We start from the raw sequence: 576,716 nt of genomic DNA on the forward strand, positions 1-576,716 counted from the left end.
ATAAGGCAAAGGCAAAGATTTCCCTCTTCAACACTGTATTAGTGATTCTGCAGCTGTAAGGCATCCCATCCCCGGTAGCCCATTTCTAGGATAGTAAGCATGTGATTCCCGTTCGCATCTCAGAGAGCCCTACCCGACCTGGGCATTTCCCGGAGCTGCCTGACCTGCTTTATCACTCCACCTGGCCTCCGAGAAGCTGCAGTGGCGCACCGTGCCCAGGAGATGAGCAAGTGGGTAAAGGGCCCTGCAGCAAGCCGCTGCCGCTGCACTGCTCCCCATCATCAATTAAAAATGGAAGCACAGAAATCAGATCCGTTAAGGCTTTACTTAACTTTGGCCTGAACAATGAGCCTTATTTGCTCAGGCAGTATGTGGGAGAGAAGCAAGGCCCTAGCTCCTGGTGTTATCTCTGCTTGATGTTTCATTTTAAAAAACAAAATTAAAAAAAAAGAATGTTCATGTTTCATACACTCTTTAAAAAAATGGGCCTGACAGTCTCTGTAGCCAGTCTCTTATATAACCTTGTGCTCTCTTTCATCTTTCCTCCTCCGTGCCGCTAGATAGTTCAAGCCCAGCTCCTCCCTCTCCTGCCCGCCCCCGCCCTGTAGTGCTCCAGAGAACAGCGGACCACAGGCTCCCCACCTGGCTGGGCTTGGGAATCACCGGGGAAGCTTTTAAATGGGAATCTGCAGACCTGGGTGGAAAGTCACTGAGTCAGAACTTCAGGGCAGGAGGGGACGGGGACGGTGTCTCACAAACCTGTCTTTCTGTTGTTGCTGCTGTTGTTTGGTTGGCTGGTTGGTTTGGTTTGACTTGATTTTGTTTCTTTTTTAATAATTTTAACGCAACCAGTCGGAAAGGGCCAGGGTCGGGGAACCACTGCTGTAGAAAATTTCTGTCTTGAGATGAGCAATCGAAGTAGGCTAGTTTAAAAGTTCTTTTCTACACCAAGATTCTGATACTTGGTAGTGCGTACAAGCAAAACAACGTCCATAAGGTGCAAAGGGTGAGGTGTGTGCAAGTTGTATTTGGATTTTGTTTCCATCACTTACTATGTGACCGTCACCAAACTTGTTAACCTCTTGAATCCTCCATTTCTCTATCTGTAAAATGGGAGTAGTAACTGCCCTCACCTCATAAGACCATTATGAAAGTTAACTGAGATAGGATGTAGAGGGCCTAGTACACAATAAGTATTCAGTAAATGCTAGCTCTTAGCAGTAACTTCAACATGCTGATTCAGCACTCACGTCCCTGGTGTAAAATGGCATAGTAAGGCCAGGTGAGGAAGCTCATGCCTGTAATCTTAGCGCTCTGGGAGGTGGAGGCAGAGGGATCACTCGATGCCAGGAGTTTGAGACTAGCCTGGGCAACATAACAAGACTCCAGTCTCAACCAAATAATTAAAAATTAGGCAGGTGTGGTGGCACACAGCTGTGGTCCCAGGTACTCCTCAGAAGGCTGAGGTGGGAGGATTGTTTGAGCCCAGGAGCTTGAGGCTGCAGTAAGCTGTGATCATATCATTGTACTCTAGCAACAGAGACCCTGTTTTTAAATAAACTAGCTAACTAACAAATAAAACAGTGCAATCTGCACACAACCACCCAAATACTTTAAATCATGTCTAGGTACTTATAATACTGAATGTGATATAAATAGCTGTTCACTCTATTTTTATTTATTTATTTGATACGGAGTTTTGCTCTTGGCAGGATCTCGGCTCACTGCAACCTCCCACTCCTGAGTTCAAGTGATTCTCCTGCCTCAGCCTCCCTAGTAGCTGGGATTACAGGCTTGAGCCACCATGCCCAGCTAATTTTGTATTTTTAGTAGAGACAAGATTTCGTCATGTTGGCCAGGCTAATTGTGAACTTCTGAACTCAGGTGATCTGCTCGCCTCAGCCTGCTGAAGTGCTGGGATTACAGGCGTGAGCCACCACACCCGGCCTGTATTTTAAAATTTGTATTATTTTAAATTGTTGTATTATCATTTTTATTTGGTTAAAAAAATATTTTTGAACCAAGCCTGGTTGAATCTGCGTATGCAGAACTTGCAGATATGAGGGGCTGACTGTTCTTAAAGTATTAATTTAAAAAGATTTTTAAAATTTCAAGTAAGTGCTAGCTCTGCAGTTGTCTTTCAATGGTGAACTGCTGTTACTGAAACACTTCTGACACTAAATGTGTGGGGCTTTTTTTTTCTGACACCATCCAATTTTCTAACCATCTGGACATCAACTGGGTGCTCTTCAATCTGACTCAAGTCAGACACTAACTACCCAGAGTTTGATAATTCGCTAGAATGGCTCACAAAATCAGGGAAACATTTACTTACATTGACTGGCTTATCATAAAGGGATAAAGAATACAAATGAAAAGCCAAATAAAGAGATACATAGGGTGAGGTCCGGAGGGTCCCAAGCATAGGAGTTTCTGTGTCCCCAAGGAGTTGGGGCACATGACCCTACCAGTATGTGGATGTATTCAGCAACTCAGAAGCTCACCAAATAGTATTATTTAGGGTTTTTACAGATGTTCCATTAAGTCGGTGGGATTGGTTACATTATTGGCCATTGGTGATTGAACTCAATCTCCATCCTCTCTCTGCTCCTGGAGGTTGAGGGACGGGACTGAAAGTTCCAAGTCTCTCATCACATGGTTGTTTCCTCTGGAAACCCACCCCCACCCTGAAGCTATCTAGGGGCCAAAAAATGGTCACTTCGTTAGCATAAACTCAGGAATGGTTGAAAGGGGCTTGTTATGAATTACAGAAGATGTGCCTATTACCTTTATCACTGAAGAGTTTTAGAAGCTCTCTGCCAGGAACAGGAGACAAAAATGAAATATTCATTCTTATTATGTCACAAATGGTTGCCCAGCTCTTCCTGGGAAGCTTGGATATGCTACAGGTGCTGAATCTACCATACAGGAGAGAAGGCAGTGCCAGGCCGGCAGTACAGGGCATCTTGAAGTGAAATATTCATCCAGATGGACTGAGACCACTGAAGGTGGGTCCCCTGTCTTCAAAAGCTATAGATGCTCCTTAAAGGTATGATTATCTTTCAGCACAATCTCCTGGAGTGAAGGGTTAAGGGAGGGGAGGATTTTATATTCTGTTTTCAACCTCCTAAGCATCCTCCTTCTCCCTCTTCAGTCCTTTGTCTGTTTACTCATCAGAGCCCAAAAGGAACAGGGAAGCAATCTGATATGATGATTATAACTGTTTGTGTTTCTTAATATTATAATCATCATTGGATCATTTCTGTTGTTATTCTTACTTAATGTCTAAATGTCCCACAGGGCTCTCAAGATGTACATAGTAGAGATGCCGCTTAAAACTGTGGTGTAGCCTGAGGTCAAGCCCCTGGGTTGGCAGAGGCAGCAATGATAGTCACACTCACTTGCTATCATGGGCGTCCACCCACAGCTCCTCATTCCTAATGCCAGCCCTTCTCAAAAATGATCTGGAGGTCCTTTCTCAGGGACTTAGGGAATTGCAAATTTATTCTCCTGCCACTAGGTGGCAGACAACACGATGTGCATTTTCCGAACACGATATTAACGACAGTCATAAACGGTCCCCCGCTGTCTCCAAGCATTTATTCCCTATAATAAAGTCAGTAAATCTCAAGCTCATTTCTGATTGCAAGCCCAACTTGCTCCATCTGAGAGCACCCCAGGTCTGCCTGCTGTAATGTCTGCCCTTCAGGGATTCGTAATCACAACTCTGATAATAGCAAACCCGTGTGTCTATGACGTTTTCTAGTTTACAAAGCACTGTAGGGTTGGTAAAGCTCTTTTGCATGCAGGATCTTATTTGACAAGTGAATGTATATACACACCAAGCCCAGCCATAATGCAACTTCATTATACTGATGAACAATGCATACACAATGTCCTGCTGATCCATTTGCATCCACTTTATATGGAAACAGTTGCTACAGAAGGTCTTGGAACCAACGGCAGTATTTTAAGGTACTCAACAAGTGATAGGCATCACTTCAGCTCAGTGTCTCTGGGACCACCATGGGGAGGTTGGCAGCTGAAAGGCCAAAGCTTTTGGGCTAGGCATCACGGGTACAGCATCTCCTCATTTAGCTTAGTAATGCCACACCATGGAGGTCTGGTCTGTTCTTTCCTCACAAACAAGAACCAGCTACATCTTGTCATTTGCATACAGCCAGCATGAATTAAATCACCCTTGCACTTTGGAATAAATTAGTTCATTCAAGAAGGGAATGTATATGTGTGTGTGGTGTGGTGGTGGGGGGCGGGGGCTGTGATTTGGGGGGATTGAGAGTAAAAGAATTGAAAATCCACTTGTCTGAGATTATTTTCATCTGTCTCACAGTTTTATAACTCTGTCTGAAAAGGTCTGATTGCTTTTATTAACAATTGTGAATGCTTTTCTCCCAGGCTGAAGTTCAGAGGCTGACTGCATAGGCAGATAGTGATACGCTGCAAAGCTCATTGTTTTCTGTTGTGAACTACAAATGACACACATTTGTATTTCATAAAATCAGCATAAAAGCTAAAAATGTATTGGCTTGGAGAGTGAGTTTGTCCATCAATGTAATATTCCTATTAGTGCAGCTATTCAGCTGTGGAAAAAAACCACATTGCATTCCCATAATTAAATAGAGCAGGTGAGTGTTACGACTTCCACATTAGAAACTCTGTATTTACACATTGCATATATTTTATTATAGGGCTGGAGGGAAATGAATTTTGCATAATTTTTCAAAAATCCTCCTTGCATGTGGAGGCTGCAGAAAGTCATGGCTGTTTCTTTAGACTGATCTTTAATCAAGTCCCTTCCTCTCCAACCAGCCATGGTGATGACCCTGTTCAATCTCCCTGGGTCACCCACTGTCCTGGGCCTCTCAGTGCTGGCCTCAGGTACCTCTGGTCACATGACTTGCTGCTTCAGAATGCAAGTTGCAGAGCAGGTACAAATTCTGTGATGTAACTGACAGAATGGACACAGCCAAATCTCACCAGTTTCATTTCATCTGTGCCCAAAGCAGACTTTATAAGGCAATAAAGACTGAATGTCTAAGGACTTAAAAGAAATGTGCTGTGTTAGCATCATCAATTTATGAAACTCCCACAAGGAAGCAAGCATGGTACAAAATATACAAATTCTACTGTTGCTGCCTCTGGAAGTTTAAATGGCAAAGTACAAAATGTTGAAATTGGATATTACTTTCTCTTTCACTTCCTCTCTCCTCTCCCTACTTTTTTTCTTTTCTCTTTTGCCTTTGAGTTTGAGGGGTTCCCTCCGGCGATTAGAGCTTGGAGAAGCCTCTGAGCGTAATATCTTGGAAGATACTGAGGTGTGAGCCACTTCTAAATGCTGAGTGGGGGCTAGGGCCACAAGAGGGAAGTGGTGAGAAGTGTGTGTGTGTGTTTGAACAAAGGGGTACAAGTTAAATGGAGCCAAGAAAAAAGGAAAACAGATATTCACTAGGCTGTGTTCACTTTGTTCTGCGACAGATCCTCCCTCCCTACTTCCACATCCCCATCCCACCCTTCGGGAATTACTGGCCACAAGGACCTTTCCATATCTACTTGCCTGCTTTTGGATATAAGCCGCATACTCATTGCACAAACTCTCCTTTGTGTTTAGAATGTGTCAGGCATTACAAAAGCAAGGATGACAAGGGCCTGGCTCCCACTCTTGAGAAGATCCTAATCATGTGCAGAGAACAATTCTGCCATCCCAGTACAGAAGACCTTGTTCTATGAGGGCTGAGAAAAGTGCCATGGGAACAAATGCATCTGTTCCGAGTGTCTGGGACCGCTTCAGAGGACAGAGGACATCTTATAAAAGGCTGAAGGAGATAAAGAAATTTTGCAGAATTCTGGGCATAAAAGACATGCATGTAGTACAAAAGAAGAAAATTGCTCAGCCTGTTTTGCACAATTCTCTTGCTCAAAACAGAACTGTCACTGATAAATTCTGTTGAAGAATATTGGAGATGGGAGTTGTAAAAGTTGGTTGGGGTCTTACTGTCAATTGCTTTACATGCTACAGTTAGGCAACTCCTTTTAATTGCAAGTAACCATACCCAGACTGGAGCTCAGGTCTGGGGCAGGGGAGAGACGTTTTTGTTGTTAAGGAAAATTATTATAGAAGTGCTAAGGTGTCTCGGAGGACTCAAGAAGAAGGATATAGCTAGGCTTCAGAAACAACTGGAAGCAGAGACTTGCATATTGTCCATCATCTAGGCATCACAAATTTCTGCTCCTGCCTCTCTCTGTCTTTTTCGCTGCATGGTATGTATGCATGTTGTTTAAAGGCTTTCCAATTTACTTTTCTTGTCCACAAAATGAGAAGCATGGCTGCCAACAACACCCTGGCTTTGTCTTATATTCAAGGAACGCAAAGAGAAACTGACTTCTTTTTAGCCATTTCAGTGCCAAAATCCCCAGGGAAGAATTTGGATCAACCTAGGTTATGTCAGGTATCCACTATGGAACAATCTGCTATGGCCATGGGACATTTCAATGTTCAACCCAGCATGGGTCCTACGCGAAGTCCTCAACCAATATAAATCTGGACATGGAGGGACGGGTGTGTTCATGCAGCTACTATTCTGCAGACTATGGATAGACAGAGGGTCACATCTTCAAATTAAAAAAAAAAAAAAAAAAAAAGAAAAAAAAAAGATGGTGCTGAGCAGACAGTTCCATAGGAGCCCACTCCACCATGGACTCCATTCAAAGCCACAGGGAAATATTACCAGCTTCAAGGAGACAATGACATGGTCTGAGCCCATCTGTCCTTGAGAGATAGACAACAATCTTATTTTGGAATTTATTATAGCATCTAATAATTTTATTGTCAGGAAGTGTTTCTTTATATCTGACCTGTCATATCAACACTTCCTTTAGAGAATATGAAATATTCACCTCATGACCACAGACTCAAAGACAACTAGTGAGCATTTCTAAAATGTGTCCCCTAAATCAAGCACTGACAAAAAGACTGCCATGTAGTGAGTATTTGGCTAGGTTCTAGGTTTTTAACAGCAACTAAGCTCGAGTCTATGCTGACAAGGAGTTTGAAGTCTGGGACCTAGCAAGATGGCAAAGAAAAAAATCAAACCTCCACCAACTAGCAGCACAGCATTTGGTTATGTTTCTCTGTCCCTTTCTAAAGACCCAGGTCTGTGAGAAGAACTCAGGAAGGATGCAAAGACCGTATCTCCCCTGCCACCACCTCATCCCTGACCTCCACCTGTTTAGGTGCCAGCGGGTTTGAACCCAAGGCAGACAACTCTGCACGGAGAGCCCTTCGCCCACTCACTAGTGTGCAGTTCGATCAATAAAGAAGCTGTCTAGTTCACAGGCTGCTGAGCTCTGAGGAACCAGGAGGCAGAGGGCTGCAGGCTGAGCACAGCCAGCCCACGAGGCCCTGTGGATCCGCTCCGCCACGGATGCGTCCTTGCCCAGAGGAAGATGGTACCCTGAGTCTATCATGCCCTTCCTGGTGACCGATCCTCAGCACTTCCTGAAAGTGAGCAGTCTGAGAATCAGGACACCTTGGGTCTCAGCCACAGGGAGGAAAAAAGGCAGATAAATACTCCTGGGAATCAGAGAATCGGGCTTAGAAGCTCCACTAGCGGCTGGATCCGCTGAGCTACGCAGAAACTACCATTGCTGCAAACCAGGGCCAAGAGAGGCGCATGTGGGTGGCACAGGCACGAGCCTCTGGTGCTCCCGCTGTGACCGGCGACTCTGCCACCCCTGGTTGGGGGTTGGTGGGGGGACACAGGGCCAGGAGACAGACAGGTCCCACCACCTCAACCCCAGCTGTAACCCTAAACCCCCAGCCGAGTTAAAGCCCAAATATTTACCCTTTGGAGGCGTGGGGAATGGAGGCAGGGGTTGGCATGATTTTCCCACGCAAGTGGGAGCCTGAAAGCTTTGTTTCAGCGGAGGCGGCGGCCTGGACTCCGGGGCTTGGGGCGGGCTGGAGAGGCCGCGGGCTGCGGGCTGTGGGCCTGGCTCACAGTGAGCTCGGCGCTCCCTCTTGTGGCTTCTGTGGCTTCCGCGGTCCCCGCCAGCCTCGGAAGCTGCCGGCCGCCACATCCAAATGGACTCCTTGTAGTTAAGCTGTCAGGTCTAATGTATTTATTTGACTCTCTCCTGTTAAAATGATTTCTCTACAGCACTGCGGTTATTTACGACTATTGTCAGTACAAGGCGATGAGAAGGCAGCGGCAGAGGAAAACAACAACAGCTGGAGGAGAGGTTCCGTCTGGGAGGGCCGGGTGGCCTGGTCCCGGGCTTTCCCGCGGCGGTAGCGGCTGTGTGCTGACTTTATCTGCGGCGGGGGCTTCGGAGCGCATCCATCCGTAACGCAGAGCCCACTGCCCTCAGCCCGCAGCCCACCACCAGCCCCAGGGAGCGCCCAAGCGGAGGAGCTCTGCCCCGGGGAGGACGCCCCCAGCTCTTTCGAGCGCTCAACGTTTTCACAGAGACCAGGCCAGTGGGCTTTGGGCTTTTCTAGGGTCCAGATCAAGTTCTTTCTTACTCAGATCGGGGCAGTTCAGAGACGCCTGAACCTGGGACCCGGATGTCGTCCCATGGTTGATCGTTTTGGGTGTTGTTTGCCAAAACGCTGTCCCTGGGTAGCAGCATCCACGGTCACCTAAAAATTTGTTAGAAACGCAGATTCTCAGGTCCCACCCAGGTTGAAAGAATGGAAGTTCCGGGGATGGGGCCCAGCCGTCTGCCTTGTAACAAGCATTCCAAGGGATTCTGATGGGCGCCAAGTGTGAGAATAACTGCCCTAGAGAGTTAAGACCCAGGACAGGCCTTGCAGTGAGTTTCCAGAGAGAAATGTTCCAATACTCCTGCACCCCAGTCTCCTTCTTTTAAAGGTTCCTAGAGGTCAGGTGAGTCCCAGCCTCCCCTGGAGTTGATTTGGAAAAAGGTCTGCCCTGACCTGGGTAGCCGAACAGTGATCTGAGAGAAGCAGGATACGGCGGCGGTGTTTAATGACACGGGTCCTGAAGTCAGTCTGTGTGCAGATTTAGGTAATTCCACTTACTGATCCTGTGATCTTGGGGAAATGACTTAATCTCTGTAAAATGAACACGACGGGGATATTGATAGCTTTATAGGGTTATTGTAAGGACTAGATGAGTTCATTCAGAAACATTCTTAGAAGCGTGGCTGATACGTAGTGTTAATAAACGCTAACTGTGATTCTATTTTGTAATATTGGCTTCCACGTCCATCTGTCCAAGTCTCAATCATCACTCTAAGCTGCAGGTTCATGGATAGATCACTTGTTGTCAGAAGACCTGTGTTTATATGTGGCCTCTGTTGCTTATAAGTTATAGCACTTGGAGTGAGCCACTTAGCTTCTCTGTGCCTCAAATTTCTCATCTAAAAATCAATACCTATCTCAAGTTTTCATATAAATTATCCTATTTACTTCTCTCACAAGCATTTGTGCTAAGAAAAACAGGTCTCTCATGATACTCATTATACAAATGAAACAACTAGGACTCAGAGAGGCCAAGTCAGGTATTCAAGGTCACACAGCAAGTAGAAGGTGAAATCAAGACAGGAATCCATTTCTTCTGAGTCCGGGCCTAATAAATTTTTATGAGATAAGGACTGTGAGCACTATACAAATTATGGTTATTATTCTTGTTATTTTGGAAGGGCTGTCAGAAGAAAACATCCCATTTTCTGAATGTGAATTCAGGAAATTAACAAACGATAAAGTCCTTCTGAAAAAAAAAATCAATCACACACACACACACACACACACACACACACACACACACACAAATCAACAACAAAAAAAACCCACAACATCTTCCTGCCATGATTGAGAGAAAAATCACAAAAATAAATGGAGAAGTGACACCAACATTTTCCCCTTCTTGGGAGACGTGTCTGTGTTCATGAAAGGTACAGAATTGACAGCGGGAGCGGATGGTCTATTTATTCCTGGGACAAGCACGGCCTCATCTGTTTAGCATTTATATAGTGCTTGCCTCTTCAGCTGCACCAAGGCGCCAGGGAGAATGGGTTATCACTGTGAAAGCTGAGGAGCAGGCGAGGTCCCTGAGCAGGACGGCGGGTCTCTCCATGGCTCCACTCTACCCCACCTGGAGTGAGGAAGGGACTGGGTGGCTTCAGATCCACGCTGCAAGTCTGCCTGTGCTGCTCATCAGCAGGGGATTCACAGAGAAGGAGCCCAGGAGGAGAGATCTCTGCAAACACTCCTCCCGAGGTGTTCTCCAACAAGCAGCTTGTTTCCTCTGGGTAGGAAGGAAAAGAAACCTCCTGGAGTCAGTCTCTGGGAAATTATCCTTAAACATTGTTTCTATCCTGACCCCAACACTTTCCCTATAAACCGTCCATAGCCTTTCATTCCTGCCTCAACCATTCCTAATGTCTTTGCCTGGTTTCCAGCCCTGCTCTTCCTATCTAGTCCTATTTCCCTGAGCTCCCACTTGTGGTCTTCACTTTAGGTATCCTGTGATGTCACGGAGGGTGCAAGAGACCTAGAATTAAAGAGCTGGGCCTATAAACTGTGTGGCCTTGAGTACGTCTCTTTACTGTTCTGTGCCTTGGTTTCATCTTCTGCAGAATAATACAGGGCTCTTTTGAAGACAGAAGCTTGTGAAACACCTGCCATGTGTTTCAATGTGCTATTCTCTTTTTTCTTTTTAAACATCTTTCCAGGAGACCATTTGCCCTGGGGCACAATTAGATTTCTTTTTCTTATATTTACAGAAGCAAGAGTGAAAAGTCAGCTATTGTTGATAGAAAGAATAACTAAATTTGCATCTAGACAAGTGATGTTGTCTTGAGATGTGATTTTCTGAATTTCATGATGTGCCTTTTAAGTCTAGCAAGAATGAATCCTAAATGTCTCTCTTCATGGAATTTTCTCATAGTCTGGAGAAAGCAACCCATTGGCCCATAACAGCTAAGCCGTGAGAGTCACTGCTCTGTTAAGAAAGAAGTTATTTTGCAGGGGACTTAGGAGGTGATGGGAAAAAAGAAGGCACAGAGAGAGGAACAGAGTTCGAGAAGGAAGTTGGGTTTGGCTTAAAGGGGTATATGTGCATTAGCCCTCGGTTTTTCTCTCTTACCACAGAGGAGCTCTGGTCCAAGGAGCTGTTTCACAGGCTGCCCCTGGGTTACAGCCACAGCAACACTGACTTGGTATTGCAGCATGGTGAAGGGCAAACACACTTTGAGGCTTAGTTTTGGTGGGTCTCCTTGAGCTTCAGTGACACAGGTGGGACCTAGATGTCCCCATAGCATCCTGTAGTCCCAACAGTGAGACAGGAAAGGCTGCTGAGCTGTCAAAAGGCCTGCCATGGGGCTCATTATGACAAGGGAAGGGGACTCAGAGCAGAGGTTAGATGGGAAGATGGAAGCTGTGGCAGAGACAGAGACCGAGGGGTCTACCAGGCAGGCCAGGGAAGTCAGCTAGAAAGGACTACTGCCCTTGATCAAACCCACGGGGTGACACCAACCAGTGGCGTCATCACTGGAGGCCAACAGAGAATCCAAAGACAACATCAACATTTCTTCATTTCTTCACTGTCTCATCCTAGAGCCAAGGGCGTCCCCACTCCCACCCTGCCACAGACTCAGGCATTATCTCAGAAAAGAAGAGGAAAGAAGATGACAGACTGAGTACAATCCCCATAGTTGGGACATTACCTTCAGGGAATGTTGACATTAACAGAATGAACCACGTTTTAAACCGTGGTAGATTAAACTTCAGTCTCTTTTTCACCACTCAGGATATGGGGGCTTGTAAGGAAGACCAGAAAAGACTTAGACCATGTTTGCTGAATATGAGTATAGATAAAAAATTACGATTCATCAGGTAACTTTGCCTATCCCCTACAGAGGCTAAATTTATCCTGACCTCTCTGTTTCTGTGGCTCTAATGTACCTGAAGAAGTTTCATCCTGTCCAACTCTTGCTTACCCTTTGTGCTCTTATCGCAGCTCATCTCACCCAGGAGTTGTCCCTGAGTCCTCCAGCCTTCGTAGGTACCATCCTTCATTTGTTTCTTCCTTCACCTGTGTGCCCGGATAGAATGTTCCTATGGATCAAGCACTAGGGATACAAATATGGCTACCGCACAAGGCATTTGCAAATGTCTCCAGAATCTCGCAGCACTTAGAGACTTTGATCATTAGGTTTTAGGTACACACAGTGACTGATGCTTTGCACAAAGGTGACCCTTAATAAACCTTGGTTGAATGAATGAAGAACTTAATCTTGGATTCTTGTCCATCCTCTTCCTGTTTGTTCTCCTAGCAAACGAAGCAGGGCTTCGGCAGCACAGGCTCTCACGAGGGCAGGGGATGATAAGCTTCTAAATGGTTTCTCAGGTTCCAGCGGCACCTCTAAGTGAACACCTGCAAGTTCTTTTCTCTGCTTCCCAGAGTCATGCAGGGTGGTGATGCTGCTATACAGGGAGCTATCGTAGCATAAAACAACAGGTTCGGTGGCTTGGAACCTCTAGCTTTTAGCTGGGTTTTGTTGTTGTTATTGTTGTTTTTTTGGTTGCTACCCGGCTCAGGGAAATGAGAAAGAGAAGGATACATTTCACATGATTTCTCCTTCCTGTTCTTTAACAAGTTTAGCAGTTTACCACTAAGACCTGCTTTGGGAGAAAAAAAAAAAATCTCTTATTTTTTCTTCTTCCTCTTTATTCCTATAGCCACCAGGTAGGTCCAGATCTTCACCCTCAGAAACATCCCTCCAGGTTCCCCAGGCTGCCGTTTAGATAAAACGCCCCTCACTCTGATGTACACCCTCCTCCCTTCTGACTCACTGACATTCCTAATCATTTTCTTCCCAATGGACAGAACTGTCCTGGCACCAAGGAAGCCTATAATAAATAATTATTGAATAATCAGGCTCATTTCACTCTTTGTCTGACGTGTCAAGTCTAAATTACCCCACCTGGAATTCAAGCAACTTTACACTCGGCCTCCTCGAGTTTCCTCTCTGTTTTGTAGCTGACCCCTCTACTCTAGGGCTCCAGATCCCTCGTCACTGTCTATCAGGGCCCAGGATGCTCCTGACCTTAAGCAGAAGACTCTCTATCCAGGCATCCTAACATTGGCTCTCATCCCCTCTTTCTTCAACCATCTTAATTCTATCCATGCTTTCATTGATCTGAAGAGGCACTCAATGAATGCCCATGCTGCTCAGTCCAGTCCCACTTCTTATAAGAAGCCCTCTTTGAACCCAGGAGGCGGAGGTTGCGGTGAGCCGAGATCGCGCCATTGCACTCCAGCCTGGGTAACAAGAGCGAAACTCCGTCTCAAAAAAAAAAAAAAAAAAAAAGAAGCCCTCTGACTGTGCCTGTGTGGGACTCATTCCTGCTTGCCTGCAACTCTCTCTTCCATTGGTTTGCTTGTACTGATCTCTCACATGGCTACTCAAATGTCACCCCTACTACTGTAAAAGTTCTCTGAAGCCAGGGGCTATTGTACTTTCTTTTTTCATCCTCTTTTTTAAAATCTTTTAATATAGTTTTTCCTTTTATTGACACATAATATTTTACATACGTATGGGGTACATGTGAGTGTTTGTTAAATGCATAAATGTGTAATGACTGGGTTCTAGCTACTTTGAAATATGTAATAGGTTGTTGCTAACTATAGTCACCTTAATTGGCTGTTGAATTTGAACCACTCAGGGGCTCAAGGACAGACATGTTTGACCCACCACTGCCACCACTGGAGCCCAAAGACTAGCTCACCTGGCATCCCAGTCCCCAGCAAAACTTCTCCACCTCCTCCATTAAGCCACCAAGAAAATTACAGATACCACTGATACTGTTTACAGCCAAAGAAATCATACAGAGACTACACTAGTGCACACACCCAGATTCAAAGTCAAATGCCTTCTTCAACTAACACCATAGATTCATCCTCATGAAGAAGTCTTCTCCTACAAAAGCAAATTCAAAAAATCAGAGGAAGTGACTGTTAAACCAGATGCACAGATACCAGTGTAAAAGCAGGAAAAATGAAAAAATAAGGAAATATGACACTTTCAAAGGAACACAATTAACTCTCCAGCAACAGGTACCAATTAAAACTAAATACATGAAATCCTGAAAAGAAAAAATTCAAGTTATTGATGCTAAAGAAGCTCAGTGAAATACAAGAGAATTCTACAAAACAATACAAAGAACTCAGAAAAAAACAATTCACACTATGAATGAGAAATCTGCCAAAAATACAGATATCATAAAAAAGAACCAAACAGAAATTCTGGAACTGAAGAATTCATTAAGTAAAATATAAAATATAATACATCCAAAAGCTTCAATAGACTGGATCAAGCAGATGAAAGAATCTCAGAACTTGAAGACAGGCCTTTTGAAATAACACAGTCAGACAAAATTTTTAAAAAGAATTACAAAGAATGAGCAAAGCCTTTATGACATACAGAACACCATAAAGCGAAAAAATATTCAAATAATCCTCTTTTTAAATCTTCCATCTCACCATTCTCACACACTATGGAACAGCCATATTTGCACCACACGTAAAAACCAGCTCTGGCTCTGGGCCCATGGCAAGTGCTCAATATATACTGGTGAATTCATGACTTCTCTCTTTTGGTAACGCCTTTAGCCAGTTCCTAGTGAATTTTTCAAGTACATGTGCCTTGTTCCTCTATGTGTTAGACTTGGGGCATTTAGGGAATGTGGACGGGCAGAGGGGTAACTTCAAAAGACCATTTAGAAAACTTCTCCATTTAGTCTGTCCTAATCAGGTTACTCTTCAATTTCCCACAGAAAATTTCCTCCAATTTCTCCCTTCCTTGGGGAAGAGGAAAGAAAAGGAGAGTGTGCTGGAGAACTCTAATCTGATACTGAAGCAGACAGGCAGGTGCCCTTTACTTATTGCAGTGTTCATTTTCTGGCATTTTTAATGCCAGCATGCATGAGAGGGAGGGTGCGTTTAGCAGAAGAGGCTGTCATTCTGACAAACAACTTGGAGTCAGGGCCAACACACCAGGACAGCCAGGTGTGGACGAGGGGTCTGGATATGAGAGAAACAGACTTTGCCCTGGAATTACATTACTAAGCTGAGGAATCAAAACTTGCCTATGTTAAAATTACCTAAGAATATTGCTAACAGAAGGCTTAAATTTTGTTCTACTATATACAATATAAACTTCATTTATACTGTTGACATTTGAATTTTTTCACAATTCCAGAGAGTTAAAGTTGTTCTAAAAACTCATTCTAAAACTGGAGGAGAGAACGTGGCTATAGATGGCCTGGAGGCACATTTCTAAAATTCAGTGAGTCTGGTCTTCAAGATTCCCAGATTTCTGCTTCATGTGTCTCTTTCTACACTGCACAGCACCTTGGCAGCAACTTTTAAAGTCTCTGAGCTTCAGATTATTCCTTGTCACAAAAACAAAAACAAAAGCAAAACCCATAGTATGATCTCAAAGCAAGTTCCTCCCAGGTCTGTGACTCCATGACTTCTTGACTTTCAAACAGCCACAAATTTTTTATTTTCTGTCAATATCCTTCCCAGTCACACACCGGGACAAATGTCTGATAGTGTGTAAGCCCTCTGGGGAATTATTTCTTGAACAGAGATCACAAAAAAGAATCCAATGTGGTGGGAGTTCTGGCATCAGCTAGTCAGACTAAGGAAGAATCTTTGGAGGCATGAAGTCCTTCTAAGGGCCCTAAGCCTCAAGTCATTTTCTTCTGTGCCCAGTAGCAGGATTGTGTCTGGCTTGTGGGGCAGGGAAACTTCTAGGGCTCAGATTTTTACCTCACTGGATGTTTTTATTCTTTATGTGTCTAAATACATAGATTCCCTCACATAAAAAGTTGGATGAATCATCCCTAACTAGGAGGGAGATCCATATATGGAAAGACAGAGTAATAACTTAGACATGGTAATAACACCTACTGCATCTACAAATTGACTGTGTGCTCACTGTATTAGGCTTTAAGCATATGTTGCTACCTTAATTCTCATACATCCAGTAGAGAATTATTATTAGTCTCAATTTATAGATGAGAAAACTGACCAGAGGTAAAAAATGTTAAGATGCATCCAAGGTCACACCAACCAGAGTAGAGGCACTAGAATTCTTTTTTTTTTAAAGACAGGGTTTCACCATGTTGGTCAGGCTGGTCTTGAACTCCCGACCTCAGGTGATCTGCCCTCCTTGGCCTCCAAAGTGCTGGGTTTACAGGTGTGAGCCACCATGCCCGGCTGAAGCACTAGAATTCTTACCTGCTTGTTGCTAGAGATTTTGGGCTCCTCCTTGCCATCTATGGCCATAGGAGTCCTGAGGCAGGAGAAGCTCAGCCAGACGGAGCCATTCTATCCAGGGGGAATCATTCTACTCAGGGGAAGACATTCTATCCACAGGGAGCCATTCTACCCAGGGGAAGCCATTCCACCTGGTAGGAGCCATTCCACCTGGTGGGATGTGAGGGGTCTAAGGCTGTTGCCCACCCAGCTGGGGGTTTCACGTGCCTCAAATCTTCGCTTCCTGGAAGCAAGAGGACTTAGAGCACAAACAGAGCCTCCTTCCGCCAAGGAAACACTGGCTCAGATGACTTTTTGTTAAAGTGGATGTGTAATTTTGGAAATGTTCTGGAGTGTAAGTGCATAAAAGGCTGGGTCAGACGGTGCCTGGGGCTGTGCGGGGAGGGAGGAGACTGGGCACTCCAAAGAACGCTGGAGCAGCAGCTTCAAAAAGTGGTTTGATATTTTTTCCTCCTGATTTTGATCTTAAAAATGTCTGGAGCCCCAGACAGCCACCGGCAGCTTTGGGCAACAGGGGCTCTAACCACCACGACCTCACAGCCGCACTGCAAAGGCTTCTAGTTAACAGAACTCTTTTGTGTGATGGAAAGCGAGGGAAAGCGTGAGAGATGGGAAAACGCTGGGCTTGACAGAGACAGCTGGTTGCTGTGGCAAGGCTTCAGAATTGTCAACGGAAAAGCACAGTGAAGACAGCGAGAGATGCTGAGGCGCTCTGTGTGATCCTGGAGGCTTTTCGGCTGGCCCTGATGGAACCAGTTTTCTTCCTTCTGGACTGAGAAAGCAGATAACTCAGCTCCTGATCTCTCAATTGCTCTGTCTTTGACCAGTGACAAGATGGCATTGATGAGTTCCCAAAGGAGTCTGACTCCTGGATGATTTTTTTCTTTAAATTCTGTTTCTTGCTGCTTCTTTTCTGAACAGTTTTTCATGAGCAGAGATGGCAGAAGTAGACATCGTGGTTATCCAGCCACCATTTGATCATGTTGTGGTCCCCATTTAGGTGACACCCAGAGGACATGAGTTATGCTAAGTGTTTGGGGCTGTTGGGCACTCCTTTGCCAAGGAAAGCACTCAGCCCCAGGTCCAGGTCTGAGAGAGTTGTGGCAGCCACTCATGCCATGGATTTCAAAGATGTTAGGTTGGGTTTACTACCATCCCCACAAACCCAACTTTCTAGTCTTTTCTACCCCCCACACACACAAAATACATACATACATGTGTGTGTGTATGTGTGTGTGTGTGTGTGTGTGTGTGTGTGTGTGTGCATTCACAGAGCCAAACATTGGTCCCACATGCCAGAATTTTAGTTTTGAACTCTCTCCTATTCAAATTGCTTCCTAATGCAATAAGGATACATGAGAAAAGCAAAAACAAAACAAAACAAAAAAAAGACTGGAAGGAAACTCTTAAAATATTAAGAATGGTTTTGTCTGGCTGGAAGAACAGAAAATGATATTCTTATATTAATTATATGTTTGTTTTAAAATTTTTATGAGACTATATATTTTTTTAATGGGGGACACTTAGATTTATTAAATACAGAAAATCCAATAAGGGTAATATGTTCAGACCTTACCAAGTCTTGAATCTGAAAACTCTCTGGGAGAAAGGCTCTATAAAAAATGCTAAGGGTCATGTGCTCTTGGGGAGTGGAAATGTCCAGAGAGGTGAAGATATGCTGAAAGGCATTGTAGCAAAACCACAAGGGGAATTTGACATTTCAAAATAAATTTTCTGGAGCCAGTCCCTGGGCTTTAGTGTCTTTATCTGTAAAGTGGAAGCATTGCATTAAATGATCATGAAGATACTTATAAGGTACAATCACTAGACTTTTGTCAGCCTTTAGTGTCCTGGGAATTCTCAATTTCCTTTTATCCTCTTTTTTCTGTCTCTGTTTGGAATCTAGAGGGCAGTTCTAAGTCTTCTAGATGAAAATCACAGATTTTCTAGCACAACAACATCACAAGGGAACTTAAGGCTTACCCATAAGGCTACTGTAGATCTAAATGAGGCACCCAGAGTTCATCGAGGCTATCTGCCTGCCCCTCAATAACAAACAGTCCCTATCATGACAACACCTATATTGCCATCCCTCACATGTCTGTGTAGGAGGGTATCACACAAAAGCTTTACAGCCACTTTTCAGCTTTCAGAATCTAGGAAGATGAGACAGGGTGGTGATGAAATCATGGGCTTTGTAATTAATCAAACCTGAGTTTGAAGCCCAACCCTGCCTCTTCTGAGCTGTGTGATATTGAGGATGTTATTCAACCACTCTTGTCCTCCATTTTCTCTCACTCAAAATGTAGATACTGATACCTCATTTACAAATGGTTGGAGGTATATTTAAGAAGACAAAGTGCTTGGTATATGGCAAGTGTTAGATATCTTCCCTCTTCCTCATAACTTAATTTCCTCTTAGTTCCACAAAATCCCATTTTCTCTTGCCCTGACTCCAGGAGAAACTCAGAAACAATACATTGTTTTCCAGGGACAAAATATTTTTATTATTCTCAAATTCAAGCCCCATACATCAGTACCAACAATCAGAATTGGCATTCAACTCCCAAAACTCCAAGAAACACCTGCCCCAGATACCCTGATTTTTCCACTTCGTTTCTTCTGTCTCTAAATTATCTTCACCCACACACACCCCGACACACATCCCTCAATCATATCCACTCTTCTCTAGCACAGGATTGACTAAATATCCTAAGCTCTGCCCTGACCTTTCACTACCAGCTAAATGTCTTTAGATGTTACTACTTTGATTATAATCCCTGCCTTCTTTTCCTATTATCTCGGATGCCAACCCCATGAGACATATTAAATACATAATGCATTTTGACTTGCATCTGGGCTATGCTGTCTGGTGTGGGGAGGTTACAGCAGAAGCATATGCCTGCTTCTTAAAATTCAATTATTCAAATTTAATTTCTTCTCTTGCTCTCAGTCCTCACCAGCATGTAGCCTGGGACTTTTCATTAGATCACTCAAACACCAGCACTGGAGCCAGAAGTTTCTGGCTTCCGTTTAATTTGCTTCAGCGGATGTTTGCCATTGTTGTGGCTGCTGTGCCATTGTTGCTGTTGCTTTGCACTGTTCTGGGCACTGAGGGTCCAAAGATGTAGAGGACAGAACAGCAACCCTTAATAAGTTCATGTCCTGGTAGATAAAGAAATGCATCTATATTTAACCCCAACAGTGTGTGACAAGAGCAATTTTAGCATAAAAGATAAAGCAATGTGAGAGTGCAAAGGATCAAGCAATTAATTATTTCTGCTATGAGAGTAAGGAATCAGTCAGATAAGATCTCATGTCTACAATATGGGGGGCAAAGCACTGCACGCTCACAGGAAATGAAAATTAGAGTTAACCAAAGTAGAATTAGGGTGCCAAATAGTTCTAAGCTCAGACGGAGGTTCCTGGGCTCAGTAAGAATAGAAAACCCACAAAATTCTTCTATCTCAGAAGACCTGCTCCCCAGTAACTGCTTTCCCTTCTCAGCTCCACTCCCCAGATCTTGCCATTCCCCTTTGCCCCTGTGTACACTGACCTCACCCCTCTTTACCATCTGAAACCCCATTTATCCTTTCCCCAGTGCCACCTCCTTTGTGGATTTCTCACCCCTGACAGAATTAAATGCACTTCCCATATCATTTTGGTTTTATTTTTGCTATTTGGTATTTGCTCCCATAGCATTTTGGGGCTCCACTCTAATACCATTCATTAGTGACTGCTCTATATTGTAGACTGTGTAATCTTGAGAACAGAAAGATCATTTTGTTTGTATTTGTATTCTCTTGTAGTAACTCGCAAGTGCTTAGCACATCACAGACACTAAATGAATGTTCTTTGTATTGAAAAGTCAGTGGCAAATATAAACCCAGTAGAAAATATATAACGAGATACTAAGTATGTTTTGGGCCAAATTACAATGGGGAGTATTCACTACTTTTCTGAGCTATAGAAACCTTTATCCAATTGCCTGTTCAAAATCCCGTTGGCTATCTCAAAGGTACCGCACACTGAACTCATTAATATCTCCCTGGGCACTCTCCGTTGGTCCTTTTCCAGTCTTCCCTATTTCTGTGAGCACTGTGGTTCATGCAATCGTACTAAACAGAAACCTAGGGGTAATTTTTGATAACTCTCTCCCTCTCCCATCATGTTATATCCTCTTGATTTTGCTTCTCAAATGTCTTTCAATTTCCATCCCTAAAGCCACTACCCTCTTGCAAGGGTCGGTTGGCTCCCACCTGGAATACAGTGACAGTCTTCGCTGGTTTCCCTGAATTTCCCTCTGCACCTTCCAATCACATGCTACCTATACCTTTCAATCATTTAAAAGCTTCCCACTGTTCCCTGGTAAAGAATGATACCTCTCTACAGACTTCAAGACCTTGCATGGTCTTGTCTAGCAGTAGGCAAACTTTTTTCCGTAAAGGACATAACAGTAAATATTGCAGGCTTTTGGGGTCAGGCAGTCTCTGTTGGAACTACTCACCTCTGCCCTCATAACTCAAATACAGCCACAGACAATACAGAAACAAATGAGCATGCCTGCATTCCAATGAAATATGATTTGTAAAAATACACAGCAGGCTGGATCTGACCTAGGGGCCATAGTTTGCGGACCTCTGGCCTAATCCATGCCTTCAGCTTTGTCTCTCTCAACTTTCTCCTCTGCCTTCTGTGCTCCAACCACACCGGTCTTGCACTTCCATGATCTCACCCCTCCTGCCACAGGCCTTCGCTCAGGCTGGTCATCTGTCTGCCATGCTCCTATTCTCCTTCTCCTTTCCTTTACCAACTTAATTTCTACTTTCCTCCAAGTCTCACCTAGCTGTGACCTCTTCAGAGAAACCTGACACTAAAAACCAAGTCAAGACGCTAGCCCATTGCTCTAAAACTATTCCAGCCTTTCCCTTCCCAGAACTCATTACAGCTTGTAAATACATCGGCATTTGTGGGATTGTTTCAGTCTGACCTTCCCTACTTGACTGTCAGTTCCATAAAGTCAAGTCCCCTTTTGCTCATCATTTAGCCCAGTACCTTCCTGATACAGTACCTCACACAGAGTAGAGATTGTTGATGAAAGAATAAACGGATGAAAAACACCAAAGACTAAATGCATGGATACAAACAGGTATTGAAGGGCTAGATGAAGTACTGAATGGGTTGCTGTATTAAGATAGAAAGTGGACATTGTTACCAACTTTCCCAGAAGAGATGTGTCACTGTATCTCAAAATGCATATAAATGTATCATTTGACTTAGCAATTTTACTTATTGGAATTTCCTTAAGGAAACAGCCATAGATGTATATTAAAATTTATATGCAGAGATTTTCATCATAACATAATAACCAATTAATTGAAACACATTGTAAACCTTCTAAATGTCCACAAAGTTATAGGAAAGAAGTAAATTCATCAATTGAAGCCATTTACTATGCAGATGTTATTAATAATCTTTTAAAATCATGTTTATGGAGCACAGAAGAGTTTTGGGGCAGTGAAACTATTCTGTAAGATACCATAATGGTGGATATGTGTCATTATAAATTTATTCAAACCCATAGAATGTATGACATCAACAATGAATTCTAATGTAAACTGTGGATGTTGAGGGACAATGATATGTCAATGTAGGTTTATCAATTATAACAAATTTACCACTCTAGTTGGGGGATGTCGATAATGGAAGAGGCTATGTGTGTGTGAGGACAGGTCATACATTGGAACTGTCTGTACTTTGTATTCAATTTTGCTGTAAACCTAAAATTTCCCTAAAGTCCATTAAAACATATATTTTTTAAAATCGTATTTAATGCTTTGAAAAAAATGATTACAATGCATCATTCAGTCAAGGCTGGCTATATATTTCACAGGGCCCAGTAGAAAATGAAAATAAGGGGCCCCTAAACAGAAAAAAACAATCTGTTAGATATAGTGAACCCCAAGTTTCTCTTCAAAGAATCAGTATGTCAGTATGTTCAGCTCTCTTATTCTTTAATTCTCTATTTTAAAGTTTAACTTCCTTGTAGTTTCTGTAAACAACCTTTTCTACCAGGTCTAATCAGTAGTTCACATCTGTTCCCCCGGTCCCCTATCCCATCCTGACTCATTCCGGTCACTTGCTCCGGTCATCTGCTACCTGCTGTAACCTGCCTGAAACCATCCTTCCCGCCAAACTACCCACCCCAACAAACTACCCACCCTGTAATTACAGCTCATACCCCTGCTCCCTTTAAAAACAGTCTATTGGGATTAGTCTAGACTGTGTGGTCTAACCGTAGCCAGTAGGGGAATGACACAGCAGTAGGGGCCACCCCCATCAGGCATAAGTGCCCCTTTCCCTCCCTTGTCCAGGTGTGCACTCGCCATTGTTCTGTCTGTGAGCCTCACCCTTCTATAGAAGTAAATTCCCTTGCTGAGGAAATTTATATTCGGGTGCTACTTCTTTTGTGGCATAGAAAATTCTACTTCTAACAGTATCTTTCTTCTGTGGTCTCTTGTTTGAATTGACATGAAATTTTTAATTTGCCATTTAATGTTCTTAACTAAATAAAATTTAAAAATTTATTAGCATGAATTATACATTCATCTTTCTATTGTGCGATGCAAGTTTAAAACGCAAATAAAACCATTTCTTTTTTAGAATCACCAAAATTATACAATTTCTGCTTTGAAGTTCTCATACACATATGTATTTCTCTCTTGCCAGAACATGGAAATGAGTTCACAAAGTGAACTCAACTGTTTTTATTGCACTTCTTGATGCACCCAGTCTACCAGCACTCTCTCCACCTTTGGTTTACTGATGAATAAGGAAGAACGGAGAGGAAAAGGAATGACAGGTTGCCTGACTTTTTCCTTCCATGTCACCATTTCAAGTGCTTGGCTAATACAGCAAGGTAACATGTAAAACAAAGGATGTGATACGTTTTCTTGGTCCTTCGTGTTTCTTAAAACACCATTGTCTTCCTTCTGCTTTAGAAGCAAGCTCTGGTTCAAGTGGAAAGCACAGTCCCTCAGGACTGTGAGCATTCAGTTATAGATATAACATGCTTACTTCATGCTTGCTTTCAGTCTCACAAAAGTCCCTTGTGTTGTGGACCCATCAGAATTCTTGTGCTCATGAAGCACTGTGAACACTATATGCACATGAGGCGTCAAGAACAGAAGCCACCCATATTGCATGCATCTCCTCCACTCCCATCAGACTTTAACTACAAAACACAGGTTCAAAGATACAATTAAGTATTTCATGACGGCAACAGCAGAGCATTTTAACCAAACACAGGCTACATGCTCATGAAGTCAGTCTGTGTTAAGTGGAAAATAACTAGAGTTTAATTTCATTTTTGCTCTGAAAACGTACACATACGTACACACACATACACACACAAATGCACACAGGAATTTTTTAAAGACTGGAAGGATATACACTGAAATATCAATATTAGCTATTTCCAGGTTTTATAAGTGACTTCTATTTTTTTGCTTTGTGTTCTGCTGTGTTTTCTACAATAAACTTCTAGTAAACCTGTCTACTTGTAATAATAAAAAATAGTTTGTTTATAAGACTGTTGCTTAGGAAGTCATCCCTTTATGGAGTTACAGTAAGAAGAATGTCAGATGGCCGAACAGGCCCTCCTCAACGTGCATCCCCAAGGCAAGAGCCAATTTCATTTCATTTCACCACTTGGAAGGGTTCTTTTTCCCCATCCTCACTAGGATGGCAAGAGAGGGTGCCAGATGGTGGAGTGGCTTTGTAGTCCTTTTAAGATAGCTTCATCTATTGTTGGGACAGTTTAAGCACTCAAAATTGTGTCACCTTCTAGTCTTTGCCAATAATGTCATCATTTGATATGGAAACGATGCATACCATTTAAATGGTAATTTGATTTTTAAATATGCTTCAGCAGCCAGCATGCCCTGACTGAAGTATTTATCTTGTTTTTCCAAACCATTTCTTCTTGAGCCACAGTAAGCGAGCTGCATGGATTAAGTTCAAGTATGTGATATAGCTTCTTCATCCTTCTTTTTTTTTGATGAATGGGACAGGTCTGGCAAATATTCCTTCCCTAGAGGAAGCCAGGAAGTGAACTCTGGTTGTTCGGATTTTACTACCTGCCACACTGTCTTACTCTTCAGGTATATCCAAGGCACCTCTCACAATGTGCAATAAAGTAGATGCTCAGTAAATATCTATTAAATGAACAAATGATGTGGCTTGCATAAATGAATAAAGCCAGTAATTCACTTAGAAGGCACACCTATCTAAAATTTCTCCATTACAGCCCCAGAAACAGAACTGATTTTAATTAGAGACAAAATAGAAAATGGCATACATGGTGGCATCTGAGCAATAGGGCCACTCAGCTCAAAAATTTTCTACCAAGGTGCCTGGAATTCCGCCAAAAGATATACCTTCCTTTGGGCTAAATCATTTCTGAAGTCTCCTTTTGAAATTCAAAATCCACAGGAGAAAACACCATATTAACCTTTTATTCTCCAGTACAGTTAACCTTATCAGTTAACTAGTGTTTACTTAAGACACTAGAGAGCCTTGAAAACACACACACACACACACACACATATATACATACACACATACATATATGCCTTGAATAGCACCATGTATATGTATATGTATATGTATATGTATATGTATATGTATATGTATATGTATATGTATATATACATAGCCTAGGATAGCCAGAAAATAGCATGAGCACTTTGGGGGGCTAGAAAAGAGAATGGGAAAAGTTAATTAAGGAGCTATATGAAGAAGGAAAGGTGTTGAGGAAAAGAGAGAGTACGTGAATTTAAATAAATTTCACCTGTTTAAAATTTTCCCTTGGTCTGGTTCTCCTTTCTATTAATTCCTTCTGGTGATGCCCCAACACTGGCCATTCACAAAGCTCCTAAGTCTTTTAAGTAAGTGCATCCCATTTACTCTACATTTAGCGTCTGAAAGGGATGGGGGAAGAGGTTGATAATGGGACGGTTAAGGGAATTAAATGCTTGTACAGTTTTAATGCAGACTATCAAATGGAGTCTTGATCCAAAGCGGGTATTAAGCTCAAGATCTGACTCTGATGATTTCCAGAATGAAACAAGAGGGAAAATGGGACACCAGGGAACAGAACCAAATGAAATGGATTGGAATTGAAAGTTGTTGAATTGCTACAAGGAGAATATAAAATTTCAGCCATGTCACTAGCTCATAATCTCATCAGTTAGTTGAAATAATTAAGTATCTTTGACAATAAGTCTTAGCGAAGAATTCATTTTTAAAAAAATAAGATGAATTGGCTGTATAAAAGATTTAGGTTCAGGAAAATCTCGGTTATTAATAGATGTTGGTCCCGGGGAGAATAAATAATATTCCTCTCCTTCAATTTGTGTTTGTTTAATGCAAAAATTGGCTGGGCAGCTTTACTAAGGCTTTGTGATAAAGAGAAGTTTGAATTCCAAGAAACATGTCACCCATCTTCTCCAGTCCACGTTCCTGCCAGCCCTAGTCCAGCATCCAAAGTTGTGAGATGTGAAAAGACACGAAAAGTGTAAAAACGTGATGTAATTTTCTTCCTTGTTTAATTATGAAAAGGTTGCTTTACTATCCTTCCTTTCTACATTGTGAGCCTTTAGGGAGGAGTAAGACATTTTCAACCTGCTTACCCAAGTCATTATCAGAGTAGATTAGAGCTAGCAACCTTGCATGCAAATGGACCAACCTGACAAAAAAATAAATTGGAATTTAGACAGCAACAAATAAACTGGATTGAAGGCTAATTTCGATGCTCTACCTTTGAACCAATGGAGCTGAAACTAGGACAGAGTTATTGAGTTGCCCAGCTGCATTCTCTTTCCTCCAGGACTTATTATACACGACTCCTCTCTCTATCCTCATCTGCCCTCCACACACAAACACACCTGCCCCAGCACAGATTCTCTGTCTACTTAAAGCTAATAGTTACCATCACCCCACAGATGTCATATGATCAAATAACTCTGCTTACGACTTCAGGGCACAGCCAGATGCCATAGGGTACTTGCTGGAACAAGCCATCTCTTAGTCACATACTTCTCACCTGCATGCCTTTCAGAAAATACCCCCCGGAATTTATTTTCCAGATGAATTATATCTGTCATTCTCATCAATTTCTCTCTACATCACCTCGACTCTCGCCAACTCCTTGTCTGCATCTCTGAAGACAGCTTGTAGCAAAAATGCACAATCAGTAAAACTTGCCTTTGGGCTATTTTGTTTGTTCCTCCACCATGTCCCCATTCTTAGTGGCCTCACAATCCTTCCAATCTACAAACACAAAATATCTTTCCCTTTTTTGTGTGTTCTCTTCAATTTCTTTCATTGGCATTTTATAGCTTTCATTCCAGAGATCTTTCACTTCTTCAGTTGTTTTCCTGCTTATTTTTTGTAGCTATTGCACATTAGACCACTTTCTTGCTTGCTTTTTCAGGTTGTTCACTCTTGGCATACAAGAAGGCTATTTATTTTTATGTGTTGATTTCGTATCCTGCAACTTTACTGAACTGTTTATCTGTTATAAGAGTTTCCTGGTGAAGTCTTAAGGTTTTCCATATAGACAACCACATCATCTTCAAAGATGATGTGATTTTCGTATTTTCCATCTGGATGTTCTTTATTTCTTCCTCGTATCCAATTTCTCTGGTGAGGACTTACAGTACTATGTTAAATAAAAATGAAAGTAGGTATCTTTGTCTTGTTCGAAGTTTTAGAGGAAAATAAACACATCAGTTTTTCCTTGTTCAATGTAATACTTAACTAAGCACAGCTGATAAAGACAGATCTGAAGTGGTTATGGCCAGTTGACACAGTTGTAAACAAGTCAGAATTGGCCGTGACTGGTCAGAAGTGGCATGAAGCTACTGTGGCCAGCCATAGCCAGTTTGAACTGGTAGAGGCAGCCACAGCCAATCTGAACTGGTTGTGGTCAGTTGAAACTGGTCAAAATGGTTATGACCAGCCACAATAATCCTAAAGTGTCTGTACCTGGTCAAAACTAATTTAAACTTGTTGTACCTCTTGAAAGCAGTTTAAACTTGCTGTTAACAACCAGAGCCAAGTACAACTTGCGAAAGCAACTGTGGCAAGTCAAAACCAGCCTAAACCAGTTATGTCCTATGAACATTGGTCTCAACCTGTCATGGCTGGTTATAACCAGTAGAAACCAATTGCAGACAATCTACACTGACTATGGCCAGTAAAATACAATGTAAACTGGATTTTTAGTTCAGACAGGTCTAAACTGGTTGTGGCCTATTGAAGCTGGCCTGGACCAGTTATAACTGACCAGAACCAATAAGAACTGGCCAAAACTGATTGTGGCCAGTCAAAATGAGTATAAGCTAGTCGGGCGATGTTCAAACTGGAGTAAGTTATTGTATATTAGATTACCTTACTGGTTTCTTTTTAGACCAATGTCAACTGGCCAAAGCTGCTTTGGACTGGTTACATTCAGTTATGACTGGTTTAAACCAGTCTAGACCAGCTCCAACCAGTTAGAGTAGGTTTCAGTCAGTCATGGCTGGTTCCAACTAATTTCAACTAGGCACAATCACTTTAGACAGCATATGACTAATTGCAATAAGTTTAAGCCAGTTTTCAACTGGTCAAAACTGGTTTTGCATAGCTATGACACACCACAACCAGATATTAGACTGGTTCTGACCATCTGCAGTTGGTTTTGGCTGGTTTGGGCCAGACTCAAACGGTTCATATCATTTCTGCCAGGTTATGGCTGGTTCTGATAGATCAATTAAACCTGGTCACAACTGGTTCAAATCAGTTATGACTGCCACTGTCACTTTAGACTGGCTATGGTTGTCCTTAACCAGTTTTAACCAGCTTTGGCCACAATTGGTTTATACCAGTTCAGACTGTTTATGGCCAGTTCCAACCAAATTAGTCCTGTTTCAACTGACCACAACCACTTTAGACCTTATCAGGCACAATTAGTTTAGTATCATACTGAACTGGGAAAACCTGAGATCCAGAGCAAGCCAAGAATGTCCACTTTCCCTAATGTTATTCAACATAGTACTGTAAGTCCCAGCCAGAGCAACTGGGTGAGAGAAAAACATAAAGGGCATATCAACTGGAAATAATAAAGTCAAATTATTCTTGATTGAAGATTATATTAGCTTGTATATGGACAAACCTAAAGATTGCATCAAAAAACTCTCATAACAGATGAACAAATTCAGTAAAATTGTAAGATTAAAAAGTCAACATACAAAAATCAATAGCCTTCCTATATGCCAACAGTGAACAACCTGAAAAAGAAAACCAAGAAAGTGCTCCAATGTGCAATAGCTATGAAAAACTAGAAACCAACTAAACCAAAGAGGTGAAAAAATCTCTAGAATGAAAACTATAAAACAGCAATGAAAGAAATTGAAGGGAATACACAAAAAAAAGGAAAAGATATTCCATGTTTACATACTGGAAGAATCAATATTGTTAAATGTTCATATTACTCAAAGCATTCTACAGATTCAATGCAATCCCTATAAAAATATCAGTAATATTCCTCAAGAAATAGAAACAATCCTAAAACTAATATGGAGTCACAAAAGACCCACAATTGCCAAAGTATTCTTAAGTAAAAAGAATAAAGTTGGAGGCATCGCACTACCAGACTTCAAAAGGTACTATAAAGCTATAATAGCCAAAACAGCATGGTACTGGCATAAAACAATAAACATAGAGGTCCCAGCGCCGCTTGGCACAGGAAGACAAAGCGAGACCGCCCGCCTGGCCCGGCCAGCGCCTGAGCCTCCCGGTGCGGCCCAGTGCCGCGCCGCACCGCGCCCTCCCCGTGCTCCCGCCGGCGCGGTCGGACCTGGCAGCCAGGTTCTGCTGGTAGAGGATGCCGCGGGTGGGGTCCAGGGGCGCGGGCGGGGGGGCAGTACGCGGGACTGGACGGACCCCTGCCACCCCAGCGCGCACCCCCGCCGCGTGTAGGCGCCCTGTCGTCCCGACCCGCGCGCTCCCGCACCCCGCGCGCTCCAGCACCCCGCGGACCCCGCGCGCACGGCGCTGATGGGTTTCCCCAAGTGACCGCCGGGTTGAGGGCCGGGCCCTCCCGACCCACAGCAACGCCCATGTCCCACGCCGGAGGGAGGGCCGAGGCCCGGGCGGGGGTCCTCCGGGGAGCGCAGGGCGGGGGAAGGGAGGCCGCCCCGCTGCGCCCGGCGGGGACCTGGTTCCGGCGCGCTCAGTAGGCGCCTCCTACGGAGGCGGCCGGAGGCTTAGGGACCGGCAGGCGGCGCCACCTCGGAAGCACGCTTGTCAGAGTCACCGGTCAGCCGGCAGGGCGCCGCCGGGGTCTGGGGCGGACGCCGCGAGCCTGCACGTTGCTCCGGAACCGGGGGGCTGGGCCCAGAAAAATCATGTTTCTTCTCTGGGAGGTGAACATGTACAGCATCCATTTCCCGGGCTGGTCACATGGCAAAAGATGCCGGTCTCACTGAAGCCAACAGAGAGCTCAAAGTCTTCGTAGACCAGAACCTTAGTCCCTCAAAGGTGTGGGCGTCCCTTGTGGTCGTTCATCCCTCCACCATCAACCCCCTCAGGAGGCAGCTCGTGCCGAAAACCTTTGGACAGTCCAGTGTCAACACTGGTGCGCCTCCGGGACCCGCAGCGTCACACCCTCCCGGGGGGAGGCCCTCGCACTCACCTTGCCTCCGAGATCCAGCCTTCTGACTCCTCGCCTTGGTCTGCGGGGAAGCGCAACAGGAAAGGAGGGAAGAATGGCAAGGGCCTGCGCTATTTCTCCAGGAAGGTCTGCGAGAAGGTGCCGAGGAAAGGGACAGCTTCCTACAACCAGGTGATGGACGAGCTGGTCGCGGCCTTCAGGGCTGCGGACAACCACATCTTGCCAAACGCGTCAGCTCACGACCGGAAGAACGTAAGAACGTAAGGCGCGTCCACGGTGCCTCACGCGTGCGTGCAGAGGGCCGTGAACCTCATCTCCAAGGAGGAGATCAGGTGGCTTGGTCTGCCTACCGACTCGGCTCAGGAGTGTCAGAACTTAGAGGTGGAAAGACAGAGGAGACTTGAAAGAATGAAACAAAGTCTCAACTTCAAGAACTTACTTTGTAGCAAATTGCCTTCAAGAACCTGGTGAAGAGAAACCCGCACCGAGAGCAGCAGGCCAGCCGGCCGCCGACGCCCAGCTCGGTCATCCACCTGCACTTCATCATCATTAGGGAAAAGAAACTTTTTTTTTTTTTTTTTTTTTAAGACGGAGTTTCGCTCTTGTGACCCAGGCTGGAGTGCAATGGCGTGATCTCGGCTCACTGCAACCTCCGCCTCCTGGGTTCAGGCAATTCTCCTGCCTCAGCCTCCTGAGTAGCTGGGATTACAGGCACGCGCCACCATGCCCAGCTAATTTTTGTATTTTTAGTAGAGACGGGGTTTCACCATGTTGACCAGGATGGTCTCGATCTCTTGACCTCGTGATCCACCCGCCTTGGCCTTCCAAAGTGCTGGGATTACAGGCGTGAGCCACCGCGCCCGGCGAAACTTTGTTTTTTAAATGTGGGTTTTTTGTTTCCTTTTGGCCTACTCCTAAGAACATATTGGTAAGCTGTTAAATTTATATATCCAGCTCTGATAAGCAAGGACTGTTTCCCATAGGATTAGAAAGCGCCGTGGATGCGTGTTTTGATACCAGTGTGCTGAGGCAGAGCGTTTATTTACTTTTTAGGATTTTGTGTTTTCATATTCTGTTTTTCGTTAAGTGCAGAGTTCATTTTTGCCCCTTAACAGTTTTTGCTGAGTTTGCTGAAGAAATTGTATTTCATCCACATCCATGAAAATAAAACGCCCTCCTAGTGTGGATGGTGAGCACCGAATGGTTTATTTGTTGTAAGTTTGGATGGCACCCACGCTGGCGGGTAGCGAGACTCAGCGGAGTTTTCCATTTGTTCAGTGGTACGGTGTTCAGAGCCCCAAGCAAACAGCAGAATGTGACTTTCTAAACAATAAACACCATCAACCTTACTGACTTTATCTTCCCTTATCTTGACTGTTGTGATTCCATGAAGTTTATACACTTTTGTCTCTCCCTATTTTGTGGTAACAAATTGCAAAGTGCTTTTGTGTGTGTTTGTTTTTGTTAAAGCTTATTGCCACGGTTCTGTGACTATGGAGACTGTCTGGAAGGCTTGGAATGGTTTATTGCTTATGGTAAAATTTGCCTGATTTCTTACAGGCAGCCTTTGGAAACCTTTTATTATATAGTTGTTTACATACTTATGAATCTATCATTTATAGACATGTACTGAAACAAATGTTGTATTTGTTTGATAAGCATCTTCCTGTGATCTATTATAAAATTGAAATTATAGAGAATGTTTTAACAATTTTTTAACTCAAAATTTGTCAAGGTTTTTTATAAAAAGAAAAAGGAATTTAAGGACAGGCAGTCTCTTTTAAAATTTATTCACAAAACGCATTAACTGCATGGTTGCTGTTAGCTGCCTGTTCCAAAATGAGTCTTTTTATTGAAACAAAATTAAACTTTTCTGTAATGTTTTATGGAATATAAAGAGACTTTAATTGTTTAACTTGTTTAACTTGACACTGTTAGTTCTTATTAATAAAATGCAAATGGGCATTAAAATAAATAAACATAGAGAATCCAGAAATTCACAAATACACAGTTAACTCATTTTCAACAAAGGCATCAAAAACATACATAGGGAAAAGGATAGTCTCTTAAATGAATAGTACTGGGAAAACTAGATATCCTTAGGCAGAAGAATGAAACTAGACTCCTATTTCTTGCCATATAAAAAAATCAAATCAAAGTGATTAAGGATGTAAATTTAAGACCTAAAACTATGGAACTACTAGAAGAAAACATTGGAGAAACACTCCAGAATATTGTTCTGGACACAGACTTCTAAAGTAAGACCTCAAAAACACAGGCAACAAAAGCAAAATTTGACAAATGGAATCACATCAAGAGAAAAAGCTTCTGCACAGTAAACAATCAACAAAGCCAATTTCAACTACTTTAAACATTGACAAGGATTTGAGAAGCCATCTCTACAAAAATGATGTATAAATGTCCAAGAAGCACCTGAAAATATCTTCAGCATTATTGCTCACAAGGTAGATGCAAATCAAAACCAGAATTCACAGAAATTTATTTTTAATTTGAGGAACTCCAATCATCCATTTACGGTTTGCTGCTCATCATGTGCTGGCACTGTTCTATGAACAGTCATGAGCAGTCAGCATTGGACACTACTGTTTGCCCCTGGACACTACCCATCATGACCAGTTGAAGCCAGACATAATGGGTCAAAACCAGGAGAAACTATCTTAAAAGCTAGTCTAAACTGGCTGAGATCAGCTTCTATCAGTTGTGACTGGCCCCAGCCTATTCATACCAGTTCTTTCTGGTCTGGGCTCTTTCCAACTGATTTGATGGGTTTTAACTGGCCACAAATGATTTAGACCAGGCGTCCCCAAACTTTTTACACAGGGGGCCAGTTCACTGTCCCTCAGACCGTTGGAGGGCCGCCACATACTGTGCTCCTCTCACTGACCACCAATGAAAGAGGTGCCCCTTCCTGAAGTGCAGCTGGGGGCTGGATAAATGGCCTCAGGGGGCCGCATGCGGCCCGCGGGCCATAGTTTGGGGACGCCTGATTTAGACTGACTATAGCTACAATCTGTCTGGGCTGGTTTTTTCTGGCCACAATTAGTTTGGATTGATTATGACTGACCATGACAGGTTTAGACAGGTCGAACATGGAACAACTGGTTTAGGCTGGTTTTTATGAGCCACAGTTAATTTTTGTCATTTCTGACTGGTCATGGTCTGTTAGAAATGGTTTAGATCAGTTTTGACTGTCCCAAACCGGTTTTGAGCTGTTATGACCAGCCACAACTAGTTTAGACTGATTTTAATAGAGTATAACTGGTTTAGGACAATTTTCAGTGGCCACAGTTTCTGTGGCCAGTAAGTTCAAACCAGTTCTGACTGGCTGCAGAAAATGTAAGCTGGTTGTGACTGGTCACAACTTATTTTAATCGTGACACAATAGGTGTTTTAGACCACCTATTCCTAGCCTCAATCAGTTTTGACTCATTACTCATTTTGGCCAGCTACAATTGGTTTATGCCTATTCTGACTGGCCATGGCTGATGCTGACCTGTTTAGACTGGCTTCAAACAGTTTAGGCTGCCTCTGATCAGCTGCAATTTGTTTTGACTGATTTTGGCCTGCCGAAACTAGCCTAAACTAGTTATGATTGGCTGTGACTGGTTTAAACCCTGCCTAGACCAGCCACAACCAGTTTTGGTGGGTTTCAATCAGTCATTGATGATTCTAACCAATTTCAACTGGCCACCACTGCTTTAGACCACTTTTGACCAGCTGCAAAATATTGATGCTGGTTTCAGCTAGGCTCAACTGTGACTTGTCACAACCAGTTTATACTGGTTCTGACGGTCATGGCAGGCTTTTACCATTTTGACTGGTTATAACTAGCCACAAATGGTTTTGACCGGTTCTGACTGGCTACAACTGTTTTAAGCCAGTATCAACTGGCCCACAACACCAGTTTCTAATGGTTATTAAAAGGCATGACCAGTTTAGAGTGGTTTGATCTGGGCACAAGTGATTTATGCTGGTTCTGATCCATTACTTCCTGTTCCGATTTGTTTTGACCCATTTTAGTGGGCTACAGCTGGTTTACACTGGCTATGGCTGAACCTAATTGGTTTCAACTGGCTATAGTCAGTCTATGCTGGTTCTTACTAGTCATGGATGGTCCTGATCAATTTGGAGTAGTTTCAACTGATTGCAGTTTAAATAGGCTCTGATGGGCCCAACTAGTTTAGGCCAGTTTTGACTGGCCATGACTGGTTTGGACTGGCTCCTGCAAAACCTGATCTGGAAAGGACCCATGCTTGTTAATTATTCATTAGTGTAATTGCTTTTATCTCAGACATTTGGGCTTTAAGCCCAATGAGAAGTCTTCCCTTTTTACCCTCAAGGACCCTTCTAGTGCTAGTGATGGGATGGAGAGGAGAAGTGCTCTGGGACTCTGAATTATACCTCCCTGGATGGGTTTCTCAAGGTGTGGTGTGAGGACCCTAAGCATCAAAATCACCAAACACGCTGATTAAACAAGCAGCTGGACTGCTTCTCCCCCTAAACACTACTGAATAGGACTTGTTGGGGTGAGCACAGAAATCTATCGTTTACTAAAGCCTCCTGATGATACTGAAACCCGACGAGGTCTGTAAACTTCTTATCCTGGGACTATCAATGTAAATACTGTGCTTGCCCAGCTCTTTCACTTCCTCCTTAGTTTCGCAGCCCTATTTCCACATTTTCCAAATATGAAATTGTCCTAAAGATCATACAATTGGTTAGCACAAGAGAGAGCATTGGAAAAAAAAGCAAGCTTTCAGATTCCAAAACCAGGATTTTGCACCTCAAACTGAGGTTAGGGAGAGTGGCATAAATGAAGAGGGTATTTGTAATAAAATGACTGCTGAAACTTCCTAACCACAGAACCACATCTTTCAAACATGCTTCAAAATATGATTTAGCACATTTCCAAATGATCAGAATTCTAAGACCTCACATGGAGACTTCAGGCAGGTATTCTAACTTTCTATGAAGTTTTAAGAAACTACAAAATCCTTTCATTTTCTACTGCTGTTCCTATGATTGAGCACATCACATCAGGGCTAAATCTCTGAGACTCTCGATGTTAGATATTCCTTTACTTTTATCTGTGTGATAGTATTTAGTTGGGAGAGTGGAATTTGAATGTAATCCAGACTGGAAAACGAAGCAACATGAGCTGCCGAGGTAAAGAAGTCAAGATTATGGACTTCAAATTTCCTGAAAGAGATTGTTTCAAGCCAGAAGAGGGCAGGATGAATGGCAGGAGAAGGAGAGGATTTTGGAAACAAAGATTATGTCAGTGCTGACTACAAAGGTCATGCCTCTGAAGATTTCTGATGGAGATGACCTATTTGTAGATAACAGGATACTAACTTCTGGTAAGAAGTTCAATCCCCTTTCGAGTTTGACTTGCTTGACCTAACCCAGCTAAGATGCTGCACCGGAACTTTCAGCAACTATGATTCAAGGCTATATATTTTAACTTTGGATCTTCCAACCTCTAGAAAGTCTATCTTTTTGTGCTACTGAAACCAGAAGTGATCCGCTGGAGAAAAACAGAAAACAAGGGCAGGAGAGCAGAACACTAAATTGATATAAAACTCACAGGGTTTGAGTTGAGAAAAGGAAAAGGCCATTTTATTTACTTAATGAGAAACTATTGAGGAGTAGGTTTGGGGATTTTGTTTTTGTTCTCTGTACCATGCAGAGAATGTTTTCCACCCCCAAAAGATTTTACTCCTTGCAAGTTCTAACCATTCCCCAAAGGACAATTTTCTTTGACTAAATAAGGTTTCTCAGTTGTAATGAACTGTAAAAGAGACTTATAAGCTCTTCCTCACTTATAAAACCATCACAGATGAAAAACAATTAGAAGAATCTTGTTTCTTTAGCCTGCAGAAAGTGAAGCAAGAATCTCCAACCTGGGGCAGGTGTTAAAGTCCAACTCAGGAATATTGGACTTCCAGGCTGCAGAAAGGATTGAGGTCAGACAGGAGGGATGCCTCATCAATGTTCTTCCTGCATGTGAGAGATTCCAACCTTGCCCATGAACCCGTGAAAAAGAACTCACTAAAGCACCTCTCATTTGAAGAATATGTGTTCTGTGAGATAATATTAACTTGCCAATCTGCCTTTCCAGAGGAAGAAACGTGACCCATTTATAAATGTTGAGTTAGAAACTCCATGCAGAATTAAGTGACCTCTGGAAGTTGTCTACCAGAGTGTGGGTTCTACAGATATTTCTTCAAAGACTAAAAAGGCTTATTTCTCTTCAAAAATCTCAGCTGATTTCCCACAGCTGGCCTCAGAAGCATGCAGGAGGCTCTGGCCCTTTCATCTGGGCAAGGCTGGCAGAGGAAGGAGGAACGTTCTTCTTTTGTAGGCAGATTATGAGAATAAATTATCTCTCATACTCCTAAGATATCTATATGGAAATAGGTGCACAGACACCTGATTTAGAAAGGATTAGAGTATTTATAACAAGTCTTTCTGAGCCTGGGAAACAGAATACAATCTCTAAACAAATGGGAATTATAAAGAAATATTATTAAGCTAAACATGTATTCATTTTGAGGGACAGACTTACCTCTCTCTGTTTAGATCATTTCCAAAATGAAGAACAATTCCCAGCCCACCCCCATCACCTCACATGAATGTTAGCAGACAAATAGCTGTGTCCCCACAATTCCAAGCGTACTGGAGACAGGCGGACAATTCAACCATCTGCATGTCCAGTTGTGAAGGGTGATTATGTGAATTGGGTCACCCTTGTCATACCCAACTAAATCAGAGTCAAGAAGCCAGCGGGGAAAGTACCTGGGGCACATAACACTGTGCGAAGAATTTAATTCTTTGCAAGCCTAGCTTCGGCAACTGCCTACTGTAACTCTAAAACCGGCTAGATCCAACAGCTGCTTAAACAGCCTGCCACAACTCTAAGACTAGTTTTTACCTACCACCATCACTCACCGATCAGAGCGTACCATCTCCTAAAATTTTTACCAGTGCCAAGAAACTTTTTTTCAAAACAAATAACATTTCTCTTTCTCATGGAAACCCCCCACCTTCTCTTTGCTCTTCAAACACACCAAAGACCACCCACTCTCTAGGTATATCTCGAATCACTATTCTGTGATTCTAAAAACAAAATGTTAGCTTTAGAGATCCATCTTATAGTCTATTTTGACTTCAACGTAGTATATTATATGTTGCCCAAAATCTGTATATTTAGAATGATCTGGATAACACACTCTATTTTTCCTTTTTCTTTTCTTTTTTCCAAACTCCCTAAAATGACACTTAGTGAAAGGACATAAAAAACTAACTGTAAAGCACCCTTCAAATATAAAATGTCATGAATGCTGAGATCTCATTGCTCTTAAAAATGGATAGAAATCCTTTTAGAAACATTTTGAGTAAGAAATACCTTATTGACCATAAATCATTAATGCTGTATATTCCCCCACACACCCTCCCCTCTGAATGCTACAAAAGAAGCTTAAAAACAAGAGAAAATAACAATAAATGATATTACAATGTTGCTTTGAAATGAGTATTGGTAGTATAGGGCAGGGAAGAAACAGATGGGAAAGAAATGCACCCAGAGAGGATTATTTTTGTTTAAATAAGTTCATAATATGTGAAATGCACGATGGAAACTGACAGGGGAAGTGGAAGATCATTGTTTGAATAGCATCAATATAAACACAGATGCAAAAGAAATTGGCTTGGGAGATGGAAGAGCCTAGCTTGAATAATGTTGCTATACCAATAAAAACCATAAAAAGGGGAAAATATATGGAGTGGGTGATTATTTCTGTGATGCCTGAAGATGCACATTTCCACTGATATCAAGGGGAAAGGAAAATATGCCTTAGCTATGCCGTCATTGGCTATTTTTGCTACAGTTCATAATTCTTCTAGGTTTCACCAAATCACGACTTGTCTAGCTACCTGGCTGTTTGCTAAGCAGACTTCTATCTCAGAATGAAAGAGGCTGCATATGGGTCAGTCCTGGGAAATATAAAATATGGAGATGTGAAGCATGAATAAGTTCAACCCAAATCCCAGCCCTTGTTGACATTCACACTGTTTAATAGGAACCACAAAAATGTTTAGGGCAGACAGAGGACAAGGACAGCCATCCTCACTCCTACTCACTGCCCACCCACTCCTAATGTGCTCTGGGGAGCCTCTCTTGCTTCACTACCTGCCTATGTTATCCTGAAAAGAAAGAAAGATATTTGTTAGCCATATAGTAATATTTATCAAGTGTATCAGCAGAAAGAGCAACTGCTCCCCACTCACACTTTTTAGTATTCCACTGGCTTGGCTGAAAATCTTTCATCTGTATGCATAAAAAGTAATTATGGATAACAACAACAATAATGATAGCCAGTTTGTATTCAGGACAACATCCTTGGCTGGCATGTGGAAAGCGCATTACCTACATCAACTCTGTAATCCTCACAACAGCCTGGGAAGTAGGGCCCTTATTCCCATTTTGCAGATAGGAAAAATTGGGCTCTGAGAGGTTTAATAAGTTAATGAAAGTGGCACAACTATTAAGGGGAGCTGGATGCAGGTCTCCCAAAATTTAGGCTGGCTGCCTTGACTCGATATTCATGGTTAGTCTTACGTGCATGACATTATTTGAGGGCTGTGGGCAAAGTTCACCCTAACCCCAATCTCCTTTTTAGAGTTTCCTGAAATGTCATCATTAATAATTCAGCATTTTGTATTAAGCATTGGTCTCTTCTTGCAGGGCTTATCTTGCAAGGGACTGATATCTTAGAAAAAAAAAGTACCCATCTACTCTCCTTTATGACAATGAAGACAGAGAAAGCCTTGGAAAACAGAAAGAACAGAGGATGCATAAAAGGGTGGGGGTGGGGACAGAGTGAAGAGAAGGCACTAAAATCAACCTTTATCTACTTCATAATTTTTTTTATGGGGACAAGCTTTGTAAGGAAGAAGGAAAGTAAAAGATGGTAGAAAAGTTTTCAATTAGATATAAAGCATTCCAAATAGAAGACATCATCAAGCCCAGTATCAGGAAGCTGAGGAGTGTCCTTCCCTGGAGACTTTCCAGGTGAAGAAGGGATCTCTAGAAGAGCATCTTGCAAAAGACAGAAGATGGACAAGATGGTCTTCAGGGGAGCTTCCCGTGCTGCTATCCAATGTGCTGGTGCTGAGCTGATTGGCAATGCTTTCTGAGCGTTGTGAAGTAGACTCATCCTGTTTCTTCTTATTTCTGTTATCCTGGGCAGAGGCAGCAGCTCTTCTCTGTGAGAAGGGTCGTTGTGGAAAAGCAGTTCTCCCATGATAAGATCCAGGAAGAATAAGCAGGAAAGAAAGGGCAACGTTCCTCATTGTTGACAACCAAAAGGGGCAGATGCTTCATAAAAGATGACAAGCAATCACCTTTACAGGGGGTGATAATATGCCTGGTTGATCTGATGTGTGCCTGTTCTGCCACTGTTGTCTGAACAGAGGCAACTCCATTAAGAGGCTCAGGATGTGCTTGGCAGTTTTCTTCCTCCAAATCAAAATATTATTTCTTTTCACCAGTTGCAATTTGTTGTTCAATGAACAATGATGGGATTTTATTTTAAATCCTTTTCCTTTTTTCTTGCTTCTTCGAAAACACTTAAGAATGTGCAGCTCTCAGTCCCAAGCATATAGACAGGTTTTAAGCAAAACCAGAGGGTTGGAATTAAAAAAAAAATCAGAAAAGCACGTTTTCTCCACATTAAGAGAAATTTGCTGGAACAGGAAAGTCCCTTTGAGGGGTCAACTCATCCATCCTCTTGAATTTAGGCAAGAAAAACTGACTCCACAGCTGGATGAATCCCAGTTCATGCAACTCTCAGGTTACATGCTTGCCTCTCTGCCTCTGTGTCATTGATTTGGGTTGGTCTCTTGAAAGTGGCTTCAAATATTTCAGCATCACCAGCCTTGGTTCTGACATGATAGTGGTGTGATAGAGTAACACTTTGAGATTTTACCTGGCATGCAATTACTTTTTGAGACAGGATCTCACTCTGTTGCCCAGGCTGGAGTGCAATGGGGTGATCATGGCTCACTGCAACCTTTACCTCCTGGGATCAAGAGATCCTTCCACCTCAGCCTCCCAAGTAGCTAGGACCACAGGTATGCACCACCAGGCCCATACACACACACACACACACACACACACACACACACACACACACACACACTATGCTACCATGCCAGGCATGGTGGGAGATGGAAGAGCACTATGCCTATATATATTTACATATTTACACAATATGTTGCCCAGGCTTATTTCGAACTCCTGGGCTCAAACAATCCTCTCGCCTCAGCTTTTTGATGTGTTGGGATTACAAGCGTGAGCCACTGTGCCCAGCCACCATTTTTTTGTTTTGTTTTGTTTTGTTTTTTAACCTCCTTGTGACCATCCTTGCTCCAGTTGTTGACAAGGGGCCACTTTCAACCCCAGAGCTACAGAACAAAGATGTCATATTGTCAGCTTCTGAAATAAAGTGTTGAGGTTTCTGGTGTAAGACAGAAAATACAAGAAAAGGAATGCATCTAAGTAGAAACATCTCTGCCCCAACTGTTTCCTGTAGATGAAAAAGAGAGAGAAAAGAGTCAGAGGGGAATCCAGGAAGCAGAGATGTGGGTTCCTCTTTGTGTCATGCCCCCACCACACCCAGATAATTTGAAAGAAAAAAGTAGAACAAGAATCACTGCTTCTCTGGGGTGAGAGAGAGACAGAGAGAGAGAGAGAGAGAGAGAGAGAGACAGACACCTACGTCTTCAGCACAGAGAGAGAGATGCAGAGAGATGCAGTCTTCAACCTTCCTTCTAGGGACCCTGGTGCCTTTAGGCATGTGAATGACAAATCAGAAAGATGGCAAGGCTATGCTGGGACACTGAGGACCCCTGAGTGTCCCCTTAGTCTTTTCAGGGTTGCAGAAAGACTCAGAACCATGTGATCTTCAAGCTCACAAGAAGGATGAGGAGGGGCTGATGGATGCCCAGGAACCTGGGAGTCCAAACAAGGAAAATGAAGAGTCCCTATGAGCTTGGATGGTGGAAGCTACAGCAAAACCACAAACACTTCAGAGAATACGGCTGCTGAAGGGTGGGGATGACTGAACACCTTGTGGTGGGTGGGGCAGTGTGAAAGGGGCTCCCTCAAAGATCAGACATTCACGTCACATCACAAAGGACAACAGCACAGGACGGAGACAGGTGGGCCCTGGGAAACGGGCAGCTCCTGTCCAGAGGACACCGTGGTGGGGAACCACTGCAAAACCACCTCCTCTCCAGCTGAAAATCTGTGCCGAGGAGGTGGGGGAGGGAACAAACTGAAAGGGAGAATTTTTTTAAATCTAGAATGTAACTGAATCCTAACCCCATTTTCCTGAGAAGATACTACACAGGAGTAAATTTACTCAAAAGTGACTAGATTAAGTTTCTGCATCAGGTGGAATGAGGGCTTAGGTTCAGAAAATTGAATTGCCTTTTAAGATGGAGAAACTTATTTTTGTTCACTTGAGCCTGTATTAGTGAAAATTCATATCCAACAAATAGGTTACATTCCGTGGAGATACTGACATTACACATTGTTAAGAAACGATGTACATAAGGATTTCCCAGCAGAATCATCTGAGTTCCCGTCACTAACACTAAGCCCAGCACTTCTCTGTGCCTGAAACAAACCAGTTGCTCAAATAAACTCTTCCACGCTGAGCTAGGCTTGCTACAGGAGAGAAAAGTTCCGGGCTCAGTGTGGCCAGCTGCAAGGCATCATCCCATTAGGACTCTTTCTGTAATTAATTATGCAAATAGGTTATTGATTATTAATTAGAACATTTAGTGATGTTATTAAGAACTCAGAAGATAAATCTTTTTGACTTGTATTTAACTGGTAGATTGTATAAGCAATAAAGAGTACATGAGCAATAGCTGCATAATTACATTTTATGAATAGCAGAAACCTGTAAGGGATGTGGAGAGATTTAATTGACATTTAACAAGATAACTACAGCAAATTAATTAGGAATTATCTGCTAAAATATGAATTAACTTCTAATAATATTTTAACCAGCTACTCAGTGACGCTAGCGTCTTCTTATTGTTGCTAAAATACCTAAAGTACCCTGCTAGTTAATACAATAGTGCTAATTTGTCTCCCAAATAATCAATCAAGTTTTATTGAGATTTATTGTGTAGCCAGGACATATTAGAGGATAAAGAGAAGTATGGCAAGTGGTTTCCACTGTCACGAGATTCACAGGGTCGGGGGTGGGTTTTGGGGAAGAACCCAGCACAAGTGACTGTGAGGAGCAACCGCTTCCATGTGTTTTCGGACCCTGACACACACTGCCTCTCGAAGCCTCAGTTTTCGCATCTACAGAATGGGAAATGAGAATCTCTAACTCAAGGTTGGCTGTAAAAATGCCTCAATGCCTGCTGCCTATGTTCAATAAATATTGGCTGGGTTCTAACCTTGCTGTATGATCCTGAGAAGAAAAGAGAATCGACAAATGCAGTCCACACACAGACAAAAGGAAGTATTCTCGGGTTGTTTCTCGAAGCAGAGTTTGCACACGGAGACACTGAAATAGCCTAACGCCCATGAAAGAGGTAATCATTAAATTAGTGGTTATTCATTCTGCAGAGTCGTCCACATCAGATAACCAGCGTGAGGCTCCGCCAAGTAGGCTAACATGGGTAGATGTCCAGCAAGTTTACCAAATGTAAATACATGTTGACATTGATATTTTTTAATGGGCACATACAATATAAATTCTACATATCCTTTATGAGCACATATAAATATATATGAAAATGTGAAAAAGAACCACCATACCCAGAAGTGTACTTCTAAGCACTTAGCCATGCTGCCTGGGCAAGAGGAAAGGAGGAGGATTGGAGGAAGTGATAAAGGGGAACTTAGTCTTGTCTATAAAATTTATTTTTAAAGAACATTATATCACTCGTGTAATTAAAATTTAAATTACACAGAAGAAATGAGATCAGAATGCAGATAGAGCTGGAGTGGTTTGGAGAGCTATGCAGTGCAGTAGGTGCCAGTGAAGAGAGGGGGAAGTAGACAACACCCACCGAGTCCTCTGGCTTTCATTATGCACCTGCTGAATGCACATGCAAAGGGGGCTGGAGGAAGGCCGAGGAGCTGGAGGGCAGGCAGGGGCCTGCTGGCTGAAGCTGGAACATAGCGTGATGGTTGAATAGACCAAAAGGAACACAATACGGAAACCAGGCATAGAAGCTTTTACCCGTGGAGCAGGCAGTGGGAAGTATCTGGGGTTTAGAGCAAGGGAAGGTTAAGGTGCAAGGAATATTTTAAAAGACGGATTTGACGAAAGAGAGGTGAGAAACAGGGAGCCTCCCGGAGGCTGTTGAAGGCATCTGGACGTGCAGCATTAAACACCCCAAATGTGGGGATGTGGACGGAAAGGTAAACCCGAAAGACAGCTGGGAGCAAACCATGGCAGGAACTGATGGAGGGGAGGGGTGCAGTAAATATCAGCTCAAACTGTCCAGCTCAGGAGCCCCGAGGTACCTCAGAAAGGAGAGTTCTAGGAAATAGTTGGACATCTAGGTGGAAATGTCCATTTGCTCAGTTGCATGCAAAGGAAGGTCTTCTAGTTTTCCTCTGAGAGGGGTCAGCTGAAGCTAGGAGAGCGTACAAACTCGCCAGCAATGTGAGTGAGTTGAGTGTAGAGAGGGAAAGACAGTCAGGAACTGAAGGAGGAGCGTCCGCTGGCTCAGAAGTTTAGCACTGGCATTTGAGTCTCCCTCGTCAGATGCTATTTACTAGTTGCAGGTGCCACTAAAAGAATTTTATTTATTTTGAGACAAAGTTTTGCTCTGTCGTCCAGGCTGGAGTACGGTGGCGATATCTTGGCTCACTGCAACCTCCAGGTCCCGGGTTCAAGTGATTCTCCTGCCTCAGCCTCCCAAGTAGCTGGGATTACAGGCGCACACCACTACACCTGGATAATTTTTGTGTTTTTAAATAGAGACAGGGTTTTGTCATGTTGGCCAGGCTGGTCTCGAACTCCTGACCTCATATGATCTGCACCCCTTGGCCTCCCAAAATGCCGGGATTACAGGAGTTAGCCACCGCACACGGCCGAAAATAATTTTATATCTACACCAAGGAGGCCTTTTTCTTTCTTAAGAAATATTTTTTAAAGCTAAGGGAGGCGCACAAAGCTATGTGTCTTACATTCTAAGAATGCTTTTCCCTGGCAGTCTGCATTCCACTGCACTTTCCTATGTGAACAGACCAAGAGCTGTGCTGGAGAAATTACTGCTGTTTGCACTGGCTGGGCTCTCCAGGAAGGCCTCTCTCCTTGCCTCTGGAATTGGTTACTGACTAAATGATGAGGCTTTGCAGTGGTCATGAGCCCTGCAGTGATCCTCCTGCCCCAGCCTCCCAGAGTGCTGGGGTTACAGGCATGAGCCACCATGCCTGGTTCTTTTTTATCCATTTTGACCTCATGCACCCCTTTCACGAAGAAAAAAGAGGAGAGTTATATGCCTATTTTCCCGTCTAGGATTTTTCATTTTTGGAAAAGGTAGAGTAAGTTATTTTGCCGAGATGGCTTGGTAACTGATTGACAGGAAACAACAAATACCTAACAAAAGTAAATGACACTAATCACCGAGCACTGTGCCAAGTATTGTGTCTGTATCGTCTCATGTACAATTATCCCCATTATAAAAAGGAGGACACTGGGGCCTCCTAGGACAAGCAGGAGGGAGCAGAGCCAGCACGAAGGCCCAGGTGGTCTGACACCAGAGTCCCTTGTGTTTCACCACTGCACTACTCATCATAAGGAGGCAAGTTTCATTGTTTTATAATTTAGATTGTTTTTGGTTGACCTTTTGTATTAGGCTGTGTTCTTCAGAGAAATAGACCAATAGGATATGTATGTGCATGTGTGTATAACACATATATTATAATATGTAATATACATTATAATATAATTCTACATTTGTTATATATAACATACAGAGTGGCATGAGCTAATTTTTTTATTTTATATATATTACATATATGTTATGTATACATATGTATATTATGCATAAATAAAATATATTTTATTATAAATAAAATTTTAGTTTTATATAGTACATATATACATATGTATATATATAATATATGTACATATGTATATTATATATAAATAAAATAAGAAATTAGCTCATGCAACTATGGAGGCTAAGTCCTGAGATCTACAGTGGCAGGCTGCCCCAGAAGAGCCAATGGTGTAGGTTCCAATCCGAATGCCAGCAGGCTCAAGACCCAGGAATAACCAATGTGTTAGTTTGAGTCCAAAGTAAAAGGAAGCAAATGAAGTCCCAGCACAAAGGCAGTCAGGCAGGCAGGAGGAATTCTCTCTTAGCCTAGGCAGGGTCAGCCTTTTTGTTCTATTCAAGCCTTCAACAGATCAGATGGCTCTCACTCACATTAGCAAGGACAATCTGCTTCACTCAGTCTACCGATTCAAATGTTAATCTCTTTCAGAAACACCTTCACAGACACACTCAGAATAATATGCGACCAGATGTCTAGGCATCCCACAGTCCGGTCAAGTGGACACATGAAATTAACCAGCATATCTATACTCTTCCCTAGAACTACTTTGATGGATAGGGGCTGTGAATTTTTTTTGTTTGTTTTTCTTTTTTGTCTCCTCTGTCTGAATTCCTCGTCTTAGAAAGAAAAGTCACCATGAGCAGACAAAGAAGAAACTCATGCCGCTTTCATTTGGCAACCTGGTCCCAGAAATCTTCTGGCAGAGACCACGTGATCCTCTTTCAGGGGTGTTCCAGGGAGCCAGTAGGCTCCCTCTACTGGATGGGAGCCTAGACTAGAGGGTCCAGAATTGTCCAACTCTGAGAGTCTATGAACCTTGGTTAGTTTGCTCTTTCTGGGTCCTTTTTTTTCTCATTTTCTGTGATGAAGGAAGTGTCAGAGCTCAGTGATGGTGAGGCATTTGTTTCCGCTATTCAACTTCTTCCTCAAAGAGACAGGTTTTTTTTTTTTTTTTTTTTTTTGAGACGGAGTTTCGCTCTTGTAACCCAGGCTGGAGTGCAATGGCGCGATCTCGACTCACCACAACCTCCGCCTCCTGGGTTCAGGCAATTCTCCTGCCTCAGCCTCCTGAGTAGCTGGGATTACAGGCACGCGCCACCATGCCCAGCTAATTTTTGTATTTTTAGTAGAGACGGGGTTTCACCATGTTGACCAGGATGGTCTCGATCTCTTGACCTCGTGATCCACCCGCCTCTGCCTCCCAAAGTGCTGGGATTACAGGCTTGAGCCACCGTGCCCGGCCAGGAGACAGGTATTTTTTAAGGATGTAGTAAAGTGCAGTCTAAGAACACAGCCTTTGTCATTATTCAGAGCCGAGGCTAAATTTCAGCTCTGCCGACTGCCAGGTATGTGAGTGAGTTCCTTAACCTCTGTAATACTCACAGGATTGTTGCAGATCGATATGTTAATGTATACGAAGCAGGCACTTATGATGGTGCCTGCCAGGTGGTTAGCATCAAATAAGTCTTCGCCGATGCTATTGTCACAGAAGGCAGGCTCATTTCACCTGTGTCAGTCACTGCCTGCAGCCGATAATCAGGCCAAGAGGGCCTTTGTTGCCACCTAGTGGTCATTAATTGCACTACACTGCATAGTAAACCTACCTAAATGGAATTGAATACAAGTGTTGGCAACTTAGGTTCCTAAACGAAAGAAAAGGCAGGAGGTAAGATTATGTACCAGTGAAACGACCACCTTCACCCTGGGAAGCTTGATTTTTAGCCTTCTGCTGCTTGGTGACAGGAGCTGCCTCATCAGGAAATCATTGATGCATGCACAACGAGATGAAGAGCATTTTTTGGTCATAAATTGGAAAGTTTATGTTATTATTTCTGTAGAATCTATTTACAAGATTAGTGTAATGTATGGAAAGGTGGGTAGAGAGATAAGCATGTGTTCTGATTAAACAGAGCACAGGCCAATGCAGCACGGAAGAAAAAACCTCAGTGATTTGAGCCCACGCAGGGTTTTTCAATAAAATCCAGGCCAAAGTGCCTTAGGCACAATGTGTTGAAGGTTTTAGCAAACTTAAGCAGAGACCAAGCTTCAAACTCACCTCACTTCCTTCCTCCCTTGCTCCCAAGCTCCATAGAGACATCGTTTAGGGAAAATACAGTTAGGCAGTCTCCTTCCATTTCTCCAAATGTCAAAGTGAAGTCCAACAGAAAGCAATTAACAGATGTCTACCCAGCAGAGAGTGAGTACCAGGCAGCCATGAGCGCAGGGCATATCTTAGCATATCACAGGGTGGCCCCATTTACTCCCATTACCCAGCTAAAAATAGCCACACTACTTCCTCAGCTTTCTGTCTTTATTAGAATCAGTCCCAACAGTTTAGCTCTTTCCCCTTGAAAGCTTCCTTAAACAAGTGGCCACTGAAAGAACTAAGTGTGGACTCTGCTTAGGTGCAAATTTCCCCGGGGAATTTCTAGCCTCTCCCTGCAGGTAATCCACCACCAACTATTCCTAAAAATTTACCCCAGGCCCCACTCAGCTGGCCCCCATCCCAGAGGTAGGATAATAACCAAACTGTCGGTGGAGAGGGAGCAGAGTTGGTTGTTGGGGAGAGATTATATGTGGTTAGATAGCAAGATCTTATTTGTGACATTAAATGAGCAAACCGTAAAGCATCTAAAATAATTTCTCACTGGCGCTGTCAGTGAGCTGTCATCAACTGACAGTTCTGTCATAAGTGTCATTTATAATGTCACAAGTCTATTCTCCATCAACGTCATTAAGCAATTATGCTTGGTTTATAAAAAGAAAGGGGGAGGGAGGGGGGATGCGTGGAAAGCCATATGTAATGCTCAAGCAATTATATACTTTGCTGTTCCTGGATGGCAGTCCCCGCCAACAATTAAATCTTACTTGATTTGTTCATTTAGGCAAATTATCAATTATTTGGAGGCGTCAGCCTGGGTAATTTTTTCCTCTCCACTGGCAGCAGCCACAGTGCCCTGCCAGGATTGATATCAACAGGATGGAGACGGAGCTTTGATAACGAGCCCTCTCAGCGCCGGAGCCCGCAGCCCTGCTCTTTTTTTGTGCTAGGACTGCTGTGTTTTCTTTGTCAGCGTTTGGCGTATGGGTGAGACCGATAATTTTGTGAGCTGTTTAAATGAAGGTAGCTCTTCTAATAAATATGCTTCCTCCTCCTTCCTTTTAAACATTTCGGCAAATATAACCTGTTAGGTAGCTACCTCCTCGCTTCTCTTCTACCTTTGTTTTTCTTCAGTTAGTTATGCCAGGGCCACATTGTTTAACTCCCACTCCTGCCCCAGGTATCTGCTACGCATCTGTAAGAGGAAAGGCCTGTTTCAATGGATATGTCCACCAGAGCAGCAATACCAATGACCCTTTCTGAATACTCTGTAGCATCAATAGAGAAACAGATGTATGTGGTGGGGAGGAGTCTAGCCTGGGTGAAGATTTAAGACCAGACCTTGTGAGAATGTTACAGTAAAAGACAGGAGGACACTCTTGCATTCTACAAAAGCACTAGGGTTTCTGGGGTCAGGCCTACAAAGGGTACATTTGTTTATTTATTTATTTATTTATTTAGAGACCATGTTTTACTCTTGTTGCCCAGGCTGGAGTGCCATGGTGCAATCTTGGCTCACTGCAACCTCCGCCTCCTGGGTTCAAGCAATTCTCCTGCCTCAGCCTTGAAAGTAGCTGGGATTACAGGCATGTACCACCATGCCTGGCTAATTTTTGTATTTTTAGTAGAGGCAGGGTTTCACCATGCTGGTCAGGCTGGTCTTGAACTATTGACCTCAGGTGTTCCACCCTCCTTGGCCTCCCAAAGTGCTGGGATTACAGTTGTGAGCCAGCACCCAGACTAGGGTAGGTTTCTTTCGAAAGCATTAAGGAGCAGACCAGGGAGGGCCTGAGACATTTATCAAAAAAGAGACCCTTATATAGAATGTGGTCTGGGCAATTGTCATTTACACTTTGAGTCCTCATGTAGATCTGACCCTTTCGTGGTGGATTCTAGAAACTGTACATAAGTGTACTTGGTTCAGTTTTATGACTTTGGCTGCTTGTTGCCATCTGGGGTGGACATCTGTTGTTTATGTCTGCCAGCATCTTTGCTCTTCTGTAAAGAAGACTCCTGTTTTTTTTCCTGGCAGAATCATTTCTTGCTCACTCTCAGACCATGTGCTTTGGGTGTGGTTGGCCCCACTCCCGGCTCCAGGGGTGAGCAACTGGCTAAGGCATGATCCATAAAGACATCCCATCTCTCTGGCCACAACAATTAGTCCAGAGAAGGAATGTGGCTCAAATTGATCCAATGGGAGTCCACCCTGAACTTTTCCTGGTAATAGTAAGATGGAGTTTGAGTCTGGAAATCCTGGTGGCTCTCTTGCCACCATGGACCAAAGTGTGTCTGAAACTGAAGCTAGTACAGAGAAAGGCAGATGCAGTGTCATTCCTGGTGGCATTGGAGCCTCCCGTGTGTGCCTGCAGCTGTGCAATCCTGGGCTTTTTAATGACGTCAACCAATAAGCTTCCTTTTCTCCTGAGCTTAGTCAAGATAGGTTTCTACCCCTTGTAATCAGTAGAATCCTGAAGAATCCAGATTTCCCCCCATTCTCAGTTCTCCAGCTCTTCCCTCCTGCATTTATGGCCAGTTTGTCTACAAGCGTCTGTCTCTGTCATAACTCAAATAGCTCCCATTTTGCTTTATGTTGTAGCTTCGTTTTGGTTGAATAAATTGTCCAAACTCTCTCCTCACCTCCACCTATTGACCTAATGGTAGTGGAGAGTTCTGGATGGGGGATTAACATCCAGCTAGCTTTTTGAAATTGTATCCTGGGATTTAGAAGCTTTTTTTCACTGGCTGGCTGGATTGAAGCCAACTCTTTGAATTTAATGCTGAATGTGGCTAAGACACATGTAAATATTACTCAAGAGCCCCTTACAGTCTTAGCAATAATTAAATGAAGAAAGATGGGAGGGAGGAAAGAAGAAAGAAGAGGAATGGCAGAGCAGGGCACAGACCCCTGTCTCTTGCCCCCATAACCTGTGTAAACACAGTGTTGTGATGTCACATTGTGGCTTCCTGAGGCCACAAATGCTGAAGACCTTTGAAGCCACTGGGCTACACACAGTGTGGGAACCTGGCCAGTGCTCCATCTTAAGCGTTGTCCAGCTTGCAATGGCCATGCCTCAACTTCTCACTCTTATTTTATCAAGTATTCTTTCCCTGCTTAGCCCCATCCATTGAATAACAGTTTCCCTCCATCCCCAACTTCTCCAATTCTCTGGCTAAGTCACATCATTTCCTGTCTACCCTTGTCCCATACACCTTGTCTCAAGCTCCAGGGAGTCTCCAGTCCTTATGAGACATCATTTATAAAACCAACCATGCTACTAAACATAGAGAGGCTTATTGGTAACCACTCTAAGGGGAAGTGGAAAAACAGCCACTCAGAGATGAAGAGGGTTATTTATTGCACCTGGCATAGTATTTGGATGGGGTCTACTCACTGCCAAAGAAAAGCCTGGCAAAAAGTGGAAAATTGAATCCTGTTTTGTCCACACACCACTCATGCCAATGATGTTCCACTGAATTGACAGGCTCTCCGTCTCCATCAACTGGTTCTTTTTGTCATCTGGTAGACTCAGAAACAGTTCTCCCTTGAGCTCTTTAGTTTGCAAAAGATAAATACACATTGACTTGAAAGAACGATGGAGTAGAATAAACATATGTGTCCTCTAGCTGCATTTTGCAAGCAGAATCGGAGAAAGAAGAGGAGAGAGGAAAAAAATGGGTAGCGTGACAGAAAGAGCTGGGGGCTGGAGGCGGGGAGGAGGAGAGAAAGACAGAGAGAGAATGACATCTGCTGGCAAATCTGCCTAGACCGCCCCAGCTGTGCTATACCGGAAGGGCAGGTTTGCCCAACCCCAGCAGCTGTAGCCAGGGCCCAGGTGTTTCTAGAACATTGACGTGATTCGGTGGTTGCTATCAGAACTAATACCAGGGGGAAAAAAAAATCTAAATTACATTTAAAAGGAATCTACCTTTTTATCTTTTAACCTTAGGCCTTCCCCAGCCATGCAGAAAAATCAATCTTGGCTAATCCACTGACCAAGAAAAAGGGAAAAGAACAGAGGAAAACATTGCTTTAAACCCCTACTTGATGCTTAAAGAGTTATCAGAGGGAAGGTGATCCGAGAGCTCACAAGCAGAAATACAGGCTCAAAGGGCCGAATTGAGCGGCTTCTTATCCATATCCCCTGGCTGGTCATTAACCGGGGAGTCAAGGATAGAGTTACCTCACATCTTAGCTTATAGATCTTAAACCAACAGCAGCCATGCTTTCTTGACATCTCTTTGCCGAGAGCTGGAAAAACTGGTTTCTTCACTATTCTTGATAGAATATAGCCAATTCTATGACCATTAGGTAGGCATTAACTGCAGAAATCAAGATAGAGTTACTTGTACCTGTGATACAAGAAAGGACATATCTAATATATCTAATCTTTGTCCCTCAGTTCTTGGCACAGAACTTCAAAAACCTGTGGAATTTCCTAGGTTATAGGAGTGTCTTGTTATTCACAAGGAGTCCTTTTGACCATATCTGAGTTCCTGATAACAAGGTAACTCATGGTGGGGGTCTTAGCTTCAAGGGAGGGGCTGGCCACTCCAGAAAGACCAAGCACATGATTTAGAGAGTGGAACTTATGGGCCTGTCCCCAAACACCAGGGAGAGAAGAGAGACTGAATATTGAGTTCAATCACATAAATAGTGATGGAATCAATTATGCCTACTTAATGAAATCCCATATAAAAACTGATGAACAGGTCATCAAGTGAGAGGGTGATGTACCCTGACTCCATGCAGACAGAGGCTCCTGTCCTTCGGGCCCTTCTAGATCTTGCTTTTTGTATCTCTTTATCTGGCTCTTCATTTATATCCTTTATAATAAGACAATAATTGTGAGCATCATGCTTTTTGAGGTCTGTGAGGCATTCTAGCAAATTATTCAACCTCAGAATGTTATTAGAAACCCCAAATTTGTAGCTGACTGGGCAGAAATGTAGGTAGCCTGGGACTCCACTTCCAACTAGCAGCTGAGGAAAGGGCAGTCTTGTTGGGGTCTAGTGGGGACCTTGCCCTTTAACTTGTGGGATATGATGTTAACTTGGGAAGTGGTAAAGTCAGAATTGAACCGAATTGTAGGACACTCAGTTGGTGTTAGAGAATTGGTGTCAGAATGCACTCCCTCTTCAGCACGCTCAAGTAGGGGGACCACAAAAGGGGCCATGCAGCATAAGACACATGGTCCCTGAGCTTTACAGTGACTTCTGTCACCTTATATTTTGACAGCAATAGAAAAATTGGTGGAATATTCACTTGGGCTAAGAGGCAAAGTTCATAGAATTTGGGACTGAATGTACCAGGGAATGAAGCTCATATGACCATTCTGCATCAGGAGGACTCTTCAAATATCCAAAAAACATAATTTCTTTGCAATCTACTTATAATATTTCTAATTACCTCCCCTCTACAAACACCCTCATCCAGCAATCACCTCACCCCAACTTTAATCTCAACCAGAGCACTTCCTGGCACTTGGCACGAAAGGCATTTGCTGAAGTCCCAGGAAGAGAAGAGTGACAGACCCACGGAGGTTGCCTGTCAGACTCGCTAGGAATGGGGAACGTGGGTGTAGCAATCAATAAGGATGATCACACAGTTTCTTACTTTTTTCTTCTTTTTCTACTGTGGTAACATGAAAACATTTATTATTTTAGCTATTTTCAAGTGTCCAATGCTGTGGCATTAAATACATTCACATTGTTCTGCAACTATTACTACCGTCTAAATCCAGAATCTTTTTCATCTTCCCAAACCTAAACTCTGTACCCACTCAACACCAACTTCCCATTACCCCCATCCCCAGCCCCTGGTGATCAGCATTCTACTTTTTATCTCTATATATCGGATTAATCTAGGTTTTGCAAACAAGTGGAATCACAGTATTTCTACTTTTGTGACTGGCTTTATTCACTTAGTATAATGTCTTCCAGTTTGATTCCATGTCAGAATTTCCATCCTTTTTGAGGCTGCATAATATTCCATTGTATGTATACTTCACATTTAGTTTTCCTATTCATCTGTTGGTGGATATTTGGGTTGCTTTCACTTTTTGGCTATTGTAAATAAAACTGCCATAAACACGGATATATACAAATATCTATTTGAGTCTCTATCTGCAAATCTTTTGCGTCTATACCCAGGAGCAAAATTGCTAGATTACATGGTAAGTTTTTTTATACAGTAATTCTCTGTTTAATTTTTAAAGGGAACTATTATATTTTTCCATAACACCTGCACCATTTTTGTTACATTTTTAAAAATATTTTCTCTAGGTTTAAAAAAATGCTCTTATTTATTTATACATTCATTAATTCTTAGATATGGGTCTCATTATATTGCCCAAGGCTATTCACAGACAGGATCATTGGACACTGCTGCAGCCTCAAACTCCTGAGCTCAAGTGACCGTCCCACCTCAACCTCCCAAGTAGCCGGGATGGCAGGCATATGTCACCACGCTCAGCTTAAAAATTATATACTTCTTGTGTGTGTTTTGAATTGATAATATATTCACGTGACACAAAACACAAGATTGATCACAAAATATGTACCTTTTACTCCTGTCTCCAAACCTTTTAGTTTCCCCTCTGGAGGTGGCCAGTGCTACTATTTACCACTGCTCTACTGTAGCACCACAAGTCACCCCAATATCCAAGCAAGTTTCAAAATTCCGATCTGAGGCTGGCTTTGTGAACAGAAATGTTTTCAAATTATCTGCTGTCTGCTCAAAGAAGGGGTTAATGGAGAGCCGAACTCTGAAATGCACTGTATATAATGAATAACAAATACCCTTTTAAGATGAGTATTTTAAAACACCAACATGTTATTATCCAAAATGTATAAAAGTGTCTCTCTTTTTTTTTTTTTTTTCCTGGCCCTGAGTACCACATTGAAAACATTATCTAATGCCCACTCCAAAAGATTAGATCCCTCTGAAAGAAAAGAGTCAAGATGCGTAACACATCACAGCACCAGCCTGCATCTTTCCCATTTGGGTTCACAGTTAGACATTCCCTGGTTTAAGGGAAAGCGCATTTGCAAAATGGCTCTTGGGGCTTAATTGGCATTTCTTTCTTTTGCCGGGAGGTATAATCCAGGAGAAGAAACTGCAAAGCAATTTAAGAACATTAGCATTGTTCCTAAATACCCACGTCCAAGGTGAGTGAATACAACTGGAAAAGCCCAAAGAGCACCTAGGGAGATTAAGGGAGGTTTTGAAGCAGAACACATGATTTTAATGAACTTGGGCTCTGCCTCATGGAAGAAGAATCTATCTAAATACATTAGGGCCAACAGAGCAGACAGCAGACGGGAGTCAGCTACCTAAATGCGAGAGATGCTGTTCTCAGTAAGTTGTGAAATGCTGCAAATAGATTTGGGTGGGTTTGAAGCCCTAAGTCGCTACAGGGTGCTAATTATGATTTCCATACTGTTGGCGAGAGAGATACTCCCCAGCAGGGTGTCGAGAGCCACAACATATGCACTCCAGCTGTCCTCGTGAACCTCCCCCTTGTACCCCTCATGGCGGAGGTCTCTGCTTGATTTCTTCCTCTCACTGAGCAGATGAATTAATTTGTTTGGGGATTGGAGAAGGATTTTTGGAAAGAAGAGTATATAATAGGTTAGTGCCAAAGAGAAATAATTTTGCACAGTATCATCATTGAGTCCTTTTTAACATCAGTATGAATGTAACCTAAACAATAAGATGTATAAAGTCAATGTGATCACATTTCAACACCTGCATCCAAACCACAAGAAATAAAGTATTACAGATTTTAAACAAATCTCATTTTTGACTCTGAGAGTTCAAAATGTACCTGATCTTTCTGTTCAGGTTCTTTGGTGAAGGGGACTTCTGGCACCAACTAACCAGAGCCAGACAAAACTTCACAAAAGAACTCTACTTATGATTATAGTTACAGCAAAAGAATGGAAATCAATCAGAGTCAGCCAAAAGGAGAGACATACACAGCAAAGTCAAAGAAGGTCTCAAATGTAAAACTGCCTTAGTCCTCTTTCATGCATTCAGGGTGCATCACCCTCCTGAAACATTGATAAGTTCAGAGTATTACACACAGCTGAGCTCGGTGTCCATGGTTTTTACTGGAGTTTCAGTATGCAGGCATGAATGATTAAACCACTGGCTATGTGACTCGATCTCTAGTCCTTTCCTCCCCGAAGACTGGTCTGATATCAAGGTATCTGAAAGCCTCTGTAATCTCATGGTTGGTCTTTCTGTCATGGCCAGGCTCCATCCTGAGTCTTTTCCTTAACATAAACTACCTCATAAGCACAACCTATCAGACCTACCATTAACAGCAAAGACACTCCTATTACTTAGGAAATTCCAAGGGTTTGGAGGCTACCTCCCAAAAACTAGGGACAAAACCCAGCCAAATCCTTCATTTATAGGGTAGATAGAAAACAGTAAGTGAGGCCAGGTGAGGTGGCTCATGCCTGTAATCCCAGCACTTTGGGAGGCCAAGATGGGCAGATCATGAGGTCAGGAGATTGAGACCATCCTGGTTAACACTGTGAAAGCCACACTCTGCTAAAAATACAAAAAATTAGCCAGGCATCATGGCATGTGCCTGTAGTCCCAGCTACTTGGGAGGCTGAGTCAGGAGAATCCCTGAACCCAGGAGGCAGAGGTTGCAGTGAGCTGAGATTGCACCACTGCACTCTAGCCTGGGTGACAGAATAAAACTCTGTCTCAGAATAAATAAATTAATTAATTAAATTAAATAAAACAGTAAGGGACAGAGGAATGGGATGAGGTGGGAGAATATGAGGTCATCCAGAAAGCAAAAACTCGAGTTCTAGTTAGAGTTTATGACATCTTCTCAAGCAAGTTACTTAATTATTTTGGATTTTATATCTCATTCTTTTCATTTACAGCAATGATTACTGATACCATTTAATGAGTGTTTACTATGTACCAGATGCTGTGCCGAGTACTTTGCCTACTTAATCTCATTTATTCTTCGCCAGAAACTTGCAAATTTTGTCATTTTATGATCTCTATTTTCTAAAAAGTGGAGAGGTGATAGAGATTTCAGGAGGTTAAATAACTTGTTCAAGTAAATGGAGGAGCTGTCATTCAACCACAACTGTGAGTCCAAATTTCTGATTCTTAAGTTTCCATTCTTAACAGTATACTTACAACCCATTGCTTGGCTTACAGGCATATTGGGAAAATAAATTAGAAAAATATGAATTATTTATCATCTGAAAGGGAATAACCTTGTAAGTCAAGGTTATAAGATTACCATTATTATTATGTCACTGATTATTACTATTAGCAATATTATTTAATTTTTATACTTCACATTAATCTGTCTACTTATTGCAAAAGTGATTTCTACTTAGTATTTGAGTTCCTATTATAAAGAACTCTCTTTTAGAGAGAAAACAAGTCTTTATATTATAATAAGCAAAATTCCATGTAGTTCCTCAAACATTTGTTAATTATAATAAGTAATATGTGCCAACTTGTAATGTACAACTTGGAAGGTATAGAAAGATGAGTAAAACATAGGCTCTCACCAGCAAGACAAGTAGTCATAGAATAACGCAACTTAATACAGAATGTGATAAGTGTCCAAACACTCATAGAAAGCCCTCTGCTGGTTCAGAGGACAGAAAAGATAACACATAAGCCTCAAGGGATCAGGAAGAATTTCATATCCATATCCTGAAGGACAAACAAAATTTGGAGAGGCTTGGATGGGTAAGAAGATGGGATTTTCTGAAGAAAGGGATCTAGGAGCAAAATTAGACCAGGATCTGTCACACTTATAATGCATCAATGAGTGACAGTACTTCTGTATCCACAGTTATTACTAGGCCTTCATTATGCAGATGTAATTGATTAAACCACTGGCCATGTGCCATTAAACCAGGCATGATTCAGAATGTTCTAAAGGATGGGAATGAGTATACAGTTTAGTGGTAACGTATTTTTGTGGGATGAACAGAGCATTTAAAAATTTTTAAGAATTGGCATCATAAAAATTCTATTAGCTTTATTAATTTTGAGTGAAGCTCTAACTCCTCCAGCACCTGTTTGCCCATTTCTAAAAATGAGGGCAGATACTACCTAACTCTTAAGGCTTTTGTTAGAGTTAAATGAAAAATATATTGAAAAACTTACATTCTGTGAACTAAATAACATTAAGCAAACATTAGGTTTTACAAATTTTGTTGTTGTTTGTTTGAATTATAGGAAACCAGCAGAGCTATGACAAACAATATCAATGAAAAAAAAATTGGAACCATACCCTGGAGGGTGGGGATAGTGGGGTTAGGATGCCAGGGTGAGGAAGCTGAGCTTTGTCCAGTAGGAACAATAGGAACTATCAAGTCAGTTCATGTCATGTTTTGTGTTGTTTCGGTTTGGTTTGTTGAAGGTGATTATAAAAGCATTAATACTTATTATTTCAAGAATAGCAAGCATTAACTAAGAAAAGGTAAAATGGTTTATCTGAAATTTTCAGTGAGAATAAGCATGGAACGTGATGCAAATTTGTCTTTGAAGATTATGTGAGCAGGTTTATTTTTTCAGTGGTAACACCTTGGAGAATCGAAAAAAGGATAAAGACATTTACCTGGCTTCCCCATTTCCCCATCGAGAAGTCAGAGTATGGTACGATGGTCTGTGAAGATGACTTTCAGGCCGAGAACTCGAAGCACTTCCAGCAATAACTACAGCAGTCTGCATAATGACCTTTCTGCCTCTCAGTTTGCCTTAACTAGTCCTTAGAAGCTGAGGTAATGAGAAATGTGACTCCTCATTTGGCTTCATAGCCAGAGTTGAAGAGAGTAGAGAAAAACATCTATTAATTTAAAGTGTCAAAAATATTCATGTGCAATTAATTTTCTAATAAGTAGAGATTTCAAAGAGATTTACCTTGACTAGGTCTGACTGTAAAAATTTAATCAAATCATTTTAATTAACTTATTTAAATATTTGGGTGGGCTTTCATATCACAGAGCTAGAACCTAAATACTTTTTAACACTGAGATTAACTATTTTAAATGAGTTTATTATAAAATATTCAAAATTCTAAAACACAAAGAGGATAATGTGATAAATTTTGCTATACTCTTCACCCATATTCACCAAGTGTCAAGAGTTTGCTGTACTTACTACATCTATCCTTCCTTCTCATCTTTTGTGACGGCATAGCTTTTAGTTTTATATCTACTTTATATCTTTAACAAATGTATAAAAGCTTCCTATAAGTTTCACACATTTGATTACATTTATGTATATTTTTGTTGTTATTATAGATTTATCTCCTCCATTAAAACCTCTAACTAGTTATTGTTCATATTTAATGAGGTTATTAATTTCTATCAGTTGATTTTGTATTATCTTTTACTAAATTCTATATTGTTTATAGTAGTCTTTTTCACTAGTTCTCTTGATTTTTCAAATATAGAATATCTTCATTATTACATACATTTCTAGAAATTCTACAGTTTTCTTTGTATTTTCCATTTAACTCAAAATGTCTTTAAGAAAGATAATTTGTTGATTATTTCTGATTTAACTGTAATTTTGGAGGAAAAAGGCTGGATTGTTGTGTTTATTTTCTAAAATTAACTGAAGTTTTCCTTTGTGTTTTAATGTGTGGTAAATGTCTACAAATGACCAAAAGCACTAGAAAAAAATATATATTCTTTATGATTAAGATTCAGAGTTCAGTATATAGCTATATGAACTACCTGTTCTTAGCCCTTCTATATTCTTAATTTTTTAAAAAAATTCACTGTCTTGAAAAAAGTTATAAAAATCTTTTGTTATTTGTATTTATCTATTCTGTCTTTCATATTCTATATTTTTTGCTTGTAAAATTTGCAATTTTACTTTCTGCATAGATATTAGTAACTATTCCAACTTTACTGTGTATTGTATTCATTAGATTCCTTAAATGACCTTCATCTCTTTCCATGTTTGTTGGCATGAAATCTATCTTAGTCTGATATTCAGATCATGTCCTCTGCTTTCTTTTTGCTTTTGCTTGACTGATATATTTTGATCTGTATTTTTTTTTTTTTTTTTTTGAGACAGAGTTTCGCTCTTATTACCCAGGCTGGATTACAGTGGCGTGATCTCAGCTCACCACAACCTCCGCCTCCTGGGTTCAGGCAATTCTGCCTCAGCCTCCTGAGTAGCTGGGATTATAGGCACGCGCCACCATGCCCAGCTAATTTTTTGTATTTTTAGTAGAGATGGGGTTTCACCATGTTGACCAGGATGGTCTCGATCTCTTGACCTCGTGATCCACCCGCCTCGGCCTCCAAAGTGCTGGGATTACAGGCTTGAGCCACCGCGCCCGGCCCTGATCTGTATTTTTACCCTTAGCCGTTCTAATCTACTTTTCTTTCTTGGTATGTTTTATGTAACAGCATGGGGTTAGGTTTTGCTTTGTTAAGATCAACATTTTTTTTTCTTGGATAGGTAAGTACATTTACATTTATTAATAACAATCAACATTGTTTTCTCAGTTCTGACATATTGTTATATGTTATTTCTTTGTTGAATCATGTGAAATTGCTAATAGCCTATTGTTTGTGACCTACCAAAATGCCAGTTGTATCCATAAATATTTACCTATTTACATATGCCTATGACTTTTAATATTCACAAATATGCACAATATGCATGCAAAGTGCTTTAATTTGTGATTGGTTTTTTTAATCATTTGAAATTTAGAAAGTTTTTAAAAATATTCTAGTGGTTATCATTATTTAATACTCTTATTCCTTCTATAAAATCTCAGCCAGCAATCATTTTTTCTCCCCTCCTCTCTCTTCCCACTATTCGCATTATCTCTAGTATTAACTTAATGAGAAATGTTAGGGCAGCTCAAGCTTCAACTACTTCCATTGTCAGCCTCAAGCAATATCCTCTTGCTCCCACCTAGTGCATATCAGGAAATCTGTAAGATTATTCTTCTTTCCATTTACTCACCCCTTTCTTTTCTCATGTTTGTTAGTTTTTATTATATGACACTGTCATAGCACACATCATCAGTACACTTTTTAAATTTGTATCTCCAATTTCAAGTTGTTGTTCTATATTGAAATACATTCCCACTTATCTCTGAGAACTTGTACTAAATCTTCTGGAATCACTTCTTGCTCATTCTCCAGTAAATGTCTCAGGAACAGCTCATGAGAGTAACATTCCATGAGATCTTGCAGCTCACAATGCTGGAGTTTTTCCTCTTAACTCATACAAACTTTGACTTTCATCTTCTTTTCATGATTTTGTTTAAAATATTTCTCTTGTTTTTAAACAGAAGACGTTGCTGCTAATAATTCTGATTTCTGTGTGTGTTTGTTTTTGAGACAGGGTCTCACTGTGTCAGCCAGGATAGACCAGTTGCACAAGCATAGCTCACTACGGCCTTGAACTCCTAGGCTCAAGTGGTCCTCCCACTGCAGCTGCCCAAAGTGCTGGGATCACAGTTGTGACCTGAGAGATCTAATTCAAATCTGATTTTCTATCTCTTAAAATCACTTCGTCTTTTTGTCTGAATTTTCAAAGAGGTTTTTTTGTCTGTTTGTTTGTTTTTAACTTTTAAAGTCCAGTTATTTTATTAGGATTTCCTTGGGGGTAACTGTCATGGGTTGATTTTTCCAGTTAAAATAAATATGTAAATCTTAAAATTTCTTCTATTTCAGTAAACTGTTCCTGATTTATAATTTTAATTTTCATTTTTCTTCATTAGCAACTGTTTTGTTAGATCCTCCTTTTTTTCCATTATTTCTTTATCTTTTCTTGTCTTCTCATCTTTCATTTTGTCTCAAATCATTTTTATCTTTATTTCTGTTTGATTTCCTTCATTTTTCCTTTTCTATCTTGTGATTTTTTTTACTGTATTTTTCTAAGTATCTTTTTTCCCATGTGTTACTACTTATTAGTCTTTATTTATTAGTGTATTTTTAAAAATAACTCTTTCCTGAGTTCTGTAAGTTCTCCATTCATAGTCATTGGCTATTTAACTATTTCCTCTATTTCTGGTTTATACTATTCTTTCAACGTGTCTATTGTTTCTTTAATTTCTTTTCTCTCACTTTGCTATGGCATGTGTGATATTGTGATTTATATAGTTTATATATAAACACACATATACAGGTTTTCATCCCTAGTTCCTGGATCATGACTCCATAACTCTGGTTACAGTTTTCCTTTATAATGTGAGATGCTTCATGCCTCGAAGCAGACCTCTGGAAACAGAATCTCTCTCTTTGACCTCCTGTCCTCCTCTCCCCTGCCCAAGGCAGGACTCTAGCCTGATTATGGGCTAAAAGACTCTCATTCAGAGCGGGTCCTGCCCCAACACCCTAGAGGAGGGGATGCTGCACAGAGAGGCCAAAAGCAAAAGCATCTGAGCAGGCAGGCCTTGCTGGGTTTAGATCATGCACTTTTTGCCCAATCACATTTCTGAATGATTGTCAATCATGCTTATGTAGTGAAGCTACCGTAAAAACCCAAAAGGACAGGGCTGAGAGAGCTTCCAGACAGCTGACACGTGGAGGTTCCTGGAGGGTGCTGTGTCAGGGGAGGATGTGGAATCTCCACAACCCTTTCCCTATGCCTGGCCCTATGTGTCTCTTCATCTGTATGCTTTGTAATATACTTTATAATAAACTGGTAATCTCAAGTGTTTCCCTGAACTGCTTCAGCAAATTAATCAAACTAGAGGGGATCATGGGAACCCTGACTTGAAGCCAGTAGGTCAGAAGTTCCAGAGGCTCAGATTTGCAGCAAAGAATATCTGCCACAAGGGTGTGTTGGTGCGGGCAGTCTTGGGGACTGAGCCCTCAGCCTGTATCTCCAGGTAACTAGTGTGGGAATTGAACTAAAAGTGAATTCAAAGTGAATTAGAATTGAATTAGTTGGTGTCCACAGTTTGTTGGTGGGGAACCCCTCCCAAAAGTATGTGGTCACAGAAGGCTTCTGTGTTCATTGCTGTGGTATTAGAGCAAAGGAAAAAATGTGATTTGAGTGTTTTTTCAAATCAGCGTGTAAACAGTTTTCATCTGCTTTGTGTTCACTTTTTCTGGTGTTATTTGTTATCACCTTTTTAATAATAACTTTGTATTTTTTTTCTGTGTGTCCCCTGTTTAAATGAAATGGCTTTTTCTAGACTAGTAGGGGACAGCTCCTGATCAGTGGAGACCAGGGAATGAACTAGGGTCATTCTCTTAGCTTCATCTTTCCTTGTTACTAAGAAGGACTCAAAATACATCATCTCATCCATCTCTTAGTCCTAAGCCTAGCCAAGAAGATTTCCTGCCTTTAGTCCTGTGTTTCCTAGAGCTTTCCCTTTAGATGAGTCATTTCATTGTTACATGACTTCCCAGGATCGGATTCCTTTGGGCCCACAATCTCCTCCCCACACCACTTACCTTCTCAGCTGTCCAGAGTCATTTCCCAGCTCAATGTGTCTGCTTCTGGCAGTTTTTCCCTCAGGACGAGACTACATTTCCGGAAAGGGATATTAGTTGGGTATTTTGGCGATCATCAAGGGTTTGCTCTACTGTCTCATTGTCGGGTCTCTCATGATGCCATGTGCAGGCTCCTGTTTTCACTTGCAACTCTGAGCATATTAGAACATGTAGTTTCACAGTTATTCTCAGGCTTGTCCACACAGATTTTTATTCCAGGCGAGGCCTTCTTTTGAGGGTGAGTCTTTATGGGTGATCTTGGGTTCTATAGCTTATAGGGCTTGTCAAAGGTTTGCACTGAGCCCACTACTCTCTTCCTGTTTCTGCCACCTTGCACCATCTGAATTCCAGTGATTCTACCCTGCTCAATTACTGCCACCTCTCCACAGCGGATTGTCTTTAGATGCCATTGTCATATGTGGTTGTGACTACACTCACCAGTACTCTATCACCTAGCATTTACAATATACAAGCTGTGCATATTTTTACACTATTCTTAATTTTCTGTTTGGTTTTCTGGAGCAGTTTTGAAAAGACTGAGAAGCTACACTGCCACCATAATCTCGCTAGGACCAGAACTCAGGATCAGTACTTTTTATAGAATGTGGAAGAATGAAGCTTCCAGATATTCTTTATAAAATCTTATTATTTTAGAATGTGAGTTCTCTAAAAATCTTAAAGATCACAGAGTCGAATACCCTCCTGTAATAGGAAAGATAATTGAGGTCTAGAGAGTGAAAAAGACTTTCTCAAAGCCAGTGTAAAAAGTAGTAGAGCCAAGTATGAAATTTAGCTTTCACAGAATCTTGGTGTTAGCAGGAACCTCTGGGCATGTGGTCCATCTTCTTACCCAGCGTGCAGAATTCCCTAGGAAGAGAGGCAGATTTGAATGTATATATATATATATTTTTTTTTTTTTTGAGAAGGAGTCTCACTCTGTCACCCAGGCTGGAGTGCAGTGACTCAATCTCAGCTCACTGCAACCTCCATCTCCTGGGTTCAAGCGATTCTCCTGCCTCAGCCTCCTGAGTAGCTGGGATTATAGGCATGTGCCACCACGCCCAGCTAATTTTTGTATTTTTAGTAGAGACAGGGTTTCACCATGTTGGTCAGGCTGGTCTCAAACTCTTGACCTGATGATCCACCCATCTCAGTCTCCCAAAGTGCTGGGATTACAGGCGTGAGCCACCGTGCCCGGCCCCGTTGAATATCTTAAAGGAGGAGTATGTCTAATTCAACCATTTCCCCATGTGGTAAAGACAAACTTATCTTTTCACTTTTTTCCTCTTTGAAAAGTATAAACGGACACAAACAAGGGTGAATTGATGCAGGTGTCACTGCGTTTGTTCCCTGTTTCCTCTCGGTTTAGAAGCTGACTTGGAAGCACCTCGAGGTTGATTCACAGCCTGAGTTGGAAACAATCTTCAAGTTCATCTAGTCTAGTGTGATTCATTAGTCTATGCTTAAACATGCCTGGCAGCTCACTCATGTTATCGATTGTTGGGGAGTTCTTCCTAAAGTGAGATGATGCACGAGTGTATTTGTGGATTACGCAACATTATGTAAATCTAAGATTGTCAGATTTCTTATATTGAATGGAATTTTCTTCCCTTTAACTTCTAAGCATTGTTCTTGGTTCTGCCCTCTGAATCTATGCAGAATAACTCTCATTACTCTTGTACTTTGCAATGCTTGAAACGCTGGAAGACAGCTATTGGGCTCCTTCCTTGTGGCTAAGGCTTATCTTTTTCCATGCTTATAAACACAGCCAGCACTTTTATTCCTCTTGTGGCATTGTCTCCAGTTCTCCCAGCAATCTGTTTAATCTCCTTTTAGTACACTAGCCCTCATTAATGTTTCTCTTAATATGCAAAAAATAAACAGAGTGGTACTAAACTTTCTTTGACTCAGCATCACACTTATATCAGCACAGTATAAGACAAGGAGTCATTCCAGTGCTTCTTATTAAGCCTGATTTGTTTCCAGCTTGCATTCAACCAAAAACACCTGATATTTTCCAGTGAACTTCTAGTAAAGCAGTTCTCTCACTTCTTGGGCGTGTGGGTAGTTGATATTTTTGTTCCTAGATGTAGGAAAATAGCTTTGTAAGCACCAGCACAAATCCTGGCAGAACTCCAGTGACTTCCTGAACCTGGGGACCACGACTCTGACATGCTCCTTACCTTTGTTGAGATTTAATTCTTCCTTGGCTGTATCTGCTCTTTTCCTTTGCCTTTGAATATCATGCTCCTAGATAGAGAAGTCCAAAGAAAAGTAGTGGGTCAACAATCCCCTTGGTCAACAATCTCACTCTTGGTAATAATTTCTACCACTTTCTGCCACTCCCCTGGCACCACTGCTGTTTCCTGTTTACCACTATCTGTACCCATACATCATTGAGTACCCAAGCAGTGGGGCATGCTGTCCTCGTTCCCCTGTTTACCCTTTTTCCTTATTAATACAGTATTTATTTGTCTTTTCTCTGTCAAACCCTGAGCCAACCATGTTCTCCAGGCCACCCAGGGAGGTATAGGAAAAGGAACACACAGGGCCACCAGACATGGTAGAAAGAACTATGGGAGGTGGAGGTGGCTCCTTCACAAGGCAAAGAGGATGAGAAAGGCCACCATCAGGCAAAAGAGCTCCAAGGCCTCCCAGAAGGGTGTAGGAGAAGAGCTGCCGCTTCAGAGAAATGTCCCTGGCATAACCAATGATAAGTCTCCCAAACACAGTCCCAATCCCAGCCCCAGAGCCAGCCACGCCAATGACGGCAGCCCCAGCCCCAATGAACTTGGCTGTTGTGATTTCCCTTGAAATGGTGCAGGTTTGGAAGCTGTGGCTAGGGACAAGTGAGGTAAGGAGACGTGAGACTGCCAAGCTGCTGAGACTCTCATCTGTCAGTGTCTCTGGCTGTTTCAGCACCACTGAGGATAGTGGATGGCTCAGCAGCTGTGAGGTGCTCTTGACCAAGGAGGGAGTGGAGACGAACTTGGAGCAAGCATACATTTTCAGCAGGTGAGGAGCTGTGGCAGAAGAGCTGCTCCCAGTGCAGAGAAGACCCAGAAGACTCTCACGTTTAAGCATACATTGTGGGGTCAGGAGGAGGGAATGATTAGGAAGACATAAAATTGGATGGTGTATATTGACCCTCTTTAAGAGGCAGATATCTGCTGTCAGCACATCTTGATAGGCATTCCCTGTCCACTCATTATCCAGGACAGCACCTTTATATCCTCTAACACCCTGTATTTCCTTATCTATGAAACGGGGATATTTAGTGATAACCTGCATTTCCTTTGTAGGATAACCTACATTTCCTTAGAGCATTCCTAGTAATATAACTGATTTTTTTCTAACTCCCCTATTTACCATGTAGACCTTATCTATTGAAGCCGTATGCTAAAGAAGACCCTTATGGTGCTAAGGGTCTTAGAAGTCAAAAGCCTCCACCGTAGTGTGTATTTTCAAGTGCTGGCTGGCCAGTTTCTATCAAGGATCCACTAAGCTACTAATGAGAGCCTCAAAAATAAACATAATGCAAAACAAACACTTGGAGAGGAAGGTTAAGTTAATTTTTAAGTACTTTCCTATCATTTTTCCTGATAATGCCCAAGTACTGGTCATAGGATGTGTTTTTATGTTGATAAGGGAGAGTGGAGGCTACGAAAACAAAATAGGACTAAAAGATGAGAAAAAGGGTGAAGCCTGAACTGGTCTATGAGCTGGGATTCAGACAGCACATTTACCACTTCCAGAATTGTGAACACCATGAGGTCAATACACGTTACTGAGAGAGAGAGATGTATTTTCATATTTAGTCACTGTTGGATGAATAAAAATGAATATATACATAGACTTCTGTATACTTTTGTACATTTGCCTACTCTATCTCTGTTTGAAAGATAAAATATTCTTGTTACCCAACACAGAATTTCTCTACCTGCCCATCACCACTCTCATCTACTTCCCTATTCTCTTAGAACCTGAGTTTTCCATTTATCAAATCTTCTGTTTTTCTTTATTATTTTATGACCTATATTCTTGTTTCTAAATATATTAGTCTTGCATGTTTTTTAACTTTACGTAAGTGGAATTATACTGTATATTTCTTTGCCTCGCTTTTTTGTCTTTTCAATTTCATATTCCTGAGATTCATTTATGTTGCTGTATATTGCTATAGTTCATTTATTTCTACTGGTATATAGTATTACATTTATTCAGCAACATATTATCCATTCTATTGTTGATGAACATTTGGATTGTTTCTAATTTTTTTTTTAATGACAAAGAGTGCTAGGATTAATATTTCTATGCGTGTCTCCTGGTGGTATGGACCAGAGTTTCTGGTCAAAAGTTATATGTATTCTTAAGTAAACTGAGTAATTCTAAGTTAAAAAAAAAGGCACCAATTTTCATTTTTATATACTGTGTATAAGAGTTCTGACTGAAGTCACATACTTGCCAAACTTGAAATAGTCAAACTGTTTAATTTTTGCCAATCTATTGAATATGAAATATTTCCTCATGGCTTCAATTAGCATTTACCCATGAATGAGGTTAAGTGTTTTGTTTTATGGTTTTCTTCATTTCTAGTTCTTTATATTCTTGTAGTTTATTCATTTTAATGGATGTTTGGGTGGTTCTTGAGCCATTTTTTAATGGGTTCTGTATACTAATTATTTGACAATTATATGTGTGAAACCATTTTTATTTCCCTTTGAAAAATCAAACTTCTTAATTTTAATCTAGTTTCACTGGGTGATTTGTCTATGCATGAGATAATATGTCTCCCCAGTTTCTGCCTTGCCTGTTTATTTATGTAACAGTTACTTCGATGAGCTAATTTTGATATCTGGTTTATTAGTTACTTCCTTTTGTAATTATTGTTTTCAATATCTAAGAAATTTTTCAACCTCAGAAAAAATATCTTCCTATTTTCTTCAAAAATCTTTTCAATTTTTGCTTTTAATTTTACATCTGTTATTTGTTTTGTATGGTGAGGTAAGGGTTTAGAGTTCATTTTTTTCCCACATAGATATTCAGTTGACTGAGCACAGTAGTTGAAAATACGTTTGCTGTTGTTGTTGTTGTTTTTTTTTTTTTTGAGACAGAGTTTCGCTCTTGTTACCCAGGCTGGAGTGCAATGGCGTGATCTTGGCTCACCGCAACCTCCGCCTCCTGGGCTCAGGCAATTCTCCTGCCTCAGCCTCCTGAGTAGCTGGGATTACAGGCACGTGCCACCACGCCCAGCTAATTTTTTGCACTTTTAGTAGAGACGGGGTTTCACCATGTTGACCAGGATGGTCTCGATCTCTCGACCTCATGATCCACCCGCCTCGGCCTCCCAAAGTGCTGGGATTACAGGCTTGAGCCACCGCGCCCGGCGTTGTTGTTGTTTTTAAAGATGGAGTCTCACTCTGTCACCCAGGCTTGAGTGCAGTGGCCTGATCTAGGCTCACTGCAACCTTCGCCTCCTAGGTTCAAGCAATTCTCCTACCTCAGCCTCCTGAGTAGCTATGACTACAGGTACATGGAGCCCCCACACCACCATGTCCAGATAATTTTTGTATTTGTAGTAGAGATGGGGTTTCACTACGTTGGCCAGGCTGGTCTCAAACTTGTGACCTCAAGTGATCCATCTGCCTTGGCCTCCTAAAGTGCTAGGATTACAGGCATGAGCTACTGCACCAGCAAGCTGAAAACTTTTTTTTTTATTGAATCATTTCAGTGTCTTTATCAAAAATCAGTTTATTGTATCATTGCGGGTTTATTTTGAATTATCTATTCTGTTTTGGTAGTTTTCATCCAATATGTCTTCATTTTGTTTTTCTGCCCCATTCTCTGTCTCTTCTTCAGGATCACCAATTACACATATATTAGACTGCTTAATATCTTTACACAGGTCTCTAAAGCTTTGTTTCTTTTTATTCAATATTTTACTCTCCATTTCTCAGCTTGTGTAATTTCTACTGTTCTAGTTTTATGTTTATTGACTTTCCTCTACAATCTTCAATCTGCTATTAAACCCATTTAGTGCATTTTTCATTTTAGTTATTGTATTTTTCTGCTCTAAAATTTTCATTTTTTTCTCTTTTAGAGGTTTGATTTCTCTAATTATATTTCCCATCTGTTTATTATGAATATATCTTCCTCTAAGTTCTTAAACATATTCATAATAGCTGCTTTAAAGTCTCTGTCTTCTAATTGCAACATCTGCATCATCTTGGAGTTGGGGTCCTTTGACTTATTTTAATTTTGGTTATTGGTCATGTTTTTCTATTTCTTTCACATGTGTATTGATAATTTATACTGGACATTGTGAAAATTGTATAGAGTCTGAATTTTGTTATTTTCTCCTGAAGAATTATTTTTGTTAACTATATTAGACTTGAAACTCCAAATTTTGTCTCTCCTGCAGGTGGCAGAAGCTTAAATCTCTTCTTAATCCTTTCAGCTTCCCCTGTTTTCCTCAATGTGTGTGTGTTGTTTTCTACCTTTCTATTTGTCACACTTCTTTCTGGGATTTTCCCTATGCAAAGAGAGTCAATGGCCAGGTGGATTTTATGTGCAGGTTTTAGGGTTCATTCCTCTGTGGAATTTTGTAGGTATACAATTATATCATTAGCAAACAGAAATAATTTGACTTCCTCTTTTCCTATTTAAATATTTATTGCTTTCTCTTGCCTGATTGCTCTGATTAAGACTTCCATTACGATGTTGAATAGGAGTGGTGAAAGTGGGCATACTTGTCTTGCTCCAGTTCTTAGGGAGAATGCTTCCAACTTTTACCCATTCAGTATGATACTAGAAGTGGGTTTGTCATAGATGACTCTATTTTGAGGTATATTCCTTTGATACCTAGTTTTTTTTAAGGCTTTTATCATGAAGCAATGTTTAATTTTATCAGTGCTTTTTCTGTGTCTTTGGAGATGATCATACAGTTTTCATTTTTAATTGTTTATGTAGTGAATCACATTTATTGATTTGTGTATATTGAACCATCCTTGCATCCCAGAAACGAATTATTTTTTTGTTGTGTTGTTGGATTCAGTTTGCTAGTATTTTGTTGAGGAATTCTGTGTCTAGGTTCTTCAGGAATATTGGACAATAGTTTTCTTTTTTTGTTGTGTTCTTGCCAGATTTTGGTATCAGGATGATGCTGCTTTCAAAGAATGAGTTAGGAAGAAATGCCTCCTCCTCAACTTTTTGGAATAGTTTCAGTAGGATCTGTACTATCTTCTTTGTTTGTCTGGCAGAATCCATCCGCGAATCTATCTGGTCCAAGGCCTTTTTGTTAGTAAGTTTTTATTATTGATTCAATTTTGTCATTTATTATTGGTTTGTTCAGGGATTCAATTTCTTCCTGCCTCGATCTTTGAAAGTTGTGTATTTCCAGGAATTTATTCATTTCTTGTAGATTTTCTAGATTATGTGCATAGAGAATTTCACAGTAGTCTCTGCAGGTCTTTTGTATTTCTGTGTGAGATTAGTTGTGATGTTGCCTTTGTCTTTCTTGATTGTGATTATTTGGATCTTCTTTTCCTAGCGTGTGGTCGATCAATCTTGCTTATCTATTAAAAAAAAAACAAAAAACAAAAAACAAAAAAAATCCTTTTCTTTTTGTTGATCCTTTGTATGGGTTTTTTAGTCTCACTTTAATTTTGTTCTGCTCTGATTTTAGTGACTTCTTTCCTTCAAGTTTTGGGTTTAATTTGTTCTTGTTTTTTTAGTTCCTTTAGGTGCAATGTTAGGTTGTTAATTGAGATCTGTCTAATTTCTTGATGTAGGTATTTGGTGCTATAAACCTTCCTCTTAACACCATTTGGTCATATCCTAGAGGTTTTTGTATGTTATGTCTCTATTTTCATTTGTTTCAATGAATTTTTTTATTTATGCTTTAATTTCATTGTTTACCCAAAAGTCATTCAGAAGCAAGGTGTTGAATTTTCATATATAGAGGAAACATTTTAAAAAGCTATCTAGCAAAATGCTTCCTCATTACTAGGGGACTCACTTCCTGGTTCCTCAACTGCTTCTGATGTTTCTTCTTACCTCCACCCCAAAAATACTGCATACAATAACCTTTTAATTAAAGCATGGCATCGTAGGTGCTGAGTGAAGGCCTGCTATTATTTGTTGCTGCTGTTGTTTAGCAGCTGATGCAGGTATTCTGGTGATTCTACTGTGCTGCTTGGTTACTCTGAATGGATTATTTTCTCTGTGTTAATGGTACATTATATTTTTTAATGTTAAGTACTTATGTGAGAATAAGTATAAGAAAATGATGACTTATCAACAGCAAATAAATTCAGAGTCAGGAATAATAATGATGCCAAACAGCCACAGATTGTCCACACAGGTGCTGAGATAGTGATGTCTTTGCTTTCTGAGGCTTCACTGTATATCAACTTTGTTTCATGCACAAAATTATTCAAAGTGTTATACAAAACTACCTTCGGCCTATGTGTATAACGTATATATAAAACATAAATGAATTTTGTATTTAGACTTATCATTTCCAAGATATCTCATTATGTACGGTCATGCATCACTTAACAATGGAAATACATTCTAAGAAATGCATTGTTAGACAATTTCTTTGTTGTGCAAACATTATGGAGCTTATACACACCTAGAAGACACAGTCTACTGGACATACAGGCTACATGTTATAATCTATTGCTTTTAGGCTACAAACCTGTATAACATGTAACTGTACTGAATATTATAGGCAATTACAGCAGATCATTAGAATATGAGTATTAAAATATGTTATTATAATCTTACGGGACCACCACTGTATATGTGGTCTATCATTGACCAAATCATTGTTATGCGATGCCTGACTACATATGCAAATATTCCAATATCTGAAAAAAATCTGAAATCTGAAACACTGCTGGTCCCAAATATTTTAGATAGGGGATATTCAACCTCTGCATTCAAATACTCCACTTATATTGCTAATAAAAATTCCCCAAATTAGCATACCCACAATAGTCCTGATCATCATTCAGAAAATACACACTCCACTCTTTTCTATTGTGAGAAGACATACTTACAATATGGAAACCCCATTTTTGTTGGCCAGGCTTAGCCATGTGATTTGATTTGTCCAATGGAATGCTACCAAATGGGGCATGGGCAAAGGCTTAAAACGTGTCTGCACAATGAGTTGTGTTTGCTTAGGCTTTTGCCATTGTTATGGGAAGAACTACTTATGCCTTGCTGGTGACAAAATAAAAGTAGCAGGTGGGGCAGAGTCACCCTTGCTGACCCACAGACGCAAGAAAGAAGAGCCATCACAGTCACCCTGCACAATCTGAAGCAGGGCAGCCCGGTAGACCTGCAGATTTGTGAGCAAGGTAATAAACATTTATTATTACAAGCCACTGAATTTGAAAGGCTTACTATGCAGTCGTAGCTGATTGATACAGGAATTTGTATCTAGAAATAGGTGCTTCTGTTAACAAAAACTTAAAATATATGGCTCAAGAAAACTTAAACGAAGCTGAAAAATGGTGACCTGCGCTAGATGGTGAACTCATTGGTAAAATGTTTCTCATGATAATCTGTAAGGCAGAAAGGGTAACAAATGAAACGGTAGAGTTGAATTCTGAGGCAAAATATGGAAATACGAGCTGGCTTCTGTTGACTGTGTGTAGGAAGATACAAAAGAGTAGTAAGTTCAGAAAAGAATTGGCTTGGGTACGAACAGAATTAAGAGAAAATATAGAGGCTAAAAATTTCAGAACTAGAAGGGTTGGAAAACAAAACTCTTTCTTACCAAATCAAAATGTGACCCTGATGACACAATTTCAAGTAAAAACCCAACCCAGGCTACTGTCAGTAAGATTTTAAATCTGTAACACTTTTTATTAAAAACCCCTTAAAGGGGCCAGGTATGGTGTCTCATGCCTGTAATCTCAGCACTTTGGGAGGTCAAGGCAGGAGGATTGCTTGAGGCCAGGAGCTTTGAGACCAGCCTGGACACAGTGAGACCCCATCTCTACAAAAAATAAAAATAAAAATATTAGCTGGGCCTGGTGACACACGCCTGTAATCCCAGCTACTTGGGAGGCTGAGCGGAAAAGATTGTTTAAGCCTAGGAGTTTGAGTTTATAGTGACCTATGATGCTGTGATTGGCAACTGCCTTTCAGTCTGGCCAAAAGAGCAAGACCCTATTTATATATTAAAACAAAGACAAAAACAAAAAAAAAAACCTCTCGGCTGGGTGTGGTGGCTCACACCTGTAATCCCAGCAAAATACAAAAATTAGCTGGGCTTGGTGGCAGAAACCTGTAATCCAAGCTACTCAGGAGGCTGAGAGACATGAGATTGCCTGAGCCTGGGAGGGGTAGGTTGTAGTGAGCCGAGATCATGCCACTGTACTCCAGTCTGGGCAACAGAGTGGGCATAGTGGTTCATGCATGTAGCCCCAGCATTTTGGGAGGCTGAGTTGGGCAGATCATTTGAGGTCAGGAGTTCCAGACCAGCCTGGCCAACATGGCGAAACCTCGTCTCTACCAAAAATACAAAAATTAGCTGGGCATGGTTGCACACACCTGTAATCCCAGCTACTTGGGAGACTAAGGCAGGAGAATCACTTGAACTCAGGAGGCGGAGGTTGTAGTGAGCCTAGATTGTGCCACTGCACTCCAGCCTGGGTGACAGAATGAGACTTTATCTCAAAAAATAAATAACAAAATAAACAAGTAAATATATAGGTAATAAAATAATTAAAAACACGTCTCAGAGGATGAAGTTGTTCTCTATTAGAACTTTTATCTGGACAGCAGTGTTTCTAGAAAGTCTAATGGTGCAGTTCTACAGAAGCCTGAAGATCAGACTACTAAAAGCTAAGTAGGGGTGAAGGGCTGGAAGAAAGGTTTTCTCAAGAAGAATCATTGTTGTGATTTTGGGTATACACATTTGACTAAAATCAAATATACAGAAAGACCATAAGTTTTGGACAGAGTTACATTAGTAAAAGTGTGATGAGCCTGGACTGAAAGAATCTAAGGCTGTGAAAGATATAATAAGATCTCTGGACCTCCAAATTTCTACAAGCAGGAAGCCGACTTAAATAGCCATTCAGCTTCCAAAAAGGGTATATTCTCCAGTACTATCCTCAGAAGTGGCCAAAGAGCTGGATGGATCGAGAAGGACCTTCAAAATGGAGAAACTGAGAACTAGGAACAACAGTGGACTAGTCTACGGTGTTAACAATCTTATGGGACCTGCCACTCTCCTGGGGGCCTAATTCACTGGGGCCTAATTAAAGAACATTTCTTACCCTCAAGGCAGGGACTTAGCAGCAACTCAGAATGTTAAGGACCGCTGGCTTCTCCATTCCTTGTTCTTCCCCTTTTTAAACAGAGGTGTCTATTGCAGTTGTGCTGTCCTTGTTCACTCGTTCAATGTTGGGTGAGTGATGGGCAATTAACTTGTCATTTTTTGTACCTAGATTTTTAAATTAAAAGAAACATACCCAGTCTGATATAAATTGTAAGATCAGATAGGAGATCTGAAATAAATTGTAAGGACATTGAGCCTGTTTTAAAATTTGCTGAGATATTGCGGGATCTTGGTAAGGTATGAGAATATTTTTTATGTGGGAGGGACCTGAATATTTATGAACAAGAGATCAGACTGAAACAGCTTGGAGTGTTGCTTAACATAGAATCACTGCCCTCTCCCTCTTTGTCAAGGCTTAAAATGTGCAAGGCATTAGGACTTGACATCTGCCCTTCATCCACCACTGTAAGAACAAGCCCAGATAGCCCAATCACCCCAGATAAGTGAGAAATATGTGGAACAAAGCTGGAAAAGGCAAGTTGGTGCAACTGTAGTGGGTTGGCTACCTGCTCCTGCAGTTTATTTCTCCTTTAGCTCTTCTTGGGCTCAATCTCAGCTGTACCACTTCCTTCTTATAATAACCACTGCTAGACCCACCCAACTTCATGACTTGGAAGGTCTGGTTGGACTCAGCTCATGAGGGGCAGTTCTGAATGTGTGGTCAGTTAGTGTCCCATGGTCCAGTGTTCCACAGCTACCAGGGCCCAATAGCATACTGGGAACTATTTTTCAAAAGGTGCATGACGCTCTGCTGTAGATGGCATGGCCTAGCTCCAGAATCTCAGGAAGCTGTACTGTGATTCTTCCCTTGGGGCTTGCCACAAACTCCACACTGCATCTTTTCCTACCACTGATACCTCCAACACCAAAAGATGGAATAGATGACAGAGTTCAAAAGGAGGCACTGTTCATACCCCAGCTTGGACCTATTGCGGAGACCCTTCCTGCTCCAGCCTCCACTTAGAGTTGGCACCCTGTCCTGTGACCTGGGATGTGTCAGGAAGAGGAATGCATCGGGATGGAATATGTTACTTCCAGAAACTAAAAAGACCTACAGGGCCAGGCACAGTGGCTCAGGCCTGTAATCCTAGCAGTTTGGGAGGCCAAGGTGGGTGGATTGCTTGAGCCCAGGAGTTCGAGAACAGCCTGCACAACATGGCAAAACCCCGTATCTACAAATAACACAAAAATTAGCTGTGCTTAGTGGCACATGCCTTTAGTTACAGCTACTCAGGAGGCTGAAGTTATAGATTATTTGAGCCTGGGAGGTTGAAGTTGCAGTGATCCGTGATCATGCCACGACACTCCAACCCGGTTGACAGCTAAAAAAAAAAAAAAAAAAAGACCTGCTTACTTATTTGTGCTTTCTTATTTGTAGTTAGATGAAGATACAGAATTATTTTATTTTATCTTGCTTTGCTTTGGAGGGGATTCCTGGCACACTGCTGATCACCAAATCCCTGAAAACTTCTATGAAGTAGCAGCCTACTTTATCCTTTAGAGTTGATCTTCTATCCTCTGAAGCACATCATCATATTGAGGCCCCCAGCAGAGCAGTCGCTTTAGCTTACCTTGTCCAATTAGCATGATATCATAGCTGTATACTGGATCAATATAATATCCCGCGGTATGTCCAGAGGGTCCACATCTCTTCGAATTTTATTATCAACAAGCATGGCAGAGTTAACATAGCACTGAGGTAAACCTGTTAAGAAGTGTTTTTGTTCATTCTGTGTGAATGTGAGCAATTCCTGGTCCTCTTTTCTGATTCAGAAAAAAAATATATTTGCCCAATTAGTGGCTACAATACAATACCCAGCATGGCAGATGCATTCAGGAATGTTACTTGATTGAGTTTGTGGTAGTCTACAATCCTTTCAGGGATTTATCTGATTTTTTTAGGGTTCATGGACAAATTTAATGGAGCGAGGATAAGAACCACCAGTCCTATATCCTTTAGATCTTGATGCTAATCGCTGCCATTGCCGTCTAGAATATGATATTGTTCTTGCCCATGGGTGGCATGGAGGGGGGCAGTTTCAGAAATTTCCACTTCGCATTCTGCACAACAGTAGTTCTTAACCCACAAGCCAAGATTCGAGGGTGCAGGTTACCCCACTACCACATATTTTAATCCCAGTTATACTCTTGGAGACTGAAGAAATGGAGCCACTGTGAGCCTGATTTAATTATGTCCATTCATTTTCTGGTTCCTATATGCTCCATTCTAATATGGGAGCCAGGATAATACTTTGGATCATTGAGTAGCAATGTCAGCTCAGACTCTGTGTCCAATAATCATCAAAATGAGTATCCCCTTTTTTTCCCAATGTAGTCATCCAAGGAAGTGGTTAATGTCCCTCTGAAAAAGATTCCTAGAGGAATCTTCGCAATATATACCTGCTGTGACATTGATTCTTACTCCAGTAGACTTAACCAACTCTTAACTCAATGGGCTCTGATGTGAAAGTTGAGTTAGTCCTAGAAATTGAGCAATGGGTCATATTTTATTAGCGCAACTAGCATCTGCCTTCTGCTTTTCCATTCTTGCCCCATTTTAATCATACATATTCAGAGACATCTTTTTTGGCTCCCCATCTATCTTGCCCTTCAGATCTCAGGTATAACCAACCATCTTCTTAATTCCCCATAAGTTAATCTCCATGGGCTGCCCCTCTATCCTTATCTGTCATTATAGCATTGAAGCCCTTAAGCTTCTGTAGGTTAAGAAATTCCACCCAGCCTCTTTTACTCTGGGGCCCCATCATTTTCATTGCATTAATAAACCAAGCTTTGTGACAGCCACTCCTACTGTCAGCCCTGACCTGGACTGGAGAACTGCCACTGAAATTGTTATTGAGGCTATGCCCCACTCTCAGTAACTTCTTGATGGCTTTCATGAATACAGAGTCCTCCTGGTCTTCACCTGGAATGTAATCTTTTGGCCTCTGATAATACATCCGCTCTAGCACACTCATTTCCCTGAGCCTGAGCCTTTTAAATCATTTCTATACCATCTTTTACAATAACTCAGGCTTTTCTGTGTGGCTGAGCGTGAGCTATTGTTTTCTACAGGTTTCTAAGAATCACTGTAGCAGTGACTTTATCCCAAACATTAGAAGCTTTTCTAGTATATAAAACAATATCCTGAGACAACATCCCAAGTCACTGAATATGTCCTTATCTCTGTGCACCTTGAAGTTTCATTTTAATGGATACTCCTCTGGCTTCTTCCAGTAAAAGCTGGCTGATTCTTACATACCTAATGGGATATAGTCCCCTTTCTTCCTTATGAGGTTCAATACTTTTCCAGGTTGGTTATGCAGGGGTATAACCCTAGTAATTTGCCTAGTAACTGGGAAGAGAGATACAAGCAGCTCCTGATCTGGGCATCTGCTGCCTTGTGGAGTAAAGTCCTCTATAGTGTCTTCCCATACTAGTGCCACTTCTCATTAGGGAGGGACAAGCAAACTCCAGACTCTGAGACTTAAGGGCAATCTGCAGAGACACAATCTCATGACATCCACCCAGTTGTCCCTGTGACTATATTTCAGGGTCTGAAGTTTTTTCGACCTGGGATCTGACCTTAACATAATGCCTTTGGCCGAGCATTTAGTGCTTAAAGCTCAGTGACCCTCACCTTTGGATCCCACATTTGCTCCTTGGCTGTATCTAATCATCCACTACAGGTGATAATGACCTCTTTTTAAGCTACCAAAAGAGCTGTCTGGCCAACATGCTTAATTTTTAACTGTTTGTTAACTACCCTGGTTCTGTTTGTCACATTGCAGAGGGTCAAGGCAACTTAGTAATAATGAGCCAATCCCTCTGTCCTGTGTGCATTGTCCTCATGCACCTTTCCAATGCCTGAGACTTCACATTATGAAGGGCATTTCTTTCACTGGGGCATTTTCCAGGTCCACAACTGGTGAAAGTTTGACCAATGGTGTTGCCACCTTAGGCTAAGAACTGTCCATGAACCACATGCCATAGCCAGATGGTGGTTAGAGATTCAGTACCCAAACCCCATCCGGCCACCTGCCTTCTTGGTCCAGTTCTGGTAACAAATGTGTCAGTTCGGATTCTCAAAGATGCAGATATCAAGACAGCTAAGAGAGACAAGTAAATCACTGGGGATAATAATGATGAAAAAGATAGAAGCAAAGGAGCAGGAGTCAGCAGGGGAGACCTTCAGACTGTAATGCAAATCCATCATCCCTGCAAGGGTAGAGGGGAGGAAGAAGGATGTGATGGGAAGAGCCTCGGAAGACTGCCGTGCAGCTCTGAGAAAGTTTTGGCTGCATGCATGTTGGGCAGAAATGGCAAATGATTTCCTTTACCTAATATATACCCTTATGCTCAGTTATTGGCTGGAGCCAATGGAGGAGGGTATCTCCTCACCTCAAATACCATGCTGGGGATAATTTCCCATTTCTAAGCCACCAAAGAAGCTCTTTGGCCAAAATGCTGCAGCTGGAGACTGTTGGCTCACAGCATTCGTTGTGAAAGCTTCTCTCTTACAAGATGATCCGAGCAGTGCCTGGAGAACATAGCAGCAGCCATTCTCCCGCAGAACAGTTCCAGAGGGTTTTCCGGTCCATTCATATCAACAGAATCAAATATGTATCAATCTTGCTATGTTTCTTGCAGGCCTACTATGTGTTAAATAGACTTAGTTCACAGTGATATAAAAACGACTAATGCATTATCTGTTTTGTCACTCAAAGCCTGCAGAGAACTAAGACACATAAAATATTAAACATGGCACAATGCTTGGGCACAGTGGCTCATGCCTGTAGTCCCAGCTACTTGGGAGGCTGAGGCGGGAGGATCACTTGAGCCCAGAAGTTAAAGGCTGTAGTGAGCTATGATTATGCCACTGAGCTCCAGCCTGGAGAGCAGAGTGAGTCCTTATCTCAAAAATAAATAAATAAGGCACAATATTGAAATTAGCACAGTACAAGTATGCATAAGGGTCTTAGGAACACAAATAAGAGCTTGATTCTTTCTGCCTTGGCCAGTCAGGGAAGGCTTCATAGAGAAGGCATCATTAAAAGAAGAACAGGAGTTTATCTGGCAGGTCACAGGGCTAGAGCATTATAGGCAGAGGAAACTGTGTCCTCAGAGTGCGTAACATTCACTTGGCTATGGTAGGAGCCCAGTGACTATATGCTGAAATAAACATGGTGCTAAAGTGAGAATCTTTAAGTTGCCAGCTACAAATCTAACTCCCATACAATGAAGACTTTTTTTTTTTTTTTTTTTTTGAGTTGGAGTCTCACTCTGTCACCCAGGCTGGAGTGCAGTGCTGTGATCTCAGATCACTGCAACCTGTGCCTCCCGGGTTCAAGCAATTATCCTGCTTCAGCCTCCCAAGAACTACAGATGCATGCCACCATGCCTGGCTATTTTTTTTTTTTTTTTGTATTTTAGCAGCAACAGGATTTTACCGTGTTGCCGAGGCTGGTCGCGAACTCCTGAGCTCAGGCAATCCGCCTGCCTTGTCCTCCCAATACAATGAGGCATTTTAAGGGTCATCAGACATCTCATTATATCTAAAAACCGAAAATTAAAAAATACATACAGCTAGGTCTCATGGGAATTATTGGAGTGCTAGAAAAGCATCTGAACTGAAGCCCTTTCTGCATCTCTGTGTCCCACAGCAGCCATGTGCCTCTGCTCTCCTCAGCACATCTGCTCCATGTCCCTTACAAACTGGGTCTATCATGTCTCAGCTGTCTATGACTCAACCCAGTCATCTTTCTCCCTCCCAGTCTATGTGATCTCCTAGCTCCAGCACTCCATAAGTTAACAACAGATGCTACATCCTACGTCTCTCACTGTAGTGAGGTGTGCAACTTACTTTCACATGCATTAAAAAATAAGATATACTGATGGATCACTAGAAGAATGGCTAGAGGGATAGATACGTAATAAAATAAATAAAGTGAAATGTTAATCATAGAATCCAATGGTGACTTTATAGGTATTTAATGTGTAATTCTTTCACCTTATCTAAATGTTTCATAATAAAATGATGGAGGAAAAAACATATTCTCAAGAGGGAGAATCTGATTGGCCCAGACTATCTCTGTGCTGGGCCATGTGAGTCCTAGGTTAGATAATGAGTTGGCTGGCTACCTTTCAATCTGGTTCAAATCAAGTTTGATTTCTGGTTCAATCAGCCATGGCTCTGGGGACAAGAAGTTCCAGGACACAGCAGGTGGCTTCCGCAACAAGCTGTGTGCAAGGCTAACACTGTGAAACACACCTCCATATCAGGTTTAAGGAAAATAAGGGAACAACAAACAGAGGAACTAGATTTTTACCACAATCAGGATGAGAACACTGTATCTGTGTATGCAAACCTTTGGGGGCCACGGGGAAAAGAAAATCTAAACAGTTACTCTAAAAAGAAAGTCTGATGCTTAGAAAGGGAGTCTCTACCCCTTCGTTCACTTGCCTTCTCTGGTCTTCATGCCACCAAAAATTCTGTCACCCAGAGGGAATGCATTTCCAGTCTCAGCGACAGGCAGATTGGTATTCTCTGCCAGGAAGTGGTGAGTTTTGATTTAAGGATCTCGTAGATAAGGAATAGAATGAGACATAAGCAAGGCCAGGGTGAGGACAGAGGGTGGCGGGATGCAGGAGAAACATGTGGATAAAACAATTTTTATCCACTGACAAAATATAGACGGTGAACTCGGAAGTTTTCCACCGTAATAAACAAGAAGAAGAAGTGCAAGAAGTGGACATATAACTTCATGATCTGTGAAATTGAATTGCCTCTTACGGATTTTTACTTTTTGGTGGACAACGAGAAACTTCGTCATCTCAGGCAAGGGTGGGTCATAAAAGCCACTGGAAGGAGGGGGATCAGCCCCGTCTGATTAGAATCCAGGAGACCTTGGTTTGCAGACTACACTTCATATATCTGAGCTGCACCCAGCGGAAGCTTTGAGCTCTGTGAATTACAGTGCTCTTCACAGCCACAAAAGCCCTGTCTCACCCATCATAAACACTGGGGAAAGGCAAGGCCACCCTCTAAAACCAGTATCCTGAGAGAGAAAAGCAAGCCCAGACACAGCAACGGGACATGGAAGACAGCTGGGGAATCCCTACTGGCGATGGCAGCTGAACCCAGGTCTGTAGCTAATTAAGATTTGAGATCCTGCTAAGGGGAATTTCCTTTCTTCACCCTGACCTGCCATGGACTATATTGGGTAATACAACTTACAGCTCACCTTACAAAAGATGAAACACATTATCTTCTACCTATCCTAGCTAGAAAACGAATGAAGTAAACAGAGACAGTCAGAAAAGATTTGGTCCTCATACAATCCTGCCAGTTAATGGGATTTGAATTCAAGCTACGAATTATTCAGTTCTACTTACTTTATTTTCTAAGTATTTTTTCAAGCTTTCCCCTCTTCTCTGTCTCCTTTGCCCCTTCTCTGTCCCTGCCATCCTTGTCCTGGTCTCTCGATTGGATTGTAGTGGCTGACCAACTATCTTCCCTGGCTTGAGTAGGGTTTCCCCCAAGCCATATTCTGTAAACCAGGCATCCCCAAACTTTTTACACAGGGGGCCAGTTCACTGTCCCTCAGACCGTTGGAGGGCCGCCACATACTGTGCTCCTCTCACTGACCACCAATGAAAGAGGTGCCCCTTCCTGAAGTGCGGCAGGGGGCGGAGGGAGGGGGGATAAATGGCCTCAGGGAGCCGCATGCGGCCCACAGGCCATAGTTTGGGGACTCCTGCTGTAAACTGTTAGCAGGAGATATTTGGAAGGAAAACCTGGTGAAGGCTCAATCTTCAGTGGAGCTTCATATCCTTCAGTGGATTCCATTTTCCTGAAGATAAGGATTAATTTGGTTGACTTGATATTCATGATCTTCTGTAACCTCCTCATAGAAGCCATCATGTATCCTTAGAGTGGGCTGAGTTCCCTGCATCTGTACGTCTAGACCCCCCTGGGTATAATGCCGATAGTGCAATAGTACAACAGGAGATGCTTTTCCTTTGCATGATGTAAGATTGCAAAGTTTGGTAAAAGATACACATAATATTGTTCTATCTTTGGATGGAAGGAGCTGATATATGACTGAAGAGACAAATGGAGCCCAGCCAAGGGATTAACCTGGACTCACTATGGGTGGAAATAAATCTATGCCACTGTCCAAAGCCTATTCTCCAATTTCTAACCAGACAACCAGGTCCAACCTGTCTCACAGACTTTACTATTCTAAAAATTATTTTTGTCATTTTCTAAACACTGCCCCCAGGCAATGGAATTTGGGTGAAATTTGGGTTCCTTGAGGCTGAGAATACAACGGGGAATCTCTCCATGAATCTACAGGAAATGTAGGGAAATTTAATCCAGTCTAGAAGGGAAGAATTGGAAACGATAGGACTTCAGGATAAATAGAAGAGAAGGTCAAGACCTGAGGGGCAGAAGCTGGAACCAAAATCAGGCATCAGGAACAGATGTGATAGGAAGGCAGGGTGGCAACTAGAGGGGCCTCCAACAACAGGCTCAGAAGCAGTTGTATATTAGTTTTAAGTGTAAATGAATACATGGCAGGAATGATTGAGGGCATCTTTAAAAACTATGACAAAAGAAGCAATACTTTAGGAAAGGCAGAACCTTTCAGGGTCTTGCAATGAGGACCGCACTCTAGAAGAATTAAATTCATCGTGAAATTAGTGAGCCTAAAACTTCAAGGCCTTTCACTTGCATGGTTCCCTTTAAGGCTCTAAATATAATTTGTATTTGTAATTTTATATTACTTGTCTTGTATTACCTTCAGGCCCCACAAAATCTGGAACGCCTCTACCTTTTAGCATTGCCAAGCTACGTGATTTAATAAGGGTAGCCAGAGTTTTCTATATCAAGCATATAAGTATTACTCTCCATCAGAGTATATCTCAAGGTAGGAGTCAATAAACCCTTAACCAAAACTGCCAAGCACAAAGGAGCTTGTTTGTCTAAGCAAAGGAGAGGAAACCAAAAGAATATCAGGATCCAGGAATGTCCTCCTAGCCTTCGCTGAGTAATGGTCATCAAATAGCTCACCTAGGCGACATCACTTGAGAATCACAACTTATAAAGCAGGGGAAAAGGAATTATGTGTATGAAAACCAGAACGATACAATTAAGGAAGTATCTGTATATGTGCACACGTCTGTGTGTGTGTGAGACAGAGAGAAAAAGGGAAGAGAAAGGGAAGAAAGGAGAGGGGAAGTGAAAGAGATAAAGTAAGATATGGAAATAGTGAAACGTAAATAAATAGAGGATTCGAAGGAAGAAAGACAAAAGGATAAAGTAAATTTAATTTTAAAACTGTGAACTGCACCTGCCAAATACATTTCTCCTTCCCTTTGGTGAAGAGCAGAGTAGAATAAAAACCAATATCTCAAAAATTCAAAGGGATGAAAAAATAAAACTTAATAACAATTCTGTAATAGAACAACAAGCTCCTGTCAGTCTGGGTCACTGTCAATCCAGTATCCATCCAGACCCATCAAGCAGCAGCAGGCAGGGAAGGAAGCCCCACCCAAGGCACATGTGTGTGTGTGTGAAATCAGCCTGAAATATAATTAGAGTTACACGGATACCTTACATGTGTGATTTGAGATTTGAGAAATACCAGGGAGACACTCCAGAGCAAACACATTTTCCTCAATCAGCCAAGAGGCTGCCTGAAATTCCATTATTAGAGCAGCATATTGGAGGTTAAACACACTTTTCATGTGCTCTTCATTCAAATGGCAAATGCCCTTGATAAGATCAACACAATAAATTATCAGCACTGTTCCATAAATTAGGACATTTACATTCTGACAGTGATTGGAGGGCTAAATTATCCTGAGAGCGCAGGGAAGCCTGAGATGAGTTAGAAATTCAAATCAAGTTTCTGAAGTTCTTGCCTTCCACATGTACCCTCCCCCCATGCCCCCAGCCACCAACACGTGCTATTAAGAATAGTTTTGTTCCCAGGCTGCCACACAGACTTTACTATTATAAAAGCCATTCAAACTAGTCCTGGGGCATTAGCAAAACTGGCACTGAGAGAACACCCAGGGCAGCCCCAGGTGCCCGGTGATGGAGCTGCCATCCTCACATTCTCACCCACGAGGAGTTGCTGAAGTCTGTCCATGCTGCTCTTGGGTTGGCAGCCACTGGAAAATTGACAAAGGAGTGAAAATCAAAAGCCAAAGTCTCGTTTTCATTTGAGCATTAGGAGAGCAAATGGAGAAGATGAAAATCAAAAGGGTTTTCATTTGAGATGCTTGGTTTTGAGGAGGAGAAATATATGGGATATCTTCGTCCCCTTTCCAGCTCAGTGATGGTGAAAATAAAGCTCCAGGATGATCTATAATGTAAAAGTTGGGAGATGACTTTGTTTCGGGAGGAAAAACAGCTCCGGAACTTATAAATGTCAGGCAGTCTCGCAGATTGCTCACAGGAGAGGAAGGCTTGGCAACAACATTGCTCAGTGCTTGACAGAACTAATGGCCAGGGAGGAGGAGGATGTACACTTGTCGACCTGACAGGATCCTTTGTCAAACACAGGACCACCATGTGAAGAAGTGAGCAGCAAGGGAGGAGCCCCATGCTGTGGGAAAGAGGAAATTCAGTGCAGCAGGCAACATACCAATTGGCCTTGTGTTTGCAGGAAATTGTGGGGACCCCATGAGGAAGGAGATCGAGGAAGGAGAGGAAGTAGATATCACTACAATAAAAAATAGTGTTTGACTCACTGACTCCTTTAGTGGAAAGGAATCTTTTATCTTTACCCAATCTCCTGATTCTACAAATAAAATCTAAGCAAATGACAACATCTAACAGGTAGTGAGCCACCTACTATTGTACCAAGTGATCAAATACACAAGATACATAAATTCTCCCATTCAATCTTCACCATGCTTCTATAAAGTAAGTGCTATTATCGGAGTTTTACAGAAGGCTAAACTGCAAACAGAGTTTTAAAGGTTTTAAGTAGCTCATGTAAGGTCGTTCTGTTAATAAGTTATAGACCCATGCTGGCCCAGCATCTGCACGCCTAACCTCTATGTCTTCAGGTCCAAAGAGGCACAGAAAGTTATCCCACAGTTAGTTGGGGGCTGAGCCAGCCCAAAACTCAAGTCCCTCAATCCCTAATGTAGAGTCTTTAAATCACCAATACCTATTGCGCCCTCCTGAGCCAGAATGAGCAGAGACTCAGTTACCTGTCCCAGGTGCTCACGATACAGTACAAACTAGGCAGATAATTAGGAATGAGTTCCCGACTCACTCAGATTTGCCTAGGAATCAGCCAGATGTCAGAGGGAAATAGATATTTGCTTATATTGGTAAAAGAAGATTTTGACATCTGAGAGAAGGTGTTGTGGTTCTTAATGCAGAATAGCAATATATCACTGAAACTTGGACACCTATCAGAAACAGGGTATTTGAATTTTCATTTGGAAAAGTGCAGTTAGCTGATTTTTACTCAATGAGCACATTTTTCTGAATGACTGGCTGTAAAAGTCCTTGGGTTAAGGAAGACCTTGAGAAGTTATTTAGCCCATTGCCCTTCCTCCAGGAAGGATGGCATTTAAACTATCTTTGGGAAGTGATTTGTTTTCTTTTAAAAATAAAAATAACAACAAGGACTGCTGCAGTCTTCTTGTGTTAAAAAGTTTCACTCATCCCCACGGCCAAAAAAAAAGTTCTCCTAAATATCTAACCCAAGACTTTCTAAAGACATAGAAACCTACAGCATCTTCTCTATTTTACTGAGTTCTCTTCAGGGATGAACATTATGTATACAGCACAGTTCCTAGGACTGGGCATCTACCTGGCCTTGGCCCTCATTAGAGTAATAAAAGCATTCAAGCATCTCTGATATATGTGGTTTGTATGATGGAATGAACAGCCTACCTAGTGGGCTGCAGGAGTATGAAGTGTGATCCACAAAAGTGAACATGGTCTTCAACTAGAAACTTCTCATTAACCTGAAATCAATAAGGAATAAATCTAGGCCTCCCACCAGAGGGTCATAGAAGAATTCCCAAATTCCTGAAATATAATTGAGGTGGGCTTAGGAAACAGTGTTGAGAAAGACCAAGCATGGGTTTGGGGATGAACTTTGTAAGAAAGAACAGATAAGCAAGTTTCCGGCTAGATTAAAAATAAAACGAGAATCCAAAATCTTTGGGAGACTTCCAGGTCTGATGTTCTAGTTGTAAACTAGACATGAATGCATTTCATTCATGTATACATGTTGGGAGTTTCCACACATTGCTTCCCATAATAGGTGAACTCCATGATAAATTCCAATTTTTGTCTAGGTTAAGTCAGGGAGGAAAAGAAGGCTTTCTTAGGTTAGGAAAAGTTTCCTTGGGCAATGGAGATGGGTGATAGACATTGCATACAACAGACTCCCAGTGACAGGGTGGGTAGCTATGGGGTTGGTAAGTCAGACTTGAGACCTAGGCATGGCCATGGTATCTAGAGGATGAGTACTCAAGAAGCATCTTCTTCCTTTACTTTAGTGAGTGGAAGCAGAGTTTCCACTTTTAACATCTGTTCCTCAGAGCAGAAGGATACCAAGAGACAATGCTCTGGATAGGTTTTTCTGTAAAAACATGAAGAACAGCTGACAGAGACAAGCAAACATGTGGAGACTAAAGTAGTACAGAATGTTACAACCAGAGTCTGGGCTGTGATTCTAGTTGGATCACCTCTTCTGATCTTGTCTCTCCACTCTCAATTGCCAATCCCATTTATGTGCACGGCTTCCAAAACCATCTGTGCGTCAATAATTCTTAAATTTCTATCTTTGTTCCAGAACTTTCAAATGAACTTCAGGCTCATAGAGCCAATCCCTACTCAGTCTCTCCACTGAGGTAGCACACACACACACACACACACACACACCCCACAACACAACAAACCAAATCAGAACTCAGGACAAAGAATACGCTCTGCAATCAGACAAAATCAGATTTTGAGTTAGGGCACTGTCATTTATTGTCTTCAGTTTCCTTAGGTAAGCCACCTACTTTTTCCAAATGTAAAATCAGTGTTTTGTTAAGGGTCCAATTAGATAATACCATAAAATGCAATGCTATTTCATGCCTGGCATATGTAAATCACATATTCCTACATATGAATGCTTGTTGAGTGGATGGGTGAGTTAATGGCTGGCTGGCTGGCTGGCTGGATGGATGGATAGAAATGGAGATTCTGTGAACCATAATTGCTCTACTAAGGTCACACATAATTATAGTGGACATTTAAATATATGCAATAAAATCAGCATGGAAAAAACAAAGAGCACTTCCATTTACTAGATGAAGACCTGGAATGCTGAATGGAATGGAAGAGATTCTATAAAGAACAGAAAATAATGGAATGCCTTTTGGACAACACAGTTTTCTAAAGCTGCTAAGATCTGATTGTGACACTTCATTCAGTTCATTAGCTGGGAAAAGGCTGGCCATTGATGGATGAGTTGTGAGGCTGACCAAGAATTGTTAAAATGGCAGCTGGCAAGTATGGAAAGGGTATGAGGCCAGTGTGTTAATTTTTGCCCAAGATACCTGCCATCTGTGAACATATTCTACATCAATAGCAGATGTAGATGGCAAATGTGGCCTTTAGCAGAGAGAAAAACTCAGATATAACTGGAACATCAAACCTGGAAATCTCCCACAGTCAAAACTTTGAACATATCACCCAGATTAAAGCTTTTAAATACAATTTCCTTTAAAGTGTTTCACTATAAAGAATCTTTAAGTCTGAGGTAAATGGTGCTTCAAGGATTTAGGCATCTCTACAAAGCAGTGAAGAAAGAAAGGAAATGTTTTAGAGTGAAAAACTTGCCTTGTCTTGAATGTAGTGATGCTTTATATAATTGTATATGATTGCAAAATTTACCAAAATGTGTTCTTAAAAATAAATAAATCTTAATGCATGTAAGTAATATCTCAAAAGCAGGAGAGAAGTGGAAGAATCCAGAAGTAGATCAAATATTGTACCTACCCTGATGACTAGCCAGACAGTAACTCAGTAAGAATAAAGATTTTGGGGTCCTTGTAACAAAAGACTGGGAGAGGTGAGAGGTGGGGAATGATAATGGAAAAAGTTGACTTACTTTGAGATAAACATATTAAAAAAAGGAAATTCTAGTAGTCACAGTTAGTTGTAATAAGTCTAAAAGAATGAACTGGCTGGGGACAGGGGATAATAGCACACACCCCAGGGAAGCTGTGGGATTTCTTGTTTCCTACAGTCATTCTCAGACCCTCTGATAAAATCATGTTTGTTCACATTAGAAAATAAAATGGAAATTTGGAGGAAGTTTTGCTAGAGCTAAGAAACAGGCTCTGAGTCTCAGAGAGAGAACCTTCAAAGGGCCAGAGGCAAGAGCTGTATCTTCTTCCCTGAATGAGGAAAACCACCTCAATTCCAGAAGAAATTAACCTTTTGAGGCAGGAAGATATGGAAGTGTCAGCCAAATATGTGTGTACTCAGGTAAAATCAGGCAGCAGACATATTTGGGATCAGTGTGTCCCTGAACCATTCATTCCCCCATAGCCAATGAAGCCCTGAAAACAGCTGCTTCCCCTGAATTGATGGTAGGCGTGGGACAGAGCAGGGTCTCAGGCACCAGGGAGGATCTGAGTAGCCACAAAGTGGAGCAAGGTCAATGGTGGTGGGAGAATCTACAGAGAAAAGCCAGTGTCATCTGGACACAGGAGATCACCTCTGGAAAGGGGAAGGTGAGGCATAAAATGGAGACAGTGTGCAAAAGCTTGACTCCACACGGCAGGTGTCACTTATTGAGTACATCCTAGGCAGGATCAAGATTAGACACGGACTCATGTAAATGAAACAAACAAGAATCTAAAATGTAGATCAAACTGTAATTCTGCATTTGGAATGGGAATACCCTTTGCTACATGAACAGAATACTGGAATATAATATTTAGAGCTCTCCCAGGCAGCAGGAAACTTGGAAGCTAAATTCCTCACCCCAGTGTTGTTTTGATGAGTATAGTGGGAAGTGGGTGGCCTTGAAGGGTGGCTCCTAGAGGCCGCAGGAAATCTTGATGGACTGTACCTGTCCCAGATGAGTTCAATTCCCCAGGGACCTGAATGCTCATTTCCTTCACACTCAGATTCTGTGACCTCCAGATGTGTTAGATGAACAACGATAAGTTTTGGTCCTTTGGTGTCCTTTTTTCAGCTTCATGCAGACCCACTTGTTAAATGTGCCACATACTATACTAACCACTACAGACATTACCTCATTAATCAGCACACAACTCCAGTGACATGCCAGTTATTTCCATTTCAGTGATGAAGAAACTGATTTCCATGGAGAATATGTGGTTCACAAAGTCACCCGAGACAGGAATTTAAATCCAGATCTGTATTCCTGAGATCACACTCTGCAGCACCGTGCTATGGTCTCTTCAGGAAGGAACTGATTGATTTCATCAGGTTTTACTGTTAAGTTAATCGCATTCAAAGCCAGCCCTTCCAAAGCCTCCCTTCCATTACTAGCCCCATATCACTCAGCTGCCCATTTACAAAATGTCTTTCTGGTTTCTTCCAAAAAATGAAGAATCATGTGCATCATATACAGGTTTTGCTCCTTTAACTCTCAAAGGAGAATCATACTTTTAAGATTTGATAGGGAAATTATGAGGAATAGTAGAGAAAACATTGTCCTGGGTGACCAGCAAAAATGTCTTTTGATTCAAGGACACGGAAGTTAAGGCAAGAGCAGTTTCCTGCAGAAAATCGGTAAAGCCCATGGAGCAGGCTTCAGGACCCCTAGTTTGAAGTGCTCCTGAACATGAAGCTTTTACTGGATCTAATGCATTCTTCTTGGGTAGGGATGACCATATCTAACTGGGCAGAGCAGATGCACAAGGACATAACATGCCTGTTTCTGGATCTAAGGAGCATATAGAATTGGATAAGAGTGAACTGCAACAGGATGAATGACAGCAACAGGATTACACACTTCAGCCCTAGAGGCAACAAGACAGAAAGAAAAAGTTTAATCTTTCCTAGTATCAATAATTCCTCCTCTTCAAGTGCACAGATGGTAACCAACTCCTATCTGCCATGTTCTATTAGCACTTCTTCAACAGATCTTCATCTTGCAAAAAAAAGTCCATCCAATTCTCTTAATGCAGTTTTTAATCATTCAGAAATTTTTCACCTACTATCTGTCAGATTCTAAGGAAACATAGGTGAACAAACACGTAACTTACATGTGTCCATTGTTGTTCTATTCCCCCAATGACTTTGTTCTTTTGTTCCTTTATGATTGTTTCATGTATTCAGAAGTTCTATGGCCAGGATAAAGGTTTATTTATCTCTCTTGGATATCGGAATATCTGAGAGTACTATGAGGTTACATGAATTAAAATGTCAGCCTAAAATTCCCAAACTAATGGACTAGAAGCATAACTTAATGGGACTTTAAAAGATATGATTATGGTTTATATACACCCTTCCCAGTAGAAGGAGGGTACAATCTTCTCACTCTACTCTTTATTGATGAGAAATGTTTCAACCTTACTCAGGGTTTCCCATTGATTTGATATTTGAGGAGTTGCCCGAAAATTCTCTCCCCTTTGCAGAAGACCATCTTCATTGCCTACAAAGTAAAGTACAAATTCCTCAGCATGGTATCCTAACCCCTTCATGATTTCTCTGCCAACAACATTTTAGCCCATCTCCTGGAACATCCCCCCAAACATTGACAGTCACATTTCACTGCTTCTCTCACACCAAACATTTTATTATAGTTATGCCTGCTCATGCTGCTTCCTCAACCTGAAATACACTCCATTCCCTTATCCTATACAGTCCCATGAATACGCTCATTGTTACTTCCTCTCCGCAGCCTTCCTTGATGCTTGGTCAAAAGCATTTCTTCATTCTGATGCATGCCTATAACACCTCTTCATAATTCTGTTTAGGATGTTATCTGGGATTGCCTTGTAGTTGACTACTAACATCTGTTTCTCATTCCATTATTTGAAAGCTTCTTGAAGGTAGTTAGGAATACAATATGCAAGGTAGGCATTAAATAAAGGTTTATTTGTTTAAATCAGTTTCTTAAAAAGACAAACATATTTGTCATGGAAAATGGATTAATTATAAAGTGAAAGTTGGAAAATACAAAGTTGATAGCGGAGAAATGTATTCCACCCAGAAACCACTGACATCAAATTATGCAGCAAAATTGTTGGATTTCAATAATCTGAAAAATGCCCTCCCTCAGTTTTGTGTGCCTGGTGAGAATTCTCTCCTCTGAAGCATCACTTCCTTTGGTGATAATACAGGGCAGACATAGCTGTCCTTATCTTACATTCCCAAAACATTTTGTACAAAATTATATTTGATAAACACTCATGCTGTGTTATAATGCCCTCTTTGCCTCTCTCACTGGACTATGAGTTTTATTTTTTCTAATAGGATCTCATATGCACAGAATTGGATTAATCAGAATCTTGGCTTTCATTGGACCACTCTGTGGTCCCTCCTTTCAATGTTTTGTTTTTATTAAATAAAGTCCTATGTGGCTAGTACTGTGTTAAAATCCAGGAATCTGAAGAGAATAAAACACACCCACTGTCCTCAATGAGTTTAGTTAATGCCTTCTCTTCTCTGTGTCTTTAGCCCATAGCTTAACGCCTGGCACATGGTACATGCCCCCTCTAATAAATCTGTTTCCTTTGCCTAATTCTCGAACGTTAGAGTGCCACAGAGTTTAGATTTGTAATGCTCATCTTCCCTATCATCATACTCCTGAAATTCTCATCCAGCCCTAAAGCTGTAAGTACTCTCCCAAACAGATATTCTCAATCGTAGTCTACACCATAAACTCAGCTTATACATCCAGCTTCCTCCATGAAATCTCTACCAGGAAATCTCCTCGGCATCTCACACTTCATGTACCCAAAACAAAGTTCTTGACCCAGTCCCAGTCTGCTCGCCACCAAACCTGCTTCTCCATGGTCTCCTGTTTGGTAGATTTAGCTCAAGCCAAGTTCCCTGCATTCATCCTTGGCTCTTCCTTTTGTCTAACATCCCCATAGTTAATTCATCAAAAATATTGTTGGTTTCACCTGATAAAATATTTGTTTGCTCATTGTTGAGTCTTCCACTCAGGATAAGCTTAGTGAGGCTAGAAATGTTGTCCATTTTGTTAATTTAAGTACCTGTAGCACTTAGCATATGACAGGAACTCAATAAACACTTTTTGAATAGAATTTAAACAGACGTTTTTGAAAGGAAGAACAAAAGTGTGCATGGGATCTCGGAGCTGCCCTCTAGATAAATAAACAGGGAACAGCAGATTACCATGTTTTTCACTTGGAATGAAACAACAAGGTTGTTTTCAGTTAATACATTAAAACGTAGAAATCAAACATGCAATCCTTCTACAATAAAAGAGAAAAAAATAGAATTGTTTTTAAATTTGTTCATCTCATAAAAATGTAAGCTACGTCAAAAGCATTTTGTCCAGAAGATGGAAGACGGCATAAATGGATAAAACTTCTCTGACTAAATATTCTGATCAAATACTGTCTTCTGCTACAAAATAAAATACTACCCATTCTAACAAAACCTAGCTTTATTTGTTTTTCCAGGAAAAGGGAGAAGAGAAAAACACAGAAATTGGAACCTCCAGCCAAATCTATACATCTCTTGTTTCACTCAAGTGGTAATAAATAGCAGAATATTAAAAGATGTAGACTGAGGAGCTGCAAGTAATTATTGAGTGTCCCCAGTAGGGTACAAACCAAACTGTGCTATGTGTGGTTTGCAAAAGATTAAATGATAGCATTAAAGCTTGTGTATACTCAACTGCCCCAGATAGAACACCTACTACAGCTACTGCAATCTGTCCAGGTTATTTCAACTCTTGATCTAGGGAAGAGTTCCTGAAAAATAAAGTTAGTCCCACAAGCTGATCCAAGATAATGTTTTCATGACCCTACAGTGCTTGTATAAATCCACTGTTCACCCCACTTCACCAGAGAAAAAGGCTGCAGCCTCTTTTCAGCACTTGTAATCTTTTGAGAGAAGTAGACGAATCATAATTGCACATATAGATAACATTGCCACTTTAAGTCTCTATATGGAATCACATCAGAGACATTTATGGTCTCCCTCAGAGTGATTCAAGAGGTAGGTTTAACAATAAATGTCAGCTCCTGTTACCTAGAGTGCCGTACACAGATCACATGGTGAGGAGTAGAAAGGTAACACATTTCTAGAATAAAATGAATTCTGCACACAGATGGAAGCCTCCAAAACCAAGAGAAAAATCTAAGAGTTCAACAGGTTTTTTGGGCCTTATTTTATACTGCAGGCCTTAGCTTTTAATGCAAAACAAATAATGCTATCTGAACTCCTGAAGCCCAGTGGAATACAACCAATTGAATTCTCGTTTTCTGTATCTCAAGAGATACAGTCTCTCTGGGGCCTGTGAATATGTGTGTTAGTCCAGGTCCTCTGATAAACAGACACCAAGCTGAGATTAAACATGGTGAAATACTTTTATAGAGAATATACCTGTAAGAGAACATAAGAAGGGAGCTGGGGAGACTTGAAGAGCCATCAGACTACCATGCAAGTCTGAGATTTCCAAAGAAAGGGACAGGAAGAAAGGTTGGGTCGAACTGTCCTAGATCATCATGAAGTCTCAAGACAGTACAGCAAGGTCATGGGGCAATTATTAAGATGGAATCTAAGGAATCTGGTATTTCCCAGAGTTTGGTTTGCCTTAGTATCCCTGTCAACTTCAGTCACTGGCTGGAAGCCACCTCTGGGAGGTGGAGCCTTAGCATAAACACAGTGATGCTGCTCAGAGCCCAGCAGCCAGTACCCTTGGTTAACTATGCCCCCTGGAGTTAGAGGTGTGCATGGGGCATTCTCACTGATACTATACTAAGGTGCTGGGATAGCATCAACACAAGATAGTAAAGAGAATATTCCCTAAGTATGGGACTAATGCTAATTTCCTCTTTCTGAGCAAGTAATTAAAGCTCCCAAAGAGCTAATTAATGATAGTCCAGAAAAAAAGACTGACTGCTAACTTCTGGCCCTAAAAGATCTGTGTTTCTCTCCAGTGGTAATTCATCCCAGAGCACTTAACAGAGTTAAGTGGCATGAAACCCTTGAACTGTTAGCACCATCAATGAGCCTTAGAGCTGGATTCTTAAGTTACCATCAAATTCTCAATTATGATGGCAAATGCATTTCTCAGAGAGTTTTTGGATTAATTTATAAACCTTAAGGCTAAATGGAATGAAATATCGCCTTATTTCAAAGGCTGGAAGAACTTATGAGGTTCTGGTTGTTTGAATGCCCTACCAATGAGAGACATAACCAGGGTTCCCAATGTACCCTGCTCATGGAATGGGAAAAGCCACTTGAAGCATGGGAAGAATAATCCGTAAGAGCGTGGGAAGGGTTCTTTCAATGTAAAGTTCACTAGATTAAAGTAGAGGAGAGGGAAGGAAGTTACCTGCATGTTTCATAAACAGTGCTAGTCTGTAAGACCTTTGGCAAGGTGGCAAACCAGGAAGCAGAAATCTGCACATGATCATTTTATTCCAAGTAGATATTTGAAGGGGGGAGAGAGAGAGCGAAAGAAAGAGAAGGTGTGTGTATTTCAGCAGGGCAGAGAGTACTTTTCCTTTTACTTCCTAAGACAAGTTCTAAGAGGAAAGGGAATTGCCAAGAACATCTAGGCTTCTGCCTAGATGACCTCCGGAGGCCAGCTTCAGGCTGCAAGGCCAGGGGAGGGCCAGTGAAACTGAGCAATCAAGGGATTGAATGAGGGCCAAGTGCCAGATTTTGTTTTTGTTTCCCTGGACCTTTCTTCACCTGTCTGGTAAGAAAAGCTGGGCAGGGAGGAAGAGCCAGAGACAAGGGGAAGACATTGCAGTCTTTCCACACCAATCCAGGAATGAGATTTCTTTGCTCCTCCTCCTCTAGGATCTAAATCCCACCCAGAGGTCTGGCTGCCATTTCCCAGATTGGCTCTGCCCAGAGTGCAAAAGGATTCCAGAAGGCTGGAAACAGGGGAAAACCTAAAAATAGTAAACAAAACAGAGAATCTACAGCCACCACAGATGACAGCAAAGGATAAAAGAAGGCAAAGTGATCCCTGTTCACAGAGGAGAGGAAGGAGGGAGGCAGCCAATATATCACTTGCTATTGCTGAAAGGTTTACAAAAATCCAGTTATATTTTTTAATCATCTTGCATTTTAGACCTTTAAAGTACAAATATGGATTTCAAACATATCAAGGGAACAAATTAACTTAGAAAAATGGTAATGCTTTCCAAGGTTGCACCTGCCATGAAATTGCTCCAAGTTTGCATTTTCCCCAGGTCTCCGGTGTGTCATTAGGCCAGATTGATTGCGCTCCTTCCCCAAACAGCTCCCCCATTAGAGGGTTATTGTATGGAAATTAATGGAAGGTTGGGAACATTTTTTTGCAGCTGCTGTGGTTGGAGTCAGTTTTGATTAAGCGATAGAAACCCGGAAGACTGGGAGATCTCTTTGCTTTAGCTGCCTCCTTTATTATCACTCAAGTGCAGCTTCTCCCCGTGTGGATCTTCTGCTGCTTTTTAGACTGTGCTGTTTACACTGAGTCATCTTTGTGTTCTTTTAATGTTTCCCAACTCGATGTCCCCATTAGTACTCTAATTTGGTGTGAAACTTAAAACCAGTCTATTCGTTCCTCATTTTCTATTTCCCAGTTTATAACCCTCGCCCGCATCCCTACTCCATCGTGGCTTTTTGGAGAAGCAAGAATAAAGTGGTGATATTCCTCACCCTCCATCCTTCTATCCTACTTATCCCCTAAGATAAACTACTGAAGGGGCCTAAACCAGCAATCAGAGCCATGATGGCCTCAGGGGATTTCAAGGTGCAAATTAAGCCTTGGACTGGCTGCTCCGAGAACTGACAAGTGAGGGCTGACAGTTTTCCTCTCCGGGTTCTGTCAGGAGCTTGCAAATGTCCCAGAAAAACTGGGGTTCTGGCAGATTAGGAGTTGATCTGCTTGTCATGCAGGGTCAACATCAGACTACAGCAATTGAGGGCAACAAGACATGATGGAACAGAGAAGTAAAGGACAGTTTAGGTGCAAATGGCCTGCAGAAAGTTGGAAGTGGGAGACCGGATGGGGGTGGGGGAGCGCATAACCTTCTATAGGCCTTTCCTATCTACACACTGGAGACCTCTGTTTCTGTGCTCTATTTTTTTCTACATTCATTCAGGCCTTCATTCATACATACTTCCATTAAGTATGTACTGAGCAACTCTCTTAGGTATTGTACTAGATGCCATTTTAGAAATTACTCCTTGACAACGCAGTGGAGGGTGGGAGACCGATGTGGGGAGACTTCAGAGGATGAGACCACCGTTACAGACATTACAGTTGTAATTGCAATGCCTCCAGCCCACGAAACCTCTAACTCACACATCTAGCCAAAGGTCTGTGTTAGGGCTTTTCACCTGTCAAAAAACGATCCCAATATCCTCTCAGAGCTCATATGCCAAGGACACTTTTTTTTTTTAAAGTTAACTTTAAAATATTGCCATCTAGTAGTTTAATAAGTTCCCTGACACATTGAATAACATCTCCTCCCTCCAGCAAGTGAGGATGGGGTCAACCTAAAATAGATATTTGCCAGTGGTCAAGATTGGACGCCTGAACTTGATTGATGCTTCCAGAACAGCCACTGAGTGAGTTGCACAGACCACACCATTGACCTCATGAATCTTTTCTTTAATCCGGAGAGAAAATTAGCTCCTGCCTTTGAAGAATGACATCTGCCCCTGAAGCAATAGTCCCTCTGCTGAACAAGAGCAGCCCTGATCTTTCTTCCCCAAACTGAGACTGAGCGGCAGCTCCCTTTGGAGACCGAGATGATACCTGCCGTTTCCAAATCTGTTCCACGTCCCTCCAGTTGCTCATCCACATCTCTCCTTTATCCTCATGCCCTGTCCAAGGCTCCCACCTTTCACATACCCTATACCTAGGATAAGCTGCTGCTGCTGAGAGCACCTGCTGTTATCAGAAAAAAAAGCAAGAGGCAATTGTCCATTACTATCTCAAATGCCTCCTGCTTAAATCAGTGTGGGGATTAACGTTGGACAGCTCAAAAATGATATACTGGGAGCCAATTTCTCTTTCCCCCCATGGGCAGTCACCTTCCACCTGGCAGAGTAATCCTCAAAGCTCATTTGGGAATCCAGCTCATCTTGGTCCCTTTAATAGCCTTAAAGGGACAAGCTGATTCCCCAGGGTTGGTAATTTACTATCCTGATATCATCCTCTTGGAAGAAAAAGAGGGAGGCTCCAGCTAAGGGCTCCCTCCTGCTGATATCTTTGGCTACATTCCTGCCTCTCTTTTCTTTTTTTCTTTTCATTTACCCCTCCCACAAACAGTGAAATACAAAGACAGTGAAAAGTCTTGTGAATGTCTAACCAGTAGGCATTGTTGAAGAGGAAAGTTGTGATTATTTCAGCTCCTGAAGTGCTTGGGGCACTTAACACTGTTTTTAGTGGCTCTAAACTGTTGCCTGCTTTTTTGAAAGGGTAGAGTAATGCCAGGTCATGATATTTCACTTGTTGGAGAAGATAGTTCTCATGTGAAAAACACTATAATCACATCAGTTTGATAAAATGCTTCACAATGGAAGACCCCAACCCCATTTCCACTTGGAATATTTAAGTTCTACAATATTCCAGTTTAAGAAAAGCATCATGGATTCAGGGTAGACTCAAGGCAGCAAAACAGTAATCTCAAATGTGGCAAGGACTCGGGCACATATTTAGGGAGCCTTTCATTAGTTGCCAAAAGTAGATGGCCTACACGTCTATACAAATCTATATAAACAGCAAGCACGAACAGCCCATTTGAAAAGCACATGGGGACACTGATCACAAGGACACAGGCAGACCCAGACACAGACAGGAGCCAGCGGACTGCCACATGGACAAATGATAGCAGTCACCAGGAAGATTCTACACCAAAAAGCTCAGGCCAAGACAGAGGGGCGTAGATCCAATCAGCGTGTAGACAAAGCATTGTAAGTTCTTTCTTCTATGATTGAGCAACCCTGGAGAATGCTTAAAGAATAAACATCCATGAGAAAATTCCTACCTAGTCACCCACTTTCATGTTCTTTCAGTCCAGACTCAACTAGACACAGAGACTAAGTATCACAAAGCCTCCTCTGAGCAAGAAGACCCCTTCAAGATCCTTAAGATATACCTTTAAGAAATCCTTGAAGGTAAAGAGGCATAGGCTCATTCGAAAATCTAGGGGCAAAGTTGGGGTCGGGGGGGAAGCTGTAGACTGTCCCTTTCAAAAACTCTCATACAGAATCCTTATTTATAAAGATTTTGCCGGGCGCGGTGGCTCAAGCCTGTAATCCCAGCACTTTGGGAGGCCGAGGCGGGCGGATCACGAGGTCAAGAGATCGAGACCATCCTGGTCAACACGGTGAAACCCCGTCTCTACTAAAAATACAAAAAATTAGCTGGGCATGGTGGCGCGTGCCTGTAATCCCAGCTACTCAGGAGGCTGAGGCGGGAGAATTGCCTGAACCCAGGAGGCGGAGGTTGCGGTGAGCCGAGATCGCGCCATTGCACTCCAACCTGGGTAACAAGAGTGAAACTCCGTCTCAAAAAAAAAAAAAAAAAAAAGATTTTATTTTATAAATCTTTATAAAGAAGCTCGGTCAGGCACAGTGGTTCATGCCTGTAATACCAACAGTTTGGAAGGCTCGAACGGGTGGATTTCTTGAGGTCAGGAGTTCAAGACCAGCCTGGTCAACATGGCAAAACCCTATCTCTATGAATAATACAAAAATTAGTTGAGCGTGGTGGTGTGCACCTGTAATCCCAGCTACTCGGGAGGCTAAGGCACAAGAATCGCATGAGCTGAAAGGCAGAAGTTGCAGTGAGCTGAGATTGCGCCACTGCACTCCAGCCTGGGTGACAAAATGAAAGTGTCTCAAAGAAGAATAAGAAGCTCATGAGATCCCTGAAGGCTCATGACACACAGCCAAGTAAGAAATCTCTAATGTAAGCTCCACAACAACGCCTAACAGAGAAATGAATCAATGTAGGCATTCACTCCACAAAGTTATATTAAACGTGTACAAGGTGCCTAGACCTACGCTAGAGGACGTGGGAGAATATAAAGGAAAAAAAAATACACTTTTCATCCCTCAAGTGTGACATGGTAAAAGCCCCATAAACTGCATACCTCGACCATACCTCGGCTTTCTGTTAAAACTGCTCTCTATAACCCTAATGTGACAGGCAAGCAGTCCAAACCCACGCCATCTTGGCCCCTGAAACTTGTAATAAGTAACTAAGGCCTGTAATTTCCACCCTACCCAGACAATGTATAAACTAACGCTTATCTTGACTTCTGTAACCACTTAAGTAACAATCAGAGTGTCCAAAGTCCCCTGGCCGTCAGAATGTCCGAAGCCCCTCATCCTCACCCCCACACAGGAGGTAGTTTACGAGCATAAAAGGTCTTGACACCCTCCTTTCGGGGCCACAGGTTGGAGAGACGTGAGTCCTCCATGGCCGCTGGCAATAAAGATCCTGCAATTTGGCATACATACTTTTATCTTGGTGTTGACTTTCTATGCTCACTCTGGTACAACAAAGAAAGTTCAGTGAGGTATAAAAGCACTAAGAGAGTGTGCTGGCTGAATGACTTAGTGGGGGCTGGTGACTTCCTTCTCCCCAGAGTTCATTTCCACTGATTAATTCATATGGGAATGGGGACCTCCCTATAGAAAAATACCTCAATTCTCAGTATGGGAAATTCAGAGAGAAATAGGCTTTTCTGAAAAACGGGGATAAGTTTGAGAAAGAACCTGATGAAGGCCAAGCTACAGTGGAGGGGTGTGGGATCCACCTCTGGAAAGTAATCTACTCTGAGAGAAGAAAGTCTGCCCGGCGTGAGGTGGGCTTAGCAGCGTAGCTCAGGGACTGGGGAAGACAGCTGGTTCTACTACAGCAGGTAGCTACTGACCTGCTCAGCGCAGCCTCCTGCAAGCTCACATTTGTCCCAAGGAAACAAAGTTTGTTTATGAGCATTAACAAATCTCTAATTTTCCAGGCTCAAGCAACACTGTTCTGGAGACCCTCAAAAGAGTAGAACACAAAGGAAAACATAGTTATTTACCTTCCAGAAAGTGAGAGGTAACGACTGGAGACCTGGAAGAAGAAGGACTCTCAGCAACTCAGGAGAAGCAGCAGTGGGTAGAGCTGTAGTGTGAGTGAATGGTGCCAACCAAGGAGAACAACAAAGCGTGTAGCTCGCAGAGGAAACATCGGTGGTCAAACAGCGGAATGCATCAGCTTTATAGGCTGCATCCCAAGAAGAATGACAAGATCGTGGCTTGATACAGCCACACAGGTAGTTAGCACCGAGCTGACTGGAGAAAGGAGGAAGATGGCAAGTGGAAAATGCTCCAATCATGGCAGCTGTGGCAGAGACTTATGGAGCTATGGCTAAGCAGAAAGTGAGGGCAGTGGCATGGGAAGTGGCCCAGATTTCTACTGGCGCAAGAGACCTTTAAGCAGAGATTCAAGGCATCCAGTAACTTTACAGGTACAGGCCCACAAGCTGGGTATCCATATTAGTGCCATCTCATTTGCCAAACAGACTGATGAGCCCTGCAAGCATTTAGATGACAGAGACACAACATCGTGACTGATGTTCAAAACTTCTAACAAACCCATGTGACATAGGCATCAGCTGGTAAGAAGAAACGCCAGCCATAGGACTAGAGCTGGGGAATGAGATGCCTTACAGCACCAGGGGCTAATGCTTAATAGTTAGCTCACAAGGAGGTCCAGGTGTTAACCCTTAATAGTTAGATCACAAGGAGGTCCAGGTGTTAACCCTTAATAGTTAGATCACAAGGAGGTCCAGGTGTTAACCCTTAATAGTTAGATCACAAGGAGGTCCAGGTGTTAACCCTTAATAGTTAGATCACAAGGAAATCTGAAGAAAGGGCCAGAACACCCTGGATGATGGTTGGGCAGTTTACTTAGGGATTTAGAGTAACAGTTATACTCACCACCATAGAATTCTTTTGATATTTTAACAACCTATACAACCATATAGGACAATATCAGCTGAATATCAAGCCCAGACAAAGTTAAGCAAGATTATGGAGCACTACTTGAGTAAATGTAACTTGAGAGGCATTAATCAGTGCTATGGGATCTCATCAGGAAGAAATAGCCCCACTGGCTGGAGAGGTGGACTAAAGGCAGGCTGTATGGTAAACAGGAAGTGTCATTCCAGAAATCAGAGATCTAGGTTCTGATCCTGACCCAGCCTCTTCCCTAGTCCTGCAACGTCACGCGTCACTGTTCAAATGTGAAAGATTCATAGGGAAGAAGCACCATGGCAAAACAGGCATGGATCAGACCATGAAAGGCTGTGATGCCAGGCCAAGAGGTATAAACTATAAAGCCATGCTGTGAAAAAAGACAATATTGCCCAGGGGTGTGGGATAAGAATGAAGCCTTCAAGTTCCTCAGTAACATATTTCCCGAGCAGGTGTTTGGCTAGAGATCTGAATATTGTTATTGTCATGTGGCCAAAAAGAAAATGTCAACGGCAACATTTAATAGCTTTGGTAGGAATAATATAAGAAATCTATGCACCACGAGACCTGGCAGTGGTTTCAGCCCTGTCCAAGTGACTGCCACATGCCATTATGCCGAAAAAGAAAACAAGGAAGGAAAAATAACAAGGCCATAGGAATACAAGTCGAAGGATGGCAATCAATGGGCTTGTGTGCAGCCTGGGAAATGAACAGAGAGCATGACAGGAAAAAAAAAAAAAATAGAATGGCCAGATTCCCACAAAGCCACTGCTGCCACAGATCAAAAGACTGCTGGGCAGATGATAACCGCTCATTTTACTATTGGATCTGAGCAAGAAGTGGCAAGGCATGCGTAATGCCCTGGAACTTGCCTCCTCGTCTCTGTAGGCTAGAAGGAAAAGAGGTGATGTAGATAGTGCCATGCTGAGTGAATAATGTAAATGACAAGGGAGTGAAGGTCGGATCTGCCTGTTGCCATGCCTCTGCAGCCTTGCCACTGGGGCCCCCAATGTGAACGGTACCTTCAAAGGTGCCTTCTTTTCTGTCACCTGCCCCCCAATACTGTGATATCCAGTGACTTCCCCCTTTTCTGAGCAATTAGAGCACACGGAGTCTGGAAACTGCATTCTAACACGTATCTGAATACCTGAATACTGTCTTGTATCACTTTGGAGTTTTGTTCATTTAATTACTCTTCTAAATTCTAAATTCCACAATGGTGTTGGCTGTCACTTGCACTATTTTGTTGCTGATATTGTTGTTTTTGTTTTTAACAACACACAGTACTTTGTATTCTGCTGGACATATATAGGGAGGTATTTAAGAAGTAATTATTGAAATGTATTTAAGTGAAATTAATGAGCATTTACTGAATGCATGCTATGACCCAGTTGCTAGATCAAAGCAAGGGAGAAAGTAGAGACTCAAGCATAGTGCAGTGACTCAGTAAATATGTCCTCTGACACTGTGAAGCACAAAGTGCGAAGAAGTCTATGGAACTTCTTTTGCTTTCTTTCTAAGTTTTTTGTTTTTTTTTTTTTTAGACAGGGTATTGCTCTTGCTCTGTTACTCAAGCTGGAGTGGAGTGGCTTAACTATAGCTCACTGTTGCCTCAAACTCCTGGGATCAACAGATCCTCTCACCTTGGCTTCCCAAGTAGCTAGGACTATAGGCATGTATCACTACACCTGGCTACTTTTTAAATTTTTTTGTAGAGATGGAGTCTTGCTGTGGTTTCCAGGCCAATTTCAAACTCCTGACCTCAAGTGATCCTCATGCCTTGGCATCCAAAAATTCTGGGATTACAGGCATGAGCCACCACATCCAGCCTGTGGGACTTCTTAATCCAGATTTCTCCCGAGAGGAAAAGAATCAGAAAACAGTAACTTTTTAAGTGGCCATCACAAGATGTGTTACTCCAGCAGACAGTGATACTAGAAACCATCGAAATGCTAGGGGAAGCATTCAAGATCACTTCAATAGAATTGGTTGTCCCCCGTATCAGCACCAAACCCATTATGCTTCACATTCTGACTTTCTCTGGCCTGTCCAGAAGTCTCTAGAGAGATTCAGGAAAATATTGCATCTAAAACACAAGAGCAAGATATTATTTAAAAAAAGGATTGAGAAATTAGAAATTGAAGGGTTGGATGATCTTGAAAAATGTATAAATAAAAAATTAAAAAGAGCTGGAAAAAATGAGACATTACCATTCAATCCAGGAGATCCAACATTAACTAAGAGCAGTTCCAGAAATTTAGAGCAGAGAAACCGAGAAGAGGGGACTATCTAATAAATAACAGGAGACAATTTCCTGGAATTGATGTAGACATTAGACTCAAAATGTGCCAACAAAATTCTAATTGTATAAATGAAAGACACATGCACAGGTATGTTCACAGCAATAGCAAAGACATGGAATCAACCTAAATGCCTGTCAATAATAGACTGGATAAAGAAAATGTGGTACATATCCACCATGGAATACTATGCAGCCATAAAAAGAAAGGGATCATGCACTTTGCAGGGACATGGATGGAGTAGGAAGTCATTATCCTTAACAAACTAACACAGGAACAGAAAACCAAATACCACATGTTTCCACTTATAAGTGATAGCTAAATGATGAGAACACATGGACACATACAGGTGAACAACACGCACTGGGACGTCTCTGAGAGTGGAGATTGGGAAGAGTGAGAGAATCAGGAAAAACAACGAATGGGTACTAGGCTTAATATCTGGACGATGGAATAGCTGCACAACAAATCCCCATGACATAGTTTGCCTATGTAACCAACCTGCACATGTACTCCTGAACATAAAATGAAAGACCCACCCCTAGGCAGATCGTTTTGAAATTTCAGAATACTAAGACTAAAGCAATAACAAAGTCTTCCTACAAGGGTGGGGAAGCAAAATAAAATAGGCCATTGATCAAACAAGAATCAGACAGACATCAAATGTCAAACTTCTCATCAGCAACACTGAAAGCTAAAAGACAACTGAGTGACATTTTACATTACCCACTTAATTCTGCTGTCATGCCAAACCTGTGAGATAGCTACTGGCAGATAGGTCGTCCCTATTTTGCTGTGTCCTTTCACGTAGAGGGAAATCCACATGGGTAACGTTCCTGAACTCTCTCCATCTCCTCTCAGGGAGGAGTGAGTTAATCCAATTTGTGAGTTAGATTATACGTGAACTGGACATGTATAAATCCAATTCCTTCTTCCTTTCCCCTTTTCTTAGGAACGAGCTTCCCACAGGAAGCATAATTGTGCTCTGCCTCTACAGCTGCAAAGCAACGAGCTCTCACTCCTCATGGAGATGTCTGCTCAGTCCTATGGCTCCACATATGAAGCCTGCTTACCTACAGATACATGATATTTCATCTCATGGAAGGCACCATAAGTGAAGTGGCATCAGGATTTTATGTATCACAAAGAAAGAAAAACACTGACCATTAAGCAATACATTCCATTCTACCATTTCGAATTTTTTAATGCTTATTGAATAAAATTGTTTCTTTCAGACATGCATGTTTATGACATGTCACTCTTTAGTATACATAAAAAGGAAAATAAATTGGCTAATATATATCTTTAAAATTTACATTTAGATTCTGTTTTTAATCACACTTTGACTCAGAGTTATGTAGCTATATGATTAAAAAAAAATTTCCTCCTTGCCATCAAGATATAGCTTCGGTTTCATATTATTCTGGAATTTTCTTCCAAGCTGAAGACATCCAGTCTGTTATCATTCTGTCTTTCAGAAGATACAAAAGGAAGATTTTAGACAACAACCCAGACTTTTTAATTTATTCTTCCCTAAATGGTCCTTAATACCTTATTGATAGAAACATCAAGAGAGCGTACCAGCTAACATTGAGAAGGACCAAAGATGTGCATGATCTTTTCAGGAACCTCTAAGTTTTTCTCACTGCTGGAGGGCAGAAAGTAACAGAAAGGGCTTGCATGAAAAGAGAGCAAAAGGGAGCATTGCCCTTTGCAAGGATGCTAGGCAACTTTGAAAATAATTTATTTATTTTTTTTCTAGCTTAAACATGGTTGCCTGGGAAGCCTTCCTTACTTTTGCACTCCAGGTGAAGACGCTCTGTGATCTGATCCCATGATAACTTGTACTTCTTCCATCTTAGAACTTATCACACTTTACTGTAATTACTGGTTTAACCATCTCTACCACTAACGGCAAATAAGCTCTGTGAGCAGAAGATTGATTCCGTCTAGGTCATCATAGCATTCCCAGAACTGAGTATGGGACCTGGCACAGAGTAGGTAGCCCAAAACTGGCTGGCATCAGAACACACAACCCAGTCAGTGGTAAGCATGGTCTAGACAGCAAACAGGAATATTACATAAAAACAAGGGCAACTATTGGACACATTTAAATACTGGACCAACATAACCAGGGTTATGTTTTTGAGAGATGTCTCTGGTTGCAAGGCCGAAAGAGAATTAGAGGGAACAGCGTAAATACAGACAGGCAGTTAGGAGGCTGTCACAGTGGCCTGGACATGAAGTCCTGCAACAAGAAGGTGACAGTGATGGGATGTTACTAGCATTTAAGTCATACATAGTGGATTCACGAGAGACCTGCATAAGAAAAGGGCTGATGCAGAAACCTGGGGAACACAAACATGGCAGAGATCAGTGGGAAAGAAGAGTCCATAAAGGAGGTCAGGAGGAAGCATCCAGAGAAATACAAAGAACAGGGGAGCACTGTGTCAGAGACACTAAAGGAGAACAGAATTTATAGAAGGAGAAGGAAGATGTGATCAACAGGTTCAAATCCAGCCAAGTGTAGAAGTAAGATTTCCATGGGATTACAAATAAGAAGTCATTTACGGCCTTGAAAAAGCAGTTTACCTGCAGTGAACACAGAGGCCTTTTGCCATGGGCTGAGCTGAGGCTGGGAAATGAGAGCATTCGAGACAGCGTTTGACAAAGTTTAATTTTCTGGGAACGTCAATGCGAAGAGAGGAGAGCAATTAGATAACAAGGAAGGGAATGTACAATGGAAGGAGAGTTGTCTTGTGATTGAATCCTACTGAGGATGCAAATAAACTGGGGGTAAGAAGTCATCAGAGAGGGAGAGAGTGAAGATGTGGAGAAGGGATATGTCTGAATTAGTGAGGTCTCCCAAGACCTGGGAAGGTCTTCACAGAGCAACTGGATACTGTGAGCTTTCATGACAAGGGACACCCAAGGCTGTATCTGTTGACTTCCTGGGAATCAAGTCAGAGGAAAGACATTCCACTCAAGGGAAGTCAGGATAAACAGAAAGAGAGAAGCGGAAGGAATGGAGAGAAGGACATCACTCTCATCCATCAGATAAATCACTCCTTCACTAAGAAGGCACGTATGGGAGGAAGAAGGACAAGAAATATTCCCTTCATATTGTTTCCTTCTGGAATGTGTAAAGAAATCCCCTCCATACCCATGGAGAGGAAGTAGAGTAAATATGAACTATACCATCTGACCCCCACCCCTCCCAACCCAGGGCAGTTCCCCAGCCCTCAACCTAGTTAAGGCCACTGCAGGAGACTAACAGAGAAGTTTGGTGCTGGATTACTTTCTAAGATATGTCAGCGCTTGACAGCAGAGGGCAATAGCTATTGCAGGGAGGGTCCTGCTTCATTTATTTGAACAGGTTCAGAGAGAATATCTCAGTTTTGACGTGTGGGCCTGAAAACAAACCCGGTGGGCCCTATGAAGATCCAAAGATCAATACCCATAAGCTATCCAAAGGCTATGCATAAGGCCTGATCATTGAATAATTTCACATCCCAAGCACACAAAACATTTGTGATTCCCAACGCATTTTTGCAAACCATTTGATTTCACTTGGAACAGATTGCTGTCAGGAGGAACATTTTCCAGGTGGGAAGTTCCCCTTTGTTTCACCCTTGGCAGCTCTTCCTGACATTCTCAGGCACATACCTGCAACCCTTCTGCTGTGAACCTTTTCCCTCTAACCCTTCCTGGGGCTAATGAACCCCTCTCAGCAGCAAATCATTCCTTGAGCCTGTATTACATCTCTTCTTCCCAGGATTTGCTCCATGGGTATAATTGGCTGCATTCCGCTCCCCTCTGTCCATAACACCATAGATCATGCAGGCAGAGATGGATGCCTAGTGAACTAGAACAAGCTTATGGCTTCAGGAAGGCATTAAGATATGCATATTTTATTTTATCATCCTTTGGGTATAGGGTAGCCAAGGTTTGTGTGTTCCTAAACAACCTCCCTGGCTGAATAGTATATGGATAAACAATGCATTATATAGGTTACATCCAATAAAATCCAAAGGCCACTTGTAGGGGAAAACAAGTCCAAAACCTTCCCTTCTCATGACTCCTTTCTTTGCGTGATTGATGAAGTCAGTGGTTCTGTTGCAGAACATGAACTCAATTAAAACAGTTCCCATACATTGCTGCTGGAATCACTTTTGAATGTCCCCATCCTATAAACATATCATATTATAATATTAATGTGAAACCTGCTCACTTTATTGCCTCAGTCCCTTCACAGTTCATTGATTTACCAGATGCCAAGCATACATCCCCTTTACTGTGTGTGTATGTGTTTTATCGTGGAGGATGCATTATCAGTCCCATCCAAAGTTTCTCACTGAGGTTTTTCCTATCAATTGTTTCCTTATGGTTCCTAGCATATGGACAGTTTATTCTCTCATCAATCCTCAATGGGCCATTCGTGTCCTTTATAATAATAATAGCATTAATGGATGTGTTCCCATTTCAGGATATACCATTATCTCCAGCTAATTTAATTAAACAGCACCACAGCCCAGTGTCCCGGTTTTCTATTGTTCATCACACTGTTCTCCCACACCCCAAAAGAATGTGCTCCTGAGCTGACAAAGCTCATTCTTCCACTTTGAGAAGCATGAAGGGTCATTGGACGAGGGTTGATGGAGACTAGAATTCGTTAGTGGGAGCAGAGTCACAAGGTGAAAACAATAAAGGATTAGGGGAAGAAATTAAAGGTTTATTCTGCCCAAGAGTTTTGTGGTCTAATAAAATGAGCATGGACAGAAGTTGATTCAAATCACAGCTCTGCCACCTACCAGGTTTTTGACCTTGGAAAATTTTAGTGCTTTGAGTTTTGATGTCCTCATCTATAAAATGGACACAAGAATAGATTTTTTTTTTTTTTTTGTTTTGTTTTTTTTTTTGAGACGGAGTTTCGCTCTTGTTACCCAGGCTGGAGTGCAATGGCGCGATCTTGGCTCACCGCAACCTCTGCCTCCTGGGTTCAGGCAATTCTCCTGCCTCAGCCTCCTGAGTAGCTGGGATTACAGGCACGTGCCACCATGCCCAGCTATTTTTTTTTTGTATTTTTAGTAGAGACGGGGTTTCACCATATTGACCAGGATGGTCTCGATCTCTTGACCTCGTGATCCACCCGCCTCGGCCTCCCACAGTGCTGGGATTACAAGGAATAGATTTTTATATGGCTGTATAAAAGAATTAACAACATAATGTAAGGAGAGTCCTTAGCACACAGTTGGAACTCCATCAATGTTAGCTTCCTTCGGCTTCTTCCTGCCTCTCAGCTTGAGTTTCTACAGTGGATGCTGTTAGTTTATATTGCAGGTGTGTGGTGCCCTACACAGAAGGTGTGTTTCTAAATAAGGGGTGTAAATTAGGTTAGAGAAATGAGTCATATTTTAAATGTAGTGGAGAGTATGCTTTTAAAAGTTCTGCTGTATTGCGCTCTTTTCTGAAACAAAATCACCTTGTTACCCGCAACAAGTGTGCATATAGCAATAGGTTGTTGTACAAAAGACTTTCTAGAGCTGAGTTATAGAACTCCCTCTTCTCTGTGGTCACTGAAATAATGATACTATCGCTGAATAACATTTACTGAGAGCTTATTATGTATACTCTGCTACTATTTTATGTATATTCTTTATATTATGTGTGAAATAGACACCATATTATCCTCATCTTATGGATGAGAAAACTGAGACACAGAAAGATCACACAACATGTTCAAGGTCACATAGTGAGTGGCAGTGTGGCTCTCCTACGAGACTTTAGGGTGGAGCTTATGTTAAATGGAAACCCAAAAGAAACACATAAAATCACAATCTCCCTTAACCCAAGGCTTCTTAAGAACCTAAATTGTATTTTGTGTTCCCCTTAAGAACCTCTAATTGTACTCTCTACTTAAGGTTCTTAAGGACATAATTGTACTCTTAAAGTTTTCTTTAAAACTGCATTTGCCCCTTAGACCACAACTAAAATCTGCCACCTGACTATTCATCCTGCCAGAGAAACAAGACGGATGGCATTTTAGAGCTCATTTTAAACTTTGCAATTCTGTGGGCTCTTCCTAGAGACCAAAAGTCTCACTCTGTCCATCCTTATGTAAACTCGTGCTATCTAGGACACTGTTTGTACATTAGACTTTGAGATCTAGAGAAACAGAATGGGAACATCGAAGAGTCTGGGAAGGTATGGAAAGGACAAGGTGTAAATAAACCTCATAAATTTAATCAATTGAGATGCAAGACAGAAGGTAGAAATCTAATTACTCATTATCAATTCTGCACCAAACCTCATTCTGGGTATTTTCAACAAGGCTGGGCAAGAGGGGTGTCCAGGGCATGAAATGTAAGGAGGTTCTCACTCCCAGGGCTGTGCAAGTGCCTCAGCCCTGATTTTCATATACTCATTTTACTCAACCATCAGGGAAAACTTGATCGTTGAATGTCTTAGTCCATTCAGGCTGCTATAATAAAATACCTTAGATTGAGTAATTCGTAAACAACAGAAATTTATTGCTAACATTTCTGGGGCCTGAGAAGTCCAAGACCAAGGCTCCAGAAGATTCAGTGTCTGGTGAGGGCGCACTCCTCATTGGTGAACTTTCTAGCTGTGTCCTTGCATGTCAGAAGGGCTGAACAAACTTCCTTAGGCCTCTTTTATAAGGGCACTAATTCCATTCATGAGGAGTCCATCCTCATGATACTGCTCGAAAACTTCTTAAAGATCCCACCTCTTAATACCATCACTTTGGGAGTTAGGTTTCAATGTGTAAATTTTGGGAAGACACATGCCATGCATTCAGATTCCAGCAATCTATATTGACAGCTTGACACATTTGTATCCCATTTGAAAACAGCTGAGAATTCAACTCCAAAGCCAACCTATGTTATCAGACTTGTTCTTAGAAATTCATCTTTTCAATATACCCTTATGTTATCCCATATTTAACTCAGAAAGAATTTAGGAGATGATGCTTAGCTTTATAATACCATTTATGCTAGGATCCATGTAAACAACAGATGTCTCTCTACTATTCCCATCACTCAAAGTGACTCATCCAAATTTCTCCACTTTGGAACACATGATTCCCTCATTCTCAAAAAGAGAACAATAAGAATATAGCCCAGGGTATCATGGGGCTTGGTACAACATTGCACAGCATTAGAAATGCTCAGGAAACCCAACCTTAGTGATTCAGAGTCCCTGTGCTCAGGAGAGGGTAGAGATTCCAGTCCTCAATCGACCTTCTACTTCCTAATCTAGAAGGAAATTAAGGCACCCGCCCAGGCAAATAAATGACCTATGGGAAACCTGAGACTCCTAGAGGGTAGGGGTAGCTCAAGACCATCCTCCTAAAATTTTGGCCTCAGGGAACACCTCCTCTCAGGTCTCATAGCCTCCTTCTCCCCTACCTCCACCTCTCTATTTACATCTCTTCCTGGGGAAAGATCCCTGGCAAAGGCAGGATATGAACAAGTAGGTGGAAAATTGTAACTCAAGTGTAAGCCATTCTCCAAACCCTGAAAATCCTTCCTATCACTTCTACTCTTTTTTTTTTTTTTTTAATGATTCCTCAGGAAAAAAAATTGGTTTCATTTCATGGAAATAATCAGGCATATTTTATTTTATCAAAGTGGTTTTGAGATCTGGGGCAAGAAGGAGCCACTCCTACATTCCTGAGGACTCCGACAGTTTGGATCATGCCTCCCACATGGCTGGTCCCTCCCTTCTCTCTGAAGAAGCTCAATGCCCACCTCGGTGTCAGCTTCACGCAGTCAGGGTTATTTTCAATGCCAAGTAGTTTGGGCAGGGCTGTCAGTCTTGTTAGGACTGTTCTCCCTGGCACTGGCAATAGCCTAGTTAGTGCTTCTCCAGCAAGCAGCCTCAAGACTGGACAATCACACCTTGCTGAATGTCTTGAACTGACCAGGGTCGAACGCTCACCTCTACAGGCAGCTTGTAACTCACATTACATGGTCTTCAGGGCACGTTGGAGAACACACAGGAGGGCCTGAGCTGAAGTGAAAGGAGCCAAGGCAGCTCCAGGCAGCTCCTGCTCTGCAGAGACTGCTGTTCTAGGAGTGTCATCAATATATGTTTCACTCAGGCCTTTTCAAACAGCGGCCGGGGTCCAGTTGGTCCGGTTCTTTAGGTCTGCTACCAGGTCAGACAGTCACCAGAAGGAGGCAGTTGTATGAGCCAGCCTGGGAAGATGTCAGCAAAATCACAGTAGCTGCAAGGCCCTGACTAATCACCTGTACATTCTCATGACAAGCCTAATGCCTGGCACATGAGTAGTTAAGGCTACTTTCAGAATGCAGTCTTAAAATACATTATAGAAGACATGTGCAGTGGCTCACACCTGTAATCCCAGCTTCACAGGAGGCTGACATGGGAGGATCACTTGAGCCCAGGGGTTCAAGACCAGACTTGGCAACATACCAAGACCCCATCCCTAATTTTTTTTAAATTAGCCTGGCATGGTGTAGTCCCAGCTACTCAGAATGCTGAGGCAGGAAAATCTCTTGAGCCCAGGAACTGAGGCTGCAGTGAGCTCTGATCATGCCACTGCACTATAGCCTGAGTGACAGAGAGAGACTTTATCTCAAAATTAATTAAAATAATTTCAAAATGTAAAAATAGATAGATATATTATTGGTTTTTCTTTGCTTCACTTTCTAACTCTCTTGATTGACTCTACTGATACGGCTATTAAGAAAAGAGACAATCCCAAGATATAGACACATACTCTTTGGCTGGGTCTCCTGATGCAAAAGCTTTTGGTACCCCTGTGAGGTCTCTAGCACTAAGAAGTCAGATCTTAGAAAGCCTGTCAGGAGCTTATTAATCTTCCTTAAGAATTTTTTTAGGAATTAAAACCAAGACAATTTGAGGGTTGAAATTCAGGTACCGCTTGGTTGACTGGAACCCAGCATGCCTGTTACAAATGGCACTAGTCTGAAACTGGGAATACTGAGCCAGCTCAGCTCATCTGCCCTGAGGATTTTGTCTTAACTTGATCATCTACAAAGAGCCTATTTCCAAATATAGTCACGTTCATAGGTACTGGGGGTAAGGACTTCAACATCTCTTTGGGGGACACAATTCAACCCAAAACAGAAAGCTTGATGATGCCTGTGACACTTGAGTTGGATCTTGAAGAATGTAAAGGATTTCTATAGGTGGTAAGGAAAAGGTCTGCTGCATTCTAAGGAGGGAAAATGGCGCACAAAAAGGACATAGAGGCCGGGCAAGGTGGCTCACGTCTGGAATCCCAGCACTCTGGGAGGCTGAAGCAGGAAGATCATTTGAGGTCAAGAATTTGAGACCATCCTGGCCAACATAGCAAAACCCCGTCTCTACTAAAAATACAAAAATTATCTGGGCATGGCGGCAGGCGCCTGTGGTCCCAGCTACTCAGAAGGCTGAGGCAGGAGAATCGCTTGAACCTGGGAGGCAGAGGTTGCAGTGAGCTGAGATCACACCACTCCTGCAGCCTAGGCAACAGAGCAAGAATTCTCAAAAAAATAAAAAATAAATTTAAAAACGATGTGGAGTTTGGAGTAAGCAAAAGCTTACTCCACGGGACAACAAAGAAGCCAGCTAATTAAAGAGGAAATTCTTGGAAATCAAGTTGAATAGGGAGTGTGGGTCTGATGATGGGGAGTTTGGGCTGATGGATAGAGGCTTTTTAACTTGATATAGTTTGAAAAGAGAGCAAAGAACTGGCGTGGTGCATGGTGAAAGCCTAATGTCTAGGGAACGCAGGTTAAGACAAAGGATAAAATTATGTAGCTTGTTAATCAACAACCATATTCTGATTTTTCCTAGGTGCTGGGAAGAGACTGGAGTTTCATGAAACAAACATTATGCTTGTTTCATATTCATAGAGTTTCACCCTCTAACTATATGATTATAAATTGAGATAAGTGCTCAGACGGAAAAGAACTTGTCTCTCCAGAGCACATAACGAAGGAGCTTGACCTAGACAAGGTCAAGAAAGGCATCTCTGGAAGGCGATGTTTGCCCTGAGAGCTGTGGGATGTGTAGGAGTTAAGCAGGTGCAGTTCGACAGGGAAGAAGGAGGGTGAGGTATATGGAATAGAAGAGTAGTGTGGTCAAAGTGTCTACATGGGCCCAAGGCTGAGCACTCAGTGGATGTCACTCAGGAAGCTGTTTTAAAAGTGTGAATGCCTGGGTTCTACCCATGCACTGGAGATCCCTTGTAAAATGGAAATGCAGTCCCTGGGGATAGAGTAGTAAGTTTACAGCCTAACCTTGATCTACTAAATCAGTCTTGAGTGGCACATGGGAAGATTCCTTTTTATTTATTTATTTATTTATTTATTTATTTATTTTTTAATTTATTTGTTGCATTTTAGGTTTTGGGGTACATGTGAAGAACATGCAAGATTGTTGCATAGGTACACACGTGGCAGTGTGATTTGCTGCCTTCCTCCCCATCACCTATATCTGGAATTTCTCCCCATGCTATCTCTCCCCAACTCCTCACCCCCTGCCGTCCCTCTCCTATTTCCCCTCAACAGACCCCAGTGTGTGATGCTCCCCTCCCTGTGTCCATGCATTCTCATTGTTCAACATCCGCCTATGAGTGAGAACATTCTTAAGTCTTCCTTCTGAACCTTGGCCTGTCGGATTTAGGGCCTGCCCTAAATAAAGAAGGAAAGTTTGTTTTCAGTGTTGCCTTTTTCTGCTGTCATAGGCCACCACCTTTCCTCTTATCCTCTATCCCATTCCCATCCACAATCCATGCCTACCCTGTGCAGGAGCTTGCACACATACACACACACACACACACACACACACACACACACACCTAGTGTCCATTTCTCTGCTTGCCAAGATGTCTTCCAAAGTCCTTCTCTCTGGCCTACTCTTTCAGGATGTGCCCCAGACTGAGGGCCTTTCATGATCTCTTTCTGCAGGAACGCTGACTTGACCTATTTTGTAATCACTCAGGACCCTGCTATCTGCTAATTAATAAAGCTATCTATAGTCACATGTTGACTGGTAAAAATCATTCCAGATAATCATAATGATAACTCACATGTGAGGATATGTGGTACCAAAACTGAAAATGGCATTTTAAACACTGTATCTCATTTAACATTTCTAGCAGAACTAAACTGTTGTGCAATTCTAGCTACACTCAACAGGTGATGTGATATGTCATCATTGACCGAGGTTAGGCAGCAAACTTGCTACTCTCCCCAGGGAATACATTTCCATTTTACCAGGGGTCACCAACCTCCTTTTTAAAGCAGAGGAATAGTTGGTATTGAGTTCCTCTTAAAGCAAGCCTTGAAGGAATTAGGGTGGGATCCAGCGTAATTGGGCAGGAGGAAACTTTTAACACTGCAATATATGCAAGACAATATAGTAGAGGGATTAAGAGTAGTATGTCTGGGCTTTTGAATGAAAAGTCTTGAGTTCAGTGCCCAGTACTGCAATGTGTTAACTGTGGCATCTTGGCCCAGTTGCTTAATCTAACTCCAGTTTCCTCAGCTAAAAGTGGGGTTAATAGTAGTACTGACCTCGTAAAATGAGTGTAAAGTTTAAATGAGATAATTCAATGAAAGCATTTAACAAAGTGTCCAGCACAAATTAAATCTACTTTTAAATTGTCATTATTAAACCACATAGGCAACTGCCTTCCCTTTTGTGAGACTGGCCTTAGAGACAACCAAAAGAAATTGGAAGTGAATGTGTTTGCATTGGTGGGAGGTGGGAAGATAAAGACGAAGAATTGGGAGAGCAAAGGAAAGAGAAGACTACAAAGCCCTCCACTCACGTGGCCTTCTTCTGATTCCACCAGCCCAGGTAGGCCATTTTCTTGCCCTGCCAGAAGGAGTAGAAATTGAACTGTGATCTGGAGAGCTATCTGTTCTGATCATTAGTCAAACACCAGGAGCCAGTTAGACCTAATTGTCTTTGAAACATCTGAAGACCAAACACTTTTTTTGGAGGTCAGGCTGCATAACTGAGAAGGAGGCAGAGGTACCTGGGATGAAAATAAAGGCATAATAGGTTCTTATAGTTGGTCTGAAAATTAGCTTTAGGGATCTCCTTACGTTTGTTTCTTAATGGTGTGAAACACAATAATGGCTTTGGCCATAATAAAGATGAATTACGGTTTTTTTTCCCCTGAAAAATAATGAAACTTTAGTAAACATCTCAGGTTTATCACTTAATTTATCCCTAGCTCAGGGGAAAGAGACCTCCCCCCAACCCAGTCCCCATTTTTAATATTCCAAGCTACTAGATTTCAATAACCCCCTCTCCAGCAATGTGTGTCTCATTTCCCTGGACAGACCAAATAGGCAATAACAGCCTCTCAGTTAGAACACTAATGTTGTAATTTAGAACTTCTGTCAAGATGAAAGATCTTTGCTGGGATCCTCAGAGGGCTCACAGCAACACTTCAACCCAGGCCCGGATAATGAAGTTTTCATTATTAAATAAAGATATTTTAGGAATGTCATAAACCATAAATCCACTCTCTTCTATTGCCCTGCCACCTTATTGTGTTTATTTCTATCAAAAGTCTATCCTCCCTCCATTGCCCCAACTCCTCCAAGCTTGGTGTTTCTTGCCTTTCAACCCCCTAATGCCACTGCGATGCACTTACGTTGCCATGGTGACAGAAGACTGTGTCTTCTCCCACATTGAGACCCAAAGGCTATAAAAAAGGAAGGTGTCTGTGGAGAAGAGGAGTGCCTGCTCTCTCTCCCTGGTGGCCTCCTCCTTCCCACCTTGTTCTGCCAATCAGCAGAGAGACTGACTCCACACAGCTTTATGTCACCTCAAGGAAATGCTAACATGCACCATCAGGTCTGGCTGTTCTTAAAAATTATGGCACAATCAATTTTTAATGTAAATTTAGTGCTGGTTGGAAGCTTCAGACTCTGAGTCCCAGGAAAATGATTCATCAGTTTATTCATTTGCCAAATATTGGGATATGGTTTTCTCAAACTCCACCTGCCTTAACCTGGTTCTGCTCTTGCCCCTAAGATCACACACAGCCCTACTGAGGCTGCCCATGCCAAGCACAGGAACCTGCCCCATGTAGATCCAGCCCCATGCTGGAGAGCAGAGGGGAAGAAAAATGGACACTTTTATTTTCCCAAGGCCTGGTGACACAACAAGGCCTGAGAGCTCAGACGCATCTCAGCAGACTCCATAAATAAGAGAAGCAGGACATCTGAAATTAGGAACCCATTTAGCCACCCCCAACCCACTACGGAACCACACCTGACAAGCCAGCTGTCTTAAAGATTCAAAGGAAACTTTCCAGTCTATCACTGTGAAGTGAAGGAACTCACTCATATTTGCATGTAACCAAATGTCTCTTTGCTGTGAATTAGGCTCATATTCAAAGGAGATGAAGATCTACTTATAACAGAACACAATATTATGTTCTTGGAAGGGAGTGTTAATACTTAGGGAACTAGCTTGTACTTGTATTTTTGTTTATACTCATGATCCAGTTGAAACAAAAAGAACTGTAAGATTAATCAAGGAAGAATTTGTAGATATATCCAAAGACAAAAATGATGACTCTATATGGCTTCCAGCCATCTCTGTGTAGTTTCTTCCATCACAGTGATATATGACATTGAACAGATTAAGCAATAAGATATAATTTTTAAAAATCACTTTTTCATCTCCATTGCTCAGTGAGCTACAGGAACAGTTGGTCTCAGCAAAAAGCACTCGTTTATGAAAGCATCTGAGAATCTAAATTATGAAATATATACACACACACATATATACGTATATATATACACGTATATATGTATTATTTATATATGTATATGTATTATATATGTATTATATGTAATATATATTACATATACATATATAATATGTACATATATAATATGTATGTGTCTATATACATATAAAATGTGTGTGTGTGTGTGTGTATATATATATATATATATATATATATATATATATGTATGTATCTCCAAAAGTCCATCTAGGAGCACATATCAGTTTCGGATATTTATTGGAAAGGAGAACACAACAAGCCATCGAATGTTATCAGTACTTGAATTAATTGAAAATAAATTTCCCCTCCCAGCACTACACAAATGAGAAATTTTTGTGTGATAACACACACCAGCCTGTAATAGGTTGCTAAGATTCCACTAATTAAAAAAAAATCTCATTTGAAGATAGTTAATGGTTACTGCATTTCCACAAAGCGCTAGTCAGGCTGCATTCCCCTGAACTTCAGGGTCTGTGCTGATTACTACTCAATTAGTTTTGATTCAATTCACTGAAGAAAAATGTCCATTTCATTAGTGTGGAGAAATAACCATTGGACACGAAATATACTTCCAAGCATTGCTATGGCAACCGAGATGACACAGCTCAGCTCAGAATGTTAATGCCTTCCCTGGGACTATGTTTTTAAGTCAGCATGCGGCCATTAAGCCTTGCTGGGTTGGGGTGGCTCCTGCCACATCGCCACTGTGATTGGCAGGCAGAAGAACACATGACAAGCCCAAGAAGGCTCATTTCCTGCCACTCGCCTCCCCTGCCACTCCCCTGTGGGCTGGGCATATCAGCAACAGCATAGATTGTTGTTTTGCGAGTCCCCAAGGCCCCCTTTATGTGACATGCAAAAGTCCAGCTGGGCAGTGAAAAAATGCAGTCTGTCATCCAGATGTGTTTTCCTATGTGTTTTCTGTTTTGTGAATGCGTGTGACTGTCTGGGTGATGAACTGACTTTTGAGCTTGTCATTGCTAGATTCCTGCCAGCATGGCATTGACAGAGAGGTGAGGAGCAAGTGGTCCAGCAGTTCAGTAAATATGACGGCCAACCTGATGCACTCTGCCCACTTGAGGAAGACTTGATTCTCATCTGCACCCGCCCCTCCAACAAGACGTGTAGACAAAGGATGGGAAAGCAGATTCTAGATTACCAAAGCAAAGAAATGGATCTGTTTGTATGGAGTAGGGAGCAAACATGCCAATACCACTCTTCAGGAATAATAGATGTGGCCATTATTTAGATGTTAATCAGGGGATAACCAAATTAAACCATTACAAAATTTCATTTGAGAGACCAAATTTTCTAGGTTAAATGGATAATTGCCCATATTTTCCCTTAAGCCATGGTGGCATAATCATAGGTTACCAACTAATGATTAATTGCTGTATACTGTGTTCAAGGATTCATGCCTTTGGATACAAGGATTAAGTACCTACAGCCTATGCCCTCAAGGGACAGTTTAGTAGGGAGATAGAATATGAACTGTTAATGAAAGCTACTATGTATTGAGTACTACTATGTGCCTGGAAGTATACTAAGTACTATATATGCAGTATTTTACTGTGATCCTCATATTAGTACTATGAAGAAGATGTTAGCTCCATTTTATAACCAAGCACACTGAGGCTTAAAAAAGGAACTTGGCTAGTCAATTACTAGTTCAATTACAGCAAGAAATTGGCAGAGCTGAATTCAAACACAAGTCTCTCTGACTCCACAATCACTTCAAACCACCATGCACACTACCTTTCGTGTACACATGAATAGAAAAGGCAGGCTGTAGATATTCAGGGCCCAGTGACTTAACAAAAATAAATACTTGATCTGTAAGGAAAGCAGCAAAGTCTGATGGCATTTAATTAATTTAACGTCCCTTTTAAAAATTCATCTTCAAAGTAATGGGCAAAATCAGAGTGTCCCCTTTCTTCCATTAAGCAGATGTTCTACACGTTGCCCTCCTGCTCCTTCTGCGACCACAGGGAAAGGAAGCACAGCTGCTGCAAGAGCTGCCAAAAGGCAGGGAGCAAGAGCTCATTCCACAGCAAGAGCAAGCTCACAGTCGGTGATCTCACTGTCAGGGTCCCACTCTAGCCTCTTGGGATCCTATGCATCTGAGCTTCTGTAAGTTTAATCATCATCATGTCACCATCAAAAATATTTATTAAGCTGCTGCATACATATGGTTCTGGTCACCCCATTTGTTCTTGCTCCCTTGGCACATTATGTAATTTCATTCTATTTGTTTCTAGTTGTTTGACATCATTTTACATCATCTTTATATCTCTTCAGACACAGTGCTCAAAACACCCTGAACTCTCTGGGTTCACAGAATAGATTCTTACCCTTCTCTTTGCTTGACCATGGTAGGAGCAGTGGCTCTTGGTTCAGGGCTGGCCCAATGGCTGTCTTTTCTATGTGGAGCAGAATTAACCAACATAGGTGGGGGCTTGCAATCTAAAATTATGCCACAGATAAAACACGCAATGGGTATACACGCCACTCAGTAGATGGGTTTTGTTGCTAGTATAGCATTTATCAAATGTGTTCTATGAAAACCTAATTTCTTGGAATGTTAAAGGATGTTATAGTGACACAGCTGAGAACATGCTACTCCAAAACATGGCACCTTGGCATTTAAGAAAAGAGCAGAAGCAGGAAGGTCTCTGTGACCTTTGCCATTCTCCCCTGAAGTGGGCCATAAAATAATCTTCTGACTTTTCTCTAAAGTAGGATGTAAGACCCTCATTCGAAAGGAGTCCTCGCTGTGCCCAGAGAAAAGTAATAAAGACACAGGGACACAGAGAAAAACATAAACAAGGCCAGGTACAGTGGCTCACACCCATAGTCTCAGTACGTTGGGAAGCCAAGGTTGGAAAATGACATAAGCTCAGGAGTTTAAGATCAGCCTAGGCAACGTGGCAAGACTCTATCTTTACAAAAAAATTAAACAGCTAGCCGGGCATGGTGGTACAGGCCTGTGATTACAGCTATTTGGGAGGCTGAGACAGAAGGATCTCTTGAACCCAGGACTGCATTGAGCCATGTTTGAGCCACTGCACACAAGCCTGAGTGACAAAGCAGTACCCTGTCTCATTTGAATTTTTATTAACGAAAAGAATCTGAACAAACAGGCCTGGCTAAGTTTCCCCCAATTTATTACCTGTCCTCCTATCATGCTTCTGCACCACTGTGCATAAAAATACCATCTTTTCTGTTTCTTTGGGTCTTCATTTCTGAAGGCTCTCACGTTAGGTAAAAGTTAAATATATTTGTATGCTTTTCTCTTGCTAATCTGTCTTTTATTATAGGGGTCTCAGCCACGAATCTAAATGGGTAAGGTAAATATATTACTTCTCCCCTACAATAGAAAAATAAAAAGGGGAAGAGGAGGTTCTCTGGTCAATTATGTTTAGGAGATGCTGGGTTAAACAATGTTAATCATGTTTGTTTATTTCTGCCCAGGTCCTCAGAGCTCTTAATATACTAATATATTATATGACTCTTCAAGTGAAGAGAATGGAGGGAAGCATTACCCATAGAACCAATTTTATGCTGGAGCAGTGAGGCACCAGTGTTTTGCAAGTTCTGGAAAACACAAAGCAGGGGTCAGTTTAGGAGTCTGACCTGTGTACCTACATCAGGAAGCTCAGAAAATGGCTTAGACCACTGGGACTTTCTGCACGAAGATACCTAAGCTTCATGGGAGAAATGTTAAGGACTTTGGGACTGATATTTGAGCCCAGGAAACAGGGCCACCAAATTAAGGCTTACAAATAAGACAAAATAACAACAACAACAAAAATCTGGCCCCCAATCCCAAAAAGAGTGACCCAAGTGGGCTGGAAACCAGCCACCCTGAGGTAGGAAAGAAGAGTACAGGAGGCAGGTGTGAAGGACGTAGGAAGCGGCTCAGAGCTAACCTAGTACAATAATTCATAATTTCTAGAGAAATTCTCTGTCTAGAATTGAATACTTTGAGAAATGTGAGACAGAAAATCCTGACTGAATGAATTTCAGCATTAGGGACCTTGATACACTCATCCAATAAGAAGTCAAGGGTTCAGATCTTTAGAATCTGTGATTTTCTTCGTTCACACCACACATTGCTTCTTGGATCCCACAACAACCCTTTCCTTGAGTTTGCTCCTTCATTTTGCTGAAGTAGGTAACTTAAGAAAGATACATCGAGCAAATTTTCTGAGTTCTCAAATGTCTACAAGTATTCCTGTTTTCCTCTCACAGTTGATTAATAGTTGGCTAGGTCTAGATTGAAAATCTAGGTTACAGATGTTCTTCCTTGAAATATTGACGTCATTTCTCCATTGCCTGTTGGCATCCAGTGATACTGCTGAGAAATTCAAAGCCAGCTTAATTCTTTTTGCTTATGTATAACTTTTTTTTCTTGCATTGACTTTTGGGATCCTCTTTTTAACCTTAATGTTCTGCAGTTTTGAATGTCTAAATTGGGGTTTATGATTGTTTTACCCTATTCAGACCTCATTGATCCCTTTCAATCTGCAAATTTTCAATATGGTCTCTTTCTGAAATCTTTTTTAGCATTGAGAGCTTCTGGATCAATTCCTTATGTCATCTATACATTCTCTAGTTTTCTATTTATCTCTGTAATTGCTCTAGAGTCTAGAAAATTTCTTCAACTCATCTTCCTATCATTCTACTAATTTTTTAAACAATTAAATATTAACAGTTGCATTAGTTAGGGCAATACTATCTGCTGCTGTAATAAATAAACCCCCAAATTTCAGTGGCTTCTCATAATAATGACTAACTTCATGCTAGCCTAACCGTTTGAACACAGGTTCCCCTGTTCAGCAGGCAGCTCCCCCACTTAAGAAGAATCAGAGATTTGGACTCTTTCCGCCTTCTGACTCTGACATTTTCCAAGGCCTCGCACCCCCTTGCATTCAGCCAGAAGAGCGGAGAAGATGACAAAAATCTTCTTAAGAGCCTTAATGTGCAAATGTCACATGTCTCTTCTGCTCACATTCCATTGATGAAAATAGTCATTTGGACCCACTAGATGCAATGGGGAGTAGTAGGGGGCACCATAAAATGTACTTCCTGGTTAACAACTGCTTCCTATAATAACTATATACTTGGGAAGGAGGAACACAAATTTTGTGTTCGATTGATGACTATTAGCAGTCGTTGCTCTAGTAATTATACATATATATATATATTTGTCATTGTTTTGTCTTTTGTTTTTTGGGTGACAGAGTTTCATTCTTGTTGCCCAGGCTGCAGTACAATGGCACGATCTCAGCTCACAGCAACCTCCACCTCCCGGGTTCAAGCGATTTTCCTGCCTCAGCCTCCCAAGTAGCTGGGACCACATACCACCATGCCTGACTAATTTTTGTATTTTTGTTAGAGAAAGGGTTTTGCCATGTTGCCCATGCAGGTCTCAAACTCCTGACCTTAAGCAGTCTATCCACCTCAGCCTCCCAAAGTGCTGGGATTACAGGTGTGCCACTTCTGTCTAAGATCAGTTATTCTTTGTTATCTTGGCCATTCTTTTTTTAAAATTATTTTTATTTTGCGGTTTTGAAGTCAGTTTTATTTTGAATACTTGTTCCCAGTGATCTTGGCTACTCTCATTCATGCTATTATTTCCTTTGTGTTCTGGAGATCCTTGTTTATGTATATTAAAGAATTGAGATATAGGTTGATTTTCTGAGTAGATGGATGGAGTTCATCTACTGTGGGTTTGTAGGCCTAACACTCCCAGCAGGCCTCTTTCTTGGTGGGAGAGCTGATGCCTTTGTACAAGGGTGGGTTTATCCACTAGCAGTTTCACACTAGGTTACGAGGAATCAGAATGCGAGAGTCAGCAGCCACAGACTGCAAGCTCCACAGGGGCCAGGAAAAGAAAGACTACTCTGGGCCACCATTCCCAATCAAGAAGCCTTGGTTGCTCTGGGAAATTCATCTTTGGAGAACATCTAGATGTTTTCCTAGGGAGTTTGCCTGTCATTCGGTGAACAGGACAGGATAGCAGAGGGTGCATGCAACCAGCAAAGCCTTCCACAGATGAATCATAGATTAACCCACCTCTTTGCAATTACTCTTTCCCTTTCTGCCCTCCTTGCCAACACCAAGCTGCAAGTGTGTCCAGGTATTAATCGGCATGCCCATCCTACCTGCACTGCAGCCTCACCCAGCAAATGCTCCAGTCTGGACTACTTCTACCACTGTTTCCTGTGTTAACATGCTTCCATTCATCCTGTCCGATGCACTGTAATCTCTCAGCTGGTGAACCTGCCCACCCCCCACCACTCATACATTTGCCAGCAGGTATTCATTATTTTGTACACTTTCCAACTGTCATTTTGATGATGCCTGACAAGGGGGAAAGTCTCCATTTTCCAGCTTCTGCAAAATTAGAAAAATACTTGTAAATGTCCTTTGGAGAATATCACCACGTTTTATAAGAAAGGAGAGCTATAAAAAATAAAAAGCAGTGGCTGATAGCATTCTGAAAGGACCTTGGTCAGCTTTGGGGGGAATTTATCTTTCAATTTACATGGACTAACTCCATACATTCATGTATTCATTCATTTTTTGTAATAAATACTGAAAGTTTATTATTTACCCAGGCTATGCCAGGGAGCAGGGCAAGAACCATGAACAAAAATGGTCTTCTAGTCCCATCCTCAAGGAATTTAGAATTTATGGGTAAAATTAGCATTCGAAATTTGAATTTATTTGCACACTGTTATAAGTTCAGGACACTAAGAAAGCACATAAAAACAAAGCATAGAAAACAGACTTTGTTTGTCATGGAAGGACTACTGGAGGAAGTAACCTGAGAAATAAAATAGAATCAGCCATGTTAAGCCATGGGGTGGGGTGGCACTGGGTGTTCCAAATAGAGGAAATAGTAGGCTAGAGCCTCAGAAGGGGCTCCCACCTGCCCGTTGAAAAACTTCACACATGAATATTGACTGTGCTTGGAATGTCTTCCCATCCACCACTCCCAACCCACCAACTGGGGCAAATTCTCAACTCAGGCACTCATTCACTCTTTGAGGAGCTAATGGAATCTTCCCCCACAGGTCTAGGCATTTTCTTCCATTCGTACCTTATATGTTCTATGGTTTTAGCAATGGGCACACTCTGTGAAAGCATTGGGCTCATCCTTGTATCTATCACCAATCTAAATTCCCTGAAATCAAGTGTTGTGTATCTCCTGGGCTGGCACAGTGAATGAATGCCAAGGGCTAGGTAGACAATTGATGTATCTTGAACATTGAATGATGAATAAATAGAATGAATGAAGTGACAGAATTATGACAATGTATTGCTTGCCCTCAGTTGTATACAAATTTAGTATGACTCAGAAAAAAAAAGTTGAGAGTTATAATGAATGATTTACATATTCATTTCTACGGGACCTTGGTATAAGCACTAATGAAAGATAAGGCTGTGGAGAACTCCCCTAAAACTGCTGCTGCTATAATAATACCACATACCAACTTCGTGTTCCCATTCTGAGATGAATTAGCAGGAATAAGGAAAGTCTTTATCAGGATACCTATCATAATGCCAGCTTTACCTCTACTATTTTCCTTACCCCTGCAGGCTAAGCAGACATCTGAGAAAGGATAAATTCGCTCTGGATGTATGTAATCTCCCTGCCCATGACATAAATTTTCTTCAGATGGAACTACAGAGGCAGGGGAATGAGAGCTGAGGTTGATCCAATCAATTCAGCCTAAATTACAGGTTCTTCTCACTATATATCAGCAAGTTTTATCAATGGATAAAAATAGGTATTGCTACAATGGGTATACATGCTGTTATGATGATGCACGTCAGATGAAGCTTTGGCATAAGAGAAGCAAGACAGAAGTTCGACTGCAGGAGGGTAATGAGTAAGAACCGTAGCACATAATCAAGCAGGCACCAAAGAAAGATCACATATTTACCGCAAATGTGAGAATATTGCTGCATGGGTATTTAAGAAAACACAGGTACAGCCAGGACAAGAAGCAACTCACCTCAAAAGTAACCCAGTGCTGAAAGGCAATCAGGTGAATAGGGCTGAAGCTATAATGACTGAATAGACACCGGAAGACTCTACTCTAGCAATATTTGCTTTGCTCACTTAAGTGTTCAACTTTGTATCTGGAGCACAATAAAAAAGTGAGAACCACTGGATTTGACTATAGCTAGTCTAATATTTGCACTTTTCTGCTAATATATTTGCATAGATAAAATATATCTTTAGATTTCTAATTCCATATTTAATCACCAACACTAAGTAATTATTAAACTTCCATAACGGAAAATAATCTCTATTATTAGGGTGACCATGCCTCCTACTTTGCTTGGAGTACTCCTAGTTTACTATCCCAGATCCAGCACAGTTTCACATTCATCTTAGAATATTCGTTTTTTAGCAAAGCCTGAAAACATACTAAGATGAGTTTCGTTATTCCCCCTTTGTACCTCTAGCTTCTGCTAGGGTCTTGTCTAATACCGTGTAGTGGACTGATTAACACATGGTTTAATCTGACAGATGGTAAGTGGTAGCTCAACCTGTTTTTCCTTTTCCTTTCAAGACACATGGTGCCAACACCTTCTTTTCAAGGACAGCATGCACTCCCTGCTTTAAAAAAAAAAGGCTTGTAATAGGTGGTGAAGGACCACTAACTCCCCTGATCTCAGGCATCGATGGGTGCAGTATTCAGGGTTGCTGCCCCTGCTAGACTCTTGGTGTTATCAGTAGCCAGCTTTGCTATGACCAGGACAATGCCCAAAGCCATAGCCTGTGAGTTGCAGGAAGTCATCAAGCCATCATTCAGTAGGATAGTAGGAATTGTCAGAAATCATACTTCTGAAATATGTAAACTATGTACAGGCAATATAGACTTTACTGTCATAACATAGACCACAGAGAGAGTAGTTTGAACACTCTTTCAGGGGTGTGGTCTTTATGGTATGTATGATACAAATCTACAGTTATGTATGCACTTTACTGTTTAGTAATGATTTTATTTTGTCCTTTTCAAATAAATAATCTCAAAAGTGTAACATTTAATAAAATATTAAATATTAAATTTCCATGTCTTAAAAACGTTGATGCTGAAGATGCAAACTGCACAAATTATTGGTGTGCCTTTACCATCTACCTGAAACCTACCAGAGGGCACACATATTCTGAAGAAGCATTAGCATTTAATTCAAAAGTTAGTAATTATTTTAAGAAGACTATTTCCAAAGATGTCAATTTAACAAGTATATACAGCTGCAGAAGTTTCATAATCAACTCTGAGAAGCATGACTTTTCATTTGGATCAATATTCTAATAAAATTAAGAAACCTGTGAAGCAGAACTCTAGTTAAAATTGGTTATAGTAACCTATTATTCATAAAGTGTGTCCCAACATGCTTTGATAGTCTACCTATCAAAATAGAAGCGGTATTTAAAGCAGCTAAATTATAAATCACTGTGACAATATTCATGTTTATTTTTTTTTAAGTTTCAGTATGGTAGGGCACTTTTTTCTTTTTACTGCAAAGGACTGAATGTTTATGTCCCACTAAAATTTATATGTTGAAATTCTAACCTCAAAATGATGGTATTAGAAGGCAAGACCTTTCGGGGGTGATTAGGCTATGATAGTAGAACCCCTATAAATTGGATTAGATTCCAGAGAGAAGTCCTTCACCTCTTCTGCCATGTGAGGACATAGCAAAAAAGTGGCCATTCATCTGGAAACCAGGATACAGCCCTCTACTAGACATCAAATCTGGTGGCAACCTGATGTAAGAAATCTCAGCCTCCAGAGTTGTGAGAAATAAATTTGTATTGTTTATAAGCCACCCAGTCGATGGCATTTTGTTATGGCAGCCCCAACAGACTAAGACACCCATCATCAGATTTGTAAAATGTTTTCATTTTTAAACAACTAATTGGTAGACCAATCTAAGTCTCTTATAGTGATATTGAACCTCATTGTAAAACAGTTCTCCACATTGATGTTGAATTTTGTTTGAAAGAAGTTGCAATTTTTTTATTCCAAATATTTGACACATGTCACAAGTATGTTCATTGCAGCACTATTCACAATAGCAAAGACAAATCAATCTAAATGCCCATCAACAGCAGATTGCATAAAGAAAATGTGGTACATATACACCATGGAATACTATGCAGCCATATAAAAAGATCATGTATTTTATGGGAACATGGATGGAGCCAGAGGTCATTATCATAAGCAAACTCATGCAGGAATGGAAAACCAAATTCTGCATGTTCTCACTTTTAAGTCAGAGCTAAATGAAGAGAACTCATGAACACAAACAAGGGAGAAACAGACTCTGGGGTCTACTTGCAGGTGGAGGGATGGAAGGGGGAGAGGAGCAGACAAAAATAACTATTGAGTACTAGGCTTAGTACCTAGGTGTTGAAATAATCTGTACAACAAACTCCCATGACACGAGATAACCTACATAACAAATCAGCACATGTACACCTATACCTAAAATAAAAGTAAAAAATAAAATAAAATAAAACCTCTTCCATGAAAAAAATATTTAAGGAAACAACAGACAATTTCATCTTAGAAATATATAGAAAATTGTAAATATTGAAAGAAAAGGTTGACACCAGAAAAAGATGAAGTTTAATCTCATAAAAGCAAAGAAAGAACTGAACAAACTAGATCATAGAAGATGAAAGGCATAAAATATTTAATTTTGAAATTCTATGTTGGATATGTTGACCTCTGGGAAGAATCTTGGGATGGGGCTCCATTTTTTACTATTGATGACCTTATATTCTGTACTATAATAGAACTATGTTGAGATAACCTTCAAATTTGCAGATAATTTATTGACAAATTTTGTTTTATAAAATTATTTCTTGAAGAAATGGATGCAAAAATATAGTATGTGTGAAAACCTTTGATATAAAATATTTATATATTTAAATACTTTTAAATGGTTTCAAGAATATTTTCCAATCAGCAGATATATTCTGAGCTTACCACCTACCCCAATACTTAAGGAATTTTCTCAATTAAAAATAGTAATGTCTACAAAGAAAAGTCAATCAAAGTCATCAACAATTCTAAATTTATTAACCATGAAATATAGCTTTAAGGAAGATTGCAATCAACTTTATTTTAAAAGTTTGAATAAGCAATATTCAAAAAATTTTTATTTAGAAAAATACTTATCATAGTATTACAGATTGATATAATCAATAAATGAAATTTGCACTCATTCATGTATGTAAAGATATACTAAAAATAATGATTGACCTATGTTATTTTCAATGTTCACAGAACCAATGTAAAGAAATTTTATCTTACTTTAATGTATATGATATGTTACTTGTATTTTTTTAAATTCACCTTTTTTGGAAGTAATTGTTGAATAGAACTAACTCATTTATTCTCCCATATAATAAACCCATTTGTAAGTTAATAAATCCATATATATATATATATATATATATATATATATATATATATATAATTTTTTTGAGACAGAGTCTTGCTCTGTTGCCCAGGCTGGAGTGCAGTGGTGCAATCTTGCCTCGCTACAACCTGCGCCTCCCAGATTCAAGCAATTCTCATGCCTCAGCCTCCTGAGTAGCTGGGATTATAGGCATGCACTACCACACCTGGCTAATTTTTGATTTAGTAGAGGCAGGGTTTTACCATGTTGGCCAGGCTGGTCTTGAACTTCTGACCTCAGGTGATCCATTTGCCTCAGCCCCTCAAAGTGCTGGAGTTACAGGTGTGAGCCACGGCACCTGGCCATAAATGCATATTTCAAAAGTTATATAGTCTATATTATTTTAGTACTCCCTTCCACTCTACCGGTTTTACCCTTACCTCATGGGTAAGTCTTGTTTCTCATGGACCAAGCGGCAGACAATTTCTCTCTCAATTTAAAAAGGAAAGCCTATATCGCAGAGATCCTATCCCCATTGGCTGTATTGTCCTGAAAGGGTCATGATTTAGAGACTTCCCAGTAAATGCAAGAGACGGTAGCTGGCCCTTCAACCTAGGTTTTGGAATATGAACTCACAGAAACATATAAACTCCAAACTAGAAAGAAACTAAAGAGAGAATGCAATTTAAACCTGTCCTGCAATTGCAACTTTCACTCTTAGATTTGTATAGTGCACCAGAAAAATCAGCCTCAACTCTTTTTCCAGATAGTAGATCTTGGAAACTAGAGCGGGGAGCAGTTTCTTAATCAAGACCTCACAATAGCAAATGTAATTTTATGGACACACTAGGCCTTCACTGCACGAGTAAGTGCCCACTTCATAAAATGTGTATTCTGTCATCATACAGATTTTTGAAAAAAAAACAAATATATTTTAAAATAAAGTCATTCATAGAATGTAGATATGTTAAGTATCTCTCAAGGTGTTCTTTCAGTCAAACATATTGGTGATAAAAATTGGAATTTATCAGTATATTACACATTTATGAAAATCTACCTTTTTTATAGAGGGCAAAGACACAAGACAGATGCAGATGTGAGACTGGCTCAAGCCGGGAGAAAGTCTTGATCGGGAACTTTAAACCAATACCAAAAACAGTATGCTCAAAATTTCTATTACATTCAGAAATAATGGCTTTTTAAACATGTTTATAAAACTTAACAGTGAGTGTAAAAATTATGGAATTAGCATTTTCAAGTCCTTTAATTTGGTATCTTAAACAGCAGGATTATTTCATTAAGCAGAGAACTGTTTTTAGACATACTGTTTTTAGATTTTTCTCTTTATTGGAGCATATCCTATCTGTCAATTTTTAAGCGGACCGCCCTATCTGAAAATATGTACGCTTCTGAATCTGGGCTTGATTGCATATTAAGAAACCACCAGAAAAGATAAACGTTTCCAAGAGGTATTAGAGGATATGAAAGTAGATTTTCTGTTTTTTTGAATAAGTTGACTGTCTTCTCTAACACTTTGTGGAGACAGAAGCAACCTGCAGATAGCAAAGCTTTAAGTTCTTTCAAATCAATTGTCTTTCCTTAGCTATGGGTCTTGTCCACAAGGAAATCTACTGGTAAGAAAAAAAAAAAAAATATTAAGAGCCTATTATGCATCGAATGGTTTGCATACCTAATTTTGCTAATTTCTTTTCTTTTTCTTTCTTTCTTTCTTTCTTTTTTCTTTTTTCTTTTTTCTTTTTTTTTTTTTTTTTGAGATGGAGTCTCGCTGTGTCATGTAGGCTGGAGTGCAATGGCGTGGTCTCAGCTCACTGCAACCTCCACCTCCTAGGTTCAAGTGATTCTTCTGCCTCAGCCTCCTGAGTAGCTGGGATTACAGGCATCTGTCATCACACCTGGCTAAATTTTGTGTTTTTAGTAGAGACGGGATTTCACCATGTTGGCCAGGCTAGTCTCAAACTCATGACCTCATGATCTGCCCACCTCAGCCTCCCGAAGGGCTGGGATTACAGGCGTGAGCCACTGCACCCAGCTTTAATTTTAATAATTTCTACTGAAAATATTCATTTTAAAGATGAGGAAATTTCAGCTTAGAGAGGCTGAGTAGCTGGTTCAAACTCTCCCAATAGCAAGCGATGGAGTGAGATGGCAAACCCAAATGTATGCGACCCGAGGACGCATCTCCTTCATTCCATCACACAGCCTTCTACCTAGTATCTTTGTACATCTATTCTTTATTCAGCTCTCACCTAGAATGATAGTGATGTGCAGTGAAAAAGGGGAAAGACACTCACACATTTGAAAGCCTTCATGAGACTCAATTGCCCATGATCACTGTAAGCTCAGGGCAAGGCTATGTCTATATTATTCATTCTCCACTGTATATTAAGTACCACATTCTATACACATGGCATACAGAGGCCAGCAATACTTAGAGGGATTCAATAATTTTTGTTATGTGTTGAAGTCATGAGTAAAAATCATAGTTGGTGAGGGGAATGGAGAGAAAGACTGAAACTGGATCTTTTGACACTATTGGCTCATAGTTGAATTAATCTTTCCACCGTTTTTGTACTTATTCATTCAATAAATACTTACTTTCCTGAGTTCTGGGCATGAGGGATATCATAGTAGCATGTTGTCATCCTCATGGAGATGACATTCTCAGTAATCAAGAAATCTTACAGTCGTTTTGAGTCCTGGCAGCTGCCCTGTGAGATAGGTGAAGTGGGTGTTATTTGTAACTTGCCAGCTCTCTCCTACATTGCAAAAATGTCTAACTCATGCACTTTTATTCACCAAAGTACAACAATGACTGAAATAACTGAACAAGTATTTTGTTATTCCACATTCCCTTCTGTTCTCAACATAACATAATTTGGTATTATTTTATTTGCCAATTTTCCTAACTGTGAAACACACATTCATACAGAAACATACACACCCTGCTACCACCGTTCCCCAGTTCCATCCCTTCCTACCCATCCACCGAAGTGCTTAATTGAGATTTACCATTATTGTGTGTGATGTGCTTACCATATGTTGGATAACTGGGCCTTGTTTTATATTATTTTTAATCTTTCCAGTAACCCCAGGAAGTAGGTATTACTATCCTGGATTTACAGATGGAAAAACTGCAGTTCAGGAGGTGATTTTGCTCAAGATGGCAAAGGCTAGTTAGCAGCTGAGTTCAGGTACCAATTCATATCTGTCTTGGTCCTGTCTGTGTTTTTCTCACTACATCATAGCTCTGGCAGGCTTTCTCAGACACGATTCTCTTCTGCCTTTAATCCATTCTCTACAGCTTCACCAAAGTTCTATTTTCAAAGCACAGGTATGATCCCGTAGCTCTCCTCACAAAGTATTAATGGATCAGCTCAGCTTTTAGGATAAAATGTGGAAAACTCCACATAAAATGCAGGGTCCTTCCTGCGTCCCCAGACTCCTTTGCCAGGGTCTCCCAGGCTGCTCTTCCCTGCCAAGTGTTTCTTCCCACAACACAGCTGTCCTTTTCGTGGCTGTTTGTACACATACTTCCTCTCTGCCCTCTTTGTCTCTCTCTCTAGCAAAACCCCACTCTTCCTTTCATACCTACTTCAAAGGATTCCTCTTTAGCAAAGCCCTCCGTGGCTTCTCCAGAGAGTTACTCCCTCCTCTAGGCACCCATGGAACCATGTGTTAACAGAGTCATTTGTCATGTGGGTTTGTTTACTTGTTAGCCCCTTTGCTGACTTGTCTTCCCCTTTCTCCCTTACTTTCCCCGGCATCACTACAGCGGACTCCTCAAGGGCTGAACCAAGTTTCTATTTGCCTGTATTCCTGGAGCATAGCCCTGGCCGTGTCACACAGTAGGTCTGAAACATTTTAAGTGAATAATAAGTGAAGCTTGTTCTTGCATGCTCCTTCCTCAACCCAGCTGAAGGATGGCCAGAAGGGCCCCCTGCAACTGAGAGAAGAGCCAGCCTCCAGGGTGGTGGTGGCCCTGGTCAACCCAAGATATTGCCCAGTAGAAATGTAATTTTCAGATTGTCTCGATGTGACTTGATCATGCGATAATTGACTGATTGTGTAATGTAAAACAGTCTGGCTATGAATAGCCCACTCTCAGAGATGAAACGTAAATAAGAGACTATCTGCATAATCAGTGTGTAAATGCAAGCAGGGTACCCACATCCCTTTTTATTTTTGAAGAGCAGAAATGAGAGGAGCTTCCCCCTCCCAAGGCAATCTCTCTCTCTCTCTTTTCTCCTTGCTAATAAGCTTTGAACAATTTGGTAGAAAGGTGTGATATTGCTCTCACAGATAAATAATAACCAAAAAGTCATAATGTTGATGTGATTATATCTCACTGACTAAAAGGAACTAAAGGTAGATTCCTTTTATTAGTTTATGATCCTGGGCATCCAATGCCTCATAACTGCTCAATATATCATGCTAGTTAATCATTCTTGTCGTTATCTTTAATGTCTTATTAGTGGGCTTCATTCATCTGGTTTTTATCTGTTTCATTGGAAGCAGTTTTAATCTCATTTCAGCAGCGCCGATGATAAGCCTGTTAGTTTGCACAAATTGGTTTTGGTGACAATGTGTAGATAGCAATAATGTGTGATTTCCAAATGGAAAAGAGAAATCTATACAGGTCCAAAAAGGCAGGTGGAGAGAGCAAAGGAGCTGAGACGAGGTGGAGTCGGTGCCCTCAGTTTCCTAACGGAAAAGTAGAGAAAGTAGAAAAGAAGGTGAGAGAAAAATAGAAGAGGAAACTCAGATAAATTGCTCTGCGCCTCCCCCCCACCTTTGCCCAGCCGTGGGACTCAGGAATGCTACAGTGATAGCTGCATCGTCAGACCACGAGGCAACCTAGCTGAGTTAACAGTGTCCCATTGCAGAGGTGGAAGAAGGCAGCATGTGCCCAACTCTCAGATTCCACCGTGAGTCTGTTCCCTGTACAACCAGACATCTTCCCTCACAGACCTTCTCGAGTCTTCCCTCCTGCTCTAGGGGACTTAATATGAGGCTGTCTTTGTGCAATTTCTCCAGCTAATGGAGCAGCTTGATCACTTCCACCCAACATCAGATTGGCCTGACATTGGCCTTCTTAGAATAAAGGAGACAATAAGCCCATCAGGCTCTGACTCAAAATTGCATTAAGTGCAGATGTTAAAGTAAATACAGCTTCCTCTGGTTCCCAGATTACAAGTCATCTTCTGGCAAGGAGAAAAAATCAATAACCCACCCATCTGAGCAGCAAAGCTTGGAATGGATATCTGATTTAAGAAGGCAGGCTTTCTTGAATTTCCTGATTCTTTCACTTCTGGGGCTCTGGTACCAAGGCCAGGAAATTAGGCTTTGTGTGCATTACAGCAGGGGCCCCTTTCTTGGGAGCTCTGATCTGGAGGTGGGTATCTGAAAAGGTGTAAAACCAGAATCGCTCTCCAAATGGACTAAACTCTTTATCTGATATACCCTCCACACATTAAAAAAAAAAGAAAAGAAAAAAGGAAAGGAAGCATTTCAAGGGAAATGTGTCTCATAATAGGCTTCAAAATCACTTGTCTCTGAGACAAGCAAATATTAGCCGAATAGAGTCGATGATGTGGTGGTGGTTGGGACAGGAGAGTGCTAATATTATTCCAAAATCCCAAACTGCCAAAACACTTTGCAGTTTCATTTCCAGTCCCTCTGTTTTTCTAGGAATGTTTGGTCCGTGTTTGTCTGATTCATTCTCACAATTCCAAATGTTGATATAATGTCTGCTTGTAAGATGCTGAGACTTTTTTTTTCCAGAAACCCAGAAGGCTACAATTTCCACTGAACCTAAGCGAAGTGTCAACTCCTCTCTATTTTAGAAACTAAAATTCTTCACCAGACATTCAGGTAGTCCAAGTTAAGAAATTCTCACAATCTTCCTTTATCCTGTGTTCTGATATTCCCAGTTTAAAAGCATATGTATCTTGTAACTATTGTGTGTGAGCAAAGAGTTGGGATGAAAATACCTCCCTTCTGATGGGAGCCTTGGAGGAAAAATGGAGTCTCAAGACCACAGCACTAAGAAGCTGATTTCCAGCAAGTGCCAACAGCATACGTTAGAGAGAGCGGAGCCCTGCCTCCTGAACGATGTTGCCACTGGGCAATTGCTGCCAACAGTAACGTCAAAAACCCACTAAACCTGCCAGATCTGCATTTTTATTCGGAGGTTATCTCCCCGGGTGCCCAGTTTCACGATAAAACAGTATAGGTTCAAGGTGGGACTGACCCCAGCCCTTGAATATACCCACCCTTTGTGTTGTTCCTTATATGGAAATGATGGCTTAGGACAGCTGGGTACTTGCCTAGGGACATATGAGTATAGTGTCCATAATTGCCCAACCCGAATGGGGACATATTGCTTGCACACATGGTCTGACAAGAGCATGGCCTCACAAAGCCAGGTTTGGCCTCAACAATCTGGGACCTGATATCAGCACGAGACGAACACAGAGAGCCCTGGAGCCTGCTGTCAGGGCTGTCTGTTCTTGGAAGTTCTCATGGAGATTTAACTTGTACATGTGTGTCATTGTTCCTCTTCTAAACTACGTGGCTCTTTGGAACAAAGTGCACTTTTGCCCAGTATGGTCCCCTAACGGCCAGTGTGTACCATCTGTATTTAAATTTGCTGCCATGTGGTTTTGGAGATGAACTCAAAGGCTTTCAGTGACCACCCTGGATTTTCCCCACTGGAATCCCCCACTGGATTTCCCACCTTGAAATCCAGCTTCTAAAGGTGAGGGCTCGGATCTCTGATTATTTCCTGCCACCTCCCACTGCCACAGAATGCACTGCCAAGCGTCCACATAGCATTGAGAGCCTTGTGAAGATGTGTGCCAGCAGCGCCAATGCAAACCCAAGCGTGCTCTAGGCGTGCAAAGGGTACCATACTTGACTGGAAAGGAAGGACTTCATTCCTCTCCTCCTCCATGTCCTTACAATAACCAGAAACCGCATGTGTAAGGACGTCTATCTGTGTAAAGTGCCGAGTGCCTAGGAGTCAGATCCATTAATAGCCTGATCCAAGTTAGCAAGTGCTGTTGGAAAACAAGAGCCAGGAAAAACAGACACGTGGCAAATGGTCCATCTGCCTAGGCCTAGAATCCAAATATCACCAACCTGATGTCAGGAACTCAGATGGAACTGCTGACTGGGGTTCCTGCCAAACTTCTTCGAAACTTTTTGCTGTACAGCTGACACCTATTTGAAAATCTCTCCTTCGTTCATCCCGGCAAGATAATGTAAGGTTTATCTGACCTCTGTGCAGAGGAAAAACAAAAATAAAAATAAGTTGTGAGGCCGGGCACAGCGGCTCATGCCTGTAATCCCAGCACTTTTGGAGGCTGAGGTGGGTGGATCACTTGCAGTCAGGAGTTCGAGACCAACCTGGCCAACATGGTGAAACCCCGTCTCTGCAAAAATACAAAAAGTAGCTGAGTGTGGTGCTGGGTGCCTGTAATTCGAACTACTTGGGAGGCTGAGGCATGAGAATTACTTCAACCTGGAAGGCAGAGTTTGCAGTAAGTTGAGATCACATCACTGAACTCCAGCCTGGGTGACAGAGTGAGACTCTGTTCTGAAAAAAAGAAAAAAAAAAAAACAGTAAGCTGTGTTGCTCACACTCCATTAGCCTGTACTATGGAAGTCACAGAACAGAGTTTTTATGCCCCTATCCTCATGTGATCACAAACATCTCTCTAACTGCAGGTGGTATCTGCTGATTCTCTGTGACAGCTGCTGAGGCCATGGATACCTAAGACCGAGGTGCAGATCCCTGGGAAGAGGCCTCAGATCTCGCACCATCTCTCTGCTAAAGCTGGCTGCAGTGCTCCAGGACTCTCCAGCGTTGCCTGGTACTGGTGACAATCAGTGAAGCCGAGCTTTCTGTTAACACCTCTTCTTGTATTGACTTTATTGTAGAATCTGGACCCTGAAGAACAGGTATCTGAAGCTTCCCTTTCCTCATCATTGAGGCATTGTCCTGGAACAAGCTTGTACTCCTTTACATTCTTTCTCTAGGACATAATCTCTCCCACCATATCCTCAGTATCTCATACAAATGGACACCAGGGAGACATTGGTCTCCCCAGGTGCCTAGTTTTAGGATAAAACAGCATAAGTTCAAGGTGGGACTGACCCCGGTCCCTGAATATATTCATACCTACCCATCCCAGGAGTCAGGATATTTAGGGGCATTTCTTCCATCTCCCATCTGATCACATCTATCAAGTCAGATTTGACATTTGAGGAGACATATGTAACCCAGTAAACGCCCCACTCTTCATCTAGATTCACGTTCAAAGAAATCCAATCTCTTTAGGTTTTTCAAGAATTGTAATGTTTATCAGAATCTCTTTCAATAAAAATGTCAAATGAACTCAATTCATAGGGCCCAGTAAAAGTTTAAAATTCTCTTTACCCATTCCTCTGATTCTAACTCTCTCCCACATGCCCTAGCTGATCTAAATTCTTTCCTCAAAGAGGCATTCTGGATGCCTGGGTGAGCTCTTGACTTTTCTCCTTCTTCTTCTATTCTTCTGTCTCTATTATTTTATTCTTCCCATGAGTAAATCTGTCTTTTTATATGCAACTCCTTCACCCTTGCTTCTCTTTTCTGTCTCTCACCACTCACTGCTAGAATTTGACTTCACAGAAGTCCGAGAATTGGGCCTCAGAGAGATTCAGTAATATATCTCACAAGGTAGAATCCTTCCTAGAGAATGAGAGGTGGGAGAAGCTGAGCATGCCGAGACTGTATTCTCTTAAGTGTTTGGGGTCTGCAGGGAAAGGAGAACTGTGACCCTCCAATTAATATTAGGTTGGTGCAAAAGTAATTGCGGTTTTGCCATTAAAAGTAATGCCAAACACCGCAACTACTTTTGCACCAACCTAATACTTTTTGTCCCTCATGTGTAAAGATCAAGGCCGAGATTAAAAAGAACCTTTTATCACAGGCCTCTCTCTACGGATTCTAAACCCGTTGAAAATGGGTCCTGAAAGTGTAAAGAAATTCAAATATAAATTTTCTTGTTGATGAAATAAGATTGGAGAATCTTAGACTTGTGGTCAAAATAAAGTTCCTTATAACTTTCTTTCATACTCAGTCCACAGGGCTCAAATGAGGGAAATGGGGGTTGAGGAGCTGACCGTCTCATGTCTTCCTGAGCCAAAGATCCCAAGACCCGGGAGATAGATGGACAGCTAGACCTTCTTGCAGACGAGCAGGGGCAGAGGGCTGAGAAGGCCTGTAAGGGTCAAGCCATCCTTATGCCCCTGCCTGTCATCCAGTCTCCCAGTCAAATAAATCATCCTACTGCCATGGTCCAAGACAAAGAAGAGGGTGCAAAATCCCTTTCCAATACTTAAATAGCTGTTTAAAAACCTCAATATTTGCTAAGCAAGCTTATAAACATGGAAATAGGGAGAAAATACTCAAATTAATAAGCCACAGTTTCTGCCCACAGAGGCTCATTCTAGACATTGATCTTTCAAATTATTACATTACCTTTCTTCATTAGAAAGGGACAGGCTAGGAAAGAATCAGAAAATAAGGGTTCTAATTCTGACTCTGCTACCATAGTTGGAGTTTCATGTTGAGATTTGTTCCCCAAATTATCTCCCAGGCTCAGCAGCCCTGTCATCTCTGCACCCAAACCCCAAGGGCCAACCTGGATCCAGTGCCCCAAGTTCTTACTTGTAAGGGAAAGAGAACACATCCTTCATAAACGTTTTATTTACTTAAAAAATTATTCATAATCTGAGGGTCTACCAGTAGTATAGTGGCTGAACAGTGTAGAGAGGCTATGAACCATCCGTAGAGCACTAACCACCTCAGTTCAAATTTTGGCCTCAATCACTCAACAGTCAAGTGACCTCTGGCAATTACTTAACCTCTCAATTTCTTCCTCTGTAACTTGGGGAATATTGACAGTATAAGCCTTACAATTTGGTTTTGGGAATCAAGTGAATCCATGTATGTAGATAATTTAGAGCAGTATCTGGCACACAGGAAGTGACGTGAAAGGTTTACCAGCATTATTATGGTTGAGTAAGTTCAAGCACAGAAATAAATAGAATATTATAATGCCATCACCATCATTCTGTGAGCATTTCTAACAACATGAAAATGCTTATGCTTCATAGTTAACAGTTAGAATTAAAATGTTAATGTGCCATTTTGAACCATGTTTAAAACTTATAGAAAACATATAACATAACAAAATGCTAATTGGTTATCTTGATCACATGATGAAAGGCTATAATTTTTCTTTATGTTTCTGTGCATGAATTTTCTACAATAGCATGTATTCATTTTAAAAAAGACAATGTTTATTTTAATATTTTAAGTAATTTTGGTGTCCTGGGTGGATTTACCAGGCAAAAGCATTTTCAACAAAATACCACTCTTCTAATCTGCATATGTCAGACATTATACAGACAATAAATCCCACTTTTGATGGAAGAAAAACATTCCTTTGTCACCAATAAATTATTTCTATCCCCACCCTCTTACCCCACCCCACAAAAGTTATAAGTCCTACTCTCTGTGGTAGGTGTTTCTCCTGGGGCTGCATTCCATAGCTCTATGGTAGGTATCAAGTTCTGCTCTTCCTTTGAGTGTTTATCCATCCTGAAGACAGTTGCTGCTCAAAGCAAGAAGGTTTGTGAACCCCACCTGCCCCCACCACCCAACCCCACCGAGTCATATTTACCAAAGTATTAAGCATTTGATGACAGAGTATGCTAAAGGCCAAAAATGACAGCTAAGCTCACACTTCTATTGCAGCTCCATTTTCCCCTGAAGGCAAAAGACTATTTGGAATAATAACAAAACCTGAATAATTCTCGTCATGAGTTTAAGCCTCAACCTCCAGATTTTTAACTCTCTGGAATATTCCTGAGACAGGAGCTCCCACCTTGACTCTTATCTTTGAAGTTTGTTGCCAGTTTGGGGGAGGTGGTGGAATTTTTTCCGGTGTTTATGTGGTGAGATTTCTGTAAGCCAAAAGAGCTATCTGCTAAGAGTATCGCGGGACTCACGCTACTTGATTCAGCATCCAACGCAAAGGGAAAGCAACTACCTGGACAAATGTTGTTATCAAAGATGTAAATCAAGCTCGTCCAGCTCATCTTATTTTGTTGTTGTTGTTGTTGTTCTGTTTGGTTTTGTTTTAGGCCTTTAGAAGCCTGAAGCCATGAATTTCAGTTTCTGTCTCTAGTGATAAGTGGGAAAGAGGGACGAGGAAGGGGCTTTATGGGCCCAGCCGGAAACAGGAACTAAGAACACATGACTGTATTCTCTCCCTTGGACACCCTAAATCCATCATGAACTCACTCTGACCCTGGTTTAGATCCCAGCACCAGAGAAGGCTGACTGAGGTTCAGGCCTTCGCACACAAGTTCTGCCTTGCCTTGCCTTTCTTATTCCTTTTTATTCCATTGAACTCATCAAAGCCCACAGAACAGTATAGATGGAAGAGTTTAGCCCTGCTCACCTTACTCTACCCATCAAACAACTAGTTAGAAATAATAGCAGTAGTGACATAAACAAACACAAACAGCAATCACTACAGCTAATCAGTATCCTAAGGTTTTAAAGACAGCAACTCATTTAATCTGCACCACAATCCTGCAAAGTAGATACCATGATTACCATCCCCATTTTATGGGTGAGGAAATTGAGGTTCAGAGATCTTAAGTAGCTTTCCCAAGCTCATGCAAAGCCAGAACTCATGCCCACTCACATGAGGCCAGGACTTTGGTCTCTTTAGTTAACATTCAGTGGTTTTTGATTTTTTTCCCCCTCAGAATACAAAGCTATTGCCTAGAATTCAAAAGCTAATTGTAGCAGGCAACACCCTTAGAACCTTGCTCCTAAGTCTGCTGGGCCAGACAGAAATTGAACAAAAACTGTAATCACCGAGGTGGAAAAAAAGAGTCCATTTGACTTTATCTCAAAAACATTTTCTGACCACCTGCCCCTGTGTGGCAGGTGTTGCGGGAAAGTCAGAGATGAATAAAAACAGGGCACTGTTTTCATGCAACTTAGAACACAATGGGGAAAGATGCAAGAATGAAATATGTGTTGAGTATTAATACACATGGCAGGAAAGGCTTTTTATCTTTTTAAGGACTAGGCACAAGACAAATATCAAACTACAATGAAATGAAGACTCCTGGTCCTCCCACCAACATGAGCTTCACTTACCCCGGCCCTCAACAGTAGACGCTCAGCTTTCAAGGGAAGGGGGAGGGAATGCCTACTGGTTAATGATCTCATCAGTGCTTACAAGGATGTTAGCAGGAAGCCAGTATTAACCCTAGTTTATAGGTACAGTATCTGAGGCTCAGAGAGGTTCACGACTTTGCCTTTAAAACAGAAAACTAGTATGTTGCAAATAGAGAACTTGAAACCTGGTCTGTCCTCAGAATGGATGCACCTCCCACTGCACCACACTCCCTCCTTCCACTAAATTGATTCCTGAGACTCATCTCCCAGTAAAACCTTTATCCATGGGTCCCATTTGGTGAGTGATTGATGAGCATTTCTGAGCAATGCCAGCCCCTCCTCTAGGCCTGGCCTGGCTTCTTTGCCATTCCAGAACAAACACACGTTTGATCTACGAGGCTACTTTCTTGCCATGAAAGGATGTGTCTCCCAAGTGACCTCTTCCTTGGTAGTTGGAGAGAAAGTGTGATAAAAAGCAAAAGCCGTATCCTTTGAAGATAATTCATACATTGGCCAATAGATGCGATAAAGTAGCTAGAAATCCAGCACAAGCTACAAACAACTCCACATTAAAGGCATCTGTGTTTAATAAAACTAATAAATCAAATGTTGTTAGGTGGCGCCTCCTGGCTATGTTTTAGGCCCATAATTGGTGCATGTGGATGATACAAGAATAAAAGGCACTGAGTCAGCAGAGAGACTGCTAACCTCTGAGGAGCCCCTCAAGTATTTCTAGGATTCTCCCCATGATTTGTTTGGAGAAGAGTGTCCAAATAGAGTCCCTTTCCTAGAAAAGTGCCAAGCTATCAATTTATACACATAAATGGGGAGTGTGTCTTCTCTCTGGGTATCTTCATGGACAACAATAAAGCCAGAGAGGAAGGTAAAGGAAAGGCAGGAAAGGGGAAAAAATGTAAGTATAATATATTGATTTATTGTTCATTTCGTACGTGCACTTTCCATGCATTTTCTAATTTCCTCATCATAATCCTGTAAGAGAGGTGGCATCATTCCCTGTTGGAGGTGACAAAATATATGTCAGTTAAATGACTTGTCCAATAGCAGAATTGATTGACTCCAAAGCCAGGAGGAAAAAAAAAAAAAAAAAAAAAAAAAGCTAGAGTAAGCTTGAAGTAGGCAGCGTTGAGAAGATAAGACTAGGGGAACAGCTCCTCTACCCTTTAGGCTGGTCTAAGATTATTATTTAAAGATTGGAAACCCATTTGCATTAGGTAAAAGAACAAAAGCTATGGGTTTAGGTACAGAAGAAGAAATTGATATTAGGCATCTCTGAGGGACCGGGGACCTAATAGGAAGTGGTGAACATTTTTTGCCTGGAAAGAGCTTAAATCCAGCAGATAGTCTGTTGCAGTCATGTTGTAGAAAGGACATTAGATAAGGTCCATGCCCAGGCACTGACTCGTACAAGCAGCCTGACTTTCAGCACACTGCAACCTCTCCGACCTTCAATTTGCTTTGTAAAATGGAGACAGTAATAACTAATTTGAAGTATTTGTGGAAAGCAATAAATGAAATGATGGATGTAAAATGCTTGGTAAACACTGAAGTGCTGTCAAGCATGGGGATTGTTATTACTCTGGAACTTTTTATACAACATACAGCACAGAGACAGAGGAATGGACTAAATGACTTACCGGGGCTCCTTTTTTTGACATCAGAAGTAGGTTATTCAAAGCTTGAGAGTGAAGTCAAGCTGTCTTTAGGGATCATTAGGTTTATAGTTTTCAGAAAAACCTCAGCCCAAAATAAAGACTCCCCCTCCCCAGCAAAATGTTTCAATGACATAGTCAGCTCCATCTCTAGCAGAGTTGGAGAGCTGTGGATCAGGTCAAGGTCAGCCATCTCCCACCAGGAAGCAAGACAATTAGGATGAGGAGTGATTGTTATACCGAAAGGGGTTCATGATTTGGGGCTAAAAGAAATTAACCTTTTTCTTCAGAGGCCATTTAACTCCAAGATATTCTAGCCTTTCTTCCCTTTCAGGGGCCAACTTAAAAAAAAAAAAAAAAAAAAAAAAAAAAAAAAAAAGGACTGTGGCCTTAATTATCATAACAGATTGATTAGTCAGGGACAGATGGCTTATGGTCTATTTCCCATTCTTCCTATAACTTACATGATACACACTAAATTCATCTCTTAATCAATGTTGTAAATAACTATCTCCTATCATTAGATGAGAGATAGTGTCAATCTCTAATGATCAGTAGTATATAATGTCAGTTTCATTCCTGTCTGATGTCCATGGGAAGAACGGTTCAAGTTGGTAGAAAGGGATAGGCTAAAAAAGTTTTAAGAAGCATATAGACATACAAGGATATCAGTAGAAATTCATATAGATACACTTAGCATACTGAGTTAAATGACAAAGCAGTCTGTGATCGTATCTACAGTTTAATAGTGAGAAGTTCCAGCTACTTCATAACTACAGCCTTATTCTCTCAAAGCTTGTATTGAAAGGCCTTCTGATTTTTAATAGGATAATAGCACTTTGGCCTTTTTGAAAGATGAGGGGTATGATTTTGATAAACTTTCCCACACCAGTCACCAAAAATCCTTCACAGGACTAACAAAATGATCAGAAATAACTGCATTTATCAAGGAAGACCTTGCTGATTAAAGGCTAAGCATCAGCCTGGTACAGGAAAGATGTTCTGGAATGGGAGACTTTAGCTCAGGCCACCGAGACACTACTAGAGGGTTTTCTTCTTACACCGCTGCTGAGCTTTTTGGAGAACCTTTGAAGTTGGCAATAGTAGACTGACTCAGCCATCCCCTTTCACACTGCAGTCACTGTTGAGGGCCTATTGATACAGAAACTATGTTCAATATGTGGTGTCAAATACCTACTTTACTCCTGATGTCCCCTCAAGGAGCTTACTGTCAAGATGAGAAGACAGGGTAATGCTTCAGGTCACAGGTGGTGACCCAAGTTTGCCTGACTTTCGTGATAGATGTTGAAAGTTACATAACTTTGGAGGTAGGAAAAATCACTCTGACACAGTCACTCAGACTGAAGGATGTCCTGGAAGGGCCCAGGGAGAATTCATCAAGCCTCTGATGTGTACTCATTTTTCGTTAGTGTTGGGCAAATGGGCTGTTTGCAGAGCATTATCTTAAAGCCAATTAACATCTTAGTGGTCAAGGGAATTTTCCGCTTGCCTCTTGGAGCTCCAATCCCAGCCCTTGCAAGAGGAAACTCCAATGCCTACAAAAGTATAATGTTCGATATAGCACTGGAGTTTAAACCTGAACTTCACTGTCAAAATGTTATACTGTCATCCTTTGCATTGTGGAATTATTTCTGCTTTATAAAGAGTGTTCTATTTGGGGGCTATCTTCATAGCATTTAGTCAGCAAAACAATTTCCAAACATAATTCATTAACCTCAATTTACACAGGAAGTAACTGAGGTCCAGAAAAGTTGTTCAAGACCACCTGAAAATGGTGAACAGAGGCAGGTCTCAGATCCAGGGCCCTCCAACTCCCTATCCAGGCAGGGAGATGAATGTGTCAGCGGCAGTCAGCTGACATCAAAATAGGGGGACGTGATTAATGGCTGTGTGCCAAGTATCCACAGATCCTAGGAGAAAAACACATTATACAAATGCAACATATTAAGCTAATTAGTACAAGGGAAATTCCTTGAAGATGGCATTTCAATCAGAAGCTCTCTTTAGAGGTTCCCCAAACAGTAGGTGGCTCTGTAAAGCCAGTTTTTCCCGTGGTGCAGAAATCATAACCACAGTTCGGTCATGCATCTTGCTCCACATAGAGACCTGAATAGAATAAGAAACTGCTTTCAACTCATAGCTAGATGGGTTAGAGACTGAGCATTTGCTCTAAACCTGCTTCACTGTAAATAAAATCAAGCTTTAACTTCAACTAAGGCTGGGTACTCTGGACAGGGGAGATTTCCAGGAGAGATGGGGGCAAAAGGAATGTTTATTGAATACCTACTGTGCGTCAGGCATTTTGCGTGGATCCTAGCATTTCATACTCACCATATCTTATGAGGAAAGGACAACTGTATTCTTCTAAAGGATGAGGTAGTCTTGCAGAGGTTAACAAATGTGCTCTAGGTCACACAGGCAGTAAGTAGTGGGCTCCCAACCAGCATCCAAGTACATCTGACCAAAAACCCATGGATTTTGCATTCTCAAGTCTAAGATGAGCCAGTCACTGAGATGATGCTGAGAAAGAACAAAGTCACATCTGGGAGAGAAATTTACCTCTGGCTGTAATTTTCCACAGTAGGACCAGTTATCTAATATATATGGAACCCAGTATAAGTAAAAATGCAGGACTCCTTCTTCATAAAATATTAAGAATTTCAAGACAGTGACAGCAGAATATGAAACCAAAGATAAGGACCTGATGAACACCAGGCCATGTACAACTGCACAGATTACATGGCTAGGACGCTGGCGCTGCACCACTGAATCAGAAGGAATGAACAGGTGAGAAGGCAAGAGTCTTGGAGTTGGGGAAGAATCTGGAAATACGGTTTCCCTCACACAACTTCGGTGTGGTCCACAAGAGCCTCATATCTCTCCATGACCTGTCTCTCTCTCTCTCTCTCTCTCTCTCTCTCTCTCTCTCTCACACACACACACACACACACACACACTCACACACAGGCTACGCACTGCCTAGGGGAACTCACAGATCAAGACTGATAAAAATTACATGGCAAGGCCCTGGGGGCAATTGTAATCCTTTTTCTAATCTCGGGAAGATTCGAAATAGCATCCCGGTGACACAGCGAATGAGAGAACATCACCCCTATTGCAGCTGTCACTTGTATCTGCAATCGGTTGAATTATAGAGATTAGCCACGTCCAAGAATTACTGCACTTTTTGCATGGTTCCGTGCATGGCCCTTCTTAAGGTGGAATTGTTCAGGTTTGTACTCAGCCTCTGGAGAAGGCTTAGGAAGGTCCGTGCTGCCACCCAGTGTTCAGATGTAGGCGCAGAGAAACTGCTAAAGGCCTGCCCACTTCTGTAGGGGCTGGAGCCTTCCCGGAAGCCACATAGAAGGCTGCAAAGCTTTCCTGGACCTCTGGCAAGCTTGTTTTACAGGTCGCATCCTACATTACTTCAAAGATATTAAAATGCACCCACATCCCACACTAAATAAATTTACATGTAACTAAGAGTTGAGTTGCTTTTGAGTTAGTTGGCATGTTTTGTAGACGGTAATTAAACATTTATTAATTTTGACTTTTTGGTTTTCTTTTCGAATTATGGATCCAATGTGAGGATTTTGTCGGGGGGAGGGTGCGGGGGCTCTTTAACGTTTTCCTAAGACAAATATTTGAAAAGCTCCTGGGTCCTGAGCTCATTGCCTTTACTGGCTGCTGCAGTAGGTGGACAGGAAAGCAGAGGAAGGCCACAGAAGAGAAAACACTGGCGCTGTTTGCATCTGGTTGCCTCTGGGGATCAGTCCACTACAAGGATTAGTCCTTTAGCTATGTCGGTGTAAAGTAGCAGCCTTGGGCTGCTGAATTTATGTAGAAGAGTCACAGGCATACTGTGGCCAGGATCTATCACACTTTAGTACCAAGATTTTATTTTGTTTTATTTTTTTGAGAGGGAGTCTTGCTCAGTCACCCAGGCTGAAGTGTAGTGGTGCAATCTCGGCTCACTGAAACACCTCCTGGGTTCAAGGGATTCTCCTGCCTTAGCCTCCTGAGTAGCTGGGATTACAGGAACACACCACCACACCCAGCTAATTTCTGTATTTTCAGCAGAGATGGGGTTCATTATGTTGGCCGGGTTGTTCTCGAACTGCTGACCTCAAGTGATCTGCCTTCTTCACCCTCCCAAAGTGCTGGGATTACAGGAGTGAGCCACCACGCCCAGCCCTAAGATTTTATTTTAAAATAACAAAACCCAGAAACTCCTGGTCAGGTGGGTGGCCTAGTGCAATTCCCAGAAAAGGCCCCTGTCTTCTCACAGCTCTGGGAGCTGCTGACAGGCAAGAAGTCAATGACAAGTTTCCTGCCCTTCCTTCCCTGAATCCCTCCTGGGGTTGAAGAGAAGAGGGTGTGGAGAATGACATCAGATCATAAATGCTGAAACCCCTTGCACAGCTCTTGGAACAGAGACACACCATGCAAATGTTAATCCCCTGCTTCTCCCACCTGGATTATGCCTCTGCTTAGCAGGGATGGGCCACTCCTTGGTGTAGGAGCACAGAGGCAGAACCAGGGGTTGCAAAGATAACCAACTTCATTTAAATGAGGACAAGTTGCGGCAGGAAAAGAAGCGGCAAATTCATGTTGGAAGAAGCCACCGAGGGAGGGCATAGCCACCCGCCTGCTCTCCTGCACAGCTGAAGGAAATCCATGTTGATCGCCGTGTTACTTACAGATGGGTTTTGTCATCCTGCACCTTCGTGGATTTAAGATTTCTGTAGATTTAGGGCAAGGTTTTATTCTACCAACTAGCCTTTCTTTTCCTCCCTTTCATTATGTGTTCTTCAAGCTCTTTAATTTTATCTTCAGCTGCACTGGCCGAGACCCTGTTTCCCCCGTTAACTATTTGAGATCACAGTTCACTGAGAGCCTGCATGACCCAGCTTATATCTAAGGATTATGGGGTCACAGGATTCAGAGTTGAGAGAGAATACAATCCAGCTCCCTCCAGAGCCAGAGTCTTCTTCCCAGGGCTCTTTCATACTCTGCCTCAATGCTACTTCCGGAACAAGAAGGTTGTCACTTTCTGAGGAAGGCTGCTTCCTTTCAGTGGTAAAGAAGCGCATCTGCAAGAAAGTTCTTTCTTCTCCTGTCCCTTTAAGATTTAAACCAAGATGAATGAGCGATGTGTGTTTGAGAGTAGGCATTTGACTCCTCTGCTGCAGGACACCGCTGGGAGCCCCACACGGCCTTGGCAGATTCCACAGGGAACTGGTAACATTCTTTGGAGAGACACCAAAACCAGCCCCACTCTGTCCCCTCCAAATGCCTCCAAGGATCCCAGACTTCTGTGGAAGGAGGTAATCAAAAGACTCTACGGACACTTGAGCCTAGAAGACAAGGGACAACCTCTTTCTCACACTTGGGCCAGGGCTCAGTTCTGTTCTGAGATACTGCAACTCTTCTTTGTAGACACCAGCCAAGGGCATGCTTAAAACTTTTGAAAACAGGATCCTACAGAGACTTGTGTGTATATCGCCACAGACCAAGTATTATACTACCACTTCAGTGCCATGGTTCTTTGTGGTTTTAAATGTGGGTGACTGGGTGTCCAAGTGCAGAAACCTCAAATCCTAGGCTTCTGAAATCTAGAAGGAAAAATCATCTGAACGTGAAGGCAAGAAGCTAAGTGCTTAAAACTCTACACCATCTGCACAAGAAGAAGAGAAGAAAATGAGCCCTGAGTTTCTACCTTGGGTAGAAGGTCAGCTTCTGAAACTAAACTGTAGCTCTTAGAATTTCATCCATCTATTCAAAAGCAAGTGACTGTGGGCTGACTAGCTCCTGGGCTCGGTGCTAAGTGCTAGGGATATAGGGATGAACAAAGCCAGCACGATCTGTGCCTAGCATTCCAGAGTTTAAAGAGAAGGAAACAAACAACTGAAAATATTCTCGAAGCCAACTGTAAGGAGTAGTGATTCTTTTTAAGGAGGATCTCTCAGTCTGCTGCTGATTATGCATGTTCCCTAACTTTAACTAACTATGGCCTAAGAAATATTGTCCCTAAAACAAAAGCTTTTCCATGCTCAGTCCTACTCCTCCTCCACCCAACATGGCCCAATCGTGGGCAGTGATCTGAAGTCCTGAGAAATGTGCTGTGTTCATTTTCTGCTGCTGCTGTGGCAAATTGCCACCAACTTAGTCATACACATTTATTCCCTTGCAGGTCTTAGGTCAGAAGTCCCACTGGGCTAAAATCAAGGTGTCAGCAGGACTGTGTTACATTCTGGAGGCTCTAGGGGAGAATTTGCTTCCTAGCTATTTCCAGCTGCTTGACGCTCCCTGCATTCCTAGGCTGGTGGCCTCTCCCTCCATCTTCAAAATTAGCAGCATACCATCCAGCAGTGTAACTCTCTATGACTCTGACCCTCCTAATTCCTTCTTATAAGGACCACAATGATTACACTGGGCCCACCCAGATAATCCAGGGTCATCTCTCCATCTCAGGATCATTAACTTAACCACATCAGCAAAGTTTTTTTTTTTTTTTTGCCATGTCACCTCACATATTCACAGACTTTAGAAATTAGGATGAGGACATTTTGGAGAAGGGGGCATTATTCTGCCTACTAGGTATGTCATTGATTTTTTAAAACAAATGATTCATGTTCACTATAGAAAATTTCGAAGACACAGAAAAAGTTAAAATTACAGACTACAGAAAGTAACCACCTTCAAAATAGCTCCACTTTGTTCTTTAAAAAAGAAAACCCGACTAAATATTCTCCAATGCACGTTTCTCACTTTCTAATACAATATGATCATCCTTCCACATCAGTAGATAGAACCCTGTGTATCAGCACTTTAATGACAACACAATGTTCTACTATGATATTGTACCACAATTTTTGAACATGTAGGTTGTTTACAGTTTCCTGTACACTCAAATAATGCTGTTATCAACATCCCTGGTCATGCATATTTGCATATTCGTCTGATATTTTCTGAAAGTGAGCTTCCAGAAACTTGCTGTGTCAGTGGCTGTGGCTGCTTTCAAGGCCTTCAATATCAATGGCCAAAGTGCCCTGCAGAAGGTTTGAGCCAATTCACAGACTCTTCTTCAAAGCTGAGAAAAGGAGCTGAGCATCCTAGACAGAATCAAACGTTCAGTCCCTTACCGAACTGATAATTGGAATTCCATCTTTGTTTTAATTTGTATTTCTTTGATAGGCAGTAAGGTTGGGCATTTCTTATGTATTTATTTTCCACTTACAGTTCTTTTGTTACTTATCACTTTATGTCCTTTCTATATTAAAGTGCTTATATTTTTCTTCACTTTTAACAAATCTGTAAATTAGCCCTCTGGCATACTTTCTGCTAACAATGTTCTCAATTTGGTGTTTTAAAAATTTTTTATTGAGTTTTTATTGTGCAGGGGTCTCTATTTTTCTTGGAAGTTAAGTATGTCTATCTTTTCAGGCTTAGTATCATGGCATCATGGTGTCATAAGCCTCACTCACTCTAATATTATAGAAATAATCTCTGCTAGAGTTAGTCATCCATCTTGATTGCTTTGCCCAAAATATAATATGTTTGTGCCATTTGCTACCAGGATTCTGTTAAGGCAGCCACTTGAAACATGAAGATGCCACTCCCTGCAGGTTTGACAACAGGTTCTAAATAATAAGCATTTTGTGTGGCTATGTGCAAAGCTTTGGCAGCAGTGTCTTTAATTGGGGTTATGAGTGAGGTCCTAATTCATTGTGCTTTTGAAATGGAGTAAACAACCTTCAGAGAGAAAGGACCTACCACCTCTTTCTATTCGGTTGTAATAAATATGACCCAGCTTGTGCTTTTCATGGTAGAACAGTTTATTTTAATTTTCTGTGTCGTTTATTTCCCCAGCTCTTTGGGTTACTGAAGTGTGGGCAGAGATTCTATGCGATGAGGTCCAGGTCCATGGAGTTCTTGGCTCTGGCTGTGCCGCTCTAGGCTAAGACCAATAGGAATCGGGGTAGTGAAGGGTTTAGGAAAGTAGAACTTAGAGTAACTGCAAATGGCCCGTGGACTACTGCCCACACCTCCAGGGGAGACATTTCTCTGTTCTTGTCTCACCTGGAGGGGTAGCTGTGGACTCACTCAGCAAGTGTTTTCTGCTGAGTCTGGGCTGGTGAAGGAAAGCCAGGCTGGCATGGAGGGGACTCTGCTTACGAAACAGGTTTTGCTGCACTGCAAAACCATAGATTTAGAAATGAAAGCACTTCTAGTTTCCTGAAAATCTGGCTGAGTCCCCGAACTTTCCATTGAATAGAAGAATTGCATATTGCATAAACCTCTTCCCTGCATAGGTCTGCAAATGTGGGAGTAAAGAATCCACTGAGGACAGAGCCCCATAGGGAAGGACATCCCTCATTAAGTAGGAAAGTGGGCCTGCTTTTTAGTTCGTTTTCCCAACAGGCGGTTATTGAAGGCCTGCTTCCACACCTTTGTTTATGCCATTCTCTCTGCCCAGTATACCTTCCTATGCACCTACTCCATGAGATCATAATTTTCAAGCTCCAGCTCAGCATCTGCCTCTAATTTAAAGCCTTATTCAACATTTCTCCAACCCTTCCATCTCTTCTCCCTCTTCCTCTTCTCAGGTCCACTTATACCCCTATAGTATAGTAGCTTTGGAACCAAATGAACTTGGGTTTAAACTGGTAATTCCACCTAATCCTTGGTACAACTAGAATCTGGGGGATATTGACTTATCAGCTTTGAGCTTCAGCTTCTACATCTAGAAGATGAAAAGACACTACCTTACAGAAGGGTGTTGCTTTGTGGATAAACTGAGATAATGCATGAGATGAGAAGAGAAGGTCTCTGGCTTCCACATGCTTCTATTAACTGGTTAAAACCATAGCACAAGACAATATCACTATCAGAAAAGGGACACAAAATGCTTCAGCAGTACAGAGAAAAAAGAGGTCTTGTCAACCTGGAGTGATCAGGAAAAGTTAATGGAAGGGGGATCATGAAGCCGCTTAACGGTTAAAGTCTACCAGATAAAGCTTGTGAGAAGGACAGGGTTGTTCGAGAAAACTCTGTAAGCCAAAAGCAAAGAAGAAAAAATCAGACTGTGTCCACAGAAAAGGAAATAGGTTTCAGCTGAACTGTTAACAAAATGGTATATTGTTTTTAAATTTTGAAGCTTCAGAAATGAAAGATCTCTAAGCATAAACTGATATCATTAGAATTATTTTGAGGAAGGTCAACTTAGTGATTGGATAAAGTTTAGAGGATATTCACTAACAGGTTAAGAAGGAAATGCAATCCTCCATATTGAAAAGAAAAAGAAAAAAATAGACTTAATTCTGGAGCCAATAAAAGTGACCCAAATTACAACTTGACTTGGATGTGAGGAAATGGATGGAGACGGTAAAGAGAACTTGGAGTACGGGGGGCCATTAAAGAAAACAGAAACCCTTAGAGGACCACCGTTTGACATTCAGGGATAGAGATCCCAGGACAAGGAACCACCCAGTGAGATTTAGAAGCAGTGGAGGTTAGGAAAATGATTGGCTCACAGGATAAAACTTTGCAGTTGATTCACATAAATTAGTTAAATGGGAATTACATGGATGGATGAGATGTCCAAAATATAACAGAAGACCAATGACAGAACCTTAAGTAATTTCTACAGTTTAGGGAGCAAGAAAAGGAAGCAAGACCAGGATAATGCAATATCACATCCATGTCTGCTTGTGATATTTTTCCTTTATTCTCTGAGGTTCACTTCATTTATTTACATTACCATTATCCTTCAAGGTGTAATACAGTACTAACATAAAGTAAGTATTAATAGCTTGAATTTATTGAGCATGTACTGGGTGCCAGGCATCATCCTAAGTATTTTATGGATATTACCTCTTTCCCATAACCACATGATGCCAGTGCATTAATTATACCCATTCTACAGATGAGCAATTCAGATTCAAGGAGATTTAATGATTAGCCAAGGTTTAACAGGTAATAAACAAATCCAGGTTGTCTGGCTTCAAAACTCAAATTCTAATTTATTTGTCACACTGCCTTTAATGAGTCCCCAGTATCTTTGGGAGAAGATGCAAACTCTTTATTATTATTATTATTATTATTATTATTATTATTCTGAGACAGAGTCTTTCTCTGTTGCCCAGGCTGGAGTGCAATGATGTGATCTGGGCTCGCTGCAACCTCTGCCTCCCAGTTCAAGTGATTTTCCTGCCTCAGCCTCCGGGATTACAGAGTGCTGGGATTACAGGTGCCTGACACCATACCAGGCTAATTCTTTTATTTTTTTATTTTTTGTATTTTTAGGAAAGACAGTTTCACCATGTTGGTCAGGCTGGTCTTGAACTCTTCAGGTAATCCACCCACCTCAGCCTCCCAAGTGCTGGGATTTCAGGCGTGAGCCACCATGCCCGACCAAAATCTTTATTTCTTTAAGTCCTATGTGTGATCCTAGAAATACCCTATTTGAGAAGCCTGCTATATATTGCAGTGGTTAATAGAGAATCTGGTCTCCACCTTGACAGCACGCACGCCTTGGACTAAGTGCTCAACCTCCTGGGTCTTCATTACCTCTTCTTCAGAACAGAGATGACACTTACCTTACAGGATCAGTATAAAGGTTAAATGAGGAAGGCATGAGTAGAGTGCATAGGTGCTTTTACTATTACTATTATTGCTGCTATTGATAGGCCCTCTCCCACCTCCCCTGGCAGCTCCCTCCTCACCATGGACCTAGTCTAAATTTCTCCCTGTGAATCTGAGTTCTCAGGGAGCATTCATCTGTGGTGTTTTTAATCTAATGGACTGTCTATCCCCATGGAAGCAGCTTTTTACAGCGGGGCTTAATGGTCCTAGAATGTCAAAGGGGTTTGGATAATTGGGGAGAAACAACTTGACCCATTCAGACTCGGTTAGATAAGCCATGCAGCTGATGAATGAGACTGGCCCAAGCTCTGGTTCTTTTCCTCTTTCTGATCTGCCTCCCTAACAACGCCAATGCCCTCACTTCTGGTCCCAGTGAGGGTAAGCAAGAAGCAGCGCTGGTACATCTCAGCTCCAAAAGAATACGCCACCTGAGCAGACATTGTCCCCACACCAGCCAGCTCCTCCCCTTCCCCACCCAAAGCTGATGAATCGGGTTTGTTCACGTTTGGGGCCTAGTCCCACGAACAAAGCTAAATTCCCTGAAGCGCACTGTTTCCCAAGACCTTTCCCTTGAATGCTACAGCATCTGCTCCTGCCAAACCTCACTCCCATGTTCCACTTCCAAAAGGGGAAAGCATATGGGCTGCTATTTTTTGCCAAAAACTGATCAGAGAACAGAACCCAGTTTTCATAAAAATTGCACAGTACCTACTTCTCTTTCCTTGCTGACAATAAAAATGAAACTTGAGCTCAGGGAGCTATCTTTCGGGAAGGAAATATTTTTCATTCAGATCCAACTCCTAGCTCTGTCATTTCTCACCTGCTCAAACACCCCGATTGCCAAGGGAAAAGACCGTAAATAACTGAAATTATAATTTTGTTAATAATTATATTTTATACACAATAATTTCTAGATATTTCCACTGAAATCCATTGATAATTTTAGAAGCTTCCTTTCAGAGGTGGAAAGAAATCCACAGTATTTTTTTTCTATTCTAATTACTCACCGAATACAATCTCAAAGTGTTTAATTATTAGATTTATGCCTCAAGATAAGTTCAATGGTAATTACAGGATGTCTTTTTTTTATTCTAATTCTAAATAATTAAATCCCAAACACATTAGATCATTATGATTATAATTAGAATAAAGGTGTCTTATATTTGAAACCAAAGTTTGGCTTTTTGTTTAACCTCTTTTTGTACCTCATCAAAGGGTAACGCTTTGAAAAGAAATCTATTTTAATTTCTCTAATGCTGCTTTAAAAGAAAATTTAAAAAACTGTCTGCAGGCAGGCTTTTCCCTTGCAATATTGGCAGGGAGAAGTGAGCACTGAGCCTTCGGGTTGCTTGAGGTTCCAAAGCATGCTGACGTTCTACTGCCATTTGTCATTCTTGGACACAGAGAGCTCAGAAACCAGGCAGAAAGGTGACGAAGATGCAGTGGGAACATCAAGGCAATCAAGGAAGAGTATCCCTAAAATAATCCATCACCTCCTCCCACCCCAGTATGTCAGTCAGTTTAGGGGTAACTTTTTCTGAGCTCCCCTACATTAAAGATAAATGGACGAAGATGGGCTGGGATTGCTTAGAGACCTTAGAGGAAGCCACACAGAGACTAGAAAATCTAAAGCACAAATTCACAAAATAAGACCTCTGACTAAGGCTCAAAAGGTCTTTAGTGCTTGGGGCCTGGCAACAATAACTAATTGAGAGAAAGTCTGCCCGTATTTTTGGTTGTGTTGATAAGGCCATTGAAGCCCTTGCTAGGATGGCTCAAACGGTGTATGAAGTTAGCTTCTCCTCCTTCAGACGTCTTCGCACCGGGCTTTGGGATTTGGGAAGGAGTAAGGGTGCTGCTTTGCAGTTTCAAGGAGGAGTTGCAGGATGAGGGTTCAGGAAGGAGAGGAGACATGCATTTTAAAAAGAATAAATAAACCGTATTTATTCCCTGCCTGGTAGACAGGAGGAGAGCACTTGCTTACTGGAAAGCATTCGAAGGATAGGAAGGTTAGAGTCTGGGAGGAGGGAAGCAAAAAAGCTCTAAAGAGAAGGCCAGAGAGCAATCCTAATACTTAGAAAAATGTCACATTAAAACCTCAGCTGCCGGTGGCTGCAGGGAAAGGAGTTCCAGACAATAGCTGAGGGGACAAGTTGAATCTTGTATTCATTCCAGTGGTTAAAACAAGTCTGCACAACCGCAAGGAAAATTCCATTCTCCTCAGACCTTAACTCCCTGCTTACCTGAGCTGCAGGCACGTGTTGTTGAAAGGCCCGTTAAAGTGAGAAGCGGCAAGGCACAAAGGCCTGGTGTCCCTCCTTCCTTAGCCTTCCTTCTGTGCCTGCACCTTCACATCTTAAGAATTGCCTTCTTTCCTTGGAGGGGCTGGATAACTGCTTTGCCTACAGCGTAAAGAATAAAGCAGGGTTCGGGAGAAGAACAAGCCGCCTCCACACCCTCCCTGCTTTCCAACCACAACCTGCACTCATTTTCCAAACCCTGAGACCTGTAGATGTCAAATAAAACTATTCACTAATTCAGCAAGTGTTTATTAAAGCCTTCAAGCTCCAGACTACGTATTTACAGAAGACAACCAAAATCAGTCCAAGTCAGGAGGCCCAAGAATATGAGATTCCATATGCTGCTGATGGTATGGCAGACAGTAAATGTTGTACGTTGTGACCATTGAACACAGTTGTTTCCTTTCCTTCTTTGGGGTTTTCATGAGTCCAGCTGACAAGTGGGCTGCCTAATCGAGTCAGTCCAGCCAAGCATCGCTCTTCCTCACCCCAAGTCCCAACATTTGCTACTTTCAACCCTCCCATAGCAGGCTTAAGTTGCCTGGTTCTGATAACTCTCCTGTTGGAAGAAGGAGATTATCAATAATTGTCCTGTGTCCAGGGGAAGATGGAAAATGAGTTTCCTTTCTTAAACAACTCCTTTGATTCCTAATTCAGTGAGTTCTGATGAACACACCTAGGAGAGGGAGAATCTACTCGCTGAGGCATGGATGATGGTAAAATCAACCATGTTTTTTGTTTGTTTGTTTTTTTTCCCAAGCACTGTGAGAAAAAAAAAAAAAAAAGTCAAGAGTATCATACTATAGGTCAGGCGCGGTGGCTCATGCCTGTAATCCCAGTACTTTGGGAGGCTGAGGCGGGCGGATCACAAGGTCAGGAGATTGAGACCATCCTGGCCAACTTGGTGAAACCCCATCTCTACTAAAAATTCAAAAATTACCTGGGTGTGGTGGTGTGTGCCTGTAATCCCAGCTACTCGAGAGGCTGAGGCAGGACTGGGAAAGATCTGACTTGACATGTCCTCTCTGTTCATGAACAAAAGCTTTCCAGCACCGCAATATGTGTTTCGTAATCCAGAAAGAGAGCTATAGGAGCTGATCAGTGCCCTCAGGAACTTACGGCAGTGACGTGCTGGTAAATTTTAACAACCAGTTCTTCAAGGGAAAAAATAGTTCTGCTTTCTAGCTTTGGCCAGTTTCCATGGTGTGAATATTCCCACAATGGCTGATTTTTAGATACCAAGAAGATATCACTGAGAGAGGAGATGGGAAGATATGTGCATAGTCAGCTCTTGCTAGGTGGTATGAGCTGGCTCCTGAACACCAGTGGCTTAAATTCTAGTATACCAATACAGATAAGACAGGATACACAGGCAGCATCTCCTGATCAATTGACAGATGACATGGATGAAAAATATTTAACAAAGACTCAAGGAGGAGCATCTTTTAATGATAGCAGGGAAAATGATGCCAGGTAGAGCACAGGTATCTGACTGTATTGCCTCTTCTGGTTCCTCAGAAGCACAGAGAACCATGGGAAAGCCTACAAAAACTTTGGAGAGAATCGGAATCAATCCTCCACCCTGTCTCTTAGAAAGGGGAAACTGAGGCATGCAAGTGTGAAGTGCTTTAGATCGTCTTTGCTTCAAACATACCATTGCCATGGATGGTTTTGGTTTCCCTGCCATTGGGCTGGGGTATCATGCCAATTAACTGTATGATTAAAAAAGAAAATCAGTCAGAATTCACTGGGGCTCTTCAAACATCTGGAGAGGACAAGTGACTGTCTGTACAGCTGATGGAGAGTGGGTGAAGGCATCACCAGCATGAAGGCACAGACTCTGTCTGAACTTCTTATTCAGGAACTTGCCCCATATGCAAGCCTTCCTGCAGAATAGAAACAAACTAAAAAGTCTGCCAGGCTCTGGCTGGCTTAGCCTTTGAATCATCGGTGAGAAAGAAGCTCTGTCCAGGAAGGAAAAAAAAAAAAATACATTCCCCCGTGAAGAAGCCCGGCAGTAATTTTCTGGGCGGGAGAACTACCACTGCATCCCTTGGGCGAATGTAATGGGATAGCAAAGTCTTTGGTACTGAGGAAGCTCCAGCTCCTTTCTGCCTATAATTCATGATCCCTGAGACAATTATGAGCAATGAAAAGGCATAAGTCAAAGGAACATCGAGCATAGCTAGATTTAGGAAAATAACACATTACATTTAAATATCCATATATATTTAATCTGTGTTTAATAATGCAAGGAATGCATTAGTCAAAGCTTAGGCAGATTACACATTTATGTTAGTTACCGAACAGCCTGGCCCTCTGATGTTCCTAGCTTTGGCGCCACAGGAATGAAAACTTCTGGAGGAATAGAGCGTGTCATTGCAAACCTGCGGCACTGCAGAAATGCAAATGGAGAAACTGCAGAGGTCATCACAAAGTCAGGCTTGCTGCAGAAGATAGCACTGTGGGTGAACAGGAGATACTCAAAGTTCCAGCCTCCGGACTGACTGACTCCATTTGCTACCCTCTGCAAGGCACAGCTGCGGGGAGGAAGTAACGTCATGGAAAAACAGGGACAAAAATCTCTATTCCAGCTGTTGTTTTATCTCAGATTTTCTCTCCTGTGCTCGGACTTTAAGCCCAGATCACCAGATGGAGAATGGCTGCACAGGCCTCTAGGGAACATCAGGACATGTCTCTGGGGGGCAATGCCTCGGCTCCAAAGGTCTTGCTGCCGTCTGGAGGGGTGAAGCAGGTGAGCGTACTCAGGGATGAAGGAGGAATGGCAAGCATGCCCAGTCTTTAGTGCAGTCACGCTCCTCCAAAAGCTGGAAAGGAAACCAGTGGGGACACGAAGCAGTATCTCCCAAATGCTGTCTAGGACCTGGAGAGAGGAAGTAAGAGGCTGTACTGCCCAAGAAGCATAAGAAATCCTCCTGTTTGATTTGACCGTCGCCCAGTACAACAATCGTAGATCCCCAAGCATTTTGTCCTTGTCTTGACTCGCTCACTCCACTCCAGCAACTCATTCCCCCGACTCTAGAGACCCACTCTACACTCTATGTTACTCCCAACCTCAGCTAAAGCAGTCTCAGGAAGAAAGTTACAGCAAGGTCTCTCAGAGGCCATCTAACTCAGTCTTCCGATTTTACTGATAAGACTGAAGCTCAGAGAAGCAAAGCGGCCCCTCCAAGTTTCCCCAATGAGTAAGTGGATAGCCAGGATGAAAGCCCAAGTCTCATTCCAGGGATCTGGGCATATACAACACTGCCCTTCCTATGAAGCACTGTATCAGCTTTGGTCGTCTGTAGGAAAAGGAAGGCAGGCATGCATTAAATGCCAGACACTCTGCTAAGAGTTTGAATATATGTTATCTTTAAAAGATTGGATACTAACCTACTCAATAAAAGTTTATAGTCAAAAAGGAAGTCTGGCTCTAATTCTGGCTTTGCCACTTTTCTTTTTTCTTTTTCTTTTATTTTTGAGATAGAGTCTCGCTCTGTGGCCAGGCTGGAGTGCAGAGGCGTGATCTTGGCTCACTGCAACCTCTGCCTCCCAGGTTAAGGGATTTGCCTGCCTCAGCCTCCTGAGCAGCTGAGACTACAGGTGTGCACCACCACGCCCAGCTAATTTTTGTATTTTTAGTAGAGATGGGTTTTCACCATGTTGGCCAGGAGAGTCTCAATCTCTTGACCTTGTGATCTGGCTGCCTCAGCCTCCCAAAGTGCTGGGATTACAGGCATGAGCCACCATGCCAGCCACACCACTTTTCAACTGTATAATATTCCGTAGGTCTCTGCACTTCTCCAGGCGTCCCTCTGCTCCAACATCTGCAAGAGCCTCCCTACTTCATCCACTGAGTCACTGAATACGTGCTACTCTAGTCCAAAGCACAAGTGAAGAGATAAGGAAAAGGAACCCTCGATGGGGCAGCAAATGAACGTGCCTCTCACTGATGCCTGGGAGAAACAGAACTGTGATAAAGCTGAAGATGTGGCGCAGACAATATTCTTTAGTAAGTCACACAACACCTCTGTTTTCCCATCTGTACTCTAGAACTACTCATCCTAACTCCATCCCTGTATGAGTGATTCCATGAGTTCAAAACATGCCAAGCTGTTCCAAGAAAAGGAGCAAGGAGTATCTCCCTATTTTGTTTCAGGCTTCCTTTTGATGACTGATTCCCTCAAGATTCAAACCACGAAATATCTGAAATCTCCTAATCTCACATGAGGCTCCTGCCTGGAAGGGAACACCAAATTACCTCTTGGTGTCTCTTCAGGTTAAGCACAACTTTGAGGAGCAGGCTCATCCTAGCAGTTGGAACTTGGTAAAAAACATGAGCTGTGACTCACCAGTCATTTTGAGCCAAGTATTTTGAATTTGCTTAGAGCAGGAAAATGGCCAGGGGGGTGGGATGGGAAGGGGAGGGGAGGACTCATATAGATGATGGCTAAGAACTATCTGACTCTGTTCCAAAAAGGCAAGTACAGGGGAGACTCTCAGAGCGTATGCTCCTGTTCCTGTTGTTTCACTGCCAGGAGTCTACTAAATCATTGTGAAATGGCTGCTTTCTGCCTACCTCGATCATGTATTATGGAGCATTAATAAATAATGGGAGGCTGTAGGACCAAAAGGCGGGAAAACCCAAAGGGAAGGTGACGGAGCGGCATAATTTAACAAGTAAATGAAAGAAGCTATTAAATCATAGTTAAATTATGCTGGCACTGGCAAAAAAAAAAAAAGAGAGAGAGAGAGAGAAAGGATTTCCTACCGCAAAATGCTTTCAATAAAATATTGAAATTTCTCTCCTGGCTAACCGGGACATCTTCCAATCATAAAGATAAGCATTCTGCGGCCTTGGCTCCCATTAGATACTGAGCTTGAGTAGGGGCCCTGAAGATGGAGAGTTTCAAGGTGCTTCTCAATACACAGCTTTCCTAGGATGGGTCACATTCACTACTAAATGCCCCATCTCTGATGCAGCAGTTGCTAGGGACTGGGGTAGCCAGTTCATGCATTCTATGCCTATTTCTCTATAGACTCTCTAGTGCACAACTAGAGGGTCCCACCTAAGGAGAAATTGAGGTTTCCAATGTTATGACTTAAAATTAACCCACTGACTATATATAGAAACTTATGCTTTCTCAAGTACCATCACATCTATTAACGCTTTGGTATTTGCTACCACCTGTCAGGTAGAAGGGGAACTCTTTCAGTGGGGAAGCCATATCTTGTTCATCTTTGTATGCCCCAAACCTAAAATAATGCACTTTTAATAAATATTGAATTGGATAGCTAGATGGATGAATGGATGGGGGTGGGGCAGAGTGAATGAGTGAATACTCATAGCTGAGAGGCTTAGAGAGGTTAAGTGACTTGCCCAGGATTGAACTACTTAGTGTCAGTGTAGTAGCCACTAGCCAGGCTTTCAGACTCTCAACCGTGTGCTCTTTCAACACACCATGGTATCTCTCTTCAAGATCACACAGTAAACTAGATCAAAGCCAGTATATGGGACCCCTGTAATTCCACACAAGCGAAAAGCAGGCACATTTTTCTCTGCTGGGATTGTAAGTGTGACTGTGGCACAGACTGTCATGCAGCATGTGAAGGACCTTGAGGGTCTCTGCATCTGAAGGAAGTTTCTGGAATTCCCTGGCAGAAGATCCACACAGAGGCCAGGACACTTTGTGATGAAGCTCTTGGTTTTTTTTTGTTTCCAGGCATGTTTGCTTTGGTCTTGGCAGAAAAACTTGCTGCCATTCAATTTCTCAGACATGCTGGTGCCCCAAGCCCCAGTGGGAGAAGCATATGTACCAACATGCTACAGGAATATAGTCACAGCAGAGTAGATTTGTTTGGACAGGCAGGCTTAGTGGTCTGACAAGGCATGCAAGACACCCACCCTACTTTGCAGTTTAAGAAGGAGCTATTTAGCAAACATATTGGGTGGCTAGGGAATAAGTGTATCCAGGTCTCTGAATGGTCACAGGTACAGAGATTGGTTGGGACATCTTTCCAGACAGTGAAAGTGCCTCAAAACCTCTCTCCAGGAAGTAGTAACTCAGCCAAACTATACTTGCTTAGAAGAATCGTCAAACCAGGAAAGAAGACAAGAAGTTCACTTTAGAGGCTGGCTCTCACGAGCAGGAAGTATGGTGTAGCAGGAAGAGACCGTACCCTTGGCTCTGGAATCACAGAGAACCAGGCTCCACCAATTACAACTTTCTACCTATGTAATGTGAAGCAAGTAAGTTAACCTCTTTGAGCCTCCTTTCTTCCTCTTTTAAATGGGAATGGTCCATTAGTAGTAGATTCAGTTATGAGTAATAGAAACTCTAGAAGCCCAAGTGACTTAAAACATTAAAGAGGATAAAAATAATCTGCATGTAAGTGGAGTCTCCTAAATCATAGTGAAATGGCTAGGATATGGACTAATATGGGGACCGAACAAATCCTCAGGGATCCAGGCTCCTTTTATCTGGTTATTCTATCTTTCTCCAACATATGCTCAAGATGGCAGCAAGTTCCAGACACTTTGTCCAAACTCCCGCCAGCAGGAAGGCGGAGGATGCATCATCCCCCTCTAAGGATACGTCTCAGAAGTTCTGCTTAATTCTTCCTCTTCTATTCTACTGGCCAGAACTTAGTCACATGGCCACACCTATGCAAGGGAGTAGGGGGCTGGGAGATTTAGCTTTTATTCCCAGTGGCCATGGGCCCAGCTAAAACTCAGAGGTTCCATGATTCCATTTCTTCTTAAGCTGGATGGTGAATTTTGGGGGATAGTCTGTTTTGTCTAATTTACAAGATAAAATGAGATAATGGGTGTAAATCATCTATTTCAGGGTCTAGCATGTAGGTTGTACTCAGTAAATGGTAATGACTGCTATAGTTACGGTTGGTGTACCCCGGCCTCCCACCCATGAATACATTTCCGTGAGAAGTCTTGGCTATACCCAACACTTGACTTCATCCCAGGGACACAGTGTAATCCCATTAGATTTATCACTGAGACCAAAGTGAAGATCCCAATAAGGTCCTTAGTGAACTTGGAGAATGCTTAATGGAGATAAATGAAGATGTGCAAAGCCTCACTAAACAGGACCCATGAGGGAGAGATCTGAAGAAGCCATAAGGGTTTCGACAGGAAGGCAGGGGTCTTCAAAGCTGTGGAAGTCTGATCTATCAGAGGTGGCTGCCAAGCTGTGCTTTCTTCTGCAGATGGCAAAAGAAAGAAAAATATGTGAAAAAAGGTGACAGATGATTCTGAGGTCCTCGTGTATTTAGGTTTTCATGCAGGAAATGGAGGAAAAGGAGAAAGTGGAAAGGATACTCCCAATTTAAAGTAGAACTGTTTTAATGGCACAGTGGATATCTAATAAGCATTTTCTTTATAAATCAAATAAGAAATTGCAGTCTTTCTGGAGGTACAGAATATAGACATGAAGACTGTATTACTCAATTAGTTATGGTTCTCCAGAGAAACAGAATCAATAGATTGTGTGTGTATATGTTTATAAATACACTTGTGTGTGTGTGTGTGTGTGTGTGTGTGTGTGTGTGTACAGACAGAGAGATATATTTGTTTTAAGGAATTGTCTCATGTAATTAGGAGGTTGGCATATCCCAAGTCTGCCAGGTAGAAGAGCAGGCTGGAGATTCAGGGGAGAGTTCGTGTTGCAGTTTGAGTTGAAGGCAACCTGCCACTGCCTAGAGCAGGCGTCCCCAAACTTTTTACACAGGTGGCCACTTCACTGTCCCTCAGACTGTTGGAGGGCCGCCACGTACTGTGCTCCTCTCACTGACCACCAATGAAAGAGGTGCCCCTTCCTGAAGTGCAGCGGGGGGCCGGATAAATGGCCTCAGGGGGCCGCATGTGGCCCGTGGGCCGTAGTTTGGGGACGCCTGGAGAGAATTCTCTTTTCCTTGGAGGAAGGTTGTCTTTTTCTGAAGGTTTTCAGCTGATTGAATGAGGCCCACCCATATTACAGAGGGCAATCTGCTTTACTCAAAGTCTACTGATTTTAATGTTAATCTCATCCTAAAAAACGAGCTTCACAGCAATGTGCAGACATGTTTGACCAAATATCTGGATCCCATGGCCTAGCTAAGTTGACACATGTGATAAGCTATCACAAAGACCTTCAGAGTCTTATCCAGAAAATGAACCATACCCACTTGGGGACTTTCTGTTGTTATTAGATTTTCTTTGCTCAAAAAAAGCTTTCAGTAGACAAAACAAACAGATTACTCAAAGAAACACTTTGAAATGTAAAAGGGCGTCAACAAAGAGGTTACGCTCTAGGCATAGGTAAGGAATTTTCCTTTCAGAGTTAAAACAATAATCATAAAAAGCAAAGCAGGGCTAGGAGCAGTTGGGCATTCGGATTGGGCAGCAAACTGAAATGTCAGGAAATTATTAAAGCCACAGGAGGTGGCTGACAGAGAGCCCTAACATATGAAATGTCTGTTATTGTCTAAAGCAGTAGATGGATATATCATAGAAATTAATTGAGTTTTTGCCCTGATTGTTCCCAACAGAAGTAAGGTAACAGAGGAGGGGGCAGAGTAAGTGGCCATGCTGAATCTGTAAGTGTATATGTGTTTCTATTTCAGACATATTTAAATGGAAGAGAGAGGATGGGGAGAGGAAGGCAAGAATACAAATATTTAAGAAAGCTTTATTTTTCTGAAGCAAAGAATGACACATGAAACTGAGGGAATCTCAATGTCCACCTTGAATTTCTGCGACCACCAAGAAAGGAGAACCTCTACAGGTCATTTGAGGGGTGCTGTGAAGGCGCCTATCATCTCCCTTCTCTTCCCATCATATTTCTTGAAAAACTCAGCACGAGTCACTCCTTTGGGTTGTAGCACTGGATGAGCTGGTACATAGAGTAGAATCAGCCCTTGGTATTTGGGAGCTGCAAGCCATCAGGCTCAGGAAGGAAGGAGGACAATGTCAGTGCATATCCAAGTTCTGAGCAGCGTCCTGGAGAATGTCTCTCAAGCCCAACCATGACGGTGCCTTGCTCAGCTCAGAAGACTCAGAGGCTCCCACAGCCAAACGAATTCATTTTTACCCTCATCAAGGCCTGACCTTCCTCTTGGCCTTTCCTGCTGCTGCCCCTGCCCACATCCAGCACTCCAGCCCAGCCTTTCTCGTTCCAGCTCCCTGAACCTTTTCAAGGATTGCCTGTCTCTATGCTTTCCTTCATGCTGGGTCCACAGTCTGAAATAATCCTCCCCACCCCTTAGCCTATCCACAGAGTTTTCCAAACCCAGGTGTATGCCATCTTCACCATGAAGTCCTTTCTTTTTTATTTTAATTGCAAGAGGAATGAATTTATTGTTTAAAAAAAGATGTAGTCAAACTTGGAAAGTATAAAGTAAAAAGTTTCTCTATGCTGTACCTCCCACTATGACTACTGAAAACAACGAACTGGTACCAAGGTACCAAGTTATAATAGCTGCGATCTTGTTATCAGTATGGTGGCTTTCTAACGCCCTCTGATACCCGCTTCTAGATCACTAAATAACATCTCTCCAACCTCGGAACTTCCCTGGCATTTGTTGCCCCTCTTATGGTGTTTTACCCTGTTCTGCATTGTGTTATAGCTATACCTATACTTAACTGATCCCCCACACTTCCATCTTTCCTGACGAAATTGATTTGAAGTTGATTTGAGGGTCTATATTTCCCTGTCACAGAGTTGAGGACAGTTGGCTCCTCATTTGCTTTAGTCCATCAAACCTTTATGAACACATGCCCTGGACACTATTGACCTAGGCGCCAAGTCTACAGAAACAAATAAAACACAGCCCAGCCTTAAAGGAACCTAAAGTTTAGGTGACCTTTCTTTCCTACCAAAAAACAGAGGCAAACAAAAAGTTTGCAGAATTGTTAGGCAGTAACTACACAGAAGCAGTAGATCCTGAAATCTGTACAGGTAGCACTCATTTGAACTAATAATAGCTTTAAAAATATTTGGTAGGGCACGACAGCTCATGCCTGTAATCCCAGCACTTTGGGAGGCTGAAACAAGTGGATCACTTGAGGTCAGGGATTTGAGACCAGCCTGGCCAACAGGGTGAAACCCTGTCTTTCCTAAAAATATAAAATTTAGCTGGGCATGGTGGCAGGCACCTGTAATCCCAGCTACTCAGGTGGTTGAGGTAGAAGAATCACTTGAACCTGGGAGGCAGAGGTTGCAAGTGAGCCAAGATCATGGCAGTGCACTCCAGCCTGAGCTACAGAGCGAGACTCCATCTCAAAAAAAAAGAAAAAAGACAAAAAATGAACTATTTAAGAGCACTTACAAAGAAGCTATAAAATATGAACAAATGATACTGAACTCATAGTGGGGAGCAGGGAATGAGAAGAAACATTGGTTGAGAGGGGGTTAAGTTTGAAGACTTTTGCAAAGCTTTCAGAGGAGTGTGACTGAGGCTGATAGTTGAGCACCTGGGACATTATTTATGATGCACTGAAGGATGTCAACAGCATTCTTCCTGAGAATTTTGCCTCCAAGGAGAAGTCATTAAAAGAGGAGGTGCTGCTACACCGGAATGAGTAAAGCCTTCCAGCTTCTACTTAAATCCTTCTGACCCTGGAGATAAATTTCTTTTTCTGTTGATCTTTTCTGGTCCTCAGTCATCGACTATTATTTATTATTATTTTCAACCAGTGTAGCATATAGTGAAGAGGTGTTGATGTCAGACAGACCAGGATTCAAATGTTGGCTTTGACACACACCCACTGTGGGCCAGGGCAACTGAGAGCCCAAATCTTCTCATCCGAAAAAATGGGAATAACATCATCTAACTCACAGGACTATTGTGAAGATGAAAATTAATTGCATCTGGGAAGGTGGCACAAAACAAATGTTCATTGCATGGGAGCTACTGTCATTGTTAGGCCCATGGCCTCTAACTAGAGGCAATCATTTTAAAGAGAGGGAGAACCCATCTCATGCTTCTCTGTGCTCCCGAGCTCAGCAGAATTTCTGCATGTTAAGAGCATTCATTCACTGACACTGAGTTTCCTGCTCTGCTTAAACAATGCTGCTCCCAAAGGAGATGCAAATACACAAGCTCCTCTACCAGCTCACCGAGGATGGAGCCAACAAGTGAAAGGGGTGGATGAAAAGTATATCATAAAGGGATGCCAGGTGGTTAAGGGCCAGGCAGGGGATGAAAAGGGGGAATCAGTAAGCGCAGGAGTGTAGACGACCAAAGGACATTTTCCACTGGACTGAGCTTGAAATTCATTTTCCAAATGAATTTTTTCTTTTGTTTTCTCAAGCAGGGTTAAGTAGAAGGAGACAGTGTATATTTTGTCCCATGGAAAGAAGGTATTTATGTGAAATATGACAATTCAGTGTGCAAGAATGCAAAGTACAGCTTGTGAGAAAATGTGGCTATGAGGCAATGATCTGAAATCCGGAAGAAAATTGATCTTTAATCTTTACATTGATCCCAGATATTAGAAAGTGGTAGGAAGAAATATGCTTGCTAAAGAGGGGATGAAGATGGATGGCTTATTCCAGTTTCTTTAGGCCTTACAAAAGCAAATTTTACACCAAACCTCACTCTGTATACTTACTTTACATAAGATCAAACTTAAGGGAGATGAGATCAATATTGAAGCTCTGTCTGAGATTCCATCTCTTTAATACCTTTCTCATTTCCTTTAGTAGTAGAAAGAGAGCTAATCTCTGTCTTTCAAATAGTTGTTTTGCATTTTTTGATCATGGGGAATTAAATTGAATTAGATGGGTCTGGAGTGGTTATTAGAACCATTACATTTGGCATAATAGATACATCTAGAGGAAACATTTACATAAGGAAATCAAAGCTGGTCTCATTTTTTATCCAGTGCTCTGACCTCTTTGGAGTTCTGACAAGCAGGATTTATCTGAATATTTCTTAAGATGGTATGTATAACAGTAAAATGTACCCCCTAACATACCTACCTCAACCAGTATTTCCTTTTGCAAAAAAAAAAAAAAGCTTAAAAAAGGAGATATTTTCATATACGTAAAGGCATATTTTCCATTTGGGTCCTTATTTGAATTTTACTCTCATTTAGAATATAATTTTGAAATCTCCATCATTAATGCTAAGCCTGGCAATATTCCATTAAAAAAACACCAATAAAACACAAAAGCTAGATATGAAGAGGATTATGATGTCAGATTAAAAGAAGGGAGAGAGAATTAAAATAAGAGATCTATCTGAAATGATCAGAAATGAAATTCTCTTTGGGATAAAATAGTCTCTTACAGAAATGCAGCCATTTAAAATAAGATTATAGTGATATTTTATAAGAACTAAAGCAGAATACAAACTATCTTTCCCTGAATGAACTCATAGTTATAGACAATGAACAGTAAATAAAAATAAGGCACTTTGAGGCTTCTTCATTTTGCTTGGCAATTTCTCAACACAAGCTCCTGCGTGAATAAAATCAGGGGTCTGAATAAACGAAGCAAATTTTAGGGCCTTATCACAGATTGTCCCGGGTATGGGGTGGGCAGATTCTGCATTTTAAAAAGGACCCCAGAAATTCTAAAACCCACTGGTGTTTGAGATTCCAGTTTAGAGGATCTTGGAGAAGCATAGGTGGACCAGCATAGAATTCAAAGCTTACATCATATTCACCAACTCTATTTAATAGTCCAGAGTTTTAACCCTGCCTGTCTGTTACTACCAGAGAGACTTTAAACAAGTCACTTAATCTCTCTAAGCCTCAGTTTTCTCATTTGTAAAATGGGATAGTTTGCTTCACAGGTTGGCTGGAGTATTAAGGAAGTGATAGTCCTCTATGAAAGCCCTATGAGGTGGGGCACCATGGCTCATGGCTGTAATCCCAACACTTTGGGAAGCCGAGACAGGAGGATTGCTTAAAGCCAGGAGTTTGAGGTCAGCCTGGGCAACAGAAACCCTTCTCTACCAAAAAAAAAAAAAAAAAAAAAAAATTAATAGTTGGGTTTGGTGGCACAGGCCTGCCTGTCATCCTAGCTACTCAGGAGGTTGAGGTGGGGGTATTATTGAGCCTAGTAGTATGAGGCAACAGTGAGCAATGATCATGCTACTGTACTCCATATGAGACCCTGTCTCAAAATAAATAAATAAATAAATAAATAAAACACTTACCTGTTGCAATCTATTTCTGATTATCATTATTTTTACTGTTTGGCCACAGTGTGATAACGAAAGAGAACTTTGTTTACCTGACAACACTGCCACTGTCAAGAGATGGAATAGAGAGATGACAGGTGAAGTAGGCCAGAACATAACTAGGCAGTGAAATTCTGTGTGATCCTCAAATACATATTGAGAGTAAATATGAACAATTGGTTGGCACAGAGCTAAGATGAAAAAATATATATTGATGGGAATGACAAGGTAGAATTCAGTTGAGACAAAGCCTTCCTGATGTGCAAATGATGAGATCAGGATGGCTGTCGCGAAGGAGTGCTTTTGTTTCTCCGAGACATCCGGGTGATAAAGAGTGGTGAGACCTCTGACAGTCTTTGTAGAAGCCCCAGGGACAAAAATTAGAGAGGACAAAGGAAGTTTCCAAATACTGTGTCTGTGATGAAGAAGCATGGCTAGATGGGGGAAAGAAAGGTTGAAATGGCATTTAGAAATTAGAGCAAAGAGCTAGGCCCCATGGAACAAGCCTATAATCCCAGCACTTTAGGAGGCTGAGGTGGGAGAATTGCTTGAGGCCAGGAGTTCAAGACCAGTCTAAGCAGCAGAGTGAGAGCCGGTCTCTACCAAAAAAAAATTTTAAACTAGCTGGACACGGTGTCACGTGCCTGTAATCCCAGCTACCTGGGAGGATGGGGACAGAGGATCACTTGAACCCAGGAGTTCGAGATGACAGCTATGATAGCACCACTGCACTTCAGATTGTGTGACAAAGTGAGACCCTGTCTCTAAAAAAGAAAAAAGAAAAGAAATTGCAGCAGAGGAACAATAAAGAATCCTGAGACTAAAGTTGATTTCTAACTCTGAAGCAAACCATCAGAACTCGAAAATTGATAAAATTTTAAAATATTTCCCTGGCCAGATGCGGTGGTTCACTCCTGTAATCCCAACAGTTTGGGAGTCTGAGGTGGGCAGAGCACTGGAGGACAGGAGTTCGAGATCAGCCTGGCCAACAAGGCAAAACCCCATCTCTACTAAAAATACAAAAATTAGCTGGGTGTGATGGCATGTGCCTGTAATCCCAGCTACTCAGGGAGCTGAGGTGGGAGAATCGCTTGAACCTGGGAGGCAGAGGTTGCAGTGAGCTGAGATTGCGCCACTGCACTCCAGCCTGGGCGATAGAGTGAGACTCTGTCTCAAATATATACATATATGATCACAAATGATGCAAATGATCACAAATGATGCCAGTTTGGTGACTGAAAACCATAGCCCTGCCCTCCTTGTAGGTTCCTTATATGTGTGGTTGGGGATCCGGAGGGGAGGAGGGTGCTATGCTTCTCCTGGAATAAGATCTGGAAATATCAGGGCCAAAAAATAGCTGCATTTCAAAGGGTTCTGGCTTCCTTTGTGTTTAGATTTAAACCCCTGAGGATCCCTCCTCTTGAAGTCTGCATAAATTGATGTTCTTCCTGGAAGCTTTATGCTGTGTCCTGCTTTTATTCATTCTGTTCCCTTAGCGGGTCTGTTCATCCTTGCCCCTGCTTGTGACCTGTGAATTCCCAATCATCCCTGAGGACTGATTCTAAATGTCAATTCATTCACCACCATCACCCTTGTCATTGCATCCACTCCTCCTCTCTCTCAACTTGTGTTAATAGTAGGTATCTGTATATGAATCTAGGCTAGGGGGGTGGCGCTGTCTTTGTGTCTTTGAGATCAAGGTCTGATTCACTGTGTGTCTCTCTAGATCCTTCTTCCACCTAACAAAGATGCTCAAAATATGTATACAAATGATAGCCCTTTCTCCTATACCTTTTCTGAGCCTTGGAATATCCCTCACCCTGAACTGATAGAGCAACATGCAGCAGACCCAACAGAGGAGGAAATAGCTGTGAGATTATCTGCCCATTATAGCAGGATTCAAAGAAAGCTGCTTTCAGGCCAGGAAGCCAGGGGATCACAGTCAAAGGCTGTCTTTAACCAAAGAATTTTGTTGGGAGGGATCTTCCGCTATTGAAATTTGAGACCCTGGGAGCCCTGTCTGATCTATCTCTGCCATCAGACCTCCACTTCTCTCATAGTTGCATATGGACAAGATGCCTCATTTTGGAGTGCACTGGGAGATCTGGCCTATCCATGAAACTCTCTCCATTGGTTGCCTGTTGAAAGGGCTCCCTACTGACTAAAGTTGTAGCACGGACCAAACTGAGAAGGTTAAAAGAGATCTAGTGTTCGAATATGGCTCCTTTGGATTCTAGGAGGGGTTGATCAAGTGTCAGTCCAGTGCATATGCTGTTTTTATGCACAGTATGGCACGTCCTTTTAAGTAAGTCCATGTTAATATTGTTCTCAAGCAGGAATATGCAGCTCTATACTCTGTTTTTAGAAAGCTCAGAGATTTTCTTGCACTGGAAGATAATCTGATATCCAACATCCTCATTTCAAGAGGAAACTGAAGTCAGAGAGGGGTAAGGACTTCCCAATGGTACATAACCTGCTACTGGCAAAGATGCCCATAGACCAGAGCCCTTAAGTTTTTCAACTTATCCAGCAAATTCCTCATATCTAAGAGCGACATTTCAGTTTTCCTTAATAAAGTGCCCCAGATCCTCACATCCATCCCTTTCAGAGTGCAACTTCCACTTGGTATACAAATGAGTCAAGAAAAGAAAATCTCCTCCATAGAAATATAGTGTGGGGCCAGCTCACTTGAGTATGCAAAACTCGTCCTTGAGAGCTGCTAGCCCTTTACTATTTTTTTTCTGGGTGCAACAGTGTGCATGTCACCCCACCCCTACTGCCTGGCTGTCTTCATGCATCACCTTCTCTAAGAGTGCTTCTCTGTTATCCCCACCCAAAGAGCGCCACACATATGCACATCCATTGATCATGTCTCTTTGCTTTTTCAATTTCCATGATAATTATTGAGACCCAATATGTAAGACCTATTCCTGATTATTTTGTTTAATGGCGTCTTCTCACACCGGAATGTAAGCCCCATGAGGTTAGCAGCCTCTCTGTCTTACTCTCTGTACTATCTTTGGCTCCTAGAGGACTGCCTAGTACAGGGTTGGTACTTCATTATTTCTTACTCCATATGAGAATGAGTGAGTAAACTGAAAAGCAATTGAACTCTGGTTGTGCCTTACAGCTATAGCAGAAGTTGTCTGCATAGAGAGGAAGGAAGGAGATGATCTTTGATAACGAACTCTGAGGGCCAGTGAGGTCTAGAATGTTAAGAATTAATGGCCACATTCTCCTAGTTAACTACAAAGTAAGAGGAAAAGAAGATAATGTTGGACTCACCATTTGACTACATTTTCTGATTTATCCAAAAGGTGCTATGGAATTTTGGTCCAGTAGTGGTACATCATCTCTGGTAATAAACACGTACACATAAGGGAGTGTACACACCCATATACACTCATTCACACTGTCCTGTTGCCTGCTACCTATTAGGTACTCTGGACAAAAGCTCTTTAACTAAAAATGACATGGTGTTGTCAAGTTTCTCAGGGAAATCCACCTATCTGTGAAACTCAAGAGAGCAGAGGGGCTGGTCTCCGAAGAAAAATCAAACAGGGTCAAAACCAATTCAATTTTTCACTGGAAATACATGGTTAATCCAAGAACTAGCAAAGAGGTTGGAAAAACATTCTCTGATGTCATTTGTTTTTTCTTTTCTTTTCTTTTTTTGCGATGGAGTTTCCCTCTTGTTGCCTGGAGTGCAATGGCATGATCTCAGCTCACTGTAAACTCTGCCTTCCAAGTTCAAGCGATTCTCCTGCCTCAGCCTCCTGAGTAGCTGGGATTCCAGGTGCATGCCACCATGCCCAGCTAATTTTTGAGACGGAGTTTCGCTCTTGTTACCCAGGCTGGAGTGCAATGGCATGATCTCGGCTCACCGCAGTCTCTGCCTCCTGGGTTCAGGCAATTCTCCTGCCTCAGCCTCCTGAGTAGCTGGGATTACAGGCACGTGCCACTATGCCCAGCTAATTTTTTGTATTTTTAGTAGAGACGGGGTTTCACCGTGTTGACCAGGATGATCTCGATCTTTTGACCTCGTGATCCACCCACCTCGGCCTCCCAAAGTGCTGGGATTACAGGCGTGAGCCACTGCGCCCGGCTAATTTTGTATTTTTGCTAGAGATGGGGTTTCACCATGTTGGTCAGACTGGTCTCAAAATCCTGATCTCAGGTAGTCCACCTGCCTTGGCCTCCCAAAGTGTTGGGATTACAGGCATGAGCCACCGCGCCCAGCCTCATTTGTTTTTTCACACAGATAATCTCATTTGCACCAGAGGTGGATCCAACAGTAAGATGTGAACATGTTCCAGCTTTAGTTTTAGTTGTTTTATTTTTTTGGAAAAATTAAAATTAAAAAAAGCCTGCAATGCAATTTGTTTCTCATTGAGCACTATGCACATTCAGCTATGGCTGAGAAGTTAGAAAATACAAATTCAAACTCCAGTTTAATTTCCTTTTTCTGTTTGACTCCAAGCTCGGTAGGTGATCTTATAAGTTGACAGGGGTAACATTGCACCTATTAGCACTCGTCAACCAAAAGTAGATTGTTCAGGTTTCAATAAATGTTTTTTGAATTGGATTTAGGTTGGTGAGAAAATATATTAAGTCAGAATTCTTCGAGGCAAATTACATATTGAAATGAACAGTTTGGTGTTCATCCTGTCTACCATCCCCCTCGAAAACAAAAAGACAGACAGAAAGAAAAAAAAGCCGAATTCTTGCTTTTCTAAGCTGTGAGAATTTCTTCTGCTGCTACATCTGTGAACGTTTTACAAGGCAATGTCTACGGTTTGAGTTTTACAGCCCATTTTGATTGCAGTTTACATGACATCTGGGGCTCTATTTTTGGAGGAATTTCAAAGCTAGCGACTTCCAGTTTTTAATCAGCAGGGTATTTATTTTCTACCCTGGCATAATTGTTCATGGCTCCACATTGATTTTTTTATGGGAGACAATGCAAAATGAAAATCAGGGTGAATTAGTAATTTGATCTTGTATCTGTCAAGGCTTGATGGCTCTTACCTGCTCTAGAGGCTAGAAGGCAATGTGCTGACCTCACCACGATGAAAAATACTGAACACATCGTGGTTGTCAAGGGCAAGACATTCTCAGTCATAAGAATAGAGAGAGCAAGAAAGGCTAATGAGGGAAGAGCCCATACACCCCTTACAAGTACATAGCCTCCTGCCCCTCTGCTCAGAATCTGGGGTCATGCTTGCGGCCACATGTATCACTTACAGAAATGTCAAGGTGTATGAACCAGAGCAACTCCATTTTGAATAGGAGCTGAGTAAAATAAGGCTGAAACCTGCTGGGCTGCATTCCCACACAGGTTAAGGCATTCTAAGTCACAGGATAAAATAAAATAAAACAGGTTGCAGGTTGCAGTAAAGGAGCCGGCCAAAAACCACCAAAACCAAGGTTGCCAGAGAGTGACCTCTGGTCATTCTTGCTGGTACACCTCCAGCAGCACCATGACAGTTTACAAATGCCATGGTAACTTCAAGAAGTTACCCTATATGGTCTAAAAGGGGGAGGCATGAAAAATTCACCCCTTGTTTAGCATATAATCAAGCAATAACCAGAAAAAGGGGCAATCAGCAGCCCTCAGGGCTGCTCTGTCTAGGGAGTAGCCTTTCTTTATTCCTTTACTTTCTTAATAAATATGCTTTCACTTTGCGCTGTGGACTCACCCTGAATTCTTTCTTGTGCCAAATCCAAGACCCTCTCTTGGGGGCTGGATTGGGGCTTTTTTCCCATAACATGCTTAACAGAAGGATTGGCTGTGCAGAAATTATTTTCACTCCTTTCTACTGAGAAGAGAAAACATCACAATCGAGCAGCCTGCTCCTCTGTAAGTGAATGAATAAGCACTTGCTTTTCATTGTGGGTGAGTCAAACAGCCTGGTGGATATGCAAGTAAGAGCTAGAGCAGAGGCCGCTCACCTGCAAACTCACATCAGGGCTCCTGCCCAGAATTACGGTATTTTTTTTTTTTTGTTTGTGTGTGGTTGTTTGTGTTCTTTTCATATAGGTTTGGATGAAGCTATTTAAACACACAAGGTAGCAGCTACTAAGCCTGTATCTAAGAAGGTAAGTGATTTGTCCAGGGTCACATGGCTAGTGGAAGATCTAGTGTTTACAAGAATCTCTTACATCAACCAAACGAGGTGAGGTAGGATCAATCAGAGGGTGAAGTGAGGGACTGACATTTTTAAGAGCTCCATGAAATGGAGGAGCTTGGAGAGAAAATTGGTGGATGGTACTTTCAGTAGCCCAGCCTCTTGCTGTAATTTCTGGCTTTCTGCAAGCTCTCCTTTGTGCGGAGTTCTGTCTGGGCAAGTCCTGAGCTCCTGGAATGCATCTTTGCCTTCCTTATCTGGAAGCTAATCACTAAATAGCAGGTGGTGAAGATTCTGTTTTTCATCTCTCTTGCTCTCTCCTCTTCTTTTACTCACTTCCTCAGGGCTACAAATTTCTGAATCTTAAAAGGGAAACCTTCCTGATTTGTTCACGCCTGGAACGCCATTCTGTCTTTGTTTGAAGAGTGCAGAAATGAGAGCACGGGAGAATCAAGAGAAGAAGCTGTTGTGTGAAGAGGGAAGAGAGAGGTCAGCATTTCAATGTTAACACACACACTGAGAGGCACGTATTCATGGACATGTTTTAAGCTAAGCATTCTTTTCTTCAACTCCTGCATTTCCCTCCTCATCTCCACTGCCAGCAAATGTCTTACAAGACAAAGAGTATTTACCGTGTGTCACTTCAGCTATCAACACTCCGCACAAATAGGTTGACAGAGGAAACAGGCAAAGTACCTTTGCAGGCCCATTTGGGGTCGAAATAGCAGCTAGACTGCCTAGAGGCTGCCGGGGATTAGCTTACTTATTGCTCCTGCAAATGTTAGAAGCTGGCTCTTGAGAGAAGCTATCATCAACATCACTGTCCCCATGAGTGTCAGGAAGTTTCAGCCTTTGTTAAGAGAGGCATTCTGTCCTCTTCATGGACTGTCCGTTTTGGAAAGAATCTTGGGAGAGCAACTGGTCCAAGCTCCTGCCTTTAGTCATTGTTTGTCTCTAAATCCAGAGACCATGTTTGTGGTCTACTGACCAGTAAGCTCTCTAGGAGGAAAATGGAACAAAATGTCGGACACAAGGATATAAATCTAAATGCACGGTTTCTAATCTGTGGACCTGAAGATCCCATGGGAGCACCATGTTTGCATGAATCAGTGCTTATATGTTGACCAAATAGCTTGACTCACACACACACATATTCTAATATTTCTAATGGTTTTATTCATTAATTCTACAAGTACACATAAAGTACTGCTTTGTGACAGAAACTGTGGCAGGTGCTAGGCATATAATAGGGAACAAGTCAAACTGACTCTGCCCTCATGGAGCTTCCAGTCCAGTGGTCAAAACGGGCAGAGAGAGCTACAGAAACACAGAGTGAAAGCAGTAACTCAGATTTGCAATATTACATAAAGTTATGAGTAAGAAAACTCAAATTCCTTTAACGATGGAAGTCTCTGTCTGCTATTAAGTATTTTCTCTACCAATGCCTTCCTAAATGTATTTTTATCTATAGGTCTATATATTTTTTTAGATTAAAATGTGCTCTCCTGACTAAAAAGTCAGGATACCACTGACCTAAATCATCTGCTAGGATTGACTTTTCTATCCCAGGTGAATAAATTAAATAGCATTGTAGTTTTCCCTTTATCCTTGGAAGTTTCACTGAAAAATCAATCCACGAAAGGCAGATTAATAAGAGAAAAGGCATAAATACGTGTTCACATCCCTGGGAGAATCACAGGGTGATTTCCTAATATCCCAAAGGGGACACAGACGCTTGTATACCTACCTCTTGAGAGAAAGGGAGAGGGGGCATTGTGGATGGTTTTAGGGGGATTAGTAAATGATTTTTAGGGCAATTCAATGGCTGTGAAGAATACACAATGGCCTGGGAGAAAGTCTGTTGGGCCCACAGAGCTGCTGGTCATTTGGGATAAAAGTCTGCCCATGTTTGTTGACAGACTTCAGTCTTTCTTCCTACAATTTGAGTTCAGTTAACGAAAGTGCAGAGAAGGAAACAGAAGTAATTGTTTTCTTCTTTGGTAGGTATAGATCTCAGGCAGTTAAGAGAATTTCAGAGAAGGACTTCATCCTTCTCCATGGCAGAAGTAAAGGATTAAGAGACAGAAGCGGGTAGAGAGGGAAAAACAATTGCTTTCCTTGGTGGGTCTGTCTAGTCTTTATGTAGATAGGGGAAAAGTCTCTTCCAGCACCTGTTGATCTCAAAGGACCTTTAATTTCAAATATCCATTATACCAGGGAGCCATATTTTGGGTGAAGTTCCCTGTGCTCCTTCAGCAAGAAGTAGTCGTTCACCAATATTCCAGTAACCCTCAGGTGAGCAATTTTTTCATAGTTCCATACTGGCTTTGCATCATTGAAAATTAATCTCAGAGTTCTCTGTACCCCGTAACCCAAGAATGCTACCTCTCTGGGGAACCCTGCAGAAACCCAGAAAGAGCATGATCATTTGGTTATAAATTCCACCTCCCTAGAGGGCAGCCTCATCTCTGCCCTTGTCACGGGTGAGGCTGGAGGGAAAGACTTGTGGTTGATTTTGGTATGCTATGGAATACCAGGCCTGGAGCCACAGGACGTGACTTGTTGCTCTATAGACATGCTAGATAATCTTCTGAAACAAAGAAATCAAGCAAAGATTAGATGGGAGGATTTTCCTGTCAAGAAGTGTGAATGCCAAAGTAACCCTGAAAACATAGCTATATTTGAATAGGGTCTGGGCAAGATAATGGACAGAAAGATTTGTTAAACATAAGGTCCCACCTAACTCAAAATGAACCAAGTCTCAGCTCCCAAAGGGGTCTGCATGTGCAGATTCAAGGGTATAAATATTGTAGGTACATTTTTAGTATCAATTCTACATTAGATAATGTGATAGGCATCAAGCCTACAAATACCAATAAGATAAAGTCCTTTTTAACTTTTTTTTTTTTTTTTTAAAAAAAAGGTAATTGGCAATATTCATTAAAAAGATAATTAAATCGTATTTCAAGCTTTGTGACAATGGGCAGAACAGCAACATGGAAAGCAGGCCGAGGCGCTGGGTTTGGAATCAAGAGATGAGTTTTACCCTAGTTCTATGTTGAATTTACTTCCCACCTTGGGCAAATGACTTCCCTGTCTTCAATCAGTTTCCTGACCTGTAAAATGACAAAAGTCACTTCTACCTCCTAGTTTTATGATTCCAGGTCCAATACCAGAAGGAATTTCTTTTAAGGGTCCCCTTAATCTGGTCACAGTCATCCTTCTGAGCCGGGCAGGAACTTCACCTGTTTGCATTAGGTCTGAGCTGTGGGATGAGCTATTTCCTAATGGACCCTGAGAGTCTCCATCTTCCAGTCCTCTCCAAGTGACCCCATGAGAAGACTTATTAAAGGAAGGAATTAAAAACAGTAAGGCCAATGTAAAGAGTATCCTTTAGGAACCAGATCTGTTTACTTAGTGTCTGGAAACTTAAATGCATGTATTCTGTATCTTCCTAGCCCCCTCTCCCCACCCCCACTGCCACCATAGCCACGAAAAAAGAAGGAGCATAGCAGATTTCTGGCACAGTTAGACCTCACCCATTTTCAGCTCCGGTCTTTCACTGAGGTAATATCTTTACCTGTTGCCAACTAGACCTGTTGGTGTGTGTAACTGTTACTGCATTCTGACTCATCACACCTTGCTTGTGGCGGCGGACCCAGGCACCATTGTTTCCTGGTGATCTCTGGCCTACTTCTTCCAAAAGGCTGTGAGGCAGCCTGGAGCCTTACACAACGGATTGACTTTCTCTCAGGTGGTCAAGGCCCTTTGGGGCAGCTACCTCCTGATCCCCTTTAACCCCAAGGGGAACTCCAGAGGCTGGGCCCCTCATAAGTTACCAGAGAAGTAAGTTCCAATAAAAGTTTCCAGGCTCTGCTAATTCCATAAGGGACTTTTAAAGACTGAGAACTGAGAGCCCAAGGTCTGTGTAAAACGCTACATGTAAGCCCTCTGAAATCAGTGTGTTGAGGAGAAGGAGCACAGTGGAAAGAGCTTTTGTATTTTCAAGTCAACTAAACCCCAGTAAGACTAGCCACAGTGCAACAGAGAGCTGCTTACGGTTCCACATACCTTGCCGTATTTTCATTTCATGCCCTACCATTGAAAACGCTATTTAATTGTCTTTTCTTTTCTTTTATTTGAACTTTTAAAATAAGTAGATGTTTTTAATTTTTTTTTAATTTGTATTATTTATTTTTATTATACTTTAAGTTCTGGGGTATACGTGCAGAATGTGCAGGTTTGTTACATAGGTATACATGTGCCATGGTGGTTTGCTGCACCCAACCCCTCATCATCTACATTAGGTATTTCTCCTAATGTTAGCTCTCCCCAGTCCTCCCGACCCCTGCTATCCCTCCCGTAGCCCCCCATACCCCAGCAGTCCTCAGTGTGTGATGTTCCCCTCCCTGTGTCCATGTGTTCTCATTGTTCAACACTCACTTAGGAGTGAGAACATGCAGTGTTTGATTGTCTGTTCTTGTGTCAGTTTGCTGAGAATGATGGTTTCCAGCTAATGAGTATTGCCAATTACCATTTTTTAACTAAAAGAAGACAGTTAAAGGACTAGACAACTTCTCGGTATTTGCAGGCTGGGTGCCTATCACATTCCATTCCAGAAATACTTGCATAATGTTTCTGGAATGTCCTCTCCCACTCTGTAGCCTCTCTTCACTGAGCTAATTGCTACTTATCCTTAAGGCTCAAACATTGCCTCCTCCAGGAAGTCTCCAATGACCTCTCCCTTTGCATTAGATGCCTCTCTTGATGCGTCCTCCAAGGCCTTCTGTGTAGCTCTACCTGTGCACTTTACCACATTGTTATATAACTACTCATCTTTCTCACCTAGATTGTAAACTTTCTGTAGAACCAACTCATGTTATTCATCTTTTTCCCTCTCCATAGCTTACTACATAGCCTTGTATGTTTATTGTATGAATAAACGACCTGGTTCATCCACTTATTAGCTGTGTGTTCTGGGCAATTTAATTCACCTCTCTGAGCCTCAGCTTTCTCATCTATTAACTGGAAATAACAATCCATGTTTCTTAGAGATATCATTCATATGAGGAGATGACATATGTAAAGGCCTTCCACAATGCTGACACATAGGCACAGGGAGCGAATTCACCTAGGGCTGTGGATTTGCAGGGGAAATGAAGAAAAAAAAAACACAAAAGGAGCAAGCTCAGTTCAGAGCAATGAAGACTCCTGCAGTCAGTGTGCAGACCCTTTTCTCCCTGGATTCACTGTCCCAACCAGCGCTCCCTTGCTGCAAGGAAACCTGGAAGTCTGTTTTTCTTTCTTTCTTTTTTTTTCCTTTTTCCTTCTTTTCCTTTCTTCCTTCCTTTCTTCCTTTCTCTTTTTCTCTCTTTCTTTTCATAAATGAGAAACACATGAGCGGATCATCGCCATAAATTTTCCTGGGAATCCAACATCTCTAGCCAGAATGTCAATAACATAGTTACTCTGATGATTTCTCCCACTGACCCCACAAACCTAGACCTTCTCTTTTGTAAGAAGGCCCCTTCAAGTGAGGTCAGCTTATCCAGGGAATTTCTGGTGATTTATGCAGATACCTTGGGGAGGAAAAAAGGAAGCAGCAGTGATCTGAGCCTCCTGGAAACTCAGCAACTGGCCTGACACTTGGAGGGTTTGTTCAATGTGTAAAGTTTCCAAATCCTGGAGATATGGAAGCAAAGGCACATTATCAGAAGGCCAGGTAATAAGCATGTTAACAAGTTCTGTTGCTGGCCTTGACCCACCATATCACAACACAGGACCACCCACACCCACCCCTATCCGAGAACCACACAGGCACACTCCCCACCACCACCTTAACACACATACACTGCTCATTTCCCTCTGGAGATATCCAGGGCTCTCCACGGTCAAATGACCCTAAATCCTCTGGCGAATTAGGCTGAAACAGAGCCCCTGAGTCATCCAGAGCACATCTAATGCAGGGTTAATTCATTCAGCAATCACTAAGAAAACTAGTTCCTACTGCTGGGTGCCATGCTAGGCACGGCAGGCTGATGCTTTTAGAACATGTTTGACAGCCTTTCTCCCAAGTCACACCATGAAGGAGAAATCATTTCAGTTAAGCATGGTGAGTGAAGAGCTTGGCATGGAGGTATTACCAAGGTGGGATCTGTGTTGAGCCTGTGTACAGATCCTTAGCATTTAATTTATTCTGCAAGGGCACACTAGGGGGTATGAAACCACTCCCAGGAACCCACCAAACAGTCAAGCAAAGCAGAGCATGGGTGCAACAGCAAGTGGTTGTGGATGTGCAACAGCGTGGGGTGGAGAGGCAGGGATGCGGAAGGGCAAAGAAAAGGAGAACATCCCTCGGAAGACCAGCTACGTTCAACTCAACCTTGGCCAAAGAACCAAGAAGCACTTTAGCAACTTCCCCACGCTCGTCTCCAAAGTTTCCCAGAATCTGAGAGGTGGAGGAAACAAAGATCCTTCTAGGGAAATGAAAGAGATTGACGTTGGGGCCTAGTTTGGATTTGGCAACATGGGCTACTGTGAGGGTTTTAAACTATAAATATGCAGGCCAGGCACGGTGGCTCATACCTGTAATCCCAGCACTTTGGGAGGCCAAGGCGGGTGGATCATGAGGTCAGGAGTTCGAAATCAGCCTGGCCAATATGGTGAAACCCTTTCTACTAAAAATACAAAAAAAAAAATTTAGCCAGGCATGGTGGCACATGCCTGCAGTCCCAGCTACTTGGGAGGCTGAAGCAGAAGAATCACTTGAACCAGGGAGGCGGAGGTTGCAGTGAGCTGAGATGGTGCCACTGCACTCCAGCCTGGGTGACAGAGCAAAATTGTCTCAAAAAAAACCCAAACATATATGTATGTGTGTGTGTGTGTCCAATATATATATGTATGTATATATACATATATACATATATATGTGCTGAACGCAGAGAACTTTTAGAGCAGTGATCTACTTCTACAATACTATAATGGTAGATATTTTTGTCCAAACCCATAGAATGTACAATACCAAGAATTAAGCCGAATGTAAACTCTGAACTTTGAGTGATAAGGACGTGCGTGTTAGTTAGGTTCATTAGGTGTAACAAATGGGCCCCTCTGTCGGGGATGGTGATAATGGGGAGGCCATGCATGTGTGAAGGCAGAGAGTAGAGGGGAAATCTCTAAACTTTCCATTCAAATTAGCTGTGAATCTAAAACTTTTCTAAAATATAAAATATATTAAAATAAAAAATTTTTAAATAAAAAAAAAACATATGTCTGCAAATTATTTGACAATCCTCTTAGAGAAAGGGAAGGCCAGCCAGGCATGGTGGCTCACGCCTGTAATCCCAGCACTTTGGGAGGCTGAGGTGGGGGGATCATTAGGTCAGGGGTTTGAGACCAGCCTGCCCAACATGGTGAAACTCTATCTCTATAAAAATACAAAAAATTAGCAATGTGTGGTGGTGTGCACCTGTAATTTCATCTACTCAGGAGGCTGAGGCAGGGCAATCACTTGAACCTGGGAGGTGGAGGCTGAAGTGAGCCAAGATCATGCCATTGCACTCCAGCCTGGGCAACAGAGCAAGACTTGGTCTCAAAAACAAAAAAACAAACAACAATAACAACAACAACAACAACAACAAAAACAAACAAACAAACAAAAAAAACCACAAGAGACAGAGGAAAGGCCTATATCATTTCCCCTTGTGTCTGAGCAAGCTTCTGAGTTACTTGTAATCAAAATAATGTGGCAGGAGTGATGTTCCGTGACTTCCAAAACCAGATGGTAAAATACCTTGCAGCCTCCATCTTGTTCTCTGGAACATTTGCATTTGGAGCTTTGAACCCCAAGCCAAGGTATAAGAAATTCAACTGCCCTGAAGCCACCATGAAAGGAAGCTCAGGTGTCTGGAGCAGCCATGTGTAAGAGTGCTGGCTGAAGGTCACAGCTGAGTCCTACCCCAGAGCCAGTATCACCTGACTGACTTGTAAATTAATCAACCTTTCATGATCCCACTCCCCCACAGCCTTGAATTCCTCACAGCCTTTGATACTTCCTAGTTTGAGGCTCCGATGTTTTGGAGCAGAAGCAGCCCCTGCCATGCCCTGTTCAAATCCCTGGCCCATGAAAACTGTGAGCCAAAAAAAAAAAAAAAAAAAAAAATAGTTGTTTTATGTTCCTAAGTAGGTGCAATCTGTAGTGACTTACAGGGCTTCATTGAGCCAATGATGGGGGTGGGAGATGCTGGAGAGTGACCTGTGTTAGAAAAAGAACAGAAGAATGCACAGACCAGACCATGACACTACGGAAGGCAAACAATGGCCTCAACAGTGCTATTTATACAGACGGTCCACAACTTACAATGGTTTGACTTACAATTTTTTGACTTTATAATGGCATATAAGCAACATGTATTCAGTAGAAACCATACTTCAAATACCCATGTACCATTCTGTTTTCCACTTTGAGTTCAGGATTCAATAAATTTCATGAGATATTCAACACTTTGTTATAAAATGAGCTTTGTGTTAGACGATTTTGCCCAACTGTCGGCTATGTCATTGTTCATTGCATGAATGTTGTTCCAGTATGGTTAAGATACCCTAGGCTAAGAGGTGATGTCTGGCAGGTGACGTGTTTTAAATGCATTTCCAATCTATACTATTTTCAACTTATCCCTTCATAAGTTGAGGAGTATCTGTACTGTTTTCTTGAGGTGAAAAGGGAATGTAATGCAATCACGTTTCACGAAGGATTCCCTGGGCCTTGCCTCTGGAAGCACAGCCTTGCAGCTGTCATTGGGAACTCACACAGCCTCTCTTCACTGCTACCCCAATCAACAGGGGACGGGAGCCTGCCCCCACCTCCCCAGGTTGGAAGCCAAACAACTTCACAGTGGGACATCTGCCTATGTCACGTGGGCTCCTTGGAGAAATGGTACATGGAATTTGAAGACTTGCAGTCAGGAATTCATTCCTCCCAGTAAGGGAGGGGGTTCACCTCCTGGTGATTCAGACCCCGGCAGGGGCTTCTGGCACTTCTTACTTCTTCCTTTACCACCTCCTAGGGGTTGTTTAGGTGATGACAAGGATTGTGTCTCCCCAAAAGGAATCCCAAAACCTGCCCTGAAATCACGCATGATTGTCATCTTAAAAGAGACCCTAGGCAGCCTGGGAGTGCTGGTTTACATCAAGTTTCAGGGAGTTCCTTGTTGCAGAGAGCTCTCTTTATTTACTCTTTGTGTTTCTGATATTTCCACTGCTTGGAGAAAAAAAAAAAAACACCTTCTCACCCCTACTCTTCCCACCAAACCTCTAGGAATATTTGACTTTGTTTAAACAGCCACTCATTAGAACTCAAGTTCATTTTAAGAAAAGCCTTTAACACCCATGCTCTAGGAGAGGGAGGGTGCACTCGATAGGCCCACTGCGCAAGTCACAGGTAGGGAGCATCCAGGACCTCTGCAGTCCTTGGGATAGGCATAGTCAGACTCCATACCTTCAGTGGAGAAGTGGAGAGTGGGCCCATATCTGCAGGGCTTACCCATTAACCTGTGTCTTGGTTTTCTGAACATCTCTGTTTTTTATAGGTCCCTGCACGTTTTCAGAGGCCTTTTTATCTACTTTGGTTCACTCTGATTTTAATCTCCTCCTTTAACTTGGGGGATGAATTGGACCTGAACTTACAGACTATTTGAATCAGAAAAGACCTTAGAAATCACCTAGGTCAGCCTTCAGAAAGGAAAAGTGACCTGTCCATGGTCACACAGCATTTGTTCTTCAGTGTTAGAGCTAGGACCAGAAGTAGGGCCCCTGGCTTCCAAGCCACGGCTCTGTATTGTGCTCTCAGACTCCCCAGACGGGCTGCTTCCTGGAGAGGATGGAGGAATTCAGAGAACCTGCTTGAGATCAACCAACCACGAGACTTCTGCTGCCGGAGGTCCTGTTTGCCAAAACCCCTGCTCTTTCCTCCTCTTCTCCCAACCCAATCCCAACCACCTAAACCTCTAGTATATTTTGGAGCTGAACAAAACAATCTGCTAAGCCAATGTTCTATTCTTTAGGCATTCTTGAAATTAAAGTTTCTGCTTATTTTAGAAATTAAGACTTTCCCACCCACTGCTCTTTCTCCTTTTTTTACTCTCCTCCCAACCCTGGCTCTAAATTCATGTCTGTTTTTCTCTTTCCTTGGCTCATAAAACATTTCACACGGCCAAGCTGCCATGAAGACTATTTCCTACAAATGCAAACACTGTACTTGGACATACCAATAAAACTTCATTTTGGTCAATGTGCTGTTTGGAGAGTTTTTCAATAAACCATATTCCTTGAACACATTTTGGAACAAACAGAAATACCAATAAAAAAAGAACATGGTTATTTGCAGACAATGGAGGGACCAGGTCAACATAAATATTGTAATTGATGGACAGATTGTTCATATTATAGCTCTCTGTGTAAGTATCTATTTTTTCCCACAGGAACTGACTCCTTAAGGGTCATTTGAATCATTTCTGAATCATTTCTGTTTCAATTCCACATCCCTCACAACTCCAAAGTGCTTTTCACATATGAAGACCTCTACATATGTTTATTCAATTGAATGTTTTCTAAATGTAGTGAGGGCATACTAAGTGATATAGGCAGATATTGGATGTTTTCATGGCTTTAAAAAAAGTTGATTCCTATGGCCATCCTGTCTCAGTTATATATTGCCACAATAATGCCATTTCATAAACCACCCAAAAGCTTAGTAGAGTAAAACAATAACCTTCTATTTTTTCTTATGGGTCTACCTGTTGGCTGGCCAATTCTGCTGATCTGCACTGGGCTCAGCCAGTCTTCATGAGGGGTATTCATGCATCTGTGATTAGCTGGAGGGCAGGTGGGGGAAGTTGATCTAAGATGCCTTAATGTAGAGCAGGTACTCAGATTCTAGCATTAATAACATTAGCATTATTAATGCTAACCCAGAGTACTAGTTGGTACTAACCCAGAGTCCAAATCTAAATGTCCTCTTTAGGGCTGAAAGTGGTCATATTCAAATTAAAGGTCACCTAAATAACTTCTTCCTGGGTTAAAATCTCACATGAAGACTCTAGGAAGAAGAAGAGTTTTTAAAAAGGTGGACGTGTACAATCTGGCCCTTCTCTTGCAAGCATTAAGGAGTCTGTGAAGACGATGAACAAATGGGAAGTGTTCCAGTTTTATCCTATAATTTGGACTTGTTTCTGGAGGGGAAAAAGAAAGAGTAAAATCCTGAGGAGATGTATCCAAGCTCTCCATAAACAGAGCTTTGAAGAGCAAATTGAGCAGCTTTCATCAATCACACACAGACCACAGCAAATGCTGCCCAAGGAGAATCACTGGCCGGATTTCAGGCAGGGTCAGGCAAACGTTATCAAACGCTCTTTCAAGACATTATGAACCCGAATCAGAGGGAGAGAAGGGAGGTAAGGAGAAATGCCAAAAATAAGATCCCGAGGGGAAGAGAGGCAAATAAGGCAGAGAATGAGATGCAGTAGCAAAGAGGATGTGGACGGAAGAGAAAGAGAGGAGGAAAAGGAGGAGGAAGAAAAGACGGAGGAAGAGACACAGGAAAATATATAAATAGGTAGCAAGAGACAGAGAGCAAAACAGAGCACAGAAAATGGTGCAGCAAACAGAACAAAAGTAAATCAACAGCAGTGAAAGGAAAGCTGAAAAACAACATGGAGAGAAACAATCTTTCCGCATGGGTGAGGTGGAGGCCACACTGGCGGCCATCTGTCCTGAGGATATGTCATCTAGGTGACCTTTCATTGAAAAATAGCCCAAATCATTCAGGTTTCCACATATAGAGAAATACCATCAGTTCTCAGTGAAAGGGTGAAGTGGAAAGGGAAGAAAAAGCAAACACTTCAATTGTCTTCCTCGCCAGCTCCCCAAACGTACTCACTGGGAAGGACTATTTGATCATTCTGGATGGTTTCACTCAGGCCTTGAAAATGGGAGGAAACACAGCCATTAGAAACCAGCTCAATGCCCACCCAATCCCCCACGGGAGTGATTTTATCTTTTATTACAACAAAGCTCAGGCAGTCATGTACCCGCTCAAGCTGTAAATCTGCCTTCTTCACAGATCAAGTTCGATTTTCCAACTAATTAGAGAAAAACAAACCCACTCCTGGGTCAAAACCAAGCAAATATCCCCATCTCTATACAGGACCTGGCTTAATCACAAGGTAAGGGCCTGGGTGCCTGGGTGTTCCTTGGGGAGCTTTGAGGAGCCAGGGGTCAGCAGGAAGGCAACCAGTGCAAGAATACAGCCAGTGCGCCAAGGAAAATATACGAGGAATGGGAGATAGAGGGGCCTTCCCCAAAGCAAACTGTGCTAATGTAGATGCTTACCCATAAGGAGATATTGCAAATGACAATGCCTGAAAAGACAGAGTCCTAAAGACGGCCTATTTGGTACACCCTGAACATCAGTTGAAATTAGGAAAGGTACTAGAAGCCAGTTGATGGTGGTTCCCAATTCTTAACTGAAGAGTTCAGATAGGAGCTGAGAGAATAACAGTAACTAGAATTCATTGAGCCAATCATTTTTACATGCACCGTTTTATTTAACCCTCACCATAACCCTATCTAATAGACATCCTTCTAATTATTATTCCCATTTTACTGATGAAGAAACTGAGGCTCAAAGAGGTTGCATAACTGGTCCAAAGTCACACAGCGAGCAAGTACAGAAGCAGAAATCTGAGTTTGCAAATGACTCCAGAGCTGGTCCCAGCCATTCTGAGGTCTACATTGCTCCAGCAGCAGATGGGTCTGATAGAAGAGCATGTTGGCGGTGTGCACTTGTGAACAGCATGCAAGATGGAGAGAAGGGGGACAGTCCTGAAAGCAGGGACTCATGAGCAGGCTCAATCCAGTTGGGAAGGAATCAGGGTTTTGAATAGGATGGTCACAGTCCATGTCACAAAGATGAGGCCAATTTACCATATGAAAAAATGTTGAGCTTTGGGATAAATGGTACAGTCACTAGCCGAGACAGAAGGTAGCATTATTATAGGCAGCAACAAGTTTAGGGAGCTCTCTAAACTTTTCTATTTCTCTTTATGAAAGCAAAAGACCAGAAAATGATCTCTAATTACTGAGCCATCAGCACTTAATTACAGCATCTCTTGCATGGGCCAACATGGCAAATGACTCCACAGCACTAATGAGTGTCCTGAGCTTCTCTTCCCACTCCCAGCTTGACCCAGAATGCACTGGCACGAGCAGCCCTTCCAGTCCACTCTGTACAGCAGAAGGACCAGGGCACAGGCTGTGTGGCCAGACAGACCTGTGTTCAGATCCTGTCCTTACCACTCACTACCTAACTTTAGACACTACTCAACTTCTCTGAGCCACAGTTTCCTCATCTATAAAATGGGGGCTATAAAATACCTCAGTCCTGGCGAATGTCAGGATAAAATAAAAAGACAAATGCATAACATCTAGGACAATGCCTAACATATAATAAGCACTCTTCTAAAAAGCTATTATTATTGGATATTTCCACCCCTTCATCTGAGTCATTTGAAGCTAAAAGAGGAAGAGGCAAACCGAGTAAAATTGCTTACATAAAAGCCAGATAGAGCCTGGCTATTCCACCGAAGGCAATAATTATAAAGCTGCTTCAGAGCACAGAGAGTTCCAAGAACGAAATACACATTTGGAACAAGTTCATTAAAAAATTGCTTACTCATAAAAGCTACTATCGTTATAGCCTGACAAATGGAAGACACGACACCAATAAATAAGGAGCCGGTGGTAAACAAGCTGACTACACCAAGAGTCCCTTGATTTCTCTCTTCCCCATCCTTCAACTGTTTCTTAACCTTTTATGGGATTATAATGACAGGTCCAGGTAGGTTTTATGTGCCTGTTTACTCTGACTTTTCACCAGACTCCAAATGGAGGGAAGGCTTCTCTGCTTAGTCTCCCAGAATGGAATGACGCAGGCTCAGCACCCCGCAGGTGCGGCTGCCACCTCTTTGCAACACAGAATCACCTTAGGCCTTTCTTCGTCCCCACAGCCTATCTAGAGACCTCTAAACCCTCACACCTTTTCACCAATGCATCCCCTCTTGCCTCATGGGTCCATTCCAAGGAGAGTCTTCTCCCTCCCAGTCAGTGTCCCGCTGTTCTGCCCCACCCCAAATAGGTCACCTATTTGGTGGTGGAAGGAGTCCCTTACAGAAAGTCAGGAGACTGGGATGATTATGCAGCCCAGATGCTTACTAGCTGGACATGGTCACTCAACTTCCCTGAGTCTCAGTTTTGCTGTCTGTCACATGGGGATAACAATACTTCCCTCACAGTGTTTCAGTGGAGGTTACGTAAGTTTATAGTAATAAACTTGCCCTGTGGAGCGTCTGGCACATGTGGCAGATATTGCTGTAAGTCAGTGGCAATAGTTCAGCACCCCATGTCTGAGCTCTGTCCTGTGAACTTGGGGATGGAGGTGGCAATGAAAAGAGGGGAGAATGCCCACGAGGGTCTCCCCTCAGAGTTTTGACTCACCATGCAATCTAGAGCAATGAGATTTCAACATGCTTTCAGAGTTTCTAAGTGCAGATATGACCTGAGGAAATGGGGTGAAGAGTGGGGTGCTGGTGCCCTCCCCTGCACTCACCCTGCCTCCACCCTGCCCCAGCCCTGCAGAATTTGACTATGTCTTGCTCCCTTGCCAAAAAAAAAAAAAAAAAAAAGGACAGCAACATCAGACAGGAAGCAGCTTAGTGCTTTTACAGAGCTTGGGGCCAAACAAACATGTGCCAGCATTTACCAGAAACCATGGTAAATCTTATAAATTCTTGCATAACAAAAGCACGTAATCTCTGAGTCCACGTATTCCTTTCTCAAGCAAGCCCCACCCACTTGACTACTGTTTTTCAGGAGGTAAAAAAAAAAAAAAAAAAAAACAAAAACGATGTGTCACTTAGTTACACAAATGATCAAACGATTTGGATTTTGAAAAACTTTTATTTATTTTGTAAAAAAGGAACTAAACACTAAGTAATCCATTTTGGGAGCCAAATCCTTCCAAAACAAAATTTCCTCAAGAATTCCCTCTGCACATGCACCTATTGTTCCCAAAGACGGGAAATGGTTGACTTGGATTCAAATATGCAAAAGCCGGGGTTTTATGCATCCACTCTCTTATTCTACAAATATTTATTGAATACCCACTATGTGGAAAGCATTGCACTAGGTACTGAGATACAAAGATCAGAAGGTTCAAGAAGCAGAGGCAAGCTGTCTCTAATTCAAGGTGCTGCTGGGGAGCCTCTCTGCTGATCTTTTTAGCCTGACTTAGCAACAGGCCACGTATTTAATTAGAGTTTTCATGCTACTGACTCTTACTCCAAACTTGCACCTTGACCAGAAGATAAAGGTCAGTCCCTCTGATTTCACTGTAAGCTTTTTGGAGGTATAAGAACGTGGTCTTTTTCAAAGACCCTGTTATTTTTCTCCAGCACCAGATGTAATACCTGCCCCACCCCGAAGAGGCACTCTGTCGGGCATTGAATGTGCCTGGGCTCTGATCACCGTGGCATTCTAAGTAGGTGCCACTGACAATGTGACTCCGTTTGTCTAAGCTGCAGTCTCCTCATCTGTAAAATGGAGATACTTTTGATTTGAGAAGGTTAGAGGGAGGAACAGAGCACGGGTCTATAAGGGGCTGGCTGGGAAACCTGGCACATAGGAGGTCAGCCCTTCTCAGAAACTACTAGTGTTAAATGTGGAACCACCTAATGTCCCCTGTGAGGGAGCTCAGTGACATTGGGGACAGACAAGAATAGCAGCATGTGGACAGTCAGATTCTACAGCTGAAAAAAAAGAAAAAAGGACTCAAGTGAATTTCTCCCCATTTCACTAAAATAATGTGCTCTAAGCCTGAGACCTTTTCCCTCTTGTCTGCTGCCTGAAACTCATTTCTCCAACAGAGATCTAAGGCACCATAAATCTCATCAGGGGTCAAAATGGCTGACACAATTTTAACTACAAGAGACCACAGCAGAAATGGCGTCATCATTATCCCCAAGGGCTGCTCTCTGCCTTTTCTAAGGGACAAAAGAAAAAGTCACATTTTTTAGCCTGGAAATATATAGTATTCTAGAATTTTCAAGGGACAAATTTAAGAACCCAGCAGCACAAACTCTGTGAAAGGAAAGTACGACCAGACATAAAGTAAACATTCTTTCTGCAAACAACAACAACAACAACAACAACAACAACAAAAAACACCTCCTTGCTGCCATGCTACCCAAAAAGCTAGTTTCTAAATAATAAAATCAGCTGTCTCCAATCTCCCGTGGCTCTCGGTTTTCTACATTCTATACACCAGATCTCGTCTACAGTACTTGCTCCCTGACTGTGTCCACATGCTTTCCCCTGAGAAGGCACAGCACTTCAGTATGATTCTGACACTAATCACCCAGAGTCAGTGCAGACTTCACAGGTGAAGCACACAGCCTCCAACAAGACTGCCTCACTTCAAACACCAGCCACAAGTTCAGGGGTCTCCAGGCCACCTACACTTCTGACAAACTGGCTGCAAATTTGGGGGTTCCCACAGCCCCCTCAAATTCAATAATTCACTAGAACGACTCATAGAACTTAGTCAAGTGCTCAGCTTAGGATTAAAGTTTTACCATAAAGGGTAAAAATCAGAGCCAGCCGAGTGAAAAAAAAAATACCTAGGGCAAGGTCTGGGACGGTCCAGAATATGGAGCTTCCATGCCTTCTCTCCATAGACTCAGGTTGGTTCACCCTCTCACCACATTGATGTGTTCACCAATCAGAAAGATCATCTTCACTTTGTTGGTGTCCAAGGGTTTGCTATGAATAACAAAAAATCTTATCACTGGGGAAAGCGAAAGGGTTTGTTTAGAAGTTCCATCCCAGGAACTCAGGACAAAGGCCAGACAAATGCTTCATTATACAAAAGAAGGGAAGGCTTTAGCATCCTAGATACTAACAACCTAGACCCAAGGCCTGTCCCCCTGTTGCAAATGTCAGCAAATCAAACTCTCCCTTGCTGACTCCTCATTCTCTTTATCGTCTGGTACCATTATGCCTAACCAATTTCATTTCCACTGTTCCCCATCACAAAATCTGCATTCCACCCCTACTGGTCTATCTCAATCCCTCCACACAAGTTAGAGAATACTGAGATAACCTCAGGGGTACAGATGAATAAGGCCTGAGCATGGACAAATAAGGTCTGAGTAGGACAGAACCAACACTAGTATTTAAAAGTGAGCAGAGAAAGAGAAACCCAAAGGAGTCTGAAGAGAAATCCAGCAGCTGCATTATTTGAAATGCTGCTCTTATAAATGATAAAGATTCGGGAACACAGGGCTTATCTCCCTCCACTGTGAACTGTAGAGCAACTATACCCTTTCTGAGCATCATGGGGTCTCCAGCTCACCACTAACACCATAAAGCATATGTCACTCATTTAACAGGCAGGCCTGCCCTTGTCACAGTTCATTGGAGACCCCTTGGAAAGCACTGGCAAAGCCAGAAAGCTTGAGCCTTAAAGGGACTGAGACTTTCATGTGAATCATTTGGGGAGTAAAGGTGTGGAGCAGGGACAGTGCCAGCACCAGCTGCTGATGCTGAGATGCAGCAGAATTAGCAGTCTCCCCTTGAGAAGGCTACAGAGGACACTGAACACCCAAGGGGGAGGCAGGTTCAGATGAAAAGGTGGAGAGAGCGAAGTGGTCGAAGAAGTGTCTCAGGCTACGAATGAGTTTATTCACCGCGGACATTCCAGAGGACAGACATAAAAGTCTTGGTAGGAGCTGGGCTAAGCGAGGGGAAGCACAGAGTGACAGCACAAGATAGGAAGTCACCTGAGAAAACAGGTATTTCAGATGGTAGTGTCTAATGAGAAGTCTCAAAAATGTCAAGCTAATTACTCTTGGGAGCAACTTGGTGGTTGGGTTGGAGTCACTGACCTAGACCCTGGGCACCCAAATTGCCTTGGCACAGAGACCTTGCCATGACAGCTCAGGAATACCTAAGAATCACCCTGGTGCCAGGTCACTGGGAAGTGAGTCAGGCTAAATTTCTTATCTTCTTCCTCTGCTCTGTCCATGAGTCACAGAAGATCAGTAGGAGGAATCTCAGTCCGATTCTACACTGGTTATCCCAAGCAAGAACCCTTTTTATAGCATTCTTACAACAAATTTAGTCACCTGGGGGTGCTACACAGTCCCCTGACAACCAGGGAAATGAGAAGCAGGAAGGAAGACCAAGCACGTGCTACATCTATTTCAAAATTTCCCCTGAATTTGGCTCAAGATCCAGGAGAAAGGCGTAGAAACTCTACCTTCTCCTCCCTCAGCACATAGATTCCATCCCCATCACTCTAAAACTCTTAGCAATACATTTCCAACAAACTAGTCGGTATTAAATGGACTGTCATGTACCCGCTGAAAAAGCTGATCACCCTATTAAAGGGCTATTTTGAAGTAAATTGTGTTCCAGGTTCTAAAACCCAACTTGTAAAATGCGGCATACAGTTTATCAGTAAGGTGAAGACTACCTATATACTGAAACCAAGTTTCAGCTATCATATAAAAGTTTCAGCTTTTTTTATTCAGGAGCACTCAGCCAAGGCACCCTGGCTTCCACCTTCTGATAGTAATGAGTCATCTCTCAGGGACTCGCTTTGTTCATCTTACAAACAGCTTCTTGCCCACCCTTCCCTGAAATCAGCCTGGGCTCCTCCTGCAGTCCTTTGGGAGATGTCAAGACCCTGTGGACATGGTACACCTGTGGATTTCACTGCAGGCTTGAGTCCCTAAGTAGGGGATTATTGGGCCAAATGGCATGAGCTCAAGAATCAACATGGTGAAAATGCTGATCAGTGGGTCCCCTCATTCTACAACATAGTGAAACATCCCATAGTTTCTCTATACCTTTCCCCTCTCAGTAGCTTGCTATACAATCTTAAACTCAAAGAGGTCTGTGATCTGGATACAGCTTTCCATTGAGATCTCCAATTGTCGATTTTCTTCCTCTTTGCCTTTTTGCTGTTCTCTTCTTGTCAAAAAGGAGCAATAAAAGGAATTGGAAAACTCACACTTTCTTACCCTGTCTCATTTCAGTCTAAACAAGAAAATGTCTTATCAAAAAAAAAAAAAAAAAAAAAAAAAAGAGGGTGGAGTGGTGGTGGGTGGGGTGGGGGGGAGAAAGGTGATATTTAATTTTACTGGGGAGAACGAATCATTGCTGGAGAATGCCTGTGGCTAAATGAGACCATCAAACCAAGAGCAGAGCGGCGAACCGCATGCACAAATATGAAGTAATATCTTTCTACTCTGAGGGAAGCTGACACTCAATTTCAGAAGCTTCAGGCAAGCAGCCACAGCTACCTTCTTGGAACCATTTACAACTGCTTCTACTCTCCGCAGTGAAAGCTTAAAAATGCAAATGAAATGGGGCCATTTAAAGAAAAATATCCCTTCTAACTGTGCTCTGGGAAAGAAGAAAAAAAAAAAAAAAAACCTATAGCTCTGAGGGCAATCTTAAAGTCAATGAAACTCAGAGGTGCTGGCTGATGCCTCATTCTGATGGATAATGCGTGTTCTGCTCCCCGCTCCTGAGTATAGAAGTATTTAAAGAAAACGGTAGAATCACCCTGTTTAGGAGATTAATTTCTTTTCTGAAAAAAGGTCTGTTTTTGCTGTCGCTTCTGATTTGATGAAGGGTAAAACCAGAGCTTATTCTAAATGTTTGCTGCTGAAAATTACCAAAGGCTTGTGTGTGGAAGAAAATGATGGCCGGGAACAAAATTCTGAAGAGATCAAGTCCTGCCCCATCTCCTCAGGCAAATCCATGCTTACCTTATCCTGGAAGCCATTGTAAAAGTATTTCTTCAGGGACAAAGACTTTAATAATATGTCAAACATTTACTGAACACTAAACGCCAAGGACTGAGCTTAGCACTTTACATGAATTATCTCACCTTCAAAATTCCCTCTCTCCAGCAAACACACTCATAGTAGGTCCCATTGCTCTCCCCGTTTTACAAGTGAGACAAGTACACTTAGGTGGATCAAACAACTTGCTTACGGTTAAATAGCTGGAAAGTGGCCTGGCTGGAATTCCAGTTCAGAGTCAGCTCCAGAGCCTAGAGCTCTGTGTGAACCATAGCATCCTCTCAAGGGATGTTCATTTTAATTCCACTCACTAAGCCTCACCAAATTAACATCATTCAGGAAAAGATGTCTTGCTGTCAATCTTTTTTTGTTTGAAATGCTCACAAAACAACTGCATCGATGCACAAAGTAGTCAGTGTTTGGTGAGCAGGCACTATAAACCTAAGGCTGAGAAAAAAAGTGAGGTCGGGGGCAGTTCACCAAAGGACATGTGGCACTTGATGCCTTTCATGTGCTTAGGATACAACTGGAAGCCTGACTCTGACAAACCAGCTCAATAGAAGCACCTACATTGATTTGGAACCTAAACTTTTCTTGGTATAGCTCAAGTCTGTCTTCCCACTTTATGATGAGGTATTTGAGCCAGGCTACCAACCTCACCACCTTCTCTAATTCTTAGATGAAGAGTGAGTCTGAATCTGACAACAGGCAGAGCAGTAAGAACTCTCCTACACTGCTGGAGGCAATGGAAATTGATAGAATCATTAGAAAAATAGTTTGGCATTTTCTCAAAAATTCAGAGATGTGTATATCATACAATCCAGAATTCCCAACCTTACGCACGAGAACCAGAAGTCTTACATATGAATGTTCCCAGCAGCAGCATCTATTGCAAACTTCTGACAAATGATCTATTGAAAATAAATTAATGACAGCTGCATGCCTGTATCAACATGGATGAATCTTATCAGCATAATGAGTTACAGAAGAAAGTCACAAATAAAAACATACCATATGATATACATGATATTGAAAACAGGCAAAACTATACTATATTATTTAGGAATGCATAATAGATAGGGAAGCTATTTTGTAAGAGAAAAAAAAAAGCAAAGAATAGGTGATCACAAAAGTCTGAAGAGTGGTCATCTCAGAGAGGAGGAATGGGATGTGAGAGGGTAAGAGCACCTGACAGGGTTGGGGGCTTCTAAGATACTGCCAAATTCTGCATAGGGACTAGAAGGATATCCGTTTATTAAATTGTACCTAGTAAAATGCATATTTGTTATACGACATAGTCTTTTGTAGGTACTATATATTGTATTTGAATACACTCATGCATTTGTTAATACATATCAAGAAAGTATGCAGCAGCCTCACTCAATCTGAGGCACAGAGTGAGCCTCTGTTTTCATGGGGAGTTACAGATGTTCAAAAATCACTGGGATTGCTTCTTACCCTGAAATGTTTCCTAGAGCATGTCACCCTGAGACTGTCCAGTCCCAGTTTTGATACTTACAGCTACAGGAAACTCCATATCTTTCACATAAGCCCATTCCTTCTTCTTTGTTTAGGTTTATTCCATAGGAATGGAGCCCCTGATTTGCTTTTCAACTGTGGTAAAATATACATAAAATTTATTATTTTAGCCATTTTTAAGTGTACAGCTCAGTGGCAGTAAGTCCATTCCCATTACTATGCTGCCATCCATCTCTAGAACTTTTCATCTTCCCAACCTGAAATGCTATACCCATTAAATAACAGCTCCCCAAAGTCCTCTCCCCAGGTCCCTGGCAACTACCATTCTCCTTTCTGTCTATAAATTTGACTACTCTAGCATTTCATGTAAGTGGAATCATCTGATATTTGTCCTTTTGTGACCGGCTTATTTTACTTAGCATAATATTTTCAAGGTTCATCTGCATTATAGTATGTGTCAAAATTTCTTTCCTTTTGAAGACTAAATCATATTCCATTGTATGTATACAACACATTTTGTTCATCCATTCATTTGTGAATGGATGACTGGGTTGCTATGAACTTTTGGCTATTGTGAATAATACTTCCATAAACATGCATGTAAACTCATTTCTTCTTGACAGCTAGTTTTTCCTTATACTCAATTAAAACTTGCCTCCTTATAACTTCTGCCAGTTGGTCTTCATTCTGCTACCTTAGGTTCTTGCAAAACAAACCCTCTCCATTTTCCTTACAGGAAACCTCAAATATTGGAAGACAACCTTGACAGTTTAGTTGTCTCTTCTTTAGCCCAGATAAGACTTCTTTTATTCTTTCAATTATTCCTCATGTAACATATTTTCCAACCCCTTCATCAACCTCACATGCTTCTCTGGACCCAGATTATATTTGCTTTTAGAAAAACCACATGTCACTATTGTTTCATCATCTGGTTATGGTCCAATAAAGAGCCCTTTACCTACAAAGCCCTTTCCTTTTCAATATTAACATCCGTAAAACCAGCTTTCCCTATTCTATCGTTGTACAGTTGATTTTTTTGAGCACCTTCGCAGTAGATTAACATTTATAGGTGTTAAGTCTCATCTTCTTGAATCTGATTCAGCCATCTAGTCTATAGAGATTACTTTGAATGTTTTCCCCATCACTCTGTGGCATACAAAAAAATTAGAAATCATATTCATTACTGTGTTCCTTCAAATTATTGATATATATATTAAAGATCACATAGTTAAAGCAAAGGTAAACCTTACCAGCCTCTCCTTCCATATTATCAACACACTTTAAATACCTAAATTTAACTAACTGGAAATCTACTTAACTTCAATATAGACTAATTTAGCTATCATAGTCTTATCCACTAGGATATCATAGAACACCATGTCAAACATGTTATGGAAATAGAGATAGTCTAGGTTTATGGACCATCACAGATTTGCCAGTGTAGTCAGTTCGTAATGGGTCAGTTTACGGTAGCAGTATCCATGCTGGTTGCTAGAGGTCACCTCATTCTTTTCTAAGCACACATAAAACATGAGTTTAATGTACTGTTGAAGAATTCTATCAGATCCAAGGCCGAGTTTTGCTAGAGGTGGTTTCCAAAACTCCTTTTTGCCTCTTTTTGAAAATTAGAAAAATATTTTTTTTTATTTCTAGTATTCTGGGAACTTTTCCATTCTTCATGATGTGGAAAACAAGAGTTCTGAAATATGATCTACGAATGTCATTATTATATGAGATGCAGTCACCTGGACATGAAGACTGTGATCTGATTCAAAATGATTACATATTAATGTCTCCCTACCCACCCTTAACTTACAGATTCTAACGTCTCTAATTTGACTTTCCTATTCTTTTTTATTTTTTTATTTTTTGAGATGGACTCTCACTCTGTCACCCAGGTTGGGGTGCAGTGGCGCAATCTTGGCTCACTGCAACCTCTGCCTCCAGGGTTCAAGCAATTCTCCTGCTTTAGTCTCCCAAGTAGCTGAAATTACAGGCATGTGCCACAATGCCCAGCTAACATTTGTATTTTTAGTAGAGACGGGGTTTTACCATGTTGGCCAGGCATGTCTCAAACTCCTGACCTCAGGTGATCCACCCACCTCAGCCTCTCAAAGTGCTGGGATTACAGGAGTGATCCATGGCACCCGGATTCCCTATTCTTTTTTTTTTTTTTTTTTTTTTTTTTTTTGTTGTTGTTGTTGTTGTTGTTGTTGTTGAGACGGAGTTTCGCTCTTGTTACCCAGGCTGGAGTGCAATGGCACGATCTCGGCTCACTGCAACCTCTGCCTCCTGGGTTCAGGCAATTCTCCTGCCTCAGCCTCCTGAGTAGCTGGGATTACAGGCACGTGCCACCATGCCCAGCTAATTTTTTGTATTTTTAGTAGAGACGGGGTTTCACCATGTTGACCAGGATGGTCTCGATCTCTTGACCTTGGGATCCACCCACCTCGGCCTCCCAAAGTGCTGGGATTACAGGCTTGAGCCACCGCGCCCGGCCTCCCTATTCTTGAAAGAAATTAAACGTCAACTCCCACTGAGCTTTCACCTTCTCTCATTCATTTGTTAACTTGACAATTTCCTCAAAAAGTTGGTCATTTTCATTGTTTTTCTTGTACATTTTGTTGGTTGCAAGAAGAAGTGTGACCCCCAGTAGAAAAGAAGGAGAAGATGGATCCCCAGGCACCAAAACTGACACCAGGTTTTGGTTGCTTGTTCCACTATTTAATGGAGAAGGTCTCTTCACTCTAGCCGTGCAACTACTGTTAACATTGGCATAAGGGAACCAAAGGAACTGAATCACATCAAAGATATGTCAGAGGTATGTGAACCAGAGGAACTCCATCTTGAATACGAGCTTGATAAAATAAGGCTGAGACCTACTGGACTGCATTCCCAAATGGTTAGGGCGTTCTGAGTCATAGGATGAGATAGGAAGTCGGCGCAAGATACAGGTCATAAAGACCTTGCCGATAGAACAAGTTATAGTAAAGAAGCCAGCTAAAACTCGCCGAAACTAAGATGGCCACGAGGGTGACATCCCTTTGTCCTCACTGCTACACTCCCACCAAGCACCATGACAGTTTAGAAATGCCATGGCAACATCAGGAAGTTACCCTATATAGTCTAAAAGAAGGAGAATAGGAGCTGGGGTGAATGAATAATTTACCCCTTGTTTAGCGTATAATCAAGAAATAATCATTAAAATAGGCAAACAGCAGCCCCTGGGGTTGCTCTGTCTATGGGAGTAGCCTTTCTTTTATTCCTTTACTGTCCTAATAAACATGCTTTCACTTTACTTTGTGGACTCACCCTGAATTATTTCTGGCACAAGGACTAAGAACCCTCTTTTGGGGTCTGCATCAGGACCTCTTTCCTGTAACAGACAGACATGGAGATCAGCCCCACTCATTGCTACTTTATTGACCCAGGAAATATCAGGCCTCAGTATCTTTACATCTCAAATGAATAAGTGAATTCAATCTTCTAAACTGTGGCAATACCGACACTTTGGACAGGGAAATTCTCTGCTGTGCTGTGTGGAACTATATCACATTCTGTGGATTGCTTAGCATCCACGATTTTGGGACATTAAATGCAATTGTGCCCCTTGGTCACTGTCACTGTGAAGATCCCAAACAACCATATACACATCCGAATGTCTCTGGTTGAGACCCACTGGTATGAGCTCTAATGCCCCTTTCAGCTCTGAATTTTTGGATCTATCATTGTTTACAGACAGATGCTTTGAAGTTTTCAATCATTAATAACTTTATGCTAAGTTTTAGTCAATAACGTATTACATTATTGGAAGTCATTTTCTAGATAAAATAAAGGTGGTCTGTTCAATTACAGCAGACATGCAACATTTTAATTCAATTTTTCAAAATTAGCAGGAGTAACTAATTACAAGTCTAGACATTAAGAAAAACCGGTACACAATTAATCATTGAAGTCAATCGAATGAAGAGCCTAGATGAATTTTAAAATGTTGACAAATTCTTATTACAGTATCACAATAAAGAAAAGCCAGCTGCTAAATCTTTGCATTTTTCCTTTGTTTTAAGAGTGAGAGCCTAACACATTTCTTATTCTCTAACGTACTTTGAAATTCTTCTGCAGATCAAAAGAATTTCCCCAAATCCAAGAGAATTATCTTTCTGCTCAGACCTGTATATTTGCCTTCTCTCAGAGCAAATAATTTGGTCCATCAACATTGTGCCTTCCAAGGAGGGTTATTTTTTATCCTTCCCCTTTGCAACCTCTCCCTATCCCCACTCTAGTAACATACACACCAGCCCCTTCCATCACCCCCATCACAACTGCCACTGGCACCACCACCACTACCACCCTCAAAGGAGAGCCAGAATGATGGCAGGCTTGCTTCCCCTCAGCGGAAATGGGGATGACTACTCAAATGCAATTCAGGGGTCTTTACAGACAACATGCTCAGAAAACATTTTCCTAGCAGAGCAGAAGGGCACCTTCCGCCCCCCACCCCCAGCAAAAATATCTGGCCCCTTTCAAGCTTCTGAGCAAGCCCAGACAGACAGAAAATGGTTGTGAAACTGAAGGTGCCTCTTTATTTTTTTTTTTCTTGGTAGGAGAGTAAAAAATGGGGAAGGAATAATTTTACAACAATGAGTTCTGTCAGACTTCTTTCTCCTTCTCAACAGTTCTAGGATCTAGCATCAGCAAAACATGTTATGTCATGCCCTGGTGCAGACAAAAAGGGAAAGAATTCAAACTGCATTGGGTGGGGCATTAAGACGTTTGGCCTCCCTTATTGCTATTCCTCTCCTTTCTCACTGGTCTTTGGGAAAACAGAAAAAAATCTGTAAAGGATTTGGGGCCTCCATCAAAAGAAAGTGAGGGAGCAGAGTATGTGAGAACTGAGATCTATGTAACTACTTGAAGAAATTGGAAGTTCAGCCCAAACCTCAAATCCATTTTTGTTTTTCTGCTAATTATCTGGCATAGACAGCCAGCCCTGGGGCAGCTACTTCCCGGCAAACGGATCCAGGTCTCCAGTCTGAATTGGAACCAGGCTTTGGACAAAGGCTGTGTGATTTTCATAGCTTCTTCTGCCATATACAGAAGAAATGGGACTAGCTACTCTTCCTTCAGGAGAGCCAACAAATACAGGTTCTTACTGTAGCTGCTGGAATCCAGGTTAGATAATGAAGTTACTGGTAGTGCATCCTGCAACAAAAAGATATTGTGAAACATCTCCTCCAGAAGTCTGAATATCTGAAGAGTTTCTCATCTCTCTCCTGTCTTTTCTGATGCTTTCAGGAGACAACAGAGTTGCTAAGAAATTCATTCTTCTTTCCTTCCTTTCTTCATTTCTTAATTTAGCAAACATTTATTCAGCATCTGTTTTGTCAGTTTTTATCCTTGAAACTTGGAGGAAGAGAAGGGAAACCAGTAAAAGTCTTTGATTCTATTCCAGGTGATTGATATCCATGGCTTACACCAAGGTAGCAGTAATGGGAATGGGCAGAAATGGTTGGATTCAAGGTATGTTAAGGTGGTAGAACTGATGGATTTTGGGTGAGAAATAGCAATATGGAGAGTAAGGAGGAAGAAAGAAACCAATGTTGACTCCTAAATTTCTGGCTTGATCTACTGAGTAAAAGATGATGTCATTTACAGAGAAAATGAACACAGGAAAGTGTTTGAGAGAACAAGTTTGAAAGAAAATATAATGAATTCCATTTTAGACAAGCTGAGCTTGAACTCCACTTGAAATATGCAAGTGGAGATGTGGACAAGGAAGCTGGAGAAATGGATCTTGTGCTTTGGACAAGGATCTGAGCTAAAGATATTACTTTGGGAAGAACTGAATTCAGGCAATTTGTTTCTGGGAAAGAAAGGAAGAGTTGGCAAAGTTATGTGTACCTTTTCTGCCCACGAAGGGAAAAGAAGATGCAAATGAATATCCCACAGTGCTTGGAATTGATCACTAGTATGGATTCCTAAGAAAGATGCTGAATTAGTGGGAAAATCTCATTAAGTTACCAAAGCAGCTTTGCTGGGTCCAGAGAACCAGCATCTTTTGGTAGCAGGCAAATGGATCCCTATGCAGGTCCAGTTGTACAGAGCCACCCTTTCCACCCTGCCAGGCCTGGCCAATGATGGCATGATCTTTCAAAGAGGGACCTTTGCCCAGCACATGGCAAAGAAGCCTTAAAAAGAAAAGCTCCCTAGACTCACCTGAATAGCATTGCCAAACCCAGCTTTCCCAGGATGATTTCACAGCATGGGAATTTAGCAGCAGAGTCAGTGCTTTTAAAAATTATTTTTCAAGGGAAGTTGACCTGGTTCCATCCCAACAACATTGATATCTTCCTAACACATTTTAAATCTGTCCCAGTCCACAGAGAGAGTCCATGTGGCAGCACCAACATAGCAAAGTGCATCTTCCTAAGTCCAGTACTGAGTTCCTCAAGGGAACATTTTTTTCTAAGGTCATAGATCCTCTGCAGGTACTTTCTTTAAGAAGATTAACAAGAGAGGTAGAATAAAATGGCAGGCTGGGCTGAGCAAAGAGAAGGGAATAGGGTGGGGAGTCACAGTGTGCAACCAAACAGGGTGGGGCTGAGGCTGCCCGTCAAGTATATATGAATCTACTTCAATCCCAGACATTTAGATGGCAAACCAAGCCTACCCTTTGGGGCTAAAATTAGTTTGTTCTTGGCTGAAGATTTCAGGTTTTCAAAAAGGACAGAAGAAATGAGAAATCAGAAAAATATCCTGAAGGTCTTATTTTTCAATGACACTCAAATTCCTCTATCAATAGAAAAGCATCAGAAATAACACATTTTCCCGAAACATCTCCACCCACAGCACAAACATGCTTTTAGATTACCAGAAAGAAGTTTCCCAGAAATGGCCACTTAGAACATTACCCAATGAAAGAGAAAGAAAGCAAGATCATCTTCACAGTTGACTCAAGATCCATCCCATTCCAACTTCTGGCCAAGTAGAAAAATCAAACTAGGAAGACACTACTAGCATTTTCTAAGTACAGAGACAAAACGGGAGCAAACCGTTTTTCTTTTCTTCTTTCTTTTGTTTTTGTATTTTTAATAAGAGTAGTTTTAGATTTACTTTTTTCCCTTTCCTTCTAATTTCCCACAGTAATCAAGATCTGATGAGGGATCTTTAAGAACCACCGACAGGGCCACCAACCTTGAAGGAATACAGACCCCAGGGACAAGCTTCGGCTAACACAAGAAACCAGGTTAGCACCTGGTTAGCCTCACAGGGGCATTTGAGGCCTTGCAGTTAGCACTATTAGTAAGCCCAGCTGAAGCTAAACTCTGGGTATTTTTACAGATTAGAATTAATATAAAAGTCTCCTTGCCCTTTTATCACTTTAGAGTTTACAAGGAGCTTCCATATATTTCAATTCATCCTCACCACCACTCTGTGGGGTTTACCATGCTGTGTCACACATAGAAAAACTGAAGCCCACAGAGGTAGAGAACCCCAAGGGAGCAGTACTAGAAAACTCCAGAACTAGGACCAAAATATAGGTCTTTAAGTCCAAGCCAGCTGTCATACCCCAGGTGCTGAAGAGAGAATAGGGATTCTGTGAGGTGAGGGGGGAGATACACATTAGGAAGCACAAACGCCTAGTAGAGTCATGCTAATAAGGCATCTGTAGTAAGCATTTCCCAGCTGGAAACACAAATCCCCCTTTCATGTGTCTCTAGCATTTACTAACATGCATTCTGCAGAGTCAGGTGGTTTCCCCCTCTTTCTCCCTCTCTGGCTAAGCCCAAGAACAATCCAACCTGTTTCCCATGACTGGTTCCCCATCAGGAATACAACTAGCACACCGAGGCTTTAGAATTTGCAAGAAAGAGATGTGGTCCACACTTCCTACCCCAACTGACCATGCCCATTTCTACAATGAAAGGCACAACCTGCCCACAGTCTTCCTGTCACTTAGCTCTCTGGATCACAAAACTGTACAGACCAGTACTTCTCAAACTTGGATGAATTGCCTGGGGATGTTGTGAAAGCGCAGATTCTGATTCAGTAGGTCTTAAGTAGGGAGGGTCTGATATGATGCATTCCTAACAAGCTCCCAAATGCTTGCTGCTGGCTGAGGACCACACTTTGAGTAGCAAAAATGTGGAGACTGTCAGAGCTAGAAAGGACCATAAAGATCTTTCTCGGTGCTTTTCACACTGTGTTCCTGGGAAGTTCTGATAAGGTATTTCAGGAGATCATTTGAAATACAAGGAGGAAACCAAGGGTTCCCCTGCATCTTTGCTTTAAGCAGAATGGCCATTTTCTCTTTCTAGAAATTGGAATTCCTTATAAAATTTCATTTGATAAATGGGTTCCTTTGTTTTTATATATTTGAAAGCTACCACTTTAATCTAACAGCCTCACTTTACACAAGAGGAGCTTAAGAATAAGAGAAGGCAGGTGAATCACATGAGGTGACACAGGCAATTGGTGGCCAAACCAAATCAGAGTCCTGGGTCCTTCTCCCTATCTCTATTCTTACTCTCTGCGAGGGAAAATTTCAGAAATGTCACAATTCCGTGGTTTCTTCTCTTTCCCTTAGGCTTACCAAAGTAAACCCACCAGAATCCAGCAATGCCTCAGTCCTCAGCAGGTAGATGTCCTGCCTCTCCCCACCAAGGGCTGGCTCTTCACAACTGCCCTGCCATTCCCACCTGACAAGTCAGGGCAGCCAGCAGAGGAGGGAATAAGCTTACTGAATCAAGGTTAAAAAAGTAAGACATGTTCCCAGAGGCAGGACCGGGGCTGGCTGTGGAAATATTTCACAGATGGGCAGGTGTGTGCTTGCAAGACCTCAGAATTCCTTGTCTCCAAGGAGGGGCCCAATTGACTCACCAGGGCACTTCCAGACAGCTTGCTTCAAGCTGATTTGCAGCCGGCATGCTGGGGCAGCTGCAGGGACACAGCTGTACAGAAGGGTTTGTCGTTGGCAGGAGCAAAGTAGGAGCTGGGGGAGGCATGTGGAGGCAGGGGAAAATCCCAGTGAAGAGCACATCTAGTACAAAGCCTGTGACCATGAAAGATCAGGCACTCTGATTGTGAGACCAGCAAGATTGGGCCAGCGGCAATTTAAGGAAAACAGATGGCATGGTCTCCTTCCCCAAGCACTCTACACTCTGTGAGAGACTGTGAAAAGCTTACTAATATATGTGAAAGAATGAGTGGACAGTGCAAAACAGCATGTAATTTAAAGCTAAACTGAGGTCTTCACATGTTAACAGCCACAGGTTATAGCAAAAGAAACCACCACTGGCTGGGACATTTGAAGAAGAAACCGTGATGAAGGCCACACACCAGCACAGAGGATGGGTAGAGTAAGACAGAAGAAAAGAAATAATTTATGGATGGCTGCCCATGTGGTCAGAGAAATCAGAGTGCTATCATCAGCATCTAGAGCGTGCAATGTGAATTCACTCTTCAAGAAGTCAAGTGAGAGCATGACTGGCTGGCAATCAGACTCCTCCTAGCAGAACCATGACCGATCCAACCTAGCCCAGCCCAATTCCAAATTGTCTCTGCATTTCCACAGGGCCTTTCTAATTTCCTGAGTTATCAGGCAACTCCAAGAATCCTGCTAGGGTATTAGCAACAGGAGCAACACTGAGCATCACTTCATGGTGGTCGTGAGCCAAGGTCAAGATTACATGTCAAAAAATTAACATCCATTCATTTTCTGGCTCTGGCTACAGCTTCTTCACCTAAAAACTTGAATATACCCAGAGAATAGAATAATATCAGCCCCAGGAAAGACACCATCCTCAGAGATTCAGAGAGGATAAATGCTTTGTTGGAAACCACTCAGCCAATTATGAAGGAGAAATCCATCACCACATCTGTTCTCCACATTCCTATCTCTAGTCTGATCCCACCTAAAGAGCAAGAATGAGTCTTGTTGAATTCTCATCTCTGACTCACACACAATCTTCCCACATCTATTTCTCTGAGGTAGGTAAGTCTGAGTGAAACCCACCCCCAAGGATGCTCTGCTCAGCCTAAAACCTAATAATGGAATTGCCAAACTCTCTACTTCCCGCCTCATCACCCCATTACTCACCTCCCTGGAACCATCATCTGACCCTACACTATTCTAAGTCAAATCAACTCAGCAGCCTAGCATTCTTCAAGGTCATTGAAATTCCCAAGGGTTGTGGACAACATGGGGCCTGTTCCTTGACCCCAGCTTCTATCTGACACACACCAAAATCATGTATTTTCCTCTGTCCTTCAGCAGCCTGACTTGGGTCCTGCCCAAAGTCTATCTACAACCTCTTGAGGAGCTAAAGTTCTGCTTTCAGAGTCATCTGAGACTGTTAGAGCTGACAGGAGCCTTAGAGTACCTCTTCTCCAGCCCCATCGCTTGACAAACAAGGAGACCAAGATCCACAGATGTGAAGTGAACTGTCCGGGGTCACACGGATCCTTGGCAGAAGGCATGGACTAGAATCCAAGTCTCCTAATTCCCAGACCACAGGAAGTTTGAATTACCTTATGAGAAGATGGAATTATTGTCCAACACTCTGGCTGGCCTCCGCTTCATTTTATCCCTTGAAACATTTGCAAGTGAAGACATGCATCTGATGACCACATTGCCCATAAAGGATCTTGGTGGTGGGAAGGAAATCAGCCTTGGCCAGCTGTTTCATTTTATTTCATTTTATTTTAACGCACCAGCCAGAGATTATTATGGCCCTGATCTAGATGGCACACTTACACTGCATAGTCACCTCAAAAAGGAAGGCAAGGCATATTGAAGGGAAGCCTGTCCAAACTGCCTCATTAAAGGGTGAAATTGCAAGGCAGAACTTATTAACGTGTTGGATGTATCTTGCAACAATTGTTTGATTGATTCAGGTCACTCCCTGATGCTTCTTCTCAGACATTCAAACCACTCATTGTCTGCAGCCTTTTTGTCAAGCCCCAAGCAACAGAAATCCCACGCTTACTCTGTCTTCAGCTCTGCTGGGAACAGTCTGCGTGGATCTGGCAGGCTGTTGAGAGTGAGAGGAGCACTGGGCTGAAAGCCGGAGACACCTGGGTTTATTTGTTATTCCCTGAGTGACCTTGAGCAAGTAGTTCACATCTTTGCATTTCCCCTATGTGGGAGAATTGAACTGAAGGTAGAAAAGTAGGTAAGACAAACTCCCCAGGTGCCTTTCCATGTAAGGAGTCCACAACGCTGACTGCTATCAATAACATTTATCTGCTTGCATCTAAGGCACAATAAAAGCAGGGGAAACTAACGGTTAATGGACATTCACTGTGTGCCCTGGACCATGTCGGGGCTCACATTAGCCTATGTCGTGGTATCATATAAGCCCCCGATGTGGAGATAGTGATCCAAAATGTTAAGCTGTTCATCCAAAGTCACGCAGGTGGCGGGCAATGGAGCCAGGATTTAAATATGTTTCTTCAACACAAAAGACCGACTTTTTGCACTACCTCACCCTGCCTTCAATAAAAAATGACTTCATATGCTGAGAGGTGGGGTGGGGGAGGGGACTGAGAGAGAGAGAGAGAGAGAGAGAGAGAGAGGATACAAATTCAAATGCCAGCAGAGTCAGGAAGGTCCAGTAAATTAAAGCTGAGCACTGGTAAGTAAACGGTGAACTGGTTGCCCCCTCTAGAGTATTACAGAGATTCAAGTCCAGCCAGGGTAGTAATGAAGGAATTCAGGCCCTGGATTGCCAGATTTTTTTCTCTTTTTTCATTTTTGAAGGGAGGCTGAGATCCAGATTTTTATGTGAAATCTCCAAATTCTTATCTGTGACACCTAACTCACAAAAACTCTAAACATGGAAGCCAAATAGTGTAAGCCTATGCCCAGATTCAACCCATAGCACATGGTTTGCAAACTCTGGACACTTAGAATAATCTCCCAACCACAGGAATGAGAGAGACTGAGACATTTCCCTTTGGGACTCTGGTACCACCTTCGCTCTGCATTTCCGTTTAAGAGAAAATGAACTTTCTGGAATATTCAGAACTAGGGCACTGTGATTAAACCAACCCCACTAAATTGCTAGAGCTCACACCAGCAATTCTCTTCTGTTTTGTGGAGTGAGGTGGGGTGGGGCGTACATGTACTACACTAAAGCCAGCAAAAGTTCTCCCTTTTTTCTAATAAGCAACAAATTATTTGAGGGGACTTGGTTGAAAACTAGTTCTTCCCCTATAGTTAAATCCAATTATACCGTAATTACAGGGAGTTCGTACACATCAGAGCTTGGTTGGGAAAGAATAGGAACACCACAGTTTTTCACAACGTTGGCCAGAGGCAAACCTGTAATTTCACCGACTGTTGTCCTGGTGGAACCTTCATGGGAAAGAAGACGCACGTGGCTCTTGATTTTTGAACAAGCCCGTGAAAGCTCCTTCACCACTGAGTGGCGTTGGCTCGCTTATGGATTTAAAGAAGACAGGCATAGGAAGATGTCTTTTATTTTCTTTAAACCTGACCAGGAAATAACTGGGCTCATATTTCCAAGTCCAAACAGGATTAAGCACTAGGTCTGTTGGGAAATAGGAAATTATCATTCCTACATTCTTACTATTTCCTACTTTATTTATTTATTTATTTTTGAGTGCAAATGGGAAGGGGGCATCTAGATTTTTTAAACTTTAGATCAGAAATTGCCAGAAAAACTATTAGAAATAGCTCTCATTCGTCATGAAAGAGCCTATTTACCTATCCATTTTTGCATTCTCACATGGACATATGGCCTTTAAATTGAGGGAGATGGTAAATTGTTTCTGTTGGTTATAATAGGAATAAGATGCAGAAGAGTTTGCTAAAGCTTAAAACGTTTGATTTGTGCAATATTGTAACTGAAATTTTTGTTAAATAATATTTTTTTTTGCTGAAAGTCCAAGGGCATATTTATTCTTCTGCTGAAACCTTTTCAATTGCTTTTGCAAAAAAACCTACTCAAGGTGTCACTCGGAAGAGAACACCTAGCATCGTGCCTACTGAGGTTAACCATTCTCAGGCCTTCACTGAGAACAGGGTTGATTTTGCAGAAGTAATACCATGCTATAAACCCTCTCTGATCCCCATTTCATTTTTGTTACAAAATATGTGACTGAAAAGAAGGGAAGTTTTAGTTAATTCACTAAGCGGGTATTAAACCCATGCTGTGGCACAAGGTATTTTGCTAGGCTCTGTGCAAAAGAGAGAAATGGCTGATTCTGAGAATGGAATGGGGAGGGGAGTGGTGAAATCCCTGGCCTGGGGAATGTGAAAAGCCTTTTTTTTCCACGTGGAGCCTCTAACACTTACCGGTTATGTTACTTCATACAAATTATTTGACCTCTGTTTGCTCCTTGAAAAAGTCTGTACCATGAGGATTACGGAGCAAAATGTGTGAAAAATTCTGGCCTAATAAAAGCAGGAGAAGCACTGAGGTAGGTTAGTGGACTCCTAGCCAGGGAAACAGTGGCACCCACCTACCTGCCATACGAGCAGTGCCAGGGCAGGGAGGCCCACAGGGAGCCATGTGAGCAGAGACCAGGAAGGGTGGCCAGGAGGCTTAAGATTGGATAGTGTTTCAGAAGAATGTTCTGGATGAAGGCAAAAGTATGAGCAAAACATAGACTGATGAAACACTAGATGACATCTCTGAGGAAGGGAAGACAGCCCTGTGAGACTGGAGTTTCGGTTGCGGGACCAGAATCAGAGACCCCTGGTGCCTCAGCAATCCCTGCCCAGGATGCTGTATTATAGAGGAAGGAAGTGGCTGAAGAACTGGCCCTATGGAAGTCTGGACATTTCACACAACATGGAGAACCAATGGCGGGGAAAGGTGGGTCAGGTGTGCTGGTAAATGCCTAACATCTGGCTCTCAGAAACACTCTGGTTTTGTAGGATAGTATAAGCTTTCTCACCATGGCTGATTTCAAGCTATCAACATGTTCAATAACCACATGGCAAGCTATTTCTTGGAATTTTAACAACTGACTCTCACAAGCAGGTATTAGTGAGTTGCGTTCAGCATCTGAAATGGATTGGTGAAAATTGGGGGAATACCAGCCAGGTCCCCAGCACCCAACACTGAACCCAGAAACCAGGAACACCCAGTAGCTCCTGCATTACAATTCTGCATTTTACCATTTCGGAATCTCAGTTGTGATAAACATTCATAATGACTTAAGCTCTTCCTAGCTTTTGAGGGATGCTCTTATGTGTTATCAGGCATTGCCATTACGCCCCTTTGACAGAAGAGGAAGCAGAGCATCGGAGTCTATATGGTGACTAAATTGCATAATTGGTACTTGATGGAGTCTCAGCTTAAACCTAATCCTGTTGCTTCTAAGTCTGCTCTCTCCCTCATCACCCCCAACCCCAGAGGGTTGCCCAACACCCTTTCATTCCAGTTCAGTAAAAGCCATGAGAGTCCCTTCCCTAGCTCCTCCCATTCTGAGTTTCAAATGACAATAAATAGATTTAGACCAAAGGCCCTCCCAGTCCTCCAAAAGCAAATGTCAAGAGGGAAGGCTGCAACTGGGTGCTCTTCTCTCCCAGCTCTCAAACCCAAACTCCTCACATGTTTTTCTTTAGGCCCAGTGGGCAATGGCAATCTCATCACCTGCAAACCATTTGCTTAAGTCCTACTTATTAAATTGTAGGATTATCCCATTCTGCTGCAGCGACAGGGCTCTGTGACTGCTTTATTGCTGTACTGCTCAGAACTGCTGAACTCAGCACCAAGGCTCACTTCTCCAGGACTCCGGCAGAATGGATGAGCTGGCACCTGCCAGTGTGCTCTGAGAGCGAAGACCTGCACTCTGAGCCCCAAAACGATTCTCCAACTAAAGATTTGGTTTTGAATTGCTTTGGCTAAGGATTGCAGGTATGAGAAGAGAGGCCCAAACCTGCTTTGTTTCCTCTCCAGCAGCTCACCACGTGTTTGTTAGGCAGCTTCCATATAAAAGTTTTGCAACTATCCAACCCTCCTCCTTTCGACCCTCATCCATTTTGCCCACATAATCTTTCTTCTGTGACTATTAGGCAAGCCAGGCTGAACTACTCTGGCATTGTAATTAACTTGAAACTAGCTGCATGCATGCATGTGCATGTGCAAACACACACACACACACACACACACACACACACACACACACACCAGCTTTCCCTAGTGCTACGCTAAGCAGCCTGGTGGCCTCACAGTCTGCCCATCTCTACCAGCTCCTCAGTGGTCATTTTTTCCCCTTTAAAACTTGCCTCTCTCCTGCCAATCTTCCCTCTTTATTTAGCAAAGTCTAACTGGCATCTCATGAAACATACAAAAACAAAAACTTGGTGAAGCAGCCAACAGAGATTGCCAAATATGATTACCTGCGTAGATCCATCCCGCAGAGATGATGAAGAAGAGTTTGGCTTAGATGGTTTCCTCAGAGGCAGTGTGGGCTCCTTCAATCCCCCTTCCATCCTTTGCTCCAGACCCCCCAGGTGGTAATCAGTATTTGTCCTGTGACCCAGAGTGGAGCTTGCATTTTTTAAAACTTTTACTTAGGATGAAGTTAACCCTGCTTGTTCAGGCTCAGCCCTGCTGTCCCAAAGAAATCCCCACATCAAATTCTCTCCTTTCTCTGGGTGGCACAATCCCTGTAACATTTCATAGTTCGACTAGGTGGCACCTCCTCCTTGAAGCCTTCCTGATCTACAGGGCTCCTCCCTCTGGGCTCCTGCAGAGCCTCTTGTGGGTCAGAGGGGTGATATTGCACTTACCGCTTCCTATTGTAGCACCTGTCACCTAGCTGGCTCCCTCTCCACGCCCACTGCAAAGTCTGGAACATCTTTGTGTTCAGGAGCAGGGACTTAGTTTTCTATTACCTCCAGCACCTGGTAGGGTACCTGGCACATAGTAAGCACTCGATACATATTAGGTGAAGATGTGAATTAACAAATGCTACCTGTCTCTCTTCTGCAGTTGCCACGGGCTCTAAGTTTCCAAGTTTTCCTAATCTAAGTCCCCAAATCATGACAGCCACAAGTTAAGGACTGAAGGTGCAAACCATCCCAGTTCAGTGTTTCTGGATCTTCCTCTTGGGTGTTTAATAACATGAACTGTTTCAACTTACCAAAGCTGCTTCTGTTAAGAATTCTCCCCAACCCCTCTGCTTCCTAAGATGGAACTTGGATGTTAATTTAGAAAAATTAGAACCCAAACAAGTATTCTCAGTGGAGACAGAAGTCTCCTGATCCCAGAAGGCTTGCGGGCAACTTGGAGAAATTGTTTGTGGTGCTTTATAGGTGCTGATAAATGCAGGGAATGGCCAGAGCGGCAGAGCTAAAGATAAAATGACTGCTTTCAAGTGCTACAATGTCCCGTGGTTCTCTTTTTTGTCTTCAGCAGCGGGGGGGGGGGGGGGGGGGGTGGGGGGGGGTGGGGGGGGGAGAAAGGTAGGCCCTGAGGACTTTTCCTCACCTGAAGGACTAGGTTAGGCCTCAGCAGGGGCAGGGCAAGGGGCCAGGGAGAGGGAAATGTAAAAAGCAGGCTTCAACCTGTGTCACTCTCTTCACTTTCAGAGAACAAGCCCATCTCAGAAAATGAGGAAATGAGGAGTCTCTAGCCCCACCACAGAAGTACAGTAGTGGGCAGTAAGCTGTCAGATCTGTCAGATCTGTCAGATCCCCAGAGTGAAGAAATATAAAGGGATAGCTCCTGAAGATCAGGGATAGGTCCTGATCCACACTGGCATCTAGAGGAAGCAGGAGAGTGAAGGAGAGGGGTATTAAACCCAGACCTCACGTCTGCTCAGCAACAGAGGCTCAAACCTCCCAGTCACACCTGTCTGCATCTTCACCCAGCCAACAAATGGTTTCTGAGCACCTATTATGTGCCAGGAACTTCTAGGTGGTAGGAATACTGGGCTTTCTTTTCTTTTAAGAAGGTCACAGTCTAGTGAAAGAGAAAACCAAAAACTCAATAACCACAATAGGATGTACTGGAGAGGCATGCACAGATCACAGATGTTATGTGCAGTGTCGGGGTGTGGCTTCAGGAAATAGCCAATCTACAGAGACCTGGCTAATGACAACCAACCCAAACTCAGCTTCTGGCTGGACAACACTCACACTGAGAGAACCAATGGAAGAAATGCAATGAAGTGGGAACAGAGGTGTATTCAAGGTGGGAGGAAGGGGCCTGGGTTTGCTTTAGTAACTTGGGTTTAGGCCTTTGGCCCCACCTGCTCAGATGGGTGCTCTGCATTGTCAGGGTATGTACATGGTCTTGGGTTGGAAGGTGATAACCTGCTCAGTCCTTTCACTTACTCCTTGGGTGGACATTTTGCCTCTCTTTCAAGCTCTATTGACTCCAGAATCATCATAGTTTCTGCTGTTGTTGCGTGCCTGTTTCCTCTGTACTCACTTTTTTTTTCCCCCTCTTTCAGGTTTGCATTGATCCCTCTTAAAACGTGGAGCCCACAAATGAATGTAAGAAGCAGATATAATATGATCAGTACAGAGTACAGTAAAACTGTCATCTCCCTATTTTCTGTTTCACATTTCCAATCATGCAACCAAAGAAAGAATTTGCTTTTTTGGTAGCCATATCACACCACTGAGTCCCATGGAGCTTACCATCGGCTCACACCCTAAGGGTTTTTTCTATTTATGCTGCTGTGAAATTGCATCTTCCCCCACTCTACATTTGTGTAGAACCTGACCAGTGGCTGAAGGACTAGCATGCGTACTTCCCAATTCTGAGGCCTGACCAAGAAATGTCTCAGGGTAAGGTTCTCCCAGCTCCTCAATACATGGAACAAAGCTGTAAACCTGGATCAGAAGAAGGCTGGTGATGAAGATCCATTCTATAGGCAGCCCACGGGGCACTCCCCTTATGGTCGTGGACCCTGATGTCCATAGCAGCTTCCTGGGAACACACCGTTTCCCTGCATCGCACTGTCCTTACTGTTTCACCCCCAAGAGTCCAACACACTCCAAATGTTGTGCAGTGGAATCCAGGAATCTTCTCTTTTGGTGTTCCTCCCCTAAAGAAACAACCTCGGTTGATTCAACAGACCTTTATCAAAGACCTCAGGTACGGTGCTAGGCATGGAGGAAAAGTTGCAAAGTTAGATGAGCTTATAACCAGAATTTAGTCAAAGAGACCCATAGCTAACACTAATGCTAACCATGTGTTAGAACACTCTGAAGAACTCCAGATCTTTTACTTTTTCCTCAAAAACAGAAGATGTGGCAGTTAGATATGGGGCTGGAAATTTGAGCAGAGAGAATGGCAGAGTCTTTTCAGTACCCAGAGATGCATGTGAGGACCAAGGACTTCTCACAGTAGAGGAACTCTGGCTGGGGTAGTTGAGGGGGAGGAGAAATGAGGAGCAAGGGGGCATACAGGGCACAAAAACAAAAGGTGAGACCCGAGATCAGCCCAAGTGCGTAAACCACGGTTACCATGGCTACTCCTCAGTGGAGATGGGAGGAAGCCCAGTACCTGCCCCTCCAACCACCCTACTCCCCTCCATGCCCCTTCTTCTGCACCCCAGACACACTCAGGTAAGCACAGCACCACCCTGGATGACCCTGGGGAATGCCTCTCAGAGACATGGAGCTAGAAACCTAGGGGAAGCGGGACATCAAGCCTTTTGCCTCACAAGCTGACTTTGGAACAAAGATCCAGGCTGAGGGGCTGGGAGAAGAAGCTTCCAGCAGAGCCACCCAGATATGCTTTCCCCCCCAACCCCGACCTTCCACACCAATAAGTGTCCAGCTAGTCCACAAAGCAGCCTCCTCGGCTGCAGTGACTGTGGTTGAAGGGAAGAAAAAGAACGTTATAATAATCTAGGGCAGATGGTCTTTCTTTACTGTATTAAATGGATATGGGATCAATACATCTATAGGTTTATTACAGTTTTCTGAATAAATTTAGAAGTCAAAGATGAGCCCTGGAGGGGACAGAAACTGACCAGCAGGGCTATTGATTCTCGTCTGCCCTAGGTACTCCTCCTTACCCTCCTCTCCCCTATATTTTGGGGCAGTCATATTCCTCAGCAGTTAGTCGCTCTGCCTCTAGTCCTAGCTGGCTTCTGAAAAACAGTTCTGCTCCTTTCATTCCCTGCCTCAAGACTTCCAAGCTTCCCGGCCTCTGAATGAGGTTCTGAGGCCTGTCACAAGATGGCTCCGCTCTCCCAGCCCCGGCACCCCAGGCTGCTCTGAAGGTGTGAGCGCTCCTTCTTCAAGGTTTGAATGTACAGGGGTCATTCTCACCCTCAGCCCACCTTGATGTTTTCAGATTCAGTTCCAACACCTCACTCTCTCTGTAGAGCCTTCCCTGAATCTCACAGACAAATGCCGCAGCTCCCCTTTTGCTTTGGCCTATGTTTATGCCTCTTCTTGCTGGGAGCTGCTAGAGGGTAAACACAGCCTCTCACTCACATGGCACAGAGTCGATGCTCATGGAATGATGCGCGAGGCAGAGAGTGAGTGAGTGAGAATGAATGAATGAATGAACGAATGAATGAATGACTCTTCTTGCTGGGAGCTGCTAGAGGGTAAACGCAGCCTCTCACTCACATGGCACAGAGTCGATGCTCATGAAATGATGCGCGAGGCAGAGAGTGAGTGAGTGAGAATGAATGAATGAATGAACGAATGAATGAATGACTCTTCTTGCTGGGAGCTGCTAGAGGGTAAACGCAACCTCTCACTCACATGGCACAGAGTCGATGCTCATGGAATGATGCGCGAGGCAGAGAGTGAGTGAGTGAGAATGAATGAATGAATGAACGAATGAATGAATGATATGCTGGAAGGAAGGGAGAGAGGGAGCGGGAAGGGAGAGAAGGGGGCCCAGAATCTTCAGCACACATTGTGGGTGCATCACTGCGGCCAGGAACAATTCGCTTCTCTGTCTGCATTACTTTTTGGGACATGGGAGAACTGAGGCTCAGTGTAGGCAAACTGGGTCCAGTCGGCCGGAAAACCATGGGCTCCGCTGTTTAGGGGAGGAGTCGCGTGCTTAAGGAAGCTATCCCGTGGAAGATGTCCCTGCCTCTTCCTATTGCTCTGTATTGGTTTTTCTCCTTCCCCAGTGGATCCTTTTCTTCTCCCAGGAAGAATCCAGAATAGTTCAGACAAGCGTCCGATCCTCCAGAACCGGGGAAAGAAACATGTAGTGTTTGTTATAAAGGGCTTTTCAATGGGGTCTGGGAGATCCAGTTAGATTAGAATCCTGACTGCACTGGCTGTGTGAACTCGGGACAGAAATTCACCTTTCCAAACCTCTGTTCCCCAGTCTATGCGGTAGGAAGTTTAGATTCGCTGATTTCTAGGGAGATTTTGAGCAGACACGATTCAGTTCCACGAAGGGCTGTGGGACAGGACTGCACTAAGAGGTCCTCTGGAGTGGATTCTCCAGTTCCCCTCCTTCCGCTGGAGAACAGAGGAATCTGCTTTCGCTGCACACCAGATTTGCCTGGAGAACAAATGGAAGGCAGGCCAGGATCCTGGGCGAAATGTGCTGCATTTGAGGAGACTTCAACTTCCCCTGCCCTCCAGGTGTGCACTGGACCGGGGAATGAGGGGGAAGCCGGCAAGGTGGGAGGAGAGATGGGGGAGGGGCAGGAGGCGGAGCGCGAAGGAGGTAAAATCATCAAGTGTGTAGACCGTCCTCTTTAAAGTTGCTAATGAGCTTGCCGTCCCCTTCCTTAACTTCCCCCCTACACAGTGTGGTCTTTTCCCCACCCCCAGACATGAAAGGGAAGCAGGTCACAAAGCCTTTCGGATTATAAAAGAAACACTTGCTTCTCACAAGGAGAGCAGCAGACACTCTCTGTACTAAATGTCAGGATAAGCCACCGGCTGGGCCTCGGCTCTGACCCTCCGGCCTCTTTCTACTGCGCTGTCTGGATGGACTGGCCGATCTCTGCGGGATTCCCGAAGTGCATTGTGTAGAGATAGCAACTCAGGTCAGGCTAAAAGCTCAAAGGATGCGCGTGCGCGCACACACACAGCACAACTTCCTTGGGACAAAATAAAATCTGAGCATTCCCCTCTCCTCCTTTAGGTCTCTGGGAAGCCGAAGTCTTCAGGTGCAAGGCTCAGATAACCCGCAGTGTCTCTCCAACTCTGGGATGACCGAGACCTCACTTCTTCCCTTTTCTCATTGTGTTTACAGAACAAGAGAAAGTAAGAGTAGCCTGCAGAAAGACCTCTCCATTCATGGCCCCCCAGGGGTGTGGGTTCTGAGAGGAGGGGCCAGCTGCCAGGCCCTTTCTCCATTGGTTGAGCTCAGCAGGTAACCTGAAGCTTTGCTGAGAGGTGCATAAATAAAGACTGAAACTAGTACCACCTCCTCGAAATGGGCCGAGTCCCTCCTGCTCACCCTTGACTTGGAAAAACCAGTTTCTCTTTTATTGTCTGTTACTAATCTCTATTCTAAAAATTCAGCTCAATTCTCAACCACACTCCAAACTCTCTCCTTTCCAGCTACCTTTACTCCCTCTCCTTCAATTTCACTTTCCTCCGCTTTTATTTATTTGTTTTTTTAAAGTATCTCACTTTGTCACCCAGGCCGGAGTGCAGTGGTGCAATCTTCGGCTCACTGCAGCCTCAACCTCCCAGGTTCAAGCGATTCTCCTGCCTCAGTCCCTCAAGTAGCAGGGACTACAGGTGCACGTCATCACACTTGTCTAATTTTTTGTATTTTTTTTTTTGCAGAGACGGGGTTTCACCATGTTGCCCAAGCTGGTTTTGAACTCCTGAGCTTAAGGAATCCACCCACCTTGGCCTCCCAAAATGTTGGGGTTACAGGAATGAGCTATCGCATCCGGCCTCGTGTTCTTTTTTATTAAAGATAGAAATCAACTATTCAGGATCAGTCCCCACCTTTCCTCAAGAGCCATTTCTGTTCTGCACAGGCCTGCTGAACTGGGTGCTTTACATAGGGTAAGTGTTTCCCATTTTTTGTTCTCTGTCCTCAAGCTTTAGGGGCAAAAGAAACATCCGAGACTTGAAATTTCTTCTTCTCCTATGCATGGCTCTAGCCATCTCTTTGTTCTGCATTATCTTATGAAAAAAAAAGATTTATTATTTTGAATCAAACTCAAAGCTGGGTCCTGATATCTGAAGGCACAGGCACTCATACTTAAAGGTGAGTCTGAAATCTCTGGATTTGGGGAGCATTGGAAAAACAAAGCTGAGTGGCTAGATCAGGGGACTCATTGAGATGAAAATGGCATTTTACTGCCGGCCAGTTCTCAACTTCCTCCAAGACTGGAGGAGCTGAACCTGCGACATTTTAAACCAATCCCCAGTCGCTGCTGTGTTTTTTCAAGGATTTCCAGGGATCCCAGGCAGTAAATCTTGCTGATAAAGGGAATCGGTGTGATAAGGTGGGTGGTGAGCAGTTTAAGCACCAAGATTGCAGCTCTGTCTGGTTTTGTGGAGATTTACTCAACTAGATGGACAGAGATTCAGCTGGTTTTTCAGTCCTGGGGTGCAGCGTGCAGCTGTACTGGAAAACTTAGGATCTAGTTTCATTCTTTGAGTCTCATGTTAAATTTGGCTTTAAGGTTATGAAGACACTTGAGACATAATCCTGGGGGCAGCTGGGGGGCAGAGAGTGGTCACTGGATAAACTTATCCTATAGCAAGCCCATGCATGGTTTATTCTCTGATTGTGCATGTGCTTGGCTATAGATCCATGTAACCACGGTGAAGGCCAGGGGGGCCGGGGGGATGATTCAGCTGGCGAAGGCATCATGGGCAGAAGAATCTTGAACCCGGAATCCAGAGCAGGTCAAGTCTCCTGATACAGGTTCTGACTTGTGTTTTTTTGTCTCTGCCTGTAGCAGCTACAGGTCTGTATAGTAAGAGGAGAGTGATAAGGGGAGAACTCACCTTTTTGGGGCTCTCTGACATTAATGCCACCTCCCATTTGCCTTCTGCAGACATGGTCATCTCTCAAGTATCCATCTTGGAGGGTATGGACCCCATATGACAGTGAGGCTCTCTGCACACTCCAGAGTGAGGACATGAAGAATCTAGTGGATGGTACTGGAAGGGTAAAAGCGGGGTGCCAAAGGTCTAGAGGGAGAAGAATTGACTGACCCTTTTGCTCTCGGAGTTAAGCAGAAATCTAAAGGGAAGGCAAAGAGCCTTGCCTTCCCGGCATTATTGCCTCCCACCATCCCGGGCCATCATTTATTTATCACAGCCAACAGGCTGGCCTCTTTCTTCCCTTTGACTGTGAATGGGTCACAGGCAGTGCAGGAGGAGTATCTAGTCCAGATAATTCACAAGCAGTTCTCACAGTTCTTGCTATTGAGAACCATGAGTGTTTATTAAGAAGGCAGAACTGGAGAAGATGAACCAATCTTCTTCCCCTCAATACCCAGATCCCTGCCTCCTAAGGAGCTCTGTGTTCACCCTGTCAAAGAGTCTTTACATTCAGACCAAGGAGAGTGTGGCCCCTCCTCAGCACTAAGTTAGAAACCTCAAGCCCTTGCTCGAGGGCATTCTTCAGAGAGACCCAATGCCCAGAGGGCTAGGTGCAGGGTGGGGAGGCGGGGAGGAGCTGCATATGAGATACTGCCTCCCTGCATCGGGTCAGAACAAGCCCCAGGAAGAAACGATTCCAAACAACAAGGTGTATCTGCCCCAACCCACCCAGTCTGCATGTCGGTGCTGAGAACAGCCTTTTATGGGGCTTGCATTGAGCCACGGGCATGTCTGAACACAACAAGCAAGAGGCCAGAGCAGCAACTGCACAGCAACGGGCTGATGGGCATTCCTTTTCAGAGAGGGCAGAAAACTATCTGACGCAGTCTATGGAAGCCAGGTTAGCTTTCCTCCTTCCTCCCTAAATCCTCCATCCTCATGCCCAACCAAGGAATAGTTGAATCATTTTCCAGGCACATCTGGGGGAGGATGTGGGGCCATTGGAGGCTGGCCTTCCTAGATAAGTCTTTAGGAGTGAGAACAAGGAGTCTTACCCTCCTCTGTCCACCCACCCCATGAATGGGCCTGGCTCCTGCCAGGAGTTGTAGTTTTTCGTGAGTGCCTCACCTACCTCTTCTGGATTTCACACTGGCAAACGGGGCAGCAAAGTGCTCTTCCTGCTCTCTGAACAATGCCTTGTGGAGAGGAATGCGCATGCCCCTGCATTCCACGGCCTTGGTAAGCAAGATCAGAGTAGCTGGGTTTTTCTAAAGCAATTGCAGAACACCTGCCTTCTCTCTGTTTCCTCTAGAAAGGGCCAACCACACTGAGCTCAGTTATGGCACACACAGCAGGACCCAGACAAAGGGAGAGGGTGACCAGCATCCCAACTAGGTAAACACAGAGGAGGTTCCACATGGACTTCTCTGGGGTGGCTGCTTTGAAAATGAGAAACAGTCAAGAGTCCGTGGCCTTGCAGACCCGTCTCCCAATGCACCCAGCAGGTGCAAGGACGTTTTGATGAACTAGCTCTCTGCAGCCTCCTTGAAGGATGTGATCCTTGCGGAGGGGTAGGAGTTTTCAGGTCCTTGACATCTCCCAAGTGTGTGATTCAAGGATGACAAAGGCCTTTGGCCAGGTAATGCAGTGTTCACAGGCTGGGCTTGACATGCGTCCCCACCCTCTGAGAAAAAGATCCTCGGGTAATCCATGTGCTTCTCTTGTCCTTCATTCCACCGGAGTCTGTCTCATACCCAACCAGATTTCAGTGGAGTGAAGTTCAGGAGGCATGGAGCTGACGACGATGAGGCCCCTGCAGCCACAGCAGCAACAAGGGTAACTCTGACTTAGGAACCGAGACAGCCAGAGAGAAATGTGATCAATGAAAGAGACATCTGGACTGCACATACTTCTGCAGAGGGGACTGGTGACAGGCAGATTGGAAAAAGCACCACAGATGGGAACCACTTAATCTTTCTTTTCTAAAATTGATGCTATGAAAATTTGCGTTTTCTGTAACTTATGAAACTTAAAGGTTGTCTGTCTACTGAAAAGCCTGTCTGCCTCTATGGTTTATACTGTGGGATGCCAACTCCAGGCCTTCTAAGCCACCTCCCCTTTAGGCTAAAACTGAGACATGAGCTTGAAGAATTGACACTGGCTTTCTCTCTCTTTGGGGTCCCCAGGCAGGTGGCTGGGACACTATTAGCAATCAGCAAAGAACCCTGCTGCCCTTAGACTTCCCGCAGAGCAAGCAGAACTGCAGAATGGGGTAAAAAAAACCTCTATTAAGGTTTTAAAAATCCATTTATATTGTAATAAGGTAAATGTAAATAAGATTTAAGTGAAGGCAGATTGCAGAGATTTCCGATACTATACAAGACATATCTCATAGTATAGGTGTAAATTCTGCAAAGGTTAATGCAGTTAAACATATTTGACACATAAAAATGTCAGATCCAACATTAATCATTCACCAATTGTAATTGCCTTTCTGTGGGTCTCTTCTCCCCAAGACACATGCTTAAAACACCAGGCTCAGTAGAAATCCGGGAGGAAAAAAACAAATAATACTTCTCAGTTGTCAGGGTCTATGATTGCTTTGATAGATTTAGCACTGATTTCATTCTCTTTGCAGTTCCGTGTGATTGGGGTGTGTGTGTGTGTGTGTCCATGTTTCTCCTTTAAGGAAGAAGGTATAGAACAAGAGAACGTTCTTAAGTCCGAAGGAAGTCCAACCCAGTTATAAAGGGAACGCCACTCACAAGCCATTTTTATAATTGTCCCCTTCCTCAAATAAAGGAGTCTCCTTTAAGGAGCCAGTCTGGCTAAATAAACCGAACAAAGCCTGGCCCTGACTTGTCCTGAGAAAAACCGGTTTTCTCCTCCAGAATGTGCCCCAGGCAGCAAAATGCATCAGCTTTCCATGGCTGAGTGGTGTTTTTCTTAGGAGCTCACTCTAAAGGAGATTCCAGCTTTGCAGGTGGATACCTGTCACTTGAATAGCCAAGCCCTGTCCCCCAGCAAGTGACCTCTGAGGGACATGGGTCTCTTCACCTTCCCCCAACTCTTCCCTGGTTTTTGACCCCTCAGGGTCCCAGATTGCCAGCAGGAACTAAAAGGAATAAACCTTTCCCTAAAATATTTTTCTGTGTCAAGTTAATACAGATTTAAAACCTGGTTTCTGTCACCCTCACCTTTTCATTCTGAGGCCCACAGGCAACGAAAGGGTGACGAAAGGGTGAAGAAGCCAAGCCATGGCATTTTTAAAGAAGATGTTTACTCATAAACATTACGTAGTAAATCCAATTGTGGGGTGCTGGTTGTCCAGCAAACTCCTAGTTAACCGGCAAACATCTCCCATTCAAGGTTCTGAAACAGGTCCCAAGATCAGAACAAAAAGCACAAGCCAGACACGGTGTGTCGTTTCTATTTGCGGCTCAGTTTGAGTCCTATGACCTGGAATCTTTTTAAAGGAAATAAATGCTTGTGTATTTATGTGCCACCTGGCCCAGGTAGAGGCAGGAAACAAAACGGCCAGCGATGGGGACCAGAGGGTAGACTGTCAAACACTAGCCAGGGTACAATGCTGTGACTACAAAAGGTTCTACCTGATGTGCTTCTGGGTCCCCCTACACCCCAAGTCTCATGCAAATGCTATCTTCACAAGAAAGGCGCAGGGCTCTGTATTTCTGGCACTGAGGTCTGAACTGCCCACCTCCTCCCACCAGTGCAGCACAGATTGCTTAGTCCCTCTTGCAGGAAAAGAAAGCCCAAGCCTGGCCCAGAGCAGCTTGCCAGGGAAGCCAGTGTGTGCCGAGAGCTGGCACGAGCTGCTCAACCATCTCCTGTGTCCAACTCCCATTCTTTAATGCCTCCTGTCTTCATTGCAAAGCATGGCTTGCCAGAAATGCAACGCAGAGAAAATGGTTTCATCAAAATTCCCTTGCCACAACAACAACAACAAAATAATATTACCCTGCTTTCATTATTCACAATCTTTTATTGAGGCAAAAGGCAAATATCATTGAGCCAAACCTGAACAGACAAATATATACAACCACTGGTAATTTAGTATTTTGTGCTAATGGTATACACTGTAGCTAAAACCCAAGAGGAGTAAATTACAATCCTATCAATAATACATCACATCCGGGCTCCAGTTGCCCAGTACACAAGAAAATGTGTATTGGCAAAGGCTCTCCAAATATTAAAAGCCATGCATATCATGGGGCAGTGGGTACAGAAGTTAGAAACTCCCACAGGACTGTGTTCTGGCCTTTGTTATCAAGGTTCTTTAGTACAGAAAGAGCCCACACTGAAGCTCCCAAAACTGATGCTAAATGCACACATCCCATTCACATTCTCAGCAGATCTCTAGGTGAAGTTTTGATCACAGAATAACCTATAATCAGGGCACGAGTTTGCAGACCGCTTGGAGCACTGCCCCGATTTGGACACCTCAGGTCTATGGTAGATGCCCAGGTTCTGCTGGGGTGACCTGTGATGACGGACAAGGGACTCCAGAGAGCCCCAGGACAGCCGGCAATTTTTGAGAGACCATGTGACTTCAGAGCAGCCTCTCAAACATGTGTGTGATCCTCCAAAAGAAAAAAGGGAAGGAAAAAGCAGACATGAAAGGCAAGGAGCCAATGGCCTGCAAAGAAAGAGAGATTTACTTTGAAATTTAAAATGCTCCAGTGACTAAATTTTTGTCAGTGGATCCAAATTCCCTTACTCCTCCCTGCAAGAGAAGCAAATGCTGGTCTTACTTAAGAGCAGAGAGGAAATATTTCTACCACAGTAACACTAGTAATGTGCACCAATAAGGTTAATGTAGGCAAGAGGGCTACTTTGCACCACAGTCACACACTGGTACTCCCTGGATTCAGGGGTATTTGAGGAAATCTACAGGGCAGAAGGGACAGTCTCTTTCTTGTCTCTTTTTCAATCAGCCCCTAGAAGAAAAAGGAGATGCCGAGGAGGAGAGGGAGGCTGTCAGGGTCTCTCAGGCAAAGGGAACGGGAAGCAGACAGCAGCCCCAACCTCAAGCTCAGAGATGAAAAGCCCTGGCCAGACACCAGTTCATTAGTGGAAAGAAAAGCTTCCTAAATTGCAGGGAACTGGCCAGGCTTTCTGGAGAGACACCTATGCATCAAAGAAAAACAATGTGAAAATTTCTCTTTGTCTGGAGACAAGAAGCAGCATCTGGGAGTCTTGTCACAGCCTCCCTCCCTCCTTCCCTCAGTCTCTCCACCAGCCACCTTCAAATCCTCGGGCCCCTTTGGAGGGGTGAAGATGGCCATTTTTCCTGCTGCCTGTCAGATAGCAGGGACCGGTGGGACACCTGGTGGGGAGGGGGGGAATTACAGCCACGTTGGACCTCAACATCACTACCCCGGCCTAAGGAAACGTGTATTCTCAGAGCGTGGGAAACAACAAGCATCTTTCTAGGGGATGTAATATTGAAGTGGACCTTAAATGTAGTAGCAATTGACTTAAATTTCTGCTATTTTCAATTGTGTTTTGGAAGAGATGGGTGGCTCAGCATAAATATAAATAGCATCCATAGATAAACAAATATATACTATAATGTTTAATGCAACTCCCACATTATTTAAACTTAAAGTCGCATTGAAAATGGATACTATCCCAGTGGACTCACCAAGCCAAACAGCTGGAATAAGTTCCCCGAAGATAATCCACAGATGAGATTCACCAGATAGTGGAACATTAACAATGTGGACAAGGGACTCCAGAGAGCCCCAGTACAGCTGGCAATATCTGAGACACCATATAGGTTCAGAGCAGCCTCCCCAGCTTGCTGAAGGCAAATACTGAGGAATTTCTTATTTGCATCCAAGAGGTTGCCAAGAGCAGCCCAAAGCTTGAGTCAGCGTGTGAAGTGGTTAAGAGGGGTCAAATTAGATCTGGTGCCAATTTGATATGGCTGTGGGACTTTGGGCCAGCCACTTAACCTCTCTAAGACCCAATTTCCTTATCTGTCAAATAGAAATAATGATAATAATGGCAAGTGCTTACTAAGAGCCAGATACTGCATGCTTTGTGTATATTAAATCATTGAATGTCCCCAGCCATTTTAAGGTATGACTGATATTTCTGTTTAAGGATGAGAGGGAAAGGGATCAGCCAAGGTCACACAGCGTGTGAGTGGCAGAGCTAAGATCCAACCTGAGCTTCCTGATTCTGGAGTTCACACTTGGCGCTCCTATTCGGTCCTCTCTCTTATTAATGTTAGTGTGAGAATTAGATAATGCATGCAAAGGTGCCAGCAAGTGCCTAGCCCTAGTAAATTTCATGCACTCAAAAATATTATGGATGATGGTTATCTCAGTATCAAGTAAAAGTATCTTCGAGAAGTTTGCCTAGTGCCCACTCAGATGGAATAAGTAGCCATATGCACACCTTTGGCTGCCAGAAATTCAGCATTAAACTTACTGTGCAATTTAGTAACACCTTTAGGTCAACCTTAGCTTTTATCACAATTATCTCCTCCTCCCATCACCTTCCTTTTAGGAGAGTTCTCACTGTTTTTTTTTTTTTTTAATATATATATTTAGTATATATATCATACTGTAGGAGCCTTAAGAGTTTTCTTTTTCAACATCATCATGATATCAATGAGAAAGATATGACGATTTTTCCAGGATAAATGCCATTTCAAATTTTTATTTTTCTGAACTCAGGTGAAAGGTACTGGTGAGAAAGAAACTGGTGAAGATCTAATAAAGAAAAAAGAGTTGGTTTTTGTTTGTTTTTTTGTTTCTTGTTTTGAGATGGTCTCACCTGCCGCCCAGGCTGGAGTGCAGTGGTGCGATCTTGGCTCAGAGCAACCTCCACCTCCCGGGTTCAAGCGATTCTCCTGCCTCAGCCTCTCAAGTAGCTGTGACTACAGGCGTGCACCACCACACCTGGCTAATTTTTGTATTTTTAATAGAAACAAGGTTTCACCATGTTGGCCAGGCTGGACTTGGACTTCTGACCTCAGGTGATCTGCCTGCCACGGCCTCCCAAAGTACTGGGAATACACGTGTGAGCCACTGTGCCAGGCCAAAGAAAAAAAGAAAAGAAAAAGAAAAAATTGAGCATACAAGAAAGTATAACAATCAATAGAAATCAAGCAAGAAACAGCAAACCAATGATCAGGGAGGAGGATGCAATCGTGCCTCTGTGGCGCGGGTACTGAGCTTAGCAATGGAGAAGCAGCTTCTTGCTGAAGCCCCATCCCGTGGGTTCCATCAAAGAGATTTCCAATGTTGAGGCAGCTCTGATACCAGGAGTGTCATCCCCAGGCTGGAGCTCACTCCCCAAGACCTTTCAGAGATGAGAGTGGGGACCGTTATGTCACCTGGACCCCTTGGACACCTGGCTTCATGTTACCATTCCCTCTGGTAAGTATCCAGCTAATTTTAAAGTATGAAGTTGGTGGCTGGAGAACACTCACCTGGCAAAGTTGCCAGCATGAGGGAGGTTCTCACCTGAAAGTGGACACAAAGCAGGCCAAAGGAGAAACTAAAACGTTTTACAGAATGAGCTCCTTTTGTCTCATTACCTTACCCTGTGACCATCTGCCTTCTAAGAAGGAAGAAAGCCTTGAACAAAGGAAGTGCCCCTTTTAATAACAGAACCATATCAATTACATTTCATTACTTCACCATTATGGCACGCTGCATTATAAGCCAACCGTTAATGGCCTCACCTCAGAAGCCCACATCACTCCCCTCTGCCCTCCTGAATACCTGGCTTTTAGCTGAGTCAATTTGTCTACTGCAATTAGATCCAGGCTTCCTCCTTCTTGAGTCAAGCCCTTGCCAGCAATGGCAGCAACTTCCCTATGACCCTCCACGGGGGCTCTATTAAACATTTCTTGCTACTCAGAGCCATTTTTGAAAGTTGCTATGGATTCATGAATCAGTGGTTTTTTTGTTTTTTTTTTGTTGTTTTTTTTTTTGTTGTTTTAACTTTAATGTGCATACAAGTCACCTGAGAATCTTGTAAAAATGCAGATTCTGATTCAGCACATGTGTGGTGGGACCTTAGATTCAGCACTTTTCACCAGCTCCCAAGGGATGTCACTGTGGTGCCTGAACCACATTGTGAATAGCAAAGAGCTAGGGGGCTCAGGATTCAAAGCCCTGTTCTCCTGCACTATTCCCCTCAGTTTAGCAGGAAGCCCAGACTCATGCGTCTCTTGGTGTCTCTCCTTTTCCTCTGGCTTCTCCTTCAAGTCATTGGTATCTTGGCCAATCTGGGGAGACAGGAGGGGCCCGGAGAAGGCCACAGGAGGGTGTGGTTGGCTTGTCACAGCAGCAGAGGCTCTGACAAGTGATGAAGAAGTTGGGGTCTTCACTGAATGTGAAATGGCCTGGGCAATCCCTACTCAGGAAAACACCAGCGGTTTAGAATAGTACAAATGCTTCCAACACCTAATATGTGAGGTAGATTATGAGAAATGAAATGTTTGTGACCCAGAAACTAAAATAAAGCAATTTCAAGTAGTTTGACAATGACCACCAATCTGGAGCAAGTAACCATGGATACATTTTGGCCAGAAAACCCAGAGCTAAACATAGTGGGTGTTTTCAAGTTAAGAAGAAAGGAGTAAGTCATGTACCAAAAGTCAAGATACTGGACCAGGCCTTAAGCTGACCCAGTTCTTCTGCCTCTTAGTCTAGTGTTGTTTCCAGCAAACCACTTTATTGCTTTGCTGAGGAGCCACTCCTCTCTCATTAACTTTACAATGTGGATTTGTCATCACCCAAAACTCTGTACTTCCATCCCCCACCTTTTTTTTTTTTTTTTTTTTTTTTTTTTGGAGAATGGGATCTGTAGAGTAAAGCTGATAAAATTTTAAAATTAAATATTCAATATAAATATGTTTTTTAAAGGATATTTAAAATCTTTACTGGAGAAATGAACACCATCAATAAATGAGTATGCCAAGCAGTGATGTTGGATCAGAAAGTCAATAACTGGGTGGGAAAGACTTGAGCTGAAGCAGGATAGATTTGGGTTCAAATTCAGTGTCTGTGGCCTTCAGCAAAACAGTGAATCTGTGCTTCAGTTTATAAAATGTTACAAGGCAAAACAAAGTCCCCACCTCCAAAGTCATTGCAGGTACAAAAAGTACTTTATAAATGACAACTATGAAAATAATTATTTTCATCCATCTCAATTATAGTAGGATATTGAAGAGGATCAGAACATGCCACCTCAAACATGCCAACTTGGCATGAGAATTATTTTGACTTGAAGGCAAGTGAGAAGACGCAGACGCAGGAAAAGTTCTTTTTCCCTCTCCTTAACTGCCTAACAACAACGTAAATGTTTCCTTTGTAAAGGTAACATAAATTTCCATTTGTAAGGGTTCCTCCCTGTGCTGTACCAGGAAGATAACTGTTCTAGAGGCAACACTTATTACCTGAGATGACTCATCTGTATAACAAACTTCATTATGCAACTCTTAATTATCGCAAATTTTCTAATCACCTTCCCACAACTTACTCCCACCACAGGAGCCGAAACTCCTTTTCCCTTGTCTAGCTTTTTTTCTCCACACTTTGTCACCCTTTGTTAAGATAGTATATAAGTTCTGAATCTAACCTCCTTCTTCCACATTTCTTTATGAACCTCTGTGCATACCTACTCAAATCTGTTTCCTTCTTCTGTTAATCTGGTGTTTATTAGTTTGGTTTGTGGGCCCCAGCCACTGAACCTAAAAGGGTAGAAGAAGAATTTTTTCCCCTTACTAAACAGAGAAAAGAAATGACAGCAGGACAAGGGGGGCTAAGACAAGGCTGTGAGGTCATAGACAGCCTTATAAGCCCAGCTTTATAAGTCACAGAAGGACTAGTCCTTAACAAAGTAGAGGTCTAAAATAAAATGTTCAGGCTGGGCGCAGTGACTCATGCCTATAATCCCAGCACTTTGGGAAGCTGAAGTGGGCAGATCATCTGAGGTCAGGAGCTCAAGACCAGCCTAGTCAACATGGTGAAACCCTGTATCTACTAAAAATACAAAAATTAGCTGGGCATGGTAGAGCATATCTGTAGTCCCAGCTACTTGGGAGGTTAAGGCAGGAGAATCACTTGAACCCAAGAGGTGGAGTTTGCAGTGAGCTGAGATCATGCCATTGCACTCCAGCCTGGGTGACAGGGTGAGAATCTGTCTCAATATATATATATATTCATTCATTCAGATAGGTATCTGTGGGTTTAAAACCAAAGGGCAAAACAAACAAATTATTCATGGGTCCAAATAGATTTTGAAGCTGTAGGTAGTCGAAGACACATTGTGACCAAAAGTCAAAATAATGTAGTGGTTCAACAAACTAAAGATACACAGCGTAAGAGTGTATGCACTCTTACGCACTTCAGAAAGCGCATTTCCCGTAATCAAGGTCAGGTAATGAATCAGAAAACCAGGCAGGTTAGTGGACAAGACAGGAACCCACTACAAGAAACAAGCAACAGGAGGCTGAGAGTTAACCTTGCTAGAGGCAAGCATCTAGACCAGTCAAGAGTTCCTTAGTTCTTCCTATCAGGGCATGGACAGCTCAAAGCTTGCAGATAAGGGGAGGGAAGTAACTGTTTCTGAAAGGATTGTAAGGAGAGCAATGGGGCAGCAATTGACGGCCGATTCTGACATGGCACCGTTAGTGTATTCCTAACCCACATTCAATTTGTCAAAAAATGCTTCTTAAAATTAAGTCTTTTTTGAGAAGACATACACCTAACTCTGATTTGAACAGGCAACATAGCTGCATGCAAAATAAGAGGTTAGATAGTATCTGTTTTATACTGTCACTCTGTATCTAGAAGCAAAGATCTTATTTTGCATTCATATTCCATGTTCTGGATAAACTGTCAGGTTTCTCTGCCAGATTTTTATGGATAATTAGAAGGTTGCATAAAGCAGATGTTATGAAACTATCTGCGACTAGTCCTTAATGGTGGATGACAGGAACTCAGTACCATTTCTTAATTACATGAGACATAGTAAGAGGTGTAAAACAGAGGGAGAACTGTCAAAGCCTGACAGGATATCAAACAGTTAATTGCCCACATTCAACCAGAACATTTCTTTACTGTGTAATTCAGAACACAGATCCCACCTCTCTATAGCTAAAAAAATTTCAGCTCTAAGTTGTGTGTGCTCTTGTGTTGCTTCATTTCAGGTTTTAATAATTGATATAAGAACTCCTGTGTAAAATAGGTGGATTTTCTTTTGAAAACTAATCAAATAAGAAAATTTGCTTCTTATGAAATATAGAGACAATTTTGCTATATCAGATTCTGTTCAGTAGCATGAAAGGAAGCTATAGTATTTTGGAAAACTGGTTCTTGTTTCATGAAGGCAATGACCACAACTAATATTTTTTGAGGTCTTGCTCTGTGCCAGGGCACATATAAGCTCTTCACCATGCATCGTATCGTCTCATGCAATCCTCACAACTCTAAGAAGTAGGTGGGCATTTCAGTTAGCCCTATTTTACAGAAAAGGAAACTAATAGGCAGGGAGCAGTGGCTCATGTCTGTAATCCCAGCACTTTGGGAGGCCAAGGCTGGAGGATCACTTGAGCCCAGGAGTTCATGACCAGCCTGACCAACATGGCAAAATTCCATCCCTAATAAAAACATAAAAATTAGCCAGGCATAGTCATCTGTACCTGTAGTTCAAGCTACTTGGAAGACTGAGCAGGACAATCGCCTGAACCTGGAAGGCAGAGCTTTCAGTGAGCTGAGATCGTGCCACTGCACTACAGCCTGGGTGACAAAGCAAGATTCTATATCGAAAGAAAGAGAGAGAGAGAAAGAGAGAGAGAGAGAGAGAGAGAGAGAGAAGGAAAGAAGGAAGGAAGGAAGGAAGGAAGGAAGGAAGGAAGGAAGGAAAGAAAGAAAGAAAGAAAGAAAGAAAGAAAGAAAGAAAGAAAGAAAGAGAAAGAAAGAAAGAAGGAAGGAAGGAAGGAAGGAAAGAAAGAGAAAGAAAGAGACAGAGAGAGAGAGGGAGGGAGGGAGGGAGGGAAAGGAAAGGAAAGGAAACTAATAATAACAACTGTAACAACACAAACTCAATAGCTACTACTACTGGCAGTTACTAAGTATTGACAGTATCCACACATTGTACTTTGCATGCATCATCTCATTTAACAGGGCTATTGCCATAATTATTTTAATTTTTTTTTCAGCAGAAGAGGAAACTAAGGTACCAAGAGATTGAAAAACTGGCCCACGTGATTTTAAGTGGCAGTGTCAGAGTTCCACATCTAATCTGTCTCTACACATAGTACATTTAACCCTTGGGCTATACTGCCTCCGTTTGCCTGATGACTATAATGGGCTGAAATGTGACCCTGAAAAAAATCATACGTTGATGTCCTAACTCACATATGTTGATGTGATTGTGTTTGGGGATAGGGCCTTTAGAGAGGTAATTAAGTTTAAATTGGGTCATATGGTTGGGTTCTAATCCACTGTGACTGGTGTCCTTATGAAAAGAAAAGATTTGTGGCTCATACCTGTAATCCCAGCACTCTGGGATGCTGAGGCAAGTGGATCGTTTGAGGTCAGGAGTTTAAGGTCAACCTGGCCAACAGGGTGAAACCCTGTCTCTACTACTAAAAATACAAAAATTAGCCAGTGTGGTGGTGTGCTTCTGTAATCTCAGCTACTCAGGAGGCCGAGGCAAGAGAATAGCTTGACCCCAGGAGGCAGAGGTTGCAGTGAGCAGAGATTGCACCACTGCCCTTCAGCCTGGGCAACAGAGCAAGACCCCATCTCACAAACAAAAGAAAAAGAAAAAAGTTTAGGACTCAGATACACACAGACCCACAAGAATACACAGGAACTCCTATGAAGACAGCCGTCTAAAGTTCCAGAAAGAGGCCTCAGAGGAAACCAACCCTGACAATACCTTGATCTTAGACCTGTAGCTTCCAGGACTATGAGAAAATTGGATTCTGTTGTTTAAGTCACCCAGTCTGTGGCACTTTGTTATGGCAGCTCTAGAAACTAACACAGTGGCCCTGTTTAAGTCCCCTAACTTATGTGTGTCTCAGTTCACTGAGCTGGAAGACGTCTAGGGCTCTTCCCGAGTAAAGCATCCCATGCTTGCCATGCTTTAGTATCTTCACCCTCCCGGACATTTCCACCAGGGGCTTTCTTCCTGGGGCTTCAGAACTGACAATGTTCCTCAAGCTTTAGTCTCTCCTGCTCTCCCACCCATTTCTGCTGGTAATGTGGAAGGCCCAGGTGAGAAATAGTGGAGGGGCGTAGCCCCGGAGCAAACAGGAGGTGAGAGCCAGATGATGTAAGCTCTTTGGGAATCTCTAAGGCAGAGCTTCTCTGCCTACCTCTAAAACACCTGCCTAACTATTCAACCATTATTTATAAATGTTCTTACATATGTATAATTATTTATAAATGTGCATTTATCATTATTTATAAATTACTCATGGTATACTAAGCACTATACTGAGTGCTGAGATACAGTTCCAGAAACAGAAGTAGAAACAGGTTCCTATTCTCCTTGAAGATACAATGCAAGGGGGAAGCAGATATGAGTCAAATAATGGCTCTATTTTTCAAAAATGCAATTGAAAACAAAAACATATACTCCGATGGGTAGGTAGGGAGTCCTTTGGACTTTTTATGCAGTCTTTTGTTCTCGAATGAAAAGTGAGGCAAAAGTGCAAAACTCCGGGAAGAGACAGCATGCTGACTTAAAGTCACACCAAGCTATAAATGACGGAATCAGTCCTTTTCCTAGAAGTAACCTTTATGAGGATGATGAAATAGCAGACATAATGGAGTGCTGTAGGTGGGAAAAGAACATAGAAAAGAAATGGTAAAGAACTGAAGATAAATGTTTGCTGTTTTGCAACTTTGCCTGGGCCCACCCGGGCTCTGCTCTACACTCCTGTTACAGCGAATCTATTAGTGTTTACTCAGGTCCTACTGAGAAAAGAAGAGAAAAGAGAGCACCACACTCTATAGGAAGACAGAAAAATTGCTTATAAATGAAAAAGCACCTTCTCTATGATGTCAGGAGCTTTCTCTTAAGTTGAATAAGCAGGTACACACCCGAGAATAATTAGACAATGACGACAACTCTGTTCAGACTGCCCATCCTGTTTTCCCAGCAGTAAAATCCAAATGCATTTCATTCTGCCACAAACACGGATTGAGAGTCCACAATGAGCCAGGCATGGTGTTAGGTACTAGGGCTGGAAAGAGGAAACTGACACGATCATGTCCTCAGCATTTAGGTGTTCACTATGGAAGAAGAAATTCTGACTCATAAATAGTCACTGCACTGTAATGCAACAAACGCAATACCGGAAGGCACAGAACGGCAGAGGAAAGGGACGTGGGAGCCACATTTTAAAGCTGGATCAGAATGGAGAAAGATCAATCAGGGAAGCTTCCTCAGTGATGGTCCTTTGACCAAGGCCTGAAACCATGGGTAAACTAGATAATAATTATAACATGGAAGGAAAGTATTCTCTATTGACTGTTAAAGGCAGCAAGGAATGTGGACTGTGGAGAGAAGGGCATTCCGATGATAGTTATAATAGTGGTGGAATTTGCAAGATAGGTAATTGCAAAGAAATTTTCTTTTCCTCCTTTCTCTTCTATTTTTTTATGATGAAAGAAATTGAAGAGGGCACAAACAAATGGGAAGACATCCCTTGCTTATGGATTGGAAAGATTAATATCATTAAAATGATCGTATTAGACAAAGAAATCTACAGATTCAATACAATCCCTGTAAAAGCACCAAGAACATTCTTCACAGAAATAGAAAAAAAAAGTCCTAAAATTCATATGAAACCACAGAAGAGCCCAGATAGCCAAAGTTATCATAAGCAAAATGAAGAAAGCTGCAGGCATAATGCTACCGGACTTCAAAATATACCACAAAGCTATAGTAACCAAAACAGCATAGTACTGGTATAAAAATAGACACATAGACCAATGGAACAGAATAGAGAACACATAAGTAAATCTATGTATATACAGCCAACTGATTTTTGACAAAAACCCCAAGAATATACATTGTGGAAAGGGTGTCCTCTTCAATAGGTGGTGTTAGAAAAATTGAATATGCACATGCAGAAGAATAAAACCAGACCCCTATTTGAGTTAATAATCAACTCTAAATGGATTAAAGATTTGAATGTAAGGGTCAAAACTATAAAACTACTAGAATAAAACTTAGAGTGAACACTCCAGTACATTGGTCTAGGCAAAGATTTTATTACTAAGACAGCAAACGCACTAGCAACAAGAGCAAAAGCAGACAAACGTAACTAAAATGCCTCTGCACAACTAAACAAAACAATCAGCAAAGTGAAGAGATAGCCTGTTGAATGAGGGAAAATATTTGCAGATCCTTCATCTGGCAAGGGACTAATATTCAGACTATACAAGGAACTCAAACAACTCAACAGCAAAAAATCAAAATAATCCCATTAAAAAGAGGGCAAAGGACCTGAATAGACATTTCTCAGTAGAAGACATACACATGGCCGACAGGTATATGGAAAAAAAATGCTCAACATCACTAATAATCAGGGAAATGCAAATCAAAACCACAGTGAGATGTCATGCTTCTCTTGTTAGAATTGATATTACCAAAAAGATTGAAAATAACAAATGCTGCTGAGAATGCAGAGAGATCGTAAGTCGAGCACTAGCTGTAGTAAGAAGAGATTTGAAATGTCTCCAACACAAAGAAATGGTAAATGTTCAAGGTAATCCTAAATATTAAATTAGGATACCCTAAATACCTGATTCGATCATTACATGTTATATGCATGTATCAAAATATCACGTCTACCACATGAATATGTACAAATATTGTGTATCAGGAAGGAAAGAAGGAAGAAAAGAAAGAAGGAAGCAAGGAAGGAAGGAAGGGAGGGAGGGAGCAAAGGGGGGAGGGAGGGAAAGAAAGGGAAGCAGTCCAATGAGAGAATCACAACATAGATACCTGGAATTCTTGGACAAAGCTATGTCATCTGTAACAAAGTATTACATGCCATCTGAAAAACAGTTTTTGTGTAGTGTTCATGGCAATGCAAATTAGCACAGCCATTATGAAAAGCAGCATGGAGGTTTCTCAAAATATTAAATATAGAACCACCATATGATACAGCAATCCTCCTACTAGGTATTTATCCAAAGGAAAGGAAATCAGCATGTCATGGGGATACCTGTAGCCCTATATTCATTGTAGCACTATCCACAATAGCTAACCTAAGTGTCCATCAATGGATGAATTAATAAATTATATATATATATACACACATTAACTATTCTTCCTCCCCACCCCACCTCTGGCAGGTCCCAGTATGTGTTGCTCCCTCTGCTCAAGTGTCCATGTGTTTCATCATTCAGCTCCCTCTTGTAAGTGAGAACATGCAGTGTTTGGTTTTCTGTTTCTGTGTTAGTGTGCTGAGGATAATGGCTTCCAGCTCCATCCATGTCCCTGCAAAGGACACGATCTCGGTCCCTTTTATGGCTGCATAATATTCCACGGTGTATGTACAGCATTTTCTTTATCCATTTTATCACTGATGGGCATTTAGGTTGATTCCATGTCTTTGCTGTTGTGAACAGGAGGCAGCACTTTATTCTGACATAAATATACTCATATTTCAGATATGGATTTGCCTATCATGCCAACAGGATCACAGCCAGATCACTATTGGAAGCTTGTAGAGTATCTAATCCATTGGCACAGGATTTCCCATAACATGACATCAGTACATGGGACATACTTCACTGCCAAAGAGTTGAGCTAGTGAGCACTTGACCAAGGAATCTACTGATCATATCACATACTACACCACCTAAAAGCTGCTGGCCTGATAGAGTGATGTGGTAACCTACTCAAGGCACACAGTAGTGCCATCTCAGAGGAGGCAGTGCTATCTTTCAGGAAACAGTATACACCTTAAATAAAAAAAAAATTATACAGTGCTATGCACCTAATAGGTAGGATTCACAAGTATGGAAATCAAATGGTGGAAACCAAATGATGGAAACCGGACCTCACTCCCAGTGAGCCACTTGAGGAACATGGGCTTCTCACCCCCACAACTCAGGGCTCTGCATATATAAAAGTTCTGTTTTCTGAAGGAAACAATACTGCTGCCTAGGAACACAGCAGGAGTCCAGCTGAATTATCAGCTATTACTTTCGGCACTTCAGACTCATTGTCCCCAGGGACCAGCAGGTAAGGAGAGGAGTCACTAGCTGGCTGGAGTGACTTCCTCTGGTCAGCAGGAAGAGGTAGGGCTGCTAGGGGTGGAGAGAATTAGGTTGGGTACTCAGATGATTCACCTGGGCATCTTTTGAGACTCTCTTGACCAATTTTAGAAGTGAGTGCAGCAACCGTGGCCTGAGAAGGGCATGGTAACCAGAAGTTCAGATCCTGTTAAGGTTTAGCTCATGCCAACAGTAGGATAGCAAGAGCAGCAGGGGTACTAGCTGAGGGTAAGGGCATCTGGAATGGATAACAGAGGATGGTGAGAATGTCAGTTGTAGCTCCAAAGCCAATTGCCATGGTCGGGACTGCAGGTCACCCCACTGACCTTCATCTCAAGTTCTCTCCCAAAAGAGGGGTTTGCTAGAATCCTGGAGGAACTGCTCCTAGGACTGTGGTGAAGAAGTGGATCCAAATGGTATAAGAGGTGCACTGTGGCACGTGCTGTGATACATTGCTCAGATCCCTTTTTGGGAATGGAGAATCAATTACCCTGGCTGCTGCCGGGGGTGCTGCTGGAAGTGCTCAGTTGTCAGCACTTTTGGGGGATTGTCTCAGTCTGAGAAAACAGCCTCAGTTGAGGTCATGCCTTCTTAATATGTGCCGGGCATTGTGCTAGGTGTTTCGGGTTCAAAGAATAGGGCCCGGTACCTACTGTTAACAGCTTACAAGCTAGCTGAAGATGTATGTGCTTAATCTAAGGTAAGATACATTAAGTGTGTCACTTAACAACAGGTACATGTTCTGAGAAATGCGTCTTAGGCGATTTTGCCATTGTGCAGACATGATAGCGCATATCCAGATGGTATAGCCTATTACACACCTAAGCTGTATGGTATGGCCTATTGCGCCCAGGCTACAAACCTGTACAGCCTGTTACTGTACTGAATACTGCAGAGAACTGTAACACAGTGGTAGGCACTTGTGTATTTAAACATATCTAAACGTGGAAAAAGTTGTGTTGAGCCACAATGTGATAAAAGCTACGTCACTAGGCAACGGGAATTTTTTAGCTCCCTTATAATCTTATGGGACCAATCTTGTAAATGTAGTTTGTCAGTGACTCAAATATCATTATGTGGTACGTGACTGTAGTTGAAAATGAAAGCAGAGGGCATAAGGTTATGTTTTACACTTCTGTGTGTTCCACTGCACATAGCATGTCAAAAGAAAAACAAATAAATAGGAAATCAAATGAAGGAATGTGAAACCTTACTAACCTACAGAGGCGACAGCACCATGTCCATCAGGCACTTCTAACCCTATGGGTGCAGCTCTCTGTAGCTCTCTGTGTTTTCCAGCTCATCTTTGGCTTTTACCTTGGGAGACATCTGGTTTCACAACATGTCTTCATGGGACAATCAGGCACTATGGCTGCTCTCTATCTCTGTCATGGCATGTAAAGGGTGATGGGTAGAGAGTTCCAGATGTGAGTCTCTGGATGCTTTGCAAATACTGTTTCCTTTTTCTGGTTTATTCAAGAAAAACAACTGTCTTTTCCTTTTAAATTACCAACACCCTGCTCATAGCATCACTATCAAGCTTTGAGAGACAGAGGAGCTAAAAACAACTCACAGCAAATGGCCACTGATGAGTCAGAAACATTTAAAAACTGTGATCAGGGCCAGTTCAATGCATAATGCTCCATGGTTAGGCAAGCAGGAGTCACCTCCAGGAAGGATAACAATTACTCCCATCCACTTGAATGCTGAGCACTACCCACCAAGCACCTGGCTTCTCGTTAATTTACCTGTGACATGTTGCTACACTTAATTGCATTTGACAATTAGTAACATTTCAACACCTCTTTTAATGGAACAATTAAGACAGTGCTCGTCTCAGTTGCAAGAAAATATATGAGCTGTTTTGTCAGAGGAAAAGGAAAAAAAGGCCAAACATAAACGTCTAGTGATAATTCGGTTATAGACAGCTTTGAGGTAAGCCCTTTCCCTTTTGCATTTTACAAGAATTGTGTGCAAACATGTTTTCGTGTCTGTTTGCTTGTTGCTTGCTTTCCCTGAATGAGCATTTCTCCACCAGACAGCTCCTGGTTGTCTGTGCAGCCACGTGATATCAATTACAAGGAAGAATGGATGCTAAGCAGTCGCTGTTACTCATTTCTCACTCGTGTTGTTGCATTGATTGCTTGGGAAAGCAGATGCCCCAAAGGCAGCTCTTCCACAGGATCAATGGGAGCCCTGGGGAAAGTCGTGAAGAAGTCTTTGAGTCTTTGTCCTGGCTTCCATTTCTCTCCAACTAACAGACATGAGAGAAACTGTGGCCTCTTTATTCTCCTTGGGGCCCCTGAAGAAAAACTTAAATAACTCTTATTTTTATTATCTTCCCCTCCCCTCCCCTATTAGTAACAGAGAAAAAATATGCTGCTCTGTTATTGCAAACGCTTACCTCACAGCAATAGTTTACAAGTATTTGGATTCATGAATAACTTAATATTACCATTGTAGATAAGGCTGCAAGGGCTGTGTGCTTGAGAACTCATCTAATAAGAGCCGTGAGGGGCACAGAATTAAATATGTCATTTGCAATGGGTTGATGCATTTCATTTTCTGAAACAATCATTTGGCAGAGCAGATGGAATGAATCACTGAAATGGTTTCTGTGTTAGCAAAAGTCCCAAGAATATGGCTGAAGATTCTGTCACTGCCCAGGGCCCACTAAACTCAGGCCAGGTACTTTGACCCCCATGATACATGCCAAATCACATTCACAGCTGACTGCTATTGTTGTTCTAGATGACCTGGGGAGTTGCTACTCCCTAAAGTGACTTCTGCTCTCCCACCCCTACTTGGCTTCTCTGCTGCCCCTCCTGCCTGCAATGCCCTTCTCTGCTTATCCAAAACCCACCCGTTTTTCAAGATACAGCTCACATATTCATTCTCCAAAAAGCTTCCTAATTTCCTCAACCATTCTCTCTGACACCTCACCATACTTGAATGCTTCCTGTATCACTCATCATAGATTACTTTGTCTTATAGGTACTTGGACCATTTACTTCTGCCTGCATAGACTGTCAACTCCTCTGAAACCAGGAGTCTGGATTAGTCTTCTTTAAATAACCCATATGCTCCAGTGTGGTACACACTTATATTTAACTGTTGGGTATCCTTTAGTAAGTATTTGTCAAATCAAATTATATTGAATTTTCAGATATTGCATCAAACTTGTAAAAAAATTACCTTGGTTTGAGTGATAACTGCCTTTTTAACCACCTCTACCGCCACCACCACCGACCCCCACCCCCATGCTGCAAAAGAGTGCCTCTTCCAGTGAAAGCCTAGGAAAGCCATTTCTGCTCCTCCTGCTTCCACTTTAACCCCCTCAAACAGCTGAGGTTGGTGAATCATCTGCTCCAGACCGGTGGGCATTTGTAGCTTGAACACTGTTACATGTATCCCAAGGGAGAGATACAATCAGAAGAGCAATAATGACTTTCTGCGAGCTGGGATGAGCAACCTCATCCCCCAGGTCACCAGGCAACGATGTTCTGAAATCTGCTACAGATGTATCACAATCCTTTCTCTTCCTTTCCACACTGACATTATTCCCTCTTCCTATGACCCACACACTCCAATTTTTATCCAAGGGTCTCCTGATTGAATTGTCTGAGGATGTGAACAGAAGTTTCATATATCCCATCACTATGCTGAGTCAGAAGGGGAAAAGGTTGCTCTTCCCAAAAGATGGACTCAGTTAACTATTACACTGAACATTCTCAACACCCTCACCTCCCCAACACACACACACAAGCATGCCCACATGCACACACAAAGGGCCAACTGCACACGTTAATGCCACATCTTGTTAATTGTATTATCCTTGCTCATTATTATTAAGGTCTTGCTTTCAGGACAGAGAAAACCAACCACATAATGATCAAGGAGACAAATGGAGCATATCACAGCAGCGACTGTGCAATGATAATGAGTTACATAAATCAAAGTTGGGTAATTTACCTATCAGACTGCGCAGTGAATAGGGATTTTCAGTAACTGTGATTGTTTGGTGATAGATTTTTTTAATAACTCTTGTATGTAGATGTTCTGGAACTAGAGATTTGTTCCCCAAAGAGAGGCAGCAGAATGCTGTGCAGAACATGGCAGGGCATGTCAAGCGACTCTTGAGCTAATTTTAGCTCTGCCACCGTGGGGAAGGAAGTTATTTCTCTTCTCGGGCTTCAGATTCTTCTATGAAATAGAAAGAACTTTGTACTCTCTAAGGGTCCCTTTCTGTCTGAGATTTTATGTTGTCCACACTCCCTAAGGAAAGTGGAAGGGACTCCTTCTTGCTTTCCACTTTGCAGAGAGAACTGGGCTGGGGTATCAGTGAGAGTCAGCCAGCTGTCTGCCCACCCACGCATGGGGTTCCCCATATCCTCTTGTCATTCACCAAATAGAGAAATACCAGTTTTCCTCACTGTGCACACTGCTTCAACCTCAGACTCTCAACTAGATCAAGGGCTGGGAAAACCCTCTTCCTCTTTTTAGACTTGGTTAAACAGTTTGCACATAACAAGGTGATGTCACATGCAGTCCTTTCCCTCAAATTGGAGCACAATCGGTCTGTACTGTTAAACTCTTTTGTTTTTGGTATTGTGTGAGTTAATACTTCAGAACTTTGAGAAATAAGTTATTTGTATTTGGAACCACAGAGTTAATAGTTCACTTTGTTCCCATTTCCCAATTGAATAAATCTCAGGAAATAGGATGTCCCTTGAGTCAGACCCAGACTCAGGCAGCAGAAGCTTCAGTGAGATTGATAGACATGAGGAGAGCTTGAGCCCAGGGTTTCTTCCAGGGAGCATGACAGGGATTATGTGTATGTGTGGCTACATGTATGTGTGCATCTGCTATGTGTATATATATGTGTATGTATGTGTATATGTGTCTATACGTGTATATAAGTGTATGTTTCTGTGTGTGCATGTGTGTGTGCAAAATGCATTGTTGTCGTCTCCTGGTTAACATCCCTGAATCAAGTGATGGTTATATTTAAGATAAAGAAGGGGAAGGTGCCAAAAACTTACCCTTTTCCCAAACCAGTGGTCTCTGTGTCCCTCTACAAAATAATGATCCCTTCACTTTCACCACAGGGGGAAAATAATAATAATCTCTGTATGGAAAGAGACTTGCCAAGCATGAAGCAGGTTGGCACTGGCTCCTCTAGAAATGAACAGATAAACAAACAAATGGGAGCTTGGAAGGAAGAGATAGTTTATGAATAAAACAATGTTTTATTAAGTTGCTATTAAATTTCAATTGCACAGTGCTTGGGATACATAGGAACAGACATATTCCTGAAACTAATTGGTTTTCCACATCTGCCTTGCTTCCTAATTGGACTAATTACCACACTGTAGGATCATGTTCGTCATACTACAGAAAGCAAGAAACCTTGATTTACAGTGAGAGGAGCAGCAATTAGAGGGAATTAATTCATAAAGCAACATCTAAATAAATCATATTATGAGAAGACAGCAATGTAATTATTGTGACTGGTGGGTCCCTGGTGGGGGAACATCAAGCTTAAACCTCAAACCAAGCTGCTAAATTCTCCCCAGATCAGCGTAGCGTCTCCTATTTCATCGAGCATGTGCTACCTATTCTTTAAGATCTAATTGAGGCACTGTGTCAAAAACAATATGGCCCAACAATTCTCCTCTCCAGTGACGGAGGTAAAAACATCAAGTTCTCACCACCTCGTATTCGTCCTTTGTCAGAATTAAATATAAGCTCAGTACGACGTAGGTAACATGTTATGGCTGCAGTTTCAAAATGAGAGCCTTTGCAAACTTAGGTGTCATTATGAATCTTCTCTCGACATCTAGTGGCATTTTTGGGGTTGTAGCTAAGAGAGCTTATTCTTATTAGTAAGAATAGCATGTTGAACTCCAGTGTTTCAGTAATTCATCTCCCTTGCTCTGAGGGAATAGACTAAGATCCTGCTTGGCTGTAAGGGGTCTGAAGGGGTCTGAAGACCCCACAGTATTTACCGTGAACTTTTCCCTTTGACAGGGGAGATCCTCTTCAGGTCAAGAATGTTTGTTTTTATGTTGGGGTTGGGGTTGGGGCTTTTTGTTTTTGTTTTTGTTTTGTCCTTCTTTCTGTCATTCACATTATATCCAAGAAGAAAATCTTCCGAGTCTCAGTTTCCTCATCCGGTTTGGCATGAAAGTCTGTGTCCCCTAAAAGTTTATATGTCGAAACCTAACCTCCAAGGTGATGGTGTTAGGAGATGAGATGATACATATATACACATATGTATGTGTGTATGTGTATATATTTGTATCTGTACGTGTGTGTATGCAAAATGCATACGCACACACTAAATCCCAAAGGCAATATTGTCTTTTGTGAATACTGGAAAGTGATTATAGCCTGAAGGTGGAGCCCTCATGACTGGGAATAGTGCCTCTATAAAAGAAATCCCAGAGATCTAGACAGCTAGCCCTTTCTACCATGTGACAACACAGAGAAAAGGTGCCATCCGTGAACCAGAAAGCAGGTCCCCACGAAACACTGAGCATGCTGGTATCTTAATCTTAGACTTCTAGCCTCCAGAAATGTGAGAAATAAGTTTCTGTTGTTTATAAGCCACCCAGTTTATGGTATTTTGTTATAGCTTCCCAGACTAAAACACTATCCATTAAATTTAAAGAAGTGGCTGGGCACGGTGGCTCAAGCCTGTAATCCCAGCACTTTGGGAGGCCAAGGTGGGTGGATCACGAGGTCGAGAGATTGAGACCATCCTGGTCAACATGGTGAAACCCCGTCTCTACTAAAAGTGCAAAAAATTAGCTGGGCATGGTGGTGCATGCCTGTAATCCCAGCTACTCAGGAGGCTGAGGCAGGAGAATTGCCTGAACCCAGGAGGCAGAGGTTGCGGTGAGCCGAGATCGCGCCATTGCACTCCAGCCTGGGTAACAAGAGCGAAACTCCGTCTCAAAAAAAAAAAAAAAAAAAAAAAAAATTTAAAGAAGTGGACTTGATTGTTCTAATGACCTCTTCTATTCTGATATGGTAGGACTCCCGTAATCACCAAATACTTTGACAATTTAACACCTTCATCTCTGATCTTTAACAAATTTCTTCTCTATACCATAGAGATATCAGTTGAAAAGGAATGACAGAAGCTAGGAGAGAAAAGGGAGTTAAAGAATTTAAAAAGATAGGCCAGTGTGGTGGCTCATATCTGCAGCTCCAAAACCTCGGGAAGCTGACTCAGGCAGATTGCTTAGCCTAGGAGTTCAAAACCAGCCTGGGAAACATGGCAAAACTCCATCTCTGGAGCTGGAAATACAAAAACATACAAAAATTAGCCACTACAGGCATGGTGCTATGTGCCTGTAGTCCCAGCTACTGGGGAGGCTGAGGTAGAAGAATAGTTTGAGCCTGGGAGGTTGAGGCTGCAGTAAGCTGAGATCACACCACTGCACTTCAGCCCAAGTGACAAGTGAAACCCTGTCTCAAAAAAAAGAAGAAGAAAGAAGAAGAAGAAGAAGAAAGAAGAAGAAGAAGAAGAAGAAGAAGAAGAAGAAGAAGAAGAAGACGACGACGACGACGACGACGACGACGACGACGACGACGAGGAGGAGGAGGAGGAGGAGGAGGAAGAGGAAGAGGAAGAAGAAGAATAATTAAAAAAGACAGATGAGCAAAATTCAATAAAAGGCAATTTTCTGAAGGGTAATAATAAAATTTTCATTTGAATATTTCCCTAAGTCCACAGTAGATTTAGTTTGTATATCCTGAACATTATGTACAAAAAAGTGAAAACTGACTTTTCAAATATTACAACATAGAGAGAAATATAACATAAATGACTCCATCTTCCTTCTAACTGCCCTTGTCATTTCTGGGCATAGGCCAAACTAACTATGGGAAGAATTTATAGTTTAACTTTGAAGCAAGGATGATAATAGTCCTTCTTAAAACTGTCCCCTTTTGGGGACTGAAACTGCCTTTTTAAGACTAATAGAAGGCCATAAGGTTAGGATTAAAGCAGGGACCTGAATTCTGCTAAGTTGTAGGCATAGTTAAACAACAACCAGCCATTCATTATCCCTAGCTTGCTTTTCTTTCTTTCTTTCTTTCTTTCATTCTTTCTTTTTTGACAGAGTCTTACTCTGTCTCTCAGGCTGGAGTGTAGCAGTGATGCAATTTCTGCTCATTGCAATCTCCGCCTTCTGAGCTCAAGTGATTCTTCTGCCTCAGCCTCCCAAGTAACTGGGATTACAGATGCCTACCACCATGCCTGGCTAATTTTTGTATTTTTAGTAGAGACAGGGTTTCAACATGATGACCAGGCTGGTTTTGAACTCCTGACCTCAAATGATGCACCCACTCATACCCAAAGTGTTGGGATTATAGGTGTGAGCCATTGGGCCTGGCCGCTAGCTTGCTTTCCTATAATTCCTTACTGCTCAGGAGTCATGTAGCAAAAATCATGAGATCTGAAACTTCCCTACTTGCTTCTATACATCACTATTGTAAAACCTAAGATTAATCTTTCAGATATTTTTCAGGTGTTTGAACTTTGATGACCAACCGACATTACCCCAACTTACGACTTATACCAAAAAAACTGACTCAATGGTTCTATCACCTCCATGTAGAAACTGATGATAATTTCATCCCCAACCAATCAGCAGTACCCATTCCCGAGCCCCCTATCTGCCAAATTATCCTTAAAAACCCTAGTCTCTGAGTTCTCAGGGAGGCAGAGTTGAGAAATATCTCTTATCCTCTCCACTCAGCTGCTTTGCAATAAGAAAACACTTCCTTTACTGCAACACTGCTGTCTCAGAGTATTGCCTTTTCTGTACAGCAGGTAAGAAGAACCTACTGGGGAGTTACATACATGCAAAAGAATGTAAGTATTTCACAAATAAACCAATGGCTTCCAAAACCATTTAAATTACACAATTCTAGATAGAGGAAGAGTTTGTGATTATTCAAAACTTGCAGAAACTATAATGTCATATTATTATAAAGAGAACTAGTGAATTTCGAGAGTTACCTTACACAACCAGCTGCTTAAATAAAAGAGATTTTTTTAAAAAATACAGCAAACTAAGGCAATTTAGTAGCCATGTATAGATAAATATTTCTAACAAACAGAAAAAAGAATGCTTAAACATCTGAAAAATTGAACCTGAAACTGCCAAATTCAATTTTGGCTCTATCCGTTCCCTGGAAAATTTGTTCAGTTAGAGAAAATCCTAGGTGAATGAATAAGGACAGAGAAGCCTGAACAAACAAATATTATTGAGTGTCTATTAGGCACTGCACCCAGCTGGAAGTAGAAAGGGGAAGGGGTAAGAGAGTGAAGGCAGGGTGTGATAAGGAGAAATAAACCCAGAAAGCTCTGTAGAGGAAGAAAAAAACCTTTTCCCTCTACCCATCTTAGGTTCTCCAGCTATGGCCTGTAAATTGAACTAACTAAAGACAGATTAACAAGAGAAAAATGTAGGAGAGGAAAAATAATTTTCTCTCTATTCTTCATAATTCATTGGAAGAGACTCCTATAACAAAAGACAGATTAACAAGAGAAAAACAAACAGAAGTTTAAAAACATGTATAGTTCATGTTCCTACAGGAGATATCCAGAGAAATAAGCAAATGTTAAAGAGCTATCCTTGAATACAGGCTTAAATACCATTGTTTGCTGAAACAAAGCAAGAAGGGTATGGGGAGGGCATATTATGATAATGATTATTATAATGATGAGATAAAGCATGGGCAAGAGTTAAGTTCGTTATACAGATTTAAGTCTGTGCCTTCTCCATTAGCAAAAGCCTCTCATGATTTAGCCATTCTTCTATTCCTGTTACAGAGAAGGAGACGCTCTTACAAATGGGTATTTCCTTTATAGATTTACATTTTCCTTACAAAAGGGCAGCTTCCACTCTGTTTCCAAGACTTCTCCTATGTCTGCAACTTCTCAGAATAATCAGATCAAAATAATCCTTATGTCAAAGAGGCATATTTCAAGGTGATATATTCTGGTTTCCTACAAAAACAAACAAATGCATTAGCATTTGTTTGATATATACACATGAGGATAGCCAAAAATTTTGAACTTACACAGCATCTTAATAAAATAAAATTTTAAGGAAATGACAAGACAAAGGGAAAGGACTTTGACTTTCTAGGATGGCAAATTGGAGCAAGGGAAATATATAAATAATGGAAGATGAGGGCTAGCTAGTAAAGTTTGCTATGTAGATTCCTCTGGTGCCATCTCCAGGCTGATAGTATCTAAAGTTGTTTCTAGTGATTAACTTTCATTCTTTTTAGCAGAGAGGAGAGAAAGAACATCTTCACAACTTAGTGTCGTGGCTTTAGGCAAATAGGAACAGAACAAAGGGGTTTTTTTGATCACCTTGTTCTCAATTGCCTTTAGTTCAAAATAATCTTTTTGCCTAAGTGGCATATTTTGGGGTGGCATACTCTGCTACTCTATAGCTCACTGTTTAGTGAAAGGAGACAATCACAGCACAACTGACCATCTATAGACACTTAGGTAAGAACTGCAGTTATGACACTTCTAGTTTCTAAACTGACAGTGCAGCTAAATATTTGAAATCATGTCTATTGCTGGGTTGGTTCTACTTAGCCTAGAGTTCTGTGAATTGAGAAGAGGACAGAGTTCAGCAAAGGGAAGAGGAGAATGTCCATAGTCACTGTAAGTGGGGAAAGGGAGTATTCCAAGTAGAAAGACCAGTATGTGCACCCAAAAGGTCAACATGCAAGTTCCTTGTAGTGTTGAGACACCATGACTCAGCAAGATGGGCATAGAATATTAAATAAAACAGGGAAAAGGAGGCCAGATTGCAGATTGCCTGAGTTGCCGTGTTAGGGCATCGGGAATTAGTCTACATATGGATGATGATTAAGCTCATGATCACCTGCGGCCAATCATATTTTCCGAAATTGACCACAGTCATATTTTCAAGTCTCATATGCTCTTCTAGAACTTTGCCACTCTTCATCAAGAGATGGAGTTCATTCTCTTCTGCCTGAATCTGGGCACACTGTAACCGAGCTGACCAATAGAAGAGCAGAAGTGACATTCCATGACTTTGAGGCTAGGCCATAAAAAGCATATATCCCCCAAGTCTCTCTCTCCCTTTCTCTATCTCTCTCTCTCCCTCTTTATCTCAATCTCCCAACCACTATGACGTAAGAAAGCCTGGACCACATGCAGAAGCCTCGTGTGAGTGTCCTGGCCCTCGTCCCTAGCTAAGGTCTCAGCCAACAGCCAGCATCAACTACCACACAAGTGGAATGGGAAATATTTACATGACTCTAGCTCCCAGCCCTCAAGTCTTCCAGCCAAGACCCCAGATATTGTGGAGCAAAGGAAATGCCCTGTTGAAATTCCTGACCCATGGACTTCAGGAGCACAATAAATGGTTCTTTGATGGCAATACATTTAGAGTAACTTATTACACATCCAGTATACAGTAACTGGAATATGATCTTAATAATAACAGGCTTAATAATAACAGAGCTTTATAGCTTTTCACATTCACTACTCACACTTAGTCCCCAGTGAAGGAAGAATCATTATTCTCCTAATTTTGTAAAAAGATAAAGTTCCTTGATTCAGAAACACAGCTAGCAGATGGTAGAGCTTGCACTGAAACCCAAATCTTCTGGCTCCACATCTTGTTTTCTTTCCACTCTACTGCTCTCACTGGGTGACAGTGCATTTTGGTGAATAGGAGATGGGCTCAATTAGATCTGTGATTTAGAAGGTGATTCTAGTGACAGTGCAGCATGATATGTGTAGTAGTTCTGGGATCAAATTTTCTGGGGTTTTTTGTTTTTTTGTTTTTTTTGAGACAGAGTCTTGCTCTGTCGTCCAGGCTAGAGTGCAATGGCATGATCTTAGTTCAACGCATCCTCTGCCTCCTGGGTTCAAGCGATTCTCCAGACTTAGCTCCCAAGTAGCTGGAATTACAGGCATGCACCACCACACCTGGCTAATCTTTATGTTTTTAGTAGAGACAGGGCTTCACTGTGTTGGCCAGGCTCCTCTTGAACTCCTGACCTCAGGTGATCTGCCCTCCTCAGCCTCCCAAAGTGCTGGGATTACAGGCGTGAGCCACCTTGCCCGGCCCAAATTTTCTGGCTTTAATGCCTAGCTCTGCCTTCTATGAACTGTGTGACTTGAGCAAATTAAGAGATATACCTGAGTTTCTTTATCAGCAAAGAATTTAGAACAATGCTTGGCAATCCAATGTGCCCAATAAATGTTGTTCATGGTTATGAATTAAGTAACTGCTTTAATTCCAGGAAAAGAGGCCCCTGCCCTGGACCCTCCACTTTAGAAGGACCCACTCTGGCCCATCTCTAGTCTTGCTTCTATCCATTGGGCAAAAGTACATGAGCCAGGAAAACATGATTACCCAAGCTTGTGTCCTTCCCTCTAGAATGAGCTCAGTTCACTCGGCATCCTGAAACTCACATATGACTCCAGGCCTGCTTCCATGGCACAAATCATTATCTTTCCTGGATCTTCACCCTAAGAGTAGACTGTGCTGCTGACATTTTCACCCTAGGCCTAGGGGTGGCCAAAGCTTGGCTGCTCATAGGAGGTGTGGATGAAACTCACATGTGTAAGCCCAGAATCCTCACAGCTGTCTACACATCCTCTTCTATTATGGGATGGAGTTGTGATGAAAACAAAGCAGGTGTGGACAATGGGCCAAGGTCCAAGAGTCAGTACTTCACGTGCTACAGTATTTCACCATATAACTCTGAGGAGTCTAAACACTTTAAATTGGAATCTGAGATTCCAAGTCATTATGAAGGCATATTCCTTAATTCAGAAGGCAAGAATGCAAGTTTCTTTAGCTTAATTTGAAGTTTTAAGTATTTAGACGTTTAGCATTAGGATCTCCATTCATATCCTCACCCCAGAGCATGTCAATCTTAGGAAAGAGACAAAACACGGGGAGACAAGCTGGAGAGCTCTTGCAGGCATTGAGGTGACAAAAGGAAAGCCAGATTGGTGGTTAGGAGTTTTCAAAGGACAAACAGAGTGGAGACACTGCAGGAGTAGAAGTAATAAGCTCATCCCCTAGTGGGAGAATGGGTTTGGGAACGGCCTCAGTGACATCTCGGAGTCCTTTAGCTGTGTGTGTAGATTAGAAAGGAACAATGGAAAAAGATACAGGTTTTGGGAGAGAAATATAGTGACTTTGGTTCTACACATGCTATGCTTGTGGTGTCAGCAGGCTATCCACAAGGTGAGGACTGTGGCTTGAGATATAGATTTGGAAAATGTAAGACATGAAGTTAATGTAATCATCGGGGTGGAAGAAGAGGGCTGAGCAGCACTTTAGAGGAAGAAGAGCAGCAAATATGTTCTACCTATCAGGATAAGCTGAAGTGACAAACAGCCCCAAGATCTCAGGAGCTTATAACATCAGAGGTCTATTTCTCACTCATACGTGTGCATTGGGTCAGCTAGTGCTCTGTCCATGTGTCTTCGTCCATTTTTGGTTTCTGTAACAGAACACCTGAGAGAGGGTAATTTATAAAGAAAAGAGGCTTATCTAGCTCACCATTCTGCAGGCTGGGAAGTTCATGGGAATGGCACTGGCTTCTGGCAAGAATTTTTCCTGCTGCAACATAACATGCTGGAAGGTCAAAGGGGTAGCAGAGAGGTGCAAAGGGCATCCTGGGTTTACAACAACTCACTCTCAGGAGCAAATCTGTTCCTGAGAGAGCAAAAACGCACCCCTGTGAAATGGTATGAATCTATTCATGATCCACCCCATGGCCCAAACACTTCCCACCGGGCCCCGTGTCCTGATGCTGCGGCACTGGCAATTAAACTTTAACCTGAGTGTTGGTGGAGACAAACGGCATCCAAACCATAGCAGCATGCTTTCTCTCCAGGATCCTGGCAAGTGGAAGAGCATGGCTGGTGGTGGGTGGCCGAGGATCTACAGGTAGCCTGGTTGCTATAACCTGAATGTTTGTGTCCCCCACCAAATCCATGTGTTGAAATCCCAACTCCCAGTGGAATGGTATTAGAAGATGCGGGACTTGGGTGAGGTGATCTCTCATGAATGGGAGTAGTGCACTTATAAAAAGAGTCCCAGAGAGCTGCCCCACCACTTCTACCATGTGAGGATGCGGCAAGAAGTTACCAAGAGGAATAAGCCCCCACCAGACACCAATTCTGCCAGCACCTTCATCCTGGACTTCCCAACCTCCAGAACTGTGAGGAATAACTGTTGCTCATAAGGTATTTTCATTATAGTGCCCTAAACAGACAGAGACAGTGGCGATCCACACATTGACTCTTACAGCACTTTCTCGGAAATGGCATAGGACGCTGTTACTCATATTTAATTAGGCAAAGCAAGTCATGTGGTAAAATCTGCCATCAGTGGAGCAGGGAGGTACAACCTTTCCTAGGGAGAAGCAGTGATCATTTTTGAATATTCCAGAAAACTACATCATCTCATCTTTCTCCCCATCCTTTTCCTGTTCCAAAACTGAAGCTATCTAAGCTGGGAGCAGGGTGCAGGGCTACTTTAAAAATTATTATAGTAGTTAACCAGATTATTTTGGAGGGAAGAGAAGGATTAAGGTGGCAATGTTCCAGATGAGGACAAATGCACATGCAAATGTATGAAGATGAAAAGAGCATTTATCCAGTCAGTAGGCACTTATTTATCATCTACTAAGTACTGAGTACTGGAAAAAATCTTTCTACAAACCCAGGAAATGAATGTAGGGAAGGAAAAAAAATCCCCTTACCCTCTTATATTTCATGGCTGGTCCTCCAAAATAAACTGACAAAAGCAATTTAACAGGAGAAAAGCATACATACTTATTTAAAATTAAAAGTTTTGTAAGGCACAGAGGGCTTCATAAAGAAGAGGAAAACCTCCGGAGAAGCAGTTAGGCTTGGAGGCTTTTATGCCAGTCAGACAATGGATGATCAATTTGTGGAGAAGTAATAAGACAAAGGAAAGGCATTTCTCTGCTTTTTAGGGATGGTAAATTGTGGGAAGGTAAATATACGGGTGACACTAATGACAGATAACAGTTACTTAGTGAGGTTTGTTTATGTAAATTATTTTTAGTGCCATCTCATCTCTGGTGATAATTTTGTCTTCCCCTCACTGGTACAAAAAGTAGGGTAAGTGGAATACCTTCACAAGAAGAATTTATGTTCCACTTTCAGGCAGATAGGGAGAGAGCAGAAAACTCATCCTATGTCTGCTTTATCTCAATTGCCTCCAGCTCAAAATAATTCATATGCCAGCATGGCATATTTAGGGAATGTATATTCTGGTCTGCTACATCAGCTAATACACCCAATACAACTAATGACTTATAGTCACAAGAAAAAAATACAAGTTTTATCCAAATTGCTTTATATAAATTAGACAAAAGTTTTTTATATAATTGCTTTATATAAATGAACCACACCTCCCCATTACCTCAGTGTGATAGTTGTTACTACTGTCTGTCTTAGTCTGTTTGGATGGCTGTAACAAAATAGCATAGACGAGGTGTCTTACAAACGGCAAAAATGTCTCACAGTTCTGGGGACTGGGAAGTCACGATAAAGGCACTGACAGATCTGGTGTCTGGTGAGGGCCCACATTCTGGCTCATATGTGGCATCTTCTTGCTGTGTCCTCACATGAAGGGTGGAGTGAGGGGTGTCTCTCAGGTCTCTTTAATAAAATCTCATTTATGAGGGCTCTTCCCCCTGTCCTAATAATCTCCTTAAAGGCTCCACCTCTTAATACTATCATCTTGGGGGTTAGGATTTTGACATATACATTTGGGAAGAGAGACTGTTTTGAATGAGCTACTTTGAGCTTCTCCATTAACTTAGCTGTTGTTTCCAGCAGTCACCAGAGGTGCCAATGACACCAGCAGGAGATCCACCTGCACGAATCTTCTCAAGGCATGCCTTACCATCAGGGGTTCAATTGCAGGTGCAACTGCATGACTCCAAAACCATGTGGAAGATTAAGACTTTTTAGTACTTACAGAACCTGAGGGTGTAGATGGCATGCCTGGAGGCCACATACCAGGAATGCAAGCAGAGGGAGAGAGAAGGGGCCCATGGGCCAGTGCTTTTATTGGGTACAGGGTGTTATCCAAACAGGTTTCTCAGGGGGAGCTTTAATTGGTCAGTTGAACACAAGCAATCTCTGGTTCCAGGAGGTCACACTGTGACTGAGAGGTGATTACATTAAGTTCTTGGGCAAATCGTGTGGGTGGTCAGTTTAAAGGAACTGGCAGGAAAATCGTGAGCCCAGCCAGCTAGGCAGGAAAGATGCCTCTAAGTTTTATCTCTGGCCACCAGCTGGAGCCATTTGGGTGGGATATAGTACCAGGAACTGTGTCAAGGGTGACTGAACCCTGCTTCTAATATTAAAAAGTTAAATGTATTTAAAATAGATGCTGAGGCAACATAAAATTAAAAGCACTTACTACAAAACATTCTGACATTCTGATTTACCCCCCCCAAATTCATTTCCTTCGTGCATGCAAAATACGTTTCTTCCATCCGAATCACCCCACAAGTCTTAACTCATTCCAGCATCAACTCAAACGTCTGAATTCCAAAGTCCCTTCGAAATATCATCTCAATCAAATATAGGTGATACTTAGGGTATGATTCATTCTGAGCAAATTCCCTGTTCCCCTCCAGTTATAAGCCTGTGAAATCAAACTAGTTTTGTGCTTCCAAAGTGTAATGGTGGAATGGGTGTAGGAGAGTCATTCCCATTATACAAGGGAGAAATAGGAAAGTAGAAAGAAGTGACATATCCTAAGCAAGTCCAAAATCCAACAAGGCAAAGAACATTCAATCGTACAGTCCTAAAACAATCTTTGTGGGTCTGCCCTCTGAAACCACTAGAGTGGAGGTCATGCCTTCTGGACCTACGGGGGTGGCTCTTTCCCCTGTGGCTTTGAGCAGCCTTGCTCCCATGGCTTTGCTGCATGCAGCCCACACTGCTCCTCTCAAGGGTTGAAATAATGTGCCTGCAGCTTTCCTAGGCTGGAATGAAGTGCTGATGTCTCTACCAACCTGGGGTAGACATGAGAGTTGCTCCACCTTCATAAATTTGCTGGGCATTACCCTAGTTCTTTGCAGTAGCCCTGCCTCCACAGCAACTCTCTGCTGGCTTCTTCAGCTTTTGGGGCATTTTTTGGAAATCTAGGTGGAGGCAGTCAAGCCCCTACAGCTTTTCAGGGTATAGCACTGACCACACCAGGTCCTCTGGAGCCACACTTGGGGCAGTTGAGGAGCACAGAAATGTAGTGTGAAGAGCACTAAGAAGGAGGTATGCTCTCCTTGCCTTTAAAATTGTTCTGATCTGCAGGTGCTTGCACTCTGAGACTGTGATGGGAGGGACAGCCCTGATGATCTCCAAGACACCTTTAGAGTCAGTCATTCTAGTACTGTCTTAGACAATAAGTCCTGGCCTCTATTTAGATGGCTGATTCATACTAATTTTCTTATCAATTTTGACCACATCTTTCATTTTCTTTCTCAAACAGGCTTTTTCATTGTTTCCAATATAGATAGGCTGAGAATTTTTGAGCTTTTAAAGTTCTTCTCTTATTTTGATTAGCCTTAAATCATACCATTTCTTCTCCCATTTATTATAAGCAGTCAAGAGAAAATGGGCCATACCTTCAACATTGCTTAAAAATAGCTTCAACTAAGTGAGACCCTCATCTCTACAAAACATTAAAAAAAAAAAAATTAGCCACAGATGGTGGCACATACCTGTAATCCTAGCTACTTAGGAGGCTGAGGCAGGAGGATTACTTGAACCGAGGCATAGAGGCTACAGTGAGTTATCATATCAAAGCACTCTAGCCTGAGCAACAAGAGTAAGACCATATCCCAAAAATAAAAATTAAAAAAATAGCATCAGCTAAATATCCAATTTCATTCTTTACAAGTTCTACCTTTCACAAAACACTAAGAGATGAACAAAATTCAGCCAAGTTTGTCTTTGCCAGCGTGTATCACAGGTCACCTTTCCTTCAGTTTCCAATAACATAATCCTCATTTCCATCTGAGACCTAGTCCAAATGGCCTTTACTATCCATATTTCTATTAGCATTCTGTTTGTAACCTCTTAGTTATCCTAAGGTATCCTCAGTATCCTCAGAATACTGAGGCTTTCTTTATAGCTCTCTTCCTTGTTAAACATGCACTCTGAATGAAGATTTACCCTGAATGAGAAACAAAGATGTATAAGGCACTGTCCCAGCCATTAGGAAGTTTACAATCTCCAAACAGGCTTTGTGTGAGCAACAAGGCTGCTTATTCACCCAGGTGTGAGTGGTCTGAGTCTGAAAAGAGAGTCAGTGGCCACCAGTGGGATAGGACTTGGCTTTACAGGTTTGGGGTAGGCAGTGGAAAGTTACAGAAGTTACAATTTAGGGCAGTTTTTGCAAGCTGGGAGGTGGTCATAGGGTCTGGAGTCATCAGGTCGACCAAGGTCACTTACAGGTCTAATTGCCTTATCAATTGAAGTGGAAATAAGGAACAACAGAAGAACATCACAAGTTAATTAGGCACTGTAGTGGTTGAGCATTTTTCCCCTTTTCATGGTCTTCCAGTTACTTCAGATTTTCTAACCCTGGGAGGCCATCCAGAGGTGTATGTGTGGGTCATGGGATCGCCATGCTGCGACTTAGGGTATGGCCTATGGTGCAGCCAGTTCAAAGAACCTTGCATTTCTCTCCTTCAGAGCCTTCACCAGAATCATCCTCACTAGGCCATTCATGGCAACTGTAGGCTTTTCTAAAGCATGCACTTTAAAACTCTTCCAGTCTCTACCCACTTACCCAGTTACAAACCTGCTTCCCTATTTTAGGTATTTGTTACTATAGCACCCCTACTTCTCAATACCAATTTTCTATCTTAGTCTATTCAAGCGGCTACAACAAAATTCCATCAACTGGGTGGCTTATACACAATAGAAACATATTTCTCACAGTTCTGGAGGCTAAGAAGTCAAGGTGAAGGCAGACTTGGTGTCTGATGAGAACCCATTTTCTGGATTATAGACGGTGCCTGCTCATTGTCCTCACATAGTAGAGGGAATAGGGGTCTCTCTCAAGCCTCTTTTATAAAGGTATTAATCCCATTCACGAGGTCTCCACCCTCATGACCTTGTCACCTCTCAAAGGCCTCACTTCCTAATGCCATTGTCTTCGGGGTTAGGTTTTTAACCTATGAATGGGGTCGGGGGAGGCAAACATTCAGCCCATATCACCATCATTTCACAGACGAGGAGTGTGAAGTTGGAGGATTTAACAAACTTCCCAAGGTTACGTCACTGGCCAGGGCCAGAGCCTGGATTCCAATCCATTTCTAATTCTGATCCCCTGTTGAACCATCTATCCTTAGCATTCAGCAAACTGCTCAAAGTGTGGAAGAATTAAGCACAGAGGGTACAGAACAAAGGCTAGAAAAGAGGGAGGTGGGCCGGGCACAGTGGCTCACGCCTATAAGCCTAGCACTTTGGGAGGCCAAGGCAGGTGGATTGCCTGAGCTCAAAAGTTTGAGACCAGCCTGGGCAATATGATGAAACCTCATCTCTAATAAAACACGAAAAATTAGCCAGGCATGGCAGTGTGCACCTGTAATCCCAGCTACTCAGGAGGCTGAGGCAGGAGAATTGCTAGAACACAGGTGGCAGAGGTTGCAGTGAGCCGAGATCATGCCACTGCACCCTAGCCTGGGCAACAGAGTGAGACTACGTCTCAAAAAAAGCGGGGGAAACTAGTAAATTGGATACACTAATTCACTGTAGATGGCAAAGTCCCCTTTCCTATGGACTGCTGGAGAGTTATGTTTTAACTCTCAGATGGTAAATGACCAAGCATTGAGCAGAGCAGCTGGACTGAGATTGTGAGGTGTGTAAGGGGCGGGAGACAGTGGAGAGTTGTCTTGGTGGAGACATCACATCAGCCTTTGAGGTTGTAACTGGAGTAGCTGCAGCCAGATTCCCTGGTTTCCATACTGGGAGTCGAACCTGGCCGCCTGGGTGAAAACCAGGCGTCTAACTGCTGCCACCACAGAAGTGGAGTAGCTGCAGCTGGAAATTAGGCTCTTGGCCTTCCTAACCCCCAAAAACGGGGAAAGGGGTGAGTGTTACAGCTCAAATAGAACTTGTTGAACTAAAGAGTATGTGATAGGGCGATTTATTAGGCAGATTGAAAGGACAGCTTCCATGCCATGTGGAAGGGGGCCCGGAGAGAGGACTCCAGCCTAGGCTGTGGTGGCTAGAGCTTTTACCCCTGAGTTATTCTTTTCTCATTCATGTTCTCATCCAATGAGAGGTATTCTTTCAAACTTCTTCTGGATTAATTGATCTTTGAATCTTTTACTGGATTGGCTAATGTTTTACAACTCTGAGTCACAGAGCCCCCACCTCCAAGAGCCAGAGGCAGGAAAATGGAAACAAAGGGCCCTAGCAGGCCAGAGGCAGGAAGTCCCTCTAATACAGTCCCTTGAGGTCCCACCAAGTAACCATCTTGCGTCCTCATCTATCCTAATCTCCTAAGCAGATTCAGACCCTAAGTCATGAAGAATTTTGCAGCATTCTTAAAATACCACATTCTGCCTTCTATTACATGTGTTGCAGCATTATCTCCATTTGGAGATTGTAAACTTCCTAATGGCTGGGACAGTGTCTTATACATCTTTGTTTCTCACTGGTTGGCACTAAGCAGCATCTCAGTGTGTCTGCCCCAGTTGAGAATTGCTCCTCAAATAATTCCCCCTACAGGCAAGGAGAGTTGCCCTTGATTAGAAAACACTTTAATGGCTATATTTTGAAGAAGGGTTAAGGGGACTCCTCCTGGGAGGGGTGTAATTGGAGGGATGGAAAGATTATTTCCAGAACATTAGGGATTGCAGTATTTGAAGAATCAAAGACTGTCTTCTCTGTCCACTCAAGTATGCTCCTTTGCATTTAAAAGCAATGCCATTTACTTACAAATTATAGTGGGTTTGATGCAAATGACCCACTCCAGGACAGTTTCCTTTCCCCTAGATTAGCTAAGAAATTCTGGGGAAATTGACCAAGGATGCAGAATGCTAAGCCTGACCTAAGGCCTATGAAAATCAAGTTCCAGGTTTAATTATTTCTATTGCTGAAATAAGAGGCAATTAGAATCCGGCAAAATGGCAAGAGGAGGCTGGCCCAGGATTTTGCTTTTATTTGTAGGGATTCTGGATCTGAATATAGCAGACAGAGCACATTGGCCCAGATAATGCAGGGAAATTGCTGAGCACAGACGCAGTGTCCTAGGCCAGACCCAACCCCAAACTTATGGGAGACTGGCAGTAAATGACTGAACCCCTTTGGCCCTCCGTTTCTCTGTGCAACAGGGAGATCTGTTCCTGTCCTCTTTCTGAGAGAGCTAGTGAGGGAATATTAACCTAGTGGCTAGTATTCATCAAATTACAATTTATAAAGTGTTTTTGCATCCATTATCTCATTTGATCTCCACAAGACCCTGTGAAGTAGGAATTTTTATCATTTGCATTTTCAGCAGGAAAACTAGGTCTCTTGGAAGTTAAATTGCCCAAGTCACACAATCAATTAGCGATGGTGGCATGCTGCTTCTAACTCCAAATCCCATTAGGCCCTTTTTCTCCCCTCATAGATAGAATAATGATGAGAAGATAAGACATGGCTTGTAACAGCAGGTAGTTAGGCAGACAGGACAGGAGAAGGTGCTCCCCCACCAGGACGGTCAGGTGACAATCAGGTGATGGTCAGGCTGTTGTTAACTGTCTCTCTAAAATAGTAATTGGTCACAGCCAGAGCCAGGAAAAGGCAGTCTCCCAAGAAATAGAAAACACCTGATGCTAATGACCAGCAGCTTCCTGATAAGCTCTCAAGGGTTGGGTAAGTGGGCTCAAGTAAGCACAGTAAGAGGCATAATGGTGGAGTTTAACTGGTATATAACATTATTCTAGGAACACTTAACTGGCGAGAGAAAAGCACCTCAAGTGAGCATGCACAAAACTTCTGTAAATATGCTGTGCATGCAGCCCTTCCCAAGTGCTGGCAGGCCATTGTGCATGCAGACAGCCTACCCCAAGGGAACAATCAGGGGAGAAGGGATGCAACCCCCCACCCCAGAAGCATGGCAACATATAAAACCCCAAATCAAAGGTCAAACCACACACTTGATTTCCCAAGTTGTCCATTTGGCCCTCTTCCAATTGTACTTTACTTCCTTTCACTCCTGCTCTAAAACTTCTTAATAAACTTTCACTCCTACTCTAAAACTTGCCTCGGTCTCTTCCTCTGCCTCTCTCTCTCTGCCTTACGCCCCTTAGTTGAATTATCTCTTCTAAAGAGGCAGGAATCGAGGTTGCTGCAGACCTGTACAGATTCACTGCTGCTAACACTAATAACAATCCCATATTAACTTTTCAACTTCCAAGCATGGTTCAAAGAGCTATCCATATGCTAATTCATTTATTCTTCCCAACAAAAAAATGAGGTCGGCACATTGACCAAAGAGGAAATTGAGACACAGAAAAGCCAAGATCACACAGCTAATAGGTAGTGGAGGAGAGATTTAAATCTAAAAAGACTGGTTCTAGAATGCATATTCTTAAGCCCCAGTAATTATTTCAGTTATTTTACCTATTTCCTATGGCACAGCAGGAGAATGAACAGGGCTTAGTAGTTCCCTGCACAGTACTTTTTGAAGTAGTTCCCTGCACAGTACTATTAGTAGTTCCCTGCACAGTACTATTTGAAGTAGTTACCTACACAGTACTATTAGTAGTTACCTTCACAGTACTATTTGAAAGAATATCCCTCTTATCCACCCCCCAAGCCAGAGAATCTTTCCTGTTAACCACCATGTTGCCAGAAATTTTACCATTAAAGAATTAGAGGTCTGGACAAAGTTAATCGTTCTCCTGGTTTAAATGCCCACACCCTGCCCTCCCATCCCTGTGTACATGCACACAGAATGAAGTCTAAACTTCTAGCAGCAAGCCCTCCCTGCTCACATCCCCTCTTGCCTCTCAGCTCCTGCTCCTCTCTGCTTCACACCCTGCCTCAAGACCCATCAAACCTGAACATGTTTCTTGAAAGGGCTGCAGTCTTTCACACACCAGTGAGTCTTCACATTTAGTTCTCTGTTTCTTGTTACCTGCTGAACACCTATTTTTATAAGTTCTTGCTTCTCTCCTGGTTGACCTTCAAGTGCCCCTCATCCATGCTCCCATAGAATGGGTATTTAGCAATCTGGGCATTTCCTTTACATAGGGCGTAAATGAGCAAATACACTGAGAGTAGCCTGAAGGAAAGGGTTATTTTTGCTCATCTCTGTATTACCCAGTTCAGTGCCTGGTACTTACTAGATATTTGATAATGTTTCCCTAGGCCAGTAATAGAGGATTTATCAACACTCTGTAGTAAACCAGATTGTCAGTATGGTTTTTTCCACAATTGAAATAGCTTTATAGTTTTTTTCTCGTTATTAAAATAATGCATTCTCTTTGTAAACATTTTATGTTGTAACAAGAAAATGTAAGGAAGAAAATAAACATCACTGATAATATCACCAGCAGTGATAGCTTCTCCTTTTAGCTAGTTTTCTATAATTGCAGCTGGCTGAGAAAGAATGGTGCCTAAGATATGTTCATTCATCAGAGCCAAATAGAAATGAGAGACCTAAATCATGGAGCACTGCTGTGGAAAGGCATCCATGGGTTTAACACTCAATGGATATGGGAAAGGCATGAAGTGACGAGCTGATGGAGAAAGAGTACCAGGTGAAATAGAACAGCAAAAGCTACACTGAGAGAATGAAGAGATTGACTTCTTTGCTGCCTTCGGAGAACAAAACCAGTACACAGAGAAAATCTGCAAGGAAGTCAGTCTTTGATTTGGTTTAAACAACTTTCTAATCATCAGAGAGAGCTCTAGGAAGAATACAATGCTCTCTAAGATAGTAAGCTGCCTGTCCCCAAAGGTGTTCAAGTAATTGCCAAGAAATATTCATTCACTAACTCAATCGGTCAGTCATTCAGTCAACATTAATTGAGCACCTGCCACTTGTCAAATGATGTTCTAGGTGCTGGGGAACCAAAGTCAAATGAGGCCCAGTAGTCCTTTTCCTCAAGTGGCCATTCCTTAAGAGCAGGTGGCTAGTACTACAGATAAGAGCAACCAGGGAATCTTACTTCTGAGAAGTCTGGCCCTAGCAAACCTCACAGATGCATTCCAGCTTGAATGTAGTTAGAGAAGAAAAGGTAAGATCCCTGGGACATATTCCTCCATGTCCAAGAAGTCCTATTATTTCTCCTCCATGGGAGGAGATTACACGTGTCTGCATTTCCAGTTAGGTTTAGGAAAATCCACTTTCCAAAAGATTTGGGTTTATACCGGATTTAATTTATGTTAAATCACGAGGGCAAACTCTGCTTATGAGCAAAGAGTTTTTTTTGCAGTTGAGTTCTTCAAAACTCTAAGCTCCCTTCATGACTTTACAAATTGAATTTGACCTCACCAACAAATAATTCTATCAATTCTGAGGAGGTCATCTATTTGAGAAATCAAGGCTCCCATGCTGAACTCCCTGGACCTGTACTTGCTCAGCTTAACCCCATCAAACAGTTGTAGCAGCCCTCCCCACCTGCTCTTAGTGATCAGGATCCCTTTTCACCATGATAGCTGAACTGGGACCTCTGCAGACAGACCTCCTCGTAGGAGATCCAGATGGTGGTAGAGAAGCGTTACAACCTAGCAAGTCGCTGGACTTTCGGCTGATGAGGACCTTAGGGGCAGATGATGTGATACACTCCCTTATATGAGTGGGGAATGTCAGGCACATTGTCGTCAGGCAATGACCCTGATGCAGCCCACTTCCTAGAAACCCAAATGGTACCCTTCTAGTGGTCCTCTCTGCCCAGTTGACTGCCATGCCAGGTGGCTGTTCCACACTAAGCACACCTTACGCTCAACAGAAATCCTGGGCCAAACACCCACCTTTTTCCTTCTTTCCAGTTTGTCTTCAATTCTAGAACACATCTACATTACCTTCCCACTCCAAATTTTTGTGTTTTTTTCTTTCATTAAACCTCTGAATGCAATTTTAATGCTATCCTAAATAATTAATGTGTGTACACAGGCAAACACCGCCCCCGCCCAACACACACACAGACAATAAGGAGGTTTCCCTTTGCTTTAGGGCAAGGAGGGCTTGGTCTTCCATAGCACAATGGCTAGCAGGAAAAATGTCTATATTTCATTCTAAGGAAGGTCACCTCCCTGTCTACAAGAGAAATTGACTTCTCCTAATGCAGCAAAGAAAAAGGCAAAATGTAAGTTGAATTGTTGACATTTAAAAAAATAGATTGGACATAAATATTCTGCTGCACATCTATAGAGGCTCCAGCCAAAGTAGTTTAATGATGCTGGCTCAGAGAAGGGCTGGGAGCACTTCGAGATTGGTCAAGGAGACAGTAGAAGCTACCAGGAAGAATGGTAGAAGCCAACAGCAGAGGTGGCACCTGGGGTGGACCTCACTTAACTGTCAATCTTGGCATTTCCCCAACCTCTGCTGTTTTGTTCTGGTTTCCTAGATTAAATGGCCTGGTGGAGTTCTACCGGGAGCCCCAGATAGGCTGCTGGTAAGCTGTCTGAAGTGTTCTTAGCTTAAGGTAGCAGAGGGAAGAATAGAGAGGTACATGAAAAGTCTTTGCAGTGGAGATTCTTCTTTTGAAGCTGAGATTAAAATTCTTATCAGGAGAGCATCTGTGTATGGATGTGCACATCATTCTCTGCAAGACTACTAGCTAAAAAGGGTAAGTTGGGGTTAAACTCCAGGCCTGCCACAGGACTGCATTTACTCCAAATAAGCTGCTTTTCTAAGTCCCACAAGGGCACTGAATGGGCTAGCAACCCCTCCTAAGGAGTTGCTCTGAGACTATACTGTCTCTGTCATGCCAACCCTCATAGTCCACAGGCATTTCTCTTGCCCATAAAGAAGGCTGGAAGCATCAGGAAAAAATACCATCATGACCATGTTCACATCGTCCCCACCACTCCCTCACTCCTCTCTACAGACAGTGGCTACTTGAGATCGAAGGCATCCAGGCACAAAGCATCAGGGCCTGAGTTCTTTAAAAAATGTGTTTTCTTTTCAGCTGTTGCTGTCCAACTGTGTACAAGTCACCCAGTCTTGTTAAACCTTGGTTTCTTCATTCCTAAAATGAAATCAGTCACAGTCCTACCTACCTTGAAGTTTACTGGACAGTTAAATGAAATAGATTCCCTGCCCTCAATCTAGTTTACAGAATTCTTAGGAAGCAGTGCCAGAGAGAGCCTTGAGAAACAATCAGACCAGCCTCCATTCTGTTCTCTGCCCCATCCTTCCTGACTTCAGGCCAGTGACAACTCAATCTTTGCAATGTGCCTGGACCCTGCTCCTTAAAATGCTGGCGGGTATTTTACCAAAGATGTCCCTAGGGGCTTGCAAGAGTGGACCTGAGCAGTCACAGGCCCTGGGCCATTTTCCAACTCTCAGCAGCATTCATCTATGCAGGGGAGGGAAAGGAGAGAGGAGAGGAAGTGCTACCTACCAGAGGATGCTCAAATATGCCTGCCTGTCATCTACTGCCCTCTGCCCAGGCAACATCCTGAGATGATGTGAGGAAAGGCTGACATGTCCCCTTAGCAGTGTTCAGAGGCAGGCTCAGATGCTGTCACCACACACATATGATGGGTCCCTTTGCCCTTCAGCCTAGCATCCCTTGCAGAGCAAATCCCCTGGTGAGATCATTATTTGCATCAACCTTTGGCTGCCAGCCTGGTGCTCCCAAAGCTCTCTATCTAGAAGCCCATGGGACTGAAGATTTAGTAGCCGATCAGGCAGCAGGTCTTCCAATTTACGGTTCAGAGAAAAGAAACCCTATTAATCTGGCACCTTTTATTCCATTGTAAATCCCAGCCATATTTAACTCAGCTGCCATCAAGGTTTCCCCACTATCTGCCAACAGCAGGCCCATAATATAAAGCTTGCCAATTCAAGGAGAAATTAAGATCCTGCTTAGTATTCAAAGAGGGATCCCTTTTAGTAGCTTCCTTTCCAAAGTTCCCCACCATGTCCATTGGGGTAAGGGCAGAGTATATCTAATCTAGCTTAGGGAAGCCCTTTTGGCCATGCAACTGGAGAAAAAGAGGCCTGGTTTCCTTCCACCTTGTGGAAGACCAAACTCAGACTGGACTGTGTGCTGATCAGACAGTCCCTTTCTCTCATGAAGTCTAGAGAACAAAATGGACTCTCCAAGGCCTCAGGGCTCTCAAGTGGTGGAGCCAGGGCCAGAGGGGGGAAAAAAAAAACAGAAGAAAAATATATGTATATACTTATTTAGTAAGCAACTTCCATGTTCAAGGCACTTTTACATATTCTTTTCTACTAAATACTCACATCCCTGCAAGGCCAGTGTTACTAGCTCCATTTAACAAGGAAGAAACCAAGGCTCAGATGACCCAGCTACTAAGGCTTAGGTCTGCGATTGGAGTCTCTGTCTCCAAGGGCAACTTACTCAGAGTGAACTAGTATTGTCTGATAGACTGGTTATGTGCCAGGCACAGTGCTAGAAGCAGGGATTATAGAGGCAAACATGAGATCTCTGTCTTCTATTCTAAGGAAAAGAGACAGAAGTAATAAATAAACAAGAAATGTGTGAGAGTGATGAGTGCTCTGTAGAGAATGAAAATAGGGTCATGTGATAGAGAGAGGCAACATTCTATTGAATAATCAGGGAAGGCCACTATAAGGAAGAGGTATTTAAAGAGATATCTAATGGCAAGAAAAAGCCAGCTCAGACAAAGGGGGAGCAAAAGACAATGTAGGCAGAAGGAAGGGCTCCTGCAAAGGCCCAGGGTGGAAGTGATGGCGGCAGCCTTTTATCTAGGAAACAGGCAGAAGGCCAGTGTGAGGAGATGGGAGGAGTACCAGGTCAATCCCCAGAAGTAGACAAGGACCCTCTGTAAGGAGCTGAGATTTTATTCAAAGTGGAATGAGAAATCATTGGAAGGTTTTAAGTGGGAAACTGACATCATCTTTATGATTTAAAAAGAGCCATGGGCCCACACGGCTTGGGTGAGAGTGATGTCACTGTTTTCCTGGTTAATGGTTTCTGAGAAATTCTCTCAAGCAGCCAAGTGGGCCAGCTCTACAGTGTTATCTAAGCCCCTGCACTGGCTCCTGAAATACTAACCAGCAAGCTTTCCTTCAGGCAAAGAAAATGATGATCCTTTCAAAATAAGCACATGAAGATATGGAAACCCACTGAACCCAAGTCAATCCTGGCACACAGAAGCAGTTGGTCTGACAGGTTATTTCCAGTTGGTGAACCTAAGGTAAGTAGACCCAGGCTGCCATGTATTGATGAGGGAAGGACAGAGGAAGCAAGACTTAGATCCCAAGTTGAACAGGAGTCCCTCAAAATCCAATAGCCCTAAAAGCCAGCCTGCCTAACCACACAAACTTTAGTGTGTTTGAAAACCATCAGGAAGTTGACTAAGTAGCTTCTGACCTCCTGATGGAAACCGGCAGCTATGAGTTCGGTCTATAGCTCAGTCCTTGGAGAGCCACAGAAGGCAAAGTTCTCCTTCTGTCTCATGGAGCATCCAACCCTCTTCATCTCCTCAAAGGGTTGCTTAGATATGATACCTGGACCACTGGACCATCTGCTTTAGAACTACTTGAAGCACTGATGATTGCCCAGTAGGGCCAGAGAGTGTGAATTTGCAAGCATGGTACCACTCTAGTGCTCACCAATGTTTGTGGACTGCTGGAAGCCCAGCTGCAGGTGAAGCTCCTGGTGGAGGGCTTCCAGGTATTGCTCAGGTTGACTCCTGCTCCTAACAGTTCACAGCTCCACCCTTTTTGAAGCAAAAATCATTTGTCTTCAAAAGCCCTGTGAGAAGGTAAGAAGGACTAGAATCCTATCCTTTGTGGAAATCAGGAAATAGAGAAAAAATTTTGGTAACTTACAAAAGGCCATGTAGCAGGTGAAGACTAAAACTTGGATTTGAATCAAGTCTTAGGAGTTCAAACCCTGTGGTGTTTCAAACGACAGAAACCATCTGTACCAGAAAAGAGTAGCAATGCACCCCCTTTAAGGCCCTGGGAGGAAGCTACGGGGACCCCAGAGGCAGAGTCACTGTTTGGAAAGCATATGCAGAAAAAGAAACTCTGTGTTCGGAGGGGAACTTAATTGATCTGATTTATCTCAATATGGATAAGGAACTATCAAGGTCCTGCCAGTACATGGAGTCCTGGTTCACTGTCCTCTCCCTAAGGCAAGTTTTAAAAAGCTATAAAAGACTTTATAACTTTTTTTTTTAAAATCTCTCAATGCCTACCCTGGTAGATTAATCTGTTTTCTGATCACGCTGACGCCCTCTCCCAACACCCTTCCAGCACACAGAGAGAGGTACTAAAAGTTTTTCTCAATGTGGGGAGGAGGTGAAAGGGAAGAAGATGGGGATTTGGGGTGGAATTTCTGTTTGTTCTTGAGCCAGTACTGCTTGTCCCAGTCTAAGCCCTGAGGGGAAGGGAGTGGAATTAGTTGTAAGGGGCTTCAAAGAAAAATCACAACTGATTGGCAAGTCTGAATTCTGTTCAACTTGGAGTGAATCTCAGGGGTAGGAATGGAATGTGACAGAGACTTTTAGCTCCTCCTGGGGATATGAGTCTAGCCAGATGAAATCAATCATCCTCAGACCCTAAAGTAGATAATAATCACAATGAATTTTGTTTAAAATTCAGATTCCTAGGCCCAACCCCAAAGACTCTAATACGGGAGGCTTGGGATGGGAAGTGAAAATCTGCCCTTTAGCAATGACCCCCAGATCAGTCTAATATGGGGGTCTACAAGATCATACCTTGAGAATAACTTGACTGCCTGGACCAGATCCAGGACTAAGATTCCCAGATACCCTTCCTGGTACAACTTCACCTAGACAAAGAAAGATGACTTCAAGTAGGAGCGTAACAACTTCTACATCTCCCTTCTAGTCCCAGAGCAGAACTGCTCCTCAGTGATGTAATGAGAAGACCTCCTCTTCCTGACATCTGACTTCCATTTCCTGATTCCTTTCTACCCTGTGATGCTATCCAACTTTACTTTTTTGGTACCTCATGAAATGGTTGTCTATGAATTATAGGTTATATAGGAAGGGGAACCCCCAGAACTTAAAGTATAATAATAATAAAAAAAAAGATGGATAATGAGAGCAGGAGGGAGCAATGGCCTAGAAAGGTAGAGAAGGCCAGTGTTCTACAAGGTCCCTGATGAAGACTGATGAGGAGGTAGAATGGTAAAGCATAACAGTCCCTGGTGATAGCAGAATCCAGATGTTTCCATTGAGAGGGGCTTGAGTGAACTTCTGTGTGGCAAGCAGAGACTCTGAGGCTGTGGAATTAAGCACATCATCCACATGGACATTGAAGTTGCCTAGGCAAGGATAAGGAATTGTTTGCAGAGGAAGACCATAAGCCAGAAGCCGAATACCTCAATGAAGGGATGGCCATGGCCAGCAGGTCAGTAAATGACAATAAGCTCTGGTTGTCATAGGCTGGCGAAGGAACAATGTTGAACAATAATGGTTGAAAGCAGGAATGAATGCCTATAGAAATTCAACCTGATCTCTAGGCTGGAGCCGAAGGAAGGGTGGTGGTGCAAAGAGAAACAAAGAAAATGAGTAACTTCTAAGAAGAAGGTTGCAAAAGAATCGGTCCTATCAGGTGGAAGCCAGATGTCAATTAACACAGTGTCGTACAGTGCTATAGTAATCAAATGGACCTGAATTGTAGCCTGACTCTGCCAATTTTGAACTGTGCAACCTGGGGCTATTCCATTCACTCAATTCATCTCCCGTTGTCTTATTTTCCTTGTCTGTGTGAAAGAGATAAAAACAGTGCCCACCTTCTAAGAGTGTTGTAAGGGATTGATAAACTAATGTATGTTGGGTGATTAGCACAGTGCCTGACACATATTAAGTGCCAATAAATTAGCTCTTATTTAATGATTAGATGAAATAATCTAGAAAAAGTATGGGGCTGAGAAAAAATTGCTGATTTGGACAGAACTCAGCTAGATGCTCATCATTCCATTTCCTCTTCCTAGGCATACAGGAAGGCTAATTTTCCAGCCTCCTTTGCAGTTTGATTGGCTCTTATGTGAAATAAGACCTTTTGACAAAGTAATTTTGAATGATTTCTGAGGAACACATATCAGGCACAAGAAAGCAACCAAAGGAAGTATAAGGGCAGAACAAATACAAAAAGAAGATCCGGTTCTCTCCACTGAATTGGAAATAGGCCCTGTTTCTCCTCCCTCACTACTCCTGTGGGTAAGGCTTCATGTTCTACAGTTGGGTGTACAACTGAAAGCTACTAGAGAGTGAAATTGACCTAGAGCATCACTGATAAGAGCTGATACAGCAAGATGCCTATGACATGAGTCCTCATGCTCATGGATGAAGATGCCATTGCCAAGTGCCATTCCTAGCACACATAGCCGTAGCCTCACCAAACCTTCTAAATCTCTGATAGGTCCCATTTTCTTGAAGGCTGTGGAGCAGGTTGACAAGAATGGGTAGGGGACAGGGCAGAGCTGTGCCACTCATCCAGGCCACCCATACCTACAGTCTTGACCTCATTAGTGCCATATTGTAACCAGCTAAACATAACCACAAACTCTTGACGGAGTATATAAATGGGAACCCTGCAATGGTCAAATTTTGTGTTCATTTATTTCAGAAATATTCCTAAAGTTCCTTCTAGAAGGAAGACACCATGCTAGGTGCTAAGGGTTTGTTAGCAAACAGCCCAGACCAGGTCCCAGTCTTCCTGAAGATAATTAAAGCAAGCAATTGCAATGAGGTACTAAGGAGGTTAAGATAGGGAAGGTGCTACATAGATGTAATGAAATCTAATTGCCATTTTCCTTTCATCAATTCCCTGTGGTTTGAATTACCCTAGACAAGCTTGGTGTGTGAGAGAGAGTATGAATTTTATCATCTTTATGATGGAACATCACACCTCTCCCCATAAGAATCAAATTATTGCTAAGTGATTCTCAGTCTATCTTCTCTTCTGAAGGCCTCAATGTGCAGAATGGTGAGAGACGTTGTTTACCAAAGTAAATGAAGCTGAAAGTCCATTTTTGTTTCTCAGAACTGTGGTCTGAGTACCAGCAGCTTCTGCATCCACTGAATACCTGTTTAATGCAGAATCACAGGCCTAAACCTACATCTCCTGAATCAGAATCCAAATTTTAACACAATTCCCAGATACTTTAATGTGCATTAAAATTTGGGGCACATTGGCTTTAAATATCAGCTGATTTCGACCCAACTTCTTCTACCCAAATACATACTTTCTTTTTTTCTAAAAACAAGCACCTACTATGTGCTGACACTGTGCTAGGTGCAGGAGTTACACTGTTGAACCCCCAGAACAACAAGAAAAACATCTGTCTGAAATCTTTTTTGAACGAAGCAGGTTATACGGTAATAAGAAGTGGCAGCAACTGGCCCAGAGACAAATCCACCGAGCATGAGAACTGCTCTAACATGGATGATCAAAGGGGCTGTGGGAACAAGGAAAGAATTAAGTTGGCGTGAGCAGTTTAATAAGACTCCATAAAGGAGGCAATGCTTGGGCTTAACATGGAAGGATGAGTAAGCGCGGAGTGGGTGGAGCAGCAGGAGGATAAAATTGCTGGCCAAGGGATAGAAATGATGGACGTCAAGGCAAGAGGAGGCCTGTTCTGCTCTTGGCTGGAGGCCCAAGCTCTGCGCTCATCATGGGAAAGCTCTCTGCCACTTGGGGCTCTGCCAACAATCACTGTGAGGCCTTGGGCAAACCTCTGCTCCCCTCTGGGCCTTATTTTCATCTAAAACTTACAGGTTGGACCAGCACTTGGAGTTTTAAAATGTGGAGTTCTTTCAACCTTCAGCAATGGCTAAAGAAAAAGGGAAAGAGGCAGGACTCGGGGCCTGGCCACTAGAACATCTGCCAAGTTGTATTCATTTTCCATGTTGGGTGACTGCTTCGCTTTAAGGGGGTAGAGGGGGAATGTGGAGTCAGATGAGTGAGATTGCACATATTTGTGTCAGATGCGAATACACCACCTCAAAACACGATGTGGAAGGGATTCAGGAAATGCCACCCCAAATTATGTCGCTTTAGTATTTTGATTATTTTGAGCTGAAAACCCTTGAAAAATAACAGATGCAGGGAGAGGCTTTCACTGAAGTCTCCTTAGCTGCCTGAAGACAGATCCTTCAAAAAGAATTCAGTTGGCATAAATCCCTTTGCTGGGAGTTTCATCAACCAGGGAAGATTGACTCTTATCACAGGAGAGGAGACTACAGACGATCCTTGACTTAGGGTGGTTCAATTTATGACTTCTTGGCTTTAGGGTTATGCGAAGGTGGTATAGTCATTCAGTAGAAACCATACTTTGAGAACCCATACAACATTTCTGTGTTTTCACCGTTTTGTTTAGTGTTAAACAAATTACATGAGATACTCAACACCTTGTTATAAAACAGGCTTTGTATTAGATGATTTTGCTCAACTGTAGGCTAATGTAAGCTGAGTGCATGTAATGCAGGCCAGCCTAAGCTATGATGTTCAGTAAGTTCAGTAGGTTAGGCAAACTAAATGCATTTTCAACTTCTGATGCATTTCTCAGGATGTAACCCCATTTTAAGGCAAGGAGCATCTGTAGAAGTTGACACTAAACCCAGACAAACTTTGTCACAAATGATCATATCCCATTTATTCTTTTAAGAGCCCACTCATCTTTTCTAAAAATCACATACTCTCCCTCAGGTGGCCTACATCCCTTTCCCCCTCCCCTATTAAGACAATATACAGCTTTTAAATATCACCACTTTTGTGTGTATTTGCTTTCCCCCCCCATGATACACCTGTGCATGTAACATTAAACATTAATAAATTTGTATGCCTATTCTTCTGTTAATATGCCTATTGTCAGTTTACTTCAGAGTTCTAGCTATTGGACCTAAAGGATAAAGGAAATGTCTTTCTTCCCTACACTTTGCAAGTGTGAAAACAGAAAGGGGTGATTTATGAGATCTCAAGCCAGTGCTAACACTAAATGCTTATCTGCTTTTACAGTAAGTCTCCAGGTTGTCATCCAAGTCAGACTTTCAGCGCTATGGTCACAGGCCTCCTCTCACTGTGTGTGTTAGAGCTATAATTTCTGTATCTTTTAAAGAGCAGATTTCCTTTCCTAAATGACATTATACAGGAAAACCACAATATGAAGAACTGATCAAGGGAATACACAGATTTCTAGACCGGTTAAATCTTTATTATTTGGCAATACTTTATGTGAAGTCTCCTTGTCTCTGTCGTCACCATCTCCAGCCCTTCTGTAGATTCCCAGGGTTGAGAGCAAAAATGACTCAGAGGAAGTAGTTTGAGCTGAGATGAAGTCTGTAAGTCCTGGGGCTGTGGAAGCAAAGAGCTTCCCTAGAGAACTTATCGTGGGAACTAGGAGCAGTGGCTTGAAAAGAGCTGGAGAATAAAAAAAGGGAAAAAGAGACGACGAGATGCAAGAAGACCAACAAGCAAACAAAAAGACAATAACAAAACGAAAGCTTCCCCAAAGGCCAATGAAGTGGTCTGAAGGAAGGCTATATGAAGCCTTAGCAACTGCTGCATACACAGCCACCTTTTAAAGAAACTGGCCTCTATGCATCCTTTTTCACTTGCTGGCTATTATAGGCTGAATCATGTCACCTAAAAAGATACGTTGAAGCCCTAACTCATAGCACCTCAGAATATGGCCTTATTTGAAAATAGGATCATTGCAGATGTAAGTAGTTAAGGTGGTGGTCATTCCAGAGTAGGGTGGGCCCTTAATTCATTATGACTGGTATCCTTAAAAGAGAGAAGAGTCTCAGAGACCCACAGGAAGAATGCCATGTGGTGATAAAGGTAGAGATTGACAGGCTGCTGCTGTAACACCAGAGATCACTGGCCACCACCAGAAGCCAAGAAGAGACAAAGGAAATATCTCTCCAGAGTCTCGAAAGAAGCAGGGCCCTTCTAACACCTTGATTTTGGACTTAAAGCTTACAGAACTGTGAAAGAATACTTTTCTGTTGTTTTAAGCAACCCAGTTTGTGGTACGTTGTTACGACAGCCCTAGGAAGCCAATTCATTTGCTATGGCACAAACAGTAGTAGGTTTTACCAGAGACATCATCCCTGCTACTCAGCAGATCAGTTGGGCATGGACGTGGACAAAGACAGCTGGGTGCCCCTGAGCCAGCCTCGCACTCTCTGTCCAGCTGGGGGGCATTTCCACAGAGTGGAGGCAAAGCGAGCCAATCATTCCCTCTCTATGGAGCCACATAAATGCAGATACAGGAGGAAAGGAGAGAGAAAGAAAGAAAGAGAAAGAGTGCAGATTAGAATCTAGCTCAACACAAGTCATGGTTTGCCAAACAGAATCCAACTTTAGTCAAATCTTCAGCCAGGAGGAGGAGGTATTCACTACGGAGAAAGGATCTTGGGAGTAACAGGGACTTTCCCCAGAATTTCCCAGAAGGGAATATGATGTAGGAAGGCACCACAAAACAGACCCGCCGCAGGGGAGAAGCATTGCCCTTATAATCACTGCAAAGCCTGAGCTTGCAGGCAAAAAGAAAAAAGAGAATCAAATGTATATAAAGAGGCGGGGAGGGACAGAGGGACTGTAGAATGCCCACCTGTCCCAGATTGCCTTGCACTGGGGGAGTTCCTGGGACGTAGGACTTTCAGGTTTAACACTGGGACAACCCTGAACAAACTAGGATGAATTGGCCAGCCAATGAGAGACAGTAAAAGAGCAAAGTGGAAGAAGAAAGTTTTGCATGGCAAAATATATTGTCAGCCCCTAGAATATGTTTGCAGAAGTGATCGAGGACAATACAGATCAATCTAGGCCAGGAGAGTCCATGGTCCCCCTGCGACCTGACTAGATGGGCCTGTCAGTGGATTCAGGGGAATTTGCACTGAGGATTCACTCAGAACCTCCATGCTGACCAAGGACCCTTGGGATAGCAATGGTAGGTGACATGAGGATCCTTTTCTGCAGTCCAGAAGTCTTGCCTTGTCCAGCAATCCTTTCTAAGGGGAGGAGCCCTTCACATTGAACTGGAGGATTTACATTCTTGTCCAGTGGGGTTGGCCGGCCGTATCCCTCAGACCTAAAGGGAACCCTGTAAGGTGGTGAGTCCAAGGCCCTGTCCACAGAGATACTTTTTTATATCTCCTTGTCTTTCACCCCACACCTGCCATAAATCTTATATGAAATATTCCCAAGGATGCATGAAAAATGTCATTCACCAACTTATCCCTGCCAGGTGGGCGAAGGCGTCCTGTTTATGTTTCTATGTCCTTCCAGGCATATGCCCATCATAGCACTTTTAAAATATATTAGGGTCATTGATTTTATTTTTTAAGTTCTCAGCTTGTGATCAATTTCCTTCATAGCAGAGCCCATACCTTGCTCATCTTTGAAATCCTAGAGCCCAGGAAAATGCCTGGCATGTAGGAGTTTGTCATGCAATGTCTGGCAAGTAAGCTAATTAATTAGTTAGTTCGTGTTGATCAAGATGACCCTTCTCTTTAAGTCAAGTGTCTAACACTTGTTAGGTTAACCAGCACTGTCTTGGTGTTCAATGCATCAGTCATTAAGCCGTCTGCATGCAGTTAGAGAGACAGAGGTACAAAACACTTCAGAGCTCTGCAGCCTCAGAGGGTTGCCGGAGTGAGCAGTCAGTGTGGCCAGCTCTAAGGGGCTTATGCCAAGGCAATGACAAGGGCTCAGGAAGGAGATGCAGACACCTGTGCCCATTGCAATTGTCCTACTTCCACTCTCACCTGGTTACTGTGGTTCTAAATGAAGAGAATAAAACTGAGTTAAGGAAAAGCTGCTGAGCTCCAGACAGAAGCTCAATAAAAGATAAACAGAATGGTATAAATTGGCTAAAAGAACACTGGCTTGAATACCCTACGACATTAAGTCTTATTAAGAAAGTCCTTTAGGCCTGGCACGGTGGCTCACGCCTGTAATTCCAGCACATTGGGAGGCCGAGGTAGGCAGATCACCTGAGGTCAGGAGTTTGAGACCAGCCTGACCAACATGAAAAAATCCTGTCTCTACCAAAACCACAAAATTAGTCAGGCGTCGTGGTGCATGCCTGTAGGAGGCTGAGGCAGGCAGGAGAATCGCTTGAATCTGGGAGGCAGAGGTTGCGGTGAGCCAAGACGGCACCTGGGCAACAAGAGTGAAACTCTGTCTCAAAAAAAAGTTTCTTGATCCCTTGATGATGAGGTGGTAGACCTGGGTCTGTTCTGCATTCCACTACTCTCTATCTCCAGTCAGATGGTCCAGCCTCTCTGAGCCTCTATTAGTCCAACTCCAGCTTGCTAACACTCATCGACATGTGAAACAACACATCTGACATTTCGACCTCTTCTAAAGAGGTGCCCTAGAGAAATTCAAAGCAGAGAATTTTCTCTGCCCTAAAATGACTCCCAGAGCTCCAAGGACAATTATTTTAGCAAACCTATTGATGGACTTAAAGTTTATGAACCTGAAAGCTGATGTACCTTCCTCTGTAAAAAGCCAGGCACTGCTAGATTTTCGTCTGCATAAAAACTCAAACACTCACCTGGGAAGTCTGTTAGTAAATAAAGCCTGTAATATGCAAGCATTCTACTTCTAGTTTAGCACTGTTTAAAATTCTTTTGTTCTGAAATTTTAAAAAGGATAGGCCTAATGTTTCACTGACCTCCTGTGGGCATAAGGAAGAAGTACACAAATTCCTCAGATCCGGATATCCTGGTATGGTCTAAAGAAGAATGTCTTAAATCTTACCTACCTGAAATAAGACTATACATGCTATTTCATCTCTTGTTCCAGGATCCCTCAGGCCCTTGTGGTAAGTTTTAATCTAACTAGTACTTAAATCCATTAGATAAATGTGTACAATGGCAGAGCAGGCAGTGCGCACAGAAATCAGAACAGGAATTGATTGAAACATGGATTCCTGAGTTCCACTGAGGAAATTCTGACTTTGTGGGGCTGGAGTGGATCTGGGAATCTGTATTATTTTACTAAGCAAATGGTTTTGATTCTGATGCAAATAACACTATGGATTTCACTTTGGAAAATACCAACTCGCCCAATCCCCTCATGTCATAAATAAGGAAATTAAGACACTGGGAAGTTAAATGTTTTGCCCAAACCCAAATGGCTAATTAGAAGCAGATTTGAATCACTAACTTCTGATTCAGTCTTGTTCTGTCATTTGCAGTCAAAATAGCCACCAATTAAGAGCACTTATTATTCATTGGGCACTGTGCTAAATACATTGGCTTGTATAATCATTCCATCAATTCCATGAAGAAGATGGATAGTATCACTAACCCCCATTTTATAGGTGATGAAACTGAGGCTTAGAGAGGTGAAATAACATACAGCTACTAAAAAGCAGAACAAGACTCAAACTCAGTCCATGTGACTTTAAACTAAAGCTCTCTCCCACTGCTCCACTCTGCCTCAGAAACAAAGCACAGACCTTAATCTTTTGTGGCCCTTGGAAAAGCAGCAAATCTCCCTAAATTTGAAATGTAATCATGTGCATGTGGCATCCAAGGACACACTTTAACAAACCTTCTCTCTTTCCTCAAGAGAGAGAATCTTCAAGATGAGACATCTTTGTAAATCTCAGAAAAGGAATCTTCTTCACCACACTCTAAAGCAACTTGAACTCAGTATAAGCTGGGGCTTTTCAATCAGCTAGAAGACGTGTGCTGAGGTTGTAGTCAGAACCTCTTGAATAAGCACCAGATCACTGAAACACAGGAATGCAGAGAGCTGTCCAACTAGAGGATGTCTTGGAGAAAAATAGACACTTCAGAAGGGTGAGTTCAAAATCCAATCAGGGAAGGTCATTGACAAGCACTGTTTAAATGGATCAAAGGAAGAGGCAGGGTTATTCTCATACGCCTATATCCCTCATTCAGCCCTGTATTAGTTACCTGTTGCTGTATGACAAATTATCCTAAAAGTTAGCAGCTTAAAACAACAAACATTTATTATCTCATGCAATTTCCAAGGTTCAGAAATTTTGAAGCAACTTAGTTGAGTGGTTCTGGCTCAGCCTCTGATGTTGCAATCAAGCTGGGGGCTGAGCTGCAATCTTCTGCAGACCGGAGGACCTGCTGCCAAGCTCATGCATGTGGTCACCAGGCAGCCTCAGTCTCTCACCGGCTAAACACCTCAGTTCCCTGCCACACAGAATGTTCCACAGGGCTGCCTCAATGTCCTCAAGACAAGGAGGTGGTCTCCCTTAGAGGCAGTGATAGAAAAAGAGAGAAACCACAATGGAAGTTGCGCTTTTTTATAACCTAAACTCAGAAGGAAAACGCATATTCTATTGGTCACAGAGAATAACTCTGCTGCCATGTGGGAGGGGTTGTGAAAGGAAAATAAGCACTGGGGCCCCAAAATCAATCAAGCTGGGAACTGCTTAGGGTAAACCTGCCTGCCATTCTATTCAAAGTCATACCTCTCCTCACCGAGATAAATGCATATCTGATTGCCTCCTTTGGAGAGGCTAATCAGAAACTCCAAAGAATGCAATCACTTGTCTCTTATCTTCTTGTGACCTGGAAGCCCCCTCCCCTCCCTGCTTAGCCTTCCCGCCTTTCCTTCAAGTTGTCTCTCCTTTATTGATCTGCCTTTCCAGACCAAACCAATGTTCATATTACATATGTTGATTGATATCTCATGTTGCCATATATGTAAAACCAAACTGATCTGACCATCTTCAGCACATGTCATCAGGACCTCCTGAGGCTGTGTCACAGGCATACCTCCTCAACTTTGGCAAAATAAACTTGCTATATTAATGTTAAAATGTGCACTCTGAATGAAGAGACCCCCTAAACAGGCTTTATGTGAGCAACATGGCTGTTTGTTCACCTGGGTGCAGGTGGGCTGAGGCCGAAAAGGGAGTTGGCGGAGGACAGTGGGGTAGGAGTTGATTTTATAGGTTTGGGGTAGGCAGTGGAAAGTTACAGAAGTTACTTCAGGGCTGTTATTTTGTACGCTGGGAGGAGGTGGTAGGGTGTGGAGTCAGAGGTTGACCAAGGTTAGTTACAAAGTCCAGTGACTTTGTCAGTTAGGGCGGGAATAAGGAACAATAGAGAATGTCTTAAAGTTAAGTAGGTGCCACAAGGGTTGATCATTTCTTCAGTTTTCCAGTTACTTTAGAGATTCCAGAAACTCATCTGGAGTGTCCATGCAGGTCACAGAGGTTAACATGGCATCCATGGCACAGTCAGCCAACCTAAAAGACCTTACAATTAACTGAGACCTGTCTCTGATTTTTTAGTTTCACGGGGTCTATATAATATTATAAATATCAAGAGGTGGAGACTTGTGGAGGACAGTTTTGAGTCTGGCTACTGCAAACTCCTTCTCCTGCCCACCTTTCTTGTCCACACAGGTCAAGTAACTACCTCCAGTGAGGTAGCTGTGAACACAACAGCCAGTCTCTTGTATCTTGGAGTTTCCTATTTAATGTAAGAAATAGACATTAGACAAGTAATCACACAAGTAAATGTACAATTAAAAATTTGTGAAGGAACTGAGAAGGAAAAGTATGATACATGATACAAGAATATAACATGTGGTGGAGAAGCTGTAGTTTGCACTGAGGAAGTTAAGGAAAGCTTTCCTAAATAAGTAAAATGTTAAGTCTTCAAGACCAAGTAGGACTGAGCTAAAATAAGAATGGGAGAAAGACCATCCTGGCAGGGAAACAGCATGAGCATATTTCCTATAAGGGGGAAGATCATGATACATCCAGAGATGTGAAAAACCAGTGTAGCTAGAGCTCAGTGGGCCAGGAGGCAGTGAGTTCCTCCCTCCCTGAACATTCTCTCCACTCCCTGTCTCTTCTCCAAAGTACACCCTTAGGGATCAGAGGAAGCCTCACATCCTCTATAAGTTCTTACCTACTTGAATCGTCATCTCTCCCACCTTGTTCAACCCTATACAACCTAACTCTAATGCCTTGAAATTTCAAAGTAGCACATATCACACTGCGTTATAGATTTTTTTCTTTCTCAATACAATAAGCCGTAACTAGTTTTTATATCCCTGGGCACTTAATATAATCCATAACAGATAACAGACATTCAATGTGCTCAAACAAAAGATCACAACCCCCATGGCAAAAAGTAGGATTGGAGCCATACCTGCATGTTTGTACATATACATGACTGTGCTTTTTCTTCCCTAAGGGCACGCATCACACACACACCACACACACACACACACCGCTAAAAAGCAGGTTCTGAAAGTGGGGATGGTAGACAGGAAAACTAAAATCTGGTGAGATTAGAACATCCTGAGTGATTGTAATACATTCAAAGGAAGTAAAGATTTGTAAATATTTGAATGATGAAAAATTAAACAGAGTTACATTTGCTCTCTCAAAAAACCTTACTAATACTACTGCAAAGGTATTTTTAAACATAACTAAAAGACAAACAATACAAAATGATGCAAGCAACAATATTTTATAAGTCAGGATGCTACTCAGATAAAATAGCTTAGTAATTTAACAAACTTGAAAAAGTTAAACATGAAGCTAGTAGCAGAGAAATCCAGGAAATAAATCAACGTATACCGAGGAACTTCCAAAGATTCAGGGATTGGCATCACAAGGCAATTCTGAAAGTGGGGATGAAAGTGAAACTGAAAATAGGAAAAAGGATCTAAAATCGGCTTAGAAGCAGTTACTCCTAGAAACGTACCTTGAATGACATGCAAGACGATTCATAGAAAAACTATTAGATGGTACCATTCTTATAAAGCTCAAAACAAGCAAAACTGAAAAGATACTTTGTTTATGGAGATATATATATATATATATGTATATATATATATATATGACTAAACTATTTTATAATTGTGATTTGACAGTTTTCTATAATGATAAAGTTTGATTCTTTTATCTTTTTCCATTGTGTATCTACCCTATCAATGAGTTTAAAACTGTATGTGTTTTTATGACAGTGATTATCATGTTTCTGCTTCGAGATATAGGACTACCTTGAGCATTTCTTGTAAGACTGTCTAGTAGTGATGAATGTTTTGCTTATTTGAGAAAGCCTATTTCTTCCTCATTTCTGAGGAATAGCTTTACTAGCCTTTGTATTCTTGGCTGGCAATTTTTTCTTTCAGCCTTTGAATATATAATCCTATTCTCTACTGACCTGTAAGGTCTCTTCAGAGAAATCTGTTGTTAGTGTAATGGGGATTCCCATATATGTGATTTGATAATTTTCACTTGCAGTTAGTTTTACAATTATCTCTGTTTTTAACTTCTAAAAATTTGAATATAATGTGTCTTATGGAGGCCCTTTTTGGGTTGAATCTATTTGGAGACTTTTGAGCTTCCTGGTTCTGGATGTCCATATATATCCCCAGACGTGGAAAGTTTTCAGCTATTATTTTATTAACTAGGTCTACATTTTTCTTCTCTTTTTATAGAACACCCATAATACAAATATTTGTTCACTTAATAGTGTTCCACGAGTCTTATAAGCTTTCTTCATCCATTTTTTTCTTTTCTGTGTGATTTTAAATGACCTATATTTGAATTCAGAATTTTTTCTCCTGCTCGATCAAGCCTGCTATTGAAACTCTCTATTGTATTCTTTATTCACTAAAGTATTCAGCTGCAGGATTCTATTTCTTTTTTATGATTTCTCTCTCTGTTGAATTTGTCATTTATATTGTGAATTTTTTCCTGATTTCATTGCATTGTCTATCTGAATTTTCTTGTATCTCATTGTTTCCTTAAGATGGTTATTTTTAATTCTTTTTCTGGCAATTCATTGATTTTTTTTCCTTGGGATCTATTACTAGAGGGTTATTATGTTCCTTTGGTGGCATAATAGTTCCTTGCTTTTTTGTGTTTCTTTTGTCTCTGCATTGATGTCTGTGCATCTAGTGGAACAATTGCCTCTGCCAAACTTTCTAGTGTCACTTTTACAGAGGAAGACTTGCACCTGCAGTTGAACGTTAGGGTGCTGTTTGGAAGAGATGTGGTGACTCTGTTTTTGCATAGGTTCAGTAGTATAGTCTTTGCATAGCTTCTTCAGCTACATTAAACATAAGCAATAACTGTGGATGCCTCAGGCTGTAGAGATTTATGGCAGTCCTAGCAATTGTGTAAGTTATTAATATCCTTGGTGTCAAGGGCTTTGGGGGTCCTCCTACTGTCATTTTTCCCACAATAAGAAGATTCAGCCAAGGGGGATACCTCTTAGTGTCAGGTCTGACCTGGTTCTACAAGCAGCTACAGCAGCATTGGGTTCCAGGTGCAGGTGCTCAGAGTGGCTGTGGGACTGGGGTCCTAGGCTCAGGGTCTCATGAACTTATTGCAGCATCTGGGTTTTCCAGTGCAGGCTTGCTCCCTGTGGCAGGAATGTAGGTTGCTCACAAAACCAGGATCTGTGATTCTGAGGCACCTCCTAGCAGCTCAGACCCAGGAAGCCAGGTTGTATCTGTGATTCTCCTCCAGGGTAGGGTACAACACTGGAAGTGGGAGTGCTCTGGAGCTTTGGGCCAAGGGAGCAGGGTAGAACTGCAATTTGGGAACATGAGCTAATAGGTTACAGTGGCAACTCAGGTCCCAAGAAATGAGGCACTGTGTAATGGTAGTTCTAGACCCTGTGATGGTGGGTTTCAGCAGTATCCCAGACTCTGAGGCCAGGTGCAGCAGCAGCAAGTACCCCAGGAATGGCAGAGCTCAGCTGTCATTAGACCCCTGGGATGGGGTTGACGGGGACAGGAAACAGCACAATGATGACTACACTCCCCAGAGAGAGCAGTGTCTTGGTAGCTTAGCCTCACGGGACTAGTCCAGCTCCAGGGAAGCAGGGTATTAAAGTTCTTTGGCCTGTAGGGTGAGATGTGTCAGTTCAATCACGGCTCTGTTTCCCTGGGATGTGAGGTACTACATCAGCTCAGCCCTGGGATGTACAGCTCCTCAGCTTGGCCAAGACACCGATTCCCCAGAAGGTAATATGCTGCTTCAGCTCATGTCTGTGAGGGCATGACTACTCTGGGAAGCCCAGGCACTATTTCTGTGGGATGCAGGGTGTTGCTTTAGCTTGAGTACATGACCACTCTGGAAAGCCAAGGTACTGTTTCTTGGGATGCAGGTTGCTACTTCAAGTTAGGCACCAGGGAGACATGAATGCACTGAGTGGCCAAGGTACTGTTTTTCCCAGAGGCTGGGTGCTGCTTCACCTATGGCCTGAGAGGATGAGGGCAGGGTAGGGTAGGTGGAGTAGCTTCATCTCTGCTTGCTCCACAAAGAAGTCACAGCTTTGCTCACAGCATGGCTTGGGGATGTTGGGCCACTGGACTGGAGTGGTTTGGTGGTGGCGTAGCCTCAGGAATGAAGGAGCTACTCAGGAACAAGACACTCTCCAGCCATAGTTCCAATCCCAAGAAGATGTAGCAAACCGTAGTGGGTACAGCAAAGTATTAGCTCCTTCTCTATGAGGCACAGCTCTGTGGAATCCAGGCGGATCCCTCCAATGGGTGGAGTACCCACGAGGATTGCAAGTGAACCAGAATTGTGAGGCTTGTAGGTGTCAAGATGTTGATGGGGTTGCTAGGATCCTCTTACCACCTTGCTTTAGGGAGAAATTTCTCCTGATTCTCAGCTAATCAGGGTTGAGGGATGAGGTGGTGGAGGCTTGGTTTTTTGGGTTTTTTTGTTTGTTTGTTTTTTTCATTCTCTTTGTGGTCATTCTGAGTTTCTGTGCTATCCAGGTTTCTGTTACCCCTCAGGTACTCTCTGGGGCTCTCCTTCGGTTATTTTTATTAAAATAGTATTGTTTCTTCACTGTTCTAGCTGTCTTTATGAGCAGGATGAGCAGTAGGGGCTTCTAGTTAACTAGCTTCTGAACTTTTCTTCATATCTCCTTGTTTACTCAATATTTTGGGATACATTATTGGTGAAGTTAATGAAAAAAATCAAGCCACACAACATAAGAATTTCAATCGTCTTTTCCGATAATTGTGGATATTCTTTGATTCTACACAAAAATGTAAAAATAGTAGTTCTTCAAGGTTACTTGTGATGTGGAATCTGAAGTCATATCAATGAATTTTATGTGCTCTGATACACTAAAATATGCTGGTCTATCTTTTACTTTGAATGGCTCTTTTATCCATGCATGACTTTGTAACTGCATGCATTTGTCACTTGAAAAATACTGGTTCACTGACTTAGGCAGGTCTTCCAAACATTGACACCTTTGATTATACAATGTCAAAAAATCAGAAATATTAATATCATCTAATCAGAAAAAAACATTTTAAGGATAGGGGAGTTTTCAAGCTCACAGCAGCAGATAAAAGTTTTCCAAAATTCTAATTTTCATTTGAAAGCTCATTTTATCATCAGTTGTTTTCCTTGAACTGACTTGCCCATTTCACCCATTTTTAGAAAATATCTGCCAAAAACCAAGTCTAAATAATGATAGTTTGTCTATTACTCATTCTTTCAAGTAAAAATGGTATTCAATGGAAATGTCTGTCAGTTCAGCTCACAGCTCAAACAATCACACAGCTGTTTTTCTCAGGATGTTAACAGCGGTTGGTATATAACAGAAGTGCCTTATGAATATTTCTTATTTTGTCACATAAAATATTTTTTAGAAACTAATGAAGGAGCCGGGCATGGTGGCTCACACCTGTAACCCCAGCACTTTGGGAGGCCAAGGTGGGCAGATCACGAGCTCAAGAGATCTAGACCATCCTGGCCAATATGGTGAAACCCCATCTCCACCTAAAAATACAAAAATTAGCTGGGCATGGTGGCATGCATCTGTAGTCCCAGCTACTTAGGAGGCTGAGGCAGGAGAATTGCTTGAACCCAGGAAGCAGAGGTTGCAGTGAGCTGAGGTTGCACCACTGCACTCCAGCCTGGTGCCTGGCGACAGAGCAAGACTGTCTCAAAAAAAAAAAAAAAAAGAAAGAAAGAAAGAAAGAAAGAAACTAATGAAAGAATTCTTAAGGACAACCAGTAATTTTTTTATTCATAGCAAAAATATGGCCATGAAAAATACAATGATCAAGAACAATTTGGTGCATTGCTTGACTCATGCTAAGGTGCCAGCAGTTTTATGCAACACAATTTATAAACAATCAGTGCAAATGTCAACACAGTGAAAAGGAAAAAGGTCTTAGCATTAGTATGAAAAATGGTTTGACCTCACAGTCTCTTAAAAGAGTCTGAGAGACATTTAGGGCTCCAAGCGCCACACTTGGAGAACCATTGTCCTAAGGTATCCACTCTATATAACGAATTAATCTCCCTACATCTAGAAGGGTACCAGTTTTCCACCATTCTTGGGAGAATAGGGAAAAAACGTCAATCAAAACACATTCTGTGATCTTGCGATTCAAATGAGGAACTCCTTTTGAAAAAGATTGCTACTGTGTGCACATACATATTGATCAAAATAAAATGAGAATTAAAGAAGGTAGATTGAGGCCAGCAGACTGCAAGCCTAAACTCCTGCACACAGAGCCTAATCACAGCTGCCAGCTCTCCTCACATGCTCTCTTCTGCCATCTCACCATGATCAGGGATGACGAGGAAACAAATGGAGCTACCAAGTTCAGGAGCAAGAACTTGTGATATGGACTCACTTTGGTAATCATTTAGCCTAGAGGCCAAGACTGGAAATCAAGAGACCTGGTGCTCAGGCTGTATGATAGGATGTGGCAGAAAGATCACTGGCTTTGTTAAGCCTGACTCAAAGCCTGGTTCAAAGGTTCAAATCCCAGTTCTGTCACTTACTAGCTGTGAGATACCAGCCAATGCATTTCAACCTTTCTCTCTCCTCATCTGTAAAATCTTCATAGGGTTTTAAAACAATTAAATTTTTTAAATGACTATAAAAATAAAGACTATATGATGTAGATAGAGACTATCTGTTATTATAACATTATATGCACAAAACATAAGTTCAGGTCCCTGACCACAAGCAGCTTATGACTTAGCTGGGGAGTCAGCATAACTTACAGAAAAGAGGTGACAGCACCAGGCCACCAGGCCCTGTATAACTGGATACTTATTCCAAGGTCTGACCGAAGGGATTCAAGAAGTGAGGAACCACTCTTGTCTTTAACTATGTCCATCATACAATCCTGGGATATGTATCATCCCCCACCACCCAGGTAATTTCCGGATGACTCTCAGGAAAACTAGGGGAAAAATGCTAACCAGGTAGACACAGCAGAGACAGAGGCAGCTGCCTACACTGGAAATGCAAAACAAGCCTTCCAAAGACCACCTGCCCTAAAGGGCTCTTCTCCACCATAAAGACACTGTTTAGGTTAAAGCATTGCATTCTGAAAGCTTGTGTTTAAATGAGAAAAATTAGCTTGAAGGGTGACTATGAGCTAAGGTGTACGTGGTTTTCCCGGTAGGATTATTCTAGAGAGCAGACTTCCCTTGTCTCCTATGATCAGGGAAAGGTCAGAAGAGGCCTTACTCCAGTGGAGGCCTCAGCTGGGCCCCTGGGTCTCTATGAACCCCTGGGGCTCTGAAGTTTGAGGACAGTATCAGAGGGCTAATCTAGTAAAGTCATCTCCATTTTACATATTACCAAGGGGCTTAGCCCCTAAGAGGAGAGAAAGGAGAACTTTCACTAAGGTCCGAGCCTGGATTCTCCACTCCATAAGTACAGTCTTGCTCTGGGGTCAGACATTTGACAAACCCTTCAAACACTCCCAGAAGCCACAGAGAAAAGGAGCTCCTTGCCCCAGAAGGTAGGTTTTCTGTATATGATGAAGGAGAGTATTGGGCTCACATAGATGCCACACCGACAATGTGACTTTCACTCAGAGGTCACCAGGAAAGATGAAACAGCCGCTCCGGAATGGGAAACACAATTTAAATATGAGTTGTGCCCACGTCCCACCATCTGCTGCTGAGCAAGAATAATTAAAGAGGGGAAATCTGTTGACCAGTTAATAACAGCGCTAAAATCTCAAAGAGGTAACTGGAAAACAGCTCGTCATTAATGTAAAACAGAAAGCTAGCCCTCAGGAAATGCCCCAACATACAAAGGAGATGAAAGAGAAATAGAACAGTGAAGGATCTGAAACTTCTCTAACTCCATAGACCTGTGAGTTTTTGCTCACATCTGCTTTTATCTTGTTTCTCCCCAGGGAGACTGGTTGGTAGAATCACCCATATTGAGCTCTTGGTATCAACCACAGGGATGCTGTCTCTGCCTTGAAGTCTCTGGAATGCAGACACTTCAGAAACTGAGCTCTGCTAAGTGGAGGTCAAACAATCTGGCTGGACATCTTTCTTCCTTCTGCATTTAGAGGTGAATTCAGATGTTCAGCAGCGCTCCCAGCAAGACAGTGTGTGGTGGACGTGCTCACCTCAGGCTCTGTTCTCCAACAGCACTGACAGTTTCAGAGCTACTTGCTGGGCATTTAGCTGGATGAATAAGGTGGGGTGAAAAAAGCCCAGAGAAATTGCCTGTATGCTACAGGTACTCAAAGCCCAGTCGCTGTCTCCTATCCCAGAATATGCTCTTTTAAACGTGCAACAACTCCTCAGTGCCAATTTCTACGAGACAGAAACTCTTTACGGTCTTACAAGACCTTCTACAATTTTGTTCCATCTTTCCAGCCTCGCCCTGCTGCAACCTCCTCACCTCTTCTTTTCCTCAAGCCAAGCGCAGCTGGTCCCCTTCCCTTGAACATTCTAGCCTTTGCAAATTTTATTTCTTCTGCTATAGAAGCTTCTCTCTTCCTTTCTATTCAGAACAATTTCAATATATCTCAAGAACCAGCTCTGTGAACTGCCCCTTTATGAGTGCTTTGCTTTTCATTTCCTTGAGTATATTCACACTGCATTGAAAGCATCTATTTATCTAACAAGGATGATAGTCAGCACTATTAATTGAATAACAGTGTGTGCTCAGTATCTAGTACATTCACATTGCATTCAAAGTATCTGTTTAATAACAATCCAGTAACAATGAGAATATAATGATAATTAGCATCACTAATTGAAAACCAGTTGTGTTCTAGGTATCCAGTATATTCACATCGCATTAAAAGTATCTGTTTAATAATAATCCAATAACGATGAGAATATAATAATGATAATTAGCATCATTAATTGGATTCCAACTGTGTTCTAGGTATCTAGTATATTCACATTGCATCGTTTCTGTTTAATAATAATCCAGTAACAATGAGAATACAATAATGACAGTTAGCATCACTAATTGAATGTCAGTTGTATTCTAGGTATCCAGGACATTCACATTGCATTGAAAGTATCTGTTCAGATGCTGGAGAGAATGTGGAGAAATAGGAATGCTTTTATACTGTTGGTGGGAGTGCAAATTACTTAAACCACTGTGGAAGTCAGCGTGACTATTCCTCAAGGATCTAGAAATAGAAATACCATTTGGCGTAGCAACCCCATTACTGACTATATACCCAAAGGATTATAAATCATTTTATTATAAAGACATATACACATGTATGTTTATCGCAGCACTGTTCACAATAGCAAAGACTTGGAACCAACCCAAATGCCCATCAATGACAGACTGGAAAAAGAAAATGGGGCACATATACACCATGGAATACTATGTAGCCCTAAAAAAGGATGAGTTCATATTTTTTCCAGGGACATGGATGAAGCTGGAAACCATCATTTTCAGCAAACACAGGAACAGAAAACCAAACACTGCATGTTCTCACTCATAAGTGGGGGTTGACCAATGAGAACACATGGACACAGGAAAGGAAACATCACATACTGGGACTTGTCAGGGGGCTGGGGGAATAGGGGAGGGATAGCATCAGGAGAAATACCTAATGTAGATGACAGATTGATGGGTGCAGCAAACCACCCTGGCACATGTATACCCATGTAACAAATCTGCATGTTCTGCACATGTATCTCAGAATTTAAAGTATAATAAAAATAAAATAAAATAAAAGAGAAAATATCTGTTTAATAATAATCCAATAATAATGAGAATATAATAATGATAATTAGCATCATTAATTGAATCCGAGCTATGTTCTAGGTATCTAGTGCATTCACATTGCAATGAAAGTATCTGTTTAATAATAATCCAATAACTATGAGAATGCAATAATGATAATTAGCATAATTAATTGAATGCAAATCATGTTCTACATACTGGGTTAGACACTTAGATATATAATCTCAACACTTCATACAAGCTTGTAAGGTGGGTATTATTACCTCTATTTCAAGAAGTTCAAAGAGATTATGGGACTTGCTCAAAAATTTATAGTCAGTAGCCAGGGCAGGATTCAAACCAGGATAGCCTCTGCTATCCTCAGAACTCCTCAATGGCGGTTCTATGCTTTACTCATTCCTGAACCCTCAGATTATATCAGGCCCTTAAATAAGTATCTGCGAAAGGAAGAAATAGGGACATATGGGGGAACTTTACTCATGTTAATTGCCAATACCAGTTGAATGTTTATCATTAGCTAGACACCTTACGTAGCCCTTTGCTTGCCTTCATTTTATTTAAGTTTTGCCAAAATACCTGTGAGATGGGCACTATTATTATCAGTGTCTATCATAGTACCTGACATAAAATAGATGCTCAATTAATACATGTTGAATGAATTAATCTCCATTTTACAGATGTGGCAACTGAGGCTTAGAAGTAGTAAGTACTTGGGGCCGATCATCATGGCTCACACCTGTAATCCCAGCACTTTGGGAGGTTGAGGTGAGAGAAGCAGACTGGACAATATGGCGAGACACTTTGCCTACAAAAAATATTTTTTTAATTAGCTGAATGTAGTGCCACACACCTGTAGCTGCAGCTACTGGGGAGGCTGAGGCAGGAGGATCGCTTGAGCCCAGAAGATCAAGGCTGCAGTGAGTCATGATTGTGCCACTGCATTCCAGCCTGGGCAACAGACTGAGACCCTGTCTCAAAAAAGAAAAAGTATTAAGTATTTGGGATACGTAGAGCAGGACACAGCACAGCTGAGACTGGAATCCAGGTAGAGGCATCCTCACGCCCGTAGGAGGAAGGTGAACAAACAACAGTCTCTTCCTTTATTGCTAGTCTGGACAAAGGGCATCATTTGAGATTTCCACATAGGGTAGAAGAGTTTTCTGAGTTGCATCTTCTCTATAGCATGCTTTGAAAGCTGATATATGGTGGAAATCATCCACACACTATTTGGGAAGCCTGGTTTCTAGTCTTGGCTTTTTTGCCAGACAGCAGAATTGCTTCAGTGAGCCATACAACCTCCCAGAGTCCAGTTCCTGCATCAGTAAAGCAAACAGGCTATGTGACAATTCAGAGTGCAGTAGAGAATGCAGTGCAAGTGTAAATCTGTGACGCCTGTGATAAAGATAATTCCATATCTGATTATGATAATAACCAAGGCTTGATAAGGGCTCCTGTGTGTTCAGTGACTCTGAGGCAAGACAGAGGACGGAGTGAGTGGGCAGTTACTCCACACTCCCAACTCCCCCAGCAGGCAGCTTCCAGAAAGCCCAATTAGCAGCTTTGCACTCTGCCTGGTCCTAGGCAACTCGGGATCCCTGGAGAAGCTGTCATCATCTCTCTCCCTGATTGTATTAGAACCATAATTGTACATGTCTCCACTTACCTATGGTGATGAAAGAGCATCAGTGTTTCCATAATGCATGACTCAAGGCGTGAGGCTGGGCTCCACGCATCACTTCTCATTGCAATGATGCAGCACCAGAAAGCCATCCTTCATCATGTGGAAAACACTCCCCCACATTGCAGTGTCTATTTGCAAGATCCTCTGGGATATTCATGTGATAGATCATATATTTGCCTGAATCAATATTTCCCTGACACTGGGAAGCCCGCCATCCATCCATCCCATTTCGTTTGATGGAGCTCTTCTGCGTTGCCTTTACTCAGGCTGACGGGATCACAGGCCCTCCTTCCCCACCTGACAGATGATGTCCAGATGAAGGATTGCTTCATAAATTAGGAACTTGGGAGCAGAGCCCCTGGAACTCAGGCAACCCTGCCCAGCAATGGAGCAGACAGCAGGGAGACGTGGCGTGAAGGGCAAAGGCATAGAACTTGAGCTGGCTATTAAGTATACACTACCTTTGTTTTCAATATAAATTTTTTAATTACAAGTTTTTGTAACTTAATTTATAGTAATGGCCACGTTTAACAATCAGCTGAAGATTTCATAACTGGTTCTTGTGAGACAGTCCAAGCTGGCTCCAGCACACCTCTGTATACCTGCCTTCCTTCCTGGCTCCCTGTGACCTGCTCACTTCTGGCCTCTTTATCCTTCACCTGAATGCTTTTAATAGCCTGCTAACCTGTCTCTCAGCTTCTAGTCCCCTCTGTTCCAACTGATATGTTTTAAATCTGTGTACTTGCCAAATCTCATGCTGAAACGTCATCCCCAGTGTTGGAGGTGGGGCCTGGTGGAAGGTGCTTGGACCGTGGGGGTAGATCCCTCATGAATGGCTTAGTGCCATCCCCTCGGTGATGAGTTCACATGAAATTTGATTATTTAAAAGTGTCTGGCATCTTCCACTCTCTTTTTCTTGCTCCCGTTCTCACCATGTGAGCTGCCTGTTCCTGCTTCACCTCCCCCCACGACCATGAGCAGCCCAAGGCCTCACTACAAGTCAAGCAGATGCTGGCATCATGCTTCCCATACAACCTGCAGAACTGTGAGACAATTAAACCTCTTTTCTTTATAAATTACCCAGTCTCCGATATTTCTTTATAGCAATGCAAGAATGGCCTAACACACTCACCATTCAGTTTTAACTTTCCAAAATGTAGCTCTTAGTCTCCCTTGCTCAAAAATGTTAACTCTCCAGTGATTCCAAATGAAACATATACTTTTTCTTCAATAGCCAAGGTCCTGTACAATGCATAAGATTCCCAAACTTTCTAGTTTTCTCTCTCAAGCCGTGCTCTGCAAGCTCCCTAGCCCTTCAGAGGCTGACAAGCCTGGGTTTGAAGTTTGCTTTTGCCATTTATTAGCTGGGTGGCCTGGGGCAAGGTATTTAACTTGGCTGATCATTACTTTCCCCACCTGAAGAATGGAGAAATTAATAGAGTTGTTGGGAGGATTAAATAAGATCATATGTAATACTCCGAGGACAGTGACCAGACAATTTTAGGCATCGAATAATAGCAACGGCATTATTTTCTATTTATGAATTCATCTTATATATAAACACTGGTTCTTTATCTCATTTTATCTCATTGTTACCCCAAACTGATAGATAATCAGAGAAATTTGGCAGCCTTCTCTGTTAAATGCAGATTACATCTCTGATACAAATGCTACACTCTGAAACCAATCTGTTTTACTTCTTATTCTTTACAAGTACCCACAATTTCCACATTTAAGCTTTCACTCCTGCACTCCTGCACCTCTTGAAAACTCATCCATCCACTCACAAATAAAAAGCGAACCCAATTAAAAAGTATCTGTCCCTGACCTGGGCCCAGGATTTGAATAGACATATGCCCCCCCACACACAACAACAACAAAAAATACAAATAGCCAATAAGCACATGAAAAGATGCTCAACATCATTAATCATCACGGAAATGTAAATCAAAACCACAATGAGATACCACTTCACACCCTTCAGGATGTCAGTCATCAAGAAAACAGAAGATAACAAGGATACTGATACACTGAAACCCTTAGTTATTGTTAGTGGGAATGTGGTAAGGCGCAGCCACTTTTAAAAACAGTTTGGCAATTCCTCAAAAAGTTAGACAAAGGGATAATATATGAACTAGCAATTCCTAGGAATATACCCAAAAGAAATGAAACATGTCCACACAAAAACATGCAGATGAATGAATTGCACCATTACTCATATTGGCCAAAGAGTAGAAACAACCCAAATGTTCATTAATAGATGAATGAATAAACAAACATGGAATATCTACACAATGGAATAATTTTTGGCCAGAAAAAAAAAATAAAGTACTAATACCTTTTACAACATGGATGAACCTTGAAAACATTACGCTAAGTTGAAGAAGCCAGGCACAAAAGAAACTATAATTTCATTGATATAAAATACCGAGAATAGACATCTATAGAGACAGAAAGTAGATTAGTGGTTGCCTAGGGCTGGGGAGTGAGAGGGGAATGGGTTGACTGCTCCTGAGTGCAGTGTTTCTTTCGGGGGAGACAAAAATGTTCTAAACAGATTGTGGCAATGTTGTGTACCTCTGTGGATATACTAAAAACCATGGCATTGTATGCTATAAATGAGTGCACTTTATAGTATTTGGTGTACATCTCAATAAAGATTTTTTTAAAAAAATAATACCTTGAAAAAAATTCCATCCATCCATCAAAGCTTATCGCAGAGTTGGGGTGGGAGTGGCGGGGCCCTTCCTAGTGCCCATCTTCCTATTCCAAAGTGGCTGCCATTGCTCCCTCTCCTGAGTCCCAGTATTCACTGAGTGTTGTATCTTCTCTCATTTCTCAACTTTTGTTTCCTATTGTAGTTGTCTCTGGATCATTTTTATCTATTAGATTAAGTAGCCTCAAATTTTACAGATATGTAAAATGGAACAGATTCAGTAGTGTTTTCATACAATTATTCACTCTTGTATTCTGTTTTTCACACAAGGAAGAAAAGAATGGTGCTTTAGCTCACACAAGAAGCTGTGCCTGACCTGGGCCCGGCCACTAGAGAGTGTTGCAGACACGAATGACATCCATCATGGTGTGTGTGTGGAGTGTGGTGGCTAGTAGATCTCCAAACTGGGTACAGTCGGCAGAGGCTGACTGAGCTTTGCAGGCTGGGTCTTCTCCATGGCCCCAGGCCCAGGGCTGTACCTGAGCAAGAATATGTGTGAAATCCTTCCTTTGGCATTCAGTTTGAAACTCTGTCACCAACAGTAGATCGAGGAAACCTGCTGATGGGGTGGCCACCAAGGACAAAACGAAACTTATACCTTTCAGCGGTTTAAGTGTTTCTTTCACCAGAAGGCATTTCCCTTTGGAACAAGTCGTCTTTGATTTATAAACAAAAACTTGTCCCCAACTTCCAGCTTCCCTAAGGGTGCACCCCATGAGCAAAGAAAGGGTGGTTTTATTCTTTTGTCATTGGGCCCTCCATGGGGACATAGGAGGCTGGTACAAGTCCTGTGCTTAGGCACAAAGTGTTAAGCCGTGTCCGCAAGACCAGGAGAAGGTGCAGGATAGGGAGAGGGTGTGACTGACCACAGAACTGCAGCACAGAGGCAAAGAGGCAGAGGTGGGGGAAGCCAAGTCCGCCCAGGGCAAAGGGAGGAGGCCTGTACAATGAGAGACTCAGTAACCCCACTGGCAGTGGGAACTTGTTCTGAAGTCGGCTGTTAGGGAGAGCTCCTGGAAATCCAATTTAATTCTTTTCCCCCAGTGAAGACCAAGCAGAGAAGACAGAGGCAATGCATTTTCACAGAGTGTGGCCCAAGGAGTCAGTTCCTGCCAGCGTGTTGCTGATGCCTCATTTACTGGTCACTGACATTGAGGTGAAAATACACACCAGTTGGCATGTGCACATGCATGTGCACAAAATGCACACATACTACCCCCACTTGCAGCTGGCACTGTGGGTGCTAAAGCTATTCTACAGATGCAGGGAACATGGGTGTGCTGCTTGTAAGCTGAGCTGGGAGACAAACCCATAGCACTTTTCTTTTAGAACCAGATGGAAAAGGCATTCAGGTATTGCCAGCTAATGGCACGCACACCTCATTACAGTCTTGGTCCTGTTCACCATCTATAGGTAGATGGGTCTAAAGAACTCACAATGAAAGATGTGAACTCAAACTTCAACTTCCAAATGCATATCCCAACTCTCTGGTCACAGCTCATGGTTGAGTCTTAATGAGTATGCAGGGCTGGTTACCAACGCTGCCTCTGCGCCCCTATTCAACATCCTGTACCTTTTGGCTGCTCTCAGTATTCTTCCCATGCTTCCTAGGGGCCCCTTTAGCACAAAGCTTTGGTACTTTTTAACAGACACCCCTGAGGACTATTACTGTAACAGTCATCACTTACTTTTCCAGATGTAGAATCAGGTGCCAAGGACAGGTCTACCACATGATTCTGCCTAGCGCCAACCTGCCACATCTGCTTTCACCCTATGCTCCAGGTTCCAGCCTGCCTTCATGGACAAGCCCTGGGTCAAAAGGATTTGGAAACCAAAGGATATTTCATCCCCTACTGCAGGCTGAAGGGCTTAAGGGCTGAGCTGCAACTCACTCAGAGTCTGGGGAGGCCTTTTGTGGCCTCTTTCCACCTGTTGGTTATATCAAACCCCTGAGGTTAGCTGAGTGGCTCTTGTTGACTTTTCAGAGCCCAGGGAGTTTGGAAATCCTGAGTAACTAGTAAGGAAGGAAGGGCCTTTGGGGTTGACCAGACTCTAGAGTGTTTATAGTCATAAAAGCAGGCTATGATAGCCCTGCCTGCATCTGCCCTCCTCTCCCTGGGCTCAGCAGTTCCTCTCTCCAGTGTCTTTCAACAAAGAGTGGGTCCTTGCTTCCTCTTAAAGACTGGAAGAACAAAGTCCAGAGATGTTAAGTCACTTGCCTATGATCACACAATGGAGCCCCGTGGAGAAAAAGCTAGGACCTGGGTCCCCCAACTCCCAAGCCTTGGCACCTTTTTCTCAGGCCGGCCTGGGCTTCAGACACTCCTGATGAATGTCCCTCTCTGTGAAATGGCATTGACATTGCAAAATGCACTTTATTTCGTTGGAAGGTGAAGAGTTGTCTTAAGTGACAGATCCCTAAATCTACTACACCTTCAAGTAGAGTCCAGTATGGGAAGCTTCAAACCACTGGTGTTTAAGTAAATGTACAAGCTGTTCACGTGCCCTATTCTCTTAGCTGCAACAGTGGAAGTTTCTAACGCCCCAGGAACGGGTGGGAAAACCTGGTTGTGACAAACCTTTCTCTTGTGTGCGCTCTCTCTCTCTTGCTCTCTCTCTCTCTTGCTCTTTCTCTCCTACTCTCTCTTTTCTCTTCTGTCTTTCCTCTTCCTTCTCCATCCCTCTTTCAAGTCCTTCCTCAGTAATTCCCTACAATATTTGACCAGACATTTCTTTTAAAACAGAATATTAAGGAAGTTTTTTAGCCCAAATGCAACTCTCTTCCCTGATTTTGTAAATATTCCTCTCCCTGAACATCTCACCCTCCCTTAAAGTCAGCTGGAAGAAAGTCCTAATCATCTTTCCTCTGAACAGGATGGACTACGGGAGAAACCCAAGAGTTCTTCATTCTATCATATGAATATGGTAACTCTCTGATGAAAGTGGCCCTCTCTGTTTTTCCCACTGCATGTGGCATACTCCATTAACAGGTGGATCCAGCTGGGTGCGGTGGCTCACACCTGTAATTCCAGCACTTTGAGAGGCTGAGGCGGGCAGATCATGAGGTCAGGAGATTGACATCTTCCTGACCAATATGGTGAAACACCGTCTCTACTAAAACATAAAAAATTAGCCAGGTGTAGTGGCATGCCTCTGTAATCCCTACTCGGGAGGCTGAGGCAGCGGAATCGCTGGAACCCAGGAGGCGGAGATTGCAGTGAGCTGAGATGGTACCACTGTACTCCAGCCTGGCAACACAGCAAGACTCCATCTCAAAAAAAAAAAAAAAAAAAAAAAAAAAAAAAAAAAAAAAAAAAAAAAAAGAGGTGGATCCAAATATTACCCAGTTGTAGCCAGGAAGACCAGAGAGGGTTGGACAAGCTAAAAATGCCTCTACATGAGCCAGGCACAGGAGACACCAGCCACCTATTAGGGGACTAATCAAAACTCTGTTCGTAAAATGCTCAACAGAAACTGCTGGCAACAGCACATTGTCCTTTGATTATGAACCCAGTTGTCCATTCTAGAGTAAGGAAAACTTGTAATACCCTGGTAATACAACCAACTGTTTTTGTGCAGAACTTACTCAGTTTTGAACTGAAAGCCTCATGTCCTGAGAAACTTCTTAGTCCAGGCAAACTAAGGTTGGTCTCTCTAGATCCCAATGTTATGCTGTGCTGTTGCTGCTGAGATAATCTGCTTCACCTTTTCTTACACCTTTGCAATAATCTTCCTTAGATGTGAGCAACATAGATGCATTTATCTCTTCCTGCACCCGTGAAGCACCTGCACCCATGAGGCATATTCTCCCTCCCTAGCCCTGCTCCATGTCCACCAATCTGGCTCAACCTCTTTTGTCCATCAATAATTCCCTGACTTATTCTATTCATTTTCTAGTTTGAAATATTTGCCATCTTTGCTTGGACTCTCTCCTCCATTGCCTACATGCAATTAATCACCAAGTCCTATTGACTTTTATTTCGAGATGTTTGTGGCATTGGCCTTTGTCCATCTTTACTACCACGACAATAACAATAGTAACAAAAATAAGCACCAACTTTAAGGACTAATCGGAGTGGATTCAAGAAAGAATGGAAGGAAAGGAATAAGAATCAACAAGTATATGCAATTCAGAATTTCTCAACATTATTTGATAGTGAAACTTACTTTTCACAGAATAGCTCATGGAACCATTGTTCCATGACATAAGTTTGGCAAAGGCTCATCTAACCGACAACTGGACTGTTGAGCAGAATTAGAAAGAATGGTCAAAAACATCCAGAGAAGCTCTATAATTTTATATATGATAACCCCAAGACCTCAGGGGATAAAGTGGCCCAAGCTACATGGCTCACATCTGTGAGACCCAGGCTTTGAATCAGGTACTCCTTATGCTTCACCATGCACCTCTCCCTACCAGACGCCCTGCATTCTAAAACAGTCTCCTATCTTCACTGAAGTCTTACTCGTAATTCAAGGTTAAGCTTAATCTTTAGCTCCTCTAAATTCTTTGCTAGCCACACAAGCCTACACTGATACCAACTTTGGCTGAATTTCAATAACTGTTACTTGTATCATTATGTTTGCTACCTTGTGTTAGGCACTATAAATGCCTAGTACGTGTCCTGCTGATGCCCAGCTTATGCCCATGGCATTCATCGCTAATACAACAGAACACCCTTTTCAATTGAGCCCAGAAAGAGCTTCAGAATCCTTTTCAGCATAATACTCCGGATAACCATAGCCAACCAGCCATGGTTAGCCTGTGAGATGAAACTTCTTCAGGCCCAACTTTGCTGTTTAACTATTTCATGTGTGTCTTAATTGCTCTGCCACCTTCCTAAACAGCAAAACCAATTCTTCGAATTCTTTCACATAACTGTTAGCTGCTAGTATAGTTCTTTGCCCTAATAAGTGCTCCTGAATATCAAATATTCAAATGAGAATAATTAACATTTATACAATGCTTAGTTACAGAGTACTTTCACATGCTATACCACATTTAATTAATTCTAACAGCAGCACTGGAAAATAAGTATGATTATGCTCTTTAGTTCCTTCTAGGCAGAAAGCTTCCATGGGGACGAAAGACTGTTTCTTAGCTCAGACTAGGCGCTCAAAGTAGGCGGGGCTTAGCTCAGAGTAGGCCATCAATTTGCCGAATTAAGTGTGAATTCTGAGGATGAAGAAACAAAGGCTACAGGGTTGTATAACTTGCATCAAGTCACTCCACTTTCGCTGTGCCACACCACCCAGCTAAGTCTGCGAAATATTCATGAGGTGCTTGAGCACTGAGTCCTTTACCTGTTCAACATTTGAATTCCACTGTCACTGGCTTTTCTTTTTTCCTCGTAATGAAGCAAAACCTGGTAGGTTAATTAATCCTTCTTGATGCTGGGCAGCAGTAATAGGATCAAGAAGAAAGCCTTTCTCCTCCTGCACTCCCAAGGGTGCCCGGTAGGAGCCCGTGAGGAGATGGAACACAGCCTTCACTCTGTTAATTGTTCAAGAGCAAATCACCTGTCAGCAGGAAACAGAAAAAAAGACAGTACGAAATTCAGAGTCAGAACAATAAATAACATTCAGTGCTATACCCTTGAGAAAAATAAAGCTGCCAACATTCTGTTTCTTAGGGAAAACAAAAATGCTCAGTGTTTCTGCAGACCTGTGAAATGCAGTAGAAAATACTGCAGGCTGCCTGGACTGGTCGTCTCTTTTATCAACTCAGGGTGTGCCAGCACAAACCCCACAGCCTGCACCCCTGTCCAGAGAGACAGGCACAGATATGCAGGAAATAGTGATTATGCAAATAGAAAAATTGATTTCCTAATAAGAAATTCCCTTTGGTGAAAGGGATAGAGGAGCATATTGCAATGGCCTCACGCTAGTTTCTCTGCGTCCACTCCCATACTTCTAAATTCACCCTAAGTAACTCCCTAAGGTAAGTCCCTCATGATCTGGCCTCTCTAGCACTCTCCAGCCTCATCCCTCAGGCTTCCCCAGGACCAAATTGCTCCTGGTGTCACTCCAGACACTGCTCACATTTCAGCCTCTGCTCCTTCCTGCCTCTCCAACAGGAGTGACTTTTCCTTCACCTGGCTAAATTTTCCTCTACCCTTAAGGATCATGTCCTGTCATCACTTCCCCACCTCCAGCCATCTGGAACACACTGTGACACTCTAGCATTTGCTGTGGCCAAGCAAACAGATTCCTGAGCCAGATAACCCAGATTCAAGTCTATTTTCTGCTACTTATTACTTGTCTGATCTTAGCTGTGATCTTTCTTGACTGCTGGGTGTCTCTGTTCCTCATTTATAAAACGGGATGGAGATAATAACAGTTCCTACTTCACAGAGTTGTATGAAGATTAAACTGTTTAATACATGTAAATTACTTAGCCCAATGCCCATTGTGAGCTATTATAGCCATTAATTATATTTCAGTATAATCATCAGCATATCCATCTTCTTCTTTAAGCTATGAGTTATTTGAGGGAAAGGTCCGCATCTTATCCTTCCCTTATGCCCATCACTTAGATAGTTGCTATGGTTTGTATGCTGTTTGTCCCCACCAAAACTCATGAAATTTGACTGCCAGTGAGGCAAGGTTGGGAGGTGATGCCCGATGGGAGGTGTTTGGGTCATGGGAGTTTCACCTGTTCTTCCTGCAGTGAGTTCTTCTCATGACACTGGATCAGTTCTAGCAGAAACGGATTAGTTCTCACAGAATGGTTCTTATAAAGTGAGAATACACTTTATGTTTGGCGCCTTCACATGTGTTTACTTCCCCTTTGACCTTCTAGCATGTTATGACAAAGCACAGAAGTCCTCATCAGAAGCTAGTGCTGTGCCCCTGAACTTCTCAACCTGCAGAACCACGAGCTAAATAAACCTCTTTTGTTTATAAGTTGCCCAGTCTCAAGTATGCTGTTACAGCAGCACAAAACAGACTAAGATAGGAAATTGGTGCCAGGAGTGGGGTTCTGCCATAAATAAACCTAAAAGCGAGGAAGCAGGTTGGAAATGGTCAAGAGGCAGGAGTTGAAAAAAGTTGGAGGAGCAGACCAGCAAAAGCCTGTATTGCTATGAATTAAACGTTAAGTGTGATTCTGGTGAGGGCTCAAAAGACAAAAAGATGAGGGAAAGACTGGAACTTCTTAGAGACTGGTTAAGCAGTCATGACCAAAATGCTGATAGAAAATGGGCCATAAAGGCCATTCTGATGGGGTCTCAGATGGAAATGAGGATATTGATCCAGAAACCGGAGCAAGGTCAGCCTTGTTATATGTTTGCCAAGAATGTGGCTATATTTTGTCTATGCCCTAGGGAAGGCCATACTTAAGAGCAATAATATAGCATATCTGTGGAAGGAATTTCTAAGCAGCAAAGCACTCAGGCTGCTGTGTGTTTATTTATAACTGCTTACAGTAAACTGCTAGGAAAAAAAGGGAAACAAAGTAGAAAGATTTGGAAAATTCACAGCCTGGCCGTGTGGTAGAAAATAAAAAATATTTCTCAAGAGAGGTATTAAGAGTTTGGTGGAACAACCCTTACTGAAGAGGTTGGCGCGGCTAAAAGGGAATCAGGTGTTCGGGGTCAAAACAATGGGGAAAAGGCTTCAGAGGCATTTTTAAGGTTTTTGAGGGCGCCCTTCCCATTACAGGCCCAGAAGCCTAGGAAGACAGAACGGTTTCAGGGGACAGGTCTGGGGCACTGCTGCCCTGTGCTGTCTCAGGATGATAGCTCCCCTAAGGACCTACTGCAATGGCTCGAGTGACCCCAGCTGAGAAAAAGAGATGCATGCAGCCACTCCAGAGGGTGCAAGTAGTAAGCCTTGGCATCACGTGGTATGAACTCTTCAAGTCTGCAGAACACAAGAGCTTTGAAGTATGATTTCCTCCACCAAGACTCCAAAGGATGTATGGAAAAGCCTGTGGGCCCAAACAAAGACTGTCACAGGGGAGAAGCACTGTAGAGAGCCTCTACTTGGGCAATGACAAGAGGAATTGTAGAGCTGGAGCTGTCACAGATAGTCCTTACCAGGGTAATGTCTAGTGGAGATACAGGGGCAGGGCTGCCACTGGGACCCCAGAACTGTAGAGCCACTGGCAACCTGCGATGCCAGCTCAAAAAAGCCACAGGCATATGACTCCAACTCATGAGAGCAACCAAGTGGGGTATGCCCAGCAAAGCCCTGGGGACAGGGCTGTGCAAGGCCTTGGGAGCTTACTGCTTACACCAGTATGCCCAGAATGTGGGACATGGAGTCAAAGGAGATCATTCCAGAGGCGTAAGATTTAACATTTGCCCCGATGGGTTTTGGATTTGCATGGAGCCTGTTCTATCTTTCTTCTTTTGGTGTATTTCTCTATTTTGTAATGGCTGTTCCACCATTGGGTCACGGAAGTAAATAATTCATTTTTTTAGTTTATGAGCTCAGAGCTAAAAGGAACTTGCCTTGAGTCTCAGACAAGACTTTGATCTTTGGAATTTTACGTTGGTGCTAGAACAAATTAAGACTTTTGGGTCCACTGAGAAGGAATGATTGTATTTTACCTGTAAGAAGGACATGAGTTTTGGTTGGTGGGGTGGGGTGGGGTGGGGTGGGGGGTGGGTTGGCATTGGCTAGGGATGGAACGCTGTGGTTTGGATGTGGTCTGTCCCCACCAAAACTCATATTGAAGTTGAATTACTAATGTGGCCATGTTGGGAGATGGGGTCTAACAGGAGGTGTTTAGGTCATAGGGGCTGTACCCTCATGGGTGTTGATGTCACTCTTACAACAGTGAGTTTTCACTCTTATAAGACTGGATTAGCTCTTGGAGGAATGGATCAGTTCCTGCAAGAATGGGCTGTTATAAAGCATGGATGTCCTTCATATTAGCCTCCTTCATACATGCCCACTTTTTTTGACCTTCCACCGTGTTATGATACAACAGAAAAGCCCTTATCAGAAGCCAGTGCCACACCCTTGAAGTTTCCAGCCTGCAAACTGTGAGCTAAATAAACTTTTTTTCTTAATAAAATATCCAGTCTCAGGTATTCTATTATGGCAATATAAAACAGACTAAGATAATAATGTTCCCACACACCTGCCTTCCCTCTCCCCATAAGGGTGTTAACCACTCCCCCCACATTGCTTGTGACTTGTAGTGCCTTCCTAAAGGAAGGGTACCTTGTCCATTGACATCAAGCATAATTACGTGACTTGGCTAATAAAATGTGAAGGAAAGTGACAGTCTTCCAGTTCCAGAAAGATGCTTCGAGAGGTGGTCTATGCTTTTACCAGTCCTTCCGTCCCTCTACCGTGAGAATGGCATGTCTCAGATAAGGTTGCTCCTCTACCCCAGACCCCAGATGCCAGGAAACAGCTTGGAACAGGAGTAGAACCACAGCTGGCTGGCAACCAGCATGTAAAATGAACAGGAAATAAGTATTTGATTGTAAGCCACTGGGTTTTGGGCTTGTACTTACCACAACATAAGCTAGTGAAAGCTGGTGAACACAGTACCCAATAACAGCTTGTGGCATAAATGGATATACTGATAAAACAATGAATGAGTGAGTGAATTATGTTTTCTCCAGTTCCTAGCTAGGACTAAGGCTTTTATGTACATCACCAAATCAACTAATTTAAGCATGTGTTCTTTTGATATTACTATATTGTCTGACACTTACTTCTAATATAAATACTTCTAACTAATAAGTGAGGCATGACCTTGTAGTCATTCAGACACCACTCAGAATATCCATCCCCAGACCACATACGGAAGTAAAGTAAGAGCAATATTTCTTGGCCAACTACTGTTTCAAACACTTTACATATGCTGGCTTAGCAAAGCTCCTTTGAGTATATGTTCTAGATGTGGAAACAGGCTCAGAAACCCTGCAAAGGTCACCAGACATATAAGGGGGATGGTCCAGGTGTGAACGCAGATCTGTTTGAATACAAAGCCCATGTTCTGTCTATTAAAGAACACGTGAAAGTACTTGGAGATAGCCGGGGAAACCTGGATAACCAGCAATACTGCTCCTACACTACCTATATTCCTCATCTTTTTTTTTATGTGCATGGCCCAAAATGTTAACAGTTGGAGATTCAAGTGAGGTTATTTGAAAATGCAACACCCCTGGTGGGATTAAGCAGTCTACCAGTCATTACTCTCAGTAAATGAATTTTTAAAATCAGATTATTTTCTTATCAAAAATTTAAATCTGTCCAAGAAAAGAGAAAATTCTACTCAGGGTACAATAGGAGAGGGAGAAAGTGGAAAGAGTAGCTCCCATCAGGGGCTGCTTTTCTTGGGGCTGAGCAGAGTAAATTGGCAAGCTGGAGCCCACAGACCTGACCTAAAGTGGACAGCTCCTGATCTATTTCAGTCAATTACTATTAGGTAGGAATGCCAAGCTATTAGAAGTTGGAAATCTGGACAAGTATTTGGAATCTCTGAATATTTAAATGTTGGCAACTAATTCAAGTTGTTTTCTCAATACTGTATATTCCAATCTTTTTCCCAAAAGTCGTTATATGGGTTCTGACCTATGTGTCACCTATCTGTTACTCATAGGACACTTGAGAGACTTGCATGTTTGGAAGAGCCCACATTTAGAAGGGATAAAAGCAAGGGAAGTCAGAGTATATTATAAGAGCCTTGTGCTTGGGAGGGAGAAGTGAAGGGGCAGAGGACAGTGAAAGGCAGGCACAGATGTAAGTGGAAAGTCACTGTAAACAAACTTCTTTCAATGCAATTGGCTTGGGCTGACTTCGTTCTTTCCCATTTCAGCACTGCATGAAGTAAAAGCAAACTCTGATAAGGAAAAGCCATTTGTTCCAGAATAAACTTCATTACTCTGCTAAATATCTTTACTGGATTTCATTTGATCCTAGTCATTCTCAATTCAATATTGCACTCGGCCAACTTAACCTTTTAAAAGGAGTTTTATTGATGGCGTGTTATGCAGACATTAACATTTCTTAAAAAAAAAAAAAAAAACAAGAAAGAAAGAAATAGAAAAAATTAAATTGCTTTGCTTAGCGATCTCAATTATCTGGAATAATTAGCTCCAGTCAATTCTCCAAGAAGAGCTCTCCAGAGAAATCAGCATTTGGGGAAAGGGAAAGAAAGGAGGAGCCAAACTTGGAATCAAAGCAAGTATTTGGCAAGTTATTTGGAAATATCTAATTAACCCTGAGAGTGAAGCTGACAATCAAAGCCACTTTCTTGGTGCTTAATTATTAAAAGCAAATGAAGAAAGTAAATATTCAGGGAACTAGTCTACTGAGCGCTGGAAAATAGGAACCACTTTGTGCCAAAGTACTCAGTAATCCCCAAATATACTGGCATGCATACTCCATGCCTAATAATCTCTGTTTTAGATATCCTTCCATCCCATCTCTGCTTACTCCTACTAGGCCTCTATGAGATCATCTCTAACCCACCTTTCTCCCTAACCAGAGAAAATTATTCTCCCTTTTTTGACCATGTACTCCTCCTCTTGTATATTCATTAGATATTTGTTTGCCTGCCCCCCCACCCCACCAAGATGGTAAGCATAGTGCATATTCATCTCTGTATCCCCCGTGCCTAGGGTGTCTGGAACAGAGTAGGTGCTTTATAAGCGGAAGTTGAATGAAACTACAGAGCAACAGCTTTTTATGCAGCTTGGTCTGTACTAGAAAGTCAACAAATCTTTCCTTTTCTTTCTTGCCTTTTTTCTACCTCCTCTTTTTTCTTTCTTTCCTTCTTTCCTCTCTCTCTTTCTCCTTCCTTCTTCTCTCTCTTACTCTTTCTCCTTCCTTCATTCCTCCCTGCTTCCCTCCCTCCTTCCCTCCTTCCTTATTTCATTTTTAGGTTCTACCATTAAAGGTATTGATTTCAGAGCTGCTGGGTCCAAACAACAGTGTTCTCTTATGTGAGTCTATTGTTTTGACTTGTGATTGACTTTCAATAAGCCAATGCAAATTTCAACGGAGTGGGTGCAGGGGTAGCCTGGGGGTGCTCCATGCACAATCCCATTAGAAGAGAAGTTTCTTGATTTGCAGGCATGACTCTTGGGCTCGCAGTGTGAGAAACTTCAGGTCCCAGAAGAAGAATTGAAATAAGAAGAAATGATGCACAAAGCATTTGCTAATGTAACTCTAGGTTATTTTTTAAAACTAGCTTCTCACTGTTGGTACATAAATCAGTAAAGCCGTTATGGAAAACAGTATGGAATTTCCTCAAAAAACTAAAATTAAAACTACCATATAATTCATCAATTCCACTGCTGGGTATATAGTCAAAAGAAAGAAAATTAATACAGCAAAGAGATAGCTGTACTCTTATGTTTATTGCAGTACTATTCACAATAGCCTAGGTATAGAATCAGCCTAAGTGCCCAACAGACGAATGGAGAAAGAAAATGTGTATACACACAATAGAATATTATTCAGCCATAAAAAATAATGAAATCCTGTCATTTGTAGCAATGTGCGTGGAACTGGAGGTCATCAGGTTAAGTGAAATAAGCCAAGCACAGAGACAAATAGATTCCATCTTCTCACTTGTATGTGGGAGGTTAAAAAGTGAATCCCATAAAGATAAAGAGCAGACTGGTAGTTGCTGGAGGCTGGGAGAGTGGAGGGAAGGGAAAATGAAGAGAGGCTGATTAATGAATACAAATATATAATCATATAGAAGAAATAACATCTGGTGTTCAATGGATCAGCAGGGTGACTATCATTAATATTAATCTACTGTACATTTAAAAATAGAATGTGTGCCCGGTGTGGTGGCTCACGCCTGTAATTCCAACACTTTGGAAAACCAAGGCAGGCAGATTTCTTGAGTCCAGGAGTTTGAGATCAGCCTGGGCAACATGGCAAAACCCATCTCTTTAACAAATACGAAAATTAGCCAGCATGGTGGGGTACGCCTATAGTTCCAGCTACTTGGAGGGCTGAGGCAGGAAGATTCCTCTCACCTGGGTGGAGGGGAGTCCAGCCTGGGTGACAGAGAACCTGTCTCAAAACAAAAAATAAAATAGCTAGAATGTTTCAAATTTGAATGTTCCTAGCATAAAGGAAAGATAAATATTTAAGGTGATGGATATCTCAATTCCTCTGATTCGATTACATGAATCTATCAAATTATCACGTACCCCCAAAATACGTATATCTATTATGCATCAGTAAGAAAAGTAGCTTCCATACTTGCCTTGAGGACTATGCCAATCCTGGGGGCTATGTGTAGAATATTTATCCCCAGACTCTGCACTGAATCTTGAAAGCTGCCTAAGAATTCGCCTGGTGAAGAAAGCGTAATGTTCTTTCTAAAGGAGAGACCAGCATAAACAAAGGTGCAAGAGTAGAACATCATGACAGGAGTAGGAACTCAGGTGAGGTTTTGGTTTTCTGCAGAATATTGGTTCTCTGCTATAACATGCAAATAGAGAGTAAGAAAGAAGTGAGGCAGGTAGTGTTACAGTAGTCATTGCTAATTTCTGAGCTTGGATGTGGCTGTTAGTTTGAGCCTCAGGGCACACCGCCTGCTGCACTTCCATTCTCACTCAGGTGTCTCACAAGCATATTGAATTGTTATTCGATTCGTACAACTGATGCTTTATATTTCTCCTAAGCTTTCTTCTCCTCTTACCATTCTGTTAATTGCACCATCAATTCTAGTTGTCTAAGGCAAAATGCTTGGAAATCATTCTTGATCCTCTTTCCCTCTCTCCCATATCCAGTCCGCCAGTAAATCCTGAAGCCTTGGTCTCCTAACATTTCCTGCAACTCCACATTCTGCCCCACTTCTATGATCACTGCCTTCATCATCTTTTGCCCTGGACAACAGCCACCCCTAACCCCTCACCTCCAGCCTTGCTCACTTCAGCTCCAACCTTCCTACCTATCGCTCCTCTGCCAGCATGTTCAGGATAAGGTTCAAACTCCCAGACATGCAGGTAAGGACTTCTGAGCCCTGGCCTTGCCTGGCCTTCTACTTGATCTCTGTCTACTCACTTCTACACTGCACTTTCCACTTTGATAAATCTGAATGCCTTGGAGTTCCGTGACACCATATGCTGTCTCTCATCTCTGTGACTTTGCTCCTGCTCTCCCCTCTCCTGAACCCTCCTCTCACTTTTCTTCTGCTGGCTCTTACTAAACTTTCAACACTCAGTTCTGGTATCTTCTATTGCAGGAAATCTTCCTTCAAAGTCCAGACTCCCCTAGTGCCCTCCTCTGTGCTCCCGCGCCTCCCTGTGCACATTCCTGCCCTTTACTCCCACCACATACTGGTATTAAGTAACTACATGAGATCTGCCTCTCCAGGCTCTGGCTTCCTCAAGGACAGCTGCCACCAGGTCCTATCCATCTTTTAAGTCCAGTTCTTAACGTGGTGCTTGGCACTCAGCTGTTACACATGTTTGTTGAGCTGCACTGCAGGCCGGACCCTCTGAGATGACTCTTTTGGCAAATAGAAAAGCTCAGCCTGAGCCAAGATGTGCCTGCCCTCACACAACAAAGGAAGGTCCAGAGAACAGCCAAGGACTCCAGAGAGCTCCAGAAAGTTTTTGCTGTGTTTTGTTTTAAAGACAGATTCTGAAAAGTGGAAAGCATACAGGCTATAGAGTCCAAACATATCTGGGTTGAAATCTTAGTCCTACCACCATTAGGTAATATGGTCATTGGAGAGATACACAATCTCTGTGGGTTTCAGGTAAATTATCTAAAAAATTAAGATTGTTTGTTTAAATGGAAAAAAAAAAGTTTTCAAAGCCCCCAGCACAGAAACTAGTACAATGTAAGTGCTCAACACATGTCAGCTTTCTCTTGTAGCCCTCATGTTTCTGGAGAAATAGGAGATCTCCATGGCCTGGAATAGAATGACTTTGGTTGCTAGAAACACAAGATATTGTTTTCTACATGCCTTAAAATCTTATCATTTTAAACTATAATTACTAGTACTAATTGGCTTTCATCTATCTATTAAGTACCTATTTTATGCCAGGTACTATGCAAGATCCTCAAGGTCCATTTCCTCACTTAGCCTGTGCAATGGTAGTGATGATAGTGACAAAAGTTAGCTCTTATTGAGTCCTTCACTATGTGCTAAGCACTGCTCTGAGTCCTCTCTAAGCATTAACTCATTCAGTCCGCACAATAACTTTAAGAGATAGTGTATCCCCATTTTACAGATGAGAAAACTGAGTTTCAGAGTGAAGTATTTTGTTCGAGGTAAATGTTATGGAGTAATGCTGGGACTAGAATTTGTCTGCACAACACCAAGGACTCTAATTTTTTTACCTTGCTATAAAGTATCTTCAGTGTTGTACATAGTTTTATTAAAAGTTAAGATGGTAGCTTTATTTTAATACCTTTCCTTATAATGCCTTTTCCACTTTTGGAAACTTTATGTTGCTCAAACAGCAAATAGTATATGGGGTAAGAGAAACATTAGCTTATTTTCAGCCTCAAGCTGTTGAATGAGATCACTGGAGTCAACTGTAGTGACCTACAAGAGAGAGACTATTTTGTGGACTGTGTCTTTTTTTTTTTTTTTTTTTTTGAGACGGAGTTTCCCTCTTGTTACCCAGGCTGGAGTGCAATGGCGCGATCTCGGCTCACCACAACCTCCGCCTCCTGGGTTCAGGCAATTCTCCTGCCTCAGCCTCCTGAGTAGCTGGGATTACAGGAACCCGCCACCATGCCCAGCTAATTTTTTTGTATTTTTAGTAGAGATGGGGTTTAACCATGTTGACCAGGATGGTCTCGATCTCTTGACCTCGTGATCCACCCACCTCAGCCTCCCAAAGTGCTGGGATTACAGGCTTGAGCCACCGCACCCGGCCGACTATGTCTTTATTACTGACAGATTGTTGTGGCAATATCTAATATTCAGTAACTGACTTGTAACGTACTTACCATACTGAATTGTACTACTTATATGTATTGAATCATGAATTTGCTTTTATGAAGGTCAACTCTTTGGTCCCAGGCGCTCTGAAGACCTAGAGGTAATTGCTCATTCAGCAGGAATGTACTGAATGTCTCCTAAATCCCAGGCCTTATGCTAGTCTGAGGATTCAGAGATGATTAACTCACTGTTTCTTCTCCTATGGTACCCACAGTCTCATCGGGGAGACTCACAAAGGAATGGACTTCACCCAGGGTGACAAGTAAAGTTCCCATCTTCAAATCCAAAGCAAGGCTCTAAAGTCTTGGGAGTGTTCTTAGTTCATTGTCCAGAACTCCCTGTTTCATTTTACCTTCAGAAATGCATTGGCCTGAAGAGCCTCATCCTGGCATGGTGGAGTAGTTTGGGACAGAGTAGACTCCCAATGTAGTTAGAGAGCACTGAGGACCCCTATTTCTATGTGGACTCTCCCATGGCTGGGTCTCCTCAGCCTTAGGTGGGAAAAGGGCTGGCCTGAGGTCCTGCTGCTGCTGAGTCTGATCCTCCGCTCTTGCTAGACAGGGAGTATTTTCCTCCCCAATAACGGTGTGTCAGGCTGAGCTTCCTGCACCATCCTCCCATGCAATCTCCCGAGCACAGCATCGACACTTCAGATGGACTGGAAGGCCCTGAGCAAATATTGGCTCTTGGAAGGTTAATAATTTACAAATGAACTACAGCTGATAAAAAAATTAGGGCCTCTGCTGCTGGGATACAGTGCATGACATGCATACAGCCAGGCTTCTCCAGTGGGGAACAAAGTGGCAGGCACTGGCTGGCTCCTTTATAAAGGTTTAGAGAGGTGGGCTAGTCCTTATTCTTTCCCGTGGAACAACTGGAGTTGTGGGGAGCCTGAGCGTGTGGTCAAACCACCAATATTTCTTCTGTACACAGAAGTCCAGTGAGTTGCATAAGCAGCATGCTTCTCCCGGGGGCAGCTTGGTGGGCTCCACTCTTCATGCCAGGAAGGACATCAGGTTGTTATTCAACACCACAGGCTTGCCACACCATCCCACCCACCTTTGCAAACCACTTCTCTACTGAGACTTAGATCCCATTGAATAAGCAGGTGCCTATGTTTGATTCCCTGCAGAGAGAAGGAAACAAAGCCCACTTTTTAAAGCTGTTTGTGATTCCCTGGGATTTCGGTGGGCACAGAGAGAAGGGAGCAAGATGAAGCGGAGGAACAGAAAGAGCCTACAGGGAGCAGCCCATGCATTTAGGAGCTGGGAAAGGAACCCACAGCAAAAGGACAGAACCAGAACGATTCAGTGTGGAAAAGAGGTGGTTTAGAAGAGAGAGGGCGATGACTGTGTTCATCCTAAGGATTAGCATAGCAAGGAACAAACAGAGAAGGTTCAAGAAGATGAAATGAACTTCTGCTTCAGGAAAGAAATTCCTAGGTTTGGACCTGAAGAGATTGTTAAGTTGCAGGATGGGTATTTCTATTCCCTGCTCTACTCCATTGTCTGGGCCAGTACATAAGGAAGACAGATAAACACAAGAGGATATTTAGTAATTTTTTTCAGGTGGAAGACCAGAAACTCTTCTCACATAGTAGTCCATAAAAACTATGCTAAGAAGAAACCCATTCTGGCAGTGAGAAAGTTTGATTGTACTGTTCATCATCCTCTTCTCACCCTGCTACCCAGCTGAAAGTAGAACCCAAAACAGCACACGCATACCTATACTCACACACACACACACAGGACATAATCACATTCACACACACACTCACACATAATTAAACTCACACTGCACACACACCCTTACACTGGCACACACTCATACTCAGATGTGCTTACACTTGCACATACACTCGAAAGTAACCATAAACACAAGTGCTCACACTTGCACGCACACACATTCTCCCAGGTGCAAACACACAGACAAACTCATACCTGAGCCCATCTGGAAGGGAGCCAGGGGGAACAAATGACCATGCCTGAGCCTGGGGAGAACAGAGGGAGCCAGGCAGGGAGACCTGGTGGGAGGCTTTCAGTCCTGTGCTTCCCCACATCTGCAATGTCCTTCGTGATCATATCCACAAGCTTCCAGATCTTACCCATATGTAGGTGTCCCCAGCCAGAGAGGCTGTTCAGCCCTTGTTCTCAGGAACTGCCTCCACAGCACAAAGAGGGGTCTTAGCAGCCGTGTTTCTGGGGCTAGTTCCCCTGGCCATAGCTAATAAGTTTACCGATGGGACTCCTGACACTCTACTTGATTAATCACATTAGATCTCCTAGAAACTGAAGGTTTCATCAGAGAAACAAAGAATGTTTGGCACTGAATTACACTGACAGGGAAACTCTCAGGGGAAGGGCCACAGATTCCACCACAGGATCCCTGCAGACCTCTGCTTCTCACCCCTATCTGTTATTTGTTGAGTTTTTTCATGGGTTCTGTCAAATCGCAGAGTCTGCTGCCTGTGACCACCTTTTGTTATGAAAGCTAGATTCATTCTATTTACAAAAATTAAAAAAAAAAAACTAAAAATATACCATCCATTCTAATTCTATTCAAATGTCCACTCCTTCCCATGTCTCTAGCTAGAAGCAATCTGTTCATCCTCAGACATTCAAAAGCATTTTTATGGCCTCATTTTCTCTCTACCACTCATTTCTTTCTTACCTTTAATAGTAGATCATAAGCTCCTTGAAGGTACAAGCTATATTTTTTTGGTTTGTGTGTTTGAAATAGGGTCTCGTTCTGTCACCCAGGATGGAGTGCAGTCGAATGATCACAGCTCACTACAGCCTTGACCTCCTGGATTCAAGCAATCCTCCCACCTCAGCCTCCCAAGTGGCTGGGACTATAGGTGCACCACCACAGCTGGCTAATTTTTCACTTAAAAAAAAAAAATTTAGTAGCGACAAGGTCTTGTCATGTTGCTCAGGCTGGTATCAAACGCCTGAACTCAAGCAATCCACCTCAGCCTCGCAAAATGCTGAGATTACAGGTATAAGCCATCACACCTGACCAGAAGTCGTATTTTATTTATCTTTTTAGCCCACTTAGCAATTAGCACAGTGCCTTCCACACAGTAGTTTTTGATAAGCATTTTTTGTATGAATGTGCAAATGTATGATTGAATACATGAGATAATGAATAAGTGATCTCAGGTGATGGTCAGTATGTCTTTTACTTTTCCCCCAGGAATTTATGGGGTCATGATCCCAGAAGCTGAATCTCCTCATATGTGAATCAGTTCATCTTGTGTCAACATACATTTGTTGACATCAACCCTGTGCCAGACCCTGTACAAAGAGGACACAAAATGAGTAAGACATGGACTGTCCTTAAGAAACCCATGATCTCATTGGACCAAGGATGGGGGTCGTGAATAAGGCAAAGGAACACAGCTCCCCACCCTGTTCCCCCTGCACACAGCCCTGTACACCCTGTTCCCAGGAGCAGCAGAGGTAGGAAAGTCACAAGTTGTACATCTACCCCAATTTTGCAACAAGAAAAAATGACTATATTAAAAGCCATTTCTCAAGGCTGAGTAAGATGTTTGTGACGATGGCTGGCAAACTCATTTCAACATAAATATCACAGCAGATAATATACTTCAATATAAGTGATGCATCTGCCTATGCCAAGATGCTCAGAGTGAGTAATGCTCCTCCAATATGGGCTTTGAAAGATAAACAAATTATGGGCTGTAATTACCTGACGTTTGATTTTCCTTTTTATGAGATTTTCTTCACTCTCATCACACTCAGGGTGGGAGGATGGAAGATACAATTGGGACTTAAAGAGGGGAAGAAGAGGGTCTGCTCTCTCAGCAGAGAGGTGGATGCCAGATAAACAGCTCCTAAAGAAGGGGCTGGCGTCTCTGTCGCTCTGGAATGAGAGGAAAGGCTCAGCAAGTAGGAAGATGTACGGAAAGGGGAGAAATTAGACAGGAGAAAGAGTGGTGATTTCTCAAGTGTTCGCATTTTTAGAGGATGCCTGCGACAAAAAAGAAATTCTCTTTCTCTGATGCATACATAACACATAAAGACACAACACAAGCTATGCAGACAGAATTCTACGTCTCCAAACTCTCCCCACTGCAGAGCTCAGGTGCAGATTCGCACTCCCTAGCCTACTGTGGATCTTGAATTTGACCCTTCTTCCTTTCTGAAGGCAGCATTTCTCATCTCCCCTCCAAAGCTTTGCCTTAAACTTCCCTTTTACAAACCCTCACCTCCTGATAGGCTCTAATCTGCCATCATCAATTATTCCTCCAAAATGTTTCCTCTATGGGCATGTTGTTAATATTGGTACTTGACAATTAAACCTCTCCTGACACATGGGACCAGATTCTATTGCATCTGTGGCTTCTCCTGAAGGGTCAGAGAAATATTTCAAGATGGGAAGGAAGTTTGCCATCAAAAGATAATAATAAATCAACAAATAAGAGGGTCACAGTGTAAGGTAGTAATCTCTAGATTGGACATCAGGAAATCTGAATTTCATTAGAATCTTCACTGTTTCTTATGAAAGTGATGTTTCTTTGCTTCAAGTCAATTTTCTCCTCACTTAAAATGGGAATCACCGATTTGCTTTAAGGATCCAATGTAATAATGTCCATAAAATTCCATGTCACCTTCTGGGTTCCATAAATATTTATTTCATCCAAGCCTCCTAAGTCTGAATAATAAAGGGCTATAAATGTGCTCAGCATTCTTTGTTGCACTTTTGGAGGTCTTTTCACTTTAACAACATTTTCCAGAGGCAGGCAAGACTAAAGCATTGCCTTATTTTACTGATGAGACATTGGAGGAATTTAGGGAGGTTAAGAGACTTGCCCAGGGCCACGTGGAGATTGAAAACCTAGATTCTCGAACCTTTCTGTGGTCCTCAAAGAGAGCATACTTACCTGGGAGGGTCAGGTCAAAAGGGAGTCCCCTTTATGAACTATTTAGAAATTCTTGACACTTCTGAGTAGAGAAGCAGCCCACTTGGCAACAGAGCTGTGAATCCAGCTGATATGAACTCTGGCCTTGAAGAAAATGAGCCAGCTGACACATAATGCCAAAAACGCAATGGGTGAGATCAATGGTCTGAATCTGAAAAAAGGCGGCAGTGGGGTTGGCGGGAGAGTACTATGCACAGGGAGAACTATGCATGAACTTAGTGATAAATGCATTTGTTTCCTAGGGTACCACAAATTGGTGGCTTAAAAGAACTTATTCTCTCACAATTCTGGGAGCTAGAAATCCAAAATCAAGATGTCAGCAGGGTCATGTTCTCTCTGAAGGTGCTAGGAAAGATTCCTTCCCTGCCTCTTCCTAGCTTTAGGTTATTGCCAGCAATCCTTGGTGTTCCTTGGCTTGTAGACACTTTGCTTAAGTCTCCGCTTCCCTAGGCATGGGCGATCTCCTGGAGTGTGTCTGTTTTTGTCTCTTCTCCTCTTTTTATGAAGATACCATCTTACTAGATTCATGGTGCACCCTATTCCAGAATGACCTCATCTTAACTGAGATGGCCATTAATTAAGTAATCAATTGAATAATTAAATAACTAATTAAATAGGTCATCTGCAATCACCCAATTTCCAAATAGAACCACATTCTGAAGCTCCAGGTAGGACGCGAATTTGGAGGGGACACTATTCAACCCAACACAGTAAGAAAATGAGAGCCGAGCTGAGGAGGAAGACTGAAAACCTGAGCAAGAAAGCCAGGGGAAGACGGAGACTCCGAGACAGAAGACAGACAAAGTAGAGAGTGAGACAGAGACCAGAGGAGACAGAGTGAAGAGATGGTAAAGGAAGAGATAGAGAAGGGTGCTAGTGAAGCACAGAGACACAGACCCCTGCACACACTGTGTGAGAGACACACAACAGCTCTGTGTTTAAAGAATTTCCCCCAAATATGCACCTTCTCTCCCACTAGATGCCCAGTGGGCAGCCCTAAAGCTGATACTGGGGCCTGAACTACACTGTTGAAACTGATCCAGACATTCTCTTTGGGGTTAGTAGACGGCCCCAGTAAGAGACACCAGTTGGTCAGCTGGCCCTCACATGCCTACTTCCATCCATGACTCTGGCTCCAGGGGGTTCCAGTTTTCAATTTTAGAACCTTGGTGATTTTTTTTAAACATCTTTTTTTTCAAAATGCCAATTTTAAGATGATGTTATGTCTGTTTATCTCCTACAGAGAAGAAAATGGGCCACTTAGGAGATGTGATGATGACAGTTCCCCCTAGAGAAGCACATGTTCCTAGCTTCTGGCAGGCTGCTTGGGGTCAGACTGTCCCCATTTTTCATCCAACCACACCTTATCCATTGTTATTTTTCAGATCCCATGTCTTGGTCTTTTCCAACTTACTGACATTTCCCAAAGATCCCCAAAGAGGTACTAGCCGCTTTAGTTTCAGCCAAAACACACACCAGGAAAGAGGAATCGTAAATTAACAAAGATCTCCAAAAAGGTACTAGTCACCTTAGTATCAGCCAAAACAGACACCAGAAAAGAGGAATCATAAATTAACAGCAGGAAGAAGGCATTGGGGCTGGCAGAACACACGTTTGTGTGTGTGTGTGTGTGTGTGTGTGTGTGTGTGTGTGTGTGTGTGTATCAAAGGGAAGTTTTTATGGAGAAATAGGTGAAGATAGAAGGACATCCATCCATATAGAGCAAGCCATTTCCAAGTTATGGGGCTCTAGAACCCTCTTTGTCATTGGAACAATCACTCATTCACTCAGAACAGAAAGTCACATAGGACAGCCAGAATTTATGAGCTAAGATGACCCCAGTCTCCCCTTGCTTTATTTTCTTTTGCCACATTAAAAATTTAGTGAGTTTGGCTTTAGGATAATAGTCCCCACTCCTTCTCTATCACAGAAACCACCATTTAAAAAGAGAAAGCCATAAGCTTGCGGGTCTTCCAAGGGAAATTTCCCATACCAGCCTGACCTGGCCAGTAGTGTGATGGGACAGATCAGTGAAGAGGAAGAGCCCTCCACCGGCAGGAGCATCTTATGGGCTTCTGGGCTCCCCGGCCCTCTCACCTCCCACAGCAGGAAAGCCAGTAAGTGCACATGCCCAACTCCAGGGACAACCACAGAAAGAGCAGTGAGTTAGGAGACATTTCTCTCACATGGCCACACAATAGAGTATATGCCTTAACTGTCACAGCAGCTGTTATTTGTTCATTGTTTCTCTTAATCATTCATAGTTTTTTTTGGTCACCGCACTTACAGGGGGCTATGTTAAGTACTGAAGGTATCAAGATGAAAAACATTCAGTCCCTAATTTTAATTCAAAGCAAGAGCAAAGCAAGAGAAAGGAACCGTAGGGGCTGAGTGCTCAAGGTCATAAACTATAAAAGATGGATTCTCCTACCTGAAGGCAGGCTTTCCCATTTCTGCCACAGGACTGCAGGTGGCTGTAGGTAAAATCACGAGTGTTTGGGACCTCTTCTAACTCTGGGTCTCTCCTATGACAAGTTTCTAGCCCCTCCCTGGTGACCTACTGACTTAAGACTCCCTTAGATGATTCTCACAATGAACTATGGCACCCTAACCAGTGGGCAGAATAAAAGCCTCAGGTCAAGGTGGTAAGAGAAGTCTGGAAAGGACTGCAGATGTGGAAGTTCGCAGAGGGAGGTGGTTCTTACTGACTCCCCCAGGGTTCTAGGTTAAAAGAGAAAGGACAGACAGCCCAAGGATATGAAACACAGTCAAATAAACCAACCAAAAAAGACATGAATGTTAAGCAGAACTAAGTAAAATCTATGATTACGCTATGGACTCATAGTTGTTTTGCTAGACAGAATATTGCTTGACCTAAGAAATACCTAGCCTGTAAAGTTTTTGTTTCCGATATATTCATGTGGTGATGTCCTCTTTTAGCATCGGATCAACGATGCTCTTATTTGAAAGCCTCAGCCACTAACTGTGGGCTTGTCGTTTGCCATTCATTCCCCAACTTTCCCTTGCTCTGCTGTGTCTTTCAGGGATGACGAGGCCCTCTTGCCAGCTGGTGTCTGGGTAGTTCTGTCAATGGTGCACTGGTGGCAGCCTGGGGAAAGACGAGGAGGAAGGTCAGGGTAGTCATTCCTTCCTTGCTTTGCCTCAGGCCATGCCTCTGCACTGCGTCAGGTAAGCTCCACGTCCACTAGACAAAGCGAGATTGAAGCTCACATTGGTTAGCCTCAGCCTCCTCCCACTGTGACTCCAGTCCATCCTCCGACCGTGAATCTTTGGGTTGCTTCACCATTCTTCGGCTTTTCAGTTTCCCCATCATCCACCAATCCAATTCCTGATATCCAATTCTCTCCATTGAAAAATCTAGAGTGGTTTCTTTTTTCCTAAGGGAAACTTAATACATTCTGACTTGTTTAGTAGCAAAGTAATTAACTAGAAGGACATTAGGTCACTTACAGAACTGCCAGGAAGCAGCAGGGTTATGCAGCCAGACACAGAGTGAAGTTCACTCCACGGAAACTACAGCAAGGACTCCTCAGCAGCCGCTGCAGGTCATCCACCGTGAGAACTCCACCAGCTGTGACACTGAGCTCACCTCTGCTGCCCTGCGACACTCACTCCCAAATAAAGTTCGGATTGCTCTCTCTGTCTAACTGGTTGAGTCCACGTCATTTTCCCCACCCTAGCTTCAGAAGACTGGAAAATTGAGTTTCCAGTCTTTGTTAACAAAGTACAGGTCCACATTTCAGTGACATTGTAGGGTCAAGAATTCTTCAAATATCAGAAGGAGATCAGATGCAGAAGAGCCAAGAGAAAAGACCAGGAGGTAGAGGCTGAGTTTCAGCCCTAGGGTCAGCATGTGAAGAAGAGAATCTTTCTAGGATCATTGTGTTAAAGGCAATAGAAAGACTGGAACTCTGGGTGGGAGCTCTCAGTCTATGAGTATAGTCACAGGGCTTTCTCAGTACCCTTCAAACTGATAATGGGCAACTACTATTTACAACTATAGGATAGCACAGCTTCCTACCCAAGACTCAGTGTCTCCCTCTCTAGGAATACTGACCAGATTTGGGATCAGTCTTGACCCTAGCTAGAGAGAACTTAAGGAATCCCTGCCTTCTGAATCCACTCTGAAATTCCACATTGATTCCTAAGACGGTTCTTATTTCTGGGAACTAGGTCCCTACCTTGTACCTCTGACCCAGCTCCTGGGTTCCTGTACTTCTTCCTGGAACCCTGCTGGCTCTTAGGAACAAAGGTACTACTTAGCATCCGCATTCAATCCCTCTGAAGTTTGGGTCTTGCCTCAGCCCAGCAGTTTTCATGACAAGGTCCTGTTTGTCTACCTCCAGATTTGATCTTCTTCTAGTTGCCCCTGCCTGAGCACAGCCAGCCTGAAATTCCTCCTGTTACCTGCTCTTAGAGGCAGCTTGACATAGTAGCACAAGGGTGTATTTCAGTCAGTCAGATCTGGGTTTGAACCCCAGCTCTAACACTTGCTGCTTGTATGAGGTTGGTGGGCTTCTGTACTTGCTGTTTCTCTCGTGGTCTCAAACTTCAGTATGTAACTATCTAAGTATCTGCCGCCCTGTTGTGTTTGTTGAAAAGACAGATTCCTGGTTTCTATCTCTTAAAGATTCCATTCATTAGGTTCAAGGGGATTGAGATGCAGGTGGTTTACAGAACACACTTTGAGAATCACTGCCCCACCAGGTTTCCGAGTCCTGTCCATTCTCAATGTGGTTCTGTTAGTCAGTCAGTCAGCACTTCCCAGGGTTCAAGTGGGCAGGGGATGTGAGTAAGTATAACTACATCCTCTTATGTTCCAGCTGGAGGCTCCCCTTCACCCAGACCTCCTGCATTAGAATCTTAGGATAAAAATGGAGCTGACATATGCAATTCACCAAAGATCTACATGTATCTGTTACACAAACCTCTTGTTCAAAAGCCCTACATTACTGCTTCAGTACCAGATTTGACTCCAGTCCCCTTCCTGCCATAATTCCCCATCTCCCTATCCCGTGTTCCACTCATATCCTTAGCTTCCCTGTAGCCTTACTTAAGAAGAGGGCACCTGCTGTTGATAGCTGCCACTTCAATGAGAGTTCCCTTTCAACAAAGCTAAGTCTTTTTTTATTCCCCAAGAATTTATCTGTATCCATTTGGCAGGAGAGTAGATTCTATTATGATCATTACCCCTATGGACAAGCAGCCAAGATTTAATATCTGTTGGTCAATAACCGCTTTCCTAACTAATAGCTCTTGATGACCATCTAGAGGAGAGTGTGACCTTCTTATCCTCCTGGTCCCCTTTTCTGGCACTCACATTTCCTGCAAAATCTGGGGACCTTGATGCCCACATACCTAAAGAACCCCCTTCTCCCAAGAGAGCACATGGCCCCTGTAGACAGGGTGGGGAAATGGAAGACTGAGCTCTCCGTCTTCAAAGCCCAACTCATGTTTCACCTCCTCCATGAAGCCATTCCTGATTCCAGTGCCCTGTGCTACTTTCCCTTCTCAGATTTTCTACTGAGTGCCATATTGTACAGCTTAGCACTGGACTGTGTCCTACTCTGGAATGCTCTATGTCTGTTCTTTATTTTTATGTTTTGCTTATATGTCTTGCTTATCTAGCAATATTGCAGACTCTCTTAGAAATAAATCCTGATTTTAGACTTTCCTTGAAGAATCAGGGAGGCAGAAAGAGGGACAGATCAAGGATCTGCTCAGGGATCTCACATTGGAGTGGGATGGGGGATGAGAACATTGACCTGCCTGTGGAGGCAGAGTCTTCAGGCATCTCCCTCCAGGGTGAAGCTGACGTACAGTATTAAAAGGCTGTCATCATCTCCAACGTGACTCAGGTCACAGTTGCTGGAGGAAGACCCACTGGTCGGAGGAAGGAAGGGCAAACGACAGAGCACAGAGAATCCAAGTCGCTGTTGGTAAATACCAACAAGCAGTCATAATCCAAGGACTGTCCACTATCAGCAAGACCCAAAGGAATGGACTAGGGCATGATCCACCACTTTTGTAAATCCAAGAAGAGGCAGGATAGGGGCCCCAAGGTGCCAAAATGGAATTTTAGTTAGCCAGCATTACAGAGACTGAGCTCATAGGCAGGAAAACCATCAAAATTAGAGAGTGGAGTTATTGAGACAGACACAAAACAACTGTCTCGGAGGCTGGCTCTGCTGAAACCCTCAGCAGCCTCTCTGGTCCTCCTGCTCCAGCCCACCACCTCAGGGGTGTCTCCAGGCTTGAGAATTGACTCCCTCTCTCTCCTGTGCTGAGCTCTGAGGCAGGTTCTTCTCTTTGCATCCGATCCCAGCTATCTTCCTGCCTGGTTCTGTAAACTGGGAAACTTCAACTATTTTATGGATCCCAATGTTTCAAGACTCCAACTCTTTCTCTTTCACTCACATTTGCAGTGGCAGAGGCTGTGGAAGTGAAGTCTGGCTGGCACTTTCTAACCCCACAGTACTCAGAATCATGCTAAGTATATACATGGTGGCCATCCATTCCAACATATCAGATAAACACAGCTCATTTAAGCAAGTGCACACCAGAAGGGTGGTCAAGAAATCCCTGCTGGGGATAGTGAGCCATCTTCAGAATTCGTCTAGACATCCCCATTATCCTCTCTGTAACTTCTTACATTCCTCTTCTCTTAAAATCAAAGAGACCTGGGCTCAAATTTGACATTTACTAACCTGAAGCCTTGGGTAAGTTATTACCTTAAAAAATGGAGATCCTATGAATAAGCAGCCTCTGTCCCCAATCTCTGGGGGTGCACTGGCTATCCTGCTACTCCCCAACTCACATATCAAATGGTCGTATCTGAGAAGCGGTGCTCAGTGCTAATCGACTTGACCACTTGACTATGACTAAAGATATCAAGAGGCAAGGACTCATTTATAGCAAGTGAGAGGAACACCAGTACATTGTTTCTGGACACTGGGGATGGCATTGTTCAGTGTTTGTGGGAAGGGCTAGTAGTTTCTTTGCAAGGCTAAGCACAAACTCTCTTGAAAGACAAATCACCATATAAATGTTTTAGCATCAAGGCAGCATTAAGGCATGAGTCATGCTCAAAAGATGGATGGAAATGAGGGACAGGGACAGCAAGGAGGCAGGATTACGAAGGAGCAAGGACCCTTTTGCTCAGGCGCCCTCCCCCAGACTCTGTGTCAAGGTTTCAGTGTGTTTTTAATCACTTTACTATTACTTATAAAAACCAATAGCAGGTGCCTGATGGAAGAAGGAAATAACGACTCAAGCATGAGAGTCATTTTCCAATTGATTTCCTTTCTCTTCATTTCCTTTTGACCTCAGTAGGGAGGGCACAGCCTCACTATTCAAAGAAACCATAACTCAGTCCTCACTCATGGACTTTAAGAAAGTGCTTAATATTTTTCTTCTTATATCCCAGGGAACTACATTTTAGGTGTTTAATCATCTTTACAACCCCCAAATATCTGGGATTTATGGAAAGCATTTAAACTCAGTTGAAAAAAAAAATAAAAACAGAGTGTCCTCAATTCAGGGTAAATTTTTACTCTTGTTATGGGTGTTAATTTATGATTCAACAATGATTTCAAGGCTTTACCTCAAATCCTCTGAGGCTTGTATTTTCTTATTATTCAACCTGGTTTTATTCTCAGTGTCAAATGAATCACACATTCAATCACACAGAGTACAATGTTCCCCCTATACACATAATTCAGAGTCTTGGCCTGTGGAATTATGAACCCCCTAGGAGGAAGATCAAGGGAGACCTTGCGGTCTCTCATTCCCCCTGGTGATGAAAATGCCTAATCCTTCAAAAGACTGATTTTTGAGGGGCCAGTGCTCCTGGGAGCTAGGTCTTGAGGCCAGAGCGTCTCAGCTACCCTAAGTAGAGAACAGTTCCTGGTCACTGCAATACCATGAGGAGTACTGGGAAAGAAAAAAAATCAAGGTTGTATTCCAAAGGAATGAAGTCGTTTGGGGAAGAATTGATCTATTCTCACCAAATTCGTCTTGAGTGGATTCTCCACTCATGCTTCAGAGGGGGAAGGAGCTGAGACTTGGAGCCATAATGTTAGTAGTCACATCTTCTCACCATTAGGTGAGAGACAAGAAGAGTGGTTAGAACCAATCAGGAAGCTGGGGGCTCATGATAGATTTTGGATGGCAGGGAAAAAACCCTTATTAAGCTCCATCCAACCATCCCTGCTCTTGCCCAGGGCTGCAGGCACTCTAGAAAACATCTCTGCAGCCACCATCTCAGGGCCCAGACCCCATGGCTTATCCTGGCTTTGAACCTCTGGCTTTCCTGAATGCTGTCCCTCACTTAGATTCTCCCTTTCCGACTAGCCTCTTCAAACTGAAGCCTTGTTTCCATAGCCTGTCTGGATTTGGAGCACAACTGCTCACCTAGATGACTTTCTCAGTCCTGTATTCCCCACCTCTAGGCGGGTAATGGCCTTACCTTCACACTCTACCCAAGTCCCCAGGATGTCCATGTCCACCCTTTCATAGAAGGAAGATTAGATAGCCAGTGATTGACATTTGCTGGGGGTGGGGGAATAGAGCCGGATGACTCCTTCCCAGCCTCAGAGGTCATTCATTTACCGAATTATGAATCAGAGACTATCACTGCTGGCTCAGCTTCTCTTCTATCCCAGGTTCTCCCGTGCGTCACACTTCCTGTGTGTCTCACCTTCCATCCAGCCTGCGCCCACGGAAGCCACTCTGGCCTGCTCTCCCAGAGCTGAACTATGCTCTGGCTCTCTTCTTCCACCTTTCCCCATCAACAGGGGCATTCACATGTCCTATATGGGCCTAGTAGGTCAGAGATATATTGATTTCTGATCAGCCAAAAACAGAAGTAACTTTTCAAAAGCATATTTAAGGGAGAATATCTTAACAAAGAAATGAGACATGGAATTATAGAACTTCAACTAGCTGGATGGGGGATGATTTGGGAGACAAATAGTCAGTGGTATTGCTCAAATCACATTATATGGGATAAAAAGACACTATAAGAAAGAAATAAACTACTATTAATTTAGTACCTATTATCTGCAAGACCCTATGATGCACTTTTCCTCACACATTACTTAATTTTATCCTATAAATAGTTTCTCGAAATACTACCTTACTTTTATAAAACAGAACTGAAATGTCAAGAGATTTAAAAAATTAACTCATGATACTCAGCTAGTAAATTACAGAACTGGGGTTCAAACCCAGGCCTATATTTTCTCCTAAATGTAGGGGTTTTCTATTCCAACACTTTTGCTTTTGTGAGTCAATGGATCTAAAAGGTGAAAGCTTTTGCTTTCAGCTTCAGGAAGTCATTAGAATTTGATGCTGATGTTCTTTTCTGAGCAGGAGTTAGCAGCGGTAGGCATGGGACACCTTCCCCCATCTCAACTCTCTCCTCCAGCCCTGATGCCACATGCCACCCCAGTGAAAGATACAGGTTGAACTGCCCACACTTTTTCTTGCCCTAGGCCCATTAGAGGGCAGACTACCTGACACACTGCCCTCTTGCCACCTTGGAACAAGGCCTTTTCTACTTATAGTGACCCTAGAACTGTCAGGAACCCCATCTTGCTCTTCACTCTGCAGAGCCGTTCTTCAGAGGCAAGGTTGCTGAAGAGACGGATCTGGATCTGGGCCCCTAATGAAAATCCCCACGAGACTACTGCTCCAGTTTAACCAAACTGGAAATTTCAGCCAATTCTTCATCCTCCTCCCCATCTAAGAAAGCAACTTGCTGAGGTCAAGCACAGCAGAGAGGCATCTTAGCTTCCAGTTGTTCTGCTTCTTACTATAACACGATCCATTCAAGTACAAGAAACCAGTAAGTTCAGGGCTAAGCTGCCATTAAAATGCTTGAGCGCGGGAGGCTGAGGCAGGAGAATTGCCTGAACTCAGGAGGCGGAGGTTGCGGTAAGCCGAGATCGCGCCATTGCACTCCAGCCTGGATAACAAGAGCGAAACTCGGTCTAAAAAAAAAAAAAAAAAAAAAAAAAGCTTGAGTGCTTAAGAAGCAGGGAAGAAAATGCGTGATGCTTTTAAGAAGCCACTATTTTCCCTGACCAGTCTATCATTGACCTTCGTAGGGACATGGATAAACCTGGAATCCATCATTCTCAGCAAACTGACACAAGAGGAGAAAATCAAACCCTGCATGTTCTCGCTCATAGGCAGGTGTTGAACAATGAGAACACATGGACACAGGGAGGGGAGCACTACACACTGGGGTCTGTTGGGGGGAAATGGGGAGGGACAGCGTGCAGTGGGGAGTTGGGGAGAGATAGCATGGGGAAAAATGCCAGATACAGGTGAAGGGAAGGAAGGCAGCAAATCACACTGCCACGTGTGTACCTACGCAACAATCTTGCATGTTCTTCACATGTACCCCAAAACCTAAAATGCAATTTAAAAAAAGATAAATAAATAAATAAAAAGAAGCCACTATTAGCAAAACAATCTCAAATAAGCCCAGAAAGTCCCAGTAGAGCTGGATGACTCCTTCCCAGCCTCAGGGGTCATTCATTTACCGATTTATGATTCAGCGACTATCACTGCTGGCTCAGCCTCTCTACTATCCCAACCATCGGCCACCTGCCAAACCGACCTGTTAGTGGCAGATCTGCCAACAGCCACTCATATAGCACCAGAAAAATGTCCTCCTCTCTCCCTTCCACCACCACTTATCTTCTCCAGAAATAAAGGGTTAATGCAGGAACTCTTAAGACCCACAATATTCATGACTCACACTGAGGTTAGCCAAAGGAACCTACCTTCCTCAAGTTCAAATCATTACTTCTCTGTACGTCTCTGGCCAAGCAGAGGGGCAGGCGCAAGTCACTGGATTTAAAAGGTGAAGCATAAAGCTATTACAAATCAATAAGAGGAAGTCAAGCACCTTGCAGGGCACTGAATTGTGTCCCCTAAAAATATACATTCAAGTCCTAATACCCTACGGCCTATGAATGCAACCTTATTTGGAATTAGGCTCTTTGCAAATGCAGTCAAGTTAAGACGAAATACTGCATTAGGCTGTGCCCTAAATCCAATGATTGGTGGCCTTATAAGGAAATGAAGATTTAGAGACACACAGATAATCATGGAGAGAAGACAGTCATTTCAGGGGGACAGAAAATGAGTAATACAGCTGTGAGCCAAGGAATGCCAAAGAATGCCAGCAACCCCCAGAAGCTAGAAAGAGGCAAGGAGGAATGCTTTCTTAAGAGTCTTCAGGGGGAACATGGTCCTGCCAACACATTGATTTCAGACATCTAGTCTCTACAAGTATGAAAGAATACATTTCTCTTGTTTGAAGCCACCAAGTTTGTAGTAATTTGTTATGGCAGCCCTAGGAAACTAATATATGCACCATGGGGGTAAAATAGGATGATATGTAAAAGCAAATCATGAGAAAAGAAATGTAAATGACAATAAAAAATGCAAACCATTTTCAACCTCTGTGGAAATAATTGTGACTTAAAACAATGATATGCCCTTTTTACTTTTCAAATGGCCAAGATTAAAAAGAATTATAATGCCAGGTGTCAGCATGGGGGTGGGAAAGGACATCTATCCACTGCTTTGGGGAATAGGCGAGAATAAATAATTCTGGAGAGTAACATGGTAATGTACATCAAAAACTGTAAAATCATTATATTCAAGGAAATAATAAGGAAAGTGTGCAAAGATCTATGAATAATGCTATTTTCATCAAAGCATTGCTTATAATAGCAAACTTAAAAAGGGAAAGAAATTTAAAGTTCAAACAATAGGAACTGTTAAATAATGTATGTTATGTTCACACAATAAAATTACTATGAACTCATTAAAAATGATGATATCGATTCATATTTATAGACAAGAGACGTTCAAATATATTGCCAAGTGAGAAAAGAGTAAAATAGTCTAATCTAATCGTGTGTGTGTGTGTGTGTGTGTGTGTGTGTGTGTGTGGTGAGAGGGTGAGAACTAAGGATATTCACTGTGTTACTGGCTGCTAGCATTATGAATTATTTGTGTTTTGAATGTTTTAATTTTTCTAAAGTGAAAATCAATACTTTAAAAATTAATACATTTCAAATGAAGGAGATGGACTGAAGAATGGCTGCGGTCGTGCCACATCCCGGTAATGTGCCCAGAACAGAAGGTGCCAGCGCGGCCTGCCCGCACCGCTTCGTCCAGCACAGGAAGCCAATTGCTCAGAGCAGGCCAAAGGTTCAGCATGGGCCGAGGACAAACACACTTTTCCCTCCTCTTTTCTTACCTCAACTTGACTCTGCTCTGAACCCGTGAGCACACCCTCTTAGACCTCGTCTCGCCTCTAAATCAACCAGCTCTTCTTCAGCTCCCATTTTGAAGATTTTTCTACCCGCTCTTTACTACTATCCCTGGGTCTATTAATAAAGTCATGCGTTTGTTCCCCCTTTCACATGGTAGCCCCGCTACCTGCAGAAATGAGCACTTTCCTCACTGCAGCACGAGCTCCGGGGAGTCATGGGGAATGGGTCCAGCTGCAGTGCCTGACCCACGTGTTTATTGGATCGAAATGAATCATGTGGTTGCTAGAACCCAGATGGAACTGGAAATCACTAACAATCAACTTCCTCATTTTACAGATAAGGGAGTGAAAGGCTCAGAAAACCAAAATGACTGGCCAGTGGCTGAGTCAGATGACAGGCCAGACCCCCTGACTCCTAGACAGTGCTTCTCCTACTGCGACACACTGACTCTCTAAAGCAGCAAGGGTCGCTTAGGCCTGGGCCACAGGATCCCTCTGGAGTTCAGGAGGAAACTGAGCAGCTCCCTCAGAGCCTTCAGCAAGTGTGATGATCCCTTCCCCAGATTCCTCCCACATTCTCTTTCCTGTATTCCTACCCTCAGGCACGTCCAGGGGAGCTTTGTGACCAGCTGCCTTTCCCTGACACCCTGCCCTGCACTTTGCCAGATCTCCTTTCCCTAGCTGCCCTCCCAGCCCAGACCCACCTCATCGGTCCCTCTCCAATGTCCTTGTACCTTCTGATCCCATTTCTTAGCACCCCTCCACTACCTTGCACCTCAGCCTCAACCCCAAGTCCACCGTTGGGCCCAGCCCCCTGGGTCCAGTCATGGAGAAAAAGTGAACTGTTCTCCTCAGGCCTCACATTTGCCTTTCCAAGGCCATGTTACACCTAGGTTCCTCCCACCCAGGTCTGGTGAGCACTCGGCCTGCCCCCAGGTGACAGCTCAGAGCCTCTCTGCTTCAGCCCAAAGGCAAGTGCTCCTGACCCACTTTGCTGAGTGCTCCATCAGCCACAGGTGGAGAATCCCTTCTTGCAGCCCCTTGCCCTTCCCCCATCGTGGTAAGGCAGACCACAGCCAGCTCATTCCAATCTCTTCCCAGAGGAAGAGCCAGCTCCATTGCCTCACGGGGCCCTAAAGTTCAGGGGCTGGGGGCTCACTTTCTTTCTCTTTTTGGGTGTGACAGGGTCTTACTCTGTCACCCAGGCTGGAGTACAGTGGTGCAATCTTGGCTCATGGCAGCCTCAACCTCCTAGGCTCAAGCAGTCCTCCCACCTCAGTCTCCTGAGTAGCTGGGATTACAGGTGCGCGTCACCCCACCTGACTAATTTTTTGTTGTTGTTAGAGACAGGGTTTCTACCAGGCTGGTCTCAAACTCCCAGGTTCAAGCAATCCACCCCTGTCAGCCTCCCAAAGTGCTGGGATTAGAGGCATGAGCCATGGTGCCTGGCCAAATGCTCACTTTTATCTGCTGAGAAATAAGCACTTAATTCCTCAGAAGCTTACCAGAGCTCTTAGGGGACAATAAAGACTCTCTGTTGCCACTTACTCCAGCTCAATTCTAGCCCCTGGTGCTACCCTGGGAGAAAAGGAGAGAAAAGTGGTTGAGAGAGAATTCAGGAGCAGGACCAAAAGCAAAAGATAAGAGTTACATAAACAAGGTCATTGGGTTTTCCAGCTGAGCTCCACAGAAACCAAGTTCCTTGGGGTCCTGGTGAGGTGGCGAGTGGGAGGCTGAGCTGGCAGGGCTGAAAGTCCTCCCGTCAATTCACCTAAAGGAACACCACACTTCGATCATTTACATATTTTGAATACATTCAGATTGTATTTGAAAAATGGACACAATTGTTAAAATCAAGGTTTTAAAAATGCTAGAGTATTCAAGGAAGGCCCCATCTCAGGACTAAGGTAATGGTCCAGTTTGCATGACAGTGACATGCATTCATTCATCCACTAAACAAATACTCTGAGACACTACCACGTACCAGGGAGTGAGTCCAGGTCAGGCTAAGCTGGCTCCCTGCAGAGACAGAAATATCTGACACTTTAAGCTAGGACTGGTTCTGAGGGTTGGGGGGCTACCTTGGCTTACACTCCTGGTGTCTAACAAGCCATCCCAAATACAGGGCTGAAAACAACAAGTATTTATTTTGTTCACAAACATCCAACGTGAGCAGGGTTCGGTGGGGACAGCTCATCTTTGCTCCACGCAGAGAATCATCAGGAGGCCTGCTCATGTGTCTGGCAGTTGATGCTGGCTTCTGGTTGGGGCCTCAGCTGGAGCTGTCAGCTGAAACATCTAACATGGCTGTCCATGTGCTTGTCTGCCACCCGACAGTGCAGTGGCTGGCTTCCAAGAGTGAGCATCCCAGAAGAGAGAAGTGGCAGCTGCCAGTTTCTTAAGGCCCAGGGCTGGACATGGGCACACTGCTACTTCTCCTGTATTCTAATGGTGAAGTAGTCACAGAGCGCAGATTCAAGGAAAGGGGACATGGACCCCACCTCTTGGTAAGAGGAAAGTCAAAGACCTTGGAGTTCCTGTGTTAAAATTGCCACGGCCTGCAAGTTGGGAAGAAACAGCTCCAGCTATGGGGAGGGTTGTAAACCTGGCTAACCTGTACTCTTCATCCAGAAAGTACAACACTTAAAAACACGGGTTATGGCAACACTCACCTCTGGACAATCATACTGCCCTATGGGGCAACAAGAAATCTGCTCATGCCCTCTTCTTATAGCAGCTGGTCATCAATTCCATGATGCCTACCTTACCTAGCTCCTTTCCTTCCAGAAAGTACAATAGTTAAAAATATGGATATGAACCTCTGGACACTCATACTGCCCTATGGGGCAACAAGAAATTTGCTCATGCCTTCCGCTTCTGGCAGCTTGTCATCAAGTCCATGATGCCTACCTTACCCAGTTCCTGGTCCCAAGAAATACCTTATCAATATCTTCCTCCACTCCTTAACTGATTTGATTTCCAGGTCCCCTTGCCAAGCCGGTCAGCAACCCTGGGAAATGTCTGTGCTTGTATACCTCTCTTGGCAAATGCCACCCACACTCAATGCTCATGTCACTAAATAGTGCCAGTGCCACTGGGTACCATCTCCCTTGCTGTGGCTACTCCATCCACTGATACGGGCTGGTGTCTTCAGCAGTCTCTTGATTCAGTTGTACGTACTGAGCTTGCAGGAGCCTAAAGCTTTCTCCCCTGCGGTGCTGTTAAACCCCAGCCCTTCATTCATAACAAATTCAATTTCACCGTTATTAAGAGGATAGCCTGTGCTTAGGCAGTTGACAGTTTGGCACCAAAGAGTGGGACTCCACATTACCCACACAAGGGGAAAGCTGCAGGGCACATTAGTTTTCCTCTCTTAAGGGCCCGTTAGCTAAAGGATCTTGTCAGAAGTACAGCAGTCACACAGGCAGGAAGTGAAATATTACCTGCCCGGTAATTTTCATCAAGTGTAAAATATGCAACGGGACCATGAAATCATCTTGAGATATTCCAATATCAAATGTCACTTCTCCCAAACCAGCCACCCTCCTTCCTCCTAAGAGAGGACACATCCAAGAAAAGATTTGGCTCCCAAACTGACAGGTGGTGGCATGTGGCTAGATTTATTGAGAAACACCTAATTAAGCTCCAGAGTAAACTAGCCATCGAGGTGTTTAATTGGCAGCATGTGACTATTAGGGGCTAATTAAGTTGTTCCCTCGTACTTTAATTAGTGTTTGTCATTTGGCTGCTGTATAGCTGGTACAAGGTTAAGGAAAACAGAAGGGACCTGCCGGCCAGCCCCTAGACCAAGTTACTAGGTGTCCCCGGCACCAAGGAAGGCTGAGCAGATGGGACAGCATGTGGGGCGTGCAGTTCCTTCGCTGTCCAAGCCTCAGAAGTTACTTTGTACCTAATGAACAGTTATGAGCCTCTACTCTGTGCCAGCTGGGCAGGGAGACAGAGGCGGTGGGAGAGAGAATCTGGTGAAGCCTAGGTTCAAATCCCACCTCTGCTCCTCCCTGGCTGTATAGCCATGTGCCACCTGGCCTTTCTGAATTTCAATTTTTTTTTTTTTTAATCTGTAGAATGAAACCAAGTAACATCTACCTCATACAGCTATTGTTTTACAACGGAAATCAGAAACGCTCAATCCTGTGTTCAAAACTCTTTCGTGATTGCCTATCTCAGGGTACAAGCTAAACTCTTACAGTGATATCACGTTTCATAATTTGCCTTCCCCTCGCCTTCCCCTTACCTCTACCTGCTTCTCCCGCCGCCCTCTCCTCTCACTCCTCACTCCATCCACACTGCGCTTCTTGCTGTTGTTTGGACCCACAAAGTTCTCGTCAACCCCCCGGCCTTTGCACTCACTGTTTACCCTCCCTATGATGTCCTTCTCCCCAGATATCCGCATCGCTCACACCTTGTCTTGGCTCAAGCCACCTTGTTGGAGAGGTCTCTTCTGACCTCCCTATTTAAAATTCTGATGCTGCCTTCGTCACCAATAAAAATAAAAAAATAAAAAAATAAAAACTGGCGAATATTCTCTCCCATCCTTGCTTTATTTTCTCCTTTGCATGTACTTAATTCCATCTAATATACAATAATATTATACTTAATATTAAAATGTTTTACTATATGGTGCTTATTTTAGAATGCCTACTCCACCTCCAAATAGAAAGTAAACTCAATGATGGCAGAAAACTTTTTGCCTGTTTTACTCACTGCTGCATTCCTAGTGCCTGGAACAGGGTCTGGCCCAGGGTAGGCACTTGATAAATATTTGTTGAATACACGAATGCATATGAAATGAGGAAAAGTATACAAAAGACACAGCACTGTGCCTACCTATTGGTGCCTGTTAATAATCATTTCTTTCTCCTTTCCTTCTTCTTCTCTAGGAGCTCCAATAAGAACCGGTCTCTCTGCGTTTAAGGTTTTCAAATCCACCGTGGACACAGCTCATCACAAACACCTTCCCTACAGCCTTCCACCCACACCCTGCAACCAGGAGCAGAGGGGAACAGACAAGAGATCTTTGTCTGTCTCCTCTGGCAAGACTGAGTTGCTGCCATCAGCAAGGTATAGGCTTTATTGATCCCCTACAATATGCCCGAGCTTTCTGCCATGTGCTATTAAGGATTCAAGCAAGAAGGGCACACGTTGCCCACTGGTGAGAAGCTTACGGTCTAGGGCTCAGCAAACTTACCCGCAAAGTGCCAAGCAGTAAATAGTTTTCACTTGGAGGGTCATGTGGTCTCTTTCCCAACTACTCAACTCTGCTGTTGTGGCTCGCAAATGGCCATAGAGAACATGTAAATGAGTGGTTGTATCTGCATTCCAATAAAACTTTATTTCTGCATACTGAAATTTGAATTTATATAGTTTTCATGTGTCACAAAATATTCTTCTTTGGATTTTTTCTACCATTTAAAAATGTAAAAACTATTCTTAGCCCGTGGGCTATATAAACATAGTCAAGAGACCAGATTTTTACCCGTGAGCTGTAGTTTGCTAACACTTGGTTTACACAGGGGGAAGAAAAGGATAACATACTGTGGCTTGTGAGGTTTAAGATATGGTGCTAAAGATTAAATCTCATAAATGTTCATGGAAAACGGCAGGAACTAGATGGGACTGTGGCTGTCAGGGAAGGCTCTGGGGAAGGGGCAAGACTGGGGCTGAGTGCTCAGACATAGGAACCGACTGGCTAAGAGGATGACAGGAAAGCTTCCCAGGCATGGACAATAATAGTAGGAGTAATAGTAACAGCAGCCTACTAAGTGTATATGATATGGCAGGCTCGGTTCTTAGTGTTTTACAAGCGTGGTTTACTTGAATCCACATAGTGACACTATTAGGAAGTAAATTTTACCTGTCTTAAAATAAGACCAGGGCCGAGAGGGTTAATAATGTGCCCAAATCTGCACCCTCAGCGGCAGAGTCAGAATCTCAGCCTAGGATGTCTGCCTCCGAAGCCCACCCTCCCTCCTACTATTCCTCCTCCAGCAACCCCTTTGATCTAGGTCCCCTCCCATTTCCTATGATCAGATGCTGCCACGTCCCTGGTGTGCTGGTATTCATGTAAATAACCATTTCCTAAATACACTCAATGAAAAATCAATTACATAGCAAAGTGGCTGAGGTTTGGATAAACAACTTAATTGTTCCCTCTGGGGCTGCAGGCTGAGCAATCCCTGCTGAGAGAAGAAAGAGAGTTAACATGTATTAAGAGCTCCGCCTCAGGCACTGATATGTTTCCTTCCTCCTTGACCATTAGGGGTCTAAGCCCATTGGTCAAGATCCCCACGGAATCCCAGGGAAGCGGCTGGTCTCTTATACCAGGGGTGAAAAGTGAGAATTCCGTGTTCAAAGTACACCTGTAACCCAGGTAGACTTGAGATTTTGACCCCCAAGAGTGCCTTTCAGATGCCTTACTCAAAGATAAATTTCTGTCTGCCTTCCTCTGATTGAGTTGAGGATAGTCTCTCCAGGAAGGCCACCCTGTTTACACCCTGACTTGCCCCTCACAGTTCTGTTCCCTTCTACTTAAAATGTTGTGATTAGACTTCCCTTATTTTGAGTCAGGACACTATCCTTGGTTGATATGCAAAGATCCCAGGAAGATTCATTCCATCAAACCTTATCAATCATTAACACCTTGCTGTGAATTAGTTTTCAGGACGTTTCAACCAGACAGGCAATTAAAATTGAACAATCAGCTAGAGAAGAAGAATTCAAGTTTAGGTAGGGCACCGTAGGGGAAGGTTGAAGAACAGCAAAGTGGCCTTTGGCAAGTCAGGTCCTAAAATGAAGGTACAGTACTTCAAAAGCCTGAGTCTGCATGGGGCTTATTTCCCCATCTTCCCCTCTAGCCACCTCTTCCCTGCCTGGGTTATTAATGTCAGTCATTTGTGGTGGGTCAGCTGGTGATGCTCAAAAAAACAAGATATAGCTCCAAACCTGAGACTCCCAAATAATTACAACAGCAGGCAATCCAGACTATAGGAAGACAAGAACATGTCTACCAGTTCTAGAGTAAAGCGTTCCAAGGTGTGACCCTCCAACTATGGAGGTCATGAGATAACTGAAAGAACACCAAGCAAGGAACCAAAAGACAAAGATTCCAATCCTGGTGCTGTCACACGTGTATTTACTGTGTGACATTGCATAAGTTCCTTTGCCTCTCTGGGCCTTGGTTTACTCATCCATTTACTCCGTTGCTCATTCAACTTTGTGCCAGCCTTGTGCCATGCCCTGGGGATGAATATAGTGATTAACAGATCCCTTTCCTGTTCATGTAAGGTTTACAGTCTAATATGGGAAACAAACATGCAAGCAGTAAGTTCACAGACAATTGCCCTATAAGATGATGAAGTTGCTCTAGATCAGGGGCTTTCAACCCTGCCTATAGATTAGGATCAAATAGGGTCTCTTAGAAAAATAAAATAAAAAAGATGAACATCTGGGCATTATCTCCAAAGAGGGTTATTAAATCTGGTAGCGTTCAGGCATAGATATGTTTCTAATTTCGCCAAGTGATTGTGGGAAACCAAGGTTGACAGCCACTGTGCAACCAGGATTGAGAGCCACTGAGGCAGACAACATTAACGTTTCCTCCTGCTCTAACTTTCTATTTGTCTTTTATATTCTATGAGCAACCTAAGACACATATGTGAACGTGTATGGGTATTTCTGTACACGTGTGTGAAAGAAAGACAAAAACTACACAGAGACACAGAAAGAGACCAACCAAGACCATTCGGCATTCGTGTAGAACAACACTAGAGACTAGTGGGAAAGTAACATACCAACATTTTCCAAACTCGGCCCTGAGGGACATTCAGATGGATGATTACGTAGAGACAATTTGCCTAGTCAATATTCTTTCAATTCCTCTTTGCTTATAAAACTCTGATTTAATTCAGGGCAGCAACGTGCCCACTCTAAGTCTATACTTCCCAGCCTCCACAGTTGCTAGAGGTGACCAATGAGATGCAAGTAGAAGTCATGGGATGGGGCTTCCAGGAAATCCCCTTGAAGAGATACTCATCGAGGAAGAACATACGAACATTGCTCCAAGTTTCTTCCTAGAACAAGGATGTGATGGCCAGCACGTCATCAGCCATCTGAAACAACGTAGTAACTTTGGGGATAGAAGTAATAAGCTAAGGATATTCGAGCACAGATATAAAAGGACCGTATCTTGGAGTCATGTTCATTTGGACTCCTTACTTCTGTAAGCATCACACAGTTACAAGTAATGTAAGTCTACTTTCAAATAACACTATTCACGTCACAGGTAGTAGGTACCTTACAGCAAAATAGTCTTAATTTTCTCTCCTATCTCTTATAACATCGCTACCATTCATTTCACTTATCCATACACTATAATTACCCAATACACTGTTACTATTACCTTGAAAACTTATCTATTTGACCAATTAAGAATGAGAAAATAAAAAATTTCAGTTTACCTTCACTTATCCCTATTCTGGTGCATATTATTTCTAACACAGACCTGAGTTTCTGACCTGTATTGTTTTCTCTGAAGAACTTCCTCTAACATTTCTAGAGGAGCAAGTTCACTGTTCACTGGCAATGAATTCTCTCTTTTTTTTTTTTTTGGTCTGAGGAAGTCTTGATCTGTCCTTCACTTGTGAAGAGCAATTTCACTGGGTATAAAATTCTAGGTTGGTGCGTTTTCTTTCAACACTTGAGATAGTTCACCCTTCTTTCATTGCTTGCATAATTTCTGACAAGTCCATTGTAATTCTTATCCTTGTTCCTCTGTAAGGTCTTTTCCTCTCTCTGACATCTTTCAAGACTTTTTTGTTTTGTTTTTGGTGTTCTGCAGTTTGAATATGATATTGTGCCTAAGTGTGAATTTTTTTTTTTTTTCTATTTATCCTGCTTGGTGTTCTCTGAGCTTCCTGGATCTGTGGTTTGATATCTGTCACTAGTTTTAGAAACCTGCTGGCCTTTATTACTGCAGATATTTCTTCTGTTCCTTTCTTCCTCTTCTCCTGCTGACACAATTAAGCATACGCTACACGTTTTGTCCCACCACATCAGTGGTTCTCAAAGTGTGGTCCCTGCACAGCAGCATTATAACTACGGAAGTTGTTAGACATGCAAATTATTGGGACTCACTCCAGCCCAGACCTACTTACTCAAAAGCTTTTTGAGTAAGGGACCCAATAATGTGTGCTTAATGAAACCTCCTAGGCCAACGGTCCCCAATCTTTTTGTCACCAGGGACTAATTTGCTGGAAGTCAATTTTTCCATGGTGATTCTTTGGCATGCAAAGTTTGCCAACAGCCATGCTAAAGCAAGAAAGTGAGCACTAAGACATCTGGAAAGGGTGACACGGAGAAAAGGGAAGGACAGCTGCTGGAAACATTTAGCAGCCTTAACATTATACACTTAATTTCTGCCTACATGTCAGTGATACTTCTTACTGGGAGTCTTTTATGCCTGCAGTAAGACCTAAAGGAAAACATGAGACTAACTCCAAATGAACCACAAGTCTCTTTGCCTCCTTTAACTTGGTTTCTAGCTAGTGGCCCCCTGTAGTGGTGATGAGCATCGTGAAAATTCACTTAAAATGACTCTAGACCTACTGGACCAGAATCTCCAAATCTTGATGTCCATAAAACTGTGTTTTAAACACAGTTTAGTAATTCCCTGAGTATTCAGACTCAGCCAGTCTACAACCTGGCAATTGGGTACCATGGCTAGAGGATTATAACCCAGCCTGTTGGTTGCTCTTCATGAAAGTAACACTGCCCTTATCCCGCCAACCAATCTTGATATGTCTTCAACCATATTTAAATAGACTCTGCCTCACCCTTCCACCTTTCACCTCTCCTTCCTTCAGCTGGATCTGGTGGATTTCATACATTCAGAGATGGGCTCCAGAGCCCCAGAGCTGAGTGCTTGGCCCCATGCGGCTCCCCTACTCTTTTTTGATGCCATCAGAGGACATAACGTTCCCAGTGACATTGGCTGAATGTCTACACTGACCCCCAGAATGTAACTATTTCTGTTCTTTCCACCTCATCTAGTCCACTGAGGCCTGCCCAGGGAAACATGACCCCTCTCGTAAGTTCCAACAAATTACTCTAGTACCTCAGGTCTCCATAGGACCCGATTCTGTCCCAGGCCCCGGTCAACTAGGGACCCCACTGGTCTCTATGCTTGGACTAGCTCTGCATCCTAAGACTGTCCTCTGGCTTTGTGTCCCGGCCCACAGGCTGGTACCTTGCTCCCTTAGAGAGACCGCATGTGAGTCCTACCCTTCTGCCTGTCTCCAGAGTGTTCCAAATGTCAGCCATTCCCCAGGGCATCCCACCTGTGGGACCACATCTCCGTGGCCACTTTCCTGATGCCAGCAGGCTCTGGATTCATGCTGGGACTTCTGGGCCCCTTGGACACAGGTTGAGCTCACTGGTTGAGTTAGCTCCATGTGTCAGAATGAGACGAAGGACTGGCAGCCTTGCCTGGCCCTGTAGCCTCCCTGGGGCAAGACTCGTTCCATATCCCAAAACTTCCCTTGTCCCTCCCTCCTGCCAGGGCTGGGATGAGGGGAAAGCAAGAGGGGCACATAGGAGGTGCTCACCCTCAGGGTCAGGGAACCCCAGATCAGCACCGGAGAGGGGGTGCCTTCTTACACGTTGCACCCTAGACCCCTCCTCACCTCATCCTCGTCCCAGCCCTGCCTCCTGCCCAGGTTGCCATAAATATTCCAGGTCCCTGCGAAAGACTAAAGTAGGACACTATCAACCCCTAGGGCTCCATGAAGGTATTCTGCCACTCAGCCGATATTTACTGTGTAACTCTAGGTTGTAAACGCAAAGCAGGCAGAGGTCCTGGCTGTCAGGAACTCACAGCATAATGGGGAAGGAAAACCTATCAACAAGAACTAACACAAGACTGGCCAGACCAAGTGCTGTAACAGAGGAACATTTGGAAGGCAGTGGCGGTTGGGATTCCTTACAATGAGAGATAGTACAGAAGGCTTCAAGGAGAAGGTTCAGGTTGAGTATCCCTTATCCAAAATGCTTGGGACCAGAAGTGATTGGATCTGGTATTTATTCAGATTTGGGAATGTTTGCCTATACATAGTGAGATATCTTGGGGATAGGACCCAAGTCTAAACACGAAATTCATTTATATTTCACATATATTTTATACACATAGCCAGAAAGCAATTTTATACATTATTCTTTAATAATTTTGTCATGAAACAGAGTTTTGATTATGTTTAAACTGTGACCCATCACACGAGGTCAGAAGTGGAATTTTCCACAGGTGGCACCATATCAGTGCTCAAAACATTTCAGATTTTGAAATATTTTGGATTTTTAATTTTCAGATTAGGGATGCACAACCTGCAGCCATGTCACCTGGAACTTGGAACTAGGGAGAGAAAACAAAGCTGATAGCAGGTAGAAAACAGCGTGAGTTAAGGTGTGGCGTTTTCTGAAGCTGGCAGGGGGCTGGGCATTATTAGAGAATTTAGAGACTTGGAGAGAATGATGGAGATGAGGTCACAGAGGAAAAGGACCAGATTTTAGAGAGCCATGAATACCCCGTGGAGGAGCGCTGGGCTTTGGTCTATGGCACATGGCGCATCTTGGAAGATTTTGAGGCAGAGAAGGAACGTAATCAGATTTAGCTTCACAAATAAAGAATTAGAGGCTGGGGAAAGTGGACAAGATCAGCAATGGGAAAAGCAATTGGGAGACTGTTTTAAGAACAGCTGGCAAGTAGCATCTGATTTTCTAAGTCAGGTGCATCAGATGCCAGAGGCGGTTACACTGTGGGCTAGAAAAGCGGACAGCACCAGGAAGTCAGCCCGGACCGGCATCCTATCATTCCGCAAGCATCTGCAAAGGACTGGCTTCTGCAGAAAGAAAACCTAAAATCACCGGCTCAGATGTTCTCTGGGACAGCAGCCTGCAGAGACACTTGTTAGAAATGACACGCAAAGCAGGCTCCATGGGCTTTGTGGCCCACAGCCTGAGGGACCCTCAAACTACTGCTGCTTTGACAAGCTTCTGTTGGGAAGAAACTCTCTTCACACCAGGAAGAAAAGCACTTGCCTGTTATGTACTTCTTCAGACTGGGGATTAAAGGGCCCTGCTCTATCAGAGTCCCTAAAGAGGAATGTCCAAATCACTTTGAAAGCTCCCTTCCTGCCCTATTCATCTGCAGCTTGTGGCTTCCATGAGTATAAGATGCGGACACTGGAAACTTCAACTCTCATAGAGTTCCCTGCTGAAGTAAATCCCAGGTGTCTGTAATGAACGTACCCATTTCGAAGGTTCACTTCTCTCCATCCACAGAGACTACCAAGCCTTGGCTACGGCCATCTCTCATCAGGCCCCCTACATGCTAGAGCCTCTGCCTCATCTTCCCTATTTTCAGTTTGCTCTCGTTCCTCTTCCCTTTTTCTATGAATAAAGCCAGAACAGGATTTCTGAAGCACATAAGTCTAATCTGATCACATCCCTGCCTGAAATCCTTCCTGCTGCCTTCAGGATACAGTCAGGCTCCTTTGAAGGCCTCACTGGGACCCTTCACCAGGTTGCCCCATGACCTCCCTAAGCCCCAAGCTCAGCAATTAAAAATCCCTTCCAATTCCCCAAATCCACTGAACTCCCACCTGCCTCTGAGCTCTTCGCAACCTGTTCTTGTTGCTTATAGCAGTGCCAGCCAATAAAAATAGAATGGAAGCCACGTATGCAATCATCAGTTTTCTAGAAGCCACAGCACAAAAAAAAAAAAAAAAAAAGTGAAAGAAGGGAGTGATGGTATCATGAACAACAATATTTTATAATTCAATCTAAAACATTATTACTTCAACATGTAATCAATAGAAAAATGATTAATGAGATTGTTTACATTTTTTCCATACCAAGTCTTCCAAAGTATATATTCTACACTTAACTGTACATCTCAACATGGACTTGCCACGTTTTCAAGTGCTCAACAGCCACATGTGGCTAGTGGCTACCATAGTGGTAGCACAGGTCTGGAGCCCGCTGCTCCTACCCGACCCAGCTCTCCACCCATGATCTGGGTCTCAGCAGCAAGGCCTGTCCTCTTGTCCTGTCTGTCCAAGTGCCCCTCCTCTGTGCTCCCGTAGCTCCATTCAAACCACAATAACAAATCACCATAGGACCGGGTAGCCCACAAGCAACAGAAATGTATTTCCCACTGTTCTGGAGGCAAGTTTGAGCCTGGGGTGCCAGCACGGTCAGGTTCTGGTGAGGACCCTCTTCCAGCTGTGAACTGCTAACTTCTCAGTGTATCCTCACGTGGCAGAACCCGTGGGGTTATCTCTTACGGATGTCCTTCTGAGGCTCCACCCTTATGACCTGCTACTTTCCCAACGGCCCTTTACCCTAATACGACCACCTTGGGCTTCAGCATTTGAAAGTCGTGGGGACACAAACATTTCCTCTTGTAACTCTCACACTGAATTGCAAAAGCCTGTTTTTCTTTTTTTTTTTTTTCTTTTTTTTTTTTTGAGACGGAGTTTTACTCTGTCACCAGGCTGGAGTGCAGTGGCGCAATCTCAGCTCACTGCAACCCCTGCCTCCCAGGTTCAAGCGATTCTCCTGACTCAGCCTTCCTAGTAGCTTGGAACACAGGCATGCGCCACCATGCCCGGCTAATTTTTGTATTTTTTTAGTAGAGACGGAGTTTCACCATGTTGGCCAGGATAGTCTCTATCTCTTGACCTCATGATCCACCCGCCTTAGCCTCCCAAAGTGCTAAGATTACAGGTGTGAGCCACCGCACTGGGTCAAGCCTGTGTTCTTATCTGAATCTGATACTGTCAGCTCCATGAGGGCAAGGACTATGTTGTCTTTATCATTCAACTTCAACACTGAGCCTAGCAACAAGCCATATATGTTTTATATAACAAATCAATATCTGTTCAAAGAAAAACAGTCTCCTCTGTCCTCACCTGTCACTGGGAGATACTAAAATACGTTGAAAATTCCCTTGAAGATTCCCTTCTGCTTTACCCTCTTTCTCCACCACCTATGCGTACATGCACATGCATGCTCACACTCCTTACACTCACACACTTGTACAGTAGCATCACACACATATGCTATATACTCTCCAGCCCTCTCAGTCTCACACTGAAACACGCTCATGTGTACAGACTTCTGCACACACACATACATACACGTTTACACCCATGCTCACATAGCCATACATACACTCACACACATTGCAGAGGTTAGTGGGAGGCCCAGAGATGTCTTTATTTGCTCCAGGTCACACAGCACAACTGGGGCAGACCTGGCACTATATCCCAAGGTGACTGCTCAGGTGACCACACTGCCTCCCACTGGATTAACAGGACCACAAGGTGTACAAGTGTATCTGGATACATTACGAATGATTCCTGTTTGCTAACAACCAGTGAGGAATGCCATACCTGATCATCAATGAACTATATTTCTGGGCTTTTATGCTATTCAGACAAGTTGCCCTGGCTGGGGTGCCTCAGAGAAAAACCCTGCTGATCCCCAGGGCAGGCAGAATTTTGCTGACACAGCAGTGGGCAGCCAGGGATTCATGCAGACCTGCCAGGACCTGGCACTTTCTCCTTCTAGAAAAGGAAGAGGCTGAACCATCACATCTCTCCCAGTCTCCTAGAAAGCAAACAAGACTTTTGGCCTGGGTGAGGGGAGTTGTGCATGGTAACCTAGAGCGGTAGTCTTAAAACTGGGGTACACAGTTGTGCTGTGTGACCTGGGGCAAATAGAGGTCTTTACCTCTCTGAGCCATCCACCAACTTCTGCAATGTGTAAGTGTAGATGTGAGTGAGTGAAGAAAAAGTGAGTGTGCACAAATGTGTATGGATGTGTGTGTTTTGGTGTGCTAGCTGAAGGTGTATGAGTTTGTGAGTGTATATGGATGACGGTGCGTACATGTTCGCATACGTACATGAGTATACATGTGTGAGTATAAGAGTGTACTCACTCACTGTGCTTTACTCTCCAGAATGTAAAAGTTTTCAGGGCACCAAACAAAAAGAACCATTAAAAACATTATTTGGGGGTGGATTTCCATATAGATAAATCAAGGCACAAAGTTCATCTTAGGGCCTTCAGTCCTTCCCTGCTTCATACATTCTTTAGTCAAGAGCAAGCCACAAACTCAGTAATGGGTCCTTGAAGAAGTGGTCTTTAATCAGACATCCTGTAGGGTTGGGGCAGTGAGATGTTGGCAATTTGGGGTAAGGACCTCTTCTCTGCATTCCTCAAGGCTTGTCCAAGAATGCATTGCTTTTGACAGGGTCCCAGGAGAGCAAAGAAAAGACATCATAAGGACTAATGAAGGCTAAAATATGTCTTTTTTTCTCACATATTAAATATAAGCAACTGTTTTCAACTATTTTCAGTACCAACCCTAGGATGAGCAAAAAGGAGGGGGAGGGGGAGGGGGAGGGGAGGGGAGGGGAGGGGAGGGGAGGGGGGAGGGGGAGGGGGAGGGGGAGGGGGGAGGGGGGAGGGGGAGGGGAGGAGAGGGGGAGGAGAGGGAGAGAAGGGGGAGGGGGGAGGACGGGGGGAGGACGGGGGGAGGACGGGGGGAGGGAGAGGAGGGGGAGGAGGGGGAGGAGGGGGAGGAGGGGGGAGGAGGGGGGAGGAGGGGGGAGGAGGGGGGAGGAGGGGGAGGGGGGAGGAGGGGGAGGGGGGAGGAGGGGGGAGGGGAGGGGGATGGGGTCTTTGAATAGCCAAAGCAGCATGGGCTTGTAATGTTAATTCTTTTTTTTTTTTTTTTTTTTTTTTTTTTTTTGAGACGGAGTTTCGCTCTTGTTACCCAGGCTGGAGTGCAATGGCGCGATCTCGGCTCACCGCAACCTCCGCCTCCTGGGTTCAGGCAATTCTCCTGCCTCAGCCTCCTGAGTAGCTGGGATTACAGGCATGTGCCACCGTGCCCAGCTCATTTTTTGTATTTTTAGTAGAGACGGGGTTTCACCATGTTGACCAGGATGGTCTCGATCTCTCGACCTCGTGATCCACCCACCTCGGCCTCCCAAAGTGCTGGGATTACAGGCTTGAGCCACCGCGCCCGGCCAATGTTAATTCTTTTAAACACAAATAAAATGTTTTCAGGGCTACTAATATTAACAAGTTATGCCAGATAAAACCTACAGAGAGAAATTGTATGTGCTTTCTTTTGAATGCAGTGTGCATTATTCAATAGGTAGTTAAAATCTATTTTTTCAAATAATATAGTACGTATTCCAATAACAATTCTGAGATTATTTCATCTTATAAAATGTTTAAAATTTGTTTCTCCTACACCTTCTATTAATCAAAAAATAAACTTAAATGCTAGCTACTGGACCAATTCATCTTTAGTAACAGATACCTTTCTCTTTCATTAAATTATTTGGAGAATTTATCTCAATGTCTAATGAAAGAACTTATTTATTTTTAAACAAGATTTATATTGAATTATTCCCAAAATCTAACTCTAAAGTTCAGTGCACATATGCATGATTTACAAAAAAAAAAAAGCCACACCTTTTATGTATTTTCTTTTGTCTCATAAATAACTCGCACTTTTGGCTGCACATAGATTTAATTGTGACAAACCAAGTAATGAGAAACAGCATATAAATTCATTCTTGCTCTTCTAATTTGCCATAAAAAAGATTAATTATATTATATGCTTCATGATTTTAATCTTGACTGCTTTTTACTAATCTTTTTACAAGATTATAAGTAATCCTTCTTATAGTGGTTTTTATAATACTCCTTCAAATCTATGATGTTGATTTGAATTAAAAATTTAAGTCAGACTTCTTCTTACAGAAAGTTAGTCTGATTTCTAGACTGGTTTGACAAGAAAGACTATCTTTGCTAAACAGATTATGCACAAGGCATTTTCCATAAATTGAATGAGCTAAATCTGAACTATATGGTTTTGACAAAGAGACACTTGAAGCATGCAATAAAACAAATGCATCTGACTTTTTAAAATGCAATGAAAAAGGTATATTGAAATTTACAATAGTTTAATTTTTTAATCTTTTCTCAATAAGGTGAGACAAGTTGCCACTAAGTTAAAAAAAAATAGAAGATGTACTTAATGGTCATTAGATAAATTTTAGGGCCAGGACTGGTGGCTCACCCCTATAATCCCAACACTTTAAGAGGCTGAGGCAGGCAGATCACGAGGTCATGAGTTCGAGACCCAGCCTGGCCAACATGGTGAAACCCCATCTCTACTAAAAATACAAAAATTAGCTGGGCGTGGTGGCGGGCACGTATAATCCCAGCTACTCAAGAGGCTGAGGCAGGAGAATCATTTGAATCCAGGAGGCAGAGGTTGCAGTGAGCCACTGCACTCCAGCCTGGGCAACAGGGTGAGACTCCGTCTCATAAATAAATTAAATAAATAAATATTGGAAAAGGCTTTTTGGATATTCCCAGAAATTGAGAAAGTAAATGGCTCTAATTATGGCAACAAATACTTTAGGAAGTCCTTTTCTCTTTCAATAGAATTGAAAGAGAAAATTTTTGATGATAGGTAACTGTGATTTGGAGCATTTGAACCCAGAAAGAGTTCAAATAATTGATGAAGTTACCATAATAAAACACTTTCTGTTCCTATCAACTTACGCATGTAAGCAAAATTAATCAATGTGCATATCAATAAAATTAAAACAAATTTTCACTGGAGAACAGAATTGATTTATATCCTTACTCATGCTGCAAGAAGGAATATTTATTATCTAATTGGAGGATCACACTAATCTCCTTAAAAGATGTAGTCCCAATAAATTTCTACTATGTTTAAGTTAGCATTGGCAACATTTGTTATATTTATGTTATTTTGGTAATGTGTACACTGAATTATAATGATCACTCATTGAAGAAGTAATTTTAACATTTGGAAACTTATGGAAATGTATTAATATTAAAATTTCTGATTAAACACAACATTATAAATGAACTTAACATTACTGAACTGTACACTTAAAAAAGACTGTCAAGCATAAAAACATACCATATTAGAATAAAATTCTGTGGGAGTAGGAATACAAAGACGAGTTTAAGAAGATTAGAGAATAAAACAAAATTTCTCGATGTTAAATAGCAGTTTGAGGCTAGGCATGGTAGCTCACACCTGTAATCCCAGCACTTTGAAGGCCAAGGTGGGAGGGTCTCTTGAAACCAGGAGTTCAAGACCAACCTGAGCAACACTGGGAGAGACTGCCTGCGCAAAACTTAAAAAAAAAAAAAAAAAAAAAAAAAAAAAAAAAAAAAAAAAAAAAAAAAAAAAAATTAAAAAATAAAGAACAGTTTGTTCGCATAGTTTTTAAGGGACGATGATAGATAACCATAGTATTTCAATTTCACTGAATACATTGAACAAGTAGTAATGGATTCATTTTAAAGAGTCAGTACTTAGCCTGAAATTATGCCTTTGGAATGATTCCAACTTATGGAGAAAATTGAAGATGTTAAAGACATTTGAGGAGTACATAGACTTTCAGAGTACTCTCAAAGCACACGAGGAAAACTGAAAGGCACTGCCTTTGAGCGTGGGGAGGAGGAGGGGTCCTCAGCGCGAGGCCAGCCCTGTGCTTCCTGTGGAGTTGTGATTTTTCTGTCCTTGTTCTTCCCACTTCGTTTTCTACAGCCATTTCTTTCCTCCTGGAGAAAGCAGCGACCCTGTGGAGCGGTTTTCAAAGGTATATGACCTTCTCGGGCTCTAACCATTCTATGCTGCAGTAGCCTTTCTGTTCAAAAGGAAACGGAGTTGGGCCAGATTTTTTATTATATGGACTGGTTCATTCATTTAGGAAGGAGAGAAGGTGGATACCTTTATTTATTGACTATCTGCCATGTGCTAGATACTGTGCAGGATGCTATCTAGATACTCTGATTTATTAACAAGAAAAATTGAGATTATTGGCTCGGCCAGGTGGCTCATATCTGTAATAATCCTAGCACTTGGGAGGCCGAGGCAAGAGATCATTTGAGCTCAATAGTTCAAGATCCTTCTGGGCAACATGGGGAAGCCCCATCTCTACAAAAAAAAAAACATAAAATTTAACTGGATATAGTGGTACATGACTGTAGTCCCAGCTACTCAGGAGGCTGAGGTGGGAGGATTACTTGAACCCGGGAGGCTGAGGCTGCAGAGAGCTGTGATCCTGTCATTGCACTCCAGCCTTGGCAACAGAGCAAGACTCTGTCTTGAAAAAGAAAAAATCAGGATTATTTTTATATGTAGTTATTATTATACTAAGCATTTACTACGTACCAGACACAGAGTTGGAAACTTTACATAAATGATTTTAATCAGCTTCTAGAATTCTATGATGTAAGAATTATCTCATTTTTCAGATAGGAAAATAAATCTTCCAAGGCTAAGCAACTGGGAGGTGACAAAAGCCCGATCACGATGCTAAAAGCCACACTTCGACCTCAAGCATTGTTATCCCCATTGAAAAAGGAGGCTCTGAGAGTTTTGACAAGTTGCCAAGAGTCCCAGGTCCGTCTGAGTCATTCATTCCTTACTTTATTCCAGATAGGAAGGAATAAAGGCACTGCCTGAAACCAACAGTCGTGTTTACCTAGGACTGTCTAAGTGCATGATTCCCCTTGCTTCTCTGCCAATTTTATAAAGTGGGCAGAATCAATTTTACTATATTGCTATCCTTTTTTTTTTTTTTTTTTTTTTTTTCAAATGAAGGAACTAAAATACCCAGAACCTCTTCTGAAACTTGCATGACCATCTTAGCATCCTCTCAGCTCCTGATAGGAGCAGTCTGACAGCTGTGAGAGCCAAGCCCAGGCAGCTGATGCCACGCACACCGGGGCCCCTGAGCTCCCACGGCTGGTACAGATAAGCAAGGGAAGGGAGCCCCGACACACACTGTTTTGCTGTCACTGAAGGTGTGGGCTCCTAACTGACACTTCCCAGCATGTGGGGAAACTGTTTCCACAGCCTCATTCCTGGTTTTGAGCAGGAGCCTTTGGGCCCTGTTTAGGAAAGAGGCATGCCTTTGGGGTCTAGAGAAAATAATGTTAACGGTTGCGGGGGCGGGGGGGGTCTTAAGAAAAGAGAGGTCTATGGGTCTCACGCCCCACTGCCACTCCCTGAGTCAAGGGGCTTGTTTTGTTGCTTCACCAAGTCAGGGTCTTCACTGGACTTTGCATAAGGGCCTGTTTTTACTCATGTCCCAGGCAACGGCAAAGGACAGTCATTCAAACCTAATGTAACATGTGCAAAAATCCAAACAGTAATCGGATTGCAAGAGAACCAGAGCTGTGGAGCAGCACGCCAACGTTGATAGAACGGGCAAGAGGCAGGCCAATGGGAGGCAGTCCCTCCCCAGGGAGGCTCTTCTGCAAACTGCTTGCAGGAGCTCCCCAAATTCCCCTGCCTATCCTATTCCACTCTTCCTGGGAATGGGGCATCACCCCTCAAAAAAATATAAGTGGTCTCATGTGTGTGCTTTTTTTTGGATTAGAGAAAAAGAAATAGCTTTTGTTTTTCTTTTTTTTCCCCAGTTGGCTAAACATGACATCCGACCCACAGGCTTGGAAAACAATTTGACTAGCAGTCTGAGCTATTAGACAGGACCACAGCCTGGGGTATTCTCTCGTGGACTGGGGAAAACCCAGGCTGTCTTTTCTTCTGAAATTTGTGGCAATCATCAAAAAAGAACAGCTGTCAAACTCGCCTTCTGCCCCAGTGGGGCCACCAGGCCGCTGCAGTCTTTCTTTAATTAGTTTATTAATCTTATAATGCAATATCATCGTCCATCTCATTGTTCCTCACTAGCTAACCAGGCCTGGACTTTGTAAATATGTTTAATTAAGCTCCCAAAGCCACAATCCTCCTCTCTTCTTGGTTACGCTCTCCCACCAGGCCGACATCAGCCAGAACTGAAATAAACTGGCTCCGCCCCCCTGTCTATCTGCTCCCACGTTGGGTGGGGATGCAAGGGGAGGACATTCTGCAGGAAGAAATGTCCCCCACCCCAATGAGAGGTGCTGCCTGCCTTGGTAGGAGGCCTGCTGTTCTATGGGGAGACATCAACTCGATGTTCTAGAGAGAGAGGAGAGAAAAGGATACTTTTCAAACTTGTAGGTATAAATGTCTTTTTTCCAGCCACTCACACGTGTTTAGGAAGGAGATCTCCCTGCTACAAAGGAGTAGCTCTTCTGATATTTTTTGAGCTCCAGGAGACACTGCTCCCACCCTGTAGACATGGGGTGGTGTGGGGGAAGGGGGTTCGGGGGAAGCTGGTAGGGCAAGGGTGGCAGGACATGAAGTGAGGAAGAGAAGGTGAAAATAGCCAGAGGGAGGTCTGGGAGGGAATTGCACTTGAACATGTCCTACATCTGCTGTGTGCACATCTGTCTTACCCAATAAACCCCAAGTCCTAGCAGATAAGGGTCAGTATCTAGCACAGTGCAGGGTGTGTAGGGGACATATAAGTGTGGAAGGAGGGAGAAAGGGAGCAATGGAAAAAGGGAGGGAGGGAAGGAATAAGAAAAAGCAGGTGGGTGGGTGGGTGGATGATGGATAGATGGTGTGATAGGGATTTGAACCGGGGACCACACTCACTGTTATACAGACCATGTGGCTTCAGGAAACCAAGCCATAGTGTTCTTTGCATAGAAGAGTCTCTTCCTAGGAAGGTACTCAGAGAATGTGGTCAGAGATGGCTTTCATGAAGTCTGCGCTGCATACCACCAAAGTAATATCAGCAGAGAGGAAAAAAACCCAATCTCTACCACTTGTTTTGAAGACAAGATGCTAAACAACTCACTGCTTGGGTTGTAGAGGTTTTTAAAATTTATTCATGTATTTGTTTTTACTGAACCGTGTCCATAGGGCACCCAGAACATACAAAACTGCAAATATTAAATCTACCATCTGGACATTCCTAAACATCTGGGCATTCGGCATCACGCTGACCCCAACACACATCATACGGCCATGGGGCTGGAGCCCAAAGCAGACACAGGCAGAGGCGGCGGCACAGGGAGGGAGTGTTTAGCTCACTCATCCCAGAATGCCTATGGATGTCCACATTTCAAATACTCCAACGTATTGCCAGGCTACGCCCCAGTTTTTAATTCGGAAACTATGGTTGTGATAGATACAGGAGTAAAAGAAATGGTATGAGGGAGAAAAAGACAAAGAAAAGACAGCAAGTGAGAAAGGGAGCTTGCTGGGGCACTCCTCTGAGCAGTGGGGACGGAACAGCTAGAAAATGCATGCCACAGCACATGGCATTCCCAAGGGGGGCTGTTTCCACAGCCACCACTCAACACTGTCGCGGGCTGTTCTCACCCCGACCCCAAGGCTCAGATGGAAATAGCCCGAGCACCAGGTTCCCCTGGAGCTTACCTTACACCAGGTTTAGTAACACTGCCACTTTCCTCACCTCAGTGGTGTGGGACAGGGAAGGAAGAGTAAGAATCTCCCCATTCTACAGACAGGGACACCGAGGCTCGGGAGAGAACAGAAGGTAGCCAGCGATGAGCTGAAAGGCAAAGGTCAATTTAAGCTCCTTGTTTCCTGGGTGATATCTGCATGTTTTTTCTTTTCTTTCCTTTTTTTTTTTTTTTTTTTTTTTTTTTGAGACAGTCTCTTACTCTGTCACCCAGGCTGGAGTGCAGTGATGCAAACTTGGCTCACTGCAGCCTCCACCTGCCAGGTTCAAGCAATTCTCCTGTGTCAGCCTTCCAAGTAGCTGGGACCACAGGCATGTACCAGCACACCTGGCTGATCTTTGTATTTTTAGTAGAAACGGGGTTTCACCATGTTGGTCAGACTGATCTTGAACTCCTGACCTCAAGTGATCCACCTGCATCGGCCTCCCAAAGTGCCTCCCAAAGTGCCGGGATTACAGGTGTGAACCACCGCACACAACAGTTTTTCTAGAGGTAAGAGCTCAGAGAAGCCTTAATTGAAATAATAGTTTCCCTTTACCCCCATATGGATCAAAAGAGAAGCAAGATGAGGCGAGACTGCTTGGAAGCCTGAGAAGATTGGCACCACTTTAAACAGGACCCCCGACATACACACCTCCCCTCCTCGAAACATACACATGCCCATGTCACAGGTCCTTAAGATTTATTTTATTAAACCCATGAAGTGAAGCACATCCTCTCTACAGAGTCCCCCTCCCTGCCTGCCTGCCTTGACTCTCCCTGTGTTTTTGTTTCCTGTACTGGGTGATTGATTACAGAAGAGCAAATTGGCTCCCACTGCTTTTAAGATGCATTTTCTTTCGTAAAGAGAAGATGATGTGAGCATTACTTCTCCCTGCGCCCTGCCTGCCGTGGCTGTGGGCCTGCAGTCACTGCAGCTTTGGAAGGGCCCTCCTGGAGGGGACGAGTAGCAGCAGTACGTGCCAGCCTGCAGCAGCCCACCCGGGGGCCCGGTCCTGCACCCACTCTGCTTCCCCAGGCCTCTCCCCATATCCTGGGGGACTCTCTGGTTACCCCAGGCTATTTTTACCCTTTTCTCTCTGTACCAATACATGTGAATTCAGCTGCCTAGCAGAGTAGATGCCGTTGAATGAATGATGAAATAAATGATGAATGAATTATAAAGACTAAGATCTCAACTTAATGAAATAAATGTCCTCTGGGCTCTAAAGCATGCTCCCCTGCCCTAACTTTCTCTCTCTCTCTTTCTCTCTCTCTCTTTCTCTCTCTCTCCACTTCCCCCCATGGATGTTGCTATTCAAAGTGGTTCCTGGACCAGCAACATCAGCATTCACCTGGGAGCAAGGTTCCACGGTGACCTATATACACATTAAACCTTGAGAAGCACCGCTGTGTGGTCCTGAGGGGAGGCAGGGGGGTAGACAAGATGACCTCTCAAGGCCCCTCGTCGCCTTGGGTGTCTCCCAACATGATATCGGATAAAGATGGTTATGAGAAGACTTAGCCCAGGGCCGGCCTGGAATGTGGAATGTGGAATTTCAACTCTTTCCCTCTGGGTCTAGTCCTTCCTGCTGTAATGCTCCTTTGGAGGTCTTAGCTGACAGAACCAGAGCAGAGCATGGCTTTGCTCTAATTGCCAACAGTTGGCTGAAGCTACATTTGTTATTCAAAAAGCCTCATTAATCTCCTAATGCCAGTGTAGCCACGGCGGCTGCTAATGGTGTCTCTCATCTCCCCATACCCAGTTCTGCATGGGGCGTCCTGGCTTCTGGCAGCAGAGCAGCAGGAAACGGCTTCCTTCTCAGGAGGCTAAGCTAGTGTCTGGGCTCATGGAACCAGGCTGATTTAGATCCTGGCTGAGTTCTGCCTCTGGATGGTGCGGTCCTAGGAAGCTGGCCCAGATCTGGGTCACCCTTGGGTCACAGAGCCTTGGAATGGTTCAGGTAGCTGGAAGGATGGATTATAGAATACCACAAGGAGGCTTATGTGAGACCTGTCAGAAAAGCTGAGCTGAGCTGCCCCTCACAGCCAAATCAAGAAATCCGCCTCTTTGTCTCTTGGGTATCTTGGCAAACCCCGCAGGATGTTTGGATGTGGAAGAGGTGCCTTCCAGAAAGCTCATCATGAGGAAGTCCTGAACAACCAGAGAGCCTTTGCCAAGGTTTGAATCCGAGATTCGAACTTGCATGTTTCCTATGGCCCAGAGAACATGATTTCAGTTCTTTCCTGCCTCCCTTCCCCAAGTTCTGCCTCTGTGGGTTTGTCTTCCCAAGACTATGAACTCTGAAGGGACTGTATCTGCGGTGTCTCTCACACCTACCCCCTCATACACGCAGTGCGGGCCTGCTGACTCATGAGCCATGCACCTGACTCACATTTAGGGAGGGAGGGAGAGGAGAGAGTATGAGGGAGACAGGAAGAGGGAGAAACAGCAGAGAAGAAAAGGGAGCAAGCAAAGAAGAGAGCTGGCAGGGGCACACCTCTGGACAGGGAGAATACGATGAGTATCAAGAATAAGATGCTCCGTGATGACCCACGGCACTGCCCCCAGGGGCTACGGTCCAGACCCCGATGGGCGCACTGCCCCCAGCCGCAGGACTGAGACAGGAACAGCCCAAGGCTCCATCCTCTTTTTTCTTCCAAAATTTTATTATAGTATTTTGCAACAAGAAAAATTGAAGGACTTATACAGAAAATGCCCAGTATTTATTTTTGTTTTTTTAAATGGACCAGACCCTCTGGCCTCCATCAATTCAATTCCATCAGTGTTGCCAAAGCTCAGGTGCGCGGGCCGCCTTCTCACCAGCCATTATTAAAGTATTTGTTAGAACAACACTGCTCCCTGCTGACCACAGGCTCTCACTTCTCTGGGACCGCTCTGCCTTGCAAAAGCTCAGAGAGGGCCGGATCCGATTGTTCCTTCCCAGCCCTTTGCTTTGTCCTTCCCGTGTCAACCCTTAGCTGTGCCTCCGCCCTCAACCTCAGTTCTGGGGGCACCCGACTGAGACCCAGCTAAGCTCAGACAATTAAACAATGTGTGAGGCCAGCAAATGTCTTGGTATCTTCATTTTTCTTCAGCCCTTCACTGAGCACTGCTTGCGTGAGGCACGTCATTAGGGCTGTCTGCAAGGCAAAGCTGTGTTTCCAGCCTGTGGATAAATACCTATCCTCCTCTGTGAAATAGGGGTCATCAAACTCTGCTTCAGAGAGGGGCTCTCAAGCAAAGAATGAGAAAGAGCACAAAGAACCTGAGGGTTTCAGTCATATCCAGGAAGATCTAGAAAGCCTTCCCCATCTTAAAGCTACAACGGAACTTATTTCCGGGTGATTTCTTAACTTCAGGTAAGTAGCTTGGGCCTTAGTGTATGTATTAGTCCGTTTTCACGCTGCTGATAAAGACATAGTCCAGACTAGAGAATTTACAAAACAAAGAGATTTAAGTGACTCACAGTTCAGCAGGGCTGTGGAGACCTCATGGTCATGGTGGAAGCCGAGGGGAAGACCAAAGGCACGTCCTCACTGGCGGCAGGCAAAGAAAGAATGAGAGTCAAACGAAAGCGGGTTTCCCCTTATGAAACCATCAGATCTCGTGAGACTTATTCGCCACAATGAGAACAGTCTGGGGGAAAGTGCCCCAATGATTCAATTATCTCCCACCAGGTGCCTCCCATAACACATGGGAATTGTGGGAGCTACAATTCAGGACGAGATGTGGGTGGGGACACAGCCAAACTACATCAGTATATTTGTAGTTAAATATTCTCAGGGGTTTAGTGCTTAAATATCTCTACCAAAGGAAAGAAGTAAAGCAGAATGGATCATCCCAAACACTGGTGGCGTCTGGGGCAAGCTCCCTGTGTAACTGGCAGCTGAGAGAGTGAGATCTCACCTGAGGCTTCTGGCACCTGTTTCATTAAAGAGCAATTACAGCTGTGGTTCTCAATCCTGAGCTAGATCAGAATTACCTGGGGGAGTTGTTAAAACCCAGATTGGGCCGGGAGCGGTGGCTCAAGCCTGTAATCCCAGCACTTTGGGAGGCCGAGGCGGGTGGATCACGAGGTCAAGAGATAGAGACCATCCTGGTCAACGTGGTGAAACCCTGTCTCTACTAAAAATACAAAACATTAACTGGGCATGGTGGCACGTGCCTGTAATCCCAGCTACTCAGGAGGCTGAGGCAGGAGAATTGCTTGAACCCAGAAGGAGGAGGTTGCGGTGAGCCGAGATCACGCCATTGCACTCCAGCCTGGGTAACAAGAGCGAAACTCTGTCTCAAAAAAAAAAAAAAAAAAAAAAAAAACCAGCCTCTGATTCAGCTTGCCTAGGGTGAAGGCTGACGGTTTGCAGCTCTAAAACATCCCCAGATACTCACCTGGGTGCAGACTCAGAGCCACTGAACTTGGCTCTGCTTTGGTAACAACCCCTGAATCTCAGTGACTTCGCACCACAGAAGTTTATTTTTCGCTTGCGCTACCCATGCGTAGGAGTCAGTGCAGCTCTGCTCCACAGAGTCACTCAAGAGCCCAGGCCCACATGGGCCCCCCTCACCCCTCGCCTTATAGCTGCAGCTTGCAGAACATATGAACTTCTTGGTTGCTGTGACACAGGAAAAGAAGCTGAAGAATCATGTCTGGGCTTTTAACTGTCTCAGCCCAGAAGTGGATACATAAGCCACATCCACTCACATTTCATTGACCAGTGCTATGGGCATGGACCTGCCCATATTCCAGGAAGGAGTCTTCCACATCGCTAGAAGAAGTGGATTGGATGTCGGTGAACACTTGTACTTGTGGGGACGAGAATAACTTTATTTCAAATGCTAATTCGCCATGTAACTTCTGAGTAACCCTGAGTCCAGGAATGCCTCCAAAATGTCTAGTTGATATATTACTCTTTATGTAGGAACACCTATTCATTGTAAGTTTCCTCCAAAACGACTCTTGTAGTTGCAGAAATCAAAAGCTGTGACACCCGTAGCCATTACACATCCCTTCCAGAGCACATATGCGTTTTCTTTGAGAGATAAGCCCTGGGTCTGGGAGGGTGTTGTGGTGCAGACATCTGCCTGTCTTGGGACCACCCAAGACCTTGCTTCTGCCTGTAAGTTCCCCCTAATAAATCATCCAAAACTGATGAACGGGATTTGTCTGCCCCTTTCTTTGGTTTCTTGGCTCCTTCTACATTTGGGGGTCGCTTTGCACATACAGCCCTTTGATGGAAGAGCACTGTCAACCATACCACCCAAGTGTATCTCTTCTCGATCTCGAGAACATGTGTGATCACAGCAAAATGGGGTGGTGATTAGTGGGAACACATATTTGCCCTCATAAATCTTGACCATTTATGATGACAATGATGATGACCGACAGCAACTTCTGAGTGCTTACTATTGTCCGGGAACTGTTCCAACTGGTTTTTATGTATCAATTCATTTAACCCGCACAATTACCTTACATGGTAAGTACCATTTATACCCATTTTATAAATGAGGAAACTGAGGCAAAGTAGGATTATGTAGCTCACCCAGGTCATAGAGCTGTAGGAGACACAGCTGGGATTATAATCCAGCCAGTCTGACCCCAGAGTCCATGTTTTTAATCACGGTTCTGCTCATCGCTATGCAGCTAGCATTATTTTTGAAGATAGAGGAGACTATAGCAGAAGGCCTGATTATTATTAATAGATTAGTGAATAGTTCAAACCCAAATGATCTAAATGCAAACAGTTCTACCGAGAGGGCATCCCCACCCAAGCATCTCTACTGATATCCCAAATATGTCAAAATGGGATCCAGTTCCAACAGAAGGGCTTTAAGTGTCCTCACTAATGCCTCACAATGTCTGGAAGGCCATTCAGGTAGTATCTGTTCCCCCTAAAAAGCACACTCTACCTAGTAAATTGATCAGGAGGATGGACAATATTTTTCTTTTCTCAAATAATCACCTCCCAGGTCGTACAGATCCCCCTTAAGAGGAGAGCCAGGAATCTTCTTATGCCCACTTCCCTCCCTTTTTCCCCTACACTTCCCCTTGGCCTGATTCCGTCTGGAAAGACACTGCACACTGTAGAGTCACCACCCTGGCCTGACATCTACTCTTTTTCCTCTTTCTCTACCTTGGTGGCCCAGTGGCAGGTTCTTATTTGACAATATCATCGGAAGAGGCTTTACATTTTAGCATCAGTAAGAAAAAGCAATTCTTCAGGTTGAAGCATCTACCCAAAAATGAATCCTTTTCCCTACTGATTGTGATAGCCTCTTGTAACTTCAGTGAGTATGTTATTAAAAATTGTTTCTTTATTCTGTCTCACCATATACCCTCTCCCCACAAGAAATTGTGAAATGAACACACACACACACACACACACACACACACACACACACACACACAGTTGAGGGATGAGAGAAGAATTCCACCTGTACTCACTGTATTCAGTGAATTTGTTTTCCTCATTGGTGGATGGGTAGGATTTAGCTGAAAAGAGCCTCTCGCCAGCAGAGGGCAATAGTCTCGTGCTTCAAATGTGAGCTGCAGGCCTGGGCCTGCCCTCGAAGGTATCTGGAGGGTGGATGTTCCCTCATCAAGAGGAATCTCTTTAATTTGAAACACAGGATCCTCCGTGGTTCTTGTTAGTGCCTCTTATGGAATCAATCAGTGCCTTCAAAATGTCGTATTTCCTCCCTGGGTTTTACAAGCCTCTCATTTCCTGTTTTTCTTAACAAAAAAACAGGAAATCTCAAAATCTTCAAAATCTCCCTGGCAATGATTTTGAAACACTACAGTTTTCAAGAAATCTGAAAATCTTGACTCTTGGTTGGACAGCCATCAAAGATACACGTCCATCATTCTATCCGTCTCTCTCTCTCTTAAACACACACACACTCAACATTCACAGTTCTTGCTGACAGCTCAAACCCATATCTGCAACCAGAGATCCAGCAGAGAAGAAGGAAGGGTTGGAAATTGACTAAGCACTCCAACAAGTTACTTTGCATCAACAATCTGTATTATGAGAGATCTCCATTCTGCTTGGGGGTGTGCTTAGCATCACTAAGGACACAGGTAGTGGTGACTAAAGGAATTCTTTCTGATCCAGTCTCCAGGTGGTTAAAGGCATGAAACATATCCTTCCTCTTTTGCCAGAGTACCTATCAGATGGACCAGCAGTGGGGATTGTGCTTTGGAAAAAGGCAAGAGCAGCTCACTTCTTGGCTAATTCTGACAAGTAAAGCATATTGCACCCACAGCTCCTGAAGGGCACCCCATGGGCTCTGACGCAGATTGAAAAGGAAAAATGGGGGTCCAAGATTTCACGCTGTCAGCAAATCCATGTCTTGAGAGGGCAGCAAAGGCAGACTTGGGATCCTTGGAATCCTTGGATCCAAGTGCTCTCCCTCCAGCACTTGAGTTGGGAAGGCATGAGGAGCCCCATAATTCCTTACTGCAGCCCTGCCCAGCCCAGCAAGGTTCCCGCCCCACAGTTCAGTGTTAACCATCCCTGCGGAGGTGCATTGGTTTGCTGGGACTGCCTAACGAAGGGTCGCAAACTGGGTGGCTCAAATGATAGAAATGCGCCATCTCAGTTCTGGAAGTAAGAAGTCTGAGATCAAGGAGTTGGCAGGGGTGGCTCCTTCTAAGGGCTGTGAGGGAGAATCTGTTCCATGTTTCTCTCCGAGATGTGGGTGATTTGCTTGGCAAATTTTGGGATTCTCTGGCATATAGAAGCATCGTCCCTATCTCCATCTTTATGTTCATGTGACATTCTCCCTGTGTGTGTCTGTGTCCAAAGTTCCCCCTTTTTTTTTTTTTTTTTTTTTTTTTTTTTTTTTTGAGACGGAGTTTCGCTCTTGTTACCCAGGCTGGAGTGCAATGGCGCGATCTCGGCTCACCGCAACCTCCGCCTCCTGGGTTCAGGCAATTCTCCTGCCTCAGCCTCCTGAGTAGCTGGGATTACAGGCACGCGCCACCACGCCCAGATAGTTTTTTTGTGTTTTTAGTAGACAGGGTTTCAACATGTTGACCAGGATGGTCTCGATCTCTTGACCTCGTGATCCACCCGCCTCGGCCTCCCAAAGTGCTGGGATTACAGGCTTGAGCCACCGCGCCCGGCCCAAAGTTCCCCTTTTTATAAGGACATCAGTCTTACTGCATTAGGGGCCCATCCTCCTCCAGTGTGACCTCATCTAAAATTCATTACATCTGCCATGACCCCTCTTCTGAATGAGGTCACATTAGAGAGTATTGGGGGATAGGGCCTCAGAATATAAATTTTGGAGGGACACAATTCACCCCATAATGGGAGGGCATGTCTTCCCTAACGACCAACCCATCTTCCAGGTTAGATGGGGATGCCAATGGCCAGGGTATAAAGCAAACCAAAAAGCCACATTTATTTTATTATTTATTTGGAGATGGAGTCTTGCTCTGTCACCCAGACTGGAGTGCAGTGGTGTGATCTCGACTCACTGCAACCTCCACCTCATGGGTTCAAGCAATTCTCCTGCCTCAGCCTCCCGAGTAGCTGGGACTACAGGTGCCGGCCACCATACCTGGCTAATTTTTTCTATTTTCAGTAGAGATGGGGTTTCACCGAGTTAGCCAGGATGGTCTCCTGACCTTGTGATCCACCCGCCTTGGCCTCCCAAAGTGCTGGGATTACAGGCATGAGCCACTGTGATCAGCCTATTTTATTTTAATTTTATTTTATTTTGTGACAGAGTGAGACTCTGTGCAGTGGCCGGAGTGCAGTGGCAAAATCTCGGCTCACTGCAGCATCTGCCTCCTAGGTTCAAGCGACTCTCCTGCCTCGGACACATGAGTAGCTGGGATTACAGGCATACACCACAGCGCCTGGCTAATTTTTGTATTTTTACTAGAGATGGGGTTTCCCCATGTGGATCAGGCTGGTCACCGAATGGTAAAAGTTTAAACGAGTGACATATTCAGATTTGCATTATCCATCAATCGCTCTAGCAGGGCTCCGAAAGAATGGGAATGGGAGAGGACAAAACTAGAGGAAATAAGACCAATTTAGAGGCTCGACTATAACCCAGGCAAGAGATGATGACGTCAACCCGTGAAGAGATGGAGAAGAACATGGAAATATAAGAAATATTTAGGAGGTAAAATCGGCCAGGCTTGGAGGCTTATCGGATGTGGCTGAGTAACGGAGGGCGGAGACTTCTAAGTTGGCTGACAGAGAAGACAACAGAGGACGCGGGTGGAGGAACGGGTGGGGAGGAAGACGTCAGGTTCATTTGATGGCTCTGCTTTACCCCAAACCTTCAAGCTCCCTGCTTCCCTTCAATGTCTCATATCTCATGGTTTCTCACTCCCTGTTTAGGTGCAGTTCTAGACATGCCAAACTTGAGGTGACTGTGGGACCTCCTGGGAGTGGTGTTCATCTCTGCCTTCAAAGAATTCGTGTTCTAATAGAGAAGACAGAGGTGTATGACCCAGATATGCCTAGACTCAACTACTTACAACTCCACAGTGCAGGGTCCACAGTCCCCAAATTCAAAGCGCCCTGGAAATCTAAGCGGAATTTAAAAAAATATAAATTTGAAGTAAGTTCATTTGACAGCAAAACTGCACTGAATGGACTGGAGCTCACTACTTGACTCATCAACTGTGAACAAGGTGAAGTTCTACACAGAAGCAGTGTCACCAATCAGAGCCACATAACAAGGAAATGAGCCCTTTCCAACAGAAAGGGGTTAGAGGTGTATGTGCAGAAAGGGAAAAGGGTGCTGTTTAGACCCCACAGGAATTCTCCATGCTTGTAAGACCTCACAGGCTGTTAATATGGCATTATTATTCCTGTTCTGTAGATGAAACCAAGGCTTAGATTCATGTGAAGTCTCCCAATAGGGACTCAAATTTAGCATGAAAAGCTCTTCTATGAGATGAGAATTTGCAAAGAGGTCCTAGGACCTGAACTGTTGTTTTGGGGTTTTGTTTGTTTGTTTGTTTGTTTGTTTTTGAGACAGAATGTTACTCTGTTGCCCAGGCTGGAGTGCAGTAGCGCGATCTCGGTTCACTGCAACCTCCACCTTCCAGGTTCAAGCAATCCTCTTGTCTCGGCCTCCTGAGTTGCCGGGACTACAGGTGCGCACCACCACACACAGCTAATTTTTTTGTGTTTTAGTGGAGACAGAGTTTCACCATGTTGCCCAGGCTGGTCTCGAACTCCTAAGCTCAAGCACTCTGCCCACATCTGCCTCCCAAAGTGGCAGGATTACAGGCGTGAGCCACCGCGCCTGGCTCTGAACTGTCTTTATACTAAGATTTCTGACAGGTTTCATTTTACGCACCTGAGCTCTAATATTCCTTTCTCCAATCCATGGCCTAGAAGCAGAATCTCTCTCAGGGGTCTTGCTCTGGAGGGAGAAATTGTGCCATACTCTCCCTGGGAAGATAAAAGGCACAGAACAGTCCTTAAATTTAAAAACTAGAAGTAGGCTCTGTGGAACACCGAGGAAGTAGGTATGTCTGGATGGTTCATCAGTGTCTCTGCTGCAAGTTTCATATCCCAATTTTATGCACAAAATGTGCATATTTAACGGTGGCAGGGGGCAGATTCCCTCAGGATTCCGTCAGATGCTAATACAGCCTTGCTCTGGTTAGAAGGCTGGGATATCTGTGCCTCTGTTTCCTTTTTGGAGAAAAGAGGACAAAGCGATGGTCATGAGTCTGGCCTACTGACTTGTTGGCTCATTGTACCCTCAGCCCCCCAGCTACAACAGAGAGCACTTCAAGGCTGTGCCCCCAGCAGCTGACTCTGCATGGTCCCAAGCCTGGACACCAGGACCGTCTTCCATTAAGGAGCCTCAAAGCCCTTTTATTCACAGTTCATGAGACCCAATCAGCATCCAGCCTTTCTCAGGCCCAGCGCTCAACTCTGTGTATAAGCCTCTGCCTTGCTCCCACAACCAGTTCTCCTCCCGGAACCCCAGACTCCCTTGTTGCCATCCCTGCATTGAAACTCTGCCCAGTGTTCAATTCCCACAGGACAGAGACACGTCCTTGCTTTTGGTTACACCCTCACCTTGGGCTTGGAGTATCGCCTTGATGGCTCTTGCCCCGAGTTCTCCCACCAAACCTCCTCATGCTACCTGTCAGTCTGCTTCCTGAATTTTCATTTACATTTGCTGGATGAATTAGTCAATTACTAGCTGCTATACACTGGGTAGTTAAAGTCACAGAATCCACTCTAAGGGCTCAAAATTCAGTGAAATGGATTAATTTAGTCATTGAAATTTTTGAATAGAATGAAGTTGTGAATGGGGTATTTCCAAATGTTGTAGAGAGAGAGGATTCTTTTGTTATGGAGGATTTCATAGCAGTGGCAAGATGTGAGCTGCTCTTGAAGCGCAGTTAGTAATCCTCTAAACAGAAAAGGAGAGAACACTCCAGGCAGAGGAAATGTCCCATGCAAAGGCATGTGGCCTGAAAATCTCAGATACTGCCTTCTCTTAGGCTCCCCACTCCATGGGGAAAACTGCTCTATGCACACTTAGGATGCCCACCTCGTTCTCATGAGAACTTTGGGATGTGACGATTTGTTGGACATAGCAGCCACTCCCTATCACCACCCTCTCTAGATACACAGCTCCTTCTGGTCTCTGAATCTTTCCATTTTCAGCTGGGTTACAGGCTATGATAAGATCAACCTTACCTTACAAAGCAATGTCCAAAATGCCTGGCCTGGGCTGATTTCATTGGCTGACACTTGCAGAGCTTCCTAGGGCTGTAAAAGGAGTAGGGTCTGCCTTGGGGCTGCCCTTTCCTTCCGTCTTTGAAATCTGCCTTCCCATGTCCTAACCCAGGAAGAGGACAGAAGTCTCTCCTTCCCCTTTGCCTTCTCTCCCCCTCACACCATCTTGCCACTAAATCAGTATCCCGATTTAGGGTCCTCTGGACCCCAAAATCAATCAGTAATTTTCTAGCATCACCACATCATCTGGCCTTGCCACTTTCATAAGAATGTAATTCTTTGTCTCTTTGCAATCCTGTAGGCTGGTTGTTTTCCCCAAGGTTTTGGAAAACCTGGGCAGACCATTCTTTCTGCTTCCCCTCACCTACTGTGGAGAGGTAGAAATGCTGAAAGCTGAGATCAAAACAATCCCTAATAAGGAGTAGCAACGCCAATATGTTTTCTGTCCTCATGCTGAGGACTCGTCTCCAACATGGAGTGGAAGGAACCGGCCTTGGATCTGGAGTGGCTGTTACGCCTCGTTTCCAATGCGCTGCACAGAGGAGCCAGGCCATTGTTCTCGGCCCACAGACCTTGCTCTGGAAGCCGTATGCCTGCATTCCATCCCTATGCAAGGTTCTTTCAATCCATCTCTGAAGGTCAAATGTGGACCATGGCACTGCGAGCACTCAGACAAGAGATCTGGTGTTTAAAGCAAGCAATTGTTTTCTTCCTCGGGAGTAGATTATTTCTGCTGATTTCTATTTGTCATCAGTCCTGTTATTTAACTACTCCATCTCAGAAACAACAGCAGAGGAGAACATTTGGCTGGTGATGCTTCTGCTCCCTCAGGAACCCTCCTCCTCCTCCTGAAAGCCTAGAAGAAGGGAAAGAGAAGGAGGAAGGAGAGTGAGAGGGGTTCACCTCGCTGCGGGGGATGCAATGGGAGAGGACAACTGGGAAAAGAATGTTCTTGTTGCTCTTCTCCCTAGGGCCAGCTGAGGCTGGATGTGTCCCCAGAAGGCTGTCTGGCTCCCGAGTCCTAGGCATTCCAGTTGTTAAAGAGTCCTGGGTGGCACCCTCCCAAACCCATTATCAGGGAAAGGTTTTGTCTTTCACTTGCCCCCCTCTGTCTGACTAAGTCCCCTAACTAGGGCACACATTGATAGGACTCCTTAGAGACAAGAGTGCTAGAGAGCTCAGGATGGTTCCTCTAGACACTTATCCCAAGAGGTGAGCTGCCTGTAACCTCTACATCACAGGCTGTTAAGCTGAGACCTCACTGTACATGGAAGTCCTCCGTCCCAGACCTCTGGCTTATGGGTGAGCATGCATACGCATTCTCTCGCCTTCCCTGCAAACACTATCACCTCCCTGACCCCATTTTCTGCCTTCACCTAGATCTCTGGATCCACTTTACATACCATATTGGTCTCTGCCGTGTTCAGATCCCCCAAGCATCCTCTTCCTGAGTGCTCATCTTTCCCAAGCACCTCACATATATTATCTTATTTAGCTCTTACGACCTTCTTGTTGAGGAAAGTATTCCCTTACACCCAATTCATGCCTGAGAAACTGAGGCTCAGAAACGTTTTTAAAACTGTCTGACTCTTAGTTGCTGCACTACAATTAGTCTCAAAAAGGTGTGCACATATTACAGAATGTCAGGATCTATCCAAGGAAGGCATTCATAAAGGTCAACCAATCACTCTTTAGAACTTTCCAGAATGCCTGTGCCATGCCTGCTCTGTCTGTGCTGGGCACTGTCGGGGACAGGGAATACTCTCAGGGAGTCCCTGAGGTCCCACTGAATCTTTTCCACAGGCCCAGTAATCGTCCCTGGGAAGTCTCCAGAAGGCTGACTTGCCGGGGAAGGCTGAGGACAGCTCCCTCTTAAGACAGAAGAGGGAGGTGGGGGGAGGAGGGGCAGTGGCAGCTCACTGTCTGCATACTGCCTTACTTAACCGTGAGGGACAACTGCAAATACGTGTTGGTTCTTAAAATACTAAAGAAAAGGAGCAGCAGTTACTGCCCGTGTCAGAAATACGATGCTCCAGTGGTGCGGTGGGTTACCACGCAGTTATTACAGAAGAACTATGGAGACCTGTGAGGCAAGGCAGAAGGAGGGGTTGGTCAGACACAGTGCTACCAAGAAAATGATCTGTTCTCCCCACCAGTCAGCCAGCAGGGAGGACACAGGCCCCTCTGGGTCTGTCGCTAGACAGGACACTGTCACTAGAGGGCAGTGCAGCTCACACTTTAGAGTGAGGGAGCCGGGACATCCCATCTTCTCCAAGAGAGCAATCCTGCTGGGGAATCACAGGTGCCCCGGCGGGGCAGGGCAGGTAGGTAGACCCAGGATTCCAGTCGGGGACAAAGGTGGCATTACTTCTGATGTTTTTATACACATTCTTTCATTTCATTTGACCCTGACGGTAGACTCCTGGGGGTAGGCTGAGATCTTTAGCCCAATTTGACAGATGAGAAGATAAATCATGCAGGTTAGACTCATCCCAGGTTACCCAGCTAATAAGGGTGCCATGGGACAGATGCCAAGTCCCCTAAGACCCCATCCCTAGTTGATTCCAGGGCTGTCTGTAAACATGATGACATGGGTTAGATTCCCTAGTGAAATGCTCACTGTTGTAATTTCTCCTTCATAGGCCATTCTTTTTGTTACTTGTGCATTCCCTAGAGGGTAGGGAAGAAACAGGAAAACAAGATTAAAATGGAATCGCTCAATCAGATACTTTGTATGAAGCCTCAAAAAAAGTTTGGATGAGGCAAGGGATACTCATGACTACCCACTGCCCTTGACTTCCCTCCTGCTGGCCTTTCAGGGCCACACCCTGGTGACCATGGAGAGTCATGGCAAATGTCTACAGCTCTGGATACAGAAATGCATGTGGATAACAAAGAATGCAGAGGTGAAAGGTGCTCCAGTCTCTGCTGAGGACCAGAAACAGGTTCCCACGTAGGAAGAGACTAGGTCATAGCCTGAAATCGGGAGCCCAGGGTGGTGAGTTTTATCCTGCCCTCTACCAGCTCTTCATGGAACATGACATATACCCAGGCTGGGGTCATTTGGGAAGATGATTCAAAGCAGTGAAGGTGATAGGTTCTTTTAGCACATAGGCACAAATCACACACACGAAGAGAGGGTCAAATGGTCATGAAAATCTACATGCCTTGTAGATATTTCACCTGCAAGTTGCTCTGCTACCTTACCTTACCCGAGGTACAGCTAGACATAACCAAATACTTGATGAACCCTGGCAGAGGCTGAGGAGGGGGATTTAAAAATCTGGGAAAGAATACATAGGTTGGAGAGGCCAAGGGAAACAGCAGAAAAGAAGAAAGGCCAAGTGGGAAGAGCTGATACCTTCCTCCCAGGCAGAGTGGCCATGAGGACCCACCCAGAGATCCTGGATGAATGGCCCACGCCTAACTCCCAACTCTCTGCAACATCTAAAGAAATTGGAAGATGCAATATAAACCAAAGAATGGGCCATTTTGTACACTCTTCAGGATTCTGTGTGTCCATGGGGGCAGCCCATGGTAAGCCTGATATGGTTTGGCTGTGTCCCCACCCAAAGCTCATCTTGAATTGTAGCTCCCATAATTCCCACATATCCTGGGAGGGGCCCAGTGGTAGGTAATTGAATCATGGGGGCGGGTCTTTCCTGTGCTGTTCTCGTGATAGTGAATAAGTATCATGAGATCTGATGGTTTCATAAAAAGGAGTTCTCCTGCACAAGTTCTTTCTATTTGCCTGCTGCCATCCATGTAAGATGTGACTTGCTCTCCTTTGCCTTCTGCCATGATTGCAAGGCCTCCCTAGCCACATGGTACTGTGAGTCCATTAAACCTCTTTCCTTTTACCCAGTCTCCGGCATGTCTTTATTAACAGCATGAAAACAAATACAAAGCCCATGTACTTATTATCCATTGTGCTCCTCCTCCCTTCCAAGGTTTATGCTGTCAAACCCAGGACACACAAGAAAACGCTCATTTTTAGGGTTTATTTAGCCCTTCAACTTTCAGGACTTTGTGGAAGTACTGCAGTCACTGAAACCTGGTTTCTATCTTCAGAGAGCTTATCATCTAAGGAGCAACCGTGACATGTATCATGCCAATTTTAACCCTAGCGGAGTAGGGCAGGTGTCATTGCAGAGATGCAAGAGCTTTGAGAGAAGAGAGAGAGAGTCATCCATTTTGCCTGTGGACTCAGGGAAGGATGCTCAGGAGAGGACACTTTTTAAAGATCCAGCTCCAATAAAAAGATGAGCATTTCACAGGCCGCAGGAACAATGTGGTCCAAGACACAGCAGTGTAACGTGTCTATTCCTGGAAGTACTAGCAGTCTGGTGTCTTTTATTTTTAACATAAATAAATACTAAAGCAGTGAGTCTTGCATTGATTCATACCCATGAGCCAGCCCATCTCTACGGTCCTATAATTCCCATTCCCTCCAGCCCCCATTCCCTTATCACGAGCACATTCTATTCTCTGTTATCCAACCTCCAACTGGAGACATGTTTGAAATGAGTGATATTTGCTCTTTGGTGGCCCCCCTTCCCCCTTATTATCTTTCCTATCGTGACATCAAGGCCTTGTACAATCTGCTCCTTTTCCTGCCCCTCACCAACTGCCTTTTGGCTACTCCCCCACTGTTCTCCCTGCCCAGTCACAATGCACTACTCTCTCTCCCCAACAGGTATGGCTCCTTTCCACCCCAGGGCTTTTACACATGCCATTTTTGTTTTGTTTTGTTTTTCTGATTTCTCATGTAGCAAATTTTTTCTCCTGATACATTTTCCTTTCCCTCTACCACCCTGGCACATCACCATGTCTTGTCATTTGGCTGTCCAGAAAGCTCAATCTGGAGAGCTAATTAAATGTAAAAGACAATGCAGAAAGGAGGTGACATAAGAATCTGCTCTTGGAGAGAGGAAGGATAGCTCTGTTCCCATGAGCCCATCTCCCTTTTCTCCTCCTTATACCAGACCTTAAGAAGACCCTTATTTTGTTTACTTGGAGGGGTAAGCATGGTCCAGTGGGAGTGTTAGAGGTAAATATCAGGTTTCATATGGACTTACTTTCCCCTTTGACAATGTCGCCTGTGACATTGCAAAGCTGTCTCATCATTTCTAATATGGATTTTGTGTAGGTATTCAAACCTCTATGTTTTCTTAATTCTACCACGCCCACCACTGACACCTCCCAAATCTGGTCCCACTCATCCTTTTGCAGATTCTACTTTTCCTATAAAACCTTTCTTGGTATCTCCAGCCCACAGCAATCTTTCCATGACCCTAGCTCTGGGAATGACATAAGTTAATAGTACCTTTTTTAGCTATTGAATGATCTCCAATTGTTACTCTGTGGTTTGTCTTGTCTCCTGTCCTGGGCACATAGTTGATGTTTAATAAATATTTGGTCAAATTGTCAATTGAGAAAAACATAGAGACAAAGCCATTAAAAGAATATGAACCGTGTAATCCCAGCACTTTGGGAGACCGAGGCAGGCAGATCACGAGGTCAGGAGATTGAGACCATCTTGGCTAACACGGTGAAATCCTGTCTGTATTTTTAAAATTTACAAAATATTAGCAGGGCACGGTGGCACACACCTGTAGTCCCAGCTTCTCAGGAGGCTGAGGTAGGAGAGTCACTTGAACCCGGGAGGCAGAAGTTGCAGTGAGCTGAGATCACACCACTGCACTCTAGCCTGGGCGACAGAGTGAGACTCTGACTCAAAATAATTTTTTTTAAAAAAAATAATATGAACTGGGCAAAACTGCAGCCACGCATGTGCATGTGCATGTCTTTGTGTATGTGCATGCTTGTACCTGTGCTGCAATTCCAAAACCTCTCTTGCACATCCTTGAGAGACATTACTGAATCCCCCTCAGATCTTTAGTCATCTGTGCTAATATTTGAGCAATGGGTGCTCTGCCCCTCTAGGCTTCCAATGATTGGCAGATGGCCCTGTCAGTGCTTGAGAGGAGATTTGGCTTCTGACCTCATCATCAAGAGGCAATGCTTTCTCCTCTAGCACCCAACATCTGCTGAACCTATTTCTGTTTCCACAGCAGATAATTCATTCCTGGCTCTGCAGCTTGCCAAGGCCAGCAGTGTGCAGGTGAATTGGAGGGAACAGGAAGAAAGAAAGAGGATTCTGGTGGTCTGGTGACAATAAGCAGTCCCTTGCTGAATTCATCCTTTCATTGGCGTGACTTACAAGGTGCAGAGTTGACTGATCCATGTACTTGGACAGTAAAAATTGTATGAACATAGGAACTAGGTCTGGTTTCAGATCCCCAATACTCAGGATACAGTCAGTACTTGATACATATTTAAGGAATGAGTATACATGTGTGTGCTGGGAAAGTCTTCAGAGAAGCAGAATTCAGCTTCCACAAGAGATAAATTTTGTACTGTGTGTCAATGCTCATGGGCATTACTTGGCTATCTTAGGTTGTGATAAACTCCCCAGCTTCCGAGTGTGCAAACAGGAGGAGGATAGCAGCTTAGTTGGGAATGCTCTATCCAGAGAGTCTAGGCAATAAATGAGATGTTGGATCAAAAACAATAATATGCTATTATTCTTACTTTCAATGCTAACGATAGTTACCATTTATTAAGTACTTACTGTATATACCAATAATTAGCAAATCATATCTTATTTAGTTATGATGACTAACAAAGACCTTTCTATCCCTTAGGGCTGATAAATCTATCACGTCCAATAAATATTTGCAGAGCCAGCCACAGGAGGAAGAAGAAGGACAGAAAGAAAGAGGGGCAAGAAATACAGGCAGCATCACGGCCCTTAAACAACTCTCAATTCAAAAAAGGAGACAGGAAACAAACTAGAATTCAAGGCAGAAAAAGATGAAGAATGAAGTAGAGTTGTAGACAGAGTTTTGGGAGCTGTCCAAAGGAAGAAGTGATCAGTTCTCAGAACGGAAGGGAATCTTAGAAGGCTTCCTGGATGTGGATTTTTTGAATCTATAGTATTTCCATAGACAGAGAATGAGGAAGGGGCATTTTCTTAACCAGCAGATCAGGGTAAATGAAGGTCAGGTGTTTTGGTGTGAGTGTTTTGTTAGAAATCAGTATTTCATATGGTGTGGCTGGAGTGTCACATGGGTAGAAAGAAATGCAGTGCAGGGCGGGTAGCTTTGTGTCAGATCCTGGAATGCTTTCAGTGATGGGCTGAAGTGTTTGGATTTTATTCTGTAGACAATGAATGTTTCTGATGAGGAAGCAACATGTTTTATTGAGGTAATTCTAGAATGAAAGTTACATTGTAGAGTGTCTAAGTCTATTCAGGGTGCTGTAACAAAATATCATAAACAAGCAACTTATAAACAGCAGAAATATATTTCTCACCATTCTGGAGGCTGGAAGTCCAAGCAAATCCAATCCTGATATACTTCCTGATTCATAGAAGGCATCTTCTCTTTGTGCCCCATATAGTGGAAGCGCAATGCAGCTCTCCAGGGTCTCTTTTATAAGGGCACTAATTCCATTCACAAAGGCTTCACCCTCATGACCTAATCACCTCCCCAAAATCCCATGTTCTAATATCACCATGCTGTTGACTAGGTGTCAGCATATGAATTTGGATGGGAATATTTGGACTGTAGCAGGTAAAGAATGATCATAGCTAAAAAAAAATAAAAAAAATAAAAAAAAAGAATGATCATAGCTAAAATTTATTAAGTGCTTACCATGTTCTAAGCAACTTGCATTCTGTCTTGTTCCACCCTACTAGTGTGTGAAATAAGTTTAATTATTATGCCATTTTACAGATGGGAAAACTGAGGCACAGAGAGGTTAAGCCACTTTCCCAAGGTCCCATAGCTGTCAATGGAAGACCCAGGAATCCAACCAAGAAGTCTTCCCCAGAGCCACTTTTAACTATCCTGCCGCACCACCTTACCCTATCCTATCACAATTCTATCTGGGTGAGAGAATGAGGGCCTTAACTGAGATTGTAGATGTGAGTATTTGGCTGTATTCACAAAAAGAAATACCATAATAGCCGTGGTCAGCTATGGAGGGCAATGTCAAGGTCAAAGGACAGATAAGGAGTAGAAGGGGGTGACACATCTCAATGTATGCCTTTTAAAAGAAAAGGAAACTGAAGTAGACAATCCTAGAAAGCTTCTCTGATTTTTTTGTCATCACCCATTCAGGATAATGGGAACCTATAATCTAATGTTTTTGTTTTTTATTCTTCCTTTCTGTCTTTCCATCACACACATCAATGTAAACACAACTGCGCGCGCGTGCACACACACACACACACACACACACACACACACACACACCAGGCAAAAATCCACAAGCATTTTTCTGGATGAGACTCGTTATTGCTCACTGGGAGGGAGGGAGAGCAGAGCCCTGGAAAGGAAAGAGAGATGCAAGCCACCCTAGCTACTTTTACTCCCCTTTAAGACTGCATAGTTACGGTCCTGGGAAAGAAAACTCCTGCATTCCTCCCCTTTAACTGGGTTTATTGTTAAAGCTCAGGAGCAGCTAATCCTCACAGACCTGTAGGAGCTGCAGTGGGAGCCCAACCAGGATTCTTCCTAAGTCCCTGGGTAAGATGAACCTGCTTTTTCTCTTGGCTTTGGGGGGTCTCCTTGCTTAGTGGGAAGCGTGCAGCACCGAGCAAGTGGATTTGAAGAGCCACTTTGTAAGCACCTTGGACATTTATTTCAGCCCCAATTCCAGTCTTCCCTGACTCTTTTGGCATCATAAGGTAAGTTGTAGCTGTCTTGGAAAATAAGTCTGAATGGGGTCCGGATGGAGCCATCTGTCCATCACTCCTGGGCTGGCTTGAATGGAAGCCTTTTGCACTTCTGGGCAGGGAAAAGGGAGAAAAATATCTTTATGTGCCCCTCCTTCAGTGCCTGCATTCTAGGGGCAAGCCTCCAGGCTCTGTGCCTGGAGGGACCCTGTCCATCTGCAGGTGTGTCAGGACTTCCAGCTCTCTTGCACCCCTTTCTCCTGCTCAGCCTTCATCTGTTAACCTCTCTGACCCCATCCATCAAATAAGATAATGCCCTCTCCACCCACCTCTTTGGGTTATTGAGAGGATTAGTAGAACCAGGTGGCAAAAGATTTGTAAACAGCCTGTGGCTCTGCAAACCTAAGGAAGAAGAATCAGCCTCAGTCCCTGCTGGAGGGGTCTGTGGACAGGTTTCGGGCTCCCTGTCCCAGCTGCGTTAAGATGCAGAACACAGCCGAGCTGTCACTGTCAGTCACAAGACAGCTCCTTCACCTTCCCCCGGGGCGCGTCTACCTCCCTTCCGTTTTTAAACTTCCTCAGTTTAGCTCTCAGGTGAAGATCTTAAAAGGAGATCTGGATTCACCAGCACCACCACCCCCATCCACGCTGTGGCCCCTTCTCGCCACGTAACTTTGACGCACAAAACATTAACCCTGAGGCTCCCGGGGGTGGCTACCAGGGCTCGGGCGCGTCTGGCTGCAGTGCTTGGCTGGCCAGCCTCTTGCTCTGGAGTCAGATAAATTGATCATGAGGAAAATCTCTGAGAAGAGTCAAGAGAGTCAAGCAGATTCTGCCTTAGGTAAGAAGATCTTTTCCAGATCATAGGCTGGACACAGAACAAGGCCCTTGTCTTCCTGCTGACCCAAGCTTAACCAGAGCCAAAGATGAGACCCACCTCTGAAACAGGCCATAACATAGAGTGCTTAGTAATACCTGATACGGGGACACACTTTACAGTTTGTAATGTGCTTTTACTTAATCAGCTTTAGGATGATCCCTTCAGATGGTGTGGCGTGTATTTCCTTCTTAGTACAAATGCGACCAGTGAGGCTCAGAGGTTAAATGGTTTGCCTGGGGTTGCAAAGCTGGTGATGGTGGTAGCATTTGAACCCAGAGCTATTGATGGGTTCAGTGATGCTGCAGATTGCTCTGGGGTGTGTGTATGTGCGCACACGCTAATTTAGAGTACTCTTCAGAAAGTACTCTTTGGGAAAGAAGCTTGAAGTTAGAGTGAGAAATGGTTTGAGCTGGAGCCATGAGAGGCTTGGGGCAATAGACATGCTGCCTCCAGCCTCCATGCTGAGAGATCTGAGCGTTTTGGGGATTCAGCCTTTTCCAGATTCACCAAGCCATGTGTTCCCAGGGGAATCAATCAGATGTTAGGATTGCATTACAGCATCATGAGGATGAAGGTGGAGTGACATCCCAGCAACCGCCACCAGGAAAGAGGCAACAGGTTATGTGGTGGAGTGATGAGGAGACTAGCTCTGGAATCCAGTCCCATTCTATCATTCACTATCTGTTTGGTTTGGGGGATTTTTCTGAACATTTCTACTTATCAGTACCTCAGCTGTAAAATGCGGTTACCTTGAAAGGTGGCTGTGGCATTGAACAAGATAATGTATGCAACGTGCCTAGTGAGGTGCCTGGTCCGGGGACAAAGCCTGGGAGCCATTCTACCTGGAAGTGAAAAGCATCCCCTCCTAAGAGGAGAGCGCCTTCCTCACTCCCTCTCCCCCGTACACACGCACACAGGGCCAGAAATAAATTGCCACACGAGTGCGCGCGAGTGGCGGTGCCCAGCCGCAGCCTGCCAGCGCCAGCGAGTGAATGAGCTGCTGCATGAATGAGGTGGAGCGGCTGAGTCTGCAAACAGGCTGCGTGCCTGGCGCTACAACTGCAGGCGCGCCGCTACGGTCAATGGCGAGGGGGTTGGGGCAGAGTGGGAGCGGCTGCCAGCAAGAAAGCAAGCTGAGCAGGCAGGGCACTGCATGGACTGTCCGTGATTGCCAAACCCATGTCCCTGGAGGAAAGACTGATAACTCAGAGCTCCCCGACACAGCCCTGCGTCCTGAGTTCAGCCTGTCCTTCCTTTTGCATTGCATCCCTGGTAGGGGAAAGATCCCTCCTCTCCCCTTCCGGGAGCCACAGGAGAGTGCCTGGCTGGGAGGCTTAATAGTAATGAGCATCCAAGCTGTAGGAAGGAGGCGCCTCTTGCATGGGATTAGGCTTGAAGGCAGTGTGTGACACACAGTAATAACCTTGAAAACTCCTTAGAAAAGTGCCCCAGCGGAGACCTGCATACTGCCCAGGAGAAAAAAAAAAAAAAAAAAAAAAAAAAAGTATTATTTCCTCTCACATTGCAACAGTTCCCGGTTTTCTTGGTTGAGTACCAGAAGTAGTTGGCTTGCATTTAGAGCTATGATGTATGAAAAATCATTTATCTTTAAACACTTTAGAATCACAGTGAGATGAGATGCTCACACTGTGAAAGGCACGTGGGAGCTGGGACCAGATGAAAGAACAGCAGATTCTTGTCTCTTGGCCTGTGCTCACCCCTGTTTAAATCTTTGTTTCCCTTTCTCTTTCCCCGATTCTCAGTGTTTAATTCATGTGCCTATAATGTGGACCCACTGCATGGCACCTTAGAGGCTGCAAACTGCTTTTGTGCCCATTGAAGCATTAGAGCTCCAAAGGAATGCTGAGAAATAGAGCAGGGATCATTATTATTCCCATTCAGCAGATGAGGGAACCGAGGCCGAATGTGGCTAGGAGCACACTAAGAATAAGCAACATACCCTGCTCTCTGCAATGGCCCTAGAGAATGATCTTCACATCCTCTGTAAGAAGCACACAATAAGCCATTATGTGTGCTTATTGTGTCCTTCTTATGGCTTGTCACTGCTACAAGAGTGATTTTGTTAAACTTAAATATGGGTTTGCACCTTAAATAAACTGCAGGCAACAATTGAAAAACCTTCCTGGGTCATTTTGTGAACAGAAATTGGCACGCAGAGTTGGTCTTTGAAATGCAGAATGGTAATGGCAGAAGGGCTGGGAAATGGAGTGGGTGGTTTTTGGAGTTTCTTTCCAGCCAGAAGTCTCCTGAAGCCTTTAAGGTCCAGAGCCTGGGCTTTGGCAAGCTGATGAGCCACATGGGTTGCAGTTCTGACACAAGCCCAGCCATTCGCCTGTGACACCTGAGGAGATTGGGACTGTGACCGATGGCAGAGGGCTGCTAGAAATTTCATCTGTCCCTCCAAAATATGAAGAATCACAAAACATTAGAGATGGTGTAGTCTACATTTTCCAAAGTATGCTCTGAGAAACCCAGATCCCCTGGACACTAATATTAGTGTTATAAGAGGAAAGAATTTTACTATCTACTAAATTTGGGAAATGCCAGATTAAACAGCTGTAAGCATGTGTCTTTAATGGTCCTCCAAGCCTTTATTAAGCTAATGTGGATTATGAATCTCCAAGAAGGGGGCCAGAGGAGGTAGCAAGTCCACCCGGCTCAAGAGTCACCCAGCACTAACATACTGAAAAGCAAACTTCAGGGAACTTTAATCTAGTCCATTCTCCTCTGTTCACCAAAGAGGAATATGGAAACTCAGGGATGTATAGTGATCTGCTTGGGGCTGCACAGCTCCTGGATGTCAAACCAAGAGTGGAACAAGCCTGGGTTCTTTCTAGCATTCTTTCAATTCAGTGAATGATATACAGTCCAACATGGGCTAGAGTCTAGAAAATTGCAGCACCCAGGCAAGAAAACTTCCCAACTTTGGCCTTTTACCCCTTTGTAACCAAACGCTGTACATATTTCCATGATTTCGTGTGCCCCAGCCTGCAGGCAGAGAGCACATTCTTATTAAAGATGATCCAACTGATGACCTCCCTCCCAAGTCCCACAGGCCTTTCTGAGTTATGCTCCCAAGGAGTGGAAAGCCCTGGAAGCAAAGACTATAAAGCAGTCTTAGGGTAGACTGATTCCTCTAAGGTCAGTAAAAGAGCCAGGCATGATCTAGAAGGCTCTGAGCCTGCTCACTATGCCCCAGAGTGATTCATGCCTCTTTGTTCGGAAGCCCCTAGTGACAGCACTGGCAAAAGGAGGGTGACTCTTCCCATGGGTAGAATTGAGAACCATTATCTGTGGGGGTGAAGAGGTGCTACTCAAAGATGCTCTCCTTCCCTGTCCGTATCTCCTCTGCTTTGTCCATGCCCAGTTATGAACACTATTATTGTTTCTGCACTGTACATACATTGGAATGGAGTGGGGTGAAGTGCGGTGGAGTGGATTGGAGTGGATTGGAGTGGATTGGATGGAAAGCCTTTGGATTATAACGTGATGCTTCTAAGACGCTGGATCACCTAATTAGGAAGGTAACACTTTTAAGCTGTTAGCCCAGCTGATTCATTTAATAAGCACCTCGGGGTAGGTCCTGAAATGGCTGCAACTCAAATAGGAAACTTCGAGGCCACATGGAGAGTGGGGCAGAAGTAAGAGTCCAGAGAGAGAATCCGGGCAGTGTGGGGATCGTGAGGTGACCTGGCAGGTTTTGGGTATGTGACCGCAGTGAGGAGGCCACTGCAGACAAGCCTCATCTGCCTGAGAGTTCTGTCTGGGGAGAGTGATGCTCCTTTTACCAGATGAAGCTGGAGAAGGAGGAAAGACAGAGAAGCTCCACGGAAGGAGCACCTGCCTCCTGGGCTCGGGGCCCAAGCATCTCTCACCACCATCTCATATGCAGGCATCACACGGCCTGCCACCAGGAACATGGAAAGGGCTGCACACAGAGGCAGTGTCACCCCACGGCTGTACTGCCAGCCCTTTAGGAAGCTGTAGCTTCCTTCGCAGCTGCAGAATTTTCCCCCAAGAGGCCAGGAAGACCATCCAAAAATACAGAGAAGCACTAACCAGGAGGCAGGTACAGCACGAAACCCAAGGGAGACAGGATAGCCAAAGTCTTTGTGTGGAGTTACTTTCTATAGAAGAGATCAACCTCAAACAAATAAACAGGGTGCTTTAAGATTGTCATACGTATTATAGAAGAAAGCACTGGCTCACCTGAGAGAGAGTAACTCTGGGTGTGGGTAAATGGACTCCAGGTAGAATGGTCAGGAAGAGCCTTGTCTAGGGTCCCAGGGAAGTTCTTCTGACCAAGAACTGGACACAGATCCCTCCCAGGCACTACTGTCCCTGAAATGATGATGACAACCAAGAAGCCAAGCAGATTTGGCCTTCTGTGGCCATTCCACCCTCTCCTGCTGCTGTGCCATGGACAGAACCTCACAGCGAGGACTACAGAGAGGGAGGCCCTGCTGCGGTCTCTTCCCAGGGCTTGGGTCATCTTGCTATAGGTTCCTCTCTAACTCAATATAAAGAATACATCCACCCACTTTCCATACTCATCTGAAGTCTAACTCCTCCACAGTGCCCTCCCCAATCAACCCAACCCCAAGGTTTTATTTCTCATTCACTCACTTAGCAACCATGGGCTGGACCTTTAGTGAGTGCCAGGCACAGTACTAGGTTCTAGGATTTCAAAGATGAGTAACACATGGTCCCTGTCCTTTAAGCAGACTGGCCTGCATTCTTAGCTCCTTATTTATATATCTATATTTGGTCTTCATAAATTGATTGTAAGAACTTTTAAGGCCAGGCTCCTATCACAGAAATGTCTATTTGTACTCCAAAGGGTATACAGGAAGTACTCAATGAATGCACGTTGAATAAAGGAGTATTAGCTCCACAACTCAAAGATAGTCCCACGAATAAGGTTATTTTCTTTGCCAGGAGCCATTTTTGCAGAATATTATTGAGAATCTTGCTCTGTTGAGGCACAAGGTGCCTGAACCAGCCACGAAGCCAACAACCTCCACGTCTCCTGAGCTATCGATGTGAAATCAGCCCTAAATCTCAGAGGAATCTGTGGCGGCTGCTCCTGAGCTTTGAAACCCAATGGAAATTGTTGCCAGAAATAGAGTGAGAGGCGGGGAGTACTTTGGAAACAAATGAGAGCAATATTGGAGCTTCAAGCTCCTTAGAATTTGTTTTCTTTTCCTCTGAAAGGGCCTAGATTACAGAAGTCAAGAGAGGAGGGGGAGGACTTTAGCAGAAAGCAGCAGTGTGCAGCCATGGAAGGAACGGGGGCACCCCTTTCATAAGCCCGCTGTTCAGACCTCCACCACGCAGGGCATGGGGGTCCTGAGGCGATTGCTGCAAGGTTACAGAGTGGTGGGAAGGAAAATCCAAAGGTATGAGGGTTTCAGATCTGGGCCTTTGAGTTTTCTGCATTGCACTGAAGACGGAACTAAATGGTTAGAATTCAGCGTATGGGAGGAGGGGTGGGCGGGAAAGATGTTTTCTTATAGCCTAGCTTCAGCTAAGAATACTATGTTTTTAAAGCTATTTAAGAGAGAAGGGAAAGAAGGAACAGTGAGTACAGATCTGCTAATGAGGTGGTGCAGCCTCCTGGAGAACAGGCTGTCATTCCATGGGAGCTCCGGAAGGGGGAGTGATGGACGCCCGGCTCTTGGTCCCAGAGCTGGAAGACAGCCCTTGATTGGCTCCTTACCTGGAAAAGCAGCATCTATAACCCTGTTGTTCTGTGGAAAGGGGAGAGAGAGAGGGTGGGGGAGGCACAAACACAGCTGATTTTGCTTTGTTAAATGTTCAGACCTTTGCCCTCATCCCCTACATTCAAGACTTCCCAGCAGCAGTGTATCGACACAGGAACAAGTATTTTTGATGCCTCCTGGAGACTGGGTCAGCTAAATGAGACTCTTTAAACCTCTTAAGATTAACATGCAATAATGGACAATCTCAAATTTAGAGTACCCCATTTTTCTTTTTACAGCCTGGTAGAGTGAGAGTTCATGCATTCTAGATACTAGGCACCTTTATAAGTGGAAGCTGCTAGATTTGGGGCTCAGGATCTACAGAAAGGCATCTGGCTAAAGATATCCCCCTAGTCTTATATTCCATCCTCCTCAAAGAGAGCTCCACCAGTCAGGGTCCATTTGTCTCCACCTTGTGTACTGTGCCGCCGAAGTCAAGTATCAGCCCACCACCGCTGGCGAGACCTCCTCTGGCCAGTGCCTGCACTCTCAACTGCTGGGTCCCTCCAGGATCCCACCCTGCCAAGAGGAGCAGATCAGCAAATGGGCCAGAAGACCCAAGCACTGGCCACCGGATGGCTATTCAACCAGATCGATCACGAAGGAGTTTCTCATATGCATTTTAAAATAACAAATAGCCACCAATTATTATATAGCTAGGTTGCAAGTTTCCACGCTGTACTAAAATGTACACCAAATCATCCAGCTTCCTTGTTCCTTATAAATCTTTCTCATGAACTTCCACCCCATCAGGCAGCAAAAAGGGAAATGGAGAACTTTGCATTTGAATTTCTCCGCTGTAGCCTATCAATCTCCCTTTCGCTGACCTTGTGCCTTTCAGGAAGACACACAGTCTTAAGATGGCCTTTCCTCTTTCTGCTCTACTTCAAGATGGCATTTTATGTTGAAAGGTATTTACCTGACCTTGTTGTCATATGGGAGAAGGGGGCCTCAGACTTATCAGAGACCCTGAATTCCACAGTCCTCTGGATCTCATCAGAAGCTGACTAGTGACCTCTGTGGTATGACTGGTCCCACTGGCTCATGGGGATCATGCTGACATACTCTACTAAAGGCCCCTAGCCCAGCTGTTTGCTTATCTGAAAAGCCCTAATCATCACCGTCTCCTCACCAACCCCAGCAGGCTGGCCTACTCTACATCCCCTCACAGGGCCATGAGCAGCGATGAGCTGGCCAATGTTTAATAACAGGTCTTGGGGCAGGGGGGAGGTGGAGTCAGGGAGAAGCCCTGATTGTAACTGTTGCCACTGTCCCTGGTGTAAATACTCCTATTAGGCCAGGAGTGGTGGCTCCCACCTGTAATCCCAGCACTTTGTGAGGCTGAGATGGGAGGGTTGTTTGAGCCCAGGAGACCAGCCTAGACAACATAGTAAGACCCTGTCTTTGGAAAAAAATTTAACATTAGGCAGGCATTGGGGTGTATTCCTATAGTCTCAACTACTAGGGTGGCTGAGGTAGGAGGATCACTTCAGCCCAGGGGGTTGAGACTGCAGTGAGGAATGATCACACCACTGCGCTCCAGCTTGGGCAATAGAGCAAGACTCTGTCTAAAAAAAAAAAAAAAAACCTCCAGTACTCCTACCATGGTCACTTTCTAGCTGCCAGCATAACAGCAGAGACGTGCAGAACTGACTCTGGTATGAGCTGGCATGAGCTGGCCCTGGGGAGCTTTCGGGGTCTCTGCCCATCACGTGGCACTGTCTCAACTCACCTCGTCCCTCGAGGCCTCCCCTTGATTCCTCATTGCCCTCTTGATGTGGTTGCAGGCAGAGGTCCTCCTAGGCTTACAGCCTCCCCCAGCAGGTCCTGGTAAGCCACCCCATCCATGTCACCAGTCTCTCTATTCCTGAACAGATGCTCTACTCCAAGAGAGCGAAAGCAAAGATCTGCACTTCTGAAAACTACACCATCTGTCTCCCATCCCCTTTCCAGGATCCACTTGGACCAAAAGTATCCATCTTTCCACCTCCTCTTCCCCTCTGCCAAGGGCCTCGCTTGTATCACATTCTTTTTATTCCCAGGGCTCTAAGTCTCATAGTCGTGTTTTAATGGCAGAAGAGGTTTCCCTCTAGTCCATGGAACTGATTTTACCACGAATCCTCCAGATGTGGATTACCAGGAATGAAATACATCAATAAATGTCTCTAGAATATCATCTCTGTTACAACTGTTTATCATTGTAGCAGAACAGAAAAATAAAAAAGAAACAGAATTGTTTATCATGTGTGAAGTAATGTCTCTGTGTGTGCCATTTCATTTAACCTTTACTGTATCATAAAGGGTTTTGCCCCCACTTTACAGATGAGGAAATGGATTCCAAGAGGTCAGTGACTTGCCTGAGGCCATTTAACTGGTAACTGGCAGAGGTAAAATCTGAACTCAGGTTGACATCCAAAACTATGCTCTTCACCTAACGCTGAATTGTAGAGGAACAAACTTTCCTTTTGTTCAAAGGCTATTATAAATAGAAGCCACCATAGAGTCTACAGGTAGTTTTTCTCAACTGGAGAAGGGAGGTCATTGCCTAAGAGGGACAGCCATTAGACACATTTTCCTTTTTCTCCATCAGGTTCAAGGAGTATGAGGGAGAGGGTGTTGGCAGGAATGGGGTCTCACTCATCACTCCTGGACACCCAGTACCCTGCCATCAGCTGTTGGAGAGGGTAGGCAGAGTGGAACATCCAAAGAAACAGAGATTCCCTCCAGCCATTTAGCCCCACCCCAAAGATGTGTTTCTAGTATTCATGAGCTGAGTCAGGTCACCCCCAACCAACCCCAGATGCTCCTGCCAGAGACATGGGACTCCTCTTTGACTCAGTCGGCCCCGCCATATGACACATTGCCTAATACTGTAGATAACTGGACTCCCGGAATACATCCCGGGTTCATCCTCTCCTTCCCTCCCATCTGGCCCGAGCCACCATCATCTCTCTCCTAGACTTCTGTCCCCTCCCTGTGTTGTTTTCCATGCTGTGACTCCTGCCCACTCCACTCCCTTCACAGATCAGCCAGCAGGAACTCTTTTAAAAAATACCTCAATGGTGTAAGTAACTCCTCCGCTAAAAATCCTTCATGTCTTCCCATCTCACTTAGAAGTAAATCCAGTATCTTTAACCAGAGTCTACCCAGCCCTTTATGGTCCACCCCTGCTTGCCTCTCCCTGCCCACGCATCATCCCCCATCGTAAGGAGCTCGCTCTGCACCAGCCACGCCGTCCCTTCAGGCTCTGGAGCATGCCATGGTCTTTCCTCCCTTCGAGCTCTGGTACTTAATTTATTTTGCAGAGAAGCTCCTTCACGTGCTCTTTGCTTGGTTGCCTCCTTCACAAACTTTGGGTCTCAGCTTAAATATGACCTGCTCAAGAGGCCTTCCTTGGCCTTTATCTGAAAAAGCCCCTTCCTGTTTATCTCTATGACAAACCCAGGTTTCTACCTTTCATGGTTTTCCCCACACTTTGTAACTGTACATGTGTGACTTAATTGCCCATTGCCTGTCTCCTTCAGACTGGCAGCCCCATGAGGGCAGGGCCAGCGTCTGTATTGTTATCAGTATATATCGGCACCTTGCACACTATAGGTGCCAAATAAATATTGGTTGACTGTTGAATAAATGTGGTAACTCCAGAACTCTGATATAAATTTAGGACATGATTCAATTTAGATTTTCGTGAATAACTATTTGCCCAGCACTGTGCTAAATGTTGTAGGAGTTACAAAAACAGCACAATACTCATTCATTTAACCCATAACAGGTGGGAGAGAGGTACTAGTGAGAAAAATTGGGGGAGGTGGCAGAGTTGTGACATTAGAGAGAAAGCCTGGCTGACTCTATAGTCTGAATAAACATTGTGACTACCATCTGGGCAACACAGGACATGCCTTAGCCCAGCTCAGATCTCCTCAAGGTGGACACTCCCAGGTTATCCACATGGGCACTCTCGCCCTGATATGAGCATGCAGCAAGCATGGTGTGCATGTGGTAGGCATTCCATGAATTTATCATTGTAATTTTCAAAAGCAAGTGAAGAGATAGTTTTATTTTTGCCAATTACCCTGGTTTGCTCCTAATCCTTTCTTCTGATAATTACAAAGATGTATTTTAGTTTCTTTTGCAGCCTGTTTTTATCTTGTTTGAGAAAGCAACTGACCAGACCCTTTTTCTCCTCTTTCCCCCCTCCCTCCAATAAAGCATCCTCAGAAGCTTCAACTCTGGAGGCGATGGGTCGAAAGGAAGAAGATGACTGCAGTTCCTGGAAGAAACAAACCACCAACATCCGGAAAACCTTCATTTTTATGGAAGTGCTGGGATCGTAAGTCCTGGGACCGTGAGGCCGGGTGGGCTGGGCTGCCTTCTGTGGGAGGTTGGAAGAGTTTTCCTGGCTGGCAGCAACTGATGAATGGGACTGAGGCTGCTGTGACTTAATTTCAATGACTTTAAGGGACTCAGAAAGAGTTTTGTGGCCTGGGGAATGGTGGGTGGAGTGGGTAGCAGGTACTTTGGGTAATACAAAAGATGATTTCATACATTGGAGCCCTTGGAGAATACCAGTCCCTTTCCCCCAGGGTTCGCCTCCTTCTGACCCACCTGCTATGACTCTATTCTTCCAGATCTGTGACAGCTTGTGGGTTCTTGCCTCTGTCACAGGACAGGGCAGCTGGAGAGCACTTCTGGAGGTCCAGTGATCCTAGAACTTTCCCTGCCTCCTCCCCTAGCATTTTCATTTCCCTGGTAGTGAACAGGCCAGACCCATCTTCTGCTATAGGTGGTAGAGAAGGGGCCTTTGAGGCCCAGGGAGCTGCTGGGTCACACACACCTGAATCAGCTCCCTGCACCACCATCCTCCCTCTTCCATATGTAAGTGCTTCAGCTGTGCTGTAGTCCATACCTCTGCCAGCCTGCAGGGTGTCTGTGCCTGCTCCTTGAAGATGATTACATGGCTGGCAGACCAGAGACAGCTTGTCTGGAGCTGACTCTCCACTTAGTCCTGCCTCTCCCCTGGGAGGCTGCAGACTCTGACGCAGGCTGGCAGCAGCTCCGGGCCACTGCCCTCCACCCCCTCAGAACCCCAGCTGGTCAGCTAATTAGTCTAGGCTAATTGGGCCTGGGCAGTGAGGAGCAGCTAGCGGGCTGTCCATCCGGGTAAGTTTTCTCTGTAGCCAATGCCACTTCTCTTTGCCCTGACTAGGAAGCAGTGACCTCAGGCAATGATGGCCACCCACGCTCCTGCTGTAGACAGAGAGGAGACTTCTGGGCCCTCCTGGCACAGGCAGGTTGTCAGGCCTTGCAGGTGCCGGAGGATCCCAGCAGTGTGGTGGTCATGAGAGCACTGGTCTTCCATCAAGGGCCTTTACCAAGACAGGAGTGGCTAGAGATGGGGTTTTGGCAGGATAAGGAGACAAGGCTAATGAGTAACTCAGAAACTATTTGCTAAGTGTCCCAAAAATCCAGAGGAGAGGAGAGAAGGGAGTCCAGGTTGATAAGAATTCACTATCTGCTAGACCTGTGCTGTAGGACTCAGAAGACAGAAATACCTTCCCTCTTGGAACTCAGTGAAGTTTACCCCAGCAGCATGTAACCCTGGGAAAACATTGGAGCCATCTGGGGAGTTTAGGCCTCCAACTTTTAACTGTGAAAACGTTTAAACACGAGGAAAAGGTGAAATAATGGTAAAACAAACACCAGTATACTGACCACCTAAATTCAACAATTGTTAGCGTTTCACTGTACAGTATGTATTTTATACAACACACACACACACACACACACACACACACACACACACACACACACAGTCGAACACTGAACTATTTGTAAATAAGCTGCAAACGTGATAACACGTCACCTCTGAATCTTCTGTTTGCATCTCCTAAAATAAAGGCATTTTCACATACATCTATAATATCATTGTCACACTTAAGAAAATGAGTAACGATTCCTTTTAGCCTGGGTGATTTTTGAAAAACAAATCCCTGGTCTCATACCTACTAAACTGGAATTTTGGGAGATAGGATGTGGCCGCCAGGAATCTATATTTTACATGCTTCTGGTTTTCTAATGTATCAGCCCAGCAGTGATTTGGAGGGAGCAGGAGGACAAGACAGAAGGCATGTCACAGCGGTTGCAGAAGTTAGAGGTGCTCAGGACAAAGACAAGTATCCTTAGGCTGCAGACCCCAGAGTTACCACAGTGAGGTGTGGTAGAGAGTGGAGCATTTAGAGAGAGCAGGCTCCTCTGAATCAGGATTCACCAGGATCCCAGGACAAAGGCCTCTTGCCTCTGGTCCTCAGCTCCTCTAGAAGAATGCACCAGGGAGAATATCCTGTTGTCAAACTTGCCCAAATCCACCATTCAGAGCCCTAGGGTAGCTGTAGGGAAACTGTGCAAAAATAGCCCCATAGCAGGGATATGTCACCCAAGTCCCAGGCTTCCTCCTTTCACTGCCCAGGAAGAGATGCTTCTCCTTGGTTCCCTCCTACCTCCTCCACCATCCAGGCTTCCTACAAGAATGGAGAGCTATTCAGAGCAGGAGTGCAACCAAGTTATATCGCAACAAGCACTCCTGGATCCAAAGACCCTTCCTGTCTTGCCTTCTGACCCATGCAACCTTGGCAGTTCAAAACTAGTTCTCTGGTTCTGACCCCGGTAGATGTCACAACCACACCTTCTCCAACACACACACTTAAAGCAGTTTAGGCAGAAGAACAGTAACAGCACTGTAAATTGCCGTAACACTGCGCAACTCCAGGAGGTGGATTTTGCATTCAGTGCTGTGTACATGATACCTCAGAGTTGGGCACACTGAAGGCCCAAATGTGATCCTATTCCACAAGAGGACCCAGAGTAGGGGTTCGTTTTGAAATCTGGGGACCATTATATGTGGTCCCAAAGGGGAGAACTCTCAAGGTGGACCGTACTGTGTCACAGCTGTAAGGAATCTTTAAGGGGGGAATGTGTTTCAACTCCCTTATGTTACAAATTAGGAAAGTGGGGTCTAAAGATGAATATAACACATAATGAATCCTCATCCAGAATTCTCACCCATCTATCCATCCATCCATCTATTAAGCAAATATTTCTTGACTGTTTTTCATGATCAGCCAAGCACAGGACTTGGTACCCACCCACATCCATCTCCCATCATCTCTTGCCTCAGACCTCACAAGTGGCGCTGGACTCTGCCTGCCCTTAACTCTACCTGCTGTTCCACACTCAGTGCTTTTCCCATGCTTCCTCCCCGCCCCACCTGAAACAGCATTTCAGATTCTTTTTTTTTTCTCACTGGGTTAACTCACTCACCCCTTAAAATTAAGCTCAGGGTTTTCTTAAGTCAGAGGGCCATGTATTATGTTCTCAGCTATTCCAAGAGTCATTTTGTACAAATTCTGAAAAAGGTGCTCTTTCATCTAGCCTGCTGTCTGCTGGGGCAGGAAACATAATAATTACCATATGAACATGTATGATGGCTTCAAGGTGAATGGCACCTGCTGGAGTTGTTGCACTGCACAACCTGCCCAAACCACAGCAGAGGCCCTGTCTTAAGTGTCCATTTTCTGTGGTCTCTTAATATGTCATTCTTACATGTTGTATATCCAAGCTAGCCCAATGCTAATCTCAGTGCCAGACAAAGAGAGGGTCCATCAGTTCAACAAGCATTCATTGAATGACTGATAACATTTTTCAAATCAAATGCTAATTGCTTATTTGTCCCTTTTCCTCAGGAGTCTACAGGCTCCTTAAGAATGGAAACACTCACCTTTTAATTTCCAGTGTCTAAGACTCAGTAGGTGCTCAATAAATCTTGGTTGAAGGAATGAGTAAGTGAATGGATGAAAAGAGCAAGCTGAGAAGGCTTTGATTAACTCAGTTCCAAGTGCAGCTGGAAAAACAGGAAACTCAGACACAGGAAACACCAAGTATTTTCTAATGAAGATTTTTTAAGTCCTTACAGAAGCTTCACTACTATTGGGCTTTCATTCTAGCATATCCAGATGGCAGGGCTGTGGATGGCTCAGCTGTTTCCTTACTTAGATTCTCTCTCCTTTTGTACTATTGGGTGTTCTTCACAATGTTATTCAAATAATAATGATGATAATAATAGTATCTAACACATATGGTCTTAATAGACGTCAGAAACACTTTTAAGCACTTTATATATGTCAAGTCATTTAATCTTCCAAACAACCTTGTGAATCAGATACTATTGATACTGCCACTTTTCAGATGAGGAAATTGGGTATATGGAACTTAAGTGACTTTTCACCCAAAAAGCTGAGATTCTAACATGAACAATCAGGTTTCAGCATCTGCACCTACTTTAACTGCTGTTCTGATAGGCTGGTCTCCAGAAAGACCCCCTTCAAACCAAGAGGCCTGGAATTTGGAATCCTACCCTGTATTCCCAATGGGTTCCACCTGCTCTGTCTTCAGAGCCTGCCTCAGAGACTGCTAGATTCTGTCTTTTGTCTTTGCAGATCCTACTGAATGAATGAGAGGATGCTCAGCCTCTGGCCTCTGATAACTAGTTCAGGGTGATCATCACCATCTAAAATTGAGAGAGGAGTCTTTTTGCTCTCACTGTATTTACACCCTGTCCCCTGTGCTACCTCCAGCTGCAACTCCAGTGTGCCACACTGCGTCATGTGGAAAGTGATATGAATTGACTCGCAGTGGCTTCTTTTTAGTGGGCTTGCCGAGTAGAGAAATCTCTACAGCTGAAATGGAGTCTCTGTCTCTAGGGGTCATTCCCAAACTACAGAACCAGGAAATAGCACCCCCTTAGTCCCTCAATCTGTGGTGGGATCTTTTTCTTCCAATATGGTCTTTAAATTAGAAAGCATATTAGCATATCAGATACACCTGCCATCAACATAGTTCAGCAGCGCCCACATGACAGTGAAGGGTAATTATCAGCCCTTCCCTCATCTACTCTTTCACTTTGCCTCTAGGTTTAATAGTTTAACATTTTAGTTGTTAATAATTTCTTTTTTTTGTTGCATTTTAGGTTTTGGGGTACATGTGAAGAACATGCAAGATTGTTGCATAGGTACACACATGGCAGTGTGGTTTGCTGCCTTCCGTCCCCTCACCTGTATCTGCCATTTCTCCCCATGCTATCTCTTCCCACCTCCTCACCCCTCATCCCTCCCCGACTTCCCCCCAACGGACCCCAGTGTGTAGTGCTCCCCTCCCTGTGTCCATGTGTTCTCATTGTTCAACACTCGCCTATGAGTGAGAACATGCGGTATTTGATTTTCTGCTCTTGTGTCAGTTTGCTGAGAATGATGGTTTCCAGGTTCATCCATGTCCCTACAAAGGACACGAACTCATTGTTTTTGATGGCTGCATAATATTCCATGGTGTATATGTACCACATTTTCCCTATCCAGTCTATCATCGATGGGCATTTGGGTGGGTTCCAGGTCTTTGCTATTCTAAACAGTGCTGCAATGAACATTCGTGTGCATGTGTCCTTATTGTAGAATGATTTATAATCCTTTGGATATATACCCAGTAATGGGATTGCTGGGTCAAATGGGATTTCTATTTTTAGGTCATTGAGGAATTGCCACACTGTCTTCCACAATGGTTGAATTAATTTACACTCCCACCAACAGTGTAAAAGTGTTCCTATTTGTCCACATCCTCTCCAGCATCTGTTGTCTCCAGATTTTTTAATGATCGCCATTCTAACTGGTGTGAGATGGTATCTCACTGTGGTTTTGATTTGCATTTCTCTAATGACCAGTGATGATGAGCATTTTTTCATATGTTTGTTGGCCTCATGTATGTCTTCTTTTGTGAAGTGTCTGTTCATATCCTTCTCCCATTTTTGAATGGGTTTGTTTGTTTTTTTTCTTGTAGATCTGTTTTAGTTCTTTGTAAACTCTGGATATCAGCCCCTTGTCAGATGGGTAGACTGCAAAAATTTTTTCTCATTCTGTTGATTGCTGATACACTCTACTGACTGTTTCTTTTGCCGTGCAGAAGCTGTGGAGTTTGATTAGGTCCCATTTGTCTATTTTGGCTTTTGTTGCCATTGCTTTTGGCATTTTGGTCATGAAGTCCTTGCCTACGCCTATGTCCTGAATGGTTTTGCCTAGATTTTCTTCTAGGGTTTTTATGGTGTTAGGTCTGATGTTTAAGTCTTTAATCCATCTGGAGTTAATTTTGGTGTAAGGTGTCAGGAAGGGGTCCTGTTTCTGCTTTCTGCACATGGCTAGCCAGTTTTCCCAACACCATTTATTAAACAGGGAATCCTTTCCCCGTTGCTTGTTTTTGTCAGGTTTGTCGAAGATCAGATGGTTGTAGATATGTTGTGTTTCCTCTGAGGCCTCTGTTCTGTTCCATTGGTCTATATCTCTGTTTTGGTACCTGTACCATGCTGTTTTGATTATTGTAGCCTTGTAGTATAGTTTGAAGTCCAGTAGTGTGATGCTGCTTTGTTCTTTAATAATTTCAAACTTAGAAAAATATTTCAAAAATAAGAATAGCACCAGGCGTGGTGGCTCACACCTATAATCCCAATACTTTGGAAGGCCAAAGCAGGAGAATTGATTGAGTCCAAGAGTTCAAGATCAGTCTGGGCAACTGTATTAGTCCCTTTTTATACTGCTATCAAGAACAGTTCAAGACTCAGTAATTTATAAAGGAAAGAAGTTTAATTAACTCACAGTTCAGCATGGCTGGGGAGGCCTCAGGAAACTTACAATCATGCTGGAAGGTGAAGGGGAAACAAGCCACCTTCTTCACAAGGTGGCAGGAAGGAGAAGTGCCACGTGAAGGGGGAAGAACCCCTTATAAAACCATCAGGTCTCATGAGAACTCACTATCATGAGAACATCATGAGGGAAACTGCCCCCATGATCCAATCAGCTCCACCTGGTCTCTCCCATGACACATGGGGATTATGAAGATTATGGGGATGATAACTGAAGATGAGATTTGAGTGGGACACAAAGCCTAACCGGATCAGCAATACAGTGAGGCCCTGTCTCTAAAAAAAGAATAATAAAATGAGAATAGTAGAAAGAATTCCCAAATGCCCGTCATCCAGATTCACCTCTTATTCATAATTTCCCCCATCTGCCTTCTCACTGCAGTATTATTTGCAGACTCATAGAGATAGATGTAGAAAGATGATTCTTTCCTGATCTCCCCAGAGTTAGTTGTAGACACCATGACCCTTTACCCATCAAGGACATTCATGTATATTTCTAGGGATAGGGTATTCCCTTATGTGACCATCATATAGTCCTCAACTTCAGTCAATTGAACATTGACACATTAAGTGTATCTAATCTGTCATCCATATTCCAGTTTTATCAATTGACCCTATTATGTTTCATAGCATTTTCCTCCTCCAGTACAGATTCCAGTCTAGGATCTGGTATTGCACTGGGGTGTTATTCTCCCTAGCTTTTTTATGGCATTCACATTTTTGAAGAATATAGCTTCCCCCCGCCCCTCGCTACCCTTTTTAAATTTTTGAATTGTCCTGATGTTTCTTCCAGATTTAAATTCAGGATATGCCTTTGTGGCCAGAGGACTATATAGACTCTGCTGCATCCTTTCTGAGGTCTCACATCAGGAAGTGTAAGATGTCCATCCCATATTAAGTTTTATCTTTCGGTATCTTCTCCTCAGAGGAGCTTTCTCAGAAGTTTTCCTGGTGAAGCAAAGACTAACAGGGAAGCTCTTTGCCCTGAAGTGCATCAAGAAGTCACCTGCCTTCCGAGACAGCAGCCTGGAGAATGAGATTGCTGTGTTGAAAAAGTGAGTGGGTCTTAGGGTTGATTGGATGTTACTATGGGATTATAACATTTTATTCACAAATTACCTTCAAGAAGGACTAGGGCTGGATTTCTGCACCCAAAGGGGCATTGTTCCCTTTGATTGAGTTGATGGGTCAGTTCAGTCAATTAGCTAAGTTTAGTTGGACAGCTGTCCTGGCTGATTTTTATTTTTTTATTTTTATTTTTTTGGGCAGCAAATTGATTAGCAAACCCACTGGTGGTAGAATTGATCTGTGCACATAGGTTGGAGAGTAATTAGCTCAAAGGAACAAAAATCAATTGAGGGCCAACATCAGGAAAAGTCAATAATTAGGGAGGCAACATAAGATTTGAAAATTAACCTCAATTTATACCAAAGAAAATGGAGGTTCCGCATCCCGGTCGCCATGATGAAAGCAACACTAACAAATCCTCAAATGTTAACAGCAAGACTCTTACAGCAGACCCTTGCTAAACCCTCATGGTATACCAAAAATGTGTTAGGCACATGAACACAGGATCAGGACCACAAGGATGAGGCAGACAAAATTCCTTACTCTCAGGAGCCTACCTTGGACACAGAGGTGCCCCTAAGAAAATCTAACGAAATTAGATGTGAGTCACTCTGGCAGAAGGCAGAGTTTGGAGGAGATAAAGACTCATTTTGCCTATGTGTGTGTTTTTATGAGTATGAGTTATTGGGCACACTTTCAAAGAAGATTGACCTTGATGGATGACTCACACCTTGTGGGGGCAAGCAGGGCAGTGCAGAAAGGAAATTCAGGCCAAGAGCAGCATGAACTTTAATGTAGAGCCATGAAAATGCAAGGGCTGTTAGGGAAGAGTGAGTACTGGAAGCCTCTGAATTTAGAGTGCATAGTATTAAGAGACAAGTGATGAAACTAAAATCATGAAATGAGACATCATTACAAGGATCTTAGATGCCATGATAAGGAATGTTGGCTTTATTCTGTGGGCAAAAGGAGGAGTCACATTGTCTAATTAATAGGTTGGAGCTACTCCTCTCAAGCACGATAGAGGATGGATTGGACGGTACCAGCCTAGAAGACTAGAGGCCAATTATAAGACTTTCACAATAATTTAGGCATGGATTGAGAATACAAGCAAAGGTAATGACACAATCATGTGTGCCTAAAAGGACTTGATGTGAGAGATGTTTCAGAGAGAGAAGTGATTGGGTTTGGGGTTGTCTGATAGAAGGGAACAAGACAAAAGCATTAAGAGAGCCCCTGAGATTGAGCAATTAATTGAACACAATATCATTGCTTGGGATAGAGAATAAAAAGATGTGTAGGCTTGGATGAAATAGAAAGAAACTGGTTGGAACATACTGAATATAAGTATCCACCTATCTCCACATGAAGACATCTGGTAACATGCAGGAGACATAGGCCTGGGATCCAGGGACATTAAGACAAAGAAAGATTCTCAACTAATTGAGAGCAAGGACCATGTCATCTTTCTTATTACTACCTTGTATCAACAGTATTTATGCTCAATAAATGTTTGTTCAGTGAGTGAATAATTGATAAATTAATGTTAGCATTGCCAACTTATTAGTATAGTTGAATCCATCAAGTGACAACTGTGACAGGTCCATATTTTCTATAATATCTTAAAGAAGATAGTTACTATTGATTATGTGTTTACTATTCCCCAGGCACTGTACTAAGCATTACATATTATCTCCTTTTATCCTGATACAATTCTATAAGAGACATAAACTTTTCAGACAAGGAAAGTAAGGGTTTGAAAACTGGAATAAGCCAGCTGAAGTCACCTAAGGGCCTGATCTAGATCTGAACCCAGGCTTGACTGACTCTGAGTCTAAGCTCTTAACCCCTGCGCTGCACAGCCAAGAGTAAACTTCCTAGAGAATTTTTTCCTTTACAGGCATGCACGGCATTGCTGCTGAGCAAGCTGAGCCCCTCCACTAATATGATCATTCCGCTTGGCTCAGTCTCCGAGTAATCCCAAACAAGGGTAATCGAGGGCTGGACTTCTCTACCATGATGCTACGGACATTTTGAACCAGATAATTTTTTATGGTGTCGGGGGCTGTCCTGTCCATTGTGGGATGTTTAGCAGCATTTCTGCCTCTGCCCACTAGATGCCAGCAGCACATCCCCTGCCCTAGTCGTGAGAATCAAACATGTCTCAAGATATTGCCCAGTGTTCTCTGAGAGGCAAAATAGTTCCTGGTTGAGAATCACATAAGCCATCCCACAGAACTAACCCTAAAAATAAGCATCTGCCTTAATACAGGGAGATTAAGGCAAAGATTCTCACAACATCCTGGAACACTAATTTTTCAGCACTTCCTCCATGGTTATCCCAGAGGAGTCTCAGCTCACCTGAATCCCTCCCATTCTATACAGGCTAAGCATGCCTCATCTGAAATCCAAATGCTCCAAAATCAGAAACATTTTCAGCATTGACAGGATGCCACAAGTAGAAAATTCCACACCTGACCTCATGTGACAGACAGGTCACAGTCAAAATGCATTCAAAACTTTGGTCCATGCACAAAATTATTTTTTAAATATTGCGTAAAATTACCTTCCAGCTATCTGTATAAGGTACATATGAGACATAAATGAATTTCATGTTTAGACTTGGGTCCCATCTCCAAGATTCATCATTATGGATATGCAAATATACCAAAAACTCTTCTAGTCTCAAACATTTTAAATATCAGATACTCAGTCTGTATTTTTTTTATTAGCACCATGCTCTAACCAGCTGAGCTAACCAGACTCTATTCTGTACTTTTTTAATGCAATATTTTTAACATCCAAACACCCACTTTGTAGAATAACTTAGCATTGGGAACTCCCTTAGCCTTCCTCTGTTCTTCTAACTCCTTTAGTAAAGTTTAAAGAGATTCCTGGCATAACAATGAAATGTTTGTTTCCTGAAGGAAGGATGATCAATTATTCATTCAATAAACATGGACCAAGCACCACCATAGGAATCTTTTCTCTGGGATTAATTTGTGACAGTCTACTTATTATGAAGGCTTCACAAAGACCTGGTCTTCCTAAACATCACCATCGAAAACCTCCAGCGAGAACTTTTGGGATAGGTCTGCATTCTTTGTCTGCACCACATGAACCACATATGTTTCATCATACATTTTATTTTTCCCAGGATCAAGCATGAAAACATTGTGACCCTGGAGGACATCTATGAGAGCACCACGCACTACTACCTGGTCATGCAGCTGTAAGTAAAAGGTGACTTGCTTCCTCCACAGAGGCCTGGTGGGGCCTGGGAGGCCTAGAGGAGGTTGGTCGCTGGTGAGGGATGGATGGTGATTCAAAGACAAAAATGAAGACTTCGTTCAAGAGGCTCAGAAATGCCAAGGGTTCTTTTAGATTAAGTGTGCCTCCGGTCATGGGCAGGTTCTGTGTGGGCCACAGGGTAAACCTGGGCTGATTATTGAGCTGCTTTGCACCAGGACAACCTTACCAGGGATTGGGATATTTCCTAATAGTCAGCAAATAGCTGCAACCCCACTCCGTCTATGCCCACCTCTCCTTGCCCCTCACAACCAAGCAACTGAAGGGGTGATGTCAGACTAACAAGGAGTCGCCAGAACCCTTTTCTGTCACCGTGGCTTCAGTCCATTTGGACCAATACATGTTCATCAAACTGGATGGTAAATGTTTTAACATCACTCTGGCATAAAATGACTGTAGGAGCAGAAGCCACAGGTAGATATATTTCAATATAAAGAAAGGTTTTCTCAAAAGAAAGCCACCCAAAGTTAAAGACGGGTTGTGACTGTGTGTCCACCTGCAGGACAGAAGCAGTGCTTATTAGAAAGGTCTCTGCATCACTGCCACATCCAAACAACAGTTCTGTCTGACAGCAACTGCTGTGGAGGTTGGTCGGTGTTTGCGAGGGCTCAGCATTGGGCTCAAAGGCACTTCTGTGTGTAAAGTACACACATACACACACACACACACACACACACACACGCACACACCACTCTGCAATCTCAGCCTGGCTGGACACAATGTGGTTTTTGGCTGATGGGCTGATTCCTAAGAAACTTTAATGAGCTAACTCAGGTCTAAGCAGCTGATTAACCTGGGGATCATCCAAGGCTCTCTAAAGAGTTTGCAGGCAGCCAAGGGAGTGAGGTGGCAAGAGCCCCTAGTGGCACTAACAAGTGACCAGGGACCATCAGGCACTTCAATGAGGCCAAGCCAACAGGACTAGCACACAGTCATTCAGAAGGCAGGGAGGCAAGGAGAGGGGCAGGGTTGGACGCCCCTGAGGACACACCAAGCCTCCTCAGAGCACGGCTGCAGGACCGAGGCCCTCAGGGTCAGGAGTTCATAGCTCTCTACAAACAGCATGTTGCCTACAGGCCTCCAGCTTTTATAGGAGAGCCCAAAGCCTAAAGACCAGAAGCCAAAGAGCAGGAGGAGGTGAATTTCCATCAGAGAAATTCTGTTTCCTGCTCATTGTTTGGGCATGGATGGCCGCATCTAATGCCATGGGACAGTGGTAAGGGGGATGAGGAGGGTGAAAAGACTGGAACCCTTTGCTCATGGTTGAAATGGTCTGGGAATATTTATCTCAGAGAAGAGAAGGGCTCCAGAGAGCATTTCACTATCTTTGCATACTTGAAAGACGCATGGGACAGGCTGTTATTCCTGTTCTGTGCAGTCCCAATGGGTGGAATTGGGTAGAAATTGGTAGAAACTACAGGGCATCAGGGTTCAACATAATGTGTAGAAACATTAGGAAGATGCCAAAAAACAGTCTGTCTTAGGTGGTAGAGTGTTCTCTGACACTTACGTGTTCTAGTACTCACTAAAAAACTTCTAGGCAAAATTAGTGTCGATGGTATTTAAGAGATAGAAGTCAGACTTGATCTTTAAGCTCCCCTGGGTCCTAAGATACTCTATGATTTGCATCTCAAAGTGCCCCTAAAGCACTACCTGTAATTCCAGCTTTACAAAGCCCAATTTCCCAAAATGAAGAAAGAAATCTTGATATAAGTACAGTTAGTCTCCCTTGCATGCCCTCTCTTTCCTACTTTGTTACCTCTCTCTTTCATCATGGCTTCCTGTGTCATAGCCCAGGAAGGAAGGCGGCTAAGAAGTGTGTCCACACTAAGGGATTACTGACTTCTCGTGCAACCCCAACAAGAAGCATTTACATTTTAAGGGAAATTTCCAGAAAGAGAGAAGTCAATGTTTGACCTATAGAAATGACTGACCAGTGGTATCATTCCAGGTACCCAGAGGGAATGTTCTGAGACTGGAGTACTCCTGCCAGCAGCCCTCCAATCACCGTTCATGGGTGCCTGCCTCTTCCACCAAAGCTGTGTCCCCCATGGCTACGGAGCAAACCCCTTCTCATTACTTTGACCTGCAATGAGAACTGAATTCCTGCTCTTGATCCTATGCCCACAGTGTATCCGGTGGGGAGCTCTTTGACCGGATCCTGGAGCGGGGTGTCTACACAGAGAAGGATGCCAGTCTGGTGATCCAGCAGGTCTTGTCGGCAGTGAAATACCTCCATGAGAATGGCATCGTCCACAGAGACTTAAAGGTGTCAAGCCGGGAGTCCTGGGTGGGAAACAGATAATGATCCTTAAGGAAGCTGCATGGGTTATGGGACATCTAAGCTCCGTAAAGTGAGAGGGTTGGACTAGTGACTCCCAAGGCCCCTTCTGCCCTTAGATTCCTTAAACAGACCTTGGATGGCTGAACAATGGTTATTAATTTGCATCTCAATCTTTTCCTGAACCTTTCACTATGCCTCACCCTAGTTGGATACCAAAATAATACACAGATTTCTTAAACCCAGCCACAGTCAAAACCAAATGCAGCGAAATACTTACTGAGGGCTTACATTGTCCTAGGCATTGCATTGGACTTTGGAGAGATCAGACACCATTAACCAAAGGTTGATTCCCTCAAAATGCAGAGTCCTGGGTTAGTTGGAAGTGAGGGGAGGAAAGGGTGAGTATATCAATGGTTATAAGACTGAGCAACGGCAGAGCCATAAACAAGACACAGAGTGCTGGGGTGCAGGGGTGACGGTGCAGGGAGGAGGAAGGAGGGAAGAATGAGGGAGGATGTGCTGCCCTTGAAGTCAGGAGCACAGGGCTCTGCTTCCCATGGAATTATGTAGCAAGGGTAAGGAAAAATACTTGCTTCAGGTGGTGATATCCTGCACTATGTGTTTTTTCTCCTACAGCCAGAAAACCTGCTGTACCTCACCCCTGAAGAGAACTCGAAGATCATGATCACTGACTTTGGTCTGTCCAAGATGGAACAGAGTGGCGTCATGTCTACTGCCTGTGGGACCCCAGGCTATGTGGGTGAGTCTGGGAGCAGGAAGAAGGTTGACCAGTTGGCTACATTCAACCACGCACGTGCCTATCATTCATAGAAAGGGGTGATTCTGAGAACGTAGGGTTCAACTTTAGGGGGCTATCCAGGTAAGACATGCACTTACAAGGATTAGGGCTAGCCAATTCATCCATCTCTGGATCTGCCCCTACTGCTCCCAAATTCTACATTTTTAAAGACTGCCTACCCCTGAGCCCTCCACAGCCCCTGCCTATACTTTGGCTCTCATTTTTGCAGACAGACTTCCAGCCTTTGTCTTTCCAGCTGGACCAGGGGCAGATGAGATCACAAACCCAGAGATCAGCAGAGAGCTGAGGGATTGAGCACTGACCCCACTCCTTTCTCCCACTCTGGAGGGGTCATCGGCCCCCAGTTATTGGGAGCCTGCAAGCATAGGATATTGAATTTGGGCCTGAGGAATCCAGAAATGGGCTCCTAAATGTCCACCCAAGGAAGCACTCTGGGAAATTGGCAGAGGTGGGGCCTCCTTCTTGAACAGCCCTGTGGGTTTCCAGGGTCCCAAAAAGAGCGAAAACAGGCAGGGAACCTGGGAGAGTATTCTGGGATCTACAGGACAGAAAGCTGAAACTCAGAACATCTGCTCCTGTTCCTTCCCCCTTCACAATCACCACCTGTTTGCAGTTGGGTAATGGGAAGGAGAGCACTGACTCAGGAGAAGGAATCTACCCTCCCAGAAAGGCAGGTCACTCACTCACGAGTAGGTATTGAGTCTCACCAGGTACAAAGCTCTGGTAGCTGCGATGAATACAGAAGGCAGTTCTGTACGCCCCACAGGGCTCCTAATCAGAGGAAGTCATGGCTCAGGCCCTCTGAAACCTGTCAATCTGATGGGGCAGACTAAATGCATCCCCTTAGAAGGTACCCAGAGTCTGATGGGAGAGGTACTGCCTTTGCTCCAGGAGCTCCTAATCTAATGGCAGAGACTCGGCCTCTGCCTCCTGGGGGCTCCCAGGCCTGTGGGAGAGAGACAGCCCTACACTGAAGATCTCCCAGTCTGAAGGGAGAGAGATCGCCCTTGCCTTGGGAATCTCCTATCTGAGTGGGGAGACAGGCCTTGCCTTCAGAGTGTACTCAGTGTAACTGGGGATCCCCAGTCTGACAGGGGAGTCATAGACCCTGTCACGGGGAAACTCCCAATCTAATGGAGAAGTCAGTCTCTCTTTGTGGGAAGATTTAGTCTTCCTAGAAGAGACGCAGCCCCCGCCCTTAGGGGTTTTTCAGTCCCATAGAAACACCACCATCCCATGGTCTTCCCCAGTCCTCTTCTCTAAGCCTGACCTTCAGCCCCCACCCCAAAGCCCTCTCCTCTTGCCACCGGCCCTGACTCTGCCCTTGGTCTGCTGCAGCTCCGGAAGTGCTGGCCCAGAAACCCTACAGCAAGGCTGTGGACTGCTGGTCCATCGGCGTCATCACCTACATATTGTGAGTAGACGCTGGCCTGGGCTCAGCTGCTGAGAAGTCTCGGAGCCTGTTTACCCCTTCTCGTTCCTACCCCTGTCTCAGCTCCTCCTCCAAGCATGTGCGTGTGCACAGACAGGCACACCGGCACACACACAAACACGCACACGCTTACATGTACACACAGCTTCGAAGCTTCCTCCGTCTTGACCTCCACCAAGTTTTAAAACAGCTCAGCATGAAACCACTGCACAGCCACCTGGTACCCCGTCCTCTTGCACCCCTGCCCCATTCACTGCCTGTAAATGTGTTGCGTTCCACTCTGTGTAATAAACGGTGAAAAAGAGAGGGGCCAAGCCAGGCTTGGAAGCCAGGCGGACCCACTGTTCCTGCATCTCAGCTTTCTCTCCCAAGGCAAAACCGTGGCCTGGATGAAGCTGGTCAGGGCCTCCGCTTTCTACTCCTCTCCACACATTCCCAAGCTCTCCCTTTTCTAACCTGCTCATCACCTCTTTCCCACCATCCCTCCTCGCCTATAGCAAACTTTGCTCTTAGGAAAATGACCTGGTTTCAGTTCTCTCCTCCATTTATGTTGAATAAGTACTCTCATTTATTTACTCAACCAATACTCGCTGCCTGTCTACTCTGCATCTATCCCTGTGCTAGGTTCTAAAGAATACAGCCGTGAACAACACAGCCTAAATAAATCCCTCATCAAACTTGCATTCAAGTAGGCAGTCTACCATCTTTCTTAAAGCATCCATGAGTCAGGGAAAGTACAAGGAGAGGTGGCAAGGGTTTCAGGGAACGATGTATGCAGGGACCTTCTAGGGATGCCTGTGCCAAGCCTTGGCACAGGCATAAACACTTTATGGGACCTGTACCATTCTTGAATCAGAGGCAGATCCATGTCCCCATGTCTGGGACCTTCAGTGCCCACCTGCATATACAGTGGGAGCCCGAGGGGGAGCAGAGAGGCTGTCCCAGGGAGGACAGGGTTGTTCAGCAGTGTACCCCCTTCCTGTCCTGCTGCAGGCTCTGTGGATACCCCCCATTCTATGAAGAAACGGAGTCTAAGCTTTTCGAGAAGATCAAGGAGGGCTACTATGAGTTTGAGTCTCCGTTCTGGGATGACATTTCTGAGTCAGGTAAGACCAGTGGGAGTGAAGGAGAGATAACAGGCTCAAGGTAGAGGCTGCCAAGAGAAATGAGCTTAACAAAGGATGACAGTCCTGACTCTTCAAAGTCCCTGGGGACCTTACAGAACAGGCTGCCAAGGAAAGTGGAGAAATCTTCATCTGCTTCAAAGACCCGATAAATTATTTACATCTAAGGGCCATGATTTTGTTTTTCTGGGGGCAGAACCACAGTATGCCTGATAAGGAGATGGGGGTGGGGCACTTCAAATGAGGGGCCAGGAGGGCAGAGCCAGGTGGTGAGGGGAGAGTTCCATGAGAGAGTGGCAAAACCAAGGGGTTAGATGCCAAGAAAGCATGCAATGTCTGTATGTGAGAGAAGGTGGTCATTACGTGATTGTTGGACCTGTTAAGCGGAAATCAGAGCTGGAATAATCCAGCAGTCACATGCGTGCCCATGTGCCAGTGCTGGCCCCTGTTTCAGTGCAAGCGCACACACATGTGATGTGCAGGCCCATGGGGGCCTCGTGACGAGTGATGCTTCTGCAGTGCTGTGTGGGTGAGGTGGCTTGGAGCCTCTCTTCTTCAGTGGTTTATGGTGGGTTGTTGTTAGGTGGTTTGGATTTTTTTTTTTTTCCCTCTTCTAAGACTCTTAAAATTGCCTCTTTGGAAGATCAGCTAAAGATGCATTCACTGCCACCCACTAGCCTGGAAGTGAATTTTCATCAGTCATGAAATCTGGTCCTTAGTCACGTCTTTGATTGCTCCCCTTAGCCAAGGACTTTATTTGCCACTTGCTTGAGAAGGATCCGAATGAGCGGTACACCTGTGAGAAGGCCTTGAGTCACCCCTGGTGAGTGAGACATGGAGTGGACTCTAGACCCCAGCTCTGTGGTTCCCCAAACTATGCTGACTCATTCACATTGCATTCCTCCGGAATCTGCTTGCCCTGATCCATTTAATGTTGCAAGAAGCAAGGACCGTGCCATCATTCATGAGGCCCAGGTGGAGATTCAAACAGCATTGGATGGAGCAGGTTCGGATGCAAGGATAGCAGCTGAGTTGTCTGGTCAAGTGCGGGAGGCAGGTTCGGCCCAGTGCTGTCATTCAGCACTGGGACAGGGTGCAGTGCTCAGGACTAGTTACTCAAGAGGTGCCAGAAATGGGAAACTCCATCCTGTCCTTAAGAGCTTTGTTTTACTCAGGGATCAATAACTATTTCAGGTGAAGTGATTTAAGAACAATTGCAAAGCAACCAATTGGCAAAATAGGAAAAGAAAATCTTAAAATACTTTCTCATGTTACTCCCTGACTCCATTTACAGTAGCTCCTCGCCTCCTACCCCAGCAAGCCTGAATTCCTTTGTCTTTCTAGTTGTCCCTAATCTGGCCTGATCCTTTATCTCCAGCCTCCTCTCCCAGGATCCCCAGCATACCTTCTCTGTCCAGAGAGGCCTGGGAGCTATGCTTGTCTCCCTGCCATCCCTTACCCCATTTACCAAGCTCTTTCTTAACTGTACCTTGGAGCAGATCATTCCCACCACCTAGAATGTCCTGCCTCTTGCCCTGTATGTAGCCATCCTTCAGGATCCCGCTCAGTCTGTGCCTTTCCCTGAAGCCCCTGATTCCTGCAGCCCATGCCAACATCCCCAATTCCCAATTCTCTTTATAGTCACACAGCTGACCATGTATCACTGTAGTCCACAGCATGAACAACACCCCACACCTAGACTGTAAGCTCCTAGGGGTCGGGGCCCATGTCTCTTACTTCTCAAGATCCGTTAGTAGATGGCACAGCACTATGCACATAGCAGGTGACTAAGGAACACTGGAGACCAGTGAATAAGAGGCTAAGGGGATAGAAAAGGGGCACGCTGTGCCAGATGGCCTTATGGAGGAAGACTTCCAGGAGGAGGTGGGTTCTAGGCAAGGTTTTGAGCTAAGGGATGGTGACTACCCTAGTGCCCTGTGATGCTGGGTCCAATAAACTTTTTCTGTAAAGCAGCAGATAGTAAATATGTTAGGCTTTGCTGGCGATACTGTCTTTGTGGCAACCACTCAACCCTGCTGTCACAGTGCGAAAGGAGCCACGGACAATACCTGAATTAGTGGGCGCAGCTGCGTCCCCATAAAACCTCATTTACAAAAACAGCCAATGGGTAGATGTGACCTATAGGCTGTAGCTTGTTGACCCTGCTCTAAAAGTTGTTGATTTTTTCAAAGCTAAAGCCCACTATGACCTGGCCTGGGGGACAGAGGAGCCCTGGTTGCAGCCTTTTCCTGCTCTGGGCTGCCCTTCCTCTGCACACTCTACCCAGCTCTCACCTGGACCTGCAGGCACCCTGTCCATCCCCTGGCTGAGTGTCTATAGCCACCCAGTAGCCAGGTGTCCCCTCTTACATCCACAGGATTGATGGGAACACAGCCCTCCACCGGGACATCTATCCGTCAGTCAGCCTCCAGATTCAGAAGAACTTTGCTAAGAGCAAGTGGAGGGTGAGCTTTCCTCTCCATGGGGTGGGCAGGCTGCTCTGGGCCCCTGGAGGCGGGGCTGGTGGGGGCTGACATAAAGGCTTTCCTTGGGATGTCCCAGAAGGCACTGGAACTCCCTGTACCCTCTCTGAAATGAGAAGTGGGCACACAGGTTTCAAGAGGCCACAGGCAAAGGCAAAGCTTAGGCCCCGAGGCTCTCTGAGGTTCCAGAAGGCCAGAGGCTGCTCTTGTGTCTCCTTAGCAAGCCTTCAACGCAGCAGCTGTGGTGCACCACATGAGGAAGCTACATATGAACCTGCACAGCCCGGGTGTCCGCCCAGAGGTAGAGAACACGCCACCTGAAACGCAAGCCTCAGAAGCCTCTAGACCCAGCTCCCCTGAGATCACCATCACTGAGGCACCTGTCCTGGACCAGAGCGTAGTGCTCCCTGCTCTGACCCGATTGCCCTGCCAGCGTGGCCGCCGGCCCCCTGCCCCGGGTGGCAGGTCCCTCAACTGCCTGGTCAATGGCTCCCTCCGCATCAGCAGCAGCCTGGTGCCCATGCATCAGGGGTCCCTGGCCGCTGGGCCCTGTGGCTGCTGCTCCAGCTGCCTGAACATTGGGAGCAAAGAGAAGTCCTCCTACTGCTCTGAGCCCACACTCCTCAAAAAGGCCAACAAAAAACAGTACGTATTTTCAGCCAAAGATGGAGCCCCAGCTTGGGCCTGAAAGCAAGCAGGCAATGGGACTGAAAGAAAATGGACACGAAGGCCTTTCTCACTCACAGGCAGCTCTGTAGGGTGCGGTGAGCTCTGGATCAGGGGCAAGGAAAATGCTTCCAGCCCTGTCCCCATCACTTCCTAGCTGTGAGGCCATTGACAAGTCAGTGAATGTCTCTGCTTCTAGTTTGCTCATCTGTAAAATGGGTTGATTTGAAGTCTATTGACCCACTCAGCCTGCCTCAGAGGTGCTGTAAAAGGTTAGTGAAGCAACAGAGATGACAAAAGCCCACAGAAAACTGGGTATGTGCAAGTGGTGAGCATCAGATTCCTCGAGTTTCCGGGGCCTCTGTGCTTTAGAGGAGGAAGGGTAGAAGGGGCTTGGTTGTCTTTATCTGTTCTGCAGGGTCTTTAACTTTCTGAACCTCATGAGGGGAGAGCTGAGTGGATGGCACAGGCACAGAGAACTGCCACCTCTGCCCTGCCCCGGCGCTTCTTCTGCTCTCCTCAAATACTTCAAAGGCCGTTGCTTCATTTCCTTTCTAGGAACTTCAAATCGGAGGTCATGGTACCAGTTAAAACCAGCGGCAGCTCCCACTGCCGGGCAGGGCAGACTGGAGTCTGTCTCATCATGTGATCCCTGGAGCCTGTGCCTGTGTCACTGTAATTTTCAGGTGAGGAGGTTCACAGTGTGAGGCTTGGGGAGAGCTTCTGTCCCAGAAGAGAACCCCATGCCAGACTGTGAGTGGTGGGGTCTGAGGTGGCAGCCCCGCCCTCACTCTGAACCCCTTTCCCTTGCAGGAGACATGTTCAGCTCCTCTGCTCTTTCAATCCTGGTGTCTATGTGGCAGAGGGAGGAAGGCAGAGCAAGTAGAGCAGAGCCTAGCAGGAGTGGCTTCTGGCCAGAAGCACCAGCCTGCTGCCGCAGGGGCAGCCCCTCAGAGGACGCCCGGGAGGGAGCCCCAAGGCGTGGGCAGGAGGAGCGGCACCCGCCAGCTTCCAGGTCTCCCTGACCTGCCTGCTCTATGCCCCAACACCCTACGTGCCGTGGCTCTGTGCAATGTACGTAGATAGCTCTCGCCTGGGTCTGTGCTGTTTGTCGTGAAAAGCTTAATGGGCTGGCCAGGCTGTGTCACCTTCTCCAAGCAAAGCCATATGGAGCATCTACCCAGACTCCCACTCTGCACACACACACTCCCGCCTCTCCAGTCTCCATCCTCTTGGCCAGATTGGGCTCATTAATGTCGTTGCCTGCCCATCTGCATGAATGACAGGCAGCTCCCCATGGTGGTCTGCCTGTGAGCTCTTCAAGTTCTAATCCTTAACTCCAGGATTAGCTCCCAAGCGCGCTGAGACCCAGCCAGCCTGCTCCCAGCACACTTCTGGCCCCTCTCCCTGCCTCAATCTAAAAGCCGTGCCACACCCTCCAAAGTGGAATAGAAAGAAATTCCTGAGTAAGGGCTGCAAGGAGTTCTTATCCTGACCACATGCCCTCCGTGCACACACCCCATTGAGTTAACATTGGAAGTTGACTATTTTAATGTCTGCCAGGAGTTCTAATCCTGCCTCTGTTTCCCTTTCTGTCCTTGAAAGTCGGGTGCACCATTCCTGTCCTTCCCCAGTTTTCTTGCCCTCCACCCCTCCAGCTTCATGCTCAGTGTTGTGCTCAATAAAATGGACTTATTTTTCTCTATGAGGCTTTCTTTGGTTCTTTCAAAGTCAGGAGGCGTTCAGGGACTTCTGAGCATGTCTGGAGTAGAGCGTGCACAGATGGCTGGGGTCAGCGAGGAACGAGCAGTTGCAGCTGAAGCACACACAGCAGGGCTCCAGGACAGGAGTTACACCATGGACTCATTACTCCTCACAACAACCTCTAGGGGCAGGTTCTGTTGGAACCCAGGCAGTCTGGCTTTAGCGGCCGTTCTGTAAATGGCCACATTACATGAGCCTGAGTTTGAGCCCCAGCTCTGCCCCGACCTGCCGTATCTGTGACCTTGGGTAAGTTACTTAGCCTTTTGTGCCTTGGTTTCCTCCCTTATCCAATGGGAATAGCAGTGCCGCCTGCCTCGTGAAAGGATGCAGATGATGTGCCCAGCCTAGTGGCCAATAAATAATTAAAATAACAATGATCGAGAAGTTAATGCGGATAAAACGTCTAGCCCAGTGCCTACTTGGGCCACGGTTAACACAAAAACGTCCATGCCATTCCAGATCACCTCCACCCCACCTGCCACACATACCCATTTATAACTTCTAAGATCCCAAGAGACAGATTCTAGTCTTAGTCCTGTCTCTGGAAGATGTGTGAATTTGGACGTTCCTTCCCTTCCCTGGATTTCTATTTCCCCACCTGTAAACAAGAAGCTGAATCGCTGCTTAAAGATGAAAACTGCATGTCTGGTTTCTCCAGGGTAGACTCCATCAAGTTCTTAGAAAGAGGAGTCCAGACTCCCTAAATCTGGGTGTCCAGCAAGCCAGGTGGAACAGAAGAGAGCAGACTATGGACTTGAACTGAAGAGGCCCCATGAACCCCAAATGGGAGGCAGAAACAGTAGCAGGAGTCTACGCAGTGAGGAGACAGGCTGTTTTTCCTCATTGAACCTCCAGGCTCTTTTCCAAAGATTTTTATTGGGCTTTTCATTTCCACATCACTTTCATTAAGTTTTTGTGTTTGGTCCAGGATTCCGCCCCAGTGAAGAACTAAAGGCGGGGGATACTGCCCAGCCCATCTTCCTGTCATTGGGATACTGCCCAACTAAAACTTGAGAGCTTTTAGTTACAATGGCATCCCAGTCGCCACCGTCTCCATCGGCCAAGTGTAACCATCCCATTGGCTCAGGCTCAGCTGTAGCCCAGGGTAATCTTAATAACTACACACCACAGGTGGTCCAGGCTGGGCTTTAGGCTGCATGAAAGTCTCCTGGAGACAGAAAGCATTCCAACCCAGTCTGCCCCCAACCAAAAGCAAAGCGGGCAGATGAGTGGGGCAAGGGGCTGGAAGCTGTAGCATCACTTGCAGGTGGCATAGTAGAGCACTCGCCCGTTGATGTGGTCACGGATCTGCTCCACACGCTTCTCCAGTCCTGTCAGGTCCGCTGAGCGCAGCATGATGGCTTCACTGCCTCGCAGCAGCTCTGACTCCATTTCTAAGGCAAATGGAACAGCAGCAGGAGAAGGAGTCGATGGTGAGTCTCCCAAAGACTCCCAACCCTTCCTTCCCCTCCTGCTAACTGGAGGTAGCATGTGCAGAAGAATCCCCTCCAGAGAAATCTGGCCTCTAAGGCAGTGGTGCCCCTCCAGCTTCATGCCTCTCCAGCCCCTTTTGCATGCTTAGAAACCTGGCAGGAGCCAAACCCAGCAGCCCCCCCCCCTCCTAATTATCCCTGGGTCCCTGTCCTCTGGGCTCAGTTGTCCCAGGCTAATGAGGGAGGCCACAGACACCAAGATTAGCAACCTAATGCGGCTGGACTCAGACAGCTGCCATCCCACCAATGATCTTCAAGTGGGCACCTTGACAAAAAAGCTGGATGGCTGACCAGAATTCCTCCTCACTTGCCCTCCCCAAAATGCCGCTCCAGATAAATCTAGCCCTCCTCCTCCAGTTCATTCTCCATACCTCCACCAGATGATGCATGGAGGTTTGACGAACACTGTGAGTGACTCCGTCCAGCCTTCCCCCAGTAGGCAGGAGTCCCTCTGCCACATCCATGAGAGCTGGTACCCAGCCTCAGCCTGAACTTTTCAGGAATAGGAAGGAAGCAGGCACTGCCTCACAAAGTTCCAATTTTAGGCAGCTCTGGTTGTGAAAAAAATCATCTTCTCACAAAGCCACAATCTGACTGCCTCTTGCTTCCACCTCTTGTCCCAGGTTTGTGTCCTCAGGGTGTAACAATGTACCTTCTCTGTTCTCACACGGCAGCCCTTCATATTTCTGAGGCTTTATTGTCTCCAGGTTAAATATTTCCAGTCTTTCCACCTATTCCTCATCTGATAGAATTGCTGTGTCCCACCCTGGTCACTCTCCCCTCAGTGGTTGCCGGTTTGCCAATATCCCTTCTAAAGACGTAGTAGCCATCACTTGAACAGCATCCCCCAGCTGATATCCCACCAGCAAAGTGTAACAGTGTTATTATTGGGTTGACATTCAGCCAGTAGATACCCATATGGACCCACAGGTTGATAAAATATTTAAACGTGGCCATAGTGGTTGTTAAATAGTTGCCATTCTGTTCCCTGGTACCCACCCCCAACCCGCCTCTCGCCCCTGGTCAACACGTGATCTTCCCCCATTATCCTGCAACTAAAGGTAAATTCCTGCAAGCAGGTGAATTCCTTTTCCAATGCTACAACCTAAGCCTTTTCTGGTTAGTGGCACACCACTCCGGCTGCTAAATAGTCTTACCTTCGTCCAGGCACGGTGGCTTACGCCTGTAATCCCAGGACTTTGGGAGGCCAAGGCAGGCAGATCATGAGGTCAGGCATTCAAGATCAGCCTGACCAACATGGTGAAACCCCACCTCTACTAAAAATACAAAAATTAGCCAGCACTAGTAGTGTGTGCCTGTAATCCCAGCTGCTCAGGAGACTGAGGCAGAAGAATTGCTTGAACCCAGGAGGTAGAGATTGCAGTGAGTAGAGATCATGCCACTGTACTCCAGCCTGGGCAACAGAGCGAGACTCTGTGTCAAAAAAAACAAAAACAAAAACAAAAACAAAAACAAAAACAAAAAACAGTCTTACCATCACCCCAAGCTCTTACTCCCTTCACTTTGTGTTGCTTTGCGTTCATTAGCTCTTTGGGATGCTGCAAGCATTGCTGGCTTATAACAAGCTTGTAGTTACTCAAAACTCTTGGGTCTTTTTCAGGTGAGTAACAACTCATATTTGCTCATCACTTACCAGTTATAAAGTGGTTGCAGTGACATTAGCCACTGAGAAGCCAGGCTTCACCTGAGCTCTGCATGTGGGTTTAAGCCCAAACAAGGCCGGAGCAGGAAGTTACTTTTCTCCTAATTTCATTTCATTTGTGAGTTTCAGTCCAATCTGTTGGACTTTTGCTGTTGCCTTAGAATACTGATTCTGTTACCTGGTGTCTTAATTATCTGTTGTCCAGAGACTTGATACACAAATTCTTTATCTTCACACAAAGTACTGGATGAGCAGGGCAAGGAAAAGCGCTGACTTAGCCGCTGGCCCCTTCCCCTAGGTCAGCTCCTCTCAGTCCACCGCTGGGTGAGGCTGGTCATGGCCTCAGGTTTATTCATCACCAACCCACCAGACCAACCTTTTATGTGGTGCCCACCTGGCTACCCAACGAGACTTCTGCCAAACACTTCTACTCCAATTCGGAGAAACTCTGTCTGTGGCTCTCACTGAACACACCAGTCCAGCGACCCCATTATCGTATCTTAGAGATGACTCTAGTTCCCAGGAGCCCTGTTCTCCTTCCTGAGGAATCTTTGGAACCCTTTTGAAAGCAACTTTCGTTATGTTTCTGTCATATTCAAAATGCTTGGATGTGCCCTACCACCTCCTAAGCTATCTCCCCTCCTCATCCTCACACTGGGAGCCAGGCAAAGGGACAGGTCGTGCTGACCCCAGGCCGCTCCTTACTGACCAGCTCCTCAGCAACCCTCCTCTCCTGTCCCTGGGTCAGAACTCACCTTGTTCCCTTCCAACACCCTTGTGCTAATGTCCCCCCTCTTCCTCACAGCTTCTCCCTGGCCTTCACATCCTTCCAGGCCCATCTCAAATCTTTTCTTACCCTCACTGAATAGATCTCTCTCAAATTATTTACCCTCTGGACCCCGAGCTCTTATTATTCAAACCCTATCAGAGACCACCTCATCCCGTTAAATATGGTTCTATACATCTTAAGCATAAAGCAGCAGGAATAGAAAATGTGACCCCACTGTTTGCAATCATAGAAAAAATGGTCCTATTAATTGCAAGCTTTTTGAGAGCAGGCCAAGTCATGGGAACATCTCTGCATTCCCCAGCCTCATATGTACTAGATGCCCAGAAAACTCTAGTTTGATCTCACTCCCATAGCACAGCTATGGGAACGGGCTTCAGAAGCCTTGGGTTGGGTGGGACCATCCTTCACAGATGCCCAGTAGTCCATGCCCCTGAACCATTCCCTCACCTTTCATCCTGTCCATCATCTCCATGGTCTCCCCAAACAGCTCCTCTGCCTCTGTCTTCACACTCTGGATCCGGGCACCCTGCTCACCCAGTATGGGACTCCGACCCAACTGGTCCTTCAGCTTAGCATACTTTTGCTTTATTATCTCAAATCCCTGAAAAAGGTAGAACAGTCTCAGTGTCATTGTCATCATGCAAGGTCCTAAAGGCCTGTGGCCAAAGCACTTAATAACCCCCAAATCAACATACAGTGGGAAGGCGCCTCCTATGAACCCCCAATAGCATTGGTTTTATCTGTTAAAACCCCTGAGCCACAGACTATGACCTAAATTTCCATGTTTCCCTCTTCCCATCTCCAGCTCTTGACATTTCCCACCTCACTTCCAGCACAACACCAGTCACATCATAGTATGTTAATATTAAGCTGTCACTTAATAGTATACATAGCAACTTGGTCGCTATGCCAGGATTGAAAGTGCCCACGTTCAGTGAGCCAAGATCATGCCACTGCACTCCAGCCTGGGCAACAAAAGCGAAACTCTGTCTCAAACAAAAAAAAGAAAAGAAAGAAAGAAAGTGCCAATGTTCCAGGCTGTGGGGGAAGTGGGTAGTGTGCTGAGGCACTGAGAACGGGCTCTTTGATCTTCTCTCTCATCTACTTGTGACAATCATGGAGCCCAGGTTAGGCTAAGCAAATAGCATCTGCCCAGGCTGGGGACCCAAGAGACAAGCTCTGGATCCAGTGTCAGGGGATCTGCTTCGTAGATGAGTTTTAGGTCTGTGAACAAGTTACCACCCCATCTGTAAAAGGAGAGGGGCTGTAATATCCCAGCACTTTGGGAGGCTGAGGCTGGTAGATCACAAGGTCAGGAAATTGAGACCATCATGGCCAACATGGTGAAAACCTGTCTCTACTAAAATACAAAAAATTAGCTGGGCATGCTGGCACGTACTTGTAGTCCCAGCTACTTGGGAGGCTGAAGCAGAGGAATCATATGAACCCAGGAGGTAGAGGTTGCAGTGAGTTGAGATCACGCCATTGCATTCCAGCCTGGTGACAGAGCAAGACTCCATCTCAAAAAAAAAGGGGGGGGTGGGGAGGGACTGGCCTAGGTCATCTCCAATGTTCCTGAGCCAGCTATACCAAGGCAGTGAAGGGAGAATTCAGATGCTTGGCCAGGTTCGGGTTCATTCAGAGACTGGTTCTGTCATTCTAAGTGCTTTTGAGTTTGTGGTCTTATAAAGTGTGCAAAGTCCTCTCCTGCTCAGGACCCTCACTGGCTGTGCATTGGTTGAGCTAACTCTGCCTTCTCTGTACCTTCTGGGCACTCATTGCCTGCTGGCTGGCACCTTCCGCAAGCTGCTGGGCCTGGACTGCCTGTGCCCCCTGCTGCCGGGCCTGGTGGCGGAGCTCCTCCATCCGTGTCCAGAAGTCACCCAGCTGCTTGGTCATGCTTGTCACCAGCTTTTCCGCTGGCCGCAGTACCTGCTGAACCTTTGTGGAAAGAGGCATGTGTGGTGGGTCTCGTGGGTGTGGGGTTCATCCCCATTTTTTCTCCAACTCATCAGGCAGTGAAAGTCCTCTCCAACCAGAACCACCACAACTGCCCAGCTCCCACCCCTGCCTTCTGCATCTCTGCCACAAGACCAGAAACTCTGAGGCCCAAAGCGTGCTACCCTCCTCTAGAACTCCACCTCAGGTTTCATCTAGTCCCTTTCTGGCATCTTCTATGCCTGGTGCCTAAATTTTCCTGTTTATTCCCAAATATGAGTGGAGGAAGCCACGACGCCTCACCTCAGCAACCCTGTCCTGGATAAGCCGAAGGGAGCGGCTGGTGCCCTGCATGGTGTCCTGAGCCTCCTGCAGTGCCACTGTGCCCTGCCGCAGGTTCCCAACCACATCCTCCACCTGGCCCTCCACTGCGTGGGCTCGGCTCCTGGGTGAGAAAAGCAAGAGGGAGAGGAGACAGAGAATCAGTGAACAGTGAATCCATGCGTGGGTCAACTCACACAACAGTCCAAAAGCACACCCTTCCCAGCCAAGCCCAAGAGCTCCAGGGGTACTAACTCGGCAGCTTTGACGGGCCAGGACCCCACGAGGTAGACATGACGAATGTTCACGTTATGCCTGAGACACCCTATGGACACAGTTTCCAATGCAGAAGACACAGTCATGCAAGCTAAGTTTAACTTGCACTCTGGACTCTGAGTGCCACTCCCCACCATGGTAAGCACCCGCTCCTGTCTCCCGGCCCTCTGCACCCCTTTCCCAGAAACAGGGTTGAGGAGCAAAATGCCAGCCTAATCCTGGGCAGAGAGAAGTTCAGGGCTCAAGGCCATACCTGGCTTCCTCAGCCTCGGCCTGCAGTCTGCGGGCCCTTGCGATGTCCTGCTTGGTCTGGGACAGTACCAGGTCCACGTTGGGGAGCCTGGCTGCAATGGCCTGGATCTCACTCATCTTCTGCAGAACAGTAGCTGAGTCTGTGGGCAGCCGCAGGGCCAGCACGGCCTCGCTGACCTCCTGGATAGTGGCTGCATCGGTGCCAGGGTCTGGAAGGCAACCATGCATTAGATTGTGGGAGCCCACTAGCCTCCCCAAAGGTCTGACGCCTCTCCTGGTTAAGCAGCACTCACGGAAGGCACCCATGGTGGCCACTCTACCATGCTGTCCCAAGGGGCTGCTGCCCCCTCTCAACCAGACTCAGGTGCCTATTCTCTGTGAATTTCTGGGAATGCTGTAAGATGACTGTCCTGTGCTCCGTGCTACAGAGGGAGGAGGAGGAGGGGTGTCGTCACAGCTGTGGCAACTAAGTGTCTGGTGCCACAGGAAGCTGCGGGCTGGGGAGAAGGAGGTGGTGCCAGACAGCTGGTACTGAACAATGTCTGCAGCACATGCACAATCAGCCCTAAATTGGGAAGAGTGGCCAGAAACTGGAGCTGCTTCCTTGGCAAAAAGACCTCCTCCCTACACTCCCCCTCAGGCCAGACGGCTCATTTTTTTCAAAAGCAAATAAGAATGATCACATCTTTGCTGGAATGTCACCTTCACAGGGAGGCCAACCCTGGCCATCCCATCTAGAATTGCAACCTCCACCCTAGACTGTAGCAAACCTTATCCTCCCTCCCCGCCTCATCTTTCTCTCCAGCACTTGTATGCGCATGTGCCAAACACTGTACTCATGGAACTGGCTTTTTGGTCTCTTTTCCTCTAGAATGTAAGCTCTATAAGGGCAGGGACTGGGTTTTGTCCAGAGCTATATCCCCAGACGCCGGCACAGCGCCTGGCACTTGGAAGTCCTCGTGTGTGTAGAGTGAATGAATGATTGACAGAGCTCCAGGTCCAGGTGAATGAATGATTGACAGGGCTCCAGGTCCAGATCTTATTTTACTACTCAAGCCACCTGGGCAAGTCAAGCGGTTCCTCTGTGCTCAGTTTCCTGATCTGTGAAAAAGGAATATCAATCCCCAACCTGAAGATACAGCAGGAAACAGTCTATTGGCAAGAGTTGTTACAAACCAGCTCTGGACCAGCGAGTAAGATCAGAAGTTCAGAGATGATATCTCCTCCCCATCTCTCTCAATTCGCTTTTACAGCACAGATCCCATTCCCTGCCCATCCCATGCCACGAGAAAGGACACTCTGGAGGGAGGAAGCCATGCTTATTCATTGCTGTGTCCCTCGGGGCTTGCATGCAGCAGCACACTGCAGGAGCCCAAGGCATAACTACGGTTGAGTTTCACTAAGCGGGTTTATCCCAGCAACAAGCTTTCATAAAGACCTTCCTCATAGAGATCATCAACCTCTCATCTAACCTAGAGTCCTAGAGTCCTTTTCTCAAAACAAGGCTTCACATGCACCTTCCCCAGAAAGCCTTCCACGATGAGCACATCCCCACCTAGATCTGACCCTTCCTTTACTCTGCACCACTTCGGCTGCACCCTCAGGCTCAATCCGAGTGACACTCACTTGCAGAGCCTTCTGGGTCTCAGGATGGGCTCAGTAAGTATTTACTGCTTTGAGCAAAAGCATGGAAGGAGTTGAGCCTACAGATCAAATTAAACTCAGTCCCTGCCTTTATGGAGCTGGAAATCCAATGGGAGACAGGCACACAAACTAGGAAGTACAGCTTTGAGTGAGTGGAGTAAGCACAGGTGCCAGGATGGCCATGGGAGCGGCCCCCAGCACATCTGATAGGTCCAGGGAGGCTGCCTGGAGGGTGGGATGCCTAGGAGGGTTCCTAGAGGATGAGCAGGAGCTGGCCTGGTCAGCAGAGGTGGGAGAGGGGAGACAATCCGGAGAGAAGAAGAACATTTGCAAAGGCAAGAGGCTGCAGAGTGTGTTTGTGTGTGCTCGCATGTGTGTATGTATGTGTGTGTCCATGCCGTCACGCAATAGGGTGTGGATGACAGAGTCAGACCATTAGGCTTGAAGCCTACGGGCTCCACTGCCAAGTCAGATGCCTTTAGGCAAGTTGCTGAACCTCTCTGTGCCTAGATTACTTGTGTGCAAAGTGGAAGTAATAATAGTACTTAGCTCATGTAGTCAGGAATAAATGAGGTAATACATGCAAAGCGCTTGGAGTAGTGCCTGGACTCAGTTAGAACTTAATAAGCCTGAACTATTCATTTTGTCAATTCTGTCTGAAGAACTGGGAAAGGCAGTGTTTCTTCCTCTCTCCACAGACTTTCAACTCTTCCTCCCACCCATGACCCTACATCCAACAGCAGCCAGTTCTCAGTGGCTTCTGCACCAGGACTCTGGAGACCAGAGTCTGAGCCCACCACTACTTAAAATTTTCCTGGGTCCCCCCGACTGGGGCCAGGCCTCTCTCAGGCACTTCTCTCTGACCTTGGACTTATCATAAGACTTGACCTGAAAACAAGTATAAGAGAGAGGACAAAAGTGGCCTGGCAGCTCCCTGCCAGTTCACGTGAGCCTCGGCTGCATCCAGCAGGAGAGAATTCCAACCCACCTCCCACCCGCTGAGGCCAGAGCCCTGGCTGACATCAATGTAGGACAAGTGGCCATTCAGTCTCACTGGACTTGACTTGGGGTAAGACTCCTTTATCCATGAGCCTAAGCCCCACACCTTGACCTGCCTGCCCCTGTGCACAATATCCCTACATCCCCAGGTAACATTTCCCCCCCACCCCTACCCGTGTGGGCTTCATGGCCTTATGCAAGTCATGAGACCTCAGAAGAACTTTCCTGTTCCTCTCTGACCTGCCATCTGCACTCAGGAGGGGACTTTCGCCTATCTGGGACAAAAACACTCTAATAGTAGCAAGAAGAGCCACTGTCATTACACCAAGCCCTGGGCTTGTATTAACTGGGCTTCCAGCCAGGCAAATTTCCTGGCAGGAACCAGAAATCTAACAATATCAACTCTTGTTCCTGAGGTACCTTTCCTTTTTCAAAACACATTTTACATCAGTTATTTGAGTCTCAGAATAAACTTGTGAAATACTACCGTCCCTGTTTATAGAAGCAAAAGATGAGGCAAAGAGAAAAGCAGCCTGCCCAATGTCATCTGAGTCTCCTGGGTCCTGTTTAGGGATCTTTCCATTGCACCGCCCTTCCTCACTCCCCAGAGCAGTGAGGAAGGGGATCTGGTTCATTCATTCATGCCACCAGTGTAAGACGCCTTTCTGTGTCTGGCCTGGTGATACAGTGGTCAAGAAGACAGACAACCATCCTTGCCCTCCCAGCGTTCCCATTCTAGTGGAGTGACAATCCACTTGTAGACAACTGAATGAGGGTGAGTAGTGAGAGGAAGGTAAGACACCGAAGGGGAATGGGAGAGGACGGGGGACACCAGATCAGATAGTCAGGGAACATCTCTCTGGAGAGATGACCCAGAGGACAAGAAGCAGCAACCCTGGAAGGAGGATTCCAGGCAGAGAAAGAGCAAATAAATACCCCTGAAGCAGGCAAGAGCCTGAGACGTTCAAGGACAGCCAGTGAGCAAAGCAGACAGGAGTCCAAGGTCACTCCCAGGAGATGGACAGAGGCCAGGCTCTGCAGGCATGGTAGGAGTTGAGAGCTCATTCCAAGAACAAGGTGAAGCCACTGAGCGACTTTAAGCAGGAGTGAGATGTGATCTGACTTATACATTTTAAAAGAGCTACTTCAGCTGTTATGTTGAGAATGAGAATGGGTCACGAGGGAGCGGAGAAAGCGGGGAAGGGCAGACGGGAGAACAGGAAGGTTATGGCCATGGTGCCGACAGAGGAGGAGGCCTGGAGCAAGGTGTTGCCGGCCTGCGGGGAGGGAGGGCAGGCTGAATGTGGGAATGAGGGACAGGTGGGAGTGGAACAGCAGCCAAGGTGGTGGTGGACCCAGGCTCACCTGTGAGGAAATCCCGGACCTGCTGGATGAGGAGCCGTGTGCGTCTGATGTCTTCCTCCATCTGGGAGCGGCTGGTGCTCATCTGGGTCTCCAGGCGCTGGGCAGTGGACTGAATCTGTGAGGCAGATTCCTCGGCTGCCCTAATCTGTTGACACACATGCTAGGTCAGAAGGGGTAAGGCCCCAACGGAACGTCTCAGCAGCCCCAAGATTCTGTGGCTCATCCTCTATGCCAAGACCTACCTAGGAAGCATTTATAACCGACCCAGTTTAGATGTGGATGTCCAGTAAAAGAAAAAGAACTATCTTACACTTGCTGTGGCACCTTGAGCAGATCGCCTAATGTCTCTGGGCTTTAGTGTAAAATGGGAACTCTGACTTGCCCAGGCACTCTATCCCGTCTGCCTCTTCCCGCCTGTGCCCACCATGCCTCGGCCGCACTTACCATCTGCCTGGTCTGCTGGAGCTGGGCATTGAAGACCCGCAGCTGCTCAGCCACCTGCCCTGCTGTCCAAAAGGCCCCACTGGCCCTGGGAAGGACACCCTTGCAGTGGGACCCACAGGCTGTGCTGTTGTCTTGGGGACACAGCTCACCAGGGCATGATTCTGGGGTGCAAGCTAACTGCCTGGAACCGCCACAGAGCTGTGGAGAAATGCAGGTGTCAAAGAGGCTACCCAAAGCCCCTCAATAACCAATCCCACCCCACACCTGGGAAACCAACAGCCAGACATCGCCACGACAACCGAGCACCAGAAACAGCCAGACATCTCCGTGACAACCGAGCACCAGAAACTGGTTTCCTTGGCAACTACTGAGCTCACAGTGAGCAGCACAAGGGTCAGAATGGCTGTGGGAGTGGGGTTCTCACAGACGCACGTCTGCCCTAATGGGAAGCAGGCAGCAGCCGTTCGCGTGTGACAAGCTGGGGAAGGGGCTCCAGGAAGTGGGACTCCATGCCTCAAGTCACCTTGTTGAAGGTGGGTGTCAGGTCAGGCAAGGAAGACAGCCCCAGCCTCAGGGCCTCAAGCTGGGGGCCGCCGGCGCCTCCTCCTCCTCCCGCCTGCTGTTGCAGCCTCTCTGCCTCTCTCCGGCTGTTCCTGAGCTGGTGCAAAAGGTGTGAGCTGTCGGAGACCTGCTGAGCGGCCCGGGCTGACTGCTCAGAGGCTGTGGTCAGCATCCGGAAGGCTCCTATGGCCAGCAGAATGAGAAGAGCGGGGAATGGAGATGAAGGAGGAGCAGGAGGGAGAGGGGGTGGCGTGCCCAGGGCCACGACAGTGCCCATGCCCGGAGCTGTCTGGGTGTCCCTCTCCTCACCTGAAGGATCAGCACTGCTTAGTTTTTCAAACTGCTCCCTCTTCCTCTGATACATAATGAGGAGACCATTGAAGCTTCTGTCCAGACTCTCCAGGTCTCCCGGGAGGGACAACGTTTCCTCCTCTAGGGGCAGATCCGGCTGCAGGCCCTGGAGAGTTCGCCTGAAAAGGGAGAGGAGCTTACACTACAATATAGGAGGAGTGTTGCCTCCCCAGAGCTGCCATCCCCTTAGAGAAACTGCTACTGAGTGAGAACAGAGGCCTTGAGCAAAGGCGACAGAACAGAGAATCCACAGGCTAAGCAGCTTCCGCGGGACAGAGGTTGGCGGCCAGCACCACCTTTCTCTGTCTACCTGTGGGTGGAGCCAAAACACTCTCCTCCCTTGACTTCTGAGACCCAACATTCCCAATTATCCTCCCCCTCTTCCAGCTCCTGGCTTCCATGAGGAGCACTGCCCTGATGCTCTCCTCCTTCACTCTCTACAGGCTGGCTTCAGCCACCACCTGCACAGCTGCGGCTCCAAAATCTCTTCCGCAGTCCACACCTCCCACTCAGCTCCAGACCCCATCACTGCTGCCAGCTGGTCATCCCCAGCCACCCCTAAAGGAGGCTCAGGGTTCTCCTCCCAGGCCCATGGGCACTGAGCTCTTAGAGAGTCCTCTCTCCCCATACCCTTTGCAGCTCCACCAACCCAACCACCAGCTCCCTCCTCCAAGCCTCACATTCTGCACCTCTAGGCTTTGATCAGGCACAGAATGCAGTTCCACGGAACGCCCCACCATGCCTGCGTTTCCAACCTACTGGACCTGGTGGACTGACTGCCCAAATCTGACTTAGGTAAGAAGGCACCTCTGTGAAGCCTGAAGCCTGCCATGACACATTAACACATGCATCACATTATAGTTTACCATTTATACATCATTCTCCCCAATGCGAGCTTCTTGAGGGCAAAGACTATGCCATATTAATTTCAATATCCCCAGTGCTTTGTGCAATGCTTGGTTCATGAAAGATGCTCTAAAATTATGTAAAGTGAATGAATGAAAGAAAAAAGAATGAATGAATGAACCCTAATATTTGCTTGACTGCCTCTGCCCAAGCCCCCAGCTAGAAGCTCTAGCTCATCGCAAAGTCACGGAGCCTCCTTTTTCATTCTTGTCAGGCTGCCTTTTCCCTCCCTGCCACTCACACACCTGGATGGCTCTGTGCACCATCAGAAAGCCAGTGCTCAGGGAATGCAAACTAATTATAGAAGCTCCAGAACAGAGTCTCACTAAGAAGGTGCCTCTGCTGGTGGGGTGGGGGTGTGGGTGGGACCACTTGCATTCCAAAGGCACATGTGAGTTATTTTTAGAGCCCCTGCCTCTCGGATGCCCTCTGCCAGGGTGACTAATCCAGAGCTGACTCTCCCACAGGCAGCACTGGGCACTTGAAACAGCGCTGGGCTTGGGCTCCTGGGCTGTGTTCTGAGTCTCAGCTCTGCGCTTCTGTGGCCACGTGGCTCTGGCACATCACCATCTCTGCCTGTTTTCTCATCTGCAAAACCACACCAACCTCACAGGACGGTTGTGATGGTTGAAAGAGAGAGTGCCGCCGGGCGCGGTGGCTCAAGCCTGTAATCCCAGCACTTTGGGAGGCCGAGGCAGGTGGATCACGAGGTCAAGAGATCGAGATCATCCTGGTCAACATGGTGAAACCCTGTCTCTATTAAAAATACAAAAAAATCAACTGGACATGGTGGTGTGTGCCTGTAATCCCAGCTACTCAGGAGGCTGAGGCAGGAGAATTGCCTGAACCCAGGAGGTGGAGGTTGCGGTGAGCCAAGATCGCACCATTGCACTCCAGCCTGGGTAACAAGAGCGAAACTCCGTCTCAAAAAAAAAAAAAAGAAAAGAAAAGAAAGAGAGAGTGCCATGAAAACGCATTTAAACGGTAATGTGCTGTATAAATGTAAGGAAGGATCAGTGTGCCCCGTATGGGAACCCAGGGGGGATAATCCTTCCATGTGCTTGGCAGGGAAAGGGAATTACCTGAGGGAGAGGATGGCACTGGCCACCTGAGCCACGTCCTGCTCTGTGACCGTGGCGCTGCTAAGAACTGCTCGGATCTGCTCGATCTTATTCTGCGCATCTAGCATGCGGGAGGCCAGGCCAGGGTCCTCCAGCCCCGGCCCGGACCACAGGCTGGTGGTGGTATTGCGGAGGCTGCCAAGGCGCAGGGCCTGCTCCCGGAGGGTCGCATCATAGGTCTGGAAGCAAGGGTGGCAGGCCACGCACGCCGGGTAGCGGTCGCAGTAGCCTCGCTGGCACTGGTCACAGCGGGGCCCGGTCAAGCCAGGGCGGCAGAGACAGCGGCCCGATGCCTTGTCGCAGCCCGGGCCCTCGGTTCCCCGGAAGTCACAGTCACAGGCTAGAGCCAAGAAAAATGACAGTTAGTGATGGGGTCAGGAAGAGAGAGACGTGGCTGCCGGGGAGAGCCCTGAAGAAGGGGTCGGACCTGAGGCTCTTTCTACACGACTTAGAATAACAGAAGTCACAGCCAGAATAAAAACCAAGGTAACAGCTGCAGTGAAGGCCAACGCTTACTTGGCAGCTGCCACGTGCCAGGTACCATTCAGAGTCGCGCACACACACGAACTCATTTGATCTTCACGCCGCTCTGGGAGCTACCATTCTGTTTCCCCACTTCTTCTAGATGAGGCAACTGAGGGACAGAGAGGTTAAATACAGCATGCCTCTTCCTCAAAGGAGGAAACCGAGTCTAAAGAGGGGAAGCAGCTCCCTCAAAGCCACTCAGCAAGGCAGGGGCAGAGCTGGGGCCAGAATCCCGTCTGCACACTTGAAGGCCTGTGTGCCTCTGGTGACATCAAACTGACGTCATGGGAAATGACAGCTTTTCCCCCTCAGAACTCCCTTCCTCTCTCTATGAAGAGGGAAAAAACAGCCGCCCCTTCTTGCTGCTGCCCTGGAGATGGCTTCTGGGAAATACTCCCTTTCTCAGGGAAGTGGGGAGGAAAGCAACCGGCATGTCATGGGAACACAGGGACAGCAGGGCACAGGCCTGTTTCAGGGGCTTACAGGCCACGCCAACTGGCTGGAGCGTGTGCACTCACAGGGCTGCCCAGGTCCACACCGCAGGCACCGATACGGGACGTCCTGCCCTGCTGCAGACCCACACGCCCCACCACGTGCCCACCATGTGCTTGGCCCCCGCAGCCTCAGCGTCCCCCAGGCTTTGAGCACGTACCTCGGCATCCTGTGGCCGCGTCTCCGTAGGTCCGGTCTGGACACCGGCGGATGGCTGCAGCACTACACGTCAGGCCACCATAGCCTTCCCGACAGGGGCACTGCCCTGTGAACTGCGTGGGGAGAGCAACGTCAGTGGACCCTGCCTCACAGCCTCTGCCTTACCTGGTGTGAGGGACTGAGTCCCAGATTCTCAGTCCACAGGTAGAATCCAGGGCTCGCGACCACCTCCAGAGCTCCTGCGCTCACAAAGCAAGGGCTCCCACTCAGAGATGAGCCTTGAAGTCAAGGCCCAGAGGGGCCCTTCAGAAGGTGTGGTGCATATGGTATTACTGACAGCCAAGAGCCACAGACGGAGGGACAACTGGTGGCTTCCCCAAAGGATAATGGGGACAGAAGCAGCCCAGCCTGACGGGGGAGAGGCCCAGAAGGGCAGCACGGAGGGGCAGCAGAGAGGCTTGTGTGGAGGACCCCTCTCCCACTGAGGGCCCCGGAGCCACCCTCACTTCGTACCTGGTTGCACTGGGGGCTGAGGGAGTTGTGCAAGTCGCAGGCACATGGCTCACAGCCCTGGCCACTGGCCAGCTTCCAGTGGTAGGGACCACACTGGTCACATTTGGAGCCCACCACGTTGGGCAGACACAGGCAGCGCCCACTCTCCTCGTCACACGGCATGTCCCTCCGGGACCCCAGGATGCTACAGTCACAGCCTGCAGGAGGAGAGCTGCTGAGCTCAGGGGCACACACCACAAAAAACTCACCCCCAGAGGACACACATCTAGGGAGGGGCCCCGCCTGGGAAAAGAACTGGGCAGGGCCATTCCCGGAAGATGACATGGCTGACTCACAGGACCCCTGCGCTGTTACACCAGTTCCAGCCACCTTGCAGCTCAGCACCCGCCTGCCCACCCTCCATCTGGCTGACTCAGTCCCAGCTCCCCACCCGGGCCTGTGCTGCCACCTGCTGGACGCCAGTGGCACAGCAGCTGGCTCTAGGGAAGAGGGCAAGAAGTCTAGACTCCTTGCACACCCAGGACTGCCTGGGCACACTCCCTCTGTCTACCCTGCAATGGGATTTTGAAATACCCTAGCTTGAGCTTGGCTGTAATGAATACATTTTAAGCAATCCTACTAACTCCATTTTGCCCACCCTGAGCTATGTAGGGTATTCTGTTCTGAGAGCTTGTGGCCTGAGATACCTGACATCTTTGTAACCAGTTTCTGAGAAACAGGGCCCACTGGCTCATACATCTTGTACCTGCAACTGTGTGTAAGCGCCTACCCCACATCCTGAGTTAAAAACAACTTTAAATAGAATTTGTTGTAAGGCATCCCCCAGCGTCCCCTAACCTGCTCCTTCTGCTTCTGTAATAATCTGCTCACCACCCCCGACCCTAAACTGGTATAAAAATGTTGACCGCCCTTTGTTCATGGCCGAGATGTTTGACCTCTAGGTGACTCTCAGACGCCGGCCATTAAAAGTGGACTCTCAACAAACTCAGTGCATGGTGCCTCTGTTTAAACTCGCTGGGGTTTAACATTTGGAGGCCCCAGCAAGATATTATATCACCACCGGGCACAGACAGGGCTCACTCCAGACCTCCCCAGATGAACGGCGAACTATAGGGGAGGTGCCCCCTGAGACGTTCCAGGGCCCCGTAGGTCACCGTCTCCAGAGCGGAACAGACTGACCGCCACTGCTGCCCACAAAATTTGGCACCAAGTCCATTGTCTCAGGTCGCAGGAAGGCAAATCAGATATGACTCTGCTCTGTCTGGTTTATGGTTTCTGGAAGGGACAAGCCCTGACAGGGGCACCCCTTCATCGATCCTGTCCAAAACCCAGGATGCTGGAGGATAGGACCACAGGTCACTGAATTTGTCTGGTTAATGACAACTGTATTAGCCTCTGAATGAGTGTCTGTGTGCATGTGTAGATTCAATGAGGAGGCCAAGGGCCTGCCCTTGGATCTCCAATTTGTGGCTCCACGGTGAACAACTACGGAGTCTGAGAGGACCCCCACCTGCGTGTCCGTGGTGACCTCATATGGCTTAGGGTGGTATCGGGCGCCACTCAGACCCCATCCTTGTCATGGGTTTATACTGACCCGCCGATGCTAAGAGGCACCTAAATTCCTGTAAGGGAAGCGGCCAGGAGGACATCTGAGTGGTCCCTCATGGGGTACCCCTTCCCCATTTGTGTGTCCTCTGTCTTAGTGTCATATGTCTGGCAGCTGATATTGTCCCAGGCAGCTGGGGAGAAACGTTTTCTCTACTATCGGTAGACACCTCCTGCCCCCTGCGACAGTGGCTCTTGTCTGGCATCTAGGATGGTCATCCAAAAATTGTCTGTACTGTTTCAAAACCATTAAGTGCTGCTATGGATTAGATTGTGACCCTCACCCCTTATTGACTGGAAGTTCTGGCACCATAGAGACTGCTGGCAGGTGGACTGTCACCGTCCCCGGCCAAACGTCTGGCTGCCCCGTGAATAGGTGGTGGATCCAAGACAGCCACCCCTGGCTGCTGGCACACCTGCTCTGCCGCCCAAACACTTTTCCCAGCCGCCTCAGGCCTGCTGAGTCATGTGTAAGGCGAGCTCTCGCTCTTCTAAACTCCTTCCTAGCCCTTCCCAGTGAATGGCACCCGGCAGACCTGCAATCTAATACCAAATACCCCCTCAGACCCCGTCCATGCCCCGTGCCACTGAAATCCCTCATTCTCACCTGGGACAGATACTGCAGGACATGGCCCTTACGGCTCTCCTCTCTCCCCTCACTGAGAGAGCAAAATTCGAACTCAAGGCTTTTGACGAGTGGAAGCACCAGAGGTACCTTGGTTACAGACGCAGAGGAAGGCAGACGTCAGTCCGGTATTTCATCTGATTCTTCCATGTGGCAAGCAGCTTTAGCCCTGACCCTTTTTGTTCGTTTTGGTTATAATCCTTCTGGCTTGTAGGTGCTCTCAACTATCCCCTCCTGGCTGAGAATTTCTGCCCATGTTGGGTATGATTTTCTCTTGTAAGCCAAGATGGGAAATGCACCCTCCCGTTCCCATCCTCAGCCACCTACTCCTTTACAATGTATGCTTTAAAACTTCTCCCTGGGTTTCACAGGTGATTACGGAGTTCACCTCTCAAAAGGCGGACTCCACACTCAGTGTAAACTAGAATGGCCAACTTTTAATGTGGAGTGGGTGGACACAGGGTTACTGGACCCTAATGTGGTCCAGGCTGTTTGGATGGCAGTTACAGGAAATCCAGGCCCCCCGCCCCCCACCGACCGGTTCCCGTATATTGATCAGTGGTTACACTTGGTTCTTAACTCACTGCGGTGGCTCTGATCCTGTGCGGCTCAAGATCCTGTTTCTAAAATATTCCTTAACTGCACCACTCGGTCACTGCCCTCTTCAGCTGCAGCCCCTCCAGTTCTGCCTCCATCTGAGAATGATAAAGTTCTTCCCCTCCTTCCCCCACCTTATGACCCACCAGCCCCAACAGGGTCGCCTACTATTACTTCTTCTGTTCCCCCTGCCGCATCACCGCCTATAGCTTTCAGACTCTGGTCATGACAGGGAGAGGAGGTTACCCCCTCTCCCCCTAAGGGAAGCTCCGCCTCTGGCTGGTGGTGAGCTATCAACCCCATTTTTGGTTTATGTCCCATTTCCACCTCTAACTTGTGTAACTGAAAAGCTCAGAGCCTGCCGTTTTCTGAAAAACCCCTGGCTCTGACCTCTCTGGTGGAATCCATACTTCAGACTCATCATCCTACCTGGGACAACTGTCAGCAAATCCTCCTCACCCTTTTTACCACGGAGGAGAGGAACCACATCCCCAGAGAAGCGCAAAAGCGTTTTCTCTCCTCCACTGAAGAGGAAGCCAGAGACCAGTTGGAGGAAGTCTTCCCTACCAGCAGACCAAATTGGGAACCCAGTTCCTCGGGGTGGAGGCAGGCTTAGGACAACTTTCACTGGCATCTACTCACGGGCATTCAGGGAGTTGCATGAAAACCCATGAATTTATCCAAGACCACAGAAGCGGTCCAGGGGGCTGATGAGTCTCCTGGGACATTCTTGGGACGTCTCCAGGAGGCCTCTCGCATTTACACCCCATTTGATCCAGCTGCTCCCCAAAATAGCTGTGCTTTAAATTTGGCTTTTGTGGCTCAGGCAGCCCCAGACATCCAGAAAAAATTACAAAAATTAGAAGGATTTAGTGGCATGAACCTCACACAACTTCTAGAAATAGCCCAGAAGGTGTCTGATAGCAGAGAAAATGCTGCTGACAAAGCTTCCAAGAGATAGGTAAAAATTTTGGTGACTGCCCTCCAGGAGACATGGTGGAGACCCCCTTCCCAACAAATCAACAAGAAAGACAAGGGCCATCATCAGTTGGGGGCCCAAACCCCACTACAGTGGGATCAGTGTGCTTACTGCAGACAAACTGGACACTGGAAAAATTAATGTCCCCTAAGAGAGAAACCGAGAATAAAGACACTCCTAGCCGTGGAGGAGCTAGAAGATTGACGGAGCCAGGACTCATTTTCGCTTGGCCCCCAGGAGCGCATGGTTACCGCCACAGTAGTGGTCACCCTGTAAAATTTTTAATTGACACCAGAGCAGAACGCTTGGTATTAAAAGCACCTTTGGGCCAAGTCACTAATACAAAAGTGGCAGTTCAAGGAGCCACAGGAATTGTTTGCAAATACCCAGTCACGCAAACCCGAGAAGTAAATTTAGGACACAAAAAAGTAACTCATTCCTTTCTGGTAGTCCCCGAGCGCCCATATCCCCGATGGGAAGAGACCTACTCCATAAACTGCAAGCCTCTATCGCTTTGTCAACTCAGGAAACACACCTAACCTTTAAGAACCAGGACTCATCAACCACCCACCTCTTAGTAACAACCCCGTTGTCAGAGGAATATCTCCTGGTTCTAAGCTCCCCAACCACGGCCTCAGAGAATGACTCCCTTATGTTGGAATCACAGGCCCAGTCTCTCCATGTTTGGGCAGAATCAAACCCCCCAAGACTGGCAAAACACCATCCCCCCATAACTATAGAACTATTGGCCACAGCTCTACTGGTACAAGTAAAGCAGTACCCCATGAGCCAAAAGGCCAGGGAAGGCATAAGTCCCCATATCCAGCGACTACTGCAGGCAAATATTTTAAGACTGTGCAAATTGGCCTGAATACTCTGTTCCTGCCAGTAAAAATGCCTGGCACCAATGACCATCAGCCAGTCCAGGATTTATGAGAGGTCAACAAGCGAACAGTCACTGTCCATCCGACTGTCCCAAACCCGTACACCCTTCTCAGCCTACTCCCACCAAACCAGACAGTATACACTGTCTTGGACTTGAAGGATGCTTTATTTGCCATCCCTCTGGCCCCTAACAGCCAGCCAATCTTTGCTTTTGAATGGACAGATCCAAACTCGGGAGATACTACCCAGCTTACTTGGACCCAATTACCCCAGGGGCTCAAAAATTCTCCCACCCCTTTTGGAGATGCTCTCCAATGGGACCTAACGCCTTTTTGGGCCAGTCATCCAGACTGCACCTTGCTCCAGTATGTAGATGACCTACTGCTGGCCACGGAAATGGCTGACAGTTGCTTACAACATACAAAAGACTTGTTATCCCTCCTCCAAGGACTTGGATACCAAGTCCCAGCAAAAAAGACCCAAATCCGCCCCTAAAAGGTATCTTATTTAGGATACAAGCTCACGCAGGGAAAGCGGGCACTTTCCAATGCTCGGAAACTGGCTATCTTGCAGATCCCAACCCCAACCACAAAAACACACGTGCAGGAATTCCTGGGGGCCACAGGATACTGCCACCTCTGGATTCCGGGGTTTGCAGAAATTGCCAAACCCCTCAACACCGCAACCAGTGGGAGTGGGGAATTGATCTGGACTGAAACAGAGGAACAGCCCTTTCAAAACCTGAAAAAGGCTCTCACTGAAGCACCAGCTTTGGCACTCCCAGACACGTCAAAACCTTTCCACCTGTTTGTCCATGAAAGCAAGGGCATGGCCAAGGGGGTCCTCACCCAGACCCTGGGACCATGGCGATGGCCAATTGCCTACCTATCAAAAAGATTGGACCCAGTGGCCTCAGGTTGGCCAAGCTGCCTGCGAGCAGTGGCAGCTACTACAAGCTTGGTCCGGGAAGCCAGTAAGTGAACCCTGGGCCAAGAATTGGCCCTTACAGCACCCCATGCCATGGAAATCCTGCTCAGAAGGGCCTCGGGAAAATGGATGTCAAATTCACGAATCCTACAGTACCAGAGCCTGCTACTGGACCAGCCCAGGCTAACTTTCCATCCTGCGTGGTGCCAAAATCCAGCAACCTTGCTCCTGGACTCAGACCTCTCTGCTCCCATCCATGACTGCCAAGAAATACTGGAGGTCACAGAAACTGGCAGGCCAGACTTGCAGGATGCCCCCCTAAAACAAGTGGATGCCACTTTGTTCACCGATGGAAACAGCATCATCAACAAGGGGATGCGCAAGGCCAGCGCAGCTGTCACAACCTAGACCGATATTATTTGGACTCAAGCACTACCAGTTGGCACCTCCGCACATAAGGCTAAATTAATAGCCCTCACTCAGGTTGGGCAAAAGACAAGCGGGTTTAACATTTGGAGGCTGTCCCCCACTGTAAAATGTTAAACCCAAGTGAGTTTAAACAGAAGCGCCAAGCACAGAGTTTGTTGAGAGTCTGCCTTCAATGGCCGGCGTCTGAGAGTCAGCTAGAGCTCAAACCTCTCGGCCATGAACAAAGGGCGGTCAACATTTTTATACCGATTTAGGGTCGGGGGTGGTGAGCAGATTATTACAGAAGCAGAAGGAGCAGGTTAGGGGACGCTGGGGGCTGCCTTACAACAAATTCTATTTGAAGTGGTTTTTAACTCAGGATGTGGGGTAGGCACTTACACACAGTTGCAGGTACAAGATGTATGAGCCAGTGGGCCCTGTTTCTCAGAAAACTGGTTACAAAGATGTCAGGTATCTCAGGCCACAAGCTCTCAGAACAGAATGCCCTACATAGCTCAGGGTGGGCAAAATGGAGTCAGCAGGATTGTTTAAAATGTTTTAATCACAGCCAAGGTAGGATATTTCAACAGGACCCCTGAACTGCTGCACCAGTTCCAGCCACCTGGTAGCTCAGCGCCTGCCTACCCACCCTCCATCTGGCTCAGTCCCACCTTCCAACCTGGGCCTGTGCTACCACCTGCTGGAGGCCAGTGGCACAGCAGCTGGCTCTAGGAAAGAGGGCAAGAAATCTGGACTCCTGGCACCCTCTCTGTCTACCCTGTAGTGGGATATCCTCTGAAGAGAGCACAGTAAGCAGGTTAATCTGTGGGTCTGGTGGCCCCATGCAGCCTGCCCCCTACTCACGGTGGCAGCCCTGTGGGTTGGCGTAGGTGAGTCCAGTGAAGCCCGGTTTGCATAGGTCACAGCGCTCTCCCTGCACGTGCTCCTTGCACACGCACTGCCCGGTCACTGGGTCACAGGGAACCCCTGGCACTGCCCCATCCGGATCACACTCGCAGGCTGAGGGACAAAAGCAGCCACCGCAGTAGGAACAAAGAAAAGTAGAGTTCAGAGCCGATTCCAGGAGCCAGGTTGCCTGGTTCAGATCTTTGTTCCACCACTGGCTTTCAGTTTCACAGCCTTGTCAAGTTACTTAATCTCTCTGTGCCTCAACTTCCTCATCTGTAGAATTAAAGTAATGATACAGCCTCATGGACTTCCTTTGAGAAATAAATGAGTAAACATCTGGACACAGTGTCTCACACTTGTAATCCCAGCACTTTGGGAGGCCAATGTGGGTGCATCACCTGAGGTCGGGAGTTCAAGACCAGCCTGACCAACAAGGTGAAACCTCATCTCTACTAAAAATATAAAATTAGCTGGGCACAGTGGTACATGCCTGTAATTCCAGCTACTAGAGAGGCTGAGGCAGAAGAAATCACTCAAACCCAGGAAGCAGGAGTTGCAGTGAGCTGAGATCGCACCGTTGCACTCCCAGCCTGGGCAACAAGAGTGAAACTCCATCTCAAACGAGAGAAAGAGAGAGAGAAAGAAATGAGTAGACATAAAGCAGGGGGAGCGCATTTGGCACATGGTAAGTACTATAGAAGTCATTTTGCTGCCATTATTTATGGAGCAACTACTCTGTGCCAGCTACTGAACTGGGCACTCTGAAATGTTGCCTCATATAATCCTCATGGTAATCCTGGAGATTATTATCTTCATGGTACAGAGGAGGAAGCTGAGGCTCAGATATGTCAAATAACTTACTCAAGTTCTCATTACAAGTTCATGCTGGAAGTAGGGATCAAACTCAATTCTGTCTCACTCTTCCGATAAACAAACACCAACAGAAAGTGACTCAGCTTTCCCTAACCCTCGCTCCCTGACTTCTTTCATGCCTTTCAAAATGTAAGAACCCCCCCTCCCTTCATCCCGAGAATCTTTTCTGATTAAATCTGCCCGAATCAGGTCGCTGCAGTCCAGGCAGCCCTCTCCTATGTGAAGGCACTGTCTCCTGTGGGCAGTGAAGTTACTTCTGCATGTCCCGCCCCCCCATTATATTCACACATGCTCCCTGAGCCTCAGAGACGTTTCCAGTCAGTGTACCAGGGCCAGAGGACATGAGAAATAATCCTTGCCATGGAGGAGTTCTCGATGTTGGGAGAAGCAAAACCTTAAATCTCAAACCTCATTACAACATGGTCAAGGCGACAGTATGCATACGGAAAAGGTGCCTTCACTCCTCTTCTTCATGTGTGTATAGTTTATATTGCCACACAGTGTGTGCTGTTCCCTGATGGCAGAAACTGTATCTTCTGTTTACTTTTTTCTTTCCTATGCCCCAAATAAAGGCCACATATTGATGGATTGTCTGATTCATGGTCCAGAGAGGTTAAGTGACTTGCTCAGTAATATTCAGCTCACTTAAAATAATCTCCCACAAATCCTGACTCACAGCCAAGTTTTCATGCTCCCCGAGAGCCTTGGTGGACCCAGGAACGTGTGGTCTGAGGTACCCAGAGGAGACGGGGAGTAACAGACAAATGACACTCTGCGTCTCCAGAGCCTCTACTCACGGATGCAGGCCTCCTGAATGGAAGCACCCGGGCGCCGGTTCCGGAAATAGTGCAGCTGACACCGCTCACAGTTCTTGCCTTCCGTGTGGTCCCGGCAATTGTCACACACACCTCCATATGCCCCCTGGCTGGCGGCAAACACAGCGGGGTCAAAGTGACATGTCTCTGAGTGCCCATTGCAGTCGCACCCTGGAGAGAGAGAGTCCCAGGGCTGACATCTGGCCCGCGCCTTTGCCATCTTCAGAGCATGCGCCACAGTAGCTCACTGGCATCTACAACAACTCTGAAAGATGATCAAGGCAGGGAAGTGGGGAAACTGAGGACAAGGGAGGTTTGTACAATTTATTTAAGGTTACATGACCAATAAGAAAGCAGAGGAGATTAAGAATTCGAGCTCCTGATTCCTAGGGTTGGCATAAACCCAAAAACACATTGAACCAAAGAAAGAACCCTTTGAATGCTCTATCCCCAATCCTCCTATTGCCAGCATTGGTGTCCTGGGGTCATTGCCCGCCACTGGGCTGAGAATCTCTGTTTTTCTCATCTATGTAAACAAAGGCCCTGATTCTAGGGAGTCATTTGAAGTAGGAGAAGATGACGATAGAAAACCAGACATGCCCTAAACAGGGTAAACCAACTGGAGGAGCCGGAAGAATCGGGCTCTGGGGTTACTGTGAAAGTTACATGGAATCAGAAGCATGAACCAAGCCATGATCCCTCCAGGCCTGGCTGAGGAGGAGGCAGGGGCCAGTAGGAGGACACCACCCAAATACTCTCTCCATCCTCACAGAGCTAGGGGAGCTTGAATTGTAATGGTACAATTCAGTTTAGATTTACGTAAGAAAAACTAGATGCCCCTGTGTTACAGGTGAGGTCATTGAGGCCTAGAGGGGCTGGCACTCCGCCCAGACCCTACAAGGGAGGGGTGATCCAAAGCTCCTACTTTGGCATTCATGGGCTTCCCGGCCCTCTGCAGGTCTCCAGGGCCGGTTATTGTAGAAGGGTGCACAGCGTTCACAATTCGGGCCCGCAGTGTTGTGCTGGCAGACACAGACATCGTGGACCTGGGAGGGGGACCATCAGCCATCAGGAGTAATCAACAAAGGAGTACCCCAGGGATGGACCTACCCACTCTCCTCTGACCCTCTGCATACCACTCAGGGTCTAGCTCAGACCTCCACCCTTCCAGGACGCTTTCTCTGAATGCCGCAGACTTCACCCAGCTCCCGTGACACTGCCTGCCATTGTTCTGCACGTATGAACACGTGTGTGTGTGCACGTACGCGTGCCAGCACTGCTCCCCTAGCAAAGTTTTTGCAAGCTCAATCCTTGCACTTGGACACCCCTGTGACACCCCGTCAGTGGCAGCAGCTGGAAGATGCTCAGACACTCTTGGCAAACTGTGGGATCCAGAAGCTGGTGGGGCCCTCTGGAGATTTCTATTCCAACAATCTGTCACTACAGTTGTTTGGCTAATGGAACTGTTGTGATGAATTGTCACTAGACTCATTAAGGTATAAAAATAGAATAGCTATTGTGTGCTAATTGCCTTCCAAATTAAGCCCAACACCTTCACCTTGGCATTCAAGGACCTGTATCACGTTAGCTGCATTCTCAGCTCCCACACCCTGCTGACAGCACAGCAAGCTGAACTTCTAGCTGCTTCCTGTGCGAGCCCTACTTTCTCTATCTTTGGGCCTTTAGCAGTGCTTTTTCTTCTGCCTAGAATTCCCTTCTTTCTGTATTCATTCGCAAAATCCTGCCAGTTAGGTTGCAGCTAGAATGGCACCTCCCTCATAAGGCCTCCCTGGTCCTTCTAATTCCCTAGATCTCAACCCTGCTTGCACCTCAGTGTCACCTGGAGAGCATTTTTTAAAATGCCAAGGTCCAGACCCAATTCAGTCTGAATCTCGGGGACGAGGCCCAGGCATTGGCACCTTTTAAAAGTGATGATTCCACTGCACAGTCAGATTTGAGGACCACCGGGTCTGGGTAGCTCCCTCCCTCCTCGTCATCTCATAGCACGTTGTATTCCCTCTGTGTCACTCAGCCTTGGGTTCTAGGAGTATGTCTCATGGGCCCTGACAGATGGCACACTCCCTGAGCTGGCCTCCCTCTGCACACCTTTGCAGCCTGGGACAGAAGTTGGCCCAGAAGTGGACAGAAGAATGCCAGCTGATGCTCATGCCACCTCTATTTCCCTCCCAGGTCATCTTACATGATGTCCTCCTGTCCCTCTATTCCTAGGACAACTGTCATGCACCCATGCTTCTTTGCTCAAGATTCTCTCTTCTTTACCTAGTTCTCAAGTTTGGCTTCACAGCAAAATCCCCTGAGAGGGGAAGACTTATTAAACTTGAGCTTCTCAACCCCCATCCCTGCTGAAGCCGATGCGGCTGGTCTCAAGTAGACTTAGCATCTGTACCAAACCTTATTCTCTCATCCTGCCCCATATCTCGCCTCTAGATGAGACTTTAGAATCCCTAAACCAGTGGCTCTCAGACCTGGCAGTATATTAGAGTCACCTGGGAGCTTTAAAAACCAATCATAAAATTAGAATATCTTAGGGTAGAGGCAACAGTTTTAGCTCCCCATGAAATAATACATAACAAGGATTGAGAATCATTGCCTTAAAAAACTCCCCACCAATTTCCACACTTACATAAACAAAATTAAAGTCATCTCAAATTACGAAGCAAGTCTAAAGAAGTACTAAACGATTCTGATTTTTGGAATGAAAAACACTTAGATTTTTTGTTGTTGTTGCTGAAATATTGAATAGCCAAGTCTTAGATGTAGTGCCCTCCCTGCTTTACTGGAGCCCCAAGAATGTCTGTAGACTGCCCTGGTCCTACCCCCTTCCTCTCCCCTTCCCATCCAAGGCTGTTACCTGTACAGCAGTGGAGGGGCCTGCAGAGGCCCCAGGCTTGGGGGCACAGCGATCAGCGTGGCCGTGACAGAAGCAGCTCCCCTGGAGACGCAACTGGGACACTGCATAGTAGGCGCTGGGAGGGTGGTAGCCCCTCTGGGGCACACGGGCCAACCTGGTGAAGTTGACTCTCAAGTTTGTGATCTCCCCCAGCTCTGAGAGGGCCAAACAACAAGGAGAGAGGGGTTGGAGAATGGAAAAGAAAGAAAGGAAGTTAGAGGCACAGAGTCTCCTTGCCTTCATAATGTGATACCATGGGCCATCCTCTCCAGACCTCAACCATCCCACAGCATCCCACAGACAAGATCCCTATGGGGTAAGCAGGGCATATATTAAATCCCCAACCACGTTGACAGAAACATGAAAGACCAGGAAGTTTCCACAACCTGGGTTCCAACTCTGTTTCCTTCCCATTTATAGCTCCATGGACAAGAGGAGTGGCCACACTGACCTTGAATTTTTTGACTTGGAGTTGCTGGAATCCCAGATGCTAAATCCATAAGGTTAAGTTGGACCTACAGAGGGAAGGGAAAGAGAAGTACTGAATAAGAGGCAAATAGTGTACCCCAAACTCAGAAGGAATCTTCTTTTCCATTGTACGCCCTGTTCTCCTCATACTTGAAGTCCTTGTCACCAGGACCCTGAGACAGACCATGGCTATGAGGTTTGTCAGCTGCTCTTGGGGAGCAAGATGACCACTGGTCCCTAAATGAGTATATGAGTGTGTGTGTGTGTGTGTGTGTGTGTGTGTGTGTGTGTGTGTGTGTCTACCTGCCCTCTCTGGTTGAAAATATAAGTATCCTAAGAATCTCCTGAGTTCCCTGGGTCAAAAATTATGGTAAGATATATCATTTACATATGAGGGTTTAGGAGACACTAATTTTCTGATAACTCAGGTTGAGTGAGAAAGTCTAAAACCCAAAGATGCATGAATGTGGGTGACCACAGCACTCTGGACAATTCCAATTTCAACTATGCCTTTGATTTATTAAAAAAAAAAAAAAAACACTCATTAGATGTGATTTTATCTACATATTCCAGGAAGAGTTTTCACATCAGGTCTCCACAAGTTAGGAAAAAGTCCTGCATTCTGATCTGGCGTGTGAAGAATGTGGTTAGCATAGATTTGGCTAAGGGTATAACTCAGGAGGAACTGCTAAACCCAAAGGAAAGTGATGCATGCCTGCAGAGAGGGCCCCACTCTAAGCGCCGGTCCACACAAGAGCAGCTCTCAGGGCTCACCTGTGTCTCGGCCAGGGAAAGGAGACTACAGCCTCTTCTGTCAGGGATGGGGAAAAGCAATTATGAAAGAATTTGATCCACATTGGGAGGACTTAGGGAGAAACATTCTGAGCATGTCTTCAGGCAGGTTCTTATTTCTAGCTTAGGGTTTCAGCTCAGGAGAATTCAGGCTCTGGGTTATACCAGAATTCCCTCCAAAGGCTAAGACTGGGTTAGATGAATAAATTAAACTGAAAGTGTTTATGTTTGTGTTAAATCCTACCAAGGTGAAATGAAATTTGTGTAATTTGCTCACTTGCATCTAACTAGCCACCCCAAAGTCCTCACACCAAAGTAGTGTTGATTTCATCCTCCCACTAGAGGGATGAGCCAATGAGTCGTGGGGGAGGGGGCCATGGAAGAGGGCAGGGGTGGGTCACGTGGTGGGTCCAAGATGTTTCTAAAATATTCCTCCCCAGCAAAGACGATAAGCCACAGATGTTTTGAGGGTGGCCACAGGGGTCATTACTGGGGGGAATTCAGGAAAGTCAGCAAGGGGAGCTGAGGAAGGCATTTCCATCTCTTCTCAAGAGTCTGTGTGGCTGTGTGAACAGAGGGACTTCTCCCCAGGAGTACTTTTCAGGATTCCCTCCACCTACCTTCCCCCCATTTAGGCGTGCATTAGGCCTCTGGGGCAGGGACTGGCACCGAACATCCTGCCAGCTCTGAGGCTGGCCCTGGCGGACCCGAGGGAAGGCAGAGGTGCAGTCAGCAGCCAGGTACTGGTATACTCGCCAGGTCTTACCGAAGTCCGAGGAGCGTTCAATCAGCATGCCAGCGGGCATGGGCCCCTGCAGAGACAGGGACAGTGTGCAGAGGGGAGGCGCTGGGGCTGGGCCCCATGGAGACACAAGCAGAGAAACAGGCTCCTCCAATGAACTGGGGAGAAAGGGGGCCCAGTGGGAGCAATGGGCTCAGGAGCATCCGGGTTCAAACCTCCTGGTATGCCACAGGCCACAGAAGTTTCTCCCCAGGATCTGCCTTCCAGAAGGAGTGATCCCTAGCTCAGCCCACCAGGTTTCCAGGCTAGACATTCTTCTGCTCCTACACTTCCCACAGCTGACCATTTTTTATTCTCTCTCTCCTGGAACTCATATCCAGCCTCCTCTGTCCTGGCTCTCCAAATCAGGTTCCCCACTTCACTAGAGAGATCTTCCTGGGTGGTTACCTGATCTGTGAGAGCCTCAGTCAGTCTGCATTGCTCTCAAGATATAATATGAGCACCTTTGCATGACATATTGAGTCCCTGCTCCTTCCTGCAGTGATTTCATCCATTTTCGGTGGCTTTAAATGTGGTCTTTATGCTGACAGATCCCAGCTAAGACCACTTCCTGGAACTGCAGGTCTATAAACTCAGCCTCCAAATCAGATCCTGAAGAAAGCCCAGGCCTGTCTCTCACCTCCTGCCTGATCTCCCTAGTAAGCTTCATCTGATTTCCCCTTACCCCATGTTCACTCTTAGTCATATCTTCTTTTTTGCTTTTGAAACAGAGTCTCACTCCATCACTCAGGCTGGAGTGCAGTAGTGCAATCTCAGCTCACTGCAACCTCTGCCTTCCAGGTTCAAGCAATTCTCATGCCTCAGTCTCCTGAGTAGCTGGAATTACAGGCACACACTGCCATGCCCTGCTAATTTTTGTACTTTTAGTAGAAATGGGGTTTCACCATGTTGGCCAGGCTGGTCTCGAACTCCTGACCTCAAGTGATCTGCCTGCCTCAGCCTCCCACCAAAGTGCTGGGATTACAGGTGTGAGCCACCACACCCAGCTGATTTTTGTATTTTTAGCAGAAACAGGGTTTTGCCACGTTGGCATGGTCATCTGCTTAAAACATAAAATGGGCCTTGTCACTCCTCCAAAAATCCTCCAATACTATTCTGGAATGAAATCTGAACTTCTGACAGTGGGTGAAGAGGCCCCAGGCTTCCTGGGCCCTGCCTCATCCCAGGCCACCTCCTCTCTTCAAGCCCTAAACCAAGCTCAGTCCCTGCTCAGAGCCTTTTGTCCAGTCTTTCTGCTTGGAATGCTCCTCCCGCTGGTGGGTTCCCTCTCCTCTTTTGTTCCCAGCTTCAGTGTCATTTCCTGGTACAGATCTTTGGATACCTGACTGACGTACATTCTCCTGCTCATGTCCGACCCATCCCACCCCTCCCCATTATTTTCTATTCCAGCATCTTGTTTCCTTCAGAAACATCACCACCATTTCCAGTTATTTACTTGTTGGTTTCTTGCTTTGTATTCTTCTTCCATGAGACCAGGATTTTTCTACCGTTCTCACTGTTGAAGTATCGAGTTGGGAGAATCTTGGTCCTAGGAGCTGTCCTATGCACTGTAGCCTGTGCACAGCATCCCTGACTTCTATCACCAGATCTCATTGCATACCCATAGTTATGACAACCCAAAATGTCTCCAGAAATTGTCAGATATCCCCTGGGGGAGAGGAGAAGGCAAAATAGTACATCTGGTTGAGACTCAATACACCAGACTGTAGCCCCTATTGACTATCAGGTTCACAGGTGGACCCCCAACATCTAGCACATCAGTGTTAGGTACACATTTGTTGAACAAATCTTCAGCCTGCTCCCCTCTCCCTGTGTATACCTGGAAACTCATCTCACAGCAGTCTTCAGCCTTCCGCATCCCTGCCTCTCACCGCCAAGCACATTTTATCCTCGACGCCCTGTGTGCATATCCTTGCCTCCACCCCCAGTCATATATCTCACCTTCTTGCCGCTTGCCTCCCAGCCTTCGTGCTTGTGGCTCTCATTGCTTGGAATAAACATTGCCCTTCACCTGACCATTACTGGTCTATGAAGGTTCATCTTCCCCTGGATGAACTCCCTGAAAAACCCTCCCAAGGCAGATCACGCAAGAGCCCCTTCTGGGCTCCCAGCACTTCTTCTTACCAATATCAGAGCACACATTTCACTCTCTCACTACTGACTTCCCCATATGGTGAAAGCATACTTTTCCACATACTTTTCCACATATGGTGAAAGCAGCTGGAAGATTGTTACTTGGTTTTATTCATCTTTATATCCCTAACATCTGACACCAAGCCTAACTGTAATCAGTGTTCAATGAGCACTCATAAATAACTGACAAATAAATGAACAGGTGAGTAATGATAAAGCGAGGAGACTTTAACACTGTCCATCCAAATGAACGCGGCCCTTCAAAGCTGTCGCCTTTAGAGACTGGGCATTTATTCAAACGATGCTGGCATTTCTCAAAATACTTCTGACCTTTACATGGGGTGAGGCTCTTAGAGCCAACTTCTTCAGTTATGTAAGAAATCAGGTCCTATTACTTTTTATTCCAAGCTCATTTTAACTCCTGAAAACTATATCTCCCTTCCTGATCATTTAATCTTATTAACCAAATTTGATCATTCAATATCTGACTATTTCTGTAGAAAGAATAAAACCAAATCACCTCTGAAAAGAAAAAAATGACCTGTGGCAATTAAATGAAAATGTTACCCCCAAAAGATGTATCTAGAAGGCTGTTCTAAAGGCAGAATCTGAAAGTGCTTTGAGAAGTAATGGCGCTGAATGAATAAATTGCCAAGAGAGCTGCTCCAAAGGAACATCATTAAGTTAGTTGGATAGGCAAATTCTTGGCTGCTTGTTCAACTCAATCTAATACACAAAGTTATTAAAACAGAGTATATCAAGAATACACAATTGTACAGCAAGCAACACGGGCCCAGTAGAATTGGTACTTGGCAGAGCTGAATTAATTCGATAGGTTAAGGGTGGGGAATGAGAGAGTAAGAGGACATCCAATCACTGTACGACCAAGATAGGGAGCCTGGAGGCGCCACTGTTCGCCCAGGAGCCAGTCCTCTACTGTCACCATGTTACAGCCTCATGGTGAGTGTTGCCCCAGCCCAAAGAGATAAGGATGTGGTGCTCCTCCATGGCTCCAAACCCACATGGCCCAGGAGCCCCTCTTCTATCCACTGCCACCCCCAGGAAGCACACCTTGAACTCCATCATGATGTCCTGAAGCTGGAATTTCCTGTCCAGGTCCAGCTGCAGAGAGACAGGGCTCACATCTGGAAGGACAAAGAGTAGAAACTGTCAGCCAGAGACTTTCCACTTCCCCAACCCTAAAGGAAGCCCTGGACTAGACTAGCTCTAGGAAGTCAGAAAGTCTCCAACCTTGACTTTCTAATCTCCCTCTTGGAGAGGCGTGGGGAGTGGTATGTTTCTGCTTATATGATCCATTCCAGATCTTTTCTGGTTTTGGCTAAGTTTCCTTCCCACCGTTACCTGATGTCTTCAATACTTTGGAGGGCTTCAACTTGCCTGATAGACACAGACTTGTTCTCAAAGCTTAATTCCACAAGCCCACCCACTGAGACTGAGTGGAGGGAAATGGAGACATTCCTCTCTCCTCACATTCTTGCCTTCACCTCCAACAAACTCTTCCACCTACCATAATATCCAACAGACCCCAAACATGAGGCAGAAAGGTTCTGCTTGTCAATCACCCATGTCACACCACCATAAGAAATTTCTGGGAAACCCAAAGGGTTACAGGGCACCCTCCGTCCACCTCATCCTGTGGAGTCTGCGTAGTTTGAGACCCTGTAGATGGCAGATGCTCACCATTCTGTGACTGCCACCAGCGCATGGGGCCAGAGGATGAAACCACGTTCTCTACTCGGTGGCTGTTGTAGTTGTGAGGCTGCCTGGAGTCACACTTGCAGCATTTCATCTGCCACTGTGGGAGAGGGAGATAGCAGACACTCAGAGGTGGGGTCCTGGTAGATTTCCCCCTTGCGTCCTGAGATCCCAGCATATCCCCTCTGTGGAAATCCTGCCCCTAGGAATCACTAATTTTATTAATACACTTGGAATGATTAATCTCTTAAAACAGGGCTATTGGTCATCTTTTAATTTAACTCCTTTGTGTCCCTCCTAACACACGGCAAGTGAATGGTGAATAGATGTGTGAATGGGGAAGAGGTGCAAGGTGGGAAAAAATACTTGAGTACATGACATTGCCCATTGCCTTGCAGAGAAACTTGAGAAAGGTGCCAAGGGCAAAAAAAGGGGGGAGGGGGCGAGAAATTCACATTAATTGAGCACCTACTACGTACTAGGCACAGGCTGAAAAGTTTTATAACTTTTCTCATTTAATCCTGGCAGCCTGGGAAATTCTGGGGTTTTAAGGATCAGGGAGAGAAGACTCCAAAAGAAGACAAGGAAATGTGGAGTTACAGTCCTAGCTCTGTTACCCCTACTTCCTAGGCTAGATGTCTTCCTCTGTAAATTAAGTGGGGATTGAGCAACAGCCTTTCATCTACCCAACAAATACTTATTTAGCATATACTATGTGCCCGACTCTTCTCTAGGCTCTGGAGTTATAATAGAGAACAAAACAAAGGTCCTGCCCTCAGAGAGCCAAAATTCTAGTGACAGTCGGATGATCGCTAAAGCCTTCCAGCAGTGACATCTGGGGCTTAAGGATCTTTCTGAGGTTCGGTATTCCCTACCTACAGGAGAGCAGCCGGCCTCACTGGGGAAGTCCTCAGTAACCTGGCCTATGCTTATCTCTTGGAATAAGACAGGAGCCAGAACTGAACCCAATGGGTTTCAGAGCAGAGCCAGATCACCAAGAAGAAGAGCATGGCCAGAGAGGCGACACATCTCTTGTTCTTTAGCGTGTGCCTATATGCATACATGCACACATACACACACATGCACATGTGCACATGCACGCATGCACACAGATACATGACCTTTTCCCAGTTCCCCCATGCAACCCACATAAAATCTGTCTCCTCTGAGTAACCATGACCCCAAATCCTGTATGCAGCTGAAACAATATGTCCAGAGAGGTCCAGATTCACCCACAGATAGATGCAAGGCTTGGACAAGAAGCTCTTAGACCTGTGGGTCCTTCCAGGTAGGAAAAACTGTCCCTCCACACACCCTGTGCCTCTGCTTTCCTCTAAGCCTCCACTCACCAGAACAAAGAACCGATCCAAAGAGACTGAGTGGACATGGGGGGCCTGTGCCTTGAGTGATAGAACCTCCCTGCTCAACACCCACCTTCCGTGTCCAAAGCTGGCACGGCCCGCAACAGGAAAGAGCAAGGAGGGGAGCCAGGGCTCTTGGTTCCCCGGGCCTCAGCTTCCCACACCACTTTCCAGCTGTCACCCAGTCTGCAAATGAAGAGAGCTATCACCCTTCCTAGTGCTTGGAGGTGGCCTTGGCATGTCCAAAAATGCTTCATTGCACACTAATTCTTTGGGTGTTTAAGGCTCAAATAACAGCTGGCACATGAGCCCTTTGTAAAGTAGCACCCATTGCCCCACTTCCCACTACTCACTGTGCATTCCCTTGCCCTGCTGTATTTTTTTCATAGTACATATCTCCACTTGACACATTGTACATTTATGTCAATTTATTTATTTGTCTATTCATCTGCCTCTCCCTTCTAGAATGTATACTCCACGAAGGCAAGAATTTGCTTTCCTTCACTACTGCATTCCCAGTGCTTAGAAAAATATCTAGCACATAGTAAGCCCTCACTAAATACTTCTTGAATAAATGAATAGCAAATTCTCAGTAAAGGCCAACTATCTGCATTAGCACTATTACTAGGCACACCCTTGCTGCACTGGGGGAGTTTGAAAGGAGGGGTGAGAGAGTGAGGAGGTAATAAAGTATCAGTAGCAAGTGATGGAGTACAACCATGTGCAGAGGCGTCCTCGGTAGTTTCAATGCAATAACTTACTAAAATCTCGCAATAACCCTACGTGATAAGTAGTATTAGCCCCATTTACAGAGGAGGATACTGAGGCCCAAAGAGGAAGATGACTTTGCTATTGACTGATCCCCACCGTCAGCATCCAAAAGGGTCCCTCTCTTTTCTCTCTTTCTCCCTCGTCCCGTCCTCTCACTTCCAATAGAAACAGCTGAGTGGGAGAGATGTGGGGAAGCACGCCAAAGGGTAGCAGTCTCTGTCTCACGCAACGAGCCCTGAGAAGGGCTCGGTCGGACCTTGAAGCTTATCTTGGGGAGACTAAGGCAGAGAGAGCACTTTGGGAAGACACGGGGCTTCTTGGGCTGACCCAGCTCAGTTACTACAGAAACTGGAGACCTGTCGCTGGCTGAAATACTTGAGCACTTAAAATAATCCTTTCTGGGCAACAGAAGGACCTTGCTAGAGCCTGACTCGCCTCCAGACCCCTATTTTGGTCCCTGGCAGCGAGCATGCCCTTCTTATACTCTTCCCAGCCTCTCGGGGACAAACTTTTCCACTCCCGTCCTCTGTCTGCACTCAGTACACGTCCTGAGGAGAGACGAGGGCCAGCTGCCTTCCAGCCGCCTGTCACCAGAGCTTACCCCCAGCTCTGCTGGGAGCTGGTCCAGCCCTTCCCTGGTCAAGCAAGTACCAGAAACAAGCCTCTTTCTTTCTCTGGGCCATGGGACAAGGAGCTGGAGACTGCGGAAATGCCCTTGATATTCCCAAACGACAGGATGTTATGCAACTATTAAAAACACTGTTTAGAGAAAAAAGTTTAATTACATGGAGAAATGATTATGTTTTTGAAAAAAAAGCTGGACATACACTTGCATATGCATTATAATATAATAATACGTATATATGTATGTGTGTATATATATGTGTATATTTCCATTTAAAGAAATGTTAAGTATTTGGAAGGAAATATACCAATATACTAAGTGAAAACATATGAAATTGCTGATATTCACCCGTTTCGACCTATAAAAATGGCAACTGCTTACAGTTCAACCTGATATCTCTGGGTAGTGGATTCATAGATAGCTTTTTTCCTTCTTTGTTATTTTTTATTATGTTTAAACTTTTTATTTATTCATGTTTTTATTTTTTTGAGACAGGGCCTCACTGTCTCACCCAGACTGCAGTGGCACAATCTCGGCTCACCACAACCCTCCGCCTCACAGGCTCAAGCAATTCTCCCATCTCAGCCTCCCAAGCAGCTGGAATTACAGGCACACGCCACTATGCCCAGCTAATTTTTGTATTTTTAGTAGAGACAGGGTTTTACCATGTTGGCCAGGCTGGTCTCGATCTCCTGACCTCAAATGACCCACCCACCTCCGCCTCCCAAAGTGCTGGGATTGCAGGCGTGAACCACTGTGCCCAGCCTGTTTAAACTTTTATACCTCAGATACCTATTAACTTTTATATTCAGGAGAGTAGATAGCATTATAAAACAAAACCAACTGAAAATGCCCAGGGTTTATTGCCCTGCTCCTCCCTCAATCTTCACGGGATAATCTGGGGCACCCATGCCTTCTTCTCCTGCCTTCCACATGTGCAGGCCATGATGGCGGGATCAGATGGCCTCATCGGCTTACAAACTACGTGCTGCTTATCATAGTAACATAGCTAAAGGAGGGATTTATCTCAGTCCTCAGAGACAGGAGCCAACAGGGGAGACAGGTATTTTAAGTAGTTCTGCCTGTCAACGAGTTAGCAGGACAGAGGCCTGAAATAGAGCGGCTTATGGCAGAAGCCCACGTGAAGACAAGCTACTAATTCATCCTTTCCCTCTGGGCCTCAGTTTCCCTTTCTACTTTATTCTGGTATGCTTATATGTAGGGTGCACACATTTGTAAGCGTCGTGTGCATGTGTGACTCTGAGTGTGAGGCTCTTCCTCCCTCCTGTGTGATGTGCCCCCATCTCTCCCAGCGATGGGTGATTCTGAGCATGAGGCTCTTCCTCCCTCCTGTGTGATGTGCCCCCGTCTCTCCCAGCGATGGCAGCTCTCTGCTGCAGCTGCCTCCCTCTCTGGGGTCATTTGGCCAGCATTCTCCTGGCTGCGTTACCTCAGAGACACAGTACTATTATCAATTCAGCCTGTCAGGCCTCCAGCCAGTTTGGCTCCTGCTTGCTCTCCAGCTGGAAAGGCTAGGCCTTCTCCCTTATCCTAGAGCTTTCTAGAAGCTCAGCAGTCTGGCTGCAAGACAAACCCTCCCAGAGAGCCAGGGGAAGGCAAAGGAGCAAGAGGGCAAGACCCAGCAGGGGCCTGAATCACAGTGGAGATGGGTAGAAACGGAAAGTACACACAAGTAAAAACTCTGAGCTTTTGCAAAACACAGAGATAACTGTGGGGGAAATAGGAAAACAGGCTCTGCTTATGCATGGCCCAGCTCCCTCCCATGAGGAAGCCAGGAAGATACCAGGGTTCATCTAAGAAGCTACAGTCGAGTCATGGCCACCAACCAGGGCCAAAAGCAAAAAAAAAAAAAAAAAAAAAAAAAAAAAAAAAAAAAAAAAAATAGCTGCCTTCAAAAAAATACATCTCCTCCACTTCCACTTGCTTATTGTTGAAATGCAAGGGTTGGATGAGACAGTAAAGTTCCATCTTGTTCAAACATGCTATTAGAATTCTTCCCTACTCTAGCGTGTCAGCCCAGAAGTTAAAGGCACTCTCAGCAAGTATACAAAGAAAGCAAGAGAAAAATAAGACATTCACCAGATGCTATCCTGGAGAAACACATTTTCCAGCAATATGGACAGGGGTAAGGGGACCTTAAAGGCCTTTGGTCAGCCAGGCCTCTGTTAGAACCCACCACAATTCAAAAGCTGCAGCGTTTCTATGTCAATACGTATTGCCAATGATGAAAAGTCAGTGCCCACTGCAGGCGCCGGCTGGGAGGAGGACTGCCGGGATGCAAGATACTTTCAACTTTGTCTTCTTCTGTATCATGAAGTGAAATTTTGACCAGAGTTTTAACTCAGTATAGCTGTTATTTCCATCCAAACTAAATTCAGAAATCACTTTCTGAAGCTGATTATAGAGATGATCTACACTTCACACTCAAAAATTATACTGCACCAGCCTCAGTCCTGAGCAACATCCATATATTATCTTGTTCCATCCTTCCAAAATCTCTGAGGTGGCTAAATTACATTTACAAATGGTAGGTGTCCCCATTTTGCAGAATAGGAAAGTGGTAAGTTAAGAAATGTGTCCAAGCCCATAAAGTCAGCAAGGGACGAAGCACGGATCCTTGTCCCACCTGTCTGACAACAAAACTACCTGAGCTGTTCTTTTTTTTTCCCCCTCCCTAGCACACCAGTGCTGTTCTGATTCAAGGAACATAGCGATCACTTGGCAACCACTGAAAATTTCAGAGTTGGTTTTCAGGAAACTCCCTTCTTCCGCTCCACCCCGCTAGAAAGGCAACCTCAACTCCAGCCCAGACATCTCCAGAAAGAGGGATGTCCCCTAGACCCAGGTGCAGAAAGTTGATTAGTGTCCTGGGACCTCTACAGGTTCTGCCAGTAGAGGCAGTGACTACAATGACTATAGCCCCTCATATGGCCACACAGGCAGTGGGGAGACAGGCAGTGGGGAGACGGCCAGGCAAAGAAGCAAGGTAGGTCTGTAAGACATTGCCCAGAAGCTTCCACGGGCCTGGACCCCAGAAGCAATGGGGTGAGAAGTCAGGCTGGCAAAGTTGTGAGGCTATCCATGTTTGTCTTTGGGCCTTCCCATTACACATTACTCCTCTCTGCTTTTAACCCCACAAGCCTACCTCAGCTCGTTGGGTTAAAAGCATCTCTGGGCTTGCACACACTCATGAAGAACCAGCGGGTTTTGCCGGAAAGCTTTCCATCCCTGACTTCTGCTCCCAACAATGTCTGCTCCAATGTTGTGTCTGCTCCCCTAAATGCTTTATTTATCCCCCATTCCCTCCCTTTGTGGGGGAAAACTTAATTACCCAGCTGCCTTAGTAACAGTCTTACACAGCGCATTCCTCAGGTTAATTAACTATGTAAGCCAAACAGCTGTCATTTTTATCTCTTGGAAACAAGCTGAGGAGCAGTAGCCAGTTGGAAGCGCCTCCTCTCTAATAGGCGCAGTCGCACACGAATGTAAATGCACCCTTGTCCCCCTCCCCACTGACACACACACTCCGACAGCCACTGCCTTTCTTCATTTGACAATTGTCTGTTTTCTTGACCTTCAGGAAGACTAATGCGTAGGCAGAGGATGTGCTCATGTGTGTACTACAATCCGTGTCCTCAACCAGTAAGGGATTTTGAGCCCGCCTCTGGCCAAAATAGCTGCTTTCTTTTTTTTTTTTTTTTTTTGGAGACACTTGCTCTGTCACTCAGATTGGAATGCAGTGGTATGATATCAGCTCACTGCAACCTCCACTTCCCAGGTTCGAATGATTCTCCTGCTTCAGTTTCCTGAGTAGCTGGGATTACAGGTATGCACCACCATGCCCAGCTAATTTTTGTATTTTCAGTAGAGATGCAGTTTCACCATGTTGGCCAGGCTGGTCTTGAACTCCTGACCTCAAATGCTCTGCCTACCTTGGCCTCCCAAAGTGTTGGGATTACAGGTGTGAGCCACCGTGCCCGGCCCAAAATATCTGCTTTCTCGTTTCTCAGAAACTCTAAGCAGTTCTAAAGCTTCCAGAGCTCTACCACTGTGGGTTTACTGTTTTGAAGGAAGCATTATGGAGTTCCTTGTTTAAAATGCAGACACCCTTGGGAATGGCACCACATCAATATGACCTACCATTCATCCCTCAGCAAGAATACATTTATCAGATACTTAGATGTGCAAGCCCAGAGATGACCAAAGGGCATGGCACAGCCCATGCCTTCACACGCCCTGAGAGAGGACAGTGGACTCTTGGGGTCACACACGGCCCAGCTGTCTCTGAGAAACAAGCTGAGTGGCCAGAGTTGAACACACGGCAAAGGTTGAGTAACCCAACTCCTTCACTTCACACATGGAAAAATGGCAGTTCAGAGAAGAGCAGTAACTTTCACAAGGTCACATCCCTTTTATTAGTGTCAGAACCAGAACCAGAAAGAGGAAGTTGTCACCCCGAGTCTGAGGTGACTTCACTAACCATGACCGTCTGTGCATTCTTCAACAGCTCACTCTAAGTCAGATTGGCAGCGATCACCCTGGGAGGCACAGAGGAGGGCAGCCCCGGGATGGGAGGATTTTAGTGAGGTACGTGAACGTGTCCTGATCAGGGAAGAAATGCTCAGGAGTGTGATTCACAGGTGGGGCAGCCTCTGCCTGCAGACGCAGCCACCAGGAGACGGGCAGGGGAGGAGGGCTGGAGAGAACGGTTAGCATCTGCCTGGCACCATGCTGGTGGTCACTTGGCACGTTCTTTTATACAGTCCTCATGACAACCACTGAAGCCCATCTTTCAAATGAGGCCCAGGGATAGCACAGAAGTAAATGAGGGCAGGGAGGCATCACAAACATTTTCATCCATGCCTTGAAATTGAGGGAATAATAGTGCAGTGAGTTTTCCTAGAATCCATCTATGAGCTTGAAGAAAGAAAAAAAGGGGCCAGGGTGATGGGACGACAGCTTTAGGTCATCTTGGTAAAGAATAGCCCTGTCCCAACCATGCACAGTTAATGGATCATCAACGCAGGCGAGCCCAGAAGGGCAAAGTTGGGGAGGCAGAGAAGATGCCATATGGCAAAGCTGGCCAAGACCTATGTCCATTGCAAGGGTTGCAACATGGACCCAGAATTTACAGAAGCCCTTGAGACCAAAGGGATTTAGCAACTGAGACTGAATTGGGCAGAGCAGGTAGCATGCAAACAGGCTAAGACAGGTCCACGCACACAAAAAGCCACGCTTGGAGGTAGGGAACTAGGAGAGACAATTTTGGAACTGGAAGGAATCTCCACTGCTCCTGCAATTACATTCTGCTGAGTCACCCTCTGTTAGTCGGTTGGAATTGGGGGTGGGAGTGGAGTGAGTAAGGCAGAAATGTCCAGGGGTCACAAGTCCCTGCCCCATTGTCCTTGCATTCATGGCACATCTGTACTAGGCTCAGGACTCGCCGTGTTATCCCTGCATGGAGAGAGAAGAGAGGCACTAACCAGAGGCCTTGGCTTCAGGGAGGTGTGACTGTGGGAGTGGGAAGTGGTAGAGAGGGGAAGGCTGAAGGGACAGGCAGTGGGAATGCAGCATCGCATCCAGCCAACCTCATTTCCAGCCGTGGCTGTCCAGTACACCCCAATCCCTAACTACTCGGAAAACTCAATGTACAATGTGTTTCTCATGGAAGTCTGAAGTTCCAGCCCATACCCAAACCCTCCCAATATCTCACCAGGGAAAACAAGAGCCACTTCATGGGGCGTTATAAGAATTATTTGAGATAATTTATATAAAACTTATATAAAACTCTTAGTATGATACCGAGGACAGATGATATGCTTAACAATTTACAGTTGCCATTAGTATCATTTAATAACAAACTTAAAAACTGAAATTGGAACTCAACAGAATTAAAACCTGAATTTCTAATTCTTATCATGCAGCCACTACTGCACCCAGAGAGGGTTCAGAGTACATCTGTCCAGAGGACAACAAGGGAGTCTCTATGCCTTTAATATATATCTTCATTGCTGGAACTCATGGCCTCTCCCAGAGGTAGGTGAGTAGTAGTAAGGGAAGGAGAAATGAAACAAGACAGAGATGTAGAAGACAGGGGAGAGATGCTGACTGTCAGCAATTGGCTCATTGCCAAAGAATGTTGAGGAAAAGGAGGGACTCTAAATACCATCTCATCTAATACTCACAGAATAGGACAGCAAGGCTTAGACAGGAGTAATCTCTTGCCCAAGATCACATCTCAAGTCAGTGGCAGACCCGAAACTACATACTACCCTCAAGATGCTACCTGCCATCCTCTATTCTTTCCAAAAGGCTGAATTTATCCCCCCTTAGAAAAGGAAAAAAGAGCCAGTGCTTCTCAACTTTCACAGCAGAAAAAATAGCTGAGATTTATCCAACCCCAGAGCTGCAAAAGTCTAGACTTCTGTTCTGCAAGTCCCCTGTTCTGCTCTCAAGGGGCTGCTTAAGAGCAGGGGAGACAGTGGACTCCCTGGGGCATCTGAGGAGGCAGAGGGCAGGCCAGTGTGAAGCCAAAAGCCCCAGGCCTGGAGAAGAAGGGACTTTTCAGACAGGGCAGGGATCGAGGGTGCATTCCAACACAGGGGCCTCTGACCTCTCCTTGCCTCCCCTCCCAAAATGCAAGTCAGCCTGAGAGGAAATCCACAGAGGTCTCCCTGAAATTTTCAGACATGGACTCATAATTTGGGGGATATGGGGGAAGGGAGCAGCCAAAATCACTCTGTTGCCTAGAAAGCTCAATACTGCCAGGTCCCCTGATGCTCATGGAGTAATCTAGACCCATGAGAGTCCTGGCTAGGACTGGCCATCTTACCTAACCCTGTCAAATGGGTTTCCCCACATCCAAGTGGGTGAGATGCAGAAACCAGAGCCATCTCTGCTCAGCAGCTCCAGTCATTTCCCTGTACCATCTGTGACTAAAATGCCAAGAGAACACAGGGAATAGAAGGGCAGTAAGGCCCAGAGGTCATAGCAGATACCACCTTCCACAGCCCAGAAGACAAGGGCAGCCTGGAAAGGGGAAACCACAGATAACCCAGGTCTCCTTCCCCAAAGGCTGCAGCGACCTGGGGCAAACACTGCCTTATCCATTCCCTTGTACAAGCAAAATGGCCAAATGAGGAAGCTGGGAGACATGGAAACAATGAGCAATTTCAACTTTAGTAAAGAAAGATTCCACCCTGTTGAGGGCAAACAAAAAAAAACCCAAAGTTCCTACAAAAAAGACTCAGAGACAACGTGGAAGAAAAATACAGCAGCTGTTTGAAAATGCCAATTGCCTAACAGGCAATGTTAATCAGAGCTTAAAGCACTGTGTTTCTGGACTTGATCCAACTTATCACCTGAGCCTCTGACCCTGCTGGATAACTTCAAGTCACTTCCTCATCTATCTTGCTAACCATGGCACAGCTCAGTTCCTGCCACAGCAAGAAGACAGCTCAGCCCACACAGCCCAGCACCAAATGACACGTGAGGCTCTATACACCTAAAGGGCCAGTGTTTGTCAATTTGCCTCCTCCCAAGACGAAAAACTATCCTGCCCATGTGCAAGGGCTGAGAAAAGACTCTGTGTTATCTCAGAGAGATAAGAGAAGAGAGAAATGAGCTATTTTATTAATTCTGAGAGTATTTCCTCTTGCCCAAACAACCAGTAAATTCCTAAGAGGCAAGGATCTGGCCTTATACTTTTACTGCACTCCCCAGTCTGCATAGTACACAGGGCTTGGCCTACACCAAGTACATTCTTAGTATTCAGTGGACAAATGGCAGCTCACACACCCCTCCCATCCCGCCTTCCTCTAGTCCTGGGAAGTAGGGCCTACCTCGCCATACTGGGTGCAGTAGGTCTCAGGCTTGGTCAGTCCACAGGTAGATGAAGCTTGGAGAAACCGGGTCCTCCCAACAAGCAGGTCCCCGACAGGTGGATAACAGGCCCCACGGGAGCAGGCTTGCTGGGCATGCAGGAGGCCAGGCAAGGCTGAAATCACAGAAATAAGTGATGGTGCAGCCCAGAAAGAGAGGGACCTTGCTGGCCACCCCAGTATCCTTTAGGGGAGCCAATATTAGCAAGATACCCTCTCCCTCACTCAAGCTTCCACTAGCTGCTGGCCGTAATGATTACCGTATTGATTCTATTAGATTTTAAAAGTTGATTTTATATTCTAGAACTCGAAACTTGAAAAGGAGAAGAAGAGAAACACTGGCAACCAAAAACCATAGTGACCCTAAAATATGGCTTTTAGAATCAAGCTGGAGACATAGACTTGGCCATCAAGACAAGGTCCACAGCTCTTTCCACCTGCATCGTGGCCTCTGTCAGCAGCCCAGAGGAGGGTTGACTGCTAAGCCACTGGTGGAACATTAAGAAAGGCCTGCATTCATTCTGCTCCTTTATCTTCAAAGCGGCCCCAACCACACTTTGTGAGTGCCCAGCTACAATCCACTGGAAAACAGGAACTTAAGCCACAGTGGCTCTGGAACCAGCTTGGGAAAGGATGGGAAACTGTGGAGTGCACTCAGGAAACCACAAACCACCTTTGGGTAAGAATAAGAAGACATTTTGGAGCCTTTCCAGAGAGGCAGAGAATCTTCTTCCCCAAAGGACAAAAGGAATGGGGAAATCTCACAGGTATACCCAGTAGACAAGTATTCCCAAATGGAGGGACTACAGGTGACAAGTGATGCCCACACTTTGGTAAACTCTCCTCCTACCAGTGGCTGTCACCTCCCTGCCATATAACAGGGCCTGGAAGGATGAGAAGGGGTACTTACCAAAACACAAGAGGAAGAGTGGTCTCATCTTCAGCCAATGGGGTGAGCCCCAGAGAGGACCTTACCTAGGACAGAGCAAAGCAACCTGGGTACAACAGTGCAAACCCCTAGAGCACACTAGCCCCTTTTCTTTTCTGTTTCTAGACTCATGATTTTTTTAGAAGTCTTTACCTAGGGTCCTGATCTAGGACACTTGGAGCAGCCCATGCATCTGTAGCCAAAAGCTTGGAAAATGCTGGAGCTCTAGACCCTTGTTTTAAGCGGTATGTGACTCACAAGGTACCCTGGGAAAATCCCATCCCCTCCCAGATTCCAGCTTCCTCCTCTGAAATGGACGGGAAGGAGTGTGGACCCTGCCCTACCTCACACAGCCGTAAGGATAACATGGGGAGCAGGAAAAGGCTGAGCCCTTTGCAGGAGAAGAGCTGTAGAAAGGTCCAAGGCCTCGTTCCTGCCCCAAGAGAGAGGGCTGGCTTTTCTCAGGAGCTAGACCAGCAGTCTCAACCCAGTCCAGCCCAAAGTGGATGAGTCAGAGTGGCTGACAGCCTGGAGGCAAGCCTCTCCTGCCATCAGCATGGCCTCCAATACCATCCAGGGCCACTTTGAGTTTGAGATTGTGTATCCACAAATCTGGGCAAAGCAGGCAGCTGGGACACAACAGGGAGAGATGCATGGCTGTCTTTAACAAGTAAGTGTAGATTTCATCTGAAAGGGAAACAACCCAAAATGTCTTCAGTGATGGGCTGGGGCTCAATAAAAGGTGTGGAGCTGGGACCCCAAAAACAGGGATTCTGAGGGAGGCTGGGGAAGGATGCTCAAAAGCCACTGTGGGGTCCCAGAGGCAGGCCTGCCTTGTGGAAGCATGCTCCACTCTTGCTCATGCGATGACCCCCTCTGCCTTGACTGGGATGCTCACTCTGCTCCAATGACAGCCACAAACTCCTTTGGCTAGGGTGGAGGGCTGGGGGCTTGGCAAGGCAGGGGCAGAGGGAGAACTGAGGACATTCCTGGCATCTTTTAATTATAGATCCTAATGCTTCAAAATCATTCTTTCCAATCTCTCTCCCAAAAGAGTCATGAGCCCAGGGAAGGAACATGTGCCCTGAGGTCCCACAGCTAATGATGGCCTAAGAGAGGTGCAGCCTCTGCCTCTCATCCAGTGCTTTCTCAGCTCTCCCACCCCCAGCCGGAGATCCCCCTGGAACTAGGCTTTCTGAGCCGGTCCACCCTTTTCACTTCCTTTTGTGCCCAACCCCAGATCTGAACCTGCTTTCTTCTAAGTCACCGGGACGCTTTTCAAACGTGAAAAGGCAATCCAAACTGTAGCATTTTAACCTAGCGTTTAGAGGTGAGCTCACTCAGGTGAGCGCCCGGGAAGAGAAATAAATCAGGCCCTGCAACCAGGGCGCAGGCACCCGGAGACACAGGCCTCCTCCCGCATCCCGCCCCCACCAGGCAGGTAAAAGCAGGTAACATACCTCACTGTGTTCTGCCGTTCTTTCTCCAGATCTTCTGAAAGCTCCTCTTGAATGTGGGGGTCTCCCCTCCTGGCTCCCAGTTTTTAAACAACGGCCTCACCTCTGGAGACTCCCTGGCTGGGTGTAGCCCCACCGCAGGGCGGGTCTCAGGAATCTGGCAGCCGTCACGCCCGTCTGTCGTCACTGCACCCCCAGCTCCCAGGACAGGACTGGGCAAGTGGGTCAGTCGGTCGGTCCCAGAGGCCTTGCAGTAAGCTCCATGGTGCCTGCCTGCCCGTGGGGGCTGCAAGGGGCACCACAAGCAGAAAGCACCAGGCAAATGTCAGTGATCTTCAGAAACCAGTATTCCTAGGGTGAGGAAGTGCCCTTGCATTTGTGCCAGGCAATGAACTTGGCATTGTCCCAGGGCAAGCAGGGACCTGGACCATCCCAGGCAAAAGACCAGGCAGAGAACACGAAGATTAGGGCTTATACAGAGAGTTAAAGCCCAGACATGTCACTGGGCTGGAAGGTGAGAAGACCCAAACATCCAGGACCCTGGAAAGCACCATTCCCCTCCCCAGGGTAAAAAAAGAAAAAACACACACACACACACAAAACCAACTTCTTGGGGAATTGGGAAGATCCTTAAAAGCCAAGTTTCATCAGGAAGGATTCAAAGCTCAACTCATCCAAGGAAAGCTTAAGAGAAATGAGCAGAGTAGCTCTAAACATTCTCCTCCAGCTCCCTCCGCAGGGTTGGCAGGGAGCCCAGGGACAGGTAACGGCCTGTGAGTCACTCTCCCACCTTCGGGGAGGGTTCGTCTCCTGGCCCCTCCCTCCCTGGGCAGGAATGTCCGCCTGGAGGGCCAGAAAACAGACCTGACCACAAGTGGTGGAAGGAAAGGCTGAAGCATAGCTAGACTAACAGAGTCAAAACAGACTTTCCTTGGCCGCCTGCCAAACCTGAGAACACAGTTTCCTTTGTGGGCTCCTTGCTCAGAGCTCCTGGGCTTCCAGCCACTGTAAATGGAAGTAGCAGGTCCAAATGAAAAGGCTGGTCTCACAGGACACTCTTTCCCCAAGGTTAGGGTCGGAGAGCTTTTAGGGAAGCCTAGAGGGTCATCCAGTCTATATCTTGGCCCTGGAGAGCCTGCACTGACACTGTTTTGGAACGCTCATGCCTCCAAGTTTCTATTTAAAGGAGATTCTTAACTATCTATTTCACTTTGTCAGTGTCTCCTCAACAGGAATGTCTCTACCATTGGACGGTTATGTCCAAGAAATTGGTTTGAAGACTCTTAAGGCGAAAATGTAGAATTTTGTAAATTAAACTGGGCATTTCTAACACTCAGGTTCTAACTTGCCATAAATTCAGGTGGGCAGAAGAAATAGTGTAATTAGCAAGTGGGCAGTAAGTTGTTTAGATGCATAATTGATACTCCAATAAATGCTAGTGTCTTGGCCCCTGTAGGCATTCCAGTGAAATCTAGCTCAACTCAGCAAGTCAGGGTCAATAAGAGCAGTGTGCCTTCAACACAAAGAGACCTCTCTCAAGTTCCCCATAGAGAAGGGTCGCCCCTCACATTCCTGTGTTTTCAGTTCTCGCCTGGTTGACTCTTTCCACTTTCCTAACTCCCTGAACAGAGCTCCCAGGAAACATTCACCCTCTCCCCATCACCAAAGGATGTGACAAAGAACTCATTAATAATTAACTCAGCAGAAGAGAGCAGGTGTTGCAACTCCAGATCCTCAGAGGAGACAAGGCAGGGCAGGTGTGCGGTGGGCCTCACCATGAATAGCTGGGCCCTTTAAATCCCCCTCCTCCTCCCTTTATCTGAGGCCATGAGCCCAGGTAAATACACATTTGGTGTCTCAGACTTCACAGGCTTGGGCATGTCCTGGAGTGGTTTGGCTTCGCAGGAGGGAAATGCCAGTTGCTGTGCTTGCCTTCCGCCATGTACTCCCGGCAAAGTCCAGGAAGCTGTTTGTGCAGACCCCCAAGAGCAGCCCAGCCAGCCTCACTCTTCGGGGATGCTGATCCACTCCCTGCAGAACGCCAGGGCTCCAGGCACACGATTTGGAACTTCAGAATCCAATTTGTTCAGAGTCAAGTACCCTAAAATAGAGCCTGAGGCCAGATTGGGGTCTAAGATGAAAGGGGAGCAGTAATGTCGCTCGCCCCTCTCAGGCTCCCCTGTGTGCACGCCTTTTCTCTCTCCCTGCACCCCTCCTCCTACATCAGAGCACTCATCTGCCCTACAGCCTTGGCTTATTAGAATGCGTGCTCAGGAAAGGGCTAGTGAAATCATCCTGGACTTCAGTGTCACTCGCACCTCATCACTCCATCAGCAAATTCGGTCAGCTCCCACTTCCAACAATAATCACAATCTACTTCTGCCCTCCTGGCCTGAGCCTCTCCTCCTGGGACATCTGCAACAGCCTCCTCATTGATATATGATCAAATCCCAACACAGCAGGTTATGTACCTCCAGCTCAGAACCCTCACATGCCCCTATCCCACTCAGGGCCAAGGCCAGAGCTTTTTCAGAGTCTAGCAGGCCCTACCCCACTTCCCTCCCATTACCTCTTCAACTCTACTACAACGGCCTCTATCCCTGCCTTAGCTCAGGCTTAGAGCTTTGGCTCCAGCTGCTTCTGCTGCCTGGAACACTCTTGCCCCTGGATATCTACAAAGTTAACCCTCTAACCGCTTTCAAAGTCTTTGTTCAGTTCCGAACTTCTCAATGAGGCCTACCCTAATCACACTATTAAAATTACAACCAGCTTCTCTGCCCCATCCCTATCCTCCATAACAGCACTCCTGGTACCACCTACCATACATTTTGGTGAGTTTTACTTACTTGGTAGGGGAACATCATTTACAAGCTTCAAAACAACTATATAATTTACCTACTTATTTATTTTCTCTCTTCCAACTAGAATATAATATCCAAGAAGTCAGAGATTTCTGTTTTATTCACTATTGTTTTCCAAGTGTGTGGGAAGTAGAAACATTCCCTTTTAAAGTTTCCTTTCTTGTTAAAGAATAAGCGTGCTAATAACTTCGTGAAGCCCTATCCTATGTAACTGTTAGACATGCCATGCTTACAGGCACATAGTATATTCTATGTCCTTGTACTTTAACCAAGATATCTGTGCTGGACGTGCTCACGAGCATGTTGTAGCTCTCCATTGCTTTTACCTATTTAGAAAAGTTTTAAGTTATTAGCCAATTGGGTTTTAGTTTAAATTGTGCGGTCTGGCTCCAGCCAATGGAGATCAGACACAGCAGTATAGACAACCTCAGATGTGTGAGGAATAAATTTGTGTGTTTTCCTTTGTTCATTGTACTCGCATGGCATAACAGTTAGCAAGAATACCCTTCCTGCAGTCCAGGAAGTAAAATTGCATTGCTAAAAGATCCTTTGTCTCAGTGCTCATTTTTCTTTGTGGCACCGAGAATCTATTTCCAACAAATTGGCAACCACAAAGGGATACATTCCCCTCCAGAGTGGTCTCCAGCTGACACCCACCTGGTTCGAGGAATAAATCAACCTTGTCTCTCAGCAATGTGGGGAAACGGAAGGCTTCAAGCTTTAATCAGAATTCTAAAGGTTAAGTATGTGTAAGTGTGCATGCGAGAGAGCAGTGTGAGTGGTTCCTCTCTGCAAAATCTGTAATCATTTTATACGGTCTAGAGGCCAGAGGGAGCAAAGTGAAGGTAATGAGAGGAGTGAGAGAGACCCCCAAAAGGGTGGGGTGGGGGGGATAGTTAGAATCCTCCCCTGGAAAAAGAAAAGCAAAAGGTAGCCAAGAGAGGGCTCTGGAGGAGCCCCAGTAAAGGCCCCCTGAGGCGGCTGCAGCGGTGCCGGTGTCTGGGTTAGCCACTCGATGGGGTGGGGCCCAGGAAGGCAGAGGTCACAGGCACACAGGGGCCAGGCCACTCTGAGTGGCAGTGCAACGGCCGCGGCCAGGATCAGGAGTAAGGAAGCAGCGCAGGTGGCACCGGAAGCGGTGAGTGGCCTGCGCAGGATGGCGGCACCGGAGGTCACCTGTGAGGCTGCTGGCCATGGCCAGGGGTGCCACAGAGGTGGCAGGAGAGGCCAGAAAGCAGCAGCAGCAGCAGCAGCAGGACGTCCAAGTCCGCCTGCTGGGAACCTTGTGGGGCAGACAGGTGCGGCACCTGCACCAGCAAGGGAGAAGACCAGCATGGGCAGTGCAGCCCAAGGCAAGTCCCACTCCGGCCAGCAAAATGTTAAAAATTAAGAAAGAGGCCGGGCGCGGTGGCTCAAGCCTGTAATCCCAGCACTTTGGGAGGCCGAGGCGTGTGGATCACGAGGTCAAGAGATCGAGACCATCCTGGTCAACATGGTGAAACCCCGTCTCTACTAAAAATACAAAAAATCAGCTGGGCATGGTGGCGCGTGCCTGTAATCCCAGCTACTCAGGAGGCTGAGGGAGGAGAATTGTCTGAACCCGGGAGGCGGAGGTTGCGGTGAGCCGAGATCGCGCCATTGCACTCCAGCCTGGGTAACAAGAGTGAAACTCCGTCTCAAAAAAAAAAAAAAAAAAAAAAAAAAAAATTAAGAAAGAAAAGGTACATGAAAAGACGGTAGGAGAAAGTGTGTGAAAGAGAGAGACAGGAAGTAAAACTAAAGGAAGAAATAGTGTAAAGAAAAGCTTTTCTTTTAAAAACTCAGGCAAAACAACTAAGCCAAGACAGGTTTAAAAAGTTTAAAAAGGAAAATTATAAAGTAAAAAAGGAGGGAATTGTGGGAAGTAGAAAAGTTCCTTTTTAAAGTTTCCTTTCTTGTAAAGAATAAGCGTGCTAATAACTCCGTTAAACCCCATCCTATGTAGCTGTTAGACATGCCATGCTTACAGGCATGTAGTACATTCTATGTCCCTGTACTTTAACCAACATATCTGTGCTAGACGTGCTCACAGGCATGTCCCAGCTCTCTATTGCTTTTATCTGTTTAGAAAAGTTTTAAGTTATTAGCCAATTGGGTTTTAATTTAAATTGTGAAGTCTGGCTCCAGCCAACGGAGATCAGACACAGCAATGAGGATGACCCCAAATGCATAAGGAATAAATGTGTGTGTTTTCCTTTGTTTAGTTTACTCTTGTGGAATGAAGGCTAGCAAGAGTACCCTTTCTGCAGTCCAGGAAGTAAAAATTGCATTGCTAAAAGATCCTTTGTATCAGGGCTAATTTTTCTTTGTGGCACCAAGCATCTATTTCCAACAAAGTGCCTGGCATATAGTAGGTGCTCAATACTTGCAGAATGAACGGATCCATATTAAAGTACAAACTACTGACATCATTCAATGCATCCCCCATGCCTTTTATGTGGAGTTGCATTCTCAGAGGAGACAATCCAGCCTTTGGGCACCGGAATGGATTACTAATAGTGGAAATTCATGTATCAGCCAGAGTGCGGAGGTCTTCTTTGAGGCACCTTTCTCCAATTACAGAAATGTCACCATATTGATAAAGGCTGTCTCCTTCTTTGCCTGCTTCTCAATCATTCCTGGCAATGTTTCTGTCAGGGTGTGGAGGTGGCATTAGAAGCTACTGTCTCCATTATCCATCTGTTAGGCTCGAACCATCCAAGTTGCTAGGGAGATCATCCAAGATCTGATCAATCGGAGATCAAGGGATAGGGAAAAAAGAAGGGAGGAAAGGGGGAAGAAAAGGAGAGAGAAGAGGCTCGAGGGGCTAAGACAGCCTGGTCCAGGCTGTGACTCTCAGGGGTTGGAGGAAGGGGCACCGGGTGACTCAAGCTCAGGCCACACCTGAATACAGTGAATCATGGTGAGTCCTTGTCTATGGGACAGGGTGGATTCCAGGAACTGGAGATTTGCCATGTGACTAAACCTGGCATTGCCCTGCACTATAACACAGCTGCTCAGCTGTTCAGACAACAGGTCACACTCTGTGTGCCTCCCCAGGAACCAGGGAGATAAAATAGGTTTGTTATGTTACAGAGGCACAGATAGGAGCCCAGCCTCAGGAAGGGAGAGGCTAAGCAGGACAGAAGCTGCCTGCCATGAGTGACTCTTCCACACCTTTCCTTATCTCCCCACCCTCACCTACCCAACCTCAATGTTCACCCAGTGGACAACTGTGCAGACGGCTAGAACCTGAGGGCTGAGAGCAATCAGGCAGTTGACCTAAAATCACTGCAGCTGACATCTGCTGAGGGCTCACAGTGCCCAGGTGCTGTTCTGAGCCCTTTGCATGTATTCACTTACTTAATAACCACCACAGCTCTGTGGGGATAGACAATTATCCTTATTTTGCAGACAAAGAAAATAAGGCACATTCTCTGTAACTTGGCCTCAGCTAGTAACTAGGGATTTGAGCTCAGGCCAATTCGCTCCAGCACGCATACTCCTAACTATTACACAGGGCCGAAGATGGGCCACATCGCCTGAACTCCTGGAGTTCACCCTGGCTAATCCTTGGCCCAGAGTCTACCAGATTCTGGACCTCATGTCTCCCAATGTCTAAAAACTCCTTTTTGTTGGCTGGGCATGGTGGCTCCTTTTGGGAGGCCAAGGCAGTCAGATCACCTGAGATCAGGAGTTCAAGACCAGCCTGGCCAATATGGTGAAAGCCCGTCTCTACTAAAAATATAAAAATCGCTGGGCGCGGTGGCTCAAGCCTGTAATCCCAGCACTTTGGGAGGTCGAGGCGGGTGGATCATGAGGTCAAGAGATCGAGACCATCCTGGTCAACATGGTGAGACCCCGTCTCTACTAAAAATACAAAAAATTAGCTGGGCATGGTGGTGCATGCCTGTAATCCCAGCTACTCAGGAGGCTGAGGCAGGAGAATTACCTGAACCCAGGAGGCAGAGGTTGCGGTGAGCCGAGATCGCGCCATTGCACTCCAGCCTGGGTAACAAGAGCGAAACTCTGTCTCAAAAAAAAAAAAATATATATATATATATATATATATATATATATATATATATAAATTAGCCAAGCATGGTGGCAGGCCCCTCTGATCCCAGCTACTGGGGAGACTGAGGCAGGAAAATCACTTGAACCTGGGAGGCGGAGGTTGCAGCAAGCCGAGATCGGGCCACTGCACTCCTGCCTGGGCATCAGGGTGAGACCCTGTCTCAAAAAAATAAAAAATAAAAAATAAAAAAACAAACTCCTCTTTGTGCCCTTGTTCCAACCCTTGGAGCACTGATACTGTCTGGGGCTCCAGGAGTAACACTGATGCTGTAGAGACATCTAGAACAAACCCCACCTCCTTATTTGTTTTCTATATTGACAACCAATTTTGTGTGGGCACAGAGGGAGAAGGTGCTGGCCTCCAGTTCTTCCATCTCAGCGGCTCCAGCACATACCAGCAGGGTTTCTTCCCTCATACCAATAGGGGCGGCTCTGGCCAAGGACAGGAACATGTCAGGAGACGTGGGAAGAAGACAGAAGGTGACGGCAACATTGCAGTGAGCTGACGAGGTTAAGCAGCGGGCATGACGAGAGGATGACACAACTTCCCCTTTGCCAAAGGAAGGGGATCCCCTGCCCTGAGGTCAAGCACCTGGGCTGCCACACGGGCTGCAGCTCCTTCTGCCCTGCCTCCCAATGTGCCCTCCAAATGGCCCAGCCCTCTTGAGGGGTACTGCCCAGTGCAGCCTGCAGCTTGGTGGAGACACATGCTAGCCCATGGCTGGCTGGCTCCGGAGAAGAGAGAAGAATCTTTTCATGCCCGCCACCTCCATCCCCTCCCCTATTTCCCAGCATTCCTCTGGCAGACAGGCTGGCCCATCACCACGCGCCCCTCCTCTAACCCCAATCACCTCTCTCTCTATTCTGTAATTCTATTTGGCCATTGACCTCTGGGGATTGCTGGGATCTAAGTCCAACCTCTGTGACCTTTGGCCAAGATTTGCCATGTAGTTGGCCATGTGACCATGGCCCAGCCTCCCTGAGAGGAGAGAGACATACACCTGTCTGAAGGGGCACCTAGCCATGTGGCATGGTGGGTCAGGCAGGCCGGGAGCTTCTGGGGAAGGAAGAGGGAAAGGAATGGCAGAGGGCAAGCTAGGGCTTTTGTGTCCTGAAATCTGCTCTGGAAGCTTTCATAGGGCTGCCCCATAGGACTTTAAAATTCTAAATATGATCCCTGAAAGGCCTATCAGACAGACAAACTCAGCGTCCTAATGTTTAAATTGGCATTTGAGGGCTGAGTGTGGAGAAATAAGCATCTCGTGGTTTGAGAGGGGAGGGAGAATGGGTGTGTCTGGCCTCCTGTCTGGAATCAGGACCACCTAAGGGTTTTAATCAGCACCTGCCCACAGCGCCTGTGGCCACGCCGGGGTGTGTATGGACTTGACGTAGCTCTGCTCTGCTACTCAATAGAAGTGCAAACTTGGGCAAGATCCTCTCTCAGCCTCAGTTTCATTATTTATAGTTAAACATATTAGATTCTGATAGCTCTTACTCAGGCTTCCCCTCAGAATTACTTGGAGAATATAACATATTATATACCAAGACCAGGCCTCACCCAGAGAATTATTGGTGGGCAGATGGGCAGAGACATTCAAATGCTTTTCAATCTCTCTAGGTGATTCTAATGTACAGCCAGGGTTGAGAAGCACTGAAGCCTCCTCCAGCTCTGGGATGCTGTGCCCTCAGGGTACAGTGGTATAGGACCGTTGTTAAAAGCCTAGACTTGAGAGGGAGAGATGAAGGCCCAAGCCCTTGTGCTGCACTCACTATCTGTAAGACTTTGGACAACTCATTTAATCTCCCATAGCCCCATTCCCGCAGTGGGAATAATGACAAATCTACCTTGCGGATCCTGTGAAGATTAAAGGAAACAAGCATAATTCTCAGCAAAGCGTCTGGCTAGGGGCATGCTCTACAAAGGGTGTCTGATCCCAAGTGTGCATCATACAGGTACTGGGGGCTATCATCAGCAGTCTTTGCAGCTGCTAACACAAAGCAACTGACACTCCCATCCAGACGGCTCATAAGTCACTCACTGGGCAATGAGCAGGCTTCCGTCGCTCCTCTCCTCCTCCTTCGGGGAAGCCCAAGGCCCCAAACTGAAAATCTGTGCTTTGCCCATTCCACCCTATTCCTTAGGAGTGGTATACTCCACAGTAGCCATGATCTGGACCAGAAAGAAAAGAAGACACTCAGGGGGACCAGTCAGAGCTAAGCTCCTGGGAGTAGGAGGATGCTTCCAGGCTGCTGGATAAGGAAAGGCAAGGGTGTAACGCGCAGCGGTAGTGTTTACAAACATGGAGGACAGAGGACAGAGGAGCAAGTATCAGCTAATAGACTTACTGTTTTATGGCCTTCAAGAGTTAGCAATATCAGATTCCAACATCTGATTAAAAAAAAAGAGAAGAAGAAGAAAGGAGTCAAAGCTAGTCTGGACAGTAGGTTTGCAACTTAACTCAGGATAATCACCAGGAAGTTTGAAGGCAGTAGAGAAAAGGTACGTCTTCTCTCAGGGCCTCTGCCTCCACCTATCGAGAACTGTCCCCCTTCTGATCTAAGTATTGATTTTAAAAATGTGTATAGGCCGGGCGTGGTGGCTCACGCCTGTAATCCAAGCACTTTGAAGGCCAAGGCGGGCGGATCACCTGAGGTCAGGAGTTCAAGAATAGCCTGACCAACATGGTGAAACTCCGTCTTTATATTAAAAAAAAAAAAAAAAAAAAAAGTTTATAACTTTGGAAAATGTTTAGGAGGTACTGCTAACTGGCAGAAAAACAGGAAACAAATTCACCCAAAATCTACTTAACTCCAAAGAAAAAAGTACTCAGAAAATAGATAAAATGTTAACATTTCTTGTCTCTTTCTATTTCTCCGTGTGCTCTCTTATTCCACAAAGAGTGTATTTTATTAGAATAATCAGTGCCAATAAGATAAAAAGATTTAGAGTGAGAAGAGTAAGTCTCGTTCACTACAAGTGGTCTTTGATTAGTGACTCCTCCCTGCTCACTCCTTGACCTGAATGCCCTTCCACTAAACCCACGGACTGCCTGAGAGTATGCTGTGTATGTTTTCTGAATCATTGCAGATTTTGCAAGATCGGGTTTTCCGTTTTTAAGAAGTACTGCTTCTTGAGGCAGGATTTGTTACGCCAAGAGAGCACTTAGCACAGTTCCTCAATAAATGTTGTAGGGGGAAGGAAAGAGACAGGGAGGGAGGGAGGACTGCAAACAGGAGTAACTACCGGCACCTCATCTGCTTCCTAACTGCTTGTATGTACTGGGACAAACCAGAAAGAAAGAACTGGAGACAATTCTCACTTTGTCTATATTTTGGGAGAAAGAAGTAAGGATAACTAAAATTACTACTCTTGTCCAAATTTGCATCTCCCATGGATATCTCCCAAGGTAATGCCTGATTTTGATTTTTCCCATTGCTCACTCAGAACTCTGTACACCCAGCAGCTCATATTGTTCAAATATAAATGTGTATATATGTCCAAGATTGTGATGTTACATCTCTATGCCATATTTGTACACTCTCTCCAACAACAACAACAACAACAACAAAAACATGGCTCCCTGCAGCTAGCATTGCCAAATAAAAGAATCCCAGTTAAATTCAGATCTCGGAATACTTTGTTGGCATAAGTAGGCTCGAAATATTGCATAGGGAATACTTATACTAGAATATGTGTTGTTTATCGAAAATTTTACTGGGATTTCTGTCTTTTTATTTGCTAAATCTGGCAACCTCACTTGCAGTAGGTTATTTATCCAGTTCTATGACTTCCAGATTCTTTCCTAACCTGGTCACCTTCCTCTAGAAGGTCCACCCTCTGTTAGTAATCTTCCAAAATGTAACAGTTAGAAATAAGCACAGGTGCCCTGGGTTGCAGATTCCTTGACATCATGGTGGCATCCTCCTGGGCAAGGGTCCCTTTGTCAAAGGCCATTCCAGGTGAAGGACTGAGAACTGAACCAGCAGTGCAGAGAGGGGCCTGCCCCTCTGTCACTGGGAGAATCCACATTGGCTTCTTGAGCATTAGAGATTGTATTTACCCCTTTGTTTAAGTACTATTCCAGAAAGAAATATCCTGTATTTTTCTGAGAACAGAAGGAAACGAAGTATTTTTCCAACTCTTCTTATGAACCGGGCTCCATGCTAAGAAGTGTATATACGATATCTTGTTTAGGCTTTCCTGCAGTCCTTTAAGATGACTCTTTGAGGAAGATATCATACTCCCCTTTCTACAGCTTCAGCATTAAGTAGCTGGCACAAGATCAGAGAGCTGCTGCTTTAGGATACGCTTTGCTACAGTAATAACCACCAAATCTCAGCAGCTTAATATAACAAATGTTTATTTGTGGCTCACACAAGGAAACATGCAAGATGATGGTGAAAAGAGGGATCCTCTGTTGCACACAGTCACTTAGGCACTTCTGCCATCTTGTAACTGCACCAACCAGCACACACGGCCTTATAGGTCATGGCAGCAAGGTTAGAGAAGGCCCAGAGGATCTCTCTCCACTTACTGCACACTTGAGCTCTGAAACAACACAATTAGTTTGGCTTACAACTCATTGAGGAGAACTACTCACAGGGGTCCTAGGTAATTTTCCTGTGTGCCCAGAAGAGGAAAACAAAGCAGGACATGCTAAACACATAGCATTGTCCACCACAACTAGTATATGGTGAAACCAGAATTCAATAGCGGGTTTTCTTTGTTTTTTGAGAAGGAGTCTCGCACTGTTGCCTGGGCTGGAGTACGTAGGTGACATCTCAGCTCACTGCAGCCTCTGCTTCCTAGGTTCAAGCGATTCTCCTGCATCAGCCTCCTGAGTAGCTGGTATTACAGGTGCTCACCACAAGGCCCGGCTAATTTTTTTGTAGTTTTAGTAGACCAGGGTTTCACTGTGTTGGCCAGCCTGGTCTCGAACCCCTGACCTCGTGATCTGCTCGACTCCGGCTCCTAAAGTGCTGGACAACAGGCATGAGCCACTGCACCTGGCCTCAATAGCATATTTTTAAGTTTCCAAAGTCCGTGTTCTTTCTACTACATTTGGCTTATGAAGATTGAGGGAATCTACTTTTCACCAAAAGGAAATGTCATATGGAACAATTTACCAGAAAACAAAATCTCAAGGAAACTGGTAGGAAAGTCTGCTGTGGTGAATATTCTAGATTTGCAAAACCTAGAACATGACAAGAATGCTTCCCTGAAAAACCTTTAAAACATAGACGAGATTTCTGCAAATTAAAGCCAGAGGATAAATAATTATGAGACATGTATGCCACCTCTTCAGTCTCTTAAAGAAACACCATTGGAAGTGGGAGGAAATAAAGGAGAAGATTCTGGTCTGTTGCAGGATGAGTGATGATTCTGGTTTGCTCACGACTCTTGGCGTTTGAGCTCTGAAAGTACATCCCAGGAAACCCTTTAGTCCCAGGTAAAGTGGAACACTTGATCACTCTGGACAGCAATACCTTTCCTCCAAGTTTTTGAAAATGTTACCTCAGGTGGCTCAGTAAACTCTGCATGAAGATGCACAATGACCTGAGAAAGTCACGTTTGCTCCAAGTCCAGGAGAAACTTGATAGAAACATCACATGGGAATAGCAGTTCCATCCAGGGACTTGGAGAAGAAAAATAATATTGTCAATACAGGTATTGATCGACTTACGACCTATGCAACTTACGACCATTCGACTTTACGACCACAATCGCTAGCCACGACTGCTCCACGTCTGGCAGCGCAAACGTTGCCCAGCTGGGCGTACGACAGTGCGGACCAGCTTCCGGCAGCACTACCATCTCCACATGCACCATTTCAACTGTACATAGAGCCTACTCAACTTACGACCAAATCGTGTTACGACCGTCCTGCGGTCCCGACCGTGGTCATAAGTCAAGCACTATCTGTATGGCTTTTGTGCAGGAGACCCTACTCCACTGCTGCAGCCTGACGTACAGGAAGCTTCTCCCAACCAAATCACACCTCAGACCCATACTGAGCTTGTAGAAACTTCAGTAACTCTGTCTTTCTCAAGCCAAATACTGTTAAAACAGGTTGTCCCCTCTTGAACTGGTACCATTCCTAAGAGATACGTGAGCACACGCACACACAGGCATAGACATACCTTGGCACTTTTTCCTGCTGCATTTCATCTTGTGAGTTTTGGCTTGTGCCCCATTTGCTAGGTGTTGGATTTGGTATGGACTTTATCCTGCACATCCTCCGTCATCTCCAGGTTAAAGTCCAGAGTCTTCCGCCGGGCACTAAGGGCCAGCTGAAAAAGTTGCATTTTAGGCCCTAACTCACACAACCCCTTTCACAGACATGCTTTGATTTAGTAATCTGCTCCCTCAACCACACTTAGGGTTGATTCATCCAACTCTGCCTGTCTACACGGCCCTCTCCACCTCCTGTATACTTGGCAAGATCCTAAATCCAAGGCTCAGATCAGATTCCTGTATCAGCAGTGGCTTCTCTGGCATTCTCTGTAAATTCTTCCCAAACTCTGGCAAGTGGACCTGACCTCTGCAACTCCACCAGCAATCAGCTCCATTCTGTTCTGTCAATCTCTTTTCTAAATATCTCAAATTTGCACACTTAGGCTTGTTCAATGTTAATTATTTTGTGATTTGTCTCCAAACATTGATTATAAAAATCCTTGAAGTCAAGGAGAATGCTTGAGTTCGTAGCCCAGTGTTTGCACATAATAGGTGCTCAATAAGCAGATAATTATTTCTTAGTAGGAACTCTTGAGACAAGAAAAAAACATATATAAAAAGTGCTTGAAGAATATGATTCCATGAATATCACCCCATAACTCTCTCTTGAGACAACTTGGAAAGAAAATCATTGAGAAAAAAAAAATTCCCCTAAAAATTGGAATCTGAGAAAATTCATGATGAACTGATCCATGCATCAGAATTCCAACCCTAAGCAGCCTTGAGTTATGTGCCAATTTCCTACTCTATCCACCCTAGCTGTTACTTACAAATAGAAAGAACCAACCTGGTTGTACTTTTGGTACTTGAAACTAAAATCGTCCTGGGATCAGGCCATAAATTCTAGGCAATCGAGCCTTTAAGATCCAGCTTTTAGAACATTGAGAATGAAAGAGGTAAATGTGGGTTTAGGAAAGAGAAGGGCACAGATGGGCAGAGGGTCTTAGGAATCAAGTATCCCTAAACATGTTTTAAGAATTCTGTATCACTCCCAAAGAATTAGGGAACATGTGTATCAGAAAGGTTTATCACTTGCTGCCTATTCCTGTGCTGCCAATAATCATGTGTCCAACTGTTAGCTTCCAACCCATTCCAACCCTTGGCCAATGGGTACCAAAGCCAACATGCTGAGAAGCTCCTTTCTACAACCAAATGGGGGTCTAGGAATGTTTGTTTCTCTAAGTCCATTGCCTGGGCATCAAGAGTATCCCAAGAGCTGACAGGAGTATTGAGGGTCAGATTCTCTCACCAACAGCCCTTCTGTGTATCCAAACTTCTGCTTTTCTGGCTTTTCTGCCTAGATCTTTGACAGTGTCTTTTATTCTTTTAGTTGTTCTGAGAGTCTGAATCTCCTATCTGAATCCTCCTTAGCAAATCAGTCTGCATATTGCATATTGCATACTGATCCTCTTCCACCCCCAGCTTCTTTCTGGTACTCACTCTCAGGGCCTGGACTTTTCTTCTAGTTTTCCTCATCATATTTCAGCAGACCCTTCTGACTTACAACCTAGAAACACAAAAAAACCCAGAACCATTCATTCATTCAACAAATATTTACTGAGTGCCCACCCAATGCCAGGAACCCAGCAACACAGTAGTAAACAAGTCAGACACAATCATTATCCAGAGGAAGTCTACTGTGTCATGGGACACAGACATTAAACACATAATTACTAAATAATTTATTAATTTTGCAACTGGAATACCCTCGACTTCCTTAGCCATCCAAGAGTCAGTCTTTCCTCTATTACCCAAATAACAGAAATTCTGAGAATTCTAAGGTTAGGTGCTGAAGTACAAATCCATTCTAGTTTTTACTGCCCCAAAACCCTTCTAGCCTTCTGAGCACCATTTCCCTATGCTGCCCCCAATCTCTCTTGCCTATCTTGGCCCTCAAAGCAAAGCACAAACCCGTGGTCTTTCCTCCATTTTCCAAAGAACAAAACACATACTTGTTGAGTTTAAGAAACTTTACTGAAAGTTCGGAGAAGGTAAAGGGAAATTACTACCTACAAATAAATATTAGCTCTTGTCACATCCAGAATCCATGCAACATCCTAGCATGTTCTTTCTGCCATCTTCCGAGCTCTGAGACTTCACCAGGTTGCTGAGGCTATGGCCCTCATGAGAGTCTTCTCTTTTTATGAATTCACTTCTCCCTTCCCGCACCATGAAGAAAGCGTCTTAAAAGGTAAAAACCCAAACGAGTCTATCTGCCTTGGCATTGATTGACTCTGTGCTGCTTGCCATCCATGAGCCCTCGTTCATTCATTCATTCATTCATTCAGGAAATATACATCAAGCACTTACTTTGTATCATGCATCGCACTAGGTGAGAAGGTTATAGCAACAAATAAGACAGACAAGACCCTCCTTCATAAAGAAGACAAACAATAAGCTAGTAAACTAAAAGCTAAATCTGACAATTACATATTTTAGTGTATTTCTACGAAATATGAGAAAACCAGAATGATGTGATAGATGGGTCTCAGGAAGGGGGAATGCCACTTTAGAAAGGATGGATAAGAGAAGTTCCTCTGAGAGGGTGACATTTGGGATGAGCCCAAAAGATTTAGATCTAGATTTCCCAAAACAAGCAAAGCATGTATTTAAGGTAGAATGTAAGAATATATTTAAGCATATATTTAAGGTATATGTAAGGTAGAAGCACCAAAATTTCTTTAGAAAATTATTATTTTTGACACATCAAAAAGACATGGAAATAGACCCCTTAGGAAAATTAGAATACTGTAGGCCCCTCCTTATACATATTTGAAACTGTAATATTGTGTTTATTTTTATTTAATGGGCAGTATAGAGGACCCTTAATCTTCCCAGGGTTTACGACCTCTAAGGTCATACTCAGTTCTCAAACATGCCAGGAATGGGTGTTCTAGGCAGAGAAGGAACAAGCACAAATATCTGTTGGCAGCAAAGAGCTTGGCCTCTTCTAGGAGCAGGAAGAAGGGGTGAAAACAGCATGAGCAAGGTTGGGGGTTAAAGCTAGGGTCGGGGGAGAAGACAGGCCAGGTCACATAGAAGAAATGGTTCTCAACTCTGGTTGTGTATGAAAAGTCCTTGGAATATTCGAAAACTTTGTGATGCCTGTGCCCTACTTCAAGAGACTTAACTGACCTGGAATAGGGTTGAGGAATTGGTTTTTTTTTTTTTAAGTTTATCAAGTGATTCTAACACATAACCAGAGGAAAAAACAAAAACAAAACCACCATTGACCATGGGGCCTTGGAACCAGCCAGAGGGACAGAGTGTTGAATGGTGAAGAACATGGACCCTGGGAGCCAGACTATCTGGTTTCGAGTCCCATCCCCACCACTGACTAGCTGTTTGATTTCCAGACACCTTGTGAAAACTTTCTGTTTCTGTTTCCTCATCTATAAATATAGGAATAATAGTTTACCTACCGCATAGAGTTGTTTGTAGGCTTAGTAAGTTAATACATACAAAGGTCTCAGAAGGCATACTCTAAGGATGCAATAACATTTACTATAAAGCTGTGACTATCCTATGCTCTCCTAGAGATGGAAAGAAGTGGATGGAGTCAAACTCTCAATCTGATAGAACTAATAGGACTTGCTGAAAAACTGGAAGAGGGAGATTGGGGGGTGGGGGGAAAGGGAATAAAAGAGAGCTTCCATGTTTGGGGTTTTAGCTATTGGGTGGAAAGTGATGCCATTTCCCAAGATGGGGAAAGCTAGGAGAAACAAGTTTTAAAGACAAAAATCAAGAATTTCATTTTGGCATGCATTAACTTAAAGAGACCTTATTAGATATCCAAGAAGAGACAGAAATCAGACAATATTTAAGCCTGGAGCTCATGAGACAAACAAATTTCAGAGTCATTAGCATACAGAGCTGTCCTGTCTGATACAGTAGCCACCAACCACACATAGGGGGTCATTTAAATTTAGATTAATTAAACAAAATTAAAAATTTAGGTCACCATTTTTGCCACATTTCAAGTGCTTAAGAGCCTCATGTAGCTAGTGGCCACCAGACTGATCAGCACAGATATGCCACATTTCCATTGCTGCAGAAAATTCTGTAGGGAACACTGAAGGAGTCTCAAACCATGGAACTGTAGGAAGTCATCTAGGAAGTGGTCCATGATTCTGGCTACACTCTAAAATCATCCCAGGAATTCAGAGTTGATTCATCTTGGGGCAGTCCCAGGCATTGGTAGTTGTTAATAACCCAGGATGATTTCAAAATGGAGCGAGAATTGAGAACCGCTGACCCAGGGAAATAATGCAGGAGAAGAAAGGAATCATGGGAGGGCCTGAATTGCTTTAACAGTATGGGCAATGACTCCAGAACTAATCTTTCTCTAGAGCTCCTGATTCATGATTCACATCTAACTATCTGATGAACATCTTTGCCTGCATGTCCCACAGACAGCCCAAAATCAATAAATCCAAAATGGCACTCATTTTTCTCACCAGAGGTGTTCTTCCCCTTCTCATTCCCAAACTTGGAAGTCACCCCAGACTCCTTCCTCTTCCACAGCACAAGTTCTGCCAGGTTTTCTGATTTATCACTTGATCTGTCTCTTTCTCGCCCCATGACCTCTGTTTTGGCCCAGTTCTTCATGATCTCCCGCCTGAACTACTGTAACAGTGTCTCACTAGCTTGCTCTAGTTTGCCCCTCCCTTATCCATCCAGCAGTCGGCCACAGTGATCTCTTAAAATGCCAATCTTGTAGTGTTTTTCTGTGTAAAATGTATTGGTGTTTCTCATTGCCTATAGGACACAGTTCAATCGAAGACAGATTGCCCGCTCTGTATCAAACACCTTGACGGAACTATGCACTGCACTGGTTCTGAGAACACTGTACTGAGTACGACAGAGAGGGCTTCCGAATAGAACCTGTAAACCCTCAAGGCTCCCAGCACAGTCTGCAATGGAGACAGACAACAGAGTTATGGAAGGGAAAGCAAGGTGGCCATGGGAGCAGGCAGCGAGGGGAGCTGGCCTTATCTGGGTGAGAGGGAATGTGTTCCCTGAGGAAATGAGAGAACAGTGACACTTGGAGGATGAGTAAGGGTTCACCAGACCACAGGGGATGAAGAAAGTGTTCCCTCCACATGGAAAGAACTACATGGGGAAGGACCTGCAGCTGCAAAGGACGGAACAGTGTGACTGGCACCCAAAGAGTGAGAGTTGAGGGATATGGGATGAAGCTGGAGAAACAGACAAGGACAGGATGGTGGGCGGCTTCTAGGCCATGAGAAGCATCTGGGGCATTCCAAAGGGAAAAGTGGGGATGTACTGAAGGATTTTATTTTATTTTTTTATTCCACTAACTTTTTTGCTGACCACTGAAGGATTTTAAAGAGAAGAGTGACATGACCAAGTTTGCACTTTTTAAAAAGACTACACTGGATTGAAGTGGACTAGAGTGGTCAAAACCTGAGGCAGAGAGACCAGCTGTGGGACCACACCAAATGGTCAGGGGCAGGCAAGGAGAGCTTAGAGTAGGAGGGTGGCAGAGGAGATAGACAGCAGATTGAATTAACAGATATTTAAGAGGTAGAATGATAAGTCTTGGTGATTTTTCACATTGGAGAGGTGATGGAGAGCAAGAAGGAAAAGATGGCTCCTTGACTTCAAACCTGAGCTACTGGGTGAATGGCGAAGCTTAGGTTAAGAAAGGTGGTTACAAGTTTATGGGGTATAAATACTGAATTTGGCTTTAGACACAGTAATTCTGATACCTTGTAAAACATCCAAGTCAAAATGTCGAATAGGCAGAGGGATACACAGGCCTAGAGCTTAGATTTGTATGTTATCTGTGTAGAAGCAGCAATGGAAGCACTACCAGTAAATTAAATCACTGAAGAGAGCATGTAGAATAAGAAAAGGGGCTCCAGGACTGAGTCCTCAGAAATGCTAACATTTGTAGGTTAAATAAAAAGGCAAGGTGAGATTAAAAAAAAAAAAAAAAATGCCGAGATTTGTCCAGAATAGGGTAAGAGGAAAACCAGCAGAATATGGCATCATGGAAGCCAAGGAGAAATGTGTTTTTAGAAGAAGGGAGTGGTCACCAGTTCCTAGGCATGACATGAGTTTAAGCTCATTATCTGGCTCCTACTTACGGCTTCCTGCTCATTTTTTTGCCATTTCCCAAAGTCCGTTCTTTACAATTTAACACCAATCTTGTCTAACTTCTCTTAGACCATGTGATGCTTTATCCCAGCTCATTCAAGCACTCCCTACAGCCTGAACACCACCATGTCCCAGAACCACCTAGTGAACACCACCCATCCTTTAACATCTTAAGCCTCTTGGGAATCATTTGCCTTTAGGCCTTCTTTGACCATCTCTTCCCCACATTGAATCAATACCTGTCTCATTCTGTTCTCTTTGTTCATCTGGTATAAATTTCTGTTATGGTACTTATCCCAGTATATGGTAATAACTCATTGTTATTACAGTCTGTGTCCTCTACTTCACTATAAGCTTGAGAGCAAATGCAGTTTGTATTCTGCTTTCTGTAACTATGCTTAACACAGTGTCAGCTACATGACTGGCTTCAACAAACTAAATGTCACCTAAGGAATGCAAATGTCCTGGGCTGGAATAAAGCACCATGGGAATTGCTGACGTGGAACAGGAGGCAAAGACAATTGAATAATAACAGCCATCATTTAATGATGGTTTCATTTGTGCCGGACACTGCCTAAGGCATTTACAGCACTCTATCTTATTCGCTCTTCATCAAACTCTGTTTCATAGGGGCTTATCATCATCGCCACATTCTATTTAATAGAGGCTATCATAACTCTCACTTTACAGATGAGGAAATAGAAGCTAGAGAAGTTAAGTCATTTGTCCGAGGTCAGACACTAGCAAACGAGAGTCGGGATTTGAAGGAACCCAGGTTTGCTTGACTTCAGAGCCCTATATCCTTAAGTCCAACTGGCATTTGAGCTTGGGGAAAATTCCTTGTGCTGATTCAGTCTTGTAAAGTATGTTGTTTGATGTGAAAGTGGTATGTAGGCAGCAGGGTGCAGGTGATCCTAGCCACACCACCCATGGCTATTCAAGGCTCCCAGCACAGTCTACATGCCCCAGCAGCTGGTGGCTCTGCTTGACCAAAAGCTATGAGGGGCAAAAGCAAAATGCCTATGAAGTCTGTTCCTTTGCCTTGCTTTGTCCCAGGGGTAGGCTGGAGGGTGCCTTAGAATTGAGCCAATGGCTGTAATGTCAGACACTAAATTGGGAGTGGAAGTGAAAGGTGAGGAGGCCAGAGTGAAGGAAACTAAGCCAAGTTGCCAGGTCTTGGGCAATTTCAACACCAAGGCTCTGAGCCAAGGACAGGCTACTATGCCTGAAATAACTTCCCAAGAGAGCCTTAACTGGTCATTTTGCACTCTCTATCCCAGCACTGACTGTTAGGTCAATGTAACTAATATGGATTAGCTCCCTATTTGATGTTAGCACCACAAAAGATACAAAGCTTTGGTCTTCCACAGAGCTGAGGCAAGCCCACAGGAAACAATGAGAGAGTTATACAAAACAGTAATCAATCCAGTGCCAACCTGTGCAGTACAATCCCCCAAGGCAACTGAAATTCATAGAAAGGAGAGATCAGGGTGTGCTGGCATGGGCAGTGGTGGCTTCTTGGAGCACATGAGCTTGAACTTGAGAGCAGTGGGGATTCTTTAGTGTGTGCTGACAGCCATTGTCATTACACACTTCTTTGAGTCTTTACATCTCCCCTGCTGCATTTTAAAGCATTTTCATAGTAAGTAGTTTGGTCTGATCAAACATTTTCATAGCAAAAAAAAAAAGGGCCAGGCGCGGTGGCTCACGCATGTAATCCAAGCACTTTGGAGGCCAAGGCGGGCAGATCACCTGAGGTCAGGAGTTCAAGACCAGCCTGACCAACATGGTGAAACCCTGTTATTAAAAAAAAAAAAAAAGAAGAAGAAGAAGAAGGAAGGAAGGAAGGAAGGAAGGAAGGAAGACCAAGTAGAAAGAGGTCAGCATTTCAGGTAGGAAGAACAGTGTGTGTAAAAATGAAGCAGCAGCTATGAGGATGAATTGTTTCTTGGCCTGTGAAGAAAACTCTCCATGGAAAAAAGCGTTGTTGGGGGAGATGAAAAGGAGAAGATCAGGCCCACAGAGATCCTGAATTCCAGGAATACTAAATCAAGCAAACTCAACATGCAGGGTCCAAGAGTCCATTGTGTGGGCAGTAAGCAATGATCTTGGGCTTTAAACGGTCAGTGGACAATAAAAAATTAAATTTTAGGAAGATGAATTTGGTGATAGTGGAGACTAGAGGAGAAAGGATTAAAGGCAAAAAAAAACTGTCCCCCCAAAAAACCTGAATGCTTCTCTAAGCATCTACTAAAAGTTGGACTGTGTGCAAAAAAAAAAAAAAAAAACAGTCCCTCCCCTGCCAGACTTCACAGTCTAATAGGAAAGCCATTCATTAATCCCATAGTTAGCCATTAAGGACCTCTTGTGTGCTAAGGATTATACTGGACACTGGAGACACTGTGAAGAGCAAACCAAAGTCCCCACCCTCATGAAGACTATCCTCCAACACATGGAAGACAACATAAAATCAAACCATTAAGTATATCCAGATAGAGTCAGGTAACAAGTGCTAGGAAAAAAGAAAGTAGGGCACTGGGTGGACAGTGGTGGGATGCAGTAGTCAGGGAAGGCCATCCCAAAAAAACTGCCACAATATTTCAAGCCCAGAGAACAAATAAAATGGAGCCGTCACTGCTAGAAATAAGGATATTGAGAAGAGGACATAGCTCAGTATGATTATAGAGAAGAAGGTAAGGAGTCTTGTTTTAAATGTGTCAAGCTGTGATAATAGCAGGGTCTCCATGCAGAAATACTGGACTCTAGAACTCTTGTCTACAAGATCAGAGGAGATAAAGACTAGACATATAAATTTCAGTGTCTTCCACTGATATTTGAGTGATAAGAAGCCTTCTTTTTAAAACCATGAAAAGTAACTAAGGGACTAAAAAAAACTCAAGTGGGGTAGTTTTTAAATTACAAATAGTTTTATCATATTGTAGAAGGAAAATAAAAAGAACAGAGTGTAGTTTAAATAATAAGCATAACACAAATAGTAGTTAGCTGAAAGTAAAGGCCATTTAAGAGTTGCACAGAGGCTAAGGAATTTAAGTAATCCCTCCCTAGTGAAGCTGCAAGCTTATCTTGCATTCTAGGCTAGGTTGTAAACTGTGTTTAGAAAAAAGTAAAAGCTAGCAGACTGGGCACCACCCTTAATCACACTCCTATCTATCCATAGCAGACATAACATGGAGAAACGTCCTTCATCGTTCTCGCTCAGTCTTGCTCAAAGCCCCACCTGATCACGTACTCCATGCCTACTTCATTGATCACAACCCTCTCACATGTACTTTCTAGAATTGTAAGCCATTAAAAGGGCTAGTATTTTCTTTGTTGGGGAGCTCAGTTTTTGAGACACAAGTCTGCTGATACTCCCAGCAGAATACAAGCCACTTCCTTCTTTAAATCTGGTGTCCAGGAGGTTTCATCTGCGTCCTGTCCTGCTACTGAGAGGGGAGACCTCCTCCACTCCTCCCACTTCCCAGCCTCCACCTCCCTCCTCCCTTCCAGATGGGAAGAAGGGTGAGAAAGAGATAAAATACCAAAGAGCTTAAATCCGTGGTCAGGCAATTTGCTGACACCACTGACCAGACCATAAAGAGCCCTAAGGACTGGGAAGATAACTCTTTTCGGTTCCCAGTGCCTCTGCTATCTATAAGCCTTGAAAAAGTTGCAAAGAATGTATCACTACCAGCTGGAGTCAGTCACTAGGTCACGTCCTCCACATTTGCATGACCCAGGCCCCCTCCTGGAAATATCTCTGCCAACCAATAATTTACTGTCTTTGTCTTGCTTCTGTAAGCCCCCTCCCCTGCCTGTTCCCTCTCACACGGCTTATGAACTAGCAAATCAATGAAGCCAAAGTTTGTGAGGTCAAATGTCCAGCCAATGAGCAATGACACAGTTTCACCTCTGCACCCCCTTTAGAGTTGTAAGCCCTTAAAAAGGAAGAGAAACTGCTCTTCAGAGGGCTCAGTGGTCAAGGCATTAGCCTCCCAAAGCTCTTGGCCAAATAAAAAGCCACTTCCTTTCTTAGTTCTGTGTTCGAGAGGTTTGTTCCCTGCTGATCCTGCTACACTACAATATCTCCTATAATGGCTCCCTCCCTTCAGCTGCCTAGAGTCCCAGAGGTGTACAGCAAGGAGCTAGTAAAAAAAATTATTACTATTATTATTGAAGCTAATTTACAACTAACCATCCAAAAGACCTCTTTCCCCTGTGACTTCAATCTCCAAGGCAGAGTGGTAGGGACAGTTTCATCCCTCCTCTGCACTTACACCTGGAACCACATGCACCTCTTTTTGACTTTACCCTCTGCAGATGGCTCTGAATGTCTTAATGTCTGGGAGAAAGGGACTTAGAAAGCAAAATATAAAAATTTAAACTAGCCCTTCCTACTTTCCTAGAAGTGGCAAGAGTCAAATGTTACGATAGACTCAAGGGCAGATGACCATTTCAGTTTGCCTGGAAGTGCCTCGGTTTTAGCAGTGGGAATCCTTCATTTCAGAAAACCCCTCATCCCTGAGCAAAATAAGATGGTTGGTCACCCTATGGCTTGGTTTGACCATCATAGCTATAACCTGCATACATGACACAACACAGGGTTTTATTTCCCTAAAAATGACATCAGCTTCATTAAATTACGTGTTGAGTTTCCAAACCCGACCTAGTCCCCTCCTACCCTAGGAGCCAGGCTCTCTTTTCCCACCCAGACAGAGTTGCTGCTCTCAGAAATTCCTAGACAGGAGTCAACACTGGATTCCTTAGCCTTCTTCTCCCATCATCTCCCACTCAGCCCCAGCTACCACCTAAACTAGGAAGATCAAATCTACCAGTGACCTCTGTCCATGGCACTTACTGTCCTCCTCTGCTCAGTCCTTGCCAATATAGCTGCTGGAACCTGGGGGTCAAAGTCAAATTATCAGAAAAGGATCTGAGCTGGCAATGTGCTCTAACACAGTAAATCACAGGAAAGGGGAACCCCAGATAAATTACAGCCTGCTGACCTAGGAAGATGTGTGGTTTGCGTCTCTGAGTTACAGAAACACGGGAAATGCTTACTGGCCAGTCAATTTCAGAGTTTTGGGTCCCAAGTTAGGCTGACTCACCTTCAGAATGGAAACCAAGTGACAGCCCTCATATCAGGGCACATATCATGTGCTCTTCCAGGAGCAATGAGTTTGGAACCCTCATAGATACTGGGAAAGCTCACAAATCATTTCTGCCAGTTATTAGAGGTTCTGAAATTATAAGGAAGATTCAAAGAAAATGCCAACACTGACATTGAACTTGGCGGGAACCCCTGTTATAGAATTTTCCTGCCTGACAAGGTTAAAAGAACAATAAGCAGGAAACACAATCCTCCAGGAATAATCCCATTTGGCCCTTAGTCACCTTGACTCAAACAGACTAAATTCTAAAATGTAGAATTTCAAATAAGCTATTTAGATAAACTTGACCATTCTCCACACACAAACCCTTGCCTGAACTATTAATAGCCAAGGCAAAGGGTAGTTGTTATTGCTGCCTTTCTTAAACTGAATTATCTGGGAAATTGCTTCAGACCCCCAAAGAAAGATTACTGTTAACAATTCAAAAACTAAAACATTTGATACCTGAGACAGCCCTTCCCCCGACCCACCCTTCAGGGCTCAGCATGACCGACTGTGAAGTCTGTTGCAAGATTGCATCACTGACCTTTGCAATTTTCTGGACAGCTTGATTTCCCTTTCTTTCCCCTGCACCCTCCCTTTCTCTGCTTAAAGCCCTTTGGCCAGTTTGCCTCTCCTTTTCCCCTACTTTGCTAAATCTGGCATATTTGTAACTGAAGGCAAATGAGAAAGCTCCTCGGCCCCAGGTGATTATATCTAATCCTGGTCAAAAGCAGTCCTGTATCTTCACATATCCAAGAGTATTCACACTCTGGATTCTTACCTAAGCTATCTACGGCACATCCTTCTGCCCCAAACTGCTTCAATGCTGAAGTTGAGCTGGAGCAGTAAAGCTGTATCCCCAAACCCAGGAGGGTGGCGGAGAATTACTGAGGAGAGCATGAAATACTTCCATTCTAGAATGGCAGACAAACTTCTACCAACAGCCTCTTCCATATTCGAACCCCGCCCCTCCAGCTCCCAACTCGAGGTCTCAAGTGGAAGTGAGAAGAATTTGAATTTAAAGGCTGTTCCCTGATACACAGGAGTACATAAGGAAAGAGCTTGCAGGCAAAGAGACTTTTGTCTCTCTCTCTCTCTCTCTCTCTCTCTCTCTCTCTCTCTCTCTCTCTCACACACACACACACACACACACACCCCTCTGTGCATAAAAGTCACCATCATTGAATAGTTTTCTATCAACGGACTCCAGCTCTACATGCATGCACCTCTTAATAAAACCAATCAGGCAGGAAAGAAACAGTATTGGCACATACTGCTTCATCCAAGCGTGACCTGTTCTGTTCTATTACCCTCCTCCTTGCCTTCTCCTGTCTGATCCATTGCCACACGCCTGGAAAGATGACAACCTTCCGAATAAATGAGATTCCCTCATTATTTATAATGTCAGGTTGCCCTTTACGAAGAAAGCTGTGCACCCACCGACACCAGTTAGAAGGTGCCGTCAGGCCAGAAATGTCCATGGACACCTCCCTGGGCTCAGATCCTCCCTGCGCCCGCCTGTAGTGGAACCTTCCCGTGCAGGCCTGCCCTCCCGCGCGTCCCCCCCCGCCCCCCCGCGAGTCCCCTTGCTCACACAGTCAGAGCGTGCGTAGCGCGTGGCCACCTCCCGCCAGATCCCAGCCGGGTTCCACCCCCTCCTCTCCCCCTCCTGCCTTTCCTCCCCCTCCCCTTTCCCCTGGCTCTGGCTGCGCGGACCTGGGCCAGGGAGCCCAGGAGGCGTGGCTCGGAGAAAACATATAAGCGCCCCGGACGCTAACACGGTGCCAGCTGCGGAGTCTCCATCTGGAAGAGCCGCTGCTGCTAAGAGGAGGAGCACGCCGAGGCCAGCCTGACCAGCAGATTCGCTGACCGCCGCATTCGCTGACCGCCTCCGACTCCAGCTTGCGCTGCCTCCTGCTCGTGCCGCGCCACTAAGGTGGTCCCCCTTTCTATCAGCCCTCCCCAAGATAAGCTGGGTGCGGGGTGGTGGGAGGCTGCAGCCATTCTCCGGTGGCTAACGTCCCCTCTCCTGCTGCTCCTCCTGCAGGTCACTCCCGCCTCCGAGAGCCCAGAGCCGAGATGGAAACGGTCCAGGAACTGATCCCCCTGGCCAAGGAGCTGATGGCCCAGAAGCGCAAGGGGAAGCTGGTGAAGCTGTACGTGCTGGGCAGCGTGCTGGCCCTCCTCGGCGTGGTGCTCGGCCTGATGGAGACTGTGTGCAGCCCCTTCACCGCCGCCAGCCGTCTGCGGGACGAGGAGGCGGCCGTGGCGGAGCTGCAGGCCGCCCGGGAGCGACAGGCTCTCCAGAAGCAAGCCCTGCAGGAGAAAGGCAAGCAGCACGACGCCATCCTCTGCGGCAGGGCCCTCTCCAACCGGCAGCACGCCTCCTAGGAATGGTGGGATACCAGTGCAGTGGGAGGGAGAGGCGGCAGACAGAGCGACCGAAACGGACTGAGAGAGGCAGGGGGAGACGGAGAGGGCGCGCGCACGGGAGCCTGACTCCGCTGGGAGACTGCAGGTGCACGTGCTGTTTGTTATCTGGATTGACTTCAGAGAAGCCACTGACATCTAGAACTGACCTACCACAAGCATCCACCAAAAGGAATGTGGGGTTGAGTTTTGCTGCTGTGCAGCACTGCATTGTCATGACGTGTCCAGTACTGTGTATCTTTGAGTTATCTAAACGCGTCTACCATTTTGCACTAGGGAGGCAGGATAAATGCTTTTCGATAAATGCTTTTTATATTATTATTATTATTATTATTATTACAATGACCACCATTTTGCATTTTGAAATTAAAAAAATTTTATACCATATCTCATTATCCAATTCCTGAGAGGTGTGGTGTCCTGGGGTGGGCAGCAGGGAGGCTGAGCATGAGGGAGATGGTGATAGGGTCTTAACCCTGCACTACAGAGGGAGCAGCTTCCTGAAGGTCAGACACTTGCTTCACATCTAGGAACTGTGTGATAAGCTACTACATCCATATAAGTCTGTTGAGTACTCGTTTTTGCTTCTTGTTAGGGGTGAGAAAAGGGAAACTTTTATAAGTTCCATGAGATTTAGCATTTTAAGATCAGAAGGTAGATCAACTTCTGAGCTAGAGTGAGCGGGAGATAACTGATTAATTCTAAGGCAAAAAAGTTCTTTGTTCCTCACACCTGTGCACCAGAGGGTCCCATGGCTGATACCTTTTTCTTCCCAGCTGTATTTTAGAAAAAGAGAGAGAGGCAGAGAGAGAAGGGAAGAAAAGGAAGGAGGGAGATCTGGAGGGTAGGGGAAGGGAAGAAAGGAAAAACTAGCTACCTAGCAGGAAAAGAGATAAGCTCCCAAGAACACCAAATCAGGTGAGTCTACCTCTACCCAGCCTTCCTCTCCATGAACCCAGATCATAGTAAGAAACCCTGGGCTAGAAAGATAAAAAAAATTGCTTGTTATGTATCTGAGTCCTCTTCCTTTAGTGGACAGAGCTTCATCTGCAGTAATAGCTAATTCAGTGACTCTACAGGGCTCAGCATAAGAAATTTTAAACCTGAAAGAGGTAGCCAGGAGCCAGAGGCATGGCCTTGATGGTAGTCTCCACACATTTTTCACGTTTTCTGTCCTAATCAGGTACTGACACTTTACTTCTTTGATCAACAGCTGTATATTTTTGCCAAACACACCACTGGCTCACACCATTGCCTTTGCTCAGACTCTCCCTCATCCAATGCCCCACCCGTCTTCATTTCATTTCTGCCAACTCCATTCCTACCCAGTGTTCCTGGCCCTGATCAAAAGCCATCTCTCTCTGAAATCTATTTTTACCACTCCCAAAGGAAAAAGCAATCAGAATGTGGTAAGATTATCCAAGGAAAAGAAACATATTTGGAGTTTAAAAGGAAAAGAAGAATATCAGTGGCATCACGGTTCTCCCAGTTTCCAACATGGAAAATTCAGCCCTATACCAAGGCAGAGCCTCCATTTCAATGTCCAAGAAACTTCCTAGGAACTGACTCAATTTTGTCCTTCTGGCTGCTCTTCCAAAATGCCTCTTCTAATGTATTAATTATACTCCTTTTCCCATTCAGCTATCACCTTGTCTGGCTTTCAATGTTCAAACCACCCCTGCACCCTCTAACACATTCGCCCTAAACAGTCCCGTGTCAGACTGTCCTTCCTTTAGTCTATTTCATTCTGCTGCTCCTGAACTCAAAAACGTCTGAGACTAAAACTCCCATGCCAGGTTTCAGTGCCTTGGATGTGCTTCTGTCTCAGCCGGCCCTCTTGCCTGATTTCTCAGGCTGCCTACCATGAACACTGGTCCCCTCCTGTTCCCTTCTGTTTTTTGTACCTTTGTTTACATTACTCTTCCAACCTGAATGTCCTCCCACCCACTACCTCCACATCTTCTGAAACCACATACCTCAAATTCTCCAAGGGAGGTATGATTTCAAATACAGGCATTTTGCCCATCATCAAACTACACATAAAATTGTGTGCTCTGATTTTTTTACTTAGAAGGAAAGGACTATGTTTTGAAAGTTTGCTTATACATAAAAAGTTACCCAAATATATAGGTATGCCTATATGTTTTTGTGTAAAGGGAAATTTCCCATGCCTATTTATGTTCAAATTACCCAACCCAATCAAGTCTGGGCTGTTGGAATCTCTGTTCTCACTGGTCTTCTTAATTCTCTGAGTTCTTAAATGCTTGAGTCTCACACTGTATCACTCACTAATGGACTTGTTTTTCTCCCAGTTGCTCTGTGGGCTTGGTCATATCTCTTATAGTATAATCTTCTTGAGGTCAAGGACCATGTCTTCTTTAGTGTTCACAGAAATCATTAGGTCCTAGCCAAATAGTAGGTTCTTAATAAATAGTTGATTGTCTAATTAATCATTTATGAAGTTACAGCAGTGACTGTAAATTAAAGGGGAAGCAGTTTTGTCCCCCTAGAGAACATCTGACAGTCTAAAGACATTTCTGGTTGTCTGGATGAAGGAAGGGGGCAGTACAGCAGGCATCTAGAGGGTAGAAGTCAGGCGGCTGTTAAATATCTTCTAATGCACAGGACAGCCCCTTAACACAAAGAATTCTCCAATCCAAATTCTCCAATAGGGTAGAAGTTGAAAAATTCTGAGTTAGAGGAAACTAAGGAAAAAGGGTTTGCTTAATAATTTCAGAAATGAAGTTTTGAGGTGGTCTCACAAGGCTATGTCTGGTTGTGATCAAACATGGTAAGTCCCTCTCCGAACACAGGAACAGAAATTGTCTTTTGTCCTATCCTGCTTGGTAATTTTACCAACAACCTAGGAGAGGTAGCAGAAGGTACACCCATCAACTCTGTTGGTGACACAGAGCTGAGATAGCACAGTCAGAACTCAAAACAACTCAATAGGCTGGAACCATGCACCAAAGCAAAACTGACTGAAACTGAAGAGGGAAAAGATACAGTACAGAATTCAGGTCCACAATTGGGTGAGCACAGAATTAGAAAGACATATCCTAGCAGCAGATCATGTGAAAAAAACCTAGAGGGTTTTTTGTTTTTAATGTCTGACACATTATAATTGTACATATTTACGGAGTACAATTTGATGTTTCCACACATGAACACATTGTGTAGCGATCAAATCAAGGTATTTAGCACAGCCATCACCTCACAGATTTATCATTTCTTGTCTTGAGAACATTCAAAAGCCTCTCTTCTAGATATTTTGTAATATACAATACCTTACTGTTAACCATAGTCACCCTACTGTGGAAAAGAACTCCAGAATTCCTCCTAATTGAAACTTTGTAACCCTTGACCAGCCTCTCCTCATTCTCCTCTCCCCTTCTCCTCCCAAGTGTCTGTTAATCACACTGATCTACTCTATACCTCTATAAGATCTATCTATCTAGATAGATAGATCTCATATATTATCTTATATAGATCACTTATATATTCCACATATCAGTGAGATCCTGTGCTATTTGTCTTTCTATGTCCAGCTTATTTCACTTAACATAACATCCAGGTTCATCCACTCCATCTCAGATGACAGGATGTCATTCTTTCCATTGCTGAATAGTATTCCACTGTATACATATACCACATGTTCTTTATCCTTTCATCCACTGCTGGCACTTAGCTGATTTCATGTTTTGGCTATTGTAAATAATGCTGCAACACACATGGGAGTACAGCTATCTCTATACACCCACTAGTGGGGATTCTGGGTCTTATGATGGCTCTACTTTTAATCTTTTAGGAACCTCCAATGCTGTTTTCCGTTGCATTCGGGGCTGTGCTAATTTACATTCCCACCGACAGCGTACAAGCATTCCCTTTTCTCCACTTCCTCACCAACACTTGCTTTCTTTTGTGTTTTGATAAGAGCTATTCTAACTATAGTGAGGTGGTATTTACTTGTGGTTTTGATTTTTATTTCCCTGATGATCGGTGATGTTGAGCATTTTTTTCACATACCTGTTGGCCAATTTTATGTCCTCTTTTGAGAAATATCTATTAAGGTTTTTTGCCCATTTTAAAAATTAGGTTACTTGGGTTTATTTGGCTATTGAGTTGTTTGAGTTTCTTATACATTCTGGATATTAACCCTTTGTCAGATGTACAGTTTACACATATTTTCTCCCATTCTGCAGGTTGTCTCTTCACTGTTGTGTCCTTTGCTGTACACAAACTTTTCAGTTTGATGTAATCCCATTTGTCTATTTTTGCTTTGGTTGCCTATGTTTTTGAAGTCTTATCTAAAACTTTTTTGCCTGGTCCAATGTCTCAAAATGTTTCCCCTATATCATCTTCTGGTAGTTTCATAATTTCTGATTTTATATTTAAATCTTTAATCCATTTTGAGTTGAATTTTGTAGTCATACATGACTTAATGGTGGGGATATATTGTAAGAAATGCTTTGCTAGGTGATTTTTGTCATTTGTGCAAACATCATAGAGTTTACTTAAAACACACCTAGATAGTATGGTCTACTACATACCTAGGCTATATGGTGTAGTCTACTGATCATAGACTATAAGCCTGTATGGTATATTACTGTACTGAATATTGTAGGCAATTGTAACACAATGGTAAGCATTTGTATATCTAAACATAAAAAGGTATAGTAAAAATACATTATTATAATCCTATAGTACTATCATCATATATACAGTCCCTCATTGACTAAAATGTTATGTGGCATGTGACTTGATATGGTGAGAGATCGGGAGCTAGTCTGGTTCTTCTGCATGTGGATATCAAATTTTCCCAGCACCATTTATTGAAGAGATTGTCTTTTCCCCACTGTGGGCTCTCGGCAACTTTGCTGAAAATCAGTTGGCTACAAGTGAGTGAATTTACTTCTAAGCTCTCTATTCTGTTCCGTTGGTATATATATCTGCTTTTATGCCAGTATCATACTGTTTTTATTATTATACCTTTGAAGTTTATTTTGAAGTCAAGTAGTAGGATGCCTCTAATTTTGTTCTTTTTGCTCAGACCTAAAAATTTTCGGTGATTACAAGTTCAATAAAAGCCAATGAGGGCTTATAATAGGGGTGCTAAAACAAATTAATGCTTCATTAATAGAAGTATAATGTGCAGAAAAAGAGAAGGGCAGGTGGCTTTCTTATACTTTGCATTCTGTCAGGGTGAAAAACGAAGAGTTTAAATCAGACTGCCTGTATTTGCTTGGGTTTGCATCTTGACTCTCCTATTTACAGCTCTAAAACCTGGGAAAGTTATTTATACTCTCTTTCTCTTGAGTTACTTAAATTCTTTCTTCATCTGTAAAATAGTACCTTCCTCAGGGAAAAAATTGCTGATTAAATGAGATAATACACATAGAGCTCTTACAGTAGTACCTTGCATATAGTAGGCTTTCAATCAATGATAGTTCTTATTGCTGTTGTTAATATTTTAAGACAAATCTTGACCAAAAAAAAAAAAATCTGCTTAGATTAGAGTGACTAGGACAAATAAAAGTTCAGAAACTCTGTCACATACAGAACAACTGAAGAACAATAGAGATACTAGATTCAGTAGCTTTACATGATAATTGCTCCAAATATTTGAAGAGCTGCCATATTGGAGAGGATCAGGCTTATGTGGCTCAACAATACCGACCTAGCACTATCAATCAGGATAACGAGGAGGCAGATATTACATTATCATTATGACATCAGAGTAATTAAAAAACATAATGAATTGCCTTGTGATATACAGTAAGCTCCCGTTACCAAAAGCATCCAAACAGGTGTTGGAAGTTATCTGCTAGGGAGGGTAGAAACTGGAGAAGAGATTCCTGGACTTGGAGGTTGCATCCCATTATAAGATGCTAAGATTTTTTCTAATATAACCACCAAATAGGGGATCTATTTCCTTTTCTAGCCTGTCTGTCTAGATCCCCCCCTTTCTTTAAATGCCTCTTTATTCTTTTTCTCAGCATATTGATAAACATGTTTCCTTTTTGCTCAATTATCATTAAATGTGATAAATTTAATTCCAAAAACAAGTTATTTCTTGATTAAGCTTATTTAACTAATGCTTTTGCCTTTTATAAAAATACCTTAACCTACTGGTCAAACCTAACAGTCTCAAATCTGGTCATAGTGAAATGTCTATTAAAGTTACCTTCCTCTTCACAAAACACCACAAAACTTTGACCTATTTATAGAAATAAATTGATACAGTTTTGTGCTGTATTAGATGCCATCTTGCACTATATTCTGATGAAAACAAATAGTAGGTATCAACTGAGAATATTGAACATTTCCCACATTCTTAGGAAAATTTAATTGTTCTGTAGTCATACTAACCAGAACTAGTAGAAAACACACTGGCTTAATCAATGTTAAGCTTTTAGAAGCCAAACAATCAGTGACAGGCCCTCACTTCTGAAAGTCAACCAATCAAGAATGAACTCATGCCATTAACTACATCTCAGAGTGCTAACCAATCAACAAGCAGTCAGGCCTCTATAGCTGATATCAGCCCACTTATGTCTGGGAAACTACATCAGTCCCTGACCTTCATGCAAAACCCTACATGAGATCAGCAGTCTGCTGTTCAGAGAGACTGAGCAGCAAATCTTGCCCTTACTATAATGAGCAATAAGTTTACTGTTTTCATTTTAGACATTAAATGGTGGTCTCATCATTCTTTGAAAAGTCTAGAAGCTCTACTGTGATTGTTTTAAAGACCTTCCCTTGGCAGTATTCCAGAGAACATGGGACCAACAGGTACACTTACTGGGTTCCTTGTGCCCAAGTGCATTTGTCCTTTAGAGCTGCTGCCTGGTGAGAAAATCTCAACAATCACCTGAGCTCGGACTAGTTTCATTGAGTTCTCATTGCCTCTGTGATTTGCAACCAAGCAGGCCTTTGTATAAGATCATTTATAGTTCTTTATATAACATAATTAGAAAATTTAGTCAACTAAAATTTAGCATATTTTAGTAAACAATTATATCTAGACCTTCGTATAAGATCATTAAACATTTTGTTTGGGAGGTATACCATTGAGTAATTGGACAAAAGTCTTGGTATAAGATCATTTGACATTTTGTGTGGGAAGTATACCATTGAGTAGTTCAACATAGGTCTTTGTATAAGTTCATTAGACCTTTGGTTTTGGAGGCGTAAATATTTTTACCATTAAACTGTTTATTCCCTTCCTATTTCATGTTTGCTTTTGCTTGTCTATATTAAAAAGTCTTATTGTATTTTTTTCTGGATTGTCTGACATAAGGGAGTGTTCCAGAGGAAATGAATGGAGATACATACTCCGTAAGTTACCAATTTAATCCAAGCTAGTCCTTGGGGATAACAGTTAGAAGTCCAGTACACTGAGACCCAATTTGGGAAAAGGCAATTTGTCAGATCTACAAAACACTTTCATGAGAGCATTCCCTGTCTTGTCAGTCTGTGATAGGACACCTTTGGTTTGTACTCTGGGCTCAAGGATTATGTCAAGTCATTGATGTTGTGGTCCTTTCTAACCTTTGCTTAGACAGGGAACCCAAGATACCATTCACAAGCTCACACTTTTATTCAGTGGCCTTTCTTGTCCTTCTTGGTTTCTTCCATGTCAAAACTGCAGCCTTCACTGGAAGAACACCTGCTTTCCATGTAAAATTGCAAGATAATCCTAACTCTTGCACTTACTTTGGTAAAGTGCAAAAACTATTGTTAGAATAGAAATGGCCACCACATAGAACTTCTGACATGTCAAAATGAATAAATTAAGATGTTTAAGAGGAACCCCGGAAAAATCAGGAGACAAAACCCCAAAGAGGCAATAGTTAGCTTCTTTCATTGGTCTGTTAAGGCTTCAAAGTAAAATTTTAACTCGAGAATGGTCTCTCTCAAAGACTCTAATACCACCTAAAACCCACCCTCCTTTCATTTCTCTGTCTTTTAATTCAGCTTTACCTGACCTTCAACGTGAGCCAACCCTTTCTTCTGAGTTTTTTTCTGGAAAAGGGTAATCACATTGTAACATTGCCAAACCAGAGGGCAGTCCTAAAAAAGCTGAATTTAAACCCTGGCCTGGAGCAAAATTAAAAGTTATTATGAAAGATTTTCCTAAGTCTAAGGGGTGCTTGAGCAGAAATTAGTTAATAATTCAGGATTTTATTAGGTACTTATTGTTCTGGATTAAACAGCTGTACCAAATGATTCAGTTAATTGTTAGACCATCCAATGGGGAAAAAAAGATTTATAAGCAGTAGGGTAAGAAAAAAAATATTAAATAACTCAGTTGTGCAAAATGAAAAACAAATGCCTTAAGCAGACAAGAAAAAGAAAATACAGTACAAAAAGCAATTTCAAAAAAATTCTTTCTTTTAAAAGTATATAAAACAAAGATTAAAAATTGTAAACTAAATACAAATGAAAAGAGACTTCAAAAAACTTTCAGAGAGGATTCTGGAGTACACTCAGCAGCTGAAATAAAAGAAACATTGTCTTTATTTTTTTCCATTAAAGGGCTCAAATATGAATTAGGGGATTTAATGAGAAAAAAGCAATTGAAATATGAAACTGACAGCTTAGAAAATATCCAATACATAGCTGGACATTTTCAGAGAGCTCTAGAAAGTAAATAATCTAGAAATCAATAGAACATATCGTTCTCTATACAAAACAACTTGCCCTGAAATAAAAAGAAGACAAAAAGTCTTGCGTTTTCTGAGAATTGGGAATAGAGAGGGACACTTGTAGATACTGCAAGCAAAAGGGTCATTCAAAGAACCAGTGTTCTACGTTGGCTAAGTAACAGAAGGATGACTATCCAAAATCTGTCAATGGTTCTTCTTTAAAGGAGACATTCGCACCCAACAATTACCGTCCTTCCTCTGAGCTTGCGTCCCGTCTCAGAGGGGCCAGTGCACAACCATGTCACTATACTCTCCATCAGGGCATAGCTACATCTAGTATGGCTTACCACTCTATCCCTGGCCTCTAGCCCAGTGCCTAGTACAGGGTAGGTGCTTACTAAATATTTGTTGAACAAATGAAGAAACAGGAAGAAAGTACAATTTTGTCCTGATACACTGTAGTCCCTTCCTTAGTCCAGAAATCACAAACCTCTGAATTGGGATGTGACTCTGTCATTAATTGGTGAGAATCATGATAGAATTATTGTCCCTACTGGAGTCTCTTTCCCTGATAGACCTCATTGTAGATTCCTGTCATCCCTTTACCATCTACTCCACCGTCAGCTGATGCAATCACTAAAATGGTTTATAAGTCACATATATGATCCCTAAGGAGTTTATAACTGAGAAATGTGTGGACACACAGCCCTCTCAGAATGTGCTGGATCACTAGAGTCGCTCCTGGTAAAAAAGGAAAACCTGCCCAAACCCGTTTTTGTTTCAGTAACTTCCTCTGAAACAAACCTGGGAATCTGAGAGTGAGCCCCTGCTAAAGGTGGGACAGGGGCTCTATGTGGTATGCCTCTCCCATGTTAAGAGCTAACGATAGTAATGGATAAGTGTCCAGGGCAACCAGGACCACTTCCAAGCATTCCCGTCTTGGGCTGCCTCGAGGGCTCCTTGTCCTTTGGGTAGTATTGATTGATGCCTGATGCCCACGACTGGCCCATTCTGGCTTCTCTTTGGGGCTGTCTCTGCAGGTGCCTCCTGGCTGCCAGATCGGTCCTAGCATAAGGGCCTTCTTCCTTGGCCTGAGTTTCACCTTCTTGTATCAGGTGGCAGACCAGCTGGTTTCAGTCCCAAATCAGGTCTTCTGACTCCTCCCAGAAACCAACCAACTTCTGAGCAGGAAATCCTGCCCCTCCCCAAAGAGTGGGAAACCGCAAAGGAAGGGAGAGACGAAACAGAAGGAAAGGCAGAGGAGGAGGGAGAGAGAGAGGAGAAGCCAAAGGAAAAAAGAACATCAATAAAAAGAAGTCAAATTTGTTCGAAATCTTGAGGTAAGACTTTAAAATCACATTATATATCATCGTACCACCATTTGTGTCAGGACCTAGTACATAGTAGGTCCTCAAAAAAAAAACTACTATTGAAATAATTAATCTATTGCAATGAACAGGAGGGCTGGGCTAAAGAGAAATGACAATGTGAAATGCTGGTCAAAAAAAAAAAAAAAAAAAGAAGAAGAAGAAATGCCTGATGCACTTTCAAATGTGTAGGAGGGACGATATGATAAGATGCAGATGGAACCATAAGTCTGTTACCGGCACTGACAGCATTCTGATCATTTTGGGACAGAAAGTCAGGTTGGAATAAAAAGGTTGCAAAGATAGTATGAAAATGTCTGCATGTTCTTTTGGCATTACAGAAAAACTGCAAGAATTATAGAAAGGTTGTAAGCAGTTTTTAAAATTGGCTTTAAACCAGTGATAGAGCACAAACACTACACTATGTCCTGGGAACTGCTAAACGTGATGATATCTGCGTGTTGCATCCAAACATCAGCTAGTATGATGTTACTAACATTTAGATCTAGAGTGTTGAAAGAGGCTCATTTTATTTCCAGAAGTCTTGTTCGGTGGACCAAGGAAGGCCTAAATGTGTCAATCAAAATTCTCCATGTGCTATTCATCTATCCCTTAGTCCCAGTCTGGCTGGGCTGCTCAGAATACTGACCCTTTGAGCCCTAAAAGGTGTTTTCAGAGAAAATCCCAATACTTGTTTCAGGTCAGGGAACTGGAGAAACCTGACAGGAAAGGGAAATACCATTCCCCACCCTCACCATTTATTCAAACCTTCGCTTGCCATCAATAGATAGTATCATCCAGGGGGTTGTGGTTTAGTGATCCAGTCACTTTGAGAGATTAAAATAGCAAGATGCTTGCTTCAGAAAACATCTACAGACAATGATGATGTGTTTTCATAACAGTTGGCCTTTAAGAGTCCTATCCTCTGACTTTTCCAACAGAGCTTACCAGTATCAGGGGGACACACTTGAAGTGTTTTCTTCAGTGCCAGTATTTCTCTTTGGGGTTTGTGTGAGTTCATCACAGTGAGAAGCTGAAAGGAGGGTGGGAAAGGTAAGGAGAGATGAAACAGTCTCATTTCTGCTTGCTTGCCAAGGTTTGAAAGAAACTGCCTCCCTGTCATTAGGATGATATGAAAATGAAATCTGAAAATCCTAGCTCTTTCTTTATACTAATTTCAGTACAGCTAAAAGTTCCCTGTCCAATTTCTGAGCTAGCACTAATCTTAAACGTAGTCTAATGTAATTCGCCTTGTTTGCCAGGTGAGGGAATTGAAGCCAAAATAAGGGAAGGGCCTTGCCCAAAGTCATATGTATGTCAGTGATGGGAAGAAAACGAACTCAGTTCTCCCAGAGTCCCACCCAGAAGCCTTGTAAGAAATCATGCAAGCTTTACAGGAAGGCACCCCAGATGTCTGAGAGCTCATAAACACCACATCTGCTGACTAAATACAACATTCAGTTAAAAGATGCTCAAGTAATCTTCCCCTGGCAGAAACAGAAAGAAGAAAAAGATTTCCCCAATAGTTCAGTTTTTCCAGAATCTGTTTTATAACTGTTAGGAGACTAGGGAGGAGAAAGATTTAAGGCAGATTTGTCATGAGAGAGTTAGAATATTTTACATGCCTACCACTGGATCAGGATTTTACATGTCTCATTTATTTATGTAATCTTCATATTAGCCTCATTTTACAAATAACATTGTTTTAAGTTTGCTCAAATTCACAGGGGGAATAAGATATTATGATTTCTGGATCTCTTGCTGGTAGGCCCAGAATCAGGCTCTGGACAGACTTGGCTAGTTCAGTGCCTGCTACAGTCTTAACTCAGACTCCTCTTCAACACAGGCCCTTGCTCTAGCCATTCAGGCCACCTGAGTTTCCTCTGAAATGCCATGCTGCTTCTAGACTTCTTGCCTGAATACATGCAGTTCCCTCTGCTTGGAAAGCCTTTCCCCAACATGCTCATCTGCATAACTTGTCCTTAGCCTGAGCTCCAGGAACACCTCCCGGAGCCCTTTCCTGCCGCCGTGGCCTGTCCCTCCTGTCCTTCCCCGGCACTTGCTGCACATGACTATTCCAGTATACATCATGCTACAGTGAGCTCTCATTTACTGGCCTACTTTCCTTGTAGTTGACTTCACTCTCTTTGAAAGCAGAAACCACATCTTACTGAGCCTTTGTATTCCCAGCACCTCGCACTATTCCAGAGATGGATTCGTGTTCAATAAATATGTTAAAATGGATGAACAAATGAAATATTTCCCCATTTTCTTCCAATAAAATCATGCAATAAAAAGTCTTGTTTCGGACCAGGCACCCTGGCTCACGCCTGTAATCCTAGCACTTTGGGAGACCAAAGCAGGTGGATCATGAGGTCAGGAGTTCGAGACCAGTCTGGCTAATATGATGAAACCCTGTCTCTAGTAAAAATACAAAAAAACTAGCCAGGCGTGGTGGGGCACCTGTAGTTTCAGCTACTCAGGAGGCTAAGGCAGGATAATTGCTTGAACCCAGGAGGTGGAGGTTGCAGTGAGTCGAGATTGCACCATTGTACTCCAGCCTGGGCAATAGAGGGAGGGAAGACTCTGTCTCAAAAAAAAAAAAAAAGAAAGAAAGAAAAGTCTTGTTTCCATGCTCTTGACTCTTTGATAACTTGAGGGTAAATAGATGATATCACTATTATAAGCTTCCTCTGATTTTGAGCCTGACAGGCCACTCAAAAAACAGCTATCTAGGGTTAAACTTGGCACTCTGAACAGATATTAATTTCTGCATGCTGACAAAATGCTTTGATGACAGTAGAAGAATTTACATGCCATAAGCCACAAGGATAAGAAGAGCGGGAACACGGGAACAACAGAGATAACAACAGCTCAGGAATGTTGACAGTCTTGGAAGATGGAAAGTGGATGGATGAGTGATAAGTGACTTAGCAAACCCAAGACTGCTGAAGAAGTCTGAGTGCTCATGATGGGAAGCCTCAGGAGTTGGAGGAACGGGGGCGGGGTCGGTAAAAGTAGGATAAGACCCTTGGCCTCTACAGCTACTGCAGCTGGAGAAGGAAAGGTTATTTTCTTTTTCTTTTTCTTTTTTTTTGTTTGTTTGTTTGTTTGTTTTTAATTGCATTTTAGGTTTTGGGGTACATGTGATGAACATGCAAGATTGTTGCATAGGTACACACATAGCTGTGTGGTTTGCTGCCTTCCGTCCCCTCACCTGTATCTGTCATTTCTCCCCATGCTATCTCGTCCCACCTCCCCACCCCCGCCCCTCCCCCATTTCCCCCCAACGGACCCCAGTGTGTAGTGCTCCCCTCCCTGTGTCCATATGTTCTCATTGTTCAACACCCGCCTATGAGTGAGAATATACGGTGTTTGATTTTCTGCTCTTGTGTCAGTTTGCTGAGAATGATGGTTTCCAGGTTCATCCATGTCCCTACAAAGGACGTGAACTCATCGTTTTTGATGGCTGCGTAATATTCCATGGTGTATATGTACCACATTTTCCCTATCCAATCTATCATCGTTGGGCATTTGGGTTGGTTCCAGGTCTTTGCTATTGTAAACAGTGCTGCAATGAACATTTGTGTGCACGTGTCCGTGTAGTAGAATGATTTATAATCCTTTGGATATATACCCAGTAATGGGATTGCTGGGTCAAATGGGATTTCTATTTTTAGGTCCTTGAGGAATCGCCACACTGTCTTCCACAATGGTTGAATTAATTTACATTCCCACCAACAGTGTAAAAGTGTTCCTATTTCTCCACATCCTCTCCAGCATCTGTTGTTTCCCGATTTTTTAATGATCGCCATTCTAACTGGTGTGAGATGGTATCTCAATGTGGTTTTGATTTGCATTTCTCTGATGACCAGTGATGATGAGCATTTTTTCATATGTTTGTTGGCCTCCTGTATGTCTTCTTTTGTAAAGTATCTGTTCATATCCTTTGCCCATTTTTGAATGGGCTTGTTTTTTTCTTGTAGATCTGCTTTAGTTCTTTGTAAATTCTGGATATCAGCCCCTTGTCAGATGGGTAGGCTGCAAAAATTTTTTCCCATTCTGTTGGTTGCCGATTCACTCTACTGACTGTTTCTTTTGCCGTGCAGAAGCTGTGGAGTTTGATTAGGTCTCATTTGTCTATTTTGGCTTTTGTTGCCATTGCTTTTGGCATTTTGGTCATGAAGTCCTTGCCTACACCTATGTCCTGAATGGTTTTTCCTAGATTTTCTTCTAAGGTTTTTATGGTATTAGGTCTGATGCTTAAGTCTTTAATCCATCTGGAGTTAATTTTGGTGTAAGGTGTCAGGAAGGGGTCCTGTTTCTGCTTTCTGCACATGGCTAGCCAGTTTTCCCAACACCATTTATTGAACAGGGAGTCCTTTCCCCATTGCTTGTTTTTGTCAGGTTTGTCAAAGATCAGATGGTTGTAGGTATGTTGTATTTCCTCTGAGGCCTCTGTTCTGTTCCATTGGTCTATATCTCTGTTTTGGTACCAGTACCATGCTGTTTTGATTACTGCAGCCTTGTAGTATAGTTTGAAGTCTGGTAGTGTGATGCCTCCTGCTTTGTTCTTTTTGCTTAGAATTGACTTGGCTATGAGGGCTCTCTTTTGGTTCCATATGAAGTTTAAGGTGTTTTTTTCCAGTTCTGTGAAGAAGGTCATTGGTAGCTTGATGGGAATAGCGTTGAATCTGTAAATTACTTTGGGGGAAAGGTTATTTTCAGGAGAAACTTAGCGAAGACACACCAGGCTCAGGGATATCAGACACAGCAGAGGGTGGGGTTAGGCGTGGAGCTGGAAACAGCAAGATTAGAGAAAGACTCCATACTGAAAGATGAGATTCCCCAGCCCATTTTACTGGCTCAGCTCCCAGAACGCAAACAGCCTAGCTATACCCCTCTCTGCCACCCTACCCCAGCTTACACTAGGCAGAAGAATTAAGGATTCTTCTCTGTAGAAGGGACCCAACCAAAGAGACAAACACTACAAACATTTGGTTCCCCTAGTGAAACCGCCAGGGGCCTTCTGGATTATCCTACAGTGAAGTCCAAAAATTAACAAGCCTTGCCCTCACACATAAAGCTTCCAACAACCAAGGAAGAGACTACAAGGATCACCAGGTGATACAGCTTGGATATTTGTCCCCTCCAAGTTGCATGCTGAAATTTAATCCCCAAGGTTAGAAGTGGGGCCTGGGGTGAGGTGTTTGAGTCATGGGGGTGAATCCCTCATGAATGACTTGGTGCCATGCTCATAGAAATGAGTGAGTTCTCACTCTATGAGTTCCTGCAAGAACTGGTTGTTTAAAGAGCCTGCCCCCTCCCACCCCTCTCTTGCCAGGTGATGCCTGCTCCTCTTAAACTTCTTCCATGAGTGGAAGAAGAGCCATGGTGCCAGATGCAAATGTCAGTACCATGCTTCTTCTGCAGGCCGCCAAACCATAAGCCAAATAGACCCCTTGGCTTTAAAAACAACTCAGGCTCAGGGTTCCTTTACAGTAACACAAACAGACCAAGACACCAGGCATGGGACAAAAGCCTCTGACACTGAAGACCTCAAGAGAGAAAATCCAGGAAGCAGAAGAAATAATTATCAATTAAATAAAAATAAAACTGGACATTTAACAATTAAAATGAAAGGCCAGTTGCAGTGGCTCATGCAATTTGGGAGGCCGAGGTGGTGATTACCTGAGGTCAGGAGTTCAAGATCAGTCTGGCCAACATGGTGAAACCATGCCTCTACTAAAAATACAAAAATTAGCCAGGCATGGTGGCGTGTGCCCATAATCCCAGATACTCTGGAGGCTGAGGCAGGAGAACCACTTGAACCGGGGAGGCGGAGGTTGCAGGGAGCTGAGATCGCACCATTGCTCTCCGGCCTGAGCAACAAGAGTGAAATTCTGTCTTGAAAAATTAATTAAAATTAAGCATTGGAAGATAAAATCGGGGAAATCTCCCATAAAATAGGACAAAAGGGAAAGAGATTAAAAAAATAAGACATAGAAATATAAGAAACTTAAGAGATCAGCTCAGCAGCTCTGACATCTTCTATTAAGAAATCCAAAAAGAAAGCACAGAGAAAATGAAAGAGAATAAAATAATAATAATAAAAAATTCTCCAAAATTTACCAAAAATGCAAGATTTGAATTTCTATATTCAGTGGATGCAGTGGGTGCCCAACACAATGAATAATAAAAACAAAACAAAACAAAACAAAAACTTATTAAAGCATATTATTGGAAATGTTAGAACCTCAGGAATAAAAGGATCCCAAAAGGTCTAGAGAAAGAAAAATAGTTCACAAACCAAGGGTCAGAAATCTGAACAGTAATTGGACCTCTCAGTATCAACACTGGATCTAAAAACTGAAAGGCAAGACAGGAACATCTTCCAATCCTGAGAGAAAACAGTGTCTAGTCTAGAAAACCTTACCCAGCCAAAAACAATCAAGGACAAGGTAATACAAGGACAAGCAGACAGGGCTGACCAGAACCCTCATACTGTCCTTTATTTGGCTGGGGTCTGACGGATTAATGCCCTCTTAAAGATGTTAAAAATGTGAAACATCGCTCCTGCATATAAGATCTCAAAACATACATGAGGAAGTAAACCAAGAAAGAGAAAACAGGAGTTCCCAGGTAATGGCAAAGGAATGTCCCCAGATTCAGGGGACAGAAGGACTAAGGGCTTCAGTAAAATGTCTCCAAGGAAAAAATAAAGGAACTCATAGAGTACCCAATTAATTTGACCTATTTACTTGAATTTTATGGCTCTTGTCAGAGGGTTTGAAGGTCATGTACAACTAAGAAAGCAAACAAATGAAAGTGAAGTCATTATTAACTCCCAGGAAGTCGATAAAGACTAGAATAAAAGAAATGCAATCATAGTGCACTATATTGTTCAGCTGTAAACAATTAATCACAATACAAACACTGACTATTGATTTAATTAAAATTGTGATATTATAATATTAAGAATCTAGAAAAAAGGGAATGGGTGTTTGTGTTGTAAAAAAGGAAAATCCCAATATTCCTGAGTAAGAAATGAACAAATAATTTCTAAAATTGCAAAATCAAGAAATAGCAGTAAAAGTATATTGTTTACAAATGTGAAGTTGGCTTTCAGGAGGAAATAAATTAAGATTTTAAAGTGATTGTCTCTCAATGGGACCAAGGCTGAGAAAGGGAAGAGTAAAGATTGCTGTCACTCGTTGTAAACCTTTTGTACCAGGTGACTTTTTAAAACTCTTCTCATGTATTATATTAATAAATGTAAAAACTGGTTTTCTTAAAAAAAAAAAAAAAAAGGAAATGGCTTAGTCATAACACAGCAGTCTCCCAGGGATTACATTCTAACTACCAGTCAGCATATTGATGTCTGGAGCATTAAATTAAGCCCCTAACAAGCTAAAGTTAAAAGTATTTACCTAATTACCCAAAGAAGTTTGGGCCGGTGTGTCTACAGGTTGCTTTAGAATCACCTGGGGACTTTCAAAGAGAACCAGAGCTAAAGAGTAGTTAAAGTGGTAGAAACAGGCTTTATTCAGGACTATTGCAATGGGAGAAAAGAGACCTCAGTCTAGAACTGTGCTCAATTCCAAATACATCCGGGGCAAGTGAGTGAGAACGTACACTCAAAGAGCAGGATGGTGATTGGTGGATGGAAAATTACTAAGAGGAATCATCAGGGTTGGGGTCAGGAGGGTTCTGGATGAACTGAAACAGGATACTTTCTGAAGACAGGCCAGGGTGGTCAGGCACTGCTGGGTGATGACGGCAAATGAAAGAAACGATTAGATATCAAGGAGTCAGGTATTAAAATGGTGGTGTGTGTGAGGGGGTGGTTCTTACTAAACTGACTTAGCAGGATTCTTTGTAAAACTGGAGTTTACAAAGAAGTGCCCAGAGGGACCTAGAAGGTTCAGGAGCCTGACTGAAGTTTGACCAAAAATAATATTTATCAGGAGCTATGTAAAAAATACATATTCCTGGGTCCCATCCTTAATAAGCCAGACTCAACAGGACTTGGTGGGGTCTAAGGATCTGCCCTTAGTTCCCCCAGATGATTCATCGAGGTTTGGGAATCACTGGACAAGAGTAGAAATCAGGAGTGTATGTTAGAAGGAGCAAGGGAATCAGGGTCCGTGCATATTATGTGTCTGTAACTATTTCTGTGCACATGTCAGTGTATTAGGAGTCTCTTTCTCCTTCCCTCCGTCTTTCATTCTCTTTAATTTTCAATTAACCCATAAATCTCTCTGGACTGCTGACAAGATTGGCAGAAACAAAGTACCTATCTGAGCTCTCTCTCCCAATCCTGCGGCTCCCTCTGCTGGCAGAAGCATGTTAAAATTCTTAGCATCGTAAATCGAGACATTCCCTTTCGGTTCCCTATTAGGTCATTTTTCAGGGCTGTTTCCAAACCCCCAAACTTCATGAATCCTCCCATCAGACATAAAATACAAAGTGAAGCCCGGGAAAACTTTCTTGCCTCAAATTTGTGAATATATGAAGATTAGGAGGGATCAGGATAAGGCAGAAATGAAAATGAAAGGTACATGCTGTGGTCAAGACTGAGGAAAAGGAGACGCTTGACAATTTAAGTCCCCTCCTTCTTCTTCTGGCCCTTCTCCAGGAGATATGGATAGACCGGGAAGCTGCATTGAGCTGCTTTCCAAAAATGGAAAGAAGGAAACAAGTTAGACTAAAAAGGTCACTGAATTTGGAAGTAGAAGGCAAGGGCTCAAAAATCCACCCTTCCTCTACTTCCTCAATTCTCAAAAGCAGCTCTCTCCTTTTCCGAGCCATGTGCTATATCATCTGGAGTGTGACTCCATAAACCACGTCCTTCCAGTAATCTTGTCTTTACACCCTATTAGATCTTCCCCACAAAAAAAAAAAAAAAAAAAAAAAAAAAAAAAAAAAAAGATGCTCAGCCCAGCACAGTGTCTGGCACAAACGCTCAAAAACATTTGAATGAAAGTTTAACTCATTTCTATCCCCCAAATCAAAACCTTCTTTCAGATCTTCATGCTTCCCAAGTGCCTCAAAATTGTGGCCCAGGAAACATTGCATTCCCTCAGGTACCTTCACTCTGTAACTCACAGCCTTTCCACGTTAGCTCCTCTGGAACTCTCTGGCAAAGATCCCCAACGATTCCTTTGTGCCAGACCCCCTGTATTCTCGGCACCTCTCCCTCTCCTTGACCTCTCCCATCTCACTGAGACCTGGTCTGTTGGATTCTGTGCTCTCAGTCCTCCTGCTCCCAGCTCACCTTTATTCTCCTTTGCTGGCTCTCCTCTTCTACCCAACCCTCAAACACGAGTGTAAGCTTTCCCTCTTAGCCTTCACTCTCTCCCTAGTGGCCTCATCTACTCCTACAGTTTCAACATTAACTTCCATGATTTAAATCTCCCAAATCAATGTCTCTAACCTTTCTCCTGAGTTCCAAATACCTACCAGATATCTGTATCTGGATGTATCAGAATCAGTTCATCCCTTAAACACTCAAAAAATGTTTACTCAGCACCTACCCTGTTCCAAGCACTGTGCTAACACTGGAGATGCAGGGGCAAGCACCATGGAGACGGTCTCTGCCCTCCCTGAACTGTCTAACGGGAAAGGCAGACAGTGAACAGATAGGAGTAAAAAGCGGTACGTGCAATGATTAGAGAAGTGCCTAGGGTTCAGAGAGTACCTTGCCTGGTCCCCAGCATTCCCTGAAGGGGTGACTTTGAAGAGCAGTACCTGAATGCTAAGAAGGAGTTGGAGCAAGGGAAGGTTCCTGCGAAAGAATTTCAAAAATTATGAAGAACTTGTAAAGCTATAATAGGGAGTTTCGAGTTTGTCCTAAAGATAATAGGGAGCTACTCAATCTCCTGAAGGAGAGAAATATGCTGATCAGTTGTGGCATGAAGAACTGGATGGATTAGAGCCCACGGGGAGCTTCACAGTGCTGGGGTGTTCATGTCTTAAGTCGGATGGTGAGCCATGAGGATTCTGTTTCATACTTATGCTTTATGCATTATTCATGTTTTCCTATATTCTTTTGTGAATATCAAATATTTCACAAGCTTGTTTTAAAAATTAATGGATTGAGGAAGATGAGATGGGCAGAGAAATGTGAGGAGGTCACTGAAGCAAAAAACAATGGTGGGCTGAGTTAGGAATAATGATACGGTCTGGCTCTGTGTCTCCACCCAAATCTCACCGCAAGTTGTAAAGCCCGGGTGTTGAGGAGGGAAGGACCTGGTGGGAGGTGATTGGATTATGGGGTTTCCCCATAATCCTATCTGTTCTCATGATAGTGAGTGAATGCTCATGAAATCTGATGCTTTAAAAGTGTTTGGCAGTTCCCCCCTGGCTGTCTCTCTCCTGCCACCATGTAAGATGTGCCTTGCTTCCTTTCCCTTCCCCTTCTACCATGATTGTAAGTTTCCTGAAGACTCCCTGGACACACAGAACTGTGAGCCAATTAAACTTCTTTAAATACATATATAAATTACCCATTCTTAGGTACTTCTTTATAGCAGTGTAAAAATGGACTAACATAGATGGTCACAGAGGGTGAAGATTTGAGATGGTTCTAGAGATACTGAGGAGGTAGAATCTGACTGTACTTGTTGATTAACAGAATATGGAGAGGGAGGAGTAAAGAACTCCTAAATTTCTGGATTACTAATTATAGGGAGGGTGAAGCCATTGATTGAAATTGAGATAAATTGGAAATGATGAGTAAAAATAAGAAAAAGCCCTGGAGAACAGTTTGGCAGTTTCTCAAAAAGTTAAACATAAATTTACCTATGACTCAGCAATGCCACTCTTGGGTATATACCCAAGAGAAGTAAAAACATATGTCCACACAAAAATTTTCATGCCAATGTTCATTGCAGCACTGTCTGTAATAGCCAAAAAGGGGAAAATTCCAAATGTTTGTGAACTGGCAAATGGATAAACAAAATATGGTATATCCACACAATGGAATATGATTTGGCAAAAACACATATTACAATAGAAATAGTCTCAAAAACACATTAAGTGAAAGAAGTCGACAAAAGATCACATGCTGTGTAGTTCTACTAATACAAAATGTCCAGGTTAGACAAGTCTATATGTAGAAATTAGATTACTGGTTGCCTGGGGGTGGGGGTAGAAACAGAGAGTGACTGTAAATGGGCATGAGAAATATTTTTGAGTGATTAAAATCTTCTAAAATTAGATTACAGTGATGATTTCTCAACTCTGCAAGTTTATTCAAAATCATTGAATTGTATATTTTAAATGAGATAATTTTCTAGTATATAAATTCCACTGCAATAAAGCTGTTAAAAAATAATCATGTCAGTTTCAGCGTGATGAATCTGAGATGTTTAGGAGGCCCTCAGACGGAGAGGGTTTGGGTAAGCAGGTGGTTTTACTACCTGAAGCTTAGGAGAAAATACTGCAGAGGAAACAAAGAATCTTAAGACTCATCTATCAATATAAAGGTAGTAAGTGTAACCATCAGATAGAAGGAAGTTACACAGGGAAGATAGAAAGGAAAAAAAGACACAGAATCAAGGCAATTCAAGGAATCCAGAAGAAAAGATAAGCCTATAAAGAAAATTGAGAAGCAGTCAGAGAAGTAGGAAGAAAGCCTGGTGACTATGAATGGACAGAAGCCAAGGGAAGAGTATGTGTGGAGCCAAAAGAAGAGGTTAAAATGGCGAGTGATACTTAATGAGAAGGATCAAAGAGAAAAAAACCTGGTAGAAAAATCCAGCTGGTTATGGGGGAGCTCAATAACATTGCTGGGCATAGCTCCAGGGGGCTGCAAGCCCTCGAGGTCAGGCCATACCCAGCACATCCTGGCAGGGAGAATGAAGTGTTTATAGAGGGCGTGGGGCTGGATTGAAGAGCCGAAAGAGTGCAGAAGATGCACTTTTTTTGCATAACGCAATGAGGAGATACAAAGCGCCAGTGGATCGGCAGAGTTCTGGGGTGGGGATGAAGGGGCCACAGAGGGCAGAGGCGTCATGACTTGAGAACAAATAACCAGAGCTACAGACTCCAACAGTGGATACTCAAGGCCCTCAAAGCTGTGCCTCTGCTTGCTTCTCCAGGCTTCTCACTGTGTAACCCCACCTTGTAAAATTCAGTTATCCAGCCATATGGAACTGTGCATAGTTTCCCAAACATGCCTTTCTCTTTCACACCTCTTTCTATTTTCCCACCTCTTTCTATTTTCCCACACAGCTTCCTATGCAAAGAATGTTCCACAAACTAGCCCTCCCCTCTCCCCACACACTCCTGAACCCAACTCAATGCTCACTCTTATCATTCTTCATTTCCTGGAGCATTTCTGCTCAAATTTGAACAGGGATCAAGGTGAACCACTTCCTGGCAGCAGCTCCTGCTTGCCTGTCCCATATGGAGAATGGGCTACTCCCTTCCTTATGCCCCTACGACAGACTTCCATCAGTGCACTGCTAGCATCTTATACATTCCATTTATTTCCACTTCATCTTCTTCTAGCACATGGAGAGCATTTCACTGGTGCTTTTATTCATAGTATCTGTTCAACAGTAAATATCTAACTAAATAAATGTTCATAGATGATTCCTCCACCCAGCTACCATGTGGTGCTAGAAGGAGAGGTTAAAGTAGTGAGTGATACTTAATGAGAAGGATCAAAGAGGAAAAAAAGCATGGGAGAAAAATCTAGCTGGTTATGGGGGAGCTCAATTACACTGCTGGGCATAGCTCTGCATGAAGAATAAAAGTGAGCACTGAGTACAGGCGAGGGGACGGAAGGCAGAAAACCACACTGCCATGTGTGTACCTATGCAACAATCTTGCATGTTCTTCACATGTACCCCAAAACCTAAAATGCAATTAAAAAAAAAAGTGAGCACTGAGTTGGGTTCAAGAGTGTGTGAGGAGAGGGGAGGGCTAGTTTGTAGAACATTCTTTGATATGCTACTTAGGGTTTTTTGACTGTTTGTGGCCAGGCTGCTGGGCTCCATTTTGGTAAAGGTAGACCAGATGGCTATCAGTAGCCATGGTCCAGAATGTTTTGTCCACACCTAAGACTATTTCTCAAGTTCTTAAAGCCCTATGCCACTTCTAAGCTTTTCAAATTCAATACAAGACATCCAGTTAAATCCAAATTTCAGATAAACAATGAATGAATAATGGTTTTCTTTTTTCTTTTTTTTTTTTTTTTTTTTTTTTTTTTCGGAGACAGGGGTCTTGCTATGTTCTCAGGCTGGTCTCAAACTCCTGGCCAAGTGATCCTCTCACCTTGGCCTCCACAGTGACTGGGATTACAAGCATGAGCCACCACACCTGGCTAGAATCTATGTTTTAGTATAAGTATGTTCCTTTCAAGACATTTTCCCTTCAATAGTTTAGGTATATTTCTTTCAACAGTTTATCCCATCTTAATAGGTAGCCAGCTTAGATAGAAGTTAGGTAGATTAGATGATTGATTGATTGATTGATTGATACAGACAGACAGACAGACTGACTGACAGACATCCTTAAAATAACTATTTGTCATTTATCTGAAATTCAGATTTAACTGGGCATTCTGAATTTCTATTTGCTAAATTTGGCAATCCTGTGTCCCACCAGGGGGAAGTGACTTCCTTCTAACACTGACATCCCTGGAACCTTGAGATGCACACCTGGCTGAGGCTGTGGTGCCACCCTAGTGTGCTTCCTGAAAGTTGGGCTGACCAACCAAGAAAAAAACACAAGATGGGCCAAAGCCATGCGGTAGCCATGCTGAAGTCAGTCCTCTCAGGGGTGCGGGGCTCTCCCACTGCTTCCCTTGCTGCCAAGATTTCAACAAACTATCCATGGAATCACTTTGTTTAGTTATTACATAGCCCCTATCTCTTCTATGCTCAGGTGTGAATCCACAGGAGCTAGGCCCAAGGGAAAACCTGAAAAACTACCACATGCTTAGAACTGTCTGCTTAGATCATGCCCTTAAAACATAAAGTCAACAGAAATTTTTTAATTACAAAAAGAAAGGTTTGCATCTCCATCTCCACTGGGGGCAGGGATCAGACCATGCTCATGACCTCATGAGGATCTCTTCTTTCCTAGAATGCCCTTGGCTCTCCCAGGCAAATGGATTCCAGGTATTCTACCCCATCAGTCCCCTACCATAAGCTATACATGTCAGGCAGGAATGGGACAGCACACAGAGAGCAATTTATCCCATGCATACTTCATTCTCCCAGATCCAAGATTCCACTGGGTAAAAAAATAGAATAAATCTGTCCACTGAGACTGACATGCAGAAGGATTAACAAATGAGAACTTTCCCCCTCGTTAGACATACAGAGGAGGGAGGAGAACAGGAGGAAGTGAAGGAGTCTGTTATTGGACAAAATTGTATGAAATGATAGTTATTTCTATAGCAGAGAAAAGATCTTGGCAGCTGTGAGTTCCTAAAATTAGACCTGAGGAACTGGGGTGAGAATGGAGGTGGTGGTGGCAGGAAAGGGAGACTTTCATGCATTCTTGTTTTAGTTCATTTTTATACTGCTGATAAAGACATACCCCAAACTGAGAACAAAAAGAGGTTTAATTGGATTGCATTTCCACGTGGCTGGGGAGGCCTCAGAATCATGGCAGTAGGCAAAAGTCACTTCTTAAATGCAGCAGCAAGAGAAAAATAAGGAAGAAGCAAAAGCGGAAACCCCTGATAAACCCATCAGATCATGAGAATAGCAGGGAAAGACTGGCCCCCATGATTCAATTGCCTCCCCGGGGTGCCTCCCACAACATGTGGGAATTCTGGGAGATACAATTTAAGTTGAGATTTGGGTGGGGACACAGCCAAACCATATCATTCTTCCCCTGGCCCCTTCAAATCTCATGTCCTCACATTTCAAAACCAATCATGCCTTCCCAACAGTCCCCCAAAGTCTTAACTCATTTCAGTATTAACCCAAAAGTCCACAGTTCAAAAGTCTCATCTGAGACAAGGCAAGTCCCTTCTGCCTATGAGCCTATAAAATCAAAAGCAAGCTAGTGACTTCCTTGATACAATGGGGGTACAGGTATTGGGTAAACACAGCTGTTCCAAATAAAAGAAACTGGCCAAAACAAAGGGATTACAGGGACCATGCACATCTGAAATCCAGTGAGGCAGTCAAATTTTCAGGCTCCAAAATGATCTCCTTTGACTCCAGGTCTCACATCCAGCTCACACTGATGCAAAAGGTGGCTTCCCATGGTCTTGGGCAGCTCTGCCCCCATGGCTTTGTATGGTACAGCCTCCCTCCTGGCTCCTTTCACGGGCTGGTATTGAGTGTCTCTGGCTTTCCAGGCACACAGTGCAAGCTCTTGGTAGATCTACCATTCTGGGGTCTGGAGGACATTGGCCTCACAGCTGCACTAGGCAGTGTCCCAGTAGGGACTGTGTGGGGGCTCTGACCCCACATTTCCCTTCTGCACTGCCATAGCAGAAGTTCTCCATGACAGCCCCACCCCTGCAGCAAACTTTTGCCTGGGTATCCAGGCATTTCCATACATCTTCTGAAATATAGGCAGAGGCTCCCAAACCTCAGATCTTGATTTCTGTGTGCCTACAGGCTCAACACCACGTGGAAGCTGCCAAGGTTTGGGGCTTCCACCCTCTGAAGCCACAGCTCAAGCTCTATGCTGGCTCCTTTCAGCCATAGCTGGAGCAGCTGAGACACAGGGTACCAAGTCCCTCGGCTGTGCACAAGTCCCTGGGCCCAGCCCACAAAACGACTTTTTCCTCCTGGGCTTCCAGGCCTGTGATGGGAGGGGCTGCTGTGAAGGTCTCTGACATGGCCTGGAGACATTTTCCCCTTGGTTTTAGGGATTAACATTAGGCTCCTGGCTATTTATGCAAATTTCTGCAGCTGGCTTGAATTTCTCCTCAAAAATGTTTGTTTTTGTTTTTGTTTTTGTTTTTTTTTACATTATCAGGCTGCAACTTTTCTGAACTTTTATGCTGTTCCCATTTTAGAACAGAATGTTTTTAACAGCACCCAAGTCACATCTTGAATGCTTTGCTACTTAGAAATATCTTTTGCCAGATACTCCAAATCATCTCTCTTAAGTTCGAAGTTCCACAAATCTCTAGGGTGGGGCAAATGCCACCAGTCTCTTTGCTAAAACATAACAAGAAACAAGTTCCCAACAAGCTCCTCATCTCCATATGAGATTACCTCAGCCTGGACCATATTGTTCATATCACTATCAGCACTTTTGTCAAAGCCATTCAACAAGCCTCTAGGAGGTTCCAAACTTTCTGACATTTTCCTGTCTTCTACTGAGCCCTCAAAACTCTTCCAACTTCTGCCTGTTACCCAATCCCAAAGTTGCTTCCACATTTTCGAGTATCTTTTCAGCAACAGCCTACTCTGCTGGTACCAATTTACTGTATTCGTTTGTTATAACACTGTTAATAAAGACATACCCAAAACTGGGGAATAAAGAGAGGTTTAATTAAACTTACAGTTCCACGTAGCTGGGCAGGCATCAGAATCATGGCAGGAGGTGAAAGGCACTTCTTACACGGCAGTGGCAAGAGAAAAATGAGGAAGAAGCAAAAGCCGAAACCCCTGATAAACCCATCAGCACAGGAAAGACCAGCCTCCATGATTCAATTACTTCCCCCTGGGTCCCTCCCACAACAGATGGAATTCTGGGAGACACAATTCAAGTTGAGATTTGGGTGAGGACACAGTCAAACCATATTATTTCTCATACAATGCTAAGATCCTCTCCTGTTTCAGCGTTGCAGCGTTAATTCTCCCAAGAAAGGCAGAACCTCTGAACACAGAATGTTCTACTTTTTACTCTGAGGTTTGCCCACAGTCTCCCCAACAAGATTCATTTTCAAAAGAGATCACTTGCTTAACAAAGCTACTAAACAATCACGAAAAGCATTACAGCTGCCACCTTCTAAATGACAGGTGTTTCTTCATGACCTACATTGTACGCCAAATGTAAAGGAATTCCCCTCTGGCTGCTCCTCCTCACATTTTTGCCATCTCTTATCAGTCTTCCCAGATCTGGCCCATTCGTCATAGTCCCGTTCTTGTTCATTCAGCCCCTATGTTCTTCTCATTTTGTTGCTTGTACTTGATTCCATTTATTCCAGTGGGAATTATCAAATCAAAGAGAATTCCTGGCTGGGCTCTAATACTCGCCTCCAGCATTGAGGAGCCCAATCTGTGCAGATGTTTGAAAACTGCCAGTTATCTGCCGAAAGTCTGCTCTAGAATGTAAATTGTCAGTGCATTACAAAGGAGAGGCACCAGGAGTGGAGTGAACAGCTAGCTCCCTTTCTGTGGTACTTGAATTCGATCGGGGAAAACTTGACTTGAAACAAATGTCAGCTGAAACAGTTGTATTTAGTTTTGTCTTAACTATGTTTTAAAACTTTGTTGAGAACCCCAGAAAGAAGATTTGGGGGATGGGATTGATCCTTTCTCATCAGAATGCTGAATCCCAGTGATTTCCCCAGATTAACCTAGGCTCCAGGAAGACAGCAATTTTCTCATTGCTGCAGCATCTCGGAAACACTGAAACAGCAAGTTTATTGAATGTCTATTTTGGAGCAAGGCTAGTGGGAAATGAAAAGAGATGAAGATGAAAAAGACATAATCCATGTCCTCCAGGAGTTTACAAGCTAATGAGAGAACCAGTCATGTAAATATGGACACAAAGTGGATTTGCTGTTTATTATGTCACTCCAGGCGTCCCCAAACTACGTCCCTCGGCCGCATGCGGCCCCCTGGGGCCATTTATCCGCCCCCCCCCCCCACCGGCTGCACTTCAGGAAGGGGCACCTCTTTCATTGGTGGTCAGTGAGAGGAGCACAGTATGTGGCGGCCCTCCAATGGTCTGAGGGACAGTGAGCTGGCCCCCTGTGTAAAAAGTTTGGGGACGCCTGTATTATATGGTCAGAGTGTGGTCCCCATGGGTCTCTGAGACTATCTTGAAGGGTCGAAAGGTCAAAACTATTTTCATAATTATACTAAGACATTAATTGACTTTTCCAGAGGCTACAGCAGGGATGCTAATGCCACTGCCCTGACTGCTAATGGAATGTATGCTTACATATTTTTGAGTTTTAGAAAAAAATCCTCAGTCTGAATTTCTAATGGGTCAACTGATATGGCAACATCAATAGGTAAAACCTACACAGGCGAAAGTTCTTTGAGGTCCTTGGAAATTATTAGGAGTATACAAGGGTCCTGAGAGCAAAAATTTGAGAACTGCTGAGATTTAATGTATCATCTACCATTACACAGTGTCCTTGTTTCTCAGCAGTGCATTTTATACAGCAATTATTTTACCTAATCCCATGAAAATCGCTTTATTGGATGCTTTTGCCATATCCTTATTTTCTAGCATCAAAGCTATTAGGTCATCTAATTATTAATCTGTTTGTGTCTTTGGGTTTAAATGTGTCTTTTGAGGCCACACAATGTTGGACTTCATTTTTTAATGGAGCCAACAATCAGCAATTGTTAATGCATTTGCTTTGTGTTCTATTACTCTGCAGTTTATCTTACTCATTGTTATTTTTGCTTTCTTTAAATTTATGTTTTCTTAATGGACTTTAAATATTCTTTCTTTTTTATGTCAGACAATAAACGTCCCTAGTCTGCTCATCTTTCTATTCAGCATCATCATAGTTCAAAGTAACTTTTCATTGTTTTACATAATTTTTACCATTAATAGTATAGGATTAAGAAAATAAACCTTATCTGGGTTCTGGCTGGCACTTCTTTCCCTCTAGAGATGAAAATGGAGTCTAGTCTGTAATATATCTTGGTATCATAAATATCTTTGTAAAATTATACAAATGTATCTTGCAGTTCTAAAGGCATGCAACCTAATTTTTACTGGAATTTTATCTTCTTTCTCTTTTTGCCCTTCATAGACCTCAAGCTCTACCTAGCCCTCAACTGCTCTCAAATCTCCATTATTTTTCACAAGTGACCCTCACAGCTGTGGTCGTTTGTTGACAAATTGTTTCATCTCCTCTGGGTCTTAAATTATTTTCTCTTACTCTAAAGTGAAAATTTGATGAGTGTTTCCAGATACTGCACTTGGAATCATAACTTAATTTCCCTTAACCTTGTGTAAATTCTGTCCCCCCTACTCCCAACTCCTGTCCCTTCTCCAAAGGGAGATACTTATTATCACATTTAAAATTTTTTTCCCCACGCTGTTGATAACTTACAGAACTCAGGATTGCACTGTGATGGGGTAATTTCCATCATGATTGGTTGGCTTTGAATCCAAGAACTTAACAATGATACCTCTTAAATTATTTCTTTGAAGATTGTTCCTTAATGAATTTGTGCTATGGACATACTGATGTGGTTATTTTTATATTTCCCTGATAATAAACTCTAAATTGCTAGAGGTTTCTCACCACCCTGGTCCTTTTACTATTACTAGATCTATTTTTAGCTGGGATGTGGGCGTCCCCATCTAGTTTCACTTCCCAGTGCTAGTTTTTTTTTTTTTTTTTCTTGTACATCAGGTCGCCTCTCCCTAGTATCCCCTCCATGTTTCTTGTTCCTCCACAGCATTTACAAGACCCAGTTTAATAGTTTAGTGCCTTTCTTATCACTCATGATTTCTTCTTTATTCTCCATTAAAGTAATAAGTGTACAATCCATTGCACTTGCCTTAGAGTCTTGTATCAGTCTTGGATTTCCCGCCATCTGGGTTCTGGCTGGCTTGCAACTTCTCCTTTGATGTTGTAATACGTTTTCATTGAACTTGAGTGTGGGGCTTATAGAGCTTGTTTGCTTTCATTATTTTTCCCCCAAGATGTGCACACTTTTTTTCTTCAGCTTATTTTGCTGTTTTGTGCTGTTGTTTTTAATTGCTTCTGACTTGGCGGGGGTAGGGGGGGAGTGGGGGCACGGAGAGTGAGATTTGGCTTGAGTTTGGCTGTCTTTGCTCTTACTCGCATTTCCCCCCAGAAGCCCTACATGCACTCCTCTCTCTCTGTCTTTGACAAACCACTTTTGCCCTGGCGTAAACGGTATTAACAGTAAGATGGACTCGGGTAGGGATGCTCAGGAATCCAGTCCTGTACAGTCATGAGCTTGGCCATCTGGAAGTCTCCTCTTGCTCAATGAAATGGAGTAAACATTGTCCATTATGAAATCCACCACACAGGCTGCCAGGGACGAATGGGATCCCACCCAAAGCCAATCGCTGCTCTGACAGGGAAATTGGCTAGCACTGCCTGAGACTACTCCAGCCTCCCCCGTCCCTGATGTCACAATTCAGAGGCTGCTGCCTGCTTAGGAGGTTGTAGAAAGCTCTGTAGGTTCTCTCTGTGTGTCTTGCAGGAGTCGTCAGGCCAGTTCCCTGTCAGATGGCTTTTATGAAAACACATCTACTCCCCATTCTGGGGCTCTTCATGGCCTACTACTACTATTCTGCATATGAGGAATTCAGACCAGGTAAGTACCCATGTGTCTCATTTTGGAGTAATAGGTTTAAGAAACACAGGGGTGCTTGAGTGTTCCTGAGGATCAAGATGTATTCTTGATCCTCAAAGTTGGTGAAAAAGAGGGAAACCTGAAGTGAGATGGTAATTTTGTGTCTTCCAGCTACAGGGTGTGGGCGGGGGGGACTGTGTAGGGAGGGTAATCGTGTAGCCAAAATCTTGCCAAATAGTCCATGCTTTATTTGGCATCCTTAATGGGAAGCAATTTCAAATCTTCTACAAAAATGAGAGTAATACCCAAATTCACAACTCAGCCAGCTAATTGGGCTCTTTGAAGAGATTGATAAGTGAATGGAAAAAAAAAAAAGAGAGAGAGAGAAAACAAGAACTCTGGAGATGATGACTACATAGAAATGAGGGGAAATCCCTGGAATTTCTATGAACACATGTGTTTTGATTCCTTGTTAAATATTCTTAATTGAGTAAAATTGAAAGAGTCCAGAAATGTCTGGAACTCCAACATGACTCTTCTGCCCTCATCCTATGATCTCTTGCCATGAAGGTTTTTAGAAATGACAGCAGGGAGGCTTGATTTCAGCAACCAGGGCAAACCCCCACTTCAGAGCATGTTTATGAAAGACCTGGCCTGTTCTTACAATGATTTACGCAGTTTGTAACCAACTGATCTGGGCTCATAACCTTTTAAGTTACAAATTGAGATAAGCCTGCCTATATCCAGGGAGGGAGAAGGAATTTTGCTGCCAACTTGGGTATGGTCCTCACTTCCTTTTGGGGTTCCCCAGAGATGCTCCAAGGAAAGAAAGTGATTGTCACAGGGGCCAGCAAAGGGATTGGAAGAGAAATGGCTTATCATCTGGCGAAGATGGGAGCCCATGTGGTGGTGACAGCGAGGTCAAAAGAAACTCTACAGAAGGTGAGGGTTCTATGCCCACAGATACATGTACCCACCCATGCCTAGATGTGTTCTCATGTATGCTCACATATACCCAGAAGCTAGAATATCTGCATATCTATATACAAATGCAGATGCACACACACACACATACACACACACTTAATTTTGCACTCTCATATATAGATTCAAACACCAAAAAACCCACAGGAATATAAAAGTTTACATTTAAGCATTCATTCATATGCGTGTGTGTGTGTATGTGTGTGTGTGTGTGTGTGTGTGTGTGTGTGCAATCTGCCACAGAGTCCTTGAGCTATATATGCTCACAGACATGCCTAGTCACACATATTAGACATGGAACTGCAGATACATAGAGATGTTTTCAGAAACTGAGATCCCAGTTGCTGCTCATGAATACTATATCCTCATACCCATGCAGACTCCCAGACACATGCCATCTCATGGACTCACAAACCCAAGGATGTACAAACATTCACAAACCTAGAGCTACCCACATAGTAACCAGCATCTATACTCATAATTCTTTCAGAAATACCTATTCACAGAAGCTACAAGCATAAATCATGAACTTAAACCCCAGCACTGTGATGATTTACGCATTTAAACCCCACCATGTTCCAGAAAATATTTCAGAGGACGATGATCACGAAGCTTATATTCAGCAACACACAAACATACTTACCATTTCTTATCTAAACAGGGCTGTGAGAAATCTCTCATTTAAGCCCCCCATTATGTCAGAGATTACCACCCCAAAGTCTACAGCTAAGATCAATGCCATTTCTGCTGTGTCACTGCAGGTGGTATCCCACTGCCTGGAACTTGGAGCAGCCTCAGCGCACTATATTGCTGGCACCATGGAAGACATGACCTTCGCAGAGCAATTTGTTGCCCAAGCAGGAAAGCTCATGGGTGAGGCTATTTCTCTTCCCTCCTCCTCTGAACTTTGCCCTCAGGATCACCAAAGAGCTTTTGGGAGAAGGGAAAAGTTATCAACCCCAGATGGTTTCTTAATATAGCCATCTCTTGCAGGAGGACTAGACATGCTCATCCTCAACCACATCACCAACACTTCTTTGAATTTTTTTCACGATGACATTCACCATGTGCGCAAAAGCATGGAGGTCAACTTCCTCAGTTATGTGGTCCTGACTGTGGCTGCCATGCCCATGCTGAAGCAGAGCAATGGAAGCATTGTTATCGTCTCCTCTGTGGCTGGTGAGTGGGACAGGGACCAATGTGGAAGGTAGAAGCAAAAAAAAAGAAAAATGCCAGGGATGATGGTAAGCTCTGAAGAAGATGTGAATTTTTATCAGTTTCCATGCAGAGAGGTAAGACAATATTAACCTGAAGTTGAAATGTTCATAGTTATATTAAGCAAAAGCTGATTAACAGATTACTCATATGCATGAACAGGCAGATATACTAATAAGAGACATGTAGGGGGGTGATTTGTAGACTCAGTGAGAGGCATGCACCCTGAATAAAGGAGACACTGTTACAAACTAGTGACACCATACAAAAATGAGGGAATGGTCAAGGTGGTGGGCTACAAAATTCTTTTAAGTAGCAGAGGAAAAGCAGTAGTTCAGACTGCCTATCGTAAGCTTGAATTGTTTTCAACAGAGGGACTTGAGAGGCTGCTAGAGGTACAGCCTGTCCGGGTTCTAAAGGAGAGAACCAGTCATAGTGGATAAAAAGAACTTTGTTTCTTCCATGACCAAAAGCCATAGGTTGGTGAAGTTATGTGATGTAAAGGTAGAACTGAGCAGTGAACTATTTTAACAACACACAGTTGTCTGGTAAGTGGGCTAAGCCAAAGCTAAATAAAATGAACAACAAGAAAAAAAAGATGAAGCAACCTGCCTATACTGGGGGTAGTCTCCAAAATCTGAATGTGTTAACATGAAAAGACCAATTTAAACAACCAGCTGGGTAGAGAGGAAATGTGTCCAGAGAAATGTTCATGAAAAGATCTCTGTGGGATCAAGAGAGGTCCTTGGTGTTCTGGATGGTGGCAGTGTCAGAAGCCATTGCCAGTAAAAAGCCAGTGGGTTCCCAGGTTGGGACATTTGTAGGCCCATTTTTATCATAGATCCAGGAGACAAGTTCCATACGCCTTTATTAATTAGTCAGTTAGAAGGATGTGGCTGGAAAATCCAAACACCAGGATCAAAATCAGCCACATAAATAAAGTTCCTGGCAAAATAAAAACAAATAACCTAGAGGACTCGTAAACTGTTAAGCACTTCACAAACATTCTTACTGAAACTAATAGCACCATCTGTGTTGTAAAGAGTTCTCCTTTCTGGCCCAGGAAAGGCCTGCCTAGTGATTGGATAAAGGGACCGTGTGACTGTGCTACCCGCCAAACAGTGATTGATATGCATCCTGGTGCTTCCCAGACAACACAAACTCCCCACCCCTCCCCAGACACAGACTCTCTCTGGGCTGGAAGAAAGAGAGAGCTTCCAGATACATACTGAGTGGGAGGGTGCTGAGCACATCCCCAATCCATCCCAGCGCATTGGCCAGAATCCTCACATCTGTCATGATGTAGGTGGCTTTAATGATTTCAGTTGATTAAATAATACATTCACTCTAGGCAAAGGATGTGTTTCACCTTTGAAGAATGTAACTTTCTAGAATGTACCTACAATCTAAATGTGCTCGGAAGCAGTAAGAATTACTGTTTGAGCCCAAGAATGTGATGAAATTCTTATAACCTCTGTTTCCCCACATCTCCTACACTTACTGTATGACACTTGGTAATTTCCACGAACTCTGGGAGCTGGGAAATCTAGCTGGATGAGCATCTTGAGTGTTTATTGTTTGTATAGCCAAAAGAGTCCAGCTTTTTTTTTTTTTTCGCATTGAACCCTGTCTATGAACTTGCAAAGTACAGACATATTGCTGTCTCTCTGTAACTGAAGAATATTCTCTGTTTTATGATGTATTCTTTTAATCAGTCAGTAAGCATGTTCATTAATCCCTCCTTAAAATCTAAACTCTACAAATATGAAATGCTAAACATCAAGTTGATCTTAAGGTCAGCCAAACAGTACTGGGATGGAGTTTTAATCATTTCTTCTAGGGAATACATTAAGTTTTTTACTGTTTCAGTGATAAACAATTGTTTTTAACCACAGTGCATTTCTGGGTATTGCATTACACAGGAATACTATATTTTTAATATATTTAATATATTCTTTAAAGGCTTGGTTACTTCTTTAGCATTAACAGAGACAATATTGCTGCTTCTGGGAACTCCTTATCGTCCACATCTATCCATAATACTCATCACCTTTTTGTGGCACCTACTAAGCAAGTTTCTTGTATATGTAACATCCCATTATATTGATTAGCTCCTCTTTCCACCATGTACTAGTTTGGATGTAAGTTCAGCTACTGTGACGAAGACCTGAATTTACAATGGCCTGAGAAAATCTAAATTTATTTCTCTCACACAAAACACGCAGAATAGGCAGACCAGGGCTGATACAGTAGTTCTGTCCCATGAGGCTGTCCAGGAGGCCTTCTGTTTCAGAACCACCATTCCTAGAGTGCTTGCTTACATCTGCATGCCCCAAGATGGGTCACTGGCATGTCTGAATTCTAACTTGAGAAAATGAAGAAAGAAGGATACAACCTGGAAGGTGTACATTTTTCTTCTGCCATAGCTGGCTGCAATTGTTGTCTTTATTCAAAGAGAACATGTGTCAACTAAAGATCAGTTCTATTTCTGTAAAAGACACTGACCCTGATAAACAGCTAGCAATCTCTCCCACATCACCCATGCCAAAAAACATGTAAGACTAGAAGGAAGTATAACCTCCAGGCCATTCCACATGTGAACTCCATCATACACACACACACACACACACACACACACACACACACACCCCAGACCCATTCCCTCTCACATTCAAGGTCCATCACAAAAACAAAATCCATCCATCAGGCACTGCATGCAGGGGATGGAAAAAGAATGGAAAGAGAGAATAAATACCTAAATAGTATTTGTGAAATAAACAGAAACAGAGATACTAATACTTAAATTTGACTTTAAAAATCACTGGAGTAGGCAGAGAACATTTGAAAACATCTGGAAAAAAGTTTATCTGACATTAGTCAAAATAGGTCATCTTAGGTTCAATAGTAGAAAAGTTAAAGTTGGTTTCATTTTCGAGCGCTTGGGCTTGGTGAATCGTACTACTGTGGCATGTGTCATCAGTTGCACACGTGGCAGATAGAACTGAGCATCTAATGCCATTTCTCCACCTGTTTTATGCCCCTGAGCGGAATCATGGACAAACCCTGTCTTCCTCTGCTCCTTTCTCCTCTCAAAATCTTCTTAGCCCCCTACCTCCTATGAAGTCTTTTTCAGTACTCGCCAGAGCCATTTCAATTATCTACTACATTTTGGTAAGTTAACTTTAGAAATCCAACTTCTTCATCATTTCTCTTTTTTGGGTTTATTGGTAATCCAAATACTACTATTACTACTCATAACTACTAATAATGCAAATGTTAAACATACTCGGCAAGCATATGTGTACGGATAGCAGTCCTATATCAAGGAAAATGCAAGGTACATTTTGAAGTGAAATTGGACATCATAAAAGACTCAGTTGCTTTAAATATTCAAAATGAAAACAGATCAAAAGGAATAAAAGAACTTTGTCAATAACCTTCGAATGCTCAGACTTCTCTTGAGAAGCTCCATACGTGTCTCCAGTTAACTCTTCACTTTTCTCCAAGTAAATCTTTTTTAAAAATCAACTTTCTCTCTACATAGTCTTATTCAAATGTATTCCTTTTCTGTTTTACTCATTCGCAGCCTTGTTTTATACTGTTTCTTAGTGTATGTGTGCAGCCTTTCAGGCACTTTAAGTTGACTAGCTGGGGGCAAACATTCATAAGACAGTGCTTTGTGGGAAAACTCAAACCAACAGATGAAGTCACTTGCTGGATCTTAACCTATTTGTCGGTAGAGGTCTGCCTGTGTGGTCTAAACCTATTTCAAAAATTCAACATTATGATGAGGGGGGAAAAAAACGGGTTTTTCAACTACACATATCCACTAACAGAACTTGGAAGACCTATAATAATGTTTTGCATAGACAAGAATATACAGATGTTAATGTCATCCCCGCCTTCAGTTCTGGCATCCTCACTCCTTCCTGAAACGTGGGCCAATGTCTCAATGTATGGCTATGCCTTGGGGTACTGGGGGTGGACCGAACCCAAACTCTAGAATATGAACAGGCCTCAGAACTAGAGTGGAAAGGGGCAATTTATCCCTCGCTGCAATTGTTCTCATTTTTCTAAGAAAAGATGCCTCTTTACCCTTAAATCCAATTACTTCAGAAATAATCTTCAGGGACCAGGATTTCCAAGGCGAGTGGAAATGTTTATCCATGTGAATACATGCATTTACATGAGGGATGGAGAGTGGGGACAGCTGCTCATGGCTGGACTGTGTGTTGCAGGAATGGGTGGAAATATGCAGAGGTGAGTCCGTGTGGACGTAGACGGGTCATCCACAGGACCTATAAGAATGCCAAGAAGGAGATCAGAGTAAGATCAGCAACCTGGGCAGACAAATTCCAGGAAATTTATTCTATAAAATTTAATCATTGTTGCCTACATTTAAGAGATCGTGTTTGGCCAAAACTGGGAGGACTGAGATAGAATCTGCTAGATTTATTTGGGAGTTCAATTCTGCATTTGCCGCAAAAGAAAGGAATGGGGGAGATTTGAAAGAGAGGAAGACTCTTTGATGAAGACAGTGACAATTTAGTGCAGGTTGAGAACAGTATAATGCTATCCATAGTAATTGTGGCTTCATGTTCTCTTCTGGAAAGGCTAGGTTGAACTTAGGTAGTCAAAGTTATTTTTCCCTGATAGACCATAGGTTTCATGCAAGTGCACTTGTGGATGGAAATAGCAAGATTCTACCATCATTTGTGTATTTATGTTTCCTTACCAAGGAGTTTGAGAAGGCTTACAACAAATACATTCTATTTGGAAAAATGCAAATAGAAAACTAGGTCTTAGTCATTACAGAAAAGTCAACGGTGGGAAAAAAAAAAAAGAAAATTAGATCTTAAGGAAAGGAGAATATAAATGGGCCCAAATTAGACTCATTATAGAGCCTGTGCTTAAGCTTCAATCTTGGCACTTGAATTTCTTAACAATAAGATGAAGAAAAGAAAAAGAACAGGATCAGTATACAGATAGCACTCTGTATGGATGGGTTGTGCATCCATGGATTCAACTAAGCATGGATACAAAAAATGGGTAAAAATAAATCCACAGAGTTCTACCAAGCAAAACTTGAATTTGCCACGTGCTGGGTACTGTGTTGAATTCATAGAAATGATATAATGTGTGGGTGCCGAGTTAGGTATTGTACACAGTCTAGAGATAATTTAAAGTATACAGGAGAAAGTGCATAGGTGATATGCAAATGCTACCCCATTTTATATATAATGGACTTGAGTATCTATGGATTTTGTTATCTACAGAAGATCCTGGAACCAATCCTCCTTTGAATACTGAGGGATGACTGTATTCAGAGTAGAAAAAATGCATGATTCTTATATTCATTTAACTGTTTTTTTTAATTTTTGTGTATTTTTTAAAGTCTGGGTCTTTGTCATTTTGTCTAAGGCAATTTGGAAATATGTACCGATAGCTTTAAGAATGTTTCCTTTATTTCACCAACTCTAGCACAAGAATCTCTCAAGGAAATAGCTATCAAATTAGTCACAGATTTAGGTACAAAAATATTTGTTGTAGGATTTTTTTAATTGCAAAACATTGGAAGTAACAAATATCTGGCAGTAGGAAAATAACTAGTTGAACTATATCTATATTTATATCTATATCTGTATCCATAGCTATATCTATATCTCCAGAAGGACATTTTCCAAAATATTAGCATGATTATATCTAGGCTACAGAACAATGAATGGTTTTTATTTTCAGTTTCATACTTTTCATTTTCCAAATTTTCATTGTATATGTATTCATGTACGTATAACTTTTAAAAATCACAGAAACATTTTAATAAGTTGTTGGGGGTGTTGTTTTTGCCATTACTTTGTGCCTTCTATGCATAATCTTTTATGAGAAATTCATTTCAGAAATTATTTGCTTCTTGCTGAGCTTCCTTCTTTTGAATACAATCTTACACACTCTCAATATCTTCAATGGATTGGTTCCAGGACTTCCCACAGACACCAAAATCTGTGGATGCTCAAGTTCCTTGCATGAAATGGCGCAGTATCTGCATATAACTTAGGCACATCCTCCTGGATATTTTAAATCATCTCTAGATGACTTATAATACCTAATACAATGTAAATGCTATGTAAATAGCTGTTATACTGTATTACTTAAGGAATAATGACAAGATTTTTAAAGTCTGTAGGTGTTCAATACAGACACAAGATTTTTTCCTGAATATTTTCAACCCATGGTTGGTTAAATCCATAGATGCAAAACCCAACAGATACAGAGGGCTGCCTGTATTGATTTCCATAGTAGAAGTTTGCTTAAGGTACTTCAAGAGGAATGGCTGGGGAAAGAGAGCATAACTTCATGTCTGAGAAGTTTATTCTATAAACAAACTTGAACAAGTGTTTCCCAAATACAGTCATTCGTTCATTCATTCAAAAAATATGCATGAGGGTCAACTCTGACTCGGGCACTAAGTTAGGTGCCAGGGCTATGGCAGTGAGCAAGAAGGCTCAGGCAAGATACCTGTTGTGCACCCACATTTCAATGTAAGCCAAATTGTTACTACATTGTTTATAGTTGTAAAAAAAAAAAAAAAAAAAAAAAAAGGAAACAACCTAAGTAGCAACAAACATAGAACAAACACTCCAAGGGATAAAAATCATGTTACAGATCTATTGGAAGGCTTTTTATTTCTTGGTTTACAAAATAATAGTATGTTTTACAACTGCTTGCCTCTGAACGCTGTTGAAATACAGCATTTTACCCACAGTGACTAGGCTGCGCACTCCTTAAAGGCAGGCATATTGTTCATTCACCTCTGATTCCCTGGAGCTAACAAATTTGGCAAATTATCAACACATTCTTCTTGAATGAACAAATGATAAAATGACTTGCTAGTACCTGGGTTTCTGGCTTCATGTCTTTCCTTAAATCGTGTTGGAGACTCACAGCTATATTTCCCCTCCATATTTCCTTTCTGTTTCTAGGTCTTCATGTCAGGGCTTCTTAATAAGGATACTATTGGCCTTCGGTGAGGGACAATTCTTCATCGTGTGGGACTGTCTGATGCATTGTCGGGCATTTTTTAGCATCCTTGGCCCTGAATAATTCAATCTAAAAGCCACTCAGAAAGGCCAGGAAAGATAGGCATCTTCATGGGGGAGGAATGTGGCAGCACGGATTGACAAACTTAAGCAAGATGGGACAGGTTTGTGTCACGGAGCAGGTTTGGGATATCAGAGACTGAGTGAGACGAGAATGGCATCCTCACGAGAGGCAGCAGTGGTGGCCTCGTTTGAAGTTTCAGAGCCCAAGTGAGCCAAGGAGCATATTCATGTGGCACCTGGCACAGGGCATCATAACTAAGAGGGGAGTGATGGTATCTGCAAGGGGGCTGCCATGGGCAGCCCAACATAGGGTGAAGAAGGCATTCACCAGGCATTCATGTAACCTGGCATTGGAGTGTCAGAACTCAGGTGGGATGAAGAGGGCAAATGAAGAAGGACCACATACAGCCGCATTCATCACATAAGTAATGCATATTGAGGATCATGGAAGCCCCAGGTTCTCACTATCAATGATACAAATGTGAAAAGGAAAAAAGTGAGAATGAACCCTCTGGTGTGGAATTGCAATTGGAAGTGTGGGTATTAATTAACAGTTGTTTAATATACATGGACAGATATATAAATATACAGATAGTCTATACATACATGCATGTATTCACTCACTCTTGTCCATTGACAGGACCTGGGAGCACACTTGGTGCCCAGATTTTTTTTTGTTTTCCAAAAAAAAAAAACAAAGCTTCTTAGAGAAATGGTTAATTATTTGATTATTCCAGGGCAGTGGCAAGAAAGGTACAAGATAAACCTGAAAAACTTGTTTTGCCAGTAAGTACAGAACTGCTCAAAAGATAATAGGCACACATTTCTAGGACACAGAAGCTAACTTTAAAGGGATCCCACTAGCCAAATCTAGAATCATTGGAGCATCAAAACAAATATTAGTAATATATTAGCACTCATTGCAAAAATAGGAAACAAGTTCATGAAGTCATAAATAAATATATGAATAAATAAATCAAGAGAGGGGAATTTTTTCATGAAGTAGAAAGCCAATTGATAAGAAATGATAAACTTAGAAAATCACCATTTGGCAACCATAATTGTAGTAATTCAGCCAGGAAGCAACAAAGGATGCTAAAACTAGTGGGTAAAAGGTAAATGAGGAACAGGGTATTTACATAGTCTCAAGGTACCATCCTATGCAACAACAACCAAAAACACCGCAAACGACCTGATTCAAAAATGGGCAAAGGATATGTGACAGACCCACAGCTAACATCATACTGAAGGGGAAAAAACTGGAAACCTTTCCTGTAATAATTGGAACTAAACAAGGATGCACACTTTCACTACTCTTATTCAACATCCTAGCCAAAGCGTCAGGCAAGAGAAAGAAATAAAGACGTCTAAACTGGAAAACAGGAATTCAAATTGTTACTCATTCACATGACCTGATTTTAGAACCAGAAAAGCTTAAAGACTCCACAAAAAACTCTTATAACTGGGGGATGGAGGCAGTAAACCACATTGCCATGTGTGTGCCTAGGCAACAATCCCGCATGATCTGCACATGTATCCAGAAACTAAAGTACAATAAAAATTTTTTTTCAAAAAACTCTTATACCTGATAAACAAGTCAGTCAAGTTGCAGTATACAAAACCAACATACAAAAATCAACAGTGTCTCCATACACTAACAGTGATCAATCTGAAAAAGAAGTCAAGAAAGCAATCCCATTTACAATCGCTACAAAAAACAACACACCTAGGAATAAATTTAACCAAGGAGGTGAAAGACCTCTACAAAAGAAACTGCAAAATACCCATTAAAGAAATTGAAGAGGACACAAACAAATGGACATAGATCCCATGCTCATGGATTAGAATAATTAATATTGTTAAATGACCATAATACCAAAAGCAATCCATAATACCATAATACCAAAAGCAAATATCAAAAAACAGATTCAATGCAATTCTTACCAAAATCTCAACTACATTTTTCACAGAAATAGAAAAAAAAAATCCTAAAATGTATAGGGTCCCAAATAGCCAAAGCAATCCTGAGCAAAAAGAACAAAACTGGAAGTAATACATTACCTGACCTGAAAATATATTAAAGGCTATAGTAAACAAAACAGCATGGTATTGGTATAAAAATAGAACAATGGAGAAGAATAGAGAACCCAGAAATAAACTCATGTATTTACAGCCAAGTGATTTTCAACAAAGGCACCAAGAACATGTAATGGGGAAAGGACAGTCTCTTCAATAAATGGTGCTGGGAAAACTGAGTATTCATATGCAGAAGAATGAAACTAGATCCCTATCTGTCACCATATACAAAAATCAATGCACAACAGATTAAAGACTTAAATGTAAGACCCGAAACTATGAAACCAGAAGAAAAGGTAGGGACATTTGTGTAGGCAAAGATTTTATAACTAAGACTCCAAAAACACAAGCAACAAAAACAAAAATAGATGAAGGGGACTCTACTAAACTAAAAACCTTCAGCACAGCAAAGGAAACAATCAACAGAGTGAAAAGACAACCTGTTTCATGGGAGAAAATATTTGCAAAATATTCATCCAACAAGGACTAGTATCCAGAATATACAAGATACTCAAATATCTCAATAAGAAAAAAAAAAATGTAATTTAAAAATGGGCAAAAGACCTGAACAGACATTTCTCAAAAGACATACAATTTACAAATGGTTAAAAAGTATATGAAAAATGCTCAACATGACTAACCACCAAGAAAATACAAATTAAAACTACAATGAGATATCATCTTACTGAATTGCTATTATCAGAAAGACAAAACATGGCAGATTCTAGTGTGGATGCAGAGAAAAGGGGACTCTTACATACTGCTGGTGGGAATGTAAATTAGTACAGTCATTACAGAGAATAGTTTGGAGATTTCTCAAAAAACTAAAAATAGAACTATCATATGATCCAGCAATCCTACTGCAGGGTTATTTATCCAAGAGAAAGAAAATTGGCCAGGTGAAGTGGATCACTCCTGTAAGCCCAGCACTTTGGGAGGCTGAGGTAGATGGATCACTTGAGGTCAGGAGTTTAACACCAGCCTGGCCAACATTGTGAAACCCCATCTCTACTACAAAAATTAGCCAGGCATGGTGGCATATGCCTGTAATCCCAGCTACTTGGAAGGCTGAGACAGGAGAATCGCTTGAACCAGGAGGCAGAGGTTGCAGTGAGCCAAGATCACACCACTGCACTCCAGCCTGTTAGACTCCATCTCAAAAAACAAAAAAAGAAAATCAATATATCAGAGATATATGCAACCCCAGTCATTTACAGTAATGTGGCTGGAACTGAAGGTCATTATGTTAAGCAAAATAAGTCAGACACAGAAAGACAAATACTTCATGTACTCACTCATATAAGGGAGCTAAAAAGATTTATCTCATGGAGATAAACAGTGGAATAATAGTTAACAGAGATTAGGAAGGATATTGGTGTGTGGGCAGGAGGGTGAAGAGGGGTGGTTAATGGTTACAAACATCAGTTAGAAGGAATAATGTCTAATGTTTGATAGTAGAGTGACTATAGTTAGCAACTATGTATTACACATCTCAAAATAAGTGAGTACTTGAAATGTTCTCAACACACAGATATAATAAATGCTTTGATGATGGACATCCTAAATATCCTTACTTGATCATTACATATTCTATGGATGTAACAAAATATTACAGGTATCCCATAACTATGTACAAATATTACATATCAACTTAAATTTAAAAAAATAATAATGGGCAAAGGACTTGAATAGACATTTTACCAACGAATACAAACAAGTTACCAATAAGCACATGAAGAGATGCTAAACATCATTAATCATTAGGGAAATGCAAATTGAAACTACAATGAGATACCACCTCACAGCACTAGAATAGCTACTATCCCCAACCCCTCAAAAAAACAGAAATAGCAAGTATTGGTGATAATGTGGGGAAATTGGAAAGCTGTGTACTGTTGATGGTAATGTAAAATGGTACAGTCACTATGAAAAACAGTATGGCAGTATCTCAGAAAATTAAAAATAGATTACCATGTGATACCACAATTCTATTCTGATTATATACACAAAAGAATTGAAAGCAAGAGGCTGGGTGCAGTGGCTCATGCCTGTAATCCCAGCACTTTGGGAAGCCGAGGTGGACAGATCACCTGAGGTCAGGAATTCAAGACAAGCCTGACCAAAATGGTGAAGCCCTGTCTCTATTAAAAATACAGAAATTAACTGGGTGTGGTGGCACACACCTGTAATATCAGCTTCTCAAGCGGCTGAGGCAGGAGAATCGCCTGAATCTGGGAGGTGGAGGTTGCAGTGAGCCAAGATTGAGCCACTGCACTCCAAATTGGGTGACACAGTGAGGCTCCATCTCAACAACAACAACAGAGAGGGCAAGGTCTCAAAGAGATACTTGAATATCCACGTTCACAGGAACAGTATTTGTTATAGTTAAAACACTGTATGTTTCACTATTAGCAACCCAAGTGTCTATAGGCAGATGAATGGATAAGCAAAATGTAGTATGTATATAAAATGGAATATTATTCAGTGTTTAAAAGGAAAGAAATTCTGACACATGCTACAACATGGCTGAGCCTTGAGTACATCATGCGAAATAAAATAAGTCAGCCACAAAATGAGAATGAACCCTCTGGTGTTGGATTGCCAACAATTAAGACTGGCAATTCTCCAACCTTAATTGTTGGTTTCCTCAGGATTCTTCTATCCTAAACCCTCTTCTCTTTTCACTCAACAAACTCTCCCTGAACAAATCCATTCATTCCATTGCTTCCATTATCATTGGATTGTGGGATGTCTCAGTATTTACGATTGGAGGAAACTGTATGATTCCACTTATCTGAGGTTCTTAGAGTGGTCAAAGTTATAGAAAGTTGAAAGTAGAATAGTGGTTGCTCGGGGCTGGGGAAGGAGAGAATGTGGAGTTATTGTTTAATGGGTACAGAGTTGGTTTTGCAACATTAAGAGTTCTGGAGATGGATAGCAGTGATAGTTGCACAACAGTATGAACGTACTCAATGCCCCTGAACTGTCTGCTTAAAAATGATTAAGGTAGTTTTTTCTTAAAAAACTTGCTGATTATGAGGGGGAAAAGAGTAATTTTACAGAAGAGAAACCTGATAGACGGCACCTGATTCAAATGATCATGGTTAACTAACATCACCAGTAGTGGAATAAATTAAAAACATGTATCGCTTGTGGGTGCAACCTGAAGAACAAAAGGTTCTGTGAACCTGCCAAAATGCAGAATCTGAATCAAATCATGAGGAAACAGCAGACAAATCCAAACTGAGGGACATGCATCAATAGTGCGATGGTAAATGTTTAACAACAAGCTATCCAGAAAGGGAAAATCAAAAGCCCTGATTTGTAGCATTTCCATGGAGTGAACACTCCTATGATGACCATATCCACATGACATCCTCTTGCTTGCAAAATGTATAAACATTTAACAATCAGCTCTCACAATCGAGTACGAGCCAGCTTCAGCATATCAGCTTGTGCGAAATAACTGGCTGTACTCCCCAACAGTGCCAAGGTCATGAAAATAAAGAACAGACTGCAGAATCATTGCAGAGCAAAGGCAACTGAAGAGTCATGACAACTCAATGCCAACGCATGATCCTCGAGTGGATCCTTTTGCTATAAAGAATATTTTGGGACAAGTAACAACATTTGAATAGGGTCTGTGAATTAGATAACATGGATTCATCAATGTTACTGTTCTGGGTTGAATAGTGGCCCCCAAAAAGAAATGTCGACATCCTACCTGCCTGAACCTGTGAAGGCAAGCTTATTTGAACAAAGGGTCCTTGCAGATGTCATTAAGTTAAGGATCTTGTGATGAGATCATCCTGGATTTGTCAAGTAGGCTCTTAATCCACTGCCAAATGTTCTCGTAAGAGACGGACGCAAAGAAGACACAGATGGAGAGAAGAGAAGGCCATATAAAGATGGAAAGTAGAGACTGGAGTGACATAGACACGAGGAGTGCTAGTGGCCACCAGAAGCTGGAGGAGGCAAGGAAGCATCTCCCTGAGAGCCTTTGGAGGGAGTGCAGCCCTGCTGACACATGGATTTCGGACTTCTTGACTCCAGCACTGTGAGAGAATAAATTTCTGTTGTCTTAAGCCACCCAGTTTGTGGTAATTTGTTATGACAGCCCTAGGAAACCCATAAATTACTTCCCTCATTTTGATGACTGCATTGTGATTATGTAGGACAGTGTCCCTCTGTGTAAGAAACGAACACTAAGTATTTGGGGGAGATGGGACATGAGGTCAGCAGTGACCTCAATTACAGCTATTACCCTCAAATGGCTCAGCAGGAAAAAAAAAAAAAATAGGCTGTGTATACTATTCTGTCAACTTTTCTGTAAGTTTGAAATTATTTCAAAAGAAAAAAAAGTCCCCATCCTGGGAGTCTAGTGACTTGGAGGAGGTCTGAGAGTGAATTTTGTGGGGCTTTTTCTGGGTTCTTCGGAGATCCCCTGCAGGAGACACCACTGCCGCCACCCATTCCGCCTGCAGCTGTTCCCTTTGTGTGAGCAATGCCTTCTCTAGCCCCTTACTTTCAGTTCAGCTTTCTCCTCAGCTCCTGGGCTTCAATCAGCCCAGCCCACTTGGCCCAGTCTACTCCACCATCCCTGGGCAGGGGACCCCAGGCCAGCTCCCAGCCACAGGATCCACACTGGGCCTCTGGGAAGCCAACCCTTGGACTACATGGTCGATCCCACAATGCACTCAGCTTTGTTCTCAGGCAAGGGCAGTGCCAGCCCGCCCTCTTGCCTTTAGACTTTAGATGTGAGTCAAATTCCAGTTCCTGAACTTCAGGGGAGATATTAAAAGTTCTCCAAATAATGCTGCTGAGGTCCTTCTCATGTGGCTTAATGGGAGAGGAATGACACTGCTTCCCCTGAGCATCGATAGACACCGGCACAGGACACGGACAACTTTCTCTTATCTAAGCGCAGTTTAGGCTAGCCACAGGTGATTAGGCAACACAGGCAGAACTGGTTTCGGCCCACCCTTCAACTGTGGAGGTTCCAAAATCTACTCTTTTATTCTTGCCTTAGAAGATGTGCTGATACTCTGAGACTTTAGGAAGAACTCCATTTCACTTCCTGTCCACAGGCCCGATACCTGCATGGAAGTGTTCTTGCCAAAGTCACCTTGTGAAACTTAGTAACAAGTTTTATCTTACTTATCTCTGCTACATTTTGTGTTGTTTCAATACCATACACTCCTTCAGCCAAAACATTCCCTTGGGCTTTCTCTGGCCACCGTAACTGTCCCCTCTCAGTCTCTCAGGTTTGTTGGCAGTTCTCCAAGGTTTCCTCCGGATTCTTCTATCCTACACCCTCTTCTCTTTTCACTCAACGCACTCTCCCAGAACAAATCCATTCATTCCACTGCTTCCATTATCATTGGATTGTGGGATGTCTCAGTATTTATGATAAATACCTCAGGTCTTCTGAGGTCTGGAGAAGACAGGTGGATTGATCTTGAGAACCCAACTCAACCCAAACATCTAAAGAGTTTAAACCATGAGGTTCTCAAGTGAGGAAGGATGTTTAGGAAGAGCTGGGAATAATAGAAAGCAAGAGCAGGGTGACTCTCTAGGCTTGATGAACCTCAAATTTGGGCTCATTCATTTGCTTGCGGTTGCTCTGAAAGTGTGAAGGCAGGCAGGAATGAAGTTTTTCAATCCTGTACACTCTATTCTGAGCAATCAATTAAAGCAGTCTAAAATCCGCCTTTGAAACAGTAATCATTTCAAAATCCCAGCAAGGCAGTTAGGGATGGAGGTTGGAGAGAGGATGAACAAAAGCATGTGACCTCCTTTAGACCTCTTCTACTCAGCTAACAAGCCTCAGTGCATGGCTTCTTTGCCAACTCTGGTTCTTGCTGTTTCTACAGTGGCTAAGTCCCAGCATTTCTGGGACAGAGCTAATTGCAATTATTCTGTCCCACTTATCATCATGTCTGCCCTCATCCTTCTAAGACTCCATGTCCCATATTTTGCTTCTGAAAATATAGTCACTACAGCTCTGTTTCTCTGTGTTCAAAAACTTCCCAGAAAGCTACCTGCCATCTTTCTCTTCTGCTGTGACGGCTCCATACTCCCACATAAGCCAGAACTTAGCCTTGGGCAGAAACACTCAGGCTTCTGATACCCTCAATTCCATAACTGCTTCATGCATATTAGAACAGTACATTTATTTACTTAATAATTTTATTTAATTGAGCACATACTCTGGCACTTTTTTTAAGTGGCAGTCTAACAAGTGGATCTCATAGGGTACAATCAGAAAAAAAGTTGATGTTTTCCTCCCACTGCCTGTTGAAACCTGTTCTGTGGGCAGGTTCTCCCTGAGCCTAGACACGAGCTAGGGCAGATGGCAACACTTTTCTGGTTACTCCAGATTAATAAAAAAATCCTTTGGCTGCCTCCAGTCTCCAGAACAGTCTCATTTCCAAATAGTTAAAATGTCTAGGCCAGGCACGGTGGCTCATGCCTGTAATCCCAGCACTTTGGGAGGCCAGGGCGGGCAGATCACAAGGTCAAGAGATCAAGACTATCCTGGCCAACATGGTGAAACCCCATCTCTACTAAAAATACAAACATTAGCTGGGTGTAGTGGCACGTGCCTGTAGTCCAAGGTACTTGGGAATCTGAGGCAGGAGAATCGGTTGAACCTGGGAGGCGGATGTTGTAGTGAGCCAAGACTGCAGCACTGCACTCTAGCTTGGTGACAGAGCAAGACTCTGTTGTCTCAAACAAAACAAAAAAGTGTCTAGTCATGCGCAATTTAACTGTAACCAAAGCTTCTCTGCTAGCTAAGCTAGAACCTGCTGTTGGTAGGAAATGTTCTGTTCTTTCATCTCTTTTCCCATCTCCTCACTCCCTGGCCCCCTCTAGCCTGTCTTGGGTTAAAGGAAAAGGGAGAATGTAGGGAAGGGGATAAGGAGTAGGAAAAGTCTTATTTGGCTGGCACCCAGCTAATACATTGGTCTTCTCTTGCTCTGGCAGACATTCAGAACTCATGCTCTCTGATCATTTGGTGGATGATCAAATATGACTCTTGCATTGCATGCTTCTGTGGAGGATTCTTTGGAGGTCCTTTCTGGAATACTAGTAATTCTTCCTGTGGTTTGGGCAGCAGTTGCTTAGTCATTTCCTTCGGGCCCTGGGAATACAGTGGGAATACAGGAGAATACATTCACCACTTCAGGCTCACCTTCTGGGCAGAATTGGAAATGGCTCCAGAAGAGAAGGGATGAGTCCCGGGTCAAGGCACACAGGGTGGTGATCAGAGTGTGGGCTGGATTTCAGGTCCACCTACAAGGGAGAGTTCCCGTAGATGTGACATGGTTTGTGCTAGCTCTGCAATGGCTTTGCCCACAGCCATGGCCTCTCAGATTGAGTCAGGCCCCAGTCAGTCCTCCTTGTTACATGCTCATCGAACTCCTCGGGACAAGCTCTCTGAGAGGTCTCTTTGAAGTCACTCTCACAAAGATTGATGTGAGGAAAATCCCCCACCCTTTCTTTTTTTGAAGATCAATGAGGCATTGCTAACTTCTTCTCCCTAACTCCTATCCTCTCTGACCTCCCAGTGCCAGCCCCTTTGTTTCCTTGGGATGTTTGTTTGTGTTGCCAATGTGTCTCCTGTAAGAGCACAGGTGGTCTGGAACCTCCCTTCAGAACATGGAACCCTTGCCAATTACTGTGGTGTCTCAGCCTTTGAACCTCAGCTGAAACGAAAGCAGACAAAGTCAAATTTTAACATCCTGTTACATGTTGTTTACTACACTTTGATCAGAGTTTTTGACTCATAGAACCTTTTTTAAAAAATAAAAATCTGGATTTTTAGAGGGATTTTGCCCTTTTCAGCTTTCTGTTACTTCTAAATATATTTTATATAGAGCAGACCATAGGGGTTTCCTCATACAAACTAATTAGCATTATGTGGAAAAATGTTTAAGAACAGACTTGTGAATAGAAATAGACTTTAATTAAATGCACCAAGGTAATTTGGGAATGGTGAGAACCTGGAAGACTTTTGTCTATTCTCATCATTTTTCTTCTGCTTTAAAATAATATATATATGTTCCATGTTCCAACTTTCCTTTAGTGAGCCTAGACTGGTTCACAATCCTTATCTGCAATTCCAAAATCCAAAGAGCGATGGGGAAAAAAAATGGAAACACTAAATACATCTCCAAAAACTAAGGATTTTCTTTTCCTAATGTAATGTCTAAAATGAATTTAACCTGAACTGAAGTGAGGCTACGTAAAGCCTTTCTTTATCTCCGTATGAACTTTCAAATGTTTTAGTGCAGAAATAATAACATGTTCTCTTAGAGGCTGCCTCCTCCAACCCTACTGGAGATATGATCTAATATCTATTATTTGCCCATACCATCATCTAAAAATCTAAAAATAAATTAAAATTCCATAATACATCTGCCTCTAAGAGTTTTGGATGAGTGTTTAGAAGTCTGTACTTCTGAAAAAGAAAAAATACAATCAACTTTGCTGTTATTTTTCTTGTCTGACTAGCTTCTCACTGCCTGTCTAACTCCTGCCTCTAATCTTTGTACAAACCATTCTTCCACCTCCCTGGCCCTTTATGTACTTTTTTTCATCGAGCAAAATTTACAACCTACCTCCTCCAAGTGGAGTTTTCTGATAGTCCAATATCTTTCTTCACCTAAATATCCAGTTTAGATTTGAAATACATGTTTTCCTGTGTCATACTAGTTTGGGTTTTAAAGAAACTTAATAATTCGTAATTCAGTGACTGCTCACCCAGCTGTCATTGTGGGGCTTTCGCCTCTTCTGAAGACCTCTCCTGATTTCTTCCAGGAGTCACTAGATGATGTTCAACAAGCTTATGCCACCATGCCTTTCCTGTCCCCACACTCATTCTCAAAACCCACTGCCAATATAATTTATGGATAAAGCCACTCTTTTCTACTGAACTCTTTAGCACAGCCCTCTACTCCAGAAACAGACTAGAAGAATAGGGGGCAGAGCTCAAATTCTGCAGATTAATGTCCCTTATTTGCACATGGTCCTTATGTGCATTGAATTTGAGAACTACTGGCTTAAACAATTAAGATCAATGGCAGGTCACAAAATCTGAGAGATGCCAACAACAGCTACAGCCTTATGTAATTATGTAACCGGGTACCTTATGCATAGTCTTCATAATAAAGGCTGATTATTTTTCAATAGCCTTTGTCCAACCTTGTATGCTTGCATAATATTTCATTTTGTTCACCATTTAAAAACATTTTTTCAGGCTGGGCACAGTGTCTTATGCCTGTAATCCCAGTACTTTGGGAGGCCAAGGAAGGAGGATCACTTGATGCCAAGAATTTTAGACACAGCTGTGCAACATAGTGAGACATTGTGTCTACAAAAAATAAAAAATAAATCAGCCACGCATGGTGGCATGCATCTTTAATCCAGCAGCTCAGGAGGCTGGGGCAGGAGGATGAGCTATGATCTCACCACTGTACTCCAGCACTTCAGCCTGGGTGGGTGACAGAGTGAGACCCCGTTTCTAATAAAAGAAACACACACACACACACTTTTTAAAACCATGCATGCATTCATGTCATGAAATTTTGAGATAGTCTTCTGACACGTCTGGCTCCTTCCCTACTTCTCTCCTTTCTTCTGCTTTCACTTTCTCTCTTCCCTTTCTTACCTCCTTCTCCTATAAACCATTTAGGATTCTTCTTTTTAGCTCAAGCATAACCTAAGGCATAATTAAGGATAGGAAATGTGAGTATATTATATTTGAGTGGTATAAAAATAACGACTATAGGAATTCAGACTATGGCTTTGCAGAATATCTTTCTTCTGCATCTCTGTGCCACCTGGACAAACATATTAAATGTCACAGTCAATATCTTTATTGTCACTAGGGGTGTGTAGTGGGCTGAATGGTGGTCCCCCTAAAAAGATATGTCTGTCTAGATCCTGTGAATGTGACCCTTAAGTGAACACACAGAAAGCCCTTACGGATATAACTAAGATCTCAAGATGAAATCATTCCAGATTATCTGAGGGGGCCTAATCCAATGACAAGTGACCTTATAAGAGGAGTAAAACACACAGACAGAAGAGAAGAAAGTAAAATGAATATGGAAGCAGAGACTGGAGTTGCCAGCACAACCCAGCTCCAACTGCCAGCAGGCAGGAGAAGCTAGAAGAGACAAAAGAAGGCTTCCCTGCTATAGCTTTTGGAGGGAGCATGCCAGTGCTGATAACTTGGTTTTGGACTTTTGAATTCCATTATTGTGAGAGAACACATTTCTGTAGTCTTATGCTTCCAAGTTTGTGGTAATTTGTTATGGTAGCCCTGAGAAATGAATACAAAGGGACTAGGAGTGACCAGCCCTGTCTATTTATGGGTATCCTCATCTGTCAGCTTAGAAGTGAAAATAATACTGCTATTCACAAACTTTGCCTATTTTGGACGCAACTATCAAAACAGAGAGATTCCTCACCAACGCAGGAAGGACTGGATTTAACACATGGCTCCTGGAAAACACTCATATAAAGAACAGTGGCTTCTGTAGAGGAAGTACTACCTAGTGTTCCAGAGTGTGGGTTACTGGAGTCAAATTTGAATCCTGGTTTGAATCCTGCTTCTCCCACTCATTAACCTTGAAACTTTGAGCATTTATCCTTTAGACTCTAGACTGGCACATAAGAGCTTAATAAATGTTAGCTCCCATTTAGCTCAATTTCAGAGATTATTGTATTTGCTCCATATGCCTGCTTATTTTTGCAGAATACTAGTCTTCATTTGCTTATCCCTCTCCACGGCTGAAAATGGCTACCCCAGTCCCAACCATGAATGACCTTTTCATTCAAAATCCTACAGCAGCAATCAGAATCTTTTGGTCACTTATTTCAATTTCTTGAAAGAGAGACTATGATGAATGTTCAAGCCAGTATGCACATTCATGATAATTAGGCCAACTTTCCAGGGCTAGAAAGATAAAGTCTCTTTGAAAGGGATGAAGACAGGAAGGCCATGGCAAGCATTTCTAGTACATTGCAGCTTTTTACATTTTATGTATTCAGACCTATTGATGTCTTCCTTTCTAGCATACGCCTCCAATTTCATGCTTTAAAAAGTATCTCTTTACTTTGAGATTAGAAATTCACCCATAGCTTATTTTAGTTTTTTACTTTCCACATAAAATTTGTATTTATTTATCAGAATGGCACCTTGCTTTTCTCCAAGTAAGTAGCTATTTGTCCCAACATGATTTTTTGAATTGCTCATACTTTGCTCACAATTTGAATACTAATACTGCTAACAATAATAGCATTTTCTGAATGCCTTCTATGTGCCAGAGTTTGTGCTAAGTATCTTACTTGGGTTATTTCAGCTTGGTTATATTATTAACCACATATTACAGCTAAGAATTGGCATACTTGGGATTCACACCTGGATCATCTGACTCTAGAGTTCATACTTTTAACTATTATGCTATTCTTATAAGTAATGTGGATCTATTTTTATCTCAAACAATAAGGAAAATTATTGACATAACTAGAAGTCCAGATGTAGGGCGGGCTTCACAGTTGACTTGGCTGAAGCTCAATGTCCCCGTGATTCTCTTGGCTCTGCTCTCTTCTATGTGTGGCTTCATCCTCAGGCTGACAATGAGATCGCTGCAGCAATTCCAGCCCCCATATCAATGCACAAAAATGTGTCAGAAGGAAAAGAGGATTGCTACTCTCAGAAATTCTTCCAGAAAAGCAGGAACTCTTTGAGACACTCCAACAAAATGTTCTTCAAGTCTCATTGGTCTAAAATGAGTCACAGGCCATTCCTGTATCAATCATGAGTTAAAAGGGTGGGATTAAATAGATTATATAAGCTCACACCTACAGTTAGGAATGATGTCAGCTGTCTTTTGGCACATGGGCTGCATAGAAGTGAGAACTATCAATTAGAAGTAAGTTCAGCTCTCAGATGCAGAAAACCTAAAATAATAATGGATTCAATAAGTTAAAATTTAGGCCAGGCACGGTGGCTCATGCCTGTAATCCCAACACTTTGGGAGGCCAAGGCAGGTAGATCACTTGAGGTCAAGAGTTCAAGGCCAGCCTGGCCAACATGGCGAAACCCCATTTCTACTAAAAATACCAAAATTAGCTGGTTATGGTGGCTCACGCCTGTAAGCCCAGCTACTTGGGAGGTTGAGGCAGGAGACTCACTTGAACCTGGGAGGCAGAAGTTGCAGTGAGCTGAGATCACACCATTGCACTCCAGCCTGAGCAGCAGAGCAAGACTCCATCTCAAAATAAAACCAAATAAGTTAGAATTTAAATCAAGTCTGAAGTTAGGCAGTATGGCAGCTCCATGGTCACCCAGGTTCCTTTCTTCTATCTAAACTATCTAAATGTTTTTCCATCCTCAACACATGGCTTCTAGTTCATTGTCCAAGAGAGCTCTGAAGCCACAGCCATGACATCCACCTTCAGACACCAAGAAGGACAAAGGAGTGGGAAGGAAGAGACAGACTTCTCCTTGTAAGGATGTGTTCCAACCTTGAAACCAAAACTAAAGACACATCAAAAAAGAGAAAAACACAGACCAATATCCCTATGAACATAGATGCAAAAAATCCCCAAAAAAACGCTAGCAAACAGAACTCAACAACATTTTAAAGGATCATTCATCATGATCAAATGGGATTCACCTCTAAGATGCAAGGATGGTTTAACATAAGCAAATCAATAAATGTGATACATCACATCAACAGAATCAAAGATAAAAACTGTATGATCATTTCAATAGATGATGAAAAAGCATTTGGTAAAATGCAACATCCCTTCATGATAAAAAAAAAAAAAAAAAAAAAAAAAAAAAAAAACACTCTATAAACTGGGTGTAGAAGGGACATACCTCAACATGATAAAGGCCACATATGACAAATCTATAGCTAATATCTTACTGAACAGGGAAAAATTGAAAGGCCTTCCACTAAGATTTGGAATAATAATGCCAATTTTCACCACTTTTATTCAATGTAGTACTGGAAGTTCTAGCCAGAGCAAATAGACAAGAAAAAGAAATAAAGGGCATCCAAGTTGGAAAAAAAGAAGTGAAATTATCCTTTTTTGCAGAAGACATAATCTTATATTTAGAAAAACCTAAAGACTCCACCAAAAAACTCTCACAACTGACAAATTAATTCAGCAAAGTGTCCAGATACAAAATCAACATATAAAAATCATTTATATGTTACATTTCTATACAACATATAAATGCTATCAAGTAGCTTTTCTACACACTAACAGTGATCAATCTAAAAAATAAAATAAGAAGGCAATCTCATTTACAATAGCTCCCCCAAAATAAAATACTTAGGAATAACCTTAATGAAATAAGTTAAAAATCTTTACAAGGAAAACTATAAAACACTGATAAAAGAAACTGAAGGAGACACAAAAAACGGAAAGATATCCCATGCTGATGAACCAGATGAATTAATATTGTTAACATAAACACACTATCAAAAGCAATATACAGATTTAACGCAATTCCTATTGAAACACCAGTGACATTTTTCACAGAAATAGAAAAAACAATCCCCAAATTTGTAGGGAACCAAAAGAGACCCCAAATAGCCAAAGCAATCCTGAGCAAAAAGAACAAAGCTGGAAGTAATACATTACCTGACTTCAAAATATATTTCAGGCTGTAGTAACCAAAACAGCATTAACCCTGGCATAAAAACAAAAACATAGAACAGTGGAACAGAATAGAGAACTCAGAAATAAATCCGCTAACTTACAGCCAACTCATTTTCAGTAAAGGCACCAAGATTATACACTGGGGAAAGGACAGTCTCTTTAATAAAACTTGGTATCCATATGCAAAATAATGAAACTAGATTCCCATTTTTTACACTATATACAAAAATCAACTCAAAATGGATTAAAGACTTAAATGTAAGACCCAAAATGATAAAACTACAAGAAGAAAACATTGGGAAAATGCTACAGGACATTGGTCTGGGCAAAAACTTTTTGAGTAAGACCTCAAAAGCGTAGGCAACAAAAGCAAAAATAGACAAATGGCATTATATCAAGCTAAAAAAATTTCAGCACAGCAAAAGAAACAATTAACCAAATGAAGACACAACCCACAGAATGGCAGAAAATATTTGCAAATTATCAATTTGATAAGAGATTTATAATCAGAATATGTAAGGAAGTCCAACTCAATAGCAAAAAAAAAAAAAAAAAATCTGAATTAAAAATAGGCAAAAGACATCAATAGATATGTCTCAAAAGAAGACATACAAATGGCCAACAGGTACATGAAAACATACTCAACATCACTAGTCATCAGGAAAATACAAATCAAAACTACAATGAGATATCATCTTACCCCAGTTAGAATGTCTAGTATCAAAAAGATAAAAAACAAGAAATGCATGCAAGGATGCAGAAAAAGAGAAATGCCCATTCACCACTGGTGAAAATAAAGTAGTATAGCCATTATGAAAAACATAGAGGTTCTTCAGAAAACTAAACAGAACAGTATTATATAACCCAGCAATCCCACAGCTGGGTTGATATCCAAAAAAACAAAAAAAAGGAAATCAATGTATCAAAGAGATATCTGTACTCTCATGTTTTTTTTTGCAGCACTATTCATATTAGCCAAGATATGGAATCAGTCTAAGTGTTTATTAATAAATAAAGAAAGAAAATGTGGTATACAGATACATGAAATATTGTTCAGCCATAAAAAGAATAAAATCCTGTCATTTGCAGCAACATGAATGGGACTGGAGATCATTTTACTAACTAGAATAAGGCAGGCATAGAAAGACAAATACTGCATGTTATCACTCATATGCAGGAGCTAAAAAAAAGTAGAACTCATGCGGATGGAGAGCAGAATGGTGGCTACCAGAGGCTGGGAAGGGAAGAAAGTGGGGGATGAAGTTGGTCAGTGTTTACAAAAATAGGTAGAAGGAATAAGTCCCAGTATTTGATAGTACAGTAGGGAAATTATAGTTAACAGTAATGTATATTTCAAAAGGGCTAAAAGAGAAGAATTGTAATGTTCCTAACACAAAGAAAAAAAAGTTTGAGGTGTTGGATTGCCCAATTACTCTGACTTGATCATTATGAAGTGTACACATGTATCAAAATATCACATGTATCCCCAAATATGTACAACTATGATATATCAATTAAAAAACAAAAACAAAAACAAAAAAAACATGTCCCAGAAGTTACATGACACACTTCTGCTTACATCCCATTGGATAGAACTGAGTCACCTGACAACAACTGGCTGAGGGAACTTGTGAAATGTGGACTTTTATTCTAGATAACTATGAGCCTAGCTACAAATCAGGGGTTCTACTACTAAGGAAAAAGGGCAGATGATGTACTGAGAGAACACTAGCAATCTCTGTAACAGGTAGAAACACGAACTCAATTGGAATTCTGGTAGAGAGTTAGAAAAAAGAACTAGGCCAGGTACAGTGGCTCAGGCCTGTAATCCTAGCCCTTTGGGAGGCCAAGGCAGGCAGATCATGAGATCAGGAGTTTGAGACCAGTCTGGCCAACACAGCGAACCCCATCTCCACTAAAAATACAAAAATTCGCTGGGCATGGTGGCGTATGCCTGTGGTCCCAGCTATTCGGGAGGCTGAGGCAGGAGAATCACTTGAGCCTGGGAGGAGTGGAGGCTGCAGTGAGCTGAGGTTGTGCCACTGCACTCCAGCTTGGGCAACAGAGTGAGACTTCATCTCAAAAAAAAAAAAAAAAAAAGACACACAGAGAGAGAGAGAGAACTAAATGCTGACTAGGTAGTGAGAATGTGTCCTGCTTCTCTGTTTGATTTATTGAACTAGTCAGTTACCCTGATGGCATCACTGGGGTGAATACCCTGTGTCACACACTCATTCCTGGAACTTGGCTCTGGAATCATTCCAACTCAGAACTCATAACTGAGGATGGGGTGGCAGTGGTTCCCTAAAGAGATAGGCTTGTATTTTTTTGCTTGTAAGAGCTCTTTGTTTACTGAGGATTGAGAATAAGTTTTTGTCTAATATGTTGCAAACGGTTCTGGTTTCTCATTTGCACTCTACCTTTATACTGATATTATCATAGTGGCATGCTATTGTTTTGACATATAGAAATTTTACATCTTACGAAATATTCTTTGCCTTTATATTTTTTTTAACTTTTCTGTTAGAATGGTCTTTTCTACCCAAGGACCTAATAAATATTTACCTATGTTAATTATCGTATTTTACTAACTGAATTATTTTTGTGTCAGTGAGAAGTTACATTCTGCTGTTCATGTGATAAAAACCTGACAGCAGCTTAATGAAGAGAGATTCCTTTTTCTTAGCTAATAGTTTAAGGCTGGTGTGGTGGACTTACGATATCTTCAAGTATCTAAGGTCATTCCACATTTCTGTTCCACTATAATTAACATTAGCTTTTCCTAAAGTTCACAAACTGACTGCTACAATTCTAGCCATCACATCTGAGGTTCATTAGGAGGAAAGGAGAAGGGCAAAATGTAAAAATCGCATGCCACCTGAATCCATCTAATTTATCAGGAAGTCAGTATCTTTCCTAGAAACCTCATCTGTTATATATCTCACTGGCCAGAACTATTGCAGTGCATGGCCAATTCGGGCAAGAAAATCTCAGAAAGATGAGTATTTTAGTATGATTATGTTGCTGTCCTGAAAAAATCTGACTCCAGTATTAAAGAAGGAGGAATGGGTATTGGGTAGATAACACTGTTCATTATCATTTTGCACCTAGACTATTTTTTGCTATATGATATTTAAAAAGTTAATTTTTTCCAATTAGTTAACCACCTTTCTCAGCATCTTTATTAAATAAGTCATCCTTTCTTCAATGATTTGACATACAACATATTATATTTTAAACATATAGAAATTCCAATTCCGATAACTGCAGAGTGGCACCTGAAAGACCATCCTTCTCCAGATGACAGCTATAAACCTTTGACAAAATATCGACACAACCATTGAAAGCAGTGGAGATTAAGTAAGAGCAGATAGCAAATGGAGGGTTATTGACACTTGGAAGAAGGAAATAACAGTAGGCGAGTTTCCCAATTTTATAGCTTTATGCCTAAGGGCAGCCCCAGTCAGTGTCTGAGACAGAAACCTGCCATCTTGCCAACATGAATAGCTAGAAGAGGTTGGTGTTACCGTAATAGCTGGAATGTAAAGGGGCGTATAATGTAAAGGAGAGTCACAGTGGAGAAACACTGAATCCTATACATAAGCTCTGTCCAAATCTCTAGTTGTTCTCTGAACCATGCATGAGCAATGCAGAAACCAAGCATCCAAGTTAATATTCAAATGACTGGACAGAGATTTCAGCCGATACTTACTACAAGAGAGAGTTTCACCCAAGTTAACTGCCTACTTAAAAAAGAAAATCACCACTCTTTGGAGGAATGTGACAGAATCCAGGCACTGTACAATGTATCATTCACAATATCCAGGATACAATACAAAATTAACACCCATACAAGAATAGTAAGTATGACCCATACTTAGGAGGAAAGGCAATCAATGAAGACAAATCTTAAAATGACCCAGACTCTAGAATTAGCAGACATAGATTTAAAAGCAGTTGCTATAATAATGCTCAGTAAAGACTGTAGGGCCTCAGGTCACCTCTATTCTCCCCTCCTAAAAAGGATATTAATAATAGTTTATCCTATTAGGCAAATGTCCACATATCCTCCAAAAAACTTGAGTCAGAATTAAGCAGTCTGGTGAGCATTTTTTAAAAAAGTGGTTTTAGGTAGCAAAGACAAGATTTTGTTTTGTTTTGTTTTCTTGAGACTCTTGAGATAGAGTCTCACTCTGTCACCCAGGCTGCAGTGCAGTGGCGTGATCTCATGCCAGCAATCTCTGCCTCCTACGCTCAAGCGATTCTCCTGCCTCAGCCTCCCAAATTGCTGGGACTATAGGCATGTACCCAGCTAATTTTTGTATTTTTAGTAGAGACAGGGTTTCACCATGTTGGCCAGGCTGGTCTTGAATGCCTGACCTCAAGTGATCTGCCCGCCTCAGCCTCCCAAAGTGCTGGGATTATAGGCATGAGCCACCATGCCCAACCAAGACAGAAGGTATTTAAATCCCTTTTGTGAAGAAAGTAAAACATACCCTTTCCATTGTCAATAGGTCACTGAGTTGGCAGAGAGCACTTGTCAAACCCTCCGATCCCCAGCACTTGGGTCAGAGGTGGAAGAGTTAGCAGCTGTGGAATTACATGGCTCTTTTATAGCCCAGACTATTTATCACCCTTACTAAAACCCTAACTAGTCCTTCTTCAATGAAGGCTGTCCTGCACCCCAACTCCACCCCATGCTGTCAATACCTTAATGTTCTTCTTTTCAGAATTCAATACAGCAGGATAATTTCCTTAGGGAATCTATAGAAACTAGGACTGCCTACTACAGATAAAGATCAGCTCTCTCAGAAGCCAAAATAGTCCACCTATTAACCCATTTCTTTAATCTATCATTTAGGAAAAGTGGCTTATCCAATGATTTCTGCCTATTCTGCAAGCAAGTTTGCTTTGGATGGGTTCTTCTCCTCCATCAGAAAGGAATATTTAATGTCTGAGGTCAATGTGTCAATCACTCTCTGTGTTCTCGGCCTCATAGACACAGGTAAGGTCAAGATTTTGGAATAATGACCTGCAGATGAACTGTCTGCCTTACCATTGTGGATAAACAAGGGTGCTGAACTCCCTGACCTCATGGGCAACGCACTAAGAACCAGTGCAGAAAGCACTAGCTCTCTCATTTGATGAGCATTTCTGTCATCAGTGGAGGCTCTGGCTATTTTTTTTTTTTTTTGAGACAGAGTTTTGCTCTTGTTACCCAGACTGGAATGCAATGGTGCTATCTCCGCTCACTGCAACCTTTGCCACCTGCCTCAGCCTCCCAAGTACTGGGACTATAGGTTCGTGTCACCATGCTCAGCTAATTTTTGTATTTTTAGTAGAGATGGGGTTTCACCATGTTGACCAGGATGGTCTCAATCTCTTGACCTCGTGATCCACCCACCTCGGCCTCCCAAAGTGCTGGGATTATAGGCGTTGAGCCACCATGCCTAGCCGTCTCTGGCTACTCTTTACTCTCCTTTCCATTTTGATTACCAAGGTTGCTGGGTGTCACCACATTCATCACTTAACCCTTTGCTGAACACCTTATGCCCTCATGGACACTCAATGGCCATTACCTTTCTATATGACACTTATCAAATACAAGTTTGTGTTTCTTAAATAATAAGACACACTGGTATCATGAATTCCTTGATGTGATACACTGAGAAGAACACAACATCATTTTGTGAAGTTCTTGCCAAAATGCATGATACCACTCCAATCATAAGAGAACAATGAACAAACCCAAATCAAGGAAAATTTTACGAAACATTTGGTCAGCATTCTTCAAAAGTGTCAAGGCCATGAGAGACAAGGAAAGACTGGCCAGGTGCGGTGGCTCACACCTGTAATCCCAGCACTTTGGGAGGCTGAGGCGGGTGGATTGCTTGAGGTCAGGAGTTCGAGACCAGCCTGGCCAACATGGTGAAATGCCATCTCTGGAAAAAAAAAAAAAAAAGAGGGAAGACTGAAGAATTGTCACAGATTGAAGGAAAAATAGGAAGAAATTACTACTAAGTAGAATCCTGGATAAGATAAAAAGAACATTAGTGAAAAAATTAAGGTCTATAGTTTAGTTAATAATATTGTATCAGTTCCATTATTGTACCTGTCCTAAATCACTGCACAATGGTTACGTGTGATGTTGCAACTAGGGGCAGCAGATGTGAAATATGAGGGGGCACTGCGTACAGTTTTTACAACTTTTCTGTAAGTACAACTGCAAGTTTATCTAAAACATGTGGCAGATACTGTAAGAACATGCTCTTTGAAGAGCAGTTGAGTAGTAGTTAGAGAATTAGAGAGACAGACACTGAGTCCCAGAGGGAAACAAGAAAGGAATGGAGAAAGAGAAACTATGCAAGAAGGACATGAAAACTTGGAAGGGGAGAGAAGCCAAAGTGCTTAGTGGTAACAAGGGGGCAAAACCCTGGGTTCTTGTGTATCTCTTCCTTTCACAAAACAGTAAGTCATTATCATACAGTACTCTGGTTTTGCCCACTGCCACTTCCCATTAGCTAGTAGTGAGTTATTATGAGACTGCTATCCTCATTCTGCTCCCCAATATTACATCTCCATCCCCAACTAAAATATCCAGGAAAGAAATACAATTCAGATCTCCAAGTAATCACCTCTAACTGCCCCCACCAGTCTCCATTCAGAAAGGCAAGGCCCCTACTAACACTAAGGCCTCTCTTTGCCCAACAGACTCTCACATACCCAGTTCCTCCATGTGCTCCCTGTACAGCCTGTGAGGCTTGCAGAGCAAACCCTAACAAACAATCCCGGATAGCTAAGCAGTTGATGTCTCCAGGCTTTCCATCATGTAGACTATCCTACTCCTGGATAACCCTACTCTTCCCTTGTAATTCTACAGACACAGCCATGAAGGCAGTTTCTGGGATAATCAAAATGCAAGCAGCTCCAAAGGAGGAATGTGCCCTGGAGATCATCAAAGGGGGAGTTCTGCGCCAAGAGGAAGTGTATTATGACCGCTCACTCTGGACCACTCTCCTGCTGAGAAATCCATCCAGGAAGATCCTGGAATTTCTCCGTTCAACGAGTTATAGTACAGATGGATTGATAAACTAGGAACTCCCTGAGGGCTAGACATGCTGAGGGATCTTGGGACCGTTCTGTGTCATATTTATCTGAGCTCTTATCTATGAAGACATCTTCCCAGAGTGTCCCCAGAGACATGCAAGTCATGGGTCACACCTGACAATGGGAAGGAGTTCCTCTAACATTTGCACAATGGAAATGTAATTATAATGAATGCCATGCACCGCTACAACCTGCAATTGTAAAACTGTTAGTAACCATAGGTATAATTACCAGGTAGTTATATTGAATTTATCTCTTATATATAATAATATGTGATGATTAATACAATATTAATTATAATAAAGGTCATGTAAACTTTATAAATTCATAACTGGTAGCTATAACTTGAGTTTATTCAGGATGGGTTATTTAAAACCATAAACTATACAAATGAAATTTTTCAATATTCATTTCTTATTTTCTGAGTGGAAGAAATCACCCTAATCTTTGTTTGGTGGGGGATATTATGTCTTTATCATTTCTGTATGTTTCTGATATTCTTCGTATTATTGCATATTGCTCCTCTGGGAAAGAAGACACCTTGACCTAAGGCACTAGGGCAAACCCAGGAAAATGGAGGTTCCAGAAACTTGAGCCACAGACCCAATGCCCGTTACGGCTCTCAAAGGACATCAAGCATCTGTACTTTACATGTGAACTCTAAACTCTACAGTGGAAGTTTGGAGAGGGAGAGTTAGAGTTCAAATCCTGCCACTCACTCATTTAGACATTTATTCATTCAACAAATATTTAGTAAGCACTAACTAGGCATCAACTAACTATGATCAAATGGGAAACAAATCATCAGCAAGATGAATGTTGGAAACGGGTTCTCAGTATCACAAATAAGTCAACACTGAGACTACGGATCGTTCAGCAAGGCTAGTTTTACTTTCTGCAGAAAGGGTGCTGCTCAATGGCCACCAGAGCACACCTAATAAAGAGGACAGTAACATTTATAACCTGACGCAGCCACCCTACTGATATAGGGACTTCACATTCTACACTTGACCCGATTGGCTAACAACTGAAAACTTTCCTAAACAGGCAAGTGAAGAGAGAACAAAGAAAAGAGGAAGTTAGTTACAGGATGGTCAGGAGGTGCTGCCAAATTAGGAATGACATGGACTCTGACCTAGGCTCCCCAAGGCCTGTCCAGACATGCCATGCTGGTGTAAGCTAAAGTCGCTGACCAGGTTAGAGTATGGAGCTAACAGCGAGCAAAGACGTTTAGTATATGGAATGGCTATTCTTTAGTGTTTAAAATGAAACTTTGAAGAAGAACTTCTCTATTTCTTACAATGAACAGCTCAGCAAAGCCCTATATTGATCAGGGCCCAAGAAGTAAGAAGTGACACACTCAAATTGGGTAATTTTAGGAGCATTTAATAAAAAGAGGGGGCAAGGCATAGGGAAATCACAAGAGATTGTGGTATCTCAGCATTAGCTGCAGCTGTTTCCACCCTAAGGCCCACAGGGACAAGAGGAAAGACCTGTTACCAAAAGCCCAAAATGGAAAGACCAGTATGGAGACTACCACATGGCAGGAGCTGTGACGTTCAGTTAAGAGATGCAGCCGGCCCACCAGGGATTGTGGAGGAGGTATCTAGGGGAACAAACACCCCTCACACTCTTCCCTCCCTCTGATCTCTGGCCAGTGTTTCTGTGTCATATTTAGCTGAACAGAGGGGCAAGGGAGCAAATACATGTAGACCATACAGGTCAGCTTCCCCATGTACAGAGCAGATGGAAAAGGGTAGAAAGTGTTCTGGAAAAATGAATGTAGTATATCCGTCAAGAACCCCAACACTGACGAACATACAGCTTCCACGGTAAGTAACGCTGGGACGTGAAACGTGTGCCTGAGAGTGCAGGAAAATTTTCTTTTCCCGCCTCTGAATCTAAATGGCTGGGCAGCAGAACAAATTGGAATCTATTCAGCCTGCCAGCCACACGGACAAAGGGCTGGATCTGAGCATGCTAATATGGCTGCACTTTTCTTAGAGGTCCTTCCAAGGCTATGCTCAGTGCAAGGGAGCAGGAGAGATCTGACTGCACCCATGTGCAAAAACGAAACAAAACAAAAAGGGCCAAAAAAATGTAGTCTGGTTTCTGACCTGAAATGCACCCACACCTGCAATGTGGCCTAATGGATGTCTTGGTTTCTGATCAATCAGATGAACACTCTCAGTCTCTTGTAGAAATGAGACTCCTTCACAGTGAGATGAAGTGCAGTAATTCCTTTACTCAAGGGTAGAGATCATATTAAAGCTGAGTTAGAATTTGCTTGGGGAGAGGTTAAAACTCTTTCTAAATGAGATTTTCTTCAGAATCCAAAGGGGAAGATCTCAAAAAGTAGAAGTAGGTCTGAGAACTGAAACCATCTACACCCACATAGCTTATTATCGTCACTAACATGATTTTAACATTCCATTTTCTTTATCATCATGACTTTACTATTCCAAGAAACTCTTGCCTGCAAAAATACATGTCGTAAACCCATTTAAAAGTGCTGAACTTTTCAATAGATAGCATCAAATGACTGCTACTCTTTATTTATTTATTTATTTATTTTGAGATGGAGTTTTGCTCTTGTTACCCAGGCTGGAGTGCAATGGCACAGTCTCAGCTCACCACAACCTCCACCTCCCGGGTTCAGGCAATTCTCCTGCCTCAGCCTCCTGAGTAGCTGGGATTACAGGCATGCGCCACCATGCCCAGCTAATTTTTTGTATTTTTAGTAGAGACGGGGTTTCACCATGTTGACCAGGATGGCCTCGATATCTTGACCTTGTGATCCACCTGCCTCAGCCTCCCAAAGTGCTGGGATTACAGGTGTGAGCCACGGTGCCTGGCCGACTGCTACTCTTAAAGACGACTTAGAACCCTTAGTTCCAAACCCCGGCTTCTGTGTGCTCACCAATCTCCAACTATGGCATCACAATCCTTATCCAATTCAAATAAAGTCACCATGCTGAAGTCTCACCTTTACCTAAATTTCAAAGCCCCATAAAGACCCTGACTTTGCCCTCTCCACTCTCAGAATCTATTACGAGTCCATCAAGGCTCCAGCTTTGCCTTACCAACAAGTGTTTTGGTGGTCTTTTTTAGGGAGCCAGCATTCAACAAGTCCTTCCTAAGAAGTCCTCTCAAGGGAAAAATAATAGATGTTGGCATAGATGCAGTGAACAGGGAACACTTCCACACCACTGGTGGGAATGTAAGCTGGTGCAACCACTAAGGAAAACAGTGTGGGGATTCCTTAAAGAACTAAAAGTAGAACTACCATTGATCCAGCAATTCCACTACTGGATATCTACCCAGAGGAAACTAAGTTATTATACAAAAATGATAGTTGCACATGCACGTTTATAGCAACACAACTCACAACTGCAAATATGTGGAACCAACCCAAATGCCCATCAGTCAACCAGTGGATAAAGAAACTGTGGTATATATATATACAATGGAATACTACTCATCCTCCAAAAGGAATGAATTAATGGCATTCACAGCAACCTGGTTGAGACTGGAGACTATTAACCTAAATGAAGTAAATCAGGAATGGAAAACTAAATATCATATGTTCACTTATAGTGGGAGCTAAGCTATGAGGATGCAAAGGTATTAGAATGACACAATGGATTTTGGGGACTCAAGGGACAGGGTGGAAAGGGGGTGAGGGATAAAAGACTACAAATTGGGTGCAGTGTATACTGCTCAGCTGATTGGGTGCACCAAAATCTCACAAATCACCACTAAAGAACTTACTCATGTAACCAAACTCCACCTGTTCCCCAATAACCTATGGAAATTTTTAAAAAAATTTTTAAGTTGCCTTTCCAATGAAGCATTCCTTAGCCACCCTAAATAAAATTTCAAACCCACCCTGAAATGTTCTTTTTATTTTGTTTTTTGAGACAGGGTCTCACTCTGATGCCCAGGCTGGAGTGCCATGCTGCAATCACAGCTCACTGTAATCTCTACCTCCTGAACTCAAGCAATCCTCCCACCTCAGCCTCCAGAGATATGGGACCACAGGCATGTGCCATCATACTCGATTAATTTTTGTATTTTTTTTTTGCCATGTTGCCCAGATTGGTCTCAAACTCCTAAAGTCAAGCAATCAACCTGCCTCAGCTTCCCAAAATGCTGGGATTACAGGCATGAGCCACCATGCCCACCCTACCCTGAAATATTATGTCTGCCTTCCTGGCTTTTTTTCTCCTTATTACTATTCTCTATATTGTTGCTCATTTATCTTTGTTATCTGTCCTTGCCCCAGTTACTATGGTGACATAACAAATCATCCCAAAACTCAGTGGCTTAAAATATAAAACGACATTTGCTTCTCTCCCAAATCTATAGTCTGAGCAAGGCCCAGCAGGTATAGTTAATTTCCGCTCCACTCGGCAAGACTGGGTGGCTCAAAGATCAGGAGTTAGAATCACCTAAAAGCGTGGTTGTGCCTACCCTGGGAAGACATGAACAGCTGGACTCTACAACAAGTTGGACACCTTAGGTGCCTGGCACTTTCAGCACCCGGAGCAAGGAGGGCACAGTGGAAGTCTCTCTCTCCACATGGTCACTTGGAGTGGCAGCTTCAGGCTTGCCAAACTGCTTGGAGGACCTGAGATCTCCAAAGGCAAGTGTCCCAAGAGAAAGAGCCCGGCAGAAGCTATATTGCCTTTTAGAACTAACCATATACTTCTGGTCAAAGCAGTTCTGAAGACGCACCTCATTTCAAGGAAAGGGAATACGGACCCCACCTGTTGATGGAGGAGTGTCATTGTCACATTGTAAGAAGAGCATGTGGTATGGATGGGCTACAGATTGCTGTGGCCATCTGTAGAAAGTACCATCTGCACCACAGTCCCCCTGCTAGAGTGTTGGTTTCATGAGGGCAGGAGTTTTGTCTGTTTAGTTCAGTGTGCCCCCAGCACCTAGGGGCACTCCTGGCATATCCGTGTGAGCCATATAAGATCACGAGGTATCTAGATGCAACTGATAAACTGCTGTGCCAGACCCAGAATCAGGAGCTTCTGAGGGTGACATAAGCACAGCAAGAAGCCAGGTTTGCAGGAGCCAAGGCCCTGCAGATTGTCAAGAAGACATGAGTGGGAGGGCTGATTAGGAGGTGAGGAAATGAGTGTGGAGACAGAAACATGGTCAGATGACAAATTGATAGCCAAAGTCAAGTTAAAATTAGTTTTTGGCTTCAGTCTGAACGTTTAAGAGTTCTCTTTTGAACTAAAATATTCTGAAAAAAAAAGGAAAAAATACAAAAATAAAAATAAAGAGTTCTCCTTAGGCCCTAAGATACCATAGGTTTCTGCCTGTGTTCAGGATAAAGCAGCCTTTCTCTGATTCTGCTAACTTAGGGCCTATTCACTTCTTCACGGCATAGGGGAGCAGATGATATGGAAACTAATAGCCAGTATCTGTGAGTTAATATTAAACTAAACCTTTGGTCTTTTCCAGGGCTGTGCTGGTAAATGTTTAACAACTAACTCTTCAGAAAAAGAAGAAACAAAGCCTTAATTTGCTGATTTGTAGCATTTGCCTATATCTATGGTATAAAGACTCACTGTGGCCAACTTCGAGTCACCAACAGGACATCACTGCGTGAGGACCGGGAAGAGATGGGCACTGCCTGCTCTCTCAGCCTTTCTCCAGCACATCCTCATGACTTTCACTTTCCACATTCCGGACAGAATTCGTTACTCTTAAGGAGACAGTTCACTCTCTCCTCCTCCAGGACTTGAAATCAGACTCTGATAACATGAGTCAAATTGGCCTTTTTTTTTTTTTTTTTTTTTTTTTTTCTGTCAGTAAGCATGGCCAAGCTGACTAGCAGCAACAAGACATCTCCATTCTGTAATACCACGCCCAGGGAAGGAGACGCGGCAAGGCCTCCTGAACACATGGGATGCTCACACTTCCATTCTAAGGGCATCAGCATCCTGCATGAAGTCAACAACCTCCACCGAAGTGTCAGGAAGCCCTGCAGTCACGACTTTCAAGTTTGTTAGCATCACATTCCCCTGGGAGTGACAGAAAACCCAACTGTCTGACAGTGGCTGAATCAGGCAGAGATTTATTTTCCTCTCCTAACAAAAAGTCTGGGTGGAGCTGACCACGGCCCGCAGAGACCTGGGCTCTTTCTGTCTTTCCACTCAGCTCTCCATGCTCCTCCTTGTTGCTGGGTGGTCACAAGACAGTGGCTCCACCCTCAGCGTCACTCAGTGTGTTCAGCAAGAGAAGGAGGAAGGTGAAGGGTAGAGGGTGCACACCAGCTGACTCCGACCCCTGATGATGAACACACTGGGAAGCCCCATCCAAAGACTGCAGCTTACATCTCATGAACCACAGCCATGGCATGTGGCCACTCTTCCCTTCAGGGGAGGCTGAGAAATGGAGCTTTCAACTGGACACATGGCTATGCCAAACAAAACTGTGGTTCCATTCGGCAACCAACAGTGTTTGTCATCAGTTTAAATCACCAGAGAAGCAGGGAGAGCTGAAGGACACAGGTCCTAAGACGTCAGCCTCCTAACCATGCTAACAGCATCCACTCACACTGACCATTTGCAACGTCCTGCTTTGGCACAGCTCTGCCCACGCTGGAGGAAATCCTAGGCCTCTCATATGTGCAAATTTCCCTTTGAGGAATTGTGATCCCTTTCTTCAGTAAAGAATGTCATGAAAAGGCCTAGATATCAATAGGAGGGAGCCCCGAGGAGGTGACCCCAGAGGAGGAGCATTCATTGCACAGGGGACAGACATCCCTGCTGCTCTTCCAGAGAACTCCTTCTCAAGGAAAATTAAGTCCCCCCTCATCACCAAGTCTCTCTCCAGAGCGTCTGTGCTACTGTCCTCCACACTGACAGGACCTTTCTCCTCGGCTGGACCATTCTGGCCCAGCATGTGAGACCCACCCCAGAGCACAGTCCACAGCAAACTTCAAAAGATTGGATCAAAGACTCTCTAGAGCAGCCTTTACCAAAGATTTTGAGCACATACTTCATTATTAAAATATGATTACGCTTGGAGAACTCAAAAGATCCCCAAGATGGAAGAAAATAGATTAAGCATGTGTGCTTCTAACATAGTTACTATTTATTTAATTTATGCATATAATATTTGCTAACATAAAACATATGCAGAAATTGAAATCTTGAAAGGACAAGCAAAAAATAAATAGAGAGATGTGGCTGGCCGAGACGTAGTGTGGGCACACACAGCTGCCCCATGTGAGGTTTATGGTAGATGAGGCCCTGGTAGATGGGCCATGGGCCCAGTAGATGAGGCCTGGAGGCTGGCTGGCCAGGCCATGCTGCTGGAGGTGCAGAGCGCTCCCGTTCATGGTGTTATGGCCGGCACACCAAGTGCACTGCAGACATCCACCAACCGCTCGCTGGTGTCCCTGACATGGCCATGGGGCTGTTCGCCTTCCCCCTTGCCATCACCATCAGCCTGAGTTCTGCACTGACTTCTACAGCCGCCTCTTCCTCACCTGCTTCATGGTTGCGCTCACACAGAGCTCCATCTTCAGCCTCCTGGCTGTGGCCATCAACAGGTACCTGGCCAGCCACAGCTGGCTCAGGCATAAAAGTTTAGTCACTGGGACCCGAGCAGGAGGGGTTATTGCTGTCCTCTGGGTCCTTGCCTTTGACATTGGACTGACCCCATTCCTGGAGTCTAACAGTAAAGACAGTGTCTCTAACAACTGCATGGAGGCCTAGGATGGAACCACAAATGAAAGCTGCTACCTTGTGAAGTGTCTCTTTCAGAATGTGGTTACATGGTATATTTCAGTTTTGGGAGGTATGTCCTGCTCCCACTGCTTATAACGTGGCTGATCTCCATTGAGATCTTCACAGTGACCTGCAGGCAGCTTTAGTACACGGAGCTGATGGACCACTCAAGGACCACCCTCCAGCGGGAGTGCCACACAGCCAAGTTGCTGGCTGTGATGTTTGCTCTATGCTCACTACCAGCATGCACCATGGACTGTCATCACTCTTTTTCAGCCATCTCAGGCTAAAGAGCTGCCCAAGTGGGCAAGGAAGATGACCATTCTCCTGTCACATGCAAATTTTTAGTTGTCAATCCCATTGTCTATGAGCACTGGAACAGAGACTTCCACTATACTTTTCACAACATTATCTACAGGTATCAGGTATGTTCACTGCCTGACTGATGTCAAAAGCAGGAAAGCGCAGGTCAGGGCACAGCCTGCTCTCAGTGTGGCCTGTGAACCAGGCTGTGGCCTCTTCGAGGAGAAGACACAAATGTACCATTAACAACGGGACAAAACAGGACCAGCTGATTCTCATTGCGAAAGACAGCCATACCTCCCAAGCATAAGGCCTGCCTCTTTTGAGCACTCCCCTGCAGTTACCATATATCTAGCTAATATATACCCACTATTAGTAGGCTCCAAGGGTTGACAAATATATTTATGGTTTTATGCGGCTGCTTACTGTGTTGATGCTGCTGAAAGCTTGAATGGTTTCTAAAAGCATGTTTTGTTTTGTTTTAGAGTCTGCCTCCTTTATGGTAGAAAATGACACACTATTTTACTGTGAAACACTGTGAACTCTTATAACGCAAATATGTTTTAACTTAGAGGTGATGAAACAATAAAAGTTGGCCGTACTAAAAATGTGTATTTGTTCCTAGGAAGGCAGCCAGGAAAATTAAAAGTATAATTCTTCAATCAAGAAACTGGCCTATTAATTTGAGGAAATGATAGTCTCCTAAGTGTTCTTAAGTAGAATTATCATCACAGAACAATTTGAAGCTCCGTTCTTTTCCATATATGGAAAACTACTCTAGGGGAAGAAACAGCATGAATGAGATCCCTCTTCTACCAAGTTCTCCTTTCTAGAGCCGGACAGTGAACTTCGCTTCTCTCTAGAGCTCAAGTTTGGCCAAGTTCTTGGAACCTAAAACATGAACATTTCATTAATTAAAACTATATAACTATGTGTACATATTAGGTAAAATAAAATGTTTTGAAAATTAAATTAATAGAAATGCCAATATTTTCTGCCCATCCTAGTTGTTCTCCTGCACATCCCTTCTGGAGAGCATGGCTCTAAAGCTTTATTAGAGAATGAAGTCAGCATATGCTGTGCCTTTAACTAGCCCTTTGGGACCTGAGTTATGGGACAAGCCTTCCCTTGGCTTAAGGCAAGCTCCCATAAGTCAGATACAGAAAGAAAAATATTGCATTATCTCACTTAAAAAAAAAAGAAATAAAAACATGAATATATAGAAACACAGAGCAGAAAAGTAGTTGGGGTAGAGGGATGGGTGGGGGGAGCTAAAGGTCAAAGAATACAAAGTTTCAGTTACGTAAAATAAATGAGCCTAGAGATCTACTGTACAATATAGGGGCAGCAAAACTCCACCTTCATTCTCAGAGGGTCCTGGCTGAGCCCAAGAATTAAACTGACATAAGACAGATTAACAGAAGACAAACAAACAAATTTATTTAATAAAAATTTTACGTGGCACAGGAGAACCTCATAAAAAAATAATAAAGACCTGAAGAAGCAGTTGGAGTCAGTTGTAAATTCAGCGTGCTGAATTGGACAAAGAATTTCACACTGAAATGTGATAAGACAAGTGGCTAGGTCTGGGGCATTTAATTGGGTAGAGATGCAACTGGGAAGTTAAGGGTTAGTTTAATGAGGCTTATTTGTACGGATTTCTCTTGGCCTCAGCTTCTCATCCTTGATGATAAGACTGTCCCTCTTTTTTTTTCCTAGTAAGGGGAGGATGTCTTTCCCATGAGAATGTCATTTGCTTTTAAGAAACAGCTCAAAGGTCAGAGTGATCTTCCTGCACTTGATGCTTTTCAAGTGCCTTTGACTGAAATCGTCACGATGCCAGAATGGCATATCTTTAACTCCTGACACATCACCAGGACTATAGTTAATAGTATTGCACCATATACTGGAAATAACAGAGTAGATTTTACATACTTTCATCACAATTTAAAAAGGTAACTATGTGAGATGATGAAGATGTTAACTTGCTTGACTGTGGCGATTATTTCACTATGTAAAGGTACAGTCATGCACGGCTTCACAGCAGGGATAAGTCCTGAGAAATGCGTCACAGGTGATTTCATCATTGTTCCAACATCACTGAGGGTATTTACACTCACCTCGCTGGTAGAGCCGACTACACACCTAGGCCAGATGGCGTGCCTACCGCCCCTAGGCTATAACCCCGTGCAGCATGTTACTGTACTGAATGTTACAAGCAATTGTAACACAGTGGTAAATATTTGTGTAACCAAACACATCTCAGCATAGAAAAGGTACAGTAAACATAAAGTATTGTCATCTGATAGGATCACCATCGTATATATGCTCCCTTGCTGACCAAAACATCATTATGTTATGTATGACGGTATATCCAAAAAAAAAAATCAATTATTTAAAAATGGAAAAGTACCAGATGGGCACTGGCTGAGTAGAGGAGGCTTTCTGGGAAGGATGACAGGCAACAAGAGCCCTAGGGAAGGACACATCGGCACACTGCAGAACCTGGAATCAGAGGGTGGAAACTGGAGACTGGCCCAAAAGACCCCTAACCATGAGGGGCTGAGGCATCTCTCCGCTGAGTGACTGGCTGCCCAGGGACTCCCTCACGCTGCCCTTGAACAGTACTGTGGACCACAAAAGGGCAAGGCCGTCCTGAGGAAGGACTTTGCCTCTTCACTGGCATCCCTTTGATCCGTCAGGGTGGCAGTGCCACCCCGTGGCTGCATGTGGTGGTGTAGCACACTTCACACAGTCTTGCCCAGTGCACAGCAGGTTCTACCCCAGGGTGGCCACCACCTGCACACCAGCGTGCCTACCAGTGAGTCACCGCTTAGGGACCTGAACTGGCCTAGGGGAGGGGTTGAACTCCAGCATCCAGTAACACCTCCCGACTGCTGGGGCCTACGTTTGGCATTGAGCTGTGGGGAGCCAGGCCTGTTCAATAGCGACAGCTAGTGGTCACCCTCAAAAACAAGGTTCTCTGAGTCACGCAGGGAAAGCACTGTCGAGGTATAGGGAAATCAGGACAGATTCTTGGCCTTGAGTGGAAGCTGGTACATTTCCAAAGCCACTCTTGGGTAAAATGGTCTGTCGAAAACCCAAACACTTTAAAGTGATGTACAAAGACCTTGGCTGCCTCTCCAGCCACATCTCGGGCCACCTGGCTTGCTTTTGATTCCCCAAGGACAAAGAACTGCCGGTCCTCTGAAGCACCCTGACGATGCCACTGTGTGCTGGCCATGCCATTTCCTCTGCCCTGAACGTTGTCACTCTCCCCATTGCCTGGTTAATTCCTGGGCCTCCTTGAAGGCTAAGCCCAACCATTACCTCCTCCAGGAAAACTTCCTTCCCTTCCACCAGGCCCACCTCTCAGGGCTGGGGTGAGTGAGCTCCCACCGCTACCCCATGCCTCTATAGTTTTCTGTATTTGTTTATCACTTGAGTTTATCACACTTTTAAATTTTACCTTAAAATTGTCTTGTGTGTCTAAGGGAAGATACCATTTTTTCCTCATTGTTGCATCTCTAGTACTGAGTTTTATTTTAGACATTTAGAAGGTATTTAATATTTAAAAAATAAAGAACTCATAGACCCTTATACTGGGAAAGGCTTTAAAAGAAACGGAGACCCACAGGGACAAAACAAGCTTGCATTTCAACAGAGAAGGATGAATGTATCTGAATGTCATCTGACTGAATTCCAGCCATTGCCTGTTGCCCCACATCACTCTGTTTTTGTTGCCTGCAAATACCCAAATCCACTGAGCTCTCAAGTTTGTTAGAGAGCCTTCCAGCTCTCCTGACCTTGCTAAAGCCCAGCTTGATTCCTTCCCACCCACTTCCTGGACAACTTTGCTATCAGAACTAATTGACTTCTTCACTAAACTTCTCCAGCAAACCCACTCTAAGGTTTTATCCTAAAGAAAGTATTTTAAAAGAAGAAAAACAAATAGATGCATGCATGAAGATGCCCATTGGCAGCATTATCTGTAAAAGCTAAAAATTAGAAATGACAAAAATCTCCATATAACTACATAAAATTAAATTCCTCCATATAATTTCCACATGAATAAAATTCCTAATTATATCATGCAAACTAAAAAGTTTCACCACAACACTGGAATGGTTTCACTTATTTTATTAGCAAATACTTCCATAGTATTTACTATATTTATGACCTATTCTACTGTATGAATATTAACTAATTTAAATCCTCAAAACAGCCCTGTGAGTCAGGTGCTATTATGATTCCCATTATTCCCCGTGAGACAGGTGCTATTATGATTCCCATTATTATGTAAGAACACATTTGTTTTGGTCTAACTTAAAATAGAATTTAAATGACCTACATAAGACACACAGTGAGAAACACTACAAACAACTTCAAATGTTTTTCTTCCACAGAGAATACTGTAAGACACATTCTTAAAAGAACTTAGTTAAGTGAGTTTTAAAACTTACAAGATTAGATCAGACAAAATGCACTGATTCACTGAAAGTACTCCTCCATATTCACTTAACTACAGATCTGCAAGTCCATTTCATCATAACCATAAATAAATCACAAGACAGATGCTCCAAATTGCAGATGTTGCTAACAGTGATAGCTCACATTTCTTAGTGCTTTACAAGTGTTACACCTTGTAATCCTATAACAATTCTGTAAAGTAGATATTATCAGTGATAGCCATTTTACACAGGAGGGAACTGAGATGCAAAGACCTCAAACAGTGTTCACTCACTCTAGGCTCAAATAGATAGTAAGGGTTGTAAAGTCAGACTTCCCACCCAGGCAGTCTGACATCTGGTGCCCCTGCCCATCTGACCTCAGGCTGTCACTCAGGGCAGCTTCAGGGTGAACAATAGTCTCAAAGTATAGATGACAGATGTGACAGATAAAGTAATCCTGTTACGAAGTTAAACATAGTCACAGCTCCGAATTACTACGATTACAGAAAATCGTGATATCATATTAATTGTATTACGTGTATTAAGTTGTATTTGCATTGTGTTTGCCAGTGGCTAATAATTGTCCTGAGCAATGCTAGATCACATGGCTACTGTTTAATAATAAGGAAATTACTAAACACATTGTGGTATACTAATATTATGAAAGACCATGACAATGCAAAAAGCTTTAAAAAAATGTAAAAGCAAAAACATGTATAATATAGTATCAAGTGAAAAAACAAATATGCAATTCAAATAATTACATACTACAAAAATACAGATTCACTATGCTTAAAATATGTAAAAAAAAGATATACATATGATCAAAAACTAGAAGGGAGTGTGAAAAATACGAAACTAATTTGCCTTTGGGTAGTAAGATTAAGATGATTATTTTTCTATTTAAAAAATATTTTAGTGATATTATATTAAAATGTGTATAAAGCTGAAAAGCAAAAATGAAAGAAAATCCGAATGCTTTCCAACTCGTTTCTCTGTCTATCTGCCTTTAGTTTTTTTATGCAAGCCCTAAAGTTGCTCTCTGCAGGCATCAGCGAAGGCGTGCGCAGGGAGTGCTGACCATAATCTAGTAAGTGAGCACTTTTGGTGAGATCGGTTTGGTTCAGTGTTGCAGCATTGATTTAATATTCTTTGTTATGGATGATAAATCATACTGAGTATAAAACACATTGTAAAGGTTTGTGTAGAAATATATAAAATGTATAGAAAAGTCTCCGGAAGATATCTCAGTTTGGAATGTGAAGGCATTTGTGAAATAATTAGAGTAGTTTAACTGAGACTGTGCCAAGAGATGACAATTTCACCAGGAAGGAAAATTGTCAGTTTCAGAAAGAGGATCACACTATTAAATGACCTAATTTTGTAAGACAGCCAACATCCCCATTATCAGATTATTAATGAATACAGTTACTAGTGTTGAGGCTCTCAGAATTCTGAGCTAAAGACACTGGTCATGGTTCTGACTGCCTAATCTACGTGAAAAAACATTACATACAAAAAGTAAGTAGAAGCATATTTTAACCAACAGAAATCTCATCTTTTTAATTTTTGTTGAATGATGATTTTTGGTAATTCAGTAATTTACATAAGAATTGCTTTTAAATAAAGAATGTGGGCCACCGTGACTGTGTGGGTCACACATTACATGTGTGGGCCACCGTGACTGGCCCACACCTAGAATCCCAGCACTTTGGGAGGCCAAGGCGAGTGAATCACTTGAGGTCAGAAGTTCGACACCAGCCTGAACAACATGGCAAAACCTCACCTTAAATTTTAAAAATACAAAAATTAGCCAGGCATGGTGGCACAAGCCTGTAATCCCAGCTACTTGAGAGGCTCAGGTGGGAGAATCACTTGAACCTGGGAGGCGGAAGCTGCAGTGAGCCGAGATCACACCACCCTACTCCAACCTGGGCAACAGAGCAAGATTCCACCTCACAAAAGAAAAAGAAAAAAGAAAGAATGTGGTGTTTTAGTCACAAACTAGGAGTTCTCAGAGTCCTACTTATTGGAAAACTCACACATACACTGGGGAGAGGGGAATGGTGCTTCGGCTGAGCTCTAAAAAGCAGTAATTTTTCATTTAGAAAAGAACATTGTATGAGTAGAAGACAAGTCATTATGATATTTAACTCAGGAACAGTCTTATTTCATATCCTGGCAGGACTCAAGGGGGCAGAACCTGAAATGAAGGATAAAGGAGAGAAACAAAAGCTCTCTGAAGTTTAACTTGTGGTTCGTCCTTTCCGTCCAAACAGAGCTGGGTGCCTGGGAGGCCTTCCTTTTTCTGTTCTACATCACTCTTTCCTTTGCTATCTGTTCCCTAATATACATATACTCCTACCTCTATACCTACCCCACCTTCACCCCCAAGCCTGAGGCTGTAGCCTGTCAAGGCCCTTCAATGTCACAGCCAGTGACACCACCTTTCTTATGAGCCGATGACAAAAAGTAACTTGTCCCTTGCTCCATGCTGAACCCACAAGAATGAATCCACAGTTATTTGTGCCTTATGGTTAGGCCTTACAGAGTCTTAGAACCTAAACAGATATATCTCTTGCTAATATTGAATGTCTCATACAGCATAAATTTGAGGTTTCATTATGCGAAAAGGCCCTACCAACAATGCTGATACAAAGCAAGCAAAAATAAGAGGGGGACTAAGAACCCGGTCCTGCCACAAATGGACAGTCACAACTCTACGACAGAGCAGCAACCTTGCAAATGTAGGAGTCAAGGAAATACTTCCCTTCCTTCTGGTAAGTTTAGACTGTATCATCTCTGAGAATTAATATTTGTCCTTGGGATATTTAGGTGGACATCCAAGTAAAGAGTTACCAGCTAGACACTTGGAAGACTAAGGAGACTCTGCAAGTCACCTGATAAGGAGAACTTGAATTTGAATGGGAACAGACGTAAGTATGCCTATCCTGAGCTGCTCTGCAAAACTTGGCGTGCCAAGGCCACTGTGAACTATCCTATTAGGAGCGTCTGTGGCATTATTCTAGAATGAATGACTTCGACTTGAGGAATGCAGTGCTGAAGAAACATTGTCAGGGTATAGGGAAGGATTCTAAGGCAAGAACAACTCTTATGAATGAGGTTGCCATTTCTCAGAAGATAGGTAGGAGTCACCCAGTAGAGCGGAAAGAGGAGTGGATTAAAACTGGTAACACCCAGTGAGGGGAGCCCCATAAAGTGCTTAACTTTGTGGTGGCTCGTGCCTGTAATCCCAGTACTTTGGGAGTCCAAAGTAGGTAGATCACTTAAGGTCAGGAGTTCGAGACCAGCCTGGTCAATGTAGCAAAACCCCGTCCCTAACAAAAATACAAAAAAATTAGCCAGACTTGGTGGCACATGCCTGTAGTCCCAGCTACTCAGGAGGCTGAGGCACCTGGGAGGCAGAGGTTGCGGTGAGCCGAGATCATGCCACTGCACTCGGGCTTGGGCGACACAGTGAGACTCTGTCTCAAGAAAAAAAAATTTTTTTAACTCCTTAGTGCTGTCTCTTGGAGTATGGGAGAAGTCATATTAGCATAAAGTTTAAAATTTTTCTTTTCAAAACTGGAATTCCCTTTAGTTACCCCAAATGTATAATAAAATCTGGTAATCTCATACATGCTCTCATGGTCTTGTGAAGCAACCAGGCTATAAAGCAAAAGGTAGTTTACCCCATACTCACCACCTCATGGGGGTTTACACAGGGCCCAGCATCTATCAAAGAGATGGTTCTAGAATATGGCCATCAAGAAAGGGAGCTGTCACGCCCATCGAACTTGGAAATGATGAAGAGAAGCACCGGATACTGGCCACTAAGAGCCAGCTTCCCAGCTCAAGAGCAGCCTGATTTAAACCCTCCATGGGAGGCCAGCTGAAGAATACACCACAAATCTCTACTTGAGACTAATTTGGTAAATTCATTTTCTTAAATCCATTTCATCTAGATTTTAAAAATCATTGACATAGTTACACAAATGGCTCTCTACAATTATTTTAATTTCCTCTGTATTATGGCTACTTTCCGTGCATCATTCCCAAACTTTTATAGATTTCTTTTCTCTTTTTAAAATTGATTTGGCTTACTAACAGTTTATTTTATTAATTTTGTTTTCTGTATGTATTTCTACCCTTCCTACCCCTGCCAGACACATACACAATAACTGATTTTTTTAATCAATTTTATACAAGTTTCTAACTTACTATATTTTCTCCTCATCATTTTAAAATTCTCACCTCCTTTTATTCTCATCTTTTTATAGCAAGTCGTTTGAAGATAAATGAATAGGAAATTTGTGTTTAATCTTCTTCATTTAAGTAATCAAAATGTTTAAGACTAGGAATTTTCCTTGAGTTATACTTGGTCATACATCACAGATTTTGCTCATAATATTCCCACTATCACTGTTTTCAACGCATTCTTATATCGCAGAGTTGAAATTCCCTCCAGAATTCAGAGTAAACAAGAAGAATTTTCTCCAAGAAGTTAAAGTATTTCTGTCTTCCATCTTTTGTTATTTATTTCAATTGTATTGTACTATGATCAGAAAATCCTGCCATAATAGATCACCATTTCAAAACCTGTACTGAGTTTTGCTTTTTTATCAATATGGTCAATTTTTTTTGATGTTTCATGGGCATTTGAAAACAAAGTATATTTTCTATTCTCAAAGCGCTCTCTCTCTCTCTCTCTCTCTCTCTCTCTCTCTCTCTCTGTGTGTGTGTGTGTGTGTGTGTGTGTGTGTGTGTCTGTGTGTGTGTGTGTTTCAATATAGATAGATAGGTATGACAACCTTATTAATTGTTTTGTTCTCCGAACACAACGTTAAGAGCTCAAGCCTGCTGTCAAGCAAACCTGGGTTCAACACTTTCCGTGCGATCTTGAGCATATCATTAACTGCTCCAAATCCATTATTATTGGTGTAAAATCCCAATAACTGCATAGCTTTGTACACATTCCTTTCTGATGTTTAATGGAGTCCAAATAGTGAGCCTGTAGGAATTCCTATTACAATCTCCTGTCTTCCATTAGACTCTAATGCCCCGAACTCCCAGAATCTTCTTACTCTTCTATGCCCATAAAAATTCTCTGGCTTGGCACAGTGGTTCACGCCTGTAATCTCAGCACTTTGGGAGGCCAAGGTGGGTGGATCACCTGAGGTCAGGAGTTTGAGACCAGCCTGACTAACATGGTGAAACCCCATCTCTACCAAAAATATAAAAAATACCTGGGTGTGGTGGCATGCACCTGTAATCCCGGCTACTCAGGAGGCTGAGGCAGGAGAATCACTTGAACTGGGAGGCAGAGGTTGCAGTGAGCCAAGATCGCAGGATTGCACTTCAGCCTAAACAAGAGCAAAACTCTGGCTCAAAAAAAAAAAAAAAGAAAAAAAAAAACTTATGGAGTTTTCTTTTTTTTTTTTTTTTTTTTTTTTTTTGAGATGGAGTCTCGTTCTGTCACCCAGGCACTGTTCTCGGCTCACTGCAACCTCCGCCTCCCGGGTTCAAGTAATTCTCGTGCCTCAGCCCCGGAGTAGCTAGGATTACAGGCACATGCCATCACATCCAGCTGATTTTTTATATTTTTGGTAGAGAAGGGGTTTCACCATGTTGGCCAGGAGAGTCTTGAACACCTGACCTAAAGTGATCCACCCACCTGGGCAAAGTGCTGGGATTACAGGCATGAGCCACTGTGCACAGCCAAATAATTCTGACATCTTGGGCTTCCCAAGCCCTCTGTCCTCTACTCATTCCCATCTCTAGGTGTCAAGCTCCAGACACAGGGCCTTGAGCTGTGTCTCTCATCCTGAGCGAATGCCACTTGTCTTCAGTCCTAGTGCTTGAGAATCCAGCCTCTGCTTTTCCCTATCCATTCCTTGTCTGTTTTCTCCTCAAAGAACAGACAAAGTAGCAGAGAAAATTGTGACAAACTCTCCACATTAATAAAAGTGATCATAGCTATTTTTAAGTCTCATTATCTGCCTCACGTGTGTCAAACCTTAGAATTCCAACGAGGCACATAAGTCATCCAACCACCATAGTCAGTAGCACTCAGAAGGGGGAATTATACAAGGTTACAAAGCTGCTCGGTTAACTTGTCCCAGTGCAGTTTCCTCTCCACTATTTTATCCTGAACTTCTTGGGAATTTCCTGACTACATCATTTGTAATAGCTTCTTCTTAATGCACACAAATCAGTTCCCTTTAGTTTTTCCCTAAATTTCCTAGTTCAGTTGACCAGATTAAAAAAATATTTAGAAGGCTCTGCCTGCTATTGCTCCCTTCATCCCCCAGCTACCCAACTTTACAACCCCTCCTCGTTGCTTCAGAAAGGAGTAAATCCAGAGTGGACCTCATTGCAGAATCTGAGGAACACATTAGCTACTTCAGAAGAACAGAAACTCTTCACAGCATCAGGACTGGGAAGAGGTGGCTGAAGAAAAAGGAAAATCCTTGCACAAAGAACCACCTGATAGGCATGAAAGCCTACAATGAGAACCATCTCATCTAGGTCTTACCATCAAAAAGCATTTTATTTTCTCCCTCATGGAAACCACAAAGGTCTGAACCTGACCCAGAGCACCTATCTTTGTCTAATCATGGAAAGGGATCTTGACTTGGAACTGTCCAAGAGCTCAGACCAATCCAGTAGTGAGCGAATAGGTGGCCAGGGTGCCTACTGATGGGAGGAGCTCCTGAGCCCGCCCTGGAGGCTTCAGAGTTCAGGGGCCCACTCAGATGATGCCAGAAAGCAAGAGAGAGGAACTGGGGTTTGCGAACCTTGTGGCTTTGTCTGTTTCCTGTTTCAGCAAGGCTGTTGTACAAAAAGAAAGACGGTACCAAGAAGGGACGCATTAACGGGACCCAGACCTATGATTGAAAGTATGTGCTTTACCCATCTGCTGTCTTGCTCCATCTGAGACCACAGCCAAGATCTGCCTGCCCAGGAACTGGAATGCTTTCCTGAGTGGCTTGAGTTGGAGCCGGGGACTCGGAGGTAACAGAAGGAGGATGCTTTTGTGTCTAGGTTTGGGAACTCGGACTTGGGGGTGGGGCAGAAGACACTCTACCATCCCAGCTCCCCTGAGTGAAATGACTGTGGGTGGCATAGTTTAAGGGTGTTGGAGGGTTGGGTAACCAAGAAAGCATCCTGTGTTGGTTTCCTGTGGCGTTAGCCATGGCACAGGGTACAGCTTCCACCATTCCTCTGTTCCAGTAGACTAGACTAGATTTAGATTAGATTAGATTAGGAGTAAGCCAAATGACTTAGAGTTCAGGCTACCCAGTGATATGGGCATGAATTAAATGACCTTTTACAGTTTCCTTCAAAGCCCGGATCCCTGAACAGAAGGCTGCCTTCCCAGCAGCTTAGGTGCAGGCCCCTCTCCCCTCAGTTCACACTGAGAGCTCTGGGCTAAGAAGGCCAAACCATGCAGGAAGCCATTCATTGTCTCTGTTGCACACATGGCCAGGAAGTAGAAGCAGAGACTCTGAAAGGCATGACAAGCCACAGTCAGGTGAGAAGCCATGCCCTGTTCTCTCTCTGCAGCCTGAGAAACCAGGCTGAGCCTCCCCAGCCAGGAGCCCTTCTTCCTCCAAGCTCCAAGTGAACCCAATCATGCTGCCAGGAGGGAAATTTAGAGATGCCAGAAAGCCTGGGCAGTGGCCCAGTGATCTTTCTTTGAACCCTGCAAGGACCAGTTCCCTTTTCCTCAGCAGCCTATCCCTGTCAGCCATCCCACATGCCTTCTTGTTTTTAAGCAAGTCAGTAGGGTCCAGACATCCCGGAAACCTGAGTAGGGTTCTATGCAGCATGCCACACCACGTCCTAGCAGGTGCGGTAGCCCAGGCCTCTGGGAACACTCCCCTCTCTAAGGAGCCATTTTCCCTGCAGCTCCTTTCTTGGGTAAGAAGACCCAATGTCTGCCCCAAGGACGCAGACAGCAGCTGTGTTTCAGTGGACAAAGGTGGGTGGCCTGGGTGGAGAGCCCAGAGAGACTTCATCTCAGGCCCTGTCTTCCCCCCCATTGCCCTTTCCTCTTCAAGGCAAGAAGGTAGGAGGATTCTCAATGTTCTGCCTCTACTACAAAACCCGCGGGGAAGCTGGAGCCAAACAGGGAAGGGACCTCATACCCTATGTGTGATGCAGGCAGACCCCACCTCTTCCTTACCTTTCTGCTTGGTGTAATTAGGATGGCAATTATATCTAGACCACAGAGAAGCCCTTTCTCCTTATAGCCTAAACCCAGAGGTCAGACCTGGGGCCAGGATCCCCTCAATCTGGTAAACAATATACTCCAGAGAGAGTTGAGAGAGACATGACAGAAGTCATTCTTGGTCCTAGGAGTGCTACTTTGGCTTGGAGCCTTGGTCTTATACTACCAAGTCTTCAATATCCAACATTAGCATAACAAGGATAATATTTGGTTTTTGCCATTACTTTTAATGACAAAAACTGCAATTACTTTTGCACCAACCTAATAATAATACTTTATGTTTTTATTATTAAAAGCTAACATTTATTGTGTGCTACGTGCCAGGTGCATGGCCTGCATTTTTCATTTAATTCTTATAACCTACAAGGCAGGTTCTAGCCCCATTTTATAAATGAGGAGACTGGGGCTTAGAGAGATTTGGTAGCTTACCTAAAAACACACACAAGTCGTAGGTGACAGAGCCAGGGTATGAATCCACGCAGTGTGACTCCAAGAGCCAGGGCTCTCCACTGCAATCTATGGCAGAATAGCCCGGGGCTGTGGCTCAGGGATGCTGTGAGAGTAGGCGCTAGACATGGAGTTCGCATGCACATAATCCTGAGTCTCCTCCATTCAGTCATTTATAACAATGTACCTGGGTCTCTCAGATCCTTTTCTAGTCTTTAAATAAAGAAAGTGGCAGGGAGGAAGTCAAGGAACCACTCCCTATGCCTACTCCCACCCTTATCCAAGAAGTAGGAGTGGGGAGAAATGACTAAAGAAAGAAGAGAGCCATTCAGAATGGGTATGCAGTGGACAAACATGAACAACCTCACATTTCTGCTTGGAATCAATGCTGCCTGACACCAGAGTATGCCCCTCCAACCCTCAAGGGTCAGGCATTTGAGTGTCCATGGCTCGACCACCCAAAACTCCTCTCAGAGAAGAAGACTGCCCCACCCACGCCCCTGGGGAATGAGTGGTAGGATCACAGAGAAAACAAGAATCCTGCAGAGAATTCCCAACTCAGCCAGGATAGCAAAGTCCCAGTAAAGGGGCAGAGACACTGCTACCTGTTGAGTCTGTTTGGCCTATAAATAAACCCCGAGGGGTTAGAGCTAGCAAATGCCTGCTTGTTGTGGAAACTGAGATACCCTCCTCCCAGGGTGGTGGGTAATGAGGTCGTGGGAGGAAGAGAAGCAGCAGCAGCTGTGAGGGGGAGTCCCTCTTCCTTCATCAGTCCCTGGTCTGACTCCAGTGATCAGAGGAGGCAGAACACAGAATTTCCAGCACTCAGGATCCAACTCATCCAAGCCCAGCCCAACTCAGCAAAGCGACCAGAGGGTTCTAGGAGGATAAACTGCAGAAGGTAGGTGGGGGAAGAGTAGGAGAGAGAAAGGCACAGAGAAGGAAAAGGGGATTCTGGTCTGAGAGCTACATGAATACCAGGTAAGGCCACGCAGAGGAGCATCCTGCGGCCCCTGCACCAAGCCTGGCTCCCTGGCAACTTCTGGTTACTGTTTTTGTTTTGTTCCTTCTCTGTATGCAGCAGGTTTATTGACGTATAATTCATGTGTTGGTGGGTTTGGATGGCACAATCTGTGTCTGGGATAAGGAAAGCAGGCTTGGCACCAGACAGCCCTGACAGGGAGGTGACCCTAAAGAAATGGAACCCCTAGCTCCAAGAGTACTGGAACCAGATGCTCCAAAATGGCTTTTGGCCAGCAGTAAGCATGTGGCAGTAGTGATCGGATTTGATCTATCCCTGAAAGACAGAGCCCAGTCCTGAGCTTGAAGTGGGGGGCCCATGGACAATTGTCAGGATAGCAGGTTGGAGGAATTAGGATAGGGTTTCCCTCCTAAACCATGCCAGGTCCAGGCTCAGAAGCTAGTTGCTAAAAGTCAAGAAGAGAGCAGCAGGTGCTGGTCACAGGACTGGTCACCACCTGAGGGGGGTCTGGTTATCCCTCCAGATCTTGAGAAGTGTTACTCAACTATGTTAGTAACAACTTGGACCAAGACAGCAGTAAAGATACGGACTTTCCTTTTCAACTGGGGATGAGAGGGCAGAGGGACTCAACTTAGCTGTTTCTTTACACGTCTGGAAAATGAACACACAACTGCCATCTAAAAGCCTATAAGCTCATTGTGATTTTAATCAATTTCTCATGTTCCCCTTAGAAGCATGGTAAGATGTTCAGTCAAGGAGTAAATGGCAGCCACAGAGACCCTTTTACTTTACAAAGGGGAAACATTGGCTAGAGAAAAGCAGCAATTCGCCTTTATAAGGTTGTATTAGTTCATTAGAGACTGAGCCCAGGAGTTCTGACTCCCGGTTTGATACCACCATGTCCTCAGTTTTCCGCCCACATGGTTGGAAGTCTGTGCTATTTCTGCCCCCTGGTTTAGAGAGTCATTTTTCCGCCTGTCTTCTGACCCCTCCCCTTCTCCTCCCTCTTGGCATTTGGCAGATCCAGGCATCTATTCCAGGAACTGGAAGCCAAGTGCAACAGGTGCTCGGAGGTCATCATGATCAGCCCGGACCCCAGGCCCTCCCCTGGTTTGGCCCGGTGGGCTGAGAGCTATGAGGCCAAGTGTGAGCGCCGGCAAGAGACCCGTGAAAGCCGCCGCTGCCGCCCCAATGTGACCACTTGCCGCCAGGTGGGGAAGACGCTGAGGATCCAGCAGAGAGAGCAGCTCCAGGGAGCTCGACTGCAGCAGTTCTTCAGGAGAAGGAACCTGGAGTTAGAGGAGAAGGGCAAGGCACGGCGTCCCCAGGCCAGGGAGCAGGGGCCCTCCAGGCGGCCAGGCCAGGCGACTGTTCTCAAGGAGCTCTTGTCTTGTGCCAGCAGGATCTCTTCTTCCAGAGATCAGGTGGGCCGTGTCAAGGGACATAGTGCTCTGTGCTCTGGGACCCTCTGTGGACAAGGCGGGTGGGTGGGCTTAAGGTCACTAAAAAGTGATCTAAATTAAGTCCTTCTTCCTCAGTCATACAGTAAAGTTGCCAACCGCCACTTATTCAGAGATCTTTATTGTTGCATTTTTGTTTGTTTAGCTCTTTTTGTTCTGCACTTGACTTGCAGGAGAGAAAAAATAATAACAATTTTAAAAACAATTCCAGGCTAGGCATGTTGGCTCATACCTGTAATCCCAGCACTTTGGGAAGCCAAGGTAGGAGGATCACTTGAGGCCAGGAGTTTGAGACCAGCCTGAGCAACATAGCAAGACCCTCTCTCTAGCAAAAAATTTACAAATTAGCCAGGCATGGTGGTGCACACCTGTAACTAATCAGGAGGCAAAGATGGGAGAATACTTGAACCCAGGAGTTTGAAGCTTCAATAAGCTATGATCACACCACTGCACTCCAGTCTGGGCAACAGAGGGAGACCCTGTCTCTAAAAAAAAACTTAAAATAAATAAAAATAATTCCAAAGCAAATACCTATATCAGCTCAAATTTAGGCATTACACACACATCTTCTACAACTATCTTACAGCATTCATTCACCCATCAGTCATCAAATATTTAATGAAAGCTTATTATGCCAAGTATACAAGCCAATCCTCTTGACACACACACAGACATATCTGTCCTCTTTTCTTCTGCAAGGCTGTTGTACCCACTCTTCTCTCTTTCTCTTGTGTCATTCCAATTCTATTAAATCACTCAGCTACAGCCTCATCTGGTCCAGGAAGCCTTTCCTGGCTTCTCCAGGCCACCTCTGCTGTCTTCTAAGATTGCATAACCCTTAGAGGGTCCATTAGTCTGGCCTGGAAAGGAAGAGTGTTGGCAAAAAGCAGGGTATGCTGAGATGACCTCAGCAAGCAAACCATCTGTGTCTTCCTGTTGAGGTTGTGAGCATGTTGACAGCAGGAATGTGTCCACTATGTTCCGTGGAAATGCTTGGCATTGTGCCCTATCCAGAGTGGGTACTCCATCAGGGCTTCTTAACTAGTGGATATGTTATGCTCAATAGGAGATACTATTCAGATAAATGATCCCAGAGCCCAGTTGCAAAAGAAAGCAAACTGTATACTAAAGCAAAAAACTTCCCCACAACTACCCACTTCACCTAGTCTTCCCACAAAACCTCAACAATTTTCCAGCTATTACTAAGAGGAAGAAAGCTTTCCTTGAAATATCTTTCCTATTTCCGTAGGCATTGTCTATTCCAAATTCCTCACTACACAGATAGAAGACAGACCTAGAAAAGGTGGGTTCTGCACCCAGATCCCCTCACTCCCCACTCAAGACTAGTTCTCTTTCCACATTACCATGCTGGCTATATAAGCGGCTGAGACCAAAAGGGAGAGAGAGAGAAAAAAACAACAACAACAACAACAACTAGGGATTCTAGAGGGAAAAACTGGAGAAAAGTCCAGCTCCGCATACGCCTGCCCAGAGGAGGACCGCACCTGCCAGTCAGGACAAGGATGTCAGGAGCAGAAGCCTGCGTGGCTCTGAAAGCTTGCGTGGGCAACTTTGTTTTTGTGGACCTGAAACATTGTCTTAGTCTGGGTTGCTATAAAGAATTACCATAGACTGAGTGGCTTAAATAACAGAAATTTATTTCTTACAATTCTGGAGTCTGGAGGTCCAAGACCACGAATCCTGCAGATTTGGGGTTTGAGAAGGGCACTCTTCCCAGTGTGCAGATGGCCTTCTCATTGTATCCTCACAAGGCAGAGAGCAGAGAGAGAAAGCAAGCTGTCTCAAGTCTCTTATAATGGCACTAATTCCATTCATGAGAGCTCCCCGCTCTGACCTAGTCACTTCTCAAAGGCTCCACCTCCTAACACTATCACATTGGGAGTTAGGATTTCAACACACAAATTTGGGCAGGGATAGGGGGCAAGTCCATCACAAACATGATGGTTGGTTCTTCCTTCTGAAATCATCAGGAGAATCTTTCAAGAGGCTCCAGGCAGTGGTTTTCAGCATTCCCCACTTGCCTTCCAGGTGGCAGGGACCAGCTCTGAGGTCTTTCCAGCCCAGCATCCACCTCCCTCAGGCATCCGCAGGGATCTGACTGACCACCTCTCCTCACAGGCTGGGGGCCTTCCTCCACAGGACCCTCCCATCAAGAAGCCACCCAAACATCACCGTGGTAAGAGCAGAGCCTCCCTTACTCCACAGGGCCTGCAGAGAATCCTGTGACAGCTATCCCAGCTCACTGGCAATGGAGAGTCCCTGTCCCTCCCCACTTCCTTCACTTCCTCCCCATAGGTTCTAAATCACCTTATCCTCCATCTCTCAGGTACTCAGACAAAGGCAGAAGGACCAACAATTAAGAACGATGCCAGTCAGCAAACCAAGTGAGTTCCTGACCCTAACCCTCTCGTATCCCATCCATTCCTCTCTAGAGCGAACACAATGAATTTCCATGTCCACCTTAATTAAGAAAGAGAAAGCTCTTCCCCACCCTTCTGGCTCTTCAGAAGGGATTTCAGAAGGAATCAAGCCACTGCCTCCTGACTTGATTCTTTGGTCCATTATCATTATTTTTAATTTCTTCTCTTCCTAGTTATGGAGTTGCAGTTCTGGATAAGGTAAGAACATATTAACTGAAGGGGTCGAATCACAAATTATTAAGCTCTGACATTCTGGAATTTCATGATAAACTTGACTGGGATGAAGGAACATCTTCTTCCTGGATGGCAAGGGGGTACTATGCATAGACATGGGGCCTAATGGGACCCTATCAGAGCCAAAGCAGAAGAGGTTTGCTCTACACAAGCCAACCCAGGCTCTGGTTCTATGTCCCAGCATTTCAGGGGACCTAGAGACATTTGGAATACCCTTGTTCTTTCTCTCCAGGAAATCATCCAGCTTTCTGATTACCTCAAAGTAAGTGGCATGTGACCTCTCCCCTCAGTTCCTCCATCCACCTGCCCCCTGCTCGTCTAGGTGAAACTGACCCTCTTGCATTTTGTGCCTGTACCCCCAGGAGGCCCTACAAAGGGAGCTGGTCCTAAAACAGAAAATGGTGATTCTCCAAGACCTACTGTCCACTCTGATTCAGGCCTCTGACAGCTCTTGGAAGGTAAGGGAATGAAATTTTTTTTGAACAAAGCTCATGGGCTTGTATGTGTTCCCATCTCATTTTTCTTTCCACATCATCACAGTAAGAGACGGGGTTTTCTCACACTGAAAAGTGGGCTTGGAGGGGGCAGATGATGAGGGGGGTGGTACTCAGACTTAGAAGTCAAACAGGTCACAATAAATATATGGGTCATCATCTGAGGGTCATGCTGCTACACATCCAAGGAAGATCCAGAACCAAAAGTGGCAAGAATTCCTATTTTTTAATTTGTTGGAGGGAATGAAGGAAGATCCCAATATAGTTTATATTTCTGAATATGGTAAATGTCAAACATTTTTGTACAGGATTCACACTGATATTTATCCCAACCAGCATGCCACGTACCCACTCAGTCTGAATATGAATATCAGAGTGGGAAGGGGCCTTAGAGACAATCTCGTCTAACACTCTCATTTTGCCCATGAGGAAACTGAGTTTCACAGGGGTCAAGTAACCTGTCTAAAGTCACACAGCTGTTAGTGGCAGATCTGGAACTAAAATTCAGGCCTTTGATTTTAGTCCATTCAGTGTACAATATTCATAGGTTATGTCCTCTATATGGAACACTGGACTAGCTCTAGAAATAATTAGATTATTTAGATAGTGTTCTTGCTTTGAGAAGGCTAATGGTTTTATAAGAAAGACACATGACTAAACAATACAAAAACATGAAAAATAAATGTTTTGAAGATATAGGAAAATACAAGAAGGAATGAGTGACTCCAGAGAAGAAAATAGCCAAGGGAATACTTATATAAGTATTTGCCAGAAAAATATAGAAACAGGAATAGTATTCTAGTTGGGGCACAGGCAAATATCTAAAGGCACCTGTAATCTCAGCACTTTGGGAGGCCAAGACGGGTGGATCACCTGAGGTCAGGAGTTTGAGACCAGCCTGGCCAACATGGCAAAACCCTGTCTCTACTAAAAATACAAAAAATACAAAAATAAAAATAAAAAAATTAGCCGAGCGCAGTGGCACATGCCTGTAATCCCAGCTACTCAGGAAGCTGAGGCACAAGAACCACCTGAACCAGGAAGGTAGAGGTTGCAGTGAGCCAAGATTACACCATTGCACTCTCCAGCCTAGGCAACAGAGTGAGACTCCACCGCAAAAAAAAAAAAAAAAAAAAAAGGCCAGGCACGGAGGTTGAACCTATAATCCCAGCACTCTGGGAGGCTGAGGTGGGTGGATCACAAGGTCAGGAGATGGGGACCATTCTGGCCAACACAGTGAAACCCCATCTTTACTAAAAAGAAACACAAAAAACAAGCCAGGCATGGTGGCACGTGCCTATAGTCCTGGCTACTCAGGAGACTGAGGCAGGGGAATTGCTTGAGCCCAGGAGGTGAAGGTTGCAGTCAGCCAAGATTGAACTGCAGCCTGGTGACAGAGCAAGACTCCATCTCAAACAAAGAAAGAAAGAAGGATCTAAAGACATGATATAGTCTAATACAATGGTTCTCCAACCTTTTTATTTCAGGATTTCTTTATACTTTTTAAATTACTGAAAATCTATAAGAAATTTTTATATTTACCATATTAGAAATTAAGACAGTTGGCTGGGCGCCGTGCCCCACACCTGTAAATCCCAGCACTTTGGGAGGCTGAGGCAGGCAGATCAACTGAGGTCAGGAGTTGGAGACCAGCCCAGCCAACATGGCAAAACCCTCTCTCTACTAAAAATACAAAAATTAGCCGCATATGGTGATGTACGCCTGTAATCTCAGCTATTCCAGAGGCTGAGCCATGAGAATCACTTGAGCCTAGGAGGCAGAGGTTGCAACAAGCCAAGATCTCACAACTGCATTCCAGCCTGGGCAACAGAGCAAGACTCTGTCTCAAAAAAAAAAAAAAAAAAAAAAAAAAAAAAAAAAAAAAAAACAATCTGGGTGCAACAGTTCACACCTGTAACCCAGCACTTTGGGAGGCTGAGGAAGGAAGAACACTTGAGCTCCGGAGTTCAAGACCAGCCTGGGCAACATGGCAAAACCTCGTCTCTACTAAAAACACAAAAAATTAGCCAGGTGTGTTGGCATGCACCTGTAGTCTCAGCGACTTGGGAGGCTGAGGCAGGAGAATCTCTTGAGCCTCAGGGGCAGAGGCCACAGTGAGCCGTGATTGCACCACTGCATTCTAGCCTGGGCGATGGGAGTGAAACTCTGCCTCAAAAAAGAAAAAGAACACATTTTCAAAAACAAAACAAAATTAGTGACAGGGGTGTCATTGCCTTACACCTTTGCAAATATTTTTAATGTCTGGCAAGAAAAAGAGAGCTAGATTCTCATATTTGCTTCTGCATTCAATCTGTTGGTTTAAACATGACGAAAAATTCAGTCTCACACAAATATGTCATTAGAAAAGCTAAGACTTTGCTGATCCCTTGAAAGGATCTTGGGGATTCCCAAGCTTCCTCAGAATCCCCATGCTGAAGCCCCTACATTAGTATATACTATAAATTGATGTATTAGCATGAGCTACAAGCAGTTTGACACCACCAAAGCATAAAGCACCAGGTGGAAAGAGACAGAGCACCCAACCTCACTGGCCTGTGTGACATCACACCCTACCTCAAGGATAGACAGAAAGATGACAGGAGGGTATAGAACAAAACTGAGAAGTTGCAGTGACATAAAAAAGACTTCTTAAGCTCAGCCCTGTTTCTCACATCGGAAATGTCCCATGTACCTGGAATTTTGAATGTATGGTCAGGGCTCCTGATTGTTAGGTCATTTTCATTGACAGAGTAGGAACTTGGGGCCGACAGCTGTGCATGTGAGGTGGTTTCCGGTCCTGAACTAAATTGAGATCATCTCATTTGCTTGACAGTCATTTGATAAGTTCTAACTCTGTGCTGGGCCCTTGCTACAAGGACAAAAAGCATTACAGTCCTAACTCTTGAGGAGCTCACACTCTAGCCATGAAGACAGAGACACATAATAAATAACACCACAACAGTACAATACGGTTAAAGCAGCAGTGCACACAGAGTGATGCAGGGAAAACAGAAAGAAGGCAGCAATTATTCTGCCTGAGGTGGAACAGGGAAGGCTTTAAATGAAAGAAACCTGGCCAGGCACGGCTGCTCATGCCTGTAATCCCAGCACTTTGGGAGGGCAGGGAGGGCGGACCACTTGAGGTCAGGAGTTCAAGACCAGCCTGGCCAACATGGCGAAATGCCATCTCTACCAAAAATACAAAAATTAGGTGAGTGTGATGGTACACACCTAATGTCCCAGCTGCTTGGGAGGCTGAGGCACAAGAATCACTTGAACCCGGGAGGTGGAGATTGCAGTAAGATCGCACCACTGCACTCCAGCCTGGGTGACAGAGCAAGACTCTGTCTCAAAAAACAAAAATAAAGGAAAGAAACCATTTTAGCTGAATCTTGAAGAAAGAGTAGGAGCTCACCAGTACAGAAACAGGAGTGATGATGAGGGAAAAAAAGCAGAAAGTAAAAGGGTGTTTAAGGCCAAGAAACTGGAATGATTACAGGCCTATGAATGACAAAGAACTGGGGATTGCAGAGTATGGCTGAAATGAAGGTATGTCAGACCAGTGCCAAAAAAAAAGGATCTCAGACAGGTCTCTAGAATTATGGGTCTTAAACTTTTTCTCTTGAACAAGGTATCTCAAACTTGAATAATGCATGGACCCATTTTTAAAGAAAACCCATATATGTGTATATATAAAATGAGAGATCCATTAGAATGCATGCTACCCTGCTTGAGAAACACTGCTATAGCTAATAAGCTGAGGAGGAATGGAACTATGCTTTATTGAGGCTTAACATCCTACGCTTAGCAATGTCTGGCTCATCCTTAGAAGGTATGCAATTACTATCTGTGGAAATGACTTCTGAATGATCCGATCTGTATCTTTAAAGGTTCTCTAACTTCCAGCTGGACACGGTGGCTCACTCTTGTAATCCCAACACTTTGGGAGGCCAAGGCAGAAGGATCACTTGAGTGATCAAGACCAGCCTGGGCAACATAGTGAGACCTCATCTCTACTAAAAATTAAAAAATTAGCCGGGCATGGTGGTACACACCTATAGTCCCAGTTACTTGGGAGGCTAGGGCAGGAGGATCACTTGAGCCCAGGAGGTCCAGGCCACACCACTGTACTCCAGCCTGGGTGACAGAGCGAGACCCTGTCTTGAAAAACAAAAAAACAAGAGGGAGGAGGGTTCAAGGATTCTCTAACTTGTAGCAATAAGGACCCTGGCTCCAAGCGGGGGTTGGGAGAATTGAGACTCTTGTAATATCCCAGGTAAGACACAACCAGAACTTGAATCGAAGCAAGCTCTGTGGGAATGAGGGGTGATGTATGAAGAGACATTTCTGGGTTCGTCTCTGAGGAGGAGTTTCACCCCGTGCTCCCCAACAGAAAAAGTTCCCTTGGTTGCGGTTTTCTCCCTCCCTTCTTCTCACCCCTCCCAGTCCTCACCCTTCTCTTCTTCCCCCCTCCTCTCCACCAACCCCCTAGCTTCCGGCTTTAAAGAAAAACAGTCTCAGCCTTTTTCAGTTGACAGCTATTGCTTCCCCTAAAATAAGGCAATTCAATATCCCTTCCATGAAAGCCTCAACTTCAATAAAAGGAGAGCCCCAGACTGTGCTATTTGGTAAAACTCACTGGAAGAATGTGGCCAGAACTGGTTCAGACCTTTATTTTTCCCATTTGACCTTCACAAATTTGAATTTCCAACTTCACGTGCTGAGAACTCACCACAAACTCCCTATTAGAACCCCAAGGATCAGCTCCCTCCCAGGGCTCCACCTCCAGATGTCTCTGGGCCTTTTGAATACCATAGGTCCTAGGGCAGTACTGAGACTCCTGAGCAGGGTCCAACCTTCAGGACAGAAACAGCTCTACCAGCAAAGAAAGCGAGCTCTCAATATTGTGCAATACAAAAACGAGAGCAGGGCAGCCTTGGGTTTGAAAATCTGCAACATGGAATTAAGATCTTGAGATGACAGCGCAGCGGGGGATTGGCTGTAAGCCCTAAGCAACCTCTACTAGAGCAGAGAGATGAGCTGTGGGCTGGTGCTTCTGTGGTGAGGTGGTGGTGTTTCTGGAGAGCAGATCAGAGGCAGGGGAAAACCACGCAGAAGCAGGAGCTGAAGACCTCAGACCGGCACCAGGTGTGTATGGCCTCCACCTTCCTCCTCTCTCACTGGGGGTTATGTGCCCTCTGAGCCCTGGGCTCCCGGGGTCTAGCTGCCTAAAAGGTCAGCAGTAGGCCTGTAAAAAGTGCTTCTTCCCACATACTGTAACACTGGGCTTCAGTGTCGGGAGCCCTGGGGCTCAGACCAGGAAACTACATGCCCCATGTGCAACAACTTGGCTGCGACTTTTGTGACGTCTTGGGGAGTCCAGAAAAGCAGAGCTGTGGAAAGAGGTTTTTGGTCAAACTCCAGACTTGGGTGGCCCTTCGTCCCCACTGAAGGGGTTGTCATGAATTGTCTTCCATTGCAACACAAATGGAAAACTTAACTGGGTTGGGCTAAAATACAAAAACAGCTGGAAGAGGCAAAATATTGGATTAAAGCCGTACTAGGGAATAGGGAGAGAGGAGATACCCCAAAAGGGTAGGAGACTGGGGACACTTTAAGAATATTGCCTTGGGCCTGTTTTCTTCCCAAAAATAGAGCAAGATAAACCTTAAACTTGGTAGGTGTGATGGTATTCTGCGGAGAAAGAGTTTGGGCAAAGGCAAATGCCTGGAATCGGAAGATGTGAACTAGAGGAGGTAGGGGTGCAGCCAGTTGATTTCAGGACCTGTGGATTGACAATGAGCAGACCACTGTGGAATGCAGCCATTTCAACAGTTACTTCAGAGCTCAAACAGTGGAAGTCTGTCCGTCTTCCATCGCTCCCAAAGCCCTGTGCTTACTGTCGATGCCAAATCCCAGACTCTCCGTTCCCTCTCACCTGAGACGCTCTCCCTCACATGAGATGTTAGGAAAAACATTAGTAACAGGAGGCATTTTTAAAAATTATTTTTGGCAATGCTTTTTGCTTTTTCAAGCCCCAGCTGAGAAACACAGGAAGCAGAAAGGGTGGGGGCACCCCCTGGCCCCTATGGTTAGAAGAATCAGCCAAACAAGATCAAAACAGGAGCTGAGAGATACCACTTCCTGCCTCCCCCAGGCACCCTGAAACTCACTGAGGGAAGCAGACCTCAACACCAAGCTCCCTCCTTCGCCCCCAGACCGTTACAGACTGGAAATGTTATAGGAGATAGAAACATCCAGGCCGTGTGACTGAGAGGGCCCACGGCGTCTCAGGCATGAAGAGAGGTGGAATTTCAAACCTCACAACTGTCCCACTTGGCCTGGCTGGAAAAGGTCAGAGAAAGGAGAGGAAAACCAGCTACTGCCCTGTCTCTGGAAAACCTGCTCTCATTGATGGAACCCCCGCCCCATCCCCTACACACATGCACCCTACACAAAACTCCAGGCTGGAAGAATGAAACCCCCACCTGGGAAAAAGGGGCAAGTCTACAAGTGGAGGGACAAGAAAGCCGCAAGGACGCTGTCAGCACTCGGCTGAGATACTGCAGACTGAAAAGCAGCACTCGGCTGAGATACTGCAGACTGAGAAGCAGCACTCGGCTGAGATACTGCAGACTGAGAAGCAGCACTCGGCTGAGATACTGCAGACTGAGAAGCAGCACTCGGCTGAGATACTGCAGACTGAGAAGCAGCACTCGGCTGAGATACTGCAGACTGAGAAGCAGCACTCGGCTGAGATACTGCAGACTGAGAAGCAGCACTCGGCTGAGATACTGCAGACTGAGAAGCAGCACTCGGCTGAGATACTGCAGACTGAGAAGCAGCACTCGGCTGAGATACTGCAGACTGAGAAGCAGCACTCGGCTGAGATACTGCAGACTGAGAAGCAGAGACGCTCCTCATGCAGCCTTGCTCCCCTCTCGCCCTTGAGATTAGCATCTGAGTGTCCGGAATGCCATTAGACAGACCCAGCTTATGAATAAATAGAATGTGACTTTCTGGGAAGCTTGCTCACACCCCCTGCCACTCTCACTCTGCTTTAATATCTCTCAGTTTCCTGCTTTCTTAAAGAAGTTCTCTCTCGAGTCTAGTATGTACATATGCATGTGGAAGTGTGTGTGTGCAGGTGGAGGTGTCCGTGTGCAGGTGGAAGTATGTGTGTGCAGGTAGAGGTTTCTGTGTGCAGGTAGAGGTGTGTTTGTGCAGGTGGAGGTGTCGTGTACAGATGGAAGTGTGTGTGTGCAGGTGGAGGTGTGTGTGCAGGTGGAGGTGTGTGTGTGCAGGTGGAGGTGTGTGTGCAGGTGGAGGTGTGTGTGCAGGTGGAGGTGTGTGTGTGCAGGTGGAGGTGTGTGTGCAGGTGGAGGTGTGTGTGTGCAGGTGGAGGTGTGTGTGCAGGTGGAGGTGTGTGTGTGTGCAGGTGGAGGTGTGTGTGTGCAGGTGGAGGTGTGTGTGTGCAGGTGGAGGTGTCCGTGTGCAGGTGGAGGTGTGTGTGCAGGTGGAGGTGTCCATGTGCAGCTGGAGGTGTCCATATACAGGTGGAGGTGTGTGTGTGCAGGTGGAGGTGTGTGTGTGCAGGTGGAAGTGTGTGCAGGTGGAGGTGTCCATGTGCAGGCGGAAATGTATGTGTGCAGGTGGAGGTGTGCATGTTCAAGTGGAAATGTGTGTGTGCAGGTGGAGGTGTCTGTGGGCAGGTGGAAGTGTGTGCAGGTAGAGGTGTCCATGTGCAGGCGAAGGTGTCCATGTGCATGTAGAAGTGTGTGTGCATGTGGAGGTGTCTGCAGGTGGAAGTGTGCATGTGCAGATGGAGGTGTGTGCAGGTGGAGGTGTGTGTGTGTGTGAAGGTGTGCATGTGCAGGTGGAGGTTTGCATTTGAAGGTGTGTATGTGCAGATGGAAGTGTATGTGTGCAGGTGGAAGTGTGTGTATGTGCAGGCATATGTGTGCCGGTGGACGTGTGCCTGTGCATGTTCAGGTGGAAGTATGCATGTGCAGGTGAAGGTGTGTGCATGCAGCTGGAGGTATGCATGTGCATGAGATGAGGAGGTGTGTGTGTGTAAGCGGAGGTGTGTGTGTGTATGTGGAAGTGTGCGTGTGCAGGTGGAAGTGTGCATGTGCATGTGGAGGTGTGTGTATATGTGCAAGTGTGTGTGGCAGAGAGGAGAGTATATTAATTAATTTCCTAGGACTGCTATGACAAAGTACCACAGTCAGGGGAGCTTCAACAACAGAAACTTATTTTCTCACAGTTCTGGAGACCAAAAGTCTGAGATCGAGGTGTGGGCAGAGTTTGTTTCTCCTGTGGTCTCTCCCTTGCCATCTCTCTCTGTGTCTCCATGTGGCTTTCCCACAGTGTCCTGATCTCCTCTTTTAGTAAGGACATTCATCATATTGGATTAGGGCCCAGTCTAATGGCCTCATTTTAACTTAACTACATCTTTAAAGACCCTGTCTCCAAATATGGTCACATTCTGGGGCACTCGGGGCTTAGGACTTCAGCACAGGAATGTTGAAGAGATAGAATCTATCAGCCCGTAACAGTGGATAAGGGAGGGAATAAATATTCTCCTGGGAGGGGAGACTGTGTTAGCCTTACTGGCCTACATTTTACAGATAAAAGTCCACGTAGAAGACTGAGAAGAGGTGAGGAGGGCAGAAGTGCCTAGATAGGGGAGGGAAGGTAGTGAGTGAAAGGGCAGCTTAGAAGCTTTCCTTCCAGGCCCCCCAACCCCCTGCTATGCGACCTGGAGCCATTTGATAAAAATCGAGGTAAAAAGAGGACTTGAGGCCAGTCTGATTCTTTCTTGTACTAGTCCAGGGAAAGAGAAGATCCTCTTCTATCCAACATCCTTTGTCATCTTTGCTCCTGCCTACCTCCTGAAAGAGTTCACTGTTTGAGCACCAACTATGTGTTGGGCAGTAGGATAGGAATACAGGGTCAAACTCTTTGCAGACTAGATTTTGGACCAAGTTCATTAACTCATCCCATTTGCTCTAGGGACAGCTTAATGAAGACAAACTAAAGGGGAAACTGAGATCCTTAGAAAACCAGCTGTACACGTGTACCCAGGTAAGCGTTCTGAAGGATACTTCCATCTTGGGAATCTAGAATTAAATAAGAACAATGCCTGAACCTCAATCTTACTTTCTAGAAATGTCATCAGATAGAGAATAACACACCCATTCCTACTTAACCAGTTCTGGCTTGGCCATTTTCACTTTAGTCTCTAATTCACTAGATCGCTGTCTCCATCTTCTTTCTCTCTCTTTCTCCCAGTATCCTTCTCTTTGCACCCTCGGAAGGAATCCCAGCACTAACCACTTTGTCAGCCCAGGGAAACCTTGAGAATACCTGAAACTGTAGGGAAAGACCCTTGGTAAAGATTCACACCACCCAGACAGACCTTTACACATCCTAATCTTTGAACAGATGAATTGGATGTTATAAAGAAGTCTTAGAAAATGATTTTCATTCTATGGGCAACTTTTTTCTGTTTTTCTAACAACCATTAGAAGAATGTAAAAGCTCTTGTACTTGGCTCTTCTGTAACATTGTTTTCCAGCATTAGTAATCTCCTGATTGGCGTAATCTTGGTTTACAAGAGATAGAAAGAAATCAGCTTTCACACTTGAGAAGTGATGGATCCCTGACAGGTGGGAAGATGTCAAATAAGAGAATGGGGTGAAACAGGAAGACTTCTCCCATCTGGAGTTAGAGAGAAGGTAGTCCTGGCTACATAGACGGCGTCTTACAGGGGATCAGAGTTTATGGAGGCTGTAACTTTCGGGGTCCACAGCTTTTATTTTTTCAGTATGATTTGCTTTGTCAGTACTAAATAATGCCAACCAAGCTCATAAGAGACTAATATATAACTCAGAATGCCAGTCTATTACCTTTCAGTGGGGAATAACAAATAATCAGTGACCAGCATGAATGGTCACTGGATGTCCAGTATCTGGGACATCACCTGCATATGACCTCAACCAGGTTAACTCCTGGATCTGGTTTTTAATGAAAGTTTGAAAACCATAAAACCCACTCACATTTAAATCAAAAATTTCAGATAATTCCAAAGCTAAATGGAAATGATTTCATACGGATTCCTAAATTTTTGTCATCTAGTCTACTGCTTACATAGTGGGTAATCCAGAATTGACACTAAAAGCTGCCTGCCTTCTCCAAAATCACAGGGCATAAAGATGAAAGGAAAGGAGGAGGCAAGACCTCCCTCCCCCAGTGAATTTGCAAAGCTACACTTGTGTCTCTTTCTTAATTCTGCAGCCAGAAGGAATTTTATAAAGCAAAGGTATTAATTTTAAAACATTAAGTTCATTTGGAATTGTAGAGAGGCTACAATGATCTCATTTAGAAGCAGCAGCAGTATGCTAGCTCCTGAAGGAGTTTACAATCCAGTATGAAAGACAGATGAGTCAATGGAGCAGAACAATACAGGCATGCAGGGGATATTATGTGAACACTATGAACACTAAGAAAAGCTACCTAATCCATAAGACATTGGGGAATGGGGGTAGTTGGTCAATTTATCAGTACTGATGGTACTGGACTGAATCTTGAGTATGAGAAGAAGTGAACCAGCTCTAGGCAGCAGCTATATGGGTAAAGGCAGAAGCCAAAAGACAGAGTGCTGGGGGATCTGCAAACATCCCGGCTTAGGTAGAAGTAGCATGGGATGAAAATCTAGGCATGTAAGAGGAGCGATGACAAGGAGTTTAAATGGCATTCTTAGGATGCTGGGAATCCATGGAGAGACTTACGCAGGAAGTGGCAAGATCGGATTTGCATTTTAGAAAACTTTGTAAGTGCAGGACTGAAAAGGGATTGAAGGGAGGAGGCAAGCTTTGAAGAAAAGGAGGCTGTTGCATTAATCCATATAGTTCTACTACTAGAGCCTGAACTAAGGATGCAGAAGTAGGGATAGAGAGGAGACAGACATGAGCTGTTAAGGAAATTGTCAAGGCTCAATAACTAACTGATTACCGGGAGGAAGTGAGAGAGAAAATGAAGATTGGCTCCTTGGTTTAGGGTTTGGAAACGCCTGGATGGATGATGATTCTGGCCACTGAAATAGGAAGTCCAGGAGAGAAAACACATGCTTAGAAAGATGAGTCCTTTTAGACAGTTGGATTTCAAGAGCTTGTACAAGGCCTTGGATACAATGCCCAGCAAACCCTAGGCACTGTTTAGTATGCCCGCCACTCATCTCTCATTGCCTGAGGGACTCTCCCTGCTAGCTTTACCCTAAAGGAAAAGGCTCATGAGATTACTGGTATCTCTTCTCCGGGGGAAGAATCAACTTCATTTCATTTCTGTATCCCAGCTCAGGATTTGGCACACAGAAGCTCAATGTGTATTTGTTGAATTGCATCAAATTTACAGAAATACTCCCCTTGGGGAATGAAAAAAGTACTACTGGAGATGGAAGACCAGAAAAACAGCTATGAGCAGAAGGCCAAGGAGTCACTGCAGAAAGTGCTGGAGGAGAAAATGAATGCAGAGCAGCAACTACAGAGCACACAGGTATAAGGATGCCACATAGACCTTGGGGTGGGAACTCCAGGCAGCTTAGAGAATGAGCAGCGAGCTGCACAACTCCTTGGAACCCTCTCCTCTCTGATCTCCCTCAGCGATCCCTGGCCCTGGCAGAGCAGAAGTGTGAAGAGTGGAGGAGCCAGTATGAGGCTCTGAAGGAGGACTGGAAGACCCTAGGGACCCAGCACAGAGAGCTGGAGAGCCAACTCCACGTGCTTCAGTCCAAACTGCAGGTACCAGGCACTGGGGCTGGGGAGGGAAGGCAGGGAATGGGGAGGAGGAGTGGTGATGAAAGAAGCTGTTCTGGGTTAGGGACTCCAAAGGCAGCTAACAGTATCTGGCTTTCAGTTCCTCAGTCACCACCCACTTTGTACCAAATTCACTGTTTTGGCTCTGAAATCGAATTTTGAGTTTAGCAAGGATGTCTGCACTGCTCGTGCAAATGAACTAAGCATTCACTGGAATGACACCATGCAAATGAAAAGAGCTGGCTGGAATATTTATCAGCCTACTAATGTCATACCCCAACCCACTCTCCAAACTCTATCCCAAAAAAGCATCCAGTTCAGAAGTGCCCGTTATTGGCACAGAACAAATGTCATTAATTTATTTACAGGTGAGTACTAACACTTTCTGCCAATGTGTGTGTGTGTGTGGCTTTTTGATTTTTGGTTTGTTGTTGTTGTTGTTGTTGTTGTTGTTGTTGTTGTTTTTCGAGACAGAGTCTCGCACTGTCACCCAGGCTGGAGTGCAATGGCGCAATCTCGGCTCACTGCAACCTCCGCCTCCTGGTTCAAGCAATTCTCCTGCCTCAGCCTCCTGAGTAGCTGGGATTACAGGTGCCCACCATCACACCCAGCTAACTTTTTTGACATTTTTAGTAGAGATGGGGTTTCACTCTGGTGGCCAGACTAGTCTTGAACGCCTGACCTCGTGATCCACCCACCTTGGCCTCCCAAAGTGCTAGGATTACAGGTGTGAGCCACTGCGCTGGTCTCCAATGTGTTTTTTAAGCAATGACATTTAGCAGTTACAACTAGACTCTTGGCATTCTCAAGGGTTCCATCATTTTCAATCTGTCCTAAGCCTCAGTTTCCCTATCTGTGAAATGAGGACAACAGTACCCATGTCATAAGGTTGTTCTGAGGATTAAGTAAGGTGATCCATGTAAAGCACTTAGCACAATGCCTGGCACATTAAAGCACTCAGTAAATATTAGCTATTATTTGCACAGATTTATTTGGTTTGGAATTTTGAGGCTCCACCTCAAAAGCTGACCTTTGTAATTTTCCTGAAGCAGGGCTCAGAACAGCCCACTTGATAAGGGACAGAGTATGTGGGTCCTATCAAAGGTGTGAACCTAGCTGGTCACTCTACATGGTATCCACATCTCAATCTTTTTTGTTCTCTTCTTCCCACCACCTATAAGGCCACTCCTATGAAGATTTTTGTGGGTTTCTTTTTAACTTTGAATCTTTGTGGGGGAAAAGAGAAGACCCTAACAAAAAAACGATTCATACTGCCAGAAGAAAAGAGAAAGTAAAAACATCTAGAAAAGTGATGACTTCATATTCCTTAATTTGGTGATTTACCAAAGTGTCAAGACATGAGTCCCACGCCAATGACAACCGCTTACATTTCCCCTAGAATGGCAGATTTTTTTTAAGTATTGGGTTTCCTAAAGCAATTCTTATTTTACATATTCTAATTTATGTACATGAGTATGTCGCATAGACCTCTGTCACTAGAGATGGTTTAAAAAATAAATTCATACTACACATGCCTCAGTCCACTTCAAAACTACTGGCACGTGTCTGTAGTCCCAGCTACTAGGAAGGCTAAAGTGGGAGGATTGCTTGAGCCCAAGAGATCAAGGCTGCAATGAGCTATGATGGCACCACTGCACTCCGGTCTGAGTGACAAAGTGAGACCCCATCTCTAAAAATAAAAATAAATAAAACACAAATTCCTTGTGAATAGCAAAATTCTAATTTGCTGTTATAAATGTGAGGAACAACGGAAAGAGAATAGGAAAAAAGAAACGCCTCCCTATTTTCTCATTTCCCTAACATTCCTTCTATCTCCACAATTCCACAATTTTCTTATTTTCCTCTTCCATGGTACCTGCCCCCAACCTGAGCACTGACCTCCTTCTCTATTGACCCCTCCTCCTCCTTACAGGGAGCTGACAGCAGGGACTTACAGATGAACCAGGCCCTGCGATTTTTGGAGAATGAACACCAGGAACTGCAGGCCAAGATTGAATGCCTGCAAGGGGACAGAGACCTGTGCAGCTTGGATACCCAGGACCTACAAGGTATTCTTCTCCTTGGAGGCCTTGGGCACACAGGAGCCATGGCCGAGTGAGCTAAGGAAAAAAACAAAAACAAAAACAAAAACAAAAACAAAAAAACCTTGTTAAGAGAAAGGCTTCAGGTTTTTATTTGTTCACTTGATTGGCTGATTGGCTTTATAATATCATTTTACCTTGAGGGAGAGATGGGGCTGTTTTAATCATCCAAAACTGAAAATTAATGTCACTATACTAGAGCATCTTGTTGTCTGAACTCTCTTTTTTAGCCCTTCCCTCGGGGCCAGATCACATTGCTCCCGTATCAGTCACATATATCAAGGCCACATTCCTCATTTGAAAGGGAAAGGTCAGTTGACACGCAAGGCATAAAGTCTCTCAGTCACAGCCTCTGCGTCAGCTGATAGAGAGGACTAGATCGTGTGTAAACAC

The 576,716-nt window shown here is 43.7% G+C and overlaps 5 protein-coding genes, 2 long non-coding RNA genes and 3 pseudogenes across 17 annotated transcripts in view; 7 read left to right on the plus strand and 3 right to left on the minus strand.

Moving 5' to 3' along the window:
- The first annotated feature begins 29,837 nt into the window (after positions 1 to 29,837).
- On the plus strand, positions 29,838 to 30,635 carry LOC101047798 (transcription factor Dp-1 pseudogene; annotated as a pseudogene).
- A 23,851-nt stretch (positions 30,636 to 54,486) lies between these two features.
- Positions 54,487 to 353,603, minus strand: LOC141581069 (uncharacterized). 4 transcript variants are annotated; one of them, XR_012513533.1, is made up of 8 exons: positions 353,383 to 353,603; positions 350,407 to 350,476; positions 296,636 to 296,851; positions 75,681 to 75,814; positions 74,048 to 74,214; positions 64,934 to 65,000; positions 62,712 to 63,617; positions 54,487 to 58,083 (listed from the first exon to the last, which is right to left on the minus strand). It is a non-coding gene; the product is annotated as an uncharacterized LOC141581069 (long non-coding RNA). The 4 variants fall into 4 exon arrangements; XR_012513534.1 differs by lacking the exon at positions 74,048 to 74,214; XR_012513535.1 differs by lacking the exons at positions 74,048 to 74,214; positions 75,681 to 75,814 and adding an exon at positions 131,471 to 131,583.
- Positions 65,348 to 65,801, minus strand: LOC101047481 (ATP synthase F(0) complex subunit C2, mitochondrial pseudogene; annotated as a pseudogene).
- LOC104651766 (uncharacterized) lies at positions 217,854 to 221,479 on the plus strand. Its single transcript, XR_005577769.2, has 2 exons — positions 217,854 to 218,432; positions 219,437 to 221,479. It is a non-coding gene; the product is annotated as an uncharacterized LOC104651766 (long non-coding RNA).
- Positions 353,604 to 367,158: 13,555 nt separating the features above from the next.
- CAMK1G (calcium/calmodulin dependent protein kinase IG) lies at positions 367,159 to 399,707 on the plus strand. 2 transcript variants are annotated; one of them, XM_003930408.2, is made up of 13 exons: positions 367,159 to 367,266; positions 378,288 to 378,408; positions 385,743 to 385,871; positions 389,042 to 389,116; positions 391,324 to 391,462; positions 392,114 to 392,237; positions 393,636 to 393,711; positions 394,723 to 394,835; positions 395,598 to 395,676; positions 397,231 to 397,318; positions 397,557 to 397,981; positions 398,561 to 398,688; positions 398,816 to 399,707. In XM_003930408.2, exons 2-12 carry the CDS (start codon positions 378,317 to 378,319, stop codon positions 398,649 to 398,651), a joined length of 1,431 nt encoding a protein of 476 aa, XP_003930457.1. In that variant the 5' UTR covers positions 367,159 to 367,266; positions 378,288 to 378,316; the 3' UTR covers positions 398,652 to 398,688; positions 398,816 to 399,707. The 2 variants fall into 2 exon arrangements, with proteins under 2 accessions (XP_003930457.1, XP_010339289.1); XM_010340987.2 differs by lacking the exon at positions 367,159 to 367,266 and adding an exon at positions 367,277 to 368,256.
- Positions 399,708 to 400,599: 892 nt separating this feature from the next.
- LAMB3 (laminin subunit beta 3) overlaps positions 400,600 to 576,716 on the minus strand; it is a 176,429-nt gene continuing 312 nt past the window's right edge. The window contains exons 2-25 of one of the 4 annotated variants that reach the window (XM_074385118.1): positions 455,370 to 455,412; positions 446,071 to 446,418; positions 444,593 to 444,657; positions 443,644 to 443,798; positions 433,010 to 433,124; positions 432,380 to 432,453; positions 428,994 to 429,185; positions 427,565 to 427,628; positions 427,075 to 427,268; positions 425,128 to 425,248; positions 424,185 to 424,373; positions 422,470 to 422,625; positions 415,580 to 415,776; positions 415,068 to 415,179; positions 413,852 to 414,230; positions 411,822 to 411,982; positions 411,475 to 411,695; positions 410,952 to 411,149; positions 410,508 to 410,652; positions 406,501 to 406,708; positions 405,954 to 406,095; positions 405,477 to 405,653; positions 404,160 to 404,313; positions 400,600 to 401,160 (exon numbers count right to left, since the gene is read on the minus strand). In XM_074385118.1, coding sequence (XP_074241219.1) covers positions 401,024 to 401,160; positions 404,160 to 404,313; positions 405,477 to 405,653; positions 405,954 to 406,095; positions 406,501 to 406,708; positions 410,508 to 410,652; positions 410,952 to 411,149; positions 411,475 to 411,695; positions 411,822 to 411,982; positions 413,852 to 414,230; positions 415,068 to 415,179; positions 415,580 to 415,776; positions 422,470 to 422,625; positions 424,185 to 424,373; positions 425,128 to 425,248; positions 427,075 to 427,268; positions 427,565 to 427,628; positions 428,994 to 429,185; positions 432,380 to 432,453; positions 433,010 to 433,124; positions 443,644 to 443,798; positions 444,593 to 444,620 — 3,519 coding nt within the window. In that variant the 5' untranslated portion in view covers positions 444,621 to 444,657; positions 446,071 to 446,418; positions 455,370 to 455,412 and the 3' untranslated portion in view covers positions 400,600 to 401,023. The other 3 variants (XM_003930407.4, XM_074385119.1, XM_074385120.1) reach the window with 3 other exon arrangements.
- G0S2 (G0/G1 switch 2) lies at positions 472,614 to 473,351 on the plus strand. Its single transcript, XM_003930406.4, has one exon. It carries the CDS (start codon positions 472,614 to 472,616, stop codon positions 472,923 to 472,925), a length of 312 nt encoding a protein of 103 aa, XP_003930455.1. The 3' UTR covers positions 472,926 to 473,351.
- HSD11B1 (hydroxysteroid 11-beta dehydrogenase 1) lies at positions 503,247 to 535,934 on the plus strand. Its single transcript, XM_003930403.3, has 6 exons — positions 503,247 to 503,453; positions 504,244 to 504,374; positions 505,178 to 505,289; positions 505,410 to 505,595; positions 533,358 to 533,501; positions 535,377 to 535,934. Exons 1-6 carry the CDS (start codon positions 503,366 to 503,368, stop codon positions 535,589 to 535,591), a joined length of 876 nt encoding a protein of 291 aa, XP_003930452.1. The 5' UTR covers positions 503,247 to 503,365; the 3' UTR covers positions 535,592 to 535,934.
- On the plus strand, positions 542,895 to 543,909 carry LOC101046525 (adenosine receptor A2b pseudogene; annotated as a pseudogene).
- The window catches only part of TRAF3IP3 (TRAF3 interacting protein 3), a 26,291-nt gene continuing 4,456 nt past the window's right edge, over positions 554,882 to 576,716 (plus strand). Inside the window, exons 1-12 of one of the 4 annotated variants that reach the window (XM_074385122.1) lie at positions 554,882 to 555,128; positions 556,026 to 557,695; positions 558,798 to 559,200; positions 561,286 to 561,433; positions 561,584 to 561,641; positions 561,851 to 561,875; positions 562,144 to 562,173; positions 562,274 to 562,369; positions 571,421 to 571,492; positions 573,821 to 573,961; positions 574,069 to 574,206; positions 576,155 to 576,290. In XM_074385122.1, the coding sequence (XP_074241223.1) occupies positions 558,856 to 559,200; positions 561,286 to 561,433; positions 561,584 to 561,641; positions 561,851 to 561,875; positions 562,144 to 562,173; positions 562,274 to 562,369; positions 571,421 to 571,492; positions 573,821 to 573,961; positions 574,069 to 574,206; positions 576,155 to 576,290 (1,189 nt within the window). In that variant the 5' untranslated portion in view covers positions 554,882 to 555,128; positions 556,026 to 557,695; positions 558,798 to 558,855. The other 3 variants (XM_074385121.1, XM_003930397.4, XM_010340985.3) reach the window with 3 other exon arrangements.

The sequence above is a fragment of the Saimiri boliviensis genome, chromosome 14 (genome assembly GCF_048565385.1).
Source record: "Saimiri boliviensis isolate mSaiBol1 chromosome 14, mSaiBol1.pri, whole genome shotgun sequence".
NCBI lineage: Eukaryota > Metazoa > Chordata > Mammalia > Primates > Cebidae > Saimiri > Saimiri boliviensis.

Coding starts and splice junctions, on each gene's coding strand:
- CAMK1G (XM_010340987.2), top strand. CDS start 368,205: ATGAGGAAAATCTCTGAGAAGAGTCAAGAGAGTCAAGCAGATTCTGCC. Junction 392,238..393,635: donor TGGGACCCCAGGCTATGTGG/GTGAGTCTGGGA, acceptor GGTCTGCTGCAG/CTCCGGAAGTGCTGGCCCAG. Junction 395,677..397,230: donor AAGGCCTTGAGTCACCCCTG/GTGAGTGAGACA, acceptor TTACATCCACAG/GATTGATGGGAACACAGCCC.
- G0S2 (XM_003930406.4), top strand. CDS start 472,614: ATGGAAACGGTCCAGGAACTGATCCCCCTGGCCAAGGAGCTGATGGCC.
- HSD11B1 (XM_003930403.3), top strand. CDS start 503,366: ATGGCTTTTATGAAAACACATCTACTCCCCATTCTGGGGCTCTTCATG. Junction 505,290..505,409: donor CCAAGCAGGAAAGCTCATGG/GTGAGGCTATTT, acceptor CATCTCTTGCAG/GAGGACTAGACATGCTCATC. Junction 505,596..533,357: donor TATCGTCTCCTCTGTGGCTG/GTGAGTGGGACA, acceptor TCTATCATTTAG/GAAAAGTGGCTTATCCAATG.